The 576,716-nt window shown below is 36.7% G+C and overlaps 3 long non-coding RNA genes and 1 other non-coding gene across 4 annotated transcripts in view; 3 read left to right on the forward strand and 1 right to left on the reverse strand.

The window, feature by feature from the left end:
- Window positions 1-17,686, forward strand: part of LOC139364106 (uncharacterized) — a 19,869-nt gene extending 2,183 nt beyond the window's left edge. Inside the window, exon 3 of the long non-coding RNA XR_011625386.1 lies at window positions 17,276-17,686. This is a non-coding gene — a long non-coding RNA (uncharacterized lncRNA). The remainder of the gene's footprint in view (window positions 1-17,275) is intronic.
- Window positions 17,687-28,181: 10,495 nt separating this feature from the next.
- On the forward strand, window positions 28,182-345,456 carry LOC139364326 (uncharacterized). Its single transcript, XR_011625979.1, has 8 exons — window positions 28,182-28,440; window positions 143,418-143,472; window positions 144,224-144,289; window positions 145,314-145,437; window positions 212,798-212,946; window positions 250,260-250,335; window positions 326,050-326,120; window positions 343,433-345,456. It is a non-coding gene; the product is annotated as an uncharacterized lncRNA (long non-coding RNA).
- On the reverse strand, window positions 284,039-481,470 carry LOC105477890 (uncharacterized). Its single transcript, XR_003017163.2, has 6 exons — window positions 481,357-481,470; window positions 384,009-384,105; window positions 290,380-290,453; window positions 286,371-286,450; window positions 284,942-285,131; window positions 284,039-284,254 (listed from the first exon to the last, which is right to left on the reverse strand). It is a non-coding gene; the product is annotated as an uncharacterized lncRNA (long non-coding RNA).
- LOC112425983 (small nucleolar RNA SNORD37) lies at window positions 357,579-357,644 on the forward strand. The gene has a single exon (XR_003017215.1). It is a non-coding gene; the product is annotated as a small nucleolar RNA SNORD37 (small nucleolar RNA).
- Window positions 481,471-576,716: the final 95,246 nt, after the last annotated feature.

The raw sequence follows: 576,716 nt of genomic DNA on the forward strand, positions 1-576,716 counted from the left end.
GCCAGGAGACCAGTTGACAAAAATTATGCAATTTGTGCCATACTTTTTTTTGGCTACAAAATTTGCATTGAACCTGGCAATGTTATACCCTAAGTATTTCTCTTTCAACCCTCAGAAAGAGGTGATCTTCCCCTCCTTAGTCTAGTGTTCCCTGAATCTCTTGGTTAAGGGAATACAGTTCCACAGCTAGCTGTCTACAACATTTTCTTACAAGTCCCAAGCAATTTAACCATGTGAATCAAACTGACTAGTCAAAAAATCAAACACTAATAAGTTACTATTTGATAATCTGATTATCTGAATGAACTGACTATTACATTGAGGTATTTTTTTCCCTCCTTTAATGATAAGAATACCATTTTCATAAGTGTTTTCAAAGATTGGATGGATTGTCTTATTATAGCTGCTGAATTTTTGTAAGTGGTGAAAATTAATAAGGTCTTAAACTCTCAAATTTTATGAATTGATATTTCAATTCAGTCAAAACAGTAGATCCAGTTTCTATCTATAGCACATTCTGATAAGAGCATAGAAAAGAAAACCCAATTTATTGGTTAACATGCATGAGGTTCAGTATGATTTCCTCCAGCCTCAAGACATATGAGTCAATGATTTATTCTTGTGAATGGTATTTATAACATTGTTTAAAAACCTGTTTCATAAGAGGTTCTTTAAATATATGACAAGAGCTAGCATATTCCTTTCTAAGTTTTCTTGCTCAGGTTAAGACATGATCAGCTGTTATTTGTGATACGGTTTTTGGGTCCTTCACAAGCTGAGATTCTTATTAAATATTATTGAGCATATGTTCAGTTCACTTAAAAGTCTTTGCACAGAAACTGCTTTCAATTAAAGTGTTATATTTTTAAGGTTATTTTAACCTTAACAGAGAATTTGAAAATTACATTTGTTATTTTCATTGTGGAGATTCAAATTCAGAATTCTAGCTAAAAGAGATTTTTAAAATTCTCATTTCTTCATTTAGCCTTAGCTCTCCCTACCAACTTTAGAGTATACGTAAATGTGATCAAGACGATTTTCATGTCTCCATCTAAATTATTCATGAATATTAAATATTGATACAATTATCTAACAGAATATGAAAAAGATAGGCATCTGGGGAATATTACTAAATATGATCCCTCTAGAATGATGTTTGTTAAACTTAATGATTAAACTAACATTTTTAAGATAAAAAATTATTTATCCTTAGCATTTACTTAAGTTTTTATAATTATTGATTAGGTAGGTATAGGCAAACACATTTATATGTACAACACTTAAACATATATAAAGCAAAAAATTTACAAATTGTGCAAAAGAGTAATAAAATCAATAACAGTAATTAAAATTGAAATATTTTTGTCTCATTGAATGTAAAGCAGTAATGTTATACTTAATAGTATAAATTTTATCTTCATTGTATAGTTCTAATTTTATCAGTTTCTTGAATATTAGTAGTGGAAATGAATATAGCTGTTTCGTGTTCAACTTTAATGGGAATGCTTCTAATGCTTCATCAGTTTGTATAAAGTTTGCTTTAAGGTTTTGATAAATATTTTTATCAGGTTACACAAATGACCCACTGTTTTTAAATTATAAAGTATATGTATGTATGTATGCATATAGATTATATGCATATATGTTATTAACTTTCAATCTCTTATTAGAATTACTTTGCTAATAATTTATTTGAGATTTTTGCATCTATACTCATGAATAAGATTGGCTTTTTGTTTCCTATTCCTATACTGTTCTTCCTTCTGTTGTTTCAATATTAAGGATATATTAACCTCATTAATAACTTTTGTAGCTTTCTTTCTTATATTATCTAGAAAATTTTAAGATAGGAAGTATCTCTTTCTTGTAGATTTTGGTGAACTCCATATGTGTAATGATCTGGACTTTATGCATTTTTGTGGGAAGATGCTGTAGTTTGGATATTTGCCCCTCCAAACCTCATGTTGAAATTGGATCCCCAGTGTTGGAGGCAGAGTCTAGTGAAATGTGTTTGGGTCATGAGGAGATCCCTCATGAGAAGATTAATGCCCTTACTGCAGGGAGGGTGGGTAAATTCTCACTCCCAGTTCCCAGGAGAGCTGGTTGTTAAAAAGAGCCTGTCACGTCCCACTTCTGTCTTTCTGGCTACCTCTCTTGCCATGTGATCTCTACTTGTCAGCTCTCCTTCCCCTTCCACTGTGAGTGGAAGCTTTCTCAGGTCCTCAGATGCTGGTACCATGCTTCTTGTACAGCCTGCAGAATTATGAGCCAAATAAACCTATTTTCTTTATAAATTACTCAGTCTCAGATATTCCTTTATAGCAACACACATGGACTGAGACAGAAGGCATAGGGAGAGGGATATTTCAGTACCATTTAAATTCATCTTTGAGAGATTCTTGCATAGTAGTTTTGATGATGTATCACTTGATAATGTTGTAAAGCATTCTCATTCATGTGAAGATATGGCGATCTTTGAGCATTATTGAAAATAACATTTGATAAAGTTCTACTTTATTGCTAGTATCAGAAACAGAAATGAAGCATACATTTACTTAGTAGTTAGCACTATTCTAAGTGCTAATGAATTGTTGGTAATTACAAGAATAAGATTAATTGTCCTATGTGCAGATCCTTTTGATCTTGGCATGTTGACAAAACTATATGCCTGTGATACTTCAATTATTCTACAAATTCTTTTATCCAAATTACTTTAGAAATTTAGTCCAACTTCATTTAGACTTTCCTTGGCACACATATACAATAGTACACATACCTGCAAACATGTCCATTGGAATCACATGGCGGTATTTAATTATAAAGTAAGCAGTTGTATAATTCAGAGTATACTTACTTTAACTTTTATGATTATTATTAAAATCAAGTCACACATTTTTAAATATTATTAAAGATTATATTTTGAGAAATATTACACTTCATTGCAGGATAATTTTCAATTGAGAATAGAAAATTAAGTCAACTAGGAGGATTGGCATTGTGTTGGTGATGAAGTCAAATTATAAGGAGACATAAACTTATCTGATTTTCCTTGGCCTCAACACTTGGATTGTGGTGTCAGATTCTCTCTACTTAGTAACCCTGTTGTTCACACTGATCATCTCTGTCCTAGGGAGACCTGTAAGTAGTAAATCAAGTAAGATTAGGGTTTTCTTTTTAAGTTGGAGTTTCAATGAGGATAACATAATTTATCGTAAATACAATTCCCCTCCCCCATTCTTTAGACACATAATAATACTAGATGAAATAATAAGGATAAAACTGCAAATTCATAGCTTGCCTTAAAATGTCATAAGCAATTCAGTATCAAATACATATAAAGTGGTGAGTAGGGTGAATCGTAGGCCCTCTGGTATAGATGAAGGGAGCAGCAGCTGGAAGTTTAGTAGGTGCAAAATGTGCCAGAGTAAGTAGACTCTGGAGCCTGAAATGCACTCCTGCTTATGAAAGAAGGCTAAGAAATTGCTGACTTACTGCTTGTAGTTAGGGCTTTATGGAAAGCTTTAGGCTTAGGGAGGCAGAAAGAGAAAGAGCCTCAGGATGACAAACTGATTCAAGTCAATCAATGGCTTACTGACTGGTTCTGCTAATATTACCAATACTACCAAAAACAGGAACCCCAAAATGCCATTGTAAAACTTGAGTAGGAAGTGGGAGCCCAATGTATCAGGCAATCACAAAACTACAGATCTGAAGGAAAAGATAAACAAACAGAGGAACCAAATGAACTGGCAGACTACATTATTCTTTAATAATATTTACTATCTTTCTCACAACATTTAAGAAATATATTTCCTCACCTCCCCACCATCTACATATAGGGCATGGCTTTGTGATTTTCTTTAGGCCCGTGAAATATTAACAATATGAACTGTGCTTGTTAGGTTGGACTGTCTTTGAGCTTCCATCATTGCCATGAGAACATGTGTAGTCTTACCTGCTGGTCCAAGGAAAAGGAAAGAAATGTGAGGTAGACATGGAGAAAAATGTCAGCATAAGGCTAAGCCCAAACACGTTTTAGATTCTGGATACTCAACTTCTGACCTGTAGATTCGTGAGAGATGATGAATAATTGTCATTTTAAACCACTGAGGTTTGTGGTATTTTATTACTGAATATGATTATGGTTATAGCTAAATACTCTAATAAAAAATACAAATAATTTTTTAGAATCCTACATAAAATGAATGAAACCCAAACATCTAAAATATATGTGGAATCTACAAATGCATGTAATGTTAACAAGGACATGGGAGAAAGTAAAAGTTTGGAAAATCAATTAACTTCTGATGAAATTACATTTCTGAAAATCTGACAAAGCCTTTAAAATTATTATCTTAGGATGCTTGCCATGGACTAAACCTTTGTGTACCCCCAAATTTAACATATTTAAACCTAAATCCCAACATAATGGCATTTAGGGGTGGGGCACTAGGGAGGTAATTAAGCTATGAGGGTGGAGCCCTCATGAATGAAATAAATGCTTTTGTGAAAGAGACACTAGACAGCCCCTTTGCCCCTTCCTTCATATGAGAACATAGCAAGAAGACATTTACAAAACAGAATAGGGGCCCTCACCACTCGTTAAAGGGCCTTGATCCTAGACTTCCCAGCCTTTAGAACTGTGAGAAATACATTTGTGTTGTTTATAAGCCATGCAGGGTATGGTATTCTGGTACAGTTTATTAAGCAAAAACAAGACATTTTAAAAACAAAGCAGGCAGAAATAAAACAGATTAGGAGAGAAAAATATTATAATTCTTGAAAATAAAAAGCGTAGTATTTTAAAATTTTGGAAACCTATATAAAGTGTAAACTATAAACTGAATAGAGTTGAAGACTGACTACTTAAATGAATTTCACTACTGAGTGACAAAGAGGAAAAAAGGCCATTTATAGAATATGAAGTTTAGACTGAGGAGCTCAAACATATATCTAATTGGAGTTTTCAAAAAAGGAGAATGAAGACATTTTTATATATGTTTTTTGAAAAAAGCTTCAAGAATTTCCGTGAATTAAAGATATGCGTCACTGAGAACATTTTGTGTGATAAACTAAGACAAATAAAGATAAGTTCACACTAGACAGAGTGAAACTAAAGAATAACAACAATAAATCAAAAATATTAAATGCTTCCAGAGAAACATTGTCTAATAGAATTTTCTGCAATAACAAACATGTTTTGTCTTCATTGCCTAGTGTCACTAGCCACATGTGGCTGTTGGGTACTCAACATATGACTAGTGCAACTACTTAGAAATTGAGATTTATTTTTAAAAAATATTAATTTATTGCAGTTTAAAATGAACTAAATCAGAAGGCAATTAAAAAGAATCTTCAACAGGCTGAGAAGAAATAACTTACAAATTTTATGCGTGTGTCTGTCTCTGTGTGTGTGTGTGTGTGTGTTACATATTTTAATACTCAACTACTATCCAATATTGGAGGTAAAACAAGAAACTTTCTAGATATTTTCTGTAGAAAACATATTGCATTCATATTCATACATATACTCTTTAGATTTATTTAAATCAGCCAAAAGATTCTCCTTTGGAGATTTTTACAACTGATAAACCATAGCTCAAATCAGAATTGCCATTGCCATAGAATATAAGTAGTATATCCTTGGGAAAAATAATTTTGTAGCCATTTCTAGACTTTTATGCCATATATTATGATTGTGACATTTAGACCAAGACAGATTGCCTTTTAAAGCATCTTAGATTTTGCAAGATCAAATTCAAATTGAAAATGTACACATTTCATTATATAACTTCTATATATGTAAAACAATACAATGTGGTGAAAAAAGACCCATAACATATACAAAAGTAAGAATTTTATCAACTATAGACTCTCAATATAATTGCTGTTAAATATATGAACTTATAACAAAAATAGGGAACCAAGATATTTGATTAAAAATTAGTAAATTTAATTAACTGTATACTGTAATATAAGAAAACTAATTAAGAAATTTCAAACACCTTTAAATAGAAATTTAATATCTAGTAGTAATATTAAGATCATGAATGAGTTTATACAATAACAGGTTAGGCCCTGTCATAGTTTCTTATTATATTCAGAAAAGAGGTAGACAAATGTAACATTAATTCATAGTTAACTCTGTATACTTTAAAAAAATATTACCATAAGTAAGTGTAGCTAAATTGTATAGCTTCTAAATCAGGAGAGAGGAAAATAATTTAATAGAAATTAATACAGTCAAAATACTAAAGGAGTTTCAAGTAAAGGTAAATATGAAAAGAAACTATGAAAAAGACAAATTAAATGATTAAAAAGCTCTATTATTTCTTTATTAATCAAAATAAAGCATGTTGTAATATTTGTAATTTGAAATAATAAACTAAAGTTAAAAACAATATGAAAAGGAAGTTGTATTATATGTGACATTTAAAGGAACAACCTGAAGAGTAGGTATAACAATCAATAACTTGCATGCACTGACAAACATAGCATCAAAATATGTAACAGAACAGTACATGTCAGAGACAAAGAGCCTCCCTCTGTGACTCACTTTTCCACAGGCGATACAAGCAACCCAGAGGGAGTTGCACTTTGTTTCTTCCAAGCCCTGGAACTAATCTAGGGAGAGGCTTGGAGACACTGAGAGGGAAAGACACTAGGGAAAACTATCCCAGACCTGAGACTGAGATAGGATACCATTTATAACTGGGGCACATATAGAGTCAGTCATTCTCTGGTGACCTAGCAGCATGGGCCATACAAGCATTTTAGTCTTGGGCCAGAGGCTGGACTGTTTGTTCTGGAGCAAAGTAGGGACCTCAACAGCCAGAACTGGGGGAAAGTACCTCAGCAATAGGCACTGGAATTGTGCTCGCCCCAGCCGCAGGCCTAGGATAGGCGGAAAGCTCCTAGAGCTATGGTTTCTCCTGGGCAAAAAGGCTAGCAGCCAGGGCTAGTTTGACAACCTGGAACTAGTCTTGTGTGTATCACTGCTGAGTACCCCAGCCTGCTCCCCTAAGATTGTCATACAGAGAGGCCCTCTCTGCTCCATCCCCAGGCAGAACTCCAGGCTTTTGGACTATCTACTTGCTTGGGCAAGTAGCCTGAGTTTCTCCACCCGTTCTGTGCAGAGATCTTGGTGCAGGGGGACCCACTATGTTCTGTGCCCAGGCAGATCTCCGGGAAGTCCCGGCAAGTCTGCTTGCCCAGATCAGCAGCTTCAGCTACTCTATCCATTTTGTGTAGAGATCATGGTGAAGTTGGACCCTCTACACTCCACACCCAGGCAGATCTCCAGGCAGCCAGAACACCTGTTCACTAGGAACAGCAGCCTGAGCCACCCAACCCTTGCTGTGCAGAGATTGTGGTGTAATGGGGCTCAATATACTCCATGCCCAGGCATATTTTCAGGCATCTCACTCTGCTGGTTTAGGAGTTTAGGCTGCTTCCCTTCCCCTTGCAGAAAACTCGTGGCTGAAGCAGTTTCTCAGCTTCACATCAAGGCACACCTCTGGGTGCTTGCTGGCCACGCACTGGATTGTCCCTTGGCACTGGTGCTTGTGCTAGCCATATGGAGACCTGAGGTGGATCTGCCTGATTTGGCAGCACCCACCTTGTCCCCCAACCGCTAGGGCTGAGCAGGGAGCTCAGACCACTGTATACTTCACAGATCAGCTTATTGCCTGGGGCAACAGAGAGCTTATCCCAGTAAATAAGGATCAAGTGTATACCCAGTTCCGTTGGCCACAGCTGGCTCTTACCTCTAAGCTCCATCTAGTGGCTTGCAGGTCAAACTGCACAGACCAATATAAAGCTGACAGAAGTGTGTAAGGCTATATAAGCAAAGCCAAAAGACCCTGCCAAACATTCTCTACAGTCCCACCCACTAGAGAGGAGGGGAAAGGGGAAGGGAAAGAAAAAAAAAAAAAAAACTTTATTGGAAAAGAAGGAAAAAAAAATCATACTTGCGGGAAAAATCATACTTGCGGGAAAATAATTACAAAAATTAGAAGTGCCAGAATCTCCTGATGAGAAGGAACCAGCACAGGAATTCTGGCTCCATGAAAAATCTTAATGCAGTGACACCAGCAAAGGATCACACTAGCTCTCCAGCAATGGTCCCTAACCAAAATGGAAACTTGGAAATGACAGATAAGGAACTCAAAGCATGGATTGCAAAGAAGCTCAACGAAATCCAATGCAAAGTTGAAAATCAACACAAAGAAACTTCCAAAGCAATCCAGAAGATGAAGGAAGAGATAAACATCTTAAAAAAGAAATCAATCAGAGCTTCTGAAATTGAAAATCTCATTTAAGGAATTTCAAAATACAATTGGCCAGGCACATTGGCTTATAATCTCGACACTTTGGGAGGTTGAAGGTGGGTGTACTGCTTGAGCTCAAGAGTTTGAGACTAGCCTTAGTAACATGACAAAACCTTGTCTCTACAGAAAAAAAAAATAGCTAGGACTGGTGGCATATGCCTGTGGTCCCAGCTACTCGAGTGACTAAGGTGGCAGAATCACCTGATCCTGGGAGGTCAGGGAGGTTAGGTCAAGGCTGCAGTGAGCTGTGATCATGCCACTGCACGTCAGCCTGGGCAACAGAGTGGAGACCCTGTCTCAAAAAACAAACAAACAAACAACTTTATCAATGGACTAGACCAGGTAGAAGAATGAATTTCAGAGCTTGAAGAAAGGTCTTCTGAACTAACCCAGTCAGATAAAAATAAAGAAAAAAAAAGTTTAAAAAAATGAACACAATCTTCAAGAAATGTGGGATTATGGAAAGTGATCAAACCTATGAATTATTGGCACTACTAAGAGAGAAAGAGAAAAGTAAAGAACCTAGAAAACATATTTGAGGGAATAATTCAAAAAAATTCCCTACTTTTGCTAGAGAGGTAAACATCCAGATACAAAAAATCCAGACAACACCTGTGAGACACTATACAAAATGAGTATCACCAAGGCCTATAGTTACCAGACAATCCAATATAGATGCTAAAGAAAAAATCTTAAAGGTAGCTCGATCACATAAAAAGTGAACCCCATAAGGTCAACATCAGCCTTCTTGGCAGAAACCTTACAGGCCAGGACAGATTGGGGGCCTATTTCCAGCATTCTCTAAGAAAAGGAATTCCAATAAGCAATTTCACACACTGCTAAGTTAAGCTGCAAAAGTAAAGGAGAAAAAAATAATTGTTTCCAGACAAGCAAGTGTTAAGGGAATTTGTTACCACTAGGGGAGGCTTATAAGAGATCCTTAAGGGAGTCCTAGACATGGAAACAGGAACAATACCCACTACCACAAAAACACAATTATATAACCCCCAAACCTTATAAAGCGACTGCAGAATAGAAGCTGCAAAGCAACCAGCTAACAACTTCATGGTAGATCAAAACCTCACGTATTAGTATTAATCTTGAATATAAATGGTCTACATGCCCCACATAAAAGAAACACAGTGGCAAGTTTGTTATGATAGACAAGACCCTTTTGTCTGCTCTCTTCAAGAGATTCATCTTACGTGTAATGACACCCATTAATTCAAAGGAAAGAGTTGAAGAAAGATCTATAATACAAATGGAAAAAAGAATAGAATCACTATTTTGACATCAGATAAAAGACGTTAAACCAACAACAGTAAAAAAGGACAAAGAATAGTACTAAATAATAAAGGGTTCAATTCAACAACAAGATTAATTATATTAAATATATATGTACCCTACATTGGAGCACCTAGATTCAAAAAACAAGTACTTCCAGATCAAGGAAAATATTTAGATAGTGACACAATAAAAGTAGGGGACTTCAACACATTGTTGAGAGCATTAAACAGATCATTAAGGTAGAAAATCCACAAAGATATTTGGGATTGAATTAGACACTTGAGCAATCAGACCTAATAGACTTCTACAGAGCTCTCCATTCATCAAGCACAGAATATACATTCTTCCCTTCTGCACACAGAATAGACTGTAAGATTGACTGCGTGCTCAGCCATAAAGCAAATCTCAATAGATTCAAAAAAATCAAAATTATACTCTTACACCACAGTGGAATAAAAATAGAAATCAATACCAAAGAGATCTCTCAAAAAAAAAAAAAAAACCCACACACAAAAAAACTCAACTTGTTCCTGAATGACTTTTGGGTAAAGAACAAAGTTATAGCAGAAATCAAAAAATTATTTGAAATAAATAAAAATGGAGACACAACCTACCAAAATCTCTCTGATGCAGCAAAAGCAAAGTTAAGAAAAAAGTCTGTAGCACTAAACACACACTTCAGAAAGTTAGAAAGATCTCAAATTAACAATCTAAAACATGCCTAGAGGAACTAGAAAAACAAGAGCAAACTAACTCCAAAGCTAATGAAAGAAAAGAAATAACTAAAATCAGAGCAGAACAGAATGAATTTGAGACCCCAAAATCCATAAAAGAATTAATGAAACCAAAACTTGGTTTCTTTAAAGCATAAACAAGATTGATAAACTGCTAGCTAGATAACAAAGAAGAAAAAATCAATCTAAATAAGCACAATTAGGAATGACAAAAGTGACATTACAACTGATTCCACGGAAACAAAAAAGAATCTCAGAAACTATTACGAACACCTCTATGCACACAAACTAAAGATGAATAAATTCCTGGAAACACACGATCTTCCAAGATTGAATGAGAAGAAATGGAAACCCTGAATAGACCAATACTGAGTGCCAAAATTGAATCAGTAATAAAAGACCTACCAACTAATAAAAGCACTAGACCAAATGAAATCATAGCCAAAGTCTGGTAGAGATGTACAAAGAGAAGCTGGTACCAATTCTACTGAAACTATTCCAGAAAATAAAGAAGGGACTTCTTACTAAATCATTCTATGAAGCCTGATACCAGCATCACCCAGCATTAAAAAACAGCAGATGTTGGTGAGGCTGTAGAGAAAAGGGAATGTTTATACACTGTTGGTGGGAATATAAATTAGTTTGGCCCCTGTGAAAAGCAGTTTGGAGATTTCTTAAAGAAGTTACAACAGAACTACCATTCAACCCAGCAATTCCACTACTGGGTATATATCCAATAGTAATAATAAATTATTCTACCAAAACACACAGGCATTCATATGTTTATTGCAGCACTACTCACAGTAGCGAAGACACGGAATAAATCTAGGTGCCCATCGATGGTGGAGTGGATAAAGAAAATGTGGTACATATAAACTATTAAATACCACACAGCCATAAAAAAGAAAGAAATCATGTTCTTTGATGCAACGTGGACACAGCTGGAGTGGAACATGGATGCATCCCAAGTGAATTAATGCAGGAAAAGAAACCAAAATGCTGCATGGCCTGACTTATAAGTGGAAGCTAAACATTGGGAAAACATGGACAGAAAGATGGCAACAATGCACACTGGGACCTCCTAGATTGGGAAGGGAGGGAGAGTGACAAGTGTTGAAAATCTCACTATTGCGTACTACGCTCGCTACATGAGTTACAGGATCTATCATATCCCAAACATCAACATCACACAACGTACCCACGTAGAAAACCTGCACATCTACTCCCTGAATCTAAAATAAAAGTTGAAATTATTTAAAAAATTAATAAACTGAAGAAGAAATAAATACAAAGATATAATGTGTTCATTGATTGAAAGAGTTAATGTTGGTTAAATGTCCATACAATCCAAAATGATCTACAGATCCAGTGTAATCCTTAACAAAATTTGAAGGAAAATAGAAATATAGAAAAAATAATCCTAAAATGTCTATGGCACTACAAAAGACCCTTAGTAGCCAAAGCAGTCTTTTATAAAAAGAGTAAAGGTGGAGGAATCATACTACCTGATCTCAAAATTTACTATAGAGATAAAGTAATCACAAGAACATGGTACTGACCGAAAAAAGAAACACGGAGACCAGTGGAACAAAATAGTTCATCGATAAATAAATCCAGAAGTTTGTGGTCATCTGATTTGCAACAAGGTCACCAAGAACACACAATGAAGAAAGGGCAATAAATTGTGGTGGGAACACTGGATATCCACATACAGAAGAATGAAATTAGGCCATTATATCACTTGATATACAAAAATCAACTCAAAATGGATAAAAGACTTAAATGTAACATATGAACCTGTAAAACTACTAGAAGTAAACATAGAGGAAAATTCCATGGCATTGGTCTGAACAACAATATTTTTTGACATGATTCCAAAAGCATGGTCAAGAGAAGCAGGGAATCACCAAATAAAATTGTGTCAAACTAAAAAGCTTCTATCCACCAAAGGAAACAATCAATGAACTGAAGGGACAACCTACAGAATGGGAGAAAATATTCACAAACCACACATATCTAATAACGAGTTAATATCCAAAATATATGAGAAATCCAACTCATAGCAAAAAACAAATAACTCAATTAAAAAATGGGCAAAAGACCTGAATACACATTTCTCAAAAGAAGGTACACAATGGCCAAAAGGTATATGAAAAAATGCTCAACATTACCAATCATCATGGAAGTACATACTAAAACCATGATGAGATATGAATTCACATCTGTTGGGATGTCTGTGATCATAAAGACATGAGAAAAGAAGTATTGGAGAGGGTGTGGAAAAAAGAGAACACTTGTCCACTCTTGGTGGGAATATAATTAATTAAAGTCATTATGAAGAACATTATGGAGGCATCCCACTGGATTAAAAATAGAACTATCGTATGATTTAGCAACCCCCTGCTGAGTATATATCCATAGGAATTGAAATTAGTATTCCAGAGAAATATCTGTACACCCATGTTCATTGCAGCATTATTCAAAAAAGCCAAGATTTGGAGTCAACCTAAGTGTCCATGGATAAAGAAGATGCAGTACAGACATACAATGAAATACTATTAAGCCTTAAAGAAGAAGGAAATCCTGTCAATTGCAAAAACATAAATGAACCTGGATGACATTACGTTACATGAAATAAGTCAGACACACACAAAAAATACTAATGATTTTACTTAAATGTGAATGTATAAAAGTTAATCTCATAGAGGCGGATGGATGGTAGAATGGTGCTTACCAATGACTGAAATGTTCCTCGAAGGATACAAAATTTCAGTTAGACAAAAGAAATATGTTCAGGATATCTACTAAACAATATAGTGACTACAGTTGATAACAATGTTTTGTATACTTGAAAATTGCTAAAAGAATAGATTTCAAATGTCATTAACATAAAAAGTTAAGTATGTGAGATTATGGATATATTTATTAGTTTAATTTAACCATTCCACGATAGACATATATTAAAATGTCATGATGTGTATTACAAAAATACACAATTTTTTTGTCAATTAATAAAAATAAATTAAAAGATCTACTCTGTGAATTTTTTTAAAAAAATCTATTTAAAATAGGTTCAAAGACTTAAGTGAAACCACATTTAAAAACTAAAGTATGATGGTTATCTTATCTGATAGAAATACCAATCTGGAGATTGTAAAAATAACCAAATGAAAATCCTGGAATTGAAAAATACATGATCAAAATGAAAAATTCACTTGAAGAGCTCAATGGCAGTTTGTGGCGTTAAAAGAGACAATCAGCAAATTTGATATAGATTAATAGAGATTATGCAGTCTTAAGAGCAGAGAGAGGATGGCTACAGTGGCTCATGCCTATAATCCCAGCCCTTTGGGAGGCTGAGGTTGGGTGGATTGATGAAGCTTAGGAGTTTGAGACCAGTCTGGACAACATGGCAAAACATACAAAAAATACAAAATTTACCTGGGCATCATGACTCATACCTGTAGTCCCAGCAACTCATGAGGCTGAGGTGGGAGGACCTCTTGAGCCTGGCGGGAGACAGAGATTGTAGTGAGCCGAGATTGTGTCACTGCACTCCAGCCTGGTTGAACAGAGTGAAACCCTGTCTCAAAAAACAAGACAAATTTCATTAAAAAAAGTAAAGAATAAACAAAAAATAAAGAAAATCTCGCAAAAATATGTGGCATTATCAAATGCACCAATATTTGAGTAACATAAGGAGAAGAGAGATGAGGGGGCAAGAAAAAATATTTGTAAACACTAATGTTTTAAAATTCACTAGGGGGCTCAGCAGTAGATGTGATCAGGCAGAAAAATCAGCAAACTGGTAACCTTGCTACATTTATGCTGGTGAGTTTCATAGTGTCCCATATGTCTCTCAGGCTCTGTTCAATCTTCTACATTGTGAGAACTTTTAAAAATTCTTGTATTGTATATTCTAATCTCCTGATTTAAAACGTCACTTGCCTTTACTGAAAAGATATAAATCAATTGGAGAGGTTAGTTTTCTGCCATTGAAATTTTCCAGGCAATTAGCCATCAGGCAGTTGTTTCCTATTTGGAAACCACACATAAACCCACATATACACACATGCTTGCACGAATCATTCTGGGTCCTTAACTTTTTATTTTTTCCAAGTGTAAGTTCATTCTAACTTTAATATCTACATCATTACTATTACTATTTTAACATATATGACCATAATTATCTATTTACAGTTATATGCTACTAAATTTATTTCTTGTTGGCATACTAGGAAAATGAAATTCTACCAAGACTTTCTTCTTTTACTGTTTTTCTTAGTTGTTCTTTTTTTAAAAATAAATGTGGGATCGTTTTATTTGTTTTAATGCTTTTAACTTTTATTATCTTTTAGATATTATCATGAGACCATATATACCATTACTCTAAGTAGCTTGAAATATTCTTTTTAATCTCTCTTACGTATAATATTATTATATTAATAACTATCTTTATTGAATATCTACTAAGTGCGAGACACTTTACTAAAAGCCTACGTTTAATCTGGATATCAGTTCATGAGATATAATTGTCTTCCACATTTAACTAGTGAAGAAACAGACTTAGCTAATTTTTCAAAGCATATATTTCTTGCTGAAATTGATATTTAAAACTTAGCCTATGTTAATCCCAAACTGTATTCTTTTTACTATACTGTATTGTCTTTTACATGCAAACTCTAAGATGATGTTAATACTTTTCTAAAAAGTTAAGAGTTTTTGGTTTTGATTATGTGTTTAATATTGTTGAGATTTCATGACGTTTTCCTATGGTTCCAACAGCATGCCTTAGAGGAATGGAAGCCTCTGTCAGATTTTCTTGATAAATTCAAGTGCTTATTAGCGTGAAAAATGTCAAAAGTATCTATTCTAGAGTTTCTTAATAATTTTTACAAGTCTTTTTAAAACACGAAGGCAAGGGGAAAAGAGCAAAGAAATTTTAAAAAGTTATATAATACTTGGGCTCTTATATAATATATATTATAAATATATATATGATAATTGGGAACTTACCACATAAAATATAGTTAACTGGAGGTCTTACATACATAATCTAGTTTGACATTTACAAAATTAAACCTGATATATCGTATTGTTATTCTCACTTTAAAGACAGAAAAATAAAAGTTGGAGGATTGAAGATGTTTAATAAACTCATAGTGAATAAACAGGGTGAGGGCTGCTTTCATATCTTGCTATGTCTGTCCTCAAAGTTTATATTCTTAATCTTTATGTAACATTAGACAGAACCTATTATAAAAATTAACAAAACCATAAATGTGATTCAAATATTAAATTAGTTCTTGTATAAATTTTTAATTTTTTTTTTTTTTTGAGACTGAGTCTCGCTCTGTCACCCAAGCTGGAGTTTAATGACTTGATCTCAGCTCACTGCAACCTCTGCCTCCCAGGTTCAAGTGATTCTCCTGCCTCAGCCTCCCAGCTGGGACTACAGGCATGTGCCACCACACCCAGCTAATTTTTGTATTTTTAGTAGAGACAGGATTTCACCATGTGGCTAGGATGGTCTCAATCTCTTGACCTCGTGATCTGCCCGCCTTGGCCTCCCAAAGTGCTGGCGTGAGCCAACGTGTTATGTGTGTTAATAATTAAATACGTGCATTTTAAAATTTTCCCATTATTCTAGTTTTTGGAATAGTATATGTGTATAGTGTAACTTAACAAGAAGCATTTATTGAAAGTGTATTATGTGCAAGGCAAGGCACAACTTGGTAACTACTAGTAACTCAGAGCTCTAATCCCCTGCATCAGCACTCAGTATGCACACTGTACTGCAGAATTTGTAGTAAACCTGGGGAAACTTGAAATTATGAGATTTTTTCAGTTACAAAAAGTAAAAGGAAAGTTCTCTTAATTGAAAACATGGTGAGTTCAAGCATTTTAAGATTAGTTGCTATATGACTGAACTGAACATTTAGAGATTAATATGAAGCTATTTTGAAATGAGTGAAATTAAATTGAAGTTGTCCATTCTGTTTCTAGAAGACTTTGACTATGATAGCATCATTATGCTATTCCTAACATCCGTCTAAATCTCTCCAATAATACATTTTCTTTCCCAGCGTTACCACTAATTTTGAAAATAATGTGTGTGTATGAAGTGTGACTGCAGAGAAATTAGAACTCTCCAATAAAATCTTACAATATTCTGAATAAGGCCTAACATTGTAGCTTATTATGTTTTGATGACTATTTTATGGGATTGGACTTGGGCCAAAGGGACAAGCAAGAGAAAACGTCAGGCTCTAAGAGGATTTGTATTATACTTTCCAAGGCATAAGACTCATTTATGTTGAAAGAATGATGCCCTTGAATGGCATATGAATGAGGACATTTATTTTATTTTGCCAATACCTATGCTTCAATTGACCTATATAGACATATAGTAAAATTCAAATTATAGTAACTAAGCACACTGTAAGACACAGACATATGCATTGAAGCATAATTATGCTTAAAAAAACACTTGATATAATGTGCCCGGTCTACAAAGCTGGTGATGTGCCTATTTCTTTCACTGGAATTATAAATTCTCCCTAGGATATGACACCTTATAACTATACACTTCATGAAGCGGGTGAAGCTATAGAGGCAGAGAGTTCACCAACTGACCTATGGTCATAACATCCTAAAGAGAAAAGCTGTAACAACTGCCCCTGTTGCTTCAGCCTGGCCCTAAATCTTCCTGACTTGTTCTAGGGAGAGAGAATCCTGGCTCCTTAATTATTAGAGAAGTTGTTATTTTACTCTCAAGATGTTCTTGTTTAAGTATTAAACAACTACTTCTTGAGATTAGTCCCATAATAGCAATAGACAGTGGAACTAGAGTTGAAGAACAAAGCCTGTATGTGTTATACATAAAAATTTGTGTTTTAAAAATGACTTATTGGTGTCTAACAGGGCCCTGGAACTTTCCTTTAAACCAGAAAATATAAATAACCTGCTGTATAAGAGATTATTGTAAACCCTGGGACAGTCTTCCGTGGCTGGTGTATGGAGAAGCAACAGTGTGAAATTATTTGAAGACCATGTCAGGTAAAAGAAAAGGAGAAAATGCACTATAAAGGTGACGAGAGGAATGGCACAGATCTACTAGTTACAAATGCATGTTACCTGTTTGCAAAACTTCTTTTTCTAGTATAAGCTTCTATATCTTATGTGGAGGAAGTGAAGGGGAAATGAAAACAATAATAAAAACAAAATTCCTAACGGATTCTACTGGCGTCTTGACTTGTAAATGACAATCCTCCAACTGACTAAAGTCATGATGACATGAGCTTCAGAGAGTTGAACAATAAACAAAGACAAACTCATTTAGGTAAGTGGAAAGCAGTTGAGAGCAATTGTAGGAGAGCAAAGAATATCTAATATGGCAAGATTTGTAATTTTGAGAACATGAAGGCTCAGGTATACTTTCTGAGGTAGCGACAAAATGTCAGTAATAAAGTCTAGGACTTGGAAGAGTTCGGGTTGAGTGGATAAAGAGAGAACAAGGGAGAGACATGCACAGATAGAGTGTGGGTGAAGAGAGAAAGAGAGAGAGAGACAATGATACAGGGACTAGCGACCCAAGCAGAGAATCTGTACAAACCCATGCAGTGCTAAGTTTGCATTTTCACTTAGAGGCGTGTAGGCTGCCAAATGTCAGTAAGGAAAATCTTGGGTAAGAATAGTCACTGGCTGAATTTTAAATGTAGAGCTATGGGAAGAGGTGACACAGGGCGGGGAAAGGGGACTCACAATAAACAGGACTAATATTTGCATGACATTTTAAAGGAAACTATAGGAACATTCATGTATCCCATGACAGGTGCTTATATGCAGTAATATTTTTGCTGTCCACATGTTACTTAGATTGGAACTTTTGTTTTCTTAATATACAAAGGGCCAGAAGCTTATCCTGGCTGCTTACACTGTTATCCAATGCCATTTACCTTGTGTGATACATAATAGCTTATATGAATCCTATTTTCTTTGTGTTTGTGTACCCTTCTTTGAAGAGTATGACCTGTCTCAATAATTCTTTCATTTTTTTCTCTTAGTCCTTTTAACATCAGCAGGGCATTTGTAGTGGTGACAGGAGAAACATAAACATATACCTCTTTTCTATTGCTTTTCTGCTATTTACAATATTTCTGTATGGAACTCTGAAACAAAAGAACAATTACCTGACAATTTCTTTCTGAGTCCTATATTCTGACTTTCATATCCAGTCTCCTTTTATCATGCTATTCCCTCTCTGTTCTTCTGTCTTTGAGGATGGGAAAATTCATCAATACCCTAAATACCAGCCAGAGAGGAAAAAAGAGTCTGGATGGAGGCAGGACTGCTTTCAAAGCTGAATCTCAAGCATTGATCACAGAGCAGCAGCAAAGAGACACTCGAAAAGAGTGGAGAGAGGAAAATCTAGCTGACCTCTAAGGTCTCTTCCACTCAAATTCACTATAATTACACGAATGCAAGGAAGGGACGTTTCTGCAACATGATGCAAAAAATATTGACCTTAAATTTGATACGTATGAACTTTCTAAATGGAGGGACAAGCTACCTCCTTGTTGCACTTGTGTGTGCGCCATGCATTTCATTTTAATGAAAGTTTGTAAACATGAATGAATGCATGGAAAAGACCACCTCTTTATGAGAATGCAGCACAGTTCAGAGAAAGTCTATTTACCGAAAACTGAGTATATTTTTATACTGAAATCTTAATTTTTTTCTATTTTTATTTTTAATTTTGATAAAATATACATAACATAAATTTACCATCTTTATCATTTTTAAGTATGTACTTCAATAGTATTAAGTCCATTCACATTATTGTGCAACCAATTTCCAGAACTCTTTTTATGTTGCAAAAATGAAACTCTATAGCCATTAAATAACAACTCCCCATTATCTCCTGCCCCCAGTCCCTAGCAACCACCATTCTGCTTTCTGTCTCTATAAATTTAGTGACTCTAGCTATCTCACATAAATGGATTTGACATTTTGTGGCTGTCTTATTTCACTTAGAATAATGTCCTTAAGGTTTATCCTGTTATAACATATGTCAGAATTTTCTAAGACTGAATAGCATTCCATTGTAGGTATATACTACATTTTGCTGGATAGAAACGGGTTTCTCCTACTTTTTGGCTATTGTGAATAATGCTGCACTCTAGCCTGGCTAACATGGTGAAACCCCATGTCTACTAAAAATACAAAAAATTAGCCGGGCCTGGTGGCACGCGCCTGTAGTCCCAGTTACTCGGGAGGCTGAGGCGGGAGAATCGCTTGAACCCAGGAGGTGGAGGTTGGAGTGAGCCAAGATCGCACCACTGCACTCCAGCCTGTGTGACAGAGAGAGATTCCGTCTCAAAAAACACACAAACAGAAAGTTCTAAGTCTACCAAACAAGTTGTTTAGCATCACATACATAGACAAAAACTATTGCTTGAATGACTCCCAACTTTTAAAAGCTACTGAATTAGAACATATTATATATTGGAACATGGTGACACTATATAACAGTATTACCTTGTGCTTTATTACAATGACTAATCTTAGCCACGAACATAGTTTCTGGTGGCTTTGTCTCACACATTTGAGAAAAATAGATATTAGTTTCCACTTTTCTGTGAACTCACTCATGACGTCTCACCTTACTTTTTAAAAGTAGAGCCAATATTAGGTTACTTCTAAAAGATGTTTTTGGCAATGACTACAATTTATTTGAAATCTTATTTCTACAAGCATCAGGATCACCTCACATTATCAGGCATTCTTATATATTTCTAATACACTTAAAATTATATTTATCTTTGATTAATATTCAATAGTTTTTATAAGATTATAATCCAGAGTTATGATTTACAAGTCACTTGATTTTTTTGTATTACATTTGGAGAGTGAATATCCAGAATGGATGAGATGTATGTAGGTTTAGCCATAGAAAAATTGTATAGAAGTAAAGATATCTAGAAGATTCTCTAACAGAAGGAATCCAGATTTTCTCTGTAAAACCAGGATAAATAATAATAATAAAGTAACTATTATGAGTAAATATAAATGAAGGAAAGAATTAGGTTCTATTGTATGATCTTTGGTGGTTCCAGTTAGGATATGAAGGCTCTATAGCTGTGATAGACTATTTTCAGAATGCGTTTCTCAGACAAAACTACACGTTTTGGTGTCTGATAGATTAATTTTTGTCAGTCCTTCAGCTTGCGTGACTCTTGATCATTTAATCACTTTTATCATTAAAGATACCAGAATAAAATGATATCCCCACGTTCACACAACAATCAATGGTAGAAAAGAATGTTAAAATGCTTAGTCCATGATTGTCTAGTTCATTTCATAGCTCTAGAAACACTCTATGTCATTTATCTCAAGCTCTTTTAAATTATTCCATGGTGTTTCTCCTTAAGAATATGTTGTTTTTCCAGCACACCTTTTTTTTTTTTTCCAGAGGGAAATACAAATTAATTTCTTGCTAGTGCTGTGATAGTTCTACTTTCATTTATGTCACATGCATTTTAAAAATCCTACAGGTTTGCTTTGGATTGTTTATAGAAATATACTGAGAAGAAAAGGAAATGATTGCTAAGCTGGATTTCAGTCATGGAGTAATCAGAGACTTTCGAGGAGTTCATTTTATTCCTTATTTATGATTTATAGTTGTTGTTTTTTTTTAACTGCCTGCAAGGTACATGAAGGAGAATAAGCCAGAACACTATGAAAATATACATAAATGTTTATTCAAGTGTGTTATTTTTGCCTGATAACAATGTTTTTTTAAAAAGTTTTCTCTATTGGAGCATATTTTTCAGAGCAACAGAGCAACTCACTCGATTTTTTCCCTCTGCTTTGTTTTGCTTGTATTTAGTTTTTTTTTTTTTTTTCAAATTACAAAAGAAGAGGCAAAAGTTTTATTCTCCCAAAAGAAAGTGCACTCACTACAACTTCATCATGCTGTAAGTTGAAAAGCAGGAGAATGTGATAATTATGCTGTTACTGCTGTTTCCCAAAGGGCACAGGCAAAAGGTAAACATAAGTAAACAATCAGGCTTAACACATAATCTAAAGTATAAAAGAGCCTTACACAGTGCTGAAATTTATAGCATCATTCTCAAAATCAAAATCTGCGTGTATAGTGAGGGGTGTGTTTGTGTGTGTGTGTTCACCTTTTATTCTTGAATAAACTCCCATGAGATACTAACACCCAATGAGTTGAAAAGTGAAACTTTCAAACAATAGTAAACACTGAATAACTGTTTTGACTGAGATGCACCAATTTTTGGGGGTTGAACAATTACATCTGGTATAAATATGCACCAGAATGAGGAATATGTGGGTCCAATGATATGCCACAACATCCCTCTCCCAATGATATCAAAAGCATACATGATGAAAGGTATGTCAGTAACACTGTAATCCCAGATGCTAGCTGGTGGCTGTGTTCAAATAGCAGTGAAATTTAAAGCCCTTAGACTCTGGAATCAGAATGCCAGACTTAATTATGGCTCTGTATTGTCTAGCTGCTTGATCTTAGGTGAGCTGCTTAAACTTTGTGGTACTCAATTTTCTTTTCTGTAAAATGTGTATATTGACAGTACTTACCTTATTTTTGTTGTTGGGATTAAATATGCTATTTAGCTATAAAGTGTATTAAAAGGCTTAGTATGATGCCAGGCACTTACTACTTAGTAAAATAAGCTTAGTAAAATAAGTTTTGGATATACTAGAATACAAAATGATTTTCTTGGTGATTAAAGGAAAGATCTCCAGTGACTCACTAAAACAAAATAAAGTAATGCAGCAAGTGAATTAGGAAAAGAAAGAAACTGAGAGACGTTTTAAATGTTTAGCAATCTCTGGTTTTCAGTAGAAGAAAAGTATTACCTTATTATGACAGAATTATAGCTTAGCTCAGGGCAGACTATAGACTGCTTGTGGAATCTTTGTGACAGAAACCACAAGTTAGATATCACTGGGTTTAACAGCAAGAATTCTATAGGGGATTAATTTTTTTTTAATTTTATTTTATATTAAGTTCCTGGGTACATGTGCAGGATGTGCAGACTTGTTACATAGGTAAAAGTGTGCCATGGTGGCTGGCTGCACCTATCAACCCATCCCCTAAGTATTAAACCCAGTATACATTAGCTATTTTTCCTGATGCTCTCCCTCCCTCCCTCCCATCCCTGGGCAGGCCTCCCAGTGTGTTGTTTCCCTCCCTGTGACCATGTGTTCTCATTGTTCAGTTCCCACTTACGAGTAAGAACATATGGTGTTTGGTTTTCTGTTCCTGCATTAGTTTGCTGAGGATAATGGCTTCCAGCTCCATCCATGTTCCTGGAAAGAACACAATCTCATTCCTTTTTATGGCTGCATAGTATTCCCTGGTGTACATGATACCACATTTTCTTTATCTAGTCTATCATTGATGGACATTTGGGTTGATTCCATGAATTTGCTATTGTGAATAGTGCTGCAATGAACATACACATGTGTATATCCTTATAATATAATAATTTATATTCCTTTGGGTATACCAGTAGTGGGATTGCTAGGTCAAATAGTATTTCTGGTTCTAGGTCTTTGAGGAATTGCCACACTGTCTTCTACAATGGTTGAACTAATTTGTATTCCCATTAACAGTGTAAAAGCATTCCTATTTCTCTGCAGCCCTGCCAACATCTGTTTTTTCTTGACTTTTTAGTAATCGTCATTCTGACTGGCATGAGATGGTACCTCGTTGTGGTTTTGATTTGCATTTCTCTAATGATCAGTGATGCTGAGCTTCTTTTCATGTTGGTAGACCGCATAAATGTTTTCTTTTGAGAAATGTCTGTTCATGTCCTTTGCCCAGTTTCTGATGGGATTGTTTGTTTTTTTTACGTGTAAATTTGTTTAAGTTCCTTGTAGACGCTGGACATTAGACCTTTGTCAGATGGATAAGTTGCAAAAATTTTCTCCTGTTCTGTAGTTTGCCTGTTCACTACGATGATAATTTTTTTTTTCTGTGCAGAAACTCTTTAGTTTAATTAAATCCTATTTGTCAATTTTTGTTTTTGTTGCAACTGCTTTTGACATTTTCATCATGAAATCTTTGCCCATGCCTATGTCCTGAATGCTGATGCCTAGATTTTCTTGTAGGATTTTTATAGTTTTGGGCTTTACATTTAAGTCTTTAATAATAATGTTTTTTTTTTCTTTTTGGTTTTTGTTTTTCCAAATGTTAAATTTGTAATGATGTAGTACCTATTGCTTAACATTTGCTGTTTGGTATTGAACCGTGCATTTAATGCATGCCGATTTTCATGGAAGCGTGATATAAGAGTAAATATTTTGACAATAATAGCAGCAACAAAAACAGTTCCATAGACAATCTGTATTCCCTTAATACATATGAATGTTAATATCTATTGTTTTTCTTCAATCTAGCCTGTATCATTCTATATTTTCTGATGGCTTCACCATAACCAGATTTCTCCACAGCAATATTCAATGCTATGCTAGAAAACAGCATAGCAGCACCTCTTTTGTAAGATAAAGGCAACATATGTTTTTGAACATGCAAGACCACAGATAATGTAATTACACTGAAATCTTTCTGAAGACATTACTAGAGGCTGATATTCAGACAATCAAGAAATTAATAGAAAAGCTTCCTGAAAAGCATCAGGAATACAAGATTCTGATGTTAGAACTGCAATGCTATGACTGTAGGGCTACAAGTGGAAGATTAAGAATATTAGAATTTTTATTCCATGACTATAAATAAACTAGCCATGAAATAAAATATACCCTTGAAACTGATAAACTAGTAATATAAGTACAAAGATATTTAACAGTAAAATATTAAATACTAATAAAGGTAATATAATCTGCTAAAATTGATGGTGAAGGAGAGACAAATTGGGAAAAAAGAAAACTTATTCTATATACTTTCATCACTGCTCATGCAGTATGATGAAAGGAATTATATAAGTAATTTTTTTTTTAGACAGTCTCACTCTGTCCCCCAGGCTGGAGTGCAGGGCGTGATCTTGGCTCATTACAACCTCTACCTCCTGGGTTCAAGCAGTTATCCTGTCTCAGCCTCCCAAGTAGCTAGGATTACAGGCGTGAGCCACCATGCCTCAATAATTTTTGTATTTTTAGTAGAGACGGGGTTTTACCATGTTGGCCAGGATGGTCTCAAACTCCTGACCTCAGGTGATCTGCCTGCCTCGGCCTCCCAAAGTGCTGATATTAAAGATGTGAGCCGGCCGGGCGCGGTGGCTCAAGCCTGTAATCCCAGCACTTTGGGAGGCCGAGACGGGCGGATCACAAGGTCAGGAGATCGAGACCAGCCTGGCTAATACGGTGAAACCCCGTCTCTACTAAAAAAATACAAAAAACTAGCCGGGTGAGGTGGCGGGCGCCTGTAGTCCCAGCTACTCGGGAGGCTGAGGCAGGAGAATGGCGTAGACCCGGGAGGCGGAGCTTGCAGTGAGCTGAGATGCGGCCACTGCACTCCAGCCTGGGCGACAGAGCAAGACTCCGTCTCAAAAAAAAAAAAAAAAAAAAAAAAAAGATGTGAGCCACCGCTCGGCCATAAGTAATCAAGTGTACAATTCTGATAAACTTTGTAGTCTTTACGTTAAATCATAATGGTAGAAATAACCACTTGAAGATCACTCTTCCTTTTAACTAGAAAAAAAACTTGCAAATGACCAGGAACACACACATACAGGTGCCCTCCAGCACACCCGGATAATTTTTGTATTTTTAGTAGAGATGGGGTTTCACCATCTTGGTCAGGCTGGTCTTGAACTCCTGACCTTGTGGTCCACCCGCCTCAGCCTCCAAAAGTGCTGGGATTACAGGCGTGAGCCATTTCTCAGACTGGTAAACATCTAAATATCGACAACACGCTACACTGACAAATGTATTCAGAAACAGTATAAATTGGTATGGTTTATATGAGGTGCAATTTAGCAGTATATTGCAAAGATAAAAATAAATACATTCTTTAACCTGGCAATTCAATTTCAAAAAAATTATCCTGTGAATTCCAACATGATTTAAATGACATGTATACAAGTTGTTCATTGTAGCATAGTTGGTAATAGCAAAAGATTGAAAATAGTAAAATGTTTACCAATAGAGGACTGATTAAATAAATAATAAAATCACATAATGGAAGAGGAAAAGTATAGGAAATTTCATTTTATGTATTTATATGAAATAATGTTGAAGATACATATCTTAGTCTGTTCAGTCTTCTATAATAAAATATTGTAAACTGGGTAACTTACGAAGAGCATAAATTTATTTCTCAGAATTCTAGAACCCGAAAAATCCAAAATCAAGGTGCAGGAATGTTTGCTGTCAGGTGAGGCCCACTTCCTGGTTCATAGATGGTGCTTTCTTGCTGTGACCTTGCAGGATGGAAGGGGTAAGGAGTCTTTCTCAGGTCACTTTTTAAGGGCTCTGATTCTATTTACAAAAGCATGACCATCACTTCCCAAATGTTCTACCACTTAATAGGGGTTAGGATTTCACCATATGAATTTTGGAAGGACACAGACATTTAGATCATAGCATATAATAGATTAAAAAAGAAATGGACAGAAGAGTGCAAGCTAGCATTAAAGCAAAATGTAAAAAGAAAATCGCTTGTATGGGTACTAAATATCATCAGATGCATGTCTAAAAACCTGCATAGTAATTTATTCTAGGGAGGAGAACTGAATGGTAAGTGCAGAGGTAGGGAGGAAATTTTATTTTTGACCCTTTTTGTACATTTTTGAGTGTCATAGCAGTAGTACTTACTACGTTTAAAATATATTTAAATTAAAGAACAAAAAGAGGCATTCATTTTTGTCATCTGTGATCTCAATGAAAATGGTTCACTAAAGTAGTTTGAATGGAGTAGGTTGAGGGAAAATAGAGATTGAGAAATAGAAGGAAGGATAGTAAAATGTAAGTATAGAAACACATATTTTAATGTTTGTCTGTGTTTGAGGTTATAAATAAGGGTACTATGGTTAGAAAATTTCTTTAGATATATAACATCAGTAGATAGTGAGATAAATATAGATAATAAAGAAAGATAAATAATACTTCAGTATATGTTCATGTTGTTGGGGAGATTATCCAATATTTAGAATATACATTTTTTAAGTCTAAGAGGTTATTTATTAAAAATAATGACATTGGTTTTTAACACTGGATTTTTTTTCTGATAGGAATTAGATAAAACTACTTGCTATCTATTTAGATCACTTTTATTTGATGCCAGTAAGAATATTTTATATGTATCCATTTCTGTAATGAAGGGGGAAGAGGATAACTGAGTAGATCAAACAAAGCTGCCTGATCATGAGACAAGGCAATCCTGGTGGGCAGACAGCATGGTGTACAGTCTCCTCCTGATGTCCCTGCTACTTTCAGATTCCACCAATAACCATAATGTTTGCGGGTTGAAGGAGTGAGAAATGAGGGAGTGGCACTCTGTAGGTCTAGCACCACCAAACAAATGGAAAACAGTTATTATGTGAAAAAGAGATGGAGAAACGTTATGAAATGCTTCTATTTCAAGACCTATAATTATGTAGAAATGTATTTTGCTTTCCATTCCAACATACATTCTACTCCTGTTCATCTGTAACTCTCGGGAAAATTTATTTTGCTTATTGCATCTGCCTCTCACCATCCAATTCACACCCAACCCCAACCATGATCACCCACACCCAAATGTCCTCTCTACTCCTACCTCTTTTTGATGTGCTCTTCTTTGGCTTTCTATTTCCATCATGTAAAACTTATTCCACTTTCTCACCTTGTCCTCCTCTAACATGTCATATCCTACTGCCCACACCAGCAGTCTCTCTACTGTCTTCTACTCCAAGTTCACTTTTGGACCACTCAACTGACAACATAGGAAATTGAGTAGAGCTACTGCATAGCATTTTAGCAGATAAATACTACACATAGTGCAGCATCTAGCACACTTCCCGTGAATTGAGCAGGGTTAGTCAATGTTATTTTAAATAATTAATAAATTTCAGGGGAGGGAGATTTTTGCTTAATTGAAAACTACTCTGTTAACAAAGCTGCCTACAGAGAATCAGCCTCTTTTTATTTTATTTTATTTTTATTTTTCAAAGTAGGATTTTCATTCTGGACAACTAACTCCTAGTTTACTGCAATAGAAATTTCTTCATTAAGTAGGCAGTTGCTCTGAAAGATGCCTAAAATCCTTTCCAAATTTTAAATTTGTAATCACTAGATTCATTTTCTACCTATCGTTGAACTTGAGTCCTGTATCTGTCTGCCTTGCTTGTGAAGAAGTCAAACTGTTTATAGTAAAGTGATTTATTTTGTATGTGAGATATTAGTTCTTTATCAAAATATTCCTACCTTCAAAAATAGTTAACCAGGCCGGGCGCAGTGGCTCATGCTTGTCATCCCAGCACTTTGGGAGGCCAAGGCAGGCGGATTGCGAGGTCAGGAGATTGAGACCATCTGGCCAACATTCTGAAACCCCTTCTCTACTAAAAACACAACAATTAACCTGGTGTGGTGGTGCGCACCTGTAATCCCAGCTATTCAAGAGGTTAAGGCAGGAGAATTGCTTAAACCTAGGAGGTGGAGGTTGCAGTGAACTGAGATCAAGGCACTGTACTCCAGCCTGGTGACAGAGTGAGACTCCCCCTCAAAAAAAAAAAAAAAAAAAAAAAAAAAAAAAAAAAAAAAAAAAAAGATTAACAAGCTTAAATATTCAACTAGCTTTTTCTGGAGGGGTTTTACTGAAATGAGTTTAGACAGAGACTGCACAGGCCTCCAGCACTGCAAGGGCAACCCAGAAGAGAGACAACTTGCTAAGCCTTTCAAAAGAATGGGGAAGTATTGGTTCCAGACCTGCTGCAGAGAGAGGCTCAAAGGGACTCGGCACTGGCAGAACAAAGAAACCTAGGAGGGAAGCTTTGCTCCAAAAGAGAGGTTTTGCTTCAGGAGAAGACTGTTCCAAGGAAAGGGAGACTGGCTGTTTCAAACTCAAAAAAGCTGATCTTATGGCTCTTAGCAAAATAGTGAGTAGAAAAGAAATATTAACTTGAATCCAGCTGAGAGAAGTGGATCAAAGTAAACCTACTGCATGTCTAGGAAAAGCAATGACTGTTTCTTGTACTTAGCTTTTGCCTGCTTTTCTTTCATTCTATAGTTTGCATTTTTCTATTATTTATGGTTGATAAATGTGCTTTGATTCTATAATCTCTTCTTGTTTTGTTTTCTCTACATCATTCATATTTAATTCCAGGAACATTTGTGGATGTCTGTTATGGAGCAGACACTACACAAAGCACCGCAGTTTACAAAATGAGTAGGACGTGGCCCCTTCTCATATGAACCTCTTAGCCTAGTATGTAGACACACAACTCATGGCAGTAACAGTAAGTGGTTAAAAGGCACAGGCTTTTGGAATAAGAGAGAGAGAGAGAGAGAGAGAGAGAGAGAGAGAGAGAGAGAGAGAGAGAGAGAGAGAGATTCACATTCTGATTTTATAATCTACATTATTTAAAGGATTAATTTTAGTAACTTGGATTCTTGTCTTCAGTTTATTTGTAAAATGTGGATATGTCTCATGGATTATAAATTAAAGATTAAATAAGATAATGTATGTATATATATAAAGCAAAAAAAGTGCCCAACACATAAAACATTTTAAATAAGTGTTAACTACTGTGACTATTTCCACCATTACTGCCACCATAATTACTCTAGAAAGATGCTATGGCACCATTTGTATATATTACAATTAATATTATCTGGAAGGGGACTGGAGAAGATACTGGGAAGGATATTTCTGACTCAGGCCTTGAAGGATTAAACCATTTCTTTGTTGCAAAGAAGACAAAGGCATTTCTAGCAGAAAATATGAGGAAACATATTTGAGAAACTTTATTGAGTGCTAAAAGATCCAGGTCTCAGTTGTAAATGGCATGAAGCCAGACAGATATCTACTTTCCTCTCAGATACATTTTTGACTTCTTTCTACCCTGCTCTCTGCTCCAAGAATTGACCTGTATGGACGGTATCAGTAGGTTCTTATGGTTCCAGCCAATGGGAGTCCCCAAGACAATACTAGAGGGAGGGAGGAAACAAATCAAGACATTATTTCCCAAGTTCTCTCCCTAGGAGGTAGTCTTGGGTCAATTGTGTCCATTGATAAATATGTTCACTATTCCTCATATTGTGACCTGTTCTACCCCTGAGTGTCTTCGTATCTAGGTTCCTTACCTTCTTGCTTTGGGTCTAGTTTGGCAACAAATCTTCGTTGAAAGGTTCAGGTTCTTGGATGATTCCTTTATAGAAAGAGTGTCCAATCTTTTAGCTTCCCTGGACCACACTGGAAAAAGAATTGTCTTAGGCCACACATAAAATACACTAATGGTAGCTAATGAGCTAAAAAAATTCACAAAAATATCTCATAATATTTTAAGAAAGTTTACAAATTTGCGTTGGGCCGAAGGTTGGACAAGCTTGCTTTATAATATCCCATTTTCTGTCTGCTTCATTGTAATTCACATTTTTATAACTAAACTTTTGTAGAGTTTTACTGATATGAGTATACCTTCCATTTCCTGTTACAACTTTTCTTATAGAAGTACCGATGGCTTTATTAAAACTTTGTTCCTTAATTCATTCATTCTATCATAAAACAAACATCTGTCAAGTGTTTATCAGGGTGCTGCTAAACACTGCCTGGTCTCATGGAGTTTACAATCTAGTGTATGACATATACAAGTAAATAGTAATGACAAAATAGTATAACAGATGCTAAAAAATAGGATGTAAAAGTACTTAGGAACATATCGCAATGACATGTGACCTGGATATAACTGGGTGACAAGTATGCAATGTGAGGTTTGTTCAGTGAAAAAGAAAGTGTAGAGCATAACGGAAGTCAGAATACAGACATTTAGTATACAGTAAGATGGTGCTACACTTTGGGAATGGTAATGAATGACAAAGAATGAAATACAGTGAATCTAGCTGTACACATTTTGTCCAAAGAATTAATCACAGAAGCCCTGTGATGAGAATGGTCCATTAAACCTTGACCTGAACTGATTTGGATGTAGTCCTTGTCTTAGGGGGATTTGGGGATGTGCTGACCTCTTTGGATAGAGTCAACTGTCTCTCCTAATTGGTGGACAGAAGACCTGGGCTACAATATGTATCTGCAAAGTGCAATCTTAAGTCCTCTTACTCAAATTTATCTTCTATATCTCAGATACAATATTATCTCCTGCTCCTCTACCATTGTTTATCACTTTTGACTTTAAACTGTATCAAATTAATGGTTGATACCTGTTTTATTGAGGGTTCTCCAGAGCAACAAGACAAATAGGATGTATAAACACTTATTTGAAGGAATTGGCTCATGTGATTGTGGAAGCTGGCAAATCTGAGACCAGCAAGCTGGAGACACAGCAAAAATTTGATTTTATAGTCTTGTGTCTAAAGGAAGATCAGAGACAGAATTTCTTCTTCTTCAGGGGACCTCAGTCTTTTCTCTTAAGGCCTTTGACGGATGAGATGAGACTTACCCACATTATGTAGGGTAAACTGTTTTACTCAGTCTGTTAATGTAAACATTAATTACATCTAAAAACATTTTCACAGCCACACCTAGACTAGTGTTTGACCAAACAACTTGGTATCATTGCCTAGGCATGTTGACACATAAAAGTAACCATCACAATGCCTATGACCTCCATGTCTTTTCTACCTGCTTCCTTGACCAACCTTTAGCATTCCAGTCCCAACAATTTCAATTACTTTTTTAAAGCGCATAAAGGAAGTGTGTTTTTTTATGAGAGTCTCATTACACTGTCTGGAGTGCAATGGTGCGATCTTGGGGCACTGCAACTTCTGCCTCCCAGGTTCAAGCGATCCTCCTGCCTCAGCCTCCCGAGTAGGTGGGATTACTGGTGCCCGTCACCATGCCTGGCTAATTTTTTTGTGTTTTTTAGTAGAGACGGGATTTCACCATGCTGGCCAGGCTGGTCTCGAATTCCTGACCTCGTGATCTGCCCACCTCAGCCTCCGAGAGTGCTGGGATTACAGGCATGAGCCACTGCACCTGGCCCAAAGGAATTTTTTAAATACTAATTCTAGTGACTTTTTGACTACTCTGGGCCTTTTGGTAACTTCTGGTATGCTTGGTCACCTCTGCCCTCATGGAATCACTCCTTTCTTTTTTATTTCTAGTCAATGCCAGGTCCTTCTTACTGCATATCTGATCAACTGTGCGCATCCCCCAAGGCTTAGTTCTTAGTTTGGAGTTCTCTCCTCCTAATTCCCATTTTTGGAGAACACATTTATTATATTGGTTTCAACTGTTAAATTTGTGCCTGTGACTTTCAAATTTTCTTATGTCTTGAACTCTCATCCAGGAGTTGTCTTTGTACTATTAAACTTTTTTATCCAATTACAATTGGTAAATTACATCCAATTTACCAGTAAAATTGACTGTTTTTTCCCCTATAGCTTCTTGCTGTCTCTTCTAATCTATGACTGGCTATAAAATAAGTCCATCTTAAACAACTTTGATTATATAACTCGTCTGATTCAAAATCACAATCACTCTTACTTCAAGTCTAAGCTACCTTACCTACTTGTCAATGTCTTTTTTAATTTTCTACCTGTCTGATCTTTTATGCTTTTACTTTACAACATGCTCTGATTAGGTAAATTCACTCACTGCCATCAAACTCATTTTGTCCATTCTTGATTAGGTAATCATTCCTATGTTGGATGCTGAGAATACAGAAATGAACAAAACATGGTCTTTGCCCTTCAGGTCCTGACTGTAGCAGATCAGTGGCAGATATGCAGGAAGTCTGTGGAGGACTTATCTGCACACAGCTCCTGCTAATACAATTCAGCCTATGACTAAGCATTTTAGTAGTTGTATAAACCAGATTTAGTGTGCAAGTGACTTTTCTAATAGGGGAGTAAGGTGTAAAATGAAGGTCCTTAGAAGTCAGGGATCAATGTGTACCCATACAAATAAACATTGGTTTCACTCTTTCTTACACACATTCTCAGTTTTCACTAGTCCCATGTTATTTTAATAGGTTAAAGAGAGTCAGCTTTGCAACAGCTCTAGAGGGATTAGGCTGAGCTGCAGGGTGGCAGTTTATTAATGGCTATTCAAAATTGTGTAGTTCCATATACACAATGACACTCAAGTCAGAGAAAGCCCTGCTCTTTCTCATCTGTCTCTGTAAGGATTCCCTCTTCAGAATGTTTTATTTCTCTTGCCAAGTACTTAAATTTGACCTGCCCTTTAAAGCCCAGCTCAATAATTACTTCTTTGATAAAACTTGTTTGTTTGTTCCTTGCCTGATTAGTCTGGCTGTCATTGATCTTTTTCTATAAACAAACATTTAATTTAATATTCAATGATTTTCTAATGTTATTATTTGTACTTATTTTACTTGTGTTAGTCTTATTTGTTCTAACTAAGTGATAAGTACTTCAGGACAGGGACAATGCCTTATAGTTATTCTTACCCTCTAACAGTACTAGCATAGTGCTCAGAAGGTAGTAGATGCTCAGTAAATTAGTTGACTAATTTTTTTTTTTTTTTTTGTATAAAAGGAGTGGTGAGGAGTATAGAACCAATACTTATTGAACATCTAATATGTTCCAGGCACAATGGGAGCATATTATATATAATGTCTAACTTAATAAATTAAGTTAGACAGAGTGAGGGAAGTATTCTCATTCCCAATTTTCAGATGAGAAAGCAGAGGCTTCCAGAGGTTAAACAAGTTGGCTAAGGTTATCATAATTTGTCATTGTCTGATCCAATCTTTGAATGTAGGTCTGTCTAAATTCAAAGCTCATGTGTTTCCAAATCTATTATGCTGCCTTCTTCTTATATACTCGTCCCGTAGTAGATACTAAAATGTGCTGTCCAGATTTCCCCTTGAGGACTGAGGGGGGCATTTTTCCCAGGATTTGGGAGAGTTTGTGGTTGAGAGTGTTGTGACCATCTCTGGGACTTGACCTCAGTTGAAGAGAGCATCTTCACCTAAGGGGATGTCCCCTTCCCAGAGCAATTCACATCCACTGATTGATCCATGTCAGGGTATAAAGGCCTACCTCTTGTTCCATTTTGGGATTACTTTGAATAGCATCTCAACTCCAGAGATCTTGACAGTATTGGCTAAGACTGGGCCTATGTTACACTTCAACCCTCCCCTCTACCCAGTCCTTCTCTCTTCACTATACCTATCTATTTATCTGAAGAACTACCCTCAATAAACTTCTATGAAAATCTCTGCTTTAGAGATTGCTTTTCAAGGAACTGACCTGCAGCCTGCATCATGTTGCAAACTAAATGATTATCAGAAGTATGTGATATGTTCTTGTGTGTTCCTCATGAAGCGTGCTATCATACTTTCACAGAAACTTTCAATACCTACTGTGAATGCTAAAGCTAGGTGTAAGGTTGTATTAGTCCATTTTTAACAACACTGCTATAGAGAACTGCCTGAGACTGGGTAATCTATAAGCAAAAGAAGTTAAATTGACTCACAGTCCACATAGCTGGGAGGCCTCAGGAAACTTACAATCATGGTGGAAGGCAAAAGGGAAGAAAGACACAGCTTACTTGGCAGCAGGAGAGAGAGCATGCAGAAGAAACTGCCACTTTTAAACCATCAGACCTCATGAGAACTCCCTCACTATCATAAGAACAGCATGGGGGAAACTATCCCCGTGATCCAATCACCTCCCACCTGTTCCCCCTCTGGACACGTTGGGAATTACAATTAGAGATGAGATTTGGGTGGGGACACAGAGTCAAAACATACCAAAGGTGTTACTACTACTGTGTGTTTCTCCCTCCTTACTTCCAAGTCCAAGCAAAATAGATTCTTACCATGAACAGGGAGGCATCAGACTTTGTTGTCTTCCTCCCACAAAGTGATTCCCTTAAACTGATGCAAATTGTGTAGCTACTATGCATGACAGTATTTGTGAGCCAATTTTCTCAGAAAATGGAGGTAGAATTCTAGTTCAAATTATTTGAGACTATCCAGAACATGTGAGGGGAATGACTGACTCATTGCAGTTACAAGAAATACTTACATTGATCCTTTTCCAATTCTGATGACATTGGATTAAAACCAGAGTCTTCATTTTTAAAGTTATATTTTTTGACATATGATTAAATTCCAACTTTTACCTTTTACATAAAGATGATACAAATAATCTCTAAGTTACTGCTTGAGAATCTAACATGTTTTTGATTTCAACTCTTACATGTTTTTGTTACAACAGAACATCAGTGAATGCTTAGCTCTAATTGCACATTCTCCTTGCACCTAGAATACTACCATGCATATGCATATGCAGTTGTTTTTTAGGCCATGGTTGGAATATTACCAAAAATAGAAAAGTCAATTTTCAGTTGTCAGTCAGTAGGTAGAACACAGCCTACTAATAAAAGTTAGCTGGTGACTATTAAGGCACCAGAATTTAAATTTGAGGGCAAAGCAGACATGTGTACTGAGAAATAGCTTTCTGAATTCCTTAGGGAGCAATGTACCCTTTGCCCAGACAGAAGCTTTATGTAGAGAAAATGTGAGATAAGGGAAAAAACTAGTGTAAACAAAAATAACTCTCCACCCGTAGAAACCCAACTCCTGGACAGACAACTAAAAGTAAAGATGGATATAAGAGAGGGAAAGAGAGCCAAAATAAATGTATGTAATTCTATAAGTCTTCGTTTTTAATTTTATTTTTCATTTGGTTAAATGGATCTGAATAAACCAATGAAAGATTTGCCTCTAATTGCCCATTTTGGTTTCATCTAGGAGGTTCTGATGTTTCCTAGCTGGTAATTTGTTGTTCCTGGGTCTTTAGATTTCACTTTACTAAGTCTTTGGATTTTGTGTTCTGCATTTTTCTTACATGATGTCCCTTCTTCCAGACATGTTACAGTAAGAGCTCACAGCTGTGCTGTCATCCCTTGACATGGCTTTAGCAGCCAATCACAGGCAAGCTGTTATACAGTAATCTCATCCCATGTAGCATAATTGATAATCAGATTCAGTATCACTGAGGAGAAAAGAATAGAGGAGCCGATTGTGCATTATTATATGCCAGACAACATAGTACAAAGGGTATCTATCTAGGTTGGTTATTGCTGGTGTAGCTCAGAGCTTTAAAGCTTTCAGCACCTTGTTCAGAAGCAAGAAAAGAGCCAGCACAAGCCCTGGGAAGCCGACAAGGGTGACAAGCATTAATAGTGCCATTATCTCAAGATAATGCTAAGCTGATAAAATATTTGGCCATGGCCTAGGTTTTTATTTCCCATGGAAATATGGGTTTCAAATACTGCAATCTATCACAGAATCTCAAGGGAACTGCACATTTTGTAATGTATTAAATTCATGTAAACTGCCAGTATGAAGACAGGAAATCTAATTTAGGGGGAAATATTCCAGCATAATAAGGAGGCTAAACTGAGGTGGCCACATTAGGGACACACTGGCTTTCTGGCTTACTATTTTCTTAATCAAAGAACATGTCAGTGGGAAGGCCACCAAAAATGATATGGGATTCATAGCTGTCACTTATTAGATGCACACAACAGGTAAATTAATATTTGGTGATAGGCTTCTGGTGCGTGGGGCTTGACAGCTTTGTCACTACAAATGAGATCAGATTCTTTGTCATAGTCAACCAAATATAACTATTCCCTGGTTGTCACTAGGCTGTTCAGGAGTCCACATTAACTCTTTCAGGCCACCAAGAGCCTCTTCAGATTTTTTTTTTTTTCCCTTGAAATTCACCAGTCACTGAGAAAATTGGTGGGAAGAGTTACTGGCCTGTAGTTTTTGTACTGTGAAACCAGGGCTTTGAACTAGAAGAAACCATATGGACTCTGATAACACAAAACCTCCTCTCCAGATCCCTAGAGATGTTGGGAATTGCCACAGATCACACTTCTTGCTAGTGGCAGAGTAGGGAGTTAAACTCATTTCCACTCAATTAAGTACAATTTATTTAAAAAGAATAATTTGTGGAGTACTTTGATGCACATACTCTACTTTGAGCATAACCAAACTCTGTGAGAAAGACACAGAAAAAAACAAAGACCCAGTGACGAAGTGACTTACTTAATGTCAAGCAAATTTGGAAGTATAATCTGGTTCCTCTGATTCTGAACTTCATGCTCTTCTTACTATACTGTATACTGCCTATGTGAAAACTAAGATTACTTGCTGATAAAAGTTTCCCTTGGGTTAATACATTTCCCTTATTATTTTGCTCTTTTCCTAATTTAAAAAATGTGAATGTCTACTTTTTTCAGAAAAATTTTAGTGTAATTTAACTGAAATTTAAACACAGGTTTAAGCAAGTCCTTCTCCTCTTCCTCCTCCTTCTTTTCTTCCCCCACCTCCCCCTCCACCTCCCGCTCCTTCTTTTTTTCAGACTAGGAGACTAATACATCCTAGTGGATATATTAGTTTACTGATCCACTTTATGCTTACTTCCTGCACTATTCCTTTTAGAATGTATATACAGTCTTCATTGTCTATTTGCATGTCATTTAAAGTTTATCAACTTCCAAAGGTTATTGAGTCTTACAGACTGTTCTTTATATAATCATTGTTCATGTCAAATGCAGATGCAGTTGTTAGTTTTACAATCATCCAAGAAAAGTAAAAATGAAAACTCACCATTTTTATTTTTAATATAAATGAGTGACATCTCTTACTGTAACTGTCGGAAGTCCTGCAGTACACACTATCAGATTATATCACAAAGAGGCCAACACATTCATATTAAGCCCAGGCTTGCTGAATTATATCAGTCATCAGTTATGAAGGGACAATTTTCCCCCGACCCACAAGCGCCTGTTTAGCAAATGAACCCTTTCCTATTCAGAAGCTCTAGCTTAGACTCATTATCATCAAGGCCACTAATGATAACATTCAATGGACACAAAAATTTTTGCTCAGATAAAAGACACTATAATTGTTTTAGACAATTCAAGTGGATTCAAGCCTCGTGGGCCTTTTTATTTTTTAAAGAGGGAACCTCTTAAACAGAGAGAAAGTATTCTATGAAGATAGAGCTATCATGATCTTATTTTGAACAAGAGTAGGAATGTTTGAAAGGGTGCAGTATGCCAGGAGCTTTACTTGTAAGACAGAAAAAATAATGTTCTGATCTATTCCAAACTAAAGTTTCAGGTGTGTTACCACCCATTCCTTCTACCTCAGCTACAAGTTCTAGAAGATTAACCAAAGCTCAGGCACATAGCTATAACACTGATGGAGTTTCCTGGGCTGCTGCTATTCCTAGGATCCCTGAGGAAGCATGTAACTGCAGCAGCAGCAAAGACATTCTTAAGACACATTGGTGTTTGTTTGAGTCTCAGCAGGTGGAACAGTGGGGGCTGTTATAAGAAGTTTAAAGAATATTCTTAAGCTTGATAAGTTTGAATAAACATTAGGCAATGTCTGTGTGATTCAGAAACAAACAGATTGAAAAATAGTCTACAAAAAAATGCCCAATGAAGTCACCAAACTGAATCCATTATGGTGGCATTGCATTTATAATACAGTGTGTTTACCTGCCCAGCTAAAGGCAAAACACATACACATCTACATACACACAGACATAATAATCAATTTTATAACTAACTGTATTTCACCTGGCATTCTACTTGATGAAAGAATGCCCCTATATGAATGTGCTATGAGAACATAACTTCCAAAGCAATTTCTGATGCAACATTCTCACTGTTATGAGTGTACTTCTTATAATTGAAGATGTATGCATGCTCCCATTCAGTATAGTTACTAAAGTGAGTGTAAATTATTTCATTCGATACCCAGCCAAGGAAATAGTGATCTATTGACATGCTCAAAGAAAAACTGAGTTGGACTTACTAAGAGAGATTTTAATACTAACCCTCTGTGGGTGATGAATGAGATTTTCAAAGGTAATTTTGGCTTTGGATCCTAAATTCTATCTAAGATACTACTCTACTCCAATGATGCTCCACTCCACATACTGAACTATGATGCCATTGAGAAATACTTAGTTCATAGGTCATGTTAGACATAGCCCCTCTTTTGATTTATATTCTGCCAATGTGAAGTAACAAATCCAAAATGTGGGTAGTATCTTCTTACTTCAATTTCACCTGGACTGACACCTACAGGGCTTGTCTGACATTAATGTGTTTCTATTTCTCTGTCTCTCTCTCCTTCCCCCTTGCACACACATCCACACTGACACACACAAACACACACATCATAGTTAAACTAAATGGTTTTGTCCCAAATGAGTTTAGAAAATATGTTAAAATTAATTAAATAATGGAAAAGACAAGCATAAATCCACAATAATTATTGCTGAAAAATATGCTGATCTCTTCAAATTAAACTTCGGGGTGTCATGACACCTGCAAGGAGAGTTATGAACCAAGGAGTCAATCACATGTAGACCCCATGAGTTTTTTTTGGCTGGTATCCTAAAAAAGTAGAAACATACAATGCAGGACACTCTGAATGGTGAGCTGTTTCCTTGTTTGCAAAAATTCTAACACCAAGACCTTCACTGTAATAATCAGGGGTCCCTACCAGTCCAGATAGCTGTAGAATTTAATGCAAACAGTGAAATGATTCATTGGAATGACCTAATCTGTACTACAGAGAAAAATGTTGTAAGCATTGTACTGTCAAGCATAATCATATACAACAGATTATAAAAGATACATTTATTTTTATATCAATTTTCACCAAAGAATTGGAGAAAACCTTTAGTTTGTTCCAAGAGAACAATGTCAATGTGAGTTCAGTCTGGCTGCTTCCTGTTTTTGAAATATCCAAGTCTTACTCATCTTCTTTTCCTCATTTCCACAGCATTCCTTTTCCAATACAAATCTGTGTTTGGCCGTCACTTTTCCCTTTTAGAACCATTATTGATATTTGTACATTTTTGACATCCATTTGCAGCTGTTGAAAGTTGACCTTACATATCAAACACTTGCTGATTATTTTGCTAGCAAAAGTTTTGTTTCTTTTAAATAAACTCTAAAATTTAGTCACTTTCTACTATCCTAGAAATGGCATGCCTGCTTGCATTACCTTATGCCCTCTTCTTTCTCTAGTGAAACTTTCATGCTTTCTGTATCTGTTACTATGGTTTGGACTCCACTGTAGGATTGGGAAGAGATTGCATTCCATCTTATTACCAGAAGGAAACCTTCCCGATGGAGTCTGAATTGTATACTTACATTGAATATCCTCCTGACCTCTGCAGCTTGAGGGAATACAGCTTACTCATCTCATAGCCAGTGTTGGGTGATCTACTGTTACATTCACAAGAGACAATTGCCAGAGGAAGCCAGAAAATTAAGCCACTAAACAAGTTAAACTATTTATAAAGAGAAGTTGAATATATTCCTTGACCAAGTAAAATTCTCTGGCCTTTTAACTTACAATATTAATTTAAAAAGCTGAATATTTGACCCCAAAATCACTATTGTCTATAGTAAAGAAAATCATCATTTAAAAGAGAACTCAGAAAATGAAAAATGTCTTTCCATCATCATGTACTGTTACCAAAAAAGCTTTGGCATTCTGGGATCTTTATTATGAACTCTAAATCCCAAGGAATAGATTTCTAACATTACCATTTTCAGAAAAAATACATTTCAGTGGGTTTTTCTTCCTAACAATTTTTATCTTCTATTCCTAGGGGAAAGTGACATTAAAGGTGTGCAAAAGTTAGATTTCTTACTGGGTTTCCAGTTGCTTTTTGACATTGAGTGTGTAGCAACACCTCGAGAATGAAACTCCTTTTCTGCATCTGAATTTCCATTGGCTCGTGTGGTAGGAAGGGAAGATAGAATTCTCCTATATTAAAGGAAGGGGTGCCTGGGGTCAGGATTGGATAGGATTTGGCTCAAATGTTGCAGCTAATCTAAGGTAACTCACAAATTCCTTGAGAAAAAAGGTAGAAAATCCAAACCTGAGACAAAAGCAAGCTCTAATGACCCAACCAAGAATTTGCTTTGTGGTCTGTGATTTACTTTTTCTCTACATTTTGAGTGACGCAAACCAGAAGACAGTTTTGCCACAATCCTGGAATAATAGCAAAGCTATCATTTGCTTTGTGAAATTGGGCAATTTCTCAGATCAGGTTGTTTGTTATCGAACTATATTCTTCCAAGGTCTAGTCATTGTCAGGTGCTCATTTTCTCAACACTGTTAATACTGCTAGGAAAATCTGACATATATAATACAATATGAATATTTATATTCTTCTATTTCCTTTAACATCTCAGTAGAGCAAGACTACTGGAAGATGATGTGCAGTATAAATGATTATTTTTAACCAATGATTATTAAAGATTTCAAAGGTAAAGGTAGGCAGCATTAATCAGAGCACATTCACTTTCAAAATCATCTGAAGAGCAAAATTGTTCCAAATGTAAATTCTGAATATTTTCACAATATTGAACTGTCAACAAGTTCTCTTGCTATTCTAAGAATTAAAACCAAACTTCAATTAAGAAACTGAACCTGTAGGGGTGAGAGATTTGGATGATAAGTGTTTCCTCATTTCTAGCAACTATTGGATTTTCTCTCTGGCTCAGAGAATGAAAGAGCAGGCAAATCTCCAAGGCTGAGCTTTTTGGGGTGAGATTTTTCTAACAACTCTACACCTAATTATCTGTATGTACCATCAGCAGAGATTCTCAAGGTACTGCTTATTGAAACTGACCTGGTAGGCATCCCAGGTCTTAAGGATGAATGAATAAATAACTTTGCTGAATGCTGCTGAATATGTGATAATGTAATTAGTATTCCTGCCAACAGAATTGAAAATGAGATGTTGCATCTCTAGGGACTTTTATACTTCTCTGTAAATAGTTTATCTTAAAATGCACAAGATACATATGAGCTAAGCAAAAAGGTTCACTCTAAATTAAAATGCTATTATGCTGCAGATGATGTGGATGAAGGGTTTACCGAATTGTCACTCCCAGATTGACAGAGGAAAGCCATCATTTACATATTTTCCAAGCACACTGAGCCTCACAGGCATTTGGTTTTTTCAAATAACAACAAAAAAGCCATTCGGGTTAAAAATAATCCACTAGAGGAATACAATGGTGATCCATTGCTAGTATCTCCTGACTATGAAAATAAATGTTAACATTCATTTGATACTAAGGAGAAGGAAAACAAACTGTTTGAGATAAGGTACTTTCTTCCAGATTTCAAAGGGAGAATTTTAAAAAAATGTTATGTTTCAAAATCATCGGAGATTGCTGCCTCAATTTGTTTAAAACATTAAGGCATTTACCATATTGGCACCAAATCAAGTCAATCTAATCAATTTCCCCTTGGATACTTCAGTAACTTAGAATTTAAATGTTAATCAGTTCTATTCAGATTATTTACATACAGGTGCATAAGAAATAATCCAGTGGATTGTTGCCTGATATGTGCTAGCTAAAACTGCAAAGACAAGAATTATTTTTTCTATCTTCCAGAGCATTTGCAAAGGATGAGTGAACTTCCTTCAGACTCAGCAGGACTTCCTCAGTCTGGCTGTGTTTCAACTCAAAATGATTTCCTCCTCAGAAACAAGCACAAGAATGCCAGTTCATCTCTCACTGGAAACAAGAATAGAGATGTATGTCTCATGGCTAGAGACTCAAATCAGGAACATATTTAGAGAGCAGCTGCTAGCGGGTCCGGTTCCTTTAATGGCGTCACTGTAAACTAGAATAAACAGGGAAATGCAGACTAACACTGGGCCAAAAATCAGAAGAGTTGGACTAACATTGCCACTAACAAGCTCTGTGGCTCTTAGCAAACCACATAAGCTCTCTGGGCTTCATTTCTGCCTGTGTGAAAGAAAGCAGTTTGAACTGGTTATTCTTTCATTTATTCAAATGTATTGAATGCTTGCAATTTGCCAGTTACTGTTGAAGGGTAGGAAAATATGCCACTCCAAAATATGTCACTTTGACATAAGGATTATTTTTAAGCTGAAGGCAATTGGAAAGAAGAAGATATAAGAAAAACTTTTTGCACTCACTCCCCTACCTCCGCCTCAATTTGCCTTAAAGCAGGACATTAATTTACAAAGGTGTCCCTTTTCCTGTCTACCAGGAAGGGCAGAGGCTGATCATTGAAGGCTATTTTATTTTTTATCTTAAAATACCTTTTTTTTTTTTTTTTTTTTTTTGGCATGGAGTTTCGCTCTTGTCGCCCAGGCTGGAGTGCAATGGCGCCGTCTTAGCTCACTGCAACCCCCGCCTCTCAGGTTCCAGTGATTATCCTGCCGCAGCCGCCTGAGTGGCTGGGATTACAGGCGTGCACCACCATTCCCAGCTAATTTTTAATAGAGACCGGGTTTCACCACATTGGCCAGGCTGTTCTCAAACTCCTGACCTCAGGTAATCCGCCAGCCTCGGCCTCCCAAAGTGCTGGGATTATAAACGTGAGCCACGGTGCCCGGCTTAAAAAACTTTGAAACAATTTTGGGTTTACAGAAGTGTTGGCACATTAGTTCACAGAGTTAATTTCTATATACCCTTCACCCACGTTTCCCTGACGTTAACATCTTACAGAGTCATGGTACATTTATCAAAAGTAACAACATTAACTAAATTAGACTTTACTAGGATTTCCTCAGTCTTTCCACTGATGCCCCTTTCCTTTTCCCAGATTCCATCCAGGTTCCTACACTGCATTTTGCTGTTATGTCTTGTCAATCTCCTTCAATCTGTGACCGTATCTCTGACTTTCTTTGTCTTTCATGACCCTGAAACTTTAAAAAATACTGCTCAGTTATTGTAAAATAGTCCACAATTTTGGTTTGCTGATGTTTTCTCATGATTACCCTGAGATTATGGATTTCAGGAATGAATACTGCAGCGGAAAACTCCCCTTCTCAACATATTGCATCGGGGGTACAGAGATGACTTTAGACCCTTATCAGCCTGGAGATGGCACCAGAGGAATCTGCATAAATGACTTTACTACCTAGCCTTTTTCTACGATGAGGTTTTCATATATCGACTTCCCACAATTTGCTGCCCCTGGAGCTCTTATGTCTTTTTCCTGGGTCTTTTTGCTACTCTAAAACGTTTAAGTTCTTTGTTGAAGAGGATAGATAAGCTGGAGTTCTAAGTCATCTCTTTGAGAGTTACCCTTTCCCTGAGTAACATGTATTTATCAGATACATATATTAATAAACTTCCTTTTGTTTTTCTCTTGATAGCCTGTCTTTATCACTGGGGTCCCAGCTGAGAACTCAGAAGGGGCTATGGTTTGAATGGGCCACCTCCAAAATTCAGGTGTTGCCAATGTGATGGTATTTACAGGTGGTGTCTTTAAGAGTTGATTGGGCTCCTTCCTCCTAGGGGGGATTAAGTACCCTATAAAAGAGACTTCATGCAGTGTTTGGCTCTCTCGCCTTTCCGCTTTCTGCTTTGTGAAGACATGGCATTCCTCCTCTCTTCCTTCTAGAAGACACAGGGACAATGTGCCATTTCGGAAGGAAGCAGAGAACATCCCTCACCAAATAATCAATCCTGCTGGTGCCTTAATCATGAACTTCTCAGCCTGCACAACTGTGAGAAAATAAGTTTCTGTTCTTTATAAATTACCTAGTCTCAGATATTTTGACGTAACACCACAAACAGACTAAGACAGAGGGGGATAGTAAAAATTATGTTTCTCCCATCCATTGTGATTGCTACTGGGATTTCTACTGGTGAACTGCCTCATGGGGCCTGCACCCTGGTGCACTGACGTTGGTTTTCTAGCTCCTTTTTTGTGTTTAAATAGACACCATTTTACTTTATTACTTTCAAAACTATGAAGAAAAGATAATCACAAGTCAGCCTGAACTACCCTTTCTAATCTTACAAAGCTGAGGCCAACCTTGCTTAATTAAGATCCATAGGCACATGTGAACAATTAATACATTTATAAGGAATGTCCTATTTTTACTATTTATGGCTTTTATTAGCTAAAGATTCTGTATCTTCTTAAAAAAATGCATTTTATAAAAAGCTTCTAATACTGGAGATAGGCTGATCAGTGACCATTTTATAGGTGTCAGCAAAACTTACCCGCATAGATGCATAGAGTACAATTTTAACCTCTTGGTTCCTCAGATCATATATTTCTTTACTGAGATTGCTTTCCCTTGCTAATCTCTATCCACCCTAAGCCAAACTTCTTTTATTAATCCAGAAACTTTGCTACTTCATACACAAATATTTCTTCAATCACATTAGCTTCCATTTAAAGAAAAAGCAAAAACACTATTTATTAATTCTATATGACAGACATGGTACCAGGCTCTTTGTTTTCATACAATCTCTCTGTGCTTAGACTTCTATAAGCCCAATGCCATTTTGCATATCTATTTTATTCATTCATTGACTTATTGCTTCATTTAACACATTTATTGACCATATAGCGTATGCCTGGTGTTATTCTAAATGCTGGAGGCACAGTAGTGACCAAAAAAAGGTCCCTGACTTCATGGAGGCAGCTTCTAAATAAATGACAAGTTGCTGGAAGACAGGGCCTATTTTGTTATTTTTGTTTGTTTTTATTTTGTTTTGCATGTAGTAGAAAATGAGAATTTGTTAAATAACTAGAAGCTTGTGTTGAAGAGACATGCTATGGTTTTAATGTATTCCCCAAAAAACATGTGTTGGAAACTTAATCCTCAACAAAAATGTTGGGAGGTGGGGCCTAATGGGAGGTGTTTAGGTCATGAGAGTGCTACGTTCATTAACGGATTACTAACTATTGAAAAAGTGGTTGAGACAGTGAGTTTAATCTCTTTTTCTCTCTTGCTCACACTCTCTTGCCCTTCTGCTTTCTGCAATGGGATGACACAGCATGAAGGCTATCACCATATGTGGGCTGATTGATCTTGGACTTCCAAGCCTCCAGAACTGTAAGAAATATATTTCTGTTCTTTATAAATTACCCAGTCTAAGGTATTCTGTTACAGCAGCACAAAATAGAATAAGACATAGCAAAAATGTAGAAGGCTAGAGACAATAAAACTAGGCTACTATATCCACATTGAAAGGATATGGTTAAAACTGGTCCTAGGAAATACTGAGAAGTAAACGCTTCCTTAACTGAGTCCAACTCACCTGCCTACCTGCCTCCTTCCGTCCTCTTCCAAATTCATCTAAATACTTATTGTAATAGCATTTATTGCGAATTTTGTCTAATTATCTTAAAAGTGTTGGTTTTTAAAAGATGAGTGGCAGAGAGATGTAATGTTAATATATATTATTAAAGTATAATATTTCAAATACTGTGATTCAGGAATAGAGATGTTCTATTAAGTCAAATCTTCTCAGCAAAATCACTGACACTTAAAATTATGCTACCTACTAGTGATCAGCTGCTTGTAAAGAGAGGTGCCATTGTTCTTGGCAATGAAGACAGGGAAATGATATCATAGTAATAGAGTGGCCAAAATTTTATTTTTTGGCTTAGAATTTCTGAGCAAGCACTTTCTAAAGTTAATATGCATGACTGTTTGGAAAGGCTACTTTCATATCAAAGTAATACGGATATCTGAAAGCTTATTGGCTGGAAAGGTTGGTAAGGACCATCAGAAGAAGGGGAAACAAATCTCTTTTTCTAAGGACATATCTAACTGATCAAGCTTTCACTTCAGACAGCACACAGATTTCCTGACTTTCAATCTGACACCCATAAATATCCCAGCTCAGTGGGTCTTTGGGTTCCCCAGTCTCTATAAATATACCATAGCTTTTGATTGTTTTATGATGGAAGTTTATTTTATTTTATTTTTGCCTGCACAGTTGGCTTTGTTTTTTTCTATGCTTTATAGACCCTTGTCTTTTTATTAGTTCAGTGTTCCCTGTTGATTTTGTATTTTATATTCCTGCTGTCACCACCAGAACCTCACTGTAAACAAGAATGTTGTATCTCAGTGGGTTATTTTCTGTTAATGACCTGTGATACAGTATATAAATAAACCAGAGAGTCATCCACAGGTGCAGTTTATTAGAGTTATTGCATTGTGGCTTGGGTAATGTTCCTCGGTTCTTTAAAACTTTGCTGCTTTGAGAAGCAAAGGGGCCAGCTAGCTGGCAGGTTTGAAGAGAGAAAAAAGAGCCTGTCACTTTGCAATGGATGGGAACCTAGCCTAATAATCATCATTTTAATTTCTCAGTGTCAACATCTAAGTTGCTGTATGGCTTAAAAAATTCCACTAAGCCAAATTACCTAGATAAAGTGGTCTGGTTCTAATAGTTGTCTTGAACAGGAGTAGAGAGAACACACAATAGTCTCTTCCAGTACATCAAAAATAAAACCCCAGGAAAAAACATACACTGTACTGCTCAATTAGAACAAGAGGGATTGTTTGATTTTGCACACAGGTGCATAATGAAGACTGATAATGATAGTTTATTAATGAATTCTCACAACCCCTGGTGTGGTAGGTGTTAAGACTCAGATTCATATGGGGGCAATGGAGGCTAAGTAACTTGCCCAAGGCCATGCATTGAATCAGTCCCAACTCAGGGAAGATAGACGTCAAATGAGCTCCTGCTACACCTTGTGTTATAACCACTAGATCATGGTCTGGTTTTGTCTAGGGATGAAATTAGCAGAAGTGAAATTGAAGCTGAAGAGTCCGGAAATAGAAGGACTATTTGGTAATGATTTCAGAAGGGAACTAAAAGGCAATGAAGTGCTCTGAGAATACTGTAACGTGCTTCAATGAACAGATATATACTTCTGGATTTGAAATAATTTAGGAACAGATTCTGCCACACATCAGTAGCATTCAGGACTTGGAGAAGACAAGAGAACGGACAGAGGTAAAGTGGAAAGTACAGTAGAGGAAACTAATGTTCTGAACATTCTATGCTATTTTAAGGTATTTACAACATAATTTAGTCCAACATAATCTTGTCATGGAGATGTGTAGAGAATAAGACTTCAGGCTTCTATGTGACTAATTGTGAGCAGAGTATTAGTAGATCTTCATTTGCTTTTCTCGTTTTCTTATAATAATAAAAATAATGTTCAAGTATAAAACTTTACAATTATTTATCATTGGTATTAAAATTAGCTACATTTTTGCCACACATATCCAGGATGACTCTACTCTAAACTAACAAAAGCAACCCGTGCATAACAAATCTCTGGTAATTTAAGATGTTTAAGTAGTGCATGCACAGCTATACCTGTCACCAAAATGATGAGTTTCACTTTGATGCATCTCAATCTTCAAATTTGTTCCAGGTCCTTTGTCAAACAGACATACTTATTTCTCTTTTCCGTGTTTGTTCTAGAAATAATTCTACTTAGTAGAACTGCATGATCAGTTAGCTCTACAGTTTTATCAAATATATCAAAAGCATGCGATCTGTGCCGTTGCACAGAATTAGTTTGGTGAGTTAGCATTCCAATATAACTTATTCAAATTTACTTGCTGAGTGAACTATTGATGCATAATTTTAGAAAAAGAAATATTAGCACATAGATTTCACAATAGTCAAGTCATTGCTACCCCAGCTACACGTTCTACTGTCTTATTCACCATCCTATGGTGTTGTCATTATTTAATTCTTGGAGGATCAATACTGTTTATCGAGAAAGCACCTGTTACTTTAAAGGAATGTAGCAGGACAATGGCACTTTCCTGTGTTGTTGGCTTAAATTATTAGAGAAGTAAAGCCATCAGGGTGTAAAGTTGATACCTGAACAAAAGCCAAATTTGACAAATGGGATCTAATTAAACTAAAGAGCTTCTGCACAGCAAAAGAAACTACCATCAGAGTGAACAGGCAACCTACAGAATGGGAGAAATTTTTTGCAATCTACTCATCTGACCAAGGGCTAATATCCAGAACCTACAAAGAACTCAAACAAATTTACAAGAAAAAAACAAACAACCCCATCAAAAAGTGGGCAAAGGATATGAACAGACATTTCTCAAAAGAAGACACACATACAGCCAACAGACACATGAAAAAATGCTCGTCATCACTGGCCATCAGAGAAATGCAAATCAAAACCACAATGAGATACCATCTCACACCAGTTAGAATGGCAATCATTAAAAAGTCAGGAAACAACAGGTGCTGGAGAGGATGTGGAGAAATAGGAACACTTTTACACTGTTGGTGGGATTGTAAACTAGTTCAACCATTATGGAAAACAGTATGGCGATTCCTCAAGGATCTAGAACTAGAAGTATCATATGATCCAGCCATCCCATTACTGGGTATATTCCCAAAGGATTATAAATCATGCTGCTATAAAGACACATGCATACATATGTTCATTGCAGCACTATTCACAATAGCAAAGACTTGGAATCAACCCAAATGTCCATCAGTGACAGACTGGATTAAGAAAATGTGACACAGATACACCATGGAATACTATGCAGCCATAAAAAAGGATGAGTTTGTGTCCTTTGTAGGGACATGGATGCAGTTGGAAACCATCATTCTCAGCAAACTTTCACAAGAACAGAAAACCAAACACCGCATGTTCTCACTCATAGGTGGGAACTGAACAATGAGATCACTTGGACTCGGGAAGGGGAACATCGCACACTGGGGCCTATTATGGGGAGGGGGAAGCGGGGTGGGATTGCATTGGGAGTTATACCTGATGCAAATGACTGGTTGATGAGTGCTGACGAGTTGATGGGTGCAGCACACCAACATGGCACAAGTATACATATGTAACAAACCTGCATGTTATGCACATATACCCTAGAACTTAAAGTATAACAATAAAAAAAAAAGGAAAAAAAAAGTTGATACCTGAGTTCTTTGCTTTTCTCATACATTGTGGCTCTCCAATATTTCTCACCAACACAATGCTTTCAGGAGCTTAATGGTTAAGTAAACAAAGCTCTGCATCCATAAGCACTTATCTCCATATGGATTTCTATAGGGGTTGTATCTTTATAGTCTCTTTATTAATCTTTATACTAAGATATGATTAAGTATATCATATCTTATTTCTATAAAATAAGATATACTAAGATATGATTAAAATGACAAGAGAGAGAAAGGCCACTTATGATTTCAGCCTTTTACACTATGGAAATTCTTAAATAATTATCTAATGTTAAATCTACCAACTAGTTGGCACTACAGTTTTGGTTGTTTGTTTTCTGGAAAGAAGAAGGAAGTATCTACAATACTTATTTACCTAAAGGCAAACTATTTGTATGTAAAAAGATAGTTACATCAAGTATTGGCTATGATGCTTCTTTAACTACTAACATTTAAAAAGTATTGTAAATCACAGTGTCTGTTATGTGTATGAGTGTTTCTCGTGACTTTTATTTTTGACCAGCCTACCCAATACATAATCTGCTTAGATTCTTTTTGTTATTTCATATTTAACTTCCATTTTTATTAATTTCTAACTTACAAAATCAGAACAGAGAAATGAAAAATCCTGTATTTTGCCTGCTTTGAGATGATTTCACAGTGCCATTCAAAAGAAATGTTTGTATATACTTGATTAAATGAATGCACAAATGTATATTAACATATATATATATTTTTTGGTGATTTAAATGACGCATAATATTTTATCAAATAATTAAAAGTGAATATAAAAAAACACTATCAACAGGGCCTCCAGAGGTTAGAATGGCAAGACAATTAAGGGAATTAAATGACTCCTCCCTGGTGCTTCTCTCAGTTGTAGCTTCTCGGAGCATGAAATACCAGGAAGTACAGGACAGCGTGGTCCAAAAGCTAAGAAGTGGTTGGTAGAAAATGATCTGCCAGAGGGAAGCATCAAAGTGGGCTGGGGAAAAAGATGGGCCAATGACACAGATAAACCCAGGGCACCTTCATTTTTTCATGATTTGTAGTAATGTGGCATGATAAATGCATAGCTTTTTTTTCTGCCTCTATATAATCTTACTGTTAGTATACCTGTTTTCTCTAGAACTGATGGAGAATTTTAGTATTAGTAATCATGGTAGCTTCGCTTTTGAAAGAAAATTACAGATTTGCTCAAATAGGTACCTAATGCCAGAATCTGTAGTACATTAATCTTGCTAAATAGAAATCTACCTCTACCAGAATACTTGCAGTGAATTTACCATATCACAAAGTAGTTATTCCTGCCTCTCTGTAGCTTTTACTCATTTTTCTGGTTCTGTCTTATGAAACAACCGCAATTAGCAACACTCTTTCAGGTGTCATGCTTCAGAGTTTTGACAGCAGTCATCCTAGTAAGTTCTTCTTCACCTGGCCTGAGATGCACTATTACTCCAGCAGGTTTTTAGGTTACATGGTTCTGAGATCATTCTTGTCTTCTTAGGGACTGTTTTTTAGTTGCACACTGGGTTTTCAAGATTTCAACAATAAATATTTTTCAAGAATCAAAACAATATTCCAGATATGGTTTAATCAATGCAGCACGTTACAGGGTTATTGATTTCTAAGGTTTAGATATTACACCTCTACTAATGCCATTTGGATTTGCTTAAGTGGCTGATCAGCTGTACTGCAGAATTTTCCCATTGTAATCTTGAAGTCAACAACTTCAGACTTTTCACATTTCTGTTGCCTGACTGTGGCTTTCCTATCTTGTCTTTATGTATCATAAGATTATAATAATACAGAAAATGTTCAGGAAAAGAGAGATAACCATTATATTGTATGCTTATAATTTCTCCCCTACAGTATGTGCTAATTTCTACATCCTGATCTTTGAAACATATTGATACACTGGAGTATTTTAGGGGGTGAAAGATAAGAATAGTCATGGAATTACAGGAACTATCTTATGAGGAACCGTGAAAGGAACCAGAAAGGTACCATAAAGAAGAATGATGTGACAGTTTTCTGTTTTGTGAACTCTCTTCAAATATCTGAATGGCCGCAGTTGGAAGGTAGAATGGAAAGTAATTTATGTTAAAATAAGGCAAAAGAAGACAAAATTGAACCCAATATTACAAAGAATTGTTTTGCTATTTTTTTTTTAAATGCCATGGGCAGTTTTGGGCAACAGTGAGCTACCTGTCCCTGATGGCTTAAAAAATAGAAAAATTTCTGACTGACCTGTTCTTAGCTCATTTGATGGGGCTCTGGACTTTATTATCTTTTCAAATTAAGGAGTTTAGAAATATTTTTGGAATCAAATAACATTTACATTTATTCCCATGAAATGTTATTTTTAACTGTGACCTAGTCTTTATTTTGTCATGTCTTATAGTTTAGTGTCACTTACAACTTTATAAATGTTGTTTTTAGGTTATTGGTTAAGTTATTGATATAAAATGGGTAGCACCATATTTAGGGTTCCAGTTGTTAAGAATCTGTTGGAGCATGTGAAAACTCAAAAAGGAAATAATTATTTAGTACATATTTTAGTATTTTACCATGAAACAGTTTCTTCATTACTTTCTGATCACAATTCGTTGATCAACCAACTTATAATGCCATGGCAATACCAAAGGAAAAAAAAAAAAAAGAAAGGATAGAGAAAGTTAATTTGGTATGACCATGTGAATGCACTTATGCTGACAGCAGGTGCCTTTCTTCTCTCGTGTGACACTCACTGGAAGCTGCAGTCCAGGTTGAGAGGTGGGATCAGAGCACAGTGAACTTCAACTCTTGGATCTGCTTACAGGGGACAAATCATATAGGAAGAGTCCTGAGGCAAAACAGTGGCCATTCAGCCTGAAACAGAGAAATGGTGAAGGAAGGAATAGCCTGGACTCTGAAATGAAAACGTGGTTTGAAGGGGGTTGGAGATGGAGGGGAATAGAGTATCCACATCCAGAAAATGACAATAATAAAAGAGTAGGCGTAGGAGAGATGGAAGTTTTTGGTCAACTGCTGCATAGATAGAAGTGAAGAGAAGATTCATTTTGGGGCATGAGTCCAAAGCAAACCTAATGGGAAAATCAACTTTCGCTCTAGCATCATTTATCTATGGACTTCGTCCTCAGAAGATTGATAGTATGGCCAATTGTAGACACTCAAAATTCATTTATTCGGTAACTTTATCATAACATATTTTGCTTTATTTGAGAAATTGAGACTTTGTGCATTGCTGGTTTTAATGATCATCTTTAAATATCTACAATTTTTCAAGTATTCTAAACAGTGACTCAGGTTGCATCTGAAAATTATTTCAGCCTGTAAGATATACCTTATTTGGTGCTACACATTTGAACAGTTTATTTAAATGATCCCACAGAATCCCAAAACCTAAAGGACTCTGGATCATTCAATTTTTTTCTTAGTGTCTCTCATATATATATACACACACATATATATCACACACGCGTGTGTGTATATATGTATATATATACATATATATTTTAACATGAACTTATGTAAGACAGTTGTATCTCAGTACACTACCACATCTTTCATACCTCTGCTAAACATGGCTATTTTGTGGCTTTGGATGTAATAGTGTTAAGAAATGACAGAGAGGTAAAATCTGTTTATGGTTAACAGTGAGAAGAAGAAAAAAAGGAAGTATCTATTAATACCAAAAGCACAGAAAGTGGAGTTAGTGTAAGATACTTTAATGTTGCATATCTATGAGGCATGTTACTAAAGAGTAGAGTATTGGAATCACCATGACGTAAGACATTAAGAAGAGAGACAGATTGTTGGAGGTTTGTTCAGTGACCATGATGCAAAGACTATGAAAAATGGAAACACATTGCATATGATGAACCCTAAATATCTTAACCACTTACTGATCAAGTGAGTTTGACATTAGGAAGAGAATATAAGTACTGACTGGTTTGTTGGCCATGGAAAAACTAGAATACACCAAGAAGCACAGAAAATTGAAGGTGGTGGAATATTTAGAAAGCTATCTACACAAAATTTAAAGGATGTTATGGTGTAAAATTTCAGAAAATCTATTGAAAAAGGGTTTATGTAGATCATGATGCAGCTGAAAACCACACTGATGCATTTGGCAGGAAAATATCTTTAAAAAAATCCTGAGCTGTGAATAAATGTGTAATGCTGATTCACTGGTACTGTGTTCCTGCAAAAACCTTAAACATGGCCCATGAGAGAACACCAACAGAACAGGGTATAAGGGATCTAATTCTTGCAGTGCAACCCTGTGGGAACACACCAAATGAAGATGTCAGGGATTGAGAAAGCAAGCATCTGAGATATTTCAAAGAGGTGTTTAATTTACCTGTGCATTATTATGCACACAAAACCTATTTTCTAGCAGCATGAGCTCGTTGCAAGAAAACTAGACTGGAAAAATCTGTAAAATGTTATTGCTCTGGACACAAATCCCTCTCTTGATATTCTTGTATAAATAAATGTTTTGGCATTTAGTTTTCCCCAATGAGACATTTTGCTTTGTGATGATAGAGTTTTACTCTGTCCCACTCCAACATGATACTAATGACATTGGTAACATTAATATGGCTTTTTGTAAACTTTTAAATTCAGAGGTACATGTGTAGGTTTGTTACATAGGTAAACTAGTGTCATGGGAGTTTGTTGTACAGATTATTTCATCACCCAGATATTAAGCCTAATATCCATTATTTTTCCTGATCCTCTCCCTCCACCTACCCTCCACTCTCCACTAGGCCCCAGTGTGTGTTGTTCCCCACTATGTGTGTTCTCACAGTTTAGCTCCCACTTATAAGTGAGAACATATGGTATTTGGTTTTCTGTTCCTGTATTAGTTTGCTAAGGATGATGGCCTCCAGCTCTATCCATGTCCTGCAAAGGACAAGATCTCATTGTGTTTTATTTTAATGCATGCTTAGTATTCCATGGTATATATTTACCATGTATACATTCTGTGTATCCAATCTATCATTAATGGGCATTTAGGTTGATTCCATGTCTTTGCTATTGTAAATAGTGCTGCAATGAACGTACACATGCATGTGTCTTTATAATAGAATGATTTATAATCCTTTGGACATATACCCAGTGATGGGATTGCTGAGTCAAATGGTATTTCTGTCTCTATGTCTCTGAGGAATTGATGCCACACTGTCTTCCACAATGGCTGAACTACTTTGCACTCCCACCAACAGTGTAAAAGCATTCCTTTTTCTCCACAACTTCACCAGCATCCATGAATTTTTCACTTTTTAATGATCAGATATGACCTTTTTTTAAGAGCCTCAGGCAAAGAGATGCTGTAAACAGTTATGGAATGTGTAGTACAAGTAAAGTTAGTTTGAATTTGTATATGTTTAGAACTTTAAGAAAATAGAAAGCAGTATGCTTATCTCTACCTGTACCTTATGTATCATGACATATATTTACATATATATAAGCTGTAATATTTTTATTTTTATCTGAGTTTGTATGATTATTCATATATTTTATTGAATGTGTTTCAATAAAATGCATTTTAAAGTGTTTGATTATGGGTGCTGCCTCAGGCACTTTTTTTGTATTTGTATTTTTTTTAATACACAGTATATTCATATATTACCTCTGAAATCTAAAAAAAAAAAATGTGAATTTTGAAATACTTCTCACCTAGCAATTTTCAGATACGAATCTCTATATATTTATCTATGTGATTATTTATTTACTATCTCCTCACTATATTATAAGCTCTGTGAAAACAGCAGCCACCTCTTTGTTCTTCATTTTATTACCAGCACATCTCTGCATGCCTGGTAGAGATAAATCTCTCCTGAAGAGTAAATTAAAATAGAATGTTGCTCTTAAATTTTCTCCTCCGTTATCCTAAGGTATAATTTTTCTTTATCCTATTCTTCCATTTCTAGTGTGATGGCCATTCACGCTCCTGAAGGTAATTATTGGTTTGCATCTTCTCAGACACCTAGTGTCCTGCTACGGTTTCCTCTAAGCGTCAGACACATCTCTCTCTTCTGTATCAGTCATCCTGCTGAGAGTAGATGTAAAAGTCTTGCTTTCATTTCTTTTAATGCTTGCCCCCCAAAAGTGTTAGATCATTTTGAGTGTTCATTAAAAAAATAATTTCCAGGTAAACACCAACCTTTTGTGTAGGCTTTTAGTTTTGTGTCTGTCTTCCAAATTATACACATGCACTTTTAAAATTTAAGTTAATGAGATAGTCCTCTCAGCAACTGAAGAATTTTTTTGGATACATTTTTATTTAGCATGGATCATTCACAGTTATATAGTCCTAATGCCATTTTCTAGAATATCTTCTACAAGCCACATTCTCCCTCAATGTCTCATATCATGGTGCCATACTACTATTTTCTTTAACCTATTTGAAATGTATGCTCCTAACCTCCAGGGAAAGTAGACTTGAGTTGTTGGTATTTACTATATGCTACCTAGCTTTTATCAACAGTATCTGATTTAATCCTTACAGTGACTTCGAAAGATGGCATTCTTATTTTATTGATGAGGAAACTACAACTTAAAGCAATTAAGTAAATACTGCAGGTCTTTCCAACTCCAGTCATATACTTCCACTCTATTACACTGTGTTTAAGTCCAACCACATCAAGTGTTATCTTTGCTCATTATCACAAAGTCCTGATTATCATTCCTACTCAAATTTCTATACCTTTGAATTAAATCCAGTTTTATTTTCTTCATTAAACAAAATATACTGCATAATTTTAATTTTTTGCCTTTTTGTCTTCTATGAGCTTGTAACTTTGTAAAAAGGCAAAGAATTTTACAAATTTTGTATTTGTTTTTCCAGTAGAGTTGAAATTTCTTGCCTCTGTTCAAATGTTGGAACTGGTATTTGGAAAGGAAATGCGGTGGTAGGAGGGATCATTTGTTAAGTGTCGACTACAGCAAATCTGTGCCAAATACTTAATTTGATTATCTCCTTTATTATTTAGACAACATAGATATCACTATATTCAATTTAACTGTTCTTTTTTTCCCATCTATTTTGTTGAATTAGAATGTGTCTTTTCAAGCAGACATAGTCAAATCCCCTTCCCACAATTCTCTCCACTTTCTCCTAAAACACATTTAATAAACAAAGCTATAGGAGAGAAGGTAAGAGGAATCTTTTATGCTATAAACTATATTTAGAATTTCTGAGACTTGGAATAGAAAATAAGAGTCTTGCCATATACTATTGAGAATATTAAAGGTGACTTTTCAGAGAAACACGTTTTCACTACATATAGATGTTTAAAGGGTAGTATTGGAAAGAGGTTATACAGGGAAGAGGCTTAGGAGTTTATTGTCCTATAGGTAGTAATAAAATATTTGGGAGTTACTCTGTCAGCTTTTGTCTAGGAGATCACCTAACCCAGGAGCATGGAAATTATCACTAGGCCGATAAAATTTTCTAAGGTTCTATTGACCATATGGCCTGTTTCTCATATGGTCGTGGCTGCAGATGCTTCAGATTCTGCTACTCTTAATGGTCTTCTTCTACCAACAAAATTATATCTTTAGAAGAAGTGATACATTTCCATTATCTCATTATAAACATTAATGTCATGTCATCAAGTCTCAGAGGATATAAAATTTACTTTCTTGTTCAAAATTTCAAGTTAACTTCGTTACCTAGTCTGTGTTGGTATATATTCAATGACAATAGGAAATCTATTTTTCATATAAGATTCTGTGATATTGTCACCTGAGTATATATAGGACAAAAAAAAAACTGTATTATGCTGGCACACTCGATGTCACATATGTTGTCCTCCATTTAATCTACTATTTTATATTAATCTATGGGTGCAATACCTTTTTCCATATACTTATCAACTCCATTTAAAGAATTTAACTGGGCAACTCACTTGCCAACCACATATTCCCCCAGTGCTCTTCTGTGCCTTCTCTCATATCTGGGAAATGATTTCACTTTCAGAAAGATAAAGCTCTAATGAGCCCTTAGGAATCTTTTTCAAAGACGTCCAGTCCACCAGGGATCAGCTAGGAAGGTGTCTGAAGTGTGAATTATTTACTGATTAGAAGCCAACACTAGATATTTCTCTATTTCTTGAGGTCACCAATCAAATTCAAACCATGTTTTAAATTCTACCCAACAGCAAAGCTCTTTTTTAAACACAAGCATTTTTTTTTTCATTCTTCTTTGCTGAGAAGATTATTTCAAATGCATAGCTTTCAAACTTTGTGGTGAATGAAAAATAATGGTTTAATAGACATTGACCCTTCACTAACAGTATACCATTAGATGGTTTAAATAATGTATTTGCTGACTTCCCAGGTCTAAAATAGGTTTTATAGAAAATGTGATTATTACTAAATGGTAGCTGGATTATAACCAATTAGAAGGTTTTTAAGCATTTTATAAATTCAAAGTTTTAAAGCCTTTTAAATAGTTTTAAGCAATTTAGAAATATTTTAAAAAAAAACCCACAAGATTGGTGAGTTAACCTCTTTAGTTTTTCCATGCATTGCATTTTAGAAAAATTTCAGCCTTTAATTAGCTTGCAAAAATATGGGAAAACCCATCTATATATTGAGGTTCTTCCTCATTAGACAGAAAGCAACACCAGCTGAGATGTTATTTAGACCAGATGGAGCTTAGACTGAATGAGGAGTCTATTTTCTTCAGTGGTACAATGAACAGAGCAATTATTTTTTGTGTGTATGTGAGGATTGAATACTGCTTTGCAAAACCCCATGATAACAATATATCTTCAAATCTGTATGCTGATTTTTTTTCATCTCTTCTGGGAGGAGAATCCTTAGGAAATCTTTAATATTTAATGTTAGGAAGGAAAGAGAGAAAGAGAGAGGGGGGGAGAGAATAATAAAAATACAAAACCCTAATAGTGGTTTACTCCTCTGTGTCTGCTAGGTAGAAAAGGATTATTATCTAGTGTCATTAACATACAGAGGGCTCCATTATTTAGTCAGTTTCATTTTCATGTTAATCATTGTTACTTAAAAGTTTCAGGGAACTCATGGAGTTTGGTGTCATCCGAGGTTAGGTTGAAATGTCTTGAATCTGCTAGCTTGTAAAGCTGCCACAGTTTAATGCCATTGGTTGGTTCATCTTATGCAAAAAAGATACAGATCTCTCTGAAAGCCTCTATTTTTCTTTCCTCTCTACCTTTTGCCCAGGGAACTGAATAGAAACTTTAAAGCTTAAATTAAAAGAATCTTTTCTCATTCAATTGGGAAGTAGGAAATTGGAGATTGCTTAGTCTAGAGAACTTTCAAAGGTTTCATACCTAAAGGTATTCTTCGGGTGAATTTTTCCCAGTGATGTGACATCATTTGAATACACTAAAGTCTCATCATTTACCAGGTTGGTAATAATTTTAATATAAAAATAAGCCTCCATAGGAATGCAGCTTGAACCAATAACAAGCAACAGTGTTTCCTTTGTGATAAATTGACACTAAAGCCCAATACTGAAAATCTCTTATATTATTTAGAGGAGCAGTGATCAAAGACACAAGAGAAGAAAGAACTGGCAGCCTTGTATATTCTGTACTGATGCTGAGATAGTGTCAGTAGTAAGGGATGCAGTTATACCAGGGAGAGCTGGAGAGCAGCTTTAAACTTCACATTCATAAATCTTATGGAAAAGTCAGGGCAGGAGTTAAAAAAAATTCAGCACAGTGTCTTCCTGAAGTTTTTATAAACTAGCTATTCAAATTGTCATTCTCCACTATGATTGGGGCAAATATGAATTTAGGTAGAACAAAACGAAACAAAAAGGGATTGTCAGTAGACTGGTGTGGAAATGACAAGAAAATGCTGAGAGTTGGCTAATGAGGGTAGTTTCACTGTAGGGAGATACTAGTCACGTTCCCTTTTCTAATTTATCTAGCATTTTGTCATCAGGCTAATCTTACTAAAGTCCAGTTTTCTCCACATTACTTTCTGCTTAAAACTCTCTGTGCTTCCCCATTCCTTACAGACTACAGTGTTATAGATGGCTCCACTGAAAGATTGAACACATTAAATATTAATGGCGAAATTTAAATCCTATGACATAGAAGTTATTGAGAATAATCTATACTATAGCTTCTTACAATTTATTTTTTATTATACTTTAGGTTCTAGGGTACATGTGTACAACGTGCAGGTTTGTTACATATGTATATATGTGCCATGTTAGTGTGCTGCACTTATTAATTCGTCATTTACATTAGCTATATCTCCTAAGGCTATCCCTCCCTGCTCCCCGCTCCCCGCTCCCCACAATAGGCCCCAGTGTGTGATGTTCCCCTTCCTGTGTCCAAGTGATCTCATTGTTCGTTCCCACCTATGAGTGAGAACACACGGTGTTTGGTTTTCTGTTCTTGTGAAAGTTTGCTGAGAATGATGGTTTCCAGCTGCATCCGCATCCCTAAAAGGACATGAACTCATCCTTTTTTATGGCTGCATAGTATTCCATGGTGTATGTGTGCCACATTTTCTTAATCCAGTCTGTCACTGATGGGCATTTGGGTTGATTCCAAGTCTTTGCTATTGTGAATAGTGCCGCAATGAACATACGTGTGCATGTGTCTTATAGCAGCATGATTTATAATCTTTTGGGTATATACACAGTAACGGGATGACTGGGTCATATGGTACTTCTAGTTCTAGATCCTTGAGGAATCGCCATGCTGTCTTCCACAATGATTAAACTAGTTTACAGTCCCACCAATAGTGTAACAGTCTTCCTATTTCTTCACATTCTCACCAGCACCTGTTGTTTCCTGACTTTTTAATGATTGCCATTCTAACTGGTGTGAGATGGTATCTCATTGTGGTTTTGATTTGCATTTCTCTGATGGCCAGTGATGACGAGCATTTTTCATGTGTCTGTTGGCTGTGTGCATGTCTTGTTTTGAGAAATGTCTGTTCATATCCTTTGCCCACTTTTTGATGGGGTTGTTTGTTTTTTTCTTGTAAATTTGATTGAGTTCTTTGTAGGTTCTGGATATTAGCCCTTGGTCAGATGAGCAGATTGCAAAAATTTTCTCCCATTCTGTAGGTTGCCTGTTCACTCTGATGGTAGTTTCTTTTGCTGTGCAGAAGCTCTTTAGTTTAATAAGATCCCATGTGTCAATTTTGGCTTTTGTTGCCATTGCTTTTGGTGTTTTAGACATGAAATCCTTGCCCATGCCTATGTCCTGAATGCTATTGCCTAGGTTTTCTTCTAGGGTTTTTATGGTTTTAGGTCTAACATTTAAGTCTTTAATCCATCTTGAATTAATTTTTGTATAAGGTGTAAGGAAGGGATCCAGTTTCAGCTTTCTGCTTATGGCTAGCCAATTTTCCCAGCACCATTTATTAAATAGGGAATCCTTTCCCCATTTCTTGTTTTTGTCAGGTTTGTCAAAGATCAGATGGTTGTAGATGTGTGGTATTATTTCTGAGGGCTCTGTTCTGTTCCATTGGTCTATATCTCCGTTTTGGTACCAGCATCATGCTGTTTTGGTTACTGTAGCCTTGTAGTATAGTTTGAAGTCAGGTAGCATGATGCCTCCAGCTTTGTTCTTTTGACTTAGGATTGTCTTGGCAATGTGGGCTCTTTTTTGGTTCCATATGAACTTTAAAGCAGTTTTTTCCAATTCTGTGAAGAAAGTCATTGGTAGCTTAATGAGGATGGCACTGAATCTATAAATTACCTTGGGCAGTATGGCCATTTTCACAATATTGATTCTTCCTATCCATGAGCATGGAATGTTCTTCCATTTGTTTGTGTCTTCTTTTATTTCATTGAGCAGTAGTTTGTAGTTCTCCTTGAAGAAGTCCTTCACATCCCTTCTAAGTTGGATACCTAGGTATTTTATTCTCTTTGAAGGAATTGTGAATGGGAGTTCACCCATGGCCTGGCTCTCTGTGTGTCTGTTATTGATACATAAGAATGCTTGTGATTTTTGCACATTAATTTTGTATCCTGAGACTTTGCTGAATTTGCGTGTCAGCTTAAGGAGATTTTGGGCTGAAATGATGGGGTTTTCTAAGCATACAGTCATGTCATCTGCAAATGCGGACAATTTGACTTCCTGTTTTCCTAACGGAATACCCTTTATTTCTTTCTCCTGCCTGATTGCCCTGGCCAGAACTTCCAACACTATGTTGAACAGTAGTGGTGAAAGAGGGTATCCCTGTCTTGTGCCAGTTTTCAAAGGGAATGCTTCCAGTTTTTGCCTATTCAGTATGATATTGGCTGTGGGTTTGTTATAAATAGCTCTTACTATTTTGAGACACATTCCATCAATACCTAATATTGAGAGTTTTTAGCATGAAGGGCTGTTGAATTTTGTCAAAGGCCTTTTCTGCATCTGTTGAGATAATCATGTGGTTTTTGTCTTTGGTTCTGTTTATATGCTGGATTATGTTTATTAATTTGCATATGTTGAACCAGCCTTGCATCCCAGGGATGAAACCCACTTGATTAAGTGAGCTTCTTACAATTTAAACAGTTATAGCTAGCATAACATAACATTCTAGCATGTTTTGAACATTATCAATAAAATATCGTCATTTACATATTTTCATTTTTTATTATAAAACAAACATCTTCTTTTCAAGTAAAGTAAATACTTTGGTGATTCAAACTTGATAACATGTGTAAGGCAGTGCTTACCAATGAATCACATATTTCTGGTTTATTCTCTCATACATATTGTAGTTGGAAATTATTTACATGGACTAGATCTGTTCGATAACTTTTATAGTGTTATGCTGTTCCTTTTATTAGCTTTTTCTTTTATCAGTGTTCTTTATTAATTTCACAGCTTAGTATCTATTTGATTTTATCATCTATGTGATCATTTTTCAATATTTTGCTCTATATGTTTTCTCGGAAATCTCACAAAGGTTTTGTCCATTTTTATGCTTCTTAAAAATTTTAATTATTCAAGTAAATAAAATTTCAAAAAGGTAAGCAATTTTTATATATGACAGTAAGTTAAAATTAAATAAAATGTCAATAAAATTAAGTTAGGAGAACCTTATGTCATAAATGAGAGGATAGATTTATTGAGACTATGTCATATACTTTGAGTTTCTACCTTGCCAAATAAATATTAAGCTTTTATTGAAATATAGGGCAAAGGAACAGGTAATGAGTCATACAGGATGGCACCCCAAGTCAGGTGTTGGGGTCACACTCTCATCTTTGGCTTCTTAGGAGGAAGGGTAGAAAAATCCATCTATTATCACTGCTTGCTTTCTGTTATATTCAACTATAGAGCTGGCTCTCTGCTCTGCATCTTTGAATGTGCCATGGTTCCTCTCAACCTCATCTCACCACAAATCCTACGAAGATCTCAGGGCTAGAGAGAGGTAAAAAGAAGAAGATGCTTCTCACACCAAAATTACGTCAGTAACACTTACCTAAGCAAAAGAACTATGAAAAATTACTTCTATCTCATGATTCTTGCCCATTCAGGTAACTTATTCCAACAATGCAAGAAGGCACCTCCACTCTTAATTATTAATAATTGGCATGGTAGGAGAATGGAAACATCCCTTGACTGAAAGCCAGGAGATAGTTTTCAGCTGTGGCCCTGCTCCCCATAGCTGGCTGGCCTCTGGTAGATCGTTTGCTTCTTTGGTCCTTTGATTTCTGCAGATGCATAGTGAGAAACTGGATAGATCAATCTTTCTGTAAAATGCGAAAGCCATGAGAAGGCAGCCTTGGGAAACATTGTACACTCTCTACTCTCTTCTTTTTCTCTTTTCAGACACCCATCTTGCACATGAACTTCCAGTTACAAATAAATCTTTTTTTGTCCGCCTTGAGCTAGGGTCTTGCTCTTTTGCCCAGAATGGTATGCAGTGGCACAATTATAGTTCACTATAACCTTGGACTCCTGGGCTTAAGCGATGCTCCTGCCTCAGCCTCCCATGTAGCTGAGACTATAGGTGTGTACCACCAAGCCTGCCTATTTTTCTTTTCATTTTTGTAGTGATGGGGTTTCACTATACTGCCCAGGCTGGTTTTGAACTCCTGGGTTCAAGTGATCCTCCTGCCTTGCCTCAACCTCCCAAAGCACATAGATTATAGAACAGAGGTCACCATTATGGCCAATAAGTATTTTATACTAGGTTTAATCAAGAGTGTCCTTGTCTAATTTGACCAGAGAATGCCCAAACTGCTCTTCCTGCCTTCCTTCCTGCCTTTCTGCCTTCCTGGCTTCCTGTCTTCCCTTTCTTTTTGTCAAATGAATTGAAAGAGAAAATATAGGAATGACTTGGAATTTAAGTTCTTAAACAATCTAATCCAAATATACCTTCCACCTTAATTCTAGTTAGTTCTATATATGAACCTTCAACTTTGAGTGTACTATGCAACTATGCCAGGACAGTCCTCCTGCTTCTCTGCCTTGCTTGTTTTGTTTCTTCCATGGCATTACTCAACCCTCTGCTCTCTCTTTCCAGAACTGCTTACTCTACTATGGTCCCATCTGCCATGTTCCAGTTTTATGTACTCCTTTAATCTTCTGAAGCAATGTTACCCAACCCATTTACATTTAATCATAGTCATTTGCATTTTCTTTGCTCGTGGTTTGCTTTGTCATGCAACTACGCTTGCCTTTCCGTCTTGCCTTCCCAGTTATAAATCCCAAGAGGACAAAAGCCTGGGCATCATACTTTCATAGCACCTGGTAATAATTTGATAGCTCTTGGGGAATAGCTGTTGTAGGAGTAAATCATTGGTACCACAGTGATATATTTGCCAGGTGGTCTGGGAGATAATCAGAGTTTTAGATCAATTCGTTTGTTTTTGGTGTTATAGTTTATTATTATTATTTTTAATTTATTTATTATTATTATACTTTGAGTTGTAGGGTACATGTGCATAACGTGCAGGTCTGTTACATATGTATACTTGTGCCATGTTGCTGTGCTGCACCCATCAACTCGTCATTTACATCAGGTATAACTCCCAATGCAATCCCTCCCCCCTCCCCCCTCCCCATGATAGGCCCCGGTGTGTGATGTTCCCCTTCCTGAGTCCGAGTGATCTCATTGTTCAGTTCCCACCTATGAGTGAGAACATGCGGTGTTTGGTTTTCTGTTCTTGTGATAGTTTGCTAAGAATGATGGATTCCAGCTGCATCCAAGTCCCTACAAAGGACTCAAACTCATCCTTTTTTATGGCTGCATAGTATTCCATGGTGTATATGTGCCACATTTTCTTAATCCAATCTGTCACTGATGGACATTTGGGTTGTTTCCAAGTCTTTGCTATTGTGAATAGTGCCGCAATAAACATACGTGTGCATGTGTCTTTATGGCAGCATAATTTATAATCCTTTGGGTATATACCCAGTAATGGGATGGCTGGGTCATATGGTACATCTAGTTCTAGATCCTTGAGGAATCGCCATACTGTTTTCCATAATGGTTGAACTAGTTTACAATCCCACCAACAGTGTAAAAGTGTTCCTATTTCTCCACATCCTCTCCAGCACCTGTTGTTTCCTGACTTTTTAATGATTGCCATTCTAACTGGTGTGAGATGGTATCTCATTGTGGTTTTGATTTGCATTTCTCTGATGGCCAGTGATGATGAGCATTTTTTCATGTGTCTGTTGGCAGTATGAATGTCTTCTTTTGAGAAATGTCTGTTCATATCCTTTGCCCACTTTTTGATGGGGTTGTTTGTTTTTTTCTTGTAAATTTGATTGAGTTCTTTGTAGGTTCTGGATATTAGCCCTTTGTCAGATGAGTAGATTGCAAAAATTTTCTCCCATTCTGTAGGTTGCCTGTTCACTCTGATGGTAGTGTCTTTTGCTGTGCAGAAGCTCTTTAGTTTAATGAGATCCCATTTGTCAATTTTGGCTTTTGCTGCCGTTGCTTTTGGTGTTTTAGACATGAAATCTTTGCCCATGCCTATGTCCTGAATAGTACTACCTAGGTTTTCCTCTAGGATTTTTATGGTATTAGGTCTAACATTTAAGTCTCTAATCCATCTTGAATTAATTTTTGTATAAGGAGTAAGGAAAGGATCCAGTTTCAGCTTTCTACTTATGGCTAGCCAATTTTCCCAGCACCATTTATTAAATAGGGAATCCTTTCCCCATTTCTTGTTTCTCTCAGGTTTGTCAAAGATCAAACGGCTGTAGATGTGTGGTATTATTTCTGAGGACTCTGTTCTGTTCCATTGGTCTATATCTCTGTTTTGGTACCAGTACCATGCTGTTTTGGTTACTGTAGCCTTGTAGTATAGTTTGAAGTCAGGTAGCGTGATGCCTCCAGCTTTGTTCTTTTGACTTAGGATTGTCTTGGAGATGCGAGCTCTTTTTTGGTTCCATATGAACTTTAAAGTAGTTTTTTCCAATTCGATGAAGAAAGTCATTGGTAGCTTGATGGGGATGGCATTGAATCTATAAATTACCTTGGGCAGTATGGCCATTTTCACGATATTGATTCTTCCTATCCATGAGCATGGTATGTTCTTCCATTTGTTTGTGTCCTCTTTTATTTCACTGAGCAGTGGCTTGTAGTTCTCCTTGAAGAGGTCCTTTACATCCCTTGTAAGTTGGATTCCTAGGTATTTGATTCTCTTTGAAGCAATTGTGAATGGAAGTTCATTCCTGATTTGGCTCTCTGTTTGTCTGTTACTGGTGTATAAGAATGCTTGTGATTTTTGCACATTAATTTTGTATCCTGAGACTTTGCTGAAGTTGCTTATCAGCTTAAGGAGATTTTGGGCTGAGACAATGGGGTTTTCTAAATATACAATCATGTCATCTGTAAACAGGGACAATTTGACTTCTTCTTTTCCTAACTGAATACCCTTGATTTCTTTCTCTTGCCTGATTGCCCTAGCCAGAACTTCCAACACTATGTTGAATAGGAGTGGTGAGAGAGGGCATCCCTGTCTTGTGCCAGTTTTCAAAGGGAATTTTTCCAGTTTTTGCCCATTCAGTATGATATTGGCTGTGGGTTTGTCATAAATAGCTCTTATTATTTTGAGGTACGTTCCATCAATACCGAATTTATTGAGCGTTTTTAGCATGAAGGGCTGTTGAATTTTGTCAAAAGCCTTTTCTGCATCAATTGAGATAATCATGTGGTTCTTGTCTTTGGTTCTGTTTATATGCTGGATTATGTTTATTGATTTGCGAATGTTGGACCAGCCTTGCATCCCAGGGATGAAGCCCACTTGATCATGGTGGATAAGCTTTTTGATGTGTTGCTGAATCCGGTTTGCCAGTATTTTATTGAGGATTTTTGCATCGATGTTCATCAGGGATATTGGTCTAAAATTCTCTTTTTTTTTGTTGTGTCTCTGCCAGGCTTTGGTATCAGGATGATGTTGGCCTCATAAAATGAGTTAGGGAGGATTCCCTCTTTTTCTATTGATTGGAATAGTTTCAGAAGGAATGGTACCAACTCCTCCTTGTACCTCTGGTAGAATTCAGCTGTGAATCCATCTGGTCCTGGACTTTTTTTGGTTGGTAGGCTATTAATTGTTGCCTCAATTTCAGAGCCTGCTATTCGTCTATTCAGGGATTCAACTTCTTCCTGGTTTAGTCTTGGAAGAGTGTAAGTGTCCAGGAAATTATCCATTTCTTCTAGATTTTCCAGTTTATTTGCGTAGAGGTGTTTATAGTATTCTCTGATGGTAGTTTGTATTTCTGTGGGGTCGGTGGTGGTATCCCCTTTATCATTTTTAATTGCGTCGATTTGATTCTTCTCTCTTTTCTTCTTTATTAGTCTGGCTAGTGGTCTGTCAATTTTGTTGATCTTTTCAAAAAACCAACTCCTGGATTCATTGATTTTTTGGAGGGTTTTTTGTGTCTCTATCTCCTTCAGTTCTGCTCTGATCTTAGTTATTTCTTGCCTTCTGCTAGCTTTCGAATGTGTTTGCTCTTGCTTCTCTAGTTCTTTTAATTGCGATGTTAGAGTGTCAATTTTAGATCTTTCCTGCTTTCTCTTGTGGGCATTTAGTGCTATAAATTTCCCTCTACACACTGCTTTAAATGTGTCCCAGAGATTCTGGTATGTTGTATCTTTGTTCTCATTGGTTTCAAAGAACATCTTTATTTCTGCCTTCATTTCGTTATGTACCCAGTAGTCATTCAGGAGCAGGTTGTTCAGTTTCCATGTAGTTGAGCGGTTTTGATTGAGTTTCTTAGTCCTGAGTTCTAGTTTGATTGCACTGTGGTCTGAGAGACAGTTTGTTATAATTTCTGTTCTTGTACATTTGCTGAGGAGTGCTTTACTTCCAATTACGTGGTCAATTTTGGAGTAAGTACGATGTGGTGCTGAGAAGAATGTATATTCTGTTGATTTGGGGTGGAGAGTTCTATAGATGTCTATTAGGTCTGCTTGCTGCAGAGATGAGTTCAATTCCTGGATATCCTTGTTAACTTTCTGTCTCGTTGATCTGTCTAATGTTGACAGTGGAGTGTTGAAGTCTCCCATTATTATTGTATGGGAGTCTAAGTGTCTTTGTAAGTCTCTAAGGACTTGCTTTATGAATCTGGGTGCTCCTGTATTGGGTGCATATATATTTAGGATAGTTAGCTCTTCCTGTTGAATTGATCCCTTTACCATTATGTAATGGCCTTCTTTGTCTCTTTTGATCTTTGATGGTTTAAAGTCTGTTTTATCAGAGACTAGTATTGCAACCCCTGCTTTTTTTTGTTCTCCATTTGCTTGGTAAATCTTCCTCCATCCCTTTATTTTGAGCCTATGTATGTCTCTGCGTGTGAGATGGGTCTCCTGAATACAGCAGACTGATGGGTCTTGACTCTTTATCCAGTTTGCCAGTCTGTGTCTTTTAATTGGAGCATTTAGTCCATTTACATTTAAGGTTAATATTGTTATGTGTGAACTTGATCCTGCCATTATGATATTAACTGGTTATTTTGCTCGTTAGTTGATGCAGTTTCTTCCTAGCCTCAATGGTCTTTACATTTTGGCATGTTTTTGCAATGGCTGGTACCAGTTGTTCCTTTCCATGTTTAGTGCTTCCTTCAGGGTCTCTTGTAAGGCAGGCCTAGTGGTGACAAAATCTCTAAGCATTTGCTTATCTGTAAAGGATTTTATTTCTCCTTCACTTATGAAACTTAGTTTGGCTGGATATGAAATTCTGGGTTTAAAATTCTTTTCTTTAAGAATGTTGAATATTGGCCCCCACTCTCTTCTGGCTTGTAGAGTTTCTGCTGAGAGATCTGCTGTTAGTCTGATGGGCTTCCCTTTGTGGGTAACCCGACCTTTCTCTCTGGCTGCCCTTAAGATTTTTTCCTTCATTTCAACTTTGGTGAATCTGGCAATTATGTGTCTTGGAGTTGCTCTTCTCGAGGAGTATCTTTGTGGCGTTCTCTGCATTTCCTGGATTTGAATGTTGGCCTGCCCTACTAGGTTGGGGAAGTTCTCCTGGATGATATCCTGAAGAGTGTTTTCCAACTTGGTTCCATTTTCCCCCTCACTTTCAGGCACCCCAATCAGACGTAGATTTGGTCTTTTTACATAATCCCATACTTCTTGCAGGCTTTGTTCATTTCTTTTTCTTCTTTTTTCTTTTGGTTTCTCTTCTCGCTTCATTTCATTCATTTAATCCTCAATCGCTGATACTCTTTCTTCCAGTTGATCGAGTCGGTTACTGAAGCTTGTGCATTTGTCACGTATTTCTCGTGTCATGGTTTTCATCTCTTTCATTTCGTTTAGGACCTTCTCTGCATTAATTACTCTAGCCATCAATTCTTCCACTTTTTTTTCAAGATTTTTAGTTTCTTTGCGCTGGGTACGTAATTCCTCCTTTAGCTCTGAGAAATTTGATGGACTGAAGCCTTCTTCTCTCATCTCGTCAAAGTCATTCTCCGTCCAGCTTTGATCCATTGCTGGCGATGAGCTGCGCTCCTTTGCCGGGGGAGATGCGCTCTTATTTTTTGAATTTCCAGCTTTTCTGCCCTGCTTTTTCCCCATCTTTGTGGTTTTATCTGCCTCTGGTCTTTGATGATGGTGATGTACTGATGGGGTTTTGGTGTAGGTGTCCTTCCTGTTTGATAGTTTTCCTTCTAACAGTCAGGACCCTCAGCTGTAGGTCTGTTGGAGATTGCTTGAGGTCCACTCCAGACCCTGTTTGCCTGGGTATCAGCAGCAGAGGCTGCAGAAGATAGAATATTTCTGAACAGCGAGTGTACCTGTCTGATTCTTGCTTTGGAAGCTTCCTCTCAGGGGTGTACTCCTCCCTGTGAGGTGTGGGATGTCAGACTGCCCCTAGTGGGGGATGTCTCCCAGTTAGGCTACTCAGGGGTCAGGGACCCACTTGAGCAGGGAGTCTGTCCCTTCTCAGATCTCAGCCTCCGTGTTGGGAGATCCACTGCTCTCTTCAAAGCTGTCAGACAGAGTCGTTTGCGTCTGCAGAGGTGTCTGCTGCGTTTGTTTAGTTTACTGTGCCCTGTCCCCAGAGGTGGAGTCTACAGAGACAGGCAGGTTTCCTTGAGCTGCTGTGAGCTCCACCCAGTTCGAGCTTCCCAGCAGCTTTGTTTACCTACTTAAGCCTCAGCAATGGCGGGCGCCCCTCCCCCAGCCTCGCTGCTGCCTTGCTGGTAGATCACAGACTGCTGCGCTAGCAATGAGGGAGGCTCCGTGGGCGTTGGACCCTCCCTGCCAGGTGTGGGATATGATCTCCTGGTGTGCCTGTTTGCTTAAAGCGCAGTATTGGGGTGGGAGTTACCCGATTTTCCAGGTGTTTTGTGTCTCAGTTCCCCTGGCTAGGAAAAGGGACTCCCTTCCCCCTTGCGCTTCCCAGGTGAGGCAATGCCTCGCCCTGCTTCAGCTCTCGCTGGTCGGGCTGCAGCAGCTGACCAGCACCGATCGTCGGGCACTCCCCAGTGAGATGAACCCAGTACCTCAGTTGAAAATGCAGAAATCACCGGTCTTCTGTGTCGCTCGCGCTGGGAGTTGGAGACTGGAGCTGCTCCTATTCGGCCATCTTGCTCCGCCCCGAAAAAAAAAAAACTATAGTTTATTATTAAACAAGTTAAAAGAAAGAAAAAGCAGAGGGCTATTACTTATGACATCATGAGAATGTTCTAAGTCTTTCTTGATGGTACTATCCAGCCTTGTAGCTTGAATCTTGGTCAACAGTAATCCTACCATAGTTCTGTATTTCATTAATAATCCTACCACAGTTCTGTATTTTATTACCTTATACTGAAAGCTGACTGAGAGCACAGTCCTAGAAGAGATAATTGAATGGCTGGGGTAAGAATATACATTTTCAAGGGGGAAGAAGAAAAGAGAGATCAAAATATTAACTTAACAATTTCCTTGAGTTCCTTGTGTGCGGCGTAGAGTATATTTGGATTTCCTACCTAAGCTTAAGAATGTACAAGTTATTTCCTGCTTTCCCCAGTTTGATGTTCAGTGTCAATTTGAGATCCCTTATTATGTTTGAATGCATCCATTACGTGCTGTGAGTATAGATTTGTCTTCTTATCAGTAAGTAAACCGTTAGGGTTATAGTCCTGAGGATAGAGGAAAGACTTTTGCACTCTTGAGAAACTAGGAAAAGAACTTTCTGAAGCTTCCCTCCTGGTAGGAAATCCAACCTAGAAGTTGACTGGGTGGGGACAGCCCTGGTAATAAGTTTTCTCTTCTGTCAAGATTGTGCTAATGGAAGGGAAGTCTTGGTTGTTTTGCTTTGCTTTGTTTTTGATAAAAACAAATATTTTGGTCTTCATGGATATCAGAAAGGTGTTTGAGGGAGCTGAGTCACAGTAGCTGGGTTGGCTGAAAAGGGCAGTAGGAACAGAAACTCTTTGTAGACAGTTTCTATGCCTGACAGGCTCCCCTGGTGTCCCTGTTTTGTTGGCTTTGAGTGAGACGGAACATTGTTTTCCAAAACAACTCCCACTTTCATTATGATCATCATTGTCATTATCATCATTATTGCTATTCTCTGAATCACCCAGCAGAGCAAACCTTCACACATTGACAGTGCCTGAATGTAAGCATTTTAGCTACTTTCTCAAAACAAGGGTCTGCAGGGTCACCCAGTCTTTGTAGCTTCATAGGCAGGGGCTCTCCAATTACAGACAAATGTTCTGAAATTACCTTTGTGTTCCATTCACAAACTGTTCAACTGCATTTTTCTCATTATATGGGAGTACATGATGAGAACAAGGCAAAGTGGCACATGCATATTATCCCATAGAAGGTAAAGTCATACTCAGAATGTCCTAATGCACTAGAAAAGAAATAAGAAAAGTGTCACGAGTTGGGGTATTATGGAAGCAGATATGTTCCACTGAAGGCCAAGATGTTTTTGTACACCCAAAGGTTTAAATCAGGTGTTTATTGCCTAAAACATGTCTGAGAAAGTTAATGAGGTAAGTTATTACCCACGATGTCTGCAGTTTTTCCATTACCAGCTGTAAAAGCAGGTAGCAATCTCACTCTACCTTGAAGGCATCATTCATTATAAATTACTTGCTTTCAATCATGAGTGGAATACAGTGAAAGGAAAAGTACCAAAGAAGGTCTTCACTGTGCTTTGTTAGAAGACATAAATAGGAGCATTGAGCCTGCATGCTATTGTCAAACTTCCCCAAATGAGACATTTGGAATTCAAATGATTAATTGGTAACTGGGTATTCAGTATTATTTGAAGCCAGACTTGTTTCTTTCTTTTTCTTATATATTTTTAAACTAATAACAGCCAGAGGCATACTCTTTTATCCAGAACAGTAACTCACTCACATTACTATATGACTGAAGAAGTAGCTTCGTTTTTATCATAGTTCAATCCAACTTTTGTTCTAACCAAATGTTGCTAAAGATCAAAGGCAGGGGTATACAGAATGTTTGCTTTGTTGTTAACTTGGCTCCTGACCCAACTGTCAGAGACAGCCAAAAGATAGATTTTTCTTTTTCTCCCTAGTACTGTGCTTGGTTACAGTTACATATTTCTTATAGAAGAGGGTAAAGATCACTCTTTGTTGATGGCTGGCTATGATCATCCAGAAATCTTCAAGATGACCAAATTAGAATCATGAGTAAAGCTTTTAGTGGCCAATCTTTTAGATATCCTAATTTAGATCCAAATATATTTGTACAAACAGATGAACTTTACTACATGATTGCCAGATTTCTTTCTTATCCTGTGATATTTAAATCCAGACTTAAACTTCTACATTGTGTATGGTCGGAGTGCGTGATTGTCCTCAGTAGGAGACTTAAGTGAAACAGGCAAGACTCTGAGACCAGTATTCAATCCTATGAAGATAATGAAGGGGGTTACAAAGATCATGGTGCACAGAAGTTCATCAACATGCTGCTTGTGACAGATTGTGAAATACTAATAGTTTAACATATTCAAATTGCGGAAATAACGATACTGAAGAATTTACCAAAATTAAGTGCAGGGCTAATAAGGAGACACTGAATATAACCCCCACAGGCAGTACGGGTGCCTGACAAATATTCTCCTTGGGAAATGTGTGGTCATGTCTGATAAGCACAGGCATCACAACATCATTTATTTTTATCAAAGCTCCCCAGGTAGGAAAAATTAAGAGACAGAGATTACCATTTAGTCTACAAGAACTGGGATCTTTATTAAGCAATACTTATTATTTACATACTTGAATATTTTGCTGTGTTTAAAACCTTCACATTTCAAATAAGTATGAAAATTGCTGCTTATTTTCTTAGAGTACCAAAGTAGTAACAGCTTACTCTTAAATAGATCTCTACTTCGGAACTGAATTCTGTCTTCTTAACTAGAATACATTATATCTCAGTACCGGTAGTGATTTGTAAAGGAATAAAATGTTATAATTAATAGGAATGCATACTAGTGTCTCTTTTTCTGGTTCATTTATTCATTCAACACATTATCTTCTCTGCACTATATATTCTGCAAGGATTTGAGGTTATATAGTGGATAACATAGAAAACATTTATATTAGGCAGTTTAAGAAAGGTTTCACTCCAATAACAATGAAGCACAAAATAATCTTAGACGTTTACAAGGCAAAGGTTTATTTGTTATTTGTTTCATATAACTTTGAAGGTTAGCTTTTCATCTGCATACCAATCTTCATGTTGCAATTTAGGCTGAAGGAATAGGCCCTGTCCACTCATGCTGGTCTAATTGTAATGAAAAAACAGCAGTGGCAGGAATGTACTGGCTTTTAAAATTTCTCTTTGGAAGTGACATGTTATGTTGACTCACACTTCATTAGCCAAATGAAGTCACACCTACAAGCCAATTATCAATGGGTAAGGAAGAATAATTCTCCCATCAAAAGGACCTGAAAGTGAAAGGTGGTGAATATCTTTGATAATAATGCCATTTGTGAAACTCTCTTAGAGAATATGTAGCCTAGGTAGAAAGCTGAAAGTTATGATACAGAAATGTGACAGGGCATGCAACAATCAGAGTTCCATATTAGCAGCTAAAAGGTTCTTTGCTTTGATCCCTATTTAATAACATTTGTTATTTTGGTAGATTTCCCTGTTTTTCTCATTAAAAATGCTGAGGCAAGGCAAACATTTACCGAAATAAAATCAATTTAAGCCAGATTTTATGGTAAGCCAGAAATAGCATTTAGAAATGTAGATCTGATTAATAGTGACTTCTTCATTGCTAAGTCGTATTGATGAAATGTCCAATCCAATTGATGATGCAGATATTGACCATTAGGATCACAGGAGGAAAAAACCTTGATTTGATGGAAATAGAAGTCACATATCAATGCTACCTTTTGACCACTCCAAAACCAAATGAAAAAGGCAAAGAAGTGGAGGCATATGATAATGCCCATGAGGTCTCTTCTGGATCCTCATCAGGCCAACACTGATTGGCTTTTGGTATAGCCCATCTAATTTCAGACAGATGCATATCACACACTGAAGTTGAAACCTCATCCAATAATTTTTATCTGATTTCATTCAATATGAGCTGCCTCTAGCATCTATAATATTTAATAATACTCAGTTGCCAAAAGGGGTTGTTATTAACTTGTCTGAAAACTTGTGATTCAGTTTAGTCATTCTTAGATTTATATTGTCAGATTTATATACATACATCATATAAATAATTCAACTGCTAAGGAAAGATAAAATCCATGAAAATAGTAGAATTTAGAAAACTTTTGGCTGGGCGCAGTGGCTCACGCCTGTAATCCCAGCACTTTGGGAGGCTGAGGCAGGCGGATCTTGAGGTCAGGAGTTCGAGACCAGACTGGCAAACATGGTGAAACTCCTTCTCTACTAAAAATACAAAAATTAGCCGGGCATGGTGGCAGGCGCCTGTAATCCCAGCTACTCGGGAGGCTGAGGCAGGAGAATTGCTTGAACCCAGGAGGCAGAGGTTGCACTGAGCTGAGATCACACCATGGCACTCCAGCCTGGGCAACAGAGTGAGACTCCATCTCAAAACAAAACAAAACAAAACACAAAAACAAAAAAACCTTTCATTATGTTCAACATCTGATGAGCTCGGCCGGGTGCAGTGGCTAACACCTGTAATCACAGCACTTTGGGAGGCCAAGGTGGGTGGATCACGAGATCAGGAAATCGAGACCATCCTGGCTAACGTGAAACCCCATTTCAACTTAAAAACAAAAAAACAAAAACAAACAAACAAAAAAAACCATAAAAAAATTAGCGGGGCGAGGTGGCGGGTGCCTGTAGTCCCAACTACTCGGGAGGCTGAGGCAGGAGAATGGCATGAACCCAGGAGAGAGAGCTTGCAGTGAGCCAAGATCGCACCACTGCACTCCAGTCTGAGCGACAGAGTGAGACTACATCTCAAAAAAAAAGAAAAAAAAAAAAAAAACTGATGAACTCTTAAAACTGGATACAAAGTATAAATATTAATTGCTTAAAGAAGGCTATTTTTAAAATTATAAATATAATAGTGCTTATATTTTACTTGAAACAAAAATGCATATAAAATTGCTTCACTCTGAGAAAGGCAACTGAATGACCATTTTGATAAATTAAACTGATTAAATGGATTTTAGAGTAATAGATATAGAGAGAGACTATGTGCTATAATTGAAGAAGTTGTGGACTGAAACACGGGAGAAGTGAATGACATACAACTCTTGCTTCAGTGAAATGTGTCATCAGGGCAAATAACTTACTGAGCCCAAGATATTTATAATTTTAAAAATGATTTGGAGCAAGTGCTTGTAAATTTGCTAGAAATCATATTCCTTAATTCCCCCCCGCCCCCACTTCCCTCCCTTTCTTTCTCCCTTCATTGAAATATAATTATTGAACTACTAAATGTTTCAGATGTGAAAGTAGGCACTGGATAATGTATTAATGTGTAAAACAATCATGGTCCCTGTTCTCTGCAGTTCGGCATCAACAAATGAAGACAAGCGATTATAGTGGTTACCATGAGATAAATAAACAAAGTCCTGATACCTAGAAATCTAGGTAGTGAGGGAAGTTTTCTCTGAGATAATGACATCTGCTTATGTCCAAAGAATGAAAATTGGGGACAAAACATGTTACAAGTGGAGAAAACAGTTTCGGCCATGTGAAGAATTTGGATTTTATTCAAGTGTAATGGAAGGTCATTAATGACTTTATAGGCAGGGAAGTGATAAGAGGTGATTTATATTTGAAACAATTGATCTGGTGATTATTGAGTTGTAGAAGGGTAAGAAAGTAGACAGGGAGACACAGTGGAGATGATTGCACTGGACCAGGCAAGAGGTGATAGAAATTGGACTGGGGTAATGAAAATCGTGATCAAGGTGGACAAATGGATTTTAAATACACTTTGCAGGAAGAAGTGTCAATGTTTGCCAATAGATCAATGTAGGAAATTATGTGAGAGAGATATCAGGAGTGATTCTTGCCTTTGGGCTTGAACAAATGGGTAGATGGTGCCATTTAGTGGAAAGATGAGATCAGTGTGGAGAGGGAGTAGGTTGTAATCAAGGAATCCATTTTGAAGTGTTTAGTTGGAGATGATTGTGAGTCTTCCAACTGGAGTTGTCAAGCTGTAGTTGAATATTTGAGTTTGGAGCTGAGAAGAAAGCTTTGGGCTGGAGATAAAATGATATTTTAAGCCACAGGAATTGATGAAAAAGCTATTAAGAGAAGTATGGTGAGCAGGGGCATCAGGAAAAAAACAAAATAAAATGAAATGACAAAACCAAAAGAAACTGAGAGAGTGAGGTCAAAAATGTCAGAGAAAAACCATGAGAGGGTAGTATCCTGGAAAAGAAGGGAAGATAATATTTCAAGAAATAAAGTGATTTACCCTGCTGAATATTGCCAAAAGGCAGATAAAATCAGAACAAAAAAAGAAGCCTACTTCTTAACTGCAGAGACGTGATTGGCAACCTTGGAACAAATATCTTCACAGGGGGGTAGGAAGGAAAGATGTAGCCCAAACTGGAGTGGAAAGAGGGGCAGATGTGATGTGTGAAAATGGAGACAGCAGGAAGAAACAATTCTTGAAAAGTTACACAGTAAAGGGGAATAGAAAAAAAAGGTGATATCTGGAGGGGAATATGAGACTCAGAAGATTCTTCTTGAATAGAAAAGACACTTGTGTGTGTTGCTAATGGCAACAGTAAGACAGATGTAGAGTCTGGTGCAATTAAGAAAGAGATGCAAAGCCTGTGAGAAGGCTAGGGTAGGTGGGGAATCTTACCTTTAATAGATGAAAGACATTTCCTTAATAATAGCTAATGAGGTTGGATAGGTATAGATGCAAGGAGGTTTGTATGTTTTGTTGTGGAAAATAAAAATAATTAGATTTTTTATCATTTAGATATGATGCTACATCGTGGCCTAAGAGATTGGGCATGTATGGAGCAGAAAATTGAAGGAGAGGGGAGAAATGTCTAGTAAGTTGGAGGAAGCTTTAGGATGCATTTACACACAAGGCTGTTCTATCATCGGGTAGAGGCACCACACATGTTATTGAACAAACAGGGCATTGCACTACATTTTAGGTATAACAATAGATTCACTCACAATTAATATTCAGATGGCAACCTCAAATTAAGTTTGCATATAGCAGACTTAATTTGAAACACTTTTTTCAAAAATCTCCTAAAGACTCAATTATAAGACTGACACTTGCCAATTTTTTCCAACCATAGCCTAGAGAATATATCATCAAACCCATAGGCTGGAAGAAAACAGTTAGCTTTATATATCTTCTAATAGCTTAAATCTTCTAATACATGTGAGAAAAGCTGGTAAAGGCAAATTTACTCAACAGAAGCTTTGGACATGTGCACATCAGAATTGCCATAATTATATACAGATAACCATTTTGGCTACGCATTTGTGGGCAAATAAGATGTTTATTACACTTATTTTGTATTTTTAAAATGCGCTTTTCTGTTATCTCCTTTAAGAAGCTCCCTTTATGGATTCTATCTGAGGCTGTTTTCCAAAGCCATTTCTTAAGATAGGCATTCCGAGTAAAAATGTTCTGAACCTCCTAGTAAGTCTCAGAGTATTGATTATCTTCTAATCTAGTTTTGACTTTGCCTTGAAACTTCAGCCATAAAAGATTTAAAAGATTCTGCCCTTCACTAAAAGCTATCATCTGTAATCCTTGCACTCACCCATTTCAGAATCGAGATGACTGAATGTCACATTCAGTTACCTTTATAAACCCCCAAATCAAAGTTTCTAATATCAACACTTGCCTCCCTCATCACTCTTGCTTCTCAACTCCCAATTTATCAGTAATTCTTTACCACCCCTTGCCACTTACTGTCTGCAGGGTTTGAGCTGTCAGACCAGCTAAGCAGGCTTCTGGAGTCAAACAGCTTTGAAAGTTCCACAAATTTCATACAGGAAATGGGAAAATATAAAAACAGTGCATGTCAAAATGCCATCCCATGTTGACAGTAAATCACTTAGCTAACATTTAGTTTGCCTTTGGTGTACTATTGGAAACCACTAGCAGCTGGTGTGTATGCCTGTGTGTGTGTGTGCGCCTGTGTGTGCATCTGTGTGTGTGCATGTGTATTTCAAAGTAATTTCTTAAGCCCTCAGAAAAATGCTGCCATTTTTGCCTCCATTCTTCTTTTTTAACCTTTTACAAATAGCCAAAATAATGTATGGATGTGCAATTTAACTGTCCTTTTCTCTTAGATGCAGGCAATAAAAGTTGATTTGCGCTAACAAGCTAAAAGCTCTGAGTGCTACCAGAGTGTGATGCATTCCAGGAGGGAGGGCAGCTATCAGAATCTATGATGGCAGAAAGCATTTTCACAACAGACCCCACAAAGATTTAGAATGTGAGGCTGAAATTCAATCTATTGTTCAGAAGTCAGCTGGTAAAGAAGACTCAACTGAAAATCAGTGAGAGTGAAGACTGTCTTCCTTTTCTGTTGCTTTTGACTTCTATATAATTCACTATGGCCACTGCAATGTAAGCCTTCCCTACTTTCCTCCATATGGTTGGCAAGGAGTCAGATTATAGTAGCCTCATAGCATTAGCTAGTAATAAGGCATAAAACATGTTTGTGATAAAATATATGTTAGAAAAATACATGCTAGAGATAGTATATGTTTATGCCTCTGGCCGGCAGTTGACATTCCCATTAGTTTCAAACAAAAGTACAAAATACAGCCAAACAAAATATTAGAAATGAAAACATTTCACTGATCATGTGCATCAACCCCTCTCATTTGATATTTAATTAGCAAACGTACTAAATATACCAGAAAAGATGTTACTGTGGTCCTGTATCGAATTACAGGAACACAAAGCTACAAATTTGCTAAGGTAAATTTTTAGGCTTCTTTATAAATTTGAGCCTTCTTAAAAGAGAAATGTAAAACTGAACAGTTTCAAATATTAACAGATATACAGAGTAGACGATAACCACATTGTAACCATCATGACTATGCTGTTCAGGCAAACACAAAGGTGGCACTTCCATGAAGAAAGCAATAGCCTAGAAAGGCAAATACAGTCCATATTGATAAAGAGAATGCCTCATTTTGGCATCCTGAGCTTTCTTCTATTAAACAAAACCGGAAGGACACACAAGTGGAATACAATAAGATTAGAAAGAAAAATGTTTGTCAAACCATGAAGTCACTGCATACAATGTAGAGAGGAAGGAGAATGGTAGTGGTGGTCTAAGGGTCTGGATTGTGGAGCCTCTGTTTAAATTCCAGATGCCATTTACATCTTGTGTAGTTTGGGGTAATTTATTTAACCTCATGATGTCTTGGCTTGCTATTAATAGAATCTCTTTATGGAGTTGTAAGAATATGATTTACTGTATGCAAAGTTCTTGCTGGCACCTCTTTAGCACTCAATAAATGTTAGGTGTTACTATTAAGTAATTGTAAGCATGTATATTTTAAAAACACACATGATTTTGAGAACTTTTAACTCCTTAAATAAATGTCATATATTCATAATTGGTAAACATTTTGTAATAGTGGTCATGATTGTGGAGGTGATAATAGTGGTGGGATCTAAGAGTTCGAAACAGACTCTGAGATGGAAATTTGTGTGCAGAGATTTGTTAGAAAGTGCTTTCTGAAACAGGACCTGCAATGGATGGAGTAAAGGAAACAGGATTAAGCAGAGGGAAATATGAAGCTGTGATGCACCTGCAACCAAGAACCATTTCAGGGAGCTCTCTGAAGCTGTGAAGGCCCTTAAACACCTCAGATTATCTCAAATGGATGCAAGGGAGCTGGGGACCTTTGGACTTACCCATCAGCAATTAGACACAGGCTGCTTCTACAGCAGGGCATACCCCTGGGCAAGGCAACCTTCTTCAGCCTTAGGAATTTTTGAGTGGGGTTCTGGGTGACAAACACCATAGCTTTGACTACAATTCACTGTTCCTGTTACTGACTATATTTATATATATTATTTATACACACACTATATATATAATATATATATTATATATATATAAATATATATATATATATATAAAACCAATCTAGGAACAGCTTCTACAGGATTCTGGTTAGTCTGTTTTTATGGGAAAGATTGCAAAAACAAAGAAAGCAAGATACGAATTAGTATAGTCCCATCATATCAGCTGGATTGAGGACTATATGTAACATTCTTCGCCTCCCTCCTCTTCTTACCCATTCTAGTTTCCCTTTGTCTTTGGTTTCCTAGCTGTTCTAATTTCATTGACTTACTGAGTGATATGTCCCGGACTCCCACCCTCAGGGATCTGAGCACTGGTCATTATGCCCTTCTCAGGCTCTGTCCACTATACTTGTCCATTGAAAATTAAAGTTATGCGAAAGAGTACTAGTCACCTTGGTGCAACCATAACCTTTCTATCTCTGCAAGGAAGATGGTTCTTTTCTTGTTTGCTGACTCCTTGGCACAAGAAGCCTAAGAGAATTTGACGATAGAATAGCTTAAAGTTTAATGAGACTTTTGCAATGTTCCCTAGTGGAAGGGACCCCACCGTAGGAACCAAAATCTCTGGTTCCTCTTGGCATAGAATTATGGGAATAAGAAAAATGAAGTCTTTTAAGTGGGTCACTGAGAATGATGGTAAGTGAGATTTTTACTCCCTTATACCTAGTATTTCAGCCTTCCTCCTTTAAGGTCTGTGACAAACCAGCCAAACTGTTTGTTACTACCCATGAGTCCATGCATATTCTTACTTCAGACATTTATTTTTTCCCCCACATAGAGTACAAAATCAGGTGAAGGTTTTTTCTCACCACTGTCTTTCAGGAATATTCCTCAGTCGCGTCCATGTGCAGCTGTAGTGGTACTTTTTCACCTATCCATTTTTTTTTCTTTTCTCAGCTAAGCATCAAGAACCTCTCATATGGCCACATGTGTGATCTGAGAAAGGAACACCAGTGCAAGAGCATGTCATGACATAGGTGGCTGAGAGACTCACTCTTGAATTCTGCTTCTGCTCAAACTCACATGTGCTACTATGGAACTTCTCAGTGGTATAGGTGACCTTCTCACCAGCACATGCATGACCACTTTGGTAAAAGGAGTACTCTCTGGGCGCTTTCCTGGAACATAATTGGCTGATAAGTTTTCAACTTTACATAGTATTAGGGGCTGAGTTGTGTTTCTCTCCAGATGCAAATGTTAATATCTTAACCCCAGGACTTCACAGTGTGATTATATTTGGAGATGAGGCTTTTAAATAACTCTCATTTATGCCTGGTGTTCTATTGCTGGAATGCTAAACATGTGGGAATCCTACTGTATCCTACTGCTCAAGGTCATTGCCAAGGTCTGAGGATAAAAATTCAAAAAGTTGCAACCTCAAGCATAAAGGGGTTAAGCTAAAGTGAGGCCATTAGAATGTGCCCTAATCCAAACTGATAGATGTCCTTAGAAGAAGAAGAAATTTTTATACAAAAAGAGATACCAGGGATGCACACACACAGAGAAAGACCATGTGAGGACAGATCAAGAAAGTGGCCATCTGCCAGCCAAGGACAGAAACCTCAGGAGAAACCAAACGTACCTACACCTTGATCTTAGATTATCAGCTTCTAGAACTGTGAGACGCATCTTTCTGTTGGTTAAACCATCCAGACTGTGGTATTTTGTTATGGCAAACCAATACACATAGTACATCCATTCTGCCACGTCAATTTTCTTGAGACTTCTCATCACTGCTCTGTCTGGCATTTCTATTATCACTTTGTGTTAAGTATTGCTTTCTACAAGATTTTAAAAGCCATCCCAGCAGTGTGTTAGCATCATTTTCCAGGGTCATTGCCAGGATTTTGAATTTTGTAGCATGAGAAAGGGCTCTTGTAACAATAAGCTTTTCTTTAACTTTTGTTTCAACATACATTCTTTCCCACAAGGAGATGTTGGCTAAGTCCTGATGTTCCTTTGGATTATGTTTTCTTTTCTAGCACATCTCTAATTGGGTTTTGTTGTGGCTTGATCTTAGTTATGTAGTTTGTTGTCCAGGAGGGAAGGTGAAGCAGACCCTGAAATCAGGGGGTATATTAAATTGCAAAGCAGAGAACTCCAGATATCTTTAAGCAATGAAAGAGCACCTATGTTTACCAAAAAGATGTTGCACAGTTCTCACGCTCAAAGGGTACAGGGGAGCGAATTGATCATGGGTCTCCATCCCACTCTGAGTCCCATCCCATTTCAATTATATGCTGATGTGGTGTAACAGACTTGCTAATGTTACACATTCAATATTCTCAGAAATTTTACTGTATTAAAAACATTAATAAATATCAATCAATTAATTATAAATACATGTTATAAACATTAATAAGCATGAATTTTAGCTAAGAAAGACCCCTGCTTTTACACTTTATTTTAAATCAGTGATTATTCACCCACAGTTTAAAATTTTTAACACATAATATTTGCGTATATTTATGGGATACCTGTGATATTTTGATACTTGCATACAATGTATAATAATCAAATTAGAGTATTTAGAATATTCATTACTTTGAACATTTATGATTACTTTGTGTTGGAAATATTTTAAATCTTCACTTCTAGCTATTTTGAAACATACAATTTATTGTCGTTAATTATAGTCACCCTACTATGCTAGAACAAACTAGAATTTATACCTTCTAGTCAACTTTATGTTTGTACCCATTAACCAATCTCTCTTCATACCCCTCCCTAACCCCTTCTCAGCCTCTGGTAATTATTATTTTTCTGTCTACCTCCATAAAGTCAACTTTTAAAACCCACATATGAGTGAGAACATGCAAAATTTGTCTTTCTGTGACTGGCTTATTTCATTTTACATGACTCTGGTTTTATCCATGTTGCTGCAAAAGAAAAGATTTTATTTTCTATAATGGTTGAATAGTATTCCGTTGCATATATATATCACATTTTCTTCATCCATTCATTTCTGACAGACACTTAGGTCAATTCCATATCGCGGCTATTGTGAATAGTACTGCAACAAATATGCAAGTGTAGATCTTCCTTTGATATACTGATTTCCTTTCTTTTGGATAAATACCCAAGAGTGGAATTACTGAATTGGATAGTAGCTCTATTTTTAGGTTTTGAAAAACTTTCATATTGTTTTCCATGATGGCTGTACTAATTTACATTTCCTCCAACAGTGTGTGAGTTCCCTTTTCCCCACATCCTCACCAGCATTTTTTGTTTGTTTGTTTTTTGATAATAACCACTCTAACTGTGGTAAGATAATACCTCATTGTGGTTTTGACTTGCATTTCTCTGATAATTATGCCAAACAATTTTAATGTACCTGTTGGCCATTTATATGCCTTTTTTTGTTGTTGTTTTTTAAATGTCTATTCAGATCCTTTGCTCGCTTTTTAATGGGATTTCTTGATATTTTGCAATTGAGTTGTTTGAGTTCCCTGTATATTCTGGTTATTAGCCTCTAGAATGAACAGCTTGCAAATACTTTTCTCATTCTGTAGGTTGCCTCTACAGTCTGTTGATTGTTTCCTTTGGTATGCAGAAGAATTTTAGTTTAATATATCCCATTTGTCTATTTTTGGTTTTGTTGTGTATGCTTTTTAAATCTTAGCCATAAAATTTTTGCATAGACCGATGTCTTGGAGCTTTTTCCGTATGCTTTGTTCTAGTAGTTTTATAGATGCAGGTCTTATGTTTAAATTTTCAATTCATTTTGAGTTGATTTTTGTATATGATGAGAGAGAGAGATATCTAGTTTCATTCTTTTGCATATGGATTTTTCAGTTTTTCCAGCACCACTTACTGATGAGACTTTTTTCTCCAGTGTATGTTATTGGCACCTTTGTTGAAAATCAGTTGGCTGTAAATAAGTGGATTTATTTCTGAATTCACCCAGTTTTTCTTCACCTTTCTCCAAGCATCAATAGACCCCATATGAAAATCCACATAATTATTAGATCTCTAAAAGAACTGAGTCATTACTCCTGCAAGTGTATTTCGTTATTATAGAATCCAGTTCCATCTACCACCAGTAACTCTTTTAATAATTATTTTCACTTCATGCCAAGACTGTCAGTATTACACTTACAACTAGTAATGGTTCTCCAATGCCAGCCTGATTTTATGTGATCCAACTCCCAACTCCTAAATTTTAGATTTTCCTTCATGGGATTGCTCAGAACACCAACAGTTTTAGGCAGGGTTCCCTGGAAAAAGTCTCTGAGATGGAGCTTTGCAGAGATATATTAAGGAGTGCTCATTGGAACAAGACTGTAAAAGACTGAGGGGAGTAGGATTAGGTAGAGGGAAAATTGAAAGTGTGATGATATTATAATAAGGGTCTCCACCAATCCCATGGGGAAATCTAAAGCTGGAATTGGCTTTTCAGAATTGCCCCAAATTTAAGTAAGTCAGTTTCCTGGGTTTTTGTCCTCCTACATTAACTAGTCATTGATTTAGGGTATAAACCAAAAGTATCTGAGACAGGTCTCAATCAATTTAGAAGTTTATTTTGCCAAGGTTAAGGACATGCTAGAACATGGCCTCAGGTGATTCTGAGAACATGTGCCCAAGGAGCTTGGGGTATAGCTTGGTTTTATATACTTTAGGGAGACACAAGACATCAATCAATACATGCAAGATATACATTGGTTCATTCTGGAAAGGTAGGACAACTTGATATTGTGGGGGTGCAGCGGCAGTGGGCAGGGGATGGCTTCCAGGTCGTAGGTGGATTCAAAAATATTCTGATTGGCAAGTGGTTGAAAGCATTTGTCTAAAGAATTGGAATCAATAGAAGGAGTTGTAGAGACCAAGATTTTTATTATGCAGATGAAGCCTCCAAGTAGCAGGCTTCAGAGAGAATAGATTTGTCTTAAGATCTCTGTTTTAATGCTAATGCTTGTCAGTGTGCCTGAATTCCAAAAGGAGAAGGGTATGATGAGGTATGTCCAACTACCCATTCCCACCATGGCCTGAAGGCCTGGTTCAGGTTAACTTTGGAATGTCCTTGGCCAAGAGGAGTGGTCCATTTGGTTGGCTGGCAGGGATTAGAATTTTATTTTTGGTTTACAATGGCTCACTTCAGAAAGGGACAATAAAGCTTCTCAGTTGTGTCATTTCTGGTGAGGGCTCTATTGTGAGCCATCAAGAGGTAACACCCCCAGAAACAGGGAATGGGTGCCACAGTTCTAAAGGGAGAACCTAGAGGTGTACTACAGCAACTGCTATGAGGGGTAATTTCACAGAGCATCTTCATCATCTGAATTTTCAGCACTCCTATTTTAGTCCTTCAAGTTACACAAGTTGTATAAATAAGTAAAAGTTACTTTAAGAGAATTTTTTTTTTACTAGTGATGTAATTTTACTTAAACAGCCCTCCCTACACCAGTATCTACCCATGCCTGCCAAGCCTTTGCTTATTAATCTTCTTATGAACATCAGAAAATGTAATGCAAGCCAGTAGCACCAATGAGTCAGAAATAATTTCATTATGAAAGATTTCTAAAACTCATGAGAAAACTGATGACATCTTGAAATAGTTTCTTAAAAATATTTTTTTGCAGTCATCTTGCAAAAAGAAATATGGAGCAAAAATTGTGGAGTAATACAATTTTAAAATTAAAAAAGACAGGATTTTATTCAGTCTTGGTTCAAAATATTTGTTTAAAATTACAAATTAAACTTCCATATTGTACAAGCAAATAATTCTACCAAATAATTTCTAGCTCAGAATTAGTCACCACCTGCTGTTGTAAGCAATTCACTATTTTTTTTCCTTAATCACTTTCCTCAAATATTGATGACCTCCAATTACAATTTGGTACAGACCAATGAGCACAGTCAGATGCCACATACTTGAAGTGTATATTTTATGTAATTTTAGTAGTTCCCTCATGTCCTTCTGCTATAGAATGGATAAAAAGTTCATTCAGATTTTATTCTTATAAAAACTTTTCAGGAAGTTTAAGTAAGTTACAAGTTCATTAAAAGTAATAGCAGGAGATAGAGATCAGCTCTAAGTAAACCCTGTGCTAAGGTATTTGTCTTTCAAGTATTTGCCCCTTCTGGAAGATAAGAAAGCTTTTCTTAACCAATTAATCGAGACTGTTGAACTAGATGTCATGGCAAACAAATTCAAATTTTACATCACCAAGCTACTTTTCATTACAACCTTGGCAAGCACATCATGAACTTGTGTGACCTGATGATATAGCACTTCCAGGATCTCTGCTGTGCTTCACAATCGACAGATTTGAATCCTGGGCTTATTGGGGGGGGGAAAAAAGGTGTCTTGGCATCACTGGCAAAACAACTCTGATTCAAATTCTGAAACAGCTCTTCTCTTGTCTCATAATGAAGGATGAACCTGATACTTGACTGTGTGACATCATGACCACTTAGGTTAGTAAACTTGACAGTAGGGGGTCAAGTATTTGCCAGTAGGTTTTCCTGGAGACTACTGGGGCCAGCCCGAGGTCAGGATAGCAACATCTTGGAAGGAATCTTGAGATTACCTCGTTTGTTATTCAACCTCCACTCAGCCATTAACTTACTTTACTTCATTTATCAATATCACTAACTGCTTAGTCCTCTGGATATTAAGCTTCTAGAGAGGAGTCATTTCTTATTTTTGTTTCCACACTGAGACTAATAAGATATGTCAGCTACACCCAGCATTTAGTTATTTGATAAAAATTGCATTCTAATTTTATATGATAAATTTTTTCACATTTTAAAAAATCTCACTAAAAAATCTGTATGTTTAAGTTAATCAGCCAAAAAAGTCTTTATTAAACATCAACTATGTAGTTACTGAGTTCAGTATATGTGCAAATATGTATATGTGTGTGTGGTCTGTGCGTACGTGTGTGTATGCAAATTCTTAGTGCTTTTTGATTGAAGAAATGTGCAAAAAAAAAAAAAAAAAATCCAAGGAAACTGAATTTACCAGTAGATGTTTGATTAAAATGGTAAAACATGATCTGATCCTCTGGGAGGAAATGACTATAAAAATAGAGATGGACAATGGCATCCTCAATATTTGGATACGGACAATCACCCAGTGAAAGAACTTTGGCTTGACGTGGAGTTAATGTACAAAGTGTTCCCAGTGTCATCTCAGTAAACAGCTTGGGCCCCCAAGGCATTGAAGGAAAGTTCTGACTAATTGTAGCTCCCAGGAAAATTGGTAAATTGGATTCAGACTGCTGTTTCACTTATAGCTGGAGTCATCCCTAGTCTTTTAAACATCACAAAATGTGTGTGAAGGCAAGGGAAGCTGGGTGACTGAATAGGGATATCTCCTCTTCCTAAAAAGTTTATTCCAATATCAGAGTACAAAGACAACGAACACACAAAATGACACAGCTACTATCACTACTGTGAATAATAAGCCTGATGAGTTTAATAAGCCTGACAGTTTGTGGGTGGTAGACACAAGATTCCAAGCCAGATTTCCAAGGACTACTATCTTAACTTCTGCCTTCTTTCCACCTCTATCCTTTCTCTAGAGACTAGTACACAGTCTTCTGTAAAGCTGCCTAGTAAGTGTATCATCCAAACACATTTCTCCTTTTCACAGTTATCCCTACTCCAAACCCCCAGCATCTAATGTGTTGGATTTCTTTAATGTGGCATAGAAAATAAGGCAGATAGATACAGTTATGCTACATAATGAAACAGATTGAAGCTGCAAGTCTTGCTTCAGTGCAGTAGGGTTATTGCCAGCTGTAGCGGATGCAAATTTTGAAAATTCCTTCAAAACTGTATGGCTAACTTGAGATTCTCTGAGTTCATTTCCAGGAGCATGTATGTACTGATGCCTGCCTTTGAAGGGAATAAACTAGAAGACATTCAAATTATTATAGACTGTGGCTGCTTGAAGAGTACTATGGAAGATGAAATGTGAAGTTCTTATGCCCAACTGAGCAGCCACACTTGCTGCAAGGGTTAAGACAAAACTTAATTGTTATAGGGACATCTTCCTCTACTCTTCACATGAAACCTTGTCACCTATCACAGGAGGAAATGTCCTTGCCAATGTAGTTATGGGGCTGTTGGTGCTGGAAGAAAATGAGATTCTGAGGAAAATACTAGCCACATCAGGTTGTCAGGCCACTCACCTCTCTTTGTCATTCTCAAGACACAGCAAGGGACAAGGAAAGAGATCTAAATTGTTGACTATCATGGCTTGGTGAAAGAGCCTGAGATGAACTAGATGATTCTAATGAGGAGTTTTCTACTAACTCAATAAAAATAAGAAAACTGGATATAGGAAGTCAAAATCCTTCTGAGGCTATAGTTCTTGTGCATCATCAACTTGTAATAGTGATATGGTTTGGCTCTGTGTCCCAACCCAAATCTCACCTTGAATTGCAATAATCCCCTATGTCAAGGGTTGGACCAGGTGGAGATAATTGAATCATGGGTGGTTTCCCCCATGCTGTTCTCATGATAGTGAGTGAGTTCTCACAAAATCTGATGGTTTTATAAGGGGCTCCCCCTTTTGTTGGGCACTCATTCCCTCTCCTGCCGCCCTGTGAAGAGGTGCCTTCTGCCATGATTGTAAGTTTCCTGAGGCATCCCCAGCCATGAGGAACTGTTAGTCAATTAAACCTCTTTTCTTTATATATTACTCAGTCTTGATCATGTCTTCATAGCAGTGTGAGAATGGACTAATAGAAATAGCAATTGCTCCCTACATCCCCCTGCCCCCTATTTAACTAAATCCCCTTTTTCTAAGTTGAACTCAAGTTTCCCTTCCCTCACCAGCTTTGCTCAACTCTCATGACCCTCTGAAACTGTTCCTTTCTCTTCATTCCTGTATAAATTATTGTCTTTTTCACTCCACTGGGAAATCAGTAGATGCCCTAAAATTATTTTCTAAGAAGGCACCAAGTCATAGAGATGGCTACAAATAAATCTCATAAATACATTTTTGTGTATCTCTTTTTACAGCTATTTCTTGTTATGTATGATGTAAAAAATATTGATATTAAATTATGTAGAGTTGCATATAATAGGAATTACTACGAGGAGTAGATAAAAGTGGGCAGCACTTCAGAGGGATGTAGCTCTCCTCCTCCGGTGAGCTGTTACCACCTGAGGCTTCCTACGAGGTGACTGAGTGGGGCTAAGGGACCACAGAGAATTGTCCCAGGCACCAATCAAGAAAACTCAGCTGTCCACTCCTATTACTATATACTCATATAATAAGTAATAGCTGCATCTTTTGTTGCACTAAAGACAAGCTTTAATCATAGTTGGGTATACTTCCAGATGCACAAGAATACTGACTTAATATTCCTTATATGAATAATAGAATGTTAGTTATAACACTTACTTTGATTTTAAAAATTTAGATCTATTCTAACATATCACAATCTATCACTACCCCAGACTTTTTCTAAGGATAATCTTGGATTATCTCACAGCCATTTATAGTCAGTAACTCAAAAAACTGTAAGAAAATTCAAGTCCTCTCATCTTATACCACTTCTAGGTTTTCTGCAACCTATTCTTGAACTAATTGAGAGTATAAGAAAACAAAATCATTGGTACGTTTTTCCTCATAATAACATTACGTTAATTGTGTGTCTTTTATTGTTTAAATGTAGATATAGACAAATAACTATATAGCTTTTGCATTTCCTTTGAAACTGCTATTGAGGATATTGCATATGACACCATTCAATGTCTGCTGTACAGTACCCTAACATCAGACATTTATTTTAAAGTTTAAGATTAGAAAACTCTGTTTTTTTCATAAGGAAATTGTGTGCTTTCAGCGCTTGGGCACATTTCTTTCCTTGACTTGGATATTAGAAAACTTAAATGATTTGGATGCTCAATCCCAGAAACTATATTGAGCTTTCCTATTGGTGCATTTGTTTTCTCCTCTTAGCCATGTTTCTTTCATTTGTGTTTTATTTTTTTCATATTATACTTGTCATTTTGGGAGCTGATTTAAAATATTTTCTGAAAGGATGTAGCATACAAACATACTAAAATTGGAGTCACACTTAGCATTAAATGGGCAAGTGAGCTCTGATGAAGAATGCACTCGTACCTGTGTCAACCCTGGACTGATACTTTCTTTGCTTGAACTCCCCTGGGGGCAGGTCTGTGAAAAGGCTACATGACAATAAGTTATTAAAGACAGCACACCTGAACAAGCTGGAATAAGTAATAGTATATGAGGCAAATAGTATAAATGCTTCAAGAAAATGCTAAACCTCTACTTGCTGCTAGATGAAGGGAAATCATGACTGACAAAAAAATCTTATAGATTGAAATTTATACAAGGAAATGTGGCTTGCTCAAGGCATACGGGGTACTTAATGCAGAACTAAGAGGGGAAAAGGTCCTCTTGAATACCAGTATGGCTTTTAACTCCTGACTGACTTAAATAACCTTTGACTTCAAAGGCAATGCTGCCTGAAGGGCTGGGCCAAGACAGACTAGGCATAAGTTCAAGATTTGTTTGAGCCTAAGATAATCTGTCTGCACCCCTGAATAGGAGAGAAAGCAGCAGGCTTCACTATTTCTAGGTCAGAGACCTGTGCAATAATAATTCTTTCTGTATGTTCAGTGACATCTTTAGGTGCCCAATAACCTAAGTGTCTAAAAGGCAGAACTGCAGATAATATTTATTTGCCATAAGTTTGAGGTACAGCAAGATGGTCATGACTATTCATCATCCAGACAAATCTAGACAAAAAGGCCCAAGGCCAAGACTGATGTTTGGCAAGGTGGCAAAGGGCTGAAAAGTTTTCCAGGCTATAAGGCAAAATATCCATTTCTGGAGGAATCAGTATAGAAAGGTCAGAGTTGTCAAGGACAGAATTTGGATAGTCAAAACTGGCAGCTAATTTTATTAATATAAGTGACCTTTGATCTTAGGGAAGAAATTCTTCTGTATTTTTCTAAATAATAAATGTTATTTTACAGCAATTTTATGTTTATAGAAAAATTGTGCCATAAATACCGAGTTTTCATATCCCTTCCCCCATTATTTCTCCTATTAACATCTTGCTTTAATGTGATATGATATGTACAATTGATGAACAAATATTGATATTAACTAAAGACCATAGTTCACATTACAGTTCACTTTTTGACAAGAATGTGTTTTGACAAATAGTTAATGTCATGTATCCACTATTAGAGTACTATGTAGAACAGTTTCACTGCACTAAAAGTGCACTACATTCAACCTATTAATCCATGGCCCTCTCCCCTAAACTCCTGACAAACACTGATTTTTTACTGTTTCCATAGTTTTGCCTTTTGCAGAAAGTCATATACAGTTGGAATTGTACAATATGTAACTTCTTCAGACTTTCTTTCACTTAGCAACATACGTTTAGGTTTTTTGCACTTTTTTTATAGCTTGATAGCTCATTTCATTTCATTGCTGAACATTACTCCATTGTATGAATAGACCACAGTTTTTTAATCATCTCACCTATTAAAGAACATCTTGGTTGTTTTCAATTTTTAGTAATTATGAATAAGGCTACTATAAACATCAATGTACAGGTTTCTGTGTGGGCATAAGCTTTCAAATCATTTCTGTAAATACCAAGGAGTACAATTACTCAATCTTATGATAAGGCTATGTTTAACTTTGTAAGAAACTGCCAGGTTGTCTTCTAAAGTGACTGTACTTTTTTTGCATTTCCACCAGCAATACATAAGAGTTTCTGTTGCTCCACATCGTTATCAGCATTCAGTGTTGTCAGTACTTTGAATTTTGGCCATTGTAATGGTATGCAGTAATAGCTCATTATTGTCTTAATTTGCAGTTTCCTAATGACATATGATGGCATGCTCAACTGTCACACCTGTGTATTTTTCTTTTCCTTTTTTTTTTTTTTTTTTTTTGAGATGGAGTCTCTCTCTGTCGCCCAGGCTGAAGTGCAGTGGTGTGATCTCGGCTCACTGCAAGCCCCGCCTCCCAGGTTCATGCCATTCTCCTGCCTCAGCCTCCCAAGTAGCTGGGTCTACAGGTGCCCGCCACCACGCCTGGCTAATTTTTTGTATTTTTTCAGTAGAGACGGATTTCAGCATGTTAGCCAGGATGGTCTGGATCTCCTGACCTCGTGATCCACCCACATCGGCCTCCCAAAGTGCTGGGATTACAGGTGTGAGCCACCGCATGTGGCCCACCTGTGTATTTTCTTTGGTGAGGTGTTCATTCAGATCTTTTCCCCATTTTCTATTTCATTTTTATTGAGTTTTTTTTAAAGTTCTTTGTATATTTTGGATACAAGTTTTTTTTTTTTTAATTCAAATATGTATCTTGAAAATATTTTCTCCTAGCCTGTGGTTTGTTTTTTCATTCTCTCAACAGTGTCTTTCAGGGAGCAGAAATTTTTAAGTTTAATAAAATCAAATTTAGAAAATTGTATCCTTTATAAATCAGGCTTTTGGTATTTTATCTTAAAAGTCATCACCAAACTCAAGTTATCTAGATGGTTTTCCTATATTATCTTCTAGAAATTAGATATTTGCATTGTATATTTAAGTTTGTGGTCTGGTTTTTTTTTTTTTTTTTTGGTGAAAGTTATAAGATTTGTATGTATACTAATTTTTGTTTGTTTTGCATGTAGATGTTCAGTCATTCCAGAATCATTTGCTGAAAAGACTATCCTTTCTACGTTCAACTGGCTTTGCTTCTTTATCAAATATCAGTTGACTATATTTGTGTGGGTCTATTTCTGGGCTTTTATTCTTTTCAGTTGATTTATGTGTTGTCTTTCACAAATACCATACTGTCTTGATCATTACTGCTTTTATAGTAAGTGTTGCAGTTGGGTAATATAAGTCTCCTGACTGTTCTTTTTCAATATGTTCTTTTTCATGTGTTGGTTATTCTGGCTCTTTTGCCTTTCATATACATTTTTGAACCTTTATGTTGATACCTACAAAATAACTTGCTGGGATTTTGATAGGGATGGCATTGAATCCATAGATTAATATGGGAGAATTAATATTTTAGTAAGTCCTCTTATCCATGAATATATGATATGTTTTCATTTATTTAGATCTTTGATTTATTTCATTAAAGTTTATTATTTTCCTTATATAGGTTTTGTACTTTTTAAAAGATTTATACCTAATTTATTTTTTAGATGTTAATGTAAATGGAGCTTTGTTTTAAATTTCAAATTCAAATTAGTTATTGATAATATATAGGACAGAAATCTACTTGTCTATATTGATCTTGTATCGTGTAACCTTGCTAGAATTGCCTATTAGTTCAATCATTTCACTTGTCCATTCTTTTGGATTTTCTTTATAGGCAATCATATAGTCCATGAACAAAGACAATTGTATTTTTTCCTTCCTAATCTATATACCTTTTATTACATTTTATTATTGCACTAGGTAGGACTTCCAATATGACAGAAAATAATAGTGGTGAGAGGAAAGATCTTTGTCTTATTCCCAGTTTTAGGGATTAAGTATCTAGTTTCTTACCATTAAGTATAATGTTAACTTTAATTTTTCTGTAAATGTTCTTTATCACGTTGAAGACATTCCTTTTGTTCCCAGTTTTTTTTATCAGAGATTTAATCATGAATGTGTATTGGATTTTGTCAAATTCTTTTTACGCATCTATTGATATGATAATATAACTTTTCTTCAGTCTGTTGATTTGATGAATTACATTAATAGTTTTTCTAACATTGAAGCAGCCTTGTATACCTCAAATAAATTTGACTTGGTCATGTTATATAATTCCTTTTATTCATTGTAGAACTTGATTTAATATTTTGCTGATAACTTTGGCATCCATGGTCATGAGAGAGATTAGACTGCAATTTTCTTTCCTACTAATGTATTTTCTAGGTTTATTATTAAGGTCATGTTGGTCTCAGAGACTGAGTTAGGAAAGATTCCGTCTGCTTTTATTTTCTGGAAGAGATTATGGAGAATTGTTCTTCATCTTTTTTCATTTCCCTTTTGGATATGCTTTGCCCAGAGCCCTCATGTGCTGGTGGGCATAGAGTGAAGAGAAATATGGGACTGGTAGGGACAGCTTATCTTCAATGGGGCCCAGGTGGGAAGATCAGCTTTACTAGAACTTACAGTTTCTATATTGGTGTTGACATAGTCGATTGATAACTAATCATTGCTAATAATGACTCAACATACAAGAGTTTGTTTTAAAGATTTGAACTGGTGCATATATAGAGTAAGAGAAAAGCCTAGAAACAATTATTACAGCTATAGACCAGAGAAACAGTATCCATGTGCATAGTGGGTAATGCAAAATTGATTATACATTGACTTTGTAAGTGCTGGTTGCAAATCCAAATACAACACTACCAACAAATTGTCTTAAAACATAAAGAACATGATGTGTTCAGTGATGTTTGAAAACAAAAAATACACTTTTTAATGTATTCAAATACCATTTAAAAAATCTGCTACATGTTAGAATAAGGGAAACCACTACTTTATTGCACTTTCTTTCCGTATCTGAAAAATGAGTACTGTAATCTTGTAGAATTTTTAAGAGAAATCAAATAATTTTTTTACTTACTTTTAAAAGTATTCCAGTGAATAAAAAAATGAATCAAACACAGCTCTTGCCTCCAAGTAGCTTGTACTTTAGAAATAGCATTACATATACTGATATCATTATAAAACAAATGCTAGTAACATAAGTGACTTAAAGAGGGTACCAACACAGAGACACAGGGCAGGGCTCAGTTAACTCATTCTTAAAAGGCCAGATAATAACTATTTTAGTCTTTACAGGCTATACAATCTCTGTGGTAACTACTCAACTCTGCTTTTATAGCACAGAATGCAGCAATAGACAATAGGTAAAAGAATGAGCATGGCTTTATCCCTACAAATATTTATTGATAAAAACAGGTGGCTGGCTGGATTTAAGTCTGTGGGTCATAGTTTGTCAATTCAGTCACAAAGGAAAAAAGAAAAAGATGTGAAAAATAGTTTTTAAATTATAACGCTCCGTTCAAATGTAAGGTTATTATTCATTGAGCTTATTGAAGACTGATACAGTGCTTAGCTTGATGTTAATACACAACTAATAATCCCTGGGTAATAAGCCAATTTGTTGCCAGGTGAATAAAGGGAGAGTGACAATAATAATTAAGGGTAATAAACTGCACTCATCCTTTTCTTAGAGGAAAAGGAAAAGGAACTAGATCCTTCATATTTCTCTTACATTTTTCAAAGGGTTTTATCTTCCCAAGAGTTTAGCAAATTTTAAATACATCTTTGTCACCTCCCCTTGATGAATTTGGGGATTTAATCTTATTCCCAACTTAATATAAGAACCCAGTATACCCTCTCCCCTCCCCATTCCACCTTATATTAATTGCACTTGAATCCTAAACCTTCCTGGTGCTAAATCAGGAGTCAGGAGTTTGGAAAGGTTGGCAACTCTTCCTCAGCTTGGCGAGCCTCTCTATGTTCGGCTTTTAATTTTCTCTCCTTTTTTCTCACTCAGTGGCTTAAGCTCATTCAAGTCAGCCTCCCTTCAGAACTGAAAATTTCCATTTTTCAGAATTCAGCAAGTAGGTCTTTTGTCTCTCACATTTGGAGCCAAGTAGATTGCTTTTAGCTGCTCAGTGGAATGTTCTATTTTATCATCATGAGACTAACCAGCTGCAGATTTTGGACTTGAGGGGTTTGCCCACCCGAGTGGTCTCTATGGTAATCTGCTCTCTACCACTCTGTTTTCAAATTTCACTCCTTGAACCACAAATCTGTTTGTTTTAACAGCTTAGACATCTTGACAACCATTTTCTGTAACATATGCAGAGTAGACATGCAAAATGTTAGTAACCAATTTATCCCATAGTTGAAATCGTTAACACACAAGTGGTTTCAACTGGAGTTAAGCATTTTTTTTTTTACTAATTTGTAATTGGTTAACACTATTTAATTGTTTCTGTCTCTTTAGATGCTGCTCATTTGAAAGTATGATTACTGCTGTTCCAAAACAACAAAAGCTTTGCAGGGAATTCATATGTGAACAGTAGCAGAAACTTTCATTGCTGTATTAATTATCCCATGCAGAATTTCCAGATTTAACAAATCTTTTCACCCTGTTCTTAAAAGCACCATATTACTAAGAATAGGAGTCTTCCACCTCTTTAAAGATATGCATCTGTGTGTATCTTTTTTATGTTGCTTCTCACTTTATGTCATCTTCAGAGCTTTATTTCAAATATCAAATATCTCTTAACTAATGTAGAATAAAAACCAGTAACCCATTTTACAATTATTTAGTTGGTGGTTTTTCACCAATATCTACCATTATTTTAAGAGTGCCATTTCTGCCAGACTGTTAGGTGAAGTTCTGTAATCTATACTACATACTTTGACATTCCAATTCTGCAGAATAAATAATGCCTACACTCATATCAGTAAATGATTATAATCTCTTAGTAGGTAGAAGTTATAATCTCTTAGTGGGTAGATTATAATCTCTTAGTGGGTATAATCTCTTAGTGGGTAGAAGAGATTATAATCTCTTAGTGGGTAGAAGACCTGTTTAATTTTCTGTGTTCAGCTCTCAGATAGCAACAAGTTCAGGGATTCACCAAATATATGTATATGTATATATCAGAATGATAGTTTTTGCAGCAAAATACCTAATAGAGAAAAAAATATCAATTTTATTCCATCTTAAATTCAGTGAGAAGAAAGTAATAGAAGATGCATGTGTAGTTGTCTTGGTTCTGAGGCAAAGGAGACTCCTTGCTTCCACAGACTACAAATAACCATGTGGGTATCACTCCAGTATATGTACCACGATGATAATAAAATTTGAAATCATGTTCCACAAAGAATATTTACTGCTCTAGAATAAGAGTACTGAACCTCATAACTGGAAACTCATAGCTAACAAATACTTAACAACATGAAAGAATGACTTGTTTACCCCAATGATCAGCAAATGACCGGGATGTCTGCTCTCACTACTTCTATTCAACATTCTATGTTCATTGTGTGTACATACTACATTTTATTCAGCCGTTCATAAATTAATGGAATATAAAATTATAAAATTAATGGAAATTTGGGTTGCTTCTACCTTTTGGCTAAGATCATTTGTCCAACATTTTGGATGGACTTAGGTTTTCATTTCTTGTGGATTATAGCTAGTCACGGAATTGTTGTGTCATATGATAAATCTATGCTTGGCCCTTTGAGGAACTGTCAAATTGAGCTTGGGGACTTAATCCTATTACCAGCTTAATATAAGAACATGATATTTCCCCTCCCCATTTTCACTTTCTATTAATTGCACTTGAATCTTAAATATTCCTGGGGCTAAGTCAGGAGTCAAGAGTGGTTGCATCTTTTCTACATCTCTACCAACAGCAGTGTATAAGGGTTCCAATTTCTCCACATCCCAGTTCGCACTGTTAATCTCCATCTTCTTTTAATATATCCATCCTAGAGAATGTGAAATGAAATCTCATTGTGGTTTTGATTTGTATTTCCCTAATGGCTAGTGATATTGAGCATCTTTTCATGTACTTATGAGCCACATGTGTGTCATCTTTGTAGAAATGTCTTTGCAAATTATTTACCTATTTATAACTGGAATATTTGCTCATTACTGAGTTATAAGAGTTCTTTATATATTGTGACATATTCTCATATATGCTAGATTCAAGTTCCTTATCAGATATATGATTTACAAATATTTTCTCGCAACTTGTGGGTTATCTTTTCACTTTCTTAATGGCATTGTGTGCAACACAAAAGTTTTTAGCTTGTATAAAGTCTAATTTATTTTTTTCTATTGTCACTTTTACTATCATCTCTAAGAAACCACTAAATAATTCAGGGTGGTGAAGACGTATGCATGTTTTCTTCTGGGTGTTGATAAATGAGTAAATAACAATTTGAGACAAGTTATAGTAAGTATAGTGGAAGGGGCAGATGATTTTTTTAACCATAACTAAGTAGAAAGCAGCTGTAAGACTCATCAATAATATGATTCTAAGAATAAAAAGAATAAATCAAAGAAAAGCCTAAGGGAAATTAAACAAATTAAAACCAAAAATATTAATATATATGGGAAGAGGATTATCTCTACAAGTGCTAAATTTAATATTTAAAATTAGAGGTAACAAAATTAAGGCTATTTCATGAAAATAAGATAATTCAACAATTTATTAATAAAAACAGCTGCTTAACTTAGACAAATAAACCAATTTATAAATGTGTTTTTACTTAATCAACTGATCATTTGATACATGGAGTTGTACTTATACTATCCAAAATATTTTAGGGGTGTGGACTATAATAATTAATTGATAAGTACCAAATAAAACTGACTTGGATGATCATTTTTCTCTGAAGATTCTTTTACAGCATCAGTTGATCAAATTGGTGAGTTACTTTGCAGTCTGAAGAATGAACCTAAAACCAACTAAAATGTCTCAAAATGTGGACATCTAATTAACTGATATTAATATTCTTGTTCTATATGTGCCCTGAGAGAAGAAAAAAATTAGGAATAAAAAATTATAATTTGCAAATTTAATTCATTTTTCAATAATATGAGGCATATAGTAAATATATAATTTGTAATACTAGAAAAGAAAAATGAGAATCAATTAGATTTATGGATATTTAGACAAATCTTATGTGTGCTTTGTGAAAATGTTCACACATACACAAGATAATACCACTATCACATAATTAGAAAATCTCTGAAATGGAGACTTGAAAGGAAGAGAAAAAAAATACAGAAAGCTATTTTGAATCCCACAATGGAATAAATTGCCATGGTACAGTGCAAACTAATCAGAGCATATCCAATGCTGTAAGTTTCCTACTATAAATAAACACAAAGATCCACACATACTCAGATTTGATGGCCTTCCTTCAAAATGATGGAGTGTGCTGAACTTTAAATCTACTTGTCTCCTGAATGTAACTACCTTTTAAAAGTTCAGGCAATTTTCTTACTTCAGGATTTCTAAGAAAGTAAGCACTTATTTTCTCTCTTTTTTGGCCTCCACATATGCACTATATATGTGTATATGTATATATATGTATATGTACACACACATACCATATACTTGTATATATGTAATTCACTAATTTCACTTTTAAGTTTTCTTATTGTGAACTCTTTCAATAGTGACACAATGAAACAAAGATGCCATAAAAGAGAATGAAGTCATAACAAAAAGCTAAAGATCATTTCTACCTAGAGGAAAACTCTAGTTTTTTTTTTTTTTTTTTTCCACCTAGAACACAGGTTGTAAATGATGATGTCCATGTCCAACCTATCCTCAAGTGTGTTTTGTTTTTTTATCTTTCTTTCCTTCCCTTCCTCCCTCCCTCTCCTTTCCTCTCTTCCTCCCTTCCTTTCTTCCTTCCTTCCTCTGACATGCAGAGGGTTTTAAAATATTTTTTAATTGATTGCCAAGATTTGAAAAGCAGCAGAAAGTTTCAAATAAGAATCTAAGTTCCTGGCATCCCATTAAAAATGGGAAGACCTGGAAACAGAAGCCTCAGTCCTGAAGGTGCTCTTCAGCTAGCCTGCTCTTCGTACCCCCTTAGACAAGGCCTGAAGATCTCCTGCCCTCTGATGAATCCCTTTGTCCATTTCACTCATTTATATTATCTGCCTGACCCCTGCGAGCATTTGGGTTTGCATCTATTTTTTAGACCCAAATGAACTGTTTTTCTGTTTTTCAGTGAACAATTTTCTCAGCATTCAATTAAAATAAATTACCAGCCTGGAAGCAGTCTGTTTTAGAGAAATGAAAAGAAATTTCTAATATTGCTTCACAGTTAATATATAATTAGTGAGTAAATTGTTGCCATGCTTAGAACTTCCTTAGGACTCTGTTCAGGAAGAAATGTAGAGTTATTCTCATTTTTATATGAATTTGTTGCAACCAAGTCTCCATTTAACGTACTGGACAAAATGAGAAAAGCAATATGAATTTTTTGTTGTTCTGAAGAAGATGCCAACACAAGTGAAAATAGGTGTGTAAACAGCAGTAGGAAGTAATGAAAAACAAGATTGCTAAAATCACAAAGGCCAGTGTTTTGTGTGTGTGTGTGTGTGTGTGTGTGTGTTTTTATGATGGCCTGGAGCAACAACTAAAAAACTTTTGTAGTCATTGTATCTACAGGCTTCAGTATTTGTTTTCCCTTAAGAATTAAATTTTTTTAAAAAAGCTTGAAAGGCTTTTTCCCTTTCCATAGACACTTTGAAAGAGTTCCCACAGTGTATGTAGCCTAATAGAGAACAGTGATCCTGGTAGAAATGTAAAACCAAAATCAAAATCAAAACATACTTTCGAATGTAATATAGTTCTAGTGAAACTGTAAGCCATAAAGTTGAAAACTCCTCTGTTTATGGAACGTATCTTTTGCATTGAAGAGAAATTCTAGATTTCGGGAAGATCTTTGAAAGGTATCAAATTTAAAGACCCTAAACTTACCTCAGAAACTTTACAACATAATCTTTTTCAAGGTTTTGATCTGAAATCAAGTAAACTTTTGTGCTAGAAATTTTGTGGAAACTGAAAAAGGCAAGGAAAATGAAAAGCAGGTAGATGCTAATCAAGCACCATTGTAATTGAAACTCACCTTTACTCCTGAAATTCTCAGGTATGCACACTTGTGGGCATAACTACACATAATACTTTTGTTATGTGAACACATATGGAGTGAGATTGTTTTAAACAAAGATACAAGTAAAACCCAAACAAGGGTCAGGATAATGGATTTTAAAGGATTTCTTTCCCTCTTTGGCATTACAAACATACAGCTTTGCTTGTTGCCTTATTTTGTCATTTAACTTCCAGGCTTCCAAAAATCTCTTCATTAAATCAATATAATGATTTTAAAAAAGCTTTCACATGAACTGAAACTTTAAAAGCATATGAATAATTGGTAGAAAAAAACCAAAAACAACAAAGGGCACAAAAAAGTATTCTGAAACTAGCAGAATAATGTACATTTGGCTAAAACCCTAAATGACCTGTTTAATATTCATATCAACATCAATCCAAAATATTGTTTTTTGCAGTTGTCATCCAACCAGGAAGGCTGACAAGGAAAAAATAGGCTTATTGTTGGGAATGATGATAAAAAACGGGGAGAAACAACTCACTCAAATTCTTTCATCTAAGAATCAGGCCTTCAAATTGTTGGTCAGGTAATGTCAGGATACACATACAAGGTATTCTTGACTAGATAGTCAAATATAGGAAGAAAACACTGAATTCAGGTTAATTTTTATATGAAATTGCATATAATTTCACAGCCTTTGGAATTATGGTAAGAAATGAAAAATGGAAACAGTGTCAGAAGACTAGAAATGGATAAATATCCAAATCTCCTAACAAGCAAAATATAGAAATTCAGGCACGTAAATTCAATATCAGTTGGGTAGTAAACAGGTTTCAAAAAATTATATGGTGATCATCAGTAATAAACACATGTATTCTAAGATATAAAAGAAGAATCTCAAAGTTGGTAGTTCAAGTTAAAACAACTTCAGTTTCTCCTCAAGACATAATTAACAGGTTGATATTTCAGGGAAAATGTGTTGTAGAATAATTGATTTCTTCAAACATTTGACAAACTGTCCCATGAATTCTCAGAAGAAACTGTATCATTTAACACTATCATACCGTATGGATATAAGAATAACAAAGTGCTCACAAGAAAAAAAAAAAATTGACGTGAAGTCTAAACATGCTATGTAGTGACTTTATTTTCTATAAATTGCAGCACAAAGTACGGCCAATAAAAAAGTGAGCTTGAGATTAGAAAGTAATAAAGCAAATATGAAAGTATAGATACAATTGAGTATGGATAAAATTCTGTAAAAGGAATAACTCAAGTGAAAGAGGTACTAAATTCCAAAGATTCTGGCATGTTAGGAGGAGTAGTATGTGTTTAGAAATATCCACAAATATGAAGGTACATCATTCCTGGGAAATTTTGAGTGAGTATAAAAGGAGAGGGAATTGGAACCACCTATAGAGCTGTAACAGCGGGCTCAAGACGAACTCAGCAAAGGAGGAAAAACATGGTGAGTACTGGTGCAGGCACTCAGACCCAAGTAGAGCTGAGGAGTGGCTTCACCTCTCCAGGCAGGTGGAAACATTTTTGTCCAGTTAAAAATAGAGCATTCGCGGTGGCTCAAGCCTGTAATCCCAGCACTTTGGGAGGCCGAGACGGGCGGATCACGAGGTCAGGAGATCGAGACCATCCTGGCTAACACGGTGAAACCCCATCTCTACTAAAAAATGCAAAAAAAAAACTAGCCGGGCGAAGTGGCGGGCGCCTGTGGTCCCAGCTACTCGGGAGGCTGAGGCAGGAGAATGGCGTAAACCCGGGAGGCGGAGCTTGCAGTGAGCTGAGATCCGGCCACTGCATTCCAGCCTGGGCGACAGAGCCAGACTCAGTCTCAAAAAAAAAAAAAAAAAAAAAAAAAATAGAGCATTCAAAAAGTTATTTTTCACCTTTTATAAGAAAAAAAGTGACAAGGGGAACTGTTTTCCTAGATTTCAGTTTTACTAACCTGGAAATATCAGTTGGTTTAATTGAAATAACAGAAAGATCCTGGGGGGGAAATACAGTCACTTCAGAGTGCAGGAGACCTACTCTGTGTCTAACCCTGCTAAGGATTTTTTTCTTTTTTTTTTTTTTTAATTATGGATGGGGTAGAATACCTATTTCTATATGACCTCATTTTCTATAGACATTAAATTATGTTTAGACTGTTTAAAATATGTTTTAGGCACTTATAATAAACAAAAACAAAATTTAACACTTTTAAACCAAAACACCTCCTTTTGCTTTACATACATGTGTATCTGTGTCAGGATTCGTGGAAGGAGAAATAAAGCATTCTTTATAGTTGTAAAGAAAATAGTGATTTTTGTTTGTTTTGAAAGAAGTGGTTTGTTTTGAAAGAAGTAAGATAAGCTCAGTTATACTGGCTACATTAGTAATACCTGCTGTATAACTAATAAATTCCAAAGTATCAGTGGTTTATGAAATAGAAGCAAACTTCCCATTCATATAAAGTTTAACTATTAATTGTTGGGGTGGGACAGGTTGTTGATAGAAAGGGAAGAATATTCTGTTCCATTCAAGGGCCCCAGGATAATGGTGGCTCTATTATCTTCATTGTGTGGTTTCAGCGATTGCTCTAAGAAACAGAGCATGAATGATTATATGGCAATTTAATATAGGCTAGTACTAGAAATGATATATGTCCTAACGTACAAATTTTACTAGCGATCCCCCCCCCCATATTGATGCAAGGGGAAATTGGATTTATAAACACTGTCTGGAAAACTAGTTCTTAGCAACAGCTCTAAAACCATAGATGGGAGCAGAAGTCTTTGGAAAACCAGTGACCTGTGTTACCCTTATATGGAGTTATTTTGATATAGACTATTTAAAATCTGTTATTATAAAGATAATGGTTTATTTGACACATCACTGTTTATTCCCTGAGCAGAGAAGATGGATATTTTAGAGACCAATTTAAAAACACTAAATATTATTGCTTTTGGTGGGAAAAATGTTTTTAATGGTCTCATCACAAACATTAAAAATCATTAAAAGAGTCCTTGTTATCAGACAATATAAAACATTTAAAATATAAGCTCATTGAATTATAGAATTTCAGAACTAGAAGAAACCTTGGAGACTGTCTAATTCAACACCATTTTCTAGCAAATAGAATCACGTTATATATTATGCATTTAGGTTATAAATTTGTCATCGAGTGCAGAAATACATGAAGCTAGTATTTTTCTTGTGCCCAAACGAAACCCACACAATGAGCTAAGCACTTAGGTTAACTGTTTCAAGCTACTAAGCTACTAGACATATCCTCGCTGACATTGTGAAGTGTAGAAAGGGATGATGATAATTCTGCAGCTTGTCCCATGTGCCTGTGTTATTTGATTTATGTGCTGTACCTGACTCCTATGATGCTGACGGAATTCATAAATCTGAGTAAAAGAACAGTGACCCATAACTCAAAGAGGCTGAGATGGGCTAAACCCCAAGGCTGAGAATGTACCGTACAGTTGGAGCTCTGTTCCTTCATGAATACCCATGGGTATCAAAGTTGCTAAAGGTTAGGCATTCATCACAAAGGGTTCCAGTCAGGACACATGGCAGGGTTTCAAGATTAGGTTTTTTTTACCTTCGAACTTTTGGGTAGTCCACATAAAAAAAAGTTTTTACTTTTTTTTAATAAGGTAAAATTGAGGCAATTAATGTTCTAATGCATACCTCCACATCATGTACACCTACATGTCAGTGCCTACTATGTGCAAGATGTTGCCCTACACAGGTTTTATGGGAAGAGGAAAAGTTACAAGCCATGGAGTATAAGGTTTCAAATTTATCATCTAACAAATAATGTGACAGAGATCATGAAACATAATGACAGTGTATGGTCAGTATGAAAACATTCAGTAGTGTATCCCACAGATATAAATATCCCACAGATATAAAGTTTATATCCCACAGATATAAAACATTCAGTAGTACAGAAATTCAGAAGCGGAAGAGTTCACTGAGGATGAGATGTTGAAGGACCATGTAATATGAGATAACTAATGCGTGCATATTATAGTCAAGTTGCTTTATATTCGTAAAAAGTTTCTGGAGTAGCACAGGTCTTATCACTGTTTCAGTCTTTGTGCTGCCTTTGCTTTGTACTAATTATAATTCGATCTGTTTCTCAGTTTTGAGTGCAATTTAAACTAAGATTATGAGATCTATGCTAGACATTTAATTCTATTCTCTTAAAGACAGTAGCCGCATCTCTGGCCACTCACAAACAGAGGCTCTGCCTTTAAGTGTATAAAGGTTAGGAATATGCATAATTGGTTTATTCAATAAGCAAGTTGAACATCAAATATTTATTAAGCTTTTCTTCTGTGTCAGGCACTATTCTGGTAGTAGGAACACAGTATGTATTGAGAAACATGGACGCATCCTCGCCATTTTGAGACTTACCATCTGTGAATGAAATAGACAGATATTTCTACAATCAATGACATTGAATTATGGTAAGTCATATGATAAAGAAAGCACTATACTCTTTTAGAACAAATAGCAAAAGAATCTGACCTAGCCTGCCGGGCATGGTGGCTCATGCCTATAATCCCAACACTTTGGGAGACTGAGGCAGGTGGATCACCTGAGGTCAGGAGTTCAAGACCAGCCTGACCAATATGGTGAAACCCCGTCTCGACTAAACATACAAAAATTAGCCAGGCATGGTGGCATGTGCCTGTAGTCCCAGCTACTTGGGAGGCTGAGACAGGAGAATTGCTTGAATCTGGGAGGTGGAGGTTGCAGTAGCTAAGATCATTCCACTGCACTCCCACCTGGGCGACAGAGAGAGATTCCATCAAAAATAAATAATAAATAAAAATCTGACCTAGTCTCCGGGAGGTCAGGAAAGACTATCTGTTGGAAGCTACGTTAAAATAAAAACATGAAAGATAAAAAGGATGTACCCACTGAAGATGAGGCAGGAGTGTGTTCTGAACAGAGAAAACAAGGAGAAAAGGCAGGTATTGTTTTGCCAGCTCTCGGAAGCTCCATGAAAAAGTGTTCTCTTACTCCTGAATAAAGAGATGACGTCACCCAGAAGCTCTCAAAATATAGTTGGGGAATCTGTGCAGCCAAAACTATTTCACAATAATACCAGGATGTTATTTGCTTTTTTTACTCTCATTTTCTGATGAGAGTTGGCCAGAAGCTGCGTAATGCATTCTATCACAACAGATTGAATTGTGAAGCAAACATGGGAATTCAGCTATCTTCTATTAGGTCAGTCATTAAAGAGATTTGCAAAAATATTAAACAATGTCACCCTTCTCACTGTTGGTTTTGGGAAAGAAAGTTTGTAAAATACATTATTTATGTGAACATATACTGCAATTTTCTTGCTAAAAAATTAATACATATTTTAAAATTTGTTCAGTTTTAATTTATAACATGTAAATACTAAGAGATATAATCCACATAAACAGAAGCCATTTGGGGTCCTAACTAATTTTTAGTAGGGTAATGTAGTCTTGAGACCAAACTGCTTGGAAATTACTCGTATTACCCAAAATGGGGACAATTTGAGAGTGAAAGGAGATAGTATTAATCATTACATCAGACAATGAAGTGAAAATACATCTCTGCCTACTTGGATGTTAATCCCAGTTTGTTACTTGTTTTCCTTGTTTTTCTGGCACATGTTATTAATAACTTTTAGTTTTACTGTCAACATGTCCTGGTGTGGAGGATGAGTTGAATGGTCACCCTACCTACGGGACTAATTAACGATGGCCTTACCCTATGCCCTTCTAGGTGTGCTATTAAACAGAACTCCACAACATGAATTTCTGTGGGGAAATAGATATGAGGGGTCTTCTGATGGAAATATGCCTGACCATCACAAATAGACTGGTTGAAAGAAGGAAGGGCAAAATTTCCTCTACTTTCATTTTATGTTTTTCTGTTTTCTTTTATTTTTGTTTCCAAGTATGGCATGTAGGTTTATACATCTTAGGTCTGACAAGAACACTGTTAATCTGTGTTTTAAAAGGATAGAATTTTAGAATTTCCTGCATCATCTCCAGTAGTTACCAGGACATCTGAAGAATAACAACAACAACAACAAAGTAAGGAACTTAAACCTTTGAAAGAATGTTGAGAGGAATGCATAATACTTCCTGTGCTGCATTTTATAGAAGGTCACTCCAAAGTATGGATGCTCGTTATGAAAAGTGGGCGAATTTGTATATTCAAATTGAAACAAGGTCGTGGTCTAAACAGAATCCTTCAAGCATAAAAACAAAAACAAAAACCTACAGCACCAGAAGGAAAAGGCATTGTGTTGATATGTTTCCCTGTTTCCAAAGATTGAGATACCTAACATTTACAGAGCAAACATGTATAAATTTAAAATGAAACACATAACTTAATTGCAACTAAAGATTTTCAGATCAGATACATCTTTTTGGAATATCTGCCAAAAAATAACATGGATATGTTACTGATTTACTAGAAGTATGCTTTATGGAACAATAGAAACATTACAAGTAGAATGGGGGAAAAGAAAAGACAGAGAAAAAAAAATGACAAAAACCAAACAGCCAGGAAGTGAAAGAAAAAGAGTAAAAGCAAGAAGGCAAAGCGATGTCCTTATGGGAGCATACACTTTTGTTTCTTGGGCATATCAAGGGGCTTATAGCCAAGGGCTGTGATGTTATTGTAGACAATTTTATCAACATAAAATGAAGAGTCTAAATTATGATGAAATCAGAACAGCCAACCACAAGGGAAGCCATTAACAATTTAACATGAGGGAGTGTGGATTCTGCTTGTCAAAGAGAATATTAGAGGACCATTTGATATAAAATGCAACGATCACAGCATTGAGGGTTGGATAACTCAGCTGGGTTTTTCTTGAACTCATTGCCTTACAAAGTTAAACACAGATCTGGGTGTTTCACAAGGACAGCATATTTTATGCCATAGAAAAAATTAGATCAACTGAATAGGATGAGGATTTGATTGGATACCTGTCTATCAAAAAGCTGTTTGGTGAAAGAAAAGTCCACAGGGGTGTAAGAACAGGTGAAAGTGAATCATAGGAAAAGTCACAGTATTTGAAATCACAGACACATTAAGTCAAATTCTAGCTAAGCTGCTTCCTGATTGTTTGGTCTTGATACATTTTTATCTTCTAGAATCCTAATTAGTTTAATATAAAAATGAGAATAATAATATCTACTCATAACAGTTATGTCAGAATTAATGAGCAAAAATTATAAGGTACCCAGAACAGTGCCTGGCAGAGAGTGAGAAGTCACTGAACATTGCCCATGCTTCCTCACTTTTCACCCTAATTACTGTGGTCTCGCTTTCCTTCTCTTATGTCTCCATCTCCATCTTCTTTTCCTTCTTTCCTGATATTTTAACTTTTTATTTTAGTTTAATTTGAGGTTTACAGAAAAGTTGCAGAGATAGTATAGGAGTTTCCATATATTGTTTACCCAATTTCTTACCTTTACCTTTTCTTTTTAAAATGTATTTTTATGCAGTTGTTTTACCAGAATGCATGTCCGCAACTATCCTCAAAAGGAATAGATTATATGATAATATAATGTTCTATTACTTGTTTCAATTGTACCATCATCATCTCTTCAGTACACAATTGGTGAAAGCTAAATGATTACCCTAGAGTAGAAAATTATTAAATTATCTGGGTCTGGTTATTGACTTTCTTTTTGCCTGCAGAGAACTTTGGATCATGTAGCCCCCATCAACTTCAGGGAAGTCAATTAGGGGGAGACAAAAGAAAAAGTTGATAAATCCTCAATGCCAGTATGATGGTACAGTTATTATACATGTTTAATACATGCCCTAAGGCATAACAATAGACTTGTATTTCCAATAAGCTAGAATCATTTCAGAGATGTGATTATTAGGTTAATGGGTTTAAAGGGCACAAAATAGTTTTAGTTCAAATTTACATTCCCAAAGTTTTTCTATAGTGTCCTGAAGTACCATGTGGTTCTTGGTAATCGAATAAGGAACTAAGCTTCTGTAGTTCCATCTCCCATCTTCTTTCTGGGCCTCTTTTCTCTTTGCTTATAAGTATCATCTCCATAATTCCTCTGTAGCTCTCATGAAGGTTTTTTACCCAACCATGCCTTCCCATGAAAATGCCCAATGCTCTAAAAATAGCCACAAGAGCCTTCCTATTTTTTTTCTAGTAATAAAATACTATTCCCTTGTGTTCTGTTTAAGCCGTATGTCAGGAGAGGAAAAGGAGTTCAGATGGAGCCATTCATGTGGACTCAGACATAACTAGCTTAATGCCTTTTTATCTGTCTGGGACATTTACATTTAAAGAAGCCTTGCCATAAAAAAATGGTATCATACTCAGAATGAACCTCTAATGATGGAAGTTAAGGCACTATGACAGACAGAAGAAAAGGGAATCTGAAAACACCACCTTTCTTGGTAACTCAAGCTAGATGTGTGTAGGGAAGGGCTAAGAGTTGGCAAGAAAAACTGAATAACGCCTAAAGGCACCTTGGGGTCATTTGTGGAAGGTGCTGCTTTTAGACCATCATCATCTCAACATGAAGACTAATACTGTGTGAGATGGTATCACGTATGCAGTCCCATTTAAACCTCCTAGACCTGAACCAATGGAAGGCAAAAAACTCACCTAAAGCAGTTTGAAAAAGAATCCTCTTCAGTTTACTGCAGGCTTTTCCTCTGGTTATGAACCTTGGCACAACACTTTGGTAAAATAATAATAATAATAATGAAGTTCAATGCTAAAGGCTGGAAAATGAAGAATGATTTGAAGGTATAAAAGAATAGGAAAAAAAAGATAAAAGGTAGTGACAGAAGTTTGTTTCATTCCCATGGTGAGATTCGGCAATGGTTATATTGCTTGTTGCCTTCAGTTACTAAGGCCACAAACCATTATTTTCAGAGGCTCATTGCTCTATATGAGCATCAAGATTTGATGGGAAGATAGAGGGACTGTTGGGGGGGAATTGCCTGGTGATTCTTCTTCATAAGTTTTCTCTTTCTTTTCTTCTGGAGAGAATAGCTAGAGGAAGGGGATGTTCAGAAAATAATAATAGTAATGATAATAACATTAATCATCATCATCGTCAAATCTTTGTTAGAAGAGTGAACTCATATCAGATTTCTCCATCCTTTACCTGGCCTTTTCCTGTCTCCATTGATATGAGGAATATGTACTAAATAATTCTGAAAGTACTGTTGGCTTGCTAAGCAGTGGACCTTTTTAATACAATTTTAATAGACATACGAAAAGAAGTAATCCTCCTGACAGAAAAATGTTCACCAGATCAGCTATACAGATAATAGACAATACAATGTAAATTATATAATAACATTGTAAATAATGGAATAAAATAAATAAGTATATATATATTTATGGATATATACATTTATATGTATTAATGTAATGTATAAATATTGTGTGTGTGTATTCTGAGATATTAATCACAGGCTTGTGAATCAAGCTTAGGTTTACTTGGAGGCGAGATGAATGAATTTGTACATGATATAATTTTTCATTTCCTCCTCTGATATTACTCTGATTTAGTAAAGGTACCAACAGAATGCAGTATTTACTAGGGAGAGCTTTAGAGTAAGAATTCCTCCTAGCCACTAGAAAGCAATGCTAGCAAGAATATTAAGTATTTCCTAAGATTTCGTGCAAGCCTATTTGGTAACCTAAGAGTTCATTATTTTAATATGGTTGTGAAAACCCAGTTCAGTGTTTGCTCAGTATGACTTGTACTTTTCTAGGAGGTATATATTTGCTCCTAATTAAAGTGCACTTGCTGCACACATTTCAGGTTTTAATTTGGCTCTCAAATTTGGCACTGCAGGCAAAATGCCATTGGGCAGAGGGGGGCAAGAAGAAAAGGCAGACAGAAAAGTCACAAAACCTGATCCATCTTCAGACTTCTGTTCCTGAGGTACAGTTACAGGCAAATTATGCTATCAAGGTTGTTCAATTCCTACATGGTCTGAGTTTTATGCTACATGAGGAAAAAGAAAAGTCTGAATGGCTCGCAGTACAACATCCCCACTGACTGTATAATGACAGTGCTCTTCATTACTCATACCCTCCTCTCAGAACGGGGATATGCAAGAGAGTGCTGCCTGTGTCGGAGGCAAATGCTATTTCAAATGCAGTATTTGGTGTGTACTTCTTTAAATGAGACTAGATTAATATTTAATGTATAATTTCTGATTCTGTTCACTTTCATCTCTTCCTGATGCCTCCAGTGAAAAGATTTCTTACATATTTTGACAGAAAGGTTAAACCAAATTGACTGCCAAAGAAATGGACACTGACTCTTGAAGGGTTAAACAAGCTTCAGGAATGCTGAGATTTTTTTTTCTCTCTCCCTAGGAACTGCATGCCTGAATGATTCCTAAGCTGTTAGGGTTACCATGGCAATTATTATTCTTAAATAGAAAGGTTTATTTGTGAAGCAACAAAAGCCCAACAAACTTGTTGCCTATACCACTACATCAAAACTACTCAGAGCCACCTTTAAAAAGGAACCAGCTTTTAAAATAATTGAATAATACATATCAATCTTTATCAGGGTATATGGTAGGCTTGCAAAAGAGAATGGTAGAACATAAATTTATTAGAAATATTTATTGAAGCTGCACTTATTGGGTGGGCTTTGCAGATTTTACCTTTTGAAGGCATGCTGAAGTCATAAACAACCTCAGAATCAGCTGGATTTTAGAAGAATCAGTTTTTTTGGAGCATCTGATACGTCATTTTCTATATGGCTGATCTCTGTGATGTTGATGTCAATTCCTTTTAACGTGAAGAGGACCCCCAAAGCTTAAAGTAATTAATTTTTTATTATTATATTTTAATCCTACAGTCATGCCCTGTTTCCCCTAATCTTAGGGGAAAGAGCTCTGGCTTGACTGGCACCAGTCAGTGTTCATAACAGACTTTTTTGCACCATAACATGCTTGTACAAAATACAGGAGTGGTGTTATGAGGTGAGAAGGCTGGATACCTTTTTTCACAGGTGGAGGGGCTCTATTTGGGATGTCCTCTGTTCAAGAACTGTGCTATCTTATAGGTCTGGAAGAAATTGCTAAGTCAAAAATCAATTATCTTTTGTTCCCTCTATATTGTAGCCAGTCTGTCTTAAAATTAAATATACAGATTTAAAAGCACCCTGAAAAATACACCCTAGACAGGTGTATTAGTCCATTTTCACACTGCTATAAAGAACTACCCGAGACTGGGTAATTTATGAAGAAAAGAGGTTTAATTGACTCGCAGTTCTGCAGGCTTACCAGGAAGCGTGACTAAGAGGCCTCAGGAAACTTACAATCATGGCAGAAGGCCAAGGGGAAACAAACACATCTTACCATGACCCAGCAGGAGAGACAGAGAAGGGAGAAGTGCCACACACTTTCAAACAACCAGATCTCCTGAGAACTCAGTCACAAGAACAGCAAGGGAGAAGTCTGTCCCATAATTCAATCACCTCCCACCACGTCCTTAGCCCGACACCTGGGCATTACAATTTGAGATGAGATTTGGGTGGGGAAACAGAGCCAAACCGTATCAACAGGTGTATCACCGTACTTTGTGCATGCTTTTGCTCTTGCCCTTATCAAACGGTAAACGTGGATGTCTCAGCTGTCACTCCTGTTTAACAGTGGGCCCCAGAGCCTCATGGACAGAGGAGGCAGGGTATGAAGCTCAAATTCTGCAGTCAGGTTGCCTGCATTGAAACTCCTTCTCATGTGCAGTCTATGTGACTCAGGCAAGTTTCTTAATCTCTCTGGGCCTCAGTTGTATTGTTTATAAAATAAATATGATAATAAGACCACTTGTATAGGGTTGTTGTGAAAATTAAATGAGTTAATACCTATAAAATTGGAACAACCCCTGGTACAGGAAAAATATTTTGGGAGTGTTAGTAGCTTCTCAAGAGATATTGTCTTTTTATATTTGTATTCTCAAATATAAAGATTTGAGATTAGTTGCTTAATAGAGGATTTTTAAAAATAAGTGAATAAGCCTTCTATTTAAGAAGTATTTTTCTACCTTCTGCCATGATTGCTTATCTATTAATAGTTTCTAGGTGAAAACTTCCATTAGTCGTAACTGATAGCATAGCAGCCCATTCTGTAGTTGGAAAGCTCTGCTGAGGAACTCTATTGTCTTCCTGGGAACTCTCTTCTGTGGGCAAAGGAAGCTTTGAGCATTCTACCTTCTGGGGAAAATGTGTCTTCTTTCAGACTCATTTCCTAATTATAAAAGGCCTGTGGTATTGGATCAGGAGAAGGAGGATTTCTTTCTCTACTTTACACATCAATGGACAAGTTGCGTATCCCTGTTCAAATTCAACAATGAAAAGTAAGTTGTAAGATTTGTTTTAAGAAGCAGAGATGCTTATTTCAGTTGGAAATTTGATCTCTTAACAAATCATCTTGCCTACTTTGTGGGGTTATTTTTTACTATCCCATTTTACAAGAGTTATTCAGAGAAAAGAAGCGTTACTTGACATTTCTAAGCCACTGGGATGCTTTTTAATTTGTTTCCAGAGTATTTAATCTATAAGACATACCAGGCTGAATAATTTATGTAACAAAACAATGACAACAAGGTCAAAGCAAAAGTATGACTTTACAGTGGGGAATATTCATGACATGATGCTATTTGAGATATACTTCTTGAATATTAAAGAGTTTTTCCTAATGTTATGCTCCAATTAAATGAATAGAAAGGTTTCAAAAAGAAAATTTGATTCCTTTTGAATTGGAGAAATTAAGGAAATTCTAGGATAGCAATTACTATCTTGCTGTTGAAAAATATCAATCACTGTCTGTCCATGTAAAGTTTAGAGATGGTAGCTGGAAATGTTTTCACTTGTGACCTAGTTGCAATATAAATCTCAGAGTACCAGATATTCTGCATCAATAGATCAGATACTTATAATCTGATTTATTCAGTGATACATAACCTCAATTATTTATTTTCAGTTACACTTCAACTTGAAAGAAGAGAGTCAAAGCAACAACATTTGCTGCTTAAGATGGCTTATAGAGTTTCCGATAAGATATAATTCTGCTTTTCCTTTTTAACACAGTAGGGCTTATGCTCTGAAAGGAACAATGACTTCTTATGCACAGTGGACAAATAAAATAGATAATCTAATACATAATATAGAAGAGCACTAAACTAGGAATGAGAAAATTTAGATGTTTTTGAACCTACATCATTAATTAAAATGGTATTGGGCTAAAGCATTAATAGAGATATTTAACATTTACTAGGGACTCATTTTATTAGAGGAATTAATTCTTGCCCCTCTAATAAGCCAAGAATCTTAGTGGATTAAGGCAATAGAAGTTATTTCTTGCTTACATCAAGTCAGAAGGCACCCAGTCTATTTCCAACTGGTGGCTTTGCCATCTTCCAGTGCCTCAGAGTACTTCAATACATCCCCTGCATCCAGCTGGCAGAATGATAAGGGCAGCACATGAGAAGAAGAATATGATTGAGGTTTGAGTGTACCAGGCCTGGAACTGATGATTATCACTCCTCTTACACTCATATGGAAGGAGCTCAAGTCACATGACCCTACTACATATGTGCAACTATGGCTGGGAAACACAGGAAAACACTGTGCCGAGAGAGAGGACTTGGATAATGTTGAGCAACTACAATTATGCATAGTGGGTTCTGCCAAACTATGCTTAACTCTCTCAATATCTCACTTAATTCTCCCAATGACTTTTTGAAGATCAAGAAACTTGAGCTTAGAATGGCAGAGCTGGACTCATTCTTTGACTTAATCTGTGCTCTTAGAAATAATGCTAAATTGCCCTCTTGGTCTTTGAAAATCACTATTACAGGTTTCTTCACCTTGATAATGAAAATGACAGTTTTGGCTCTTCCTGTTATATTTCATAGGATATTGGAAAATTGTGAACATATCAAAACTTGCCTTCTCTCCATTGTGTAGATGAACTGTCTGGGCATTTTTTATCGCTAAGTCCTTTACTTGTACAATATATGCCATCTCCTCTCACCCTTTCTAGCAATTCTCCTCTCTCTATTCAGCATCACAAAAACTACCCCCTCCACTGAATTATTCTCATCAACATACAATTATGCTATCATTTCTCTGATCTTGAAAATAAAACCATTTATTGACTCTATATATCTAACTAGCTATTGCTTCATTTCTCTGATCCTCTTTAGAACAAAATATCCTGAGTGATGTATACTCACCATTTCCAATCCTTCTCCTCTATTTCCCCTTGTATCTCCTCCAGCCATGTACCAATATTGATACTGGTAAGTTTGCCAGTGGCCTCCATGTAGCTAAATACAGTCAATTCTTAGTCTTTATTTTATTGGACTTATCAGCATCATACCATCTTTCTCTTCTTTGAAAGTTTGTCTTTACTTGGTTTCTGAGACACCAGCTTCCACTTAACTTTCTTTTCACTTTCATGGACACCTTTTATGTGTCTCTTTCTTTGGTTCCTCTTCATCTCCCTGGCTTCTAAAGAAAGAATTACTCCAGGGCTCTGTCCTTAGATGCCTTCTTTTTCTCTCGTCATACTCACTCCCTTAATAATCTCATGTAGTCTTATGGCGTCAAACAAATCCCATATGCAAGTTGAAGATTTCCAGACTTCTTTCCTGAATTTCAGATTTGTGTCATTACCTGAATGCATGATCTGCACCTCAAGTTTAAAATACCCAAAGTTAAATTTCTCATTCCTTCATCATAACCACCCTGGTTCAAGCCACCAATATATCTCATTCGAATTATTGTATTATATTCTTAAACTATCTCTTTCCTTCTTTCCTTATTTAACTCCTACTGTCTAAAGTCAGATCATGTCACCCCTATGAACCAATCATCTAATGTTTTTCCTTCCCACTTAGAATAAAATCCAGTTTCCTCAACTGGCCCACAAAGCTTTTTAGAATCAGGTTCTCCCATTGTTTCCCTAATTTTATCTCCTATTACTCCTTCACTTCAGGCCACTCCAGTCACTTGAGTCTCCTTGCTATTTCTTGATCATTCCAGTCACTTCCCCTATCTCAGGGTCTTTTGCACTTGCTCTTCTCTCTGCTTGAAATATTTGTCCCATACATATTTTCATGTCTCAGTCCCTGATCTTGTATAGTTCCTTACTTAGATGTACCTTGCACTGGGGCTAAGTAGCAATATCTCCTTTTATGCTAGTTTAAACCAGTTCCTGCTCATTTCAGTATTTATCCTGTTTAAAATGTAACTTCCTATCAGGACTACTGTAATGCATCTCTTTTGAATAACTCAGTTTCTTTAGGCAAAATACTCAGGGAGCATCTGAGATATTGTCCCCCTTCTCTTTCTAGCAACAGACTCTTAGTTCATGGGGAAAAGGTCTATATGACTTTGTAGAAGTAAGGACAGTTGATCCACAGTCTGCTGCCAGTCCTTCGACGTGGTATTGGCTCATATCCCCTGAGACATAGTAACCTGATCCTGTACATGGCACACTGTTGTCATCTGCTACTGATACCTGATGACAATAAAATCTTGCTTTCTTTCTTGGCTTGATCAGGGCTTAATGGACCTACCATGCTGATTTAGCCTTTTCTTTTCTCTTGTGGCCACCACAAGCCCCTCAAAGTCTCTTCTATGTCATCTGTATGGCATAAGGGCTACCTGTCTACCTTACGGCCTCTGCAACAGGATGACTTCACCACTTCCCCCACACATCCATCATATTTAGCCCAATGACAGGTCCCCTAGCTCTTAAAGTTCACACCACCTAGAAGTCACATTTGACGCGGTGTGCAGACTGAACTATGTCTTGATATTACCTCTGTACTCTTCCTTCCTAACTATGCTAGTGTATGTGGGGCTGCTCTACACAGCAGTCATATTCCTAAGTTCCAAACAGTGGGCAGGGCAAGAGACTCTATTTCCTCTTTCTAAAGCACACCTGGAAAGAGGAGTTCAGAACATACTTATGACTATTCACCTTTCTCTGTCCATATATATATATCCATTTTTGTCCCATAACCATGGGACTAGAAAAGATAGTCTGCCTCCTTCCTTTTGCTCTAGGGCTAGGGTATTGCTTATTAAGTGGTATCTGCCTCTACCTCATCCTGAGACTGTAATGGTATTCAGGGAGTAAAGAGAGAAACTAGCTTACTAAACAACAGCAACAACAACAAAAACAAATGGTCAAGTATTTCAAATATACCCAAGATAAAGATTGTGTATTTCTGAAAGCAAGTTTCATTAATTTCTACCATCCAACTTCAAAGAAATCTCAGTTTGTCATTTGAAATTTTCAGATGAAGTCCAGATTTGGGAGAGGATGAACCAGACGGGCTGGAAGAGAGTATGTGAGGGGCTGTTCTTAGAGCAACTCTTTGGAGGAGCTTCTAGATAAGGCAGGAAATGGGGCTCTGGCAGGGCTGGCATCACGGGTGTGCTACTTATACAATCACACAGGGATTGCATTCAGAAGTGTGGTTTATTATTCTGTGATAGCCATCGTGAAGTTATTAATAATTTTTGAACAAGACGTTCTGCATTTTTATTTTACATATGCCTTCTGGGCACTGAGCATATACTTTTGGAGTTTGGAATACTTGAATATAGAGACTAGCACCTTCTTATCTGAAGCCTAGAAGCTCATTAGAGTGCCCCAAATGAGCAGTACATAAAGAAGCCTGGGTTACTGTGTCCACAAAAGAATAGAAGGAGATGCTCATTCCAGTTACCTCTTGGCTCTCAGAATTTGCAGAATGGAGGTTAATAAAAAAGAAGACACATCTGATTTAATGAATGTTTTAAACTGTGTCATAAGACTTACACACAAAGATAAGAATGGAGCATGGTTCACCTTTGAGAAGTGATAGATATGAAATGGAACCAGATTAAGACTGAGATATCTTTTCACCACCAACAACGTTTTAGTTGCACAAGCAGGATCTTCCCTCCATGCTACTCTTGCTTCTGGGGGGTAAGGGGAGTGATGCGGGTGAGAAAGACACCTTGAGGGTTTGAGGGTCAGAAGCGATATCCAAAAAGAGATAAGAGTATAGGCTGTGATCATTGACTGATAAGTGTTTATAATTTAATTTGAATAATTACTGAGAAAGACTGAGATATTCAGAACTAAATTATGTTGCAGAAATCATTGAACTAGTTCAGTATTTGATTTGAAATTGATCAAATAAAGAAACGTCTCATCTCAGTAATCTGTGTGTTAAAGGATGAGAATAATATTTTATAACTTTGGGAATAAAGTCAGTTTATGTCTTTGAAAAACATTGGCAGATCCACATTCTCTATAAATGTTTGAAAGATTACATTTATAATAATAAAGTTTATTAAAACTCGTTTTCTCTGTTGACAGATACTACTAGCTAGGGATAGGGGCTCCACAGAGAATAAGCATAATCTCATTGGGACTTTTCAGTACAGTACTGTTTATTTAGTATCATTCCAGTCCTTGACATCCTAAATACGTGAAATCATCTCCAGGTTGATGGATGGCAGCACTATAGGTCTGCTGGAAAAGCAGAAGACAATTCATCCTTCTTGTCACAATAAGGTAAATAGTTCACAGGACAAACCAAAGAACACCGTAGCTTTAAACAAGAAAGGCATTGATTAGAGGGAAAGCAAGTGCTGAAAGAGAATCCGAGAGATACTGAAAAGGAGTCAAAGGAGCTACCAGTCAAACATAGAAAACAAAGAAGACTACAGCTGAGAACCTGTGGGACTCTAGATAATAAGAACAGCAGGAGGAGAGAGAGGGAAAACATATAAAGAAGAAGAAAAAAAAAACAATAAAAGAAGGTACATAAAAGGGAATGAAAAACCAATAGAAGATGCCACAATTTTTGACAGTGAGTGGTAGGATCTGAAAGAACTTGTGAAAGAAGTGGCGGAACTTCCCTATGGGGCACCATCCTTGACAGTGAGATATTAACCTAGAGGGATATCTGTACAGCCCCAAGTCCAACAGAAATAAAATACACAGAATTACTAAAATGCATGCACTAGATTGAATGTGTACACTCAGAGACACTTTACTGTTGCTATTTCAAAGAGAAGGTAGTTGGAAAAGCCGTATGTTTTAGAAAATGTAATCAAAAGAATTTTTTGTGTATGTTTTTGTTATTGTTATTTTTCTTTATTTTTTTTTTCTTTCAGTATGGCAATCAGCTCCCATTAGGGAAGGTTGCATTTAAGAATCACTTTAAAATAGAATTTGACTCAATTTTTCCATTTATTTCCTACTATCTATCCTCCCTTCTTCTCTTGTTATTTTAGAAACTTTTGGAATTGAGAGTATTTCTGCTTTTGATTACTGATTGCCCCATAGCAATCATAAACCAGCCACATATCTTGGTTTGGGGAAAATAGAATACCTTCTCTCAGAAAACAGACATTCAGTTTAATTCAGATGCATTTTTTCCCCTACATTTAGACTCACCTATCCATCCCCATTCAATAAAAATCACCATACCCATAATAAAACCCAGGACTGTTGCCAGGCTAAGACTCAGGAGTTCACCATGTCCTTCACATTTTTAAACTCCAATCAGATACTGGATGACTGGCTTCTGAATGTGTTGCCTTCTCAGGCATAATGCCCTATTACTTTTCAAAATACAAAACACTTCACAACAAAGCAGATCCTCTTGTATTCTTCCTCAGCAGATGCAGATAACACTTTGTATAAGATACGGCTCCATTTATTTTTAGCAGTTTGATTATCTATTTATTTTGGTGGGAGATCCAGATAAGAGACTGATTGAGTTTACACCTCAGTGATGAGCATATTGGGTAACCCATTAGTGCTGGTGACTAAGCTGTAGATTGGGCCCACAGGCAGTTCTGCTTAAATTTATGGTGAGACGTGGTGATGGATAATTGTAAGCTCTTATTTATAAGAAAGCAAATGAGTGCTTCCTATGTAAAAATAAATTGTAGATAAGCTGATTTAAGACTAATCAAAACCAGCCACTCACTCTGGGTGGGAATAATGCCCAAGAATGCCCCGTAATAAGTCTCTGATCCTTTGGCATATCCATACCACAATAGAGGTAGAGATAAGCTTGTTTCTCACTTATAAATAACCCCCTGATGCGATCCCTAATGCATCGTGAATTCATAGTGGATTTTTAGGCAGCTGGAAGACACTAATCAATGTGAAAGAAACTTTGCAGTGGTTTCTACTTGGAAGTAAGTATCAATCAAGTCACAACTGTGCTTTAGTTCAGATGGTCTGAATAAAGCTTGCTAAAACAAAGTTTGCCAGAGGGGGAAAAAAAGTTTTACTTATGGAGGACAGATTTTCTATGGGATTTCAAAGCACGCCAAATTGGATCATCTTGTAATATTTTTTATAGTTAAGACTAGCTTACAAAGTAGCCAGTTCTTACATTTAGGAGAATTCATACATTTGACAGGTTTCTATATCGGTCTAATTATTCTGATATTTTTGATATTCCAAAAGTGATCATTTGAATTGATGATGTGGTATTTGTCTATATAAAGGCAAGAAAATAATTCTAAGTATAAATGGCAGGTGGGTGGACCATTCTATATTCTGAAATCATTTATTTGGGCATTTCTGTCTCCTGGGCTCCTTGGTAATTTGTCAAATGTTTATACACGGAATTGTGCTGTTCAGAGAATCTGTGATTCAGAAGATATTAATTCATTTTTATTCATTGAGTGCCTACTGTCTTAGTTTTTAGGGCCACCATAACAAAATACCAGAGACCTGGTAGCTTAAACAACAGAAATTAATTTCCTCACCATGCTGGAGGCTAGAATTATGAGGTCAAAGTTCTGGCAGTGTTGGTTCCTCTGAAGCCTCTGTCTTTGCTTGCAGATGGCCATATTCTTGCTGCCTCTTCACTTGGTTATTCTTAGTAGCACTGCCCTAGTAGAGGCTCTCTGTGTGGGCTCCACTCCTGTGGCAGGCTTCTGCTAGGGCACCCAGGTTTTCCCATATATCCTCTGAAATCTAGGTGGAAGCCACCAAGACTTATGGCTTGTGCCCTTCTGAGTGATGATCTAAGCTGTACCAGGGGACTTTTGAGTTGAAGCTGGAGCTAAAGAGGTTAGGATGGGAGGAGCAGTGTCCAAGGCTGAGCAGGACAAGAGGGCCCAGCCCTGACCTCTGAAACCGTTCTTTCCTCCTAGGCCTCTGGGCTTGTGATTGGCAGAACTGTCCCAAAGATTTCTGAAAAGTCTTCAAAGCCTTTTTCACATTTTTCTGGATATTGGCACCTAGAAACTCATTTATATTCCTCTCCTGAAAATGCTTTTTCATCTCTACCACAGGGCCAAGCTATACATTTTCCAAACTTGTGCTCTGCTTCCATTTTAAATATAAATTCCAATTGTAAGTCATTTCTTTGCCCCCATATCTGAGTCTAGGTTGTTAGAAGCAGACATGCCACCTGTTGAGGGCTTGGTTGCTTAGAAATTTCTTCTGTCAGATGCCCTAAGTCTTCACTCTTAAGTTCAAACTTCCATACTTCCCTAGATTAGAGACACAACATAGAAAAGTTCTTTGCTAAGATATAACAAGAATGACCTTTGCTCCAGTTCTCGATAAGTTCCTCATTTCCACTGGAGACTTCCTCAGCCTGGCCTTCACTGTCTATATGTCTGTCAGCATTTTGGTCACAATAATTTAACAAGTCTCTAAGAAGTTTAAACTTTCTCTCATCTTCCAGTTTTCTTGTGGGCCTTCCAAAGTCTTCCAATCTCTGCTTGTTACAAAGTTCCAAAGCTGCTTCTATATTTCCAGGTAGCTTAATAGCACCACCCCACACACCTCAATACCAATTGTCTGTATTAGTTCATTTTGCCTTGATACAAAGGAATACCTGAGACTAGGTAATGTATTATTTTTTTAAAGAGGTTCATTTGGCTCATGGTTCTATAGATTTTACAAGCATAGCACCAGCATCTGCTTGGCCTCTGGGAAGGTCTCAGGTAGATTTTACTCATGGTAGAAGGTGAGGGGAAAGCAGGCATGTCCTAGGGTGAGAGATGGGGAAAGAAAGGAGGAGGTGCCAGGCTCTTTTATATAACTAGCTCTCGTGTGAACTAATCGAATTGGAACTCACACATCACCAAGAGATGGCATCAAAGCATTCATAAGGGCTCTTCCTCCATGATCTGACACCTCCCACTAGACCCTACATCCAACATGGGGAAACACATTTCAACATGAGAACTGAAAGGGACAGATATCCAAAATATAACACCCTCTGCATGCATCCTCTTGGTGTCTATCTGTATATCCTAATCTAATAAGGACATCAGTCAGATTGGATTAGGGTCTACCCTAATGGTCCTATCTTAATCATTTCCTTCAAGGTACCATCTCTGAATACAGTCACGTTCTGTTGTACTAAGGGTTAGGGTTCAACAAATGAATCTTGGGGGGACACAATTCAGCCTATAACATCTATCACAAACCAGACACTGTTCTAATGCTTGTGATCAATGAACAAAGACAAAATTCCTAACACTGTGGAGCTTATGCACTAACAGAGCAAGTGTACAGTGAATAATAATCATAATTTAAAATTATGTAGTGTTAGACGATAATAAGTGCTTTGGGGAAATATTAGAACAGAATAAAGTGGACCTGGGATGCACTGAGTGTGGGGAGGTGGACTGTGGGTTAAAGTTTCCTTTAGTGTAGAAGATGACCATTGAGTGATTGCTTGAAGGAGGTAAGAGTTTGCCAAGGTTAGGGAAGAGGGGTGCAGCCTCAGGCTACAGCAAATGCAAATGCCCTAAGGGGAGAGCATATTACTCTATTTTAGGAACAATTAGGAAGTAAGTGTGGCCAAAGCAGGGTGAATAGAAGAGAAGAGAGGAAAATAAAGTCATGTAGAAGGTAACCCAGGGCCAGATCATGTAGGGCCTTGCAACCATTGCAATAACTTTAGCTCCTACCCTGAATGAGGTGGGAAGACATTGGAGGTTTATGAGCAAAGAAATGATGTGACCTAACTTACTTTTTAACAGTATCACTCTGGTCGCTGCGTTGAGACATGACTGTAGAGATGGAAAGGTCAGTTAGGATTCCTGCAATAATCCGGGTAAGAAATATTGATGGCTTAGGCCAGGGTTGTAGCAGTGGAGATGGAGAGAAATAGTCATATTCTGGATATATTTTGAAGATACAACAGGATTTTCTAATGCATTAGAAGTGGGGAGTGAGAGAGGAGTCAGAGGTGATTCCAACAGTTTTGGTCTAAACAGATGGATACATTTGACATCAATTGTGATGTGGGTGGAGGACATTTGGTGAGAAAGTTCAAGAGTTCAGTTTTGAAATGTTAATTCTTTTTTGGGAAATTGACATTTGTAGAATAATGGTTTAGGAATTTTAGGGAAATACAAAGATTGCTAGAGTATAGAATCAGTAACTCAGTTTAAGAAACGATGCATTTTTTTTTTTTTTTGAGACAGAGTTTTGCTCCTGTTGCCCAGGCCGGAGTGCAGTGGCACAATCTCAGCTCACTGCAACCTCTGCCTTCCGGTTTCAAGTGAATATTCTGCCTCAGTCTCAGTCTCCCAAGTCGCTGGGACTACAGGCATGTGCCACCATGCCCAGATAATTTTTTGTATTTTTAGTAGAGATGGGGTTTCACCATGTTGGCCAGGATGGTCTCGATCTCTTGACCTTGATGCATTTTTAAATGTATGAACCCAGGCTCTGAAACAGGTATTATGATCATATATGTACCATATGGGCAGCTAGATTTCTTCCAGAGAGCCACCATTTCAAGCCCAGAGAAATAAAGATTTAACATTTAATGTGTTCGGAGGAGAGTGAGTAGAGTGAAGTGCAGTGGGAGGCATGCTGCAGTGGAGTCACACTGACCTGGATTCAAGTCTGTACATCACATGACCTTGAGAAAGCAATTTATCTACTTTGAATCTCAGTTTCTTCACCTACAAAAGGATATTTTAAATATTAAAGATAATGTTAAGACAAAAAATGTATGGGAGAAAGTTTAAAAGACAAGGAAGACTTTAAGACTTGCAGTAGAAGACTTAGCTCAACTCCGCTGAGCAAGAGGCCAGAGAGTTCTAAATGCTCAGGTGGGTTATTATAGGCCATCAGGGTTTGTTGATTGACTTTACTTGTAGGTAAAAGTAAACTTTCTTGTATCTTCATGACAGGAGGTAATTTTACAAATAGGTGCAAGGTACCAACCAAAGTTAGGCTCCTATCTCCTGTCTCTAACTGGGAGATATTAACAGATTGTTGTCTTATCATCCTTAAGGTTTACATTTCAAAAGCATAGCTCCCAGAAACTTGAGAATGACAATCCCAGGTTGTACACCTGGTAAAAAGTCTTTTAAAATATTTACACCTCAGGGGGACAGAGAAATAATTTACAATTACAAGTTTTATAAAGAAAGTTTTCTATGGAAAGGGAGGTCAGGGGCCTAGAGGCAGGAAATAGACTGCATAAAGTTTGGTCAAGCTGAGAAAAATGTTAAGAAGACTTTAATAAACACTGCTTGAAAAGTAATTGATTCAGGCTGTATAACATAGTAGGTGTTCAAGGAATGGGAAGAATCATAGCTATTATTGCTAATGATTATTGCTATAAAAAACCTAATCTAAATGAGACAAAACCTCCATCGACCTACATTCTGATAAATGCTAAGTTATATGTCATAAGAAAGAAATGAATGTTTTGGCTAACCATGAATTCATCATTTAGCATAGGTTGGAGAGAACTAGTGGACACAAAAGCCTCATCTGGGCTACTGTCATACCACGGATGCCGACACCTAGCAACCTCTCCTAGTCGTACCTCTTGCCTCCCCACATCAAAGGTATCTGGAAAGAGACACAGTCGGAGACCAAAGCAATGGAGATCATTCTTTTTGTTAACAGAAAAAGACATAAGCCAAACCAAATATTTTATAACTATTGTTTCATGCCTAATGTGACATTGAACATTGGCAGAAACTACTTCTTGTTGGTGGGTGGTTTGAGGTGAGAGAAGATAGAGTGCAAAGATTCTGAAAATGACATACTTCAAAGCACACTGGCTGTTAGAACCCCATATTGTATATAGTACAAAAGAATTCAAGGCCTTCAGCAGAGTTAGTTTAATATCACTGGAGGACTAGAGGTCTCTGTAAAACTCATACTAGATAAAGACTGTGTCCACTGAAGTAGCCTACTAAGGGAACATGACCAGTAGTAAAGTTAGGGTTGATATACACAGTTTTGAAATGTCCCAATGGAAAATTATGAATATCCGTGTTTTGTAAGCCATATAAACTTGCGTATGTAGTTCTAATCAACTAAAATCTGGATTGCTGCAGCTTGCCAAAATTTCATGGGAAAAGTGCTTTTCTTTTTGTGCTTTCCTTGCCGGGATATTTTTTGAAAGTAAACACATAAATATATTTTGAATTGGCAAACATTTGAAAGTCCAAGATGGCTTCCCAAGAAGATCTGTAGTTTGAATTATATGGCAATGCAATAAAACAAGGATACTTTGGCTGAAGAAGAGGAACACAGAAGCAAAGAAAGTGCAATTTGGGTGTCACTCCCAGGAATTCTTTTTTTTTTTTTTTTGAGACGGAGTCTCGCTCTGTCGCCCAAGCTGGAGTGCAGTGGCGCTATCCTGGCTCACTGCAAGCTCCGCCTCCCGGGTTCACGCCATTCTCCTGCCTCAGCCTCCCGAGTAGCTGGAACTACAGGCGCCCGCCACCGCGCCCGGCTCATTTTTTTGTATTTTTAGTAGAGACGGGGTTTCACCATGGTCTCGATCTCCTGACCTTGTGATCCGCCCGCCTCGGCCTCCCAAAGTGCTGGGATTACAGGCGTGAGCCACCGCACCCGGCCCACTCCCAGGAATTCTTGCCTTCTGTCTTTAGGGTAACATCAGAATTGGAAGTCTTTTTTTTTTTTTTTTTTTTTTTCTTTTTAATCATTTAGCCCAATCCATTAAGTTTTAGACAGGAAAACAAAAAAGGTATAAAATAGCAGAAGGCACTCGACTAGTTTTGTGGCCAGGCTTGGTCTAGAATGTGAGTTTCTTTGTCCTTAAATGAAGACTTCTCTTCTACACTCATGGACCCTAAATAGAAAACTGTTCTCTCTTAGAATGCATGTGAGAGGGGAGACAGTGTAGATCTTCAGTGCAATATTGCTGAGAGAATGTGGCTTCAGTGTAGTCACAGGATGTGTATAGCTATAGACCATACAATTTCTGGTAGTTTTTCTCTTTTCTATGTACCATTTTATTTGCTACTTAGTGGTAATAGTGCTTACAGGTAGAGATTACTAAAATCATCCATTGAGGACAGTGGTTTAAATAATTACAAATCCAACCCCTCCCTTCTTTTCCCTTTTGTGCTAACAGTGTTTATGCTCTTTATGGCATGTGGTATTTTTCACTATATTACACACACTCTGTGAGGAAGCGTCTTATTTTTATCTTTATCCTCTGAGTTCTAACAAAGAGCCAACCACTCAGATGCTTAATATATATGTACATTTTCTTAATACACATGTATGTATATGTTATATTTACTTAAATACACGTGTATGCATATATATACACGCATGTACCTATACATGTGTGTATTCATACACACCTGAGTGTGTGGCTCCTCATGGCTCTAATGTTTGACTGCTTACTGCTTAACAGAGAAATGATGGCTACTTTCAAAGCAATAGGGCTGTAGAGAGGAGTTTTAACTCCTCCAGTGTTGGCAAAGAGAGGGCAAAGTGTCCATTTAATCAGGGAGCAGAGGTCTGTATGAGTAATCTTGTAGCGGTGACTATCCTAAGAGAAGGAAAATCTATAGACATGTCATATCTAATTCTCACTCACCTTCCCCTTGTCATCATACCCAGTGGCTTCTGGATGTGTGCTGAAATTGTAGAGTAGCACAGATATGTCTGTGAATCTTTCCCTAAACCCTCAGAAAGAATTAATTACTTCTTTCTTTGTACTTATGAAGGAATTGGTATCTGACTCTACTGCAGCCATTATAATGTTTTATAAGTGTCTGTCTCTCATTAAATTTTGAGTTGCTTAAGTGCATGGACCATGTTTTAGCTATTTTCACGTCCTTTAGTGTCTTTCATATAGCAGATGAATGAATGAATAAGGAGAAATACTGAACTTTGACTACACTTCCCGAGTGCCTGTCATTCTGTCTGTCTATCAATCAATCAACTGTTGTCACTGTTCAAAGTGCTATAGAGACATTAACTCATTTAAACCTCCTAACAACTTTATTTTAAAGAAGAGGAAGCTGATTTCAAAGAGACTAAATAACTTGCTGAAGGTCACACATATGATAAGGCAGAACAAAGAATTCACACCCAGGGAGTGAGACTGCAGAGTTTCTACTCCAGCCTTTTCTGGCCTGGATGTTCAGCATTTATGATGTTAAGAGATCAGGATCCAAAAATAGTGGAAACAGAACAAATTATTATGACTAGGAATAGTAGAAAGCAGTTATGTCTACAGCAAGAGGTTTCTGTTGACCACTGGTGGTTCACAGGGATCCTTGTTGAGAAACAATAGGGAAGGATGATATTGGAACCAACATGGTGTTCTAGAAGTAGAGGTACAGAAGTGAAGCAGAAGAACTTTGAGGCTAATTCTCCTTACAGTGGTATCTGGACATATTTGGAATGATTTTCTTTGTCTTCATAGAGTGTTTATACCTTGTCCTGCTCTCTCTTCTGAGGAAATGGCTAACACAGAGGCTCATTACTTCCTAGGGCTTAAAAATGAAAATTATATATTTATTATTGTTGTTTTATCATAAAGTAAGCTTACATTCCACAATGTATTCTGCAGATAGTTTGAAAGGCTGCCAGAGTCTGCTCTGGGGCCTGTGGTTGACTACATAAACTAGAGGGTCAAGAATACCAAAACCTCTGAGGTGTCACAAACCTATTGTTTTAAAAAATAAAACTCCCATTGAATTATAAGCTGATAAAGGCAGCCTGCACAACAACCCCAACATTGTCTGCTTTTCATTGTAAACTTAGAAAGACAAGGAACAAATTTACAGTTTCTATTTTGAATCCATTGTTAAGCCCTCAGGAATGTGTGGCTTAAAAGCCCATTTGGTGCCTTGGAGAAGGATGGTGAACAGTTACACTTCACATTACTCATGTCCTTCAGGGAAATGTTCTTGTTCTTGTTGAAGTAAAGTTTCTGGAGGGAACACTTTGCATTATGTATCTGTCCCTACTCACTCTGATTACTGTTTTTGAAGTTCCCTTGGGTTCTTCCAAACCAGACACAGTCTCTAAATTCTCAGTGATGCTCTTCACTTCTAATACATGTACTGTTCCAGCCTCATTGCCATGATCATTCCCAGATTCAGAGGGACCAGGTGGGGAAGTGATCCAGGATGCTTACTGGTAGGCTGCAAGAAAAACAGCTAAGTGAAAATAAGTAGATTCAGGTCAAAGCAGCTTATTGCTGCAAGAACTCTAACCTCCCATGTAGGTAAGTCCCCACACTCATTTGCTTAGACTCAAGACAGCCTCTTAAAATCTACGCTTGGGAAAGTATGCTTCTCTTAACATATAATTCACATGGCTCCCAGAGAGTGACTTGAGCCTGGAGGAAAATATCTCCATTTCAGACCTGCAGTTTTATTCTTGTTCTTTCTTCTTTGTCTTGCTTTTCTCTTCTTGTTTTTTTTTCTCTTTTCTCCTCTGTATTTCCCTTTCTTTTATTTCTCTCTCTCTGTCTCTCTGATTTCCAATTCTGTCCAGCAGAACTTTATCTGACAACTGGAAATGGTCTACATTTGTACTTCCCAATGCAGTAGCTTCTGACTACATATGACTACTGAGAACTTGAAATGTTTTTAGTGTAACTGAGGAAAGGCATTTTAAATTTAATTCAGTTTGAAGTTGAATAACCACACTTGACTCATTGGTATCAAATTGGCCAGAGCATCTTTAGACCAACCGATTATCTCTAACATCATATGTATTATTCAGATGTTGGTGACTGAGAGTTGATAACCTCTTTTGCTCATTTTTCTTTCATTTTAAAAAATCATTTATCACCAGAGAAACTTGATCCAACCTGCAAAGTTTGGTTCAAGTTTTTCCAAACCCTTTGCCTCTGCTTTAGAGGGCTCTCAGGGCCAGATAATACTTAGTGTTTTTTCTGAAGACAGAATGCTTCCCTCTGGTTGCCTGGAGACTAAATATTCTCTAGTTAGGGATGCAGGGCACCCCAGTGTGACTGGAGGTTCAGATAGGGCTCATTTGCAAGGCATGGGAGCAGATATATTTGAAAATTTCATGAGTGAAGGCGGAGGTAGCAGACTCTTTGGCCAGCTGCAGGAATAAACAATGTTGGTGCAATGGTCTTGAGCTTGGGAAAGGCATAAAGAGAAGGGAAAGGAGGAGTATGAAAATAGATAGTAGGAAAGAAGAAGGAAGAGAAATGAGAAGGGGTAGTCAGAGTACCCACATTAAGGGTGAGAATGTCACTAAGTGATCTTAGTCACAGCTCTGTTTCTAGTTATCTACTCCTGGGAAGACAGACTCTCTTACCAGAAAACCTTTACTTTAGTCAGCCACAGAGGCTCGTATCTCAGGATTTGGTGTGGCTCTGGGGGCAAAGATGGAGGGGATGCCAGCTAATTTTATGTATCCTCCAGAATCTATTAGAACTCAACCAGGTGAGTTTAATGCCACTCTCAGGGAGACCAACTACTAATTTGTGTCTTTCTTTTTCTTATTTTCCTCTTTTCTTCTAACTACATTTTTTTTTAAGCTTAACAAATATGACCTAAGAGGCTAGTGACTGCTTAGTTTTTGGTCAGCATTTTTTTCTGATTAGTAAAAGAGAAACATTAAAGACATTTTATTAGGACACTAATAAAGGCAAATATATTTCTTATAAATCTAAAGTTTTGCTAAATCAAAGTTTTGTTTTTTCCTTCCTGAGAAGTTCACCTACAATCCTGGAGCCATGTTTCTCATATCTGGGAAATCTATTTTACATTGACTTCTTGTATTTGCTACATTTTATATTGACTGGCTTTGCTGTATTTTAAATGTATTTGTGTCTAGACTTGTAGGGCTTTAGCTACAGCCAATTTCTACATTATTAAGAGGGTTATTTTGAATGGCCCCTGTGAATAAACCTAATTTTCCCCTCTGATTAGTGCTTAATTTGAAATTGTTTGTGCAGTGATGAAATCTTTCTTGAGTTTCACTTCCAGATTCCAGTTTCCATTCCCAGAGGTTCCTTTGATTACATAAATGCTTTCAGGGTGATTATGTGGGCAAAATTGTATATTAGGTAGTTTAGTGCTTTCAGTAAGAAATTGTGTTGTATAGAATGAAGGGCTGTGAGTTAGGTTTTAGGTACTTTACAGTTACATGATCGTTTCTTCTATTCAATGTAAAATGTACCCTGTATCTATAGTTCTACAGAATTTTGTCACCCAACATTTGACTGGAGATTCGTGTCTCTTTGAGATTTCATATTCCATGGCAGGATGATTTTTCTACATATACACATCAGGCTTTTCAGAATATAATTTCTCATGTCCCTCGTCCCCTCCTCTCCAATCTTCAATTTTTATAATCAATGTTTAGAGAAATAAAGCTATATGTTCATTATAGTCCCCCAAATCTAACCAAAATCATGGCACATGACTACCTTACGGGCCAATGCTTGCATTATAAATTTCTGTACATATATTCTTTGATCCCTGGCCAGACAGTGTGCTGTCTGTACTCACAGGTCCATAGCTGGGGAGAAATTTTGCCTTAGGATGAATCAAACCTTGAGTCTCACCCATACCTGATTTAGATGGCATTAAGTGAGATTTTGGACTAGAGTTGATGCTGAAATGGGTTAAGGCTTTTGAAGATGTTAGGATGAGAAGGACATAAATGTGGGGGCAGCCAGAGAGCAATGTGTTACAGATGACCTTATTTGGAGATAGAATCTTAAAGAGGCAATCAAGTTAAAATGAGGCCATTTAGGGTTGGCCTTAATCTAATACAACAGTGTCATTATAAAACAGAGGAATTTGGACACAGACATGCGCAGAGGGGTTACAGTTTGAACATATAGAGAAAACACCATGCAAATGTGAAGATAGCCATCTCCCTGCCGATAAAGAGGGCTGAAACACATCCTCCCTTCATGGCCCTCAGAAAGAACTAATCCTAACAATCTCTTGATTTTGAATTTCTGGCCTCCAAAATTGTGAGGCAACAAATCTTTGTTGTTAAGCCACACAGTTTGTGGTACTTTGTTATAGCAACCCTAGCAAACTAACACGATGCCGGGCCCCAAGCTGAACAGACTGGAAGATGGGAGAGACAAAAGCTCATATAGCATGTGCTGATCCAGTGACAACTCCAGACATTGTCTAGATAGATATTCACATCCAGCTTGCCACAATATTATTTTCTATATTTTTCCTTTTTATTACTTTCAATTTTTATAATCTCTCCCATTCTCTATGAATCTTGAAGAATTACCAATAGCCAGTCCAAGGATAACATCTGCAAATTTTCAGTATCATCAGATGTTATCACACCCAAGAGATGCTAAAAATTTTCACTCTTACTAATAATACAAGAATCCCACCTTATCTCTAGGGGGTAAGTTCTGAGTCTCCTAGTAGATGCCTGAAACTATAAATAGTACCAAACCCTATATTACTTACATTTTTTCCTATATGTATATACTGATGATAAGGCTTAATTTACAAATTAAGCACAGTAAGATATTAACAATAAATAATAATAAAATAGAACAATTATAGAACAACATATTCTAATACAAGTCATGTGAAGGTGTTCCCTTGTTCTTTCTCTCAAAATACCTTAATATTTTCAGTCTACTATTGACAACTGGTAACTGAAACCATTGAAAGTGTAACCATAGATAAGCGGGGACTACTGTATTAGCTAATATTTACTGATCACCTGCCATGTTCTAGGTAACATATTAAGATATTAACTTCTTTAGTTATTACAACATTACATAAAAGCAGGAATTATCATTTTCTTCATTCTAGAAAGCAGAGTAGAAGGGCCATGCCTCACACATGTAATCTCAGCACTTTGGGAGGCCAAGGCAAGGGATCGCTTGAGTCCAAGAGTTCAAGACCAGCGTAGGCAACATAGTGAGACCTTGTCTCTATAAATGAAAAATATCAGCTTGGCATGGTGGGTTGCACCAGTGCTCCTAGCAACTTGAGAGGCTGAGGTGGGAAGATCGCTTGAACTTGTGAGGTCAAGGTTGCAGTGAGCCGTGATTATGCCTTTGGACTTCAGCCTGGGCAACAGAGAGAGACCTTGCCTCAAAAGGAAAATAAAAGGAAGGCAGGGAACTGAGACAGAAATGCTCAGCAAAATGACAAACCTCACAAACCCAGTTAGTGGCAGAATAATGGGCACTAGTGTGGTTTTAATCATGTCTCCACTAAGAGAATCAAATTCCAGATTGAGAAAATGGAAGTAAGGTAAGGTTTACATAGGGAGGCCACAGGTAGATAATCACTTCTACATATTGAAAGACATCGTTTAAGAAACAATTCAAAATCAAGCATTTCCAATTTTTCCCACTGAAGATTTTTTCCAATAGTAAAGCTTAACATTGGTAGGCATTACATCAGTTCACATTTTAAGCCACAGACAGACCAAAAACAATTGCTGCGTCAGCTCAAAGGAACATTCTTCTGTAATCAATTAAATTCATTGCCTTGATTATTCAATTCCTGCCAAGAAACAATTTAAAAAGCCTGTTCACAACACTTTGTTTTACAATTTCCAAGACCACTACAATGACCTCCTGAGGACCTGGAATTTTAAGATTTTTTTCCAGTATTGCCTGAGGACAATATAGCAGGAAAACAAAAATGAACAAACCCCACTTACATCTTAGTGCTATACATGTGAAATATATACTCTTCATTCATCAGGCTTTTTAATCTACATATTATAACTGTTATCAAGTGACATGATTTTGCTGTAAGCAATTAAAAGACTTTGGAGACCTCAGAACTGGATGAGCACTGTGGCTTTACCATGTAGTTTCTGTGTGTACCTTAGCAAGTCACCCACCCCCTCTGAATTTCAGTGACCTAATCTTTAAATAAAGATAACAATGCTTATGTCACAGGTGGGTATGATAATTAAATAGAATAGTGAGCATAAAACATCTAGTATATTATTGAGATAATTACCTTTTCTTTCCATCCAACTTTCCCTTCACTCATTCTCCCAGGTGTACAGCTTGGTTGTATAACTTTATGTCAGCTTGCCAAGGGTTGACATGAAGAACCTTGATAACAGCCACAGAAGTAGACTAAAACTTGACTTAGAACCACTCTAAAGTCAGTTCCCAGCTTGCATTTTTGTTGGACAGGGAAAAGTGAAGACTACATAGGCAATAGGCTTTCTGGCCTCCACTTGTACAAGGGTAGGTTTGTGTTTAAGAATTTTCAAGACAGATTTTTTTTCCCCATTTCACTCAGAGCCAAGGTAAAGATAGGTAATTACTCCCATGATTTTCATCTAAATTGTGTGGGGGGAGGGGAGGGGTTTTTTTTGCCTTTTTTTTTTTTTTTTTTTTTTTTTTTTTTGAGATGGAGTCTGGCTCTGTCGCCCAGGCTGGAGTGCAGTGGCACAATCTCGGCTCACTGCAAGCTCTACCTCCCAGGTCCATGCCATTCTCCCGCCTCAGCCTCCCAAATAGCTGGGACTACAGATGCCCGCCACCACGTCTGGCTAATTTTTTGTATTTTTATTAGAGACAGCATTTCCCTGTGTTAACCAGGATGGTCTCAATCTCCTGACCTCGTGATCCTCCCACCTTGGCCTCCCAAAGTGCTGGGATTACAGGCGTGAGCCACCGTGCCCTGTCTTGTGTGTGTTTTAAGTTTACCCCTCTTTACTTGTTTCCTTTCAAGAGTTTTGGCCTTATGTTGAGTCTGTAGTCTCAGGTCTCTGAGTTCTAACCTTCCTCCTTGAGTGGGCCCTAAACTGCCCCTTCACTTTTTCAGTAAAAACTCATCTCTAGATAATAAAGAATTGGCAGATACCCATGGGCAGAATCCTGCTTTGGTGCATTCATACCTCTCTAGCTTCTGCCTTCCAGATTTCTAGTCTCCGAGAATTGCTTTTAATGTCCTGACAGCAAATCAGTGAATTTAAAAACATTTTACAAAATATTTTTTTTCTTTCACATTTTTAGCTACCGTCTACCATTTTCCATATTTTTAGGAATAGAATTCCAGTCTCACAGATTATTTTCAACCCTTTCTAAATAGAACACTAAGGAAATTCCCTTAGTTTGCTTAGGTTGCCATAACAAAGTACAATAGGCTGGATGGCTTACACAACAGAAATGTATTTTCTCACAGCTCTGAAGGCTGGGAGTCTGAGAACAGGGTACCACTATGATCTGTCCACGTGTAGGTTCTCCCCTTGGCTTGCAAACAGCAGCTTTCTTGCTGCGTCCTCACATGACCCTTTTCTGTGATTGAGGGGAGAGAAAGAGAAGAGCAAGATTTCTAGTGTTCCTTCCAATAAGGGGACTGATCCCACCGTGAAGACTCCAACCTCATGACCTCATTTAGCCCAATTACCAGCCATGGGCCCTGTCTTCAAATACAATCACATTGAACATCAGAGCTTCATCATAGGAATTTGGGGAAAACAAACAGTCCATAACAATTCCTTTCTGTTGAAATAATGGCTTTCTGCTGTATGCGGAAAGCAAGTATCATGCCTACTGGTATGATCTTGAATTTCAACACTTGTAATGATAATCTAACTCAAAGAGTTGTTTTACAAACTAAATACAATACCGCATATAATACAGGGATCACAATGCCTAGCACAGTAGGAACTTAGCAAAGAGTCCTTCCCCTTCCCTCTTGCTTCTACCACTTGCTGTGCCCACAGAGTAGTTGCACGTAGCTGACTGGTACAGAAGGACCAACTTCAATTTCAGCTAAGAAATGCAGCAGACAGTGCAACAATAATCCCAATTACATTACCCTCTTGAGAGTTTTCATCGTGTAGGTCACCAGAAGGGAATAAAGTGGAGACAGTGGCATAACATGAAAGCAATTAGAAAGGTTTATTGAAGAAACAAGTAAAAATGAAGTCAGACAAAAAGATGACACTTGGATGCTTTCTTTTTAAAACTCACACCCAAGCCACAAGTTATAAGCCATCCAGATGGTGAGCTCAAGAAGACAGAAATGAATCACTTATTTGTACTACAGTTGGAGGATTTAAAGATCTTTGGGGAAGGTGTTCAAAAGCTTCACTCCAATTAACCTCACCCCATTAAGTTTGCCCATCCACAGATCAGAGCCAAAGAATGAATTGCAAGGATGAAAGAGAAAGATCAGGGAAGATACCTGAAGTCTGCAGTAATTTCTCCAGAATGAAGAAACCCCCCGAGAGAAAAATGAAGCAGCTTTAGCAGACAGGATGGATCAACATGCAACCAGGATAAAACAAGATTCTTCCCAGAAAGTGTCGAAATGGGGACAACCTTCTGATTTAATTTTAAAGGCTATATTTGAACTGTGTGACCCCTTTCTGAATTTCATCTGATAACTGAAACAAATTATCATGTGTCACTGTTTGTAGTTTTGCAGAATCCTAACCTAGATAATTCAGAACCCATTTCTTCTCTCTGACACTTTCCCTCTTGCATAACAATGGAAAGAAAAAGGGAAATGGTATTTCTTCTTGCAGATAGTCATCAAATAAAAAGTGTGGTAATTCTGGTGGAATCTCTGAAAATTAAGATATTTTAACAGCCCTAAAATATTGCCAGAAAGTGCTATTTTAAAATGTCTTTGTGACCTTTCTGGCTAAATTGGAAATGAAAAATAAGAGATAAGCACATTTTTCTTATTTAAGAGAAGTGAAAAGCTGTCACTAATGGACCAGGAAAATGAAGAAGTAGAAAAGAACAGGTGGGAGAAACTGGAAACATAAACCACAAAGTCCATGTCTGTACTATAATTTGTATTTTATACATTCTTTGCAAAACACTTCTACAGATTTCCAATTGTCCTATAGGACCCTTTCCCAAATGTAGATCCTTTTTCTTGATTCTCTAAATTTTAATACTGAGCAGTGCCTCTTTCAAAATGAGCAATTATTAGAAAAGAAAATTAGCTTGGGCACTGTGGCTCACACCTGTAATCCCAGCACTTTGGGAGGCCGAGGCAGGTGGATCGCCTGAGGCTAGGAGTTCGAGACCAGCCTGATCAATGTGGCAAAACCCTGTCTCTACTAAAAATGCAAAAATAGCCAGGTGTGGTGGCAGATACCTGTAATCCAAGCTACTCGGGAGTCTGAGGCAGGAGAATCACTTGAACCCAGGAGGCGGAGGTTGCAATGAGCTGAGATTGAGCCACTGCGCTCCAGACTGTGACAGAGACTCCAACTCAAAAAAAAAAAAAAAAAAAAATTAAAGGATTTGACCCCTCTCAATCCTCACGGTACCTTCTCAACTGAGACTGTAAATATTAAAATCTTAGAATATGTAATTAGGCACAAACAAAAGAACTTCTGGTAGATGACACATGCCTCTTTCCCGGTTTCTGGCTTCAAGGAAGGATGCCATCACTCCTGTCTGCTGTCTTTGAAATTCCCAGGTAATGACCAAATAGTTGTATGTATGTATATCTGTGTATGTCTATCTATATCTTTTCATATATATGTAAAATTACAATCATCTTACTTTAGCCCCTCCAGTAATAATTTTGTGTGTTTCTTGGATGCATAGCAGGTATTCTATTTACATTTACTGCAAACAAATATTTTTTTAAAAAGCAATGGAATTATAGTAGAACGAGGCAGATTTAACAATTATGACAGAGGAATAGCAATATAACAGATCTGCTAAGTAGAGCAAAATAAATTGCAAAATGATGCAGTAGGGGCATACTGAAATTTAACATGGCAGCGGGGATATGGGTATATACCTCATTCCAACTGCAACTGATTCTCCCTATAAGTAGCTACTTTAGCTTACCTGGTGTGTGGATGGAAATTCTGTTAATGCTGAATGTCCCCCTCCCCTGTCCCACTCCAATGAACATTTTATAGAGAAACCAATATTAATGTAGGTCGTTGAAAACAAAATTTACATGCTTCTGTGCAAGTTGATCAATACGATTAGGCATGTCCCTTCTGCAATTACTTTAAAATTTATTCTTCCTTGTCATAATCCTATAGAATGGATTGAAACAGAGAAAATGGAAAGAGAAAGATACCATTAACTGAAAATCCAGCCATGATATCTGATAAATGAAACAATTATTTTTGTGCTATTTTTAGAATTCAACAAAATTTCTTTCATAAGACTATACCATGCCCTCAAGTTTGTTTTTATTTATAAATGCCTCTGCCAAGAGTCATTCAAGTTTGTGCTTCTCATATTTTTCTGTTCTGTTAGCTGGGGAGCATATGAGATGGCCTGTGTACTTGACAATGGGACTTAAAAGCATTCTAAGAGAAGAAAATAATGTTACAATTGGCTTATATGGTATATGATTGAGTACGCTGTAGCTTTTTAAAAATCAAGAACATTTATAGCTATGTTTCAGAGTGCTCTCTTAAAAGCTGAAGTATCAAATCAATGGGAGTCAGTGGGAGTATGGGAGGAGGTGCACAAAAATAACCACCAATTTGCTCAGAAACAAAAATTTTTTTTTCTTGTCTTTAAAAATGCCTGTTGCGTTAAAGAGTGTCTCACACATGAAAATATTCTGCTTTATGTTCAGAAGTTATTCATGAAAGGGGGCTTGAAATTTTGGGTATTCTCTGCAAGAGGGATATATAGACTTTTGATAAAACTGTTCAAATTTCATAAAGAATATTGATATGGACAAAGATACAACCTGTGAGTTTCTTCAACAGTTTCATATGCTTTTCTACTTGAGATTAATTTTTTGCAGAAAGTGAAGCAAAGCCAGAATCCATTTTGGAAGATTTTCCTTAAGTTGCAAGGAGGAGAATACCCAGCTTAGCAGTTTTTCCTTCTCAGCCCTAAATAAAGCAATCCAGCCAAATACTCATTTCATTTCTACCCTGAAGATATCATTATGGTCCTGTGGTCGATGCGTGAATCTCTGAATATCTTGTTATATAGCACAAATTGTAAAATGTCTGGGATGGTGGAAAGTACACTGGAATGGAAGGTAGAAAATATACATCCTAGTTGTGATTCTTCTAATAGTAGCTATGAGAATTTTTAGAAACCACTTAATTTTCTGTATCTTGGTCTACTTTGAAAATGGGGAGGTTATTGTAGATGATCTCCAGAATCATTTCTAGGCTTAACACAGTGAATTCTATGACTCAAAATAAAAAGAAAACAGAAGAATGTTTACATTTGTCTCTCAGCCTATCATGATGTATATGTATATATTTATATATTTATACATATATATGTTTATATACACATATAACCATATATATTTATACATATATGTATATAAAATATATATTTATATGTATAAATATATATATATAATTCTGAATGAAGAATAGAATACTTAGTATTTTTCCATTTAATTTTGTTGCCCTAAATATTTTTTATATTCACATGAGAATCACCTTTTGCAATTTTTTTTTGTCTTTTTTTTTTTTTCCTTTTTGTGGAGAACGGGGTCTCGCTATATTACCCAGGCAGGTCTCGAACTCCTGGGCTCAAGCTATCCTCCCGCCTCTGCCTCCCTGAGAGCTGGGATTACAGGCGTGAGCCACCGCGCCCGGCCTATCCTTTTGCAATTTTTGGGGGGATGGTGGGTGGGGCTCTTACTTTTAAATTTATATAGTCATACAGTGTTAAGACCAAACAGGTTGGTGCTGTCAACTCCAACACAGAGATCAGCTTCCCTCATGGGAAATAAAACTGTATAATTTTTAAAAGTTATTTATTCACTCATTTACTCTCTAAAGAAGCAAGTGAAAAAGTGGTGCAGATATTTGCACGGAGAACATTGCAGGAAGAGAAATATGCACGTGCAAAGACAGAGATGGGAACATGCTTGGCATACCTGAGGAATAGTGAGGAGGTAAGTCTCAGAAGGAATGTTTGTAGGAGATAAGGTTGGGGGAGAGCAAGGGCTGATCATATATGTATTTCTACGTTATGATAAAGGTTTTGCTTTTTACTCTAAGACATGAGAAGATCAGACTAAACCTGATTTACATTTAAGCAAAGAACTCTAGTTGCCATGTGAAGAATAGGTTCTAGACAGCAATGTTGGTAGTCCAGAGACCTACTAAAAGACTATTCTTTTGATACTTAAAGAATGATGGTGTCTGGGCTTAGAATTATAGGGAAAGAAGTGGCAATAAATAGATTCAAAATACAATGTTGAAGGTCAATCTTTCAAAGAAGGGAAAAACACCTTAAGCTGTTCTAAAGTGGAAACTGTCTCAAACTGGTTTGGGTAGAAACATATGGATTGATCTGTGGGATAGAGAGGCACATGACACAGCCATTTTTAGACACCTAGCCAAAAGCTCTTCCCTGATACACATTTGGACCATACAGTTTTAGTCTGTCTCCGTCTACTTTTCTCTCTTATAACACACACAAGTCTTACCATGTCAGTTGGGATCCATAAAATCAAACAGAAAACTGAGAAATGGAAATGTTGTTTTAAATAGTAAAGACGTTCTTAGACCAGTGTATTCCAGAGTAATCAGTCTGATGATAGAAGGAAAGGTTCCCTGGTAAATAGCTGGAGAAGAGAGAGTATTGCTTCTTTTTTGAGATTCAAAGTGAATCTTCCCTATTCTTCTGTATTCCTATTCTATTATTCCTTTAGTAGCTCCAAGAAGTACTATTAGTAAACAAACATAATTTTTAATCCTAGTCTTATCCTAACTTATGGTAAAAAAAAAATCCCTGTTTCACATAATCTCTTCATTATCTTAAAGAGGTAGTTACATCTATACAGACAGATGCTGAGAAGCTTGGGCTTAGAGAATGTTATTTCTACATAATCTATTTAAAAATATTTTTGGTGGTGTTAGGTGCCCTGAACAGCAACAAATGTCTTTTAATGAGCAAATGTGCATATTGGGTGATGGGATAGAAGGACTAAAATTTACAATATTGATATCAACTAGAGTTTTATAACATGAAATTCAAAGTATATTGTAATAACAGAGTCACAAAATTAAATGTCGTTTAGTATTCTTTGCAAAAAATATTGCATTACTTTTGAAGTACATTAAAATAAATTTTTATTATGCAAATATAGATGCTTCCTAAAATTAATGTAGCTCAATTACATCACTACATGTCAGAAAGGCATTTGAAAGGGTAGGTTGAAAATAATTCTTTTGAATGTCACATAATTTTTCTTTGCAGCTAATCTCTGAAAAGAGGGAAAAAATTCTCTCTACTCAGGCATAGAATAGACGCATTAACAATGGAAAGGTCAGTGCATAATGATGCAAGAGAGAAAAGGCCTAAAGTGCCATATTGATGAAATGAGATGGGGAAAAGTTATATAGAAATATTAATCAATCTTTAATTTAAGACCTTTAGGTAACTTGCTAAAATCTTCTTCACTATTTAAGATCAAGAAAATGCTAACCAGTAAATTCCTTCTGTGGGGAGAGAAAAACCACAAGATCTTTGTGTTTAGATTCAACATTTCTCTTTTCCTTTCAATTCTCTATATTGCAGGTAATAATTGACACACTTGAGTTATCCTAGTAGGTATTAGATAGCCATCTCATTCTGAATATAACTTGCCTTCTTGAGCTTAGAAAATCAAAATGTTATAATACAAACTCCACAAAGGAAAATGATGTATTCATCAAAATTCATATTTGGAAAGTTATGAGGAAATGACCATGACAAAATGTTAGGTAAAATTGCAGTATATAGAACTTTATACATAGTACGATTCACACTTTGTAAAGATAAGTATATGCGAATGCATGTAAAGACCAGAAGAAAACACACTAACAGAAAAATTGTGGTTATCTTTGGATGATGAAATGCATTTGGAAAATGCATTTTTGTCTGCTTTACTGATTTTACAAGGATGGTGGTATTTAAGATTTGCAGTGATATGGCTGGCATTAGCAATAAGCAGTTTTCTTTTTTTGACCTCATTCTTACTATCTAATTTACCTGTTGACTGTTTCACTTGCTCTGTTAACTTACGTATGTATTCTAAAGGCCAGTAGGAGCTAGAAGGAAAAGAAAAACTGAACACAGAAAAGGTTAAATTATTTTATAGAATCAAGCCTTTAGAAAGATATATGGAAGGACAATGTGTTTGACTGCTATAAAACTGATTGTGTTTACATAAAAATTTCATGGGACACATAGAGTGTACTTAGATAAGACAGAAATAAAGTCACACTGATTCACTGATTCCCTTACTATTTATCATATCATAATATTCCAGGAAAGACATAATAAAGGTCCTGACTATGACAGTGAGGGTGAAATGGAAACAAGATCCATCAGAGATGCAGGAGGCAGTAATTAAAAACATAAAATGAGGTAGTTTAGTTTCAATACCTCTTTCTACCATATACTAGTTTAAAAAAAATGGGTCACTCAGATCCCCATTTCAGGATTTGTTTCTTCAACTAGCAGAAGTGACAATTGTTAACAAAGCACAATTTAGTAATTTCCTGGGGATTGACCTGGACAAAGAGAGTTGCCTTGCTGGGAGTTATGCTTCTCCTCCTCAAGAGCAGCCCGAGTTCAATGACTCTGCAAGATGGGGTACCAAACCCTGTCCACCTTGGCTCAATTAAGGAAAATTATAAAGGGCAATTTAAATCTCAGACTTCCATTGTGAGCAGTTTAGATTTTCAGTTGCGAATGTATCTCAGTTGTGTTTTCCTCTGCTCAGGCATGCTTCCCTTACTACCTCACAGCTATTGTTCCAAAGATCATTGCCCAAGAAACTTCCTGCATATGCATCTCCATCTCAGAATCTGTTTCCTGGGTAATGTGACCCAAGACAATTTGTAACAGACAGGTGTGGTCCTAAGAATAGACTAAAAAAATGGGAGTTGAAGGCTGGATTGGCCACAGTTTCACTGGCAATGGGGTACCCATTACTAGTAGTGAGTGAAACTCTTATAATCTTTGGTATGCTACAGTGATGGAACTGTTAAAACTTATACCAGTGATCAACTGGATTGGGATACTGATAAAAGGAATATATTGACAGGGGCAATATCTCAAGCATCTGAGAGATTCTAGGGTAGTAGGCATTAAAAGGACAGTGAGAACCCAGGAATGCTACTTAATACTACCCAAGCATGGGAGAAAGACAATGAAAGGGTAAAGATGATTAATCACCAATTCAAGGCAAAGTGTGAAAGTGGAAGGGACTCTTTGGCAGCCTATTAAGAGATTCTTATCTCCTGCAGCCTGAGGGTAGAAAAAAAAGCTGTGAATTAGGATTCAATTATAAAGGTAGAAGTCCAGAGAATGTTGATTTTCAGTATCAGCAAATCTGCTCTGCCCAGGTCAAGGTCCTGGTTGGAAAGGAGTAGGATCTTAAAAATGAGAATATCATGTCTGATGTACTCAAAATCCTTAAAGCCTCAGATATTCCCCAATCTCTGAACTTGCAAAAATGAACAAATTTTCCTTGCTTGGAAGTAATGGAGTAATGTTCAGCTTGCAAGTTAACATGGACTAACCAAGACATAGCCCACCTACGATTCTAGCTTTAGACAAGTAGCTAGGATGAGGTCACAGCATAATCTTACTAGAGAAGTGCTAGACTTGCTAAAAAAGAATAAACTGTAGGACCTAGCCAATATATAACAGCAGGAGCTAGAAGAGTATGCATGAAAGTAATAGCAAAAATGTTAGACATCACCCAAATGCCCATCAGCAGATGAACAGATAAGTAAATATAGTATACTCAGTCAATTGAATACTGCATGGTGTTAAAAAGGAATGACGTACCAATATGTACTACAGAATGCATGACAATTTTGCTGAATGAAATAAATCAGACCAAAAAAATAAAACTGTTTCACTTCAGATATATACATTTCTGGAAAATCTGGTCCATAGTGACAGTTGATTGGTAATTGCCTGGGGATGTGGGAATGAGAAGATGGGAGGGGAGAGAGGAAGGGATACAGAGGGGCACATGAGATTCTTGTGGGTGATAACTATGTCCATTATCTTGATTTTGATGGTTTTACAGGTGTACACATATAAAAAATTCATAAAATTTTACACTTTAAATATAGTCAGTTTATCATGTCAGTTATATTTCAGTAAAGCAATTGAAACAAACACACAAACCAACTCAATCCCTCTAATTTTGTAGGTTTCAAGTCCACACTGTTCCTCTGTGTACCAGCTATTATGTCCTGGCCACAGAAAATGCTGCACAGATTAAAAACAAAAGCAAAGACATCTTTACCTCGAAGTGCCTACCCCTACCCAGAGGACACTCACTGGTTCCCCTCCTCTGATCCTTCTCTGTTCTCTCTCTCATTTCTAGGAATTGGAACTTTGGGCCTCTGTTTCTCTCTTCCAAGTCTGGGAACTCCTGAAAAGTAAGAACCACTTTTTAGACTCATCTGGGTATCTCCTTGACCCCACATAGAATCAGGCCACTGGACTCCTTTTCAACCATTGTTTTCCCATCTCCACTGAGCTGTAGCTCTGAGCTTTCTGATGGCACAAGTGAAAAGCTATTTAGTGTTCTTTCTCTGTGTTCCCTTGTCTAAAAAGGAAGGAGTCCTCTTAATAATATGTGTACACTTGTAGCATGCATTCCCCCGTAACATCCCTGTGACACAGTGGGGCTGGATGACTGGGACTCCGCTTCATGGTGAAAGATCATCATGGAGCCAAATTCTGCTTTATCAAGACAGTAGGAAAGTTAGCTTGATGTGCACAAGCTAAACTATATCCTCGGAGCCTTCTTACTTAGTTTTACCTTATCTACTCCTTCATTTGCATTCTTCTATTTGCTCAACCACCCCAGACACAAAATCTCCTTCTATTTCTCAAGCTAGCCAAATACTACCACCCCTCAAGGCCTTTGAAATTTTTGTTCCCTCTGTTTGAAAGAGTCTGTGTTGGCTAAAGCAAACTATACACACACACACACCCTCGTGAGTAGTAAATTAAATTCTGAATTAACTAATGAAAAGTTAAAAATAATAGTTACAAATAATATAAGTTAATAAAAAGGTTTAATAAAAAATAAAAAATGAAAAAAAGTTAAAATCTTGGCAGTGAATGGAGTTCAGATAGATGCAGATGTTCTATATCTCAGCCTAGATTTTTCTTGCCTTCCAGAGTTCTTGCTGGGGACACCCAGAAGGCAATGAAACTGTCTATGCAGTATACACTTCATCAAACCTGGTATGGGAAGCTGGCTTCTTTCTAACTACCATCTCTTTATACATAGTCCCATATCATCATTTCAGAAGCACTTCAACTAAGAACCCCTCAATCTACATTTAAAAGAATGTTTATAAACAGTGAGCTTTCCTGGTTGTTGAACCAGATTAAACATCATCAAAGGCCAGGTGTTTCTGAACAATACCTGGCCAGAGTGTATGGCATTCTGGAACCCCTCTTCTCAGACTATCAAATACTTCTTCTTTAGCCAAGATGCAATGTTTTGAAAAAGGTAAAGACAAAGGGTGATACGCAGTAGAGGCTCTCCCAATAGATGATACTCAATAATCATTTTCCAAAGCCCCTCATATTCTATTCCTTTCAGGGCTTATAATCTGTCACTTTTTGGGATTCATTTCACCTGATTCTGTGTGTATGTATGTGGGTGTGGATGTGTATGTGCATGTGTGTTGTGTGTGCGCATGTGTGTTGTATGTAGTAGTTTCCACATATATGGAGATGACTATAGACTGTGCATGAAGAGTTGAAGAAATTTGAGACTCTAGATCCCAAATCTATGTTTGCCAAAATATGTTCCAATTTGTCAACACTCAACTCACTTTCCTAACAACGAGTCTTAGGTTTTAAATATTTTATGACTAAACTCTATCACACATTCCTGTTTACTAAAAGCGTGGCTTTGGAATCAGTCTGGGTTTAACTCATGACAATGCCATGATACCTTGGGAGAGTACCTTACAAATCTATGATCTACTCTGTAAAATGGGATCTCTCCTGTATGGATTAAGATACAATGTATAAAACAGACAACAAAGTGCCTGATACATGGAGGTGGTTGTTACTGTATAATTGCTCGTATATTACTATAAAATACAACATCCAAGAATATCAGTCATTGTTCAAATTTATAGTCCTGTCTAATTTCAAACTATACATATTGTACATTCAAAGCACATATACCTGTGTGTGTGTGTGTGTGTGTATGCACAACATATATTGATACCCATTTTTTTTTCTTTTTTAGAGACAGGGTCTCACTCTGTCACTCAAGCTGGAGAGCAGTGGTGCAATCATAGCTCACTGCATCCTCAAACTCCTAGGCTCAACTGACCGTCCCAATTCAGCCTCTGGAGTAGCTAGGACTACAGGTATGTGCCACCACATTTGGCTAATTTTTAAAAAACTTTTGGTAGAGATGGGGTCTTGCTATATATCACTCAGGCTGGTCTCAAACTCCTTGTCTCAAGTGATCTTGTTTGTTGCATACCAGCTATGTGACCACAGATAAGTTACTTAACCTCTCTGTCCCTCAGTTTTTTTAATCTGTAAAAGAAAACTAACAATAGTACCTCTAATACAGCTAACATAAGGATTAAACAATGTCTGGCACTTGGCAAAATTATGTAAGTATTGGTTATTATTATAATTACTACTATTTTATCATGTGGTGATGCAGTGAATAGAGAAAATCAAATGAAAACAATAGTAGAGATTAAAGATGTCAGATGTACCTCCTTTATTTAACCTAATTTCTGCAACAGATGCTCGTCTCTTAATCTCAACAGGGAACAGATTTCACAGCCCAGGAGCATAATTACAGAAAACGCTGGCTCCTGTGGTCACAAACTTATACTCAGGGCACACTGAGTAACTGCCAATTCAGACCTCAATGGGTGACTAGGGCATATGGTGATAAAGGATCAGTCAAGAGTATACTGTAATGTTCAATAAATGCCAACGGCTTTGTGAAATTAAAAATAGAGTTTATCATGCTGCTCCATCAATAAGAGGCTACAACATCTAATGTATAACCTGATAAATGTCTCATTTCTTTTTATTTCCTTCTCTTCTTTGAAATTAGGTTGACTGTATGTTGAGTATTTAACATGTGCCAGACAATGTGCCAGGTAGGGAGGTAAAATTAAAACAGATATATCCCTGCCCTCGGGAACATACAGTCTATTGGTTTTTTTTTTTTTTTTTTTTTTTTTTAATGGAGCTGTCTGCTAAGTGGGTTCTCTTGTAGACTGAACCATGCCAGGACCTCAGATTTCAGTGCACATAAAGCGTGGTCTGTTGTTGATAGCATAGCAACTGTTTTTTCTCTCTGTGCATTCCAATCTCCTGTTCTTGGGCCTGTCCACCTCTGGGAAGTTCCACTCTCTCAAGATTTTCCACCATATGGTGGGATGGAAGAGGAGATTGCATTCCATCAATCACTTTGGTTTTCTTCTGTTAAGGGATTTGGTAGGAACTATTGACTGGAGTGAGATGTAGGAATCATTCATATGCCAATGCTCCATTTTCTTTTTGTCTCCAGGCACATAGGATTGGCTGTCTGTGAAAATAAAGCCATAAAGGTCAATAGGTTAATTCTCAGGTTACAGGAACCAATATTCTTTGTTCAGCTAAGACTCTGATTGAACTTTCTTTTGATTTTCGTCTCTTTTTAGAATAGTCAGTTACAGATCATAACTCTGTCTCCACTGGGAGAGAGTGACAGTAAGAAAAAGTTGAAATGCTGATTGGAGTAAGAAGAAATAACCAACTCTGCATTATATGAACACATTTCTGGCTAGGTTATTTAGAGAGTGGACATCTTTAAGTACATTTTGCACCACTGAAATGCAACTCCAATACAGCCTAGAGTTCCTCTGTGGTGAATAAAATCCTCTGAGACGTTCTTCCTGTGAAGAATGCTGGGCTATTCTTATTGAAGTTACTTTAGGATATCACTGAAATTAGACATAGACAATAGAAGCACAGTATGAGGAGATCCTGGGCACAGAGTATGCAGTTTAGAGAACTCCCTCTGGATGCTTGGACTTTCTACTTTGTTGATGCAACTATGGCCCACTGGGCATTTGAGAACCCAGGTGCAGTCTTTCTGATTCCCTACTTTCTTTGTTATTATATTCCATCCCAGCTTTTGTAGAATGTGGCAATAAATTGTTCTAAATATAGCTTAAATTACATGGGCTTTTCCAGGGTACTTCATGGATTTGTGTGTGTATGTATGATCTAAAATACTTTCTCATAAGTACCAAAAGGTGCCAGAATGAAAATGAAGAAACGGAATGAGGGTCAGATATTTTAATTTCTTTGAACTTCTCTTTCAACAGTGGGATAGATAGATAGATACACACACGTGTGTGTGTGTACTCTTTGTATATAAAGCAGTATTTGAATAGTTTCTTTCACTCTTTCATCACTTCACCACTGAGCCCAATTTGTAGTGAAGGAATATTTCTTAAAAATATATGTGTGTACATATTGTTTACATATAGAGTACACACACACACACACACACAGAAAAAAGAATCTTTGAAAAGTATTCCAGCACTATAAATTGAGCTCAGAGATGAAGTGACAAAAAGGTGAGAAACTATTCAAGTACTTTGGAGATGGACGCAAACATGATTCATGGGTGCCCACGTTTAGCTCTGTGTACCAAATCTATTTCTGTCCTTTAATCTTTTTGTAGGAACCATCAGTAATCTATGTTAGGATACATACAAGAATAAAGAAAACTCCATTAGAATCCCTTTTGAGGTCTCCTCCCCAACCAGGTTAGAGAGTAATGAAGCCAGTAGACTGAGAAACTGTGTCCTTAAACAACATCACAGCTAGGAAGCAATTTATTATGCTCCCCTCTAGGCAATGATGTTCACCTTGAAGAATGTAAGACAGACAATCCTTGAAGAGAGCAGACTCACTCCCCACAGTGTCTCCTGTCCAGACTGTGCCTCATTTTTTAAGTGCCCAGCATTGGTAATGGACAGGCAATAGTCTTCTGATGGTAAGCAATTCTCTTTTCATAAAACTGTAGAAAAAAGCCAAGGGCAGTGAGTCCATCTCTGGATAATGTACATTAGCTCAGTTTTGGTCATCAGTAATCATGTATTGGGTGACTTCTGTGTGGTCTTCCCCAAGTAGATAAAATGAAGAATGCAGAAAATATAGACGTTCTCACTAAAGAATTTACTTACAGAATTTTAGCAAAGTGAGGCACACAGCAAATAAGTTAATAGTCAATGTTCATAAATCTCTTTTTAAGTTTAGAAGTGAGACTTTAAAAACATAGATAACAAGAAACAACATCAAAAACTTAAGGAGTAAACTAGATGGTGTTATAAAGGAAATATGCTAACATTTTGGTGGACTGATCTGGTTATCAACACTGAGCGTACCCATAAATATTTTTCCTTAAACAGTGACCTGGAACTGGCAGGCATTTGGTGTGAAGGTGCCTCCTTAAAGAATGCAGATCAGAACCTCCTTGGGTGTTGTGGCCCAACTGTGAGCCATGAGCCTCCAGTAGCTTGGCATCACCTGATTTACTTCCTGAATCAAAATATGCATTTTAATGAGATTCACCAGGTGAATCATGAGCCCATCAAAGATCGAGAGGGTCTTTGTAAATATATGCTCCCTGTATGGATGTAGTTTATAACCAATAACAATTATGGATAGGAGCATAACCCTCATGAATGTTGAAGTACAAAAAATTTCAAGGAGTATTTAGGATTCTAACAATATGGCAGAACAAGATAACTAGGCAACTAGAATTATCAGATAAATGTAAAAACAAACCAAAGCCAACCAAAAAACCATTTCTCTAATGCATAGTTTAACTATTAATAAAAAAGAAAAACATCTAGATGCTAAGAACAAAAGTAAAACTGAAAACAAGAATTATATACATGTGTTGAATATGTGGTTGTTCTGTAGAAGATCTTGAATGGAGTCATCAGCTAATAGCTAGTAAACTACACTTTCATTTCATCTCACTTGAAGGGCAGAAGTGAAGCATTAGCTCCTTTCAAGCTAGGCATTTGGTAGTGAAATCCCCTCATAAAGTTGGGGCCTTTGAAAGACATTGTCACCAGAGAAAAAGTAGCTTCAGGTTCACCCCACTTGAAGAAAAGAGCTGGGCCCTTTCAAAGTAGGTATTTGATAATGATATCCCTTTATGAAATTGAGGCCCATGAATGGCTTCATTCTCAAATTAGACAAAATTTACCCAGCGGAACAGGGAAGATAGAGACTTTCCTCTCTCACTAAGAGATTAGAAATAAAAAATCAGTTTAATGTTTGAATTTTTGTTACACATACAGCTTATAAATAAAAAAAAAAAACACGCAGATTTTAATAAAAATTGGTCCCTTGCTGGTGATGCTACTGAGGTCCTGCCAGAAACAAACATAAAACCACTCTTTTTTTTTTTTTTTTTTTTTTTTTTTTTTTTGAGACGGAGCCCGGGCTGGAGTGCAGTGGCCAGATCTCAGCTCACTGCAAGCTCCGCCTCCCGGGTTTACGCCATTCTCCTGCCTCAGCCTCCGGAGTAGCTGGGACTACAGGCGCCCGCCACCTCGCCCGGCTAGTTTTTTGTATTTTTAGTAGAGACGGGGTTTCACGGTGTTAGCCAGGATGGTCTCGATCTCCTGACCTCGTGATCCGCCCGCCTCGGCCTCCCAAAGTGCTGGGATTACAGGCTTGAGCCACCGCGCCCGGCCATAAAACCACTCTTGCGGGATACTCCTACAACATAGACTATATGTGTTTCCAATGAAAAAAATGAACCTGTATAAAATAATGTCAATATAAACCATAAAATATCTAAAAAATTGTCAGTTTTATGTTTACGACTAGATTATGGAATGATTATAGTCTTATGCAGAAAATAAAATTAGTATATTTATCATGATTAAGATGTTAAATTAAGAAATAAAATCAAATGAAATGATCTAGGACTGAAGAAATAAGAAACAGATTTAGATAATATTAGTAATTTAAACTATAAATAAAATTAATGTATTAAACAATTATTTAGTCACAACTAAATAATGAGCAAGGAACTTGGTGATTGATTAAATTATCTAGAATGAAACAACAAAAGAATAGGAGAATGAAAAGAAAGGTTAAGGTAATATGTAGGACACAATGAGGATCAACATATATTAGAGGAGTTTCATCACAAGAGAATATAGAGAATTACTGTAAGGCAACTTTCAGAGAGAATATGACTACACAGATCCCAGTATTTATATTTTTTAAATGGGCAGAATTAATAAAAGTAAATACCCAGGCTCATTGAGGTGAAATTGCAAAACACCATAGCCAAAGATTTTAAAATATTACTGCAACTAGAGAGAAAAGACAGATCTTTTCCAAAGAAACCAGAATTAGATTGACAGAGTATACAATGTAGGAAAAAAAATGAAGGAAATTATGTCTTTGTAGTGCTAACAAAAAATAATCAATCTAGAATTATATACAAGAATAGAGTATCATAGTAGAGAAAATGTGAAGTAAAGGTATTGAAGACTATGATATTTCACTGAAAGAACTACTAAAGTCCTCATCTTGAGAAACAAGAAAATTGATCTCAGTGGAAAAAGTGGAGTACAACAAGCGTGAGTGAGCAAAGAATGAGTAAATCGTATAAATCAGTAAACCAGCAAAGCATTTAATGTTCAAAATAGCCACCACCATAATAATAATTTGGGGAGAATTAAAAAAAAAACTAGGTAGAAAGTAAAATAATAGACAAAATAAGGTAAGATAGGAGGGCTATAATTACAGTGTTTTATGGATATTTATTTTACAAATGGCAAACAGAATTGTTAATTAATTTTATACTTAAAATGGAGATTCTGTGATAATGGTTTAAGAATAATAACCACACATGTGGATATAAATGTAATTTTGCAATTAGTAGAAAGAAGTGAATGAAAATTATCAGTCCTACAGAAGGCAAGATAAGAAGAAAGCAAGCAAAAAAAAAAAAAAGAAAGAAAGAAAAAAACCGCAATGATGAAAAAGCACAATAAAATACTGGCAAAATAAATCCAACAATATCATCAGTCACACTAATTATAATTTTTAAAGATGTCAAAGTTTATAAAAACTTTCACATTAAAGTTATTTAGCTGTACATTGCTTTTAGAAAATATACATAAAACATGATAAAAAAAAGTTGAACTTCAATGAAATTAAGATTTGTAAAATGATTTTTAAACAAATGAAAATAAGAAGTTAGTGTTTAACAACATTACACAAAAAGATTCCAATGCAAAAAATTATATAAAAGGGGCCAATACATTATTATAAAAGGAACACATAGTCTTAATGTGAGAAAAAAAATCTCAATGTTCTATATACTGAAATAATGAAAGTTTAGAATTTTTTAGGTTAAATAAAATGTATTATCAAAATTAACACCCCCTGTTCTTCTGTTCTTTTTATTATGTGGCAACTGGAATGAATATATATATATATATATATATTCATTCATGTGTGATTTGCATTATATTTCATTCATTCGTTCATGTGTGATTTGCATTGTATTTCTCCTCGACAACACTGTTCTGTACTGTTTTCTGATAGGTTAGAGAGCTGGTCCATGGTAGAGAAGTTCATTGAGGTGGTGAGAGCTCTGAAGCCAAGAGCAGTCTGGCAGGAAAACCACATCTTTACATTTTTACTTTTTTAAGGCCAGAGAAAGAGGAACAAGTTTTGGTTTCAGGTGTTTTGCAATGGAAAGGGTGCTCAACTGCGTTAGGAGGATTTCCTGCCCTAATTCTACTTGGTGTTGCTCCTTGGACCTCTGTACCTCCTGACACATGGTAGTGACCAGGGAGGCTCTAAGAAGAGTGTTCTTTATCTGGTCTACTGCCCACCTTCCCCTCCAATATTCATGTTTCCAAATGATGATGTCTGAGTTAGGTCCAGATATGGCCTATCATTTTCTAACTAGCTTGTAGTTTTCTCAGAGAAAGGAATTTTGGGGTAATTTTTGGAATCTTCTTTTGTTCCAATCCCATCTGCACAACATGTAAGATGAATAATTCTGTTTCTTGGATGTGGGTGACTCTGTATTTTAATTTCCAGGCTTATTCCATTTGACAGATATTAAAATTCTTCTTGGCATTTAACTAACAGGAAAATGATGTGGACAGCATAATTGATCAGTAACCTTGGTAAAATATGATTCTTTTGTGCAAGTCAGCTTAAAGCAGAGAACAATTTTATCTCCCAGAAGACATTTGGCAATGTCTGGAGACATTTGGCATTATTATAATTTGGGGAGGAGGTGCTAACTGGCATCTAGTAGGTAATGGTCAGGGATGCTACTAAACATCCTACAGTGCACAAAAAAGCCTCTTACAACAAAAAATTACCCAGCCAAAAATGTTAATTAATGCTCAAACTGAGAAAACTTACTGTAAGGTAATCTGATAAAGACTATATGAAATGTTTACACATCTATATAGAATTTTAATATATATTTATATTGAATGCCTAAGCAAAAAAGTACAAAAGTCTTAAGTGTACATCCCAATACATTTTCACAAAATTAACACATCTGTGTAACACATTAGCCAGTTCAGGAAATAGAGCATCACTAATACCCAAGAACCCTGCTTATGACCCAGTCCAGTCAGCCTTTCTGACCATAGATCACCACTATACTGACTACTAATATCACAGATTAGGTTTGCCTGTTTTTGAACTTTATAGGAGTTGAATCATAATATGCACTTTTTGTGTGTTTGCCTTCTTTTATTCAACTTTACATTTTTACAATTCACCCATGTTGCTGCATAGCTATAGTTTAGTCATTCTTATGGTTGTATAGTATTCTCTTCTATAAGTATTGCAGAGACTATTTATTCACCTTTAAAGCTCAATTGAATGGTTTTCAGTTTTGGGCAGTTAAAAAGGTGCTGCTCTAAAAATTATATGTATAATTTTGTGAAATATGCACACAGTTTTGGGGGGCATGTGCCTAGGCGTAAAATTGCTGGGCATCGGGTATACAAACATTCACCTTTATTTAGTGAACATTGTCAAACACTCCCACTAGTATGTATGAGACTTGATTTATTTTTAAATATCCAGTACAGATGTTTTTTGTATGTATGCACATATTTCCCAAGCTTGATATCCACATCTTGAGCACCAAGCTAGTTGGGGAGGAGAAAGAGCAAAACCCAGTTTCATATCTTTCCAGTCATTAGGTGACTAAAATGTGTTCTAATGAGTAACTGTACTGACCCTATGGGTCCCAGGGAAACAGCATCAGCTGTGGAGAAAGCGTGTGTCTATAAACCATTTGAAAGAAGTCGTTCTTTGAGACCGTTGATTTGTTCTTACTGCCTTCTTGTAGCCAATTTAGACAAGCAAAACCAAGCTCTGCAATCCTGTTTTGACAAAAATAACTGTAAGATTTTGATAGGCTTGCTTTCTCTAAATGTCACCCAAATGTCTTGCCTCTGACGCCAATGCTCTTCTCACTATACTGGGCTATTTCACTGTACATAGTACTTTCTCCTGCACATCTCTATTACCTTATGTTCAAGTCCCTCGGACTGTAATATACTTGTATATAAAAAAGTCTCTTGAATTCTTTAGATAAGAAAACCTTGAGAAAATAAAGGTATTATAAACATAGCAGTATTGATACTGTTTTGATTCCTCCAACTATTCTTGATATTATACTTCCTTTGTAAATGTCTTAACTCTGGAACTTTTCCACTTTCATATAAATTAGCATCACAATCTTATAAACATGTTTCTATTTATTGAATCCCAGGTCAAAGTCATTATACAACAAAGAACAACAGTTTTCATACCAGACTGCTTGCATGCATGTAAATTGGGGCTCTCGCCAAGGAGGTAATGAATACAATCTCAGGTTTCATGAGATGAATCAAAAAATAGAAAAACTAATAACATAATTTTCATATCTCAGAAAACCTAAGTCAGGGTATCTTTCTTCTCCATAAGACTCGCCTTTTAAATTTAGACATGATGTATTAAGTGATGTAAAAGTAAATCATACAGGAAAAATCCAAGACTCTCTCATGCGTGAGAGAAAGTGAATTTTCATTTTTTATAATGGCCCCCTTACACCATGATGATTTACATCAAATCTCATATTCCTGGAATAACAATTATACCAGGAGATAGTAGAGCACTGTGGTCAGAAGCATTGAGTCTAATGATCTGGTTCAAATTTTGGTTCTCAAACTCAATAGCCATGGGACTCTCAATAAGTTACTTAACCCTTCAGAGTCTCAGTTTCCTGGGCAGCAAAATAGAGGAAAATAGTGGCATCTATTCTGTGGCTTGGGAAAATTAAAAGGCACTGTTCATCATATGCAGTTAGCTTAATGCTAGGACTCAGTAAGATCCCCACAAACAGCAGCGGCTGCTGTGGGGTGATTGACAACAGTAACAAGGACACAGGCATTACTATTCATGTTTCTCTTGAAGAGGTATGCCATCAACTTATGTTATAGTGACTGTGAAGCCTTATGGAGAAGGTAAATGAGGGGGATCATGGCTGAAACACCTTAAGTCAATATAGCCACTTTTACAATTGGGAATCTGTGAAAAATAGTATGATATCCTATTGCATAAGGCAATGGGGAGGAGTGATTAAGAGATTGATTCTGGAACCAGTCTTAGTAAATTCCTGTTCTGCCACTTTTACTTTCTGTATAATCTGGGCAAGTCATATCATCTCTCTTGCCTATACAATGGGCCCTTGTGTCTCAAAGCATGTGTTTGCATGTGAGTGTGTACATATGTGTGTGTTTAGTACATATGTCATGCTATTGTTTTGAAGACTAAGTCAACAATTCAATATGTGGGGGCACCTGCAACACAGCATGGCACATAGTAATTGTTATTAAGTGTTATTATAATTATTGAACTGACATGAGATAGGGTACCTTCTTGAAAGGTTACTTTCTGACTATATAAGGAAAAGACAGCAATTTCTGAAGAAAGATATAAAGAAAAGTGACTCCACTGCTGTCACCTCAGGGTTGAGTTCCCGTTCGGGGGCTAGCTTTTTGCGTAGACTGCTGAAGGGAGTGTTCAAAAGCACATGAGCTTGAATTTGGCAGAGGCTTGGTCCCAAGCTATTGGAAACATTGACGGGAGTGACAGAACCTGTGAAAAAGGTCATTTCAAAACTGCAAGCAGTTTTTCTGTTTTTCTAGAAGTTGAGAATTGAACACAGTGTTGACGCAGACTATTTCTAAATTCTACGGCAAATCATTGCGTGCGCCTTTCAGTTATGCAAATCTAAATCACAGGTGGTAATTAGAAAAGGAGGTGTTTGAGAAGCTGTAGCTATAAGGAGCTAAACTGTTCTGCATGATCATGGAAAAGGTCATTTGTGTAGTAGGCAGAATAGCATTTCTGTAGGCTGCTGCTTTGGGAAAAACAGTTTATTTTCTAAGTCTGGATTTAGATGCCTACAGAATACAGTTTATATCTTGTGTCTTATATTAAGTAGCTTCTTGGAGGTGGTCAGGCTCTGAGACCCTGAGACTTTGGAAAAGATATACAGGAGTGAATCTCATTTTATCCTGGAGGAAAGGCCATAAAACAGCCCTTTATGTTATAAGCTAAAGACTGAAACCCCAAATCTGTGAAACTTTGAAAATTAAAGGGGCAATCAGTTTTTCTTGGTAACTTGGAAGCAAGGGATACAAAAAAGCAACTTCTCTGGCTTCCCCAGTCTCCCTACTCTCTGCTATCTGTGTGCCTCACTTGCAAAGCAGGACGATGGTGTTCTCCTATGACCGCTCTGTTGAAATTGTGAGGTAAGAATCTGTTCATATGAGAGTAGAGCTCACCAGTGTCTGCCTTCCTGGGATGAAGTAGATTTTGAGACAGGAAATAAATCTTAAATCTTAGTCTGGAGGTGAGGAGGTGATACCTTCATCTCCTTAGGATTCTTTGCTTGGGTCTTGTCTCTGAGGAATCTAGCCAATTTGAAGAAGTTTGGGAACAAAACTAATTTCCCTTACCACTGAGACAAAGAGTCAGCCTTGAAGCAATGACCTGGTGCTGGGACCTCTCAGAACACCCATCTCTAGTCTGCTGTGAATTCAGCTCTGTGGGTACTTCCCTTCCCTGAAATTTGGGGCTTCAGTCAGGCCTTGTAAAAGAGCTGTTTGTCATGCGTAAGAGAGGAAGTAAGGGACAGGAGTACCTAGTGTTAGAATGAGGAGCCTAGGCCTGAGGGAGCTCTTAAAGTTTAAGTCCACAGGAAGCCATCTCTGGCTGGGGAAGGACTGGACTCCTGACAGAGACCAATGAATGGTAAGCAGCTGCCTGACACCCTCAGGGCAGAGAAGAGAGGCCCAGGCTGAGGCACACCAGGAGCTGTGAGATTGGGAAAAGACGATAAAGTGGATCTGGGTTCCAGATCCCCAACAGGTGGTAGGTATTAAGAACACTTCAGTTTTTCTGGTGTAGTGTAATTTCATTTTTACCTACAAACAGGTGAAGCCTCATAATCTCATGGGTGTTGAGATTGTGTCAATTTTCATATTGCATAACAAAGGGTGAAAGCAATCAATCGAAAAACAACCAAACGGCTAAACAACTTGAAATGGTTAGACTTTGTGTCCCCACCTAAATCTCATCTTGAATTATAACCCCCATAATCCCCACGTGTCAAGGAAGAGGCTAGGTGGAGGTAATTGGATCATGAGGGTGGTTTCCCCCATGCTGTCCTCGTGAGAGTGAATGAGTTCTCATTAGATCTGATTGTTTTATACGTGTTTGTTTGTTCCTCCTGAGTTCATTCTTCTTCCTGCCACCCTGTGAAGAAGGTGTCTTGCTTCCCCTTCACCTTCTGCTATATTGGTAAGTTTCCTGAGGCCTCCCCAGTCATGCAGAACTGTGAGTTCATTAAGCCTCTTTCCTTTGTAAATTACCCAGTCTTGGGCAGTTCTTTATAGCAGTATAAGAATAAACTAATACACCTCCAAAAGGTTGATTGCCTGGAACATGAAGAGGACTACCTACCACATTGTCACTGCCTCACCAACAGGGACTAGTCATTCTTACCAATTCCTCTCGCTACAGTGTGTTAAGTAAATAATTTTTCAAACTTGTATTTGACTAAAGAATAAACTTTTTTTAATAACTTAGCACATAATAGCCAGAGTTCTGAAATTCTAAAGTACGTCTTACTGAACATTTTATGCTGAAAGTCTCTGTGAATGAAAGCGATTCAACCATGTATCTGGGATTTTAAAAGGGCCGACATATACATGAACTTTTTTTTTTTTAAACAGGTTTTTTTTTTTAACCGTTTTTAAAAGTCCTGTTTTACTTTCTAATTGTGCAGTCTCATTTAGAATACTTTTATTTTCTCTAATTTAAAGATGTTACCTTCTAAAGACAAATGAACTTGAGGAGTGATATCCTTTCCTGACTCTGTTTATGACTACTGCTATTACTCAAGGGCAGTTTTCCTGGGTGAGATGTTTTCCAACACACTTCCTTCTTTCCCTTTACCATATTCCCCTTCTCTGCGCCTCTCCCATATTCCCTGCATCCCCAACAGCAACACACACATACACACACTGTGTCCTTTGCTGTTTCCCTCGTGTTAATTTTTAATTTTTATGACTACATAGTAGGTGTATGTTTTTATGGGTACGTTAGATGCATCGATATAGGCATACTGTGTGGAATAACTACATCAGGGTAAAATTTTATCTTTGGGGCTTTTGTGTTGAGCTAGATCACAGAAAATACTTTTGTTTTGGAGATAAAGTGTCAAATTACCAGTTAAAATGAAATCTAATGCTTTCATAAAATTTTGTGGTACGTGTGCCTATTTTCCCAGCAATAGCAAGAACATTCCTATATGTTTTTAAATTAAGGAAGGGAGAGGCATAAAGAACAACTTTGAAAAGATTATTATGTATATTAAAAGAGAAATTTCTTCACCCGGTGGCTGTGTGGTGATGAGAAAACAGAAACCAAACAGCTGATAGAATTAGAATGTAAAGCATTTGGTTTTCTAGAGACGTTTGGACTTTATTTGCAGCTAATTAACATGAAGTCTTCAGTAGGCATGACTCTTTTCTCAAATACAGCTAGTTTTATCACTTAATATTCATAATAAATATGCTACAGTATAGAAATAAACTCTCTAGAGAGCAGCAGGAAAATTAAACCACCAATTTAAGGAATCCGGGTTTGTCACACAGTCTCTACCCTTCAGCATCCAGGGTTCAGTAAGCATGAAGGCTGACACACTAAACTGCAAGTAATAACACGGTCACTCCCATGGAGCAAATAGGTCAGGGCTGCAGGCTGGATCTTCCGAGACCAGCAGAGCCCCTAATTCCAGGCACACAATCTCCCACAGTCTCGACTCTTGCCTCCGGTCCTAACACCTGTCCTTAGTCTCCAAGTTTCTTCAGTAACATTAACCTTTCTTCCTTCTCAATTTCTCGCATATGAAGAGCTGCAAAGCTCCATGTTTCCTTCTGTTTTCTAGCCCCTTTCTGAGCAATCTCTGTTTTTTGTAGGGCATTGAAGGGCCACTCTGGCAGTAAAGCAGATTGTTTTAATTAGGTTTGATTACTTTGTAAACAAATCCTAGAGGATTGGGAAAAGCAATCGCTAAAAGACGTATTGAGTTTTTTTTTGTTTGTTTGTTTGTTTTTTTTTGTTTTTGTTTTTTTTTTTTTTTAAGAACTGAAACTATGAAACAGTGTGGCTACTCACATTAAAAAGGGAGGCTTTTCTACTTTCTCCTTTGTAACATAGAGTAAGGGATTGCCTTCCTTGTGAAATTCACTGCCTTCCCACCCCTCATCCCACATTTTTCTGTTTTCTCTTTCAGGCCAAACTAGAATATGGTGGGTGACCACCTCCAGGGACAGCAGGCTCACAATTGTGCAGTCAGTTACAATTAAAATATATGCTTTATGCTTGCTTGGTTTGTTTTCAGCACAACCTGAAAACTCTTAGATTGTGCCATTTGTTCAGTGTATAAGGAGGAGCATATGAGATAATTTATAGCTGAATGAAGAAAAAGCAAAGATATAAAAGTTCTCAGTTGATGGGAATGCTAGTTTACACAATAGGTTTGAGAAGAATTTTATTTTCCTCCACAGATTAGTGTTAAGGACTTGGATCTAAGTTTACCAAATATGAAAAGGTTAAGATAAGTAGAAGCAATATTAACAGCAAATTTCTTCATCTAAGTAGTTTTCATTTTTAATTTTTGGGGGTGCATAGTAGGTGTATATTTTTATAGGGTACATGAGATTTTGATACAAGCAAACCATGTGTAATCACATCAGGGCAAATAGGGTATCCATCACTTCAAGCATTTATCATTTATTTGTGTTACAAATATTCCAATTATAGTATTTTGTTATCTTAAAATGTAAAATAAATTGTAGTCACCCTCTTGTGCTGTCAAATACTAGAGCTTATTTGTTCAAACCATATTTTTTAACCTGTTAGCTATCCCCACTCTTTTCCCCCCTCTTCACTACCCCTCCAAGCCTCTGATAACTGTCATTCTACTGTCTCCATAAGTTTAATCGTTTTAATTTTTAGCTCCCACAAATGAGTGAGAACATGTGAAGTTTGTCTTTCTGACCCTGGCTTATTTCACTTAACAAATGTCCTCCAATTCCATCCATCTTGTTGTAAATGACAGAATCTCATTCTTTTCATGGCTGAATACTATTCCATTGAGTATATGTAGCACATTTTCTTTATCCATTCATCTGTTGATGAATAGTTATGTTGATTCCAAATCTTGGCTATTGTGAATAGTACTGCAAAAAACATGGGAGTACAGGTATGCTACAGTATAGAAATAAACTCTTTGAGTATAAATAGTATAGACATATCTCTTTGATATACTAATTTCCTTTATTTTGGGTATGTACCTAGCAGTAAGATTGCTGGATCATACAGTAGCTCTATGTTTAGTTTTTTGAGAAAACTCCATACTATTCTACATCATGGCTATAATAATTTACATTCCCACTAACAGTGTTCCCCTTTATATTTCACCAGCATCCATTATTGCCTGTCTGTGGATAAAAGCCATTTTAACTGGGGTGAAATGATATCTCATTGTACTTTTGATTTGCATTTCGCTGATCAGTGATGCTGAACTCATTTTCATATCCTGTTTGCCATTTGTATGTGATTTTTAAAAAAATGTCTATTCAGATCTCTTGCCTATTTTTCAATTATTTTATTAGTATTTTTACTATATAATTATTTGAGCAGATCTCCTTATATATTCTGATTAATCTCTTGTTAGATGAAAAGTTTGCAAATATTTTCTCCAATTCTGTGGGCTCTCTCTTCACTTTGTTGGTTGTTTCCTTTACGATGCAGAAGCTTTTTAATTTGTTGTGATCTCATTTGTCCATTTTTGCTTTGGTTGCCTGTGCTTGCAGGGTACGACTCAACAAATCTTTACATCCATTACAAACATCATAGAGAGCTTCCCCAATGTTTTCAGGTAGTGGTTTCATAGTTTGAGGTCTTTAATTCATTTTGATTTTAATTTTGTATATTGTGAGAGATAGGGGTCTAGTTTCATTTTTCTGCATATGGGTATTCAGTTTTCTGAGCACCATTTATTGAAGAGTGTGTCCTTTTCCCAGTGCATGTTCTTGTCGCCTTTGTTGAAAATGAGTTCACTGTAGATATGTGGATTTATTTTAGGTTTGCTTTTCTGTTCCATTGGTCTGTGTGTCTGTTTTTATGCCAATACCTTGCTGTTTTGGTTACTATAGCCCTGTAGTATGATTTGAAGTCAGATAATGTGATTCCTCCAGGTGTGTGTGTGTGTGTGTGTGGTTTTTGTTTTTTTTTTTTTTTTTTTTTTTCCTCTCAGGATGGCTCTGGCTATTCTAGGTCTTCTGTGGTCCCAATTAGGATTATTTTTCCTACTTCTGTGAAGAATGTCATTGGTATTTTGACAGAGATTGCACTGAATCTGTAGATTATTTTGGGTAGTATGAACATTTTAGCACTATTGATCCCTCTAATCCTATGAACATAAAATATCTTTCCCTTTGTTTGTCATCTTCAGTTTCCTGAAGCAATATATTACAGTTTTCATCATAGAGATCTTTCACTACTTTAGTTAAGTTTATTCCTAGGTATATTATTTTATTTATTGCTATTGTAAATAGGATTTGTTTCTTGATTTCTTTCTCAGATTGTTCACTGTTAGTACATAGAAATGCTAATAACTTTTTGTATTTTGATTTAGTATCTTACAACTTTGAATTTCTTTGTCAGTGGTAATAGTTTTTGGTGGAGTCTTTAGGTTTTTCCAAATATAAGATCATATAATCTACAAACAAGGATAACTTGACTCCTTTCTTTCCAACTTGAGTGCCCTTTATTTATTTATCTTTTCTAATTGCTCTAGTTAGGACTTCCAGTACCATGTTGGATAACAGTGGTGAAAGTGGGCATCCATGCCTTGTTCCACATCTTAGAGGAAAGGCTTTCAGTTTTTCCCCATTCCGTATGATACTAGCTCTAGGTGTCATATATGTCTTTCACTGTGTTGAGGTATATTCCTTCCATACTCAATTTTTTGAGAGTTTTTGTCATGAAGGAATGCTGAATTTTATCACATGCTTTGCTTTTCCGGAACCAATTGAAATGATCATGTGGTTTTTGTCCTTCATTCTGTTGATAGGATGTATTACATAGATTGATTTGCATATGGTGAGCCTTTGTTGAATTTTTTGCATCAGTGTTTATCATTTTGTTGAATTTTTTTGCATCAATGTTCATCAGTGAGATTTCTTTTCTTGATGTGTCTTTGGTTTTGGTATTGGCATAATACTAGCCTGCCTTCTAGATGAGTTTGGAAGTATTCACGTCCCCTCTATTTTTCAGAATAGTTTGAGTAGGATTGGTATTTGTTATTCTTTAAACATTTGGTAAAATTCAGCATAGGGTCCTGGACACTTCTTTCTTGGGAGACTTTTTACTATGGCTCCAGTGGCTTCAATTTCATTATTTGTTATTGGTCTATTCAGGTTTTAGATTTCTTCATGGTTCAATCTTGGTAGGTTGTATGTGTCTAGGAGTACATGCTTTCCTTCTATGTTTTCCAATTTATTGGCATATAGTTTCGCATAGTAGTGTCTAATGATACTTTAAATTTAATTTGCAATATCTCCTTTTTATCTCTGGATATTTTTTAAATTTAAGTCTTCTGTCTTCATTTCTTAGTTGTTCTGGATAAACGTTTGTCAGTTTTGTTTATCTTTTCAAAAAACCAAATTTTTGAAAACATAGTACTGGAAAGTCCTAACTAGAGCAATTGAAAATAATTTTTCAACTTCCTTTTGTGTATCCATTACATGGGTTTTGATTTGAGATTACCATGAGGCTTACAAATAATGTCTTACAACCTATTATTTTAAACCGATGACAACTTAACCCTGATCGCAAAAGCAAACAAGGAAAGCAAAAACTAATAAAAATTATTTTAGTTAGACTAATAAAACTAAAACAGTTATCATTGATACATTTTGTTGACTTTTTACATATTGTTTAAATTTCATTTATTTCTGCTCTGATCTTTATTGTTTCTTCTGTTAATTTTAGGTTTGATTCACTCTTGCTTTTGTAGTTCTTTAAGATGTATCTTTAGGTTGTTTACTTGAAGTTTTTCTACTTTTTTGATGTAGACACTTATTGCTGTAAACTTTCCTCTTGGTACTCCTTTTGCTGCTTCCCATATATTTTTGCTGTTTTGTGTTTCCATTATCATTTGTTTCAAGAAATTTTTCAATTTCCTTCTTAATTTCTTCATTGACCCACTGGTCCTTCAGGAGCATGTTGTTTAATTTCCATGTGTTTGTATAGTTTCCAAAATTGTTCTTTGTTATTGATATCTAGTTTTATCCAATTATGGTCAGAGAAGATACTTGATTTCCAATTAAAAAAAAAATAAGACTTTTTCGTGGCCTAACATATGCTCTATCCTTGAGAATGATCCATATGCTGAGAAGAATTTGCATTCTGCAGCCATTGGATGAAATGTTCTATAAATATCTATTAGGTCCATTTGGTCTATAGTGAAGATTAAGTCTGATGTTTCTTTATTTTCTGTTTGAAATATATATCCAGTGCTCAAAGTTGGATGTTGAAATCTCTATCTATTATTATATTGTGGTCTATCTCTTTAGCACTAATAATATTAGCTTTATATGCCTACTCCAATGTATATACCTACTACAATGTTTGGTGCATATATATTTAAAATTTTTATATCATCTTGCTTGATTTACCCATATTTCATTATATGATGACCTTCTTTGTCTCATTTTAGTTTTTTTCCTTGAAATCTATTTTATCTGATATAAGTATAGGTACTCCTGCTCTTTTGTGGTTTTGTATGAACTATCTTTTTCCATCACTTTATTTTCAGTCTCTATGTGTCTTTACAGATGAAATATGTTTCTTATAGGCAACAGATATTTGGGGAGGGGGAGTTGTTGTTGTTGTTGTTGTTCGTTCAGTCACTCTATGATATTTGATTGAAGAGTTTAGTCCACTTAAATCAATGACATACTACTGCCCTTTTGTCATTTGTTTTCTGGTTGTCTTGTGGTTCCTTCCTTCCTTCCATCCATCCATCCATCCATCCATCCATCTTATTTTTCCCTAGTAATATGTTTCAATATCTTGCTTTTGATATTTTGTATATCACATGGTTTTGTATTTGAGATTACCATGAGGCTTATAACATACTATTTTAAACCGATGACGACTTAACTTTGATTGCAAAAGCAAACAAATAAGGAAAGAGAAAGCTAATAAAAATTCTGTACCTGAACTGTATCTCTCTAGCTTCTAACTTTTTTTCTATTTATATCTGATAAATAAAAATATCTTTAAAAGTTTTTGTAGTTATTATTCTTGATAGGTTTATCTTTTAGTGTTCTTATTCAAGGTATGAGTAGTTTACACACCACAATTAGTGTTATAATATTCAGTATTTGTCTGTGTACTTACTATTACTAGTGAGTTTTGTACCTTCAGATAATTTTTTATTGCTTGTTAACATCTTTTTCTTTGAAGAACTCCCTATAGCATTTCTTGTAGAAAATATTTGTTGATGTAGTGCCTTACCTTTTTTCTGAGAAAATTCTTATTTCCCCTTCATGTTTGAAGGGTATTTTCACTGGTTATGACATTCTAGGATAAAACGTGTTTTTGTTTTTTTTTTTCCAGAACTTTAAATATGTCATGTCACTCCTACCCTATTAAGTTTTCACTGGAAAGTCTGCTGCCATAGTATTGGATATGTTATTTTTTTTCTCTTGCTGATTTTAAGATCCCTTCTTTATTTTTTACCTTTGGAAGTTTGAGTATTAAATGTCTGCAGGTAGTCATATTTGGGTTTAATCTGCTTGGTGTTCTATAACCTTCTTGTATTTGAATATTGATATCCTGGGCTTGGAAAGAACGGTTATTAACTCTTTGAATAAACTGACTACTCCAATGTCTTTACTCCTTCTTTAAGGCTAATTACTCTTAGATTTGCCCTTTTGAGGCTATTTTCTAGAATCATATAGGCATGTTTCATGTTTCATTCTTTTTATTTTTTGTTCTGTTGTCTTCTCTGATTGTGTATTTTCAGATAGACTGTCTTCAAGCTTACTAATTCTTCTGTTGGATCTATTCTTTTTTTGAGAGACTTAATGTTTTCTTCAGTTTGTCAATTGAATTTTTCAGCTCCAGAGTATCTGCTTAATTTTTAAAAGTTATTTCAATATCTTCATTACATTTTATTTTGAATTCCCTCTCTGTTATCTTGAATTTTGTTCAGAATTCTCAAAACAGCCAGTTTGATTTATCTGTCTGAAAGGTCACATATCTCTGTTACTCTGGGATTGGTCACTGGTGCCTTAGTTCATTAGGCGAGGTCATGTTTTCCTGGAAGGTCTTGATGATTGTGGATATTGTCAATGCCTGCACATTGAAGAAATAAGTATTTATTCTAATCTTTGCCGTCTGGGCTTATTTGCACACATTCTTCTTGAGAAGACTTTCCAAGTGTTCAAAGAGAATTGAGTGTTGGGATCTAAGTCTTTGGTCACTGCAGCCATGTCTCTTTTAGGAAGCCCCCCAAGCCTAGTAATGCTGTGGTTCTTGTAGACTCATAGAGGTAACATGTTGGTGGGCTTGGGTAAGATCTGGGAGAATTCCCTCGATTACCTATCAGCGTCTCTTGTTCTCTTCTTTTACTTTTCCCTTAAACATACAGAGTTTCTCTTTCCTTGCTGAACTGCCTGGAGTTGGGGGCAGGGGTGATTCAGGCATGTGTATGGCTACTACCACTGGAACTGTGTTGGGTTATATCTGAAGCCAGCATAATACTGGGTGTCATCCAAGGACTGTGGTAGCCATTGCCTAGTTACCACTGATGTTTATTCAAAGCTCAAGGACTCTTAAGTCAGCAGATAGTAAATCCTGCCAGGACTATGCCCTTCCCTTCAGGATAGTGGGTTCTCTTCAGGGCCAGGATGGGTCTAGAAATGTCATTCATGAGCTAGATCCTGGAATGGGGACTTCAGGACTCTACTTGGTATTTTATTTTACTGTGGCTAAACTAGTATCCAATTTGCAATATAAAGTCCTCTTTACTCTTCTCTCTCCTTTCCAAAAGCAAAAGGATTTTCTCCTGGTGTTGTGAGCTGTCCTGCCTGGGGTTGGGGGTGAGGCCACATAAGCACCCCCTTTGCCTTCACAGTGAGTGTCTCACTGGGTTGCATGTACCCCTAGTCCACTAGCTCCAAGCCCAGCACAGCGCCAGAATTTGCCCAGGAACTGCAGTCCTTGTGGTGTAGACTTCCTTTCAAATTTATTTATAACCACAGAGCCCTTTAGCCTGCAGTGGTGGGCTGTCCAGAACTCAGGTTCCTACTGCTGGGATGGATGATTCCCCTCTGGCTAGGTCTGGACTAAATGCTTTCTCCATTGACACTGGCTGAATTCTGCCCTGTGTTGCTTCCCGCTGTTACAGGGCAGCACTGGGTTCCAATGCAAAGTCACACAGTCAATTCCATGTCCCTCCCCCAAGAATGCATTCTTTCTCCATGCCATATGGCTGCTGCCATGGGATGAAGGAGGGGTGCTGTAGGAAATTCAAGACTCTTTTGTACTCTCTTCAGTGACTCTTGGCTTATATGTTGTCAAAACCAGGTACTGTGATTGCTCACTCGATTTTTGGTTCTTATGTAGGTAATTTCTTGTGTGGATAGTTTTTCAATTTGGTGTTCCTGTGATGGATTGTAGGGGGAATGATTGCTGGAGGCTTCTATTTAGCCATCTTGTTACACCTCCAATCTCATTAGTTTACCAATCAAAATTGATCATTGTGTTTATGTGTAAAACAAGTCAACTATTTGTAGCAGATCCTCATTCAGCCTTATGGCTTTATTACTATTTCTTTCATTCCATCAATGCTTATGACCCTGATGAAATAGGCCAAAGGGTCAAGTTACATTCTAGAGGCCAACAATTTAACATAAAAATATATACTTCATCTAATCCTCTTTGTTTTGGTATGAGGAAGAGGTAGAAGATGAAACTACTCAGGAATGTTCACTGAGGAAACCATGGCTTTCTGCATTTAAATATATCCCCTTGTCACTTCGACTTTGCTAATACTAATATTGCAGGTTTAAAAGAATATAGTTCTACAGGGAAATCAAGCTGCTGGATCTCACCAAAATGAAATATTCAATACTCTGCTTTTCCCCCTGTTCCCTTTACATTCTTCAGAGACTCTGTGAGAATAATATTAAAGTTGCTGCAGATGTTAGAGTTATTATTATTATTTAGAGCCATAAAAGCAATAGAATAAGCTAGAAATGATTTGGGGAAGAAATAGCAATCTTGGTAACTGTTGGAGTTGAGGGCCAATAAATGGCACCCTCTCCCTTTATGTTTAAGAACCAGTTGAGAAATATGCACAAGAGTCAGGAAAGTAAATATCAAAATACAGGTTTTACTGATGATAGTTGAATTAGAAAAGATGGATTAAAAATATGACTATAATAGGGCTTCCCTATAGCATATTTCACTCAATTAAATGACTTACAAGTCACAGTCAGAACCACAGGCCATCTTACCCCTATCCCATCTTGTCCCTCATGGTTGAGAACTCTAAGAATAGATTATCCTAAACAAGAGGCCCAAGCTCAAGGCTATGTGTCTGTACTTTCCTGATCTCATTAGCCAGACAAGCAATGTCTTTTCCTTTAGGAGGAGCAAGTGAGCTGGGTAGGCAGAAGCATGAGAGCTACTTTCCTAGTGTTTCCAAGTACAGGAGAGGTCTGTTTCATTGGCCTGAAAAGGATGAAAATGGTTCCCTTAACAACAAGCTTCTATGATGCTATGTGTATTTTCCAGAGGGATTAGAAGTTGTCCAGTGCTTGTAATGCTGTAAAATCCCCAAAAAAGGTAATTTATTTCTCAACTATACAAATAAAGTGAGACTTTATTTAAAGCTGATTTATGAGCCTTCCACTCAGGGCATAGAATCTTCTGCACTGGCCACTACAATAAAGTTACTTAAGAGAAACAACAAAATAGTGAAGTTCTATATGAGTACCACCTTATACTTTTTACTGTCCATTGAGCTTCATAATCTAGAAGGAAATATGAAGTTACTAGTTTTCTGTGTCTCTTGGGCCTAAAGCTAAGGCTTAGAAGTGTTATTTGTAATTTTTTTTTTTTTTTTTTTTTTTTTTTTGCCACTTCTACTCATACTTGTTTCTAGTTTTCTGGTTTACAGAGCCAAAAATACTCTCTAAGCAAAAGACATTCAGCTGTCACTAATCTTCTCAAAGTATATCTACTTCATTCAAAAATCTCAGAGGCCAGCCAGGCATGGTAGTGCACATCTGTAGTCCCAGCTCCTCAGGAGGCTGAGGCAGGAAGATTACTTAAGCCTGGAAGTTCAGCACTGCAGTGAGCTATGATTGAGCCACTATACTCCAGCCTAGGTGACAGAGTGAGACCCCATCTCTAAAAATAAAAAAAATAAATAAAATAAATAGGCTGGGCATGGTGGCTCATGCCTGTAATCCCAGCACTTTGGGAGGCCAAGGTGGGCAGATCACTTGAGGTCAGGAGTTTGAGACTAGCCTGGCCAGCATGGTGAAACCTTGTCTCTACTAAAAATACAAATATTAGCCAGGCATGGTAGTGCATGCCTGTAATCCCAGCTGCTCTGGAGGCTGAGGCAGGAGAATTGCTTGAAACTGGGAGGCACAGATAGCAGTGAGTTGAAATTGTGCCACTGCACTCCAGCCTGGGCAGCCTGAGACTCCCTGTCAAAAATATATTTTAAAAATTAAAAAATAAACCTCAGAAGTCATAGTGCTTTTAGACACTCCAGATTTTTCTAGTTTATAATTCTTAAACTGAAAGCACAAAAGATACATATTAAAGATGGGTAAACCTTCATCCATTCCATCTGGGTCCTTCGATGACTTCATGGGGCAGTGAGTGCCCTATGCTCCTCCCCCTGTCAGTCAGGAACACCCATTTTACGACATTGTAATGGCAATAAATAATCCTCAATTGTGTTATGCCACTGAAAGTTCAAAGTTTATCTGTTCTAGCAGATAACATTATCTTAATTAATACTCATGAATATGAGCACTCATTTCTTAATGAGTCCCAAATCTCTTTCAGCACTAAAAGCAGGCAACGGCCTCCCATCATGGTTGGCACATAGAGTAAAACTACTTGTTATTCCTGCTACACGGATATTGTTATCTTCCTGACCCCAGACAGGGTATTACTCTGACCCTCTCTCCTCACCATTAAAAAAAAAAATGTTAATAGATTATTTATTTTCGAATTGTTCAATTCACTGCAATAAATATTTAAGAACATAATCTTTGAGCAAGTTACTCATTATGCCAATTAAAAAGAGTAGGTTTTGGCCAGGTGCGGTAGCTCACGCCTGTAATCCCAGAACTATGGGAGGCCGAGGCAGGTGGATCGCGAGGTCAGGAGATCAAGACCATCCTGGCTAACACGGTGAAACTTCGACTCTACTAAAAATATCAAAAAATAAATATAAAAAATAATAAAAAATAAAAGCTGGGGGTGGGGGCACGAGCCTGTAGTCCCAGCTACTCAGGAGGCTGAGACAGGAGAATGGTGTGAACCTGGGAGGTGGAGCTTGCAGTGAGCCCCGATCGTGCCACTGCACTCCAGCCTGGATGACAGAGCGAGAAAAAAAACAAAACAAAAAAAAACACAGGTTTTTTCACATTCACCTAGCTTTGACTTTCTACAATGTGAAAATTCGATACTTTCTAGCTTTCCTCTTTAAGATAGGAGAAATGAGTCCAGTCAGGTTGTGAGGCAAGTAATACATATCAAATAACTGTTAAATGCTCTGCCTTTACTTAATATGTCATATTTGGATACATAGATCTTTAAGAAATTTAATTTGTTCATCAAGTTGTATACATCAAGTATATACAGCTGTGTGGATGTCAATTCTGCCTCAGTAAAGTAGTTAAAGGAATTTAGACTTTGCTATGATAAAAAAGTTTTAAATACTACCCTCAAGAACTATTATAGGATCAATAGAGATAACAAATTTTGATCGCTTATCTTCCAGATACTGTGCTAAATCCTCTAAGTATGTTAACTTTTTAATCATCAAAAAAGTCCCCCACCCATATAAAGTATTAACAATTTAGAAAAAGGAACCAAGGTTCAGAGAAGTTCAGCATTTATGCACATTCACATAGCTAAAGAGTGGTGGAGTCGGGACATGAGTATGGTCATATGACTGCAGAGAATTAATTATTAATCATTCTTATATTGTATCACATACAGTGACAATTATAACTATTAAATAACTTATTCTGCCAATATTGTACTAAACTTTTAATAGCTCTCATCTGATTATCACAAGAACCCTTTGGTGTAGGCACCGTAATTGTCATTTTACAAAAGAACTGAGGCACAGAGAGATCTTGCTCAAGGAAATATCAGGGTGGATTTCAGCACCAGCATTTGAAAATAGGCTGTCTGACTTACGTTTCCTTCCCAAATTTTTGAAAAAAAAATTAAAACTCTACAGAAGAGTGCTAAGAATAATACACTAAATACCCATATAACATCATTTAGATTCACCAATTGTAGCATTTTTCTGTATTTGTAGAGCCTATATTGTTAACAACTATAATTATGAGGCTAGATTATTTGATCAGATTAAATACTAGATAAATTTGTGGAAAATTTTATAGATGTGGGAGGCTTTATGGAGGTGTGTCTTAAGCTATTTCTTGAAAATTGGTGGATAAATGGTAACATAAAGGTGTTCTAAAAGTAGTGGACACTTTGAACATAGTTGTGTGGGTACAAGTAGAGGAAAGATTTGGGATGGGGAAAATATATTCGGAACCAGGTTATGAATGTCCAAAAGCCAAGAAAGGAATTCAGACTGATTGTCATAAGAAACAGGGAGCCTCTGAAAGTGTTTTCATTAGGAAAAGTAGCAACTAAATACAGGCATTTATATTTAACTTCTTACTGTCTTTTTAAGAACTTCCATGAATTACCACCACTGTACAGTTTTCTCCTTCAATTCTCGAAGTTCAAGACTTAGTGCTTTAAAAATCAATAATCTGCAGAATTTTTGAAATGTCAGTATACTAAGTAGCCCTTGGAAAAATCAGCAAGATTATAAAAGAAGCAAAATGCATTTTGATGATTTCTCCACTCCCTTTTAGCACCTTCACTTTGCTTTATCAGTCTAGAACATGCAGGCTTGTTATCATGGACACATCCCTTTTGGGACAGCCTTCCAGAACCACACTTTATCCTCCAGTATGTTTTTTTTTTTTTTTTTTGTTTCTTCCAACTGGTAATCTACCTGACCTGTACACTATCTTCTTAGGGCTCTATGAAGTTACATTATCCAAACAAGGTAATCTGAAGAACTTAGGAGCCAGGCTATAAAATGGTAATATGTTGTAGGGGTGAATAGATTTGGGAGATAATAAACTAAGATATAAACTGTTTAAATCTTACCACATCGGTGGCTAAAAATTGAACTTATGCTTCTGTTTATTCCTAAACATGGTCACTGGTTTTAACAAATGGACAAGCAATGAGTACATTGAGCTATAACACAGAATCACCCAAGGTTTCAAAGTGACTGCATTCTAGAGGCATGAATTCATGGTCTTTGAGCAGAGTAGCTAGAAGAGGAAGGCTCTTTTACTATCTACATCTGAGAGTCATATTGCCTGTACTTACCATGCTTGACAGAAAGAACTGAGGAGAATATTTCAACATGAATATGCCAGCCATGTGTGTGATATGCCACTAACATTTCAAACATGATGCAAATACATGACATGCCTGTCATCCTGACCTTGTAAATCCCTGTAGTTCCCAGTGTAGTGAGTTGTAAACAGAAATGTTTCCAAGCTGGTAGTATTTTCTGCTATTTCAAGGTCACTGGGAAAACACAAATACGTATTTTTCAGTATTAGGTTGAGCCACCCACATGCAGAGATCTAGATGGTAATGCTTTCCCCATACTAAGCCAAAATATTTGCATTTCTTATGGTTCCACTATAGTTTCTTATACAGGGTTTTTTTTTTTTTTTTTAAGTTCATTTTGTACACAAATTAACCTAGTGGAAGGTGAATGATTTTGGCTTTCATAACTGTAAATATTTCTTATTACTTGAAAGTTGATAGGATATAAGAAACTCTAATATTGAATCAAGAATAGCAAGAAATGAGTAACCTAGAACTTTTCCACTGCTGAAGGATTTCAATCAAATACTAGGCAATCTTGAAGCCGAAGCAATGGTATGAAAGTATGATAATCACTTCATAACTATAATGTTTTTCTGCCACAATCTCTTTGACTATACTTTCTTTACTGAATTACAAAAAATAGTAGTGCTTAGGCTCTACTACCACATATAATAAGTAGGGTTCTTAGACTACTTAGACTACTGGCCAACATGGTCTAATTTATAATTCTTTGAAATCACTTTGAAGTGTTTCAGTGGTCACTGAGGGGTTTGCTTTAATACTAGATTTGAAAGAAAAATAAAATTCTTGTGAACATCAATTGACATAGAATTACTGTCCTAATTTTATCTGTGAAATATTGTCTATAGTTAAGCAGTAAGGGAGAAAACATTAATTTTATCCTACTCTTATTAATAACATTATTTTTACTGCAACATTAGGTCCATAGCAAAATTGAGTGGAAAATACAGAAAGTTCCCATATGCTACCTGTCCCCATGTATGGACAACCTCTCCCACTATCAACATTCCACACCAGAGTGGTGCATGTATTACAAACGCTGATCACATTGGCACATTTTTATCACTCAAGGTCCATAGTTTACATGGGAGTTCACTCTTGGTAGTATACATTCTCAGCGTTTTGACAAAACTCATGTGTCAAAGTGCAGGCATCTGTTTAGGTCTTTGGTCCATTTGTTTTTTTCTTTTTGTTGAGTTTTAAGAATTATTTGTATATTTTGGACAAATATACAAAGAATATTTATACATTTCTCCTTTAACAGATGTGTCTTTTGTAAATATTTTCTTCTAGTCTGTGGCTTCTCTTATTCTTTTGATGTTGTCTTTCACAGAGCAAAGTCTTTAATAAAGTTCAGCTTATCAACTATTTCTTTCCTAGATTGTGCTTTTTTTGGTGTTTCACGTCATCACCATACCCAGGGTCATTTAGGTTTTATCTCATGTTATCTTTTAGGAATTTTATGGTTTTGTGTTTTGTAGTTAGATTTATGGCTCCTTTGGAGTAAACTTTTGTGAAGGTGTAAAGTCCGTGTACAGATTCAGTTATTTGCATGTGTATGTTATTTTTCCAGAACCATTTATCAAAAAGGTTAGTTTTGCTCCATGGTATTATCTTTGTTCCTTTGTGAAAAATCAGTTGACTCTATTGGTGTGGAACTATTTGTGGACTTTCTATTCTGTTCTATTAACTTATTTGTCTGTTCTTTCCTAGGGTGATGTCAGTCCTCTGATCTCATTCTGGTTATTCCGGCTCTTTCCATAAAAACCTATAGAATAAGTTTATTCACATGCAAAAAATGATTTGCTGGTGTTTTGGGATTGTGTTGAATTTATAAATCAACTTGGGAAGAGCTGCTGTCTTGACAATATTGATTCTTCCTTTTCGTGAATATGAACTTTCTCTCCATTTACGTAGGTGTTTTTTGTTTCTTTCTTTTTTTTTTTTTTTTTTCTTTTTTTTTGAGACGGACTCTTGCTCTGTTGCCCAGGCTAGAGTGCAATGGCACGACCTCGGCTCACTATAACCTTCGCCTCCTGGGTTCAAGCAATTATCCTGCCTCAGCCTCCCAAGTAATTGGGATTACAGGTGCCTGCCACAAGACCCGGCTAATTTTTTGTAGTTTTAGTACAGACAATGGCTTCACTATGTTTGCCAGGCTAGTCTTGAACTCCTGACCTCAAGTGACCCGCCTACCTCAGCCTCCCAAAGTGCTGGGATCACAAGCGTGAGCAACCGTGCCTGGCCTAATTTGGTTTTTATATGAAATATTTTAACAGAGTTTTAAAGTTTTCCTCATACAGATCTGCATATTTTGTTTCATAATGAAGTATTTCATTTTGAGGAAGGGATAATATAGATTGTAAAGTGTTTTTAATTAAAAATTCCACATGTTCATTGCTGGTATATAAGAAAGTGGTTGGCTATTTATGTACTAATCTTGCCTCCTAAAAGTTTGCTGTAATTCCCATTAGTTCCAGTAGTTTCATTCTTGACATTTTCAGATTTTCTACATAGACAATCATGTCTTCTATAAGCAAAAAACAGTTTTATTTCTTTCTTCTCAATCTGTATACCTTTTATTACTCTTTGTCTTACTGCATTGCCTAAGAATTCCAGTACAATGTGAAAAGTGATGGTGAGAAGGGATTTTCCCTTGCTTTTGATCTCAGTGGGAAAACTTTCATTTCTCAATACAAAGTATGATGTTAGCTCTAAGGTATTTTTTTTTCTAGAGATTCTTTATCAAATTGGGAAAGTTCCCCTCTATTCCTAGTTTGCTAAGAGTTTTTTTCATAAAAAAATTTTAGATTTTATTAAATACTTTTCTATGCCTATTGATATTATATAATTTTTTTAGCCTGTTCATGTGATGGATAATATTAACTGATTTTTGAATATTAAATAAACATTTTATGCATGGGATAAATTCCATTTGGTTGTGATGTATAATTTTTTACATATGGTTGTATTTGATTTGCTAATATTTTGAGGATTTTTGCATCTATGTTGATGAGAGATATTGATCTGTTTTTTGGTAATGTCTTTGTATGTTTCAGATATTAGGGTAATGCTGACAACAAAGAATGAATTAGGGAGTATTTCCTCTCTTCTGCTTTTTGGAAGAAGTTGTAGAGAACATGTATAATGTCTTAAATAATTGGGAAATTTTATCAGTGAATTAATCTGGGCCTGGTGCTTTCTGTTTTGGGAAGTTATTTCTTCAATTTCTTTAATAGATATAGGCCTATTCATATTATCTATTTCTTTTTGAGTGACATTTGGCAGATTATTTCTCTCAAAAAATTGGTCCATTTCATTTAGGTAATCAAATTTGTAGGCATAATGTTATTTATTGTTTCTCTTTAGTATTCTTTCATTATCAAGGGGATCTATAATCCAGTCTTTCATTTATGATATTAGCAGTTTGTGTTTTCTGTATTTTTTTCCCTTAGATTGGCTAGAGACTTAATAATTTTCCTGATCTTTTCAAAGAATTAGCTCTTGTTTTTTTTTTTTTTTTTTAATTTTCTTTGTTGATTTTGTTTTCAATTCCAATAATTTCTGCTCTAAAGTTTTATTTCATTTCTTCTGCTTACTTTGAATTTATTTTCTAATTTCCTAAGATGGAAACTGAGAGGATAAATTTTTAGATCTTTCTTTTTTTCTAAAATATGTCTTCAGTGCTATAAATTTTCCTCTAAGCATTGCTTTCCTGAATCCCTCAAATTTTGATAAATTGAATTTCTATTTTCATTTAGTTTATAAAATTTTTACATTTTTCTTGATATTTTATTATTGGCTCATATTATTAAAAGTGTGTTGTTTAATCTCCAAATATTTTGAGCTTTTCCAGCTATCTGTTATTGATTTTTAGTTCCATTGTGGTCTGAAAGTAGACATTGTATAATTTATTTTAAATTTCTTCAGATGTGTTTTATGGTCCACAATGTGATGTATCTTGATGAATGTTTCATGTAAGCTTGAGAAGAATGTATATTTTACTGTTGTTGGATGAAGCAGTCTGTGGATGTCAATTATATTCAGTTGATTGATGGTACTGTTGAATTCAACTATGTCCTTACTAATTTTCTTACTGCTGGATCTGTTCATTTCTGATAGAAAGGTGTTAAAGTCTTCAACTATAATAGTAAGTTTATTTATTTTTCTTTGCAGTTCTATTTTGTATTTTGATACTCTGTTATTAAGCACATACATGTTATAGATGGTTATGTCTTCTTCAGTTATTAACCCCTTTATTATTATATAATGCCTCCCTTTGTTCTTGATAACATTATTTGCTCTGAAGTTTATTCTGTCTGAAATTAATACAGCTACTTTCACTTACTTTTGATTAGTGTTAGCATGGTATAATGGTCTCCATCCCTTTACTTGTAATCAACTTGTCTTTATATTCAAAGTGAGTTTCCCCCCCCCCGCCCCCGATACATGATTTTGCTCTGTTATCCAAACTGGAGTGCAGTGACACAATCATGGTTCACTACCACCTTAATCTCCTGGGTTCAAGTGATCCTCCCACCTCAGCGTTCCAAGAAGCTGAGACTACAGGCATGTGTCACCATGCCTAGCTAATTTTAAATTTATTTTTGTAGCGACAGGGTCTCACCATGTTGCCCAGGCTGGTATTGAACTCCTGGGCGCAAACAATCCACCTGCCTCGGCCTCCAAAAGTGCTGGTATTACAGGCATGAGCCTCCATGCCTGGCCAGTTTGTGTTGTGATTCACTGACAATCTGTTTTTTAATTAGTAGATATAGACCATTAGTGTTTAAAATTATTTTGACACCATTTACTTAATATATATCATACTTGTTACTCTATTGTTTGTTGCCCTTGTTCTTTGTTGTTGTCTTATACCTTTCTGCCTTTTGTAGTTTTAACTGAGCATTTTGTATTATTCTATTTACTCCCTTAGTGTATCAGTTATACTTTTTAATATTTTTAGTGGTTTACCGAGAGTTTGCAAAATAAATTTACAGATAATCCAAGTTCATTTTCAACTAACACTATCCCACTTTACAATCAGTGCAAATATCTTGTAATAAAAAATTAACGTATCCCTCTTGTTCTTTGTATCATTGCTGTTATTCATTTTGCTTGTACATAAGCATACAAACACACACACAAGGGGACTTTAAAAACTTTGTGGAAAATTGAATTAAAAGATTAAAAAATATTATTTCTCAACAAAAACTCCATCAAGCTCAAGACACTTTCCTAACTGATGATATCAAAGAACTGAGCATCCTGGGAATTTAACCAGATCAATGAAATCCCTTGTACCTTATTAACTGAAGAATAAAATGGGTATCCTTTAAAGATTTTTTAAGATTGGAGAACAAAAAGTCAGAAGGAGCCAACTCAGAACTGTCTGGTGAATGCCTAATGAATTCCCACTGAAACTGTCACAAAATGTCCTCATTTGATGAGAAGAATGAGCAATAGTATTGTCATGGTGGAGAAAACATGTCTGGTAAAATTTTTTTGGCATTTGTGTGCCAAAGCTTTTCCTAACTTTCTCAAAATACTCTCAAAATAAGTAGATGTTATTGCTTTTTGGCCCTCCAGAGAGTTGACAAACGAAATGTCTTGAAAATCCTCAAAATTTGTTGCCATGACCTTTGCTCTTGACCAGTTCTCTTTTGCTTTGACTGAACAACTTCTACCTCTTGGTAGCCCTTACTTTGATTGTGTTTGTCATCAGGAGTGTATTGTCTATTGGTAACAAATTGCCTCAATTTTTGTTTGTCTGGAAAAGTCTCAATTTCTCCTTCAATTTTAAAGGATAATTTTACAGAGTACAGAATTCTAGGTTGGTGTTTTTCTCCTCTCAACATTTTAAATATTTCACTTCACTCTTTTTGCTTATATGGCTTCAGAGGAGAAGTTAGTTATAGTCCTTATTTTTCTCCTTTTTACGTAGGGTGTTTTTTCCTCTGGCTGCTTCTCTCTCTTTCTCTCTATATTTTTTTCTGAAATTTGAATATGATATTCCTAGGCATAAGTGTTTTGGGGGGCATTTTTTCTGCTTGGTGTTCTTTGAGCTTTCTTGGATCTGTGCTTTGCTGTCTGGCATTAATTTCAGGAAAATCTTCAGTCATTATTATTTCAAATATTGCTTTTGCCCCTTTCTCTCTTTCTTCTTCTAGTATTTCTATTATGTGTATGTTATATCTTTCGTAGATGTCCCCAGTTCTTGGATATTGTATTCTGGTTGTTTTATTTTTATTTTTCAGTCTTTATTCTCTTTGCTTTTCAGTTTTGGAAGTTTCTTTTATTATATCCTGAAGCTCAGAGGGTCTCTCTTCAGTTGTGTCCATTCTACTAATGAGTCCATCAAATGTCTTCCTCATTTCTGTTACAATGGCTTAATTCTGCTACAATGTCTTTTTGATCATTTAGAAAATATTTCTTAGAATTTCCATTTCTGCTGAAGTTATCCATCTGCTTTGCATATTGTCTACTTTCTCCATTAAAGCCCTTAGCATAGTAATCGTGGTTTGTTTTAATTCCTGGTCTGATAATTCCGACATTTCTGCCATATCTGACTTTGGCTCTGATGCTTGCTCAATCACTTAAAACTGTGTTTTTGCTTTTAGTGGCTTGTAAATTTTTTGTTGAAAGGTGATCTGATGTACAGGGTAAAAGAAACTGTGGTAAAGAGGCCTTTAGCAAGGTACTGGTGTAAGGAGAAGGGAAATATTCTGTAAATCTATGATTAGGTCTCATTCTCTTGGTGAATTTGTGCCCTTGAATGATGAACTTTATCAATGCTTCTCAGTTTTTCCCTGCACCATGTGGGATAGGATGACTACAGAGGGCTACAATTGGGCATTTTTCTTTCCCTAGTCAGGTTAGGCTTGGTAAAATGGTTTCTCCTGAGGGTAAGCCCTGTTGAGAACAGAATACTCTACATATTTTTAAATGGTTAATTTTCCCTTCCTTCTCCTGGAAGCAAGAGAGGATTTTTCTTTGATATTCACTGTGAGAAGCTGGTAGAACTCCTGGTGGTAATACTCATAAAAATGTGGGAGTTCCTGGTGACTGGGCACCCCTGGAGTTTTTAACTTTCAGATGTGTCCTCTCTGAGCCTCCACCAATTTGTCAATTAGAGTTCAGGTTTTCCTACTCTAGCACTGGCTCCTGCTGAGGTTTCTACTCATAGCTGTCTGTTCTGGGAGGTTATGATTCTCTGAATCTGCCTGCTGCTCTCCAATTTTGGGGCCAAGAGTTTGTTCTGTGATTTCATTTCTTTGATAGATCCAAGAAGATTTGTTTATATTTTTCAGTTCGTTTGTTTTATTTTTTCTTCTTGTTAAATTGGAGTGGAAACTTCTAGTCTTCTTATGAGCCAGACTGGAAACCAGAATTAAAAACGTGAATTGTTGGAAGAATATACAGTATCATTCTAATGATACTCAAATAGAGACCTAGACAACTCTGAAACATTTTTGGAATAAATATATTCAGTTAAAAGACCAGGTAAAAAGAAAATGCACTGTTATTGTCTTTTGTACCACCTTTTACCCAAACATTGAAGCCTCGCAGATGAAAACATAGAAGAATGACGGTGACTTTCTGTGGGGTGTCTGCAGCATCACTACAATTGGGGGCAAAAAGTCAACATATCAATTTCTTTTAATTTTCTATGAAAGAAGCTTAAAGGAAAAGATGTGTGCATTTTCATGTGTATACATTTGTGTACGTTTAAATTTTCTATTCTCATTGTCATAGCAGTGAAATTTAAACACCCTTTTAGGTTCTTTTAAAAAGCATGCACTTAGATACAAAATATTATTCTAATTTCTAGTTTGAGCAGCTCCATTTGCAAAGAGCAAAAGTAACTATTACAAGTATGTAATTTCATGGTATATTACATAAGTGGTCATATTTTGTGAGGAGAAAATGCCAATGAGGCATAGCTAAAGGTCACCTATTTTATGAACCGGATTCTGACTCATGGTTTTACCTTTACTTTTCTTTTGCCTTTTTTTGTAGGTTATACTTTGATTAGCATAGAGATTGTCTAATAATTGTTGTAGTATTTCAAGTTCAAATGATTTCTTATCCAGTGTGTTTCTTTGTCCAGGATTAAAATCAGTTTAGTTCTTACAAGTTCTTGGAATGAGGGAGAAAGGGAGAGAAAGAGAAAGACATTGGGAAATGGCTTAGGTAGAAGAAAACTTAGGTCCATTATGTTAGGTTCTCTGGTGCTAGCATCCTGTTGACTTAGGAAGGTTTCTCAGAGTAAAGGAAATGAATCCTGTGTTTCAGAATTAGAGTTGCTACTGTATTTTCTCATGTGACTTTTATCTTATCTGTTAATTTAACTACATTCAATACTTGCCTATTCTTGACTCTTAGTGATAGAATATGAATGTCACATAAGCAAAATAATAGTTTAATTCTTTCTAAATGATGTTAGTAATGGTCCTCTGACCCATCCTTGAATCTCCACTTCCTTTTCCCCCTCTAGCTTTTTAGTACCACAGAACCTCTGCTCTGGTGATTTTCCAAAAGATTGTATTTTGCAGCCTCTCGTCATATGAAAATACCCCAAAATTCACAGTTACGCATAAGGACAACTGCAGCATAGCATAGTGTCTTTATGGGATCCTGCAAGCTAGGTATGAGATGAACTTGTATTAATTAAGAGCCTTCTATATGCTGATTTATGGGCTATTTTATGCAACCATCACGATCTTCCCATGAAGTAAGCATTATTCTTGTTATGTAGATTAAGAAGCAAAAATTAAGAACAAGGACATAGGCTATGATCACATGGCTTGACTCACCAAAGCCAAGCTTTTAGGCAAAACTTAAAACTATTTTTTTTTTCCTACCATATTACCCGGCCTAAATGTGGTGATGCTTATAGGTGCCATGAGATAATGTACACACAAGTATCTATAAATTATTAAATATTAGCAAACTGTATATGAATGCTCAGTGTTATTTTTCCTATATGTTTTGTACAACATGGAGGAAATGGAAGAAAAAAAATTGAATAAATTAATTTAAAATGTACCTGACCTATGCAGAGATATAATAAATAGTGTATACGTGTATGCCCACAACTCAGCTTATGAAATGACACATTTCAGAGACAGTGGAAGCCTCACCTCATCACATGTACTTTTCTGCTAAACGTTATATTGCCTCTCACCTTTCATCTTCCTGAAGAAGTGAAGACTGTCCTGAATTTGGGATTTATTACCCCATTTATTTCTCCAATCTCTAATACATGGTAGTATTTTTTTTTTGTCTCTGTACACATTTTATCATGCTTTTTATTACAATCATTTACAGCTTGCTCTTTTTGTTCAAGTTAGTTTTTTAGATTCATATATGTTGATGAGTACAGTTTCTAGATTTTTAAGTGAAACATCTAAAATGTTCTCTGAAAATGTTGATAATAAAAATAATAGTTTGATCTTATGAGCTAGGAACTAAAACTGAGTGCTTTACATATTAATTTATTTAAACTTTATAATAGGAGATGTGTATTTTTATCCCTATGTTATTGTTGAAGCTCAAAGAGTTTTATTCGCACAGGCAAGAGCTAGTCCACAGCAGAGCTAGAATTCCAGCACAAGTATTTATAACTTCAGTTCTGTGCTTTTTCTATTACACTGCATTGCCTACCTTTACTGAATTCCAACTTTCATTTCATTCCATTTTTTTTCAAGATCGGGGCTCCAAACTTCTGGCCAAGGGCAAGGCAGAGAGCAAGACGCAGTGACCCTTATGTGCATAAAAGCTGCCTTAGTAATGCAGCCCCAGGGTTACCATCTCTCCACTGCCTCTCATTTACACAGGCAATTACCCTCTGCTGTTACTGCTCTGTGTAGTGATATTTGGCATCACCTAGGGCACCTGTTTCTTGAGACATTCTACTCTCAGAAAGAAATAACTACTCCATGCATCCATCCCCCAGCTAAACCTAGGCCAATTCACCACCAATGCACCATGATTAAAAAGATGCCGTAGAAAAATGTAATAAACCTTTAGAAACCAACCAATGGCTTACACGTTAGACAAATTTGGTGTGTCTTACAATTACTATTAATACTATTGCAAACCATCCATTAAAGCAGCCTCTGCCTCCCTCTTGACTCTCTCATGAGCACAATACTCCCACATTAGCACTCAATTATAAACCAGCCCCATCCGAATTTACTTGACTCTCCAAATTACATACACAGACTGATTATTGTTTCTTAAAAGAGCAAAATCTATGTGAGTGCACTAAATACTCCTTTCCTTTCATGGTGTTGTGGTTTAATAGTCAGATGCTTCTGAATACCTGTGGCAACAGCCTTTTAACTCGATCTGCAGAAGCATGCATTATACTTGGAATGTGTTTCTTGTAAAGCAGAGTTCAAACACAAAGACCCTAAAGAGGTGTGTTTTATCTTCTGTCATCAAAACTGTATACATCTTTCTTTTCTGTTTTTTTTTTTCCCTCACTTCTTTTCACCCCTCGTTGTTTTCTCTATTTACCTAAGTGTCTCTGTAATTTTCTAGTTGTTAATAGCCTGGTTCCTCTCTGTTTCTGATTTTTTTTTTTCACTTATCTCATTAGTATATTTTATATATGCATTATTTTGGCATCCCAGCCAGTTGTATTCTCAGTATGCTAGTATCTCTTCTGTCAAATGGTGTTTTACTCCCTGTGACTCCACAGGATCTTCTGTAGAATGATCCAAAAAAAAAGGACTTGCAAATGGTGAATCTGGGATCAAATTCACCCTCAACAGGAGACAAAATTCTTTTTTCACTTTGCTGCTCCAGGCCACATTATATTTTTCCAGAAGATTGGTTCTTCTCAGATTATATGTGGAAATTACCCTTCCTGAGAATTATCTGAAATAGTCAGAAGGCATTGTTCTGTTGTGCTTTTTTACGGAGGAAGAATTCTGGCATTGAAAATGGCAAATAGAGAAAGAACTTATTCGCTTCTTCCTGAAGGGAGGGCTACTGTTGTTTTATTTTTTATTTTTATTTTTTTATTTTTTGAGACAGAGTCTCACTCTGTGGCCCAGGCTGGAGTGCAGTGGCCGGATCTCAGCTCACTGCAAGCTCCGCCTCCCGGGTTCACGCCATTCTCCTGCCTCAGCCTCCCGAGTAGCTGGACTACAGGCGCCCGCCACCATGCCCGGCTAGTTTTTTGTTTTTTAGTAGAGACAGGGTTTCACCGTGTTATCCAGCATGGTCTTGATCTCCTGACCTCGTGATCCGCCCGTCTCGGCCTCCCAAAGTGCTGGGATTACAGGCGTGAGCCACGGCGCCCGGCTACTATTGTTTTTAGTACAATACTCCCTAATCTTTTTTTCTCTTGAAACTCATCTACTTCTTTACCTACTTGTGGCTACTCATTTACCACCCCAGGGAAGTTCCTGCTTCAAGCTGAGGCATTTTTGTAGATTTTGTCCTAAACCCAAGACCCCTTTCAACATCTTGTACCAACGTCTCAGATACCACCATATGTTTGGAACAGTTTCTCCAACAGGCAGTAATTCCTAATTTTGCATCTAAAGTTTTTATTTATTTAGTATATTTTTTAATTTTAATCTAAGACATGTATTTCTTACCCTTGAATTAGAAGGCAGTCATCCTTACTTATTAAACTGAGACAAATTTTCAAAATAACAGCATTGTGATTTACTTTAAAATATTCCAATGGTTTCTACTGCACTCAGCCTATGACATAAACTAGTTATGGTTTGCAAAATTCTGCCTGATACGATCTCTGCTTACCTTTCCTATGTCATCTAGGAGTATTCTCCCCTTTCACTTAGCATGATACAACTATACTGTCCTTTAAAGTCTCAGACTCATCAACTTCATTCCTACATTAAGTTCTTTGCTGTTGCTACTTGTTGTTTCCTCTGCATAGATGGCTCTTTCCCCAGATCTTAGAAAGGCTGACTTCTTCATTTTGATCACATCCTGGCTTAAATCTCAGCCACCCCTTTTCAGCTCCTCCTCGGTGATAGGTTTTGGATATGTCCCCACCCAAATTTCAACTTGAACTGTATCTTCCAGAATTCCCACGTGTTGTGGGAGGGATCCAGGGGAAGGTAATTAAATCACGGGGATCAGTCTTTCCCATGCTATTCTCATGATAGTTAATAAGTCTCACGAGATCTGATGGGTTTATCAGGGGTTTCCGCTTTTGCTTCTTCCTCATTTTCTCTTGCCGCTGCCATGTAAGAAGTGCCTTTTGGGGAACCTGCAGTGAGCCGAGATCGTGCCACTGCATTCCGGCCTGGGCGACAGAGCAAGACTACGTCTCAAAAAAAAAAAAAAAAAAAAAAAAAAAGGAAGTGGCTTTTGCCTTCCACCATGATTCTGAGACCTCCCCAGCCATGTGGAACTGTAAGTCCAATTGAACCTCTTTATTTTCCTAGTCTCAGGTATGTCTCTCCCAGCCGTATGAAAACGGACTAATACATGTATCATATACCACACTCTTAATAAATAATTGTTTAGTGAATTAAAAATTGTTGGCCACATGCGGTGGCTCATGACTGTAATCCCAGTACTTTGAGAGGCCAAGGTGGGTGGATCACTTGAGACCAGCAGGTCAATACCAGCCTGGGCAATGTAGTGAGATACCATCTCTATGGGGGAAAAAAGAAAAGAAAAAGCCAGGTGTGGTGGTGTGCATGTGGTCTTAACTACTCAGGAAGTTGAAGTGGGAGAATCGCCTCAGTCCAGGAGATGAAGGTTGCAGTGAGCTGTTATCGCTGTACCATTGCACTCCAGTCTGGGCAACAGCGAAAGAAAAAAAATTACCAACATGCTTAATTTTTGTATAGCATACATTCTGTTCCTGTTGACACTGTCATCTGATTTATACTTCCTAAAAATAGTCCAAGAATTTTAGGTGGGAGGAAGGAGAAAGACCATTGAGGTGGGCCATGACATTCTATGCATTGCCAGGAGGCTCCATCAGAGCCTGTACTCTGTTGCTCTTTTACTGGGAGGCCCTAATGTATGTTTGTTTGTTTGTTTGTTTGTTTGTTTGTTTGTTTGTTTTTAGATGGAGTCTCACTCTGGCAGCCAGGCTGGGAGGCCCTAGTTTTATGCATAGTATTAACGTTTGATAAAGAGAACCATAATGACAGAATCTTATTTTAAGCACTACTAGTATCTGATATATCATGGGTAAATCAGGAAAAAGCAATGAAGATTTGATAATGCAGGGATATCAAGTAGAGATGCTCCTCAACTTATGATGGGGTTACATTCTGATAAACCCACTGTAAGGGGAAAATATTTTAAGTTAAAAATGCACTTAATACACCTAACCTACTGAACATCTAAATCTCAGGCTACCTTAAACGTGTTTAGAACACTTACATTAGCCTACAGTTGGGCAAAATCATCTGGCACCATGGTATAGCATGAAGTACTGGTTGTTTACCCTCCTGATTGTGTGGCTGACTGGTGAGCAATATCATACTGCATATCACTAAGCCAGGGAAAGGTCAAATTTTAAAATTTGAATTATAATTTCCACTGAATATGTATCACTTTGCACCATTGTAAAGTTAGAAACTCATGTGGAACCACAGTAAGGGACTATCTGTATTTATTTCTAAGTATGTTTCATTGTCATAGAACTTCTACCCTTCAACAAGTAAGAAGAGGTATTCATAGGGCAGAGAAGATAATCTATCATGTCATCCTACCTTGCTTTCTGTTGCCCTTTGTAAGATTGTCAATCAACATTTCAACTTATACCTTTTTAATTCAATTTAAAAAATCAATGTAAGACCTATTTTCAGCTACTAATAGCACAGCACCATGCCCACCAATACTGCTTGGAGGGTGGAACCAACAAGAAACAACCTTTCCTTTTTCAACCATTTAGGCATATCTACCACCTCCTGCACATGCATAAACCTGACAAGTGGTACCTGCATAAGTTCTTCCTCTCCACTTGGTTGTGAATATGAGAATAAAGGTGATCACAATTGCCACAAACTTAGCATAAGATGTTAGGTACGTGATCATGGACATATAAATTCCCTCATTGCCGTGGAATAACTCTTTTGATCCAGCCCAAAATAGAATTGGCCTTTTCTTTGCTGTTTCTTTGTCAACAGCTATTTTTGCAAGATTTTCATTACCACTTAATTGTTGAAACTTCCTATCTTCATTTTTCTTGTTAAGGACCGATTTTACAAATGAGTTCATTATCTCTACCATTTTAGACTCATCATTAATTTCATGTTCTTCATTTATTAGTGGACCTATTTTCTCTCTGATATTTCTTTTCTCACTGTGGTATTGGTAAATGCCCTTGTTTTCTTCAAGTCTCCTTTACTATCTTTATTGCATTCTCCTTGTGTTATTGGTATCTTTCATATGTTTAATTGATGTATCTATCTTTCTATTCCAAGTAGCAAGTTTTCCTCCATTGACTTTAAAGTGTTAAAAGACATTTATGTTTATATTTCATATTTGCACACCTCATTCTTCAAATACATTTTAAATCTGTTCTAGTCTACTTAAAATATCAATAGAATAAGCACTTCCACAAAGATAATTGAGAAAATTCCACATCTTATAAATGCATTATTTTATATAGTAAATTTCTTAAACCTAAATTAGTGGAGAGAGTCATGATAATTTTACCTGTTAGGCTGATAACAGAGCATTATTTAACAACGTACTTGGCCAGGGCACACAGCAAAGCCAAGGAGTAGAATTTCAATTGCTAAACTTATGGGAATTTTAGGAAAAAAAATGTGGAGGGTAGAGGTAGATAGCAAGAAGTGAGACAGAGAAGACCTGATTCTGGAGCACAAACATTTCTGAATAACCAGATCTCTTGCTCTTTCTCTCTGCTAGACTCTCTTTACCTCACCTCCATTTTGATTCTCACCTCTCTATAATTATTAGAAATTTAAGGATAAAAGTTGGGAAAGGGAAGAACATGTATTTGCATGTAGAACACTTTGGCAGAACCTAGGCAGCAAAAAATACTGTAATCCATGATTCCTGCTGTGAAACAACAGAGCATTGGATTAGGAAGCAGGAGGCCTGGGGTTTTATAGCAGATTTCCTATTATTTGACTTCTTGGCAAATGAGCTTTCTCATTTGTAAAATGTGGGAGTTGAATTGGGTTATACTTAGGATTCTTTCTATCTCTAAGTGTTCTATATGATTCTTGAAATTCAGAAACTATTAAGTCATTCACTGGGAGGTTTATTTATATATTCCAATCATTAGGTCCCTATTAAGTACTTCATTCTCCTCCTTGGAACTCTAAATGAGCCTGGTAATTTTGTACACCACATACATGCCAGCCTACAAAAGCAAGTCATGGACAGTGGCCTATGTTTGAAGCCACTGCCCAGGGTTCCTGTTGGCATGATCCCTGACTGACTTTGTTTTTATTCCAATTGCACTTAGCTTTGAACCCTTAATATTGAAGTCTCAACCTTGAACTGAACTTCAACCGATCCAGAGTTGGTGCTCATTACAGTTCTGTGGCAGATCACTTCAGTGTCCTCAGATGAACCAGGTCACATCATTGACTCTAATCATAAACTGCTACATGGGAGGGAACTCTGTCATAAACAACTAAATCTCTAAATCTCTAAATTAAATCTCAGCTAAACAACTCAATCTCTTCCAGTTCAAACTAGTCCCCACCCCTCACTGACTTATGTAAGCTTGGGAGGATGCATCAGACAATTATTTATTAAATATTTTGTCATTGAAAAAAAATTTGCAGAATTAGCCAGAACATCCCATTCTTCAAACATTCCCATTAATCAAGGTTTGACTATGCTTTTAGATAGGAAATCTAATCAAGGCTATCTGAGAAGTCAGTGCATGTCACTTACCAAAAATTTCAAATATGCTTTTCAAAGTTTTTAGACCATGATGTTTAGGGAAGTTTCTCTGGTCAAAAAATTATTTGCCTGTAGAATGTCACATACAATCTTTAAACAATTATCACTAAAATTTCATCTCCTTGTTAGAAATGGCATTATTTCTACCATGGTGAGTGTCTGGATACATATGAAACACAGTAAAATACAGAAATGTGTTGCTGCATATAAACCATAGTTTAAAAAAATGAAGAGACCTTCCTGGAATCAAGATAGCCTTGTTTACTGGATCCAATTAGACACTTGAGCAATTTAGGCAAAGATGCAGTTTTTGGATATTTTTTGTTTTAAATTGTATCATCCATTACCTAAATGCCTTTTTACACAGTAAGAAATGGCAGAGCCCAGGATTTATAACATAAACACTCTCTGAATCAGAAAAAAAAAAAAAAAGATAATTCTAATCATGGTTTCTGAAAAGGTATTAACATGCTTACACATGCTTGTCCTTTCTATATTTCCCCCCAAATTCCCAAATATAATATGAATATTTTACAGTGATGTTTAGTAATGAGCACCCAATCCAACCTCAAAATGACTCCTCTTTTAATTAGCACATTAGTCACTCAGTAAAAATTGAGTTGGATAAATTATTCAAATATAATTCAGCAGAGGTTCAGAAGCAAACCTAAGAGATGGAAGAAAAAAAGAGCAAGGCTGCCTAGTTTTTTCACTCACAGGAGGTGAAAGGGGGACCCTGCGAAGCTAAGGGGTAGGAGTCATAAGAGCCGTTATTAATAGAGGGAGACTTAGAATAAGCCTAACGCTGCCCATATTGAAAGGTGACCTTGAAGCACTGATAAACACCAAGCAAAGCAGGGGAAACCATATTGATGAAGGAATGTTTCTTTATCTTTTGCTTTCATAGCTTAAATTAAGCCCCACAGAATACTGCTGTGTACATTTCGGGACAGACTCTCACTAGGCATTCACCTAGTGCCTAAAATACTTTTGAACTGCAAAGAAACATTCATGTAAAAGTTTTGTTGCCTCAGGATAATTCTGTAATTTAGTGTGGAGAAATGGTCCGATTAGCAGTTGGGACCAGCAGGGGGAAGCTAACTGGAGTGAAGAGGTGAGAGAAAAAGTCAGAACTTGATTCCTGAAACACAAAAAACTGCTCAAGGGAAGAAGAGGAAGTGGGAAAACCAGGAGGAAGTAGAATTCAGTAAGTCAGTAACATTGATAATTGGAAACAAAAATGACTTTTAAAATACTGCAAGGCCAAAGTCAATAAAAACAAGCAAGAAAAAAATCCCTTGAAGGATTTAGACTTTCTCACCAAATCGTTCAGAGGCATGGACAATAAACAAAGCATGAATCCTGCAAGATAGATTCCTACCCCATGGATTTGGGTGGGGACGAGAAATAACAGGGCTGAGAGGAGAGTTGCCATGAAAAGCAGCCTCAGTCTCTGGGTAATTTATCTGCAAAAGGCATTTGCTTGAACTATTTGTTTTTGTTGTTGTTGTTGTTGTTGCTATTCTCTTTCCATTTCATGTTGCTTTAGTCAAGAGAAAAACATTTGAAGGGAGGGAGCCTGCTGGGCTGTAGTTTTTTCAAGCTGAGTGCGTTATTTCCCTGAGCTCACCAGGAACTTGTTTGACTTCAGCCTAATGTGAACCCTTAAGGAGAGATCTTGACTTCAAGATGACAGGAGTCTCTTCAGTGGTCATATTGGGATGGATTATTGTATGGCATCCTTGTTTGGTTACAGAACATTTGGGATACATCAGGGTCCAGGAGCCATTACCTGGTGGCCAAAATCACATCAGAGACCTATAACTGACCCAGATTCACTTCTTCCCTCACAATCAGTTGTTGTCCATTTATCTACATACCCATCTAGGCCATCAAACCCCAATTTAATTTGGCTTAACCCAGAAGTCATAATCCTTTGACTCATATATTCTCCCTATTAATCACTTTTTTTCTGCAATTCTTTGACAGCAGAATAGTGTAGGGCAGAAAGCTGTGATACTGTTCCCCACCCATCATGAGGGTCATGGCCAACACTCCTATAACAGAAGACAGGTTAACTAGAGAAAAGTGTCAGAAGTATTTGAACCAGAGCAACTCCATCTTCAATAGGGCCTGGGTAAAATAAGGCTGATTCCTACTGGGCTGCATTCCCAGAAGGTTAGGCATTCTTAGTCACAGGATAAGATAGGAGGTCAGCACAAGATACAGGTCACAAAGACCTGCTCATACAACAGGATGCAGTAAAGAAGCTGGCCAAAATCTGCCAAAACTAAAATGGTGATGAAAGTGACTTCTGGTCATCCTCACTGCTCATTATAAATTAATTATTTTTGTCTTTACATTTGATTGTGGCATTCATTCAGCTAGAATTCTATTACATTTTTGCGTGTTGGAGTCCTGCTACAGTGTTCATTGCTATTTGTTACTTAGTAAGATTTAGGCAACCCTAAAGAAATAAAACATGTAATTGTATATTTTGCAGGGGATTTGTAGGAGGTAGGGAGATTAACCTGAATGTGATTAAACAACAAAGGGTCTAAAACAAGGGCTGGCACTGTAAAGCAGGGGTCCCCAACACACGGGCTGTGGGCTGGTACTGGTTCTCCACCAGTTAGGAACCAGGTTACACAATAGGAGGTGAGCAGCAGGTAAGCCTTGCTGCCTGAGCTCTGTTTCCTGTCAGATCAGCTATGGTAGATTCTTACAGGAGCTCAAACCTTCTTGTGAACTGCACATGTGAGAGGTCTAGGTTGCTCACTCCTTGTGAGAATCTAATGCCTGATGATCTGAGGTGGAATAGTTTCATCCCAAAACCATCCCCCCATCCCCACACTCCACAGTCTGTGGAAAAACCTGTCTTCCACAAAACCAATCCCTAGTGTCAAAGAGGTTGGGGGCCACTGCTGTAAAGGACCAGAGAGTAAAATATTAGTCTGTGCAAGCTGTATGTTCTTTGTCACAACTCAGCTGTTGTAGTACAAAATCAGCCATAGATGATACAGAAACAAATGAGCAAGGTTAAATAAACTTTATGTACATTGAGATTTGAGTTACATATAGTTTCCATGTGTCACAATATTGATTATTTTTATTATACTCTAAGTTCTGGGGCACATGTGCAGAACATTGCAAGTTTGTTAAATAGGTGTACACATGCCATGGTGGTTTCCTGCACCCATAAACCTGTCACCTACATTAGGTATTTCTCCTAATGCTATCACTCTCCTAGCCCCCAACCCCCTGACAGTACCCAGTGTGTTGTTTTTCCCCTCCCTGTGTCCATGTGTTCTCTGTGTTCAACTACCACTTATGAGTGAGAACATGTGGTGTTTGGTTTTCTGTTCTTGTGATAGTTAGCTGTAAATTATAGTTTCCAGCTTCATCCATGTCCCTGCAAAGGACATGAACTCATCCTTTTTGGTGGCTGCCTGGTATTCCATAATGTTTCTGTGCCATATTTTCTTTATCCAGTCTATCACTGACAGACATTTGGGTTAGTTCCAAGTCTGTGCTATTGTGAATAGTGCCACAATAAACATGTGTGTGCATGTGTCTTTGTAGTAAGACTGACTTATAAGCTTTGGGTGTATACCCAATAATGGGATTAGTGGGTCAAATGGTATTTCTAGTTCTAGATCCTTGAGGAATCACCACACTGTCTTCTACAATGGTTGAACTAATTTACACTCCCACCAACAGTGTAAAAGCTTTCCTATTTCTCCACATCCTCTCTAGCATCTGTTGTTTCCTGACTTTTTAATGATCACCATTCTAACTGGCGTGAGATGGTATCTCATTATGTTTTTGATTTGCATTTCTCTAATGACCAGTGATGATGAGCATTTTTTCATATGTTTGTTGGCTGCATAAATGTCTTCTTTTGAAAAGTGTCTGTTCGTATCATTTGCCCACTTTTTGATAGAGTTGTTTTTTCTTATAAAGTTGGTTAGGTTCTTTGTAGATTCTGGATGTTAGCCCTTTGTCAGATGGATAGATTGCAAAAATGTTCTCCCATTCTGTAGGTTGCCTGTTTACACTGATGATAGTTTCTTTTGCTGTGCAGAAGCTCTTTAGTTTAATTAGATCCCATTTGTCAATTTTGGTTTAAGTTGCCATTGCTTTTGGTGTTTTAGACATGAAGTCTTTGCCCATGTATATGTCCTGAATGGTATTGCCTAGGTTTTCTTATAGTGTTTTTATGGTTTTACATCTTATGTTTAAGTCTTTAATCCATCTTGAGTTGGTTTTTGTATAAGGTGTAAGGAATGGGTCCAGTTTTGGTTTTCTGCATATGGCTAGCCAGTTTTCCCAACACCATTTATTAAATAGGGAATCTTTTCCCCATTGCTTGTTTGTGTCGGGTTTGTCAAGGATCAGATGGTTGTAGATGGGTGGTGGTATTTCTGAGGCCTGTGTTCTGTTCTATTGGTCTATATATCTGTTTTGGTGTCAGGACCTTGCTGTTTTGGTTACTGTAGCCTTGTAGTATAGTTTGAAGTCAGGTACCATGATGCCGCCAGCTTTGTTCTTTTTGCTTAAGATTGACTTGGCTATGCGGGCTCCTTTTTGGTTCCATATGAAGGTTAAAGTAGTTTTTTCTAGTTCTGTGAAGAAAGTCAATGGTAGCTTGATGGTGACAGCATTGATTCTATAAATTACTTTGGGCAGTATGGCCATTTTCACGATATTGATTCTTCCCATCCATGAACATGGAATGTTTTTCCATTTGTTTGTGTCCTCTCATATTTCCTTGAGCAGTGGTTTGCAGTTCTCCTTGAAGAGGTCCTTCACATCCCTTATAAGTTGTATTCCTAGGTATTTTATTATCTTTGTAGCAATTGTGAATGAGAGTTCACTCATGATTTGGCTCTCTGTCTGTTATTGGTGAATAGGAATGCTTGTGGGTTTTGCACATTGATTTTGTATCCTGAGACTGCTGAAGTTGTTTATCAGCTTAAGGAGATTTGGGACTGAGACATGGGGTTTCCTAAACCTACAATCATGTCACCTGCAAACAGAGACAATTTGACTTCGTCTCTTTCTATTTGAATACTCTTTATTTCTTTCTCTTGCCTGATTGCCCTGGCCAGAACTTCCAATACTATGTTGAATAGGAGTGGTGCGAAAGGGCATCCTTGTCTTGTGCCGGTTTTCAAAGGGAATGCTTCCAGCTTTTGCCCATTCACTATGATATTGGCTGTGGGTTTGTCATAAATAGCTCTTATTATTTTGAGATATGTTCCCTCAATATCTAGTTTATTGAGAGGTTTTAGCATGAAGGGATGTTAAATTTTATGGAAAGCCTTTTTTGTATCTATTGAGGTAATCATGTGGTTTCTGTCATTGATTCTTTTTATATGCTGGATTATATTTATTGATTTGCCTATGTTGAACCAGCCTTATAGGCCAGGGATGAAGCCGACTTGATTGTGGTGGATAAGCTTTTTGATGTGCTGCTGGATTCGTCTTGCCAGTCTTTTATTGAGGATTTTCGCATCAATGTTCAACAGGGATATTGGCTTGAAATTTTCTTTTTCTATTGTGTCTCTGCCAGGTTATGGTATCAGGATGATGCTGGCCTCATAAAATGAGTTAGGGAGGAATCCATATTTTTCTGTTGTTTGGAATAGTTTCAGAAGGAAAGGTACCAGCTCCTCTTTGTACCTCTGGTAGAATTTGGCTGTGAATTCATCTGGTCCCCCCCCTTTTTTTTTTTTTTGGTTGGTTGGCTAGTACTGCCTCAATTTCAGAACTTGTGATTGGTCTATTCAGGGATTTGACTTCTTCCTGATTTAGTCTTGGGAGGGTGTATGTGTCCAGGAAGTTATCCATTTTTCCTAGATTTTCTAGTTTATTTTCATAGAGGTGTTTATAGTATTCTCTGATGGTAGTTTGTATTACTTTGGGATCAGTGGTGATATCCCCTTAATCATTTTTATTGTGTCTATTTGATTCTTCTCTCTTTTCTTCTTTATTAGTCTTGCTAGCAGTCTATTTTGTTGATTTTCAAAAAAAAAAAAAAAAAAAACAGCTGCTTGATTCATTGATTTTTTGAAGAGTTTTTCGTCTCTGTCTCCTTCAGTTATTCTCTGATCTTAGTTATTTCTTATCTTCTGCTAGTTTTTGAATTTGTTTGCTCTTGCTTCTCTAATTCTTTTAATTGTGATAGTAGGATGTCAATTTTAGATCTTTCCTGCTTTCTGCTGTGGGCATTTAGTGCCATAAATTTCCCTCTAAACACTGATTGAGCTGTGTCCCAGATATTCCGGTGCGTTGTGTCTTTATTCTCATTGGTTTCAAATAACTTATTTATTTCTGCCTTAATTTTGTTATTTCCTCAGTAGTCATTCAGGAGCAGATTGTTCAGTTTTCATGTAGTTGGGCAGTTCTGAGTGACTTTCTTTATCCTGAGTTCTAATTTGATTGCACTTTGGTCTGAGAGACTGTTATTATTTCTTTTCTTTTGCATTTGCTGAGGAGTGTTTTACTTCCAGTTATTTGGCCAATTTTAGAATATGTCCATTGTTGTGTTGAGAAGAATGTGTATTCTGTTGATTTGGGGTAGAGAGTTCTGTCGATGTCTATTAGTTCCACGTGGTCCAGAACTGAGTTCAAGTCCTGAATATCCTTGTTAATTTTCTGTCTTGATGGTCTGTCTAATATTGACAGTTTGGTGTTAAAATTTCCCACTATTATTGTGTAGGAGTGTAAGTCGCTTTGTAGGTCTCTAAGAAGTTGCTTTGTGAATCTGGGTGCCCCTGTATTGGGTGCCTATATATTTAGGATAACTGCTCTCCTTCTTGCATTGATCCCTTCACCATTATGTAATGTTCTTCTTTGTCTTTTGTGACCTTTGTTGGTTTAAAGTCTATTGTATCAGAGACTAGGATTGCAACCCTTGCTTTTTTTTTAATTATTATTTCTATTTGTTTGATAGGTATTCCCTTTCCCTTTATTTTGAGCCAATGTGTGTCTTTGCATGTGAGATAGGTCTTCTGAATACAGCACACTGATGGGTCTTGACTCTATCTAATTTGCGAATCTGTCTTTTAATTGGAACATTTAGCCCGTTTACATTTAATGTTAATATTGTTATGTGTTAATTTGATCCTGTTAATATGATGCAAGCTGGTTATTTTGCTTGTTAGTTGATGCAGTTTCTTCATAGCATTGGTAGTCTTTACAATTATGTTTTTGCAGTGGCTGGTACCAGTTGTTCTTTTCCATGTTTAGTGATTCCTTCAGGAGCTCTTGTAAGGCAGGACTGGTTGTGACAAAATCTCTCAGCATTTGCTCCTCCGTAAAGGATTTTACTTCTCCTTCACTTATGAAGCTTAGTTTGGCTGGATATGAAATTCTGGGTTGGAAATTCTTTTCTTTAAGAATGTTGAATATTGTACCCCCAATCTCTTCTGGCTTGTAGGGTTTCTGCCAAGAGATCCACTGTTAGTCTGATGGGCTTCCCTTTGTGGGTAACCTGACCTTTCTCTCTGGCTGTCCTTAACAATTTTTCCTTCACTTCAACCTTGGTGAATCTGACGATTATGTATCTTGGGGTTACCCTTCTTGAGGAGTGTCTTTGTGGTGTTCTCTGTATTTTCTGAATTTGAATGTTGGCCTTCTTGCTAGGTTGGGTAACTTCTCCTGGATAATATCCTGAAGAGTGTTTTCCTACTTGGTTCCATTCACCCCGTCACTTTCAGGTACACCAGTCAAACGTAGGTTTGGTCTTTTCACATAGTCCCATATTTCTTGCAGGCTTTGTTCGTTCCTTTTGATTCTTTTTTTCTCTAATCTTGTCTTCATGGTTCATTTCATTAAGTTTATCTCCAATTTCTGATATCCTTTCTTTCACTTGATAGATTCACCAATTGATACTTTGTATGCTTCACAAAGTTCTTATGCTGTGTTTTTCATCTCCATCAGCTCATTTGTGTTCTTCTCTAAGCTGGTTATTCTAGTTAGAAATTAATCCAATCTTTTTTTAAGGTCTTAGCTTCCTTGCATTGGATTAGAACATGCTCGTTTAGCTCAGAGGAGTTTGTTATTACCCACCTTCTGAAGCATACTTCTGTCAGTTTGTCAAACTCATTCTCCATCCAGTTTTGTTCCCTTGCTGGCAAGGAGCTGTGATCCTTTGGAGGAGAAGAGGCATTCTGTTTTTCGGAATTTTCAGCCTTTTTGCGCTGTTTTTTTCCTCATCTTCATGGATTTACCTACCTTTGGTCTTTGATTCTGGTTACCTTTGGATGGGGTTTCTGTGTGGCCATTCTTTTTGGTTGATGTTGATGCTATTCCTTTCTATCTGTTAGTTTTCCTTCTAACAGTCAGGATCCTCTTCTACAGGTCTGCTGGAGTTTGCGGGGGGTCCACTCCAACCCTGTTTGCCTGGGTATCACCAGTGGAGGCTGCAGAACAGCGAAGATTGCTACCTGTTCCTTCCTTTGGAAGCTTTGTCCCAGAGAGGCACCTGTCAGATGCTAGCTGGAGCTCTCCTGTATGAGGTGTCTGTCGACCCCTGCTGGCAAGTGTCTCCCAGTCAGGAGGCAAAGGGGTCAGAGACCCACTTGAGGAGGCAGTCTGTCCCTTAGCAGAGCTTAAGTGCTGTGCTGGAAGATCTGCTCTTTTCAGAGCCAGCAGGAAGGAACATTTAAGTCTGCTGAAGCTGCACCCACAGCCGCCCCTTCTCCCAGGTGCTCTGTCCTAGGGAGATGGGAGTTTATCTATAAGTCCCTGACTAGGGTAGTTGCATTTCCTTCACAGATGCCCTGCCCAAAGAGGAGGAATCTAGTGAGGCAGTCTGGCTACAGTGGCTTCACTGAGCTGTGGTGGACTCCACCCAGTTTGAACTTCTGGGTGGCTTTGTTCACACTGTGAGGGGAAAACCACCTATTCAAGCCTCAGTAATGGCGGATGCCCCTCCCCCCACCAAGCTTGAGTGTCCTAGGTCAACTTCAAACTGCTGTGCTGGCCGTGAGAATTTCAAGTCAGTGGATCTTACGTTGCTGGGTTCCATGGGGGTGAGATCCACTGAGCTAGACCACTTGGCTCCCTGGCTTCAGCACCCTTTCCAGGTGGAGTGAATGGTTCTCTCTCACTGGCATTCCAGGCGCCACTGGGGTATGAAAAAAAAAACTACTGCAGCTAGTTCAGTTTCTTCTCAAATGGCCAGCCAGTTTTGTGATTGAAACCCAGGGCTCTGGTGGTGTAGCCATGAGAGGGAATATCCTGGTCTGTGGGTTGTGGACCTTGGGAAAAGCATAGTATCTGGAGCCAAAATGCACTGTTCTTCATGGCACAGTCCCTCATGGCTTCCCTTGGTGAGGGGAGGGAGTTCTCCAAACCCTTGTGCTTCCAGGTGAGGCGATGCCCCACCCTGCTTCGGCTTGCCCTCCGTGGGCTGTACCCACTGTCTAACAAGTCCCAATGAGATGAGCTGGGTACTTTACTTGGAAATGCAGAAATCACCTGCCTTTGTTGTTGCTCTCGTCTGCAGACTGGAGCTATTCCTATTTGGCCATCTTGCCAGTCATGATCAATATTTTTTTTAATGCTTTGAAGACTTTGTCTTATTATTTTCTAGCATCCATGATTGCTAATGCAGAGTCTGATTGTGACATAATCCTCATTCTGTACTAGGGAAACTACTCTCTCACCTCTTGTTGTTTTTAACATTTCCTCTGTATCTTTGGGTTCTGAAATTTCACCAGGATCTATATAAATGTGGATTTTTAAAAAGTTTTTTTCTGCTTGATACTTAGTGATTTTGCTCAGTCAGAAGGCTATTATTCTTCAGCTCAAGGAAATTATTTGGTATTCATGTAATAAGATTGCCTTTTCTTCTCCTTTGCTTTTTTCTGTTCTATAATTCCTACTAAATGACATTAAATTTTCTAGATCTCATTCATGAATTTCAGTATTTTTTCTTACTCATTCTCTTTTATGCTTCATTCTGTGAAATTTTCTCAATTTTATTTTCTAAGTTGACAACTTCTTTTTGCTCTTCCCGTTTGTTTACTTACTAGATTAATAAATCTGCCATTATATTTTTAATTTGGAGTCATTATTATTGACAGCACATTGTTGTTAGCTGAGTTTTTGTAAGTTTTTCAGAACATCAGGATTACCTATCCATGCATCAACTGTCTTCTCCAAAAGTTTATCTCTGCTTTATCAGTCTGGTTCACATATACTGTCTGTCTTCTAGTAAGTATTCAAAACTGTGCTTCATTTATTGCTCCTTTTTATTCCTTCTTTTTATTCCTTCTCTGACCCTCCAACTTCCCTAGAGCTATATGGTTTATTTTTGTTTGCATATATTGTTTCTGTCTTTTCCTTCTTGAGGAGGAAGGAAACAGGTGTATGTCCGTGGTCTGTTACCTTGAGCAGCAGGTGAATAAAGATGAGGACAGGGTAAAAGTTGGTGTATGGGAGAACGGAAAAAAGTTACTTAGATTCCTATGGTACCTCCTTTGGGATAAAATGGGAGGAACTGAGTACACTGTGAAAAAGAAGAACCAAATCAAACTTTGACTGCTTAACAATTTAGGGAAGAACCCAGAAATGACCATACCTTTTGTAGGAGAAAACCTGTAAAATTTCCACTAATGTTATGTAATAGATCCAAGTGTTAAGATGGAACTTTACAAGTTAAGGCGGTACTATTGATGTGTTACTGAGATGTTAAAAACACATTTGAACCAGCTGGTGAATTTAATTATGTAAAAGATGCCAGTCTAGTTTTATTTGATTTCCTGGAAGCCTAACCGATTGACTGTGAATAGGAACAAAATGGTAAGCATGACAAATTCCATTAAGGTAATCAATTAGTAGACAGGTACACCCATTTTAAAGATTGTTGATGACTTGTGTGTGTGTGTGTGTGTGTGTTTAAAAGCATTTTAATCTTCATCTTCTTGGTGAGTGTCATAGGTATTCTTCAATAAACCACACTTTGGAATTATGTTTGTGAAAGTGGCTCAGTGGTTTAATCTTGCTCCCCAAATTCCTTGATATCATTAATAACCACTCTCAGAGTGCATTTTCCTGGCCATTCTGTGTAATCTTTATGTTCTTCCTTTTGAATAGTCCAGAATTTGCATGAATGAGGCCCAGAAGGGTACTCTGTCTGAGTTTTAATGATGTTCATGAACTGAGTAGAACTTGGGAGGAAAAGATAAAGATTTTAAAAACCCTACCTAATCCAAAACACAGAGCTATTCCCAAACAGAGTATGCAGACTGTGGATGTTCATTTTGTGTGCAAATAAAATCTAATCTTCCCCCCCGCCCTTCCCCATCTTGCTTTTTCATAATGCAGAGCAGCTGTAGCAGTTTGGTCTTTTCCTTTGAACTCTGTGTTGCTGAATAGTAACTTACAAACCAATCTGTAGCCCAGGAAAGCAAAACAGACATTAATTCCTCATCCCCTACTCTTTATACTGTATGTGTGACCCTTAATTACATTCACAGGGTCCTATTCAGAATGTGTAATGCAAGTGTAGGAGACAGGGGAGCTACCAGGAAAAACAGACAAGAAAGAATAGCCTTGCAAAGCTTTTGTTTGTGAAATAATGCTGTGCTGCTTACAAATTTAAGAAGCAAAGATGCCTGAGAATGATAGGACTTTGTAAATCAATTTGGGCTTCAGAGTTTCCATTTGGGGCTCACCAACAAAAATGAAGGCAATGATATTTGAACTTAGTTCAACCTTTTAATCAGTGCTGAATGTAAGTAGTGTCATGAAGTACAGCAGAAAGCTCTATATTATCACCTCACACCCAACTTACCTCTCAGGATTAAAATCTAAACCAGTGTTACTGATTTTTAGGAACAATGTGTCCTAAATTTATATTGGTCCAACATTTTTTAAGCTCGCATGTATATCAAACTATTTTAAATGGAATCTTTTGGGAAATCTACACCATCTCTTATACCAAAACTTACTCTGTGCACATTTCAGATGTATATGTGTTAACAGCTTCCAGACACATAATAGGGAGGAAAAATGGCCAGGACAGTGATTCACTTTGACCATTGTGACCTTTGATATAATCTCATATTTTCCTTGTTAAAAGAACTATATAAACTTGTCTACTACTACTTGTTCATAGTGCCAGTTGGTTGATGTCTGATTTGTATATAACAAACCAATTAAAAGGTTTTTACCAGCTGAGCGCTGTTGCTCACGCCTGTAATCCCAGAACTTTGGGAGGCCGAGGCAAGTGGATCATGAGGTCAGGAGATGGAGACCATCCCGGCCAACATGGTGAAACCCCGTCTCTACTGAAAATACAAAAAATTTGCTGGGTGTGGTGGTGTGTGCCTGTAATCCCAGCTACTCAGTAGGCTGAAGCAGGAGAATCGCTTGAACCAGAGAGTAGGAGGTTGCAGTGAGCTGAGATCACGTAACTGCACTCCAGCCTGGCGAAAGTGAGACTTCGTCTCAAAAAAAAAAAAAAAAAAAAAAAAAGGTTTTACAATGTTACTTTACCTTCTTGTTACCTCAGTTTTCTTATCTTCAGAATGAATGAACTGGGCTAGATTACCTCTAAGTTCTCACTTAGCACTTGGAATTTTCAGTGGTGCAACTTATAGTCTTCACTCTCTACCCACCAGTTGGCATAATTGACAACAAACTTGTCTCATTTGTAATCTTAAGACATGGGAAAATCAGATTGATCTAAAATTGCTAAGGAAGAGAGACCATCTTAAATTCTCACTTCCCTGAAAGACTGGTTTTATTGACAGTCAAAAAAGTAAACACGTAAATGGTATATGTATTTCTCTTACAACGTATTCCTTCCTTCCTTCAGATATCATTATGCTTGCCTCTTATTTGCTTGAGTCTCCAGGTATAATCCCCATCTACTTGTTAAAACCAGGTGCCATATTGAAGAAATTAAAGCTCACTGTTCTGTAATTAGAGGCAAAGTTTTAAAAGCAAGTGTCCCAGACAGGCAATAATTAACTTACATTTATAGTAGAAAGTAAAATTTATAAAATTGTTTCTGAGGACACATTTGTTTCTTACAGTGAGTTATAGTGAACATAAAATGCAATTTGCATATTTAAAGTATACAATTTGATAATTTTGATATATGTATTCACTTCAGAAACCATCACTACAACCAAAATAATGAACATTTCTTACAAATGTTTCCTTGTGGCCCTTTGTATTCCATCTCTGTCTCACCTGCCCAGGAAACTGCTGTTCTGATTTTTCACTATAGATGAGCTTCCATTAAGTAGAATTTATCATAAATGAAATCACACTGTTATTCAAGAGCAAATGACCCTGTACTCATTTTTTTTTTTTTTTCTTTTTTTTAAGACGGAGTCTTGCTCTGTCACCCAGGCTGGACTGCAGTGGCCGGATCTCGGCTCACAGCAAGCTCCGCCTCCCGGGTTCACGCCATTCTCCTGCCTTAGCCTCCCGAGTAGCTGGGACTACAGGCGTACAGGCGCCCGCCACCTCGCCCGACTAGTTTCTTGTATTTTTTAGTAGAGACGGGTTTTCACCGTGTTACACTCACTGTAATTATTTTAAGATGTATCCTATGTTGTGTGTATTGATAGTTTATGATGGAAACTCTATTGCATAGATATACCACAATATATCCATTCACCCGTTGATGGATATTTAAGTTGTTTCCAGTTTGGGGCTACTACAATAAAGTTACTATGAACATTCACGTACAAGTTGTTATGTGTTTATATGCTTCATCTATTGGGTAAATGCACAACTGTTTTTAAAATGGTTGTACTGTTTTAACTTCTCACAACAGTGTTGCTCTACACCAGGGATCTACAAACTATGTTCTATTGGCCAAATCTGCCCTGCAATCTGTTTCCGTATGGCCTCTGAATTAGACATCGTTTTTATATTTTTAAATTGTTGGGGAAAACTGTTTTGTAAAATGTAAAAATTATTCAAAATTCAGATTTGTAAAATGTAAACAATAAAATATACAAAATGTATGAATAAAATGTTATCTCAACACAGCCATATTCATTCATTTTTGTATTATCTGTGATTACCTTTATCCTACAACAACAGAAGACTATATGGCCCAAAAAAGAGATTCTACTGGATGTTTATAGCTATTATATTGTGATTTTAATTTGCATTTTTATAATGACTAATGATGTTAAGCATCCTTTTATATGATTTTTTGCCTTCCATATGTCCTCTGATGAAGTACCTGTTCAAACCTTTCACCCACTTTATATTGAATTTTTTGCCTCTTTTAAGTTGTAAGCATTCTGTATATATTCTAGATGCAAATCTTTGGTCATATATGTTATGCAAACATTTTATCCCACTCTGTAACTTACTTAGTATTTTTCAAAGACCAAAAGGTTTTAATTTGATGAAGTCTAACTTATTGACTTTTTCTTTTATAGGTTGTGCTTTTTCTGTACTATTTAGAAAATGTTTGCCTAACTCAAAGTCCCAAATATGTTTTCCTATATTGTCTGCTTTAAATGTCAGTTTTAGCACTTAGAATTCTATGATAGAGTTTACTTTTTGTATATTTTATGAAATTAGTGTCAAGATTGGTTGGTTGATTTTCCCGTTGAGTCATCAAATTGTTCTAGCACCATCTTTTGAATATAGTGTTCTTTTCCCATTGAATTGCCTTATGCCGCTTCAGAAAACAAATTGATCATTTATGTCTGGGTCTATCTCTGGACCGTCTATTTTTTTCCATTTATCCACATGTCTGCTTACTGCCATGCCACAGTCTGTTGATTATTTTAGCTTTACAAATTGTCATGAAATCAGGTAATGTATGTGCTCCATCATTGTCCTTCTGTTTAATAATTGTTTTAGTTATTCTGTTTTTGCATTTTTATATAAATATTAGAATCACCATGTTAATTTCTAAAAATAAATGGCAGGATTTTGTTTTGGTTGCATTCAATCTATAGATCAATTTGGAGAGAATTGGTATCTACAATATTGAGTCTTCTAATCAATGAGAATGTTACATCACCCTTATTTATTGCCACTTGGTTAATTTATCTGAGCAAAATTTTGTTTTTGTTATACAGATCTTGCTCCTCTTTCGTCAAAAGTATCTGCTAGTGTTTTATATTTTTTGTTATAAATAATACTGGCTTTTCAATCTACATTTACTCTTGTTTGTTGTCAATGTATAGGAATATAATTGACTTTTGTATATTGTCCTTGAGTCCTACCACCTTGCTAACCCAATGGATCAGGTCTGAAAAATTTTTGGAGATCCCTTATGATCATTCACACAAAAGATCATGTAGTCTGTGAATAAAGATGGCTTTATTCCTTCACTTACAATAAGTGTGTCTTTTTTTTTTTTCTTATCTTATTGAACTGGTTAGGACTTCCAGCATAATACCAAGTAGAAGTGGTAAGAATAGACCTTCTTGTCCTAGTCCCAATAACAAGAGCAATCATTCAAACCACATTTATTAACTATGGTGTTAACCTGTTTTTTTTTTTATTTTTTTTTATTTTTTATTTTTTTATTTTTTCTCTGTAGAGGACTTTTAATAGGCTGAAGCAATGCTTTTTCTATTTCTACATCACTAAGAGATTTTTAATCATAAATGGATGTTGAACTTTTGCCAAATACATTTTCCACATCTATTGAGGTGATAATATGGTTTTTCTTTAGTTGCTTATTATAATGAATTCTACTGACTTTTTATTTTTATCTACTATTTTTATCCTAATGCTTGGAGGTTTTTGTTTTTTTTTTAAATAACAAGCAGGTGCTGCTGGTGATAAATTTACTCAGCTTTTATATTTCTTAAAAAGTCTTCATTTCATTTTCATTTTCTGAAGGATATTTTACCTTGGTTGAAAGTTTTCCTCCCTGAATTTTATAGATAATATTCTGTTGTCTTCTAGACTGCATTGTTTCTTAAGGAAAAATTCCTGGTCATTCTTACCTTTATTCCTTTATATATAATGTGTCTTTCTGCTCTGGCTACTTTTAGAATTTTGTCCTTGTATCTATTTTAAGCAGTTTAACCATGATGTATCTGAGTATAGTTTTCTTCTGTTTCTTCTACTTGGGCTTTGTTGAACATCTGGGATCTGTGTATTCATAGTTTTGATGAACTTTGTAAGTGTTTCAGCCATTATTCATTGGAATGTATTTTTCTAACTTCCCCTTCCTCATCCTCTCCTTCTGAAATCTCAATTACATGTATGTTAGGTTGCTTCTAGTTGTCTCCCAAGCCACTGATGCTTTATTTTTCTTTCTCTATTTTATTTTGTATAGTTTATATTGCTGTTTTTTGATAATTACTCTGTTCTTTGCAGTGTCTAATTTTCTATAAATCCCTTTTAGCATATTTTTCATCTCAAGTGTGATTTGGATAGCTATATGTATATATTTATATATGCACGTATATATGTGTGTGTGTGCGCGTGTCATGTATAATGTGTCTCTGTCCTGTCTACTTTCTTGAACACATACAGTATATTTATAAATGCTATTGTATTTATTTGCTCTTCAAATTCAATCATTTGTGTCATTTCCAGGTGTTACTAGTGATTAACTCTTCTCGTTATGGGTCCTATTTCCCTGCTTTTTTGCACGCATAGTAATTGTTTACTTTTATGGATACATAAAAGATATACATGGTTTTGGGAAATTTTTGATTGGATAGCAGGCATTGTGAAATTTGGTTTTTTTTAGGTATATATTTTTTCTATTCTTTTAAATATTTGGGGGCTTTGTTCTGGGATATAGTTATTTGGAAACAGTTTGATCCTTTCAAGGCTTGCCTTCATGCTTTGTTAGCTCCAGAACAGCTCTTGGTTTAGGATTAATTTGGCCTACTTTTGAGGCTTTACCATTTTGGGAATCCTATTCAATGGCTTATATATTAGAGGTCTTTCCATCCTTCTGTTTGGAAATCAAACTTTCTAGCCTGAGGGGCTCCTGATGTTTGACACACCCAGGTAAAAATTCCTACCGTTCACTCTGTATCACTTGACATCTACTTGAGAGCCTAGAAGTAAAGCTGTGGGAAGTTTCATACACTGAATTTTCCTATTCATATCTCTATGAAGATAGGAAAATTCATATCTTCTCGGCTCCTTTTTTGGTGATTGTTGCCCCAGGCTTGCCAATTTCTTCAGACACATTTATCGAGCTGAAGATTCAAGGAGAAGCCTCTCAAGATCTCTAGATCTCTCTTAGTACATAGCTCTCTTCTCTTAGTACTGTGCCTTGTAAATTCTAACTGCCTTGGGCTCCCCAAACTCTGAACTCTATCTCTTCCTCCCAGTGAGATAGTGGGTCTTATTTCCTATTCTGCCCTGTGACCTGAAAATTGCCTTTCTGCAGCAAGTTCATCAGTGATACGGTTCACCTCACCTGTTTCCCTTTTCTAATGGATCACTACCCAGCCTGCCTATTTCTTAATTTCCAAAAACTGTCATTTCATACATTTTGCCTGTTTGTTTTTATAGTTGTTTCAAAGAGTACAACGTTTCTGAGGAGTAGTCACCAAAAATAAACAATACCTACTTGATATTTGTGCCTATAGCTAATCTTATATCTGAATCCAACTTATTTTACTTCTGAGTAATGCCCAAGACTGTGAAGGCAAGTGTATTGTATAAAAAGAGGAAATAAATAGAGATATAAATAGGAAAATTAAGTGTATGAAACTTCCCACAGTTTTACTTCTGGTCCTCAAGTAGATGTCAAGTGATAGAGGGAATGGTAGGGATTTTTACCTGAGTGTGTCAATCACAGCAAAAAGAAGCTGAGAGTCAGTACCACATAACATGTCTCTGGTTTTCATATCTATTCCTCTGCATAATTGCTAGAAAAGGATTTTCAATTTCTGAATTCTTTTACAAGATTTTTACCATATGCTCATCCCAAAGAGAAAGACTACTGTGACCCATAATTGCTCAATTCTACTTATCGATTTCAGGAGGACATACATTTGCACTGTTGTAAGCAGACAGTAAAAACTATCACCTTGTACCACTTCCTAGGCTCCCTCATTTATATAAATAAGTGTCCATAAACTTATATAAGTAAGTGTCCAAAAACTTATATTAACTTTTGCACTTACCTTATCAAGAATAGGTGGAGTTCCTGTATCCTGAACTCATATAAAATGCACTTGTATACTACCTATATGGGGTGGAAAGCTAGACAAGAGACGAAGTACAGAAAAACTGAAAACCATAATTTTATCTTTAAGAGGCAGTGTTTGCCAGTATTTATGAAACAGAAGTTTTTAAACTTTGAAAGTATTTGTGACAACCATGCCTTCTTTAATTTATGTGATATTACTTCTCTTAGGGAGGTAATATATTATTTCCTAACATAAACAAAATTGGAACGTTCTTTCTAGATTTCTCCTTTTGGGGAAAAAGGAATCCTGGGTGAACCAGAAGTTGACTCAATTTAGAATTATCTTGTGATGAAATTAGGACATTTATTAATACCTGAGTTCAAAAATTAGTCTTTGACTCATTGGCTAACCTGTTGATGGTTCTATAAAAACTCAGTAATTTTCGGTGCAATAATAACATTCTCCTGCCCCATTAGGCCCTACAGTTCAACAACTGTACAATATTTTCACTCTCTTTCACCTACCTCATGTTCTCCCTATTCTTACCAAGAGAAAATGTATTCACTTTATAGCATGTATCTCCAATTCACTTGGGGCCCTCTGGCTTTATCATATTCACTGTACAAAATCTGAATCCCACTTACATCTAAATTCCTAAGTATTCTACTCTTGAAATCACACAAGTCAATGTGTATAGAAAAAAGTAGGCTGGGAGTGGTGGCTCACACCTGCAATCCTGACACTTTGGGAGGCCGAGGCAGGCAGATTGCTTGAGGTCAGGAGTTCGAGACCAGTGCGGCCAAAAAGGTGAAACCCCATCTCTACTAACAATACAAAAAAAATAGCTGGGTGTGGTGGCATGCGCCTGTAATCCCAGCTACTCGGGAGGCTGAGGCATGGGAATTGTTGAACCAGGGAGGTGGAGGTTGCGGTGAGCTGAGATTGCACCACTGTACTCCAGCCTGGGTGACGGAGCAAGACTCAGTCTGAAAACAAACAAACAAAAAACCCATGACTTGCTAATTGACCTACCCTTTAACAAATGATGACTAAACCTCAAATGGGCTCTTGATTCTTTATATCTGATTATGTCCAATATGCAGTTATTTTCAAATTTATAAATCACTTCCTAGTTCACTAAGAAAATTCAACCAATCAGGAATTTCTACAATTTCCCACTACCACAAGTCTGGCTTACCTGCATCTGTGTTCATACACCTCTTCTATCTGCCTGATACTATAGATTCAGTGTCCATACGTTGTCTGAGACCAACTTATACACTTGTCTCCTAGATCTCATTCCCTCTTCCTTACTCATAGGTATCACACTAGCCCGTCTCTACTTCCCTGCATATCATGACTTTTTCTTCCTATACCAGATCATTTCTATAAGCATTCAAAAGTACTGAAATTTATAACAACTTTTAAAACTTCTACTCTTAAGTCCCTTTCAAGCAAATACCTCATTTCTTATATGTGCTGTTTTATAGCAAAACTCCTCAAAAGAGCTATTATATTGGCTATCTCTAATGATTCTTCCTTTATTTTCTATTGGATCCACACCAATAAGTCTCTTACTCTACCTAATATGCTCTGGTCAATTTTAGCAATAGTATCCATTTTGCTAAAAGCAACAGTCAAATCTCAGCCGCCATCTGACACAACCTCTCAGTAGCATGAAAAAGTTGATCATTCTCTTCCCTAGGAAACACTGTTGTCACTTGACTTCAGGATGTCACCTTCCTCTTTGTGCCTTCCTACCTCACTACTATTTGTCCTCAATTTCCCACTGCACTTTGCAAGGCCCTGGAGCCCATTTCTCAGAGCTCTTTTACACTCTATTCATGCTCCTCTACAAGAAATCATAACCAAGATTAATATCTCTGGCCTACTCTGGACTTTTTCCTTAATTCCAGATTCATTTACCTAGTTGCTTACTCAACATCTTCCTCTATTTAAATATTTAATAAGCATCTTAGACTTTATAGGCCCCAAAGTAAACTCCTAATCATCCCCAACCTGCTGCCTTCCCCATTTTAGCAAATGGTAAATCCATCCTTTGTCTCAAGCTAAAATTTTGGAGTAATCCTTGGCTTTACCCTTTGATAAATACTTTATATCTATTCCTTAAGCGTACTCTTCAAAATACATCCATATTCAAACATCTTATCCCAACAGCAGTGTTACCTTCAGTGTAAAGCAGCATCACTGCTCACTTGAATAACTATAATAGTCTTACTGCTCACTTCACCATTTGTATTCTCTCCTGCCCACTCTATTCTCTGTACAGCTACTAAAACTTGGTTCTTTTTAAAACTTAAGTTAGATGTTTCCCCTCAGCTCAAAAACCATTAATGCCCTGCCCTTACTCGGAATAAAAGCCAAAGTCCTTACAATTACCTCAAATTGCCCCTTGGCTTTTTTCACTGCAGCCTACAGCTTTTATTCAAATGTTGACTTCACGATGAGGCTTTTGCTGACCACTGATTTAAAATTGTAAAACATCCTCCAGGCCTGGCCACTGTCTACTTCCCTTCCATGCTTTTTTTTTTTTTTTTCTAAAGAATATACCACATTATTGGATAACATATATTTTTACTATTTTTGTCTGTCTTTGCTATTAAAGGTGAGCTTGCTGAGAGAAGATATATGTATCTTTTTCTGTTTTGTTTCATGCTCTTAGCTTTCTTAGAACAGTACCTGGTACTTTAGTATTTGTTGAAGGACTGAGAGAAACTAGGCTTTTACAGAAACCAAAACATTGAGTTTTCAGTAGTACTTTTACTAGGTCATAGTATCTTGTAAGTTGTTTGGGTATAACATTTTTGTTCATATTTATAGGCATCTATTAATTAAAAGCATCAGTGTCTGCTTCAATAGTGATGTTGATAAAGGGATACAAGTTAATGTGTGTGTGTGTATTATATGTTATTTATTCACTATTACTGCCCACAGTGTATCACTACTTTACTTCAACTTTCAATACCTCCAAACTTTTACACACACACACACACACACACATTTAAGGCTTACTAGGCTTAGGCACACCTACCTGTTGCATATAATTCACACTGCTTCTCACCATGGACCTGCCATTGCTGCAAGTCTTTACCCTGCCTCTAGGAACACTGTGTTCTCTTTATGACCATGTCATCACAAATAGTTTTCCTTACCTAGAATGTCTATGCCATTTCCCATGTATCTTAGAAAATTTCCACTGTTCTACTTAAGAAATGCAGCCAATACTGACTTGTGTCTTTTCTCTATATTTACCCACATTGTATCACTCATGTGGCTTTTATCTTAATCTGCCTTATATGGAAAGCATGCTTGTTATATGACTCCATCACCCTTTAAAAAATCCACCTGGAAAAAGCTAATTTAACTAAACTTAACTTCCTGTTTTCTTTGACTTATACCCTAATGCTGATCACTGATGAGGCACCTAGCAGAATGACTCTACTTTAAATTTGTGGTATCTAACCTCAACTGGACTGCTATTGTTTCCTAATTAGTCCTCACCCTCATTCTTTGCAACAGCTATTTCCAACCTTCTCCCTTCTTCCTAAACCTCTGTTCCTGCCAGTTTGCTTCTTACCCCTCAGCATATGTCCTACCCTCCTACTTCAAGGAGAAAATAGACGCCTATTAATATAACTTTCTCAACTTCATGCAACCAAAGCAGCTTATTTGCCCATACTTATCTTCCTTTCTCTCCCTCTCATTTTAGGATATTAACTAATTGCCTAATGCAATCTCTCTACCTGTGCTCCAGATCTCTGTCCTTCTCACCTTTTCGGCATTCTCATTTTATGAATGAAGAGAATTCCTTTTCCTGTATCTTTAACTCTCCCATTACGTGGGGTTTCCTTTCCATCAGTACTAAACATGTCCATGTGTTGCCTAACTTCTAAAAAGAAATCCTCTTCTTGATATGACATTCTCACTGGCCACTCCTCTCTTTATCACCACTGTTTGATAGACACAGACTTTGAAATTGTTGACCACCTTTGTGCCTATTCTTCTAAACATTTCTCAATCGACTGTATTCTAGTTTCTGCTCCTACCGCTACACTGAAACCCTAACTTTAAACCTTAGGATGGAGTCTGAATTGACAACACAGCTTAGTGTAGCCTGGTTTTTGTTTCCCACTTCTAGCCATATCTTCCACAGTATTCCTATGCCTATACCTCTCCCCAACACATACACAATATACCACAGCTTCTTGGAGTTCTTAGAAGATACATGCTCTATTTCTTTCTCTCATCTTCAGGATTTCACATCTTGTGACTCTGGCTGGCTAGTTAGCATTTGTGTATTCTCCAAGACTACCTTGAGACATTATTTTATTCCGAAACTTCTCTGACGTAGGTCCTCTCACAAATCTAAGGTTAAGGTGTTCTATGTCCTCCCACAGCAAGTTTTACTTCCCTTTGCATTGTAATTGCCAATTCAATTATCTGTATCTCTCACTAAATCAAACACTTCATAATGGCATAAAGCCACATCTTTGTCATTATATCCTTCGCTACCCACTAGAGTGCTTGTAGGCAACATGAACACATGCTCATACTCATGCACACACATACCACTATTTAGCCATCAGAAAATTTTTGATATGTATGTGTGTATTAATTCAATAAAACTTTCATGTTTGCCTTTTTGCAAACATGGGCAATCCATATTCACAATTCTAATCCTATATTTGGATTTGTAAGCCTCATATAGGTAAACACAGGATTACATTTCCACTGTAAATCATCACATCAGCTTAACAGTTTTGTGATAACAGAGGATAACTCCCATGGCTATTCTTAACTACAAATATTTTTTCCCAATGATTTAGTTATGCTTTCATATAGTGTAGATATGATATATACTAATATAATACAGATATTTGCTATAATATTCATATTGGAATGGGCCAGAGCTTAGTCATTGATCTTCATCCTTTCCTGGTTCATCTCTTTTAAATCATTGTAATCAATTTCATTGCTTACATACTCTTTCAGTTTTCTATTGCTGTGTAACTAACTATTCCAAAACTTGGCAGTGTAAAACAACAACTTTTATTTTAGTGTTTCTGTGAATTGACTTGGTGGTTCCTCTCCTGGTGTCACCTGGATCACTTGTTTAGCTGCATTTAGTAGGAAGGCAGGCAGAAAGTCCAAACTGGTCTCACACACAGGTTTGGCTGTGGATGCTGCCTGCCAGCTAGGTTACCTTGGTTTTCCTCCTCATTGTCTCTCACCTTCCTAGATGTCAGGTGGATTCCTTACATGGCATTTCAGTGCAGTGTTCTAAGACTGTGAAAGGAAAAGCTGAAAGGCCTACGTAGACTTACCCTCAGAAGTCATAACATCCCTTCTGCCACAATCTGTTGGTCAAAACAGGTCCAAGGCTAATGAAAATTCACCTCTTAATGGGAGGAGGGGCAAAGTCACATCACAAATGTACAGGTGAATTGGGATGGGATGAATCTACATCTGTATTGGGCAATCCACTGGGGGAAAAAAAATATATGTGACAGTGACTCTCAAAATTGCATCTTCTGTCCATATATCCTTATTAGGCCTAGACTTGTATAGCTGAATGCTGACTTATCTCTACATGGACATCCAAATTGCATATCTAAAACAGAACCCCTCTTCTTTCCAATGATGAAACGACTCCATCCACCAGCTTCCCCATCATAACTAATGACAGATCCACCCATTTCATTCTGGCAAAATCCTTAATGTCACCTTTGACTAAAGTGACCACATAATTTGTAATCCAAACTGGGACACATTTGGGAGAGGCAAAGGAGGTGAAAATAATTGAAATAATAATAATTTTTGAAATAGAGATTTTTCCAACAGATTATTTGACTTTATTAGGGATCTAGAAAAGATTTTATTCAAAACTTTTTTCAACAATAGATTTATAAAATTAACACATATTCTTATATTAAAAATATGAAACTATAATTTTGAATTGCTGATATATTCAGTGGATTCTTCTTATGCTATATTTTTAAATGAGAAAAATACTGTAAGTACCACAATACTTAGGAAAATCAGAGAAAATTCTAAGTGAAGGAGATCTCACTTCTATTTTTTATTAAAGTATATATTTTATTAAAGTATATATGGTGTATCTCAAATATGCTACATTCTTTGTTTTTGCCTCTGTCAAAGAGGACCTTTCTTTGATAAATATTTTTACAAAATAATTGCAAAATAATTTTTTCTACACATAAGTTTCAGTGTTTCATAAAATTTAGATGCTGCAAAATCATAGGACTTTGCAATTTCATTCCACTGGCACAAAATATGCACATATTCAATTAAAATAAGAGTTCCATGAAAAAAATTTCCACAATTGGGATATTATGGTTGAAGTTTTCAAATTTCAAAATGAAATCTTCATTTGACCTATAATCACTTATTTTGTTTTGTTATTCATTCTTTCATACAGATGAATGTGACATCTTTTTTGTGGCTTTAGGCTTTATTTTTAAAAAATTAACTACAATTCATTAAAATCAATCTTTAGAAGTTGGATTTTTTTTGTTGTTAGTTTGGTTTGGCTTTTTTCTCCAATCCTTAAATACTTACATTAAAAATTTCCAAGTAATTTCGAACCAAAATCACTCAAAACTTAGAGGACTTGCTTACAAAAGTTTGCTATCGTAAACCACTAAGTAGTTTTTCAAAGGATCAAATGTGGCATGAACTGACTTACTAAAATATTTTTTATTTTTTTAAAATTAAATATCAGCTTTGTAGCTTACTTTTTCTGTGTATGTATAAAAACTGCCAATTTTGACAATGTCCATTTTGATTTTTAGACTATCACCTCAAAATGGAACTCAAGTCTGAATTACATGTGTTCCATAATCAATTCCAAATATATTTCTACTTCACATGGACCTTAATGTGTGAGGACATTGTTCTTGTCATCATGATACTGTGTCCTACAAAATCTGCATTCACATTTTTATTATAAAACAGTCTTTATTGTTGTACTTAACCGAAGGGCATGTGAAATAATAGCATTCAAATAATTTTACCATCAAAATTATGACAATTAAAAAGCTTTACTTTGAACTGGATGAGTAAAATAATCAAACCATTACTCAGTTAACTGATTTTTCTATTTGAAGAATCTGATGACACTCATATAACACCAGCATCACTTAATTATTCAAAAAGTTCCTCAACTAATGGACTAGAAGAAAACTTGAATTAGAAACTGAACAAAAGTAATTTAAAATAATGAACATTGATCTGAAGGAAAAGTCATTCTTCATCTGGTGATATTTAAAACTATATTTTGCAGGTCAACATATTAAATTATTTTTTGGTAACAGTCTTTCTCAAGTAACAACTGACTTGAAGCAGATGCTGATGTTCTTCATTATATTTTTGTGTGCTGGTTTTCATTTGACCTGTGGTACCGTGATGACCTGCACAGAGGATGGTAAATGAGTAAGTTCCATATTTATCAACTTTGAGGAATGAAAATTCGGTTTTTTTTTGGTTAAACATGAATTTGTTTTTGTTTTAGGTTAGTGAGGCCAAAGAAGTTTATCACAAGCTATCGCAAAGCAGTGCAAAATAATGAAAGAGTTTAGATTTATGCCTCACCATACATGACATGTGGTAGTATGATCCATAAGGAAATCACTATAGCAAGAATGCTAAGGTTCTCATCTATACATGTTTAGACAGTTTCTAATACCCACAAACCACTGTGGTCATGGACACTTCTAACTAGTGATCTGGTGGCATTTTGTATCTCACAAGCCTAATGGAAACAACTGGCTGTCACACCAAGCCGTGAGCAGGAATGACAGTGCTGAATGCTGCTCCTCAGGACTAGAGAGAGAATTACTTTCATTCTGTCAGAGAGGCATGGAGCCTTCTTTTACTTCACCCTACACCCAATCCACATACATACTATTTTCTCTGTATTCAACACAGATCCAGAATCTTACTATACCTTACGACCTCCTCGGCTGCCTATTTGGTCAAGTGACCATCATATCTAGCCTGGAGTCTTGCCATGGTTTTTCAACTGGTGTCTTTGCTGCATGTTTACCCTTCAACAGTAGTCTATTAACACAGCAGCCAAAGTGACACATTTTAGTGTCACTGTGGTACTATTCTGTTACTCTGCTGGAAACCCTGCCATGACTCCCCATTTAGCTCAGAGTGATGGCTAAAGTCTTTCTCATGAACCCTAAAGCCCCACTCCATAAACCTATAATTCCACTTCTACTCTCTCCTTTCTTACTTGCTACAGCCACAGAAAACTTCTTGATATCCCCCCAAATATTGTAAGCATCTTCTCATCTGAGGGTCTTTCCTCCAGCTAGCCCTTCTACCTGGAATAGTCCTTCCTCAGATAGTCTCTTGAAAACAGTTTCCTCACATTTTTTCCAGAATGCAAATTCAAATCTCATCTCCTCAGTGAGGTCTACTGTGACTGTCCTATTTAATGCTGCTACCTAAACATAACCCTACATTACTACTCTCCTCCATATTTTGCACAACTGATTTTCTTTTCACAATACTTAGTGTCTATATACTCTCTCTATATAATTTACAGTATTAACCAGCTTACTTTATCATGTTATGGTAACAAATGACCTCAATCACTTACAAAAATATTTTATTTCCATGGACTTGACTTCAGTGTCGTCTTCATTCTGAGTATTCCAGGCTGAATTGCCTTTCTCCTCATAGAAAACAGCAGAAGCTGCTTCTTGGAAGTGGCATCCATAACTTCCACTGACATTTCATTAACTAAAGCAAATAATATGACCAAGCTAGAGGTAAGAAATGTAGAAAGTGTAATCCTCCCACAGAGAGGGACTTAATACTCATTAACGTTTATTATTTATTATTTGTTCCCCCAACTAGTACATTAGGGACAAGACTCTTCATCTAATTTTCTCCTGATAAATATTAAATACTTAGACAAAGTTTTGCATATAGTAACTATTAAGTTTTATTGAATAAACAAATAAATGAAAATATGCCATTTATTATATGGCTTTGCATTCTGATAGCTATCTAAAATCTTTAGAGTTGCTATAGTTAAGGTGAATACAATCTCATTATAAATATAGATTACAGGCTTATATAACAATTTATTATTGACATTTAACTTCTGGTGAAGATATAAGAATATGGTAGAGGATAGTAACATTCCAATGATCAGGGAATGAAGGACCCATTGCTGGTCCTATAGCTTTGTAACTGGCTATCTGGTTGGCCTTGAACATGTTTTCCTTGCTAGCAGAATCTATATGGCAATGTAGCTAATCCAAGGGGTGTATTATGATTAGTCTAGACCAATAATGACACTTCTTGTGTCGTCCTACCCTTTGCAGAGATTATTCTGGTATGATTTCCTAAAGAGGAAGTTGAGGGCATCTAGAAACTAATCCTCTCTAGTGAAAGAGGATTGAATAAGTAGCATGTCTTTTTTGGCTCTCCTCTCCTCTTCCTGTTTGGATACTATTAGGTAAAGATGGTATGCCTGGAGCTGTGGCAGCCATAATGTGACCACGAGGTGACAAACATAAGGATGATGGTGAACACAAGCAGGATAGAGGATCCGAGCAATGGAAAGAGCCAGTGTCCTTTATCTCATCACTGAGCTGCTAAACCAATCCTGCAATAGCTGACCTACAAAATTCTTGGTAAATAAACAATGGATGTTCTTAAGTAGTGGCTCAAGATACAAAATTTGCATCCCAAGTGAGCTGAATTTATCCTGAGACCAGTTGTCCCCTGCCACCCAAGAAAAAATTATGATTAAACATCACAACATCTCATAATACAGAAATATATTTCAAAAATATCTGAAATAGGTAAGAAATACAGATAAAAATAGGAACTTTTGGGTATTAATATATTCAATATGGTCAAAATATTCTAAACTGCTTTGACAATATATATATTTGACTATATGTAGAGAGAATTTAGGAAATATTTAAGTTGATTTTTACTTGTATTAATCGAGAGTAGCTTGAATAATTTTGGTATTTATAAACCAGCTGTTTTAAAATCACATAGATTCAGTCATAAATTAATATATTTATTCCATGGTCTATCACCCTATTTACTGTGAAAATTAATAATATATGGTATGTCTTTTTCTATTAGCTTAAAATATAAGCTTGACTTTGAAAGAATCTAGGGCCCATTTGGGGCTAAGTATAATTTTATAATTTCATAGACTGTGGGACGTACCTTTGGAAACATCTGGCAATCAATATGGACTTTGAGTGTTATGTATCTCCTGTGAAAAGCGGAAGCTATGCTCTAATTTCAGGGAGACCCTGTGGGCTGCAGAAGGAGCCATGGGAACCTAAAGAACTAGATTTACCCCTGTGGGATGATAACTCATTGACCTGAGCAAGGGAATAAGTGGCATTCCTGTTGAGTTTCTATTATAAATTCACTAGGTGGCAAATAACAAATATTACTGTGACTTAAAGTTTTATTTGTCTCACAAAGCAGGAAGTTCGAAGAAACTCAGAACTGTCATGGTGGTTCAGTGATGTCATCAGGAACTAAAGTTGTTTCCTTCTCTCAGTTCTATCTTTATTATCCATTCCTGGGCCCTTATGTTTCCTGTCTCAGGGGAGAGGAACACGTATATCAGCATTTTTGGCAAGAAGAAGGGTGGACTAAGCCTTAATAGTGAATTTTGCTTTTTGATTTGGGAGGTAAAGCAAACCTCAGGGACTACTAATGATATCTTGTTGGCCACAACTGTCACAAGCCTAATCCTGGCAGAAAGGTAGAATGAGAAATTGAGGTTTTGCTCTTTCCAGCATTTATGGTAGAATGATGCAAGGGTGAAAATAATCACAAGTAGTTTCTGGAGAGTCAATCAACAGTGTAATTACATAGGAAACAATTATGTTTTTATGATCTCTTATCTTGAGCTGAGAGCACTTATGAATCTTTGTAAATACAAAGAGAAGAAGTAATTCCTCTTCTTACCATGCCAAGTCCCATGAATTTTCGCTGCCTGCAATCCTCTCTCTTCCTCCATTTTTCTTATATGAACATTACCCATCATCAGAGCCAACTAAATAATTTTCAGTGCTCAGAGCAGAGTGAAAATATAGGACCCTGACCAGGAACAGGGAAGTCAGTCTACACTTCTGACAGGCCAGCAACCCCAACCCAGAGTGATGGGTGACTCCCAAGCAATTGCAACTTCTGCTCTGAGACATACTTCGAGACTGGTTTAGGGGTAGGTAAGAAGCCATTCCTAAGATGTGCACTGAATGTGTCTTTCCTGACTCTTCCAGCACTTTCTAGTCCACAGCTGTGCCCTGTGTGTAAGCATGACTCCTTAGCCAGGTTGTAAGCTTCCTGAGTGGTTGCAGCTGTAAGGACTTTACACTGTGCATATCTTTACCCCAGTGCTGGGACCTTGGTAGATGCCTGATGTATCATTAATTGTTCTTATCTTTTGTTCCTGACTACAGCAAGGGATCTCTTAATGGTAGTGATGAATCCTGCTACCCAGTGGCCAGGAGAGACTCCTGATGTTGTAAAGATAAGTGCTTGGTACATAGAAGTTTTCCAAGGCCCTCGCCATGTTCCAGGTCAGCATTCTCCTTGGGAACTCCTCCATGGTCAAGGTTTCGCAGGTTTTTTAGAGATACATGCAGCATCTTTGATTCAAGAAATACCGTAGAGACTTGCTTTCTTCCTCCTAGTTTAGACTTAGTTTCTTCTTTAATTTCTATAATAAAATGGGAACTGACATTGTCTATTCTCTGTGCAGTGTCACATTCAGAGAAGTAGACTAACAATCAAAAAGTAATTAAAAGCAACCTCATCTTTTACTGACATTTCTTGCAGAAGGTCTAAAGGATTTAATAGATAATTCATATCAGTATCCTCACACTCTGCCACTGCCTCCAAAGCCAATGGGTCCATGCTTTATAATCCATTTTCGACAACAAAAATCTTTAAAAAGCAAATTTCAGGCCGGGCGTGGTGGCTCACTCCTGTAATCCCAGCACTTTGGGAGGCCAAAGCGGGTGGATCATGAGGTCAGGAGTTCGAGACCAGCCTGACCAACATGGTGAAACCCCCTTCTCTCCTAAAAATACAAAAATTAGCTGGGCATGGTGGTGCACACCTGTAATCCCAGCTACTCAGGAGACAGAGGCAGGAGAATCACCTGAATCCGGGAGACGGAGGTTGCAGTGAGCCGAGATCGCACCACTGCACTCCAGCCTGGGCTACGGAGTGAGACTGTCTCAAAAAAAAAAAAAAAAAAGATCACATTTCATACAGCTCTTGAATCTTTGCTGTCTCCCTCAATCTATTAAGTCATCTCTTTTATTTTCCTTTTGGTTTAGATATATGTTCCCCTGATATCACCATCCCAATGATACTCTTCCCACTTCACAGGATGCATAGAAAGGTTCAGGGACTTCTCTGATAGACTCAAAATTGCCCTTAAAAGTTTGGAGAGAGAGAAGTAAAAGGCAGCAAGAGATTTAGCTTTGGAGGAGAGAAGGGAGGGAGAATACTGAAACATTTATAATTGAATATCTTTTAAGATTCTCATTTCTCTGAGAATCATTGCCCATGTCTGACTGGACTTCCTTCCCCCAGAGAAGGAAGAGAATCTGTCTCACTGAGTACATGCAGCAGCACTGCACTGGGGGGCAGAGAGCCAAGATTGGTTTCTGTTTATCATGGAAAAGAGCTCAAGGTACTTAGTTTTAAGCTGCACTGAATCTGGTATCATTCATCTGTTCATGTTCTTTAAAAAAAAAAAAAAAAAAAGAAGCCTTTAAAAATTCAGTGCAGAACAACAACAACAACAAAAAGCAAATTGTCCTTTGATTCCATAATGGCTTTTATTCCCCAGAACTGCAGTGTGCAAATAAAGGAAAGCAAATTATGGTCTGAATTAAACTTCTTTCCTCAGCTAGGCTGAGTCACCTTTGACGTTCCATTTTTTGAACAGAGCCGGCTGCACATATAGAGCTATTTTAAAAGATGTCACGTACAAACCTGCAACTTTAGTACGTTCTACTTCAGGCAAGTCATCTAAAGCAAGGTAACTGAGCTGAATTTACCCATCTAGACCCCAGGCTTCAGTTGCCTCATAAGTCTATTTGGTATATATAGTAGCATCCAGAATATTAAAGCAAAATCATTACAGATGCAGTCCTCTATGGTCCTCTTGGCTGTGCCACAGATGGCAAGATGTGATCAGAGAGGAAAGATAAATGCATTAAACTTCTCCTTGCTTATATCCCCTGGTAGGGAGATAAATAAATGGAGAGCAAGAGTTTAGTAAACGACTTCAGAATGTTTCTTAAGCTTTTAAATAGTCAAGATACAAGCAAAAGCCTCTGGTCCTAATAACTTAAAGAAGTCCATGGCAGATCTAGAAAGAAAGCTCTCTGTGGAGGGTGAGAAGAGAGTGACATAGAATGTACATAATGAACATAAAGCAGAGGATCTAAAAATTAATACTCTCTACATCTCTGCCCTTCCTATTGAGATTGTTTTTCAATGCACGCTAGATGTGAAGGCTTCCTTAGGACCTGTGTAGTCAGTAGCAGCTCCCAAATTTCTCAACAGGAGGAGCTTGGGGCATTCATCTTGTAAGAGGGCAAACGGAGGTAGAGTATGTGTCTGGAGACTCTGATCATTTACAGGTATGGGCAAGGCCACCTCATTTGATTGCCCTTTGCTTTTTTGCACTTTACAGATATTGCATCTTTTACAAATTGAATGTTTGTGGCAACCCTGCATCGAGCAATTTTATTAGCGCTGCCATTTTTCCAACAGCACATGCTCACTCTGTGTCTGTCACATTTGGTAATTATTGCAATAATTTGAACTTTTTCTTTATTATTACATCTGCTATGATTATCTGTAATCAGTGATCTTTGATGTTGTTATTATAGTTGTTTTGGAACACAACAAACCACACCCATAAAGAAGATGAACTTAATGGATAAATGTTGTGTGTGTTCTGACTGTTCCAACAACTGGCCACTTCCCCATCTCTCTCCCTGTCTTTGGGCCTCCCTATTCCCTGACATATGATATTGAAATTAGGCCAATTAATAATCCTACAATGGCTTCTAAGTGTTCAAGTGAAAGGAAGACTCGTATTTCTTGCACTTTAAATCAAAAGCTAGAAATGATTAAGCATAGTAAGGAAGGAAGGCATGTTGAAAGCTGAGATAGACCGAAAGCTAGGCCTCTTGCTCTAAGAAATTACCTAAGTAATGAATGCAAAGGAAAATTCTTTGAAATAAAGTGCTATTCCAGTGAACACATAAATGATAAGAAAGTGAAACAGCCTTATTGCTGAAATAAGTTTCAGCGGAGAAATAACTTTCAGTGGAGAAAGTTTTAGTGGTCCAGATAGAAAAACCAGCCACAAAATTTCCAACTGCCGATGTCTGACCAGGTCAAGGCCCTAACTCTTCAATTCTGTGAAGGCTGAGAGAGGTCAAGAAGCTGCAAAATAAATTTTGAAGTGAGCAGAGGTTGGTTCATGAGGTTTCAGGAAAGAAACTGTCTCCGTAATATAAAAATGTAAGCTGTAACAAAAGATTTTCATTGTAGTCACAATAGCCTTTTATTGATGCCATCTAAGACATCCATAGCTAGAGAAGAGAAGTTGGTGCTTGGCTTCAAAGCTTCAAAGGCAAGCTGACTCACTTGTCAGAGGCTAATGTAGCTGGTGACTTTAAGTTGAAGCCATCATTCATTAACCATTCTGAAAATCCTAAGGCCCTTAAGAATGATTCTGAATCTACTCTGTCTGTCCTCTACAAATGGAACAACAAAACCTGGATGACAGCAAATCTGTTTATAACATGGTTTACTGAATATTTTAAGCCCACAATTGACACCTATTACTCAAAAGAAAAGATTTCTTTCAAAATATTACTGCTCATTGACAGTACAATGGGTCACCCAAGAGCATTGATGGAGATGTACAAAGAGATTAATGTTTTTACTATCTAAGGAAGCTATAGCTTTAAACAACATATTTCTTAAATAATAAGACTTGAAAGAAAAATAACTGATCCATGGGGTGCAGAATGGATGTTTCTTATTATTTAAGACACATATTTTGTAAGGCTATAATTGCCTTAGATAGTGATACCTCTGATGGATCTGGGCAAAGTAAATTAAAAAAAAAAACCTTCTGGAAAGAGCTGTAGATGTCATTAAGAACATTTGTGATTCATGGGAGAAAGTGAAAATATCAACATTAACAGGGGTTGGGAAGAAGTTAATTCTAACCCTCATGGATGACTTTGAGGGATTTAAGACTTCAGTAGAGGAAGGAGCTGCAGATGTTGTAGAAATGGTGAGAAGTGGAATTAGAAATGAAACCTGAGAATGTGACTGAATTGCTGCAATCTCATGATCAAACTTGAATGCATGAGGAGTTGCCTCCTATGGATGAGCAAAGCGATTTCTTGAGATGAAGTTTTCCTGCTGAAGGTGCTGTAAAATTATTGAAATGAAACAAAGGATTTAGAATATTACATATATTTAGCTGATTAACAGCAGGGTTTGAGATGATTGACTCTACGTTTGAAAGAAGTTCTACTGTGGGTAAATGCTATCAAATAGCATTGCATGCTACAGAGAAATCTTTTCTGAAAGGAATAGTCAGTTAATGCTGCAAACTCTGTTACCTTATTTTAAGAAACTGCTGCAGCCACCCCAACTTTCAGCAGTCACCACCCGGATCAGTCAGCTGTCATCAACACTGAAGCAAGACACTCCACCAGCAAAAAGACTGTGACTTACTGAAGGCTCCGATGATCATTTGCATTTTTAGCAATAAAGTATTTTAAAATTAAGATGTATGCATTTTTAGACACGATATTTTTGCACACTTAATAGACTCCACAATAGTGTAAACATAACTTTTATATATGCTGTAATACCAAAAAGCTTCTATGACTCAGTTAATTGCAATATTCTTTTTATTGCAGTGGTCTAAGCTGAACCTACAGTATCTCCTATGTAAGCCTGCACAATAGTTTTATTCAAATAATGTAAATATTCAAAGTGTCTAGGAAGGTTCTGAGGGAGATTATGTGAGATGGTGGCTGGGTAGTGCCCCTTCTAAGCCATGCCTCCTTCAGTGCCATATCTGTGTAGAGTCCAGTCTTCCAAAGAGTGATCATTCTAAATTATGTCTGAGAAACACTCACTTTCAGCTGTCAGAAACAAACCTCATGAGGAAGCCACAGAATCAACTGGATACTTCCCATTCTTAGGAGGTTTAAAGAGGCAGTTTTGTGTGTCATTTGGGGAGTGAATTGTAGGGTAAGACAGACTTGTTTTCAAATCACAGTTTTATAATTTATTAGTTGTATGACCTTGGGCAAGCCATCTGGTCTGTCAGATTTGTTGTATGTAAATAACCTACTGCCTAGGGCTGTGTGGGTCAAGCTGGGGTGTGTGTGTGTGTGTAGTATTGCTTGGTTCTTGTACCTTGTAAGTGGTTCAAAATGGTAGCTGTTACTATAAATATCGTAATTTATATTATTTTACTGAGCTCACATGTATTGTCTTTCCATGTGTTATCCTCATTCCTTGACTCAAGAAAAATTAATTATCTTGACCTAAAACTTGTCATAGGTTGTGCAGACATCAGTTTTGTAAGTTGAAGGTTTGGTCAGGTGGAAAGACTTGCACAGGAATAACAATAATCTAGTGATGACGTACAAAGGGCGACAGGTATGCTGAAGAAGCCCTGAATTCTGACTGCTGTGGGTGAGTAGGGTTCATAGAAGAGATGATATATTTTAGCTGATTCTAAAGGATGAACAGAATCTCATCAGTTGGACGTGGGATGTGGGGTGGTGAATTGCTGACAGAGAGAAATAATAGCTTAAAGGAATACAGGTTTGAAAGTATAAAGTCTTTCAGAGTAATTTGTTCTAAGAAACCTAAGGATAGACTTGAGGAAAGGTTGATGGTTAGGGGACTGGGACAGGAGAGATGTATCAGGATATAAATGTGAATTTTAGTCTTAAACCTAGTAAGGCTGAGAGAGTTCACGCTTACTCTGTGTGCATTAAGGAGCCATTGGGAGGTTTTTAAGCCCAGAAATGTCACACTAAGGTTTGTTTGGGAAAGATAATTCTGGTGTGTTCTGAAGGGTTTATGTGGGAGAAATATGAGATGCGGAGACACTAATTAGAAAATTATTTCAATAAGGAGGCATTTTAGGTCAGAGGCAGTGGTAATGGGGAGATGAATGTGTATTTCAGAAAAGAAAAGCAGGAATCTGAAGTGAAAATATTTATCCCTCACCACAGAAGCTCTTTCAAATATTTGAAGACAGTTTTGAGCTTTCTAGATCACTTCGTTTTTCAGACCAAACCTCTCCCACCCCTTTAATTGCTTCAATTTAGAAATATCCTTGTCTTCCTTAACATACTTTTGGTGAGTAATCTAAATCTGTCATTTTTCTGATTTAAAAATAGGCTCTTAAATTGAAACCCACACTTCAAATATAGACTCATCACCCCTAACCAGACATTGTACAGCTATCGTTTATTATAAAATGGCATTATCTTTTAAACATTTTGTCATAATCTTGGCATCATTGAACGTGTGGCTAACGAATAAGCCCAGATCCTTTTTGCATTAACTGTTGTCGTGCCACCTTTTAACATATGATTTGCAAAGTTTTATCCACATACATTGATATATTGACAGGCTGAATTAGGTGGGCAGGTGTGTGATAAAAGCCTTGGAAGATTATATTTTAATACAGCTTACTTAGGTTGCTAGTAATTGAGAGTGACTTATGAATAACTACATCTAAGTAAGCTGTTGATGTAGACTTCTAGAGCAAATCATGGTTCATAAACATTTACCTTAAATCTGTAACCTAAAACACTTAACCTGGAATCCCTCTAGCCTCATCCCAGCCAAGCTATTTTACAGCAGAGAAATTTATTGACAAGTAGAGAATCTGTCTAAAACAGATATATTTAGACTTAATTTCAATCATAGATAATTAACCAGTTCACTCATAATTTTTCATCAACCTAAACTATCTGTACAAGTATAACATGACATAATGATAATTTCTGTGAAAAATCACCTAAGAATTCTTGTTGATAAGCTCATAATGTGACCTTGGGCAGATCATCTTCTCATATGCCTTAGTTTCCTCATCTATAAAATAGGGAGATAATACTAATATTAACAATATCTCATGGGGTCATTATGAGGATTAAATAATCATATTTTTAAAATAATTAGAATACTGCCAGGTATTCTGGCATAAACAGTATTTATACAAAATACTGTTGAGAAAGAACAGGATAAGTAGTTGTTAACTAAGTATCATTTTCTCCTACCACTACAACAAACTAATGTAACTGGCTGGTAATGGAGATGAGTTAGGATCTCACTCATACTCTCTGTTGTCTAGCTTGCCTTCAGCTGAATATTTGATCATTCATCAAGAAGCATTTATTAATCACACACTATATTCCATGCACTGTGTTTAAATTGTGCTTAGAAAATGTTAAAAAGACTCTAAATGTTAAGAAATTTAGAGTCCAGTGGTATAACAAATGCTTAAACTACGAATAACAGCACAGACTCCAGGGTTGTGACATCTTACTGGCTTGTGGACAAGTCAGTGACTTCCGACCTGTAAAGCTGTTATGCACTTACCTATTTTCCCAAAAAGTCGACATCAGAAGTAACCTGACTGTTGGATATGAAATGAGTTTGGGGACTGTAATATGTTTTCTCCTAAAAATAAGTTTTTAAACATGTAGGCATTATTGGTTCTTAAAAGCAGATGAGAATTACTGGATGAAATGGTAACTAGAATACCAGTGGGGATAAGGCTAGTTAAAAGTACAAAGTAATTTGGGGCATATTTATACATTGTGGAAGTTATTTTTGCTAGACTCAGATATTGAAATGTCTTTCTTTGAATTAGATAATAAGTAAAAAAATATAACTTTATCCAGAATTAACTATGCATATTGTACACACTGATCAATAAAACACTTTTTCCTGTCTGTGCCCTTTAGCCTCACATGTAAACCAGAAGTCAAGTGGCATTGAGAAACCTTGATCTTTCATTATCCTATCATGGTCATTCCAAACATTTCCAATCATTCTTCATAGATAATACCATTTTTAAGAGTCAGTTAACTTTGCAGTACTTTATATTTGTTAGAGAGACAACTGAAGTGGTGAGACTAGCTGTGTAGCATCCTTTCCTGCCTAGAGTCAAAACCTGATTGCACTTATTTCAAACACAGCAGAAGATGAACCTGGTATAATACAGCTGTATCCAACCACTGTCCCAGTACAGGGAAATTTAAGTTGGCTCTATTCAGTACCACCCCTTCTTCCATTATCTCTCCTCGTGGGATTACAGGCATTCTTTAATGTTGCAGAGTAGAGATAAATTGGACAGGGTTAAGCTAGGTCAGCAGGCACAGAAGGGCACCACATCCACTGGAACTTAGTGGGGTTTGGGGCCTGCCAGAGAAGGTCAGTGCTTCCCTGCAGCTGATGTGAAGGTAGAGCCGTTGAAGCCTTGGCTTCTGGTTTTGAATGGACCTCATTGGAGTGAAGACTAGACAGTCTGCAAATTATGATATGGCATCCACAGGGCTTTTGAACACAACAAAAATCCTTCTGCCAGGAGTGCTCTCCTGAGACACTGCTCATTTCTGTACAAAACATGCAGATCCACAAACATCTTTTATTCTTCTCCTCTCAAATGTACTGCCTCCATTTTTATATTTTTGACATAGAAACATCTAAAGTAATTCATCTAATGGAATTTAGAAACTTAAAAACACTAGAGACAGCAATTGTGAAGTTATTTCTGCTTTCTACCCCGGTAAACATGAGGAAATGGACCCAGACTCTACTAACCACATGTATGGAGAAATTTAGGGAAAAGGAATAGGTGGGGAGGTGGTAAGAAATATACAGGAAGCAAAAGTAAAATAGGTATTTCAAACAACTCTACAGTAGCTGAATTTTTGAAAATGCCTATATGTTTTATGGACTTTAGAATAAGATTGTAGAATTTAACTCCTGTTCTGGTGCTTGTTCTCTGAGTGACTTTCAACAAGTCACCTTTCTAGACCTCAAGGATATCCTCCTCTGTGAATGGCGATAATGATGGCACTCTCTCATGGGCTGTTATGAGAATTAAATAAGTGTGTAACATACTTATAAATGTGTACATAAGTATTCAAGAGTTGAAATATTTTATTGAGTTTTATTTTTTACTTAACAAACTCACAAAAATACATTATAGCAATCTTGAAATTGCCCACTATTAGGAAGGGTAAAACTAGTAATCTTGTCATGGTGGTCTCAGAAAAGGTTAGTATTAAGACACTGTAATACACAGATGAAAGGAGCTTTGGGATGGAGTCCTAGTTGCTGTGAATGTAAAGACAAGGAAAAACTCAAGTTTAGGCAAGAAGGTGGTAGAAAAGAGATTTCAAGTCTGAGCCAACAAATGGTGAAGAATCACTTAATTTGCCTTATACATAACCAGCACTAAATGACTTTTTTGCTGGCAGGATTTTCGGTTTTTTGTTTACTTTTTCTATTGTTTTTATCTGAAGATATTTTTCCAGAAAGATATTTCTGGCTGTAAATAGGAAATCAATGGTAGGCAGGCTTTACTTTGCTGAACTTATCGATTCTATAAAACGAAAGCTGCTCATCTATACATCTAACCAGTCAAGGAGTCAGGCTTGTTTCTTTCTAAACTGCCTTTCTTGGCCCTTTCAAATCCAACAGGGCTGAAAAGGAAAAGGGGTGTTCTTTAGCTTCACACAAACTCACAGCCATTTTGATGACAAGAAAGCAGGGTTGCTTCCCAATGTGTCTTTGTTCGAGTGATAGCAGCCCCATTGAAACCTCCTGATGGAGCTCATTGAAAATAATAGGCCCTATTATCTTCACTGGCAATGCTGCCATGAAGCTTCAAAAACTGAAATAATGACAGCACATATTGGATGTACAGTAGAAAGGCATAGCGTGATTATGGGCAATTTCTGCCTCTTTTCTACGCACCTCAATGGATGAGGAGGGGGCACCTGGGGCAGACTGTAGTGCCCAGGGAAGGGCCATTTTGTAGCTATGTCCTTTTTGTCATGTTTGTATGCTTAGAATTTAAATGCTTTTTCTCAAATAATTTGTAAAAGTGAAATATCAATGTCAGAATCTTCAGAAACTAGAGTTTGGGAGGAATCGATTATTTAATTTAGTAATGAAATACTGTCATATTTGGTAACTTGGCAGGAGCTGCTGCTGTGAAGTTGGTAGGAAATTTCCGGGAGACAGTAAGTGCGGTAAGGCAGAGTGACCCTGTACTTACTCTACAGAGGAGGGTTTCTGTGAGATCACAATGCCCTTCCTTTTCCCACATCAGCGCTCTCTGGAATCCCAGATGTTCCCAGCAAATCTGATTTTTCTGGCCACTGGAGTTGGGAGGAACAAATGAGAAGGAGGATAAATCTAGAAGAGAGGAATACATCAGCCCTCAGAAAAACCCAGTGGGCCAGGAACAGACCTATTAGGCTCTGAGGAATTACCAGGAGGAAAACTCCCCTGAAGGCTCAAAGACAGCTGAGCAGGAAAGGGCTCCCTCAGGAGGAGAATGGGCTCTATTAAAGGAAGAAAAAAAAAAAAGAATATTTGCTTTAGGGAATCTTTCTTTGGTTGCTTGTTATTATCTCTGTTTTCAGAAATGGAATGTCTTAAAACCACTAACCAACACACACATTTTTGTTTCATTTGAAACAACTCTAAAGAATACAGTGTGTTGTGTACATCACCCTTGGGGCTTATACTTACTATAAGAACAAGGTGGTCTCCTTGCTTTCCTGGTGCCTAAGCCGGGGAGAGGCCCATGGCAGAAACAGCATCGTCTGTCTATTGTGGCAAAATGATAAGTGACAAGAAGGAAAAGGCTATCTAATAGACATTTTTCACAAGTCTGTCCAACGGTTGAGGCAGGTTGTTACATTCCACCAGGCCCAGGTAGGTAATAATGAGAAGCTGCTACAGGACCTAAGTGGGACTTATATCTGCATAAGAAAAAATTTCTCTCCCAGCTCATCCTTCTTCTGGCATATCCTCTTCTATATTCAATCTGACTAGGAAATACTTCCTTCAGGGCCTCAGTTCAGATGGCAACGTTATTTTATTTGAGAGGTGTTACCCCCTTGGGATACATGTGTCTAGTACATCTTACCAGCATGCATGATCATGTGTGTACACACAAACATATGGCCTCCCCACATCATGCTAAACCACAGGGAGGCCTGAACTATCAAAAGGCAACTCCAGCAATGCATGGTGGTAAAAATCTGGGGTGCTTGATGTCTGCAAAGCACCGTCCTGGGTGGGCCTCTACTCCCTTAGCTGTCCCTGTCTGCAACTAGTCTAAAAGCTCCATCAGGTCAATGACAGAGTTATCTATTCCTGAAACCTTATAGATAGATAGTTGACCAAATATAAAAATCCTTACTAGTAAAAGTAAAATTTGAGAAGATTTTTAAGGAAAAAAAAATGAGATTTCTTGTTTATAACTACTTTAAAACCTCTTAGAAGTGGAATTTAAGGCCAGAATCTATAAATTCCAAATAAAATGATCTGTCCTTCCTTTGAATCTGCCAAGGTACTTTCAGACCATGTCACTATTCCAGGTGCTTTTCTCCAAATTATATCTCTCAACAGAAACTTTTCTTGTCTACCATGCTTGTTCCGGCTTCTTATTTTCTGGGGGGGGGTGGCGGGGCGGGGGTAGATGTAATTTATGCATTTATATGTAATTTATGCATTTGTATGTTTGTTTTTCCTTCGTGCAAAAATGCTGACTTGCTGAATTAAAAGTCTTAATAGACAACAGAAAAAAATCCTAAAAATCATTCTACTTTTCAGAGAACTTCAGTTTCTAAATATTTATTAAAGCTTGGCCCAAGAATCACCTAGATGACATCATTGCTATGCTCATTTAAAACACAGATTTCAGACTTTACCCCAGATCTAAACTGGAATCCTTGGGGCTGCACCTTAGGAATCTGTATTTTTAAACAAATATTCCAGGCGTTCTTGTCCACAACAACGTGTGACAACAGTGAGATTCTGAGCTTAGATAGCATAGTTACACCTATATTTCTGGGTGAAGCCTCACAATTATAGCTTCCAAACAAAATAAGTTCTATATCATATCTCAAAAGCAATCTTTCAATACTGCACTGTTTTCTGATCACAGCGTAAATGGGGTGTTGAAGGGTTTTCCAATGTCGTAGATTTTGTCTTAAGTGGACGGAGGGAAGATATGCCTCAGAGCAATGCAATGTATCAGAGAATGCATTTCCCCTCTTAGGGCATGCCCTGGTGTAGAGCTCTGGTGAATTAAAATGTGCAGATTGTCCAGTGGCACAGCCAGTAGTACACTCAAAGCACTAACCTTCTTTCAAAGAACAGTGCCTAGGGGTTGTTGAATTTTCCTTCTCTGGTGTACTTGGAGTGTTTAATCCTCAGAGTGGATTGATTTTTAACATCCTTCCCTTCTGTATAATGGTATCTTTAGCAGTGATCTTCTAATAATCAGTGATAATCATTAATTTGATTTATCCTTTATTTTTAAAATGAACAATTAAAAATAAAATTTCAACTTGAAAAAAGTTATGAAAATTCAATAAAGTATTTCATGTATGACCCAAAATAGACACTTCTTAATGATGTGTAGTTTCCATTGTTTCATTCTTGGAAATTTTAAACATGAACTTCAAGTAGTCACCTAGAATGACAAAATTGAATAGCCCATGTAATTTTTCTTTATTTTTACAATCATGTGCAATCATTGTATATCTAGTGTTTAAATTCAGGAATATGTAGAATAGCATTTGGAGAGGCAAACTCAAAGGATGTTGAGTCATTACAAACATCTTATGAACTGGTAATTCAAATTTCATGTAGAATATGACATTTATTAAAGAACCTATAGATTTTATTAAAGAACAATGCTAATTTGAAGGTCACATACTGGAATATTATTAAAAGTCGACAGTAATCTCAGTAATTTAGAAATGAGACCAACAAGATACTTTTTTGCAAAGGAGTATTTCATCACTGACATTGCTTAGAGTTGCTGGAGCATATCGAGAATGGAAAAAAGCATACAGTCTTTTAGTCCATTCTAGAAGGTGTGAACAATGAACCTTCTTATTGCCTGCACTTGGGGCAGTAGATCCATTGCAAAGCTGTCACTGGGTAGCAGGAAAAGTTCAGTATCTGTGCTTATCTCTCTTTTGACCTGTGTAATTTGCATAATTTAAGACTGTGCTTATCTCTCTTTTGACCTGTGTAATTTGCATAATTTAAGACATTGAACTATGTATCTCACTTTCATTGCTAGGGGATTCTTTTTCCATTCATAATAGTTGAGTTTCATTGGATTGTGGTTCAGGCTGGGCAACTCAGGCTCTCATATTGATATCACTTTATGGCAGGGACACAACATAGCATTTCTTTACCTAGAAATAGTTACCTGGTTTTGTACCATCCTTTTATTTCATTTAACCTCCAGCTAATGCCTTTGCTCCAGCCAGGCTGCAATCCTTACAGCCAAAAGAACATGAATTTGCAGAGCAATCTCATGTTTATGATTTTATTTCATCCTCAAGACCTATAGGAGATGCCGAAGAGACAGTGTTTTCTTCCTGTTTTGTGGATGAGAAAAGGAGGTTCAATGAGCTATTAAGGGACAGAGTTAAAATTAGAGCTCAGGACTACTGTCCGTATCCTTCATCTTTGCTCAGATTTTCTCAGGAAGCATTACTCTCACTTTCTGGGGTATGTAAATCTTTTCTCTCTCTCTCCCTTTTTTTTTCCTTTAGATTTTTCTTTTTTCTATAAAACATTCTTCCTCTAGCCTCCAGTGAAAATAACATATAATGTATATCTAATATTTAGCAATTCAAAAAGTCTTATGTATTTTCTTATTTTGCATTCTTAAATTATATCTTCCTCAAAAAGCAGGGGTTAAAGTGATCTTTTTGACTATAAAGTTTGTAAGTTTGTAGAGCTGCAACTTCAGTCAAGTCATCAGATTCCAATCCCAGACTCTTTGCATCATACATCATGCTTTTTCAGTTCTGAAATATCTTTTTGCATCTTATCTCCTGGCATTGCATTCCATGCCACTGGAACGTTGTCTAAGTTTTTCCATATGCATTGCTGCCCCACTTGCATCTCCAACTGAACTCTAACTTAATTGACCAAAAAGGCAATGTTTTATAATTCTTTTATGTCCTGTTCTTCTCTATAGCTCTTAGCATATTTCTAAGCACATAATTCTCAAAAATCTATTTTTAGTTAATTGCTTTGACAATAGATTAAATTATTGATTGATTGAAATATTTATCATAATTAGTCCTTTGACTCTTGGCATAATTCATTTTATGTGCTCTTTCTACATATTACAGGCACTTTCATTAGCATATCCTTATTTTCCAGACCTCTGTGAATTTGGTACAATGTTTTGACCCTTTATTTAAATCAGCATTTGAGCCGAGCATCTTTCTGGATTTTGTGGCATATTTTTGCCCTATATTCCTCTACCTCTGTGTTCAGTCCTTCTCTTGGATTATAACCTATGATATGTCATTATGCAATGTGATTTTTGAGCTTTAGACCTGTGACTGCCTCACACTAGCTCAGTGCAATAGCCATCCAGGTGAAGTGTTAAAGTGAAAAATTAGCAGGTTAGCCTTTATTAAAAGGAAGGTGATCTGTTTAGAAAATTCTGGCTTTGAAACTATGTTAGAAATTTATTTCCGTGTCCTAGCAGTGAATAAAAGATACATCTCTTGTTTAGATAAATGTCCTTGAGATCACCTGCACTTTGATTTAAAAAGATAGCTCACACAACTATGGCAATGAACAAAAAGTCAGACTGATAAAATTAAGAGACAACTGAACTAAGAGTTAAAAGACTATGAACTCAGTAGACTGTGAAGTCCTTAGGAGCACAGACTAATTACTAATATTCATATTTCTGGTACACAGATGTTTCTGCCTTTAGAAGTCCTTAAAAGTCTTTCAAATAAGTGAACGAATGACTAAAAAAAAGAATGACATAAGCTACATCTGCAAGTCTGTGTCTGCCATGTTCCAACTGAGTAACCCAAAGTAACTCAATATTCTTACTTGGTCTATGTCTGCTTTCCCATATGTAAACCTGGGATTTGAAGTGAGCTATCTTTACCTTGGGGTTTTGAAAATAAAATACTGTATGCCTGTTAATGCTAGCTAGATAGTAGGCAGTTATCAAATAGTGCCATATATTTTGTATCAGTCAAAAATGGATTTGATTGCAAGTAACAAACATTTGCTAACTGTAGTTTAAACAATTTATTTTTCCCACATATTACAAACAGCAGAGATTAGCTAAGGCTGGTATTGCTCAGCAGCTCAGTGATGTCAGGGTCTGTATCTCTTCAACTCATTGTACCTTTCTCTCGTTTTCAGACGCAACTGCAGAGGCTCCAGCTAGAAGAAGTCTAGAAAGCAATATGTAGGGAAGAGGAGGGGGGGTAACACCTGTTGTGGTGTCTACTTTCTTTAAACTGGAAAGGTGTTTTCCCAGGAGCCTACAGAGAAGACTCCCTTTCGGGTCTCATTGAACTTTGTACATAATTATTCCTAGCAGTTTTGAAAGGGACAGAACTGTTATGATTGGCTTCAGTCAAATCATGTTTCATTGGCTAGGAATGTGCATACTCTGCCCCAAACCAAATCCAGACACCATTAACAAGGAAAAATAACATCTAATCATGTCTTCCACATAAAAATATCTGGAAATGTTTTGAGGAACAAGATTTTAGAAAAACCAATATGTCAGTGCTTCCACTGGACATAAAAGTGTGTGTGCGTGCACATACGTAGTAATAGTGTTAATGGGGGTAGGAGTTTAACCATGTTCTTCTTTGATTATTAACTGCCTGATATGGGAAAGGACTGGCATAAAGTCATCTGGTATGTGATGTCTTTAAAGTAATGGATACTTTTAGAATCCACATTTTTCATGCTACCTTGTAAAAATCCCTGCTTTGTTCAGCTTTGCAAAATAGAGTGATGTCACAGTCTTTGTCTTACAGGGAGTATTAGCTGACTCTCCAATCTGCCATATACTTTACTCTTTAACTTTTGATACTGAAAGGAGAGGCATTTCATATCATCAGTGCAAAGTGCCTATTGAAGTAAGACTCGTAAGAGTAATAATTATAGTGTATGGTAGCACAACACATTTGGTCTGAGATGCTCCTGACTTACGTCTTCTCCTTTAATTATGGGATCAAACCAGTATGCCATTCCTGTAGTATCTGGTGACCCACAAGCTTCTTTTACACGAGTATGTCTGGCATACTTAAATAGGGCATTCATTCCATTATTTGCTTGACTATGATCCTGGTTCCCCCTCCTTCCACTTCTCACACCCACTATTAAATTGCTCTGCTTACTTTCCACTATGGAAGTGACTAGAACCTAATACTCTGCTTATATATGAAGTCAATGTTTACTCTGTTGAACCCATCAGTGTTTAAAAAGGAAAGGAGGGAGACATCTGTGACCCAGCCACTGACTGGAGGTCACAATTTCCAACTGCCAAATTACCAAGTAATTTTATTAATACCAGCCTCTGAAAGAGAAGGATAAGGTGCTTTTAAAGCCTTTGGTTACACGGCTAGAATACAATTCTATATTAAATTTCAGCTAATTTTTTTTTTTTTTTTTGCCCCCCACACAGTAGAGCCTGGATTATTTACAGTTCATCAGGATGCTCCAGGGTTATACGGCTGCCATACAACAGATTTCTTTGTTTTAAGAGAGCAACAGATACTACATAGTTTATTGCAGTAAATGTCTCATTTCTAACTATAGACACATTAAAGCTTCAAATTAGCTAGAGGACTCTTGGTAATAATTTATAGCTACAACAATAATTATAGCTCCATTTTTATTAAACATACTCCCCCCAAGATATTTTATTTGCAATACAGAAGTTTTTACTTTATTAGGCTTCAATAGATTGGTGTCTTAGTCTGTTTTCTGTTGCCATAACAGAATACCACAGACTGGGTAATTTATAAATAATATAAATTTTTCTCATGATTCTGGAGGCTGGAAAATTCAAGACTGAGGGGTTGCATCTGTTGAGGGCCTTCTCGCATGGCAGATGGCATCACGTGGTGAAAGAACACGTGCGAGAGAAAGGAAAGGGGAGATGAATGTTTTCCTTTTATCACTTATGTGATAACTAAACCAGGCCTTTGATAAAGGTATTAATCCATTATGCGATGACAGTCCCACCTCTCAACACTGTGTTGGGATTAAGTTTCCAGTGAACTTTAGAGGACACATTTAAACCAAAGCAGTTGGTTTCTGGATTCATATAGAGGCCGTTTGTTGTTGTTTCTTTTTCTTTTTCTTGTTGCCTTGACAAAATAAAATCATTCCGCTCTTGGCTGTTCTTCTGAATTTAATTCTTTACCTTGGGATTTACAGGAATTAAACTGTTTGTTCCAAATGAATTAGTAGACTTTTTTTTTTTTTTTTTTTTTTTTTTTTTTAATGTATGTCACTTGCTCAGATACTGTGGTTTACCTAAATCCAGGGAGAGTCAAATGCAGCATTCATCCTAGTGGGCCCCTATTGTTGATTTAAATGTAAAAGCCGCAATAATTGTTTTTTTATTTCTTTACAAGTCATCTATATTAATTGAACAAGTAAAGGATTGGAGTTGGAGTCTCAACATTTCAGAAAGATAGATGGCTGATAGTCTTCTTTGAATCTCTTCAAACTGCCATAGCAAAATAACTTCAGCCAGCTGGCTTAAACAACAAATTTATTTTTTCACAGTTCTGAAAGCTAGGAGTCTGAGATGAGGGTCCCAGCACTGTTGGGTATTGTAAGGGCTCACATTCTGGGTCGCAGGAGCTGCCTTCTCCCTGTGTCCTCATGTGGCTGAGAGACAGAGTTTTCTGGTATCTCTGCTTATAAAGACATGAATCCTGTCTGAGGATTACACATGTATTACCTCATCTAAACCTAATTATGTCTCAAAGGCCCTATCTCCAAATATCATCACACTGGGGGCTCAGGCTTCAACATATGAATTTGGGAGTGGGGGACACAATTCATTCCATAGCACTAACAAAAATAAATATTCTCCAACAATAAACATTTAAAACTGCTCATTTTGATTGACAAAAAGTATTAAAATGTCAGTAGAATTCACAAGAAAGTAAATCTTCAGATACTAAAAAACAAAGAAATTTAAACTATAAGGTGTACTGACAGTGAGGTTGACTAGAGTGGGCTATTGTCCAACTAATATAATAGATTGGATTTTAGTTCCCCACCCCCCAGATAACGGACATGAGATTTTGACTTGTACAAGGCAGGATGTTGGCACTAATATGTATGTATAAGTCTAAGAATTTAAAAGGATCGGCTAGAAAAAAATCCACCCAATATCTTAGACAATAAGAGTCTACTGACTTTGACTTCCCAAATAGATGAGTGACAAACAGGTCCCAAAGCACCTGCTTAGTGGGTTTTAATCATGGACCCACGAATCATGCAAGTTTGGCATTTAAATTTACTCAGTTTGCATGGTCTGAGAAAAATGTATCCTTGGTGGTAGAATCCCTGAGACAAACAGAAATAAATGCAAAACTGTTCTATAGACATTCTCCTACAACCCAGGTTTCAAGAGAAAAATGAATTTGTAAAAACAAATAATCCAGCATGAGTGTAGTCAACAGATACAAAACCAAGAATATTAGCAGCCAGGAACTTGAAATAGTAAATTAAAGATTACACAAAGTAAAAAGGAGGCCTAAAATGTTTAAAGAAATTTTAAAAAGAAATCCAAGAATATAAGATACCATGAAATACACAAATTTCAAATTGATACAAATAGAACATGTAGATATGAAGAATTTTATCACATTAAAAAAAAAGTAGGTTTAAGTAGTAAACCGAGGAAAGGTGAGAACAAAGCAGCTTGAGCAAATTTGTGATTTGAAATACAAATCTGAGTAAACTACTAGAAAGTAATAAATACAAAAATCATGCAAGGAAGCTTAAAGAGTCAAGGTTTTCAACATTCAGCTAATAGGATATCAGAAAGGAAAAATGAAGAGGCATATAAGAAGTATTTGGAAACCAAATGTCTGAAACTTTACAGAATTGATAAATGACCAGAATCTTCCGATTTAAAACACACATAGATCTATCCATCCACGTATTCATTTCATTCCTAGGCAGACTATAGACCAACGATAGAATACCAAAGAGAGCAAACCCGAGAAGCTAATAGGCAATTCACTGTCCACTCACAGCAAACTTTTTCAATTGCAATAAAATGTCAGAAGACAATGAAATACCTTTAAAGTGCTGAGTATAATTGTTAGTTTTGAAATTTACATTCAGCTAACCTAGCATCCAACTGTGAACCCAAAAGAGTTATTGAATATTTCTGGAAAAAAGTTAACTTTAAAGTGGGGAATACAATAAATTATAGACTGTACTTCATTTTAAAAATACCTTTCAAAATGTTTAAAATACTTCATGATTTTAAAAATCTTGTTTTAATTCAAGACATTTTTATCTAATGATGAAAATGTACCTTTCTGTATTTCTTTCTCCATATATCTTCCTATAGTATCAAAATTGATGCAAGAGAATTTAACTACTATGCCCTGTATGAATAATATCTAGGATCTGTTAACTTTTCAAGAAAGTTCAATAATATTTGTAACCTGTAAAGAAATTTTGACTCCAAAGTATGTAATAAAAATTGCAAATTTTTAAAATGTGTAGTAAAATGTCTACAATACCTACTATTGACAATCATTAAATTTCAAGACCATAAAACTTCCACTTCATTAAAAAATTTTATTTTTTACTTTGTGGGAATTTCCATGCATATAATTCCTAAAATTTGCAGACAGTAAATAACAAATTAGCTTAGAAACAAATAATTCTAAAAGCAAAAAACCTTTGAAACTGTTCCTATTCCAAATGTATTTTTAATGTGAAATTTGAGTATGCCGGCTATGATTTTACTATGCATTATGTTGCTATGATATAGAAGTGTTGTTCCCAAAAATAGAGGCCTAGGGTCTATCTATGATAGTTCTTCAATGATCCTGTTATTAACTCAATAGCCCCTTTGCCAAGAATATTCATTGCTCAACATGTAGAAAGTATGGATGTGTTTGCTTCTACTATTGTACCTTTTACTCTAATGTTTTTTCTTTCTCCTATGGCTATTACAAGTATAATGTTTATTGAGTTATCACATGTCAGATGCTGTGCCCAGAGTTCCAAATGCCTTAACTCCTTTAATCCTCGTGATAGCCCTAGGAAAATAGGCTCAATTATCTTTAGTTTATATAGATGGAAATTGTGGCTTAGAGTTAGATAACTTGCCAAAAAATCACACTGATAGAAAGTGTAAGGAAATGAGCCTTTCTGACTTCAATGCCTCCTTCTTGCCCATTATACAATGCTGCCCTCACATTTTCTACAGCAAGTAAGAATGTTGTTGTTAGGCCTAATGTTTGCCAAATGAATTCATGCCACTTTTACTATAACTTCTAAAGGATTAGACAGGACAAACTCATAATGATGGTTTGAAACTTCCAGCAATGGAGAAGGCAGGGTCTTTAGAGGTCCTAAGCACTAAAATATTGTAGTGATTATGGAGAATGTTTTTTGTCTCTCTTCACCCTCTATGCCATTCAAAATATAAACAATGCTAAACTCAAAAATAGGAATAAGTTCGCCAGAGTCCTAGTTTTGTCTATGATGTTCGCTTTTCCTGAAATATATTATTTCAAAAACTATTTTTATGTACCTCATTTTACTGGTATCTAAAGTATAAATTTGGTCTGTGTGATGGTTAATTTTACATGTCAGTTTGGTTGGTATTTTCTAATAAGATTAACATTTAAACCGATTAGCTTTGAGTAAGCCAGATTGTCCTCCCCAATATAAATGGACCTCATCCATTCAGTTGAAGGCCCAGATAGAACAACAACAACAACAAAAACTAGCCACCTCAAACAAGAGAGTTCTCCAGCAGAATGCCTTTAGACTTCATCTTTACCATCAGCTGTCCTGGATCTTCAGCCTGCAGGTCCACACTGCATGTTCTAGAATTGCCAGCCTCCAGAATCACATAAGTCAGTTCCTTATAATATCTTTCTATGTATATTCACATCCTATTTTATGTTTTTTTGTTTGTTTGTTTGTTTGTTTCTTCTGGAGAACCTAACATTCTCCATTGGGTAATCCACATTTCAGAAAGGCCTGTTCTCAGTCAATTGTCCTAAATCCATGCGTTTTCTTTCATAATGTTAGTGTCTGAATTCTCAATTCACTCTGGTCTCACTTACTTTGCAGAAGATGCAAGTGAATGCTATTTATTTAGCAACTTAGAGTTTCTCCCTCTTATTTCTGTGGTACTAAGAACATACTCTACACCTATTCTTTATCCTCAGGTCTCCTATTGAAATCTAACCTTGGTTTATGAAACAAGACAATGTAATTATGAGCATGAGCTTTGGAATCAGACCTTCATTCAGTCTCATTGCCCTGAGGCCTTGGGCAAGTCACTTTTGAATCCCACTACCCTCGTTGGTAAAATATGAAGATGAAAATGCTATTGCATTTAAGGATGTTTCATAGTGCTATGCAAATGTGTCTTCAATCAATGTTGGTTATTTTTATTGTAGGTATTATTATGTAAGTGTGCTTGTAATTCCCCACTTTGGTCATTGGTGAAAGTGGGTTTATAAATGACCAATTAAATGGTCCTTTAGAAATTGCCCTATGGGTCTATAATGGAAAAGATGGAAAGCCTGAATATTAACCAAGGTACCCTGAATATGAACTGGGCATATATAGTGCTTTTCAACTATCTGCTGTCCAGTTATGGTGCCAAGTTTAACCAACTTAAAATCCTACAAGTTTTAGAACTAGTCATGAGATTTTCCTCGATCCTCCAGGACGTAGAAATCAAATGAGCTCACATTTAAGCGCTGAAAGGCTCTTGAGCTGTTTGAATGGACGTCTGAGAGTCATGACATATCCTGTGTTTGCTGCAGTGTTTGGTTCTTAGAGACCAGGGTCACAATGAATTTCTTCAGAGCTGGCTTTCCTGAGGGCTATTTTTTATGTGGAAGCCTTCATCTCATAAACAATTGAATTAGTTCACATTAACCACCATCAATGGCAAAAGTACACAAAGCATAAAGAAATCACCTAAAATAATGTTTTTGAACCAGCTGCTAAATTAAGTAATGTATTTGTTTTATTGCACATTTGCATAATACGGCAAACTAGAAACTCTGTGTAACAGATGTGCTGGTGGCAGGGAGATTTGATTACTGGCTTCTGTTATTAATCACTGCACAAATCTTAAATGATTTGTTTCTACAGTTTGATCAATTTACATCTCAGAACTTACATTTATGCACACAATGTGGAGATAAAGCATCTGTTCACACCTTTCGTGGAGACATCAATATATTTATGGGGACTAAAGTTTTGTTAACCAAGGCACAGGAGACTTTGGCCAAATATTTGACAACTCAGTGAAAGATCCCTTCATTTCTCATCAGCTAGTTATTATAAATAAAAATCACTTTGCAATTTCCTGAACAATTGGCAATTTCCTGAACAATTGTGTTCTGATGTCTGTTGTCTTTATTAAAAAAAATTTGAACTATAAATATTCCTATTTCCTACAAATCACTTCAGGATTTTGAGGAATTACAGCATAGAGTACGAACTATTGTATGTAGTTTTAAAAATTATTTCCCTTTTTAATTTTACATTTGACATTTCATAATTCCATATCTAGGATTTCCATCAGCATTCTCAATAAATGTAATCCATTTTTAAAAGGGCATGCCTAAACTTTTAAGAAAGTAAAAGCACAAACAATATAAATATTGTTTCATTAATTTCCAATTAAGCATGATAAATGCATTGGTTCTACACATACAAGTTTCCCCAATAAGTTGAAACACTAGATCATGTGATTTATTTTCAATTGTGAGTATTGCAGTTATTTGGTAAGCAAACAGTCAAAATACCCATAAAATAAAGTTAACATTTCAGCTTGTCAATTCTAGGGGCTTATTATACTAAAAGGGTTGTTTATTATCACTTGCTATAATGATTTATCATTTGGGTCCTAATTTTTCTCTTAATGTTTTTTACCTTTGAATATGTATACATATATCTCCTATTTGATTTATTTCAATTTCTTTCAAAATCACAATAACTGGCAAAATAAAGCATTAGGGAATTTTTTTTTTTTCTTATATAATTATCTTTCCCCAGTTTGGCCTCCTGTTTCTTTGTGGTAGAGGCAAAAAAAAAAAAGAAAAAAGAACTCAGATGAAAATTAAATGCATCATTTCTGAAAAGTGGATGAAATTTCAGATAAAGCCTTTGTTTTTAGTGCCTAGGAAAAAATTAAAATGTATATATTTTTCTCAGTCAGAAGCAAGACTGTTATGGTAGCAACCCCTGCCTTTTTATAGTTCATCCTCGGAGCTAATGAAGCATTGGATATTGGTTTCAAATTCAAAGCATATGTACTGACTGAGGCATTTTTTCTTTATATCACATGATTTCAAAAGGAGCCCCAAATGTGGTCATCTTAGAAAATGCAATTTGGTCGAGTACTAAAGAGCTTTCTCCCAGACGACTAAAACCTTCCCCTTTTGAGTTGCCTATGAGAACACAAACTGGCTGTGAAGTACATTCACAACTCTCTGTGAAAAATGTACAGGAGCTGATGAAAATATATTAAAGGACTGCCACGGCAAGGTCATGAAGGGCATTGGGCAAATTTGGATAAATGTGTCCCGGTTTCACAGAATCAGAACCTGAAGTGAGTTAGAGGACAATGTAAAAAGATGTTGAAGAGGATAATGTAATCCACACAACAAACTTAACAGCATTACACATCCAGAGCCATCTCCGAAGTCATTACCGCTGTTGCCGGGGGTGTCTGCCAAAGAGCCAGATGTCATTCTGCCACAACTTGGCATCTGATGGTTGTCATTTATAAGATGGAATCGAGTGAGGACTGTAATTAGGTGTGTGCTGAATGGAACCCTTCCTTCTGACTCCATCGGGGGCTTTTTCTTGTTTTAAACACATAAAGAACAAAGCAGGGGAACTGATCTGCCCTTTGGACTCCTAGAAGCTCATATATTTTCTCCCCTGAGGGAAATGCACAGCTTATAGTTTTTTTTCATTAAGCAGTTATTGTACTCTTTGGAGATGGCAGACATGGTCCTTGGACCCCCAAAAGCATATGCTCCAGTGGAAGAATCAGACATGTAAACAGATCAGTTTACAAATACACCCTGTTAAGTGCTATGTTAGGGATATTGGCTTAAAAATGGTGTTGTGGGAGTACAGAGTGGAACAACTCCTCTTTGGAGATTTGGGAAATTGCTCCACCGAGGAGGAGATTTTGAAGGATGAGCAAGCATTTGGCAGGTGGGTGAAGAAACGAGGGGGTGCATACTCTATCAGAAGAAACCATGTGTAGACAAGTGTTTATGAAATCATTTATGGAAAGGTCTGTTGTACTCTAGGAATTATGTGAATTTACATATGTGAGAGTCAGAGGCAATGTAGATGGGCTAGATGAGGGCAGATGGTGTTGGGGCAAAGATGAAGAAAATACCCACTGAATCCTTAATTCCTCCTTTTATGAAGAAAGTTAGACTAGTATGGTGAGTATAAATTCATGTTAATACCCATAAAACCTTAATAATAGAAAAAGCGGACATTCGATATCTTACTGAGTGCAGAGTTATCACATCTAATTCTTACCACAACCTGATGAAATAGATGCTATCGTTATTTTCACTTCACCAATGAGGAAAAGGAGAATTAGGGATGGCAAATAGCAGGTCCAGGTTCACCCAACAGGCAACCAGCAAAGCTGGGGAACTCAGAAAACCTGCAGACGTGCTCTCCAGCACCACACTAAGTTTTTCTTCCACAGAGTTGTGTGGGTAACACACGGACTGTCATTTCAGTGGCTGGAAAAGTTCCAGCTTCCTCAGTAGATTATATGGCCTAGCACATCAGCCTTCAGAATCATCGATCCATTTTTCCAGATAAAATCTAGAAATGGTACTAAGAAATAGATCTAAAGAAAATATTTAAGATAGAAAATTACCTGCCCCATCCCTTAGTGTCCTTATTAGGCACTAGAATTCCCTGGAGGCAGTTCTCAGACTGAAGGGCTTTTTTAAAGCTTTCGATGCATGTTTAATATTATGTAGAGATGCTCAAGATATAGTTATGAATTCAAATAATGGATGATCACATTTTTAAAGGGTAAATACGAATCAAACACATACACAGCATATCATGATAATGTTAAACATTGTCTGAATGTGAGGATTACAAGTGTTTTCTTCAAATATTTTATATTTTTCTCCTGTTAAAGGAGCCTGTACAATCAGAAAACACAAAACACCAATAAATGGAGGATGCCTGTAAGAGAATGCATGCCAAGGTCTGAAGGTACTTAGAGAACCATCAGGGGCAGCAGGTCTTGAATTCACCTGAGAAGATATAAGATCTTTTGAAAATCAGCCGAAAGATGAGGAACCGCCTGCCACCAAGACGCACTGATGTCACAGGGAGCATCCCTAAGTTGGTTTGGTCCCTCCAGTGTGTAACACTCTGAGACTACCCTGTTAGTCCTCAGAGACCCCAAGCCCTTCCAGAACACCCTGGGAATCCTCTCTCAAAACACCTCACCAGGTAGAAAACTTAAAGCTGATGTTAAAGCAGAAAACAAATTAAACTGGATTCAATCATAAGGGGATTATCTCATGTTAAAGGAGTCCAAAAGCGGAGCAGCCACTGGAAAGGCTCACAGATGCCAAGGACCTGGTCGCCCCCCTTTCTTCTCTGCCCCAGCTCGTTGCCATCTCCATGCTGACACTGCTGTAGCCATTCTAAGCATAGTGCTCAGGCAGGATCTCCAGGGGCAGAAGTGGGCCCACTCCTTTCTTATGACTTGAAGAATGAGAAAATCTTTCCTGGAAGATCCTAGCAGCCGCCTCCTTATAACTCATTGTGTTCACTAAGGGCTAGTTTTTGAATGACCCGAATTGGATTCTCTGGAAGTCAGCTTTCTACTACCTTCTTTTTGGATGTGAGCTATGTTATATAACTCCTGGAGGCCCAATTTTCAAGCACCCAAATAAAGAGAAATTTTCCCAGCACATTAGATATAAACAACCTATTGTAGTGATAATAATTATGATAAAAGGCTTAGTAGGCAGTTTCTTTCTGTGTACTATATGGGGTACCAGGAGGTGATAAGGAAAGGGCAAATAAACCTCTGCTATGGTATTTTATAGGGGAAATAGATTTCTTAATCTGCACACATTTTGGAGGGGGTGGTTTAACAAAAAATATCTGGCCTAGTAGCATTCATCCTGGGAGTCGTGGGGCAATTTTTCTGCTTCCTAGCATTAGAAGACTTTGGTAAGCTAAAATCCAAGTATAAATGGCATAGACCGTGTGCCACTTACTTTGCAAGCAGTGTATGTGGCAGTATATAAGGTGAAAAGTGGGCCCAGCCTTGACATATATTGTTCCAAGGCAGCCAAAGAATACTTGGACCTAAGGTTGGGCTTGAAAACATGGAAAAGTGGCTAGATTAGAGTAAACTCCCTTTACCAGTGAGCCAGAGTATTTTCTGGTTGTAGGAGTAGCCCAGTCTCAAAGTATGTGGCTTTCTTGCCCTTCTAAAATGGCTTCTGTTCAATGCCAGCATTGTGTTGGAAAGGGGACAATGTTTCCTAGGCTATGAAATTCATTATTTAATCCATGAGAGTATGCTTATGTATCCAGTCTGCCCTCCAGCTAGTCATGATGAGGTTACTATCTTGGCTAGATTATGTGCCTTTGATAACAAAGGGACCTGGCTGGTTCTTCTTAATGAAGCAAGTATTATGGCAAACTATATTCCACAGCAGCTACCACTTCTTGGCATTGCAGAAAAGCAGGCCCTATTGCTGACAGAGTGACAGATAGCTGTGTTGGAAGGGTCATTTGAAGTGTCATAAAAGCACGGCTGGTAGAGGCCCGGGACATCCATAAACTTGGTTCAATAGCAACCTTCTTCCAAAAAATTATACATGAGATAGCATCCAAGTAAAGAACAATGTGTTTCCTAGGCAAACAAAGCACTTCTTTAAGCTTGTACTTCAGGATAGAATTGCATAATTCAGATATTCCTAAAGTTCAAATGGCTCCTTAAAGAGGCTACCTCAGGTCACAAAATAAAAAGTTGTCAGCTTCTCTCCAAATCTGCTACTTTAACCTTGCTCAGTCAAGTGTCATTTCTTCCCTAGGTTACCACTTTCCAACTCTACTCATCAATCCATTTTTCATAGAGCAATATGTGTTCTCAAAATATAAACAAGATCATGTCCTATCATACTATTCCTTTAATGTCTTGACTTATTCTTGAACTATGAACTCTTCTCCATAGTTCTCAAAGCTTTGCACAAGTTGGGCTATCTACCTCTTGAAGCTCATCTCGTCTAGATCTTCCCCTTGCCCCATATGCTCCAGTAACATGATCATCATCCACTCATGCCCAAAAACTAAGGTCATTTTCACAGGACATTTTGTAGAAACTTTTCCTCTGCCTAAAATGTATCCCCTGCTTCCCTGCTCCCATCAGTCTTTGCATGTTTGTTTTGTTAGGTTTCAGTCTGTCAATTCTTCAGAAAGGCTGTACATGACCATTCTACATAAAACTAGTCCCTGGTTTATTTCTTGAAAAATTTTTAATTCGTTTATTTTTCTGTGTATTTGCCTGTTTTCTTATTTCTACAATAAAAATGCAAGTTCCTGAGTGGAGCGGCCATGTCTCCCTCATTTTGGTATGTGTGTGTGTCCCCAGTCTCTGGCAAGATGAGACTTATGAGTCATCAAAAAAATATTTAATGAATAAATGTATCAATGAGTCAGGAGAAAAGTAGGAGATAAAAAAATCTCACCTCTTTAAAAAAAAAAATCTTCTGTGTTGCCTGAAGCTATGGTAGTCTTTTCTCCCTGTTATCTCTTTTGCATGATTGCCGTTGTTAATATTAGCTCCTGTTTATGGAGTTTATGCTGTCAATGTTATTGTAGGGATCAGACATACTTAGAGATGTGAGATGTAGTTCCTCTCCTGATGACCTAACTGAAGTGTAAATAATCAATGGGGAAAAATAATGACCACAGAGGACTAGAGCTTTGAGATTTTCATAAAAGAAGCTCTTGGGATTCAAGATCAACGCTGAAGGGGGAGTTAGGAGTTAGAAACCAGAAAGGGCACTCAAGACAAAGAAAATGGGAAAATTGGAGAGTAACCGGAGTGTATGAAATAAGTGAGATTATATTTATAAATATATTTGATTTGACAGCAAATGTTTGGACAATTCTTGTTGAATATATGATTTGTACAATTATATATCCATTAATTACTCCCTACTTTGTAAATATCTTCATTTGATATCAAACCATAATTTGACTTATTTATCGGTATCACAAATCTATTTTTCTTTCCAATGAGATTATAAATATAAGCAGGGTTTTTGTTCTATTCATCTTTGCATTCATAGAATTTGATTGTCCAAATCAGAAACCACTCTGTCTTCTACCTGAAAATGATTCCTCTCTATGGCATACTAATAAAGGATCATCCAGCCTCTCAATAAACTTTCCACAGGATTCTCATGAGGCAGCTTGTTTCAATCTCGGCTCACTGCAAGCCCCACCTCCTGGGTTCATGCCATTCTCCTGCCTCAGCCTCTCGAGTAGCTGGGACTACAGGAGACCATCACCACACCCGGCTAATTTTTTGTATTTTTAGAAAACACGGGGTTTCACCATGTTTAGCCAGGATAGTCTCGATCTCCTGACCTTGTGATCCGCCTGCCTCTGCCTCCCAAAGTGCTGGGATTACAGGCGTGAGCCACCGCGCCTGGCCTATGGCAGTAAATTCTTAAATTTCTTTCCTTCTCGACTTTTCACCACTAACCCTAGTTAAGTACTCCAAAATTATACAAAACAAAAATTAATTCATTTTTTGCAAAATAATCCCTGGCATATTTGAAGGCAGAATTTTTGTGTGTGTTTTAGGCTAAATAACCCTACTTTCACTAGCTATTCCTTACACATATTAAAAGTCATATTTAAATACGTCTATTTTCCCAGACAACTGAGTTATTTAAGCTCCATGACAGCAAGAACGCTGCTTGTTTCATTTACACTCTTTTCATCTCACCTATAATCATGTCTGACAAATAACAGGCAATCAACAACATTTGTTAAATGACGAAGTGAAGGATTTTTGCCAGTGCAATAAAGCAAGAAAAAGATGTAGCAGGTATCTAGTTACAAAGGAAGAAGTACAACTCTTTCTATTCACAGACATTACCATCTGTGTAGAAAATGTACGAAATATCTAAAAAGGTACTAGAACAAGTAAGTCAGCTTAACAAGGTTGTAGGATCCAAGATCAACTATACAAAAACCCAACTGCATTTCTATATGCTAGCAGTGACCAACAGAAACACACAAAAAAATTTAATAACATCCAAAATATGAGACACGTAAGAGAAATTTGACAAAACATGTTAAAATCTGTAACCTGAAAAATATAGAACATTACGTAGAGATAATCATTATACAACATTGTCTAGAGAAAAGTGAAAAAATCACCATGTTAATGGGTTAGAAGGCTCAATATTACTGACATCAATTTTCCTTAACTTGATATGTAGATTCAATCCTATCACAAAATCCTAGGAAACTTTTCTGAAGAAACTGATGGATTCTAAAAGACATGAAAATATGAAAGAGCTAGAATAGCACAACTTTGAATAAAAATGCTGGGAAGCTAAAAATAGTTATTTTCATAACATATAAAAAGACTAGTATAAAGCTAGTCATGGGGAAAGTATGGAATTGGCTTAACTATAGGCGAGTACAAAGGAACAGAATGGAAAGCTTAGTATAGACTCATACCTATATAGGCAACAACAAAGGCAAATCAATGGAGTAGGGATAGTCTTCCTATCAAATTATGTGATTCTTACTTGAACCAAAACCAATAATTATTCCAAGTGAATTATATATTAGGTATACATGATATACCTAATGTAAAAATGAAATGTATGTAATGTAAAAATGTAAATGTAAAAATGAAAACTAAAAACTAGACAATCACATGAGAAAAAATCTTTGTTACCTCAAGTTAGGCTGACTTCATTGATTAGACACTAAAAGCATAATACATGAAGCAATATTAATTAGACTTCATTAAAATTAATTTGTACTCCTTGACACTGCTTAGAAAATGAAAAGGTGAGACACAGATTGGTAGAAAGTAGTTTAAAATCAAAGATCTGATAAAAGTATTGTATTAATACGCAAAGCTTCAAAAATTCAACGATAAGAAAGCAACCCAATAAAATATGGACAAAAGATTTGAATTGACACTTTACCAAAGAAGATACACTAATAGCAAGTGAGCTCACAAAAATAGATGTTCACTGTCATTAGTCATTAGGGAAACAAAAATATCATAATGAGATACCCCAACACACCTGTTCAAATAGCTAAAATTAAAAAGACATCATAGCAAGTATTGGTTGAGATGTGGAGGAATTAGAATTCTCAACGCTGCTGGTGTGAATTTAAAATGGTAGAACCACATTGAAAAACAGTTTTACAGTTTCTTAAGAAATTAAACATACACCCACTGTGTTATCCAAGAGAAATAAAAGCATATCTTCAAATGAAGATTGCATTTTGCACTTTAATGATTATAGGAGCTTTATTTGCAATGGTTCCAAACTGGAAACAACCCAAATATTCATTAATTGGTGAATGAATAGTCATATCAGTATAACAGAACACTGTTATGCAATAAATGGAATGAGCTGTTTGTACACAACAATATAAATTAATCTCAATCATGCTGAATGAGAGAAATTGAGAGAAAAAGTGTATACTATGAATGTTCATTGTTATAAAATTCTAGGAAATGCAAACTAATCAATACACAGAAAATAGATGAATAGTTGCCTGAGATGCAGAGGGGGGTAGTCAAGGAGGGGCAGAAAGAAAGACATGAGGGAATTTTTGTTTTATAGATACATATATACACACACACACACACACTATATATATATATATATATATATATATATATTCAGATATAAAGCTCATCTTGTTCCTTCATGTGCTATGTGCTTTTGGACAAGTTATTTAACCTTGCATTTTTATTTTTAATTGATTCTTTTAGAATCCCTTCACACTTCACAGAAGTGATGTGAATGTAAGTAACAAGGTGTCTTAGATGGGTAAAAGAGAGAGCTCTAATGCTGATGAAGTTATACAAACTCCATCCTCCCCATTTGTAATTTGCAAAGGGGCTGAGAAGTTTTTTGCGGGGGACACATAGTCCCTGTTCTCCATTCATCTTCTGCCATATTCACATATGTCTGATGGACTGGCAGGGCAATAAAGGAAACCAGATTGCTGGAAGTATAATTAGAATCTCCCTAGAGGTCGAACTTCCCAATAGGGAAGAAGGAGACTAGCTGGTACTGTACAGAGGTCTAACATTTGCCAACTATGGCAATGGAGGACAAGCCACAGGTCAAGCTAGCCTAGCTATACTGAAGATAGTTGTGCTTTCTGAGGATGGGACTGAATGTATGTGAAACGATAGAGGTGCCTCACTACCTTCTATATACTTTTGTATAGAAGCAGATTTATTGTAGCATATCCCCAGCTGAATACAGCAGAGGGATCCATCTGCCTGTCTATTCACAAAAGCATCACAGCAGCAATTAGGTCTCTAGCATTGAGTGCCACAGTTACGTTTCACTGGCATCAGGTATGGTGGGCGTCCATTTCTACAGGTAGCAAGGAATGACCTGTACTGACATACTGATAATGTCGGCGTACTTGGAGATTTCTTCAAAGTAATTAAGATGTGAATTTTCCTCAGGCAAATGAGTGATATTCTACAAGAAAAAGAGATGTATATTACTTTTGACAAACTTCATCTGTACTTATTGCAGGTAACAACTGAGAAACTGAAGTTACAAATAAGACAAAAATTACATTGAAGACATTTAATAATAGTAAATCATTAGAGAAATACCATGTTTCCAAACTTAATGGAAACCTTTCTTTCCTGACCTTACTAAATTCCCTCGCAGAACTCAACAATGCAGTTTACTACCATAATCTTGAAACATTTCTTTTCCAAATCCTAAGAGACCTCATGATCCATTTTTTTCTACCTCTCCATTTACTTTTTTTCTCCTGCCTCTCCATCCTTTTTAAAGTATATTTCTCCAACCAATACTTTTAATATTCACATTTTTGTATTCAACTCTCTACCTCACATGACTGCAGGGATATCTCATGATACCACATGAGTTTAATGTATTCTTCTTCCTAAACTTGTCTTCCTTTAGTCTTCATCATTTCACCATTATCCCATCATACCAACCAAGTAGGAATGATCCAGAGACCTGGGAATAATAGTTCATTTATCTAGTTTATCAGTCTAGAAACCTATGAAATAAGATAATAAGTTTACTTAACTTGAATTATTCTCAGTGAATCTATTCTGGTTCTTATAGCTTCTTTTCCTGAAATTAAAAAGTATTGATGTAAGAATCTTCTAGAAAATTTGTAGGGAACCATTGTAAAATGTACAGATATAGAGTAAATAGCCTCTCATTCTGTTTTCTTGTTTTTCTATTTACTCCCACTAAAACATTTAGTTTAATTTTTCATAAATACTGAATGTGTAATGCCACCTATATTGGATTTTGAACCATTTGTGACCTCCTGAGACATTTCCTCTTATCTCCTATCCTGCACTGGTAGACTTGACAAACCTAACTATCCAAGACTGTAACTTCATTCCCAGAGGTAGCATTACTTTTTAGTCAGTGTGGCCACTGGGGAGTGAACCAGGATAAATGGGATTAAACTGAAACAATAGGAGGTTCAGGTTAAACACTAAAAGAAACATGTCGAGAAAAGGTCACTTAGACATAGGAACGATTTCCCTTGAGAATGTAGAAATATCTTCATTGTAAGTTGTTTTTCTTTTCTAGTGTAGTTACACTAAAGTTCAACAAGAGTCACTATCTCATATTTCACAGTAGGCAATCCAGTTTTTCCCCCCTACATTAAGAAACAGTAGAGAGAGGGAATCCATACTACCTGGGCCTGATATTTAATACAGTATAGAAAGGAAGCATTTCATGGCCCTTAATATAAAATCCCCCCTTCTATTCTCCTTAAGGATTAACTTGTGACTCTGGAGAATAAGGCTTAAGTACCAGAGTTATCACTAGTGATGAAACTCATATCTCCTTTGAATTCTGAATTAAACATTTGTTTTGAAGGAATTAGTTTGAAGCTATTAGTCTATGACTGTTTATATATATTTTTTAAAAAAACCCTAGTGGAGTCATCTGCACACATTTAGCATTTAGTTTCTGTTGATAATGCTGTTAAATTGAGTTAGTTTTCTAATAAGTGTAACAATGAAATCAAATCTCTTTTCCCCACAGGCACTCCTCCAGCAGAATCCTAGTTTCCATCTGTCAAGGGGTGTATAATCGGACAGACAATCCTGCATGCGACAAGGTAGAGCTCTTTATTTTATTTGTGGTAGACTAAGAAGTAGGAAACGGAACTTACTTTATCTTGCATACCCATTGTTTTCCACCTTCATTGGTCAGAGGCCTTATGAAAATCGGACAAATCAACTGCATTCTTGTTTTTTAATTCATCAATTTTTAATTTTGGTATCACTCTTATTGACAGATAATTGTTATTGAGGGCTAATCACAATAGTTTTAGAATAATGAATATATCACTATGACATAAACAAATGAACATGCTTAATAAACCTCTAAGAATAGTGTGATTTCCCAGACTTCACTGGCTCCATTTCTGGATTTGCAATGATGTTCATTGGAGGAGATGATGGGGAGGAAACAGAGTCCTTCTTTATAATTTTTAAAAATATTGAATGGCTCCAAAGTAAAACTGACACACCAGTTGCCTGTGAGCAGGATTGAGTCTGCAGATACATTTTACTTGGCTCTCCTAACTCTGTCGAGAAATTTGATGGAAAGCTTTAGTTCTATTGGTAGTAGTTTAAGACACTGAATTCTTCATTGAAACATTCTGATAATCTTTCTCTAACAATAGTGGCTGGACTGTCAAAATGGATTATTACAAAAGGCAGAATTATAAAATATTATTCATATTTTGAGCTAGTTATGACATAACCCTAAGTCCTCTACCACCATCTATTGTTTCTCCCTTTTTTACTTCATAATAGGCTTTTATCACTGTTCTAGCTGGTTAGTCTCTTGCTCTTTAAATCTCAGTTATTCTCTGTCATGCCAGCTACTCTCCTTCCTTTACTAAGAAGAATGATGTTTTTTTGGTGAGCTTACTCAACTTTTCTCCATTGCATCATTTCTCTGTTTCTTTAAGATTTGTTTTACCCTATTTTATCTGACTTCTTTCATTTGACATTCAGACTTATAATTTTTCTATCAGCTTGGTTTTAAGTTTATTACATCTTATTAATTAATTTAAAAGGAAAATGGACACCTATCTGTATGTATAAGTTTCATCAATTGCTAAGTTCTATGTGGTTGTGACTGTATTAGTCCGTTTTCATGCTGCTGATAAAGACATGCCTGGACTGGGTAGAAAAATAAGTTTAATTGGACTTACCGTTCCACATGGCTGGGGAGGCCTCAGAATCATGGTGGGAAGCAAAAGGCACTTTTTACATGGTGGCAGCAAGAGAAAATGAAGAAGATTCAAGAGCAGAAACCCCTGATAAAACCATCAGATCTCGTGATACTTATTCACTACCATGAGAACAATATGGGCAAAACCACTGCCTTGATTCAAATGATCTCCCTCCGGGTCTGTCCCACAATACAGAGTTATGGGAGTACAATTCAAGATGAGATTTGGGTGGGGACACAGGCCAAACCATATTATTCTGCCCCTGGCACCTCCAAATCTCATGTTCTCATATTTCAAAGCCAATCATGTCTTTCCAGCAGTCCCCCAAAGTCTTATTTCAGCATTAACCCTAAAGTCCACAGGCCAAAGTCTCATCTGAGACAAGTCAAGTACCTTCTGCCTATGAGCCTGTAAAATCAAAATCAAGCTAGTTACTTCCTAGAGACAATGGGGGTACAGGTATTGGGTAAATACAGCCCTTCCAAATGGGAGAATTTGGCCAAAGCAATGGAGTTATAGGGCACATGCAGGCCTAAAATCCAGTGGAGCAAAATTTAAAGCTCCAAAATGATCTCTTTAACTCCAAGTCTCACATCCAGGTCATACTGATGCAAAAGGTGGGTTCCCATGGTCTTGGGAAGCCCCTGTGGCTTTGCAGTGTATAGCTTCCCTCCCAGCTGCTTTCACAGGCTGACATTGAGTGTCTATGTCTTTTCCAGGTGCACAATACAAGCTGCCAGCAGACCTACCTTTCTGGGGTCTGGAGGATGGTAGCTGTTTTCTCACAGCTCCACTAGGGGGTGTCCCAGTAGGGACTCTGTGTGGGGATTCTGACTCCCCATTTCCCTTCTCTACTGCCCTAGCAGAGCTTCTCCATCAGGGCCCCGCTCCTGAAGCAAACTTCTGCCTGGGCATCCAGGCATTTTCAAATATCTTTTGAAATCTAGGCAGAGGTTTCCAGACCCCAACTCTTGACTTCTGTGCCCTTGTAGGCTCAACACCATGTGGAAGCTGCCAAAGCTTGGCACTTACACCCTCTGAAGCCATGGCCTGAACTCTGTGTTGTCCCCTTTTAGCTGCAGCTGGAACAGCTGTGAGGCAGGGCATCAAGTCCCTAGGCTGTACACAACACGGCACGGGGACCCTGGGCCTGGCTCATGAAATCATTTTCTCATAGGCCCTCATGGGCCTTGATGGGAGGGGCTGCTGTGAAGACCTCTGACATGCCCTAGAGACATTTTCCCCATCGTCTTGGGGATTATCATTGGCTCCTTGTTACTTGTGCATATTTCTGCAGCTGGCTTGAATATCTACTTAGAAGATGGGTTTTTCTTTTCTGTCACATTGTCAGGCTGGAAATTTTCTGAACTTCTATGCTCTGCTTTTCTTATAAAACTGAATGCCTTTAACCACACCCAAGTCACCTCTTGAATGCTTTGCTGCTTAGAAATTTCTTCCACCAGATACCCTAAATCATCTCTCTCAAGATCAAAGTTCCATAAATCTCTAGAGCAGGGGAAAAATCCCACTAGCCTTTTTGTTACAACATAACAAGAGTCACCTTTGGTCCAGTTCCCAACGAGTTCCTCATCTTCATCTGATGAGACTACCTTAGCCTAGACCTTATAGTCCATATAACTATCAGGCTTTTGATCAAAGCCATTTAAGTCTCTAGGAGGTTCCCAACTTTCCCAGATTTTCCTGTCTTCTTCTGAGTCATCCAAATGGTTCCAATCTCTGCCTGTTACCCAGTTCCAAAGTCACTTCCACATTTTCAGGTTTATTTCAAGCAGCACCCCACTCTACTTGTACCAATTTACTGTATTAGTCTGTTTTCACACTGCTGATAAGGGACATACCTGAGACTGAGTATAGAAAGAAGTTTAATTGGACTTACGTTTTCGCATGACTGGAGAGGACTCAGAATCATGGTGGGAGGTGAAAGGCACATTGTGGCACCAAGAGAAAATGAGAAAGATGCAAAAACAGAAACCCCTGATAAAACCATAAGATCTCATGAGACTTATTCACTACCACGAGAACAGTATGGGGGAACCACCCCCATGATTCAAATTATCTCACACTGGGTCCTTCCCACAACACATGGGAACTATGGGAGTACAATTTAAGATGAGATTTGGGTGGGGACACAGATCCAAATCATTTCAGTGACTAAGACAAAATCAAGGTCTTACAATAGAAAAAATATTTTGTAACTATTAGTTATAATGCAAAAAATACTTATAAAGAAGAACTTCAAAATAAGAGAAGAAAAATTTCAATGAATGATGAGAATATAGAGGAGAGTAAAGGGATTAATTTTGCCTGTAATATGAAATGTAAGGTGCTTGATGTGGAGGATAAGAGACTGAATGGGAACATCTAAGAGAGCATATAAGAGATAAACCCCAAAGTGGGTTTCGCAATGAAACTTAACTTTAGGACTCTGCACTTCCTTGGGTCTCTTCCAATGTGTTCCTATGGTCATACGTTTTTGTACTATTTACAGAAGTGGGTATGTTAACCATTGCTATTTAAGATCACTTTCTCTTTCTACTCCAACATCTCCTCCCACATACCCTGCCGGGCTCAGGTGGCTTGGAGAGGTCACAGGCTTTTGTGGTACATGATTAGGAGAATGTTGACTGGGAGACAATTTGGGTTAGTGGTATAAATTTCTGTGGTTTGCCATCATATCCTTATGTAGTTAACTTATTGCAAGCCATCCCAAGGTGGGTATAAGTTTCAGGAATATTCTTCCCATATATTGTGTAAACTTGCCTATGGTTAGTACACAAAGGTATGAGCCTAGTGGTCACAGCTAGCTATGATGTGGACCTGACACAATAAGAATGTGGTAGGTGTGTTGGGTAGTAAGGGAGAAACAAGATCTAAAATGTGCAGAACCAGAAATTAATAGGTGGAGATTTCCAGTCACTTGACGTGTAAAATTATAAACAAAAGAAGATGATTTGATCTCATTGATAAACAGTCAAAATGGAAGTTCTCTCTTGCAAGAAATATACTTAATAACTTCTTAAGATGTTAGAATTTATAAATACAAATGATATTATAGATTTTCACAAATCTTACCACATTCTTGAAAACTGGCATGATTTTATCAGTAATGAAACAAGAAGCTTAAATAAAATTTTCTAAAATATCAGTTAAAATTTTTTCATCCATGCTAAAAGTCAACAAATTTTTGTGTTTTCTTAAGATTACAAAATTATAAAAAAAATGAGTATGTGAGCAAGAAATGTTGGAAAAATACAGAACTGTGTCAGAGGTTAACTTAAAAAAACATGTCTTTTTTCAGATTTGGAAAACGTAATATTCATTAGCTTTTAAAATATATAATTGATTTTCTCATTCTAAATACATGTTATTTTTTATACTCAATTTACATTTATAAATGTATATCATCTTTCTCAAAGAGGGATCCCCAAATTATATAAACTTCAGGCAGTACAAATCAGGGTAAATAAATTTAAATTTTCCAGGCAAATGTGAAATTTTCCAAGTAGAGAAAACAGTCTGTGTAAAGATTGATACCACATATTATTCTGGATCCCACTCACATCAGGCAGACTCAAGTAGGGATAAATCAAGGAGAATTCAATAAAGTGTGGGCAGAGTATAGTGGGTATCAGGGATAGTGCATTACCTATCTGTTACCAGCCCTGGGCCTAAAGGAGTGAGGGGAGACAGCAGTTAACTAGAACCCAGAAGAAATGAACCTATAGCAAAGACTTTCCCTGGAGAGGAGCTATGTACTTTGAGAAATGCAAAAGAGACCGGAATAAACAGATTTATATATAAATCTGTTTTATATACTATACAGATCTTCACTTCATTTTCTCCTGCCACTCTCATGCCTTAGTCTCATACAGCCCTAACCCAAGTATCACATAAGCAAGCCTGTGAAAGTGGCCCAATTATGTTAGAAGATAGGAGGCAGAGTGCAAGGGAGAGATGTATATTAGTTAGTCTGAATGGGCAGACAAAAAATATCTGGCTATATGTATAATAACTGTGTGCATATATGTGTGTATATGTATGTAAATATATGTGCACGTGTGTGTATTATACAAATATGTGTACATGTATACAATTGTTTGTGGTATGTATAGTTACATTTAAAAATGAAATCCCACCTTATTGGTTTATAACCTGTTTAATTCACTTAATAACATAAACTCTTTTCTGTGCCAGGAATCTTTTAATACAAGATATTTTCATAGAATTATATGGTTCTATGTTCTATGGCACATGTATCAATATTCACTGAGGTTACTTCAAAATTTTCAATATTATATAAAAACCTATAACATCCTTGTAGATCATTTTTTAATGAGCAACAATATTTCCTTAAAAAGAAGTATTGCAGGATCAATGGGGTACCCATTTCAAGTTCTCATCACCAGAATGCTCTCCAGGAAGACTCTGCCTGTGTACGTTGCCATAATCTGCATATTTGTGCTTACTTACATAACATCCTCATGAAGTTACACTATAAACTCTCTTGAAAGAGCTATACGTCTACTTTCCTACCATTTCTCCTCCTGAATTTTTGTAATTGGAAATTCTTCTCTTGGCAGTGAACGATGACTTCCCAATTTTGAATTCTAATGGCTATTTATCATTCTTATCATTGACCTTACAGTGTTTGATATTATTGACCTTGAGCTCCTATTTGAAAAAATCTCTCTTTGCTTTGGTCCTTTGATACATTTCAGTGCTGATTTGAATTCTCTTTTCTGTTCTTTCTCTGTCTTCTTTTTGGTGCATCCTCTACCTGCTTTCTGTTAGATATGGGCATCCCCTCCGACTCAGAGTTCTGCCACTATTCTTGCACTATGGCAGGGTCCAGCAAGCCTTCCATGCCTCTCATCTTTGTCTCTTCTTTTCCTCTTCCAATGTTCCCACTGTCATTTCAGTCCTTGTTATTCTCACATGGACCATCAATAGCCTCCTAACTGGTCGCCTGCCTCTAGGTATAGCTCTATCTTTCTAAAATATGTTTTTGCCTGTGGTGCTCTCTTGAACTGCAGCATCCACTGTCTTCCGTTCCCATCATCTATCAAATGAAATAGGAGCTGGTGTCCGGCAGCCTTCTTCCTCTACTCCTATATATACAGCCTACGTTCTAGTCTAGCTACACAGCTTTGCCTTGCTTTTCCTTCCATCTATGTATTTTTTCCTTATCTCTGCTTTTCAAATTCCACCGTTTCATTAAGACCTGACTCAAAGGCATCTCCTGTAGGAATCTCTCTCTAGTCACACCCACTAAAAATGACCTATCTATTCGATATTATAAGCTCTGTGAGAGGCTTTAACCATTACTAGATTATAAAATGATTGAAAACAGATTCTGGTGGTGTTCCTTTTTTGCCAAGCACACAGCATAGAGTTTTGTTGCTGGCAGGTGATTAGTAAATATTAATTAAGTGAACAAGACAGCCCTAGAGCAATTCTACTGAAACTTTGGGTTTAAGAACAGTTAGGGAAAGCTCAGAAAGAGTCCACTGGTCATAGCTCATCTCTAGTTTCGGGTCTTACAAAATATTCTACTTAAAGATGCAATGACAATTTAAATTTAATGTAATAAGCTAAGCAATAATTTTGTCCAATATGGCCTTATTGACTGCCCAAGAATTCTAAAAACTGCAAACGAATTTGTGTCTCATTTAACAAGGTCTAACAATTTACTCACATTTCTACCACTGAACAATTCAAAGGTCATCTTTGATGGCAGATGGCAACATTTGCCACCCACAAACCTAGGATAGCCAGTTAATGTCTCAGTCTTCATTGCCACATTTGTTCTTGCCCAGAGGGGACAAATTTTATTCTTTCTCTTCACACAATCATGTTTCATAGGGGCAAGTTAAAAAAAATGGGAAGCATTTAGAAGTCATAAGACCAGCAACAGCAAAGAGAGGAAAACCTGCTGCCTGTCATGAAAAACATAAAGCCATTTTGCCAAGTTAACAAAGAACGAAGAGGTGCAATGGTGCAATGGGGAAGGCAAATATATGATTTCTTTTCTGCTTAACTCTGTGCAAGCTTTTCCCTTAGCTCTGTGCATGTCTTTCCTTTGTTGTATGACTTCAGGCTAGTCATTTCACTTATTCATACACGGCTTGCAGAGAGTACCACCTCCCAGCCTCCTACTCCTACCTCCCAGGCTACAGGCATGCCAGTTGCTAATGCACTGAGATCTCCCCAGCCTGGCCCGGACTCCCAAACAATGAGATATCCTCTGTGCAATTTGTACAGCACCTTTCTCAAGCATGGAGACATTGCACAACCCAGCAGTGAACAATGAGCCAGCAGGAGGCAGCACCAACAGGCGACATCTAACACGTTCAGGAAAAACAAAATTAAGCAGCAAAGCTCTTTAGAGCAACAGAGGCTTTTAAAGAGAGTTCTCTCAGGTAATGTAAGCAGCTGCTTTCTCACCACTCTCACAAGGGCATGCCATGGGGCCAAACGAGCAATCCCTCCAGCCCCAGGAGAAAGCGCTGAGCTGCAACGAGGACCTAATCCATTTATTTTCATGTCTCAATGAAAATACTGGATAGTTTGTAAATCACACATGCTCTGATCGCATTCCTTTTAAGAATACACAGCATATTTATATACATAGGGGAAGCATTTGATCAGCCTGCCTGCAAAGAGATTCTTAGATGAATGTGGCTGTTTAGTTTCTTACTAAATTGGGAGCTGCAGAGAAAGTGTGACCAGAGATGGGGTGCTGAGAAGGTACAGGTATTATCATGTGGAAATTCTGGCCTGTGTACCATAAGGACTATGCAGATGAGAAACAACATTCATGTTTGGTCAGTTTTAATTTCTGAACACAGCTTACAATCTCCAGTTCAACCACATGTTGACCTCCAATTAAACCATACCATGTAAGGCCCTGATGGCACGAATACAGAGAAATCACATTCTCCACACTGCTGTCAGGAGCAGAACGGAATGGTAATTTTGCATTTGGTTTTGTTTGTCAGCCTGCATTTTAATGTATTTTCTAATATGACCACCTGATCCAGAACGAAACCCACATTGTTCTCCCTGATAAGACTGGGGAATAAATTCCTCCAAGGCATCTTTGCAAAGGGACTTATCTCTTTAAGTTTGCTGAGTGTCTGAGTGGGTGGAATAGGTTATGCTTTGCATTTCAAGAAACAGAATGAAATGCCACCAACAACACAGAATTTCAATACTGGCATTGCCAGAGCTCAGAGCGTGCTCTTTAAAGAAAATGTAAGATTTAACCCATACCTGAGATATGTGTCTTTATGACTGTTAGTTGGACCTTCAAGTCATTATTTTAAAATGGCCATCAACGCAATGCATATTTACTTAGTAGCTTTGTTGTATTTTAGTTGGTAAATGACTGGGGTTAGGTGGTGTTAGCTTCATACATGAGAACAAAAAGGACTCTTAAAAATTGTTCAGTTTCTTATCTACTGTGACAGCATAATAACTATGTAGTCTAAGGATTAAGAGTATGGGCTCTGTAGAAAGGCTTGGTTCAAATCCAGGCTCCATCTCTCAGGCAGACTACTTCATCCCTCCGTGTCTCAATTTTCACATGTTTGAAATGGTGTGACAACAACCTCCTAGGATGGGTGTGAGAATTAAATAAGTCATCTTAAGTGCTTAGCACTGTGCTTTAGAGAAAAAGTGCACATAAATGTCCATTTTTATTATGATTAAGGTTCAGATGAACATGATTGAGTGCCTGAGAACTACCAGCAACATGCCAGCTCCTGTTTTTGAAAAGCTTACCTCTAGGAAAGTAGCACATTATCTTTTCATCTTATCACTAAAGAAAATTTTATGTTGGAGCTCTTCAGCCCACTTTTTAGTTTATTTAAGGACTTATCTTCCTTTATTATCTCCCCTTCTGTGCTCAGCTCCTTTTAACCAGAGGTTACTGCCTCCTCTGTAGGATCTGTGACCTTGTTACTCTTTTAGCCCCTAACACTTGTAATTGTGTTACTATTTTTTTTTTTTTTTTTTTTTTTTTACATTAATGTCCTTCTTTTCCTTCCCTAGAGTGAAGCCTCTTCGAGAACAGGCAGCAGATCTGCATAAACCACTCCTCACCTAATGAATTTTTCCTTAGGATATAAAGGAATAGGAACCAGCTCTTAGAAAAATAAGTCTGTTGCTTCAAGTACTTTCCTGAGCTTAAAGAGAAATTGAAAACCTTGCATATCTTCAACACACTCAGGCCTGTTTCAGTATTTGTCAAGGCCTCAGCCATCCTGAAGAGATTGTCAAGACAAAAGACTACAGAGGTGAGAGGAGTAGCAGATTAGAAAGACCTATTTCAGAACTTCACAATTGCATTTCAAGCTTCTTCACAAAAGTCTCTCCCTGCACATAGCAGGATAGGCTAAAAATATTAGGAATTCCAGGCAAAGATGCTATGAGCTGATACATAAAATTCTATCTGTCTGTCTATCCGTCCATCCATTCATCCATTCATCCTACCTACCTACTTACCTATGTCTGTCCAATAGTCAATGCCTCCTTGTGGTGTTCGTGCAAGAATATAGCAAATTTGAAGTCATGTTTTTTACACTATTCTGATCATAATGAGAAAGCCAGTTGGCCATAAACATAACTAGGGCTCTGATGAATACAGCCTAAGTTGTTGCTCTCAGCATTTGACACATAGCCTTCTGCACCTACACAAGAACAACTCTGCCGAATCTCACTTTCATTATTGTGCTGTTTGCACAACCATCGGGAAACAACCGCAGCTTTGTGGGTATGGACCGAATGTCAGGGGTGAGGAGTGCATTTCCAGTGTGTTTGCCACTGTTTTCTTTAATGATTTTTCAAATGAATATGGTCTCTGTCCTTCTGTTCTTTAGAATGTATATGTTGGGCTTCAGTGATTTCAAAGCTAATGGTAAAATATGCACTATTCAGCACCGCTCTGTTGAGATTTGAATCATTATTTGTCCTCTTTCTCTGGACAGACTGTAGGGTTAAATGGCTGGGGTTTTTGAAACAAAAGATTTATACTCCATTTTCTTTGTACTATCCATCCACGCCTTCTGTAATAGGAGACGGTTGAAAGCTCTGTGTCTGGGTTGTCATTTCTCTTGCACAGTATGTATTAGAGTCCAAATGACCTCTACACCATCAAGGTTCTACAAACCTTAAATTTAAGCTACCTTCTCCACCAAAGTACCTAAAACAATAACTTTTTTATGTTGCAACAAACATTACATTTAATGAGTACAGTGCACATGTAATGATACAGTGAATCAGTGTGAAGCCTCAAATAATGATTTCTGTTGGCACTATAAAAGGAATGTAATTTTTCTTGTTGAAATACCATTTTTCAGTTACTGCATGAGTGATGTGGTAATTATCCCCTACACCTGGGATTTAAATCCAATCCTACAAGCCCATTTTCTGTTTGCAAGCTGTCAGGCTGATGCATAGGCTTTGTTCTTATCTGGCAGTAGGCAAGGAATCGGTAATTCAGAAACAACAAAGCCACTGATGGGTCATCATGTAATCTGCACTGAAAATTGCAATCTGTAATGAGATTGGAAACGCAGATGAGGTGACTAAAATTGATTACCTACTATATCTGAAAATTTCAATTTTATTGCACAAATATGATCAAACTAGTCCATAAGTTTGAGGATTAGTTGAGAAAGAATAAAGATTACTTTTAAATTAGGTGAATGCAGATAAGTTATTTAAATGTAAATTATTTGCTTTATAGCAATATGGTTGGTCTGCAGGGTGATTCATATGGCTACATATTTTAAGCTCCCCGATGGCATCATTTCTGCCTGGGAGTTCCAATTAGAGATGACATATACACTTTCAGCTCTTAAAAGTAGTACAGCAAAGCAGACCATGAATGAAACTCATACCAATCCCCAAGCCATAAAAATTCACCTTTCATATGCTTATTATGGGAAAAATAACATCTAGAAGTCCTGGGAGCTTTAAAAACCAAGTCTTGGAGTATTTGAAAACCTCTTCCACTCCCCCTCGCCCCCAGTGCACACAAACTGTTTTCCAAAAGGTCAGACTTTGTGGATTTAGCTCAGGAGTCAAGATGACAGCTTCAATCCCTTGCTTCCAATAGGAGCTGTGGACTTTATATAATCTTAGAACCACAAGAGATATTGGTGATATTCTGGGCCAACTTTCCAGCTACTATAAAGATCTCTTCATTTCTTGTCAGTAACATAATAATTTCTATCTCTGGAAATCTGGCAGATCTCAATGTTCTTGAAACAAATGGTATATCTAATAAGGAATCTTTATTATGACACATTTTCCAAAATGCATTACAATATGCTCACATAATGCCACCAAAATATTTCACCTCTTTGTCTAACTCCTAGAAAGAATCCATTAGGGGGAAAGGAAGAGACTTAAGATATTGATTTCTAGTTGAGAAAACATCCTCTAGGAAAAATACATGCCATCAAAGCTCAACTTTGTCTTTTTGGGGTGTCAAGGAAAACAAAACATTTCCATCCTGTGGGCTCTAGTTGCTCTTGCAGCTGCAAAAGTTTCTTCCACTCTTGAAAGTCATTACAAATAGATTATGAAACAAGGGTTCCCCTCTGATTATTGCATTCATGATCTTATATAAGACAGCTGAGGAGCTGGAAGGTCACATTAGTGAAGTGCTTGGTCACATGAGCTAAGTTACTCTTCAGCATGAATTTTATATTCTGAATCTTTTCAGAGCTTCACTAGTCTCCTGCCCAGTGTACACTGTTCCTAGGCCTATTTTCATAACCTGGTCCTCTTCAGGAGGAAAATTCAGAGGAAAAATATATTTTTATTATTTGTTTTGTTTTGCTTTGTTTTTGCCTTGGTCTTACATCCCGACTTTTCTGTGCAGTTCCTCTGAAACCCGGAGAGAGCCCAGTGGCAGCTAACACAAGAAATATACGTTGACATTGATCTACAAATCCCAAAATGATGACCGAAGCTCTAGTGACTCAAATTAACATTTGCTGGGCTTTGTGTTTGGTTGTTATTTTTTTTAACCTCCACGTACACTCTTCTCTCCTAAAAGAGAAAGGAAAGAATTGAAGGAGTTGCTTATTTTATCAACTATGGAAAGGTTTATGTTTCATGCACCATCTTCACAGAACGCTTTTGCTATTCTTGCTCCTCTTTCAAAATGTAAACTCCTTCTGTAATGAACTTACTTTTTTATAGTCGTTCTTCTCTTCTGAAAATCTCCATATTGTTTTACGTGTAGAAAAGTAATATGCTCCTCATTTCAAGTATCCATATCTCACATTTGAAGCACGTAAACAAAAAAAGATGTCAGCTGTCCCTGCACTCATGCAAATTTGGCTCTCAGCCCCTCTTTTACATTGAAACTGTTTTCTTAGTGAACCTTAGTAGAAGACACTGTAGTCAGTCTCTAACCTGGAGGGTTGCAATAGCTCTCTGTTTCCCATCATGCATCTCTAAAATGTATTCTCCATAAAACTGTCAGTTATCCTTTTAAAACGCAAACTTGATGCCATTCTTTTTGTTTAAATCCCTCCAATGGCTTCGTATCACACTGAAAATAAATTCCAAACATCTTACACTGGCCTACAATATTATGGACTCTGCCAACCTCTTCTCATACAATTCTCAGTCTTGCTCACTGTGCTATTGCCAGGCTTGGCATCTTTGAACTTTACCAGCTTTTTCTTGCAATAGGACCTTTGCTGTAGCTTATCTGCTTTTTGTTCCTGGTTCCTTCTGGTCAGTCAGATCACAGCCAAGTTATCCCTTCCTCGGAGAGGCCTTCCTTTTCCCCACCTCCCCTCCAATCCAATCCAAAATATCCACTAGTCACTTTATATTCAAACATTCTCTTCAAATTCCTGAATAGTACCTAACATTTCTGGTACTTAATTTTTCTCTTCCAACTCAATTTTAAGTTGTAGAGAGCTGGGACTTAGTTTGTCTTACCTCTAAGACCCAAGCTTTGAAATTGCCTAACACATGGTACACACTTAATAAAGATGTTAGAATAAATATCAGTCCTTATCTCCTACTCATTTTACCCAATTACTTTTTCTCACAGTTTTTAAATAATTGTTTTCCCATATGCAGAACTAATGCTATTGACATCTCCCTTCTTAAAATTCTCTTGGCCTTTGAATTCTATGTTACACATATTGGGTTTTCTTTCTACATTATCATTTCCTTCTCTAGACCTGTAATTAAAAGGCTGAGTTTCTTCAAGATACTTAACTGGCCTTTTTTTCTTTCTTTCTTGGATATTTCCAATACTTTAATGGCTCCAGTGATTATGTGAAAGAAAAATTGCACTGGACAAGTTAAACAGGCTTTATTTCAGACTATTATAATAGGAGAGAGAGATTGAACTCAAGTCCACTAAAACAAAAGGCAGGAGAGTTTTAAGCCCTGGGATGAGCTAGTGGAAAATTACTGGAAGATGTGAAGAGGGAGAATGGTCAATGTGATTAGACCATCATTGTTTGTTAATTGGCATTTATTAAAGTTAGGCTCCTATTCTCCCACAGAGATTGAGAGATAAGGTCTCTTTCTTTCTGAATGGTTACATTTCAAAGGGATGGCTCCCAAATCATTGAAAAAGCCATTTCTCAGTTGTAAAACTGGCAAGAGGTTGGGAGAAGAGTTGCAACTAAAAGGGGCAGAAGGGGAATTTACAATTGCATTTTCTAAAGTAAACGCTCTAAAAAAAATTAAAGGGTGGAGGCGGGGTTGGGGGGAAGGTAGAGGTCAGCGTATTTAGACCAGAATAAACCTGCCTAAGGTTTAGTCAAGCTGAAGGGAACATTAAATCATTCTGAATGCAATTACCAGGTTATCTTCCAAATTAGTATCTTCAAACCTAATGTCTTTGACAAGCTGAGATCCTGAATTTTCAGTTGTCTGTTGAATACCTTCAGCTGGATATTCCATTTTTACATACAACTTGTCCTGTTTTAAAACAAATATTACCCTTTCTTTTCTAAAATGATTCTTATATATTCACCATGTCCTTTGCATTTTTATTGTTACTGATTTATTACCCGCATGCTATTTTAACCACTTTCTCCACCTTCGTTTTTCCTGTTCAAAACAGATCTTTGGTAATTTTTCCAAAATACTACTTCGAGCATATCCCTGCCCTACAAGACCTTCAACAATTCTTCATTGTCTGTATGATCATAATAGTTTCTCACCATTCTAGAACTGAAAATAATTTCTTAATGTGCAAGTTAACAAGACTTCATAATTTTGTAGAAGACCCTACTGGTTTTGACCACTTAAGGAGACTGCAGAACTGTTAACATTGGCATAACTAAGAAAAATAGTAATAGGAGAAGAATGTGGCCCAGACCTGTTTGAATAGTGACTTTACAATGGCTTACTAAGTGATATTAACAAAATGAAAGAGAATTTAAGAGAGAAATGGAGTATCTCCATTCATGGCTTTTTAAAAGTCTCTATTAGATCAGGACTTAGTACTTAATCCTTGTTTTCTCAGTTCATTTTGGGCTTACTTATCTTCTTATGTTTCCTCAATCCTTACATCAAAAACAACTCCTACCGGTTTCTTTCACTTTTATATTTTTGGCAACACTGGGAGGCTGTCTGGCAAAATGACTCCTAGAAACTTAAGGAAGAGAATAGTAAAGCTAGTTACTTCTTATGCTCCAGTCGAGGGAAAATTCTAGGATTCCTAATGTTCCTTGTTGCATCAATTGGCATCACAGGTAGTCAAGGGAGAAAACAGTTAATTCAGAGGGAAATATATTCTCGTTCCTTTGCCGAGCTACCTTCTCTGAGATTTTTACACTATAACCAGGGCATTCTCTTTGTTTCAAATACTATTTTAGGGTAAAAAACAAGTTGAACATGCCATTCCAGGCACTCAGGATACAGAAGCCAGCTTCTGTATGTGTTTACATATCTGGGTTAAACATTTAAACTGGGCCTTACAGATTATCCTGGTACTGGGCATAGGGAAAGGGATTCACAGAAGTTAAATTGGTCAGTGTGGAACTAGTTAGCTCCATTTAACGAAGCAAAGTTCATTAGACTCTGAAAGACTCCCAGCTCTTTTTCTATAGAGAAGTTATCTATTCTTAAGTAGTGACATTTTATTTAGCTTTTTTATATATGTAGTCAACTGTTATCTCTAAACCATTCCACATACCTTAAGCTATGACATATTATGTTTAAATATAATATTAAGCTTGTTTATAATGTCAAGCATACTTAAATGTAAAGTTTCTACAAATTTGCTCAGTTTCATTTTATGTAAAATTTCCTCCTTACATTTTTCTACCTATTCTAAATCTATTCTTTATTAAACTACCTCAATTATTGGCAAGAGGTAAATTATACTGGAGAACAAGTCTAGTGATTGTAACATGTATTTCCAGGATTTTAGCATTTCAAATAGGATGTGCATTTTTAAATACTAAAATATATAGTAATACATCACCAAAAATATCAGAATTTTTTTTTGTTTAGAATTTTATTAGTTTGGGTAATGCTAGTTACTCCAACAATTAAAGTCTGTGTCTTAGTGACCTAACCCGATAGAATTTTATTTTTTAGTCAAGTAAAACTCATTTGACAATAGGGGTGTTCTTGTCAGGTCTCCTTTTCAGGGGATGTTCAGCCTGCTGATTAGAAGAGAATGGAGAAATTACACTCACTTCTTAAAATTTCTCACAAAGCAGTGAGAACAAAGCAGTGAGAACAAGTCACACGGTCCCATCTAGTTTAAGGGAATCTAGGGGCTACTTCCAAGCAACAATTCTAAACCATGAAATGGGATCACAAATCTTTGGTACTCAGCTTTCTATTTCTGCCACAAAAGCTCTTATTTAGGTGTTTAAATAAAATGTGAAAACTCGGTTATATCTTAAAGTCAAAATCAATTACTCATTAGAAATATAGTAAAACACAGTCCTTTACATAGATGAAAAGCTTAGATAGATATGTTCCTGTATATTTGTATTACAAGGAACTTCTATTGGAAGAATAATTCCTTCTCGAATTTGAAGACTTTCAAAACAAGTATGGAAAACGATTCAGGCAATTCTGCAATAGAATTTCCAACTACTTAAGCTAAATCTAAAGAAAATGAAGAAAACTGGATTTCTTTCTTTTTTTTTTTTAACAAAATGTATATTTCACTGAGTTTAAAAGGTCTTTCAAAAATATCTCATGCAAGCTATAAAATGAGAGACAAGATTATTTAAAAGTGGATTCAAGAGAAACTCCTTGGAGCTAGAGCAGGGGTTAGAGAACTATGACCAGCAGGACAAATCTGACCCACTGGCTGTTGGCCATATTGTAAGTAAGGTTGTATTAGAACAAATCCATGCCCAATTACTTACACATTGCCTATGACTGCCTTTACATGTTGCCTTTTGCATTGCAATTACTATTGCAATTATACCAGAACTAAGTAGTGCACCCTGCAAAGCTGAAAACATACTACCTGGCCTTTTACAGAAAAATTTCACTAAACCCTGAACTACAGTAATAATGTCTTCTCATTGTTCTATCAACTCTTGTAAAAGTTAAAGGATCCCAGTGTAAAGTAAGAGGTTTATCCACAGCTAGAACAATCTGCACAAAAATATTCTCATAACTGAATGACATTTTAAACCCATTTTCATTTTAATCTCACACTTTAAAAAAGATTAATATTGTTTATTTTCTACCTGAATGACTCGTTAGATTTCCTTTATCTTATATAGTGTTTAGCATGCTATCTTAGGAATGTGTTAATTATTTTATCTGTAAATAACTTACACTAGAAAGGCAACCTATTTTAATATATAGTACAAACATTTTCACTTTAAAATTTGTAATGCATTTATTCATTTTGTAATTATATTAAGTATTTGGTTCAATAAAATATTTATAAATTCTAGTCAGACTATTATTCCCACTAAGCTTTGGCACTTCAACTACTTGAAAATGTCCACTATTTCATCAGAATGGATGTTTGAGTTAAAGGAGGAATTAATCCAGTTACTCTGAAGTTTCCTATCTATACATATACCGAGTTTCTGACAAACATGCACACCTCCTTTCAGAACCTTCTGAAAATGATTAATACATGAAAAAGTGGGCACTGAATGAAGAGTCACTGAAGTCTGAGGCTAGACAGCAGAATAGAGATGTCACTGTCTGCCTTTGTAAGAGGTACACATGAGGAGCGCTGATGAGTGGTGGATGTTACTCAAAGTGACTGCTGGGAGAAGTGGAAGTTTCTATTTGGATTTTAACTAAACAAATTGGAGAAGTACTTCAACCCTCTCTCTGAGCTTTGGGTTTTTTCAACTACAGAAGAAGGAGCAGACTAGTAGTTTATTACATATAATAAATCTAATAAATTTTTATATATATTTTTCAAGGCATGCTTTCTTTAGATGTATGGATACAGGTAGATAGCTAGAGTGGCATAGAAAGAGTGATAGATTAGAGGTGGATACAAAGAGAGAGAGATTAGAGATAGAAATAAGGATAGGTAGATGGATAGATAAGTAGACATAGGGGGAGATTTTGTGTGTGTGTGTGTGTATATACACACACATGTATATATACACACATACATATATATACACATATACACATATATATACACACACACATGTATATACATATGTGCATAGAGAGAGAGAGAGAGAGAGAGAGAGAGAGAGAATAGGGGAGCGGGAGAGAGAGTTAGATGACAGAGAGATGATAAACCGGCCAGAGACAGGGAGATGTGTGTATGTGTGCGAGTGTGTGTGTGGAGGGAGATAGGGAGAGAATGAGAGAGATTAGAGATAGAAATAAGGATAGATAGGTAGATGGATAAGTGAGTAGACATAGGGAGGGGTGTGTGTGTGTGTGTGTGTGTGTATAGACATAGAGACAGAGTTGGGGAGGAGAGAGAGAAGAAAGGGATTGAGAGAGACAGAGGCCTTTGTAACACATCTGAGAAAGGTCACTCAGTACTCAATTACTCAAAATTGACTGCAGGGAGGAGTGGAAAGAGAACTGTCAAACAAAAAGCAGGGCTTTTACCAATAAAGTTCTGATTCCGATTTTATATAGACATATAGATATAGACTTAAATATAAATAAAGATAGAGATGGACAGGTGAGAGAGCAAGAGCAAGAGTGAGAGAGTCATGGAACTCCCCCAAGATTTGTTTCTACACAATCTTATGAAGTTTAAAATGCAAACATAAATCCAACAATTGAAGTGGAGGATGGAGGGCCAGATACCCATTCTCAGGTCTGCCCAATTTTTCTACTGTCTTTGTGGCTGGCTCATGTTAGGACTTCCTAATGGAAAGCAGCATTTGAAAAATGCTTTTAAAAATAGCATTTAAACTTCCTTTTATCTTTTATATTATTTAAAATCCCTCTTTTGCTAGTGAAGCATTTCCTTTTTTTTTTTTTTAACTCATTTTCATACCCCTACTACTAGTTCCTGAGCACCCCTAGTACTCATTTAATTTCCTACACCTACCTCTAGTTCCTGAAGTACTTCTTTTAATGTATCTATGTGCTATATTTTGAAACATCATCTATGGTTATACTGACCCCTTGAGATTTTATTTAATTTTAAATTTATTTGGTCTGTTCTTATCAGTCAAGTTTAAGGTTCTCTTTCTTATTCCCTGCCTGCAACCCAACACTTTGCAAGGTGCCTTACAGAGATTGGAAGGATATTATGGCGTGACCCACCACTGTGTACTAGATCTCCAACCTGGTGTTAGGCCTGTTTATGAGTACAGAAAGTAGTTTATTTCCAAACGCTTAAGTAGTGCTGTAAAATATAAACTCCTAGTAGCCCTGCAGGATTTCACTTTCCATACTACATTTTACTTTAGTCATAGCAATGGAGTTGGATAATCCAATTGTTTAATGCCATGACACCCTGTACCACTTACCTCTTGCTCTGTTCTTTCTTGGCGGGAGAGGGGTAGTTGTCAGACTTATGAGAACCCTCAACAGTATCTACTGTAGTCAGGTAACTCGAACTCTTGTGCGTGGAGACTGTGAAGAGCTCTGATAATTATCACTTACCTCTGAAAAGTAAATGACCCAAAATAGAGAATTCTAATTTTTGAAATACAAATTTTGCATTTCAGTGGAAACGTACTCCTAGTTGATAGTTCAACTAGGATTCCCTGTAGCTCAAAATGTTTCCTATTTGAGTATTTGAAATAGATTAAAGAGGATCACTAAATATAATAGCTATGCAAAATTTGGAAACAGAAACTGAAAAAGTGTGTGTGTATGTATGTGAGTGTTTCAAATGATAAATCATGTTCATGCCAGGGAGGATAAGTTAACGTCAGTCTCAAGGTGAATCAGCTAAGTTACACAGATATTAGAACACTGTGAAAGGTTTACTAACCAGTCCTGAGTCTTACTTGACATTACTGTCAAGCAAAAAAAGAAGCGTGTATTTTAGTATTTGAAATCCCTACGGTGACTAAATTGTTGATCTGTAGTCATTTTTCAAAAGTCATAAAATCACTGGAAGTGTTAAAAAAAACGTTCTGTTTTCATAGTCTGGAAATATTTGTAGGACTCTAGACGCTAAAATAAACTGTTATCTTCATTTGAAGTTGTTCCCAATGCCTATTCAGTAGTGCAAGTGCTCTGCATTTTTATTTCAGTGGTGAAGATAGATGATCCATCCACACCTAGTTGTCCCCTAGTATAATGGCCTTTATTTATGAGTGTTTGTGGAGAGAGCTATACTCGTTGGCCAGAGAATAGGGTAAAACTACCAGGACCTTATGATGATAAAATGAACCTTGGCTACATAAAAAGATTAAAATCTTACAGTAAGGAACTTATATTTCTGGCTGTGATGGATTAGTTTGCAAAGACCAGTCTTTCCTCATCTAAGAATTATACAGGCTGGATAGAACAAAGAGGAATCTATTTGAATACACTGGAAACAAAATGGAAAGTCAGCAAGGACTAGAGAGTCCACAATCTCAGAGAAATCCTTAAAAGAAGAGAGTAACAGAGAGGGGAGCCTAATATTCAGTTCTGTTTTTTTCCCTTCCAGCAGTTTACTCATTTGTAAATGGTGGCTGAACAGCTGTAAAGCTTCTAGACCCTTGTTCAGTCTCCTAGAGCTTGCGAGATAAAACTTGGAGCTGGGCACTGTCAAAGCGGGATGCTTGGGCTTTTAGCTGGGATTCCTAGAGGGTACCTGTTGTGAGAGTGAGAGTAAGAGAACCACGGAGCATCTTGTGAGTCAGAGCAAATCAGAAAATGTATCAGCTTTTATAGCATTGACATCTAGCTCTCATCAGCTCAATCAGCGATTGGGTTAATCTGTTTTATCCCTGGTTAAAGACTTGTCAAAACCAAAAACAAAGCAAAAAGATAAATCTTTGATAGAGAACAAAATTCTTCAGACTCTTGAAATATCTCTATAAATTTTCACACACAGTAATCATCATTTAGTCAAAAGTTACATACATACCAAGAGACACTGCCAAATGACAAAAAAAAAAAAAAAAAAAAAAAAAGAATACAAGCAACAGTAAAAAGAGATCTACAGGACATCCATATTTTGCAGTTACTAAATACAGACTTTTAAATAAACATGATAAACATGTCTAAGAATATAGATGAAAAGATGGGGAATCTATTAAAAAGAGTCAAATGAAAATTATGTAATTGAAAATTACAATAACTGTAATTAAAAATGCAACATATGGATGTAATGCAAGATTCAACAAATCTATCTTTGCCTTTTTCTGTCTTTTACCACTGAAATACATGTTACAGAACAGGAGCTCTGTCTATTTTTCCTTGCTATTTCTGCAACATTGAAAATAATACGTGATAAAAATAGATACTTAACAAATATTTATTAAATAAATGAATTAATGATAGCTTGCCAAGAGACAAATAAAGTGGTGTATCCTTTTAAGGCTAGAGTTACAAGCAAGGAGATGAAAAAGACAAGACAGGGCAGAAACATTTGTTAGCACAAGGACAGCAGAAAATGAAGATAGGAAAGAGCTGCAGAATCATAGACAAGTCTCCACTCAATGTGTTCTCTTATTTGCCATCTTCTACTTCTCTCAGCTGCTTCCACTATAATGAGAGAAGTAGAAGTTGAATACAAGAAGAAATGTTGAAAGCCACCTGTGGTTACGCACCTGCTGCACAATTATGGGCTGCCCAGCAGAAAGATTGAGTTACTGAGTTGGTTCACACCTCAATAGGAGACTGATAGAACCAGTAAGTGCTATGATAGAACTTTCCTCATTCTTCTCTGAACCTTTCCTCTTGGGGAAGGGTTGCAGGAGAATCCTAAGTCTTAGACTCCTCCACAGCTTTGCCATGGCGCACGGGAGGAGGTTTCACATTAACCATTTTTCCTTCCCAAGGATAGGAAACGAAATGCTTCCCTTAAATACTGTGTGTGAAAATTTGTAGATATTTTGAGAGTCTGAGGATTTTGTTTTCTGTCTCTACTTAGGCAGCAGGCCATGTAGTTTTGAAATATTTGTGCTTTTAGAATTAAATGATATTTAAAAGGAGCCATAATAACTGGAGGAAAAAAAGCAGAAAAAAAAAAAATAATAAAGCTGAGAACCTCAGAGGGGAATTAAGTAGCCCAGGCAGTTTATAGGCAACAGTTATAACTTCAGAATTTTCGATTGCCATCCTTTAAATATCTTCAAATTAACAGAAAGAGGGAAAGAAAAAATTTTGCTTGAGGTAAAATGTGGTTAGACCATAAGGAAACACTGAAAGCTAAAAAATAAAAGGCTAAAGTTAAATATCTACAAAAAACTTAGTCTATGCCACACAGATTTTTTTTCTTTGAGAAATTTTTTCACTGAAGTGCAGAGATTATTCTTAGACTTACCAATTTAGTCTGCTGTTTGATTTCCTTGCTTTGATCATCAAATCAGTGTTAGTGTTGTCTCTGTGAGGCCAGTGCAAGCCATCTATTCTAGACATTAGGTAAAACAAGAGAATACAAAAGGCCATAGATGAATAAGAAATCCAGGTCCCATGAAAGGAGAGAAGTTTGAAGCCCTGGCCTGGAAGCCATTCCTAGAGGATTCAAGAATTCTAGGAATACTACAGATACCAGAATTCCAGGAATGAAATACATGAGGCAGATTCCCTAGGGCATCTTTGGGTGAAGGCTAAATAGGGCAAAAACTAGCCAAGGGCAGGAGCTCAGGTTACTCAGGGGAGTCTAGAACATTCTCCTTGATTTACCAACACTGATACTCTTTGTGAAGGCCTAAGAATGACCTCTGCAAACTCCACTCAAAGAGGCAACCAACTCTTCCACCCTTTATTTTATGTTCCGAAAGTTCTATTGAGAAGTTGGATCCTTTCTCACTTCATTCAATTCCTGAAAGCTATATACAGCAATTAAGAGAATACTTGTAGGTCTCTGAAAATATTAACGCTTTCCAGAGTTTGAGTAATTATTTTTGCTTAACTTATCTGTGTAAAATTACGTAGTTACAGAATGAGTAGTGTTATCTTAATTACAGAAAACAGGACTCTCTTCATTGAGATCTGACAGGTAAACAGGTGGAGGTTAGGGTTAGTGGCTTGACAGATTATAGACAACTGTCAAAACTAGGCAAAGAACATATACATACAACACACACATACAAATACATACACATACCGTGAAATAGATCTGATTCTACCAGATTCCATTAGACATTTATTTCATTTTTTATAAACAGTGCCTGGCAATCCAATAACACAACAGGAAACTAGGTAAAGGGGCTGTTTTTTGTCACTCAGTGTGTCACGGTATAATTTTACCTATCATTATTTCAGCTGAAGGTGGCATTTAGCAGTTCATTAGTGATTAATAGGGCCCTCCATTGCTCAAAATAATCTTAGATATTTAAGGAAAGCATTTAGTTTAGATTGACATTTTTTCTATCCTAACCATGTCTCTAAAACAAACAAACTAAAAAGTTATGGTGAATTCTATTAAGAAATATATATTTCACGTCAATTTGCTACCAAACTGTAAGCAGGAGTGACAATAAGACACAGGTCTCTCTCCCTCAGCAGGCTTCATTTCCCTATCAAAAGAGAGCAATGCGTGCAAGGTCTGAGTAGAAGACTTACCATTTTTCAGCACTGCACCGTCACTCTCTTTTTATGTTTTGTTCATAATGGTAACTGTCTGGTTTGATGCATTGGTTCTGATGCTTTCACCTGCTTGTTGTCATTCAGGTGCTAAACGAGGAGTATGAATATGTATAATTCTTTCAAAAGTGCATTAGAATGACCCATCTTGGCATATTTTATGACATATCCCACCAGACCCTGATTATTTTGTGAAGTTGGCATTCAAGTTATACTGGTTGGCTTTTGATAGCTTTTGCCAACGTCTTCGGAGCATATATGATTAATCAGTACAATAAAATGGGACACTCTAAAATGCAGGATTGATGCATGGGTAAGGATTTTAAAACTTTCATTCCTTTATCAGTCATTCAAGACAGTTTTAGTAGCCTGTTACCGGAAAGTATTTTAGGACATCTTCCACCATTTGATCACTGTGCTGGTATTGTGTAGCCCCTCACACAATGGGGAGAAATGAATCTTTTGATTTTGATAAAGGTTCTGCCTTCTAGATGAGGAAGTAGTGTTTTCTTCTTTGGAATATTGTCAAGTGACTTTTGGTAGGTAATAGAAACCAATAGTAGCTGGGAAATCTTAGGCCTCGTTGAAAAGGCCTTTTGAGAATCAAGTCTGGATTGGAATTGGAGAAGGTTCTTTTGTATACCCCTTCATTGGGCCACTGGGAAACACATGGAAAATTTGCAAGTCTGACTGTTTTTATTCATTCACTCATTTAACAAATTCTTATTGAGCCCTATGTGCCAGGGACGGTGATAAAAATGACACAAAGTTAGTAGGAAAAGCCTCTCCTTAAGATATTCATAGTGTGACTGCCTGATGGGTTCTTCTAGCCCACTGCGCAGACAAAACCAGTTCACTGAAACCATGGCATTGCAGTAAAGAGACTTTAACTGACACAAGGCTGGCTGTGCCATGTGGGAGACAGTTATTACTCAATCTCCATGAAAATTTGGAGGCTAGGGTGTTTCAAGGAAAGTTTGGCAGGCCAGGGAGTCTGCTTCTGGATGGGGTCGCAGAACCCCTTGGTGGGTCTGGGTGGAGCCATTGGTTGTCCACCCATCCATGGGTCAGAAATGTGGAAACCTGAAAACACATCTCAAAGGCCAATCTTACATTCTACAATAGTGATGTTATCTGCGGGAGTAATTGGAGAAGTTGCATATCTTGGGACCTCCAAAATAGTACATGGGAGTCTTTTATATCTGCACATTAGCAGAATTCAAGTTCCTCTCATCCTCCTAACCTGATGGTCTTTTATTAAGTAGACAAATATGGTTTAGTTATGGGAAGAGCAACTATCATTTAAACTATAAACTAAATGTCTCCTAAAGTTAGCTTGACCCTGGCCCAGGAATTATTAAGGGCAGTTTGGAGATTAAAGGCAAGATGGGGGTTGGCTAGATCAGATCCCTTTGACTGCCATAATTTTCTCACTGTTATAATTCTTGCAAAGGCAGTTTCAATAGCTTTGTTGTGGAGACAATAGATGAATGTATGGAAAATGCATGCAGTCTTAAAGCATTCAAGTTAAACACAATCTCTCTTAATTTAAGGGTGGAAGAAAAGTATTCCTGGAAATCTAATTATTCAAACCTTAAAACTCTACTTTTGGTAAATGCCTTAGAAAAGATCATGGCTTGGTATTGATGATCCCAAGCCACAAAATGGCAAATGCAGACCAGTTTATGTAGAAAGAAACAAAATGCATATATTACAGAGATGAGGATTCAGATTGGACAATTATTTTCTCAGTCTCATTAATTAAAGGTTATAGTCTTTTTTATTTTTTACTGTGAGGAATTTGGAGTTTTAAGGATACACTATCTTTCAAATTTGATTTTCTATACATACATCTGTTGAAGTCTATACATTTTTCTTTAAGATGGATAGTTCAGCCATTTTTAGAACATTATTTTTGTCATAGTTACAAAATGTCAGGTTAGAGTATCATTTAACAATATTATTGTGCGTACATACTTGGACTGACTGAAGAACTCTGACCAATAGGATCAAGATTCTGGTTTTCAGAGGGCACGTTTTACAGAATTTCATCTCACCTGGGAAGACTGAGTATTGCCATGGCAGGGACATAACCACTCTGAGATTTCTTTTCTAATAAGGCCTTCCAGAGAGGGAAGAAGAAAAAGAGGATCCACAGGAGCACAAACAAAGACATATGTGGATTCATAAGTTGCTGCGGGTTTCAGGACAGTTTAATTTTATTTTACCATTTCTCAGCAGAAGTAGCAATACTGGTTCACCAAAACACTTATATGTCTCTATCAAGGTATCTTTGTGTTCATCTTCATTCTCACTATTGGCAATATGAAGGGGTGATTGAGTTGGAGGAATTTCTAGCTCCAGATAATTTCCATCTATATTCCCCAAATCATATATGTATATTATATACATTTCCCAACCAGAGCCTAGAATGAGGAATGGGTAGAATAAATAAAACATGGGAGATGTAAAACATGTCCACTCTGTGTTTGCCTCCTCAAGCCCGAATGCATTTCATAGGATGAAATGGACATAGAGGGCAGCCCATAAAGGGAAAACAAGTCATCAATAGACAACCTTTGTGAACAATCTAGAACCTAAAGGAAAACTTCCCCTTCATCCTCTGAAGGTTTACTGAAAATCACAACTGACAAAAGAATAATAGGAGAAAAGTCATACGTATTTGTTAATGTGCACAGGAGGGTGCTAGGGAGAAATTGCAGAGTAATCACCCCTCAGCTAATGGGATACAGATGCTCATATATGAAACCACCTTTGCAAAATTATGACAGAGATCTCTGACATGGGTGACTCCATCTTGCTTCTAGCCTCAAAGGGTGGCTGTCTTTTATTCCTGGGTGTAAGCCAACTTTGGGAGAAATTTAGTTTACAGTTTAAATAATAGCCTTTCCCCAAAACTAAACTGTTCTTATAAAACTAATGAAAAGACCACCAAGATAGGAGGATGAGAGGGTCTTGAATTCTAAATAATTACCAGCCATTATTCTGTAGTTCGTAAGATTTGCAACTTCTCTAGTTGAGCAGATAACATCACTATTGTAGAACCCAAGATTGACCTTTAGAGATGTGTTTTCAGGTTTTTTTCATTTCTGACAAGGGATAACCCCATCCGGGCCCTCTAACCAGTCCTGTGGCCCCTACCCAGAAACTGACTCAGCACAAGAGGACAGTTTCATTTCCCTATTATTTCTCCAACTCAACCAGTCAGCATACCTCCTACCATAGCTCCTTGCCCACCAAACTATATTTGAAAAATCCCTAACCTCCAAGCCTTTTGGAGGATCATTTTGAGTAATGACTCTGTTTCCCATGTAGTGTGAGTGGCCTCATGTCAATTAAACTCTTTACTGCATGCAATGACATGCTCTTGGTGAGTTCATTTTGTTTGTGCAGCAAGCAGGAAAAACCTATTGGGTGGTTACATATACCCTTCTTCTTAGAGGAAAGGGAGATGTGGAAATGTAGATTATTTGAGAAGTATAGCAAATGATTTTTCAGGAAATTGAATGGGCTTAAAGTACATACAGTGGCCTAGGACAAAGTCTGCTGGGCTCACAGAGCAGGCAATAGTTTGTGACAAGTCTGTCCAAGTGTGTTGACAGATTAGTCTTTTTTCCTATTATGAATTTAATTAATGAACACTCAGGGAAAGAACCAGAGGTAACGATTTTCTTTGATGGGTCAAGATTTTAGGCAGATGAGGGCAATTCCGAGAATGACTTCATCCTGTTCCCAAGAGGCAGAAAATTAAGAGACAGGGTGGCAGGGTGGTGTGGAGGGGGAGTCAGGGAGACCTTGAGATTTCCTCAGTTCAGCATGTCAAAGTGCCATATTTTAAGTTATTTGTGAACCCCAACAACAATGATAGCAGCCAATTATATTTAACACTTACATGCCAGTTACTTTTCTGTATGTTTTTGTACAATAGCACTAATCCTTAGTTTATTTAATCCACATTTGTATCCTTAGTAAGTGGAGGAGCCAAGATTTGAGCCAAGGTGGTCTGCCTCCTAAGCCATGTTCACATCCCTGGAGAAAAGATCTTTTTTAAATCTCATCTACTCTTTCTAGCAACACAAAGAATGGCTCAGTGATTGCTCTGGTCTTCAGTGGCATATGATTTGTTAGTGTCAGCTTTAGCTTTACAGACGGGGGTGCATTTGAGGTCCTTTCTCAAGGTTCTGAATTTGATTTATCATTTGATATTTAAGAGAGAGAGTGAATTTTCACCAATTTTGGTTGCATTACTGCCCACGCTAGAGACTAAAGGAAGAAAAAGTTCTATTTTGATTCTTTGTAGAATGAATTACAAAGTTAAAACTACTTAATTGCAAATTTCGTAGACCAAGAATTCAGAGAGGAGGCCAGTTTTGAAAGTCAAATACTCATGATGATTATGGAGTAGTTGAAAACCATAGAATAAGGCTATATGGTAGCTCCACTTTGCCCTCCAGGTACCAGCAGATTTAGATGAGGAGCCTCTTGTTGACAAAGACTCACTCCCTGTCTGCCAACACCCAGATTTATCAACAGGAAATTAATAGCTTCTGCACCCCGTCATTTCATGGGCCGTCTGAGAATAAGCAGAGAATATATGCATAGAGATAATTAGACTTTCAGAGGTAAGGTGCTGCTGAATGTTTGATTTCTTGTTTTTCCTTTTTTTTTTTTTTTTTTTCCGAAAAAAAATAAATGGAAGTGGCTAGAATTAACACACAGTGTTCAAAACAGAAGCTTGGAGAAACCACTGATAAGCAAAGTCTGGCTTTCTAAAAGCAAATGCATAGGGTTCCAAACAGAGTAGAGAAACAAAAGCCTGGGCTGCTCTGGTTAAATAGTTTCTACATTTTGAAAAAAATCAACCACAACTGGCAAAACATTTTTTCTTTCCTCTTTTTTCCCCCTTAAATCTACAGGGAAGAGACATCTGATACCAACTACCCTCAGCTCTCTGGTCTTTTGAGTTCATTTTCCAAATCTATACAGAAAAGCAGCAGAGAATATATAGTAGAATAAATGTGTCCAGGGAAGAAATAAGTGCATTGGGGAATTGAATAGAAACGATAAAAATCACTCACACTTCTTTATTGAAATAATTAAATATGAAGTGGAGTGGAGAGTAGCAGATGAATTCTAATAGTAATTGAATTGGCACTTAGGAGTTACCTTATCTGCCTTGCCACAATTCAAAACTCCCCACAGTGTTTTCTCTCAGTCCACATCATATTAATTATGCCTCTCATCCACCATCTTGTTTGTGAGCAAAGTAGTTAGTATGCATGGAGAGGCATTCAGCTATCCTAACGGGGTTCAGTGAGTAGTTATTTCATCCCTCAAGAAAATGGCATCTGTTTCTCTAGCACACAAGAAGCAGCTAATACACACACCAACTGCCATGGGGATTTCTTCTTCCTGCTTTATGAAAAGAACAAAGGTTTCTGTTTTTCATAACTCAGATGCATGGTCCTGCTTTCTCTATCTGGGTGAAAATCTTGGAGCTTGATTCTTGTCAACTCCATCTCCAAAAATATTTGGTTTCCCACAAGTAAGTTTTCTGTTTCATATGCATCTTTGCAGATCCCACCTATCGCATGTCATGCAGAATACTTGCTGAAATCCTATGTAAAAGTGGAATTTTGTTATAAAATTTTTCCTCCTATCATATTTTCAACACACTTCGTTTTATTTTATAGAACAGAGAAGATTATTGATGCAGGTTTTCCAGCCAATCAAATTATTCTGCCTCTGATTGCCATGTTCTCTGGATGGGGGAATATAATGATAGATGATTTCTGCAGTATACAAGTTCTTTTCAACCTTGATTATATGGACTAGTTTTCTTGTGTTAAGATTAGTCAGTGGGAAGAATGGAGTTGAGGAGTAAAGATTTTGCTAGCTGGAATTCTATTTATCTTGTTCTGCTTAAACAGTTCCAGCAAAAATAAAAAATAAAGGTGGAGGGATGTTAACTAAGTTTAACCTAAGGCCAATTGTGTTAAACTAATTAATCACTTAAGAATAAGCGGGCAAATTGAGACAATAATAGAAAACACCATGTATGGAGTCGACCTGTTGCCTGGCTCACCCCTTTGTCTATGTGTGCATAATTTAATTGCCATCTGAAATATTATTCTTGTTCATTGTCAAAGTAATTCATTGGCTTGCAAAAAAAGATGAAGACTTGGGCCTCTGGATCAAGGCACTGAGAGGCTTCAGTCATACTATAAGTTCCCTTTGAGGGTGAGGGATGTTATATAATTTTTAATAATTAAAAGTATTGTAATGAATATTAATTTGTTTCTCCAGCCATCTGGCGGGTAGCCCAGTAATACCAGAACACAGCATGGAAAATTTTGGTGTAGGGATATGTTTTGGGAGGCATTGCCTCAGAGGCCAGTATAAGAGATCACAGTAACTGTTGGGGAGAAGACAGATATGAACATGCTGATTGATTTCTTTTTCAAGATCAAATTTGCATCAATGTCTCTCCAATTCCTTTATTGTCTAGGTATCATTTCCTGCTACTGTTTGTTATTTGACTCGTAAGCTTTTATACCTTCTCTATTATCCTTAAGTTTTTCTTAGGCTAAGCTAGGCTTCAACCAAGAGTATATTTTCAGGTCCAATTGAGACTCCAAACTTTGATTTCCACATTCTGATATACCAAAACATAAGCCAGGAGTGAGGCTATGTCTACACTCTAATTCAATAAATTAGAGATTGGAAAGGTATAAGATTGACCAAACCTGACTTTTCAGAATAAAAAGCACTAACTTCAAGATTTTATTTTGAACACTTTTGAAATATTTTCTAGTACTTTAGGGTGGTTCTAAATATGAAATAATGTGTTACTTTTTGCATTCCTCTGATGAAAGTCGTAATCTTCCTTAAAGTAAAAATATAACCCTAAATTACCTGATTTGATCACCGGTATTTATCAAATTAGTTATTTGCTAAATCTATATTCTTACTTAACCTTCATGGGCATGACAGCAATTGTATAGGCTTCAGAGATAACAAAACTGTAAATGTTGTGCAGAATAAAAGATTTAACACCAAATGGTGTGATTAACTAATGGGACTGCATTGCAAGTGGCAGCGCAACAGGAAAATCCTTGCATTACTGTGAAAAAAAAAATTAAGATGGATAAAACGTATTAAGTCCTACAAATGAGAATGAAAAAGTTGTAGGAAAAAAAAACAAATTCTAGTGCAGGAAAATCAGCTTAGTGAAAATTGAAAATGCATGTAATAAAACTAATTCAGGCAGGATATTAATCTTGTGTAAAAAAGATAAAAGCATGTTAAAGTCTGATTGTAAAATATTAATGTGCTAAACCATCATAAAACTTCACATATGCCCTTTAGCGATAGTATTGTTAATGATGATAAAAACTTATTTGCAAATTCTTCTTTTATGAAGTCTGGGAACAGAAAATCTGAAAATGAAGACTAATGTAGACGTCTACTGTGTGTAAAAGATAGGAAATGGTGGAGGTTAACGAGGTTTAGGGCAACTGGTCTCTTGACATTTAACTGTGTGACCATAATCAAAGACCCTGTGCAGTCTCTGAGTGAAGTGATTCGAAATGATTCAGGTTTGCACCCTAATAACATTGGGGGTATTCTTAACTCTTCCTAATGTGTTTTCTGATGGGGCACATGCTCTTGGAATTGCACTTATCTTGGCCCACAATAAAGGAAACTGCATTTCTAGATTTTTTTCTTCCACTGAAGCCCCATTTTAACAAAAATAAAGGTGGAATTCATCTCAAGCCTTATTCTGCTGTTACATCATTATGTTACTGACTCTGAATTTTAGGGGCTAGAGTGACTGAAATTCTGTGATAGCTCAGAAGACTGTTTTTGTATAATAGGGGGAGGCAGCAGGAAGAACTGAAGTAGGCTGTCCTGGGTCAATCAGCTTGACCTGCATGCAAATCCTTATTATGTCAATTACTACAGGATGTTGGTTAATTTATTTAACCCCTCTGAGTCATGCATACTTCCTAGAAAAAACACATAGGGACAAAAGAAAAAAAAAAGGTTAATAATCCCTGTTTGCATAGTTTTTATGGGAGTCTATAATGAAGTATATAAAGCTTCTGTTGTCAGTGCTCGAGTGTAATAATAATTATTAACATTTTATTACTGAATTTTTTTTATCTACTCAGAAAGTTCTACTAGCTGACCTCCCACACAGTATGGGTATTCCACACATCATGATTCAGTCACCTATTTCCATGTAACTGGAAAGTTTTCTGTGTTCATCAATGTTTAAGAAAATCCTATTCATGTTTTAACACCCAAGTCACATCCCACTTTTTCCAAAAGGCATTTCCACCTCCTCCATCACAAGATATACCTTCTGTGTTTCTCTGGTCTCCTGTTAAAGTTATCTTCCTTTCAACTCTGGTCAAATCATGTTTTATTTCTCCCTTAATAGCAGGAGCAATGACTTGTACTTCTCTCACATCTCACCTTTCTCACAAACTCCTAAAACATTTAGCATGTTACCCAATACCTGTTTGAAATTCCTTTATTTGGTTGCATTCTTAGAACACAGGACCAAGAGAAATGCAAATTCTTTGATTGATTATGAAGACAAGAGCATAGCCTTTGAAGAATTTTTAAAAGCATGCAGCTCAGGTTTTGAATATGACTTCAGGACCTTCCTAGTTTGTAAAATGACACTATATTTAAGGCATATGTCTAATTAGAAGTGAGCCAAGGAGTAGACCATCTGTCATTGACTTTACAAACTCATCATCGACCTGATTGTGAATATATATTAAATGGACTTTTCTCAGCTACACTGCTGAATGTATTTGTGCTTCCATTCTCTTTGGCTCAATTTACCTTTAGCACTATTATCTTCTCATTGTTGATTTATGTCCAGGTACTGTTTTTTGATGTCTTGTGAAGTCATCAGCCCAAGTGACATGGTGAACAAAGGGAAAGAAACTCTGCTCTCACCAATCTCATGCCATTTTGCTTTTCTGCCTCAATAGCTTTTCCTCTTTAAGATACAGAGAGACCTTCCACAGATCAGAAGGCAGCTCAGGGAACATGGAGGCCAGACATCTAGATGATAACAGGGATGCCTATTTATAAAAGTTTGTAAAAATGAAAGAGGAGTCTGATAGCAAAACTGGATTGGTTTTACAGAGCAGAGGTAACATATCCCAGGTAGCCTAGGCCTAGCTGTGTTATCCCTGAGAGAAACTGAAGTCCACATAGCAGCATTTCATTAATTTAAGTAAACCTTTGGAACAAAAAGGCAGAGGGAGCTCAAAACAAACATCTTGTGTTGCTGATTTTTAATATCTTGTGTTTTGTTTTCTTATTTGTAGTACCACTACTTGGGACTGACTTGTCTGCTAATCCATATTTTAAAATCCAGTGCATGGATAAACCTACTACCATAGTCTATAATCTTCTATTTAATTAAGAGATAAGCCTTAATAAAATATGGTTAGCATGAATAAGCTTTGGATATGATCCTATGGTCATGTCATCCTAAATACTGTTTGGATTAAACCATCAATAAATGTAAGCTTTTTAAAAAAATATAAGATGTCTCTAGAATGGATGAAGAAGTATCTTGGACATGAGAGATTAGTAAATTAAAAAAAAAATATGAGGCCTTTTATAAAAACACATTTTTAAGACTTTTTAAACACTCTGGCTTTAGGAACGAACACACATATTGGCTCTGATTCAATTCTCCATTTGACATCATAGGCCCAAGTTTTGCTTTTGCTTTGTTCCTGCATAGGATAGATGTTTTCAGACATAACAAGGTTCAAATAATCTGATGATGATACCAGAAACTTTTGTTTTGTCTTTTTCTTTAAAAAAAAGAAATATCTGTTAGTGGAAGGCATTAGAAACCAGTATAAGGAAGTGACCTTACAGGTTAGGGTCAGTTAACCTGTTAAGTTAGATTTGTATGAAGTGAAGCTTATTTAGCACTTGATTCTATATAGTCCTATTGTGTTCTTTAAGGTTTCACATGACTGGTCTTCCCAAATAGAAACAATTCAAGAGAAAAGTTTATTTTGCTTTACTGTTCGTAAACACTTCCAAGTCTGTCAATTCACTAAACGCAGTGCAGTTGGATTAACCGCACCATAATACTGAACTTCAGTTTCCTTTTTGTCAAATGGCAATACTTATACTTGCCTTGACTAATTCATAGGATCATTCTGAGGCTTACTTGAGATATCAGATGTCTAACTATTTCATAAGTTGTAAAGCCCTATATAGATATTAAATATTATTGTGATAAATGACACCCATAAGTAGTTGTTCAATTATATAACATTAATATAATGAGGTCACAAGCCAAACAGTTGGTTCTCACAGTATTTTATTTGTGGTATGAAAAAGTAAGCAGTTTCTAAAGTACTTCATGTAATTCTAGTTGTAGCTTACAGACCAAGATAATTGAAAATTTAATTTGTATGTATTTCTTCATATTGATGAAATGAAATCTATTTCCTCCTCTGAAGAAAAAAACAACTGTTTTCCATGAAGCAGCATATGTCTTATAATTCTACACCCGGGATCATGGAAGTTACTATAAAGGTGAGACATGGTACACTGTTTAATAGAATGTACTAAAATTTCTTCCAACACCTATTTTTTAAAACTGAAAAATTATAATTCAAACCATTACAATTTTTATTGCTAACATGTTTATTCTCTCAAGATCATAAAATATCTATTACCTTTAATATGGAAATCTATTAAAGAATATATTCATTGCCTGAAGGTATGTGGGGGCAAATTCCAATGACTAGACTTGCTGAATATAGTATGGCAAAAAAAAAAGAAATAGATTTTGATTATTCTATTCTATGAAGTTAACACAAATTTAATATAAAAAATTTGCTGTTCTTAGTCATTGGGTACCTAGTGTGAAATGTCGAAACTAGAACAATGCCAACTATATATATATAGAGTTCTTATTTGCCAGTACAAATTAAGCTGTTCCTGTATCAGTGAACCCATAAATAAAAGAACATACAATATATTAGAAACAGAGGGATACAGACATTGAAAAACTTTCTTCTCATTCAAATCCTTTATGCTCCCCTCCAGAGCCAAGCTTCTTAATTATGTAAAATTATATAAGATGTTTATTTTTATACAGAAAGTCAGACTTCAGGCCCCTCACACCACTGATGCTTCTTCTTGTAAAGTCATCTACAGACTTTTTCTTAAAAAAGTAAAGCAAATGGAAACCTTATTGAACTTAACTTACTTGAAAGTTCAGCAACATTTAACACTGTGGTGACCTCCTCTTTTTGAACATACTTCATTCTCTTGATCTCAGTCACTCCTTATTCCCCATTTCCCTGGTCATTTCCTCTTAAGGCATTGCTTTCTCTGCCTGAAGATCAAATGCTTATTTTACTGAGGATTCTGTCCTCTTGTTGAATTAAACAATTTTCCTGTAGAAAATATAATTCAACATTAATTGATGACTCCTTAATCCAGCAACAACTTCTTCCTAAGCTTCAGACTCAAAAAGCCTAATGGACTTAAGGATATGTATATTTTCCTGCCCTATTTAAACTTAACATGTCCAAAAGTAAATATAAAATATCAGCACCAAAATCTGCTCTTCCTCCACTGCTCTCCATTTCCACAAATGGTGCCATAGTCCATCCAGTTACCAAAGCCAGAAACTTGTTAGACTCTTGTATTTCACTTTTTCCCCCTCTGTCCCATGTCTAAGCACATATCAACTTCCATTCATTTTATTTTTTACCTGAATGAATCCTAAGTCTTTGCTTCTCTCTCTCTAATTTCAGGCCTATATGACTATCAGTAAAGGCCAGGAAACATGGTAGAGGGCTTGAGTTCCCTCTCCTTTTGATATATCCTATCACTTTTAGCTCTCTCTTGGATTAGAGGAAGGGTATGAACATAATTCCATATTAGTTTATACATATGAGGTACAGATCTCTGATACAAATTACAAAGGCAGCAGCCAAAATTTGAGAATCCTTTATGATTGAGGCACAATCTCATGGCCCAGCTACTCCATATTTTGCCCCACCCAGTGCCCTTACCACAAATCTGACTGTTGTTACCTCTTACCTGGGTTACCTTAATAGCCTCGTGGCAAGTATTTCTGCTCCTGGATTTATAACTTTAGTCTATGATTCACACAATAACTAGAATTAGCCATAAGTATTTGAGAATGACAAAGTGAATAAATGATCATAAATATTTTAGAGGCTTTTAAATGTCACTCTCATCCCCAAATAGGAAGGTTTAATTCCCAATTCACTTAAAAAATTATTGGTGTATAAGTGCCCGTTAAATATCATAAGTGCCCACAAAGTCCCTTCACCAACACATCATATGTTTAAAAAAATTTTCCCTCACTTAAAAACAGAGATAGATACTGCCTTTTTTCTCAGATACTTTAGTCCAAAAAAAATGTTTTTCTGTTAGGTATATCAATTTTAAAGCCAAGAAGAAATTGGTAATATTATTCTTTTAATGGTCATATGTGTATATATACATATATAAATATAATTACATATCTATAATTATTATGTATGTCCCACAGATCCTCTGCAGAGAGGTCTATGATGGCATCATCTAATCCCCTCCATAAGTCTTCATGACATCCCATTTCTTTTCAATCCAACAAAAAGCACATTTGTGATGGAACTTACTCAATTTACTTTGGGTGCAGTCAACTTTACAACCTTTTTGGTTTACCACTTCATGTTCTCCCTGGTTGGCACAACCTGGACTGACATAAAAGCAGACCTAGTAAAACCCTGGAGAAATAGAGCAAACAATTTTCTAGCCCCACTCTATTTTTATAGCTGTCAATGCTATCTAAATGGCTGACTTCCTGAGCTATGTTAATTGCATTTTAGGCTTTCCTAGATTTCCTATCTGACCAAATTTTAACTAAGAAACTATAATTAGAAGATTTATAAGTTGACCCAACTGATTTTGTTATTCTGGAACTGAAAGGACAGTGTATTTTATGGTATTGCTACTAAGGATTACTAGGGATTTGCAGCTCACTGATATGGATATTGTCCATAATTCGGCTATGATAAAATAGGTGTACAGTGGGACTAATAATCACTGACAATAAACTTGGTTTTAGTCTCAAGAGCTATACGGAAACAAAGATGAAAAATGAAAATAGCAACCGTAGTTGCAGCCCTCACAGAAAGCAGACAATATACTGATGTTTGTATAATATACACAGATATAATACAAAACAGAATCTAAAAATAAGAGCTGACATTCATTGAGTCTTAATATATGCTAGGAATTGACCAAAAGCATGTATGTGGATAACCATTAATCCTTACAAAAAAACATGCAAAGCTTTTCTAGATAAGAAAATGAATACTTAGAGAAGTTAAATAATTTGCCCAAGTTTGAGCAGGTCAGGATTAAACTTAATTCCATCTGCCTGTTTGTTTTCTCTGTAAACCTGTGCTATTTTCATAAATGCCAGGGAAGAAATAAAGTTGTGTGTGTGTTCAAAGTAAGTTATATTTATCCCTATTTGGAGCCTCAGGGGAGGCTTATAATAAAGATTTTATTGTTATTTATGCTAAAAATAGCATGGAAAAGGGTCTGGATGAAGGTAAATATTCTAGGCAGAAGAAATAGCAAGAAAAGCATCAAAGTGGGAAAGGGAGGAGTGTGAACAGAAAGCAGTGAGTTGTATATCTGCATTGCAGGCTAAGTGAAGGATGAAAAGGTAAGTTGTGGTCAGTTTATGAAGGGGCTAAGGAGTTTCAACTTAATTCAGTAGGCTATGGGGAACCATCCAAGTGTTCTGAGAAGCTTAATTACTGAAATATAATTATACTCTAGAAAGGCTTACCTGGCAACAGAATGTAAATGGATAGTTGTGTGGGAGGGGAGATTGAAAGATAGATAATTGTAAAAGGCTATTGCAGTAAGAGGATAATGAAATGAGGTAGGACCAAAAAAGTAGGAAGGTGAATGAGGGAACGTATAACCGCAGTTATCTTCTAAACTGTCCAGTTTTGAGAATTATCATTGCTGATCCTCATATAATAGATTGTGGTTTGGTGCTTAGCAGGGCTAGAAACTACAAACCTTGGGAACTGAATGGTTCCATTTAGGTCTAAAATACCCATAATATATGACCTGTTGTAGATTCTATAATTGAGAAATATTTATAATAAATATTTTTGTGCGGCTTGAGAAGCAACTCACCACTCAAGATGCTTGGTTCTCTATGTTGTAGAAAGGAAAAGCTATTCAATGGTATAATCAAAGTCCTAGGTGTTACGTAGAGGTCTTGGCATAACTGGTACTGTGACTTCAATTTCTAGGCTCAGGTTTCTCATTTGGAAAATGTCAGTAGTAATAATTATTCTCTTTGCTTCTCTCAGTTGTTATAGGAAATCAAATGAGGTAATTACTTTAGAAAACAAAAAATTATCTCTTCTTTTAAGGGTAGGGATTATTTCATTGTACCTCTTTATAGACTCCAAAGCACTGAATTAAGCCCACAGTAGGAGGTAGAAATGTTTGTTGAATGAGTGGTGTGTACAGGAGTTTGGGCAGAAGAATGGCTTTTGTACCAATTCATTGATACTATGTTCTATGCAGCAAATGTGGGCACATGATTTTATCCCAAGTTGTAAGCCCTTATTGAAAGAAAAGGACAGGAAACAGACATGGTTGTGACTAGGGACATTATAGAAATATGAAATAAAGTATAGCTACTATTGGTTCATTTTCTGTTGGAGGTTCTTTATGACCTACTATAAAGATGTAAAAGCTACAGAGAAAAAAAAACTCATTAGTGAAGTAAGAATGAAGCCTATGGACAATATCTCAGTCAGGAAAGAACTGGGTCTTATAGAATGGGTGCTTCATTTACTATCCCTTGGGGAAGATGGGCCAAAAAGAAGAGTATGTAATTAGTATATGGACTGTGAAGAAGGGAACACTCTTTCCTATGACATGACTTTAGTGCACTGGGCATTATAAAAGGAAAAACAAAAAGCAATGTTCAAAAGGAAGAGGGAAAGCCACATATCTTCGTTTGTTCATTCAGCAAATATTAATATTTAGGGTACATATAAGAAGGCAGCAAGAGGAATGCACAGTGCATGTGAAGTAAAGATGGTGTTCCCCCAGAAACACTACTTGGGACTCGTGGACTTTGATGGGATATGACAACAGATATAATCTATTATGTGCCTGTGTGTAAATTAGTTTCTTACAAATATTGAGCACAAATCGAATAAACTTTTACACTATAACAGGAATGGTTAATTTCTGAAGATGTTTTCACTAAATTGAAACACATTTACTCTATAACAGATGGAGCAAAAGGAAATAAAAATTAAACAAAAATGGGATGAAAATCAGAAAGCTTGCTTTTCATTTAAATAATTTCTACTCTGAGAAGATTCTCCATTGATTTTTTTCAGGACTTTGGTCATTTGAATTTTTTATTATTTATTTAATTTTTTTTGAGACCATCTTGCTGTGTCGCCCAGGCTATAGTGCAGTGACACGATCTCAGCTCACTGCATCCTCTGCCTCTCCTGCCTCATCCTCTCGAGTAGCTGAGATTACAGGCATGCACCACCATGCCTGGCTAGTTTTTATTTTTAGTAGAGACGGGACTTGTTGGCCAGGCTGGTCTTGAACTCCTGACTTCAAGTGATCCGCCTGTCTTGGCCTCCCAGAGTGCTGGGATTACAGGTATTAGCCACCATGCACAGCTGGTCATTTGAATTTTAATTCTGAAAGGAAGGTAAGGAAGGTAGCTGCTGTCTGAAAGTTTCAATAGCCAGTGTTTTGGTGGTTTTTTTTTCCTTCTGCTCACAAGGTCATGGTGAACACTGTATTTAAAAGGAATTGAACTTTACCCAAAGGGTATGGATATGTGAAACAATCTGCTGAGATACAAGCAGAATAGTAACAATCAAAAAAGAATTCAGTTGTATTCACATTTGGACACAAAACAAATAAAAAGGGATTGGCAATGTAGTTCCAAGTAGAAAACAGTCACAGAGAAGGAAGCTAGAAAGTATACATTTCTGGAGATTCCGGCAAAAGCCAAGATATTCTGCTTCCCATGATCTAACAGATAAGATATAATTTTGCTTCTCCTTTCCATTTTCAAAATACTTTCTCATTTATCATTTATTGCCAATAAATGGGATCTATCTATCTATCTATATTTATTTATTTATAAACATGTAGCCAATCATATAGGGTGAGGTTGAACAAGGAAGGCTGCCATAGAAATACAGACTAAAAGAGAGAAATAGGAGACAAAATGCATTAGAGGAGAGGATTACCCTTGGGTTTGTTTTCATTATTTTTTTCTTTCTGTTGACTAAAGTAACATTTTTCTGTCTTGAACATAAGTCCTTGTCTGGGGTCACAGCTATATTTCTTTCTAGTTTAAGTGACATATTCACTTTTATTTCTCATTTTAAGTTGACCTGGAATCTTATAACACTCCTAATTACAGGAAATTGTAAAATCAAACACAGAAAACTCTTTTGTTTGCTATTAATAAAAACTTATTTTAAACATCCAGTTATTATTTTTAACTATATTTTTAATATAACTCCATATTTTTAATAATATTCTACCCTGGAAATAGATGCTGCTTTTTGTTTTTTCAAGTTTGAAAACATACAAGATATTTACCTGAAACTCTTCTGAAGGATCTTGGTTTTCAATTTGATAATGTACTCAGAATCGTACTGTGCATCTGCACATCACTGACAAAACAAAACATTAGAGCATTCTCATTTCAGGATAGTTCTGACTATTGCCCTTCAGAGACATTTGGGAGACAGAATAATGGTGTCTAATAATTTCAGCCAAACTAGGTATTTATCACAGCTTCAAACAGGCAGTAATTCACTTATATTTATTTTCTCAGAATGTAACACTGGTCTGAATTAAACATTATGATACATACCTGTACTAGTATAAACTATTTTTTCAAATTTTCCTAGTCAAGATTTCTTTCTCAAAGAAGAAAATTAGACAGGTGCAGCACACCAAATGAGATGAACTTTGTCCTCAAAGAAAATTGGTTTTTCCTTTTCAATTTCATTTCAAAGAGATCTGACAAGTGTGGCTTTGAACAAACTTTAACAGCACAATATCCTTTGTGTAAGTTTTCCCTTGTCAGCTTTTCCATTCCAGCAGGAACTTAGAACAAAGTGGATGTTGCCCTTTGAGTTGAGAACTTCATCAGTTGAATGCACACTAGTATAGTGCAGTGAAATTGAGGGCATACTCTCTCTACGAATCTCAACAGTGCAGTGTCTCAACAAATATAATTTCTCTATCTGGAGGAAGGAGCGACACTAGCTATACATTTAGATTCATGCACTCTCCTTCTTTTTTCTTTATAGCAAAAGCCAAGCTATTTGGCAACATAACCACTTGAAACTTTTACAGATTATGCTAAGAAGCCTTTTCTTGTGTGTGGGGCACAAAACATTATTTTGTGATGTTGTTTCATCCTACACCATTTTATATCAAAACCATAGGGAGCCAGATTATTAGAGGGGCAAAATCAGACTTTTAGATGTGTGCTGTTTTTCCTTATACATGAAAGTTAAAAAAAAAAAAAAGTTTTTCTATTTGTTTTGCTTTGTTTCAATTTTAACATTTTGTAGCTTTGTGATCATTGAAAAGTAAAATACAAAAGTAGAGAAAGGAAAACATGAGAAACTGCTTTACAGAGATTCTAATCTTTATTGCACAAAAGCTTGTTATAGCTACTCATTCCTTAGAGCTTTAGATTGTGTATAAATTGTGCTACTTTATGCTGATAAGTAACTGCTTTGACAAGTTTATTTTTCTTTGCATACTCTCCTAACTTTCTTAAGGGTTTTTTTGTTTTGTTTTGTTTTGTTTTGTTTTTACAATTGCCCCTTGCTACCTTTTACTTTCTCTTGGCTCCAACTGTTCCTTTCATCTTCTTTTTTTTTCCCTATGCATTAATATTTAAAGACTGTACTAGTGTCAAACATTCATGTAGAGACAACTTAAATGCAAAGTGGATAAGGTTACAGAATAAGTCCATGCCCAATTTAATTACAGCATTTTGATTAACACAGATTGTAAGTAGTTTGAACTAAGAATTTTAAGTTGTTCATCTTGAATATTACAAAGGCTAACCAGAGACGAAGTATAACTTTGACTCAGAAACTGCCAGAAAACACTCTGATTAACCAATTTAGATGTACTATCTAATTAAGGATCTAAATATCTTTGGATCATAGAAATTCATGTTTATTGATAAGATAAAATATTTATTACCCAGAGAGCTGAATTAGCAAAAAGAACAGCTCTAATCAGGTACTAACTTCCAGAAAAAAAGAATGTTGGTTGAAATTAAAAGTGTGTTACTCATGAGCAAACCTGGCTTGTTTATTCAAAAGTTATGCTTTTTGCCAGCAAAGTCAGTATCTTTGAAAGGCTAGAGTTGATAAAGTCTGTGGCCAAGTTTCTAAATGGGTTCAATAGCTAGTGACTGTCCATAGCAATAGCTAATTGAGAATAATGACTGGGCAAGAAAGAAAGGGCACAGAGCAGAGATAGAAGAAAACTTCCCTGAAGTAAAGGCCTGAAAATAACTGCAAGGGCAACGGGGAAAAAACCCAAGCCTTTTATATTTACTGAACAGTCATTAGTTGCCCAAAATTTTTATTTTATTTTTTCTTTTTGGATGAATGTAATGTTGCTTCTCTTAAAGATATAAGGAAAGCAAGGAAACATTAGAGGCTCTTGTAGTGTATTTTCTAGTACCTGGAAAAATGCCTATAGAGAGTAAACAATCAATAGATTTAGAACTTCTCCAACTTAAAAAGCATGAACATGGAAGCTACTTCAATTTTTCTTTGTAAGATTTAATTTTCTATTGATTTGTTTTTGTGGTTATTTGAGGCATCTCATATAGAGATCAAATCAGGTCTAAGCTATGCAAAGATTGTTATTCTTTAACATTTTATGTGTAAAAATTTAAAATCATCATAAATACAAAGTTTTGTACTCATGGTTTTTAATAGGTAGAATTTTTGATATAGTAAAATTGCATGAAAGAGCATGCTATATTTTACCCATTTAATCATATCAAAGACAACTAAGTTTCAATACCTTTTCAAAGCCAATACCTTTTCAAAATGGGATTATTAGTCAGATAGAACCACTTGCCTGTTGGAAATTTTATTTAAATTATAACAACACACACACAAACCCAAGCTCCATTTATTCTAGCTTTGCAGACTCATAACATAAAAGGAATAAAGTCCAAGACTTTTACATCAGAGTAAGACAGATATTTTGTTCATATGAATTTTTTCTGGCAAGACTTTGCAAAAAGAATTTAGAGGGAAGCTGCTAGAATACTTTGTGCATTTCCTGAAGTTCTCAGCACATATTATACATTTATTGCCTCTGAAAAAGAAGTTTGCTAATCCCAGAGAAGGTATATTCTACTTGGCAGGTCCTGTAGTTAGCCTTACTGTTGTCCTTTTTGGTTATGGTTTGCTCAAAATATCAATTCAAAAACTAGTGTGGACAATATTATAAAAATCAGGAATTTTTATTTCTGATTAGAAAGCTATTACATATAAAAATTATGTAATAGTACAATCAACTTTTATAATTTTTTACATAATTGACAATTATAGAAATTTTCAGTGAGACATCTTTTTAGTTTCCTCTTCCCTTGTTTGCACACAATGCAATGCCTGAATAATGTATTTATGCTCTAGAAATTAGAGTTCAATATATTATCCTATTAAAATAATATATTACAGCATTACCAGCATCATTATTACAAAAATGGATTCAGAATAATAAGCCAAATTTGACCAGGGGACTGTGCAGTCATAAATCTGCCGGAATCGCACAAGGCGCAGTTTTGCTGACAAGAAATTCCTATGTACTGGCCTCTTGAGACATGTTAGTTAGATTCATATGCACAGGATGTAAGCATATCAAGCACTTCTGTTTGAATGCCAAAGAGAACACATTTAAGCAGATAATGTCCTTGAGAAACAAAAAATAAAGCATTTCTTCACAAAATGAGAGACTTCACTATTCCTAAATTTGGAGGAACATCAAATGTACATTACAGAATCTCAAAATGACTATATATAAAGGTGACAAGCTTCATAATTAAAAATATAGTGCCCAGGGTGATGGCACATTATAACCTATTGCTCAAAATTGAGGCCTGGTTTTAGGCAAAATTATAGCTCCAACAAAATGTATCTTTGTTTCCTCTACTCCTTAAATCGTTTTCCCTTTGTCCACTGGCTACTTCATTCCTTCCATCCCAGGCCCTGTCATCTAGGGTGCTCATTTTCTTTAGAAGGGAAAATAACAGAATATTGAGCCTGGGAATGCCCTATAACTTAGTTATCAAACTGTTTACTTGTAAGCAAAGAGATCCTGACATGTTAGCAGAGATGACCAACATCCCCAAAAACAGTCATCCCCTCTTATCTGTGTTGAGGGTATATCCAAAGACCCCCAGTGGATGCCTGAAACTGTGGATCACACTAAATCTTATATATATATTAAATATTATATAATATATATATTTGTTATATATAACGTTTGTTCCTTTACATACATACCTAACACAAAGTTTATAAATTAAGTATAATAAGACATTAATGGCAACTAATAATAAAATGGAACCACGATAACAATATACTATCATTACAGTTATGTGAATGTGATCTCCCCCTCTAAAATGATCTTACCACAAGTAACTGAAACTGCAAAAAAGGAAAACTCCAGATGAAAGGAAACTACTGTGTTTCATAGCACATTCTCAAATAAAACACCTCATTTCTTGATTGATAAGATGCATTATGTCTTCCTTCTAGGATTGTTTTTATTAATGGCTGGTAAATCCTGAGGCTGGGAGTCTGTGTTACTGACTGGAAATGCAAACAGCCATAGATGCCATTGTTCTGGGTTTGGGTTTGGGGCTTGGGGCCCTTAAAGTGGAAGCCTAGCAAAGTTACCTCTGCATTTTGAAAAACCACCGCCAATGATTCCTATGCATAGAAAGAAAAATATTTCTTCTGGACCCATGAAAATTTCTAAGTGTAGGCAGAGCTCCTGGTTAATGTCCACATTTGTCTGTAGAAAAAACTAATTGATGGATATTATATAACGCTTTTTAATCTATAATTTCCTTCTTTAAAAAAATTTAATTCCTGTAAATTTCCACTAGTAGTTTATTTATTATTTGAAGAATCTTCAGACTCATAATTTATTTCTTCCTTTTTGGTATTACACACAAATTTTGTAGGAAAGTTATACACACTTGATTTTACATATACTGTTAGTCTAAGGTAGTACTTTACAGACATTAGTGTGCATAAAAAACACCTGGGCCAAAAACCCTGGCCTGAAGCTCTAAAAAGGTCTAAAAGTTCCTCGGTAGGCCGAGTGCAGTGGCTCATGCCTGTAATCTTAGCACTTTGGGAGGCTGAGGCAGGTGGATCACTTGAGACCAGGAGTTTGAGACCAGCCTGGCCAACATGGCAAAACCCAGTCTCTACTAAAAAATACAAAAATTAGCTGGGCACGGTGACAAGCGCCTGTAGTCCCAGCAACCTGGGAGGCCGAGGCAGGAGAATTGCTTGAACGCAGGAGGTGAGGTTGCAGTGAGTCGAGATCATGCCACTGCACTCCAGCCTGAGCAACAGAGCAACACTGTATCTAAAAAAAGTAAATAAAGCTTCTCAGTGAAACCAGTGCTTCTTTTCTGGGGACCAGTTATTGAATGGTTCTACTATAAACTGAACAAAGATTGCCAGACTATGGGTCATAAGGTTTGAATTTAGCTGTGTGCTATTAGATATGAAAAAATGCCCTCACGTGGCTCTGCCTTGACGTGAACAACCCTTCAAAAGTGTCCTCACCTACACAGGAGAATTATCTTAATTTTGTTGCCCCTAGAATTCTTGAAAGATCAAATGATATACATAATGCATTAAAATGGCACATAAATTATGAAGTGCTATGTGATTAATCTTAGTTATTAATGTATTATTTCAAGGCCCTCCTCTGAGTCAATGTAAACTAATTTATGAGAATCAAATTCACTGCCAGAAATAAAACATCGGGCTGTATGTACCAATTATTAAAATCACATAATCATTCTAGAAAAATTATGGGCCGTAAGTGTTTGAAAAAGACTCAATCCCTTATTAAAAATGCAAAATTAAATAACATCCTGTCATATTGGTAAACTTAATATTATTATTTACTCACTACAATCCTTAGCAATGGGGAAGGTACACCCATGATATAAAATGGCACTTGGTTTCTAGATAAATGTGTTAAGAACCTTAAAAAGTGTTTGCTGTTAAACTCTGTAACTTCACTTCTGGGAATATATTTTTAAAATAATGTGCTAAAAATAGTTGATGCATCAAAATTACTCTTACAGAAGTAGTATCATAATAAACTTTGCAACACCCCAAATGACCAAACTAGTAGTATTATGTTATGGTCTGAATGTTTGGCACCTCCAAAATTCATGTTGAAATTTAATCCCCAATGTGATAGTATTAAGAGGTGGGGCCTTTAAAAGGTGATTGGGTCACACGCTCATGAATTAATTAATCTATTCATGAATGGATGAATTAATGGGTTATTATGGAAATGGGACTGGTGAATTATATAAAGAGGAAGAGAGACCTGAGCTAGCACACTCAGTCAGCCCTCTCACTCAGTGACGCCCTATAATGCCTTGGAACTCTGCAGAGTCCCACCAGCAAGAAGGCTCTCACCAGATGCAACTCCTTGACTTTGGACTTTTCAGCCTCCATAAGTGAAAGAAAGAAATTTTGTTTCCTATAAACTAGTTTCAGGTATTCTGTTATGAGCAACAGAGAATGGACTAAGACATACTACTAAATAAAATACGCTACATTAATATAATGGAATGCGAGGGCAAAACTTTATTCAGAAAAACTTGTAGTTTGAAACTTACATTTCAAAGGACAAAAACAAAGCAGCTATCCTCCAGAGCAAATCTGGTGAAATAGAAGAGCCTTCATATGCAGTGGATTCCCAAATATGTATATATATACTTTGACCTTATAGGATCACTACAAGAATCTGTCTTGATCAGGGATTTGGAAAAATATTTGTATATAAATATGTTTAACATCTTGTTACTAAAAATATAAAAACCAACCAAATAGCCATTGGTGGTGGAAGGTTATAAAAGGTAACACAGACATACATGCTCCAGTATAGAATATGATACCAGCATATGTGATATTTTATACATTTAACCATATGACTGAATGACTATAAAAATTAGAGAAAAAGACAGAAACTAAATATATGAATTTATCTTATTAGGATAAACTGTCCCAAGTACTAAAAATAATCTTTAAGTTATAAGATAATTTTACATACTTTTATATATCTAATTTTTTATATTTAGTATTCACTATTTTTATCACATAAACTTTTTCAATCAATTCACATTGCATGTGTGCTTTTAGGGAACAGGTATAGAAGAAATGACAGATAATTCATCAAGCTAGCAGTTGATATTATATAAACACAGTAATAGCTTGACTGGATATATTTCATTTTTACCCTTTTACAATTGTTCTGATGTCAAAGAAACAGTTTCAAAATGCCTATAGAGATAATACCTACCAAAATAATCCTCAGGGGAAATGGAAACAAATGTTTTGGCAATTTTTTAGGACTTAAAATTTTATGTCCACTAGATTATGGATATGTGAACCTGTTCCCATTCTCACAACTGAAGTAGGTGATTTAAAAAACTTATGCCTAGGTTGGGGTTCTATTAAGTCTACACACAGCAACCTGTGAGGAAATGTAGTTGACAACTATCTTTGAAATGTGCAGATGGCATTTTGAGGGCCTTTACCCTGCACCTAATCCATTTTTTTGATATTTCAATGTAATAGAGTCCTTTACTTAGAGGATCTTTTTTGACACCTACTATATATCCAGTACAACACTGGGTATAATAGGAATTCAAAGATACATGTTAATGTAAACTTAACTTGCATCTCCCAGAAAGGAGATCATAAATCTTATACACAGACAAAGCAACATGACTACAAATGATGTAACTATAAGAGAAGCACAAAGAATCTGATGGAAGACTAGAGAGGATTACCCTGGTAGGGTAGTTAGGAATGGCTTAATGGAAAGGCAGCCTGGAGAATAAGAACAGGTATAGTTGGCAAGAATGGAGAGGGGAGACTTTCTGATACAGAACATAAGAGTAATGGCAACAATCAAGCAAACAATTACGTCATATCTGGGAATACTAGATTATTCTCTTTAGAACAAAATATTAGACAAGTTGAAAAAAGAAATACCAGACTGGGTGCAGTGGCTCACGGCTGTAATCTCAGCACTTTGGGAGGCCAAGGCTGGCAGATCACCTGAGGTCAGGAGTTCAAGACCAGCCTGGCCAACATGTCAAAACCCCATCTCCACTAAAAAATAAAAATAAAAAGTTAGCTGGACATGGTGGCTGGTGCCTGTAATCCCAGCTACTTGGAAGGCTGAGGCAGGAGAATCACTTGAACCCAGGAGGCAATAGTTGCAGTGAGCCTATATTGTACCACTACAGTCCAGCTTGGGTAACACAGCAAGACTGTCTCAAAAAAAAAAAAAAAAAAAAAAAAAAAAAAAAAAAAAATCAAAAGGCTTTGCCAAAATCAAACCATCATGTGTTCTAAGTTTCAGGCCAAGGTATCTAAACTTCATCTTATGGGGAAGAGGAAGTCAGTGAAGGTCTTTGAGTGGCAAAATTACACAATTTAAGTAATAGGTTAAGACGATTATTCTGATGTTAATGTGCTAAAGGTGTTTTATGGGAAACCAGATCTAAGGGGATTATACAGGAGAGAGACCAGAATTCCAAATGTATCTCAATAACTTGACTATTAATATTGCCCTGAGAAAGTTTCTCCTGTCCTTTCCATGTAATCTACCATCAATATAAACATATCTTTTTTTTTTTTTTTTCATACTTTAAATTCTAGGGTACATGAGCACAACGTGCAGGATTGTTACATATGTATACTTGTGCCATGTTGGTGTGCTGCACCCATCAACTCATCAGCACCCATCAACTCATCATTTACTTCAGGTATAACTCCCAAAGCCATCCCTCCCCCCTCCCACCTCCCCATCATAGGCCCCGGTGTGTGATGTTCCCCTTCCCAAGTCCAACTGATCTCATTGTTCAGTTCCCACCTATGAGTGAGAACATGCAGTGTTTGGTTTTCTGTTCTTGCGATAGTTTGCTAAGAATAATGGTTTCCAGCTGCATCCATGTCCCTACAAAGGACACAAACTCATCCATTTTTATGGTTGCATAGTTTGCTAAGAATAATGGTTTCCAGCTGCATCCATGTCCCTACAAAGGACACAAACTCATCCATTTTTATGGTTGCATAGTATTCCATGGTGTATCTGTGCCACATTTTCTTAATCCAATCTGTCACTGATGGACCTTTGGGTTGATTTCAAGTCTTTGCTATTGTTGTTAATAGTGCCGCAATAAACATACGTGTGCATGTGTCTTTATGGCAGCATGACTTACAATCCTCTGGGTATATACCCAGTAATGGGATGGCTGGGTCATATGGTATTTCTAGTTCTAGATCCTTGAGGAATCGCCATACTGTTTTCCATAATGGCTGAACCAGTTTACAATCCCACCTATAGTGTAAAAGTGTTCCTATTTCTCCACATCCTCTCCAGCACCTGTTGTTTCCTGACTTTTTAATGATTGCCATTCTAACTGGTATGAGATGGTATCTCATTGTAGTTTTGATTTGCATTTCTCTGATGGCCAGTGATGACGTGCATTTTTTCATGTGCCTGTTGGCTGTATGAATGTCTTCTTTTGAGAAGTGTCTATTCATATCCTTTGCCCATTTTTGATGGGGTTGTTTTTTTCTTGTAAATTTGTTTGAGTTCTTTGTAGGTTCTGGATATTAGCCCTTTGTCAGATGAGTAGATTGCAAAAATTTTCTCCCATTCTGTAGGTTGCCTGTTCACTCTGATGGTAGTTTCTTTTGCTGTGCAGAAGCTCTTTAGTTTAATTAGATCCCATTTGTCAATTATGGCTTTTGTTGCCATTGTTTTTGGTGTTTTAGACATGAAGTCCTTGCCCATGCCTATGTCCTGAATGGTAATATAAACACATCTTTATGTGAATTAGAGAAAGGAACCCCATAGGGCTGGGGAAGCCCAGGAGCACACTACATTGTTTGGGAAGTAGACAGCATCTTTGTGCAAAAAAAAAAAAAAAAAAAAAAAAAAAAAAAAAAAAAAGAAAGACAGAAAAACTTTCCTCTAGGTCTCTGAGTAGATTTTGCAACATTATTTGCATGTGAGGAAAGATGAGTATAATCCTGGCTTCATTTTAGCCTTCATTCTCCACTTAAAGATGTATGCATTACATACACTGGATAACTACAAATAGAATCATGTTTCACTTATCCTACCTTCCAAGGTTGTGGTTAGCACATACACCCAATGTATTTAGAAAAGGATTGCAATAGATATCCAATGAATCATAAGGGTGGTGGTGGTGATGATGGTGATCATGAATAGGAATAGCAGTAATATTAGTAATAATATCTACTGTTACTATCTTAACTCAGCATATAAAGGACTTGGACTAATATTCAGAAAATAGAAGTGATCAGGTGAATTAAATTCAAAAGAGAGAATGAAAGGTTTTTGGCTGATTATATTTGCTGAATGAGGGAAAATAAGTTGAAGATGATTTTCAGCTTGATTGATAGTAAAGGAATAATTTTGCTCCAGTTAGAAACGGTGAAGTCAGGGAAAGTTATTATGGGAAAGATGACAAGATTTGTCTTTCACCTGTTGTCTGTAAAAGTAAAAGTGAGGTATCCATGTACAAATATTCATCAGGTGATTGAAAATGTGGGATCAGAGCTCACTGTGAGGATGCAGCTAGACCCAATAAATCTGAGATTCAGGTGCATAACAAAAGTGCATTATAAAACTGTATATGATGACTGAGGGGAAGGTATGTGAAGAGAGAAGAAAATGTGGATAGAAGAAAGAAGATTCCTTTGTGTAGTTGTTAGAGCTTATCTACTACTTAATACCAGAAAGATGCCATTCACGGCATAATTGATGTGATAAAAAATCTCCATGAAGGAGGACAAAGTGCCTTCGTACAATTATACATGATAACCCTGTTTGGAGATTCCCTGTGTTTAGGAAATGGTGGAGTTCTGCTTCAGCAGAAGATGTCTTGTCTCTCCTACTGAATGCGACTATAACATCTGAACAGAAGGCATGCAGCAGCTCTTTGAGAATCCTGAAAAGAAAATAGTAGTAAGCAGACTGGGGAAGAAGACAAGAATTAAAAGTACCACCAAAATGGTGGTGAATTTTTCATTTTTCTTCTCCAGTACCTCCTAGCCTGAATGCAATGCAGTCTGAAACCTTAAAGTAGGCATTAGAAAGAACAGAGAGCTCCAGGAGAAGCTTGCTAGTTTTGGCTCAGGGAATCAGAAAGGGAGCTTCTCATTCTCAGAGAGTGTAGACTTCCCTGTTGTATTTTTCTTACCTCTGTTTCCTTGTTCCTTATCCTATAAGCAGTCATATCATGGCAGTGGAACAGGCCACAATGCAAGAGGAGGCCACAGAAAGCAAAAGAAGGAGGGTAATTGTCCACTCTAATTGCTGGAGTTGTGATCCTGAAACAGTTGCATCAAGCTTTGTTGCCTTTTTTTCTCTTTGCCCTACTTCCTTTTGGCTCCCAGTTTAGTCACAGAAATTCAAAATGAAGCAACTAAAACTCAGCTTTGTGGCTGGACACCCAGAAAGGGAAGTCCCAGGGAACTGGAAAGTCACAGAGACATATTACAGAAAGAACCTCAGGAAAACTAGCCAATAAAATTTCTTAGAAATACCTGAGTTCACTCAAGCTGGCATGTATGGGTCGAACCAGCATACCAAAGGCTTTTAAAATGGAAATAGATCACTACCCACAGTGTTGCATATGTGAGATGGGTATTAATAGCACTACAAAGGCTTTGAAAACGTAACTGCCATAAGAACCACAGCTCACAGAAGTTGGTTGGGACTTGCAGAATGAACCTAACCATGTAAATTGCTTACTGAAATAAAAATACAAATATTAAAACAAGGTTGATAGTCTCATATTTAAAATGTTCAGTGTACTATTCAATATTGCTGAAGATATGAGAAAACAAGGAAAACCTTGACTCTCATGAGGAAAACCTTGACTCTCATGAGAAAAGGCAAACAACAATCAACAATGCCAAGAAGACACAGGTGTTGGAATTATCTGACAAATACCTTGAAGTAGTCAGTACGTAAATACTCTAATACGTAATAAAAAACACGCTAATAGTGAATGGAAATAAAAGAGAACCTAGCAAATAAGGAGGAAATAATTTCTATTTCCATTCCATCAAATAGAAATTATGGAATGGAAAATATAAGAAATAAAATAAAAATCTCACGGGCTGGGCTCAACAGTGGATTGGAGATAGATTTGAATCTCAACTTGAATGAAGCTGAATGATTAATATAAATTATCCAGTATGAATAACACAGAGTCAACGAGATTTTTTTTTTAGAGAGTTGATCCTTAAGACCTGTGCGACAATACAAGAGGTCTCATATTTGTGTCATCAGAGTCTTGAAGGAGGGAAAGAATAGTGCAGCACTAAAAATATATATATACATATATATATATGTACACATATACATATACATGCTGAAAACTATGTTTAAAGATGTAAGTATATGGTTTGGAAAAGTTTATCAAACGCCAATCAGGGTAAACTCAAATAAATTCACGGAAATATAATAATGAAAGTCTTGAAAACTAAAGACAAAAACAAACAAAACCCAATTTTGAATGTAGGCAGAGAAAAACGATCAATTACTTGTAGGAGAACAATGTTCAACTGACAATGAATTTCTCACCAGAAATCATGGAGATGAGAAGGAAGCGGCAAATATTCTTAAAACATTGACAGAAAACAAGTGTAAACCCAGAATTATATTTCAGAAAGGAAGGCAAAGAAAAGAATGTATTACGGAGGAGGTATTTGGAATGATGGAATTGCTCTGCATCCTGATTCTGGTGTGATCGCATGACTGTATACGGGTGTAAAGTTCATAACACTATACATCAAAAAGTCAATTTCACTGTATTATAATTAAGCAATACAAATAACAAGGAAAAGAAATAAGAATCTGAAGGCAGAAAATTAATGTATCCATAGATATCTTGATTTTATTGTGCATTTTTTTCTTTCACTACCTGCGCTTTATTTTTCTCTCTGTCCCCTGGGTTTAGAAAGAGTGCCATCGTGGATAATATCTAGTGAGGAGGTGAAATTATGGCTATAGTATGGCTTTTTCCTCAAATAATAAATACCTGGTAGCAATTTGAAAACTATATTTAGCATTAAAGTCTTTAATATATCCTTTGTTGAATGGTCTACAAATGTGCTAACTGAAAATGTGGCAACCAGTGGCTGCTGTTTCATGATGGCTGTGAGAGGGGCTTCTTTGTGGACCCACATAAAAACCTGGAAGTGGGTCAGTAGAAGCTGTCTCATGTCACTCATCAAGGAATGGTGGGAGGGCCAAGATCAGAACTGCTAAGAGCAGTATGGCAGCAAGTGTGAGTTAGGAAGTAACTGATAATAGAATTTGATTTATGTAATCCTAACTTTGATTAATACTGGACTAACGCTGATCACTTATGGTTTATAGCAATGCTTTTCCAACATTGTTCTAGAAGACCTAGGCCTCAAAGTGGGTGTTTAAGGAGCACTGCTGGTGAGGCTATGAGGAGACTAACTAGATAGTATTCCTAGTGCCTTCCCCAGTCTCCCAGTGTAGGCTACAACATTTGGGTTTCTATGAAGATTTTTATTGGAAAGGGGGTTTTATTTCTAGGAGGTTGAGGGAATGTTGTATGGGTCATATTAAAGATAGACCTACATAAAGACACTCAGCCAGAAGCAGATACAGAGGCAAATCGACCACATTAGTAAATGTTAGTATAACTTTCAAGAAGGAAGTGTGAGGGACTTTTAGGAACAGCTAACTTTTCCAGGAGGTTCAAAATATGCTTTCATAGAAGCTCCTGAAATAGGAATAGGGAAAGGGGGAAAAAAAAAAGCTATGAAAGCCTATAGGAATGCTATATCCAGTGGTAAGAATCAGAGAAAAACAGTAACACAATTTTCAGATTTTCCAGCTGAACTGCCTGCAAATGAGTCCACAGTGCAGTAATACCTTCTGGATTTTCAGCACAAGTAATTTTCAGCCACTTCACTGAGCCTGTGAGAGAGGTTAAAAAGAATGTGGGAAAACAGAAGAATGAGAGGAGCACGTGATAAGGAGAGAATGACATGGGCCCTTGGAAGTGAACAATTTAAAAATTGCTAAAGAATGCATAGAAAAGCCAGAAATGATTTTAGAAAGTATGATTTAGGGAGCTGAAAAAGAGGTTTTTTAAATATTTAAGACTAAAGAGAAGAGAGACGATATGCATACAGTCAGAAACAAGAGGACTATCACCAGGGTCAGCCATGACAGGGTGGGTTCTGGGTCACATGAAAGAAGAATTCTGTTAGGTTGGTGCAGAAGTAATGGCAAAAAATGTGGTTACTTTTGTACCAACCTAATAGATTTATTCATTCCTCACAGGTGCAGATCCCTGACAGCCTGTCATAGGGTAAACAGATACTGCCATAGGACCACTATTGATTTGTGAGACACCAACAATACCAGGACAACTGACCCCTGAGTTCCACCTCTTCTGACTGTCTCAAAGAATGTGGGTCAGGTGTGTCCTTAGTCTGTGGGGTCAGCTCGACTCACATGGAGGAGTCCTTTGGTCTTGCTTTTAGTAGTGGAGATAAAACAAGATTTCAAGAATTAAAAAGGAAGAGGCTAAGAAAATGATTTCTCTCTCAGTTCTTGTTAACTTATGTCAAGAGAAACAGACAGAAGTACCAGAGGAGGACATTCACTCTTTGAAGACAAACCACTATAGGTTACTGTCATCTCTAGCAAAAACCAATGTTATCCAAAAAGTAGTATGTCTCCAGTACTAAAAAGTTGAAAATTTCTAAACCTTCTTGTCTAAGGGCTGATGGTCAAGTAGAATTTGTATTTTGTTTTTTTTCTTTCTTTTAAATAAAAGTTTGTTTGTTTTTAACCTAGCAATTTTCCTTATGGACCAGTTGGTCAGTATGTTTTGGCAACTTTGGAAAACGTGTTATTATTTCCCCAATCAAACCAAAAAACCCCTTAGGAGCCATTGAGTCTATTGGTTAAGTATGGTTTCATTCCTATGCTTCTTTAAAAGCTTTATTATTTACAAATAGACAGTAATGGCTTCATCTGAGCTAATCCAGTTTATCATGCCATTATATATTTAGGGCATGTCCTACATTTAGAAAAATCCCTTTAAGAATTCTGTACAAACTGCCAAGAGCCACAGAAAGAGCCATAGAACTTCCCGAATGCAGTATGATCTGCATCTTTTCCCTAGGGAAGATCAGCAATTAACTTCTTGCTCCAAGAGTACTCAAGCAAAACCAATCCAAATACCTGGTCATGATGACTCTGCTTCAGGAAATGTCCCCAGCTGGACAGGCAACAATAGTTTACTCTTGGCTGTTAAGGGGTTGGCGAGGGAGAATATGATGCACATTTGTCTCTACCGAAATAACCTCAACTAATTAGTAAAGGACGTATGAAGTACACCACTATACCACTTTCAGTGGTCTCAGACCGGTGAGGAGATGTGAGGAATTGGCAATGCTCACTTCCTTTTAATGTCGACTGGGCTACCTATAAGAGAGTCATTTAGTTTTACTTTCTCCGCTAAAAAAAAAAAAAAAAAAAAAAAAAAAAAAAAAAAAAAAAAAGGTTTGCTTTAAAGAAAGCTGATATTCCACACTGAATAGTAGTTTACTTTCTTGTGTCTACAGAAAGGATAGCTTGGTAAAATATTTACTGCATTGGGTAAATTTTTCCACATATATATCTATCCCTCTGGGAAGAGAAATTTAAGTCAAACTCAGAGAAATTGTTTTGAATCAATATGAAGGACACAGAACCTCCAGACAGATACACGTAGATTATGTGGGAATAAATGAGATATATCCATTCAAGGTTGATACAGCCCTTTAAACTCTCGCCCAACCAGGGAAGCCCTGCTTCGGATTTTGGCTGCTTGGCTGATCATTATATCTCACTTTGTGACCCTCTTGCTTAAAGAATATGTCACATCCTCCCTTTATTTATTGAATTTAGGGCATTATCATTGACTCTTTAATCAAATGGGTGGAGAAAAAAGAAAATGCAAAGATCTTAATAATCACCCTGCAGTGTGGTAAAGGGACAATAGATCATGACGAATACCTGAAAAAAGGAAGTCATAATGCAACTGCTGAAGACAAAGGCAACAGTGAGTTATTTGTGCTGGCTCTTCTGGCTTGTCAAAGGTGGACAGGGATGCCCTAACCTTTCAGATCCTGACCAAACTGTTCAAAACTACCCCAACATGCCTTCCAATACATGTTTTGAATAATAACATCAAGGAGCGGTGAAGAAATATGAGGCTCTTGAGACTACAGATGCTTCATTTTCCATTTTCTGTGTACTTCTTTTGTTCCAGACAATTCCAGACTCCATTCCCAATTTTTTCTCTATGTGCAAAAACTAAGGCTTTGTGCACTCTGTTGCTATGGAAACAGGAGAGGGAGAAACAGTTTATGTATTTCAAAAGCTGTCAGCCTATATGCTGTAGATTTTGATAACTAAACCTACACACAAACCATCTTCCCTCTACTTCCAATGTTCAACACCCTAACTTGATACATAGATAGATAGTGTGTGTGTGTGTGTGTGTTGCTTGGGAAAATTAAAGATCTATTTATTTAGCTTTGCTGCAATCCTTCTTATACTTAATTTAGTGTCCAGGGGACAGAAAGAAGCTTTGGTGACGCAGTTAGAGAAATACAAAACTGTTCTTAATGAATGCTTACTAAATCAGAATGAAGACAGAGTTAGCAGGCGTCACAACTCAATTTATTGCCAAAATAAAAAAGATTGAAGCTCTATTAATTTTAAAACAGATCTGAATGTTGCCAGGCTTATATTTTATAGAAATGCAATGTCTGCTATACCCTCTTCAGCTCTCTAATGAAAGAGCTATTTTGAAATTACAAAATACACTGTTTTCCCCCAGAGAACCCAATTCAATAGCTTATTGATTTTTCCTGGCATCCTTAGTCTGGTGTGAAGGGGCTTCTGGGCTCCCAGACCTGGAAAGAGCGAGTGTGTTTGTAATTGATTCATATTCTGTACAGCAAAGCCACCTCCCCACACCCTTCAACTCAAAGTCTTTATGATAGTCCAACCCATTAAGTGCTTGCCTTCCTACTATTCTCAGTTGCTTGCCAGTATTTCCTAATATTTTCAGGAAAATAACTGCCATCATAAGGTCATTTTTAATCAAGTTTAGATAATACAGTTAAGTGGACCAAGAAAAATACATGAGAACTTTGACCTTCAAATCTGGAGCACACTCCAATAAATATAGGGTCTGTCCCAGTCATTAAAGGGTCTGTCAGGTTCTCTGCCATATGGCCCCTTTTCCTGGTGCTTATAACTAGATGACTCACTTGAGCCTGAAAATCAGGCCCTCATCTAAAAATGTCTGGGATTGTTTTTCCCCTCCATGAAGAAATACTAGCAATAACTGATCTATGCATGCATAAATGATAAGTGAGGGACTAATGAGAACATGATGAACAGCTAGTGATGCTCTTCATTTTCTTTCTTTCTTTCTTTCTTTCTTTCTTTTTTTTTCTTTACTAGAAAAGGAATGCCCTTGATCTTAAAGGAAAAAAAAAAACACTCAAGTTCAAAATCTACTGGTCACAACATGAGTTTCAGAATTGTATTAGCTTAGTCTCCTGGTTTCTATGTAGTAATTTACCCAGTAAATGAGAATAGTTACAGAAGGATTACTCTTCAGAGTAAATTATTGTGTTATTCTTTAAAATCATAGGTATATAACCCTGTTCCTCCAAGGAACTCACAACGTCTAATTGACCTTATCTTACAAATAGTTACCCTGTTCCTGAGAAGTGATACATTTTAAATTTCTATTAAATTGCTAGGGGTAAATAAAACCCAGAGATAGCAAATGGCCTCATCAAGTCTTTTGAAAGAGGATATATGATAGCTTACAGGTAAAATTTTTAAAAACTAAGTCTGACCGATTGAATCATAAGTATGTAAATTTTCCAAATCTCTACTAATTTGGAAAGTTTCTAAAAGGTGTCAAAGGATTCCGCTTTCAGTGGCCCTGCCCTCCTCATAAATTTTGCCAGTTACTTAAATGAGAAAATCAAATGAATGATTACCACATTTTCAGATGGTATATGTTGTAAGGAATAAAATATATATTGTACAATAGGATGAGGTTCCAAAAAGATATTAAGATCTTGGGAAGATGACTAAAGCCAACAAAATTAAATTTAGTAAGAATGCAAGTTCCTGATCTTAGGTTAGAAAAAATTAGACATAGTTATGAAAGAACAGCTTGGGAAAGGTGTGAACATTATTTTTATAGATTTTTATAACAACATCACTATGAATCTGCCGTGTATCATATCTGATAAAAGAGCAAACACAGCCTTAGGCTGCATTCACATAATTATGGGATTCTGAATAAAGAAGGTGCTAGTTTGGATGTAATCTATCTGGTCAGACGTTCTCTAACAGTCTCACCTGTCTGACCTTAAAAATCACCTACACTTCCTGATATAGAATCTCCTGGAAAGAGTAGGAAATGAGTTTATTCCAGGGAGGTGAGCAGAATGCTAAATCTATCCTTCAGTTTGATGAACATCTAACGGAACTACTGATGTTTAGCCTAGAGAAAAAAGATCAAGGGAAAACACAATAGTTGTCTTCACTGTTTCCTTAGAGATAAAAGACTGATGTTTTGAAGATATATGGGCCAGATTTTTATGTAATACACAATTTTCACAATCTAGGCAGTCCAAAGATTAAATGTACTGCTTCTGTGGGTAGTGAGTTTCTCCATTGCTAGATCTAAGTGTCAGATGGGTAATTAAATTAGTCTTTGAGGTCCCTACTAAACAAAGTTTATAATTGTGATTCTAGAACTTTCCAGAGTAACGCATAATATATAATGGACTGATACATTAAAATATATAATTCATAATGCATCCAAACAATGGAAAATATGGAGCTTTAAGTTTATCTACCCCAGGTATGTAACAAGGAGATTTTATTAAAATTTTCACTTCTAAAGGTGATATAACAATGCACCTGTCAATGAAGGATGGTCTTTATGCTTATACACTTTGATGCAGGTATGCTGAAGCACAATTATCCCAGCTACCACCTGTAACAACCCTCCTGCAGATTGAATGGTTGACCAAAAAAGAAATTTAGAGGTGGTTCTAGGACCTGGGGTAGAAGCGGAATTAGTGTTTAATGGGTACAGAGTTTCAACTGGGGAGGATGAAAAAGTTCTGGATATGGATGGTGGTTATAAGTGCATAACAATGTGAATGTACTTAGCGTCAAGGACTGTGTACTTGTAAATGTACAAGTGGTAAATTTCATTCTGTGTATTTTACCACAAGAAAAAAATTAGAGAAACCCAGACATTCTCACTCTGCGAGATGAAATTTATCCCCTGGGCACTTTCAATAATTTGGTCAGCATATCCATAATGAAATCTTCATCATAAAAAAACTGCTTACCAGATCCTTCTTGGTCTTCCCTTTTCCTCTCACAGAAGATGTCTCCTTCTGAGAGTATCCATAGAAACAGGGACACATATGTGGGATATGCCAAAGGTATACATGTGTACTTGAGTGAAGGAGAAAAGATTTGATCCTAGCTTTTAAATGGAGGGATTGAGATGCCAGATATAATAGGATAAAAATTACCACTTACCTATGGGAAGGAAATGGAGTTATAGACTACAACTGTTAATGAGATGTGATTACAACACAATGAGATGTGATTCTCGTTAAATTCTATATCTTAGAAAGTACAGAAGGTCTCTTATTTGTAGTATAAGCTGTCATTTTATTATACATAAGATTCAACCAGTAGAGTTTGTTTGCAATTCAGGTTTACTGGCCCCCACCTCTTGGTTCTGATTCAGTAGATCTTGGGTTAGGAAATTTCAATTTATAAAAAGAAATCCAGATGTTTATGATGAGACTTGTTGAAAAATACATTTTGAGAAACACTAAAATAGATTATAGCCCAATAATTCTCAAACTTCTTGCCTCAGAATCCCTTTTTATTCTTAAAAATCAGTGAGGACACCAATGAACTTCTGTTCATGTGGGTTATATCTATCACTATTATATCGGAAATGGCCATTTTTACAATATTGATTCTTCCTATCCATGAGCATGGTATGTTCTTCTATTTGTTTGTGTCCTCTTTTATTTCACTGAGCAGTGGTTTGTAGTTCTCCCTGAAGAGGTCCTTTACATCCCTTGTAAGTTGGATTCCTAGGGATTTTATTCTCTTTGAAGCTATTGTGAAGGAAGTTCATTCATGAGTTGGCTCTCTGTTTGTCTGTTACTGGTGTATACGAATGCTTGTGATTTTTGCACATTGATTTTGTATCCTGAGACTTTGCTGAAGTTGCTTATCAGCTTAAGGAGATTTTGGGCTGAGACAATGGGGTTTTCTAAATATACAATCATGTCATCTGCAAACAGGGACAATTTGACTTCTTCTTTTCCTAACTGAATACCCTTTATTTCTTTCTCTTGCCTGATTGCCCTAGCCAGAACTTCCAACACTATGTTGAATAGGAGTGGTGAGAGGGCATCCCGGTTTTGTGTCAGTTTTCAAAGGGAATGCTTCCAGTTTTTGCCCATGCAGTATGATATTGGCTGTGGGTTTGTCATAAATAGCTCTTACTATTTTGAGATACGTTCCGTCAATACCAAATTTACTGAGAGTTTTTAGCATGAAGGGCTGTTGAATTTTGTCAAAGGCCTTTTCTATATCTTTTGAGATAACCATGTGGTTTTTGTCTTTGGTTCTGTTTATATGCTGGATTACGTTTATTGATTTGTGTATGTTGAACCAGTCTTGCATCCCAGGGATGAAGCCCACTTGATCATGGTGGATAAGCTTTTTGATGTGCTGCTGGATTCGGTTTGCCAGTATTTTATTGAAGATTTTTCCATCAATATACATCAGGGATATTGGTCTAAAATTCTTTTTTTGTTGTTGTATCTCTGTCAGGCTTTGGTATCATGATGATGTTGGCCTCATAAAATGAGTTAGGGAGGATTCCCTTTTTTTCTAGTGATTGGAATAGTTTCAGAAGGAATGGTACCAGCTGCTCCTTGTACCTCTGGTAGAATTCGGCTGTGAATCCATCTGGTCCTGGACTTTTTTTGGTTGCTAGGCTATTAATTATTGGCTCAATTTCAGAGCCTGCTATTGGTCTATTCAGGGATGCAACTTCTTCCTGGTTTAGTCTTGGGAGAGTGTAAGTGTCCAGGAAATTATCCATTTCTTCTAGGTTTTCTAGTTTAGTTGTGTAGAGGTATTTATAGTATTCTCTGATGGTAGTTTGTATTTCTGTGGGGTCGGTGGTGATATCCCCTTTGTCATTTTTTATTGCGTCTATTTGATTCTTCTCTCTTTTCTTCTTTATTAGTCTTGCTAGTGGTCTATCAATTTTGTTGATCTTTTCAAAAAACCAGCTCCTGGATTCATTGTTTTTTTGGAGGGTTTTTTGTGTCTCTATCTCCTTCAGTTCTGTTCTGATCTTAGTTATTTCTTGCCTTCTGCTAGCTTTTGAATGTGTTTGCTCTTGCTTCTCTAGTTCTTTTAATTGTGATGTTAGGGTGTCAATTTTAGATCTTTCCTGCTTTCTCTTGTGGGCATTTAGTGCTATAAATTTCCCTCTACACACTGCTTTAAATGTGTCCCAGAGATTCTGGTATGTTGTATCTTTGTTCTCATTGGTTTCAAAGAACATCTTTTTTCTGCCTTCATTTCGTTAAGTATCCAGTAGTCATTCAGGAGCAGGTTGTTCAGTTTCCATGTAGTTGAGAAGTTTTGAGTTTCTTAGTCCTGAGTTCTAGTTTGATTGTACTGTGGTCTGAGACACAGTTTGTTATGATTTCCGTTCTTTTACATTTGCTGAGGAGTGTTTTACTTCCAACTATGTGGTCAATTTTGGAATAAGTGTGATGTGGTGCTGAGAAGAATGTATATTCTGTTGATTTGGGGTGGAGAGTTCTATAGATGTCTATTAGGTCCACTTGGTGCAGAGTTGAGTTCAATTCCTGGATATCCTTGTTAACTTTTTGTCTCGTCGATCTGTCTAACGTTGACAGCGGGGTGTTAAAGTCTCCCATTATTATTGTATGGGAGTCTAAGTCTTTTTGTATATTGGAAGTGAATACTGATAATACAAAAAAATACTTAATTTATTTACAATTATAATAAACTGTTAAGTAAATTAATGAATTAAATTAATGAATTATAAAAACAAAATTTTACAACAGAAAAACTGGTGATAAGAAGACTTTGTTTTACAATTTTGCACATCTTAATGTCTGGCTTAATAGGAGACCTATGAATTCTCACATTTATGTCTACATTCAATTTGATGAAATATGTTGTTTTTTGTTGAAGCACATGAAGAAAACTTAGCCTTAAACATGTAAAAGGACAATAAAATATCATTTCAATAACCTTTCCATATAGTTGTAGACATTGTTCTTTGATGCTATACCAAAGCTCAACAAGTGGCAGTTTCTTAAAGGTTAGCTACCACTTGAAACCTGAAACCATATAAATAAACATTTTCTTCTCTGTTACCTTAAAATCTATTTGCCTATCTTGCACTAATTCATTATTTTGTAATGATAAGCATTTATTACTTGTAAAATCTTCTTTTTGAAGTTTTACAGAGCCTTCTAAATGTTGAAATATTTTGTTAGACATCAATCATATCACATACATTAACTTCACTGCTGATCTAATTAGAGAAGTCTTAACATACCGGGACACTACCAAGGTCATGATAGTGAATAAAATTTTTCCACAATTGTAATTATTGTTTGAAAGCTTAAACTTCATAGCTTACAACAAATACTGTAATTGTTTTCCTTGAAGTGTCAAATTCAGCTCATTTTAGAAAATGACGGCCAAATATATAAGTCCAGTAACCATAATTTGTGAGTTGTTCTTTGTAGTTAAAAAAAAAAAAAATCCTCTGTGAAAATGACAGCTAGTTCAGCTTGCAACTCAACTACACACATGCATTAGTATGTAGCAAATGTACATTGTGCATATTTCTATTTTATAGCAGATACTCAACAAATGTGTACTCGGGTGTTGAGATTTAATAAAATTAATCGTTTTAGCTACTTCATTCAATGGGATTCTTAAGAAATACTGATTTTTTTTTTTCCAATTGTGAGTGTGTGATGGTGAAGATTATAACTGCTAGTATATATTTGGTGGCACTGTGTTGGTCTACAATTAAGGTTACAGCCACTCTTCCCATCACAGCTTTTGCATCATGTGTGCAAAATGAACAGTGTTAAACAAGCAAGTAATATATTAGTATTATTTTGGGAATAGTCTTGACCTCACAGACCCAAAATGGCCTTGGAGATACCCAGGGATCTGCAGACCATACTCTGAGGACCTCTGATCTACACTATCAGGCCAGTGTTTATCTATGGAGGTGCTGAGGTTAACAGCAATGTTAATGATTAAGATGGCAGCAAGTTAGACAAAAGACAGAAAATCTAGTGATCAATAGATCAGGTGGGTGATTATAGTTAACAATAACCAACTGTACATTTCAAAATAGCTAGAAGAGAATAAGTCAAATATTCCTAGCATAAAGAAGAGATAAATATTTAAAGTGACAAAAATCCCAGTTACCATAATTTGAGCTTTATAATATGAATGCAAATTATCACCAAAATATGTTCGTTATATATAAATTTTTTTAAATGATTAAAATAAAAATAAATACCAAATGGAAAAGACAAATATTTAAGGTAATGCATATTGCCTCCCTGCTATCAGAAAAAAGATAGCAGCTGACATTATTTGTGCCACATCTTTTCTTTTTGGTTTACCATTTTCCTGAATCCTCACTAGAACTCTATGAGTTACATACTATTATTGTCACCATTTTACAAGTGAGGAATATAAGGTACAGAGAGGTTAAGAAAGTTGCACAAGATCACAAAATTGTTAGGTGACAAAACCAGAACTGTCCTTTGGACCCCTTCCTGGAAGTAAGGTAGGCATGCATGGGGAAGAGGCACTGCCTAGGGACTGAAACCCAGGACATCTGAGGTAAACCACCAGAAGAAATAGTTTATGGAAAGTTATTAAGGTTATGTTTGCATGAATAAATACTAAGAACCTGTCCCATTTATACGTAGGTGTTAATTACCTTAATGTAGTTCATGTCGGTTTTATAAACATCCATTTCTGTACTTTGTATTTTATCTTTGTATTTTATCTTTTATCTTAGTTTGGTCAAGTAAACGTAACTAAATCTCTTGCTTTAGCCTTAGCTGCCTGCTTCACAGATGATCTTTTACAATGAAATTTACCAAAAGTGACTCCCAACTTAGCCATGTAAAAGATAGACACATTTAGGTGTCTGTTCAATATAAACTGGAGAAGAGGTTTTGCCACGGCACACTTGAAGAAAAGACACACTATCTCAGAAGCTCTATGAGACTCTAGGCAATCTAGAGACTAATCTGTTTACAGACATCTGTTACCATCATCAGAGGGGCCTAGCCCACACGTAAATGATTATATTCTTTTCAGATATTTAACACTTATTATACAGCTAAAATACTTTGATTTTCCTTATATTTTTGGTGTTTTAGTGTTTCACTTTCATAAGGAGACTATTAGGATTTAGATTTAACTAACATTTTTTGTCTGTGCCCCTGCTCACACTGTCCTGTTTTTCCCCTTTCCTATTTTACAAGTCCAGTAACTTCTAGTAACTTCTACTGTGACTATATTAACATATCTTGTTTTGTATTTTTTCCATCCACCTTCAAAGGAAGAAATCAAAGCTCAAAAAAGTTGAGGAACTCACCCAAGGTCATACGGATCTTAAATTGTGTTTCAGCCAGAGTGTTAGCCTAAACCCTCTGATACCAAATCCAGAGAAATATTGAAACACAACAAAAGAAAACACATAGAATTCTTAATACTAGACATGTCCTAATCTATATGAACTGTATGGTATATTTAAGAGAGGCTGGTAGCATTTATTCAGGCAAGATGCCTTATTTTATTCAGTAAACACTGTATTCTGAAATAAGAAAGCACCTATGAGTAAATCAGAGTTAACTCTCTATCAGCAGTTGAAGATATTTTTCCTTCCAAATGGTAATTCATTGCCAGTGGAAGGACAAATACTACTACTATTTGAATAGTAAGTAGAATATGTATAAATGGTATAAAGAAAGCATGAAGTAGAAATGCCGCCACTACCTTCTTTGCAATTTAGCATGGTTTTCTCTTCCATGGAGCCCAAAGAATATTGCTTCAATATTCTTTTCAACACAGGACTCCAAATAGCCACTACCAATTGATCATGGTTAACAATTTAAGATGAAGCCATTTTCTTCTCTGGTTTAAAGTAAATTTCATCTATGTAAACAACCAAGTACTATTTTTGCTCTTCGAAAGATTTATACGTGGAAATAGCATGCTTTTGATCCATAGATGTTTAAGATCACATATATGTTTATTTTCATATGGAAAATAGTCTGATTCTATGTAAAAGGTAACTCAATACCTCCTTACACAGACTGGGTAAATTTTCCATTACCAAACAGCATCTTTATCCTCTTATCAGAACCTAAATGTAGCCACTTGCCACTTGTTTTTCTTCTATGCCCTTCAGTAAGTCAAAGGAAGATGAGAGTCAGAGTTCTATGCCACTGGGATCCAAAGAAAATGAGTCATACACACCTGAGCACTATGAGCTCCAGTTCAGACATCCTCTGTTGCTCACTCCTCAGCCCTTGCATGCATACTCAAAAAAGAAAAGCATAGAATTGAAGTCTTGTATGAGCTCCCCAGAAGAAATCCCTTAGTAATACTAACTGGACTCTTAATCAACTGCCCAATTCCCTCGGGCTTTTCAGAAAAGTTAGGTCTGAAGATAAACCTCTAATAAAAATTAAGGTGATTATTCATTGCAGTACAATAGGAGAATCAACATTTCCTGGTAGACAGCAGGGAATTGTACAACCCACCAGCTGTGCGCTAACACCGAAGCGCTCCCACGGGTGCTTTCAAGCCTCAATCAGGACAGTGATAAGGGAACTATATTGGAAATGAGGGGCTGCTGATGGCTCAGGTGAGTCGGGCAAAAATAAAGAATCAGACTTCAAAGGGTTGTGTGCATTAAGAGAAGCACAACAAAGGAGAAGGGAGAGAGCTGCTCCACATCACCAACTCTATCATGGAAGCTCTCCTTATCATTCCGCTCCAGTCCTGTGATTATGAGGAGGGAGTGAAAACATCCACTAATCAGGGCAGTGTGGTGTGCTATTCACAAGCTCATAACTGGCAGTAAAACAGAAAGGCCCATGTCTGCTCTGCTGAGTAATTTCCACACTGAGGCCCTGAGCAGAGATGTTGTGTCATTTGTAACATCTGCCTTGGCATCCAGGAGCCAAAGTAAGCTAGTTAGGGAGTTGCACAGCTTCTTTCTCCCTCTTCCTGTGACAAGTCTAAAGGACTCAAAGTTGTCTGTAAAGAAAACTAGTCTGAGCTCTTCAGAGAGTTGTCAGTTCGATGAAGGTAAGGCAGAAGAGTGTATTGGAGGCTAAGGAGATACTCTGGCTTCTTATTTACCTAGAAGAAAGGGCAGAAGTAGCGTCAGATATGGAAGAGAAACCAAGTATCAAAGCAGAAATGGTCTGGAAGGGAAATCTTTATAGTTGCACAGACTCAGTCTTTATGCTTCATTATTTTTTTTTTTTTCATATAAGACTATGCCCCAATGATAGTGATAGAACTCAATACCACTGCTAACTCCAAGGACACTTGGGTTTTTAACCTTTCCTAATTATTCTAAAGCCCATATCCTAGCCCAGTGCCTTTTACTCCTAATGTGTACACAAATAACCTGGGGATCTTATTGGAATAATCTCATTCTGAAATTCTAGATTGGACTGAGTATCTACAGTTGCCAACTGATATCAGTGCTGTAGGTATAAGCACTCCCTCTGCAGTAGCATGGTACTGCATCACAATTTTGGGGGGTCCTGGCAGGGCCAGGAAACAGTAAAGGCCAGTAAACAGCCTTTACTTTTATCTTTCCCTCATAACTAAGACTTAAAAACTACTGTCCAAAGTGCAGTCATAGTATATAAACTACATCTTGCCAATAGCAAGTCTTATTCCTCATATGGATGAGAGACATAAAGATGTAAAAGAGGACTCACCCGGGCCTAAACAGGTATGGGTGGCCGCTTTCTAATGAGTTCAAGGGTAAAGTAAAGCTATATTGGGTGTGTGCCCAAGGCATACACCTGTGCAACTGCATATTCAGAGAGCCCAGAGAAATTGGAAACTAGAAATATGGAACCTCTTAACAATTTGGCACTTAGGAAATGTATCAAAATGACACAAGGCAAATCAAAGCCATTAGCCATTCCGTCTAAAAATGAAAGTCCCAGGACCATTCAGTATAGCTTCTCTTTGCCTTGAACCATATCATGAAGAATGACTCTCGGCTGATGGTTTCTTTGGTGCAAGGCCCTGAAGTAGGTACTACGGGGCATGTGAAACATGAAGAACACATAGAGTATGACCTCCAGAAGTCTGCTGAGGGGCTGGGGAATGGAGTATCTAATGCACATTCTTGTTTGATGTATTTCTATTATTTTCCTATACAATTTCCACAGGACAGTTATTGCTGCAGTAGTTCCTAAAAGACTGGCTACATCTAGCAGCCAATGCCAAATTGAAGGTTTGTTGCACCAGGATTTCCAAATAGTAATTTTAAACACATTTATACCAAATAATCCCATCCTGAAGTGATTTTAAACTTTTCCACTGCCCTTTCTGTATCCAAAAGACTCTGTGTTAATCATGAATGGGTTCTGCCTCACAGCTTCTTTGAGAGGTTCATCAGTATTCCTCTTTCCATTTTACAGATGGGAGGACTGGGCAGAGAGACATTAAGTGACTGCCCAAAGCAAAAGCTGGAATCAGAGACTGTACTTGGGCCCTTCACTCTCGCCCTTAACCAACTGAGACATCCTGGCTCTGTTACCCCGGCTTCTTGCACACACCAGGCCTGCCAACCACTTTAACAGCCAGCAACAGACGAGTCATTATGAGCTGCTATGTAGGGAAAAGAAAATATAAGCCAGATTCTCATCCTATATAACTCTAGGGGAACTTTAAATCGCCAGATGTCAATCTGGAACCTCTCCTGAGTGCTCCAGCTCTCAGGCACAGATGGGAAAAATCGGGCTTTAAGGATACTTTCTGGGCAGACTTGGAGTCCAGAACTCAGGAATGGGACCTGGTGCTCCAAGGCTTGCAACCGTCTCTTTGAAATATGTCATTTAACCTTCCCAGACTCCAAATCTCATCCGTAGAGGAGGCTTATTTTTCTCATTTGTCTATGAATCAGAGTGTTGTGTTAGAGAATAGGCTTTGTTATTGGCAGACTTGGACTTGTATCTTGTCCTCACCTCTCATTAACTGTATGACATTGGGCAAGTTATTCAACCTTCCTGCGCTTCAGTGTTCTTGTGTTTGAAAATTTAAACATTCCAGAAGCCATTTTCACAATGACACAGTGAGGGTTAGATACGACTAAATAACTAAAACGTTGCTGATACATAATAGACACTCAACAAATGTCCTATTTTTCTCATTTCTTGTTAATATTCATGAATAAAATATCTTGGAAATATTCGGTAAAGAGAAATAATGCTGATATATTAATCCCATTTTAATAAGCATTCACTCTGGGTCAAAAATATATCAACAAGTTATCTCATATAGAAACAAGGTAATTGAGATAAATTAACTGGAAAAAAATAGAATACTAAAAAGGGGTTAGTTAATTGTCCTCAAATAAATGAACTGTTTTCATTCAATAAATTATGGCTTCCTATTAGTTTTCACCTCTGCTGAAAGACACAGTAAAATGTGTTCAGAATGAAGTAATGTACAAAGAAAAACCTGATAACAGTTAAAATCTAGAATATTTTTCTAGGAGAGAATGCACAGAAGTTTATGGAAAAGCAGATATAACCCCAATTCAAGCCAATAAAATCAATGAAAACCTACAATTATACTAGCATTCTAAGACAATAGATGACAAATATGGGAAATTGATAGATTAATTTTAAAAACTATTAATAAGAAGAAAAGGTTTACAGAGATAGCCTAATGTGGATGAAAAAGAACAGCTATTTTTATCCTGAATTTGTAACTGCCCTTTTCACCTTAGGTAAGTTAAATATTTGGTCCAAGTCTCCTCATATATAATGGGAACTATTGAATTAACTTAGTTCTAGTACAATTTTAGGTAGTTGGTTTCTTTCTGATATAAAATATGTCTAGATTTATAAAATAAAGGGCATTTAATACTCTAGAATCAGACATACTGTGTAAGATGAGGTATATCTACTATAAATTTCCATCCATCTATTAATAAAATGATCAAAACCACTCTCCAGTCTAGAGGCAGGATGATGAACTCAAGGTCACAGTGCACAGCACAGTGCCTCTCTGTCTGCCCACAGAGGATCAATACAATTTTTTTTTTTTTTTTGGAATAAAAGAATGCACAACCTAATCCCAGACATGAGCTCCATAATTCGTAAGGATTAATTTGACAAACCTACTATGTGCCAGACAGTATATTTATTTGCAGTGGTATTTGGATATGACGTGAGTACCACATTTTAAAAGTAATTTACCACCATTTGATTCAGAATTTTCCCCAACAGTCTCGAAGGCAAATGAAATTAGTTGACTTCTATTATATGGTAAAAGCTGCAAAGGACAGTGTGCTGACCTTGGTCTGCTAGTTTGTCTCTCGGTGGCAGATGCTCTCAGGGAGGAAAGTTGAGATAAACTGGAGGATTAGTAAAATTCTGAGGGTAAAAGAATTTCTCTCAGCCTTTAGGGAATGGAGTAATGAAGCATGGCAAAGCAAGTCACATTACCTATATTAACTTAGAAAGGAAAATGAGTTTTCTGTTACATGTAGACCTTATTAATGAATAATCACTACATTGTTCATAACTCTGCCTATGCTGGAGAAGGTGAAGTGGACCAGGATGAGCAGAAAAGATGTCAGCAAGTAAATTTTCATGGGGCTTTGACATGCAGACTGATTTTCAAATGCTTTGACTCAGAGGACTCAGAAAGTAAAGGCAAGGAACAAGTAGGTGTATAGAGTGTCATTTTGGTGGGTGAATGAGTCATACCATAGGTTTCTTTCCTGCAAATGGTATTGTCACAGCGTCTGCTTAAGTTATTTGATCCAAGCTTTAAAAAGAAACATTGCAAGTCTTCCTTTCAGAAAGGAGACCCTAAGGAGTTTAAAAGAAATTATGGTTTCTTTTCATCAACACTGCTACAAGCCTTACTGCCACCAGCACTAATTACTGTAGCTCACAAACCCTGTACTCTTTCTTCAATTTAAGGCTTCAAGAATACTCAAAGCTAAACAGTGGAAATCCAACACGGATGTGGGCTTTTTGCTCTCATTTTAAAATGCATTATATAAGAGGGAGAATCCTTATCTGAAACTACAGGTTTGAACACACCGTAGGTCTTAAATTAGACCTCTCTTTGAAGCTTAGTAACAGAACAGTAGATGGGAACACAGATACAGCTGAAACTTATATTCTGGTGGTGCAACTGCAGTGCCTTGTCTATAAAGAGGCTAGAAAAAGATGGGCATAAACTGAAAGACTAATACTAAACAGCTGTGCTTATTTGGGGACAAAATGTGCATTGTTGGGAATGTTTTCTTGAGATTTATTCCTAGGAATTATGTACATATGGAAGTCAGGTTGACTCTCCTTTGGAAGAAAATATTTCCCCCCATGAGGGAAACAAGCTTTTTTAATCACAGTGGTGTTGAAGGTAGAATTGTAGGAAATCCTAAACAAAGGAACAGTCCATCTGAAATTTGCAGTATCATTTAGACTTTTCTTTCTTCTCGTAGAGCATATCCCTCTGTTCACATGATTCTGTTGTACTTACCACACTATGTATTCGTCATCTCTTTGTTGTTATTCTCTCCTTCTTACTCATTATTGCTTATATCTTATAGAACAAATATATATTATCTATTATAAAGCCTGATTTAGAAAAAAGTCTCGTATACACACATATAATTTGTTTCTTTACCTTTTTAAAATTCATTTAAAGATATCAAAATATTATACAGAGTTTAGAATTTAAAGGGACTAAATCACTCATAACCTCAGTGCCCTAGCCAGCAAATGTTAATTTAGGAAATGAATATTTTTTTGGAAAAACCACAAATCTAAAATTAAAAATAATTTTACATCTCTAGGTAGAAAACATAAAATCATACTCAGAGTGTTCTTAAAAATATATTTCCTATATTTAAATTTCCTTAAAAGCCATAACACTTCATCAAGATGTCTTAAGTGGGTGAAGATGATCTCATTTAGCAGATGAGGAGAAAGAAAAAGAGCTTTACACAACTATTTCAATGACAAAGAATGGATTAGATTTAAAGCGATACTTCCAGTTCAGGCTCAAATGGTGGTGACATACTTTCAGGGCATGGGCAGGGAATGGGTTTGGAATTGTTTTTTGTATCAAAAGGTTGGACTGAAAATTGCCTTGAAAATATCTTCTAAATTGTAGGCCTGACAAAAAAATTATTTGAGGAATGTGTCTGTTTTTATATTGGACTCAAATTTTCCAAGAACAAGATCTAAGCAACCCCTTGACTGTTAGGAGTTGTGATTTATACCTGTATTATTTTCCTGTGTTGACAGATAAGATCACAAGGCTCTGCTTTCTGGAGGCAATAGAGAACATTTCATGGGAAATATAAGTAAATATAATTTGATTTTTAATTTTTCATACTTAGTACTGATATAAAAATTGATTATTATAAAGCCAGTAGTAACCTAGGTATCTTAAAACAATGGTTTATTTTTGCTCTTATATTCTTAAATGAAAACAAGATATGATCTCTAAAATAAATTTTTAATGTTCCGTTTTCCCATAGCATTGTGGTTACTGTAAACAAAACAGTTTAACAGATATGATTTCTCTCCTCCTGGAGTTTGGTAAAGACAGTTGGTTTAAGACTAAAATGACCCTTCTACTTCACATATCATATGGTTAAGCCTCATGTTGCCTGTCAGTGTTAGGAATAGATTTGGTGATCTCAAACCAACACAGCATAGTTAACGCAGAAGGGGGTCAGAAGAGGAAAACTTTTTTTTTCCTTCACTAAAGTATTTGATAAAAATTGTTTCTTCACATTTTCTGTGACAAATGTATGCAAGTGAAAAAAAAAAAAAACTAGCTCTTTTTGGATAGGTTTGAAGGAATGGGAAAGTAGGTCAATAACTGATCAGAGTAATTTTTTAGCCAAATCTTTATTATATCAATACCCATACCATGAGGAAAGTACTCCATAGTCAAATGAGAAATGCTGCCTATTGAAACCAATTATTCAAACCAAATATTTTCAAAGTGTTTTTGAGGATTAAACTGACTAACTCCTCTTTAGGCTTCCCAGCCCCTAGGTGCCACTTCACGTGTCTTTACATGATTCTAGTTAATCCCAGGCAATGTGCCTTGCATTAAATAGTGCACAGAATACAGCTGGTGAGTGGATCTGCTGCCCCAGCACAATGCTTGGCCTTTCAGAAGGACCTAGAACCATCAGTTTCAAGGTAGAGCATTAGAAGTTCTATAGGTATTAGCCATGTTTGACAAAATGCATGTGTTAAATATTTAGTTAATGCTGGCTTCTGGTATTGGATTTCTAGGAAATCCAAAGTAAGAGGTAGGATGGTAAGAGAAATGGATCTCTTTGACAGTCTTTAGCCTTTAAGAAATTTCATAAGCATCCAAACTATTGCCAGAGGTAACACATTTTCCATTCTTACCGTAGTGACAGCAAATCCAGGCCTTTGGATTGGAGCACTATTTTAGGAATTTCTTGTAGCTCAATGCATATTTCTTGTAACAAGTTAATTCCAAACCACCCATTATGATATAAGTGATTACTCAACCATAGCATGTGCCAGGCATTCTGCTAGTCATTGAGAAAAAACAAGATGAATAATGACAGTGGTTAGAATTGCAATGGAAGGTAATAGGTGCTATAAACAAGGAATACCCAAGGAAGAGTAGGGTGGGAAAGTTGCTGAAGGAATTGTAAACAGAAAATGTGATACTTAAGTGGAGACAAAGCTAGACAAAGTTTAGGAGGGCATTCCAAGCAATGGGAAGACTGCATAAAAAGAAGTGTGGGTGTGGTGGCTCACACCTGCAATTAGAGCACTTTGGGAAGGGGAGGTAAGTGGCATTGCTTGAGCTCAGGAATTCGAGACCAGCCTGAGCAACATATTGAGACCTTGTCTCTACTTAAAATTAAAAAAATCAGTCAGGTATGACGGTGTGCACCAGTAGTCTCAGCTACTTGGGAGGCTGAGGTAGAAGGATTGCTTGAGCCTAGGAGATAGAGGCTGCAGTGTGCCATGATCATGCCACTGCACTCCAGCCTGACAGAGTGATACCCTGTGTTAAAAATAAATAATAATAATAATTTTAAAAAGACAGAAGCGAAACATCATAGTGGGTCCTCAGAAATGAAACATGATGCAGTTTGTTCCAGGGAGGATGGTTTCAGTGGTGTCTGAGGGTTAGTCCTGTGAGGCCCTGAGTAGACTGGTGAGATGAAAGATCTTGCCTGGGTGATAAAGCATGGAAGGGCCTAACTGGCCTGCCAAGGGGCTTGATTCCAACCCATCTGTGATGGAATACTATGGAGGCCACGGAGTATCTGGATCAGACTCACACTTCAAAACAGTAACATTCATTGCAGCATGAATGGTAGATTGAAGGGAGGAAAGGGTAGACATAGGGATATCAGCTAGAAGAACATTGTACTAAAACAAGTTGCAGGTGATCAAGGCAAGGTAGGACGATGATGGAAATGTCAAAGAAATATTTTAGAGGTGGAATTGATAAGACTTAGTTACAAACTGAAAGTAGTTGATGAGGTAAAGGAGGAATCTAGGACGAAGTCCATGTTACTGGCTTGAGAACAGGTGACAGAAAGTAGGTTTGATTATGAATTCCATTTAAATTGATTGAACTTGAGGTATCTGTGAAACATACAGTTAGAGATGACTATTAGGGTGTGTTATATTATATATGGGTCCGGAGCTCAAGAAGGAGGTCCATTTGTGAAATGGATAATTGTGAGTCATCAGCATATAATCTAAATTAGAGAGTCTTTAGGAGATTTAATATGATGGGGACAGAGGAGACATTTTAATTGAGAGAAGAGGAAGAAGGTGCAGAAGATGAGACACTGCCCCATTAGGAGGATGATGCAGGACATTTCAGAGGTTGTTGCAGGGGTGGTTCTTACTCATTCTTACAACTGAAGCACAGACAGACACACACCACTGTTCTGAGTTTGGGCAAAAGCCTGAGGCAAAAGGAAAGAATAAAAGCTGATAAAAGGTTATTCTCCTCTCCTAACAGTTGCTCTGGAGTTCTTTAACTTGGTCATGATTATCAATAAATAGAGGTACTTGTTATCATGACATGTCCTGGAAATGTTCCCCTAAGATGGATGTTTCTAGTCTGCAAAGTGAACAATGAAGATTCTGGGTAAGACGAGAGGGGAGTGAAGGACTCTGTCCTTCTACATGATGGTCATCTTGTTCTGACTGTTTACAAGACTAATGTTGTAATTAGGCACTCTCTGGGCTAAACCTTAACCTCAAGGCCTGCCTTTATTATTCTAACACTATATCTTTAAATCCAACTGGGTTTTCAGTCTATTCAAGGGTATCTATTTATATGTACATGAGATATCATACTTTAAGAACTTTAATTACTTGGGTGTTATAGTGTCATAAGTACTGGATTTAAACTCAGAACATCTGACTTTGATTTTCTGCTCTGTCACAGATTAGATTTGAGATTAAGTCATTCTCCTTCTCTCAGCCTCTAGCCCAAGTTTATAACATATGACAGGGTTAGACAAGATAACCTGTAAGATTTCTTCTCTAAACTTTCTAGAAGGGGTTGATAGTCAGATACAAGTAAATATGTATTCATTTTCTATCTCAGTTATTTACTTGATGAACATGTATTAAACACAATTTAGGTGCCCTGGGCACAGATAAATAAGGAGCTCAGAAACTAGTGAAAATTAGATATATATTTTTTTCCTTAGGTGAAAACGTATTTTCTCAAAAACTAATTCTTCAAGCTGTGGGTCTTTTTTTTTAAATGAGTCAAGCTTGGCATATGGGTTTGGAGGTCACTGTAAAGGAAAAAAAGCATTTATTGTCCAAAGTGATATCCTGAGAAAGTAATCTTGAAACTGCAGATGCTGAGGGACACAAATAACAACACTTTGGGAAACTTTTAGCAAAGAGTAGTGGCAATAGTTAATGGTTAGAGACATTCTTGTAAGACAGTGATCTAAAACAGCAGAACTAAAACTTTTGAAGGCAGATGTAGGAGATAGGTAATCAAAGGTATGAGAGAAGGATAAGCATGTGGTTCTGAGGTCATCCTGTGGATATGGAGCTCTGCCTAGGTATCTATGTCTCATGTGCATGAATCTGAGTAGAGACTAACTCAGATGTTCGTATTTCTGGAGCATCCCTCCTTTTTCTTTTCCACCTGCTCCATCCAATAGAATATAAGTTACCCTTCTGTGAGTTATGAAAGCAACTTTTCTACTTATTTAGGAAAGGTAAGACACTGGGGAGATGAGCAAGTGCTGATAAGAAAGATAAAGATCAGCTCTGCAACCCAGAATGATCTGACTAGGAAGTTAAGCTTGCTGTCTAATGGCATTATCTCTCTTTTCTCATGTTTGTTTCTTCCTGTTCAAGATCTATTTTTTCTTCTGTTGGTAACAGTAGTCTATTTTTCTTTTAGAAAACTACTCCACCATCATCTGATGTGGTTCTGATGGCTGTGCATTTCTCAGCTTTATCCTTAGCCTGTGGGTAAGTCCAAGACTCATGGAAAACCAATTAGACTATCTTTTCTTGGCATTTAGAAATATTGAAGAAGAATGATATATGCCTGGGAAATGGTTGGTGCAAAGTCACTTGCTGGTGTAATGCCCCTTCATTTTGGTATTTGGGGCAACCTTGACTCTCACCTTCCCAGAGCCTACTTAGCTCTTTCTTCAATTTGCTTTTCTTCTCAATATTCCTTCAATAAATTCCTTATCTCTCTATGCTGTACATTCTAAGTTCATTATGTTCATATTAAGTAGCTTAAACCTCTTCCAGATGTCACTCGATCCAAGGAGCTCTTCTTGTTCAGAGAAAGGTTAGGAAATGCATTTTGAAGTACACTTGGGAGACAAAGGGCAGTGCCCTGGGTCCCCTGTTTGGCTAGGTATGAGGAAAAAAAAAAAGGAAATTCAGACTATTGGAAGATCTCTTTTAATTGAAAGTTTTTCTGTGGCATTTCTGTTCTAAAGAGATGGGTTATGAAAGCGGAAATCTTCCTTGACAACATAGGGGCTTCTTTAGAGGTTGTGACATATCCCTGGTCATGAAGCCCACTGCTACTGCAGGAAGATGGATTTCATTTGCCCCAGCCTCTCTCTCTTTTCTGGTAGATAATGTAGAACTTTCAGGAGTTTCCTTCAGTTTCTGGGGCCTTGGTTCTTGAACAAAGAGATTCCATTATCTTCTACTCTTTCTCCAGTCTTGTCTACAAGTCATTTGTTACATTACAGCATTTCCTGAAATTTAGCAAATTCTTGAAAAGAAAGATTTAATCTTCTCAGGAGAAGCTGGGGAAGATTTATAGACGCCTATTCTTAACATGTCAAAATGTGGCTTGGCTGCTAAATTTACTGGGACCGCCTACACAGCTGAGGATTTCTGTGACTCTGCTGGAAATAATGGCTTTAGGAGGTAACCAAACAGCATTAGAGAAAAACATTTGAGAGAAAACAGATTTTTAGGATGCAGAAGTATTTCTTGTTTTATAAAAGAGCATTACATTTTTAAGAGCTCATTAAGTTGTTTTCCTTTATATTTGACCCCAAATTAGAGTTTGGATTTCTTAATTTTCTCTTCTAAAATCATCTGCAAGGTGTTGGTAACTTGAGTTTCCAAGTCTTCAAATGCCATACAAAATGAAAGCATTAATTCTTAGGTATTATTATGGAATGAATTGAATTCTGTTAGGTAGCCTTGTATAATACTTATTTTTTCTGTGCTTAATCATTACAGGTAATTTAAAATAAATACTTTTGCAAGTGAACCAATAGAAATATTTTACTGTCATCGAACAGAAAGCTAAAAACCTAATTACAAATAATGTTCAATACATACCGTGTTGGTTTCTTCACTCTTTCCATATCTTTGTTCACTTTACTTAACATTCACCATTTCTCCCCTCATAGATTCATACACTGGCATTTTTTTCTTCATTTCATTGAAGAAAATGGTACTCTGTTACACAAATCTGCTCCCTATTTCTTTGGAATCTGTATTCAGTCAGTCCCCACAGAAAGAATAGGTAATGAAATTCTATCTCTCAAGTGTATGTAGACATATCAATCACTTTAAGTGGAAACAATCATTCCTCTGCCATTTGGAGCCAACATCTTTGAACACAGAAGCAGCACCATTGCTTTCTGTTGCTAAAAATAGTTTTTCCATAAAATGCTAAGGTTTACCTTCCAACCACATGCCACAGAGGTCAAGAAAAGCAGATTTCCTGATAACATTTGATTTGAGCAAAGGGAGTGATAAAAGGTACGTTTTGTAATCTGGGTTCAAAGCCGACTGAAGACGTGGAGTCCAGTGAAGATAATCGAGCAGACCTGCGCTGTCACCCTGCTACTATTCAGTGATCTCTGCCCTGGATTGGTCAGGAAGTACAAAGACTTATAATTCTTCTCCATGTTGTTGATAGTCAATACTCCCAACTCTAACATCTCCTAGACAATTCAGCATCTTTTCTCCCTCCTAAATAAGCAAAAAACATTTTGGATTTCTGATGCCACCTTTTCCTCAAGAATCATTATACACGTTTAGCTTTTGTTTTGATTTCAGTGCGTTAGGAAGTTGGCACCAGGAGATACAGAAAATAAGGCACTTGACCTCTTTCATTGCAACTGCCCCCATCCTACATGCCTCCCCTACCTGCCATAAACTTAAAAATCCATGCATATTTAAAATACTGCTGGCTAAAGGCATGTTGCTGATGGATTAGAGAAATATCACGTTAGCACAACGCATTCTAGTTACAGTGAGGTGCTGCTGTCTCTACCCAGGGCATTACTGCTGTGAAGCAAAACAGCTCTCACTTCCAATCCCCAGATACAGAGCAGTATCAATGCAGAAATATTAAAGAGAAAATTAATAATTTATTTCAAAAATTCATTTGCAGCTGCACTGCAGTGAATTAATTACTTTTTATATTTCTCCTCTTATTCATCCCTCTCTCTTGCTAATGATCATGGAAAAGGATGTAAGTATGGTTGGAAGAGGTGGGAGTCTGGTGCTGCCAGAGCAGAAAGCACAAAGAAGTATGTGCTTTTATGTGGGTGCCCTAAGAGACATGATAAGTGAAAAAGGATAAGTTAAACTTAATCCTATCTTCTTTACACCAAAACCAATAGAAAACCACATTACTATGTTTAGGTTCTACTTAGTATTTTAGAGGAGAGACAAATTAAAATCCAGCAAGCAAAATCTCAAGTTATTAAAAAGATTAATCTGTTGTTTATCACTATATCATCTATGCAATTCACTTCCCTGTATGCTCATTAAAATAGACCACACAGACAAAGCAATTGTATAGTTTTGCTTAAGTGTTACATGGAGCTCGTGTACTGACTTCCGGAAGGGTTGGGGTGGACACAGTAATTTTTGCATAACACTTGCTTATCACAACTTGCCAGATGACTCTATGGTGACATTATGGCAAGGTTCAAATCCATAGCCATTTAAATCATTTTCTGAGCTAGAATAGAAAAATCAGTCCGAGAAATTTCATCTACCAAACCTCAGACTGAGGCAAAGCAGATGCTTTCTTCCATACTTAAAACGCTCACAAAACAGGAAGATAGTTTCCATCATGCCAGTTCAAGCTACCATTTTAAAGCAAGCAAAAAGATGTGCTTTTTAATATACCTTATTCTAAGTAGCTAGTTTAATGGGAGAAATAACCTTTGTACTAAAGAGATTTTGAAAAAACAAATGAATGCAAAAGCAAATACTGAATTTTCTCTAATACCCTCATTGCTCTGGCACAGGATCCATAGCCATTTGGGTACCAAATGATCCCCTCAGGGATAAACAATTTCCATGGGTGCAATTGGATGTTCTGGCATGTGTATCAGCAGAAAGGGAGAATAAAGTTAAGGGAGAAGATAGAGAGAAATCAGTGTTTAATTTTATCCAAAAGATAAGAGACAGAGGAAGAAAAAGAAGTACAGCGAGGAGGGTATCAAGAACCAACGTTGATGGTGTCAGGGGCAGATACTCCTCTGTTCTGTTTGTTTAGTGAAACTATCACCGTGAGAGCCCATTGACTCCTCTGTGAGAATCTGTATAGTTTGCATCATGACACTGTGCCCCAGACTGTCTTAACGACTCACTGTCCCTGTTTTGACACAACCTAATGTGATCAGGAGCTCATCAGCTAATTCAAAATTTGTTTTCTGAAGGTTGAAATGAGACACCATCTAAAGGTGTACTTGCTATAGTCTCACCTCTGAGTAAGGAAACAAATGCTTTGTGACCTTTTGTCTTTCAGTACTATATGATTTGGGATACTGTAGCTCAATGTATCATTATAGCGCTTTCCTTGGATTTCTAAAATATGCCTAATGAGTAACCAAATTAATCAATCCCAAGTGTCTTGGTGGAAAAGATTTCCCCTCCCAATATCAAAAACCCTTCAGATAAGATGAATACATAATAAGGCCAATGTTTATTTATGTAGCTGCTGTAACTTAAAAGAGATCTATCTGAAGGAAGCATTTATTCAATATCATCAAGCCACTGATAACTTCCATGCACTCAATATACTGGTCCATTGGCTATGAATGCATTCTTACTTTTACAGCTTCCCCAGAAATTCTTTATCTGAAAAGTTACCAAAAAGCAACTCATCATATCATACAGTAAGAAACTAAAAATCTATACCTAAGACATATTGTTGCTGTTCCAAACAAACCTGGAATATAATTTGATAATTCAATGAAAAATTGTTTGTTTCATATTGTGTATGTTAAAAGAAGTAGCATTAACTGGAATCATCAATCAAAAAATTTCCCCAACATCTCCCGGCAAGTGATTGCAACAGCAGCTGGAAATTTGGTAGACATCTTTCCTTCCTAATTCCTTCAGCAAGAACATTTAGAACGCTGTAATGATTGGCTCTAAGGAATCTTGTGTTTATGAAAAACTATCCTGCTTCTGCCTTATGCATTCAAATTTGTCTCCAAACAGACTCTTTGCATGCCCTGAAAGCTCCCAGAGGCTTTTGACTACGTAGTACTGCCCCCATGTGGGCCAAGGGTGTCAATCGTACAAGGAGCACCTGCATTGCATTTTTGACATTAGCAGAAGGAGGTAAAAACTATTATTTTTGGTAGTTTTTATCCTATACATTGATTTGAATTTTCAAGGGAAATAAACTTTTCCAGTCTCAGAATTAGTCATAAAAAGTAGCTGGGTTAAGATGCCTGGAAATAAAGAACAGAGGAGAAGGGATCCGAAAATCTAGGCCAATGTTCTCTCTCACCTGGGATTCTTGTTTTTCTCCCCCCAGAAGGTCAAATCTCAGTTGAATTAGTATGCAGATCACATACCCAGCAACTACAGTTCCAGACTAGGGAATGTGCTAATTGGCTCACCCACCTGAAGTACCGGGGTACCAGTCGTCTGACACATAGCCTCTGAGGGAAGCAGGACTTAATGCAGGACACAATGTTCTCATCACTCTGCACTGTCTCCTATCCCTGCTTCTAGCAAGCAGCCTGGCCATACGCAGTGATGGCTGGAGCACTTTCATAATTATTCCCGCTTCCTAGACTAATGTGTACACTTGGGATTTTAAAATGCTATCTAATTCAGAAGAAATTAAAATTAAAGCCAGTGTCCCTCCAGGCTCCTTTCCCCATACATTTCTCCTGTAGTGTTCCAAATAGTGCTCTAAATAGCATCATGCATAAAAAGGTAGGTTAGAAACTCAGCACTGGTGGTGTTAACACCCTTTAAGTCTGTCGTAGCGTTGAGAATATGGTTAAAACTAGTCCCTTACCAGACAGTACAATATAAAAAACAACCCTTTTGCTAGTCCTCAAAAAAGTTAAATAATTAAACCCCTTTTCTAATTCCTTTATGATTAGAGAAAACACCTTATAAACAAATGAGTAAATAAATAGCATCTCTAATATGAAGATTACTTGGTTACTTGTTTGTGATTCCTTTCACTACTGGCCTCATAATTCCAGCTGTTTTGCTCTCTTCTGGGATTGTTTCCGAAAGTTTCCGAAAGAGGTGGGACGCTTCAGAGAAGAAACATAGAATTTCCTAAATGTTAGCACCCATCTTGTTCCAGGAAGCAATGATATGCTTAGAGCTCTCTTTGAATAGACAGCTCTCTGAATCATATAGTATCCATGTTGCTGATGCAATAGGATCAGGAAAAACGACAGCCGTCAGTTGTTGATTAAGTCTGATAACTTACCCAGGCTAATGAGGGGGAGGCTTTTCATGCTTCCCCTGCCTAATGTCACTCATCAAATGTACACTTATTAAATATTCAGATAATTGTGGTAGTCATAATAGTGGTAATAATAGCCACATGATGACAATGGTAAAAAAAAAAAAAAAAAAAAAAAGCATCCTTGAATGGAAGGGGTTTCATTCTTCTGAAGCAAATCAAAAGAGGTAGTACTGCTGTGAGCTATGTGCAGAGTACATGAGCCTATGTATCTAGATGTTCCTTTGTTTTATCATGTTTTTAATAAACTAAAGGTAATTAGCTAGATTTCCCGGGATTACTTGGACACACAAAAGTACAACAAATTTTTAGGCAACACAAATACTTCTGATTTGAGTTTGCACTTTGACCTGAAACTAGCAAAGCAAAGCTAATTTTCAACATTGTAATTTACATTCGACTTCAGTTTCTTATTTGTGTTAGTTCAATTTTAGGTCAAATACCCTTGTGGAGCCATCTTATAAAAAAAAGACAATTCAGCCTCAACTGAATGAGACTATTTTTTGTTTGCTTGGTTAGTTGGTTGGTGGGTTTTGCTTTGTTTTTTACCGATTTGCAGCTGAAAATTTTTTCTTGCTTGTATTTTTCAACTTTTATGTTTGTCAGAGCCTCTAAGTCTGGGGCAGGATGAGATGTGAATATGTCAGAAAATTCAAGGAACCTTCTATTTTGTAGACTCAAAAGGATTTGATAAGAATACGAATTGTCAGTTTTGCTCATCACTCAGTTCTAAAAATCCATACTCAAAACCTTTCATGATTATCTCTCAGTAGCATCAAACATAAAAAATCAAAATAAGCTTCTGATGAAATCAGGTTTCAAAATTTTACCAGAAGTTTCTTTTCTGCTTGATTCTTTTTGATCAGCACCAGATATACCAGAAACAAGCAAGTTTCTCCAAAATCTCATTTTGTTTTAGCAATACTCCTAGCAAGAAAAAAAAAAAAAGACAAATATGGAAATGATGCTGTTCAGAGTTTTCTTCTGTCACCTCTTTTAACAAGTTCATAAAAACAATACTAGTATTGGTCTTATTAATTTTCCTAATTGAAAATAACATAGTTAATACAATAGACTCAGCTTTTGAATTTGTGGTGATCTTTCTCTTGTAATTAAGAAATTTTGCATCCCTGACAGTTCAGTAGCACTATTTTTTTCTTTTCTCTTAAGTCTAATGTAAGTCTAATGGGCTCATTTAGGCTTGTAATGAACAGTTTAGGATTTTTACTCTCAGGTTCCCAATCTTGGTAGGTGACAGTAGTTTGTTTGTATTTGCCTTACGTATTTGATGCTACACAGTAGTGAAATGCAATCCTTTGCTGTCTATACAATTATTGTGATGCCTTTGCAACATGATGTGCTCACTGACACAAGTTTACCTTCTGTTGCCCCAGGCTTGCAACCTTGTGGCATTTGAATGTACCTGTTCCAAAGAAAGTATTGGTCTTATGACAGTTTTGTGATGTGAAATAAGCTGAAAGCAGGCTCAATTGACCCGATTATAACAACATACCTCAGTCTAGAGACTCCTCTAGCTACTGATGATTGCTTTTCTCATATTTGGAAAGACTATGACATGGCCAAGAGAGAGAGAAATGTCTTTGACCAAGTCTCTAAACTATAGAACTTGTCAGAGACTTTTTTTTTTCTTTTGTCCTGAAAAGGAAAGCAGAATACCAGAAATATATTTTTGATACTTAATAAAGTCCTAGCTAACACTGTCGATGAAACAGCAACAGTTCCTTTTCCAAACTTGCTATTTTGGAAAAGATTATGGGTAGCAATTTGATTGGGAGATACCTAAGGAATTGCAATCATATGATTTTTACTTAGAGTGTATGATTGTATACCTATTCAGGAATAATAATGGATAGCCTGAAGGGGATTTTGGACAATGGCAAAAATCTTCCATCCCTGCTTCTTGGCACTCCTCTGCATATTCACTGCTAGTGTGACCAATTTGGAAGTTTACTGTTTGTTAATTGTTTCTATACTTTATGACATATAATATGTAGATAACATAAAACCAGATAGGAATGAGGAATATGCATTTAAATTAACCTAACTAATGAAAACAAACCAAACAAAATATTTATTGTATACCAGTGGCTTTCGTTCCTGTTTCTTCATGAGATCTAAATTAGTGTTCTTAAGGCTAATTCCCAAAGAAGCTTTCATTGTCTGGGCCCATATGCCAGAATGAACCGCCATTTACATTGGACCAAGAAAGCAGTAAGCATGTTGGGCAAATTTGACTCAAATATTCCAGCTACTGGTGATAGATGAGCAGAAATAGTGCATACGTTTTCTTTGAAAGAAAGAATAAACTAAAAACCAGTCACTGAGTACATGAATTTCTCATCACTGCTGAGGTGCCACAAGGCCCCAAGATTCTTCCTTACAAAGCCACCTACCAGAGAGAAAAAAGAAAAGAAGAAAAATAATGATTCTAATGTTGGGAAAAATAAGTCAAGAGCTGACTCTAATACTTTCCTTACGTTCTTTCTGGAGCTCTGTGGAGAATATTCTGTGCTGGTAATTGCTCCTAATCAACTGGATGGAAGAGAAAGCAAAAATAAGAACAACCCATTCCTATACACTTAGTATATGCTCAATTCTCCTCTAACATAGAAGACATCTAGGAGAATCCCAGAAAAGGTTTTACTAGACATTTCTTTTCACCTACCACACAGTTCTAATCGTTCTTTTCTTGGAGTGCTTTTAATACTTTCCCTGAAAATATGTAGCAGCATAATATTCTGTTATTATGGTACAATTGGTCTAGCAATATTTAATATTCTCTATAGCTCAATCGTCACCAAGCTCTAGCCATGCTAGAAAATAGACTTTGAATAAATAGAACTGTCTTAGCTAACTCATCCTTCCTGGAAATAGGAAATCACCATAGGATTGCGATAATCTTTGAAACCTAGTACTTTGGGCAGGGTAAATATTGGGCTCATACATGATGCATACTCATACAAGGACTCATATCGTGTCTCCCTCAATTATAACTGAGTTACAAAGTTGTCTTGACTTTGTATATTGGAATAAAATGGACTAATATTCATTACAAATAAACTGTACTCCAAACAGTTCTTAGAATAGATACTTCCAAAGAGCTGACAGAACAGAGCACTATTATTTTTATATTATGTGCCCTCCTTATCCAAGGATAAGGCAATACCCTAGACCTAACATTTATGACAGCCCCTAAAATAACCACCAAGCAATTGTGTATTTAACTCTTAGTCTTTCAATATTTTTAAAATGTTTTTCAGGCATAAGCTAGAGTTACTCATACTTGCCTCTTTCCATATTGCTTGGATCAGTGAAGACAATTATCTTAGCAGCAAATTAATGTTAACTTCACTACACAAAATTTTGAATAAAATTGAACAAGAAGAGTGATACACATAAACAAAAGCCACATCTTAGGCTCATGAGCTATGCACCTATGTTTTTAGTTGACATTAATTTTGGAAAATTTTCCTTGTATAGCTGTAACCATGAAATTATAACACCCCTGAAGGACTCAACTATGTTTTTTGCATCCCTATAATTTCAGATTACAGAATATCTGACTAGTAGTAGGTACTCAATAAATACCCAATTAAAAAATTGAACCAATGAGACAATGTAACCTATGTTTTGTCTCCTAATGTAACACCATATCTTGCAGAATTTTAATAATTAGTCACATCTACAAAGTATATAATCAGCTAACTAGTTCTTCAACACTGACCTATAACTTAATGAAAAAGTTAACTTATTCCATTCCTTTCTACCCCAGACATGTTTCACAATGTGATCTATATGTAACCCTTTTAAAGGAAACCAGTCTTCTCAAGTCTCTTGGGAAACTAAAAGGATATTTATAAAAGAAATGATGTTATACCTCAAACCATGAGTATGAAACGAAATAGCAATTTGACCACAGAAGTTTTTTCACAACTCATATACTACCCAGTGATCTAGGATCCATGTGGCCTCACAAAATATATATTAGCCACTTGTAGTGTCAATCTTTAGAACCTGAATGAAAAGAAAAAGAAATTATGGTGAGAAGAGGAAATGACAGAGGAGCACACAATGGTGATGGTGGTGAGGACAGAGATGGGATAGTTGAAATCTATTGATGGTAAATCACTAAGAGAAGACCCTAAAACTCCTAAAATCCTTAAATGACCTTGAGTTTAGCTCCATTTCCTTGAGGGCCTGTCCTATTACTGATCATCTACTTAGATGTCTACGAAAGCCCACTACCGAAACCACTCCATATGTATTTTTTTTTTTTTTTTTTTTTTTTTTTTTTTTTTTTTTTTTTTTGAGACAGAGTCTTGCTCTGTCACCCAGGCTGGGGTGCAGTGGCCGGATCTCAGCTCACTGCAAGCTCCGCCTCCCGGGTTTAGACCATTCTCCTGCCTCAGCCTCCCGAGTAGCTGGGACTACAGGCGCCCGCCACCTCGCCCGGCTAGTTTTTTGTATTTTTAGTAGAGACGGGGTTTCACCGTCTTAGCCAGGATGGTCTCGATCTCCTGATCTCGTGATCCGCCCGTCTCGGCCTCCCAAAGTGCTGGGATTACAGGCTTGAGCCACCGCGCCCGGCCTCCATATGTATTCTTAAACTGGCTTTTCTTTAGCTAGCTTAAGTAATACTTTATTCCTCATAATCAAATAATCCTAATGAGAAGCACTTGGAGTATTTGCACATTTGTGAGTAAGTTAAAGATGTTTTGTTTTTTGCATTACTTAGCCCTCTTCTCTCAAAGGATGATTAAGGGAGATGAACGGAAAACAAGGAAGGAAGGATACTAGAAAGTTAGGTAAGGTCTTACTAGTCTTCCAGGATCCAGGACATACCCCTCACTGATAACCGTGGGCTTCCTTCTGCTTATTGGATGGATGTAATAATTAGCATCAATTTTCTGTGTATCTGAGATGAGCTGTAGAGACTAGGAAGTCTTATAAAGGCTAGGACACAAGATAATTCTAAGAAAAACTGAAGTTAATAGATACTTCTTAATCTGTAATGTTAATAAGAATAATCTGAAAGTCACATTAGAAATGAAAATTCTTATTCAATAGATGTAAAGTAGGGCCTAAGATTCTGCATTTTCACAAGCTTCCATGTAATTTCAATGCTGCTGATCTGTCCAGTACATTCTGAGTAGCAAGAATGAAAGGACCCTTTATATAATTACACCACCGTTCTCATTTATTCTCTGCAGTATAGTAAAATAGAAGATGAACATGGAAAACAGACGAATTCACCATTTCCAAGCTGTGTGACTTTGAGCAACTCATTTAGCCTGTCAACATTTTTGTTTCCTCATTTGTAAAATGGTGAGGATAATATTTATCTTGCAGAATTCTAAAAATTAAATGTTATGAAATATGTAAATTTCACAATAGCGCCTAAGCCAGCAGTATTTATTTTTCGATTTATTCACTATGTTAATTACAAAGCATTTATTGAATAGTATGCAATTTTCTACAATAAATGCTGGAGATGAAGAAATATATGATCTCTGCTCTAAAGAGTTTATGAACCAATGAAAATAAAAGATTGTCTACAGGGTTATATCTCGTGTCATATAATAATAAATGCTATAGAAAAAAAACAAAATGCTTTGGAGTTTTAAAAAAGGCAAGTTGACAGAGAGGAAGGAGAAAAAGGAAAAATCAGAGAGTGTTTCAAAAAGGAGACTGCATTTCAACTAAATCAAAATGAGATTGTATCCAATGTCAACTAAATCTGTATTGTTGGATAAGAGTTCATCAAACAGAAAAGATGGGGGCTATCATTTCAAGTAAAGGAAGAGGCTTGTAGAAATCACGGTAATGTGAAAACTGTAGCTTTTTATGGTACCTCCAGAATTCAGAATTCCAATGTGGCTAGAACTAGGTTGAATTGGGAGGAGGCAAAGAAGACAAAGCTAGCTGCATCTAAAAGCAAAGGCCTTGTACGATATCCTGGGATCCTGGGACAGTCTGCACCTCCTAATATAGCTTTCATCAAACCTTATTACTATTTAAAACTAGCTCAAGTACAACTCTGCAACTCTAATATAAATGTCTGGTCCATAACAGGTACTCAATGAGTTCTTGTTGACAGAATAATTGCATAAATATTAAGGGGAAAGAGCTCTTGGGGAAGGGAGAAAAATACCTAAAATCATATTCCACAGACGGATCCCATAGACAGCTGCCTGCTTTGCTTATCCTGCAGTGACCTTAGCCCATGTGGGGGCTCTGGCATAAATATGCTTCTTAGAGCAACACCAAGCGTTTTTTATTTGGCATGACTGTTACATTATATAACAGAAACAACCATCCCATTGTACAATCTATTGCATGCATTCTATTTGGCCTCCCTGTGATGATTCAATCTCTTAGTGGCGCTTAAGATGGTAAAGGTTGAGGGAAACTATTATACTCTAAGCAGATTGAGATCATCAGATGAAAACTATGGTGTGTCACAAGGCACCCACCATTGCTTGTAACATAAAGTTCAGTAATATAGCTTGCAGCTACTGGTTGATTAGAACAGCTTTCTAGACCAGGACTTCGGCTTTCCTAACACACAGAAGCACAAGGCTGCTTGTTTTCCCGAAGAAGCAGAATGGCACAGTCTCCAGTGAACAATATGATTTCAATATAGAAAGCCTGCTTACATCTCACTTCATTTTCATTCCATCTATTGATTTCTTCAGGATTGTGCACATGTATTTGAATATCTTTATTGAATCCCCCAGGCATTCCAAGTAAACATAAACAGAATAATTAGGAACAATAGTAAAAGAATAACTGTAAAGCAGAGCATTTCTTCATATTCTATTAGAAATAGAAACCTTGGATTTATCAGATGAAACTATTTTAGGGCTGGCTTTAGGCAGAATTAAGCAGGAAAAGCTCATCTTCTACAGGAGGACAGCACAGTGGTGAAGGGCATGGGCTGGAGGCAGGTAATCTGGATTTGAAACTCTACTTGAAGACTTTCTGGCTTTGTGATTTGGGATGTATTGCTCAATCTTTCATGCTCCAAGCTCATTGTCTATAAAGTGGGAATTATACAATTCCTTAACCCATAAGGATATGGAGAGTTAATCCATGAAATATGGCTTAGGGTTAGGGTTAGGGTTAGGGTTAGCTATTCTTATAATCTTCAGGGTCTCCACCCTACTAATTCAGTAAATATCCCTACTTCCAGAGTACCTCATTCTATATTTTAAATGACTCCAATATTATTTTTTTCCTTTTTCATATTTGTATTTCTAGCAAGAGTTCGAGTCATTTATATGTTTGTGTAATTGTGTCCTCACAAAATGTTGCCCTTGTCCGAAACCTTTTTATCTTTCGTCTTTCACTGTGAAAAGAAAAACACTTTTATTTAAAAGTTATTAAGAAATCCACAGCATTAGTGATCAAGTGGTGAGAAAACTCCTACCCCAGCCCACAGCCAAAGCCCCTGAAGTTACAGCAATATATAGTCATTCATGCAACAAATATTTACTGAAGTGTCATATACTCCTGGATGCTGGGGGCACCAAGATAAATAAGGCAATGTAGATGCTCATTATTCACTGGGGAGCATGGGAGCGTCAGAAAATGGAGCTTAAATCAGTCTCATGTAGGGGAGGAAATGGTGTGAAAGATTTTCTCCCTATATCCTTGTAGACTTTTCTAGAGTTGTTTAATGACACGCATTAGTTTTCTTTTGTTGTTTGACATTCAACTGGGTAGAACACAAAGTCTTCTTTCTCATTCCTCAATAAATCCTAAAAAGATATCCTTCTACACATCTATAATGCTCGGAGAACTGGAAAAAATATGATTGTCCAACTCAGAAGTTAGAGACTTGGGTCACATGCAGAAAACTTTCCTTTGGGTATTACTTATTAACACCATGAAAGCAGCACAAATGCATCCATTGATTCACTCATTCAATTATTCCTCCTCACTGTGCCTTCCTGCAGACTGCTAATTGTGCCCTCACAACATGATATGATTTGGCTGTGTCCCCACCCAAATCTCATCTTTAATTGTAAACCCCCTAATTTCCATGTGTCATGGGAGGGATCCAGTGGGAGGTAATTGAATCATGGGGGTGGGTCCTGTGCTGTTCTCATGAAAGTAAGTCTCTATGAGATCTGATGGTTTTATAAAGCAGAGTTCTCTAAACAAACTCTCTTGCCAGCTGCCATGTAAGATATGACTTTGCTCCTCATTTGCCTTCAGCCATGATTGTGAGGCCTCCCTAGCCATGTGGAACTGTGAGTCAACTAAATCTTTTTCCTTTATAAATCAGTCTTGAGTATGTCATTATTAGCAACATAAGAACAGACTAATGCACAACCCATGTCAATAAGGTTAGACAAAACATAATCTATTAAAGAAAGTGTCCTTGTCCATGTGGGAGCTAAAAATAGTTGATGATGTATAATAGAAATAAACAAAAATAAAATGAAATATATGATTAAATACCATTGAATTGTTTAATAAATGACTTGATGTTCTGGGGAAAAAAAAACATCAGCTAAGATAACAAATACCAAAAGTTTTACCTCAAGTGCCACTCGTATCAACTGGAAATAGATGCCTGGAAAACTGTGTTGCCAGTGATTATGTGACTGCCAGACTCAGAATGAAACAGCTTAGGGGCCAATGTTGGTCATGTCACAGGAATCAGAAGTATCAGCACTTTGCTAACATCTTTTTCATGGTGTGCTGGCTACGTAGCATGACAGTTAAGAAAAGTGGTTGTAATGTACTAGACTTGGATTCTGCTACTTGTTAGCTCTGGGACCTTAGGAAATTTATTCAACTTCTCTGGGCCTCAGTTTTCTCAATTAAAAAGTGAAGATACTATATCTCAAAAAAATGTTAGCTATTAAATTAGTCTGTAGCTTCATGAAAGACAGAGCCAAGTATGTCTTGGTCATTTTTACATCCCTGATACATGGGCCAAAAGTATCTTCTCTTGACACACACACACACAATGGGAAGGGTATTTAAAAGAACTGGGATTGGAGAAGAACTATAAAAGATGGTTAGACTATTAAGTCAAGGAACATGAGAGAAGAAGTTACTATTCAGGCAAAAACAAGTTGGCAAGACATGGAAACCAAATGAGTATGACAGTCACGGAATAAAGGAGAGAGAGACAAGCCAGAAGGAAAGATAGATAGTATCCAAACAACTTCAACTTTGGAAAACACTAAGAGATCATCTCATTTATATTTCTTTTTGTGAAGAAAGACAACTGAAGCTCAGAAGAATTTAAATAGCTTATAGTGGGAGATACTGGCATAGCTAAGATTACAACCCAGATTGCCTGACACATACTTCAGTGCTCACTTGGGAAGGAACTGGAAGAAAATGCTGGGAAGCTGGTCTAAAATCATACGATAGAGTTCTCCATATGGAAAGTTCACTCCTTAAGTGATGAGGATCTCTCTGCTGTTACCAACAGGATAAATTGGAGCAAAATTCCCTGGGGGGTTCCTTTGTGGGGCATGGCCACGGATAGTGAGGCCACAAAGCAAGCCTTATTAATCAGCAAGCAAGAGTCAAGAATATGAACTAAAATGATTTCAACCTTATTTATACAAAAAACAGCACCCAACAGTGTTGGTAAGTGGGGTAGCAATGGACTGATGTTGATTTAAGTGGAGAGTAGATAAGGAAGCTAGGAGAAGAATTTCCTTTACCCGAAAACACATTGTATTTGTAATGTGCCACATAATGTCTGAAAGTGAAAACTACACGTAATGCTTTGCTTGATACTTTGTGGGCTTTTTTTGAGGTTTTTTTTTTTTTTTTTGCATGAAGAGCTCAAGATATTCTCTTAGATATTGCTATTACTAATAACATCTATGCCCTTTTGTTTAGGACCAGACACATTTTTAGTCTCATTTTATAATGGAGCAACAATTAATAGTCAAATGTGAAAAACATTCTTGTTTATTGACTCCTATCACCTTATTTCTTACACTTGATGCTTGTCCTACCCAAAGACAAGAAACCATCACCAAATGTCTTCCCTAGGTAGGTAAATGTTGCTCATTTTTATTTGTCATCTAATAAATAAATGCCAGATTTGGAGGTGGAACCTTCAAAGTGAAATTGCCTCATCCTGAGAAAATGTTGGTGTCTGTTTACATCCATATATTAATGGAATAATCTTCCAGATCAGTCAGAGTACTTGAGATACAATCAATGATACATATGCCACCATTGTTCTTAATTAGCTTCTGATTAAAATGTCTTCCCATGCTCTTCAAGCTTAATTGTTGTCATTGACACCCATGAAACTACTCTTGCAAAGATTTCTGTATTGAGAATTAGAGGCAGGGAATCTATAGTGAAGTACTGTGTCCCCAGGAAGTTCTTCTCTCTCCCCTGATTATAATCAGTCTCTGACTGCCATCACACAAGAATTATAATACCTAGGTAATAAACACCCTGAAGACATACTGTGACTGTAATATTGGGTTCTTCAGTCTAAGGGGTCCTGCAGTGGCAGGCTTTTGTGTTCAGTAGTGCTCAGCAGTTCCATCCAGAATTTTCTTTCATCAGTAGATAGTGTTTACTTCTCTTCTCCATTGGGATGTAAGCATTGCAGAGAAGAATTTGGGACTAAATTCTACCATAGTGTTCTGTGCAGTGAACCTCCTCAGGATTGCCTTTTTTTTTTTTTTTTTTTAAATATGGATGGTACCCTTAGCCAACTGTGTAGCAGATTTGTTTTTTAAGTCTGGATGTGCATTGCAATCTTTGGGAAGTATTTTTTAGTCACAGATCCCTAAGCCATTTCCTAGTCCATTTAATCAGAATCTGTACAGAGGTTAAGAGCAAGGGCTCTGGAGTCAGCAGTCTGAATGTGTATCCTGACTCTAAAATGCAAACCTGGGACAGGTATTTAAACCCAGTGTCTCAGTTTCCTTATGTATGAAAATGCAGTTAATTATATCTACCTCATGAGGGTGTGCTTAGAATAGCACCTGTCCCATATAAACACAATTTAAGTCTTGGTTATGATGGTGGTAGAGGAAATGGAGCTAGGACTTGACTAAATCCTTCCTGAAGCCCATCCTACCTCTGGTCATTTTAGATTGGGAAGTCAATAAGCCCCTTTTATTTTTTAACTCTTTTTGAGTTTGGTTGTCCTGTTGTTTTCAACTTACTGCATCCAATGCTTAGGCTAGACTGAGCAGCCTCATCTGGGCATTCTACCAATACAATAGAAAGAGAACCAGTCAGAAGACTTGAGTCCTAGTCCAAATGCAACTCTGTCTAGGAGCATATGATTTCAGAAGCCTTGGCATTATTAACTTGATTACATATGAGTCTGGGCATTGACATCCAATAATCTATGTAATAAAATGTCTCACCCCTCAATTCTGTTTATCTAATATATAAGGAGACTGAACTAGAAAAGCCTGAAGGGTGGTCAAGCTTAAGGAGTCAACATTTTTAATCTTCTCCTGGAGGCCAAGGGGTGGACTGAATTTTGTAGTGCATTATACAAGCTCTTCTTCTCTTGCAGAGGAGTGTGATTCCCCTCCTCTTTGAAGATGAAAAGGAGGGACGTGTTGAATGCTGCTAATTCTCAGAATGGAAACCAAGGCAACAGGAGAAAACAATACCAGAGAGGTGCTGATTCTAGAAGGCTTATGAATACAGAAATTACCTGTCTTTGTTACATGTTTGGAGCTGAGCCTTCCTATAATTTATCTATGCATCTCAAGAGGCTTTATACCAAACACTGAGACATTTTCTTAAGTAGAAGAGACTAATAAACAACATTTTAAAAAAGCAACCATCCTTTATGTCTGATTGTTCTTCCATGCTGCTTGTCCAAGACTGGTTTAAGGTAACCTGACTGTGCACATGAGTGCTTTAGGCTGTGCCTGTGCAGTATCCAAACACCCATTTGAGAAGTGAATTCTAAAACAGGGAACACAGACTGTCCACTTAAAGGCTTAATGTTTAAAATCCATACTTTTCATACAAAAATCCAGTTTTCTGGCCACTCTAGAACAAAAATGGGAAGATCTGGCAACACCAGATTGGCATTCCCTGTCACAACAATAGGCTAATACTGAGCGGCAGCTGCCCCAGGACTGCGTCCAGCTTGCTGCAGTTCCCAACCTCCCTGACATCAGTGGGACTCAGATGCTGGCAGTATTCAACATTCAGCTTCTGCTCTTGCATTCTCACACTTGGCCAGACTCACTCATTTCTACTAGTTGTTAGACATTCATAGGTATTTGAGTTTGTAACTCTAGATTGCCTTTAAACTTTGTCCACATCCAAGCTGATGGGCCTAAATTTAACTTTCTGAAAATCAAATGGAGTACTTCAAATGGTACCGCAAACGGTGGGGAAGAACACTGGCTCTATGATGTCATATAACCGGTTTAACTATTTACTTTCCAATAATTCCAGATGACATTCTATAGGCACAGTAATGTTACTTCATGTATTATGAACTTCTAATGTGGACTTAGACCTTTGTGTATCACAAAGAAGTGATGGCTCTTTAGATCACTTACTGAGATGAATTGAGGAAGACTTCTGGACTAGGCCTCAAATAGCTTTACAGACTAGCCTGAAACCTTTTCTGCATTTTCCTCATTTCCTTCATGGAGCGTAGGTCAGAAAATGCTTTTCCAGCACCATCTATTAGAAGCACATGAAATGTCAGGCCAGATTTATGGATTCAGGACTTGACATTGAATCATAATTCAGTTTAGAGTAGAAGGAATAAGAATGCCAAAAATGACTTGGAGCCAATTTCTTGGCAGTCACAACAACAACACTAAAAAGATAGCATTGGTTTCTCAAGCAAAGTCACTCCTCTTTCCACCCCTGTGCCCCAACTCTTGTTTTGGTACATATACTGGTTACAAAATACTAAGTATGCAATTACAAGAAAGACCTAAAAATCTGCTTACCACTTCTGCTACTCTTTTCCAGACATCTGACTGTAATCTTCTTCTCTATTACCACCATATCCTCTCTTCTTTTTTGTCTTCCCAGTTCCTCACTGCTACTGAATCTCTCTGCTTTTTTGGGTGGCTGCGCCCTTCACCAAATTGTGACTGCACGCAAAGAGCACATCTTATGCATTATTGCTCCCCTAATTCCTAAGCATGCGACTCTACACTGTAGAAGCTATTTATAGCTACTTAAATGATTGATAGCCTCCAGTATGTCAAGCCCTTCCTCTCATTCCAGAATATCAGTTTATTTCTGAGTTTATTTACTTCACTACCAAATTCAAACCCCATCATCAGCCATCTTAGTGAATTCTTGCATTTCATTTTCTTTCGTCTCTCTTTGCCAAGTTACCAGACTATCAAGGGTGACCAGAAGTAGCTCTGTAACTAGAAGTTTTTAAGATATGTTTATGTGTTCTAAAGCAAATACACTCTATAAAATGGTAACTGATATTTCACAGACATATAGTATAATACTTCTAGTCACTCAATTCTATCATAGTACATATCCCCCAAATGCTCTAGAATCTTCAGTTTCCCAACATCCCACACTCTTCAGTCTTATTAGATGACCTAATCCACCTATGAAATTTAAATAACCTCATTTTAGCTCCCTTAATTTCCTACTTCCCTTTTTAAAATATCATTGCATTGTTATTTCTGTTTTTATTTGTGCATCTTTGTTATCTAATTGATCAATTTGTTCATTTGTTCCTTCCCATCCCATAATCCCTGGGACTTTTTTCTGAATCCCTCTTCTTCTCTCTTACACTCATCCTCCCTCTCTCTCCTTTCCTCTCCAGTTCTATTGTTTGTTATTGTCTTACTTTTATTCACTTCTTTTATCTACAGCAGCTCTTTCAAAGGCTAACTGTGAGCTCAAAATTGGCAAGTCCAAGCTGTTTCTAAATTCTCTTCCTCCTAAACCCTTGCATTTTCAGTGCTATTTATCACTCTTATTTTACATTCTTTGTAACAGTAACTTTTTTGACACTGTCACATTTTTGTTCTATTACCTTTTCAAATACTACTTACCTACCTCCCATTTGTGGCTCCTCCTTATCCCACTCTCAATCACACAGATTTCTAATCAATTTTGTGTCGTCTTTCTTCTTTGTACCCCTTGTGCAATCAGTCCCTAAGTCCTGAAGTATACTTCAGGGGACAAGAGACACATTTAACTTGCCATGTTGTCATCTAGTATTCAATTTGAACATCTCAGTCGCTTTTCAGGTGCCTAAGATGTTCTAGAAGTATACTCTGGAAAACTTCAAATCAGATATTAAAATCAGGAATGGGGTTAAAGCTATAAAAATCAGAAAAGTAATTCACTAGTTGACAGATAATAGGTGAGATGATGCTTGGGCATATTTATCTTCTGCTTCTACAGCTAGGTGGGGATTTAGTTCAGAGAAAATATATTTATCATGCCAAAGCTCCAATTCACTCCCTTCCTACTAAGAGGAAAAAAAGGAAAAATAAAGTTTTTGTAACAGGGGATCATTCATGTAGCAAGCAAGAGAAATCCAGCTCAAACAAGCTTAGGTCAAAGTAGGGGATGTATTCGCACGCATGATTAGACTTGGGAAAGGGAAGCAGTGGCTCTTGGAAAACTAGAACAACTGATTATTTCTTATCCCCTGACCATACTTTTCTTTCACTTCAACTATGTTCTCTTTGGTTAACTTTTTTGACGATACTTGAATCATGGCAACTTGAAGTCTAGGTTCATATAATCTGCTTTCCTTCAACACAGAAAAAAAATCTGTTTCCTGTAGCTCCAATTTGAAAAAAAAGAAAGTAGAAAAGACTTTGTAGGGCCAGTTCAGGAGATATACAGGGTGGGCCTCCCTAATCAGAAAATGTAAAACCCAAAAGTTTTGAGCACCAGCATGATGCCACAAGAGGAAAATTACACATCTGACATCATGTAATAAGTCGCAGTCAAAATGCAGACAAAACATTGTCTCCTAAGGCTATGTGTATATATGTATGTGAAACATAAATAAAATTCTTGTTTAGACTTGGGTTCTATCTCCAAGATATGTCATTATGTAAGTGCAAACATTCCAAAATCAAAATATATATGTATGTGAAATCTGAAATACTTCTGGTCCTAAGAATTTCAGATAAAGGATATTCAACTAACTGGTACCCCAATACCCCAACCCATCAGGTTGCTTCTGCATACAGGGTCATACAGGAAGCTGACAGCTCTCATTTGCATAGAACAAGATCCATAAAATGAGGACCTATACAGCACCAACCTCAAGCCAGAATCAGTCCAGACCCAATACTTGATCCTTATTTTAGTACAATGACCAATCTTTATAAAGATTTGCTCTCAAATTTTAAGCATCCTTTCTTTCAGCCAGGAAAGTTGATTTTAATCTTTTAGTCCTGAAAATTTAACTGTTCCTAGTTAAAAAAAAAAAATCAGAATTGTATGTATCTATGGATACTGAGTTCGGAGAGAAGGATTAAGTGCAGCCCTTGCTAGTCTTAGAATATCAGAAATCAAAATTACTTTGATAGAATTCACCAAATGGATTACATAGCAATGGTACTTGCATGCATTTTACATGTGACATAGCAATTTTATAAAACTCTTAAAACTGTCCATCAGGCTGGACTTAATTCCAGGTTGAATTAATGTGGTAGTTGGGATGGCACAGGCCTGCAATGGAAGACAAGTGCAAAGCCATGCTGTTTCTCTGCTCCCTCTTCCCTCTGTTGTAGCATTGTCATTGCCACCTTCTTCCATCACTAGAGACCCCTAGGGAGCCAAATTCCTCCATTACACTAAGACTTTGCCTTTATTTGAGGACAGAAATATGAAATAGGTGAAGAAATCTCTTTTTCTCACAGTTCAAATTCCACATAAACTATTAATTCCCATATTATAACTCACTTGATATAATACCTAAATGATTAAAAATGATTCCAAAGACCTGGATAATACACTTATAAAGCTAAGGTCCTGTTCTGACAGTCTTTTGTCAGCAAAATACTAAAGGGAAGAAAAATCCAGCATATTAGATTGTGGGTTACTATATGTGTCTGAAAATAGATGTAATGGAAATTTCAGAAAGCCAAACAATCAAATAGAGAGATAGCTGCCCCCATGCTTCTTTCAAATGGAATCTTCTTTTTTGGGGTAATGCAATTGAAAACAATTTTCTATGTAAGACACAAAAACCACAGTTGAGAAATAATAATAAAAGTTTATAGAATCAGAAAATTCTTTCCAATCCATCTACCACAAAGGCTGATAAAAATCAAAGCTTGGAACAAGTCGATACAGACCCCAATTCACAAATTCAGCTTGCCTTAGCTATTGCTGCCACTTTTTTTTTTTTTTTAAATTGGATACTCAAGGTCAGTAGTTGTAGAATCAGTAATTGATAATGTATTGTGTTCAACTCACATGCGTAACAGTGAATTCTGTAACCATGACTGCTTTAGTAAGAAACTGTTGTTAGTGCCTTCAATGCTCCAAACAAAAAATAATACTAATGAATCTGCTGAATACTGATGGAAAGGATGTAATACGCATTTCCACAGAAATGTCTTGTAATTTAGGATTAATTAATGTCCAATTATTGTAAGCCGTTACTAATAAATTTTAAAAGTCAGCTCTGCACTTCCATTTTGTAATGTTTTTATAAAATGGAACATTAGAGGTTTTTAATCTTGTCTGTTCTTGCAAAATACCCCAGATAACATGCTGTTTTGCATTTCAAATAATATATACTCATTTAAATGCAAAACCAGGGTCCAATCAGAATAAGATGGCAATCAAATTACAATATTCAATGAAGAGTTTTCCAAGCTGACTTCATTAGTAAACTATCATGAATTTCAAGATCTTACAAGGTTTCTATTTGTTTGTACAACTGCAAAGGGCTCAATTATGGAGCTTTGAGAGAGTCTAAAAATAACATCAGACTAATTAAAAGTTTCAACCGGATTTGGGCTAGCACTGTTTTGAAACTCTTTTTAATCCATTTGACTTTCAAAATGGACTTAGGAAGCTAAGGCTCTGCTTTTAAACTATTGAATTGGAAACAAACAGGCAAAAAAGAAAACAAACAAACAAAAAACAGTGAAACCCAGAGCTTCCCTCTTTCTGGTGGCTAAGAAAACACAGAGGACTGTGCAGATCCGTCTGAAAAGACCAGCCGTTAGAGTGCTGCTCCATGTCCTCTTGGGCTCTTAGAAGAACTCGGTGTCATTTTCTGGCATTATTGTGCATGTTGAAAACAAGCTGGAAGAGTCTGTAGCTTCAAGTGGCTGAATCTTTGAAAAATGCAGGCAAGAACTTCAGTCTTTGAAGTCATTTTCCCTTTGGGAGGTAAGATCCAGGTAATCAGGAAAAGCTCAGGAGGTCGGGCTATTATGATAATGCTCTGCCAGTGCAGTTGCTGCTCGTGATATTACATCTTTTGGATCATCAAACATCGTGGAAACTCCCAGCAAGGCTTCTGTCTCAACAGGTGCTTTCTTTGTTTGACAAACAGGGCAGTGATAGGGTGTGGGATAGAAAGTACTTAGATTGCCAATTTTTTTTTTTCACATTTATCAGACAGTGCAGTAGTGTGGTTCACTGAACATGGCAATATGGGAAAGGCTGCTGGATATTTTTTTTTAAATTTTATTGTAAGTTCCGGGATACATGTGCAGAATATGCAGGTTTGTTACATGGACATACATGTGCCGTGGTGGTTTGCTGCACCCATCAACCCATCATCTAGGTTTTAAGCCCCATACATGCATTAGCTGTTTGTCCTAATGCTCTCCCTCTCCTTGTCCCCAGCCCCCAACAGGCCCCAGTGTATGTTGTTCCCCTCCCCGTGTCCACGTGTTCTCATTTTTCAGCTCCCACTTAAGAGTGAGAATACCGGTGTTTGGTTTTCTGTTCCTGTGTTAGTTTGCTGAGAATGACGGCTTCCAGCTTTATCCATGTCATTGCAAAGGAAATCATCTCATTCTTTTTTATGACTGCATAGTATTCCATGGTGTATGTGTGCCACATTTTCTTTATCCAGTCTGTCATGGATGGGCATTTGGGTTGGTTCCAAGTCTTTGCTATTGTGAACAGTGCTGCAATAAACATATGTGTGCATGTGTCTTTATAGTAGAATAATTTATAATCTTTTGGGTATATACCCAGTAATGAGATTGCTACGTCAAATGGTATTTTTGGTTCTAGATCCTTGAGGAATCGCCACACTGTCTTCCACAATGGTTGAACTAATTTACACTCCCACCAACAGCGTAAAAGCGTTCCTATTTCTCCACATCCTTGCTAGCAGCTGTTTCCTGACTTCATAATAATGGCCATTCTAACTGGCGTGAGATGGTATTCATTGTGGTTTTCATTTGCATTTCTCTAATGATCAGTGATGAGCTTTTTTTCGTATGTTTTTTTGGCCGTATAAATGTTTCTTTTTTACCTCTTTACATTTCTGCTTGAACTGCCCTTGTGTTTTCTTTCTTCCACAGAGTTTTAAGCACTACTTAGATTTCCCGTAAGATATGAGTTAAAATGTTAAGAAATGACTGTCATTAGAGAAATGCTAACTTCTTACTCTAAAGCATCACAAAAATAAATCTTACTAATTTAAAGGTTTCCAAAGTTAAATACTACAAATACTACTTTCATTACACTCTTATTCTGGAGGTTATATAGGTATCAGAGCATCTGTCGCTGCCACAGAAAAACCTTAGAGGTAGCTAACAGCTTGAGGAAGAGTACAGCCTTGTAATTTGGTTTTATGTTGTGCCTATTAATGTACAAACGACGATGCAAGTAGCTTTTATTCCTATGCCATTTAAATGAACAAAAGTGAGATTGTGGCTAAGGCAACGATATCATTATAAACTGAAGGAGGCAAGCGTGCCTTTCAGATCATCGGTGTAATGGTTGTGAGCCTCATTTCAGAGGCTGGGTTTTCTTTAGAGGACTTCTTTTATGGTTACATATTTTTAAGGGCAATAACTCATGAATAAAATATCTATGAGCGAGGGAGCTCTAAACTCTTGTAAAGCTAACTCAGTTATCTATGCAAATGGGAGCACCAGTTGCATAAATCGACAACTTCCCAAGCTAATACCCTGGTTTCAATTTAGCCAGTAGTTTCCACGTTTCAACTTTTCTCTTCAACAAACCCTCTACTTTCTCTCTAACCAGAACTGCAGCTAAACAACAAAATGGATCAGCTTGCATTTCATCTCACCTTCTCTTTTTATCCCTAAAGGCATGTTTGATGGATGGAAATGGTCTAAAGAGGTGGCAGGGGGAAAGGAGGGAAGCAAAAGAGCTGGATAACCCACCAAGCTGGATAGCAAACCCCTGAAAAGTCCAGTATTGGGGAGAACTTACATAATTTCTAATTTTCATCAGAATCATGTCAAAAGTTAGCAAATTCCAGTGTTAAGGCTGATAGAAATTATTTGGCAGTCAGATTTCACTTGTAGGGGGTTTTCTATATGACTGGATTTGTGCTGAGTAAAATTTGGGTGGATCTTTGCAAATGAAAATGTCCCTAGGGTAAGAAAAAGGACTAGATGATCAAAGAAAATAATAGAGTACCATAAGAAACACAGAAGCTCCTTAAAAAGTAGCTAAATCTAGTGGAAATTGTTAGAGGACTGGGAGAAAAACATATCATTAAAGTTCAATAGATGAACGGAGCTGATGTAGGAAAAAGATGCCAGGCTATTTCTATCAAAAAGAGATCAGAAAGCAGGTGAAAAATACCATCATTTTGTGAAAGTATTAGACGTGGGGTAATATATGAGCTCATCTGAAATACCGCACAGCAATCCCACTTGACGTTACCCACATACCATATTCCTTTATTGTATTTTTAACTTCAGAATACCTTATCTATCAGTTTAGATAGCAATACTCTTAGGGATTATAAGTGTTAATTTATCAAATAATTCCTATTTTAATAGAAGTTTGCCCAGTTTAACTTTTGAATATTTTAACTTCCTTTTCACCATAATGGTGAACTGATTTTAAACATAATTACCTAGTGGTTTTTTAAGAGGGGTACCTGTACTTTTCTAAGAAAAACAAAGATCAAGATGAAATTGAGATGATAAATGAAGGTAACTCATACTTTTAAAAAAAGAGATGGTAAGAAGAGAGATCAAGTCAATTTATCAAAAGAAGAAATGAAATAGGTAGCTATTTGCAGACGCTGCTTTGCAGGAGGAAGGTGCTCATATGAACATACATGAATGTGTGTCTCTTTAATGTCTACCCAATGCCCCCATGTCTTTATAACAGAAATCCAGTATCCTTCACTGGATGTCCACTGCAGGAATCTGAATATACAGCAACATCATAAAAAGGAAGAAAATATTTCTCTTTCACTTTTATCTGAGAGTCAGCCCTCATTGCTACCAGGCCACTACCATGGTTTTTTCTTTCTTGTCTCCAGCACTGCCTTGATTCCCATCCATTCAAGCCCAGGTCTCTAGGCTTCTATACATTCTTTGAGCTCACTATATCCTTCCAATAAATTTGCTTTTGTTTAAGTCAGTCAAAGACCATTTCTGTTGCTTGCAACAAAATAATTATGAAATATGGAATCTTTAAGGCAGCTTAGAAACTGAGAGGACATCAAATATGGTAAGAAAAAGAGAGGATCAATGCCAGCAACACAGAATTTTAAAACATGTCATTAAAAAAGAAAGTTGTTGGCCCTGACTCACTATGGGAGTCTCAAGAGGTAAAAGTGATGCTAAGATGACAGACTCTCCCCAAAGAGACGCTTCCTTGAACACATATGCTTGACAAGCACTTGTGTCCTCTGAGAAGGCTCTCTGTGAAGGTGTTAGACCAATGGTCTTCAGTCTTTTTCCACCCCTGCATGCTGGAAGGATGAGAAGAAAGCTCATCAACACTATGTCCCCTGGAATTAGTGATTTTGAGTTCTGAAGGGAGATCAGAACACAGTGAGCGGGGCTGGAAATGCCTTTTGGGAGATTCAGATACTTTTCTCCCCAGCACCTGTCAGTTACAAAAGACAACTACTTTGATGTTAGTAGACACATTAAAATAAATTGTGAAAGTAAGGTTAAGTACTGACTAAGCAAAGAAGTCACAAAAAATATACCACAGCAGTAAAATATAAGGTTATAAAATTCAAAAACAATTTAGTTACTCAGCCTTCTTATTTTAAGTTTGGAGACACTGAGGCAAAAATCACACATTCTCTGAGTTAACACATTTTGTCTGTTAAGGCAGGTGTTAGGGCTCTTGGTTCTCGAACCATGGCCATTTCATTAAGACACATTGCTTTCTTATTTTTTTAAATAGCTTCCTCCAAATAATGTTGATTCTTAGTGCTGGTGTATAAGAATAGTTACCTTGATCCATCATGATATATTAATAAAGATCAAAGATCCATCATGATAAATTAATAAAGTTGCCTGTTATGGGAAAAGTATTACTTGATGAATTATTACCACTTTCAGTACCAAATAATGATCTATAAGAGATACCACATGCAGATTGCTAATTAAATTATAGATATAATACCTGAAATATTAGGACCAGTGTCTGAAAACATAATTGGCAAATTTGACCCATATTTATTGATGATAAATATTATAAATCTGAACTAGGTAATGGTAATAAATATTATATTTTAGAAAATATATATGTAACAGAAGCTCAAACACATTCTGTTTCTCTTTACAAAAACATCACAAGAAAGCTAAATGTTAAATTTTAGAAAATACATCAATCAGAAGCTCAAATTCAATTGACATTTTTTACCAAAAAAATTCACTATCTAACTTTTTTTTTTTTTTTTTTTTTTTTTTTTTTTTGAGACGGAGTCTCGCTCTGTCGCCCAGGCTGGAGTGCAGTGGCGCGATCTCGGCTCACTGCAAGCTCCGCCTCCTGGGTTTACGCCATTCTCCTGCCTCAGCCTCCTGAGTAGCTGGGACTACAGGCGCCGCCACCGCGCCCGGCTAATTTTTTGTATTTTTAGTAGAGACGGGGTTTCACCGTGGTCTCGATCTCCTGACCTTGTGATCCGCCCGCCTCGGCCTCCCAAAGTGCTGGGATTACAGGCGTGAGCCACCGCGCCCGGCCTCTAACTTTTTAAAGATAATTGTGACAAAATATTCAGAAGCACATACGTATAGACATTGAGATACATCCTTCACATAAAGAATGAATGTCAATCCACATTAAATATCACTTCAGATACATTTTAGATGCCCTTTGAGATAAGAAAATACTAAAAACATCTGCATTTGAAATTGACTTCAGTAGTCGTTAGATCAACCACAATTTTCCACAAATAAAATAGTTTCATTTTTTCAAAAGAAAAGTACTTCTATCATTTTGGGCTGTCTTTGAATTTTTTTTTTTGTTTGTTTGTTTGTTTCTAGGTAGTCTTTTGTTCTTCTATATTTTTCAGGGTAGAAACTTAGCTGATAAAGTCATCAAGCAGTTATTTTATGCATTCCTATTTGATTTTTGTCTTTCTATTTCTCATCATTCATTGACAATACAAACAGACTTGTCTTTTGACTGAAATTCCTTTTTTTATGGCTCTTAATTTATGAAGAACATGGCCTTCTGTGATAAAGACCCATCAAAAGCATCATTATTCTGCATTTATCAGCATTGAACTGCCTGTTTTATCTGTTAGTATTAAAAGGTTCCCCCTTTTTTTTTTCTGTATCTGGCTATAGTCCTCTAATTCATCTCATCTCTATTATCTTCCGGGATAAGGCTTTGCCTTAGACTGTGGGTCAAAAAATCACATTATTAAAATTATCTTCAACATTCAAAATAAAAAATATTTCCATGCAATCTTATTATTTTGGTGAAGATGGCAAATGAATATCATTTAGCCCTTCTGAAGCTGATCTGATCTTTTGTACCTATTGCCTCTGGTAATGTGTTGCTATACAAGAGATACTGAAATAAATGATTTGTCCTTCGGTTCTTTCAGTCCTGTGTTCTTTATCTGTTAATGGGGTTCCACATGCTCTGCTTTTCAAAACTCCTCAAGTTGCTGCATTGAATGATAAATGTTTTGCTGATCCCCTTTCCAAACACCAGCCATTGTAATCTGCATAGTAACAACAAATGAGTAAAAATGGTTGGAAAGGGGGTTAAGAATTTAAACGAAGTAATGTTCAAGGTGAGGAAAAACTCGGAATGGAGGCGGACTAAGGCAAACAACAAAGACACTTCCAAGTTCTCAGGGTTCTCCACAAACTTCCACTCATTTGTGTTTAAAATCTAGAATTTGTCAGAGTGGCTTAAAAATCCTGTGTTGAAGCATGGCATGAAGATTAATATTGTGTGCTGTTATTCCTTCTCATCTCATTAGTAGTGACATGTATATTGAGCTCTTCTGCATGGTAACTTGATTTCTACCTTCCCTGACCTCCCAAATTTGACTCGTCACTGCTGATTTAAACTTAGACTTGCATAATATTTACAAAATGCCCAGGAACAGGCAGAATTCAGTTAAAAAAGTAAATATAACTAAGTTACAAGAACCAAGATTCCTTTGGCTATAGAACCAAAAGGAATCTTTAAAAACATGTAGTTAATTTCTTTCCTTTTGGCAGGGCAATGCCTAAACCTGGCCTAAAAGGCAGGTGTTGATCCTCCTTTTAAAGCCATCAAGCAAAGGTAAATTATACAACATACCCTGGTGACCTGTTCAGGGTATCTCAATCCTATTAGAAACAAATTATGTCAGATCTAACAACTTCATACCAACTGTCCGAATGTTTAATACAAAACAGAGACCTTATTTATCATGGTGTAGTGGAAACAGTCCTGGAATCAGAATCTGCACAACTGAGTCATTGCCTCTTTCTGGCTATGGGCATATTTCAAGTTACTGAACTTCTGTGAGTCTACATCTCTTCATCTGACACAATTATATCAGCATAGTTTTTTTTTTTGTTTTTGTTTTTGTTTTTTAAAGAACTGTGTACATTAGCTTAACTTTACTGTCACTACTGCTATTCTTAAATACAAGAACACACTCAGCACCTCCCAAGAAAGGGGCCCTTTGCTGGTGATGTGAAAAACAAAGGCATATTGTGTGGTCTCTGCCATTAAGGAGCTGAGCATTTCATAGAGAGAAAGAGACATATCCAAAACTATGACCTAATTAGATAAAATAACATATTGCCACATATTAAATCATGAGTACAAGAAGTACGTTCTATTCGAAGTCAGAGGAGGGCAATCTAATATTTGCTAAAGCAGCCAGGAAGTCAGTGTATTCCTGAAGACTGACACATGCAGCCTGTGAAAAGAAGACAAGGCCAAATTGAGGCTCATTTCTTAAACACAGTGTTTTGGACTGAACATAAATTAATTGGGAGTAAAATGAACCCTTGTAATGCCTTGTATTGATAGCTAGGACATTGCTCATTCATTCAATAATGACAGTTTCTCTACTATGTGCCAGATTAAAGAAACAGAAATTAAAGGATTGTTGCATTCTAAAAGAATTTTAAAGTTCAGTGGAAGAAAATTGAAACTAACATAAATCAAATGATTTTCCTGCTGGCCCAAATGAAAAATAGTATAGCCAGGATTCCAAATTAGTTGTGATGAGTTCCATATATCATTCTCTTTACACACTATCCCTCACATATTTTCCCACATTCCTCTCTCTCTCTCTCTCTCTCACACACACACACACACACACACACGTACTACATATACAGGTGGGTGAGGATGTAGCATGAAAATATACCACAATAAACTAGGTAGGTTTTAAAAAATTATTTCTTCTGTCTTTTCCTTCACTATTCAAGCAGAAAGAAGAGCTTACCATGTACAGTGAACACAAGAAGAGATGACACAAAAGAATAAAGGTCCAATTTACTGAATTGTAAAATTTTAGATAGATTTTGAAAATATCTAGTAGAGGTAATGATCTTGAAAGTCGGAACTTTTATTTTCAATAAATAAGCATTTAAGAAAAAGAAGTTTGTATTTTCTTATTCCAAACATTCAGTTTTAAATGTTAAAAATACTGAAAGTTCAAGGCATGAGTTTATAACTAACACCACTATTTTTTTAAATTATACTCCAAGTTCTAGGGTACATGTGCACAACGTGTAAGTTTGTTACATATGTATATATGTGCCATGTTGGTATACTGCACCCATCAACTTGCCATTTACATCAGGTATATCTCCCAATACCATCCCTCCCCCATCTCCCCACCCCACGACAGGCCCCGGTGTGTGATGTTCCCCACCCCGCGTCCAAGTGTTCTCATTATACAATTCCCACTTATGAGTGAGAACATGCGGTGTTTGGTTTTCTGTCCTTGTCATAGTTTGCTCAGAATGATGGTTTCCCTACAAAGGACATGAACTCATCCTTTTTTATGGCCACACCTGTAATCCCAGCACTTTAGGAAGCCAAGGGAAGTGGATCACTTGAGCACAGGAGATCGAGATCAGCCTAGGTAACATGGTGAGACCCCATCTCTATCAAAAATTACAAAAATTAGCCAGGTGCAGTGGTGCATGCTTGTAGTCCCAGCTACTTAGGAAGCTGAGGTGGGAGGATCGCTTAACGCTGGGAGGTCGAGGCTACAGTGAGCTGAGATTGCACTACAGCACTCCAGCCTGGGCAACAGAGTGAGACCCTGTCTATTTAAAAAAAAAAAAAAAGAGTAAGTAATATTTCTTCAATTTGACCTGATATGTATTGAAGAAAACCAGCATCTGAGGCCCATGGAGAAAGAAAAAGAATAAACTTGGACAAAGAAACAGACATGCATAAAGGGAAGAAAATGGAAAGAGACACAGGAGTAAATGGCCATCTACAAGAAGAGAGGCTTGGACAGATTCTTTCTGCTCAGCCCTCAGAGGGAAGCAAACCTACTGACACTTTGATTTCAGACTTCAAGCCCCTGGTGTCATGCAGAAATGGGATTTAGTTACAAAGTTTACAGTTTTTTCAGAGGAAAGACAGCCTGGAAAGTCAGACCCCAGTTCTTTTTGTTCTGGAATCCTCTCAAATTTACTCAGGATTTTCACTGCTCTGTCTGTCACCTAAGGACATCAGTGGTGAATGTAGCAGGCTACAGACTGACTTCCAAGACTAGGTAACAAGCGCTATACCGCTATACCTCAGCTAAAGGCAGACTGGAGCACAAATGGCGTACAAATGCAATATCCCCCAGATGCCTGGAGCACACACATTCTACTTCTGTTTCCTGTGGGGCAGAAAGGTGAATCAACTGAGCACTAGTTTCCAAAATACTGTTTCTCATAATGAAAGTGACTGAGTGATCTTGGATTGACAAGCACTCACCATCAGCAAAAATCTGAGTTTGAGAATGTATGCAGGTATAAAGAAACAAAGGAAGCCATATTTTTTACATAGCTAAGTTTATAACAGTATAAATACTGCATGATTTTCATTTCAGCAAATGTGCTTGGCACTTTAATCAAGAGCTGGGAATACAGGGATGCATGTCTCTCACGTATTGACTCAAGACTGGTGCCAAAGCAGTGTAAGGCACATTCCATGCATCATCAACATCCCACACATCAGATCAACTTGTAAGTTTCATTATCAATCCTCAGCAAATTAACAAACTGAGGATTACCAAGATTTTGTTAATCTTGGTAATTTGTCACATCATTGCTGATTCATTGGCAGGGATCAAACCCAGGTCCACTCAACTCTGCTGCCTGCCTTTTATTCACAAGGCCATAGGAAGCTTTGAGTAGAATAATATAAGAGAAGTAGCGAATTGTAATAAATAATTCAGTAAATGCCATAAGAAATGTATGAATAAAATGAAGTAGCAGTAGGGAGCATGCATCACTACTACCAAAGGTCTCAAGGAATGTTATATAGTAGTATTTTGCTTTGCTGTTTTGAGCTAGGATAAGAGTTTTGGAAGCAATAAATGGAAATAAAAGGTGTTACAGAGGAAGGAAACCATATGCCAAGCCTAGGGTTATGAGAGTTATGGCTGGTGCAGAGAAGGTTGAGATGTGGTCTAAGTCTGCCAGTTAGTAGGGGAACTCTATGGTGGGGAGGTGGGTTGAGCCAGAACATGAAGGCATTGCAGAGTCATGCAGCTTTTTAAGTATAGAAATGATGGGCTCAAATTTGCCTTTAGGAATAACTAACTTAGAAGAGTATAGAGACTGTATTTGGGAAGTCAAAGCACGTGATCATGTGATAGGAAGACTGAAGGTGACGGGGGCTTTGCAGTGATCTCAGGAGGAAGACAGGAAAAGCATGAGAAACCAAGGCACCCATTTTGGAGTCTTTCCTGAAGTGGAATTAGCAGACTTAGGTGGCTAATGGTATGTTTGGAGGGCAAATTAGTGCATACTTGAGAACCTTTAGGTCATGATTTTGTGAGGCAGAATGGAATAGGATAATTGGATGATCCCAATGAGTGCCTACTTGAGAACTTTTAGGTCATTATTTTGTGAGGCAGAGTGGATTAGGATAATTTCCTGTATTGTGTATCAATACAGGATATCTGAGCAAAACCAGCAGTGTGGTAATCAGTATTTGCATGATATATCAGAGGGAGAATTGTATACAGAGAGATGAAACGCTAGCCAAGGAGCAGAGGCCAGAAGAGCAACATTTAAAATCTTAAGTATAATAGAACTCTTGGCATGTCTTTGCCCAGACTTTATGCCATTCTTTCTTAAAATAAATGTTCTAAATATTCAAGACATGTAAGGTTTTAGTGGAAAGAGTTCTGACGTAGTAAGGTTTTAGTGCCAAATTTGTCATTAATCATGCAACCTTTGACATGTCACTTAATCTAATTCAGATGTGGCATCTTGATCTGTGGAACTAGGAGATCTCCAGGGTCTCTCTTTCTTGCTTTCAAATGCAATGATTCTCACTCATTTCTTTAGAATATTTTAATCGAAGTATATATTACATGATATTATAGGCTATAGTGTCATGTGCTCGAGTATTAGTGATAAGAAAAATATTAATGATAATTCTAACTTTATGACTATAGAACTTTCAAGTTTTTATAACTCGAAGTCATGGATATTTCTTTCTCTTTCTACAACTGAGTACAGATTCTATACACTAAGAAGATGTCACAATAGACTGGTAATAAAACAAAAGTCATCGGGACTAGGTGAAAGTTTTCTAAAATCATCATTGTAGTTTATTAACACAACAGTCATCATTAATAATGTCTATAAACAGAGACTTTATATATTATAAAAAATTCTTCAATCAAAAGGATTATGTTCTAATAAGAAATAACTTATTGATTCAGCTAGATACTGAATTCTAACAATGAAGTCTCTTCAATGAGGGAGAGAAATGATTAATCCCATAGTCTTGCCCCTAAGCTGTGGATCTTCTCATTCCAAGTATTGCACAAAATAAAAATGCTCCATTATCTTAGAGCTAATGCTCTTCAAAGAGAGAAACTGTTGTTGAGTCTGTCTGACAACTTATCATTTAATAAAGTGACCTATTTCTTAAAAGATGCTCCACTCTCTTAGAGCTCAGAAGAATTCAAGCGAAGACTTTACAAGTTGAATTAATGGCCCAAAGCATAGCCTTATGCCAAGCTAGTAAGTCAGAGAAAATCATTTTAATCTTCATCCAGAAATTAAATGGTTATTGATTCATATGGAAGATAGTGTAACCTTTCAGATTAAATTAAGAAATGCTGCTGAACACAATTAAAATGTTTCTAATGTAACGCTGTTTGCAGAGTGCATTTTTGACTAAATTCCATCTCTGAGGTTAATTACCATGTCTAGGGTCCAGGAATAATAGATTAAGTGGAAAGTTGGCTCCAAAAGTTAAAGAATGGGGAGAAAGCAAGAAGTATTCAGAAATGATTTATGCCTTACTGATGAGTTTGAGGGAGGAAAGCCAAATAGCCACACCACTCTTCTATGCTAAAAGTTTTAAGCTAAAGTGGTGATATAAAATTAATAGGATGTCCATTCTTTTCAGTGGGGCTGAGGCAGCTCCAAATTTTTCTCACAATTAGGAATCACCTCATTCTTGCTAGTAAGACTAAAGGTATTAGGTTGGACAAAAGTAATTGTGATTTTGCCATTACCTTCATTGAAAGATCTGGAGGTACTCAGCGCAGGTAAAGAAGGTGGGTAAAATTGAATTGTAACCTCTAAACACAAACCCTGTCTCAAAGTGACAATGGTACTGTGATATTCTAGAAGGGTTAAAATTGCTGAGGGTTTTTTGTGTGTGTGTGTGTTAAATATGCTCTTAACTAGCTGATCTTATAAAACACCCAACTTAATTTTGCTGCATCTGCAAATTGAGAGGGTTGGGGCTCATGCCTTCTAAAGTTGTTCCAGTTCTATAATTTATGAATAATAAATACACACACACACACACACACACACACACACACACACACACAAAAACACACGTTTCCTTAAGCTCTGTTGTAAGGGCTCCCCCTATGACCCTGCTTCACCAAAATCATGCTGGGTAGAGAGTATACACTTTTAGAAAACCCAACTAAACTTGTTTTCACATAAATCAGGTTTCCAGAATGAAAAACCCAAGTACTTCACAGTGAAAACAGCAAAGAATGTATACAAGAAAAAAAAGAAAAAAGACTAAAGGCCTTCATGATGCATTCAGTGAAGAGATGCCCTGGTAACTTTTACCAGTTAATTGATGCATAAAAGGTTGTGAAGATTAATGCACATCAAAATCCAAACTAAATTGAATTTTTGACATTTTTGCAAACAAAAACCCCAAAGAATACATAGGTGCCTTTTGATTTGTCACAGTTGGAGGACTCTGAATCATGAAGTGCTCTAGGAGAGACCATCAAATAGTGTTAGATGGTTTGTCAGTGTGGAGGAAAAGTAATTGAAGAATGAAACTGTGTGTATGGGCATTGCATTTTAAAGTATTTATCAAACAGAGATAAAGTAAGTTTATTCTTCTACAACTAAAACACAAAGTGTAGATTAGGAGGTCACAGGAAAATGTAATAATTTAAGTCCTTAATTTTTCTTATGGGGTTAGACTAAATGATCCTTGCTTAAAAATACTTCTGGTCTACATTTAAAAAATATTGGCCATGTAAGTTATTTGTATCTTCTGCTTATGAGCATAAAAAAAAGATTTAAAAGTCAACAAATGTTTTATGGGAGTGATATTTGAAAATAGCGATATAGTATGAAATGAGCATAGCAGTTAAAATAAGAACCAAATTCTTAATATCAATTCAGTAAGACTGTAAGTATGAAAATAACTTCAGATCACCTCATTCCGATACTCTGCTTCTGTCACAAGGGTAATCACTGACTATATATATATTTTTATATATATATATATATAATTATTGTATATAGATACTAATGAACTAAGCAAGTGGTAGCATTAAGCCAATGAGACTGTTTTATTCTTTAAAAAAATAATATTAATCCTAATAATATGAATAATCAGGTAAGTGTAATGTCTTTGCAGTCAACACAGCACAAAGAACATTCAGAAGAACACAAGGTCTATATTGCCATCCGAACACATCTTCGTTGGGGCCACATAAAGAAGACCTTGTCATTAGGTCCATGTGTTCCCATGTAGTCTGGAGTACCCCAGAAAGAGATGAGTTGCAGCACATGAAAAACAATTCTGCCATCCAAATAACTGGTTTCATCTGATTTTATTCATGGGCGTTTATAGGTATGTTTTTCTTCTTAGGTGGAATAATATAACTTTTTTTTTAACTGCTATTTGACTAGTAGACAAGGCTGACAAAGACAATACAGAAAGGGACACACATTAGGTAATTCCAAAAAGCTTTTGTGGCTGTCTTCATTGTCCTTACTTCAAATGATTAGCGGTTGTCAAAGTAAAGCTGTTCACACCATAGAGATATCAAGATGAAAACAAACATGGTCTCAAAAAAACTGACTTCCATATGGAAGAGAAGGAAGGAACAGTTTCTATACTTGGAAGGACAACAGCACTTTGTTTTAATCAGTTGCAAAGAATCTAAAACTCTAAAATTCTAAATGAGGCTAATAAATCAAGAAGAGTTTAAATGAAAACAAGTTTCATAATCAGCGTGCAAATAAACACTGCTGCATATTCTATTAAGATTGGTCCCAAGGCTAAGGCAAGTCAGAATAGATTTTTTCTATATATCCACAGTTCAAAGCTTTTAGGCGGCAACAGACCATGAGAAAATGTTTTAATAAAAAATACTACTATTTAGTAAAAATGATAGCATGCAGTTAGAGGCCAACAGAAAGCTCCTTTTCCCTGGAAGATTTTTTTCCTCAACTTCCAAAACAACTGTATTTTGACAATCATCTGCAAAGTAAGTCTAAAGCATCGCATCATATCCCATTGACATCATTCTTATCTCTCACTAAGCATAAAGTATTCGGTTACGTCTTAGCTCCTGCAATTAAAAGTTTGACTAAGTTAAGGTTTCCCTAAGGACGTCTGGCTTTGTCCCCTAAAGTTGATAATATTTGGGAAAATGGACAGTCTGAAACAACTTTCCCAGAGACCTCAAGAAAGATTCCAAATTTCTACTTTTAACAAGGAGATGACTAAGGTGAAAGAGAAAAAATAACTTTAGGAGACAATGATTATTTAAATTTTACACAAATTAGTTGTAGAAAACTCAGGTAAAACTTTGGTTTTTGTAAATGCCGTTAAGAGGTCAATGCGGCCGGGCGCGGTGGCTCAAGCCTGTAATCCCAGCACTTTGGAAGCCGAGACGGGCGGATCACGAGGTCAGGAGATCGAGACCACCCTGGCGAACACGGTGAAACCCTGTCTCTACTAAAAAATACAAAAAACTAGCCGAGCGAGGTGGTGGGCACCTGTAGTCCCAGCTACTCGAGAGGCTGAGGCAGAAGAATGGCGTAAACCCGGGAGGCGGAGCTTGCAGTGAGCTGAGATCTGGCCACTGCACTCCAGTCTGGGCGACAGAGCGAGACTCGGTCTCAAAAAAAAAAAAAAAAGAAAAAAAAAGAAGAGGTCAATGCAAGAAAGTAGCAGTTGCAGACAGCCAGAAAGAGATTATAAGTGAAAAGAAACGTTGAACACTGAAGCTTGTAATCATAATACTTAAAATATGAGAAAAAGAAAAACCTATGAAAAAGATCATGAACAAACAGAAGAGATACAAGTCTGAAAAAATCAAAAAGATGAGGAATTAATCAATTTTATCAAACACTACAGATGTCTATATAAGACTAGGGATAAACAGCATCCATTGGATTTTGCATGTTGGGGGTATATTGGTGACCCTAGCAAACGCTATTTCAATGGGAAGTCATTGTTGTGAATTGAGAGGAAAGTGGGAAATGAAGAGTTGAAAACAGTACCCATGTTCTTAAGGCAACCGTGATATACTAATTATGCATACTCCAGAGGCAGAGACCTGCGTTTTAATCCATGCTCGGACATTTAAGATAAGACCTTGAGAAAGTTACATAACATCAAGGAACCACAGCTTTTTGTCTTTACAATTTGGGATAGTAATAATACCTCCCCAGGATTTGTGAAAATAAAACAAGATATTGTATGTAATTGGCTAAAATAGCACCTGGACTATAGTAAACACTCAACAAATGTCACTATTATTTTGAGAAGAGAGACATAAAGTCAAGTGAATAGTTTTGTGCCCTTTGTGACTTTGTTTTGTTTTAGAATTCATGTTGGTAGGTATGTATGTGTGCATGGATATTTTAGATAGGAATAACTTGAGCATAGTTGTAGGCTAAGGAAAATCAGCCAGTACTAAACAAAAAGAGATACTTGAATTCTGCTTTGGGAGAGACATTTCTCTATTTGGAAAATACAATTTCAAAAGCCTGTTGGGGACAAGTGAGATCCTCTGGGCAGAGATGTGGCTGGTACCAAGACATCAGAAAAGGGAGGAAGATGCTTTAAATGAAATGAGAGGAAGAAAGTATGTTTTTAATACCAAATGTAGAACCTCAGTCAGAAACTTAGATTATTATTATTGGTTTATTAAAAGGTGGTTCCAGGGAGCAGGAGTAAGGGACCACAGAGATTCAAACTAGGAAGGAAGAAAAACCAATATATTGCTGCATCTCAAATTTCCACCTGAAGATGGCAAAAAAATAAAATAAGCATTTATTGATCCTCCTCCATCCCCCATTGGTAGAGCCTTGCCCAGAGGGCATGAATACCCTCGCATTTCAGGTGTGCTTGCATATGACCTGAATAGGCTCCATCAGTATCCCATGGTGCAGAGTCAATGAAGGCTTGGAAGATATTTTGGTGCATGCTTGAGAAAAGATACTGTCAGTTCAAGCTATATCGAAGCTTACACAGAATTAATTTGATGGAGTTATAACTGGAATCAGAGACGAGGTCAAGAAAATGTGAGTTAGTGAAAAAGAGTCATATGATTCAGTTTACTCCTTGCCGTGTTCCCGCCTTTCATTAAGTCCAATCTTTAATTGAGTCTTCTAGGTTCTGACCTTCAAATCCCTTAGTAAAGGGAAGTTTGTGAAACAAGACACAATTCTCCACCTTTTCCAATGCAATTGATCATCAAGTCTTAATTGATCTTTATCATCTCTTGTCTTTATCACCTATTTTAAATTTCTCTCATGCTAAGCCTTCAGCTAATCTGGCTGTTTGCCTATGGGGGTGACACACACTTTCACTACTGAAGGGTCTGAGCCCTCATTAGTTTTGCCCTTATTAAGAATTATTTAAATTGTTCATTCACTATTATCACTGGGCATAGAAATTCCAAGAAATGCTTCAGTTAATACCTTGAGTTCCAGATATCCTCCTTTCTATTGCTTTAATATAACAACACCCTATCCCCTCAAATTAATTAGGAGTTTCTTTGTCTTCTGGTCCACTGACATGAGGATTCTAAAGTGATCTGCCAATAGTCATAGCTTCAAGCTCAATAGAAATTTTGTGTCCAGTAGAAAACAAACTATGGCATGAGATTCTAGGGGAAGCCTGCTAGGCCTGCACACATGCAAAGCCTATAAATGCATGAAAGTTAACACCTTTTACTATAATCCTAAACAAAAAGGGAGTTGATGGATAAATGTTACTCCTTGTTAGTCTGTCCCATGGTGGAAGGAGTCATATTGGGGAATGTGGACATTTAAGGTTCAAAGTACATAGCTTAAATTTGAAAGCCCAAAATCCACACATGGGTCATTGGAAATGGTGGTGAGAGGGGCCAATCCTTTTTTCCAGTGCTTGTTTCTCAACTTAGGTGTTCCACCTTTTGAGGTAACAGCACATTGATTTAGTACTCTAACACTGCAAGGTTTTTTCCCAAGCTGCAGCTAGCAAATATTTGAATAGACTATTCTTATTCTATTAAGCTGACTGCTTCTGGTGATTGCATGCATATATTTATATGACGGCCATAGAATTCCATGGTCACATATCCATAGCTATAAAATGAATCCTTCATATGGAGACAATATTGTGAAAAAAAAATGCATGCCAATGAATAAGGCATTGTTTGTGCTCTTAGATCATGTTGCGGGTAAAGCAACTTTGAGCAAGGAAATAAAAGCAGATCTGGAGTCCCTATCAATTCCTGGATAAACCCTTGCTGCCTCCTCCAGTGGGGAAAGACATCCAAGTGGCTGACTAGTCTCTTCAGGATCATCTTACACAGAAGAATCATCATCAATCTCTGAGGTTGACAGGTTGGGTATTCAGAAGTGTAGTAGCTAGGTCAGCCTTGGGAAGAAGGCATACATATTTTTTTATTATTATTATACTTTAAGTTCTAGGGTACATGTGTACAAAGTACAGGTTTGTTACATATGTATACATGTGCCATGTTGGTGTGCTGCACCCATTAACTCATCATTTACATTAGGTATATCTCCTAATGCTATCCCTACCCCCTACCCCCTCCGCATGATAGGCCCCGGTGTGTGATGTTCCCCTTCCTGTGTCCAAGTAATCTCATTGTTCAATTTCCACCTATGAGTGAGAACATACAGTGTTTGGTTTTCTGTTCTTGTCCCTACAAAGGACACGAACTCATCCTTTTTTATAGCTGCATAGTATTCCATGGTGAACATGTGCCACATTTTCCTAATCCAGTCTATCATTGATGAACATTTGGGTTGATTCCAAGTCTTTGCTATTGTGAATAGTGCCGCAATAAACATACGTGTGCATGTGTCTTTATAGCAGCATGACTTATAATCCTTTGGATATATACCCAGTAATGGGATGGCTGGGTTAAATGGTATTTCTAGTTCTAGATCCTTGAGGAATCGCCACCCTGTCTTCCACAATGGTTGAACTAGTTTACAGTCCCACCAACAGTGTAAAAGTGTCCCTATTTCTCCACACCCTCTCCAGCACCTGTTGTTTCCTGAGTTTTTAATGATTGCCATTCTAACTGGTGTGAGATGGTATCTCATTGTGGTTTTGATTTGCATTTCTCTGATGGTGAGTGACGATGAGCATTTTTTCATGTGTCTGTTGACTGCGGCATACATATTTCTAGAGCCACGCATAGCTTCCACCTGGGTCTCTACTTTCACAGCCCACTGAGTAAGCACTGCAGTGATTAGAAAGAGACTGGTTGAGGCCCAGTAGACAAAGCATAGGAAACTTTTCAAGGCTGGACTTTCCTTTGAAGCTCCTTGGTCTGGTTATAAGTAAAATCTGCTCTGTGGCTGGAGGATATAAAAGTTATTCTAGATGCTACCTTGAAGGCCTTAATTTGAGAGTTGGTAATTTAACTATCTGTATAGGCTCAATCTTCTAAAATTGTAAACAGCGGCCAGTAAATTCCTTAATCCTTCAAATTCTTACTGTCCTCAAAGCATTGTTAGAGCCCCTGAATACTTCAGCACCTCACCCTTCACCCAGCCTCATCCTACTCCACCAAAAGTGAGAAACTAACGAATTGTGATGCCACAACATGCCTAGGCTTCATCTTCATCCCACTGTCTGCTCCCAGTAAGGCTTTATTTCCATCAGTTCTGGAACTCTATCCTGCACATCTACTTTTAAGTACCAATTGGTCCTAACCATGGCCCTCAGAAAGCAATGCCTCAAAGATTTTAATAAGATAATTTATGTGAAAGATAATCGCAGTGAGCAGGAATAAGAAATCAATCACAGAAACAGGAAGAAGAAAAGGAGGGGTGTTATTCAGTCCATCACTGCTGTAACAACAGCATGTCAATCACTCCAGGAAGTTCTGAGAAACATATAAAATGCCTCTCAGGATTGTCCGCTTGAAGACTGACAAGGAGTAAAATCCATCAGCGCTCTGTTGGTTGAGGATTGTGTCAGATGTTAACTCCTGCACTCTCGGGTCCTGCATGTATGCAGGCTTCTCCTGGCATCCCAGGCCACAGCATCAGAAGAGCTTTATACAATACTTGGTGTGTGGCTGGGGTGAGATGCTGCCAGAATGCAGTGAGTCAAAGCCTACAAAGAACATTTCCCTGCAGTGATGGCTGGAGTCAGGTAAATGAGAGAGGATAGAAGAAGTGCACAAAGAGCACCTGATACAGAGGGAAGATAATATAGAGAAGAAAAGTCAAAATGAGAAAAATGGGGAGAATCTAGAACTAGATGCAGGAAAACTCCACAAAGGTGGACAAAGAACGTGTCTATGAACAATGATACCTATTACATTTAAAGTTCCATGCATGATCCCAGTGTAAACCACTTTTCTATATGCTTCAAAAGCCTCCAATCAAGTCTGTGAAGCCAATGAAACATGCATGTTAATATACATTCGGTGGACCCTAAGGACATGACTACCTGTTATATTTGAGTTAGCCCAGGAAGACCCAAGGCTAGCCCTGAGGAAATGCAGGAGTCCTGGAGAAAGAGAAAAACAAGAGGATGCTATTGTGCCTCTCTCTAGACATTTGGCAGAATATCAGAAGAATGCTTTTGGAATTCTAACCACTCATGAGATTTTTCTTTAATTGAAGTATAACATGCACACTGAGAAGTGTAAAACTCTTAAGTGTTTTTTCTCAAAGTGAACAACTCATATAGGCAGCACCCATATCAAGAAACTGAATAACTATTCCCAGTTCGGCATCATAGAAGCCTCCCTTGTGCTCTCTTCCAATCACCACCCCTTGCAAGGGGGAGACGCTTTCCTTATTACTAACACCACAGATTGGTGCTGTCTCATTTTGAACGTTATTGAAATGAAAACACAAAGAATGTACTTTTTCAGGTCTAGTTTCTCTCACTCAAGTTTTGCTTGTGATAGTCTGCAAGGCTTAGAAGTTTGGTAATGAAATTCAAGCGAAGTCTTTTACATGTTTTTTTTTTTTTTCTTCCTGATAACTAAGCTGGAGATGTTTGACAACTAAGGCTTTGTCTCCCACCAGGCTATGAAGACCTACACACTGTATCTTATTCATTTTTGTCTCCCCAGCACCTAGTGTAATGCCTAAGACAATGATAAAGTGAATGCTATCTGTTTTTATCCACTACAGGATTGACTAGCACAGAGCCTAACCTTTATTGGTACAAAATGAAATGTGAGTAGATTCTTTGATGGTAAAATTATTGTAACCGTCCCTTCTTATATCTCTAATATTGTGATTGACATCTCAATCTGTAAATACTAAAGTGTACAATTTATATATGTCTATGTTTTTATTTTGTTACCTATTCAGTTTTTATTGAGAAAAAATAATCTCTTAATTTTGTAGCCAAGATGCTCCAAATTGCAAAAGTAATGAAAAAGATCCAGTGATAATATTGCGATTGGAAAGGAAGACATTGATTTCTCATATGACTCTGGCAAACCGTTAAGAGTGAAAATTCCAGAAAACTTAAATTGTCTATAGTCTTGGCATCTCTCCCTCAATGTACTTGCTACTTTTTTTTTGTTGTTAGAGTCTGCTTAGTTACACTGCAGACCACAATAAAATTATAGCTTTGGAGATGTCGGAATCATGTTTCCGCAAAGATAAAAGCCAATTTAAAAAATTTTAACAAAGAACAGAAGAAGCAATCAAGAGTTTGTAACAAATTATTAGGATTAATAAAAAATATGCTATGCAGCCCTGTTTTGCCTTAGTAGACTCCATATATGTGCTTAAAGATCAAGGAGAGATTGTTCATAAGTTTTTTAAAACAATCTTTCTATAACAGAGAATATAGTCTAGCATGATTTTCCATGAATAGTCTCCCCTTCATTGTTGTGAACAAGCTTAATAATAATAGTATCAGTTAAAACGTATGTATCTATAATGTAGCTATAGCGATACTAATAGTGTACTAACATGCTGATAATTGCATAGTAATAGCATAAGTAGCATTTACTATGGGCCAAGTATTATTCTAAGTACTTGTGTGTTATATGTTAAAATTAAGTATTTATATATTAACACAAACACTAATATATTGAATCCTCATGCAGACACGTCATGTAGGGGACTTTTATTTTCTTCATTTTCCAATTTAGAAAACTGAACTCTTAGAAATTATGAACAAAGATTGCAATAACAGAGGAAAAGACAAGATACAAACCCAAACTTTAAAGTCTGTGCTTTTAACCACTAGGTTATATTGCTGCTGAATAAACTAAAAGGAGAGCTTTGGCATTTGTACTTAGTTTTGAAAGGAGTTCACTTATGTGTTTTCTGAGCCCTGTGTCTCTTTTATGTGAACTTTGTTGAAGTCTGGAAAGGAGAAGTATAGGAGGTCTGAAAGAGAGGTTGAGAGCAGAGAAGAGACAGAGGAACAGGCCAGAGGTTGTGGGACCGGACTCAGAAAGCAGGGTGAAACCACTAGGGATGGGAGGTAGACCAGGTAGGAGTCTTAAGTAGTGTGACTTTGGGCACTTGCCAAATAGCAATAACATTTTTAACATATGGCCTAGAATGAGTGTTGGGAAGAAAATTACATGGTTCTAAATAATCTATTGCAAAATATTGTTTTCAAAACAACAGAAGTTAAACCTTCACTTAGGTATCAGATGGTTCAAATATGAAAATATTAAAAATTAAACCAGCCACATTATTTTAAACAGGAGATTAAGACACTCTAATGTTCTTAAGCAATTTGAATGAGAACTGAAAAGGATTAATAAAATGAAGTGACCAATTCTGGGATGATCAAATGGTAAACAAAATACCTACAAGAAAAGAACAGAAATCTAATTACAGAAAAGAGACATATGCTCCATAGCGCTGGTCAATATAGCCCAACTGTAATTTTGTCCTGTCATCTCTCCCACTTTTTTTATTCCTTTATGCTTTAGAAACAAAGCTGGTAAAGAATCAATTCAGTAGGCAGTACAATAACTTGGAGATAATGTATCTGAATGCCTTTTCCCAGAGCCTATCGGACTCATATATATAATGATATTATAAAATAATATGTTATTATTAAATAGAAATTTGTTATTAAAGTAACTTAGATGTTGTAAGAAAAATCACCAGCCTCCCAAATCCGATGTGGAATCAATATATTTAACCAGTTAGGAAATAAACACAAATTGGACAAGTGACTCCATATCCCAGTACACATGTGGAGTCACTTTTAGAACATTAATGAGCATGTAATGTATTCAACACAAGAATTCTTAGATATTATTCTATATCCGTATGTAGTTTGCAAATATATGATTGACCCAGAGAAAATGCACATGACATTTTTTCTGAGGACTTTAGTCTTTATAAATTTCTTACATTTTATTCAAATCTAAACACCTTAAAATATCCAATTATTTTTAAAGTTTCAGAGCAAATGTATGAGAAGTTACGTTTTCAAGGCAAGCATATAAGGAATTTTATATCAAAAGCAAATACAAGGTCACATAAATTTAGCAAAATTTGATCTTATATTTGAGAAAGTATTTTGAGTATATTTGAATGAATTAAAGGAATATTAATTATTGTCAAAAGAAAAAATTTCAAATTCTATTTAATTTCACAATATCTTTTGAACATTCTCTATATGACATTCAGAGATCACCAAAAAATTGCATGACATAATTATCATTGAGAAGCTTATAAGCTGATTGGAAAGACAATATGTATATATGCACTTATAAATACATATATATGTGTATATATACATATATTTATATATAAATACATATATGGGTATATAACAAATCAGACAATACGAATATATACACATATACATATATATGTGTATATTATATACATATAATAAATAACACAACACTTTAATATGATGCTTCATCTAATGTTAGAATACATCTTGGTAAAAGTAGGAGAGAACTGCATTTGGCCAGAATTTTTATGGAAGACTGAAGAAGTATCCAAAAGATATTAAGTCTCCTGAGCAGCAGAGAATAATAATAACATGAAAGACGAATTGGGTTGTGATGAACTTAGGTTATAAATTCTCTAGGACGGGTGAAAGATTCCAGTGAACCTAAATGGAAAAATCCTGGGTCCCACAGCACAGGCACATATAAAAGGAGGTTGCTCCTGAGCTGAGATGTTCATTCATGCAACAGTTACATATCCTAAATTTACCATGTATATGATAATTTCTTTCCCAGGCAAAGATCCCTGACTTCCTGGAACTTGCTTCCTCATAAGAAGAAACACAGTTATAGTCAGTAAATATAACAAATACATAAGTAGATAATAGTATTTTAGAAGGTAATAAAAGCTATGAAAAAAATTAGAGCAGAATAACAGGGGTTGAGGATAACAGCACAGAATGGGCTGTAAATTTTAAAAGGTTAAGAATGATAGGCCTTATTAATAAAGTAATATGTGAGTAAAGACTTGAGGTCTATGGGGAATAAGTGTTCTAGGATAATCAGCCTAACAGCCCTAGGGCAGGAGAAGCACACTAGCTTGTAGAAGAAATGGCAAGAAAGCTATTGACTCTGGGATGGAATGAACCAAGGGAACCCAGTAGGAAATCAAATCACAGGGGTTAAAAAAGCCAGGGAATGTGAGGCTTTCAGAAAACAGTAAGAACTTTGGTTTGTACTTTTAATAAATTTTCCTAAAACGCTTTGAAACAGAGTAGTACATGATATTAACTTAGGTTTCAAAAGGGTTACTCTGGCTGCTGTGTTGAGAATAGACTCATGGATAGAGTTAAGAGGTCACAAACTGAAACAGGAGGTGAGGTTAGTGCTATAACCGACATAAAGTAGGAGGCTTGGAGTAGAGTGATACCAGTGGAAATAGAGGTAGTGAAAACTGTTTACAAAGCTGTGGGTTCAGGAAACCACTGGCGATAGTAAAGTGTCCCAATGCTAGTTGTCTCTAGACTTCATGAGTCAAGGAGGGAGTTTATTATAAATTGAGGGAGACAGTGGGGTAGAGTTGATTATAAATTGAAGGAGGGAGTTGGATAGATTTCACTACTGTGAGAGAAGGCATACAATCAGCTCAAGGCAACCTTCAAGGGAGGGAGTCAAGAAAATACACACCTGACCTCATCCTTCTCCCTCTCATCTCTTACTAGGGCTTCCCATTGACTGGATGTCACTGAAAGCCAGAAGGCACAAGAGCCTATTGATGTAATCCTTGCAGGTTAGCCTCACAGGGCCAAACACAAGAAAGGAGATGAATAAAGTGTGCCTTGGGAAGAGCAAATAGAAGATCAGCAGCACCTGTATCTTGGCAGCTAACTGACCACGTATCAAGGAGGATGGAATGAGATACTGTGTCAAATTCTTAGGTGGCACAAATAAGGTGAAGACAGAAATTTGGCCATAAGATTTAACAATGTGGAGTTAATTGAAAATTTAAAAAGGGGGTATATTTGGAACAGAATATTGGAGACAAAAGCTAGATTAGCATGAGGCTAGGAGTGAATGGAAAAAGAATAGGGGGCATTGAATATAGACAATGTCTACAAACACAGCAAGAATTTCCAAGCCCTTTATTTGAATATCAGGCAAACTGAGGAGCAGAATTATAGTATTCTATGATAAAAAAATACCTCACTTTTGAGTGCCGATATACCTGAGTTATGAAAGACAGCGATATCATTATTCTTGAACTCTCTGTCCTAATGGATGTTTCAAACCACGTAGGATGCCAAGACTACAGTTTGAACATGCTTCTACAAGATACCAAGAAAATCCAAAAACTGTGACCAAGCATTGCATTTTTGTCTTTTTCATGTATATTGCCTCCTGCTTTATAGCTGCTTCAAGAGTAAATCAAAATAAAAGAACTTGAGTTGCTCATTCTTGCCTATCCCTGAAAACCCCACTGCATGTTCTGACCAATGTCAGGTGAGCATTACAAAGCGATTGTGATAACATAGGTATAAGGTGGTGAGAGTCTTGTTAGGTTAGTGGAAACAGAAATTCACAAAGTAATATTTTATAGATAAAATAACTAGCAAAAGATAGCAAAGTGAATGAATATAAGGAATGAAAGATAAGGAGAAGCCAGGATTTCTACTCATTTTCTTAACAACAGAGAAAAGAAAAATTGTGATTCTATAGACAGATGCTTAGAATTTTTAGAAAGCATGAGGAAATAGATGAGGAATCCAGAAACATTTGGTTTGCAATAATAAAACTTCCATTCACTCAGTGACTAATATATGCAACAAGCAAGGAGATAGACACACTCATGAACATTACCTGACATGAAAGCTTAAACATCATATGGATAGTCAGGAAATAAACCTGAACCTTTCCCTGGTTGGATGGTTAGGAAAATACATAGGGGAAAGAAGTAATGCAGAGAGGCTGCAAACCAGTCAATGATACCTGTGCAATTGATCCTCAGAACCTAAACACTTGTTTTTATGTTAATCCTTATTGCTTCTTAACCAGTTGACAAAATTCTGATTTTTGTCATCTATATAATTAGTTTCCATTTTACACCTTGGGCTCTTGGCAAATGTGACAAGTTTGCTTTCTACAACTTCATATAGGCCAGAGTTAACATTGAAAGACCGGGGCTAAGAATGGACCTCTGTGACATTTGCTGTTGAGTGGTCAGAGGGTAGACTGAAGGAGTCAAAAGTGCCGATTCAACCTTGGATGAGATGCATGCTATACATGAAAGATGCAGATTCAAAAGAAACAGATTTTCAGAGTGAAACTTCAAGCAATAGCAGAGTAGAGAAATCAGTCAGTCCTCTTCCAGAAAAACTTTCATAAAAATGGATGAAATTGCCATAACCATTTTAGTTCTCTGGAAATTAACCATTGGCAAACAATAAATTTAGAAGCATTTATTCAAAAAAAAACTGCTTAACTTTGTATAAGAACAGAAAGATTCTGTAACTCTGGCACAGTTAATGTAACCAGGATGAGGCTAGCCATGAAAACTAGCAGCATTGCTGCTAGAGGGGGATGACTTGATATGAAGTGTAGTTAGGAAAACCAAGTCGTGTTATCATAACATTGAATTTGCTCCCTGACTGACTCACACATCAATTGGCGGAGGTTGGAAGCCTTACACAGTCTCAAGATGTTTAAGCACCACCTGTGATTAATCATTGGCCGACCTCTAAACTATGAAAAAACAGGAGCAACCCCTAGAAAACCAAGCTTAAAAATAAGAATAGCATTTTAAAAATTGAGCAGAGCTATCGATGCCACAGTGTGGAGGAAACAGATTCCACAGTCTAAATCCAGTCAAGTTAATAAAACAAACAAAATAAGATTCCAGAATTACTACATATACCATATAATCTAGTTTTCAAAAAAAATTATGAGCTATGCAAATTATATTAGGATTCTCCTGAGAATCAAAAGCAACAGGATGTGTAAATATATAGAGAGACTTATTTTAAGAAATTGGCTTGTGCAGTTATGGAGCCTTAGTGAATCCAAAATCTGATGGTATAGGCTGGCAGGATGGAGACTCCAGAAAGAATTGCAGTTCAAGTGCAAAGGCAGTCTGCTGGCAGAATTCCTTCTTTCTCAGGGAGATCAGTCTGTCCTATTAATGCCTTCAACTGACTGGATGAGGTCCATCCACCTTGTAGATGGTAATTTGTTTTACCCAAAGTCCTCTGACTTAAATCTCAATTCATTCAAAAACATCTTTACAGAAACATCCAGAATAATGCTCGACTAAACATCCAGACATCATAACCCAGCAAATTAACACATAAAATTAACTATCAGGTAAAGTAACAGAAAAGTATGACCTATACTCAAAACATGAAAAGAAGTCTATATATGTTGTCTCAGAGTGGGTAATGATGAATTTAGCACTGAAAACTTCTGGCCAGGCATGGTGGCTCATGCCTCAACCCAGCATTTTGGGAGGCTGAGGCAGGTGGATCGCTTGAGTCCAGGAATTTGAGACCAGCCTGGGCACATGGTGAAACCCTGACTGTACATAAAATACAAAAAATTAGCCAGGTGTGGTGGTACATACCTGTAGTCCTAGCTACTTGGGAGGCAGAGGTGGGAGGATCACCAGAACCTGGAAGGTCATGACTGGTGAGCTTTGATCATACTACTGCACTCCAGCCTGGACAACAGAGTGAGACCCTGTCTCAAAAAATAAAAAATAAAATAAAAAATAAAAAGAAAAAAAAATTCACAGCAGCTATTATAGATATAACCAAAGAATTTTAAAAATAAAGAAATATCCTCTCCAGCACCTGTTGTTTCCTGACTTTTTAATGATCGCCATTCTAACTGGTGTGAGATGGTATCTCATTGTGGTTTTGATTTGCATTTCTCTGATGGCCAGTGATGATGAGCATTTCTTCATGTGTCTGTTGGCTGTATGAATGTCTTCTTTTGAGAAATGTCTGTTCATATCCTTTGCCCACTTTTTGATGGGGTTGTTTGTTTTTTTCTTGTAAATTTGTTTGAGTTCTTTGTAGGTTCTGGATATTAGCCCTTTGTCAGATGAGTAGATTGTAAAAATTTTCTCCCATTCTTAGGTGCCTGTTCACTCTGATGGTAGTTTCTTTTGCTGTGCAGAAACCCTTAGTTTAATTAGATCCCATTTATCAATTTTGGCTTTTGCTGCCATTGCTTTTGGTGTTTTAGACATAAAGTCTTTGCCCATGCCTATGTCCTGAATGGTACTACCTAGGTTTTCTTCTAGGATTTTTATGGTAGAGGATGTAGAGAAATAGGAACACTTTTACACTGTTGGTGGGATTGTAAACTAGTTCAACCATTATGGAAAACAGTATGGCGATTCCTCAAAGATCTAGAACTAGATGTACCATATGACCCAGCCATCCCATTACTAGGTATATACCCAAAGGATTATAAATCATGCTGCCACAAAGACACATGCACACGTATGTTTATTGCGGCACTATTCACAATAGCAAAGACTTGGAATCAACCCAAATGTCCATCAGTGACAGATTGGATTAAGAAAATGTGGCACATATACACCATGGAATACTATGCAGCCATAAAAAAGGATGAGTTTGTGTCCTTTGTAGGGACAGGAACAGAAAACCAAACACTGCATGTTCTCACTCATAGGTGGGAACTGAACAATGAGATCACTTGGACTCGGGAAGGGGAACATCACACACCAGGGCCTATCATGGGGAGGGGGGAGGGGGGAGGGATTGCATTGGGAGTTATACCTGATGTAAATGACGAGTTGATGGGTGCTGACGAGTTGATGGGTGCAGCACAGCAACATGGCACAAGTATACATATGTAACAAACCTGCACGTTATGCACATGTACCCTAGAACTTAAGGTATAATAATAATAAATAAATAAATAAAATAAATAAATAAATAAATGATGACTCATCAAATAGAGAATATCAATAAGTAATAACTATAGAGAAGAACTGAATAAAATTATAGAATTGAAAGCACAATGAAATGACATTTTACTAAATCAGATTAATTACATGTTGTATATGGCAGCAAGAGAAATAATCAATGAACTGGAAGACAGATTGGTAGGAATTACATCATCTTAAATACAGAGAGATGAAGATGAAGAAAGTCACACAAATCTGTAGACAGTATTACACATATGAACATATTTGTAATGGAGTCCTAGGAGGGCCACAAATGAAAGGGGAGCAAAATAAAAGAAAGAAAACAATTCTAACTTCATTGATTTGAAGTTTTAAAAATTAACCAACAGATCCCACGTAAAATAAATTAACAAATCCCATGTAGAATAACACAAAGAGCTTTGCACACCTAGACACATCACAGTTGAACTAGTGAAAGCCAGAAACAAACAAAAACTCTAGAAAGCAACAGGAGAAAAGTGACTCATCATGTACAGAGAGCAACATCCTAAACTGCTGACTTCCCATTTGAAACAATAGGAAATATTAGGCAGTGAAATGACATATCTTAAGTGCTGGAAGAAAAAAAAAACCTGTCAGTCAAGAATTTTATATTAAGTGAAGCTATCTTTCAAAAATGAATATGAAAATAATACATTCCTAGATAAACAAAAGCTGAGAGACTTTATTGTTAGCAGCACTGAAAAGGTGAAAGAAAAGGACATGGTAACCCAACTCCATAAGAAGAAAGGAAGAGCACAGTAAATGGGAAATATGTGAATAAATACAAAACATTAGGTAATCTGTGTTTTCTTTTCTAAATCTATATTCCTAGCAAAAATATATGTACAAACTAGCAAAAAGTAATGTGGAAGAAATGAAGGTATAATGGAGCAAAATTGCTATATTTAACTGTATTTAAGGAGTTTCAGAATAAGATAGATATTGATAAAATGATATATATTGTAATCCCTCGAGCAGCTTCTAAGAAATAACTTTTAAACATGTCATTTAAAATATTGACAGAGAAACTAAAAGGATACAGAGAATAGTATTTAATACAAAATAAATGAAAGAAGAGTGAAGAAAGAAAATATTATAAAACTTTTAAAGAAAATGAATAACAAAATGGCAGATGTAAATTCATATATCAATGACATTAAGTGTGAATGGGATAAACACCAATCAATAGACAGATTGTAAAACTAAACAAAAGAGCAGGTCCAATGATATACTGTTTACAAGAGACTACTTTAAATTCAAAGACACAGATTGAAAGTAAAAGGATGTGTGTGTGTGTGTGTGTATGTGTGTGTGTATATACATATGTAGTTTTTGCAAATTGTAATTATAAGAAAAATATAATGGCCATATTAATTTTAAAAAGTCCTAGAATACATGAAGCAAATTCTAACAGGATTGTAAGAAGAGATAGATAAATCAAAAAATTATAGTTAGAGATTTTAGTACCTCACTGTCAATAATTGCTAGAACAGCTAGACAGAAAATCAGGAAAGATATAAAAGGCTTGGACAACACTAACTGGACCTAATTCATACTTATAAAACACTTCACCTAACAATAGCAGAATACACATTATTTTCAAGGTCACAAAGGCAAATTTATAGCTTCAAAGGGCTATGTTTGAAAAGAATACTAATCTCAAATCAATAATCTATTTCACTTTGAAAAACTAGAGAAACCCAAAGTAATCAGAAGGAAGGATATAATAAAAGTCAGAGTAAAATCAATGAAATAGAAATCAGAACAACAACAGAGAATCATGACACTTAGATGTGATTCCTTAAAAAATCAATTAAATAGGTAAAACTTTAGCTTTATAGAACGAGGAAAACAGAAATGACCAAATGACAAATGACAAAAATCAGGAATTACATGGGGAACATCACTGTTAACCTAGAGCAATTAAAATAGTCACAAAGGAATATCGTAACATGTTAATGTAGACAAATTAGACCACATAGATATTTAATAAAATGGACAAGTGCCTGGAGAGACACAAATTACCAAAACAAACTCAAGAAGAAATAGAAAATCCACAGAGATGTGATGGATTTAAAAAGAAACAGAGTTACAGAAACAAAGTCAAATGCTGTATGTTCTCTTATAAGTGGGAGCTAAACAATGACTAAACATGGACATACAAAGTGGAATAATAGACACTGGAGACTATGAAAGATGGGAGGGTGGGTGGAGATGTGAGGACTGAAAAAATTGCCTATTGGGTAGAGTATTCACTCTCTGAGTGATGGGTACACTAAAAGCCCAGACCTTACCACTCTGCAATACATAAATGTAAGAAATCTGCACTTGTACCTCCTAAATATATTTTTTAATTAAGAAAAGAAGAAACTGAGTTAGTAATTAGTAATTAAAGATCTTTCAACAGAGAAAAGTCCAAGCCTAAATGGTTTCACAGGTGAATTATTTAATATTTACAGAAGAAATAATCCTACTCAAATTCAGAAAATAAAAAAGGAAATACTTTCCAAATCATCTGTGAGTCTAATATCTCTCTCAAAATGATGCCATACACACCTATCACAATAAAACTATAGGTCAATATTCTTTATAAATATAGATGCAACAGCCCTTAATAAATTTTAACAAACACATTTCAGAAACATATAAAATGGATTATACGTGATGATCAAGTGGGATTTATCCCAGGAATGCAAGGCTCATTTATCATTCAAAACCAATTAATAGAATTATTGATATTAATAAAGAACACAGAAAATGCAAAATTCAGCACCTATTTATGATAAAAACTCAAAAATCTTATATGGAAAGATCCTCAACCTGCTGAACAGTATTCATGAAAAATTGCAACTAATATCGTACTTAACTGTACAAGACAATGTTTTGTTTTAGATCATAAACAAGGCCAGAATGTCTGTTATTAACAAAGAGAAGGTTCTAGCCTATGTATTCAGTAAGGAAAAGCAATTAAAGTCATAGACATTTGAAAAGAAGAAGCAAAACAGTTTTTATTCAAAGGCAATATAATGTTACATATAGAAAATTCTAAGAAATGTACCAAAAACATAATTGAACTAATAAATGTCTTTAAAAATCAAAGTATAAAAGATAAATGTAAAAATCACTTCTATTTGTAGATACTAGCAATGAAAAATTTGCATGTAAAGCTAAGAAAGTTGTTTATTCATAATATAAAAATAACAAAACATTTAAGAATAAATATAACAAAAGAAATATGAGACCTGTATATGGTAAACTACAGAACTTTGGGAGATAAATTAAGAAAGATCTGTGGAGAAAAATTCCATACTTACAGATTGGAAGACTCCATATTAGGAGAGCAGGTCTCCTCAAATTTATCTATAGATTGAACATGAAAGACTTAGTATAGTTAAAGCAATTTTTAGAATGAACAGCATAGGATAACGTATACCATTCAATTTCAAAACAAACTCTAAAGCTATAGTAATCAAAACAATGTGGTACTGGCTTAAGAATAGGCAAGAAAAAAACCTCAAGTTTATGATCAGTTGATTTTTGACAGAAATGCAAAGACAATTCAATGATGAAAGGATAGTTTATTCAACAAATGATGCTATAACAATTGAATATTCATCTGCAAAACTGAACTTACACCTTTACCTCACATCCTGAATATAAATCAGCTAAAAATGTGAAAATGTGTTATAGACCTAAGTGTTAAGAGCTAAAATTATAAAACTTTCAGAGAAACTATACGAAAAAAAGATCCGTGATCTTGGGTTTGGAGAATGTTTCTTAGATAAGACACACAAAGCACATTTCATGGAATAAAAAGGTAACAAATTAGACTTCATAAAAATGAAACTTTTGTTGATATTATTAAAGATAAAATAATAAGTCATGGACAGGGAGAAAATACTTGCAAGTCATATCTCTCATTAAGGATTTAATCATAAATATTTAGAAAACTCTTATAACTTATTAATAAGACAATCCAATTGAAAAGTGCCAAAAGGTTTTATCAAAGAAATATTAAAAAGCCAATAAGTTCATTAAAAGATGCTCAATGTTGGTCATTAGAAAAACGTAAATTAAAATTTCAATGAGCTACATAGTCACTAGAATGGCTATAATCAAAAAGCCTGATAATACCAATCGTTGGTAGGAATATGAAGAAACATTAAAGTAGAATGAAATATGTAGAAGATAGCTTGTAAGTTTCATAATAATTAAACACAAAACCTATCATATGATCCATGGTATTAGGCCGTTCTTGTATTGCTACGAGAAAATACCTGAGACTGAATAATTTATAGAGAAAAGAGGTTTAATTGGCTCACGGTTCTGTAGGCTTTGTAGGAAACATGATGCTGACCATCTGTTTGACTTCTAGGGAGGCCTCAGGAAGCTTACAATAATGGTGGAAGGCAATGGCAGAGCAGATATGTTATATGATCATAACAGGAACAAGAGAGAACAAGGAGGGAGGTACCAGATACTTTTAAACAACCAGATCTCACAAGAACTCACTCACTATCATAAGAACAGCACCAGGGGGGTGGTGCTAGACCATTCATGAAAAATCTACCCCCATCATTCAATTACCTCACACCGGGCCCCATCTCCAACATTAAGGACTACAATTGAACATGAAATGTGGTGGAGACACAGATCCAAGCCATATCACGCATCAATTCCATGAATCAATATCTACCCGAAGAAAATGACAACTTTTGTCCAAGACTTGAATATGAACAATAACTGCATTCTTCATAATAAACTAGAAACCTCTAAATGCCTGTCAAAGTAGATAAATGCAATGTGGTATATTCTTACAATGGAATACTATTCTGTAATACAAAAGAATGGACTACTGAAACTTGAATGAACCTCAAAACATTAAGCTAAGTGAGAAAAGCCAGACACAGAAGACTATATATTATATAATCCCATTTACATGCAATTTCCAGAAAAGGCAAACTATAGAGAAGGAAAGCAGACTAGTGCTTGCCTAAGCCTGGGGTGATCATGTGAATTGACACCAGAGAGATGTAAAGGAACACTATGGTGTCATGAAAATGTTCTAATATAAAATTGTGGTGATGGTTGTACAATTGTTTAAATATACTAAAAATCATTAAATTTGTACACTTACAAGAGGTGTATTTTATGTACACATACCTCAAAAAAGCTGTGTAAAAAATGAAATAGGTTTTCAAAAGATGACAACACTTCAGCATTCTCATTCATGATCAGAGCATTTGAAATACAACTTTTTAAATTCACCCCAAAGGTATAATATCTAAGTAGGTCCTACTTTGAGATATCTTGTTTAAAATATATTTTCTCACTTCCTGCTCTATGAGAGTTCAGTACCTACAACAATAATGAAAACATATTTCTTATATTTTAATTGGATGATTTTTTTAAATTAGTTAAAGCTGATCAGATATTTATTTTACTTGATATTACACATCTGTGAAGTTAAAAGTTAATTACTTTTTTAAAGAGTAATTGAGTCTAATACACAGGGCCTCAATATTTTCTTAGAAAATTATTTCTTCATCATCTCTTAGAAATATTTTATGGTAATGACACAAATAAAACATTGAACAAAAATTTATTTCATAATTTCATCCGAATAACTTTTTCCAATTTCAATTGTGGTAGAACATCACGTAAAATTGACCGTCTTACCTATTTTTAAGTATACAGGTCAGTGGCATTAAGTATATTCACACTGCTGTGCTATATAAATCACCATCAATCCACAGACCTCTTTTCATCTTGCAAAACTGAAACTCTATACCTATTAAATTCCATATCCCTTTTCTCCTAGCCCCTGGCAACCACCTACTTACTATCTCTATAAGTTTGACTGCTCTAAGTATCTCATTCAAATGAAATTTTACAGGATTTTTTCCTTTTGTGATTGGTTTATTTTACTTACCATAATGTCAAGGTTCATCCATGGTGTAACACATGTCAGAATTGCCTTCTTTTTTAGGGTTGAATAATATTCAACTGCATATATATGTGCATAATTTTGTTTATTATTCAATGGTTTGCATTTGACACTTTGGTTGTCTCCATCTTTTGACTATTATAAATAACATGCTATGCACATAAGTGTAAACATTTTTTTCCAGTCCCAACTTTCATTTTTGCTGACTATATACCCAAAAGTGGCATATCTGGATCATATGATAATTATATTTTTAACTTCTTGAGGAACTGCCATACTGTTTTCCACAGCAACTGCACCTTTATATTCTCACCAACAGTACTTGAGGGTTCCAATTCCTCCACATCCTCACCACTGATTTGGGGATTAGGGCTTTGCTTAGTTTGCATACTATTGACCAAACTGTATGTTTATGATCTAATAGAATAGAATTAACAGAACCCATTACTCACAGTTAGAATGGTGTATTAGGCTCACACTTCCTCCAAGTATCTCTTTGTGGTCTGCCATCCACCTGCTTAGAAACAGTATACTGAAGCAATATTTCACCTAGAAAAATTTAAACTCAAAGTTAGATCAAACTAGAAAGACTTTTGAACCAAACTAAACACAAATCCAATACTTAATGCTTTAATCATGAACTACATCTTATCCCATATACAAATCAGAACTAAATTCATGCATTAAAAAAAAATGGTTAAAGAAAACTCTGAAGCATTGAACTATGTTTCCAAAACAAATATAAACTTTAATGTATCACTTGGTTCAAGTCTCATTAAGTCTCATTAAGAGACTTGAACCAAGTGATAGAAGTCTGTTGAATGAAGTTCAACAAACGAGTGTAGACGTTTGTTGAATGAAGATAATATTGGCATTTGGAGTTCCTGCTGCAAAACTGCATATTCTGTGCCATTCAAGCCTAGAGCTACAAGAATTAGTGTGATTTCAGGTTTTTACTGATTATAGAGCATTTCCATCTAATACCTGGGATTCTCAGTAAACATCCATTTTCTCTGGAAGCTAGTTTCCCTGTATCATTTCAATTGATCTTTAGCTTTCTTACAAATAACGTCTTCAATTAATTCTTGAGAGTTCATGGTTTTTTGTTTTGTTTTTTTTTCCTGTCCTCTGTATGTTTAACATTTTCACATTTTTAAACACAGGTATTTAGTTTTGGGTGTCAGGCAACAGATTAATTTTAATTCATGTCACCACCAATTGTTCTGTCAATCCATGGTCAAACAAAAATTAACAATAAGATTGATTCTGATACTTGATTAACAGGTCTCTCCTTCGTGAGTAAGGCAACCATCAACAGCAGAGCCACTTTAGAGTCTCCTGGGAAAGTGTGAACATGACAGTAAACAGCCTACATCAAAGACATTTCAATTCAGCAACAAGCCTTTCTGTTTCGGATAAGTGATACACACTCAAACAAAACATTAATCAGAAGACCTATTTCATCTCCCTGGGGAATATGACTAAGTCTACTCTCTAAGTGTGATTTTGAACAAGAAAAGAGTTCCTTTGAGGAGATATAGAGGCTGAGATAAGCATCTTAAATATAATACGGATTTCATGGTAATAAAAAGAGTCTTGCTGCAAGTTAATATTCTAACATTGTAAAATTTTAACTCATTCTTCTGATTAGGCTCATCAACTTGGGGCCTCTATTTGTGCTCCTCTCTAGCTAGGTGGTTTCAGTTAACATAAAATTGAGAATGGTAGAGAATATGGCATTTACATTGTCTACATAAGGACTGTTTGACCTGTTTGAGTGTAGAAGTTTGTTTACTCATTTGTTTTCTATTATATCTTAAAATATGAAATAAAAAAGAGAGACTAGCAACAAAGTCTGGAAGTGGAACATGCAAAGAGGACGATATTTATCTTCCAGAAGGAGAGGGCCTCTGTTGTGGAAATTTTTACCCACACCATACTTTTGTTTGAAAATGTCACTTGTTTGTTAGAGTATCCACGGAAGCCACATCTAATTGACAGATAATGGTCCTTTGGTCTGTATTTTCATCCTTATTTTTATTCTTGTAGAAAACAATGAATTCAATTCACTCTGACTCTCATCCTACATTTATTCCTTTGCTGTTATCGCTGAATCTCAAAATCTTCATGTACAACATAGGGTCTAAGAAGGATCTGTAGTGTTATGATTTGACCATATCCTTTCTTGACTCTCATACAAAAGCTGAGGAAAAAAGAATGTCATTTAGAGGGGCTGTGTTTTTCCTGGACCATCTTGTACAAAGAATCCAGTTTCTGCTGAAATTCTGACAACCCTTGAAAAAGCTAAAGCCTGTAACCCAAGTTAATTTTCTTGCTTTGCTAAGAATGATAATCTTGTCATAAATGCTATTTAAACTTTTAATATTTGAGCTAAAGTAGCACATAGGAGGTAGATTTTTTAAAAAGAATGAAATGTTATCTTTTTTTGTAACTTGAAAGTGAATGAGCATATTCTGTTCTAAATCTTAAAACAGATTTAAATCTGATGTTGATCAAATATGGAAACACTAGTAAGTTGCCTTTGGAAATCGTGTGTTCACAGAAACACAATAATGAAAGGCGTCTTACAAGAACATAACACCATCTTTTACAAAGCCAATACATCCGTTATTTTTATTTCTTACAAAAATCTTTTTGGGAAGGTGAAACTTCATTTTCTCTCAGTGATTATATTGTCTTCCCTTATAACTATTTTCATAATGAAGGTGCTGGTTTCATCCTATGGCAGAGTCTTTTATTGAGGATATACTTCGCCTAATGCTCTCTCTTTTTGCAACCAAAGACATGATCAAAAAACAAGATAAATTTATTTTTGTTTGTTCTGTTGCAATGAAAAGGGCTTTAGGAAAGAAAAAATAATAATCTCTTCAATTTTTGCTTCCAAGGAAGGTAGACAGGCTCGATGCTCATGAATGACCTTTACTCCATTAGTGTGTTGTATATATCAGATATATTTTACTTACTTTCAATACAGGTGTGAATTAACATTTTTATTGCATTCTTAGTGATGAATCAAGATAACATTTTTTTTCCTTAATCTTGTTTACCTTTGGCATACTAGGAAACTGACTACTGAAGTCTAGTATATGACATTTTTCTTTTATGAACAATCTAAGCTTCTAAACATACAACTTTTGATGATGATTATTATTCTTGTTACTTGCTGATCTCAAATAGATCAAGAAAGTGATGATTCCTTATATTCAGAGCTAGCCAGACCACTCCTTAGAATGTAGTGGTCAAATTTAATTTTCACAACTGAACATTTCTGAAGAGTTTTTATATACTTTTTTTAATATATGAGTTTCATATACTTTTTAAAAATAAGTTTTAAATAATTTACAAAAAATCAGGGGAAGATATAAAAGTTTTGTTAATTCAAGTTGAAGAAAACATTGAGTAATCTGCATGTTTTAATTTGGCAAGTAGACACCTAAGGTAGAATTAATTGTCTTTTTACCATCGCAAAACAACTGATCAAATGTCTCTATCATGAGATATAATTTAGCTAAATCAATCACGTCACTGAATTTGGTTTGTCAAAATGGTTAATCGGGTAACTCTACACAGATATTCCTAAAATGGTTTTAAAAAATGAAAAGAAGTAAGATTACTATTTATACTGAAAAGAAGTGTGGGAGATTAAGTTTACTGCAATAGTATGGGGGAATTAAATAGTTTATTCAAGATTACACTAAGTATTGGGTCACACTTTCTTTTTATGCTCAACTCTTAACACTATAAATCTTCACCTCATTAGACTTTAGACACATTTTTTTCTGCTATGATTTTCTTTCTAATTATTTCTGGAACCTCCTGGGGCATATTTATAAATTCATACCCATTGCACTATGGATCCTAATCCTGCTTTCTGGCTCTGGACTCCAGGATCCTGTGAAATGTCTTGGCCACCATGAATTGATACACTGCAGGCTGCTTCTCTCCTGTATTGTTTTGTTCTAAACATGGGTCAGGCCTTAATGCTAATCGCCTGCAGACCACATTAAGGGGGTGGTAACATTTCATAAGACTTTTTTGTTTTTGTAGAATTTAACACATGAAAAGATAGGAACTACCAGAGGAGAATAACAACAAGACTTCACATTGCCCTTTATTGTGTAAATATCTGACGTTCCTCTCTGATATGTGACCTCTAACTAAGAAGAGCTTCTCCCCAAGTCCCAGCAACAGTGGAGCATGTCCACTTCTAGCCCTGAGCCTACCCAAACCCTATGACTCGGAAGATTTTTTTTTTTTTTGTCTCATCTCTGGCTAAGGTCACCACTACACATTATTGGGTTGATTGGTTCTCTAGATGTTTTAAAGTAGATATTTATCTCCATTTCTTTCTGGTGAAATCAAACCTTACCCACAGATTCTGTGACCTCAAAATAAATGAAACAATTGTCAGACATCAGCATATACTGCAAAGTTTAGGTTGTTCAGACTTACATAATGCCAGACCCAAATCCAAAATTGGATAGTGCTAAGGTCGGCCCGTTTCAAGGTACTTCTTACCCAAGTTCACTTTGCTTGTGAACAAGAGTATTTATAATGAAAAAGAAGAATGTCTCATCTGTTTGTTCAACCCCTTGATCAAAATCACATAAAATGGGTATTTATATAATCAACTCTTCCCATTACCAAAGACCAAAATATTCATTATAGTATATTGATATGTACACAGGTCTAGGAAAGACTTAGTTTTGATAGACAGTCTTACACAGTCTCAGCCTATACAAAAATAAAAAAAATAGAACAGAATGAACAATACTTAATTCAATAGCATTTGAAGCAAGTTATAAAAATATATTGCTATTGGAACAGTCTGTAGTATTGATGAAAGTGTATATTAGTATGACATTTCTCTGGGGAATTTTGACAATATAAAAATTAGCTTTAAAAAGTGTACATCTTTAAAACAGAAATTCTACTTGAAAATAATTTTAAACAGGTAAACATATGAAAACTATATGTAAGTATGTACTGCAATTGATAGCACTTTTTGACAGCCATATAGAAATTGAAGTAATCTAAATATTCAACAATAGAGCAATGGCTTTATAGATTATGGTGCCTCCACCTTTTAATGTTATATGTATTTTAAAATTATCTTTTCAAAAAAGATTAAATGCTACCCTGTCTTCCACAATGGCTAAACTAATATACACTCAAAAACCTAAACAGAAATACTATTCAACTCATCAATCCATTGCTGGGTGTATATCCAAAGGAATATAAAACTCACACCTGCAATCCTAGCACTTGAGACCGAGGTGGATGGACCACGAGGTCAAGAGATCGAGACCATCCTGGCACACATGGTGAAACCCTGTCTCTACTGAAATACAAAAATTAGCAGAGCGTGGTGGTACTTGCGTGTAGTCCCAGCAACTCAGGAGGCTGAGGCAGGGTTCAATCACTTGAACCCAGGAGGTAGAAGTTGCAGTGAGCTGAGATTGTGCCACTGCACTCCAGCCTGGTGACAGAGCAACACTATCCCCCCCAAAATAATAATTATTCTATTATAAAGACACATGCACATGTGTGTTCATTACAGCACTAGTCACAATAGTAAAGACATGAAATAAATGTAAATGTAAATGTCTATCAATGATAGACTGGATAAAGAAAATGTGGTACCTATACACCATGGAATACTATGCAGCCATAAATAAGAACAAGATCATGCCCTTTGCAGGGACATGAATGGAGCTGGAGGCAATTATCTAAGGATTATTATTTATTTTGCTATTATTATATAAATGTTTTATATATGTTATATGTATTTTATACAATGTTGTATATTATATATTTTCGTTAACTTTAAAACATGTAATTTTACTGTATTTACTTTGTTAATTCATTTCTAGTTCTTTCAATTTCCAAACATAAAAATGCAAATTACTAGTTTGCATTTTTGTGTTTGGAAATTGAAAGAGCTAGAAATGAATTAACAAAGTAAATACAGTAAAATATGCAGCCATAAAAAAGGATGAGTTTGTGTCCTTTGTAGGGACACGGATGCAGCTGGAAACCATCATTCTTAGCAAACTATCACAAGAACAGAAAACCAAACACCGCATGGTCTCACTCATAGGTGGGAACTGAACAATGAGATCACTTGGACTCGGGAAGGGGAACATCACACACCAGGGCCTATCATGGGGAGGGGGGAGGGGGGAGGGATTGCATTGGGAGTTATACCTGATGTAAATGACGAGTTGATGGGTGCTGACGAGTTGATAGGTGCAGCACAGCAACGTGGCACAAGTATACATATGTAACAAACCTGCACGTTATGCACATGTACCCTAGAACTTAAAGTATAATAATAAAAAAAAAAAATGCAAACTAATGCAGGAACAGAAAACCAAATACATTTTCTTACTTGTAAGTGGGAGCCAAATGATGAGAACACAAAAACACTTAGAGGGGAACAGCACACACTGGGGCCTTTCAGAGGGTGAAAGGTGGGAGGAGGGAGAGGATCAGGAAAAAAACAACTAATAGGTACCAGGCTTAATACCTGGGTGATGAAATAATCTGTACAACAAGCCCCCATGACACAAGTTTACCTATGTAACAAACTTGTAAATGTACCCCTGAACTTAGAATAAAAGTTTAAAAAAAGATACTTGATATCTTGAGTAATGTTTACATAACACTATACATTGAAACACCAAATATAAAATTATGTAAGTGGACGGGTATGCTCAGAAAATTATAAAAACATAGTTAGAAGTAGCTATATCTGTATGGTAGAATTTGAGATTTTTGTTTCTTCTTTGTAAGTTTTTATATTTTGATAACAAACATGTATTACTAAGTTTTACGATCAGAAAAAATATTTTTAAAATCTTCTCTACTAAATATAACAGTAAACAAGTAATTTTACCTGTGATAACATAAATATCATACATAAGGAATCCTGAGAAACTGTTTTTAAGACCTATATCTGAATTGTAGGTAAGACAAGTCAGGGTAGAGATTACTACAAAGTTGAAAAATTTTGTGTAAAAATATGGACAAAGGGCAGGCAGGAAATCTAAAACTAAATACAAAACAATAACAATACACACAAAATGATGACAACTTCTATTAAATATAAACCTTCAAAAAGATGAACCTTTAATTCAGAGGAAAAAAAATTACAACTTCAAAGAAAATACTGAAAACTTTTCCTAGCAGAATAAAAGGTATTAATAGGAGAATATATATATACATATATATATATATATATATGAAAAAATAGATTCACAGGTACATATGCTGATTTGTTATACGGGTAAATTCATGTCATAGGTGTGCTGTACAAATTTATTTTGCTATTATTATATATTTTGCAATTATTTATTTTGCTATTATTATGTAAATGTTTTATATATGTTATATTATATACAATATTGTGTATTATATATTTTTGTTAACTTTAAAACATGTAATTTTACTGTATTTACTTTGTTAATTCATTTCTAGTTCTTTCAATTTCCAAACATAAAAATGTTTAATTTGCAATATTGTTTTTAATTCTTAATTTAATAACATTGTGACGTTCTGTATGTTACTGTGTCCTTAACATATATATATACACATATATAGAGAGAGACCTGAATTAAAGCAGAAGCAGTAGAGTTGGAGGAAAGAGGACATATTTAAAACTCAGAGAGGAAGAGTCAATAATTTAGAAGTTGATTGAATATGAAAGGTAAATGTAACAAAATAAACTGAAATGAATGCTTGGTCTCTATCCAAGGTGACTGAAGATGGTATATTAGTCAGCTTGGGCTGCCATACAAAAATACCAGATTGAATGCCTTAAACAACAGAAATGTTTTATCAAGTTTTGAGGCCAGGAGTTTAAGACCAAGGTTTTTTTCTGAGACCAATTCTTTTGGTTTGTAGATGGCTGCCACTTGTACAATCACATGACCTCCTCTTTGTGGCCATGCAGGGAGAGACAGCACGGTCTCTCATATCTCTTTTCATAAGTGATGTATCTCATATCACTATCATGAAAACCTCATCCTTTTGACATCATGGAACCCAATAGCATCTCAAAGGCTCCATCTCTAAATGCCATCTCTAAATACCATCACCTTGAGCATTTAGGGCCTCAACATACAAATTAAGGGGAGACATGACTCTGCCCATAGCAGATGACAATGTGAAAACTGTGCAGAGAAATGAAGGAGAAAGGCAAGTTTGCCCAGGAAGGATGAGGGAAAGATTGAAGAGTATAATTTTAATTTTAGATATGATGATTAATTTCAAGTGCCTTTAGGATGCAGGTGAAGATTTCCAGCAGATCCTTGGTTATGTAAGTATAATGCTTTCAGAAGGGTGGGAATTGATTAGACAGTCATTTATTTGTTGCTGATAAACCTATAGAGGAGTAGAGCATGTGAAAGAATGACAGTCACTGAGGGATCTCTTGGAAACACTGAAACATGGCCATATAGGAGTACAGAGTGAAGGAGACTGAGTATGGGCAGAAGGATGGGAAGAGAAGCTGAAAACTCTGTTGTCATAGAAACAAGGGATGTGATTGTCGTCATCCACAGAAGGGTCAAATAAAAATTCTACCCATTAAATACAGGCATTAGGATTTCACTGGAGAACTTGTTTTTGTGACAATGCCTCCATCTTGCACCAAGTTTCAGTAGCTCTGCCTATTTCCCGTTCGCTATGCCTAAGAACAAACTTGAATAATTAGCCTGTTATACTAGTTCTGGTGCTTCAGAGAAGGACCCTGTTTTGCTCTCATTAGTTAGCCCAGATAGTAGAGTCCCATGCAAAATCTGTGCCTTCTCAGATGCCATCTGTGACCCATGCTTGGTTCTTGCTGACACCTTCTTGAGCAAGGCCTCTTAGAGCATACGCTTCAGATGCCTGCCCCCATTTCTCTGTATATATCCAATTGCGCAGGTCCTGCTCTGCTATGGCTGATGTGTCCAACTGTTCATGGAGATCCAAAGCCTCCTACTTGGATGCTTTGTATATTTGATGTATTTTGTTTTATGATATGCTCCTTAATTCCTCTGCTCCCTATAGCTTTTGGAGAACATTCTTTGAACAGGGACTCCTGATTTTTCAGAATTGCTTTTCTAAGGAAATTGTTGCTAGTGTTTGCAAGTCCAACTTTACTTTTTTAAGAAACCAAAAAGAGAAAAACAGATAAAAGAACCCACTTAAGCCCAGAGGAAGCATTCTGGGAAGAGACGTCGGCTGCCCTGTGACTGTGCATTTTAAACGGGCGCCTCTCCTCATGATGAGAATTACCTTGGCCCGGGCTGAGCATTCCCAGTGGGCTCTTTCCACTTAAGCTTTTTATTAAAAAAGTAAATTGGGATTATTGTATTCCCTTACTTTACTTTGGAAGCAGAAATTCTAAATTAATTGTGGTCTAAACTGATAGCAAACAGAGAGGTTCTGATAGCAGTCTGGTGGCCTCTTGTTTAGCCAGCAGAGAGTTCGGTTATTGCTGCTGGGAATGGCTTGGCTGAGATGTTTTTAATTTACATTTTTTTTCCTTCCCTCTAATGAAGGATTGAATTATGACTTACCAGAAAATCCCCGGTGTCATGGAGAGAGAGATATTGACTAACTTCCTCTAACTTGATTTCAGCTATTTGTTTGGAGCTGGGTTGTAAGTTGCAGGGGGTGGCATTCTGAAGTATTTTTGTATTCAGGGGAGCACTGTCCAGAAAATGTTTTTAGTTTCCTTCAGGAGTCATCACTTCAGCACAGTGGTAGTGTTGTAAAAGATAAGAAAGGCATTTCTATACTGATTGATTGTGTGGCATTATTGCAATGACCACACTGGTAGGAGCAGTCACGGCTGTTAGGTCAAGAACTTCCCTAGCCCTTCTGAACCTGCCTCTACCTTGGCAAGGGAAATCCCAAATGTCAGCCTAAGTAGCCACCACCTGCCAAGGACTCAATCCCCAATGGAAGGGACAGAATTGTGAACAGTCATCTCTGTGGCATAACAGTAGCTTTTTGCCTGATATGGAGTGGGGATGGTAAAAATGTGGATGTTGCAGAACATAATTACTGGCCTGGAAATTTTCCTTCTGTGGGCAGATGGTATGATCAAGAGCAAAGACAGACATGTCCTTCCACAAACCAAGGGCGATGGTTACACAATAGTCTTAGGTAACAGCCACTATAATAGACAGCTTTAAGTAAAAGTCAGTGATCTATGTTAAAAGAGCTTCCTTGAATCCAGACAGCTCAAGTGAAACACCTTTTGAGGACATTGGGCTCAAATCTCACTACAAACATACTGCGTGAAACAGAGTAGATGTATCAGGTTTGCCTATGTCCTAAAACAACTGAATTCTAGACATCCCCATATTTCAGAGGGAGAGTTTAAAAAGAAAGAAAACAGCACCCAAATTGAGAGCAGAACTTGGGCATAATGACCTTGGAATAACATTTATTCTGTGCCTCCAGTTTTCTGAAAACAGCTTTCAACTGCAAAAATATTTTTTGAAGTTGCCTATTAGAGAAATCTGTCCCGAAGCTTATATTACAGTTTCATTATTGCTGTAATGCCAACCGGTATATGGTATCTCAAGGTACATGTTTGTTTATATTGATCTCATGTACAACTGCTATACTCCCCAGCCCTTATTCAAAAATAGAGCATTTTCCTGAGGATTAGATGAGACATGCTGTGGAGCTCAATTAATAATCTTTTTTCTAAATACAAAATGTTTTTTTTTTCAAGCACTAAGCCAAGTAACACATGGAAAATAACCTTTTATGTTTTGTAGAAAACAGTTCCCATTTGGTAATGCACACTGCAAGTTGAAAGATGGCATTCTGGCTTTTCCAATTGCTTCAAAAAGACACCCTATTTCCTATTTATTGTTTCTGTTTGGCAAAGCTCAGATTCCTAAAAGAAAGAGGAAGATAATTTCCTAAAGAAATTGAATTTTCTTTCTGACTAATTAAGGCCTTCAGAGTCCAATATTTAGAAAAAAATTAACCACAAGCTTATAGAACGGGAAGATTAAGAAGAATTCTTTTAATCTCACACAATTTAAGCCTAAAAGACAACTAAAAATTGTTTCTTTCCCCCAAATTGTTTAGATTACATGGTACAGAAAACAGGTTTTCTCTTAGAATTTCCTCCTAGTTTTGGTTGGACATATTGGTAGACAAAGATTACCCTTGAGAAATAATGAGAGCCCTTTTATATTGGAAACCCAATAATTGATTTGCAAACAAATGGCAAAGCATTGAAAATCACTGCTCTGTATGTCCCAAGAATAAGAGTAAAACCAATGAAGGGGCAGTTGTTCTTGCTCTAGTCCTAAGTGAAAGAGGCATAAGCAAAAGTAGAGATGAGGGACACAAGTCAGCCATGCAACAAATGCCACACAAGTGATGCAACCTTGGGGCCAGGAAGTGTTGATAAGTACATACCTGTGTCATACTGATATCACTGAATAATTGTTGTCAACTATGTACATTTAAAAAGATACCTATAATCATAGCCATGTTTCATGTGAATCTTTTTTAATGAATTGAGTGTCCTATATTCTTTGTTTTCTTATAAAGTATTTAAATGAGGCTATCTCAACACAAAATAGCTATTCCCAAGGCTAAAGAGGGAAGCAGATTTTAGAAAAGAAAGTACAATTCTTAGAAGCAGTCTGATTTCCTCAAATTTAGTGCCTTTCTGACATCCATATGGGAAAAACTAGTGGTCATGTTGTATTTTGTTTTAATAGTGTTTTACCTGATGATACAGATTCTTTGGGCCTTTCATATATAAATGACAAGAGAGGAAACGGCTGTCATTCATCCTGAAATATGAAGAGAAGGTGAATGGTCAAGGTCACATATCACTTGGAGATGAAGATGTGCACCGGGGTCTATGCAGCCCCTTTGCCTGTGCTGTCATTCTTTGGAACTGGAAAGGATGCCTTCCTCTTCATTCTTCTCAATCTACAACATGGACTGAGTCCCTGGTTCTCACTCTCAATCCTCCTGTCCCTTCCAATCTTTATTTTGGGTGCTGAGCCATGACCTTATATTATTGATGACATTTTAAAGATTAAATTTCTGGATAATGTGCCAGTTCCAACTGATCATGACATCCTCAGGAGCAGGATCATTGGGCCTGGAGAGCAGGAAGGGGTAGAGCGAGTTTCTGCCTGTGAATGTGACCTTCTAATGAAAAGTGAGCCTGATAAAGGAGGAAGGTCTTTTCAAAATGTAGTCAAAATATTATCAAACCACCACACTTAAATTCACACTACAATATATCTGTGACTGAGTGACTATCTAACTGCCTGCAAATGGTGTCTCTTCCAAGAAGCAGGTAATGAGAATTTTATTTTAGAAATTCTCTATTTCAAACAGAATTCTGTAGGAGGTGCAGGCCTCTTTATACATTATTAAATCTCTCACTGAGGATTTTTTCCCCTGAAATCCGACCTAAGGTTTTCATTGGAAACTCTTGAATTCTCAGTTGATACGGAATGCTTAGTAACTTAGGTGAGCTGCATCACTCTAAATTAGATTTCATGTTCCTAGTACTGAAGTGTATTTCCAACATCTGCAAATGAATCTGGGACCTCCTGTTCTTTGTCCTCAACTCCACGTGACTTTGCTGTGCCCAAGCTTCATTTTGCGACATCTAACAGGTTTCCTTTGTTTCCAGTAGAGAAAGAAGAAAGTTAGAAACCCCCTTTTTTGCCACTTCATGATTCCAGCTGGGCTATACAAGGAACTTAAAGAAGCTTGTGAACTGTTCTTGCTCCATCATGTCCTTCGATGTCCCAGCTTACACTTACTCTTTAGGGAATGTACTACCAGTTGCCTAAATGCAGTAGGAGAACTAAATAGGGATTTTAATAAATAAGGAAAACAGATGGAGGGTAGAAGCTCTTGCAAAGTTAAAAGAATTGTGTGCTTAATAGACTAATGTTTAATCGCAGTAATAGCTGCCAAGCCACCACATAACTCACCAGTATGCATGAACTGTAGCAGTAAGAGAGTGACTGCTTTCAGTCTCAAGGACTTTCCTAAAAATTCAAGGTTGTAAGAACCTAACCTAGAGAATAATTACTTGTCCAGACGTGATAACAGACTCTGGCAGAACAAAAATGACAGCTTGATTCACAGACAAATATAAGTCGGTCTTGGATGTCTGGCTTCCATTTTTCTGTGGAGAGATAGATGTCTTTAAAAAGCCTCAGCAGTGAACATCCTGTCAGTTAAAAAGGTCAGACACTGAAGTGTATCAGAAGAGATGATGCTGCACAGACCATTGAGAAAAAGGAAATGATTTCATTATCCTCGTTCGTCTGCTATAGATTAATTCAGTTCCCATCATCGTAGCAATTAAGGTATTTTTGTAGTCCTGTCCTGACCTAGTTGAGGTGGAACAAGGTAATAAAAAGAGGCATCAAGGAGAAGGCTACTACAGCTGTTAATACACCTTCGGAACAAGTGCTGTTAGAGAGTTTGGGGTTGATCCATTCAAATGCAATCCATTAAGACACACACACACACACGCACGCACGCAAATCCCCTAGAAACATTTTCCTATATATTAGAGAGTAAAATTTGCATCTTGTATACCCAGTGAACTATACCAGTGCTTGAAAACAATCACGTAAAAGACATTTTTCTATTCACAGTATATAAGTGGATGGAACACTTATATAAGTGAATGGGGAAATAGAAGAATGCTGGGAGGATTGCTGTCCTCCAGGTCGAATAGGGGGCTTATTTTTATTTATTTATTTATTTGTTTGTTTATTTATTTGTTTATTTTTTTGCCAACCTGAGCTCTCAGTAGTTTGAGTGCAGCATCCAAAAAGAGGACATAACAGATCCTCCTAAACTAGCTCCTTCTAATTTTCTATTTGCTCAGTCACTCTAGTTTAAAACCTTTGTCATCATGTTTAGCCACTCTTCTAGCACTCCTTATACTATTTGCCAATTTATATTCCTTCCACTTCCTTCTATTCATTGTGCCTTCACAAGGTCATCTCTCTCCCCTTCTTTCCACTCCCACTTACACAGTCCTCACAGAAGCACTCATTACTCCTCACTTGGACAACAATAATAGCTTTCTAACTGACTCCCCACCTATCCTTTTCAAACTCTAATGTATTCTACTCTCAACCAACATATTAATCTTTCTAAACCTTATCTTTAATTGTGTCACCCCTTTGCTTGAAAATATCAAATGACTTTCCAGTGACTACTAAATGAAATGATAAGTTATCACCCTAGCCCCCAAGGCTCCCCAAAGCAAGCAGCAGCCAACCATTGGTACCTTATTTCCTATTAGTATTTTATGCCCCCATACTCTGATCTATCCAGCCCGTGAGCTGCTTCTTAGCCACATCTCTGCAACAGTTCCATTTATACTTCTGCTCATTCTTTTCCTCATTCTTGGAATGCCCTTTCCCTCACTTTAGCTTGGAATTCATTCCATCCTCCAAGGTCAGTCATTCCTTCAGGTAGCATTTCTTGACTTCACCCTACTGAACATAATTCTCCATTAAGGTACTAATTATAACCTTATAGAACAGTTAAAAGATTGAAGGGATTTGAAGTTAGAGCTATTTAAACCTGTCTCTTTTGAATGGGGCAAGATATTTAAACTTTCAAAAACAAAAGTTTACATAATAAAAGTCAGCAAAATTTAGTAACAGCCAACTCCATGCTTGAAATGCATCAATGAACAAAGAAAAGCCTTACAATTAGAGGGAGGAAACAGACACCTAGACATTTCAAAATATACAAAGTAAATAATAAGTAAATTACATAACATACTATAAGTTGGTAAGTGTGATTTTAAAAAATAGAGTAAAGGGGATGAGGGAGTCAGGACAGGTTGTAGTTCTAACTTTGGTGGATAGGCCTCATTACAAAGGCAGTATTTAAGAAAAGACCTAAAGGAGGTAAAAGAGTTTGCCATATATCTACCTGGGGAACATGCAACCTCAGCAAAGGAAATTTCATCCTATACAAAGGCCCTGAGGCCTGTGCTGTTCAATAAAGAGCAAAGAGTCAGGTATGTCTGGAATAGAATGAGCAAGGAAGAAAGAGAAGATGAGGTCAGAGAAACAATGAGGACAGAGGGAAGAGCTTGGAAGGCTTTCAGTTCATTGTAGGACTCCACAAGGTCCTACATTGTAGGACTCCATTCAGTAAAACAGGAGAAACTGCAGGCTTTTCACACATCCTAAGTAAAGGAGTGACATAATCTGACTTACATTTTGAAAGGATCATTCTGATTGCTCTGTCGAGATTACACTGTGAGCAGGCAAAGATAGAATCAAGAGTAACTATTAGGAAAGTACATTATGTGAATCTTGTAAGAGATGACAATGGCTTAGGTTAAAGTGATAGTAATAAAAGTAATGGGAAGTGTTCAAAATATGGCTATGTTTTCAAGGTAGAGCCAATGAGATTTTCTTGTAGTTTAAATGTGGAATGAAAATAAAGGAAAGAGTCAAGAATAACTAAGATTTTTGGCTAAACAACCTACAGTGGAGTCAGATCAATTGAGATGGGGAAGACTGTGTGTTAAACCATTTGGGGAGAAGGGCAAATATCCAAGGTTCACTTTTGAACATACTTTGAGTTTGAGATTTCTACTAGGTATCCAAGTTGAAAAATTGAGCAGGCAGTTGGATGAATCCAACTATAAAATGGGGATAATAAATCTTAGAATAATGAACAGAGTTGACTTGAAGATAAAATATGATAAAATTGATAAAAGATAAAATGTGATATATGTGCAAATTTCATTTTTGTTTATGCTATACTGCATGTTATTTTATTATTACTGAGTTTGTGTATGTGGTATGTATGTATTTGTGTTTATTATGTATTCTACATCATCTGGATGCCAAAGCTATAATGTTTACTTTTTCATTTTAAAAAAAATATTAGCTATCTCTTGTTACAAATGAATGCATCTTCATTGTAGAAGATACACTTCACTCAAAGTAAAAACTGTTAACATTTCAAAGTATATTATTCTTGAACTTTACTTAATTTTTGGAGGATTTTTACTTTTGGGGCATCACCCCCATAATTTTATTCTTTGAATTGATGTGTTTAAAAATATTCATTTCAATTAAAATATGTGTCTCAGGTTTTCAAAATATAAGCTACTTAAAAGAGACATGGAAAACTCTATGCTTTCTTGACTGCTTTACAACTTCCTCCATTTCCTTGGGTGGTGTTAAGTTTAGCCAAAAGCTGCCTTCTTACATATTTTAAGCTTAGCCTAAAGGTTTTTCCATATCTAGTGCTCTGTAACCTAACTGGATATGTAAACATGCTGTAATCCACTCTTTTACCAATCACTGAGTTTCGGCCAATCAAAGGCAGACAAACGTTGAAACCATGTTCAAATAAGACAAACACTGAGCTGTGACCAATCCAGCTGTTCTCTGTAGCTCACTTCTGTTTTCTGTACATCACTCTTCTTTTTCAGTTCATAAATTTTCTTTGACCACACAGCACAGCCAAAGTCTCTCTAAACCTATTCTGGTTTGGGCGCTGCCTGATTTGTGAATCGTTCTTTGCTCAGTTAAACTTCGTTACCTTTATCTAAGGTTTTTCTTTTAACAAGGGTTAAACTGAAACTTGAATTCAAGATTTTCAAGTTATAAAAAAGCATTCTTTCTTTATATTATACCTTCAATATGTAAAAAATAACTACATAAATAAAAAAAATACATCTTTCATTTCAGAATCTCCTACTAAGGATCCTCAATAATTGCCATAAACCCACTAACATGAACTGTGTGGTTGATTTTGTCACGAATTTTTAACCCAATGACTGGCTCTATTTTTCGTTTTTCTTCACTGTCTTACTCCTAATGTATACCATCTAATTGCATCTTACGTCTAAGTTTTTTTTTTTGTTTTTTTTTTTTAAGCCTTTCAGGAACAAGGCACAAATCAACCAACCAATAAACAAACAGATTCATGCCACATACATAGGTCCTAGATATGAATTACTGCCAATTGTCTGACTCCCAGGTGAGACAGAAGAAAAGATATTTACACACAGTATGGCAACTTTAAATACTCGTGGTTGCATACTTTGGAAAAAAGTGGCTTTTATTTCTTAGATTGGCTCATTATGAAAAAAGAAAAAATTGTCTTGCACATATCCTCTATGCCTTTCTTTTCCAGTTAGAAGAAAAACAAAAATGATTAATCAAATATTGCTACAAAAGCCAACCCCCCTGTTGCTCAAGCTGCAGTGTATATGTTTATTGCTGTTATTAACAATATTATTACATTTGTGTTTTCTGTGGTCATTTTCCTCAGTATTTATTTTTTGAGATCAAATTGTCTCCAATGGCATTCTTGCAGACATTCTATTTATCGTACTAAAATTAAGACAAGCAGGAATTTTAGTTCTGACTAATAGTGTGATTATCCAAATATTTTATACCAATAAGTGCAGGAGATCCATTAGTGAAAAAAAATAATTATTATTTCCAATCCCTAAGGGTTCTTTCTGTACAGATATAAAATTAATATTTATGGAGAAAATAATGAATAGGTGTGAGCATCCTCACAAAATATCATATAGGCTTAGGTAAAATAAAATGTAATTTTAAGCACAGGGTAGCAATAAACAGGAGTGGGCAAAGGAAATATGCGTATATAAGGCAAACATTATCATAGAGCGTTAAGGAAGCTTCAATCTAAATATCGTCTATAGTTAGAAAAATTTACTCTGAGGTTCTTAAACTACATATAGTTTTGCTGCAGAGAAAATGCCTCACTCTCAATCTGACAAAGGGAACTGAAGAAATGGTTTAGACAAGGCAGCAAAATATAATAAAAAAGCATCCTGTGATGAAGATTGCCATATTAGATATATTATTTTAACATGAGGAATAAAAATAGATTAGAGAGTGACATTTGAGGAAATGAACCCATAAGAACTTTATATTTTAAAAAGCAATGCAAAGAGATGAAGTGTAAAATGACAGTGTTATTATTTTTGTTGAGATTATTGCAGCAGTTGCTTTATCTTTTGGACTCATTATTTTTATTCATACTGAAGCCTTACTCTTTTGAGCACTAGAAATAGAAAGATCAGGGGACAAATGATCTTTCTGCCTAAATGTCACTAGCACTGAACTGATGGAGACCACTAATGGAGCAAACAATTCATTCATATTTCTAGTTGGTGAAATTACCTGTGGTCCACACAACAACAACAACAACAAAAAGCGATATAAAAAAATTCCTCACTACTTGAAATCCAGCAAACAAAGAGTTTTGAGTGTAAAAGTATCTGCATTCTGGCAAAAAGCAGCAACAACATCCTCCCAGTCTAACAAAGAGCCAGCTATTAATTCAGGTGATAGCTCCCTTTGGCCAACATGTACTGTCAACATTGGGTAGGACAGCTGGTGGATAATTTTCTCAGCATCTTTGAGGTAAGTGAAAAAAGAATCTCTGCAACTTGCCACCATTACTTCCTATCATCCAAGATCTTCCTCCATCAAGTTTGATTATAATTCCCAACAAAATATCTAGGAACAATTCAAATGAAGTGGTGTAACTATGCTTAACAGTATCTTCAGTTTGGATTCAAAAGTAAAGTTATTTAAAGGATAATGTTTATGAATTCAGGGGAGTACATAGAAATAGAAATAAATGGCTTTTCCAGTATATTAAATGCCAAAACTAAATTAAAACATTTGACATGCTGGGGGAAATATAATTGATTAAAAGTGAGCCAAAGATTGTGGTAACATTTCCAGTAAGAATACATCAAAGCCAATGGTGGTTGTAGTGACACATATTCTTTCTTTTTTGTTGATGGTTCAGATATTTTATTTACTGGATTTGATCTCTACTTTTTCTTATATAGGGAAGAGATGAATCATTGTTCTAAAAGTGCTGCCTGAACTAATAGAGACTAATAAAGTAAAATGGCCAAAATTTTTTTTAAATGATTTAATGATGTATATGCTGCCAAATGCAATCGTGTTTTAAGCCAAGCACTAGGCATTTCTTCTTTCACTCAAAGGATGACAGAATTTCTGTTGTGTAGACAGTACTGTAACAAGTGGACAGTACATCCAGCAGAGGCAGATGTACTCTCCTGGAGTTTGCATTCCAGGAGCATATGCACTAGTTTTGTGCGAGTTTGTAAATGTGTCTATTTCTCTATCATAAATAATGTTAGAAATGAGTTTCCTGGAAAGGTTTTCCTTATTCCATACTCCAGAGTCCAAAAGGTTTTTCAAAAGAATGAATGAGTATTTGAATCACTATTTCAGGAATTATAGGAATTTAGATTATCATATGTGTTTGGAAATGCATAGCCAAGAACATTCATCTCCCGATTCTTCACTACTCCTATCTAAATGACAATACAATTATACAAAGATAAAGAAATTCATAACAGCTCTAACAATGATAAACACTGCTTGAAATGTCCAGGACAGTGTGGGTAATGGATAGAAACTAGAAAGCAGATGAGTTGTTACTGACTGCAACCCAAAACCCTATAGGAAAAAGTTATCACAGGGAATAATGATGCTTCCTAGAAAAAGTCTTAGCACTAAAAGTAGAAAAGAAAGAAAAGAAAGACCTATAGCAAACATGTGGTAAGCAATGGCCTAGACTGTTACAACCTAGTGATTTGGAAGAATGCAACAGTGATTGTATTAGTCTATCTTTATACTACTGTGTATGAATAAATACCTGAGGATGGGTAATTTATAAAGTAAAAGAGACTTAATGGACTAACAGTTCAACATGGCTAGGAAAGCCTCACTATCATGGCAGAAAGTGAAGGAGGAGCAAAGGCAAGTCCTACGTGGTAGCAGGTAAGAGAGCGTGTGCAGGGGAACTGCCCTTTATGAAGCCGTGAGATCTCAGGATACTTACTCACTATCACCAGAACAACATGGGGGAAAAAATTGCCACCATGATTCAATTACCTCCCACAAGATCCCTCCCACGACATTTGTGGGGATTATGGGAGCTACAATTCAAGATGAGATTTGGGTGGGGACGCAGCCAAACCACACCAGTGCTATAACAATGAATTCCCAATATGTTAATAGGGAAGCATCTGAGTACTGTGATTACTCCTTAGCTTAATAAAAGGCAGAAGCTACAATAGTAGACTTCTCTGACCTGGCAGTCTTCCCATTCTGTGTTGTAGTCATGGACTATTGACTTCAGCAAGACTCTGAGGAAGTAGTGAGGCAACTAGGAGCAGTGTCCTGCTTAAACTCTTAAACGATGATCTCTACGTCTCCTACACAACCCCTTTGCTGGCAAACAGTGAACCAGAATAGAATAATTCTTAAAAATACAAATCTGTAGTCATAATCTCTACATTTATCCAGAGTTGGTCACTTAGTAGCTATGTCACATTGGACAGTCACTTAAGCTCGCTGCACTTCACTTTCTTTATCTCTAAAATGGAGTTATATTAGTTTCTACCACTTGAAGCTGTTTAGAGTATTCTATAATACGTTAATCTAGCACATAGGTAATTACTACGTGTGATTTGCTAGTATAACTATACACTGTGTGTATTTACTATTACAACATTATTATTTATTAGAAAGATAAAGTTGAGGAACATAGTGCGAGAAAATATGGAATAAGATAAAAATAAAGAATAAAAGATAAAAAGAAAAAGGGAAAACGTTAAGAGATATGGAAGGTAGGATCATCCAATCAGATTTCCAATAGCAAATTGAAATTAGAATATAATCAGAGGAATAGTATGAAATTTCTCTAAGCTGAATATACTTGTTCTTAGTTTAAAAGAGATTCCTGGTACAAAGGAACAAAATAAAGAGGACAAATAAAATATCTTGTGAGATTTCAAAACTATAAGAATCTAAAGAAAAAAAATCCCAAGATTGTCAAGCTTACTCACACATGAATGAAAATCAAGGTTGCATGAGTTGTGTTACCAGCAACATTGGAAGTTGGAGGTCAATGGAGCATTGCCTTGAAAGTTTTGCAGGACAAAGACTTAGAAACAAAAGAGTATGTCCATTTAAAATATCAATCAGACATGAAGGTAGGTATAATATATATAACATATGTAAATTTGTAATATATATTCAAACATACAATGAACCAGGAAGTCTAGGTCACACGAACTCAGAGAAAATACATATTTTTAAAAATTTAGGCAAAACAAAAAAGAAATTAAAAAGCAAGACATAAAAGACAGAGAGTTGGAGAATAAGCCTAGAATTCTGATAGAAAGAAATTCTGAATTGTCTGCAAATTAGGTGGAATGTTCTCAGTTCAAGAACCAGAAAGCCCTAATTCAACTGGTTTAAACAATTTTTAAAAATTATCTCAAAAATCAGAACATCCTGAGTTAGGGAAACATCAGAGTTGGATAATTCGTTGGTTCCATTTTGTCACCAAGCAGATAAGTTCCTTTCTTTTTTTTTTTTTTTTTTTTGCCACTTTCTGAAAAGCTCACCTTGGGATCACAAAATGGCCAGTGCAGTTCAGATATCACATTTAAATATGAGCAAGTTCAGCAGAATAAAAGAAAATTTCTGGTTTTTTCTTTTTCATCCACTCCCTCTCTCTGCTTTTAATCAGCAAATACAACTATCTCAGAAGTCTTTGCAGATTTAGCTTTATTTCTCATTGGCCAGAATTTTCTGACATGCATATCCCTAAACCAATCATGGGCAAGAAGAATAAGGTTATTCTGATTGTTTTAGACAAAACAGAAACTTACTCTTTTCTTTGAGTTACATGGAGAAGAGACAGAGGTTAGACTACAATTCATGATTTATAAATTAAATTGGCACAGGTGTAAATTCATAAATTAAATTGATACAAATTTGAACCAAAAGTCAATAGGCTCTATGAAGAATATGTTTAAGAATGAATGATACAATTACATAAATTTTATGATTAAAATTATTTTGATTAATATCAAAAGAGGAAGGCATATGCCTTTTCTGTAAGATACACAATTAAAATTCTAAGGAAAAATAAACATGTGTAAGAAAGTCATAGTCCTAATATGAAGCAAACTAAAATATAGCCTGAATCTGTGTACTTGATGGAAACGTATATCTGAGTCTCCTGAAAAGGAAACCCAAACTCCACTGGTCTGGTAATTTAGAAAGGCTGATGATACTTGAATTACTGAGTATGTCATTTTAGATTTATAATTGATACAATTTTTAATCAGTTCTCCATGATATATTTGTTACTCTGAATATCGTTTAACTCTTTTATGAATATTTTATTTACAGATCAGTTCTCAATTTATTTTTAGAAAATCTTCCTAAAAATAAAGTTTTAAAAGCTGTTCTTCACAAATTAAAAAATGTTTCAAGTTTTTTGATCCTTAGGTAAACATAATCTTTTCTCCTTCCCATGGGACACCTAACTCAATTTTACTCCTTGGAAACTTAACCTATTTAAGAAATATATAATTTAAACAAGAATAAACTCAAGCTATGAATAATATGTTTGGAAAAATTTTATGAAAAATATCATGTAATTTGTTGAAGAAACATTAAAGTTTAGGCATTTTTTTCAGATTTACTGTAGGTTCTTTGCCTTCATTAAATTTAAGTCATGTTAAATGTATTATATTTTCATGAAATTAAAAAAAAATCAGTTCGTTGTCCATTAAGTGTCTGCATAACTATAGTGTAACTTATCAAAATTGGGATTCCTGGCTAAACTGAGTGCCCCAAGAAAAGCTGCTCTTCTTTTTCAGCGGTGAATTTTCCACCTGTGAATGTGGATTTGGCTTATTGGGGGGACATTGGGTATTGCAAGGAATGATTCACGGAAGTCCAAGGCTTCCTAGTTGATCTCATGGAACCAAGTAAAGGTGGCATTACCGATTTCTGATCTCTTGATGACTTACATCGATCCCCTCACACATAAACAAATTTACACATCCAGCAGATGAAGGCCCCGCCTTGCACTAACAAGGCTTTGAAGGATGAATTAGAAATCCTCCAGATAGGTGGATTACCAAAGAAAGTGTTAAGCAGCATATCTTGTCCAGATAAGTACAAGTTCAAAAGCTTTAATGATGCATAAGTAGAATAAATTAAGAGGCAATGTATGGTAGGAGCGGGAGTATCAAATGCGATAGTGTATGTGCTACACAAGCAAAAAGTATTCTTATATTTACTATTTGACACAAAATATACAAAGCAATCTATGTAAAATTGCTTTGAAAGTTATGAAAGAATGCTGCTAATGTTAATTATAAGATATTTCTAATATAACTGGAGTACAAATTATTTAATGTACAAGTGAAATAGTTCTTAATTTATCTTGAAACCACATACTTAAAACTACACTCCATGAAGCCCAATTTAATTTCCCTTTTCTCTCACCTCTTTTTAGATGACTGAATTATAATCGATTTTAGTTCCTATTAAACATATAACAATTAGATATTCTTGCTGCAGGTCTGAAGGCTTGAAGTCCTTTCTATTTTTTTCTTTTAATTATTTGCAGAGAAATATCTAAAATATTTCTCAGCCATGTTCCTTCCTACCTACTTCCTCATTCTCCTTTTTAAAATTTATTGACACATTTCACCCAAATTAACAACACTTCACTATCCCCTTGATCTCTTACCTGTCAGTTCTTTGAATACTCTTTGTTACAGCTAATCAAACACAATACGGTTTTTATCATGCAACTATTTTATGAGTATTTATAACAGAGCAAATGTGATAAGGAAACTGTAACAACAAGTAAGATAATTGGAAAGAAGGCAAAAATTATTATTATTCATGCATTAATTGACAGTAAATATCTATATAACCCTCCAAAATATTGAAAATTTTAAAAATGTTAATATAACAATAGTAATAACGAGTAGCTAACATGTGTTAAGTGCTTAGTATGGGCCAGGCAGGAAGTGCCTTATATGTAGAAATTATTAAATCACTGAAACAAACTCACAAGGTATGTATGATACTATTACTGCTCCCATTTTACCAGAGGAAGGTATTGAGGCATGGAGAGAGACTTGATCAAAATCACACAGCAGCTAAGTAAGCAAGCAGTGGAGCCAAGACGTCCTGGGCACTCTGGCTCCCAGGGTCAGTAGTTTCAATCACTGAGCTATAAAAGGTAAGAAAGGGGGACAGGAAGAAGAAAAATCCAGTAATTTTCCTATTTAGAGTTTCAACTAATGAGAGGCTACTGTGGGGAAACAACAAAAAGCCAAAACCCTTGTCTATAGCTGCCAGTCATTGGTGAGCTGTATTCCATTCAGAGGAAAGGGGAAATGCTCTCTTCCCAGTTCAGGATCTTGCTCCACAACCAGGCTCACAACATAGTTCAGCTTTGCCAAATGTCACAATATCTCTGAAAAGCTCCCTCACCATCTAGCTCTTATCCCTCTCGCCATTACCGCTCAACCATAGTCTGACCCAGACCATTCCTATTTTAGGACTTTCCTTCTCTGTTGTTATAACAAATTATTTCCAAAAGCGACAGTCTATGGATTATTAATCCTGCCTTTGACCCAGAAACAATTTACTATTTCATTCTCAAAGCAGTTTCAATCCTTGGAACCATCACTACTTCATTCACATTTCTGAAAACAATTATTTTAGTTATTTTTCTGCTAGAAACAACAAAAAACTACTACAAAGCAATTATCATTGCAAAGAAAATAGAAATTTCAGTTCTCGTGAGAGATCTACTTTAACTTTTCATTTTCTTTCACCTTTGCTATGTTCTAAGTTTTTATGCTTCTAACTATCATGTATCAAACACCTGAGAGTCTGAACCTCAGCCCACATGATGAGATCCCTCATGGTCCATGGACCACAGAGTGGCACACAGTTATAGTTTCTCCCTGTGCAGAGCAATGGCACCGTGGAGAAAAGGTTTACCAGTCCATCTCTCCATTTTGTGGGCCTGGCTGTAATGCAGGTTGTACTGTAGAATAAGAAACAGACTGAGTTAGAAAGTTATTGAGAAGCGTGCAAAAGAACATGAGCCAGGTATGGTGGCTCACACCTATTATCCCAGCACTTTGGGAGGCTGAGGTAGGAAGATTGCTTGAGCCCAAGAGTCTAAGGGCAACCTGGGCAACATAGTGAGACCCCTTCTCTATATTAAAAGAATTAAGCTGAGTAGGTGGCACACGCCTGTGGTCCCAGCTTCTCTGGAGACTGCGGTGGGAGTATGGCTTGTGCCCAGGAGGTGAAGACTGGAGTGAGCAATAGTCAGACCACTGCACTTCAGCCTGGGTGATAGAGCGAGCCTTTGAGCGGGGGGGGGTGGGGGGGGAGAGAGAGAGAGAGAGAGAAGAAGAGAAAGAGAAAGGAAGAGGGAGGGAAGGGAGGGAGGGAGGGAGGGAGAGAAGGAGGGAGAGAGGGAGGGAGGGAGGGAGGGAGGAAAGAAAGAAAAGAAAGAAAGAAAGAAAGAAAGAAAGAAAGAAAGAAAGAAAGAAAGAAAGAAAGAAAGAAAGAAAGAAAGAAAGAAAGAAAGAAAGAAAGAAAGAAAGAAAGAAAGAAAGAAAGAAAGAAAGAAAGAGAGAGAGAGAGAGAGAAAGAAAGAGACAATATGGAAGTAAAGAATGCAGGAGAGCTGAGGGAGAAGGTGAAGAATGGTGTAGTTATTACCAAGGCCTCAGTCAATCCCATAGGAGCCAGGACACAAATGGCCTCTCAATGAATGTTGAATGTTCCCAATCAAGGCAAGAGAGGGAGTCTTTGTACCCTGTATCAACCATTCACTAGATGTGGGGTGTGTCCAGGGAGAGATGAGGTAAGTTTGGGTGTCACAGCTTCCTCTGTCTGAGGGTAATCCCAGGGGTTTAGCTGTATGCTGATAGAAGCTAAGAGTATTGAATGCCTCCACCCTGGAAATTTGGAGGTGAAGCACAGCATTAATTACATTTATTTCCAACATGATGGTGAAAAATAATGTTTAATTACTAACATAGATACCTGTACGCTTAGAGGGACATTTCCCTTCAATCTATTGAGATTTCTTATAAAAAGTATGACGAAAGTTTAAAATCCCGAATCCTCTAAAATAAGACTAATGCACCTAGAATTAGAGAGTAAATCCAAATTAAAATCTGGAAAATGTTTATGGACTATGTCCAGACAGTGCTTCACTGTTACAGGGTAATTCCTTTCATCTTTCCTTTTCCTCTAGAGATATTCTTGACCTCTTACTTTCCACAAAAATGGGTGAAAAGATAATTGTAACAATAATTATTATTAAGCTTTTAAAAAGTTAGTTGTAGATAAAATTAGAAAAAGTCAAAGTAGCAGTATTATAAGCTTTCTGTTAAAAAAGAGAGAGAGAGAACAAAATAGAACATTGTCCTTAGATTTTCTTTTAAATTTTTTTCCTATATGGTTGGCATATGGGTTGTTTAATTGATATACATTTTTATATATTTATGGGGCACATATGCTATTTTATTAAATGCATAGGATGTGTAGTGATCAAGTTAAAGTATTTAGAATATCCATCACCTGGAACATTTATCACTTCTATGCGTTGAAAATATTTCAAATACTCTTTTTCAACTCGTTTTAAATATACAATACATTGTTGTTAACTATAGTTACCATATTCTGCTATTACACATAGGAAATTATTTCTAACTATACATTTAAGCCCACTAACTAAACTCTCTTCGTGCCTCACCCAACACACTCACCCTTTCCAGCCTCTGGTAACTATCATTTTACTGTGTATCTCCATAAGAGAACATTTTTGACTCCCACATATGAACATGACACACATGTTCATCAACAGGTCGTCAACACTTTTCAAAAGAAGACATACATGTGGCCAAGCATATGAAAAAAAGCTCAACATCACTGATTATTAAAGAAATGCAAATCAAATTAAAATCCGGAAAATGTTTATGGACTATGTCCAGAAAGTACTTAACTGTTACAGGGTAATTCCTTTCATCCCATTTAATAATGGGATACCATCTCACACCAGTCAGAGTGGCTATTATTAAAAAACCAAAAAAAAAAAACCAGACACTGGAGAGGTTGCATGTGAGTGACAACAGGCAATATTTGTCTTTCTGTGCTTAGCTTATTTCTATAACATAATGACCCCAATTTCCATCCATGTTGCCACAAATAACAGGATTTCATTCTTTTTTATGGCCAAGGAGTATTTCATTGTGTGTGTGTGTATATATACATATACATTTTTATTTTAAGTTCAGAGGGAGTTTGTTGTACAGATTATTTCATCACCCAGCTATTAAGCCTAGTACCCATTAGTTATTTTTCCTGATCCTCTCCCCTCCTCCAAAAGGCCACAGTGTGTGTTGTTCCTCTCTATGTGTCCATGTGTCCTCATCATTTAGCTCCCACTTATAAATGAGAACATGCAGTATTTGATTTTCTGTCCCTGCATTAGTTTGCTAGGGATAATGGCCTTCAGTTTTATCCATGTTTCTGTGAAGGACATGATCTCATTCTTTTTTATGGCTGAATAGTTTTCCATACTGTATATGTACCACATTTTCTTTATCCAGTCTAGCATTGATGGGCATTTAGGTTGATTCCATATCTTTGCTATTGTGAATAGTGCTTCAATTAACATAGATGTGCATGTGTCTTTATGATAGAACAATTTATATTTCTTTGAGTATATGCCTAGTAATGAGATTGCTGGGGTAAATGGTTGTTCTGTTTTTACCTCTTTGAGGAATCACCACACTGCTTTTCACAATGGTTGAACTAATAATGTACACTCCCACCAAGTGTATAAGCATTCTTTTTTCTCTGCAACCTCTCCAGCATCTGTTATTTTTTGACTTTTAAATAATAGCCATTCTGACTGGTATGAGATGGTATCTCATTGTATATTTGATTTGCATTTCTCTAATAATCATTGATGTTGAGCTTTTCTTCATATGCTTCTTGGCCACATGTATGCCTTCTTTTGAAAAGTGTTTGTTTGTATCCTTTGCCCAAGTTTTAATGAGGTTGTTTTTCTCTTGTAAATTTGTTTAAATTCCTTATAGATACTAGACATTAGACATTTGTCAGATCTATAGTGAGATGTTTTGGCTATGTCCCCACCCAAATCTCATCTTGAATTGTAATTCCCACAATTCCCATGTATAGTGTGAGAAACCTGGTGAGTGGGAGGTAATTGAATCATGGGGGTGGATCTTTCCCACGCTTTTTCTTGATAGCAAATAAGTCTCAGGAAAACTGATGGTTTTTAAAACAAGAATTTTCCTACATAAGCTCTCTCTCGTGGTCGCCACGTAAGAAGTGCCTTTCACCTTCTGCCATGATTGTGAGGCTTCCCTAACCATGTGGAACTGTAAGTTCATCAACCGTATTTCCTTTTTGCAAACTGCCCAATCTTGGGTACTTATTTATCAACAGCATGAAAACAGACTAATACAGTAAATTGGTACCAGTAGAGTGGGATGCTGCTGAAAAGATACCTGAAAACGTGGAACTACTTTGGAACTGGGTAACAGGCAAAGGTTGGAACAGTTTGGAGGGCTCAGAAGAAGACAGAAAAATATGAGAACGTTTGGAACTTCCTAGAGACTTGTTGAATAGCTTTATCCAAAATGTTGATAGCAATATAGACAATAAAGTCCAGGCTGAGGTGGTCTCAGATTGAAATGAGGAACTTGGGAACTAGAGCAAAGGTGACTCTTGTTATATTTTAGCAAAGAGACTGGCAGCATTTTGCCCCTCCTCTAGAGATTTGTGGAACTTTGCACTTGAGAGAAATGATTTATGGTATCTGTCAGAAGAAATTTCTAACAAGCAAAGCATTCAAGAAGTGACCTGGGTGCTGTTAAAGGCACTCAGTTTTATCAGGGAAGCATAGCAGAAAAGTTCAGAAAATTTGCAGCCTGACAATAGGATAGAAAATAAAATCCCATTTTCTGAGGAAAACTGTAAGCCAGCTACAGAAATATGCATAAGTAACAAGGAGCTAAATGTTAATCCCCAAAACAATGGGGAAAATGTCTCCAGGGCATGTCAGAGATCTTCACAGCAGCCCCTCCCATCATGGGCCAGGAGGTCTAGAAGGAAAAAAATGGTTTTGTGGGCCAGGCCAGTGTCCCTGTGCTGTGTACAGCCAAGGGACTTGGTACCCTGCATCCCAACTGCTCCAACCATGGCTAAAAAGGGCCAATGAAGAGCTTGGGCCATGGCTTCAGAGGGTACAAAGCACAAGTCTTATCTGCTTCCACATGGTGTTGAGTCTGCAAGTGCACAGAAGTCAATAATTGGGGTTTGGAAACATCCACCTAGATTTCAGATGATGTTTGGAAACACCTGGATTCCCATGCAGAAGTTTGCCGCAAGGGCAGGGCCCTCATGGAGAACCTCAAGTAGGGCAGTGCAGAAGGGAAATGTGAAGTCAAAACCACCACACAGAGTCCCTACTGGGGCACCACCTAGTGGAGCTGTGAGAAGAGGGCCACCATCCTTCAGACCCCAGAATTGCAGATCCACCAACAGCTTGCACTGTATGCCTGGAAAAGGCAGACGCTCAACACCAGCCCATGAAAGCAGCTGGGAGGGAGACTGTACTCAGCAAAGACACAGGGGTGGAGCTGCCAAAGACCATGGGAATCCACCTTTTGCATCACTGAGACCTGGATGTGAGACATAGAGTCAAAGGAGACGATTTTGGAGCTTTAAGATTTGACCACCCCTCTGGATTTTGAACTTGCATGGGGCCTGTAGTCCCTTTACTTTGGCCAATTTCTCCCATTTGGAATGGCTGTATTTACCCAATGCCTGTACCCCCATTGTATCCAAGAAGAAACTAACTTGCTTTTGATTTTACAGGCAAATAGCTGGAAGGGACTTGCTTCATCTCAGATAAGACTTTAGATTGTGAACTTTGCAGTTTATGCCAAAATGAGTTAAGACTTTGGGGGACTGTTGGGAAGGTGTGATTGGTTTTGAAAGGTGAGGACATGAGATTTGGGAGGGGCCGGGTGCTGAATGATATGTTTTGATGGTATCCGCACCCAAATCTCATCTTGAATTATAACTCCCACAGTTCCCGTGTGTCGTGCGAGGAACCCGGTGGGAAGTAACTGAATTATGGGGGCAGTTCTTTACTGTGCTGTTCTTGGGATAGTAAATAAGTCTCACAAGATCTAATGGTTTCAAAAACAGGAGTTTCCCTACACAAGCTCTCTCTCTTGCCATTGCAATGTAAGTGCGTTTCGCCTTCTGCCATGATTGTGAGGCCTTCCTAGCCATGTGGAACTGTAAGTCCATTAAACCTCTTTCTTTTTGTAAATTGTCCAGTCTTGGGTATATCTTTATCAGCAGCATAAAAATGGACTAATACACAGTTTCCAAAAAGTTTCTCATTCTGTAGGTTGTGTGTTTACTCTGTTGACAGTTTCTTTTGCAGTGCAGAATCTCTTTAGTTTAATTAGATGCCGTTTGTCAATTTTTGCTTTTGTTGCAATTGCTTTTGGCATCTTCGTCATGAAATCATTGCCTGTGTCATGTCTATGTCTAGGATGGTATTGCCTAGGTTGCTTTCCAGGGTTTTTATAGTTTTGGGGTTTACACATAAGTACAAGTATCCCTTTAATATACTGTTTTCTCTTTGTATACATATCCAATAGTGGGATTGCTGGATAGTATGATAGTAATATACTGTTTTCTCTTTGTATACATATCCAATAGTGGGATTGCTGGATAGTATGATAGTTCTATTTTTAGTTTTAAGAGAAATCTCCATACTCTTTTCCAAAATTGCTGTACTAATTTCCACTCCCAGGTATGTGGTTCTTTTCATTAACACAGTTCATACAGGAAATGGCCTGCTTTCTTTTATATATTTATTGTATATGTTTAAGATATAAAACATGACATTTTGATGTACATATATATATAATCAAATGAATACTACAGTCAAGCTAATTAACAGATCTGTTTTTCACATATAAACAACATATTTAATGAACTATATAAACACTCTCCCTCTCTCTATATATATATGCATATATAAATCCTATATATAGTCATTCTGAGTAGAACTTGTCTTATTTCCCCAACTTAATGTGTATCAATAAGGAATCTTAATTGTAGTTAATTGAAAAGAACCTTGATCCTGTATTCTATATCTAGAGCAAATGAAAATTCTGGCAGAATCTAGATAAGCAGCCAATACCTTAGATGGAATGGAGGCTGAAAAAGCAAGCTCATGGCATTTTCATTTAGTTTACTAAGAAAGAGACTCTGCCTTCCAATGGACTCATACAGCAGAGAATTTCCCACAAATAGGAAGGAGAATCCACAGGCATGGCAGCAAACAGAATTTCATTATCTCTACAATCTGCTCATTTGTGTGACCAATACCAACATAATTTTTCAAATTCATAAATATTAAATTTAAAAATCCTGCCTAACCTACAATGCAATTGTTCTTGTAATTCAAAAATAGTCTTTTCTAATAGCAGATAATGGCCAATATTTTCCTCAGTCACTTCATTCAGCACCAAAGCCAGGACTCTGGCTAATTATTTCTATAGTTCTGTTGCAATCCTCTCTCAATAATGTATAATCTGTAGATTAAATTGTAATATTATCCATCATTAACATACTACATCTAAAATATCTGAATCGATGGAAAGAAAAGAGCAAGAAAGCACAAGAACAAGAACTCACACTCATTTTTCTAAAATTGATGACGGTGTTTCCAATTCAGTTGAGATATTGTTGTGACCCCCAGCAGAAGCATTTCTTCCTTAGCACTAAGATTTCCAAGTCATCCAAACTCAGAGTCATAGACCTGGGAGCAAATATTTTTGAGTCTCATGGGTTGTTAAATGAATCTGAGACAGTAACTCTGTCAAGCATTCCTAGTGTGCCCTTCAAATTCTCTCAGGCCTCACTCTCACTCAAGCCCCTGCAATGGTGACCAGTTCCACACAGGCTTCAGTGGACTTTGTGTAGATGCAACATGGAACCCTTCATCTTGAGCCTGTGTCATGTCCTTCTTGTTTCTTGTACCAGAGCATCTCTGATGCTATGTTACAGACAATGCAGGAGTCTATTCAGCACTCATTCATGTGGAGTCCGGAAGGGTGAGTCAAAACTCTTAAATCACCTTTTTCCAGTAGAAGTGGAAGCCCATGAATAAAAGTTTCCATAATTTTTGTCCCCAGGAGCCTCTTTTGAGATGCATTTCATAAGCCTTCTTAGAATGTACTGCAAGTTTAAGTATTTATTGCCCACAATGGTGACTGACTTAAAAATGCATACCTGTTTGGGTTTGCCACATTCATTCTAATTCACTCCTTCTGCTACTCTTTCCTGCTCCCAAGTTCACTCAGCAAATAAAAGACTTACACAAGCTTTTATACAGGTCCTTCTCTCTCTCTCTCTCTCTCTCTCTCTCTCTCTCTCTCTCTCTTTTTAAAGATGGAGTTTCACTCTTATTGCCCAGGCTGGAAAGCAATGGTGCAATCTCAGCTCACCGCAACATCCGCCTCCTGGGTTCAAGCAATTCTCCTGCCTCAGCCTCGTGAGTAACTGTGATTACAGGCATGTACCACCATGCCCGGCTAAATTTGTATTTTTAGTAGAGATGGGGTTTCTCCATGTTGGTCAGGCTAGTCTTCAACTCCCGACCTCAGGTGATTTGCCTGTCTTGGTCTCCTAAATTGCTGGGATTACACATGTGAGCCACCACATGCGGCTTCAGGTCCTTCTTTCAAAGACACTCAGGTTAAAAAGAAATAGCTTATATTCCCACAAGCTTATTTGGGGTCTTCTAAATATCGACTTAGAAGTAAAGAAGTAAGTGTATTTGGTTTTGGTTCAGAATATATATCACTTTGTAAGATGATACATCAGTCTTGTAAGTTGTCTGTAGCTAATATTGTAAAACATACTTTAATAAGACATCATACTGCTTTATGCAACCAGTTGTTTCTGGATGAAGCAGTATGTGGTAAGACTAGTAAAGTCAATGACAATTATTTTATTGCCTTAATTATGTCTTAGGCATAACTCTAAGTAATAATTAATTCTATAAATGATGTCATTGTGTGGGATAGGGCATTCAGTAATTTCATGGATTGTTGTTGGAAAAAGCAGGATAGGCAGGGCAAGAAAGTCCAAACCAATATAGCTATTTGTTCCAATATGGAAAAATTGAAGCTCCTTTCATTGTTAAATGTGTTACATGCAATCAGTTTGACACCCTCCACTTGGCTGGCCCCCCAAAGAGTTAAGGTTTGATTAGCTGGTGCTATTGAAAAATGAAAATTCATCAATGGCAGTAGGTTGATGAAACTTAATGAGAAGAAATTTAGGTTTTGAGCCCACTCATAGTCTTTATTCTTTCCATTCTCATCACTTCAAATCTTTTTCCTTCTGCTGTGGAATAGCCTACATCTGGTATCGAATTTTATATGTGTGTTCTTAATCCAAGCAACAAAAGCTGCATTTCTTGAATTTTTAAAAAAGCTTATTAATCAGATCACTCAATCTATGCCAATTATCCACTCCCAAGCTTCAGTATCTGCCATTGTGAGCCTCAATTGTGGGAAGCAATCTCATTAGTTGGGGAAGTCCCCAAATATAGAAAGGGTTTCTAAGATGTTTACTAGGATATTTCGTTTTGTGTTATTGATGTGGCTGTTGCTCTTAGTTAAGAAGCACATTTTTTCTTTCAAGAAGGCTAATTCTGACTCAGGTTATTTGAAATTAAGAAACCTCAACCTGCGTCACAACATGGATATAGTGTATAATAAAGAATTGAATTATATTTCCTGATTGCATCATCATCATTCAACAAGTTTTTATTGACTGTCTTTCTTTGCCAGGCACTGCTTTAGAGTCTGTGGATACAAAGATATTGAGATGAACATAGCCGCAGTGCACGAGGTGCTTACAGTCTTCTAGGAGGGGATCAAATAACCAATTAATTATATCTGCAATAACTACTCTGAAAAAAATACATGATACTATGAGAACAAATAATGAGAAAATGGGGTTTGTCCTTCTGGTTTACGGCAGGAAGACTGAGGAAATTACATTTACAATAAATCCTGCAAAAATAAAAATAAAGGGGCATCAACAAAAGAAGGAAGGTATGTTTGTACCAAAGTCACACAATCCTTAACTATTATTCTTTACTAGTCAAATAACTTCCTATTTCTTTATGTTTAGCTAATATAGATACATCGTTATTTATAGATTATCTGTGTTCATGCTGAGCTTAATTTAACTACAGTTCTATAAAAATATAAAATATAATAAAACACATTTTATGCAGAAAGGAATCACCCATATGGAATAATGATATTGTTCACTTGCCCCAGAAATTCTATGGAAATGGGTATCTCCAATTTATTGGACAGGAGGTTTTGTCATCTGCTGTAGTGTCAATGTTTTCCTCAATGAGAGCCTAATGTACTATTCGAATCATTGCTTTTCTGTAAAAAGAAAGTTAAAATTCTGCTGATATTTTACTCCCTCTGCACTTTCCATTTTGGCAGTTTGGCTTTCTGGCTGGTTACTTTAATCATTTTAAGTGCTTGAACTAAGAACCCATTTAACACTTCCCATTAATAAAGAAAAATATGGTCCAGGAATACCTAACTTAAAATCTTAGAGGTCATATAGTTTAACCTCCATCCAATTCAGGGAACTCTGCATCACTTGTCTGACAGGTGGTATTCTAGATCTTCTTAAAATCTTCTAATGATGGAGAGTTCTCTGACATTAAAAGGCAAAAAAAAAAAAAAAAAAAAAAAAAAACCCTTATGTGCTTGAACCAGCACAATCAACTCTAAGATCTGGACATTATACATCTGTATCAGTTAGAATAGGTGCAAAGATAAGTACCAGAACACCCAAATGCACGGTGGATCAAACACCCAATATTGTTTTTCTTTATGTACAAAAAAAAAAAAATAGTCTTGAAGGTAGCAGGAAGGGCTGGTACAGTGGATCCACAGTCATCAGGCACCTAAGGACTTTGGTCCCTTCCAGGTCCAGACTACCAAACCTATGCTTTCAAAGCATAGATCAAGATGGCTGCTATAGCAGTGTAAAAATGTTCCTATTTCTCCTCATCCTCTTCAGCACTATCTGCCATTTTACAGAAAAAGCTTAAACTCTAGCCTCTTCCATGTCTCATTCTCTGCATCTTTCTTAGTAATAGGAGCTCCAAATATTTTGTGGGCATATGGATACCTAAGTTAAAGATTACATTTCTTGGCACCCTTTCTATCAGGCATTTCATGTGACTATATTCGGGCCAGTGAAGAAATATAGACCTGATGGATGAAGCACTGTTCACAATAGCAAAGACTTGGAACCAACCCAAATGCCCATCCATGACAGACTGGATAAAGAAAATGTGGCACATATACACCATGGAATACTATGCAGCCACAGAAAAGGATGAGTTCACGTCCTCTGCAGGGACATGGATGAAACTGGGAACCATCATTCTCAGCAAATTAACACGAGAACATAAAACCAAACACTGCATGTTCTCACTCATAAGTGGGAGTTGAACAAAAGGAACACATGGACACAGGGAGAGGAACATCACACACCAGTGCCTGTCAGGGGGTAGAGGGCTAGGGGAGGGATAGCATTAGGAGAAATACCTAATGTAGATGATGGGTTGATGGGTGCGGCAAACCAGCATGGCACATGTATACATATGTAACAAACTGGCATGTTCTGCACATGTATCCCAGAACTTAAAGTATATATTTTTTTTAAAAAAGGGGCATATAGTAAATTCTTTCAGCTATATGATCTCAATCACAAATATGCAACTTTACCATTGTAGTGAGAAAGCAGCCATAGCCAATATATAGGTGAATAAATACACTGTGTTCCAATACAAGTTCATTTACATAAACAAGAAGTGGGCCAGATTTTGCCTTATTATTAACTGACCCCCAAACAGACAAATAGCAAGCTATGCCCCATTTATTAATGCATCTGAAGATACCATTTAATGTGAGGTTAATGGCTTTCACTTAATCTTTCTTAAGTAATCACAAATAACAAATGTAAACAGTTACTAAAGCTTCCTTTATACCCCAACAGAGTGCTCAATACTTTACACGTATTGCCTTATATAAACCTCAAACAATCCCATGATACAGCACTATTATTAACCATATTTTACAGATTAATAAACTGAGGCCTAGAGAGCTAAATAATTGCCCAGGGTCACAACACCTATGAGTAGAAAAGCAACAATATAAACACAAATTCATAGAACCTAGCACCTGCTTTAAATCATTCTTCCCTACTATGTCTCTACAACTTTTCAACATTTTTCTGAATTTTATTGGATTTAAATGAGATTATTAAACCAAGTGATCTGGACTACATCATTTCTTACTTAAAAAAGGCATCTCGAACCAGAAACAAAATAATACATACTGTATTATTTTATTTATAGAAAGTAAAAACAAGCAAAATAAATTCAGGCTAACATCAGGCTAGTGGCTACCATTAGAGGGGGTAGCGAGTAAAAAGGGGGATTTTAATTAAGGGGGCATGAGGGGGCTTCTAGGATGCCCAATATGTTATATTTATGATCTCACTACTGTTACACGGCTATGTTTATTTGGAAAATTATTGAGATGTGTAATTACCTCTATGTTTATCATATTAAATAGAAAGTGAAAATATACCTTGTGCATGCCTGTCTACCAAAAATGATGTGTTGGGGTATATTTAAAATGATACATAAACTAAATGCTTTGGAAAACATTATTCCTATGGTTCTAAACTCTGGATGCTCATGAAAATCACATGAAAACATTACTGGACATACACATCCTCCTAAGTCTAACTGGAAGAAGTTTAACAGGAAGAAGTTAAATCCCTGAATAGACCAATAACAAGTTCTGAAATTGAGGCAGTAAGTAATAGCCTACCAACAAAAAAAGTCCAGGACTAGACAGATTCACAGCCAAATTCTACCAGGGGTACAAAGAGGAGATGGTACCAATCCTTCTGAAATGATTCCAAGCAATAGAAAAAGAGGGAATCCTCCCTAACTCATTTTATGAGGCCAGCATCATCCTGACACCAAAACCTGGCAGAGACACAACAAAAAAAGAAAATATCAGGCCAATATGCCTGATGAATAACAACGCAAAAATCCTCAATAAAATTCTGGCAAACTGAATCCAGCAGCACATCAAAAAGCTTATCCACCAAGACGAAGTCGGTTTCATCTCTGGGATGCAAGGCTGGTTCAACATATGCAAATCAATAAACATAATCCATCACATAAACAGAACCAATGATAAAAACCACGTGATTATCTCAAGAGATGCAGAAAAGACCTTTGATGAAATTCAACACCCCTTAATGCTAAAAACTCTCAATGAATTAAGTATTGATGAAACATATCGCAAAATAATAAGAGCTATTCATGACAAACGCACAGCCAGTATCATACTGAATGGGCAAAAGCTGGAAGCATTCCCTTTGTAAATCAGTCCAGATAAGGATGCCCTCTCTCATCCCTCCTATTCAACATAGTATTGGAAATTCTGGCCAGGGCAATCAGGCAAGAGAAAGAAATAAAGGTATTCAAATAAGAAGAGAGGAAGTCAAATTGTCTCTGTTTGCAAATGACATGATTGTACATTTAGAAAACCCCATCATCTCAGCCCAAAATCTCCTTAATCTGATAAACAACTTCAGCAGAGTCTCAGAATACAAAATCAATGTGCAAAAATCATAAACATTCCTATACACCAATAACGGAGAGCCAGATCACGAGTGAACTCCCGTTCACAATTGCTGCAAAGAGAATTTTTAACCATAGGAATCCAACTTACAAGGGATATAAAGGACCTCTTCAAGGAGAACTACAAACCACTACTCAAGGAAATAAGAGGAAGCACAAACAAATGGGAAAACATTCCATGCTCATGGATAGGAAGAATCAGTATTGTGACAATGGCTATACTGCCCAAAGTAATTTATAGATTCAGTGCTATCCCCATCAAGCTACCATTGACTTTCTTCACAGAATTAGAAAAAAACTAAATTTCATATGGAACCAAAAAAGAGCCCGTATAGCCAAGACAATCCTAAGCAAAAAGAACAAAACCAGAGGCACCACGCAACCTGACTTCAAACTATACTACAAGGTTACAGTAATCAAAACAGCATGATACTGGTACCAAAACAGATGTACAGACCAATGGAACAGAAACGGAGTCCTCAGAAATAACATCACACATCTACAGCCATCTGATCTTTAACAAACTTGACAAAAACAAGTTATGGGGAAAGGATTCCCTATTTAATAAATGCTGTTGGGAAAACTGGCTAGCCATATGCAGAAAACTGAAACTGGGCCCCTTCCTTATACCTTACACAAAAATTAACTCAAGATGGATTAAAGATTTAAATATAAGACCTAAAACCATAAAAACTCTAGAAGAAAACCTAGGCAATACCATTCAGGACATAGGCACAGGCAAAGACTTCATGACTAAAACACCAAAAGCAATGCCAACAAAGGCCAAAATTGATAAATAAGATCTAATTAAACTAAAGAGCTTCTGCGCAGCAAAAGAAACTATGATCAGAATGAACAGGCAACCTACAGAATGGGAGAAAGTTTTTGCCATCTATCCATCTGACAAAGGGCTAATATCTAGAATCTACAAAGAACTTAAGCAAATTTACAATAAAAAAAAATCAAAAAGTGGGCAAAGTATATGAACAAGACACTTCTCAAAAGAAGATATTTATGCAGCCCAAGAACGTTAAAAAAAAAAAAAACTTAGAAATGCAAATCAAAACCACAATGAGATACCGTCTCACACCAGTTAGAATGGCGATCATTAAAAAGTCAGGAAACAACAGATGCTGGAGAGGATTTGGAGAAATAGGAACACTTTTACACTGTTGGTGGGAGTATAATTTAGTTCAACCATTGTAGAAGACAGTGTGGTGATTCCTCAAGGATCTAGAACCAGAAATACCATTTGGCCCAGCAATCCCATTACTGGGTATATTTCCAAAGGATTATAAATAATGCTGCTATAAAGACACATGCACACGCATGTTTATTGCAGCACTGTTCACAATAGCAAAGACTAGGAACCAACCCAAATGTCCATCCATGATAGACTGCATTAAGAAAATGTGGCACATATACACCATGGAATACTATCAGCCATAGAAAGGATGAGTTCATGTGCTTTGCAAGGACATAGATAAAGCTGGAAAACATCATTCTCAGCAAACTAACACAAGAACAGAAAGCAAACACTGCATGTTCTCACTCATAAGTAGGAGTTGAACAATGAGAACGCATGAACATAGTGAGGGGAACATTACACACCAGGGCTTGTCAAGGGTGTGGGGACCTGGGGGAGGGATAGCATTAGGAGAAATACCTAATGTAGATGACTGGTTAAGGGGTTCAGCAAATCAGCATGGCATGTGTATACCTATGTAGCAAACCTGCACGTTCTGCACATGTACCCCAGAACTTAAAATGTAACAAATAAAATCACATGAAAACATTTTTAGAACTTTATTTCAGAGATTTTGATATTAAGTGGAGCAAGGGTATTTTATTTTAAAAGGCTACCAGGTGATTCTCATATGTAGCCAGGTTTGAGAAGCACTGTTCTATTCTACAGAGTTCTCTTCTAATTTTCTACACATTTGTGTAGACCAGGAGACAAGAAGGAGCTGAGTAGCTCAGGCTCTGGTCTTGCAGATTCTTGCAGAAACAAAGTGGAGGAGGAAGATACATAGACATTGTGGGAACAAGGGAGGGGTAATTAGTTGAGTCAATATTCAGGGGTATTTAGAAAATAACATAGGAACCTAAGGCTTTTTTCCTGCTTACATAAATGAAAATAAAATGACCTTTAATCATTTTATTTCATCTAGGATTACCAAATTAAAGGCCTAAGATCACTGTCTATTTGCCCAAGGCTCACTTCAATGTGCCATTATCTTTAAATATTGTATAGAGAGTCATTTCTGCAGCCCTTCCTTCAATTAATAATTCAGATATTTTATTGAGTGTTATTACGTGTCAGTCTCTGCTCTTTGCCCTTAAATACTACAATGAGCCAGACAAGCAAAGTCCTTGTTGTCACAGAGGTTATATTCCAATTAGGAAGAATATAATTAAAGAAATAAGCAAGATAAATCTTTATTCATCCAGTCCTTGACATGTAGATACTGTACCTGAAAGATGTATAATTCTTAAAACTCTGAAATAAAGGGATGATGATCTGTTTTACCACGATGACCAGTTTGACCTATGAGCAACCTGAGGTACAAACCCTAATCTGGCTGAGTCCAGCTCCTACATTTTTCAAATGTACTTCATTGACATCCAGAGTTGTGGCTAGTGCAGCTTTGTAGATGGAATGAGAAGCAAGTAGTTAACAAAGGACAACAAAATGAGCATTTTCTAGATGCGAGTCACTCTACTATGTATTGAGAGGCATACGACTGAGTACATAGCCGTTCATTTCTGCCTTCTTAGAATTTATAGTGTAGTTTAGGAGATAAGATTCCATTTATTTCACACATGAAAACTAGCTCATATCAGAACGTGAATGCTAAGTGCTAAATAAGATCAGATAATAAAGAGCATAAAATGTCAGAGGGGGGAGCAGTCTGTCCTTGCTGCACGGTGCAGTTTTTCCTAAAGGCAAATCTCATAATGTCCCTTATGTGTTTAAAATCCTTCAGCTACCTTCAATCTACTCCAGCGTGGCTCATGAATTCCTTTGTGTAAAATAGGAGGCCTTTCGTGATCTTCCCTGTCTCTGCTACTCCAATCCCACAACCCTCCAGCCCCATCCACTCCATGAGTTACCTTTCCCAGGCAGCTATTTCTGATGACATAAACTCCAAGTCTTCCTAGTTTGGGCACCTTCATAGAGTATTAGATATAGTTCTCTCAAAGCTCTCCAAACACTGAATTTTGCTAATGACTTATGCACTCCCCATCCCTGGAGAATTTTATAAACTCAACTTCCTTCCACAGGACACTTTTAGTAGACACAGTGGGCTGCCCACTCAATGCCCATTAACCCAATCTTTCTTGTCAACACAAACTAGCTTTATCTAAGGATCCAGCTTTCAGGGAAAGTGACTACATTCTCAATTAAGGAGTCAATCCTAGATTAGCATATTGGTTTACTGCCAGTAACTAGTTTAGGAGTGGAAAAGTGACACAATTCTGGCCAATGAGACATGAAAGGATGTCAACCGGATGGGGAGAAACTTCTGAAAAGATTTCTTCAGTTTTAAAAGGTGACACAGAGGAATAGACTTCTTTGGACAATATTATGTCTGGAAATGCTTCAGGAAAATGTGGCAAAAGAAATATATAAAGAACCTGGGATTTTAAGGTTTTCATTAAGTGAAATAAACTCTAGAACCATCTTACTTTGGGGTTTTTGTCTTGTTATCTGTAGTTAAAACTATCTTAAATGTTAGAAAATTGATTTTCTTTTATTTAAGATGCTGAGGGTTCAAAATGGCTGACTTTTTATCAACTAACCAGGATGGTGTTTTTCAAACAGTTTATGAACATCCAAATGACATCTGTTATAATGTGTATTTTTGAATCAAACAAAAAATATATATATATTATATTTTATTTTAAAAAGGAATAATGGGAGAACCTCTGCATACTTAGGAAATGAGAATTTATAGCAGTTAATAAGCTCAAATAAAATGAGGTTGCTGATGACAGTCGAACTTTAATGTTGGGACCATCATAATTCTTAGTTATGTTGATTTTATTCTTAGTTACATATTCTTTAATTTATACCCAGGATGAACAGTTAAATAGATAAGAAACACATACAGAATGATGGGCTGAGTGTGGTGGCTCGCACCTGTAATTCCAGAACTTTGGGATGTCAAGGTGGAAGGATTGCTTGAGGCCAGGAGTTCAAGACCAGGCTGGGCAGTACAGCAAAACCCTGTCTCTACCAAAAATGCAAAAATTAGCCAGGCATGTTGGTATGCACCTGTAATCCCAGCTACTGGGGAGGCTGAGGCAGGAGCCTCAGAGGCTCAAGCTTCAGAGGCTGGGAAGGTTGCAGTGAGCCTAAATGCTGCCACTGCACTCCAGCCTGCGTGACAAAGTGAGACTCTGTCTCAAAAAAAACAAACAAAGAGACATAAGACATGCCAATGCCGAAGTCCAAGTTAGGGAGAAGTATAAAAATGATAACTGCAAATTTGCCTCAATGTGATATTCACAAGAACCAGTTCCATAAGTTACATTTATCTGTTCAAAATTCTGCTCAGCATAGAAAGATGCCTCTAGTAGTTTAAAAATTAAAGAGAGAAAACAATCTGGTGATGATTATATCTAATTTGGCTTTTCATTTTGTTGAATAAAAACTACACCCCCACAATCTGTTACTTGAATAGAAGAGTTTATAAATCTTAGTTTAAAACCTTTCCTTTTATCTCATCATTAAAAAAATAGAAATTATAGAAATAAGCTGATGGATTTTTGAAGTACAAAATTCAGAATGTTAAACAAGGTCATGAAAAGTTTTGTATACTTTTATGTTGTTGTATATATTTAAATGGCATCTCTAGGATTAAAGTATATAAATTACTTGTCATTTTTGTTTTATTTAGATATCATTTTAAAATTAGAAAAATTGTGAAGTACTCAAGTACAGAGAGTATCCGGAATTCCCTTCACCTATTTTATTTATTCTTACTTAACCACAGAACAATTATCAAAGCTAAGAAATTAACATTGGTGCAACACTATTGATTAAACTTAAGACTTTATTTGTATTTTACCAGTTTTTTCATCAATGTCCCTTTTCTGTTTTGAGATCCAGTCCACGGTCCTGCACTGAATTTAGTTGTCACTTCTCCTTGATCTCTAATCTGTGACAGTTCATTATTTTCTTATCAATTCATGACCTTGATACTTTTGTAGAATGACCTTCAATTTGGGTTTGTTTGATGTTTTCTCATGATTAAATTGAGGTTATGCAGTACAGTACTGTGAAGGATCGCATAGAAATGATGTGCCCCTCTCAGAGGATACATAATGTCAATATATATTACTGCTAATATTAACTTTGATCACTCAGATAAAGTGGTATCTGCCAGGTTTATTCACTGTAAAGCTACTATTTTTTTCCATTTGCAATTAATAAATATGGGGGTATGCCTCATAATTAACAAATATCTGGAGGGAGATGATTTTCCTGTTTCTTTCTAAATTTTCACTCACTAATTTTAGCAGCAATTAGTGAATCTTGCTTGCAGCAATTATTTTTATTACTATAAGTTCTAGGGTACATGTGCACAATGTGCAGGTTTGTTACATATGTGCCATGTTGGTGTGCTATGCCCATTAACTCGTCACTTATATTAGGTATATCTCCTAATGCTATCCCTCCGCCCTCCCCACAACAGGCCCCAGTGTGTAATGTTCACCTTCCTGTGTCCATGTGTTCTCAATGTTCGATTCCCACCTATGAGTGAGAACATGCAGTGTTTGGTTTTTTGTCCTTGTGATAGTTTGCTGAGAATGATGGTTTCCAGCTTCATCCACGTCCCTACAAAGGACATAAACGCATCCTTTTTTATGGCTGCATAGTATTCCATGGTGAACATGTGCCCGTATTGTCTTAATCCAGTCTATCATTGATGGACATTTGGGTTGGTTCCAAGTCTTTGCTATTGTGAATAGTGCTGCAATAAACATACGTGTGCGTGTGTCTCTATAGCAGCATGATTTAGAATCCTTTGGGTATATACGCAGTAATGGGATGGCTGGGTCAAATGGTATTTCTAGTTCTAGATCCTTGAGGAATTGCCACACTGTCTTCCACAATGGTTGAACTAGTTTACAGTCCCAACAGTGTAAAAGTGTTCCTATTTCTCCACATCCTCTCCAGCATCTGTTGTTTCCTGACTTTTTAATGATCGCCATTCTAACTAGTGTGAGATGGTATCTCATTGTGGTTTCGATTTGCATTTCTCTGATGGCCAGTTATGATGAGCATTTTTTCATGTGTCTGTTGGCGCTTGCAACAATTATTGTAGTATCACTTCTCTTCCATTTATTTATTCAGCTTTCTACTGATATTCATGTGAACTCATGGGTACCTATATTATTGTTGGGGTTATAACCCAATATTATGTATTATGTTGCTCAGATTGTACCAATCTAAACTATCATGAGTTCATACAGATACCTTCAACTCCAATCCAGAACCACAGGGCTCCTTCTTGCATTTCTTCCTTATTTGTAACTTATTTCTTCTAGAGAAATACAGCTCTGGTTATCACAGCTATTTACTGATTTGTTTCAGCCTACTATATATATAGTCTCAGAATTGATAAACCACACTCCTGGGAGAAACAAATTTACCAACTAGAGTTCAATGGTAGTATAAAACTATTTCTGGACCGGGCATGGTGACTCACGCCTATAATCCCAGCATTTTGGGAGACCTAAGGTGGGATGACTGCTTGAACCTAGGGGTTTGAGACCAGCCTAGACAACAAGGCGAAACTCTGTCTTTACAAAAAATACAAAAATTAGTTGAGTGTGCTGGCACATGCCTGCAGTCCCAGTTACTCTGGAGGCCGGGGAGGGAAGATCACTTGAGCTGAGGAGGTAGACTCCATGATCGTATCACTGCACTCTAGTCTGGATGACATAACAAGATCTTGTCTCAAAACAAACAATTTCTTTTTGTAGTATCTAGTCAAATCACTTCTTTTCTAAAATTACTTACCTGAGTTCATTTATTCCTTGCCCTCTTTATTCATTTGTAATGTAGTTCATTTCATTTGTCACAGTCTGCATTTCATCTTTCCCTTCTCATCCTGGTTGATTTTTTAAAAGTTACATACAATAAAATTTACTCTTTGTGCAGTATATGTCTATGGGTTTTGACAAATGCATGAAGTCATATATACTCCACCATAGTTCTATATGGAATAGTTCCATCACCTTAAATATTCCCGTGTGTTACCCTTCGTTTCATAACTCCTTTGTCCATCTTTCAATCCCTAGCACATTGATCTGTCTTTGGTTCCAAAGTGCCATATAAATGGATTAATGCATTATATAGCTTCTGAAGTCTGGGTTCTTTCACCTAATAAAGTGAGTTTAGGTTCAGTTTATATTGTTGTATGATAAAATTGTTTATTCCTTTTAATTGCAGAGTAGTATACAGTTGTATAAAAGTACCACAGCTAGTTCATGCATTGACTGGTTGAATGACACATAAATGAGTTGTTTCCACTTATTGGTGCTGTTGAATAAAGCTGACATTAAACATCCATGTAAAGATTTGTATGTAAAAATAAGATGTCATTGCTGTTGAATAAATACTTAGGAATGTGATGGTAGGTCATATAACAAATGTATTTTTAAGTTTACAACTAAATGTCAAACTGTTTTCTAAAGTGGCAACATTTTGCATTTCCCCCTGCAGCGTATGGGAGCACCAATTGCTCTACATCCTCACCAGCACTTATTATTGCCTTTTAAGTACTTATTATTATTATGTTAGGCATTCTAATAGGTGTGTAGTTGTATCCCATTGAGTTTTAATTTGCATTTAATTAACATTTCCTTAATGATACATCGTTTATGTCCTTAGCTAACATCTGTATGTCTCCTTTGGTAAAGTGTTTGTTCAAATCTTTTGGGCAATTAAATGAGTTTTTTGTTTTCTTATTCTTGAGTTTTGAGAGTTCTTTATATATTCTGGAAATAAGATCTTTATATAATTTGCAAATAATTTCTCTCACTAGCACTCTGTGTTTTTATTCTCTTCACTATGTCTTTCATACAACAATATATTTTCATTTTGACAAAGTAGAATTTACCATCTCTTTGTTTTGGGGATCATTCATTTATAGTCATATCTAAAAGCCCTCCCACCCAAGATTTTCTTCATAAAGTTTGATAATTTTACATGATAAATTTAGGCCTGTAACTCATTTAATTTTCATATAGATTGAGGTTTATATTTTTGCATATGAATGTCCAATTTTTGTAAGGAAAATTTTTAAACAGACTATCCCTTCTCTATTGAATTTCACTGAACTTTTGTTGAAAATCAATTGACTATATTTGTGTGCATCTATTCACGGAGTCTTCTGTTTCATTGATCTATGAGTCTATTGTCTAAGCAATACCTTATGGTAGCTCTAAAACATGCCTTGAAATCAGGCAATGTGAGGAGGTTCCAAGATGGCCAAATAGTAACAGCTCCAGTCTACAGCTCCCAGCATGAGCGACGCAGAAAACAGGTGATATCTGCATTTCCAGCTGAGCTTTGAAGAGAACAGTGGTTTTTCCACATGGAGTTTGAGATCTGAGAATGGACAGACTGCCTCCTCAAGTGGGTCCCTGACCCCCGAGTAGCCTAACTGGAAGACACCTCCCAGTAGGGGCCAACTGACACCTCATACAGCCGGGTGACCCTCTGAGACAAAGCTTCCAGAGGAAGGATCATGCAGCAACATTTGCTGTTCTGCAATACTTGCTGTTCTGCAGCCTCTGCTGGTGATACCCAGACAAACAGGGTCTGGAGTGGAACTCCAGCAAACTCCAACAGACCTGCACCCGAGGGTCCTGACTGTTAGAAGGAAAACTAACAAACAGAAAGGACATCCACACCAAAACCCCATCTGTAGGTCACTATCATCAAAGACCAAAGGTAGATAAAAACACAAAGATGGGGAGAAACCAGAGCATAAAAGTTGAAAATTCTAAAAACTAGAGCATCTCTTCTCCTCCAAAGGATCACAGCTGCTTGCCAGCAACAGAACAATGCTGGACAGAGAATAACTTGGACGAGCTGACAGAAGTTGGCTTCCAAAGACTGGTAATAAAAAACTTCTCCAAGTTAAAGGAGGATGTTCGAACCCATCACAAGGAAGCTAAAAACCTTGAAAAAAAGATTAGATGAATGGCTAACTAGAATAAACAGCATAGAAAAGACCTTAAATGACCTGATGGAGCTGAAAACCATGGCTCAAGAACTACATGATGCATGCACAAGCTTCAGTAGCCAATTTGATCAACTGGAAGAAAGGGTATAAATGATTGAAGATCAAATGAATGAAATGAAGTGAGAAGAGAAGTTTACAGAAAAAAGAGTAAAAAGAAACATATAAAACCTCCAAGAAACATGGGACTATGTGAAAAGACCAAATCTACATTTGATTGGTGTACCTGAAAGTGATGGGGAAAATGGAACCAAGTTGGAAACACTCTTCAGGATATTATCCAGGAGAAATTCCCCAACCTAGGAAGGCAGGCCAACATTCAAATTCAGGAAATACAGAGAATGCCACAAAGGTATTCCTCGAGAAAAGCAACCCCAAGACACACAATAGTCAGATTCACCAAGGTTTAAATGAATGAAAAAATGTTAAGGGCAGCCAGAGAGGAAGGTCAGGTTGCCCACAAAAGGAAGCCCATCAGACTAACAGCAGATCTTTTGGCAGAAACTCTGCAAGCCAGAAGAGAGTGGGGGCCAATATTCAACATTCTTAAAAAAAAAAATTTTCAACCCACAATTTCATATCCAGCCAAACTAAGATTCATAAGTGAAGGACAAATAAAATCCTTTACAGACAAGCAAATGCTGAAAGATTTTGTCAACACCAGGCCTGCCTTATAAGAGCTCCTGAAGGAAGCACTAAACATGGAAAGGAACAACTGGTAGCAGCCACTGAGAAAGCATGCTAAATTGTAAAGACCATCAATGCTAGGAAGAAACTACATCAACTAATGAGCAAAATAACCAGCTAACATCATAATGACAGGATCAAGTTCACACATAACAATATTAACCTTAAATGTAAATGGGCTAAATGCCCCAATTAAAAGACACAGACTGGCAAATTGGATAGTCAAGACCCATGAGTGTGCTGTATTCAGGGGACCCATCTCATGTGTAGGGACACATATAGTCTCAAAATAAAGGGATAAAGGAAGATCTACCAAGCAAATGGAAAACAAAACAAAACAAAACAAACAGGGGTTGCAATCCTAGTCTCTAATAAAACAGACTTTAAACCAACAAAGATCAAAAGAGACAAAGAAGGCCATTACATAATGGTAAAGGGATCAATTAAACAAGAAGAGCTAACTATACTAAATATATATGCACCCAATACAGGAGCGCCCAGATTCATAAAGCAAGTCCTTAGAGACCTACAAAGAGACTCAGACTTCCACACAATAATAATGGGAGACTTTAACACCCCACTGTCAACATTAGACAGATCAATGAGACAGAACTCAGCTCTGCTCTAAGCAGACCTAATAGACATCTACAGAACTCTCCACCTCAAATCAACAGAATATACATTCTTCTCAGCACCACATTGCATATTCCAAAATTGACCACGTAGTTGGAAGTAAAGCATTCCTCAGCAAATGTAAAAGAACAGAAATCATAACAAACTGCCTCTCAGACCACAAGCAATCAAATTAGAACTCAGGATTAAGAAACTCACTCGAAACTGCACAACTATATGAAAACTGAACAACGTGCTCCTGAATGACTACTGGGTACATAAGGAAATGAACAGAGAAATAAAGAAGTTCTTTGAAACCAATGAGAACAAAGACACAACATACCAGAATCTCTGAGACACATTTAAAGCAATGTGCAGAGGGAAATTTATAGAACTAAATGTCCACAAGAGAAAGCAGGAAAGATCTAAAATCGACACCCTAACATCACAATTAAAAGAACTAGAGAAGCAAGAGGAAACACATTCAAAAGCTAGCAGAAGGCAAGAAATAACTAAGATCAGAGCAGAACTGAAGGAGATAGAGACACAAAAAACCCTTCAAAAAATCAATGAATCCAGGAGCCAGTTTTTTTGAAAAGATCAACAAAATTGATAGACCACTAGCAAGTCTAATAAAGAAGAAAAGAGAGAAGAATGAGATAGATGCAATAAAAAAATGATAAAGGGGATATCACCACCTATCCCATTGAATTACAAACTACCATTGGAGAATACTATAAACACCTCTATGCAAATAAACTACAAAATCTAGAAGAAATGGATAAATTCCTGGAAACATACACTGTCCCAAGGCTAAACCAGGAAGATGTTGAATCCCTAAATAGACCAATAATAGTCTCGGAAATTGAGGCGATAATAGCCTACTAACCAAAAAAAGTCAGGACTAGAGGGCTTCTCAGCTGAATTCTACCAGAGGTACAAAGAGGAGCTGATACCACTCCTTCTGAAACTATTCCAATCAATAGAAAAACAGGGAATCCTCCCTAACTTATTTTATGAGGCCAGCATCATCCTGATACGAAAGCCTGGCAAAGACACAACAAAAAAGAGAATTTTAGACCAATATCCCTGATGAACACCAATGCAAAAATCCTCAGTAAAATACAGGCAAACTGAATCCAGCAGCACATCAAAAATCTCATCTGCCATGATCAAGTCAGTTTTATTCCTGGGATGCAAGACTGGTTCAACATACTCAAATCAATAAATGTAATCCAGCATATAAACAGAACCAAATACAAAAACCACATGATTATCTCAACAGATGCAGAAAAGCCTTTGACAAAATTCTACAGCCCTTCATGCTAAAAACTCTCAATATATTAGGTATCAATGGGACGCATCTCAAAATAATAGGAGCTATTTATGATAAACCCACGGTCAATATCATACTGAATGGGCAAAAACTGGAAGCATTCCCTTTGAAAACTGGCACAAGACAGGGATGCCCTCTCTCACCCCTCCTATTCAACATAGTGTTGGAAGTTCTGTCCAGAGCAATCAGGCAGGAGAAAGAAATAAAGGACATTCAATTAGGAAAAGAGGAAGTGCAATTGTCCCTGTTTGCAGATGACGTGATTGTATATTTAGAAAACCCCATCGTCTCAGCCCAATCTCCTTAAGTTAATAAGCAACTTCAGCAAAGTCTCAGGATACAAAATCAATGTGCAAAAATCACAAGCATTCTTATATACCAATAACAGACAGAGAACCAAATCATGAGTGAACTCCCATTCACAATTGCTTCAAAAAGAATAAAGTACCTAGGAATCCAACTTACAAAGGATGTGAAGGACCTCTTCAAGGAGAACTACAAACTACTGCTCAACAAAATAAAAGAGGACACAAACAAATGGAAGAACATTCCATGCTCATGGATAGGAAAAATCAATATTGTGAAAATGGCCATAATGCCCAAGGTAATTTATAGATTTAATGCCATCCCCATCAAGCTACCAATGACATTCTTCACAGAAGTAAAAAAAACTGCTTTAAAATTCATATGGAACCAAAAAAGAGCCTGCACTGCCAAGACAATCCTAAGCCAAAAGAATAAAGCTGGAGGCATCATGCTACCTGACTTCAAACTATACTACAAGACTACAGTAACCAAAACAGCATGGTACTGGTACCAAAACAGCATGGTACTGGTACCAAAACAGAGATACAGACCAATGGAACAGAACAAAGCCCTCAGAAATAATACCACACATCTACAGCCATCTGATCTTTGACAAACCTGACAAAAACAAGCAATGGGGAAAGGATTCCCTATTTAATAAATGGTGCTGGGAAAGCAGGCTAGCCATATGTAGAAAGCTGAAACTGGATCCCTTCTTTACACCTTGTAAAAAATTAATTCAAGATGGATTAAAGACTTAAATGTTAGAGTTAAAACCATGAAAACCCTAGAAGAAAACCTAGGCAATACCATTCAGGACATAGGCAGGGGCAAGGAATTCATGACTAAAACACCAAAAGCAATAGCAACAAAAGCCAAAATAGACAAATGGGATCTAATTAAACTAAAGAGCTTCTGCACAGCAAAAGAAACTGCCATCAGTGTGAACAGGCAATCTACAGAATGGGAGAAAATTTTTGCAATCTACCCATCTGACAAAGGGCTAATATCCAGAATTTACAAAGAACTTAAACAAATTTACAAGAAAAAATATCAAAAAGTGGGCAAAGGATATGAACAGACACTTCTCAAAAGAAGACATTTATGCAGCCAACAGACACATAAAAAAAAAATGCTCATCACTGGCCATCAGAGAAATGCAAATCAAAAGCACAATGAGATACCATCTCCAGTTAGAATGGTGATCATTAAAAAGTCAGGAAACAACAGGTGCTGGAAAGGATGTGGAGAAATAGGAACACTTTCACACTGTTGGTGGGACTGTAAACTACTTCAACCATTGTAGAAGACAGTGGGGCGATTCCTGGAGGATCTAGAACTAGAAATACCATTTGATCCAGCCATCCCATTACTGTGTATATACCCAAAGGATTATAAATAATGCTGCTATAAAGACACATGCACACGTATGTTTATTGCAGCACTATTCACAATAGCAAAGACTTGGAACCAACCCAAATGTCCATCAATGATTGACTAGATAAAGAAAATGTGGCACATATACAGCATGGAATACTATGCAGCCATAAAAAAAGATGAGTTTATGTCCTTTGCAGGGACATGGAGGAAGCTGGAAACCATCACTCTGAGCAAACTATCGCAAGGACAGAAAACCAAACACTGCATATTCTCACTCATACGTGGGAATTGAACAATGAGAACACTTGGACACAGGGTGGGGAACATCACACATCAGGGTCTATCATGGGGTAGGGGGAGGGGGGAGGGATAGCATTAGGAGAAATACCTAATGTAAATGACGAGTTAATGGGTGCAGCACACCAACATGGCACATGTATACATACGTAACAAACCTGCACGTTGTGCACGTGTACCCTAGAACTTCAAGTATAATAAATAAATAAGAAATCAGGCAATATGAGTTCTCAAAATTCCTCTTTATTAAAAAAAATATTTTGGCTATTCTACATTTTCTTTCCATATAAATTATAAAATCAGCTTGTCAATATATATTTTTAAAAGACTGCTTTGATTTTAACTAAGATTACATTCAAACAGTAGATCAAATTTGAAAATATAGATTTAAAATATTGAGTCTTACAGCCCATGAACAAAACATATCTGATTTTGGGGTATTTAAAAAATCCTATCAGTGTATTTTATTTTTCAATATAGAAATTATACATATATGTTGTTAGATTTATAGCAAAGTACTCCATTGGGGGGGTTGTTTAAATGTGTATTTTTAAAATTTTTGAATTTCAATCATTCATTGCTAATATATAGAAATAAAATTGATATGAGGTTTTGGGCGTGTGTGTGTATGTGTGTGATGCAGTCTTGCTCTGTCATCCAGGCTGGAGCTGTCCCCCAGGCTGGAGTGCACTGCAGTCTCGGCTCACTGCAACCTCTGCCTTCCAGTTCAAGTGATTCTCCTGCCTCAGCCTCCCCAGTAGCTGGGACTACAGGCATGTGCCACCATGCCCAGCTAATTTTTTTATTTTTAGTAGAGAGGGGGTTTCACCATGTTGACTCGGCTGGTCTTGAACTCCTGACTTCAAATGATCCACCCACCTTGGCCTTCCAAAGTGCTGGGATTATAGGCGTGAGCCACTGCGCCTGGGCTATTGAGTTTTTTATCTTGCAATCTTGTTAACTCACTTTCTAGTTGGAGAAGACCTGTAAATTCATTGCGATTGTCCTGTTATCTATAAATAGAGACAGTTTTCTTTTTCCAATTTTCCTGCCTCCTCCCCTCAACCCTCCACCAACTCACCCACTTTTCTTGCATGATTTCACTGGCTAGAGCTTCCAGCACAATGTTGAATGGCAGTGTTGAGATAGTAATATTTCATTTCTTATTGAAATGCTGTCGGGGTAAAGAATTTGGTCTTTCACCATTCAATATAATGCTAACTGTAGATTTTTTGGTAGGTCCCACTTTTAATGTTAAGCAAATTTTCTTGTATTCCCAATTTGCTGAGAGTTTTCATCATAAATTGATGGTGGATTTTAATAAATACTATTTCTGTATCTATTGAAGTGATATTTTTTCCTTTATGAACTTTTGTTCTCATATTTATTTTCTTCTCTTTCTGCTTTCTTTGATTTTAGTTTGTCTTTTTCTAGTTTTTAAGAAACTTATTTTTCATAATAGTTGATTTGAGACCTTTCTTCTTTTCTAATATAAGTATTTATGCTATATATTTCCTTCTAAATACTGTTTCAGTTGCATCCCTCACATTTTGACGAATTTTATTTTTACTGTTAATCAACTCGAATATTTTTAAATTTCCATGGAGACTTTATCATTAACCCTTGGAGCATTTATAGGCATATTGTTTATCTTCTAAATATTTAATGCTTTTCTAGATTTTTTTCTGTTATTTATACTTCTAGTTTAATTGTATTATGGATTATATTTAATAAAATACACCATGTATTTTACTATAATCCAAGCATATACTTTGCATGATTTATATTATTTAAACTTGTTAAAGTTCCTGCTATGACGTAGAATATGATATATCTTGGAGACTATTTCATGTTTCCTTGTAAACAAAATATATTCTGCTGTTGTGTGGAGTGTTATATAAATGTGAATTAGGTCTAGTTGTTTGACAGTATTCTTTAGATCTTCTATATCTCTACTGATTTCCTATATACTTTTTGTATCACATTTTGTGAAAGCCAGACATCTTATATAGGACACTGGAGAATGAGGAAAACTTTTTATGCCTGAAAGTAAGCATATCTTTCTGATAGGGATTTTATGTGGGTATTTGAGTGTTTCTATTTAGGAAGTCGACTTGGTTTAAGGTTTTCTTTTTATGATTTTTATTTATTTTTATTGCTATGGTTACCTTCAGAGCACCACAGACATCCAGCTCCTATAGTGACTGTGTTTGAGGCTGAGGAGAAGTATCTGCTTCACCCTCAGCTTCAGGTGTTCTCTTTGATCTTTGTAATATTCCTCAAAGAGGATCTTTTGTAGGTTTCTCAACAGAATTTGGCTGTTACTGGTTACTGGAAGCTTGTTGGTCAGTGAAGGGAATAGCACGTCAAGTACAGTGGAGAGTATTCTCTGTTGCAGAGTAATTGTCATTCTTGGACAGGCACCTGTCCCTGGGTCTTGAGGATGTAACCATATCAGTTCTTTCTCCTACTGTGCTACTTTGTCCTGAGCCTATCATGGATCCTTGCCCCTCCCAAGGGTAAGATGTTTTCTCCCTGTTGTCATCCCCAGATTCAATAAAATTTTACCTGGGCATTTAAGGTAAATACGTTTGCTGAATGTCATTCTATAAATTAAAGCTGCCATTCACATAGTAATAAATCATAGAATACTGGTCTAGGTATAGTTCTGTGCCCTTCCCACATAAGCTATTATTCCCCTCACTAACATCCTCATCACCACAGTCTTTCTTTGAGCTCTTCATTTTCTATAAAACCATATGATACAATTTGGCTGTGTCCCCACCCAAACCTCACCTTGTATTGTAACTCCAATTCCCACATGTTGTGGGAGAGACCTGGTGGGAGGTGATTAAATTATTGGGGTGGGTCTTTCCTGTGCTGTTCTCATGATAGCGAATGAGTCTCACGAGATCTGATGGTTTTAAAAATGGGAATTTCCCTGCACAAACTCTCTTTGCATGCCACCAAACATGTAAGATGTGACTTGCTCCTCCTTGCCTTCTTCCATGATTGTAAGACCTCCCCAGCCAGGTAAAACTAAGTCCATTAATCCTCTTTCTTTTGTAAATTGCTCAGTCTCAGGTATGTCTTTATCAGCAGCATGAAAATGGTATAATACACCATAGCGAGATTTAAGGAGAAAGTGCCTGCAAGGGTGTGCTGAGGGCGCTTTGATTTCTGTGGCTTCCAGCGTCTTTAGACTCTTCTGCTAGCCTGCATTTGCCCTTCACCAAATTGTTGTCCCTGCTAACTGAGCTCCATGCTGATGCCCAGTAGCATCTCTTCCAGGTAAATAAATGTTCACCTCTCATTGCTCCCTAAGGGTCGGTGTCTCCCTGGATTTGGAGCCAGTTGATTGCCCTGCTCCCTCTTTCTCCCATAGATTTGAGAAAAGTCATGAATTTGCAGCTTATTTTCACTTTTTTTTTTTTTTAACTGTGAGGGTAGGAGCAACAGTCTTTCCAGCTTTCTTTGTCCTTAAACAGAAACCAGAAGCTGTCTAGGAAGGCATTAAGGGATAATCTGGTTGAAAGATAGGTTTCTGGATCTTGCCTTGAAATTGCAACTTCCTAGATACTTGGAGGGCTCAGAAGACAAGAACTCTTAAATTTTATTTAGGAGTAACAAATCCTTTGCCCAAATTAAAAATGAGGCATGTGGAGACACAGTTGATGGCAACTATGAAAGGAGAATTAAAGCCCCCTGCCACCCTATTCCCCACTTGGTTACTATTACTGTGTTACTTGGTTACTGTGCCCAAACCACTAAAAAGTCAAAGCTCCTTCTTTCATTCATTCATATATATATATATATATACACACACACACACACACACATATATACACACACATACATATATATACTCATTCTTCCCATCTCCCTGATTCCCCCTTACCAGTTTCTGCCTCCATCTTTGTATCATTTTATCTGTCTTCAACCCCACCTCACACCATCAGTCCTTGGTAAAATGGTTAGAGTCTCTTTCCTCCATTTTATACATATATAAAGTTCACCATGTAGTGAACTTGCTAAACTGCAGGAGCGAAAAGGGAATTATGTCCCTTCCATGCCTTGGGGGAAGGTTTTTTTTTAATCTGCAGCCATTAGGCACCCTGTCTCCATTAAGTAATCTACACAAGAGTGGTATCCTCATTCCCCTCCAGTTCTTTCTACATTGGAATCCTGTCAGATGGTACCATTGATGATATGGTTTGGCTGTGTCCCCACCCAAATCTCATCTTGAATTGCAGCTCCCTTAATTTCCATGTATCTTGGGAGGGACCTGGTGAGAGGTAATTGAATCGGGGGGGGGGGTGTCTTTCCGATGCTGTTCTCATTATAGTTAATAAGTCTCATGAGGTCTGATGGTTTAATAAAGGGAATTCCCCTGCACATACTCTCTTGCCTGCTGCCATGTAAGCTGTGTCTTGCTTCCCCTTAGCCTTCAGCCATAATTATGAGGCCTCCCCAGTCATGTGGACCTATGAGTCAATTAAACCTATTTCCTTTATAAATTACCCAGTCTCAGGTATGCCTTTATTAGTAACCTGAGAAAGGATTAATACAGTAAATTGGTACCAGTAGAGTGAGATGCTACTGTGAAGAGACCTGAAAATGTGGAAGCGACTTTTGAACTGGGTAACAGGCAGAGGTTGGAACAGTTTGGAAGGCTAAGAAGATAGGAAAAGGTGGGAAAGTTTGGAACTTCCTAGAGACTTGGAGGGCTCAGAAGACAAGAACATGTGGGAAAGTTTGGAACTTTCTAGGAGTTGAGTATTGATGGAAGTAGTTTCAAAAAATTTTTAAAAGGTTTATGACTGTATATATAACTGGAAATGTTTATGAGTCACAAAACACTAGGCTTGAATAGTGATATGGTTTGGCTCTGTGTTCCCACCCAAATCTCACATTAAATTGTAATGCTGAATGTTGTGGGAGGGACCTGGTGGGAGGTGATTTGATCATGGTGCTGGTTTCTACTGGTTTAGAACCATGTCCCTAGTGCTGTCTCATAATAGAGTTCTCACGAGATCTGGTTAAGAATTGTGTAGCACTTCTCCCTTTGCTCTCTCTCTCCTGCCACCATGTGAAGAGATGGTTGCTTCCCCTATGCCTTCGCCATGATTGTAAGTTACCTGAGGCCTCCCCAGCCATACCTCTTATAAAGCCCGTGGAACTGTGAGTCAATTAAACCTCTTTTCTTCATAAATTACCCAATCTCAGTTACTTCTTTATAGCAGCCTGAGAACAGACTAATATAGAAAATTGTTACCAGAAAGGAGGGGCATGGCTATAAAGATACTTGAAAATGTGGAAGTGACTTTGGAACTGGGTAATGGGCAGAGGTTGGAACAGTTTGAAGGGATCAGAAAAAGAAGATAAAAGTTTGGAACTTCCTAGACACTTGTTGAATGGTTGTGACCAAAGTGCTGATAGTGGTATGGACAGTGAAGTTCAGGCTGAGATGGTCTCAAATTGCGATTAAGAACTTATAAAGAACAAGAGTAAATGTCACTCTTGCTCTTCTTTAGCAAACAGACTGGCAGCATTGTTTCCCTGCTCTAGAGATCTGTGGAACTTTAAACTTGAGAGATAATTTAGGATATCTGGCAGAAGAAATGTCTAAGCAGCACAGCATTCAAGATATGGCCTGCCTCCTTCTAAAAGACTACACTCATTTACATAAACAAATAAATGATCTGAAACTCGAACTTATATTTAAAAGGAAAGCAGAGTATAAAAGTTTGGAAAATTTGCTGCCCAATCATGCAACAGAAAGAAAAATCCATTATCTGGAGAGGAATTCAAAGCTACAGAAATGTGCATAAGTAGAGCCAAGTGTTAATAGCCAAGACAATGGGGAAAATAACTCCAGGGCATTTCAGAGACCTTCATGACAGCCCATCCAATCACAGGTCTAGAGGCCTAGGAGAGAAAAATAGTTTGGTGGGCCAAACCAGAGCCTTGCTACTTTGTGAAGCCTTCAGACATGATTCCCTACACCCCAGCTGTTCCAGCTCCAGTTGTAGCTAAAAGGGGCCAAGGTACAGCTTGGGCATTGCTTCAGAGGGTGCAAACCCCAAGTCTTGGTGGCTTCCATGTGGTGTTGGGCCTGCAGGTATGCAGAATGCAAGAGTTGAGGTTTGGGAGCCTCTGCTTAAATTTCAGAGAATGTGCAGAAACACCCGGATGTCCAGGCAGAAGTCTGTGGCAAGGGCAGAGCTCTCACTGAGAACCTCTAGAAGGGCAATGCAGAGGGAAAATGTGGGGTTGGAGCCCCCATACAGAGTCCATACTGAGGCACTGCCTAATGAAACTGTGAAAAGAGGGCCACTGTCCTCCAGCCTCCAGAATGGTAGTTCTATTGACAACTTATACTGTGTGCCTGGAAAAACTGCAGGCACTCAATGCCAGCCTGTGAATGTAGTTGCAGAGGCTGTACCCTGCAGAACCACAGGGGTGAAACATCCCAAGATCTTGGGACCCCACTCCTGTGTCAGTGTGGCCTGGATGTGAAACACGAAGTCAAAGGAGATTATTTTGAAGCTTAAAGATTTAATGACTGTCCTGATGGGTTGTGGACTTGCATGTAGCCTATAGCCCCTTTTTTTGGCCAATTTCTTCCATTTGGTATAGGAGCACTTACCCAACACCTGTACCCCCACCATTGTATCTTGGAAGTAACTAACTTGCTTTTTATTTTACAGGCTCATAGGCAGAAGGAACTTGCCTTGTCTCAGATGAGACTTTGGACTTGGACATTTAAGTTAACGCTGGAATGAGCTAAGATTTTGGGGGACTGTTGGAAAGACATGATTGTGGTTTGAAATGTGAGAAGGACATGAGATTTGGGAGGGGCCAGGGTGGAATGATATGGTATAACTCTGTGTCCCCACCTAAATTTGATACTGAACTGTAATTCCCAGTGTTGGAGGAGGGACCTCTTGGGAGGTGATTGGATCATGTGGGTGAATTTGCTGTTTGCTGTTCTCATGATAGTGAGTTCTCTTGAGATTTGGTTGTGTAAATATGTGTAGCACTTCCCCCTTAGTGCTCTCTGTCTCTCTCTCTCTCTCTCCTGCCACTATTTGAACATATGTGTGCTTTTCCTTCACCTTCCACCATGATTGTAAATTTCCTGAGGCCTCCCCAGCCATGCCTCCTCTACAGCCTGTGGAACTGAGTCAATTAAACCACTTTTCTTCTTTATAGCAGTGTGAGAATAGACTACTACACATAGGTTGTAGGGAAATGTGCCTGGTGACATAGTAATTGCTGATCTTGACTCATACTCACTTGCTCTGAACTTTTGCAATGGCCTGTTACCCTTATACCTGAATTTTATTTGCACTGCAGGCACTTCCCTACTGGGGCTTTCATGGCTGTCTGCAAGGCATACTGTTTTCCTTTTTCTTCCATAATGACTTCTCATTTCTGTGATGGGCATTTATAGGTCAGTCTTGTTCCTCCTCCACAGCATTGCAGGCCTCCAGGTAACAAGGTGAGGTTTAGAGGTATAGCTTCCTCTGGTCTATGGGAAGGGTTTGGATGTCACTGTGTCCCACATTCAGTAAGAGCAAATAAAAAAACAAGCTAACAAACTGGCTGGAGTCATAGCCATAAAATACTTCTCAAAGAAAAATAACTTGAACAAACTTTTGAAGGTTAATTATATATAAGATTGGTAGAAAGGTAAAGTAAATTCCTAAAAAAATACATAAATCCCTGTATAACAGCATTTCCTCTCTGCCAGACTTTCTAATATGTAGCAAATGGTGGTGGTGCTAATGACCAATTTCACTATAATTTTTCTTCCTCATGTAACCTCCTCCTTCATTCTCAGATATTTTAATGTTGCTTATGTTGATTCTCTAATACTGCAACCCCCTCTGTGTTTCTGCACTGTGCGGTCATGTGGCTCAGTTTTGCTTCTGCATCAGTAGTCACCCAAATTGGTATATGCCTGAGACCTTTCATATCATACTTGTTACGATTCTTTGTCTTGCATGCGTGATACTTGCTCTTGAATTTGATGAGAACTTTATTTTTTCAACATTTCCTCTCTTCACTCAAACCATTTATTTCTTTTATGATTTTATTTTGGGGTGTTTTAATGCTGACTAACCAGAGCATTAATCTCATGGACTCTTCAGTAAACTAAAGTAATGTATCCAGGAATACTGCATTTCTGGACCACTTTTGCCATCTCTGAATCAGCACCCTAACCAAGGAGCTGCAGCTGGAGAGAATATCAATACCAAGCTCTCTTGGCATATTACAGCAAAAAAATATGTTTATTAATCTTCTACTTTACAGAAGATACTCTACTAATTATCTCACATCTTATTACAATTGATTTTTTTTTTTTTTTTTTTTTTTTTTTTTTGAGATGGAGTCTCACTCTGTCACCCAGGCTGGAGTGCAGTGGGGCCATCTTGGCTCACTGCAAGCTCCGCCTCCCGGGTTTCCGCCATTCTCCTGCCTCAGCCTCCGGAGTAGCTGGGACTACAGGCGCCCGCCACCTCGCCCAGCTAGTTTTTTGTATTTTAGTAGAGACGAGGTTTCAACGTGTTAGCCAGGATGGTCTCGATCTGCTGACCTTGTGATCCACCCGCCTTGGCCTCCCAAAGTGCTGGGATTACAGGCTTGAGCCACCGCTCCCGGCCTTACAGTTGACTTCTTGATGGTCTAGTGCTATGGTTTGAACTTTTCCCCCAAAGTTTATGTGTTGGAAACGTAATCCTCAACGCTACAGTGTTGATAGGCAGGATCTTTAAGAGGTGATTTGGTCATGACAGCAGACCAGAGAACAGATTCATTCATGTTATAGCATGTGTTCTCTTGCCATTCCACCTTCGGCCATGAGATTATGCAGCAAGAAGGCCCTCACCATGATCTTGGACTTCTAAGCCTCCAAAATGAGAAGTAATATATCTCTGTTCTTTATAAATTACCCAATCTCAGGTATTCTGTTACAGTAGTACAAAATGGACTAAGAAAACCAGCAATCTTTTACAAAATCTTTTATATGTAGCAATGGTTCCAACTGGGCGAGTTAGACTGCATTTACCTTAGATTCAAACACATCTGACAGTCTATTTTCAAAAACTGCTGAGGAGACTCTTGAGGGTAAAATAATCAAAAGAGTAGAGAGCACCAAGACACATTAGATTTTTCTAAGATCAAAGCTCTGGAGGTTGAGGGGGCAATTCTAATCATAACACTCTATCTGTCATTCAGATTGCTTTCTATCCTAGCCCCAGGGACTTAAACCTCAATCCTGGAGGGAGAGATCTACAATAAGAGAGCCAGTAATTCTCCAAATCACCATGGGACACTAACTGCAAAGTGGCAGCACAGGAGTCTTTGGAGAACCTTCATAAACTATGTAGTCATGACCACTAAGGTCCCTGACCTCATTTTACACACACAAATGTAACTTCATTGTTGCATGGAACATTTCATACAGATTTTTTTCCCCTCGAATTTTCAAAAATTATATTTGATTTATATTTTTAAAAGCTCTAAAGTATCTCTAACAAGATAAAAAGGTAGAATTTTCATGTTCAAATTTATTCCCAATGTTTAGACGTTAAATTTGAACATGAAAGGTCTATTTTTAAAAATTAAACTTGTAAGTTCATAGAAACAAGAAACAGTGATGTTTTGACCATTACCATTTCTTTTTGTTTTGATTGCTTAATTACAGAAATACAGGTGGATTGTTCATTTATTATATGTATTACTCCAATGTTTACATTTTTGAATAGAGTAAAATTCACACAGATGTAGATTTTATATACATGTTATACACACACACACACACACACACACACACACACACACCCCGCTTACCTGTAACCCCAACTTGAACCAACAATAAAATATTTCCATTACTTACCTCAGCAATTTCCCTCATTCCCCTTTCTAGTCAATTTTGCCCCCTAAAAACACTAATAATTTCCTTTCTCTAACGATAGATCATTTTGCTGTTCTCAAATGCCACAAAAAGGAATTATATAGTATTTACTCTTTTGTGTCCTGCTTCTTTTACTCAATGTAATGTTTTGGGGAATGTTTAATTTGTTAAAATGTCTAACTTTTTTTCTTATTTTGAAGAGTTTTCCATTTTAATATTTTATTCCAATTTGGTCATCCATTGCCCTAATGGTAAACATTCAAGTTGTTGTTTTAGGATATTATGAATAAAGACATTTCAACCAAACTTGTGCAAGTGTGTCATGAGCACATATTTTTAATTCTTTTAGATAAATGCCTGCGGTAGACAAAATAATGACCTCTCAAAGATGTCCACATTAAGTTTCTAGAACCTGCACATATATTAGCTGTAACTAAGGGGAATTCAGGTAGCAGATAGAATTGCTAATCAGTTAACCTCAAAATAAGGAGTTAATCCTGTATTATCCAGGGGTTCCTGGATACAAGCATCTATGAATGTGAATGAGGGAGGTAGAAGACTCTGTGTCAGAATGATGTGATATGAAAAAGACTTGACTGACCAGTGTTAACCTTGAAGATGGAAGGTAACCACAAGCAAAGAAATGTGAGCTGCCTCTAAAGGGTGGAAAAAGCACTCCCCTAGAGTATCAAGAGAAGAATGCAGCCCTGTTAACACCTTGATTTTAGCCAAAGAGGACCCCAAAAAGAAAAAAAAAAAACGTCTTTTTTCAGAATTGCAAGAGAACCACTTTGTTTTAAGCCACTAAGTTTGTGATTGTTTTAGCAGCAATATGAAAGTAATACAATATCAAAAAGTGGAAAAGCTAAGTCATATGGTAGGTATATTTTTAACTTTATAAGAATTCACCAATTTTTACAAAATCATACCAATTCACACTCAATCCCATTGGCAATGCATAACAATTCTATTTCTCCACAATCTTGCCGACATATAATGTATTGTCGTTATTTTTGTTTTGAGACATTTTGTTTGGAGTAAAATAGTATAACATAGTTTAAATGTGTCCAGTAACTAAAGATATTGGGCACATTTTCATGCAGTACTTTTATCCATTTATATGTCTTATTTTGAGAAATATCTGTTCAAAACCTTTGCCCATTTTTAATTCTGTTGTTTGCTTTTTATTAGTTTTAAGAGTAGTTAATATATTCTGGAGACAACTTTTTATGAAATACAGCAATTGTGAATATATTCCTCCATCTACCTCTTATTTTCCATTTTCTTTATGATATCTGTTGAGTAGAGATTTTTAATCTAATTTTTTTTTTTTCGCTGCCTAGAGTGCAGTACGACAATCAGAGCTTACTGAAGCCTTGAACTTCTAGGCTCAAGCAATCCTTCTGCCTTAACCTCTCAAGCAGCTAGGACTATAGGTACGCAATATTATGCCCAATTAATGTTTAAAATTTTATGGAGAAGTGGTTTTGCTATGTGGCCTAAGCTGGTCTCAAACTCCCGGCTTCCCACCTTGGCCTCCCAAAGACCTGGGATTACAACAGTGAGCCACTGCTCCTGGCCGCAATTTATCATTTTTGGTTTAATATTTAGAGCTCATTGTAACCTGGTTAAAAAATATTCACCTAGCCCAAAGTTACCATATTAGCTTTTCTACCTCTTGTGCTAGAAACTTTATAGTTTTAGCTTTTAATTTTTGTATATGTTGTGAGGTAGGGAATAAAGTTCACTGTTTTCCTTACTTTATCTAGTTATTGCAATACTATTTGTTGAAAAGATTTTCTTTTCCCCCAATAAACTGCATTAGCATCATCTGACCACATAAGGGAGGTGCTATTTCTGCATGAACTATTTAGTTCTATTGATCTATTTGCTAATTCATATTCAAGTGCCACGATATCTCCATTATTGTCAGTTGACAGTAATTCTTGAGATTAAATAATGCAATGTCTCCAAGATTCTTTCCTTTTGGGGTGATTGCTTTGTCTATTCTAGGTATTTTATTCTACATAAGTTTTAGAATCAGCTTCTCAATGTCTGTGTTAAGATTTTTATTGCAATTGCCTTGAATGTATTAATTTGGAAAGAAAGAAAATATTGAGTTTTTCAATTCATGGACATACCATTTTTTCTTTATTATTTAAGTCTTTTTAAAGTTTTCTCTCAATAACGTTTTACTTAAATGTCTTTTGTTAAGTCTATTCGTAAGTATTTAAAGTATGCTTTTTGGTGCTACTAAATGGCTAATGTTATTTTTCAATTATTTATTGCCAATATATAAAAATCAATTGATTTCTCTGTATTGGCCTTGTTTCTTAAAATATTTCTAAATTCATTCATTAGTCATAGTATATTTTTCTGGTTTCATAGGATTTTCTACACACACAATCATGTAATCATGTCATCTATGAACAGACATTTCTTTTGTTCAAATCTTTATATCATTTCTTTTTCTTTGCCTTATTGTTTATTGTAGAAGCTTTAGTAGAGCATTTATTAGAAGTGATAAGAGTGAAACCCTTGCCTTGTTGATATTAAGGAAAAAGTATATCAATACTAAATATAATGTTAGCTGGATGTTTTTCACAGATATCATTTATATATTTATGAAGTGTTTTCTCATGCCTAGTTTGGTGAAAGTTTGTCATAAATGATTGTTATATGTCCATTTTTTACCTCAGTTAAGATAACTATATAAATTTATCTTATCAATATGATATATTTTCTTAATTTGTCACAACCTTACAATTTGGAGATAAATTCCATTTGATTATATGTTCTTTATATATAATGTTGGATTTGCTAACATTTGTTTAACATTTTTATAAGTATTTTGTAATACATGTTGTTCTGTAATTTTATTTTTTTTATTCATGCCCTTATTATAGTTACATGGTTATGCTGGCCATATGAAAAAATATAGGAAATGTTGCCACCCTCTCCTATTTCTAAAATCGTTTGTGTAAAATTGGTATTAATCATTATTAAATATATGATAGAATTCATCAGTGAAGCTATCTGGACCGTAAGGTTTTTTTATAGGAAAGTATTTATTTATGAATTATATTTATTTAATAGGCATAGGACTATTCAGCTTTTCTATTTATTCTTATGTCAGTTTGGGGGAGTTTCTGTTGTTCTAAGATTTTGTCTATTTCATCTAACTTGTCAAAGTGTCTTCTATTGGCATAAAGTTGTTAATATCCCTTTCTAACTGACTATGATGTACTTAGATGTTATTTCTTTGACTTATGGTTCTTGGAGTTCATTGAACTTCTTGAATCTGTGTGGTATTGTTTTTCACCAAATTTGGAGAATTTTCATTCACTTACCCAATTTTTTATTCTGATGCATTCTTAATCATTTTGGGGGACTCTAATTATACTTATATTGACTTAATATTTTCTCACAGGCCATTAAAGTGCTGTTAATATTTCAAGTATTTATTTTTCTCTCCCTTATTCAATTTGGATATTATTGACCCTTTCTTCTGCAGTATCTAATCTTTTTCTAAACCACTCAGTAATTTTTTTATCTCAAATATTTTTGAGTTTTAAATTTTTAATCTTTTTATATTTTCTATTTCTTTGCTGAAATTTTCCATATTTTTCTATAAATTTTTACATGAGTTTATAACTCTTTTAAAAATCCATATATGTTATCTCTAATATCTGTGATTTTTGACATGTTTTTATTGGGTGCTTTTTTTCTAGATTATAGTCTGGAATTTTTTTATTGTATATGTTACTTTGCATGGAGTCTAATTTATGTTGTTTTTATTTTAATCCTGTTTTATCAGACAGTTAATTTATGCATAGATTGTCTTACACCTATTAGTGTTGGTTCTGTGCTTTGTGGGGTAGATTGATTTCAGTTTTCTCATTAGATCTAGGGTATTTTCATTCCCCCAGGACATCATGTTTCTAGAATCATAATCAAAAGCCTGAGTTCTTCAGTGAGGTCTCTCCAGCCCAACTGGGTCAGAATTCTGACATCTTTTAGCCCTGTGCATCCTCTAGCACCTCTGTACTGCTCTTAGCTCCCTCTAGAAGTCACTCTGCTAGGCCTTTTGGACTCAATATCCATGCGTAAGCAACGTAGCTCTCAACCTAGGACACAGATAAACCCTCATGCAAATTTCTGGGCTGTCTTCCCCCCACAGAAGCCTCATCTTTATATCTGCCCTTCCAGTTCCAGCTGCCCCTCACATTCTTGTCTCTATCACGTCAGCTCCAGAAGACTCTGCTTTCTACTTAGGATCCATCTCCCTACTGCAAAGTTCCAGAAATTGTCTCAGGCATAAATTTGGGGGGTTAACAAAGCTCATTTCACAGATTTCTGTATCTCAAGGATGATACGGCTGCTCTGTTTCCAATGGCTGAAATCAGTTGTCCCTTATATTTTGTCCAGTTTTTATAATTATTTACAAAGGGATGTAACATTAATATCAGCTAACTCCAGTTACTGGAAGCAGAAGTCCTCTAGCACATTATTTTGAGTAACTATTATGTAGAAAACATGATGTTAATCATTATGGAGTATAAAGAAATAAAAAACAAGTTCTCATCCATCTAGAAGAGATAAGAATGGTGCATATATAACGAAAAGACACATCAACTTTCTTTCAGTTCCAGGAATACACCAAGACATTTCCTATCTCAGATTTTGTAAATGCAATTATCTCTGCCTTGAAAATTTTTCCTTCTACTCATAGCCTGAATTACTTTTACTCATTCATCAGATCTTAAAATGTCACTTACTCAGGGGTGTCTTCTCATGTTCTTATTTAACATTTTTTTCATAGCACACTCCAGTTTTCCAATATAATTCTTATCACATTTTCTTTATATATTTCTGTGTTTATTTAACTATTTAATATATATTATTTATTCTATGCTTATATATTCTTTCTGTGCTTTTTCATATGTATGAACTAATATATCTATTTCTATATATTTTGTAAATGCAAGACTAACTTCATTTTCTTCACTGCTGTCTCTAGATCTATGCCAGTATTGAAAAATACTGTGCATATAAAATATTTCTTGAATAAATGAATGAAGGATTTTATCAGTGTCACAATCAGCATAGAAAACGCGTGAGACCCTCACTTTCTATTGGACTGATAAGAGAAGGTCTTCAGAGATGGAATTTTAAGAGGCAGAGATGGGAAGAAGTGGCTTTCTAGGCAGGAAATTGGTATGAGTTTAAAAAGTACAAGTCATAGTTCAGGAGACAGCAACTGGATCTGTTTTGCCGGAGAAGAGAATTCATTAGGATGGCAAACAGAAATAAGCCTTGTAAGGCAAATCGAGTCTAAATTCTTGATCTTACCAGCCTAATAATAATAACCAGTTTGTAAAACATGGATCCTTAAATAATATTAACAATTGGTACCTGCAATTGTTTTTCTAAAGCTATCTTGTAAAAGGTATTAAATAAGAGTCTCACCAAAAACTTTATAAGATCCTGACTGAAAAACATGATACCAATTTTAGTCCCTATATTTGAATTTCAATTTTGTTGAGGAGGATGCCCAGAAACGTGCCTGATCAACTGCTCTATGTGAGATGCAATAAAGTGTAAAGTTTTCTGCCAATGGTTCTTAAATATATTAGTATTAAATCACTTGCTTGACATCTGAAAAGCCATAGAATGGGATATTTAGGAGAGGTGGTTGTAATATAGTTCTTAGAAACCCTCTGTGGTTATCTTCTTATGCCTGTGGGAGAATGGCCTAAAACTACAATGAATGCTTATAAGGGTTCCATGAAAATGGATAGAAGCAGAAGTGAGGTGGGTGCTGGATAGAGGAAACTAGACTGCACACTCACCTCAGGCTCTTGATATATGCATGCTCCAGTTACTTTCCCCAACTGTAACTAAGCAAAGAATTATAAATGAGTGTCTACCCACTACCCCATGCTGTTACTTCTCAGAATAGTGCAGCTGAAGTTTCACCAGGGCAGTCAAAGCAACCTCCAGGAACCGATTAGTCTATTTCTATTGCTGGTGAAGCCCAGTCAGTCACAAGGGATCGTAATCAAGCTCGTAATCAACAGCACCCTCCGCAGTCCACTTAACAGAATGCATAAAATTTTCCTCGATTTTGCCTTCTCAAAATAAGTGACATTATTCTTAATTTATGAAAAGCTAAGTGACATTATTCTTAATTTATGCAGTCAATGTGAGGAATTCTTCACACAAGTTGATCAGTAACCAACCATACTGCAAAACAATTTCATCTTTTTGGGGCACCACATTGTAGAAAAGAGATGGTGTGGCCCTTAAGAGACTCACTGACTGGGTGGCATTAGCTAACTTTGCCATGAAATAATCCTCAGCTTGTAAAGTTCCCCTCATCTCAGGTCTCCAAAGCTGAGCTGACCTAGAAAGATTGGTTCTTCTCCCCAGCAACTCAATGATACTCATCTTTCTCATCAAACCAGATCCAGATCCCCTGCGAGATAAGCCTTTTCTTCACACTGCTAAATTCATAGCTGTAGGAAGGTAGGAGAGAGTCACAGTAAAGACTGTGGACTCTTTGCGAACCTGGCTGCCTGCCTTTGAACCCCAACTCTACCGTTTATTAGCATATGACTTGGGCAAGCTTTCAACCTTTCTATGTCTCAGTTGCTTCCTATTTAAAATAGAAATAACACAGCCAGCATGGTGGCTCATACCTGTAATCCCAGCACTTAGGGAAGCAGAGACAGGTGGATCATGAGTCCAAGAGTTTGAGACAGCCTGGGCAACATGGGGAAACCCCATCTCTACAAAAAAAAAAGTCTGGCATGATAGAGCACCACTGTAGTCCCAGCTATTTTGGAGGCTGAGGTGGGAGGATTGCTTGAGTCCAGGAGGTTGAAGTTGCAGTGAGCCATGATTATGCCACTGCAGTTTGGCCTGGGTGACAGAGCAAGACTGTCTCAAAAACAAAAACAAAAAATAGAGATAACAATATCTACCTGTCGCATAGAATTGTTTTGAGGATAAGGTAATTTTAGAGAAATTTATATGTAACGCATTTAAAATAATGCTAGCAAATAGTGAGCAATATGTTAATTATTATCATCATGATTTTTAAATATACATTTATTTTACTTGGCTCATTCATTAAGCATTCAAACTATTTATTGAATGACTACTATGTGCCAAGCATGCTGCTGGATATATCAATGAATGAAACCTCTCCCATTAAAGAGCTAATATTATAGTGAGGGAGAAGAAAATAAATAATCCAAGTGTTCAGAAAATTATATAGTATGTTAGTGCTTTTAAAATAGAGCAGAATAAGAAGTGTGAATAGATTATAATTTTAAATTAGTATGATCAGGGAAGGCCTCATTAAGAAGGTAACATTTAAGAAAAACTTGGAGCAATTTCTGGGTGAAGATCATTCCAGTCATGAAGAACAGCCCTTGCAAAAGTCCTGAGGTTTGAGTGTATATGGTCTGTGGAAGGGCAGGGAAGCCACGGTGGCTGCAGTACAGTAAGCAAAGAGAAGGGATTAAAAATGAAGCTGGGGATGGGGCAGGGCAAAGACACAAGCTTTTGCTCTCAGTAAAATGGGAGTCATTGCAGAATTTTCAGTAGAAAACTAATGTGGTCTGACCTGCATTCTGAAGGCATCACTCCTGCTGCTCAGTTGAAAATAGGCCATGCAGGAAGGAGGGAAGACTAAAAACAAAGACCTGCTAGGAAACTATTGCCAAAATTCACGTGTGATATGAGTGGCTCAGACCGAGGTACATGCAGAAAAGATATTGAGATGTAATCAGTTTATTGACACATGTTGAAAATAAATATAACAGGGATTTCCTGATGGAATATTGGCGGGAGCAGCATGGAGGAACAGGATCATAACTATCTTTCTTACCCACTAGAAAGCCGGCAGTGACCACATTTGTTGTTGCTTACTGCTAAATCTTTGACAAGTAGCGAAATTCCTGGCACATAGTTGTCACTAAAAATATTTGTTCGATGAAAGAAGGAGAACAATATTCTAGGAGATAGAAGTTTAAAATAGAATATTTATTTTTTAGTCAGAAATCTTTATTATTATTATTTGCTCTTAGCCACAGCAGTATTTAAGAAGCTGGGAAGTCTATTAGTAATCAGTAGGTTGACTGGTACAGATGAAATCAGAAAATAGGAAAGAGAATCTTAATAGATATTTTTACTGGGTGAATAAAACCAGGTGACCCGTCCTGTAGTGTACTCTTATGTAGTGCCCTGAGTCACTATTGTTCTTTCCTAGATAGTATTTTAAACAAATGGGCACTTCTAGCAGTTTACATTCTGTATAAACCAGCCTACTTTGGGATTGTTCATATTCTTTAAATGTGTAATTATTATCAACTTGATTATCTGCAGGTCTTGCATGTAGAGCTACTTACTTTTTTAAGTTTTTGCATAGCCTAATTTTGTTAATTTTCTATTGGTTTTCCTTAGTAAACTATTGAAGAAAGGCACATTGGACTGAGAATTTACATCTAAGCGGTGGTATTTAATTGTTTTTCTCCTTTTTAATAATTGTTCTCCTGCAAATGTATCAGCAAGGTTTAAGTTCTTTGAGCTACCAATAATCTCCTGCCTCTTTCATACTTTATGCCTTTTTGATATCTGTCATTTGCAAGTGTAAAGTGGTGTCAGTTCTTTCATTTTCTTCATAAGAAAGTATGATGCCTTTTAAACAATAAATAGAAAATGTGCCTTGGTCAATTATTTTTTCAGTAATCAAATGAACTTTCCTTCCTTATTCACAGTGTGGCATGGTCCTCCTTGTGACCTGAGCACACAGTTGTGCCATTCAAATCTGGGAACAGAACAAGGAAACTAAAGTTGAATCAATAAACTCGTTTGTATTAGCATTGAGAGCTCAATAAGTCCTCATAGATGACCAGGGTATTTTTAAGTTAGCTAAATATATATCATGGATTTCGCACATACTAATATTTAATGAACATCCTTCATGCTCTCTAGAATGTTATTATGGAGTAATTTATTATGAAATAACTTTAAGGCATCAAAACTCCAAATGCATTGCAAATTTCTCTTGTACATTTAAGCTCTACAGCTGACCACAGGTTTTCTTTAAACTACCGTCCAACTATGCTAACTGGTACAATAAAACCAACTTAAATATCCATTTGACTACTTTGAAACCAAATGGCAGCTATCTCACATTGAGGATCTGGGATATTTTAAGTGATTAGTTCCTTGGGAAAATAAATATGGTCATGAAATACATAGAATTGTTATAGCTTTCAAAAGCACTGGGTAGCCTGGGTCTGCAAGGACTTGCCTCCTATGCATACCTTTTTTGACTAAAAAAAATCCAATTACTAAAGACTGAACTAGAGGGACATAACTTTTGTGTGTGTGTGTGTGTGTGTATTATACATACATAATGCCCAATGCCTCCTCAATAAAACAGTGTCAGTCATAAAATTATACCAATTAGAAGTGAAAACACCTATTAGTCATGAGGTCATTTTGGGGGCTTGAACCTATGAACTTCGATTGCAAACTTCTTAAATACCAAAAAGAAATGCAACAGAAAGACAAATTATAAATTGATGAGGTAAGAGGGATATTGTGCAATAATGAAAAAATCCTTGATTAAATGCAGCATTGCCATGCATCAACAGCATCATTAGCTGTTAGGCTTCAGGATTTTTAATAAGGAATCAAAGATCAAATGAGAATGATTTAGAATCTATTATTCAGGAGGCAAGAAACTGGAATGATAATCGTATCAAATGAGCCAAAAATAAGGGATTAAGAAAAGGTATTTAAAAGTGAGTAAGAATAAAATATACAAATTTAAGCAACAGCAAGCTAATACCTTATTACAATGAATTGGCATTTAAGATAGGCACACAATTTTAAATCTAGCCCCATGAAAATCACACTTTTATTATGTATAAAGTCTACTAGATATTTTCTTGCTTATAAAGACACTAGAAATGACTATTTAGCTATTGTAATATCTACAATTTTTCCATAAACAATACCTTTTCAAAGTAGCACAGTATAGGGTAAGTCAATATTTGATATTATTCTACTAAAAATCACAGTTGGTGACATATCTACCTACCCTATATACTTACCTGCACCTATTTATCTATTTCGGTAACTTATATTTCTGTGCTGTCATTTATGCCCCCACATGCAAAAGAAATGCTCCATAATCCTAAAATTTCCTAATATCTTTGAGGTTAGATGCATTTACAGATATTCTCTGTGGATCTGTGATGTGTGGGGTTTTAATGCTTTCTTTCCTTGCAGTACACAGGAAGTAAATCAAACATTTCAAGTACTGGACATTAATAACACCCCCATCCTCAAAGGAGGATTCTACTCCTAATGGAAAGATTATTCTCCAAACCTCATCAGCAGTGCCAGCCTCAAGGTGACTCACTCTCCCACCTGAACCTGCAGCAATTTCTTCCTCCACTGCTCTTGCCAGACATTAGCTGTTGCCATCCTCCACAAAGGGACATTAATAGTCTTGAAGGCAATATGCTGTTTTTGTTCTTGCTTTCTTGTCCCCTCCCTTGGAGCTCATTAACTTATATCTGCCCTCTAAGAGTATAACTAGTAATCATCTAAGGGGAGGCAGAAAGATCTTGCAACTTTACAGATAAAGAATAGAGGGAAAATATTTAAGTAAATTATTAAAACCAAGACAACTTATTATTCATAAACTAGAGATTAGCTATTCCAAATGTCCTTAATATTGGTGACTGTCAATGTCATTTATTAATATATTTGAATTCATTCTGGATTCAAAGTGCAGTTACAAACACCATTTTCTCACCTCTTAAAATGTATATTCTATTGACAGAAAACATACACAAAGGTTACCAGCAATGACAAAACATGTTGAGATAACGTATAAACAACTTGTCCTCTGGATAGTTCAACATGGTGCCCTTTAGCACTTGAAGGAGAGAACGCCATTCTTTGTTTCCTGTAGAGAATATTGACTAAATTCAAGTGTATAACACATTCAGGCAAATAAACACTTATCTAGAATTGGAGATCTTATTCTTCAAGGAAACTAGACTCTTTAGTGGCTTTCAGGGTTACCTAAGGAGTTAAGACTAGGTTCTTAGAATACACAAAATAGGAAAATGAAAAACTATTGTGAAAGCATGCAGGGGTATATAATAGCTACAGCCTCCAATCCATTCCTGTGGAAATGCCTACACCTTGAGGCTATGAGTCATGCTTGCAAAACGCTGTAAAATTTTTCACTTTCTCTGTCAACCAGTAAAGAGCATTTAGTCACATTGAGCAGAAAAATACTTTTCTATCTCTTCAGGTATTGGGCACAATGTTCCCTTTTGAAAAAGCCTAATTTGACACCCCCTTATTTCTGTCTCCTGTGTTAGCTATTGGGCTCAGTGTTCCCTTTTGAAAAAGCTTTATCTGACACTCTTCCCCGAGTCATGACACACCATGCCCCAATTTAAAGTCCCTGTATGCACTGAAAAGAAGATACTGTGAGATGTTCAGATGCCTATCATATGGGCTGCAATGATGGTGATTCAGCCAAAGTTTGCAAAGAATATTGACATTCTTGGAGGAAGGATGCCGAAGTATACTATAAAGGCCTCTTAGGAAGTTCAGATCCTTTCCTTATGCAAAGATACTCTCAGATAATTCAGAACTGTGGTAATGTTATGCTATGGAAGGCAAGAAAAGACCTTTTTGTTCCTGTCCACATAAGACAGATTACAGTTTTTTGATTACTATAAAAATCAAGTCCACAGAAATTCTATTTGCCCTGAAAATTTTCTATTGCTAAAACTAAACATGTGGACCTGTTCCTTACAACACCAGTTACACCTATTTTCAGGTTTCCCACGTGGTCACTTTTCCGTAATGAGTACAGATTTGCTTTTAAATGCAACAAAAATAAGCTGCAAGTCAGATTAATGATTGGGCATGTAGGCTGAGGTTTATTTTATGGCTACTTATACTGTTGAATGTATCGTTTATATGAGAATAACATATAGCAAAAGTAGCCTAATTCCTCGTTGCTCAAAGTTTGATCTGCAGGTCAACATCACAACATTACCTGGGCCCCACCCCAAAGCTACTGAATGATACACCTACATATTAATAATATCCTCAGGCAATGTGTATGCCAAGTGACTGTTGAAAGCATTAATACATCTCCAGGCCAACAGGGTTTGGTGAATATGGGCAAGAGCCTGGAACTATAAACTCCAGTGAGATGTAGAAACAGAAAGCTGGTGAAAACTCTTTACCTCCATGAAACACAAATATCTTCTTATAATTAAAACCCTCATATAACCACAAGATTGGCAAATAAGAACTGCAGTCTGAATTAGGGACATGAACAAGACCAGTGTCAGAAAGTCAAGGTGAGGTAGGGAGCCTAGGTCTGCTAGAAGATGGCTGGATTATGGATCTCTAGCCAGAAGGGGCTGAGGGTCAATGAACTAGCTAGGGGAACAGTGACAAACAGCATCAAGGTCTTCTCAACAGTTCCCTCAGGTGCAGTTCAGGTGCATTAATCTTTTGGACCACAACCTTGGTGTCAGATAAGAAGCCACATGAAGTTTATAAGAGACCTTGCCAGATCAAAGGGTTTGCATATTTTTAAGGCTATTGATACATATAACCAAACTTCCTTCCAAAATGTTTATGCCATTTTATAGTTTAACAAGCTGAATATGAGAATAACTGCTACCCCATACCCTGCCCAAAAATTAGAACTTGGAGTTTAGACTTCAGGATGCTCTCAGAAAGGCCAAGGACTAGTCAAAGTACTTTAACTAGCTCCTGGCCCTGAGGAAGAGAGCATCAAAAAACATGTTATATAGTACCAATTTTAATCTCACAAAGTTTACCTCACGAAGTTCACTATTTCCTTTCATAGTGGGAAATAAAAGAATCCATGCTAGAGCCCTAATAAAATGATGGAAAATATTTGGAGAAAAGACTTTCAACACTGGGTTTCACATCTCCTTGCTTCATGTAGCCCAGAGAAGATTCACTTTCCATCCTTCTCCTCAAAACCCTCATTGGCAGCCCAAGATAGGGTACCAGAATATACACCGGCATGCTCCAGGTGTACTGTGTTCAGCTTCAATACCTAACCCTCATAGGAGAGTTCAGATTGGAAGAGCAATTGTGAAAACCTGATGGCTGCCTTTGGAATGTGCCCAAGTACATTAAGAACCTTCAATGCACTTCTAGTTCTAGATCCTTGAGGAATCGCCACACTGTTTTCCACAATGGTTGAATTAGTTTACAGTCCCACCAATGGTGTAAAAGTGTTCCTATTTCTCACATCCTCTCCAGCACCTGTTGTTTCCTGATTTTTTAATGAATGCCATTCTAACTGGTGTGAGATAGTATCTCATTGTGGTTTTGATTTGCATTTCTCTGATGGCGAGTGATGATGAGCATTTTTTCATGTGTCTGTTGGCTGTATGAATGTCTTCTTTTGAGAAGTGTCTGTTCATATCCTTTGCTCACATTTTGATGGGGCTGTTTGTTTTTTTCTTGTAAATTTGATTGAGTTCTTTATAGGTTCTGGATATTAGCCCTTTGTCAGATGAGTAGATTGCAAAAATTTTCTCCCATTCTTAGGTTGCCTGTTCACTCTGATGGTAGTTTCTTTTGCTGTGCAGCTCTTTAGTTTAAATTAGATCCCATTTGTCAATTTTGGCTTTTGTTGACATTGCTTTTGGTGTTTTCGACATGAAGTCCTTGCCCATGCCTATGTCCTGAAAGGTATTACCTAGATTTTCTTCTAGGGTTTTTATGGTTTTAGGTCTAACATTTAAGCCCTTAATCCATCTTGAATTAATTTTTCTATAAGGAGTAAGGAAAGGATCCAGTTTCAGCTTTCTACTTATGGCTAGCCAATTTTCCCAGCACCATTTATTAAATAGGGAATCCATTGCTTTTGTCAGGTTTGTCAAAATCAGATGGCTGTAGATGTGTGGTATTATTTCTGAGGACTCTGTTCTGTTCCATTGGTCTATATCTCTGTTTTGGTACCAGTATCATGCTGCTTTAGTTACTGTAGCCTTGTATTATAGTTTAAAGTCAGGTAACATGATGCCTCCAACTTTGTTCTTTTGGCTTAGGATTCTCTTGGCAGTGTGGGGTCTTTTTTGGTTCCATATGAACTTTAAAGCAGTTTTTTTCCAATTCTGTGAAGAAAGTCATTGGTAGCTTAATGGGGATAGCATTGAATCTATAAATTACCTTGGGCAGTATGGCCATTTTCAAAATATTGATTCTTCCTATCCATGAGCATGGTATGTTCTTCCATTTGTTTGTGTCCTCTTTTGTTTCACTGAGTAGTGGTTTGTAGTTCTCCTTGAAGAGGTCCCTTACATCCCTTGTAAGTTGGATTCTTAGGTATTTTATTCTCTTTGAAGCTATTGTGAATGGGAGTTCATTCATGATTTGGCTGTTTGTTACTAGTGTATAAGAATGCTTGTGATTTTTGCACATTGATTGTGTATCCTGAGACTTTGCTGAAGTTGCTTATCAGCTTAAGGAGATTTTGGGCTGAGACAATGGGGTTTTCTAAATATACAATCATGTCATCTGCAATTTGACTTCTTCTTTTCCTAACTGAATACCCTTTATTTCTTTCTCTTGCCTGATCTAGAACTAGAAATACTATTTGACCCAACCATCCCATTACTGGGGATATACCCAGAGGATTATAAGTCATGCTGCTATAAAGACACATGCACACGTATGTTTATTGCGGCGCTATTCACAATAGCAAAGACTTGGAATCAACCCAAATGTCCATCAGTGACAGACTGGATTAAGAAAATGTAGCACATACACACCACGGAATACTATGCAACCATAAAAAAGGAAGAGTTCATGTCCTTTGTAGGGACATGGGTGTAGCTGGAAACCATCATTCTCAGCAAACTATCACAAGAACAGAAAACCAAATACCACATGTTCTCACTCATAGGTGGGAATTGAACAATGAGATCACTTGGACACAGGAAGGGGAACATCGCACACCGGGTCCTATTGTGGGGAGGGAGGAGGGGGGAGGGATAGTATTAGGAGATATACCTAATGTAGATGACGAGTTGATGAGTGCAGCACACCAACATGGCACATGTATACATATGTAACAAATCTGCACGTTGTACACATGTACCCTAGAGCTTAAAGCATAATAAAAAAAAGAATCTTCTATGCACTAAACCTGAGTCTATGCTCATTCTGATTCACACAGGAAAGAGTGAAGGCTAGCTGGCAGTGGAGTGTGTGTCTAAAGCTAGATTTGGAAGGGGTGTCTTTGAGTATAATTAGTTCTATCACCAAACTGTGTCTTTTATCTGTCCACTAATCTCTATCTTCATTACACAGCTGAAATCCAGATTCTCATTCATCAACAACTGATGCATGAAATGTTGCAACAATGCCCTTAGAAGTTCATTTCCTGTTCTAGGATCTAACTAGACTAAACTGATTATCCCCTACCCCACCCAAATGACTCAAGTATAAACTATATTCCACTGTCTTTTTATTCAGTTTTAGTCTGACCTGCTTAAAATAGATTGCCTTTTTAAATGAAAAAACGCTCTTAATGGCAAAAATCATCTTATTGTTTTCTAATATGGTCAAATATGACTCCACAAAAGTTTACCCTCCAAATTTGCCATCGAAATTCTTTTCTGCCCTGTGAAGATGATTTAGAAGCTATAATAAGCAAATAAATTACAAGTCTTACAATTCACTATAACTCTTACATATAAATAGAAAAATACATGATTATTAACTGTCACATTAAAACCAATGGCAGCTTAAATGGGAGAGATGTATACAATAATGGACTTCTGTGTACTTTTTATTATTCTCTGATGGTCCCTGTGTGTCTGAAAAGGTGTTTCTAATATTAACCTTCGCGAATTAAGAGGGATATCTGCAAGTGTTTCATATGAGGAGATGACTGCAGCCAACATCTGATTCCTTCATGCCTGTAACCAACACCTCTCTGGAGAGCACCTAAGATGTTCTGGACTGAAATATTTACCTAGTGGACCACTTGAGGAGTTCTTTAACCTCACTCTCTTTTCTTTAGTAGCTCATCCATTATGACTCACATTTCTCTAGCCTTCATCTTCTTAACTCAAGTATACTTCTTATATGTTCAGTCTATCCTGTTTGCTTTTCATGGTTTAATTATTGTAGCAGTATTACATAAATATGATTTGGTACTAGTTTTCCTTAAAAATGCACACTATTTAGGACATATTGGGGATGAATCTGGCTCTTTTTAGTTTGCCTGGAAAACTATTCCTGAGGGAAAATAAAATCGAAGATTCAATACCTAATTATAAATATGATGTTGAAATGCAAACCACATGCAAGTTCAGGCATGCTAAGTAATAATTGCTTTCAGGCCTTATTGCTCCTACAAAGGAAATCTCTCCTGATTTGTTCCATCACCAATTAAGTACATGATCAGAGTTAGCTTAGCCTCAACACTTCATTCAGGTGATATTGCTTCAAGAATTCTAATTGCATCCATAAATTACTCATTTAATACATTTATATTTAGTATCATTTTTGTGTTTAGCAGTTTTAAAAAATATGAGCTCAGCCCTATGTACCCCTTTAAACCAGACTGTCTCCATTCCCCATTAAAAAGTTGAATACATAACAATCTCTGAAGTGGACAATGCTGGAATATGTAATTTAGAAATTCTTTCTAGGCGATTCCGGTACACTTCTCCATGGCCAATTGAGAACCTTTCTATATCCTTGTTGAAAATCTCATTAAGTCCCAGGGCTTTAAATAATATTTATTGGCAAATAACCATCAAATATATATTTTCAACAGTTTTTGCCCTGAACGCCAAAACCACTGGCTTCTGAATCGTTGTTAAAGTGGTTCCTCACATAAAATATCTTCAAAACGAAACATGGGGTCATCTGTTTCTCATATGAACTTTCCTTGGGATATATCATTAGATATTTCCGTGCCTATAGCCACTAACATTCTTTTAAAAAGGCAAGGAAATAAAAGAATGTCTACTGCACAGACAGAGCAGCCTGAAACTAGTTCTGTCTTCTCCCTCTCCTGTAGCTTAGAACTTAACACCTTGCCTCTCAGAGTCTAGTTAATTCTTCACCCACAGTGCGTTTCTAATCTGCCCCTTGCTCTCCATCTTCACAATTACTCCCTACACGCTAGACCGTTAGCAACTGGTGTTTATATGATTGCCAAGTACCCAATTGCAATCCCATCCTTGGTATGGTTCTTCAGTTATCACTCCTCAGAAGAAATCTGATCATTTCACTCCCTTACTTAAAATCTTTGAAGGTATCTTCATCACCTACCAGATTGAAGTATTTTGAGGGATGTAACATTCTTCAAAATACAGCCTTGCTTTCTCTATTCCTTGCACTTGAAACAGATAAAGTTTCTCTGATTTTCAGACATATACATTTTCAACCAAGTGTCCTTGCATATTTGGGGCTGCTCTGTTTACTCGGACAGTTTGGGTTTGAAATGCAGCTTAACTCTCTAATCTCAAATTTATAACGCGTAAATTGAGTATAGCAATAGTTATCTGCTAGATTTGTTAGAGGATTAAATGACGTGTTTATGAAGCCCTAAATATACATCCTAGTGCAAAATTAATGTTCAATAAGTGGTTGCTATTTAATGCTGTTTGTATCTGACAGTTTTAGTTTAGCATTATATTGTGAATATTTCCCTCATGCCATCAAATCGTCTTTGGAAATATGATTATAAACTGCTACAGAGTAATAAATCACATATATATATTTATTTATTCTGGCAAGTATCTATTGGTGGACTTTTATATTGTTTTCAACTCTTTATTCTTATAATACTGTAATAAATATAATACATAAATCTTTGAGAATACCTCCAAATATCTCGCCAGGATAAATTATAAGGAATGGAACATTTTAAGGCTCTAAAAACGTATTGCTGAATTACCCACCAGAGAGGCACTAATTGATGTTCCCACCAGCAGCACATGCAGCTCCTATTCCTTGCACCCTTCCAACCATGCATGGTTTACTTTTCCTCTCTTCAGTAGCATGGTGGTTTTTACTTGTTTTTGTTAAAAGAACCAAACACTCCATCTTTAACCCATTTGATTCTTTTAGTAAGAGATGACAGAAACCCATCTGCCTTGAAGAATTTGGAGGGTTTTTATTTATTCTTTTGTCTTTCATTCTCATAGGAGTAGATTGTATATTTCAGACATTGTCCAAGGGGTTTACATTATGTTTTAAACCACTTCTTAAACACCCCTACAACCCCACCAATCCCCAATAACAAATATAAAAGCCTAACCCTCCATATTGGAACATTTTATGATTCTGACATTCATCCCCCAAACCCTGTCCTCAAAATGTAAAAATTCATATCCAATGATAAATGGTAGGGTAATTATCAGGAGTAATAGAAGGGACAAGACTACTTAACCTCAAGATAATTTTCCAGCTCAATCAAAGCTCTATTTGAATCCCTGGTATAAATGGTCCTTATCTAACATCAAGAGATCAGTTAAACACCAAAAATTGCATAAATCCTACTTATCAACTGGCAGAAGAGGAGATAAAGACTAAATCATTTTCTACACTGTTTACTAGCTAAGGAAATGCAGGATGTTGTAAGGCTGTAGTTCAATAGGATTTTGTTTGTCTTACAGCCATTGTCTCCCCAGGGTCAAACATATCGTAATCACTCAAAAAACTATTGAATAAAAGAAAAATAAAGACATTAACCAGATTTAACTCTCAACTACTTTCACTTAAGCAGGGAGCCTTAGAATAGCTCTCAAAATTTTGATTAAACCTCCTCAACAGGTTTAATTTGCATTTATTGGATTGATAGTAGATAAACATAGTATTTAATTTCATTATTAGCTATTTGTGTGTTTTTGTGAAATATCAGAGCATCATATGCTTTCATATGCTATGATATAGCATATGTTGCATGCATTTTTGAGCCAGGAAGTCTTCCTATGTCCATGTAACCTAATGAAGTAAATATAGAATTACATAAATAGAATATTCATTTTACAATATTTATGGTTTTCAGTGCGTCTTTAGAAGCAGGAAAAAAATGAAAGAAACCATCTATCTAAACATATGGAGTTAATTAAATGCACTATGACACATCTACACATAAGACTACTATTCTTTTATTAAAACTGACAACATAGAAACACAAAGAAACTGCTTATAAAGTATTCTTAAGTGAAGACATTAGGTCACACAATTACATATGGAATAATGTCCCATCTTCCTTTTCTTGATGAAATAGTTGATGACAGATTCAATCAAATCATGCAAAGATTACTAATGACCTGGTATTGTAAAATGTAGTGTTCAGTTCAATCCTCTTTCTTGACCTAACACCATCTTTTGACACAGGTGATTGCACCTTCCTCCTTGATACAGCTGTGGCACTTGGCTTCAGAATAACCAGACACTCTGGGTTGTCTTTCTTCACTGACAGTTCTTAGTCGTTGTTTCTCTTCATATTCCCAATCTTAAAATATATGAGTTCTCAGTTCTCAGTCCTTGGTTCTCTCTCCTCGTTTCCACTCACCCCTAAGTGATTCCACCTAGGCTTATGGCTTAACTACTTCCTACTTAGAGTGAGGGCTCACCAGATTTCAGTCCTTAGCCTGGACATCTACCCTGAACTCTGGACTCTGCAATCAGCTGCCTAATTCATCACCACCAGTTGGACATTTTTAAAAAGGAGTTCTAATTAAACACATCAAAGCCAAACCCCTGATATTTTACCCTCAAGGTTATTGTTCCCACAATCTTCATCATATCAAACAAAGGCAGTTCTGGATATTTGGGTTGAGTAATTATAATGGGATATGGTGGGTCAGGGTCCTAGGAGATGAAGAGGGAAGTTGAAGAGGGAAAAGGAAAAAACAATTCTGTTCTCCTGGTTTACTTCTAAATCTGTTTGACTATTAGGTAGTCAAAAGCTTAATTTTAGGCCTGTGTAGCATCAACTTCTGTAACATTAATTGTCAATGTTCTCAACAGAAGTGATTCCTGAACTGACATTAAAATGATCTGGGTAGTACCCAAATTCTAGCTTCAAAGTATTATTCTTATTGACAGCACACATTCTACCTGATGGTGAACAATTTGAGAAATAGTCCCTTTAACTTCAGGAAAAGATGAGGATGTCCGTGACTGCCTTATCTATGCAACATAGTGGAGCTCCTAGATATCATCATAAGGTAAGAAAAGCAATAAAGACATATGGATTGGGATAAAAGAAACAAAACTTTACTTATTGGAATGAAATAAAACAAAAGTACCATTAACAGATGTTTTACCTACATCAAAAACGTCAAATAGTTTATGAACAAAATAACTGCATTAAAAAGATTAGCAAATTTGCTAAATAAAAGACCAAAAAAGGGAGGAAAAAGTCAACTGCATTTTTATCCACCAGGATTAAAAAGTACAAAAATTTGTAAAGGATAAATTTACAACAGCAAAAATATGTATGTATAAGACACTTAGAAGTAAATCTAACAAAATAATATTGTTTACAAGTAAAATATAGGTCCGATACAATGGCTTATGCCTGTAATCCCACCACTTTGGGAGGTCAAAGCAGGAGGATTGTTTGATCCCAGGAGTTTGAGACCAGCCTGGGCAATATGGCAAAAACCCATCTCTACCAAAAAAAAAAAAAAAAAACAACTACACACATACAAAAATTAGCCAGGTGTGGTGGTGCATACCTGTGGTTCTAGCTATTCAGGAGGATGGGGATGGGAGGATCCCTTGAGCTCAGGACGTTGAGGCTGCAGTGAGCCATGATTGTACCACTGCACTCCAACCTGGACAACAGAGCAAGACCCTGTCTCAAAAGACAAATAACAAAAAACCATATGTACACAAAAGAGAAAGATATAATGCTTTATTGAAAGAAATTAAAGAATGAATATATGTAGAAGAAACATGCTATGTGAATGCATAAGCAGACAAAATATCCTAAGGATATCCTAAGTTCTTGTCAATATGATCTAAAGATTGCATGCACTTTCAACCAATCTCAGTAAGAATGTACAGAAATCTCCAGTGACAAACAACTTACCTATATAAGAAATCTGCACATGTACTGCTGAACTTAAAAACCTTTTTTTTTTTTTTTTGAGACGGAGTCACTCTGTCACCCAGGTTGGAGTGTAGTAACAAAAACATTTCTTGAATGAGAGGTACATAATGGATTAAGTACTTAAATGTAAAAGGTAAAATTTTTGAAAAAGAATATTACCTTTATCTTTGAGAAAGAGAAGGATTCCTTCAACAAAAATGTAAACCACAAAAATATCAAAAATTTAGGTATAATAAGACTAAGACTTTCTGATTCTCAAAGGAGACAAAGTTGTAAATATGCAACGTAAGAGAATATATTTACAACATAACCCCTACCAAAAGTTTCATGTCTAGAACATATAAAGAAATTCTACAAATATTAAAAATAAAAACAATCTCCAAATAAAGGGCAAAACATATAGCTCAAATATTTCCTACGGAAGGAAAAAAATACAGTCAATAAGCATTAAAAGCTGCTCAAAGTCATTACCAATTATGGACCTGAAAACTAAAACCATGATGGGATGCTCTCTCACATAAGCTCACAATTTTTTTTAATTAAGTAACAGAGTTGGTAAGAATGAGAATCAACAGAAACTCTTAAACAGTGCTCTTGGGAGAGTAAATTCATACAAAATCATGGAATTATCTAGTAAAGCTGAAAATATACATATGCCCTGACCTAGTCTCACGGGTCTTAGATATGTCTTTGGTACTACGTGCCAACAAACAAATAAGAATATGCATAGTGGCCTTATTTTCAGCAGCAAACTATAAACATATGTCCAGCACAGGAGAATAATTGTAAGATATTCATGTGATAAAGAACTCTGACTGTGAAAATAAGTGAACAGTGTGCAATAACATGGATGAATCTTAGAAATACAATGTTAAGTGATAAAAAGCAAATCATATTAGGGAATATCTAGTATGATACCATTTATATACATTTCAGAAGTTGGCTATTAAATGTACATCATATAGGGGTAAAAGAATCTATATAAGCCGGGAGTGGTGGCTCGTGTCTGTAATCCCACCGCTTTGGCAAGCTATGGTAGGAGGATTACTTGAAGCTAGGAGTTCAAAAACTGAGACCCCATCTCTACAAAAAAAATTTTAAAAATTAGCTGGGAATGGTGGCATGTGCCTGTAGTCCTAGCTACTCAGGAGGTTGAGGTGGGTGAATCACTTGAGCCCGGAAGTTCAAGGATGCAGTGAGCTATAAACACAAAACAGAGCAATGTTTATCCCTGCAGTAGATTGAAGGATGTTGCCAGAAATATCCCACTGGGGGACTTCACTGTAAGAATAATTATCTATGTAAGATTTGTTATGGATGCTTGGGTATACATTTGTCGTTCTTTATAATTTACCTAGTCGTTGCATATATGCTGTTGTATATACCATGTATTTCATAATCTTTTAAAAACTGTGATAGAACTTTTGGGTTCAAGTTTGTTATAACAAAACAAGGTATACTTTGGTCAATCAACCACTATTTATAAGTCCTATTGACTATATTCTCAGGCAAGAAGAGGCTAGAATATACTCTGGGTGGCTCATGTGCCTATGGTTTCATCCCAAACTTTTCATCTTTTCAAAGTTCTATGCAAAAATGTCATGTTGGAAATCTTCCATCTGCCCCCTCACATACACCTCTGTACCCCTCTACACTCTTCTCTGCCATGGGAGGGTGACCTATATGGGCCACATAAATAGGTTTCCATTCTCTGACTTTTAGTTGATTAAGTCAATGGAGAGTCCCCAACAGTGATTGGATGGAGGGAGGACAGTGAGATCAAGGTATCTCATTCCTTCCCAATAGTATTGTCTCTAGCTGACTATATGTACCTGGATCAAATGTCACTGTTCCTCTTCAAGGCTTCCAACTCTCCATAACTTCTTCCAGGTTCTGGTAAGTTCCACACGCCTTTGGACCTAGAGGGCCTAACATTTGATGTCAACTCATATTAAACCGTAGGTTGCTGTGTCAAATATGTGGTTCCCCTAAACTGATACCTCTATAAATAATCCCTTTGTAAATAAATCCTTTTTCAAATAGTCTATTTTTAATGTGCCATCTATTTCTTGTTGAGACTTTGATATAGTGTTGGAAAGAAAATCAGGTGAGAAGACATATCAAAAGTTACAAATTTATATAGAACTATTCTGAGGGACAATCAACTAAGTTTATTTAGAACCCAATGACCATCATAAAAATGAAAAAAAGAGGGAAAATGGTAAGAATGCAAGCAAGAGTCTTAATTCAGAGATATTTAACCACCTATACAGTAAGTCCTCATTTATCATCATAGATAAGTTCTTGGAAACCGCAGCTTTAAAGAAAACGACACATAATAAAACCAATTTTACCATAGGCTAATTGATGTAAAAAAGTTAAGTTCCTATGGCATATTTCTGGTAACAAAAACATTACCAAACTTCTGAATAAAAACCTACCACAATTCTATTAAACGCTGAAATAAATGAACTACACCTACATTTAAGAAAGATTAATAATTATCTGCCCAATTTTTATCAGAGAGTTACAACAGTCATGGTGGTGGGTTAATTCAGGAAATAAGCGTTTGAAAAGAGAAAGTGGTAAAGTGCATCTCCTACCACCCACATCAAAACATGTTCAAAGCAATCATAAATATTGTTCAAAATATATCAAAACATATTCAAAATAATCATGTATAGGGGCTTGTTGAGCACTTTCCTACTGAATCGCTTATTGTGATGCATTTGTTTGATTATACACTTTACAAATTTTCATTTTACAACACTTTATATTCATTCATTCATTCAAAATGCTTATTCCAGGTTCAGGATGGTGGGTGGTCAGGGCCCTTCTCAGCAGCTCAGGGCACAAGGTGGGAATCAACCCTGGAGAGAATGTCATCCCATTGCAGGACACTCACTCAGACAGGGACCATTTAGACACCCCAATTAACCTAACATGTACACCTTTGGATGTGGAAGGAAATTGAAATGCCCACAGAAAACTCTTAGACATGGGGAACATGTGACTCTAGCAGGGAATCAATTTTTTCCCCTTAATGTTATAGCCAAATGACATTGAATTAAATGACATTATTGGAGGACCTGCTGTATGTTAGCTCATTCAACAGGGAAATGGTGTATTGAATACTGTTAGAGGAATATGATTCTAGTGGTAACTTTATGTAGAATAAACTGTGCCCAAGACCCTGGAAATAAGAGGTCCATGACTTAACAAGCCAGTGTCAACTACCTTACTGACATCAGTCTTAGAATGCATATTTGAGAGGATATCCAAGTGTGGTTCTTTTATACTCTCAGTCTCACATCAGTTTGCAGATTCTGGTCTCGTCTGGCATGCCTCATCTGTGAAGTGAATTCCACCTGGATGTCAAGCAAAGTGATGACATGACATGACAAACAAAATGGGAATTCAGTAGAACAGCTCTTTTTTGCTGCCAATAATATTTTAATTTGTATCCTTATCACCACTAATTGTTTTTCATCACACTGTTCAAGGCCTTTAGCAGCATTTTCATATTCTATTCTAGGTGTATTTCAAGTCTATTGCACCAAAACAAATACTCATTAGTGTCTTGCTCTGCCTCCTTCTAAACCCAGTCTTTTCATATTGTTCCTTTGCCCACAATAGACCCTGAAATGTCTCCCTGTTTATCACCATCTGCAGATTTAATTAATGTGCTGTTTTGCTCATCTTCTGGATGATTAATAAAGATGTTGAATAAAATCAAGCTTAATATCACAACTTGTGGCACCCAGTAGTCACCTTTCTCCAAGTGAACACAAGTAGTTTGCTTTTGCATCTGTTCATAGTCTCTTATGCTATTCTCAATCCATATGAAGTGTGTTCTTCGAGTCACTCCTGAGTTTGCAATCTGAACCAGGAGTCTCCCTCAGAATAACTCCTTCATGGATTGTACCCCCTGTGTCATTACTGACATAATCCAGTGTTATGTACAAGGAAAGATGAAACAGATTTCTTAAATGATATATTCTACAATTTAGTAACACTGAAGATTCTCAAAATGTCATTACACTTACTATATAATTTGGCCTTTTCACAAGTAACTTTATAAAGCAGGTTATATATTTCTCATGAGGAGCCTGAGACTCTAATTTACAGAATGTTAATGATAGTTTCAGTCTAGGATTCTGAAATTCATACTTGCTGATGCCTAATTTGGCGTTCTAATTAGTTAAAATATGCAACCTCAAGTTTAGGTATTAGAAGTTTTGGGGAAAAAACTTTTACCATACCTTCAGTTCGATGTTTGAGAGTGAAAGGTAGGGTTTACTTGTTTATTTAGCGACCGAATCTCACTCTGTCACCAGGCTGGAGTGCAGTGGCATGATCTCAGCTCACTGCAACCTCTGCCTCCTGGGTTCAAGTGATTCTCCTGCCTCAGCCTCTCAAGTAGCTGGGACTACAGGCATGTGCCACCATGCCTGGCTAATATTTTGTATTTTTAGTAGAGATAGGGCTTCACTGTGTTGGCCAGGATGGTCTCGATCTCTTGACCTCATCATCTGCCTGCCTCGGACTCCCAAAGTGCTTGGATTACAGGGAGGAGCGACTGCGCCTGGCCTTGTAAGTTAGGCTTTATAAATGTCTAGCAGTATGAATTTTAATTTTTCTCAATGCTTTTGTTTGTAGAGGTTCTTACTGAAACCAAGCTAGGTATTAAAAGCAAATCAATGAGAAAATAAAAGGTAAGTTTTGTAAATATCCTCATATAGGCAGTATATACTTGTATATATGCCCATAGATAAGGCTCATCTTTCTGTTGGCTTAACAGTATGCTCACAATAATTCTGAGTCAGCTAGGCTTTTATTAATCCCAGTTTATTATAAGCAGGTTATTCCAGCTGATTTTTTGCTTCATAGGAGAGGTTTTACTACTTCTTCCCCTTAGGCCTGGTCTTCTCCCTTCTAGTGCTCAATGATAGAACCCTCAATTCATCCAAAGGCCATAGAGACCTCTGGCCTCTATTAACCAGCACTGAGTTTCTTCTAAAGGGAAAAATGCCAGGAGCTGACAGCATATTCTTCACTTGCTCTTGCCTCTGGGATGATCTGCAGTGGAGGATTTCTCAGCTTAGCAGTACTGCTGATTTCCAACTCACTGCAGAGCTACTTTATGCATGAGGGCCGTCAGGAGCTCCTGGTTGTGTATGTGTGCAGGAGCTCTCTCTGTCCAGTCCAACCATGATAAAGAGCCGGATGCAGGACAAGGACTAAAAATGGCAAAGGTGAGTGTTCATTCATTACGTTTCTGTCACTGGCCAATTCTTAGACATTACAATTAGTTGTGTGACCCCCTTAAGGAAGTTACATATATTCAGTTTTTCTCATTTCTAAGAATAAAAGTACAAACTTCCACTGGCACAATATGTAATGTGCCAGAAAAGTAAAAGTCGTATCTTGCATGCTATACCTCTTCTCTTCTATCTCATAATTGAAATTCTCTACAAAAATTTATTAAATTATTAAATTGTAAAGGCATATGCCTTCTTTAAAAGGTATATACGCATCTTATAAGGAAACTATTTTGGGTGAAGTTTTATGTGTCTCTGAATAATAAGCAGAAAGTAAAGCATGCTTTGTTAACCTCATGTTAAGAAACTTTTAAATAAAATTATTAACCAAAGATAAATAAAAGTAAAATGTTTCAAACCCATTTTTTAAGGTATAGAGTAGGATTTGGTATGTAAATCCCATCATTTATTTTTCCCCAACAACTCTCTGAGTCCTGATTACAGGATCTAAACAAAAGGGCTGAAGCAAATGGGATATCAGACTTCAGTATTATTGATGGTAAAGCTTGATCAGAGAATGTGTCAGGAACCTGAAGACAAAATGAGATATTTTTTCTCCCTTTCAGAGATGGCCAGTTCCACATAACTCTATATTCATGCCAACCTGGTTCTGTGGTTCTATTTATCTCTTCACATGATGTGGTTAATTTTATGCATCGACTTGACTGGGCTACAGGATGCCCAGGTATCTGTAAAACACTATTTCTGGGTATGTCTGCAAGAGCATTTCCAGAAGAGGTTAGCATTTGAATTGGTAAACCAAGTAAATAAGATGGCCCTCCCCAATGAGGTGAGCAACATCCAACATGTTGAGAGTCTGAATAGACTGAAAAAATTGAATGAAAGTTGAATTCTTTCTGCCTTATTGCTTGAACTGAGATATTGGTCTCTGCCCTCAGACTGGATATTACATCACCTACTTTCCAAGTTCTCAGGCCTTCAGACTCAAACTGGTATTGACATCACTGGCTTTCCAGGGTCTTCTTGTAAATTACAGAACATAGGACTTCTCAGCCTCCATAATCATAAAATAATTATAACATTTTACGGAATTCTGTAATAATCTCATTTTACACACACATGCGTGCATGCATACATACACACACACACACCTTCTATTGGTTCAATTTCTCTGGAAGACCCTGACTAATATACATGGATATAAGGATAAATAAGCAAGCCAAGTACCTGAGAGAGATTATTTCCTTCATAGGGTGGGATGAATAAGAGCAAGAAAGGGAAGTCAGATGCAAGGGGCGTCAGCGGAGGGAAGAGAAAAGGTTGAAGTTTTGTCCACCAGAACTTGTAAGTTTTAGTGGTCATTCCCCTTCTACAGCTGAAGATACTTCCCCTTCTATAGCTAGACATACAGAAGTAAATAATAAATGGTTGCTTCTTATATCATCACAGTCATAAACCTTATGTATTTGCTTGATAAAGTAGGTGTTGGAAGTTTTCCCAGGATGAACACCTAATGAACAACCAGTTCTTTACTTAAAATTCTCTAAGATACTTGGTCTCAGTAGGTGATGTTGAGTAAACAGTGTTTTTTTTTTTTGTTTTTTGTTTTTTTTTAGCTTTGTACTAGGCACTTTACATATATAATCTAATTCTCCTCCTATCTAAACCATATGTTAGATACTATCACAAATATTTTAGTATTAAAAAGCCTGAGGCAACAAAGGCAGATAAAGTTAAGACAATTTGTCCAAGGTCACATAGATGGAAAGAAGGTATAGGCGGGGTAGTGATCCAACTAGGACTTAGCTCAGAGCCTGAGTAGCAGGCTACATGTATCCAGCAGTGAAAGCAAGAAGCGGACAAAAGCAGACACATTCATACACTGATAATATATAATCAGCCACACTGTGGAACTGGGAAACATTCTCTGGCAAAAAGAACCCCATCCATGTTTCAACACATATTTCTCTTGTCTATCTGCCATATCATGGCATCTCTCACTGAAGACTACACAAACCCTTCTAAACTCTTACCATGAAGCAGATAAACCCTTGGAAATTATGTTCCTTAGATTCCCTTACCAAAAGGCATTTGGCTATATTCCATCATAAGAAGCTCCTAGGTGGGATTTGGGAGGCAAATGGAAAGAATAGACCACTATTTTTAGCTTTAGCCGAGGGTAGGTGCATAAGTAAAGGCAGGGATTCTGGGATTCCTCTCTTCTGTTGCCTAGGCTGGAGTACAGTGGTGTGATCTTGGCTCACTGCAACCTCCACCTCCCAGGTTCAAGCGATTCTCCTGCCTCAGCCTCCCAGGTAGCTGAAATTACAGGCATCTGCCACCAGGCCTAGCTAATTTGTATTTTTAGTAGAGATGGGGTTTCACCATGTGGGCCAGGTTGGTCTCGAACTCCTGACCAAGTGACCCACCCGCCTCGACCTCCCAAAGTACTGGGATTACAGAGGTGAGCCACCACTCCTGGTGCTTCTACTTCTCTGTATTAAAATCTTCTACTCAAAGTATCCACAGTGGCAAAAAAAAAAAAAAAAAAAAAAAAATCTACCCCAAGGGTTGGAAAACTGTGGCCCAAGGGATAAATTTGGCTTATAATCTGTTCTTGTAAATATGTATTTATTGGGTTACGGCTACTCCCATTGATTTACATATTGTGTGTGGCTGTTTTTCCTCTATAAAGAGTAGTTGCAACAAGAGAACAAAGGGCTCATGTGGTAGCCTCCAAAATTTCCATGTCCTAATTCCCAGAACTTGTGAATATATTAAATGGTAAAGAGACTTTGCACAGGTGACTAAGGATTGAGATGGGAAGATTATGCTAGATTATCTGAGTGGGCCTAATGTGAAGGTCAGAGAAGGAGAGTGATTTGGAGATACTCTGTAGCTGTTTTTGAAGACCAGAAGAAAGGATCACATTCCAAGGAATGCAGGTGGGGCGTTGTAAAAGGGAAGACGACAAACTTTCTCTTAAAACCTCCAGAAAAAGCACTGCCCTGCCAACATCTTCATTTTAGGACTTCTGACCTCCAGAACTATAAGATAATACAATTGTATTGTTTTAAGCCATTAAGTTTATGGTAATGTTATTATGACAGCAAAAGAAAACTAATCCAATCTGGAAAGCCTAAAATATTCACTGTCTGACCCTTGCAGAGTAAGTTTGCTATCCTCCTGGTCTATCAAACATACTTTCTTAAGGGTGATTCTGGTTAGGGATAGTGTATTTTCTCTGAGATAATGAATAAAGAGGTTCTAGTTGGCTCAAGTTTTGCTGTGTAATTTTTTTTGTAAGGAAGGGTAAAAGAAGAAAAGCTTAATATACATCTTTTATGCTAAACTCCAGTTTAAAAATCATCTTTCAGCAAATCTAACCTGAGACAGATATACTCATCAAAAATTCTGGGGCCACGACTCACATCTTCACAACCAGAGATTAAAAAAATCTTACTTTACCGCTGCACTAATTTCTAGGGAAGAGTTTGTTTGCTTTCTATTTTTTCTTCTAGAAATTAGTCCCAGTCCTAGACCACTTGATATAGTGATAGGATAAGGTAGATTGTGGAATGTGCCCATTGCTTCTGGCACTATATTAGTAGGTTTCCCGAAACCAGATTGTTGACCAGGATACAAATTGCCCAAGTATTCACTAGAGAAAGAGAAATTAATGCTGATAAGACAAAATAAATGTCCTTTGACATATCTTTTCCCCACAACAAATTCCTATATCAGATTATAAACCTTAAATTCATAGACATGATCTAAGGGTAATGTTTCCCTGTGATGACATCTATTTAATACTAGAAGAATTTCAATCTAATTTTGCATGATTTCACTCATACGCATTTTAGTTAAAATGATATAACCAGAGTCATGGTTATGGCTCAGTTGTGTTCCCCTAAAATTTATATGTTGACATCCTTGCTGTGTCTTTAATATAAAGACCTGAATATTGCAAGTAGTATAATAGTAGTTATCCAAAACCCACTGGGAAAGCATTTGGGAAAAAAGAAGTATCTTTTTTTTCCATTGACTGCTCAACATGTATATTCCTAATCTCTTACATCGATGCATTACCACCGATCTTAAAAACTCCCATTTTTATCACAGGCTGCCTCCACATCACCATTTTTCTTCCATTCTAATGAGTTCAGATCATCTTTCTTGCTCATGACTTTGGTCATTTCCCTTCTATGTCTTCCTCCTCTTTTCTCTTTATATAAAACTCAGACACTTCATTGGCCACGCAGTATTAAATTATTTCCTTGTCTCTCATCTCCTTCCTGCATCCTTTGTTATCCATCACGTTGCTTCCTGTGTCACTTTTCTACTCACTCTCATTCTTCCAAAAGCTTCATAATCTCCAGAAAGCCTGTAGTGTACAATTTACATTAGCATACACTTGCCCCTTTGTGATGATTCCTTTCCTGCTAACACTCTCTATCAGCCACAGAAAAGGAAGTATTCGGGTGACATATTTTTGAATTATACAGGACAGCTTGGCAGGTACCAAAAATTTTCTACTCACAGATTGATTGTCTCAGACAATTCTAAAAACACATCTGTCCCCAGTGATTTAATTTGCTTGATAGTAAATCTATTGTAATCTACTCAGATAACAACTTGCTATTTATATCAAACTAGTATCCAATACTGAGATGTTAAATATAGGATTCTCTACATTTCCTGACAGTCATTTCTAATAAACCATGGCGTACGCAAGAATGAACATTTAACTTTATAGAGAATCAGCTGCAAGGCAAAAAGGTTTAAAGCACCAGGTCAGATATAAGCCACAAGAAAGACCTTTATTTCTAAACTAAATAGAGCATTAAAAAAAATTTTAGAGCTAGAAAAGACCTTACAGATCATCCGTTGCAATCCTTTTAGAAGTAAGGAAACCAACACAATTTGAGAGCTCAGACAACTCATTCGAGGTCATACACTCAGCTGAGGGGGACAATCAAGCTTGAACACAGGGTCCTGGCTTCAGCACACAGTCTTGATGCTTTTCCTGTCATACCCTGAAGGAGTACCAAAGAGTCTGCTCTGCACACCAAGAGTTCCTTCCATTTTCACAGAAACAGATTCTATTTGGAAGCTCAGAAAAACACATTGTATTATTATCAACAATATGGGCAGTCCTGAGTGCTAAACAGCACTTTCCTGTAGAAAGCAGGTCTGCAAAATGGGGAGCAGGATGGCTGCTGTCTTTAATCTGAGACCTGGACTTTAAAACATGCAGAGGAAAAAAATGTCTTTGTCTCAAGAGGAAAACCGTTGCAGTCAATTTCTAAATCTAACGTTATAGATAATTAGCCCAGGTTGGGGACGTTACAAAGGATAAATTTGCCCAGGGTGGTGGTGGTGTTCTGTTTATCTTAAGAGTCCATGCAATGAAAACATGTTTCATTCTGAACAAGCGTCAGAGACATTAATTAAGAAAAACTAGGGAAGCTGAAAGAAAACTACAGTGATGTGTTCAGTGGAAAGTGGTTCCCAAATACTTTGAGAACCTCACCTGGCAAGGTCCCTTTTACTTCTGGAAAACAGAGGAAAGTTTTCAATCCAAGAAAAGGCAGGAAATACCAATATAAGGAAAAACAATGGTACTTTAGAGTCAATCTGTAAAAACCCACATTAGGTTATTACATTTTACATTTGATTAAATTTGTGATCATATATATCAAAGTACCATTCAGATGCCTCCATAATCTACTATTCCATTTAATTCATTTAACCATTAAACATAGACACACACATGTAACAACCAGGATTGAAATTAGTGTCATAATAATTTCACATAAAATGCCATCTCTATGAGAAATTTTATAATTATATTAGTTACCTTTAAGTCTAGGAATTATGGCTCATTACTGTTATCAACTGTAAATTGAAAGAGTAATCACATTTAAGGAAAAAAAACACTGAGTATAAAAACAATGTTGTATAAGACACATTTCATTAAAATAGAATGCAAAAAATCATACATTTTAACCCTCTAGTTATTGTACTGTGCCAGCCTAGTAAGATTGGTGTTGAAACCTTATGCAGCATCTTTAAATTCCAGGATCTGATGCTATTCACCTTGTTTGAACATTTGTTTAAAAATATTAAGTGAAGGCTTGTTCTGTGCCTACCAATGTGCCTGGCTCTGAAGGACAAACAATGCAATTTGATGTGGTCTCTGCACTCAGGGACAGATAATGATGTTATTTCCATATATTATGGTCATTTTATTTAAGACTGATTCTTCCTGGCCAAAGCCTCCATTGAATAAGGTACAATGGTAGGTAGCCTCCATTGAATAAGTCATGATGGTCAAGATGTATGGAGAGTCAATCTACTACTCGTAGTAAATATACTTTACTTTACAGAACAAGTTCATTCCATACAAATTAGCCCAACGTTCTAAAGTATATCTTGTTTTCATATTTTTACATTATATATTTAGAAATGGTAGAAATGGATTCCTTCTTTTAAAATAAATCTCCCAACAGACTGAAATTTTAGTGCCAAACAGATTAAGATGCACCATACAGTGCAGTAGAAAAACCACTAGCCAGGGAAAGGAGGCACTTGGGTGTTAGGCAGGCCAACCATATGATTTATCGTCCATACTAGGACACCACTGAGAGCGAAAGGAGGTACTTTTACTAATTACACCAGGACAGTATGTGTAAATGGGGACTGCGCCTGGAAAACCTGGGCATACACACATCCTAGCTCCAGTACCAGGTCTGCCCTCAGCAAGCTGTGTTCACAGATGACAAGTAGGGACAAGACACACCACTTCTTAAAATGTTCCACTGGCTCTCTTCATCCTTAGAATAAAATCTAAAGTTCTTACCAAGGAATATATGGCCCTGAAGGATCTGACCATGGCCACCTCTCCAAACTTGATCTACCACTCTCTCCCTCTCACTCCCTGTTCCCCCTGCTCTTCAACCTGCCAAGTACAATCAGGCTCAGAATAGCTGAAAATGCCAGGGCCTTGAACAATCTCCCGAGATAGTTTTATGGCTCCATCCTTCTCTTCATTCAGATTTTCCTTCAAATAGGATCTCTCAAGGCACCTTCCCTGACATTCTGTCTAATACAATCACCTTTCTCCCACATTACTTTATTGCTTCTATTATCCAGTTTTCTCTTCCTAACAATTTCACTCCTTGCCTTATGCTTTGTATCTGTTTGCTTCTTTGTTTACTGTTTGCCTTTACCCTAGAAGTTTAGATATGTAAGATCACAGACTGTTGTTCATTATATCATATCTCCAGGACCTAGATTAACATTGGCACATTTGCAGCACTTGAAAAGTATTTGTTGAATAAATGTCAAATGTATGAAAGTATTTTTAACTGCTTTGACCCCAAGTCCTTATGTTCTGTAAAAATGTTTGACAATGCTACCTGGCTTCTGATTCTTCTCTCAGTTTCTCCACAGTCAGTCATCTCCCTTCTCTGTATACTCATAGGCTAATATGTACCTCAGTTACTGCCCTTATCACACTGGCCATCACCAGCCAGGGAAGTAAGTATTAAGACATGAATGGGCAGGGTGTACCTTGGGAGCTAATTGGGAAGCCTGATATGGCCAAAAAGGGGTAACATGACATTGAAAATACAGCCAGCAGTCAGACCTTGGAGGCCAATTTTTGTAAGACAAATTAAAGAATTTGTACTTCATTCTAAGGCCATGGGTGGTTATTAAAGGATTTTAAACTGAGGGGTACAATCAGAGTTGCATTACTGAGGATAAATCCGACTGGTTTAGGAAGAATAAAGTGTAGTGTTAACAGAACTAACTGCGAGGAAGTCCTAAGGTGTTCTTGTCAGTAGTTCCATCCAGAAATGACTGGTCTGATTAGGGAGAACCCTGGCTAGACCCACCACTCTGTATCCCTTAGATTTATCATTTAATAATAATATTGTCTCTCTAGGTTAGGATTCATCTATACTGCTATGAGAGGAAACACAAAATATCTTGCAGCTCTCTGGAGTGGCTATGCTATAGGAATGGGAGTGCACCTGTAGTTCCAGTTTGTTGGAAGACTGAGGCAGGAGGATTACTTCAGGCCAGGACTTAAGACCAGTCTGGGCAACATAGTAAAACCTCAGTTATACAAAAAATTTAAGTTAGCCAGGCATGGTGACATACTCCTGTAGTCCCTACCTACTCCAGAGACTGCTTGAGCCTAGGAGTTCAAGGCTGCAGTGAGCTATGATGGCACTGCTGCACTCCAAACTGGGTGATAGAGACCCTGTCTCTTAAAAAAAGGAAAAAAAAGAACAACTTACTGCATGGATTAATCTAGATTCCTTTTCCAGATTGTCACAGATTGCCTTTTATTAAACAAAATTCTTAGAGAATAAGTTATACATGTAAGGTGGAAGATAAAACTGTGTTGTTATAGCCCAAAGTTGTTACTTAACCTATAATTTTAGTGGTTTGTGGACATCCTGACCCCTCATGGACCTATTAAGGAGATCCCAAAAAAGTCCTGTTTAAGAATCTGTTCTAAGATAAAAGAGTAATAAAAACCAAATGATGGATTCCTGGGTTAGGTGTGTTTAATTTAAAAGATTATCATGATAAGAATCATAGGACATATGCTTCAATGTTTATCCAAGCAGTACAGTTTTCTGACACTCTGGTGCCTAGTTAAAAGCTAGAGAGTCTCGGGGTCTCTCTCTCTCATTTCATTGTTTGTAGGGGGTGTGTGTGTGTGTGTGTGTGTGTGTGTGTGTAGACACATATTTGAGAAAGATCTATCCAGAATAGAACAAACTTTAGTAGATGGTGCATAAAGTGTGGAGTAATTCAGGGACATAAGAGTTATTCTATTTCTTGACAGCTCCTGTTATGTCTAGCATTTTTACAATTTCTTATTTTGTCAGGACAATAAGATTTCAGTTATAATAAAAAGTTGCCAGGAGGGTTAATCCACTAGCCCTGCAGCTCAAGTATATTAGTTCTATTGTCTGAGGATTGGAGAGCTCTAAGAGAAAGTGATATACAGGAGGCAATTTGCTTAAACAATGTAATAATGCATATTTATTAGAGAATGTTCAGAAAACTCAAGTAAAATGAGAAAAGTTAAAATCATTCATAATTGTAGCACCCCTGTATAAACTGTTAGATTTTAATATACCCTATTTTACATTTTATATGTGATCTTTGAAAATTCTTGTAAATAGTTTTATCCCCCACCCAGAGCATGCCCAGGGCTGAGGGGCAAGCCAGGGTCCCTGCCTGGGGGAGGAAAGCAATGTAAGAAAAATATGCTGGGCTTTTGACAGACTGACCCAGCCTATCATGTTATTTCAAAATAGCTTCCCCATTAGTAACATGAAGACAGATTATATTATATACAGGCTTACTCTGCTTGGCCACTGCTAGTAAAATTTTATTTTCCCCCCAAGAAAACGGTTATTGATCATCCAAGTCACAGTTTGCCTTAGGGGTTATAATGCTGTGGATGAAGTTTCTTATTTTTCCACACTGACTTCAAGCTTTTCATTTTTAAAAATACATCTTAGTTATTTGATAAATTAAAAATGATTCCTCATGGTGGCTTTAAATTCAGCAGTCAAATTTAGGTTCATCCAACAAAATACTCTGTAAAAAACAACTTTGTGATGTCCTCAAAGCCAGCTCACATTTAAAAAGCACAAGTAATGTAATTAGGTGGGGAGCTCTTACACATCTTCTCCTCTTACCTATGCTGTGACAAACCAATGGGTACCGAAATACGCTTCACGGGTCATGAGGAGGGTGCTGCACATCTTCTTTCCCACGCCTCTTGTGACTGGAGGGTACTCACTCACTCCCAGAACTGACCTGCGCTTGCCTAGCAACAGGATGTAGTTGCTAATGGTAACCGTTCCATGGGGAAATATTTGCTCTGGGTGTTTGGGGTCTTTGTCTTTACAGAAGTAAGACAGTTTGATAGACTTTATGAGTGTAAGTGACATCTCAAAACCTACACCTGTTCCATTCTTTTGCCTCTTATACATGTACCAGTTAAAAAATTTCCTTGATAGAAGCACAGACTGGCCTCACCCCAATTCCAGAATCTACCTATTTTCTTTCACTTCGACCGAAAAGTAGATGTAAATCCTACCATGTCTTACTGGGACCAGCTGTAGATTTCCGCTCTTCCACACAGGCCCCACCTGTGGGTTCCCAGCTTTGGCCAACGAAAGTTATGCAAACCTGAACTATAAGCAATTAAAAATTTAGAAACCAGTAAAATTCACTTGAAAATGCACTAAAAAGTTGTACCTCAGAGGTATTTGATTTATCAATGTTTTATTGAGGTTGAAAAATCTTCAGTTTGAACCAATTTGCTTTAGAGCAAGATTTTTGAACCTCAGCATTATTGACATTGTGGACTGGATAATTCTCTGTTGCAGGAGACTGTTCTGTGCATTAGAATATGTTCCATAACATCTCTGGTCTCTACATCCAAATGCTGTAACATCCAAAAACGTCTTCACACATTGCTAAATCTCTAGGCAACCCAGGGGCTGGGTCAAAATTACCCTGGGTTGAGATCTACTAATGTAAAGGAATCTATTTAAAGAAAAGATAAAATTTTAAAACTCAGAATAGTTAGCCAAACAAAAGACATAATTGAAATATAACAATCTTAAATTTGAAGTCTGAGAGAAAAATGGACAAAAATACTAAAACTCAAAGCTTCTATAGTGTCTACAAAGTACTAAAAAAATGTTTAAAATATGTAAAGTGAGGGCCTAGAATCAAGTTGATAGTTTTTTGTATTTAGATCAATTTACTGTTTACTAGTTATTGTGGAATTAGTTTTCATCCTTTTCCTAAGCTTTAATATGACTCCAGTTATAATGAATTCTTATGATCCTTATTATTGATTGGTCAGAAGCTTTCTACATTCTGTTATAATTTATGTTTTCCAAACAGAAGTTATATTTAATTGATCATATGAGGAAATGGTGGTACATACAGAGGCCACAATATGATACTATCACAATTTATTGATATTGATGGCCATATTGTGGTTATGTAGAATGCCTTGGATTGTATGAAATATAAAGTATGAGGATAATGAAGTATCATGTGAGAAATTTACTCTCATGTCATTCAGAAAAAAAAAATACTACAATTGCAACTTCTCTGTAAGTTTGAAACCAATCCAATTATCAAATAAAAATTCCATTTACATAGTAAAAAAAAAGGAAGAAAATGGTAGGGAGGGAAGATAAATAGTGATGTGATTCTACTAAGTAGACTTAGTCTCAATGGGGCATGAGTGAGAGACATGAATGTGTTATTCTCTCAGTAGGTTTCAATTCCTCTAAGCTTCTTACAGTGTGAACATCTTGACACATTTGTGTTTCATTGACAATTTTAGTATTTATCAAGATTAATTTTTTTATAATATGCAAATTTTTCTTTACACATTATATTTAGAAGTTATCCTGATAGAGATGCAACCAAGGAAGAATGAAGCAAAACCAAACCAAACTAAAATATATCAATGAAAGTTAAGGCGGGAGAAAATTGAGGTGGATGAAGGTATATAAATGCTATTGGCCGGGCATGGTGGCTCACTCCTGTAATCCCAACATTTTGAGAGGCTGAAGCAGGTATATTGCTTGAGCTCAGGAATTTGAGACCAGCATGGGAAATTTGGCAAAACCTGGTCTCCAAAAATTATAAAAATAAGCTGGGCATGGTGGTGTACACCTGTAGTCCTAGCTACTCAGGAGGCTGATGGGGTAGGATCACTTGAGCCCAAGGGGCAGAAGTTGCAGTGAGCCAAGTTTGCACCACTGCACTCCACCCTGGGTGACAAGAGTGAGTCCCTGTCTCAACAGTTAATAAAAAATAAAATACCATGATGGTTAAAATGAAGTTTGTGACCTATGCAGACCCAGCAGAGCAGTAGAGAGGAGCTGATCTGAAGCATGGGCAGGTGAACAGAATGTGCTGTCCAGGGAGGGTCACCTGTCGAGGAGAGAGTCAGGAGAGCCTTCCAGAGGCCCTAGTATTTGTAGTTGGTTCTCCTTTTAATAGGGCTACTTATTACTTCCACAGATGCTGATGATGCCAATATGCAAACTACATCAAATAGAACAGCAGAGCTATCAGCACAAGGTAGAAAACCTTCAGATTAATGCCTCTTAGTCACTAAAAAATGTCAATGACTGTGGCCAGAGAACAATTCCAGTGGAGCACGGAAATGGTTGAAAGAGGGAAGAAGGTAGAAATATTACATGTAGGCGACTCTTTCAAGATACTGGTGTAGGAAGGGTGGTAAATGTAACACCCGGGGACGTGCATAATATTGACAGGATTTTTTTTTTCTATGAGATAAGCAAGCTTAGGCATGTTTAAGGTGCTGAGGGAAAATCCACAGGGAATGAGTAACTTTGCAGACAGGTAGGAGAAAGGAAGCCCAAGCAAGAGTCAAGGAAAAGAGGTCTTGAGGCTGAGACACTTCCAAAAGGAATAAAGGGGTGAACAAGTTGAAAGAGAGAAATGTGAACATACAGTTTTAAGGATGAAGCAGTTATTGGTAAAGAAATGGCACTGTGGAATTCTATTTCAAGTCAGGAAAAAAAAATGCTACAGAATGGTCAAGGAAGTGAGTGACTTAAGAGGGGCATGGAACTGAAAACACAAGGGGTGGAAAAATTCACCTACATGGCCCTTGATCATAACTCCTACACGTGGCATATGCCTGAAGTGCAGTAAAGAAAAACCTGTGATCATAATTTAACATGCCTGTAAGAACCCCACACACAAGAACAGGGAGTCCCTACCATCTTCTGCTCCCTTTTTTCAGGGTTGGCTACTTTTTGGTTTCTTTGTTTCAGATGTAATGCTCTCTGTGTTAATTTTTCATGCCTCAAAAGAGGTCTAATTTGATGTATTAGACATTTATTAAGCTAATTCAGCATAACTTGCTAGTTCCCATACCTACCACCATAACCACTACCAGGGATTTACAGACAAGCTTGGAAAACCCATTAGTTGTAAAGATAACAGTTTTGAAAGCTGTGTTTCAAGATACAACCTAGTTCCCTCATTCCTGGAAAGTATTACATATTCGTATCCAAACAACCACCCCTAGTTTATGTCTCACCTTTTCATTTGCTTATGGAATTCCCTTTTAATTTGGTAGAGCTTCAGTCAAGTGACCTGTAAAGCCTAGCATATAACTTTCCAAACTGGTGATCTTTGAGAGGGGGCTATTTTGAGGGAATTGGTTTTGAAATAGGATTTTTGTAATGCTGCTGACTCCAGTGTTTTAAGATTTGTACTTGTGCCCTTTGGCAGAGTGTATATCGGGTGTCCTTTTATTGATCTAAATAATAAATATGACGTCAGTTTGCTTTGCATTAAATAAATGTGCCATTTCTGCTTGAACAAACATCTCAAATTCAAACAAACAAATCAAACACGAACGGATATTTAACTAAAAACAACACAAATTTTCAAAATGACTAAAATATAGTGCCTTTAAATCTTTCCAGTATTATTAAACACCTATACTATCATAATTAGGCTCCATCTGCACACTCTTTGGTGATGTTAGGTGCTGTGCCACTGTCTGGGAAAGTCAAATTTGGACTTGCCTGAAGTTAAATTTGTTCTTTGAGATTTGACATTTATCAATACAGAATGTGTTCCCTAGAGAGTTGATGTCAGCACTTCAAGACCCAGCCATCTTGAAGAGTGCCACTGTCTTCTCAAGCACTTGTTCACTATGCAATGTACAAGGAGCGAGGTTGGAGTGCATGCACACATCATGGAGGTGACTGATGGAGGGTGGAAAAAAGACAGTCGGAAAAGTGTAAGGACTCAGTGAAAAAGAGGAATCAGTTAATACTACCTTCTATCCACGTGAGCTATTCCCCTTGCGATTTACTTACTGTTTTGTTTGCCTTATTTAAGTTGCCAACCCACTAGGAAGAGACTGTCACTTCTTAATATTCCATTTAGAGCCTACTTTACAGTTGGCATTCAATTAGTGTTATACAACTATAAAAACATTATGTAGAGCCTCTTGTTTCAAAACATGAGGTGAAATGCAGCATTTCAATCTCCATATGGAATGGCACTGGCTTTTGATGCCTTTTTCTCTTATCATCTGACTCCTGCTGGCTGCTACACATTCTATATTCTATAAAGCAGCCACTACTACCTAACCATCCCAATCAGCTGCTGCATGTGTCAGAGGGCAATGGGCTCTTGGAGATTGAGAACCGCATGTGTGCACACACACATACAAACACAAGGAGAAACAAAAAGCCACTGCCCTCAAAAGAGAATCTCTGATGCACGACACAGCCCTGGAATATCACCTCTGGCAAGTGTACTACCCATTTCAGCACAAATGTGCACTGGAGGCTATTAGTAAGGAAAGATCATGGATTCTTTTAGAGCCTTTTCTGGTCACAAACCATGACCAGCAAACTAGCCACAAATTCAGCCTAGTGGTCAGCATTTACTTGAAATGGTTGGGTTGAAATGGATTTTTAATGTCTTTTCATTTTTTAAAGTTGGTTCTTTTATAAGAAAGTTATCTTTCATATGAGGATTTCTTCACATTAAAAGTATCACTTGGCAACAGAGAGTTTAGCTTCGAGTTAAAATAGTTGCTATCAATTACAAACTGATTATAGGACCAGTGGGCATCTTTTTAAATTTGAAGATATTAATAGATTTTCTTGAACTAGGTCTAAGAAAGGAAATGCACATGAGAAAGGGGTAGAAGGAAGGAGTCTTGGCAGTGGGGCAGAGAAACAGGAGAAAGGGGTAGGAGGTGACTTGGGTTGAGGAAGAAGTATTAAGAAGGCAGGTAAAGGAAAGAAAAACAAGACTTTTTTGGCTACTTCTTTGTCGATTTCACCAGCTGTGCTTAAATTGAGTTGGTGTTTGGAAAAATGTAATTCATCCCGGAAGGTTTACTAAAGGGCAAAACAGCATCTTTGTTTATGTTAAATGTGGTAGAGATAGATAAATGTTCTAATTTATATTTATAATTGACTCTTTACAATCATAATTTTTAAACCCAGAAGCATGGGGCGACCATTTTGGTGGTATAGGTCCTCCAGCAGACTTTGCCTTAACTTCAAGGAGGGGGTAAGGAGGTGGGTACAGCACAGTCTCACAAAAGGAAACTACCAGTGTAATATGAGCACTAAATGTTTACTGCAAGCCAAGTGCTGTTCTACCTAAACACTTTACATACAATGATTTCCTTAAATTCTCACAATAAATCAACAAGAAAAGAGACTATCATTGTTCCTGTCCTACAGAGGAGGAAATTGAGACAGAAATTAGGTGACTTGTCCAAGGTCACACCAAGAAAGTCATGGTGCCAGAATTCTAACTCAAATATTTTGGTTCCAGGGGTGGTGGTTGCAACTGAGAACTCAACATAAAAATAAAAGAAAATCAGACATTTTAAATTCTTAGATATAATTATATTTGCTATATTGAGTCCAAATGACAAAGTAAAACTAGAACTTGAAACTCCTATGGCTCTTCATTAACCTGCAGGATAAAATCCTAAATCTTTAGCCGGCACACTACACTCTACATATTGAGGTTCCTTTATGATCTAGCCACAAGCTCCATTTCAGCCTCAGCTGCAGACATGCTTCATAACTGAGCCTCTAACCAAGCCGTGGTAGTTTACAGTTTCCATTTTCCCCTGTGCCTACTTAATCTCTGAAAATACTCATCCCTTCCCAAAATTGATATTCTCTTTATCTTCTCTAGCTGATAAATTTATCTTTCAAACTATAACTCAGAATTTATCTCCTCTGAGAAGCCATCTCTGACTTCTCTAAGCAGATTTAAAATTCCTTTCTCTATAATCTCACACCTTTATACTTACACTTTGGCACACTTACCACATTGCCTTATCATTACTTTTACGTATGTTTTACTTTGTCATTTTAATATAAACATGCCAGGAGAAATACAAAATTGTATTTACATGTGTATACTTAATAGGTTTTAAAGTGCCTTGTGAGTGAGAGGGATTCAGTAATTACTGAATGAATGTTTAATGAGTTTTATCCTCAGGCTTCATTTTCCTCCTCAGATCTCAGCTGAAATGTCAAATTCTCAAAGAATTCTCTTCTGACCACTTCCTTCAGTTACTGTCTGTGATAAACTAAAGATTAACTTAAATTATTTGCCATTCTTCCCATCAAGAGGTGGGTCTAACCCCTTCCCTTGAATCTTGGTAGACTCCCAACCACTTAGCCAGTTGAAACTGCTTATTCAATGCCTTTCTAGGTTACTGCCTCTGGCTATCAGAGACTGGTGGATTCCCCATCTTACCTCTTGGAACACGTGCTCCTAGACCCAGCTGCCATGCAATGAGGAAGCCAAAGCAATGCTGTGAAGAGGCTCACATGGAGAGGAACTGCCAACAGTCAGTAACAAACTGCAATCCATGCAAGTAAAGGTACCTCAACTGACATCATTTAGAGTGGGACTGTGATGTCCCAGTCAAGTCCTGACCACATTGCAATTAGTGAATAAAATAAATGATTGTGGTTGTTTTAACTCACTAAGTGTGGGTTGGTTGGCTGGGCAGCAATTGAAGACGAACTTCTTTTTTACTCTAACACACTATCTTGTTTTAGTTTATATAATGTCTCAACCTACAAGGGTCGTGTTTATCATCTTTTTCCACCTAGTCACCATCTTCAATTAAATGTGAACTCCATGTCTGTCTTATCCACTTCTATGAATGGTCCTCAGTTTAGAATAAATGCTTAAATACCTATTGAGTAATTAATGCTCTTCTTAGAAATATATTAAAGAATTGTCTCAGATGGAACCAAGGACCTTTGGACACTTTGCTGGAATAATCTGTTTTATGTGGAAAGTTACAGTATATTTTCTAAGATAACTGTATTTCAGGTTTTATGTCATAGCCAGTGACAATTAATGTGTTAGATTTGCACAGTAAAAGTACACATTTCTTTCATTAACAGATATTTCTAAGTCTATTCTAAAATGGGTATTTCTAAATCTATACTGGATATGTTCTAATAAGGAGAAGATGAGGTGGTCATATTATGGCAAAAGAATGACTAGGTTTATAAGCAAAATAATTTATAAGAAAATCCAGAGAATTTAGACCTTTTCTCTTATGCAACCTGTTCTAGAGAATTCAGTATGAATGTCTAAGTTATCTGAAATGCTATTTTTAATACATGACCTTAATAAGCTATGTTCTTTTAAAAATTCTGTCATGTTTTAATTTACTCTTAAATAATTACACATGGTCTTTCAAAGTACAGAGCATAAAACTTAAGAAAAACTCAATTTCATAGAGGTCATTTTATAAAAAGAACACACAGAAGTAAAGGTTTTAATGGTATTTTTCCAAGTAACTGAGTCCTTTCTTACTATAAGAGGGATTTTGGTCTCAGTATAGTCATTCCCAGCCCCACAAGCAAGTGGGACACTTTAAGTCTATGTGGGAAATGGAGTATCAAATGATCAGCAAGAAGCTGAACTTTAAATTTACAAGTGCACTTTCAATTTCTATGGAAATTGCACATTTTGTGAAAATGTGCTTAGATTGTCATTGTCTAGTCAAATACAGTGAAAATGCAAGTTGAAGGAGCATAATTAAGGTTAAAGGAAAGATTCAAGGAGAACTGCTGTCTTTCGTGAAGCCTAATCAGCACCTTGGATATATCTACAAGCACAGAATGGTCACATTCTCCTGAACCACTGGTCCTCAATTATCATCATCTGTGGTTTGTTATGTAAGTGTATGCACTATTTCAGTATCCTTACTTAGGTAATCTGGGTGCTTGTTTGAATAGAAATTTTCCTTGAGTGGGCTACTTCAAATACCATTGCATAGTTTTATTTCTTTGATTTCATGCAGGCTGTCAAGTTATCAATAAAGTAGAAATACTATATTTTTTAAAGGAAGAACTTTTTTGGCAACACAGTGAATTCTAATTTTGACTTTAAGGGGAAATTGTAAAGATACCAAATATGTTATATTTTCTGTGCATCCACACAGATAAGAACAGCAATGCATTAATAGAAGGGTCAGCTTTGCAGCTGATCCAGATGTCAAATATCTCCTACAGAACAATGTGAAGCTTGAATCTAAAAGATTCAAGTTTAATTATATCTTATAGATATAAAATATAAGAATTTGTTATTTATTGAACATCTACTATGCTCAAGGCAATGTAATATTGTCTGTGAAGGATATAGTGAAAGGAACCTACAGTCTCCCATCAAGTAGCTTTCAGTGTATGTTAATATCCCACCACTTAAAATAACTAGAATTTTATAAAAATGCTTCAAAGATTGTAAATATGTGCCCAGAATTGAATAAAGAGTACATTTTGATGTTCAAATTCTCCTGTCCTATGGCCCAACTATATTTGGATAAGCAGAAGTGGTCAGGTAGCAATCCATTGAGGAATATTTATGTATAGATCCATGAAAATAAATTCAAAGACTCATAAGTAACTTTCTCTAAGATTCTGTACTGAAATATTGCTAATATTATCTAACAAGATTTTTAATGTAAATTTTAGTAATGAAAAATGATTACAGACTTCCAATATCCTGCAGCCTATCCGGCCTGTACATGTGACAGGCTTACTTTTTTACATTATTTTATGAATTTAAGAGGCAAAGCACATTCCACAAGAGGAAATAATATTCAAAAGGAGATATTTTGAATTTCAAAATTCATCTAGACCCTAAAGAGGACTGGAAAGATGCTTCAAACATATCTTCCTACTCCTCCCCACTGTCTTTTTTTTTTTTTTTTTTACTGCAGAAGTGAAGTCTATTTTCTTGTATAAAGATGACTTGAAAGGTTTTTGCTTTCTTGTCTATAAAATCAAGTTCACAAAATTAAATTCCAAGAGATTGGTAGGTTTGCAGTCATTGTGCTATGTTTCATCTCTTGCTCCTAGAATACAATTCTGATTATTTCAGAAACTCATTGACTGTAGGATACAAATGATCTGTGTACTTTTCACGTTTATTTCAAGGGCGAATTTTCTTGTAGACAAATGAAGACAATTAATTATATTTAAAAACTCCTGGCAGAACTCAGACACACCTCAGTACAAACGTGTTTCAAGTCATCACATTCAAATCCAATGTTTAGAGTGTTATCGGAGCTGAGTGGAAAATCGTTAGGGAAAGGCAGTCAGGGGTGAGATGATAAAGAGTCCTGCATGCAATGCCAGGACGTTTGGTTGTTTTGTTTAGGTAATGGGAACCTGTCAAAGAATTTTAAGCAAGGAGAATGGCATAATATCACTAGAAGAATGGAAAATGAATTGGAGGAAAGAAGATTGGGACAAAAAAAAATTTGAAATAATCTCAGTCAGAAATAAAGAGTCTGCAATGATGTGGAGACAGTGTTGGGGAAGACAGCTTAGGTTTAAGATGTACAAAGTAGAATCAGCAGGAATTGGTGAGTGACTATGTGTGAGAGGAAGCTAGAAAGCATAGTCATGATTTGCATGGCTTTGGATTTTGGGGGTTGGATAGGAATTGGTGTCAAGTAACAGAATAAAAGGGCAAAACAATGAAGTGGCAATTTAGCGGTGACAGAGAAGAGTTGGAAAATCTTGAAAGCACCCTACCAACCAGATGTTTGACATAGTTATTTGGAATATTTTGGTCTGGAAACCATTAGAGAAAAGCCTGTTCTGCAGGCTTTTTTGTTTAATTATAAATCCTTTTTCTAGGATTTTCAAGTCCACCCAAGTTGAAAGTCTAGCATGACATTATACCCTTTCCTCTCCCTAATTCCTCAAGCCCATTGCCTGAACTCTATTGTTTATAATTCCCAAATTATATCTCAAATATACCCTCCTTTTCGTTTACACTATTACTGATTTAATTAGATGTTGAGGTTCACAACTTACCTCCATATTCAGGATCAAAGAACTCGTTCCTCTTAGCTGCTAAGACTGCCTCCTGATGGCTCACAGTTGAAATCCCCCACAACCAAAAGCCTTCCTCAAAGAGAACTGCCTAACCTAAGGTTATATCCCTTATATCCCCTCCCTCACTGACTACTGATTGGTGCAAGGGTACAAAGGTTTGACTCTCTTTCCACAATCTGAGAAAACTAAGAACAGCTGTTCCAGTGCCAGACTGTATGCATGGGATCAGCTAAGGATTTATTATTATTCTATTGCTCTTCAATTTCTCTCAATCCTGAGTCTTTCACTCCCTCACAGGTATTGTTGCCAAAAGCATGTCCAATCTATTTACTGCATACAATTCTCCATCTCACAATTTTTTAGCTGGGAAACCAGACTGGAGACATGAGAACAGTTGATGCCAAGAGTAGACCAAGGAAACATTTTGAAGCTGGATCACCTACCTGGTGAGTCTGACAAGAATGACTTTTATCATTGATAGTAGGTCAAGTCTGATGTTCTCTGACATTCTGTAATGACTCAGTTAAAATTTTCACCAGTGCTAAACTCAGATTGTATACCTGTGTAAGGAAATGAATTAGCAGGTGCAATGATGCAAGTGCTTGAGAGGTTCAGCGGAGGTAATCATAAGGACACTAGAATTTAAACAGCTGTTGCTAATGCCATATCATTAAAAACAAAGAAAACCTGAGGGTGATTAAGCACCAATTTAAGACAAAGTGTTAAAATCAGAGGGTCTTCTGGGAATTCTACAAATTAGCTTTTATCACTTGCAGCCAAAGGATAGATAACCCTTGGATAAGTTTAGCATCAACTATTAAGATAACAGTGCTTAAGGAAGGCTGAATTTTCAGCCCTAGCAAGTTTGCTATGGCAAAATTAAGGCACTGATTGGAAACAATGTGGTGCTGAGGCTTGATATAGGACTATCTAATCAATGCACTCAAATACCTTGAACCCCCAGAATCCCTTGAATCCTCTGAGACTGCAGAAGTGGCCCAACCTTCTCCCTTAAAGTCTACCATTCTTCCCCCCCTTCCTTAAAAAAGATGCTGAGATCTCTGTCTTTAATGAAAATGTGACACACCTCTCCCAACCTCAGGATCTATCTCCACATTATCTCCTTGCCACCAAACCAATAACTAAGGTTAAGTCACAATGATAGCCAGGATATCACTGGGTTGGCTAAGGTAGGAATGGGACTATAATCTGAAAATGTTGCAGGATTGAAGCAGCATGTATCAACAATAGCTAAGAAAGCATAAAATGGGATTGAATCTTGAGATTGCTAGATCAACAAGGGCAGAACATAAAGTTAGATAAGGGAGAGTTTATCAAAAGTGAAGCACTCTTCCCTTATATAAGATTTAACACCACCATGGAAGACGCAATAAACAGCCAGGTAGACAGAAGACTGACTTGCTCAATGATATTAGCCAACTTCTGCCATCAGCCACTCCTGTGTTGACATGTTGGTTGTGTAAATGAAGTTCTTATGGGCCAAACAGCATGGCCTCCCAGTCATCAAGGATGAGTTAGCAGCTGCCAAATGTCCAGCCTGGCCACAACAAAATCTGATACTGATCTCAGGATATGACACTATCCCTCAAGGAGGCCAACCAGCTACTTTTTAGAAAGTGGATTACATTATATCCCTTTTACTCTGGAAGAAACAGTGTTATCTTTTGAATGGAACTGACACATATTCCAGATGAATCACTTTTTTTAGTAAATAAAACTCTGGTTTTTACAGAGCTCACAGTGTAGTAAGATAGGAAAGAATTATTAGCTGATCTTTAATCCACCCTGACCCTGGGACCACATGGGGAGGAAAAAAATTAAGAAGGAATGGCAAAGGAGGAGGGTCAGAGAAGGGAGAGAAAGAAGTGATATGTCAAATATTTTTCCAGCTACTCGGGAGGCTGAGGCAAGAGAATGGTGTGAACCTCGGAGGTGGAGGTTGCAGTGAGCCCAGATCGTGCCACTGCACTCCAGCATGGGTGACAGAGTAAGAGTCCATCTCAAAAAAAGAAAAAAAAATACTACCAGGAAATCTGCAAAAATATATATATATAAATATAAAAAATATAAATATATATAAAAATATATATATATATATATATATATATATATATATATATATATTTGTAGATTTCCTGGTAGTATTTACTAATGGTGAATCCTTACTTATGGTGTGTTTTAGGCAGCATGTACCTGGCATATCTAAGCTTGCTTATGGTAAGCAAGTCAGAAATTTATAGATGTATGAGGCATGTTCCTCTGTAAAATATTGGTGCCAGCTGTGTATTCACTGGAGCATAAAATGGAAAAGTTTAATGAACAAAACAGCTTTGTTGTGTGCATTAGAGGTCAACAAACTACAGGCCACGAGCCAAATTCTGCCATGCTCAATCTCTTATGTATTGTCAATGGCTACGTTCACTCTTCTACTGTAAAGTTGCTATAGAGATGCAGCCTGCAACGCTGAAATACTTACTCTCTGGTTTTTTAAAGGAAAAGTTGCCTGATCCCTGATATAGGCGATGTCTCACAAGCATCACTTAGTACGCTCATATCTTATATGTGCCATGGCTTATTCTTATTGTAGAGAAAGGGTAAAAGACAAGTTGCTGTAGTTCCTATAAGTTACAAGAAGAAAATATTTCTAGGTAAAGTTTTGTTCTCTAAGATTTCTTTGTAATGACAGAGCTAAAAACCAAATTCTTTTATTATTTAATCTAGGTAGAAGTCCCCCTTGATTCCTCAATCAGAAAGTAGTGGGGACTTGGCAAACCAAGAGACCTTCTTTCTTGCTGCTTTATTGTTCCCTTACTTCAGTTGACAAGTGGTTCTCCCCTTACTGAAGCAGAATCATTTCCTTTGAGATGTTGAACTATATGTGCCATGTGCTGCAAAGTCCCTCAAGGTTTTCTACAGCTCCTTGCATAGTGATTTGTTTTCTAATTTTCTTGGTAGTTAAACTTGTCACTCTTCAATGAAGGTCTTCTAGATTCTTTTTAAAGGATACCTCAATGTTTACATCTTAAAGTTCAACTTTGAACAACTCTGACTGAAACAGAGGGCCAGGAATCTAGAACCCCATTAGCTACTCCTGGGTGCCCTCCTCCAGAGGTCCCAGGAGGAGTGTCCTGGGATCCCTAAATCTTAGTGGGTCCAGCTGAAAAAAAAAAGTCACTGAATCATATTATTAAGGTCTCTTTCAGGACTAATTTATTTTAAGGCTCATATCTTGGACTCAAAGGATTATTTTCTGTTTTATCAATGCCTCTACATTCTTTCATAGAAATATCTATTACATGTCCAAGTGTGCTGAATGTTTCATTATGTTTCAAAATGAATACCCTGACTTTCCCTTATAGCTAGATGCCTTTTCTTTTACCTACCTTTTCATCTCAGCCCCTAGAAGAGGAAGCTTTCTGCTAATATCCAATGTTAAATAAACACTCAGATTCAAAATAATAAAGATCTCATAATCTTAGGAGTAAGATTCTCAGTCCAACAAAATGTATCAGCAGCCTAGCATTTAGAGAGTTATTAGGCATTCACCTGGCTATTAAATAAAAACTTTGACACCCTAATGGCTAAGACTGAAAGGAAAGAGGGATGAAAAGCATTCCCAATTCATGTATCCTTACTAACATTTATGAACTAAGTGACTCAGAGGAAACAATGGTTCTGAGACCATTGTGCTAGTCGGTGTCTGCAGGTACTGAGATGAATTTAGTAGGCATGGATTGTGATGCAATCTGTGGTTGAGTCTATAGGAACTGTCTAAAAATGAGCATAGCAGAAAAGAAAAAAAATCATTTTAAGAGGAGGAGTCAAAGTGTTAGCAGTGGCAAATCTGATTTGTACAGGTCTACAGCAACCTCAATTCTTGCCCCCTACCCTCCACAGAAGAAAGAATTTGAGGGACAGAAGGCAGAAGGAGAGACTGAGGCAAGTTGTAGAGCAGGAGAGATAGTTTACAAAAAAGCTTTAGAGCAAGAATGAAAGGAAGGAACATGCACTTGGAAGAAGGCCAAGCAAGCAACTTGAAAGACAAGTGCCTAGTTTGATCTTTAGACTTGGGGTTTTCATACATTGGCATACTTCTGGAATCTTGCATTACTTCTCCAAACTCCTGAGATCTTATTGAGAAGCTGCTTATCACCAGTTTCAGGTGTTTTCTATCTATTAGGAGACTGCAGTTCGCTGGTACCAGCTGTGACCAAATAGTACTTTAAAGAGAGTGTTAACAGCCTGATCATCACCTCCTGCTGTGTGTAGAGGGGAGCCCTCTCCTGCCCTGCTCACACCCAACTAGCTACCTACTGTAACAAAACCTTGCTTTTCAAGATGACAAACAAAGATCAAGAGTTGGGTCTCAGACAAAGATAGAGATTTTTTTCCCTGTGAACAGGAGAGAGCCTCTTGGGTCAATCAAAATGAAGATGAAGGTTCTGTCTCTGGAAGCTCCTCAAACAGGTAATTTTCATAAGCATGGCTATAACATACAAGACCCAGAGCACATTTCTTAATTCTGGTGCACAATAGAATTACACAGGGACTTTTAAAAATACATATTTAATTCCCAGGCCCTACAATAGACTACTTAATAACAAAATCACTAGTAGAAGGGATCCAAGCATCCATAGTTTTAGAAGTTCCCCAGGTGACTCTAATGTATAGCCAGGTTTGAGCATCACTATGCAGTATAAGTACTTGCAGAAATGCAGAGAAAGAGTTTTTTGTTGTGCTGGATGTTTTAAGGCAGAAATCTAACAGGTTTTGCTCTTTTATTCTCCTGTGTTATAGATGGCCATCCAGGTCTGAGGGACTGATAGGAAGAAAGGTCTGGTTTGGTTGCAACAGGAAAACTGATAGAGGAGATGGAGAAATGGAGTTTTATGCCCACAGTGGAGAGGTGAATGTTTCAGTTAAAAAGCTGAGGAGACCAACATTTTGAAAAGAGCGGCTCAGAGTGGAGAACTCATTTGGGTTTTAAAGAATTGGAAGTTGTTTTGAAAGTTAAAACGACACAAGAAAGACTAACAAGAATTTTGATAAACTTCATATTTACTTAGATTACCTTCTCAACTAACATTTATTGTAGATTGGCTAATGAGATCAAGAATATTCTCAAACCCATTTCTCCCCTTTGTTCACCTCACATACTGTTAAGAATACCATCAGGAAAACTCAATTTTTAAATTTCAGGTCCAGCCAAATCATTAAAACAGCTACAATGGCTTAGTGGCTTCATAAAAATTAAATCAGGCACATATTTCAAGCAAGCACATTACAAAAATAAGAATCCATAGGGTCATTTTAAGGCTGATGCCTAATCCAAAATCTTTCTATTATCTTCTATATGTATATATATGTGCTGAAATGTCCAGGATGTAGTTATGGAAAAATGCCTGATGGCAGCCCCTATTTTCCTCAATGGAAATTTTGATTTATAGGGCTTCCAGCTTTATTCTACTTCCACTGATTAGTTTGCATTTACATTTTCATAGCATCCAGCTGCTCGGCATTCATGATTTACATTCATCCAATGTAATTAAAGTATTTGTTGTGGGTTTATAAGCTTTTTAATGGTCTATATTTCTGCATTTTGTGTCTCTCCTTTTCCAAATTTATTTTATTCATCAAGCTGTGTCCTAAAAAGCAGTAGAAACAATTACCTCTAAAGTATGTTAGTATACAGCATGAATAACGCTCACACTGGATTTAAAACTACCCTCACTCGAATTACCAATTCAGTGCTGAAAATAAATGTCTCTCTCTCCAGAAATTAGAATCTAATTATGTACAATAAACCATGTTAAATAATATCAAGGGTCTAGCCTAAACCAACAAAGATTCAAACATCCCCATAGAAAGCTGAAATGTTCCTTTTCAAACTTGCTCTTCAGGGACAGGGTTATTTTCCGAGGTCTCTGGCACTGTTGAGAGCCTGCTGTGGTCTGAATGCATCCCCTAAAGTTGGTATGCTGGAAACTTAATACCCAATGCAACAGTGTTGGGAGGTGAGGCCTAATAAAAGGTGATTGGGTCATCAAGGCAGAGCCCTCATGAATGGATTTGTGTCATTATCGAGGCAGTGGGTTAGTTTCTGCAAGAGTGGGCTTGTTATAAAAGCATGTCAGTGCCGTCTTGCTCTCTCCTGCTTTCTTGTCCTTCTGCCATGAGATGACACAGCAAGAAGGCTCTTACCAGAGGTGGGGACCTCAACCTTCAACCCCCAGCCTCCAGACCTGGAAAAAATAAAGAAATGTATCTTCTCTATATATTACCCAGTCTGTGATACACTTTTACAACAGTACAAATGACCTCACAGAGCCTGTCCAGGTTTTAACATGATAGAGTTTAAGTATTAATTAAAGAAATTGTAACCTGTTTCTCTTACCCACCATTCAGCACAAACTCAATTTGGTAAATACTTTCATTTCAGGCCCCTGTAATTAATAGGTAATTAGCTGTGGCACTGGCAAGTAACAGCAAAATGACAAGCCATTTAGTCCTTTACTATAAATTAAAGAGCATAATGCAGTCAATACTTCAACATGATTTCAGAAGCTAAAATATTCTTTAGGATTTCAATTTCTATTGAACTCTAACTCAATCCTAACTTCAAGCTTTTAAGTCTTTTTTATTTTGGCATCAATTACACCTCATATTTATTTTTTATCTTTTGATAATGTGCCTATAAAACCCTAAAAGATCTTGTCTTCTCCTACACTCAATTCTTTCAGCTACCTCTCAAACTTTTTCCTGACCTATATAAATTTTACCAATTTACTAGCTTCTCAAATGCTAAGCCATACTCTTCATCTACTTCAAGTCGTAGGTCGAAACTGATATTTTAAAGAAGGCTTGCTTAGTTAATACCAACAATTTACCCTCAACTTCTGAGTCATTACACTTTTTAACACAGTGAAACAATTATATTTTATCCTTGAATCTGTGTCCATTGATCCCTTTAGTATTTACCTGTGCAGTTTTGATTACCTTATCTCCCCTATTTGGTTGAATATAAAAGGTTAAATATTACTCGTTGTTTTAATTGGGTCTGAAGAATAAAGGTTTAAATGATTGTCCAAAATATAATGGAGTTTTGGTTGGGAGGAAGGATTGGATAATAACAAAAGAGAACTTTATTCCAATTAATTTCTCTTTTAAAAAAAGATATAAAATAGTAATAAATACCTCTGTTATGCTAATTAGAATGCTAATATTCATTGTCCATAATCTTTGGCATGCTGACTTTTATTAAAATAAGTTAAAAATAGTTACTAAACATTCTCAGTGGTACACGTTAATGTAGACTATTATTGAATAGAGTCTCGTTATATCTACTTAGAATCTGGTGTAATTACCTTTAGTTTTTATGGCTATTTCAAATTTTAACTAAAATTCCATCTCTGAACATTTAGAGCAAAACCCCTGAAAGAAGACTTTCTTTTTTAAAAAGTATCCCCCAGAAACATTTTTAAAACTTGCTTTGAAATAATTTCAGACTTACAGAAAACTTGCAAGAATAGTGTGTTACTTTTTTATTGCTGTTGTATCAACCACAAATGTGTGGCTTGAAACATCGCAAATTTAGTTTTAATGGTAAAAATCAAGGTGTCGGCAGGCCTGCCTTCCTTCTGGAGGCTCTTGAGAAAAATCTCTTCACTTGCCTTTAGCAGCTTCTAGAAACATCTGCACTTTCCAGTTCGTGGCACCTTTATGGCATCCTCACATCTCTCTGGGACTCTGACTGGCCTGTGTCATCTTTCACTTGTAAGAATGTTTGTGATTACACCGGCCCTATCTGGATAACTCAGGATAATCTCCTCACCTCAAGATCCTTAACTTATTTATATCTGCAAAGTCTGTTTTGCCAGGCAGATTAAGATACTTACAGGTTCTGAGGATTAACACATTTTTTGGGAGGAGGCATTATTCTGTTACCACAAATTGTATTTTAAAAAACTTATGTAGCCTTCACCCATAGCCCCCAAATGTTACATTTTCTTTATAATTTACTCTTCCTCTCTTTCTACATATGCATATTATTCCTTTCTGAACCTTTTGAGAATGTGTTGTAGACGGGAAGCCTCTTTACTCCTAAATACTCAGTGTATACTTCCTAAAAGTAAGTTCATTCTCTCAATTGCCATATAATTTATCCAAATCAGAAAATTTAGCCTGGGTAAAGTACTACTCTTTTAGCCAATCTGCTGATCTTTTTCAGATTTTGCCAATTGTCACAGTAATATCCTTTATAGTAAAAGAAAATATCAGATCATATGTTGTATCCTAGATCGTATCATGTCTCTTTAGGCTACTTTAATTTGTAACAGTTTCTCCTTTATCTAATGACATGGATAACTTTTGAAAGCAAAAGTCAGTTATTGTGTAAAATGCCCCGCAATTTGGGTTTATGGGATATTGTCCCATAATCAGATTCAGGTTATGCATTTAGTGTGGAAATGTTGCAAAGGAAAAATTGTGTTCTTTTCAGTGCATCATATCAGAAGACCCCAGAAACTTTATCTGAATTTTCAGGGTCTCTTTCATAATAGTAAACCCTAACATTTATTGAATTCTTAGGCTGTGTCTGGAACTGTGCCAAACATTCTACATATATTATTTAATTTAGCACATTTGTGTTCAATGACAACTATATGGGAATTCACACAACTGGTGAGATAAGATCCAGAATTTGAATTCCTCATCATTTTGACTCAAAATGCCATGGTTTTCTTTTTTATTTATAATAAAGGGAATTATTACGTCTCTTTATTTAAGTTTCACTAAAATGGCCTTCACATTCACCTCAGCTTGACTACACTACAGATTGGTTTCTTCCTGACTACAGGCCCCTGACCTCCTCTTTCTTAAAGCATTTACTTCAGAAAACTTGTAATTATAAAGTCTTTCTTTGAACCTTTTAAATGTAAATCTTGTCCCAGTCTCTTGCCAGTTTTACCATCCAGAAATGTCGTGGACCTGGGAGTCATCCCTTTAAAATGCAGTCATCAAGAAAGAGTCCCATGGCCGGGCGCGGTGGCTCAAGCCTGTAATCCCAGCACTTTGGGAGGCCGAGACGGGCGGATCACGAGGTCAGGAGATCGAGACCATGCTGGTTAACACGGTGAAACCCCGTCTCTACTAAAAAATACAAAAAATTAGCCGGGTGAGGTGGCGGGCGCCTGTACTCCCAGCTACTTGGGAGGCTGAGGCAGGAGAATGGCGTGAACCCGGGAGGCGGAGCTTGCAGTGAGCTGAGATCCGGCCACTGCACTCCAGCCTGGGTGACAGCGCGTGACTCCGTCTCAAAAAAAAAAAAAAAAAAAAAAAAAAAAAAAAAAGAAAGAGTCCCTGTCTCTCAGTTTCTGTGGGAGGATATAACTTCAATAAGTTCCAATTAGCAAACTCAGATGGTTTTATCACATTTTCTTGCCTCCCCACTAACACCCTCCAGCACTTAAAAATGCTCCTGCCTTTTGTTTCAGTGGAGTTGAGTTCCACCTCTCTTCCCAATTACCATAGTCTCTTTTTCCCTATTGGAATAGTCTTCAATAATGTCTTCTCTACCTGTTTAACTTTTCTGGTGCAATATTTCCTTTACAAGTTATATGAAAAAAATAATTGATTAAAGTCAATGTTCCTCAACAAGAATAAAGTAAGCAATGACAAATACATCAGTTTTAGCTATTGTTATTTTAATGACACCTGAATTATTCACATGTTACTTGAAAGCTCTCACTTCGGCATAGCTATGATCTTGTTTTAAACAGAAAATTGTGCCTCCCTGTTTTACCATTTCAATGAACATCTAACATTTCCTGCCACTCATTTTCTAGGAATTTCTATGCACGTGGGTTATTGGGAGCCCCCATGTTAGTCCCTCACTTAATCCCTAAAGCATTCCCCTCTTTGCTTAATGACTTAGGTTTCTGTCATTTACAAAAAGAAATTCTACTAAAGTTATCATTTTAAAATATCTTTCTACTACTGCCTTAGGACATAAGTAATTTGTTTGGAGGTACATGTAAGAGTGCCTTTGACTCTCCGGAAACTTTAGGGCAGATGTCTGTCTTTAAATTTCTACATTCTCACTTTTTGGCCATATGCATGGAGGGTGAAGGGAAAGAAAGGGTGTGTGTTTTCCAGCAGAAAACAATGATTTCTGGTATCCCAGGAGAAGAGATGCCAGCTGAATATATTTACTACTAATCCTCAGATTCCAACTCCATGATTGCCTTGTTTTCTGTTTGATTTATTGTTTTGTCTTCTAGGTACCCAAATTTCACAATTACTCTTTTATAAATGAATTTTTTATTATTCTGAGAATATTTATACTTTTTTTCAACTTTTTATGTCTATTTTATCCAAGTTTTCTTTATGCTTGTCTGTGTTCTTTTCTCTCGTATATTATAGAGGCTTTCTTCTACAGTGAAAGCTTGGCTCCCCATTCATATTTAAAAGTAAGGCACTAAAGGCAAATGGAAATTTCTGTGCGTTCTTTTAGAGGTTTCCATCAACTGAATGTGGTCATTTCATTAGTGGACTTCTAAACAGTATTATCTTCAATTGCACTTTATCAATGAGAAATCCTACAGCTTCCTACCTATGGGTGTAAGCCAAGGAGCAGGACTCTGGGTGCTGAGGGTATGACTGAGTGTAGGGGGCTAGGAAGTTAGGAAGCTAATGATTTGATACAGAGACTGATTTGACCCGTTTTCAGTTTCTATTTCTGTGTGCTTGATACTGGTAAGTCCAGGGTTTCTCTGGTTCAATTTTCCAGCCAAAATTCTTGCTCTGTGTGTGTGTGTGTGTGTGTGTGTGTGTGTGTGCATCTTATGTATCTGTCCATAGGGGAGATGGAGGGAAGGGCTAGTCACCTGTTGGCAAGAGCTGGGGAGGAAAAAGGGGAGCTTCAAGGCTCTTTATACATACTGTCAGAGGTGTTTGAACAAGAGCAGCTCCATCTTGAATAGGGGCTGGGTAAAATAAGGCTGAGACCTGCTGGGATGCATTCCCAGGAGGTTAAGGCATTCTAAGTCACAGGATGAGATAGGAGCTTGGCACAAAATATAGGTCATAAAGATCTTGCTGCAGTAAAGAAGCTAGCTAAAACCCACCAAAATCAAGATGGCAATGAGAGTGACCTCTGTGCATCCTCACTGTTACACTCCCTCCAATGCCATGACAGTTTACAAATGTCAGGAAGGTACGCTATATGGTCTAAAAAGAGGAGGGATGAATAATCAACCCCCATTTAGAATATAATCAAGAAATAACCATAAAATACTGGGCACATGGCTCATGCCTATAATCCCACTGGTTTGTGAGGCAGAGGCAGGAGGATCACTTTAGGCCAAAAGCTGAAGACCAGCCTGGTAAACATAGCAAGATCTTATCTCTAAAGAGAAATAACCATAAAAATGGGCAATCAGCAACCCTAAGGGCTGCTATAACTTTGCTTTCTTAATCAACTTCCTTTCACTTTACTGTATAGATTTGCCTCAAATTATTTATTGTGCAAGATCTGAGAACCCTCTCTTGGGGTCTGTATTAGGACCCCTTTCTGGTAACATCTTTCTGGTGAACCCTGAAGGGATGATACTGAAGAGATCCCTGACCCAAAGGAAAATTGTCTGCCTGCACCAATTGGCTGACTTGGGGTAAGTGGGGTGCCTATATCTGGGTAAAGGATGGGATTGGGTTAGAGGCCCAACTTAGGGGAGTTAGAGTCTTTCCTAAGACAGGGAGGGTTAAAGGGTCCTCTCAATATAAGGCAAGGATACTTGATCAAACTTGGGTTTGAGGTCCATCATAGGAAGGTTAGAAGTCTCTGTCAGTAAAGTCCCTCTCAGCTAAGAACAGGTTTGGCACTATGGGATGTTAACTGCTATGCTCTTTGGAATAACCTCCCTTGCACTATTTTTTGACAGCTATGAGTGACAGAATTAGGCATATACAGGACCGTGGGACATGGGGAGCTTTTTCCTCCTCAAAGGGCAAAACTTGAGAGCTGATGGGCCTGCTGGAAAAGATCCCTTTGCTACTGAAAAGTGGCTGCCTGAACTTTTCAGTGCCGTTCCAATGGGTGGGTCTTTCTCTGGCCTCCCTGAGCTCTTCACCTTCCCCACCCAGCAACAGGCAATGCTTTTCTCTTGATCATTTCCCTTTCTTATCTTTTCTATTACTCAGGGCGACCATCTTGCCTAGAGACCACAAGTTGAAACTCCTGGTCAGAGGTCGGATTACCAATGATTGAGCCCAACTAGGGGCAAGTTTGAGCCTTGCCAATTTGATATTAAGGGCTAAGCAGAGTGGCTAATGTCTGTTTTGTCACACATATTTTGCTCTGGCCAAAAAGAAAAATATAATTTTCCTTTGTGTTGTGGCTTGGCACCCAGGGCTGTAATGCAGCTTGCTGGGTACTAGGTTTGCTCAGGGAAGGGGAACCCAGAATCCTGGCATGGTAAAAATTTCTTACCAAACTTCTTGTGTCTGTCTGTCTGTCTGTTTCTCTCTCTCTCTCTCTCTGTGTGCAAACTGGTTGAATGAATGGTAAAAATCACTGTTTATCACCTCTGTAAAGTTTTGATTAATGGGAAAAAGGATTCATGAAGTTAATCTTGAGCTGTAGTGAATCTAGCATACTTTGTGTGTCTTTCTGTGTTGTTCTGTCATAAAGAGGGATACCTTAGGATAGAATGTGAGCCTAGGACCCCATAAACTTGTTGTTCAGAATGGCCCAGCCAACTTGGCAGTTCCAGCTGTGCCTGCCTATTAGCCTCTAGAAACTGCATGCCTTAACGAGAAACATAAAAATTGGCAAGTGATAAGCCTTACAACTACAGGGTCTTCTTTCTTTCGGTATATTTATATGTGTTGTGTGTGATATGAAAGAGTTTTGATTAATTGGCTTAATAAGAGCTTAAACAAAATATTTTGTCAGAAAAGTAGAAAGTGTAATGCCTTTTAGTTCATGTGACTTTTAGTAATCTTTGGGAAATAAAAACAGTTTTAAAAATTATTAGTAAAATAAAAATTTCTTCAAAAATATAAACATTTGGTCTAAATTGTGCGGGTCAGATATAAGGTAGGCTAAATGCTTTATCATGATAAACTGGTTCTTTGACTTTTGAAAATTGTTCAGTTTACTTACCTTGAAGCCATTAGATTCTAGATAAGGCCTAGGGACATGTGGAATTAGCCATATCTCCTAGCTATGCAAAGAAGGTTATAAAGAAAAAGCAGTCTTATATAAGAAAGGAACATGTATGGTACATTCTATTTCTAAAGTAAAATGACTGGTTGCTTAAAAAGATATTTAGGTCAAGTCAGAAAGTCCAAGCATGTTGTATACTGTCTGTGTAAGTCACGAAAGAATTTGTGAAAGGGAATTTATGCAAGAAATGCTGTACAATTTGAGGGTAGTCAGGCTTCCTAAATGCTTCATAATATTCCACTATGACTCTTAACTGTACAACTTGCCTGCTTTACAGCTAGGTAAGGCCCGGGACATGTGGAGTTAGCCATGCCTCCTAGCTATGCTGGAAAGAGTCAGACATTATCTGCCCTTCCATCTGGGTCCTAGGCTCCACACCTGGTTCATAATTAAAATCGCTGACTTACCAAGGTTTTCATGAAAAGTAAAAGTCACTAAGAGTTAACATTATAATATGTAATTGAGACTACTTAAAAAACAGTTTTACACACAAAGTGTGTAAGAAAAGTGAAATGTGTTTTTGGTAAAAGATTATTAGAAGGCATGGAAATGTGGATTTCTTGCCTAAATTTCAAGGGTTAAAAGATTGTTTTAAGTTAAATAAGATGAGCTGAACCTTTGAGCAAATTGTGTAAAGTTTGTGAAAAAATGAGCTTGTAAAAAATTCGGTATGTGAACATATTGGCTAAAGTAAAAGAGGTGTTATTCAGTTTTTCCACAAATTGAACATTGGAATAAAAGCACAACAGGTTTTTCTTAGGGCATTTATCTGCTCTTTAACAAAAACTGTAAAGTGTTATAAAAGGTTTATAAGAATCTTACCTTATGTTCAAACTGATCAAGGTTAAATAGATTTGTCTATAAGGTTTTATTAAGAATTAGGTTTACCATTAATAGTGCTAAAGTAAAGGTAAAATTTGGCTTATTTGGTATAAAAATCATACAGGAAGCATTGTCAAATAGGAAATGGTGTTTGACTGTCTTTGGGCTATATTTATATAAATATATTATTGCTATATGTTCCAAAATTATGGGAAACTGCTATAATTCTGATATGACTTAGTGTACATTATCAGTAATAATTATAATTATAATAAATTATGTGTTCCAAAGAAGTAACCAAAATTTCCTTATCAACTGTGACTTTAAGAGTGGCTATCCTAAGACTTCTTACCATCTAGAAACAACTGTTGTCTTATTTTAATCCTCTTTAAAAGATGGTTTCAAAATCAACTATAGAACTCTAACAGGTATTCTTAAATGCAAATTTCTGATAACTTTGGAGGAGATTGTAACATCAATATAGGGGAAAAAACTTTCTGAACTCTCATGGAAAGCTGAAATGTTCATGAATGTCAAGTAGAACAGAAGTTAACTATATTGACTAAACTGACAGAAGACTGAAGTAATCTTTTTTTACTTTGGTTAAAATGTTTCTGATCCATTGTTTTGTTTTTCAGAGTCAAGGAAACTTTTCTTTTGAGCTGTTTACAGTTTTTAACAATTGAGTAAAGTATATTCCTATAAACAAAATTTGGAGAATATTTGTTTCTCTCTATCTAATTTCTCCAGAATTTGGCAACTTTTTGTGAGTATTCTTAATTTATGATAATATTTGCATAAATGCAATAAGAGTCTGTTTTCTTTTGCAACAGGGCACAGTTGAAATGGTTATTTTACTAAGGCTTTGGCTGGAATGATATGCTTTCCTTTAAGGAATAAAACTTGACTTGTAGAGCCAATTTAAACCCCTTGGGAAAACTGGCCTCATACTTTGTCTACACAGCACAGTCTCTGTGCAGGGTTCCTAATCTGTGGTAAGTAAAGAATGTCACTTTCTCACAGACCCAGAAGCCCCAAGTTATCTTGGGACCTTAAGAAGAGAGACATTTACTCAATTCATAGGTATCTGGTGGTACAAACTTATGGCTGGTTTCAGCTTTAAAAAAAGTTTTACCTGAAACTCCTGTGGAACAAAGTTCCATCAAAGCCAATTAAAAAATGCCTGTGTGAAAAATAATTATTCTTACTGCACTTTATACAAATAATCAGACCAAGGTTAATAAAGTAAATCAGTATTAGTGTGATTTGTCTTAAGTAAAAATTGGAGACCAGAGAGAGAAAAATTTTTTCAAGAACTATGGTATACCTATCATTAGATTCTAGTGTCATCAGTTTTTTAAAGTTTGTTTCTGCAATTTAGACTGACTGCTTATTCCTGTGAAACAACCAGTGATATCTGATCTCTGGCTGCAGCTCAGAAGAAACATGAGGAATGGGTAATGTAAAAATCTGGATCAGCATTCTAATTCTATTGGAATCTGCTAGCAACCCCATATCAACTTGGTTCCAACAGTGGCCCAGTTCATGAGAAGCCTTCTAATTTAGTTTACTTGGTATAATATTACTTATTTTGCTTTACTGTTGTGGAATGTATTGCTGTTGTACTCTTTGTGTAGGAATGCAAAATGAGCTTACTGAATGTTCTCTTAAATACTTATTAATCTTCCAGATATCACCTTTTGCTGGAATTCAGAGTTACAAATGGCCCCTCAGCATATCGATGCTTTCTGACTGAGGTATTCTTTACCCTGAATAAAAGAGATGCTAATAGTTAGGCAGGAATATCGTCACTCCTATTCAGCATGAAGAAGTTACAGAAGATGGATCTTTGTTCTTCTGCAACTGTGATAAAAGGAAGGGGGGAAATGTCAGAGGCTCTTGAACCAGAGCAACTCCATCTTGAATAGGGGCTGGGTAAAATAAGGTTGAGACCTGCTGAGCTGCATTCCCAGGAGGTTAAGCCATTCTAAGTCACAGGATGAGACAGGAGGTCAGCACAAGATACAGGTCATAAAGACCTTGCTCCATTGAAGAGGCCAGCTAAAACTCACCAAAGCCAAAATGGCGATGAGAGTGACCTCTGGTCGTCCTCACTGCTACACTCCCACCAGCACCATGACAGTTTACAAATACCATGGCAATGTCAGGAAGTTACCCTGTATGGTCTAAAAAGAAGATACATGAAAATCCACCCCTTTTTAGCATATATTCAAGAAATAACCATTAAAATGACCAACCAACAGCTTGGGGCTGCTCTGCCTATGGAGTAGCCATGCTTTATTCTCTTACTTTCTCAATAAACTTGTTTTTACTTTACCAACTTGTCCTGAATTCTTTCTTGTACAAGGTCCAAGAATCCCTCTTGGGATCTGGATTGGGACACCTTTCAGGTAACAATATTTTTGGCCAGTTTTACTCTTTTCCTATGTCCATAGTGCTCCTAGTTCTGGAATTTTCCTGGGGTTCTACAGCACAAGCAAGAATGCTCTTACTGGTTCACTTATACAGACACCTTCCGTTTCTCTGTTTTTGTTGGTTAATAATTTTTTAAAGCTACTTTATACTCATTTTAATGGGGTTTTGGAAAGATACAAAGATAAATGCAAGAGTTCAGTCCACTACGTTTAACTGAACTATTTCATTTTTAAATTTAGATTTCTCCACTTTAATGCCTATAACATTATAGCATCTCTTTTCTAATTAGATTTAACCAACTAGAAAACAGGTATACTATCATAAGTGTTCTTGTATATAGTGTGTGTGTGTGTGTGTGTGTATGTTATCTATGTGTATATATTTAATTTTTGTTATGACTTTTATAATAATCATATTGGCAGATACTCATGGAGCATTTACATTTCCCATGCACTGCAATAAACACTTCATGTGGATTAACTTATTTATGCATCATAACACTCTTGATTCATCATCTATAGATCAGACATAATACAGATGATGAAACTGAGATGCTCAAAGGTTAAATAACTTGCCTAAGGGTCACATGGTTAGAAAGTCTTTGAGCTGATATCCACACATAGACAGTATGGTTCAAGTCTGTGTGCTTAACCACTATACCACACTGCCTCTCAGTTATGTAGCATTTATGTATATATGTATAGGTGCTTCTATGCATTTATTTGCTATCTCGTGGGTGTGTGTATTTGTATGGTGATTGCAATTGGGAATAGTATTTGCCTTAGAACAGATATTTGCATTATTAGAAGGCTGATGTCATTGATTCTACATTGAATCTTCTTATCTTACAGTAGCAAAATGCGTTGTCCATAGAAAAATTTTAATAAACACTTTTCATTTCAATATCAATACACAGTAATTGTATTGGTCATTTGAATTTTATAAAAGTTATTCAATCTGCAAATATCCTCGGTTCTAAACCTTAAGCTGTTTTATTCAAGGGTGGGGAGACTGGTTCTCATGGAGCAGTTATTTACACAAGAGTTGTTTACTTCTGGATTGAAATAAAGACTATATTATAAAACCCAATTGTTCTATTCCTGTAACCACTTTGCATTTAGATGTACTCTATTTAGAGTCCATTGTACATGATTTAAGCCATTTAGATTTAGATGGAGCCTGGGCTATGTCTGATAGAGAAAAACAGACAAACCACTTTTTACAAAGAGGATAAGTTAAACTTCTGGATGTGTTATTTGAATAAATGTTGTGGCTTTCTCTCCCCAAAAGATAGAGCACTGAGTGCTTGGTTCAGAAAGGTATACATATCCACCACCATTGCCCCAGCCCAACACATATATACCTTGTTTTCAGGTCAGAGTCAAAGCCATTTCTTCAGCTTGAAGAACCGTAACAATGGAAAATAAATTTCATTATTGGGTCATGTCATGTTTCCCTGATAGTTTCCCTTCTTTACTTGGCTAGGAAGAGCCACTGTTTTTAAATGAGAAAGCAGTGAGATCCTTAGCTGAGCATTTTGACAAGAGCCTCAATTAGTAGTAGATTTTTCAATGACTGGTGATTTACATTTACTTGAAAATAGCCTCCAGCCACGAACCTCTGTCATAAAGTGCACCCGAGGGCTTGCAGCAGGCAGCGACTTTGCCATCATTACTGATCTTTCTATAATTCTAAATAAAAAGTATACTCTATATCCTATTTCCCAGCTCCACTGCTCAAAAAAAATGTTTTCACATAAATGAGTTGGAAATTACACACACACACACTTAGAAGAGAAAAATTAGAACCAGCGACTTTCCAGGGTAAAATATACAAATGCAGATGTATTTACTTTTTAATCTGGATTTTGAGGATATGTTTGTGTAAATGTGTTCCATGTGTGTTTTTCTTGACAGGTAATTTCTTAGATGGCATAAGACAAATATATGTTTCAATGATTTTCAGTGATTTTCAATGTTTTAGTAAAATGAAGTGAAAATGTATAGAACACATTTTCTGAAATTAATTTGGTCTTTCCAGTGATTCCCAGTAACATTCAAAACAACTGGTCATGGGTATATTTCAAGTTAGCTTCTGTTTTATCCTCTTTCTTTCTGTGTCTCAGAAATGTTCTTTTGCTTATTTTCTCAATACATTGGTATTATCTCTTTTATGTCCCTCTTGGTTCTTTTTTCTTCTGGTATATAATTAAATTTCATGAAATAAATATGGATTCATTCCTCTGAATGTTAATATGTTGAACTCTGCTATTAGCTCTGGCCATTTGGGGAATGTTATAAAAGTCTTTTGGAATTTTCCCAGAACTAATAGGATTCTAAAAAGAAAAATCCATCAATTTACTTCCCTAGTTTGTTCATTGTTCATTTCTTGATAAAAGAATGTGACCTTTTCTTGATGAACTCGGCATTGATCAAACTCAGAGTTGAGGGGATCTGCTCAGAAACTCAGGGGCCACATGACAAGTGGATAGGAAGCAAGGGTCTAGGTGTCATTCTCAGAATTCTTTGCACTATTCTTATTCTACAAGGTTCAACTTCACCTTCTTGTCCTCTCCTGTCATTTGGAGGGGAATTACCTCAACACCTGGGAGATTTGTGGCACTAGAAATTACTGTACTTTGAAGACAGCAATGTCATTTTCATAATTTCCTTTCCTACTTAGGAAGTTTTCTCTTTCCTCTCAGTAAAATTTGCATCTTAATCTTTCTTCATTAGAAGAGGCTCCAAAAACCCTTAAATCACAGTATTTCTGAAAACATGAAAGTTATGATTTGACTTTTCCATTGCCTGTTTATCCATTGGATTAGTGATTTTCATTAACCTCGGGAATTTAAAGAGGCAAAGCTCCTGACTGAGAATAGATCTTTATCATGAAATCAAATTATCAGATGAAACCTTAATTAGGATTTGCACTGCTGATCAAAGGAACAGCCAAGGGATTATATGGCAAAAAAGGAAACACAGAATCTATCCAGTGTGCCAATGGATGGATTTTCTCCATGATGCTTTTATCCTTACTAAAACAGGGTTTGGGATGTGTGGCCCACAAATAAACTAGAAATATGAATCTGTTATTTTTCTGTGAATCTATTAATTAACTATTTGGTATCAATATAAACAGATATGAAACAAATAAAATAAAATAAATACTGCAAGAGCTGTAAACTTATTTTATCTGTTTGCATTGTCTTTTTATTTCAGCCCATTAAATTATTTATTATAAATGAAGCTTACAAGAACAAAATAGCCAAGTGAAGTCCAAGTTTGTAAAGTTCACATAGACCAGGACCCAAAGAAGAAGGAAAGTCTCTGTTTTAGTTTTTCTGGGAATAAGAACAAAGGAATAAAAGTCCTAAGTTTACTGTAAGATCTGTAAACTTATTTCATTTTATCTGATAGTATCTTTTCCTTTATTTCAGCCTATGAAATTACTCATTACAAATGAGGCTTATGAAGATGAAACAGCCAAGGGAAGTCCAAGCTTGTAAGATTCACGTATACCAGGACCCAAAGAAGAAGTCAAGTCTCTGTTTTAGTTTTTCTAGGGATAAGATCAAAGAAATAAAAGTCTAAAGTTAGGAGAGAGATACCAGCTTTTTGTCTAAAATGAGCTGTGTCTGAATATTTTAGAGTCCTAAAATGGCTTTCTGCTATAGCTTTGGCCAACTACTGGTACTGAACATCTCCAAGTTACAAATTCAATCTCTCTAAGGCCCTGAGCCAGTGAGAACCATGTCTATCACCAGACTCATTATCCCCCTACAGACAGTGAATTTGGAATTGGCCCGTGACCCTCAAGCTAGTGTGATTCCCCCAGGACTCATTTCATTTATTCAAGTAATATTGGTTGATCACATTAATGTGCCAACTGCCTTGAGAGGTGCTAGGGAAACAACAGTAAAAAGCACATCGTTCCTTCTCTTAATGAGTTTACAGTTCATTGAGTAGACGAAACTTTAAACAATTTCAATAAGTGCTACGTTCAGGTAAATATGACAAGGGGTGCAAAGGATACATATCAAATCCTATGGGAGATGGGTCAGAGAAGACTTTTAGGGACTTTAAAATATTTTACTGGAGCATAAAGGGCATGGATTAATGCTGTGGTCTGGAAGTAAGTTGTGAGGATAGAAAGGCTGACGGAGGCCAATTTAGAAAGATCCTTGTATTTCACAGTAAAGAGGTCAGCCTTTATTCTTAGGGCAAAAAGAAACCAATGGAAGATTGTAAGCACAAAAATGGCATGACCAGATGGACATATTACAAATACCTCTCTAAGTTCATTGTGGATCACGGTATAGAGATAAGCATGCCTGAAGGCAATCATCTAGAAGTATTAAAGGAGATGGAGTGGGAATGAGACAGTTTCAGGAGCTGTTAAGGAGGCAGAATCGTAAGATTTTGAAATTGATTGCATAAGGACAGAGAGATGTTAATGAAATGTGAAAGTAAAGGATAACACTCAAGTTTCTTGCCTAGGCAAATGAGTAAGTGCAATGCATTTTACTAAACTAGATATTACATGAAAATTAGGCTTTCTGGAAGGTGGCATATAAGTTTAACTTTGTGAGTATTTAGTGTGAAGCTATCTTCAGAACATCCAAGTGGAGCTGTCTAGCATGCAGTTGTGATAAGAGTCTGGGATTCAAGAGATAACTTAGAACTAGAGACATGTAGGTGTCATCAACACAGAGACAGTGAATGAAATCCTAGAATTGATCATTTCACCATGAAGAATGATGATAACAGAAAGCTTAAGAGATGTTCAAAGAAAGAGGTTCCCATCACAGAAAATTGACCTGCATCTTCTTCCATTCTCTCTGCGTATGATTTGTCTTCCATTCCAGCACCTGTTTCCAATATCAGTTTCCTGCTAGGACAGCAGCCTTGTTTCAAACCCTAAGACCATTTCATTAGTACACAGAAAATCTATAAGACCTTGCTTAAGAAGTCCCTTTTTAGAGAAGACTAGACACTGTTCCTTTTCCACTGGCTGGTAACAGGAGTTCTGCTTCAATCCACCCATCTTCTCCTGGGATGAAGCTTATTTCAACCTCTTCCCAGAAACTCCTAGTGTTCAATCCCTTCCATATACCAGATCAGACTCATTGGATATAATGCCATCCTCAATTAGACTAAAGACTGTCATGCTTCCTTAGCTTTCTTGGCACTTTCTTTCCATATTAAGCATATTTGGACTGGAATCAGACAAATCTCAGCGCAAAATCTGACTCTAACACTCAATAATTCTGCAACCCTTAACAAGTTACTCTTTCTGAACCTCATTTTATTGTATCTGTAAAATGGATTAATAATTCCAACCTTCCATGGCTATTTTGAAGACAGAATGAGAGCATGTACATTAGTTCCTGGTAGTTCTCAATAAATTAATGCATTTTACTTCTTTCTGTATTTTCCCCAGCTTGACTGTAAGTAATGTGAGAGGAATCTGATACAGTGGAAATAACAACTGCATGTAGTAAATGCTTAAATGTTTATATTTTTAGAGTCCTAAAATGGTTTTCAAATTACCTTACTTCTGTGTGAGTGATTTTATGTATGCCAGTTCTCTTTTTGAGCTTCAGTTTTCTCATTTGTAAAATGAGGATAATAATACCTGTGTTACTTACTTCACAGTTATGAACCTCAATAACGCATGTGACAGCACTTTGAAAACTAGAAAGTTTTTTAAAAAATACAAAATATTCTCTCAAGCATTATACTTTGCTCATAGGAGAGAGTCACAAACTTTCCTTTTTGATATTGGTATGTTGACATATTAGACATTCTAAACTTGAAACCAGAAAAATATTCCAATTTAATTATTTGACTTGCCTAGAAAACATTTGTTCCACTTACAGAGAGACTCAAGAAGATTAAATTTGTTATTACTATGGGTTTTAATTAGTATACAGATATTTATTGAGCCCTTTTTCAGTGAAAGACATACTTGGCTCGAGGATATAGAGAAAAAAATATCTAATACCTGACTTTCAGAAGTTTGCAGCCTCGAATGAAGATAGTCAAATAAATAACCATGGTATAGAGTGATAAAGATTTGTGAGTTCGTAGGAGATGTGTAGCCAGTTAAGGCTGAGAACATCATGGAAACCTTAGAAAATGTGATGGTATGTTGGGTTTTGAAGGATGATTGGAAGGGGTTATCTAGGTGATCATATATGAGTGGAGGGGGAGGTTCTGAGGATAATTCCAGGCAGAAGGAGCAGCAATGACAAAGGCAAAGGTGCTGACACATTTGAGAAATTATCAGGACTTCAATACAATTGATTTGCATTTGTTTGAGGATGGGAAATGGTGGGAGACAGGGAAGAAGAAGCAAGGGTAGGTCCAGAGATGGAAAAGTAGGTAGGAAGAGCCATGTATGGAAATCTAGCTATTGAAATATTTTGAGTACTGGGTTTCACATGATGAGAATAAAATTTACCTTGGATGTCTTTTGGAACAGAGCAACATTGGGGGCAAAAAGAATGCCGGGGGAGAAATGATTATTATAATGACCCAGGTGAGAAGTAATGAGACCCTAATATAAAGTAATGACAGTGGGAAAGGAGAAGTTGCAGAAAGTCAAGCTTTATTAGAGGAGAAGACTTGATCACTGATTGGATGTGGCAGGTGAGGAGGAGAAAAAAAAATTAGGATTATATTCTAATTTTCTGACTTAAACAAGGAAAGGAGGATGTTAGACTATTTAAAAAGCTAGAAAATTACATGCACGCACACACACACACACACACACACACACACAAAAGCAAAACTACTAGGCAAGAGAAGAGGTGAAGAGAAAAACATGGAATATGTTTTGTTTCAATTGGTCTAGAGTGTATAGGTAGCCAAGTCTAGAGAACAATATTTAGGCAACTCCAAAGATGGAATGTATAGATTTCCCTTAGATACATTTTCATTCCTCAACTCTCAACTAATAACCACCTCTTTGGTTAGCTATAGAAAATCTGAAATTTCTCTCAAATATACTAGATAAAAATCTAATATATACAGGGTTTCAAGTCAATTGTTTGATATTGTAAATGATGAAAAAGGGAGGAGATACTCAAGACTTTTAAAATAAATGATAATTCTTTACTATGAAAGAATGTATGTTATTCTTACCCTATCAGAATTAAGTCTTCCTCAGACGAGCATAGTAGCTCACACCTAAAATCCCAACACTTTGGGAAGCCCAGGCAGGCAAATCATTTGAGGCCAGGAGTTTGAGCCCAGCCTGGTAAACACGGTGAAACCCCATCTCTATTAGAAATACCAAAATTAGCCACGCACACAAGCCTGTAGTCCCAGCTACTAGGGAGGCTGAGACATAAGAATCGCTTGAGCCTGAGAGACGAAGGTTGCAGTGATCCAAGATTGCACTACTGCCTTTCAGCCTGGGTGACAGAGCAAGACTCTGTCTCCAAAAACAAACAAAAAAGAATTAAGTCTTACCCATTCTTTTATAATCTTTCAGACACTAGCCATGGAAACATTCTTTCATTCTTTCATCCATGTCATTGTTTTAGATGTCTTAGTATAGTCAACCAAGCCTTCTTAAACCATTAATCAGAAATAATTGAGTAGTAGTAATAATAAACACTTCATACTATTTAATATATACCCATTCAAGTGCTTTAAATAAACTCAACAATCACATTTTAAGACAAAGGTTATTGGTACTATTTCTGTTTTGTAAATAAAGAAGCTAAGGCATGGAAAAGTTAAATGAGTTTCCCAATGTCATAGTAAGTTGAAGAGCTGGGATACAAATCCAGGCAATCTGGGACCAGAGAGTGTACATTTAACTGACACACCATGAACGGTTTGGATTAGAGGACAAGGAACTTTGTGACATTGGGTAAGGCTGGAAGTTCTGAGGCATGACTCTTACCCGTCATAGGGTCATGATCCAAGTCTCCTGAAATTTCTTTTGTGTGTGTATATATATGTGTGTGTGTGTGTGTGTGTGTGTGTGTGTGTGTGTGTGTGTGTAATAATAATATGTGTGTATATGTATATAATATATATGCTATATTAAAAATATAAATGAAAAATTCTTCTCAGCTGGAAATATAAAGAATAAAATCATATATCACACAAGCCTGGGTTCATATCTTAACTTGGCTTAGCATCAAATTGGCTAGGACTCCAACCGCCCACATTTAAATACTTTTGAGTTAAATGACTATGGATGAGTTAATCTCTCTCAGACTCATTTACTAACCTATAAAATATATATATATACACACACATATGACATTTTATACAGGGATATCGTGCAGATTCAATGAGATAATGGACCTGAAATATTCATCTATATTTATGTCCTATTTACTATGTGTCATTACTGTTCTCAGCATTTTAAGTACATGAAATACTCATTTCATCCTCCATATATGTATATGGGAAAGGCACTATTTTTAATCATCATCTCCATTTTACAGGTGAGGAAACTGAGGCTCATGGAGGCTAAATAATTTGTCTAAAGTCATGCATGTAGTCAGGGCAGCTCAGCCTGCTCTAGATCTCCAGTCCCTGCTCTCCACTGCCATGCTGCACTGCCATGCTGAGCACAGCACACAAGCACATTAAGACTGTTACCTTCTCACCTAGGAGAGTACTGCACTTTTTCATGTACAGAGCAATTTCATTTACCTCCTCTGATATGATAGGACAAGCCCCTGAAACTCTATAGATAACTCTTAGCTTATAAGAAAAAAAATCAGTGAAATAGAGAATAAAAAATCGTACAGGCCAGCTATGAAAGAAAGAGCCAAAGACCTTCTTTTCCCAAACCATTGACGGGAGTTCACGCAGTGTTAATCTGTTTTGCATTGCTATAAAGCAATGTCTGAGACTGGGTAATTTGTAAAGAAAAAAGGTTTATTTGGCTCATGGTTCTGCAGGCTATACAAGCATGGCACCAGCATCTGCTCAGCTTCTGGTGAGGCCTCAGGAAAGTTTTACTCATGGCAGAAGGTGAAGAGGTAGCAGACATGTCACATGATGACCCAGGGAGCAAGAGAGGGAGGAGGTGCTAAGCTCTTTTAAACAACCTACTCTGTATGGACCAATAGAGTGAGAACTTATTCATCACCAAGGGGATGGCACCAAGCCATTCGTGAAGGATCTGCCCCCATGACCTAAACACCTCCCATCAGACTCCACCTCCAATATTAGGGATCACATTTCAACATGAGATTTGGAGGGGACAAATATCCAAACTGTGTCACACCCCTCACCAAACAAGTGCACTGTGTGTGTCTTTCTGATTGAGCTAGATGTGGTGACTCAGTCTACTAATGACCTACTGACCACAGACAGCAAAGAGTCATTATGCACAAAGAAGCCTGTTACTTCATGTCTATACATTAGTATTTAGCTCATGTAACAAAACCCTCTAAAAAAAGAGTCAGTCCTGGTTTTCTTTCAGTGCCAAGCTGGATAGCATATTGATATGAAACAGCTTGGGTTTGAGGTCTGACCACCACTTTCTGACCATGTGATCTTGGATGAATCAGTCACTTTGCCCCCCCCCCCCCCGCCTCTCTCTCTTCCCCTTCAGTTTATCCATTTTCTGGGGCCACTGTAGGAAGTGCAGATAGTATTCTTAAACCCCTAAATTCAAGTCTGACCCAGAATTAGCACTCAATATGTAGTGGCTATTGTCGTTATTTCAAAAAAGCCACTAAACTTTCTTAGAAAAATTCAATTTTTAAGACTTTGTTCCCATCCATTTTTATCATTGATCTTTCCATTTGAAAGCCAATGACCATATTTCATTTCTAAGTCAAAAAAATTTTAATCTCTCAGAAAGTTCAAACAATATTCTTTCAATATGAGTTGGAGCAATCCTTCTTTCTACTTTGCTGGCATTTTTGTTTGAATTTATTTCATTCAGGTACATATCTTTCCTCTCACAGCAGTTACCTATGCAATTGAGAATTATGGACCACACAAATCAGGTCAATGGTAAGTTCTAATTGTGCTCTGCTGTCTTCCTTATACACCTTCCTTTAAAATTCAGTAACTCCAGATGTAATCTGAAATCACTATCTCAGAATTGCTGGGTGGCTCCAGCCCATCAGCATCCCTAGCCTCTTTTTTCTATTTAAATGGTTTAAAAGGTGAACCCTTCTAGAACATTCTTTGTCTTTAAAACTAAGTTGTTTAAAAGCTTTCCTAAATAAAAGCCCACAGTGCATTATTTAGAATGTATTTCAGGCAAATAGAATGTTTAAATCTACAGACTGAAAATGATCTTCACACATAAAATGAAATCTGATCGGTTTTTAGCCTAACACGAGCAGAACTCCCAAATTAGGCACTTCCAAATTCAGCATGGCAAACACTGCCAGCCACCAAAGGAACTGGAGAAATCAAAGCCCCTCGAAAACTTCCTTCTGTGACATATAAAAGATTCAGCAGAGTAGAGGTCAAAGAATATGAGGGGGGTAAAAGTATAAAAGAAAAAGTAAGATAGCTGATTTTTTTTAGTATGAAGGGATAGAACCTAATTATTCTTTTATGCAGAAAATCCCTTTGGCTGTACACATGAATAAGAGCACTCAAGGCAGCAACATTTTTCTTATAATTAGAAGAAATTATGATGTCTCTCTTGAAAGGCAGAATTTTCCTTATCATGAAAAACAGTGTTCTTTATCATCCTTACTTTTTATTACAGCTTTCAAAATGAGGTTTTCCTGAGCCTCTTGAAATAAATCCATTCCACTTTGAACTGCCGGAACTAACTATTAAAATATGGCCTGATTCATCCTGACAAATGTCCACATGCTCACTTGCCTGGGATAATAATGACTATTGGTGAATTATAAAGAACACTGAATTCCTTTATCCTATAACCTAAACTGTCCTGAGGTGAAAAATGTATTGACCAACCTTTTGAATAGGCTGACACGTCTCATTTTCACATTCATTCATTTATTTTTTCAACAAGTATCTGTTAAGTGACACTATTTGTGAATATTGGGCAAAGGACTGAATTTGCTGTGGCTGCTATAGAAATTAAGCTAAACAAACCCCTACATGTAATTAGGATGAAAATTGAAGAAATAAAGGGATTTTTTTTCCAGATAGAATTTGAAAGCATTTGGAAGGTTAACAATGCCTCTCAATTCCATGTCAACACTTCACAGGGCACAGATTGTACAACTCTGAGTTGTTACTGGCAACTAATGAAAATATTGACACCAGGGATGCAAAATCACAGTGCAGTAGCTGCCGTGCTTGAAATTCCTTGCTGAGTTCTGGGGGAAGAGTTTCCTTCTAGGATGCTTCTGTAGAGGTTTGCCTTCAGTACCCCAGGCTTGCTCCTCCTCCATGTATGCACTTAATGTGCACAAGCCTCTCCGGGTTACACTTCTCTCACTTATCCTCTTTTTATTATTTCTCCTATTAGTTTTATTGTATTTTTTTCCTAATTATCTAGTATTTCTGTTTTGTTTTGTTTTTTTTTGTTTTTTTTTGTTTTTTTTTTTTTTTTTTTACAAGCCTGAAGCACCTTTAGAAGGTTTGGAGGAGAGGAATAAATTACAAACCTTTCCCATAGTTGTTCTTCTGTGAGCTCCCACAAGACCATGATTGTCCCTACCACTGTAATACTTACATTGAATTGTAGCTGCCTATAATTATCAGTCTGCTTTCTTCTATTAGATAGTAAGTTCCTGGAGAGAAAAGGCTATATTCCATGTATTTCTGTATCTTTAACCACTACAGTGGGTGCTTGGTAAATAATTTGTAAATAAAGCACTAATGTCTTCTCTGTTCCACCTTATGCTTTCTACACAAATTATATTCAATTTATTTAAACTTAAATCTTTATAGAACCTCAGATCTATATAAGACTCTGTGCTACCTGCTCCAGAAAAAAAAAAATAAATAAATAAATAAATAAATAAATAAATAAATAAATAAAGATGAACAAAACAGATTTTCCATCTTGAGAAAGGTCAAAAGAGAAAAATAAAACTACTGTAAGGTAATCTTAATAAAAGCAAAAGTTTAGGTTTTGTGGGTATCAGCAAACACAGAAAATGTGGATCAACAGGCGTAAGAATTACATCATAAGCCACCTTTCACTTCCCTGTCTTTGTAGATGTAGACAAATATGTAAAAGACAACATTGTTGTTGAAAGACAAAATTAATGTTGAAAAGATCAAATGCCTACCATGACTCTACCACAGGCCCATGCATGTGAGCTGTAAGAGTGTAATGAAACATTTTTGGAGCTTGAAGGAAGGGATGGATAACATTTAGCTGAGGGGACAGGAACAGCTTTCTTGGGGGTGATATTATTTAAGATGGGCCTCTAAGGATGGGTAGAATGTTATCAAGAAAAGATAGGAGCATAACATGGCATGGTAGAGCAGGGGAACAACTACGACCACCAAAGTACAGAGAGGAAAGATGGGGAAAGTCTTAGCATTTTGAATTGTTAGTTTCATCAAGAATTGGAGTAGAAGATTAACTGATGGGACACAATTAAAGCCAGGGTCTCAAAGGCTAAGCTAAGCAAGAAATGTTCTACCTACATTTGCGTTGGAAGCATCTATAGACCAATCAAAATGATTAAAGACCCAGATGTGTCTCTACCAAAACAAGAGTTTAAGTCAATTGTGTCATGGCTTTGACATTCTTTATAAATTGGGAAATTTAGGTTATACTCTAAGTGTTCAATAATTATTCACTGACAGACCATTGAGACTTATAAAATGTCCTATTCTTTAGCTACAGACTAAAAAATAATGAGTACATACCCATCTCCAATATTTGTATATTAGCTCACAGAAGCAGAGCTTTTTAATTTCCAACAACCCTATAAGGCAAGAACCTGATCAAAGTATATGCAAATCATTTTGGGAAAGTTTAATATTTTTTTTAAATGGCTTTTGGTATAAAGATATCTAAAAATGTATTATTGTATAATTAAGAAAATCAGCATATTTTAAGAATACTTGGTATATTTCCCTAGCTATTAATTACCTATTCTATATTATTTATATGTATGTTTATTCAAAACTTGCATATTGCAAATGTGAGTCAAATTTTAAGAAAGTTTGAGGTGATTGTGCAGATGACTGAAACAGTATTCCTGCTCGTAAAGATTCACAACCTAGGATGCAAGAAAGAAAATGAACAGTAGAAGGGGTTATGCTGCTAAAGACCCATTAATTCCTTCCCCAAATACTGCCACTAATAGCATTGAAACTAGGTAATCACTTATTTTTGACAATCATCAGGTCTGACAGAGCAAATTTTTCAGACAAATTCTATATTTAGCCATTTAATATTTTGAAAATGTATTGATTTAAAAATTTAAATATTTAAAATTATATTTAAAAATTATAATCTTTGGGACTTAAAATAATTTGGTTTAAAATATCTAAAGAAATATTTCAATAAAACAAGGAAAATATGTGAAGAGACAAATGATTTAAAAAAATTCCCGTCTCTCAATAAATGTCATAGTTGACATTTACAATTAACAATAACACAAACATATTGTTGAATCATAAGAATAATAAAAAGGGATAATTTCTGTTTTGTTTATGTTATAACAATTTGAAATAAATCCAGCCTATTATTAATCTGATCTAGGCCAGAGGATTTAAAGAAAGTCATTCTGATTGACTGTGTTCTCGTAACTGCCAAGAATGGAGAGAGCTTTAGAATCACCAAATGATCATTTCACATTTTCTCTTCCCGCTTTTTAATGGCCTGAATTCTTTATGCAGCCATACATATAAACTACATATGTGCCTGATTTCCTTTTTTTAATGCCTGTCAGGTCTGATGTAGAACGCATGCTATTTAACCCACTGGGTAAGTTTTTTCTGTCATAATTTCAGTGCAGGTAAGAAAGTTGCTTGAGAATGCTGTGGTTTCTTGCTATCAATTCACATCCAGGACTTGGAAGTTTCAACAAAGGGTCTTAGAGTTCACTTTTTTGGACGAATAGCTGGATCATAAGGAGTTAACATAGTTTAAGACTTGAAAGAGAAAAATGTTCCTAGCAAAAAAAAGGCTTACAGCTAAATAATGAGTGCCAAGGTTGAGGCTGCTCTTTCTTGCTTTAGTGCTGGAGCTGCATTATTCACAACTGCCAATCAGCTAATCTGAAAAGAATTTGTTCTTTACTGCATTTCTTCTTTATTGCTCCCACCCCACTGGTCTGGTGTACATTGCCTCCAGCTAAGAGGGTTTAGAAATAGTTCCTAAACAGACAACAAATGCTGGACTGTGAATCGAAGGGCAGTGGACACTGTGGAGAGAAAGGGCTTTTGCTCACCCCCATTTCCTTTTCACATGTAGCCTTTGCTACTGCAATACTGAAAAACCCAGGCTATCGCAAAAGGAGAAATTGCCTGTCAATTTCTGAAAATTCAACACTGAGCTGTTACTGCAGATTCAGGATGCAGGACTGGTAGAAGCTCCCTGAGATACTCGTGATGAAACAACTTTCTAGCTACAGGAAATGAATTCTAATAAATGAGACTGTGGCCACTGCTGCCGAGCCTGAGCACCATTGCATGTGAGATGAGGGAATTAGACATCATGATTTACAGTTGCAAACAAAGAGCCATACAGATGAAGCCAAGATCCGTGCTCTGCAATTATCCTTACATCAGCATTCCGAGTATCCTTACAAACGCTTGTTATATTATTACACCAAATAGGTGTATGTGAATGCACACACACACACAAGCAATGTTAGTAGACATAAAAATAGATATATGTATAAATAATTGGACATGTATCTTTTAACTGAGCAAGGAGTAGTATCTTGGAAAGTTTGATTAATGCCCCAGGGTACTTTTCTCCCTTGGTATATTCATGAAGCACTGGTTAAGAATGTTGGAATTTATGTAGGTCTACTGTGAAATATCAGAAATTGTTGCCAGCTTTTCTCACTTCCAAAGCCAAACTAAACATTCTCCAACATTGAGTCAAATGATCTTTGTTGATTTCTTGCACTAATTTACCAAGTAGCAATACAGGAGTGACCCTGTCTTCTGTTGCAGGTACTTCTGTTCTGTAGAAAACATGGATGCAAGGCATTTATTCTAAATATAAGTTGCTGCATGCTCCAGGCAGGGTACCCACCTAGGGGATGTCAAGCTGGCAGGGTCACAGGTAGGTAAAGGTGGTATGGATTGGGCCTGAGCTGCTTTGCATTTTCTGTTGTTAGCTCTTGAGCTGATGTGCATGGATCTGTTTAGATTGTTGGGGCAGGCTGGGGTGGATGATCAATATGGTTAACTCAGATACATGTGCTGATTCTACCCCTAATCCTACGCCAGTACAATTAGACACCAGGGCTTCACTGCAAGCTCCAGCATTGCTGTCCCCAGTGACAGGCTCAGCACCTCATCTCAACAGTCTCTGCTAAGCTGCCAACCCCACTGCTCTCATCACTGCTTCCCTGACACATTTACCCAGTCTTCACTCCTCCCCTCACCTCAAACCCATCCATCTGCTTCCTGCCACTCCAGTAAATCCCTTTCCATACTATATTGCTTCATTCTCCAAGGGAGTAGAGTGGGAGTGCAAGACCATCAGGTGTTCCATGGTGCTGCAGATCATGGGCCAGAGTCAGATTCAACTCAGCCTGAAGTCAACCAAGCCACAGTGTAGCCCTGAGGAACAGGGAAGAGCCAATATGGATGCAGCATGCAATTGTCCTAACAAGGAAAAATAATTGAATCATTTGACAGACTCAACGGTGCCTAAAACAGTTGTATCATTTTAGTTTTTGGTCAGAGACAGTTCGTTTGTTAAGACAAACCACTGAGAATCTAACGAATGCATCATTTTATCCTCCTGAAAGAATGTGACTCCCCTGCCACCATGAGGGAGCATGTATAATGCCATTTTAGTGTGGTTTTGTTAAAATGAACTGTATCCATGTGACGTAGGTACGCATGCATACATATGTGCCTAAAGAGATGGTGAGAAGAGAAGGGAGGGAAGGAGAGAGAAAGTGTGCGCGAGAAGGAGAGTAAGAGCGCAGCCAGAGAGGAAAAAAAAAAAAAAATTCAAAGGATTCACTGCAATGCAGTTTTACATACAGGCCTGTAGGAGCAACCTGAATGTTATTAGACCATAAAAGCACATCAGGCTGATTTATGGTTTCTGATCAAGGTTTCTGTGAAAATTACTCTGCATCACCAGCTCAAGGTGACTGCTACCATTAATGTGTGGAAAATAAATGAGATGGGGAGGCTGATAGCAGAGGAAGGAAAGGAAGCGCTGAGGCAGTTTATACAGCACAGAATCCCCATTTTGTTTTACAGTGCAGAGAAGCCTGTCATCAAAATGATTGCTGTGGGGCAGGAAAGGCAATTCTTGGTAATTAGATCTTATGGCATGTAGCTGGTGCTTTCTTATATCGAATGCACCAGGATATTAGGACAAACGCCTGCCTTCTGCATACCATCTTTTCTGTTTTCTGCTCATACTCAGATACAGTAGTCTAAATTCAGGAAGAAGAATGCAGTAATACTGTTTTCCTGATTCTATTTCTTTTTAATGGTATTGCTTCCCCCTCCACTGTTTTCCTGTTTTCTTATAACACATAGTATTCACTTCCTCCAAATAACCTTCCATATTTGAGATTTTCTAATAGAGCCAGTATCTGCAAATATTTTACATATTATCTCATGGTCACAATAGAACTCCACAGGCCTTTCTATTCCTTCCTTGCTTATAATTCACTAAAACATTTCATAGATGGAATGCCACACTGCTTGTTTAGATGTAAACAAATACCATATATCACAATACTTTTGTATGAGATAGTTGCTGTGAAAAGTATGAAAGATGATTGCTTGAAAGAATCCCTTCTCCTCCTCCTTTTGCTTATATAGTAATCCTTCCTGATCCTCAGAGCATATGTTCCAAGACCCCTGGTGAGTGCCTAAAACCACATACAGTACTGAACCCTATATGCAGTATGCGTTTTCCTTTACATGCATACAAATGATAAAATTTAATTTATAAATTAGGCACAGCTGGGAGGTGGAGGTTGTAGTGAGCTGAGATCACACCACTGCACTCTAACCTGGGTGACAGAGTGAGACCCTGTCTCAAAAAAAATTAATTAATTATTAAATTAGGCACAGTAAGCGATTAACAACAAAAATAACAAAACAGAACAATTATAACATTGTGCTGTAATAAAAGTTATGTGAATGTGGTCAATTTCTCTCTCTTAAAATATCTTATTTTATTGCACTCCCCTATCTTTCGACCACAGTTGACAGCAGTAGTTGAAAGAAACTGCAAAAAGTACAAGCAGGGATGTGGGGGAGCTATCGTATTGCGTATCGCCATATTGATTTAGAATTTGAGGGTTATAGTCTGTTGCTGGATTTTGACTCTATATGCAAGTAGAGAACCCTGCATTTTGGAATGCTCAAGGTGAAGCTGAATGAATTAAAATGTTTTCAAATCATTTTACTGCATCCCTTTCCCTGGTGCTTAACACTTGCCCTCTGGTGCTTCTGCATAGCATTCCACATCTGGAACATGTCGGTGTCTGCTGTCACAGCTGGCTGCTGCTTCAGGGATAGCCATTAAAAAACATGGCCTTAAGAAAACTCACAGGCAGGAGAATATTCACCTCATCTAGCCAAGAAAAATGGAGATCTGTGTTTTCCTCACTCTATATTTTTAGATAAAATTTTATTTTTAGTGGCACACCCCATTCTAACTGCCCATCTTCACACTGTAGCAAGGCTGGATTGAGACTTTTACTCCTACACAAACGCTCTGGAATATGAATTAGAACCAATATTCAACTTTGGTGCTTCTTACACCGTATTGTCAGAGTCTGTTTCAAAAGCTTAAGCACAGACACCACCCTTACTTCCAAAATACAGAAAACAAGAAGGTTTCATTGAAGCAAGAGATTCTAATATCTGCACAGCATTATAAATTCTTCAAAAAAGCATCACTCACATTATCTCATTCCGTCTTCACAGAATATGAAGATAGAATGCCAAGAAATCATTAAGATAGTTGCTATGATTTCCATCTTATGGATGCAAATGTAAGCTCAGAGAAGCTGAGTGTTTTGCCTGAGATCATTTAATCCACAGTAGTGGAGCCAGCTCTCATTTTTCTTACCATTATTCAGGTAGCATACTAGAGTTAAAAAAAAATCATTGAGATTTCTGGGAGAAAACAGACTGTTGTTTTATAGTGGCTCGGCAATGAACAATAGGCAAGATACTAGGCAAAAATCCTAACCTCTGGTTTCCTTGGTTTGTTCAGCTTTATACAGACTAGGAATTTTCTATAGCATCTTCAAACACTAATTTTTTCTTATTTTAAAAATCTTCCTCATGAACAACAGTATTCAGGGATAAATAACCAGTGACTACCAACATCCTGGAAACAAAGAAAGAGACTACTTTCCCCAGTTATTGCCTCTCCCTTCTCCAACACACACATACACACACACACAAATACCACATTCTGTATAAAAGAGAACATTTCAAGACAGGAGAGAAGCCATAAATATTAGGATTATATGGGCAACCTGAAATATCCACTTCATTTTAAGATTAAAGTTTAGCTCTGAGATTAATAACGTCCATATAGAGAAGAAGGAACCTCTAGAGGTTCCAGAAGGATGTATGCCAAAGTAGGGCACCATCAGAGACATTGCCAGGTTGCTATTGCTTGATGGCTTTGACACAAGCTGAATGAATCTAATATATCTCCCCTAAGTAGGGTCATACTTCCAGTTACACAGATTCATTTAACTTGGCAGAAGCTACTTTTTACAACCAAAAGTTACATTTTGCTAGCCTCCCCTCCTTTTTTTTTTTTTTTTTTTTTTTTTTTTTTTTTTTGCTTCCAAAGGATTATTTAGTTGATCTTCAGGAAGGTCCATTTGTAAACTCAGAAGATAATTGTTAAATACTTGGAATTCAGCTTCCCATGAGAATATGTGAATGTTAGAAGAAAAAATAAGCCACTTTCTTGTTTAAAAAAGAAAAAAAATAGTGCTGGGTACAGGAGTTCATGCTTGTAATCCCAGGTAGATCGCTTGAGCTCAGGAGTTTGAGGCCAGCCTGGGCAACATGGTGAAACCCTATCTCTACAAAAAACAAAAAATTAGCCAGACACGGTGGCATGAACCTGCTTTCCCAGCTACTCCAGAGGCTGAGTTGGGAGAATTACCTGAGCCTGTGTGTTCACCACTGCATTCCAGCCTAAGTGGCAGAGTGAGATCCTGACTCAAAAAAAAAAAAAAAAAAAAAAGTTTTCTTATGAGAAATGGGTTATTGATTGATCACAGATCTCCCCTACCTCCAAAAAAAATCTGTTTTGGAAATTTGTCCCCTTGTTGGCTGATATGGTTAGACTTTGTGTCCCCACCCAAATCTCATCTTGAATTGTAATTCCCGTAATCCCCACATGTCAAGGAAGAGACCAGTTGGAGGTAACCGAATCATGGGGGCAGTCTCTCCTATGCTGTTCTGGTGATAGTGAGTTCTCATGAGATCTGGTGGTTTTAAAAGGGGCTCTTCCCCCTTCACTCGGCACTTCTCCTTCCTGCTGCCTTGTGAAGAAGGTGCCTTGCTTCCCCTTTGCCTTCTGCCGTGGCTTTAAGTTTCCAGAGGCCTCCTCAGCCATGCTGAAATATGAGTCAATTAAACCTCTTTCCTTTATATATTACCCCATCTTAGGCAGTTCTTTATAGTAGTGTGAAAACAGACTAATACAATGGCCTTAATATAAATGGTTTATTAGATTCCTATGGCCTGTTTCAGCTATGAAACTTAATTGGTGTTTTAGTAATGACACTAAACTTGGTGAAAAATTTTAAGTTTCAGGTGTGGACATGTCTTCTTCAATTGTCTTCCCTCAGTGTCTCCAACTCCATCTTTTCCTCCCTTCCTCCTGAGGGAAGAAATATTTGAGGACTAAGAAGAAACTAGAAAAGTTATTTTTAAAAGGAGGCATAGCTTTCAGTCACACGGAAAATATCTGGGCAAAACCTCAGAGTGTGAACACCATGACTAACAAGGTGCAGATGGAAAGACAGCAAACACCATGCAAGCATCTGAGTGGTTTCAGATGGTCACCTTCACCCAGTGACCAGTTGATCTGAAGTCAGCCAGTTACCAACAGGATCACTCTGGGTGGACTGGAATCCATTTCTTGTGCGAATAGTAATGAACACTACATATCTGATTTCCCAAAAAAGGTTCTGGGTCAATTCAGGTTACTATAGCAAATTACCATAGATTGGATGGCTTAGAAGCAACATAAATTTATATCTAAGAGTTCTGGGGGCCGAATATCTGAGTTTAGAGTGCCAGCATGGTAGGGTTCTTGGTGAAGGTTGTCTTCTGTGTTGCAGACTAACCAGCTTCTAATCATATCCTCATATAATAGGAAAAGTGCAAGTTAGCTCTCCGGCCTCTTGTAAGAGCATTAATCCCATTTGTGAGGTCTCCACCCTGATAGCTTAATTACCTCTCAAAGGTTTCACCTCACAATACTATCAAATTGGGGATGTTGAAATCTACATCCCCATATGAAATGTCAACATATGAAATTTAGGGAAGACACAAATATTTCCTCCATAACAGGCACTGAATCCTCCCACCTGGCCAAGAAAAACATACAAGTGGCCTGGTAGCATGTATGTGTGCATTTTAGAGGAATGAGTGAGTCAGAGAAGGAATAGAAAAATATGAGGGCCACCTTCCTTTCCAACAAAACTTTAGCTGTCTACTTTCCTTTGCCCCGAGACAACAAGCAGTATAGCTAAACTGCTTAAATCTCCATTCTTCATAATGTATAAGGCAGACATTATTTTCCTCTGTAGAAATCCTGCCTTTTCTTTCAGATAATTGGCCAGAAATAAAATGCCACTTTTTCTCTCCTCCCTCTAAGGAAACACATCGTGGTAGGTATATTTAAATTTAGGGCAATAGATGGAAAAAAAAATTGTCCCTCAGCCCTTGTAGGCCAAATCCCCAGGCCCATACATTTCTTTAGAGAATCAGTACTTACAAAATGGCTTGTATTTTGTCAGTTTTGCAGTAAAGAAAATACTCAGCAATTTTTTTAAGTACTGTAATTTTGAAAATTTCCATTTACTTCAGAAGATATCAACTAATGGTCAATCAGACAAAAGCAGAAAAAAAAAATGACAAATCCCTTCAATAAGCAGATTAGAATCTTTCCAAACTTTACATGATAAACACAGCTTACCACAAGCAACGAACCTTTTGTTCCTTGCTTAGTAAGCCTTTATAAAAATCTTTTCTAGGTATGCAGCTGTCATGTGTGCAAGACAACTCATCTCAAACCACTCTTTTTCACAGTTATGAAGACATGATACCACCATTTAGAGACAACCTGTTATGACAGGTTATAAATGTTCAGAATTGGAAATTTAACTTTTCCTTCCTCCCTTTGCTGCAGAAGTTTAACTTTAAAGTTAAGTGATCCTTGCCTTCAAGGAGAAAGAAACTTATTTTTTGGTTGATTAACTTTGGTTATAAAGGTTCAACAAGATCTGTTGCAAAAGAACCTGAGAAATGGTGAAGTGTTATGGAGAAGACAAACAAGAAGGTATCTAGGTACTTACTAAATATCTTGGATTAAATATCTTACAAAAATAGAAAGAAGATAAGCTATCCTGTCAATCTAGAAAGAGGTGCTACCTGGCTCAGAAAAGGAAAAGAGAGAGAGGGGAATTGCTGTTATGGTATATCTTGGAAGATGGGCAGGCTTGGTTGGCACCTGTTCCACAGAAGGGTCTATAGGAGGCATTGCAGTTCCCTGAATGTCATTGTCTAAGCATTCAGAAGTTGTCTGGGAACTAAGTCAACACAGCAGATCACCCAGCCCCCACATGCACTTAGGTGTTAAGCTGGTAGTTCTTTCTATTATCTGGAGAGGATTTCCCTTTCCTTCCAAACAACAATTTTCCCAGAGATGGTCCAGCTGGAGTGATGCTTGTTCAGGTCCAGTCTACATTACACTCAACCTGTATGAATCCCTCATTTGCCACACATACCACTAGAACTCTGACCACCTGAGAATTCAAGACAAGAAGCATGATGTCTTGACATATAGGACAGCATAGAATGGACAGCAATAAATGGAGCCAGTTAAAGACACACTTCAGCTAGGGCAGTGCTTTGTTCTCTCACGTAAAACAAGTTCTTAGAATCTACAAGTAGTTCAGCTCAGTTTGTCAGCACAGACAACCCACGTGAGGTTTGATAACTAAGAATGTTTACTTCCCTGGAGGATCTCCTGTGCGTGTCTTCATTGGAAAACCATTGTAGTATTAGGTTGAACCATATAAAATTTCAAATGTTCAACAATTTTTGGCCTACTAAAATTGCAATTTTGTGTCATCTAACATATAATTGACTATGTGAGGATTGTGGAAACCAGACAGTGATGGCTACAGAATTTCTATATAAGAAGGGATTAGAAGATTCTGGCCAAGGCAGGGGAAAAGACATACCAAGAAACAGTAACGAATTGAAACTACTCTGCTTAGCAAACACACTGTCTTTACTTAGATTAAGTGTTTATTGGGAATGCTTCCCTCTTCCTGTTCTCACTCAACCTGTGAGTCCTTGCCACTCATCCTGACCACTTTTCTAGCTCTTTCTGTAATATACATGACTAAAAGCAGGCATGCCCCAGGTTTTTGTCCCCAGAACTTTTATTATCTTTTTTTAAATTTTTATTTTTATTTTAGATCCAGGCAGTACATGTGCAGTCTGTTATAGGGTATATTGTGTGATGCTGAGTTGGGCTTTATAATGATCCCATCATCCAGATAGTGAACATGGTACTGAATAGGATCACAATGACTTTAGCTATAACATAAAAATCTGAGATTCCCAAATTAATATATATGCTACCCGTCATCTTCACTCATGGAGTCCCATATTCCTTCAGGCTTTTCTTTTTCTTAAACAATTTTATCACTAAGCCCAATATGTTCCATTGTAAACCCTTTAGTTTCTCACTCATTTGAGCAGGGAGTGGTTCAAGCCAAGTCCCATTACATGACTCTCAAAATTCATTTCTTTTCTGAGCTACATATCTCTGAATGAGTGGAACTGTGGTCTGATTGATCACATCACTCCTCTTCTAGTTGCCCAAGTATGAAACCTCAAGTCATTTGTAATTTCTTCCTCACCATCCCCTATACCTTGTTACCAAATCCTGAATCACCCTCCCTCCACATATCTCTCGTTTCTTTTTTTTAACTCAACAACAGTGCTTTCTATGTGCCATTCTCATTACTTGCTGTTTCTTCCTATCTTTTTCTTCTTCTGTATGGTGGCATAGTTCAGACTCTTGTTACCTTTATTTATTTATTTATTTATTCATTTTATATATATTTTATATTTTTATATCCAGTCACCCAGGCTGGAGTGCAATGGTGCGATCTCAGCTCACTGAAACCTCCGCCTCCCGGGCTCAAGCTATTCTCCTGCCTCAGCTCCCAAGCAGCTGGCATTGCAGGCATGTGCCACCAGCCCTGGCTAATTTTTGTATTTTTAGTAGAAATAGGGTTTCACCACACTGGCCAGGCTGGTCACACTGTCTTGGACTCCCAAAGTGCTGGGATTACAGGCATGAGCCACTGTGCCTGGCCCAGACTCTTATTACCTTCTGCTTGTATTTCCATATTACTTTCCCAGCTATCTCTCTTCATATCAAACCATCCCCTACACTGATGACAAATTAATATTATTTATTATTTTTACATTTTATGAATCTGACCCAAAGATGGATGATTCTTTACCAAACAAAATAGGAAAAAGAGGAAGAAAAATATAAATTGGCATGACACTTGTCACCAAAACAAAGACAGGACACCACAGTTATTGAGAAAAATCACAATGTCCATAATATTTCAAGGGCATGGTGAGCTCAGTCGGGATTCAGGCCATATACAATACCAGAGATTCCAAGAGGAATAATCAGTTTCCCAATATGATGCATTAGAAATAAAAATGGGAATGACAGGTAACTCCAGAGGTCATAGAGGGTGATCAATGCCTCATTCCAGTGGATTTAAAGATAAAAATGCTGAGTCTGTTTAAATACTGCCTGCTTTTTACTTAGGCTGGTGAGAACTTGGGCAGGGTTATGTTGTCAAGGAGGAAGTTCAGTAGGTACAATCTTGTGGAACTAGGGAAATAATGCAGAGGCTGACAATCCTATTATTTCTCTGCTCAGAAATATTCAATGGCTTTTATTGCCTTTAATTGTCAATGAAATCCTTACCATGTCCCTCAACCTACCTTTTTAGCCTTGCCTTCGACAACTCCCCTATGTATAACCTAGTAATCTAGTCAACCTGCAAAATACCTACACTTTTCCACTTCATTTCCTCTCCCTGAAATGCTCTCATTTCCTCATCTGTGCTATTCAAAATACTATCTACCATTCAAGTCCTGGCTCAGATCCTACCTCCTCCCAGAAGCATTTCTGAATCAAGAAATAGATTAAATAGCTTCCTCCTCAAGACTTTGAACTTCCCTCATCACCTACCTTGTTGAAACCAAATCCTAAGGATGTAATTAAATGCCTGCACATAGTTAGTCCTTGGAAAACAAATACATTGATTTCATTTTGTATTCTACCTTATACTATGGATATTTTACACTCATCTACTCCCTTCTACAAAATTACGAACATTTTTTTTAGATGGTACCATGAATTAACTTATTAATTCTTTATGAGGTCTATCACAATGACTTGTACAAAACAGGCCTCAATCAAGATTTATCTAGGCCGGGCGCGGTGGCTCAAGCCTGTAATCCCAGCACTTTGGGAGGCCGAGATGGGCGGATCACGAGGTCGGGAGATCAACACCATCCTGGCTAACACGGTGAAACCCCGTCTCTACTAAGAAATACAAAAAATAGCCGGGCGAGGTGGCAGCGCCTGTAGTCCCAGCTACTCGAGAGGCTGAGGCCAGAGAATGGCATGAACCCGGGAGGCAGAGCTTGCAGTGAGCTGAGATCCGGCCACTGCACTCCAGCCTGGGCTACAGAGCGAGACTCCGTCTCAAAAAAAAAAAAAAAAAAAAAAAAAAAAAGATTTATCTAACTTACCAAAGCATCTCATTATACAATTAAATTGTATAGCTCAATACTTGAGCATTGCCATTAGGTTTGCCGGGGGACTTTTACAGTGAATATAGATGTATTGCCATTAATGTTTGAATTAAAATTTCAATGCCCCTAGCTGCTGAAGGAGGTTTGGATCTTTTACAAAGTTTCCTTATCCCAATACTTCTGAGAATCTCCAACAGTTCTGACATGTGTCCATAAATCTGTGTTGATAAAATAAATGATACTTATATCACTGAATTTAACTGCTTCCTAGTAGTGATCCTGCAGTCCAGGCATCACAGTCCTATTATGGAGACATTTGAGGCTGAAATTTTACCCCTAAATCTATTCCTGCAGAAATCCTCATCATTGCCTTTAGAATTGAGAAGAAGAAACCTTGTTCTGCATTACATTTAACTGATTGAGTATAGGTGGGGGTGGGAGTGAGCTCTTTAATTAGGCCACAGAACTACAAAGCCTTGTAGCAGCTATCAATAACTTTTATTCACTATTACAGCTAGTGAAACTTTGCATCCTAGGCTCTGTTAGTCCCACAACCACTCACATCTAGCTGTCAGATCTTGCTGCTGCTTTTGGCTGATAGACTTAAACTTTAGCACCATTACTGCTGTCACCACTGCTCCCCACTACTGCACCAAGATGGTGGCCAATGGCACCACTAGCCTTGTCACTAGTCTTACTGGGTCACTTTGCAGTTCTTAGGCCCATTTGACATGAAAAAGTGCTATTTAATCAAGCTGCTTACTGAACTATTGTAATACAGCTGTCCATCATTCACCTGGGCAAAGATGATATAGTGAGGAACCATCTGGAAGCTCTCTTTTATATTTCTTTACAATGTGTTTCCAACAAAGATATCTGAGTTTTCTGAGTTCAATTAACTTTTTTCAACTTGTATATAAGTATAACTATCTCCTCCCAAGTATGCCCCACCACCGCCTCATTTCTCATCCCATGTATGGCTGAATTTACATGAGTTCTGGTACCTGCCATCTAGCTATATCAGAATCAATACTGACTTTCTCCCTTCAACCCACTTTTTCTGGCTCACTATTTGACTCTTCTTTTATAATGAAATCTCTCTCAAGGGTCCTATTTTCTCTCCTGAAAATGCCTCTATTAGAGTTACAGCAGTCTATTTGATAAGTGAGTATACACTTGAAATTCATTAGTGATCAGGTTTAAGACATTTATTTTACTCAAAGAGATTGCTCCACCCAATATAAACAAGTGAATGTAAGTGACACAAGGTGTAGGAAGTGACATCAGAGCCTTTTTGCTGATCATCTAAAGTATTGGTAATCATTCCATATCAGAAAAAAAGTTTTAAAGTCCTCTAAATCCCCTGGAGAGGACCAAGGAATTTGAAAATTTGACCATTACCATGCTTAGCTATTCAGTAGAGTTCTAGTTAGTACATATGTATGAGTAAACCACCTGAGGCTAGGGAAAAGAAAAAAAATTAGAGGCAACAATGCAAGGCACCCAGAGAGGGCTAAAAATAGTGCCTATTCGTGTCAGGCAGACTGAAAGCTCTCATTATTCAACATCTAATAATATATAATTCACAATGACCAATTTCCAGTCAAAATGAGGCATGCAAAGAAAAAGAAAAACATAACCTATAATGAAGAGAATGCTCAAAAGAAACCAACAGAGATGTGACACAAGTTATCAGATGATATTAAAATGGTTATTTTAACATATATGTCCAAAAAGTCAAGTGGTAGTATGAAAGCCATAAAACAGATCAGAATTAAACTTTTGTAGATAAAAATGATAATATACGAGATAAAAGTTACACTACATAAGATTAATGGAAGATTAGTCATTGCAAAAAAAAAGGCTGATGAACTTGAACACATAGCAATAGAACATATTCAAAATAAAACACAGATTAAATAAAGTATAAATGAACAATGAACTGTAAGAGAACATCAAGTGCTACAATATATGTGTTATTGAAATTTCTAAAAGGGAAGAAGAGAAAAAATATTGGAAGAAAGAATAGCTGAAATATTTCCAAATTTGAGAAAAACTATCAACCCATAGATAGATCCAAACAGCTCAATGAATCTCAAGTACAAGAAATATGATTAAAAACTATATTAAGACACATCAGAACCAAATTGCTCAAGACTCAGATGTAATAGAAAATTTTTAAAGTGCCAGTGTAGGGGAAGAAGGTAGGCATATTACACAAAGAAAGACATAGTTATGAATGACCATGACAGCAGATTTCCTGTTAGAAACAATACAAGTAAAGAGACAGTGGAGGAAATTTAAATTTCCTTAAATCTTTAAGGCACTGAAATTAAAGAAAAAAATTCTACTAATCTATAATTTTATATCCAGCAAAAATATCCTAGAATAAAAATAAAGTAAAAAGTTTTCCAGAAAAATAAAAGCTGAAAGAATTTATCACCATCAGACTTGCACTATAAGAAATTTTAAAGGAAGTCTTCATGCAAAAGGTATATAATAACCTATTGAAATACAAACCTACACAAATAAATGAAGGGACTGGAAATGACAGTTCCATGGGATTTTCTTCTATAAATCTACAAGATTTTTCTCTTTAAATATCTTTAAAAGCATCAGCTTGAGTGCACACATATAGATGCCACTGCCTTGCTCCTGCAGGCCTACGTGCAACATCTAACCACCTATCCAAATACACGCACAAACACACACATGCACAAACACACACACACACACACACTGCCACATCACTGCCACTGGCATGCATGTACATCTTTGGTCCTTGCTGCCCTAATGCACACGCATGTGTGTGGACCCAGCTGCCACTGCCCCAAATAAGTGCTTTTTCCAGCATCCCCCATCAGATTGTGATTGCCAGCAGGTTGGGAAGACCTCAGCAGATTGAAAAGAACTCCAGCATAGCAGGTACTTAACCACAAGCGGCCAGAGAACAAAACTGTGGGACTGGTATCAGCCATCCAGGGTTAGAGCATCCAGCTTGGAAGTGTTGAACATTGTCCCCCTGAAATTAACCAGAAACAAAGCCAGTTGACTGAACCCAACTATATTACCATCAAACTGTTACTGGTGGAGGGTCTTGACTACAAGTCATCCAGGTTCTTCATGTTTTGAACAAAGAATTGGACAAAATACACAAAGTGAGGAGTAAATGAAGTAAAGAAAGCAGAGATTTATTTAAATGCAAGTACACTCCACAGAGTGTGAGTGAGCTCGAGCAAGTGGCTCAAGAGTCCTGGTTACAGAATTTTATGGGGTTTAAATACCCTCTAAAGATTTCCCATTGGGAACTTGGTTTATACCCTATGTCAATGAAGGAGTGGCCCACAACCAGTCAGATTGGTTATGGAAAATGATCAATCAGAAGCTAAAGTGACATTATAAAGTTACACCCTATGCAAACATCTGATTTGCAAGAGGGGACCAAACAGAAGTTGAAATGAAGTTACAAATTTACATTCCTATGCAAATAAAGACTAGGCCTATGACCAATCTGATTGGTTGTGGGAGGGAATCAATCAGAGGTACTTTCAATTTTTCATCTGCCATGCAGAAAAATCAGGGAGGGGATTCAAAAGGAGAAGGCTCTGGTCCTTTTGTTACTTGAGCATGGAAAGTTGGGGTTTACCTTTTGATTTAGTTCTAGAAAGGCAGTGTGAATCACCCTGCCTCTAGACTCTATTCTCCTACCTCAAGGCATCAAAGAATATAAAAGCAAAAAGCCCCATCCAAAGGACAGACCTTCAAAGATTAAAGGAACATCAGCCCATACATATGAAAAAATAAATAAATAAATACATACATACATACGTAATAAAACAGTGCGATAATTTGGCAACTCAAAAAGCCAGAGTCTTCATACCTCCAAACAACTATTTTACTCCCAACAATGGTTCTTAATCACAATGAAATCACTAAAACGACAGACATAGAATTCAGAATCTGGATAACAACAGAGATCATTGAGATTCAGAGGGTCAAAACTCAATCCAAGGAATGTAAGGAATCCAGCCAAATAATACAAGATCTGAAAGATAAAATAACCATTTTAAGAAAGAAGGCTGGGTGCAGTGGCTCATGCCTGTAATCCCAGCACTTTGGGAGTCCGAGGCAGGCAGATCACTTGAGGTCAGGAGTTTGAAACCAACCTGGCCAACATGGTGAAAACCTGTCTCTACTAAAAATACAAGCTAAAAATACAAGAAGTAACTGAGCATGCTGGCACATGTCTGTAATCTCAGCTAATCAGGGGGCTGAGGCAGGAAAATTTCTTGAGCCCAGGAGGCAGATGTTGCAGTGAGGTGAGATTATGTCACTGCACTTCAGCCTGGGTGACAGAGTGAGACTCTGTCTCAAAAAAATAAAAAATAAAAAAAGGAAGGAAGGAAGGAGAAAAAAGAGAAGAAAAGAAAGAAAGAAAGAAAAAGAAAAGAAAGGAAGAAAAAGAGAAAGAAAAAGAAAAGAAAGAAGAAAAAGAAAAGAAAGAAAGAGAGAGAGACAGAGAGAAAGAAAGAAAAGAAAGAAAGAAAGAAAGAAAGAAAGAAAGAAAGAAAGAAAGAAAAGAAAGAAAGAAAGAAAGAAAGAAAGAAAGAAAGAAAGAAAGAAAGAAAGAAAGAAAGAAAGAAAGAAAGAAAGAGAGAGGAGCAAGATGGCCGAATAGGAACAGCTCCAGTCTCCAACTCCCAGCGCGAGCGACACAGAAGACCGGAGATTTCTGCATTTTCAACTGAGGTACTGGGTTCATCTCACTAAGGAGTGCCAGACAATCGGTGCTGGTCAGCTGCTGCAGCCCGACCAGCGAGAGCTGAAGCAGGGCGAGGCATCGCCTCACCTGGGAAGCGCAAGGGGAAAGGGAATCCCTTTTCCTAGCCAGGGGAACTGAGATACACAACACCTGGAAAATCGGGTAACTCCCACCCCAATACTGCGCTTTAAGCAAACAGGCACACCAGGAGATTATATCCCACACCTGGCCAGGAGGGTCCCACGCCCACGGAGCCTCCCTCATTGCTAGCACACCAGTCTGAGATATCGCGACAAGGCAGCAGCGAGGCTGGGGGAGGGGCGCCCGCCATTGCTGAGGCTTAAGTAGGTAAACAAAGCCACTGGGAAGCTCGAACTGGGTGGAGCTCACAGCAGCTCAAGGAAACCTGCCTGTCTCTGTAGACTCCACCTCTGGGGACAGGGCACAGTAAACAACAAAAGCAGCAGAAACCTCTGCAGACGCAAACGACTCTGTCTGACAGCTTTGAAGAGTGCAGTGGATCTCCCAACACAGAGGTTGAGATCTGAGAAAGGACAGACTGCCTGCTCAAGTGGGTCCCTGATCCCTGAGTAGCCTAACTGGGAGACATCCCCCACTAGGGGCAGTCTGACACCCCACACCTCACAGGGTGGAGTACACCCCTGAGAGGAAGCCTCCAAAGCAAGAACCAAACAGGTACACTCACTGTTCAGCAATATTCTATCTTCTGCAGCCTCTGCTGCTGACACCCAGGCAAACAGGGTCTGGAGTGGACCTCAAGCAATCTCCAACAGACCTACAGCTGAGGGTCCTGACCGTTAGAAGGAAAACTATCAAACAGGAAGGACACCTACACCAAAACCCCATCAGTACGTTACCATAATCATCAAAGACCAGCGGCAGATAAAACCACAAAGATGGGGAAAAAGCAGGGCAGAAAAGCTGGAAATTCAAAAAATAAGAGCGCGTCTCCCCCGGCAAAGGAGCGCAGCTCATCGCCAGCAACGGATCAAAGCTTGACAGAGAATGACTTTGACAAGATGAGAGAAGAAGGCTTCAGTCCATCAAACTTCTCAGAGCTAAAGGAGGAATTACGTACCCAGCGCAAAGAAACTAAAAATCTTGAAAAAAAAAGTGGAAGAATTGATGGCTAGAGTAATTAATGCAGAGAAGGTCATAAATGAAATGAAACAGATGAAAACCATGACACGAGAAATACGTGACAAATGCACAAGCTTCAGTAACTGACTCGATCAACTGGAAGAAAGAGTATCAGCGATTGAGGATCAAATGAACGAAATGAAGCGAGAAGAGAAACCAAAAGAAAAAAGAAGAAAAAGAAATGAACAAAGCCTGCAAGAAGTATGGGATTATGTAAAAAGACCAAATCTACGTCTGATTGGGGTGCCTGAAATTGAGGGGGAAAATGGAACCAAGTTGGAAAACACTCTTCAGGATATCATCCAGGAGAACTTCCCCAACCTAGTAGGGCAGGCCAACATTCAAATCCAGGAAATACAGAGAACGCCACAAAGATACTCCTCGAGAAGAGCAACTCCAAGACACATAATTGCCAGATTCACCAAAGTTGAAATGAAGGAAAAAATCTTAAGGGCAGCCAGAGAGAAAGGTCAGGTTACCCACAAAGGGAAGCCCATCAGACTAACAGCAGATCTCTCGGCAGAAACTCTACAAGCCAGAAGAGAGTGGGGGCCAATATTCAACATTCTTAAAGAAAAGAATTTTCAACCCAGAATTTCATATCCAGCCAAACTAAGTTTCATAAGTGAAGGAGAAATAAAATCCTTTACAGATAAGCAAATGCTTAGAGATTTTGTCACCACTAGGCCTGCCTTACAAGAGACCCTGAAGGAAGCACTCAACATGGAAAGGAACAACCGGTACCAGCCATTGCAAAAACATGCCAAAATGTAAAGTCCATTTAGGCTAGGAAGAAACTGCATCAACTAACGAGCAAAATAACCAGTTAATATAATAATGGCAGGATCAAGTTCACACATAACAATATTAACCTTAAATGTAAATGGACTAAATGCTCCAATTAAAAGACACAGATTGGCAAACTGGATAAAGAGTCAAGACCCATCAGTCTGCTGTATTCAGAGACCCATCTCACACACAGAGACATACATAGGCTCAAAATAAAGGGATGGAGGAAGATTTACCAAGCAAATGGAGAACAAAAAAAAGCAGGGGTTGCAATACTAGTCTCTGATAAAACAGACTTTAAACCATCAAAGATCAAAAGAGACAAAGAAGGCCATTACATAATGGTAAAAGGATCAATTCAACAGGAAGAGCTAACTATCCTAAATATATATGCACCCAATACAGGAGCACCCAGATTCATAAAGCAAGTCCTTAGGGACTTGCAAAGAGACTTAGACTCCCATACAAAAATAATGGGAGACTTCAACACTCCACTGTCAACATTAGACAGATCAACGAGACAGAAAGTTAACAAGGATATCCAGGAATTGAACTCATCTCTGCAGCAAGCAGACCTAATACACATCTATAGAACTCTCCATCCCAAATCAACAGAATATACATTCTTCTCAGCACCACATAGCACTTATTCCAAAATTGACCACATAATTGGAAGTAAAGCACTCCTCAGCAAATGTACAAGAACAGAAATTATAACAAACTGTCTCTCAGACCACAGTGCAATCAAACTAGAACTCAGGACTAAGAAACTGAATCAAAACCGCTCAACTACATGGAAGCTGAACAACCTGCTCCTGAATGACTACTGGGTACATAACGAAATGAAGGCAGAAATAAAGATGTTCTTTGAAACCAATGAGAACAAAGATACAACATACCAGAATCTCTGGGACACATTTAAAGCAGTGTGTAGAGGGAAATTTATAGCACTAAATGCCCACAAGAGAAAGCAGGAAAGATCTAAAATTGACACTCTAACATCACAATTAAAAGAACTAGAGAAGCAAGAGCAAACACATTCAAAAGCTAGCAGAGGGCAAGAAATAACTAAGATCAGAGCAGAACTGAAGGAGATAGAGACACAAAAAACCCTCCAAAAAATCAATGAATCTAGGAGTTGGTTTTTTGAAAGGATCAACAAAATTGACAGACTGCTAGCAAGACTAATAAAGAAGAAAAGAGAGAAGAATCAAATAGACGCAATAAAAAATGACCCCACAGAAATACAAACTACCATCAGAGAATACTATAAACACCTCTACGCAAATAAACTGGAAAATCTAGAAGAAATGGATAATTTCCTGGACACTTACACTCTTCCAAGACTAAACCAGGAAGAAGTTCAATCCCTGAATAGACCAATAGCAGGCTCTGAAATTGAGGCAACAATTAATAGCCTACCAACCAAAAAAAGTCCAGGACCAGATGGATTCACAGCTGAATTCTACCAGAGGTACAAGGAGGAGTTGGTACCATTCCTTCTGAAACTATTCCAATCAATAGAAAAAGAGGGAATCCTCCCTAACTCATTTTATGAGGCCAACATCATCCTGATACCAAAGCCTGGCAGAGACACAACAAAAAAAAGAGAATTTTAGACCAATATCCCTGATGAACATCGATGCAAAAATCCTCAATAAAATACTGGCAAACCAGATTCAGCAGCACATCAAAAAGCTTATCCACCATGATCAAGTGGGCTTCATCCCTGGGATGCAAGGCTGGTTCAACATTCGCAAATCAATAAACATAATCCAGCATATAAACAGAACCAAAGACAAGAACCACATGATTATCTCAATAGATGCAGAAAAGGCTTTTGACAAAATTCAACAGCCCTTCATGCTAAAAACGCTCAATAAATTCGGTATTGATGGAACGTACCTCAAAATAATAAGAGCTATCTATGACAAACCCACAGCCAATATCATACTGAATGGGCAAAAACTGGAAAAAATCCCTTTGAAAACTGGCACAAGACAGGGATGCCCTCTCTCACCACTCCTATTCAACATAGTGTTGGAAGTTCTGGCTAGGGCAATCAGGCAAGAGAAAGAAATCAAGGTTATTCAGTTAGGAAAAGAAGAAGTCAAACTGTCCCTCTTTGCAGATGACATGATTGTATATTTAGAAAATCCCTTCGTCTCAGCCCAAAATCTCCTTAAGCTGATAAGCAACTTCAGCAAAGTCTCAGGATACAAAATTAATGTGCAAAAATCACAAGCATTCTTATACACCAGTAACAGACAAACAGAGAGCCAAATCATGAATGAACTTCCCTTCACAATTGCTTCAAAGAGAATCAAATACCTAGGAATCCAACTTACAAGGGATGTAAAGGACCTCTTCAAGGAGAACTACAAACCACTGCTCAGTGAAATAAAAGAGGACACAAACAAATGGAAGAACATACCATGCTCATGGACAGGAAGAATCAATATCGTGAAAATGGCCATACTGCCCAAGGTAATTTATAGATTCAATGCCATCCCCATCAAGCTACCAATGAGTTTCTTCACAGAATTGGAAAAAACTGCTTTAAAGTTCATATGGAACCAAAAAAGAGCCCGCATCTCCAAGACAATCCTAAGTCAAAAGAACAAAGCTGGAGGCATCACGCTACCTGACTTCAAACTATACTACAAGGCTACAGTAACCAAAACAGCATGGTACTGGTACCAAAACAGAGATATAGACCAATGGAACAGAACAGAGTCCTCAGAAATAATACCACACATCTACAGCCATCTGATCTTTGACAAACCTGAGAGAAACAAGAAATGGGGAAAGGATTCCCTATTTAATAAATGGTGCTGGGAAAATTGGCTAGCCATAAGTAGAAAGCTGAAACTGGATCCTTTCCTTACTCCTTATACGAAAATTAATTCAAGATGGATTAGAGACTTAAATGTTAGACCTAATACCATAAAAACCCTAGAGGAAAACCTAGGTAGTACCATTCAGGACATAGGCATGGGCAAAGACCTCACGTCTAAAACACCAAAAGCAATGGCAGCAAAAGCCAAAATTGACAAATGGGATCTCATTAAACTAAAGAGCTTCTGCACAGCAAAAGAAACTACCATCAGAGTGAACAGGCAACCTACAGAATGGGAGAAAATTTTTGCAATCTACTCATCTGACAAAGGGCTAATATCCAGAACCTACAAAGAACTCAAACAAATTTAGAAGAAAAAAACAAACAACCCCATCAAAAAGTGGGCAAAGGATATGAACAGACATTTCTCAAAAGAAGACATTCATACAGCCAACAGACACATGAAAAAATGCTCATCATCACTGGCCATCAGAGAAATGCAAATCAAAACCACAATGAGATACCATCTCACACCAGTTAGAATGGCGATCATTAAAAAGTCAGGAAACAACAGGTGCTGGAGAGGATGTGGAGAAATAGGAACACTTTTACACTGTTGGTGGGATTGTAAACTAGTTCAACCATTATGGAAAACAGTATGGCAATTCCTCAAGGATCTAGAACTAGATGTACCATATGACCCAGCCATCCCATTACTGGGTATATACCCAAAGGATTATAAATCATGCTCCTATAAAGACACATGCACACGTATGTTTATTGCGGCACTATTCACAATAGCAAAGACTTGGAATCAACCCAAATGTCCATCAGTGACCGACTGGATTAAGAAAATGTGGCACATATACACCATGGAATACTATGCAGCCATAAAAAAGGATGAGTTTGTGTCCTTTGTAGGGACATGGATGCAGCTGGAAACCATCATTCTTAGCAAACTATCACAAGAACAGAAAACCAAACACCGCATGTTCTCACTCATAGGTGGGAACTGAACAATGAGATCACTTGGACTCAGGAAAGGGAACATCACACACCGGGGCCTATCATGGGGAGGGGGGAGGGGGGAGGGATTACATTGGGAGTTATACCTGATGTAAATGACGAGTTGATGGGTGCTGACGAGTTGATGGGTGCAGCACAGCAACATGGCACAAGTATACATATGTAACAAACCTGCACGTTATGCACATGTACCCTAGAACTTAAAGTATAATAATAAAAAAAAATTAAAAATAAAATAAAATAAAATAATTTCATTGGAAAAAAGAAAGAAAGAAAGAAAGAAAGAAAGAAAGAAAGAAAGAAAGAAAGAAAGAAAGAAAGAAAGAAAGAAAGAAAGAAAGAAAGAAAGAAAGAAAGAAAGAAAAGAAGGAAGGAAGGAGGAAAGGAAGGAAGGAAAGAAGGAAGGAGGGAGGGAGGGAAGGAGGGAGGCAGGAAGAAAGGAGGAAGGAAGGAAGGAAGGAAGGAAGGAAGGAAGGAAGGAAGGAAGGAAGGAAGGAAGGAAGGAAGAAACTAATTTGATAGAGTTGAAAAACTCACTGGAAGAAATTTATAATAAAATCAGAAGTATTAAAAGCAGAATAAATCAAGCTGAGGAAAGAATCTCAGAGCTTTAAGACCAGTTCTTCAAAACAATTGAGTCATATAAAAATAAAGAAAAAAGAATGAACAAGATCTCCAAGAAATATGGGATTATGTAAAGAGACCAAACCCATGACTCATTGGCATCCTGAAAGAAGCAGAGAGCAGGCAAGCAACCTGGAAAACATATTTAACAATGTTGATTATTATAATGTCTCCAACCTTCCTAGAAAGGTCAACATTCAAATTCAGGAAACTGACAGAACCCCTGGGAGGCATTATACAAGACAATTATCCTCAAAATACATTGTAATCAGATTCACCAAGGTAAACATATAAGAAAAAATAGTAAAGGCAGCTAGAGAGAAGGTTAGGTCACTTACAAAAGAAATTATATTAGGTTAATGGTGGACATTTCAGCAGAAATCCTAAAGGCCAGAAGATCTGGGGGGCCTATATTTAGCCTTCCTAAAAGGAAAAAATTTCAATTATGAATGTTATATCCAGCCAAACTAAGCTTCATAAGTGAAGGAGAAAGAAAATCCTCTTCAGACAAGCAAATGCTAAGAGAATTTGTTACCACTAGACCTGCTTTGTAAGACATCCTTCAGAGAGTGCTAAACAAAAATTCTTAAGTACCTAGACCATTGACACTATGAAGCAGCTACACAATCCTGCCTGCATAGCAACCTGGTAAAACATGGTAACAGGATCAAATCCACAAATATCAGTATTAACCTTGGACATACACCCCAGTTAAAATACAGAGTGGCAAGCTGAATAAAGAAGCAATACCCAACTGTATGCTACACAAACATGCCTCCTATGGGTGGCATGCATGTGAGATCGGTCACAGGCTCAAAGTAAAGGGTTAGAGAAAAATCTACCAACCAAATGGAAAACACAAAAGAGCAGGGATTGCTATTCTTATTTCAGACAAAACAGACTTTAAACCAATAATGATCAAAAAAGACAAAGAAGAGCATTACATAATGATAAAGGGTTCAACTAGTAAACATCATTCTGAACATGGGACCTGGCAAAGATTTTATAAGGAAAACTCCAAAAGCAATTGCAACAAAAACAAAAGTTGACAAATGGGACCTAATTAAACTAAAGAGCTTCCGCAGAGCAAAACTAACTATCAACAGAGTAAACAGACAACCTACAGAATGGGAGAAAATATTCCCAAATTACATAACCAACAAAGATCAAGTATCCAAAATCTACAAGGAACCTAAACAATTCATCAATCAAGAAACAAATAACCACATTCAAAAGTGGGCAAAGGACATGAACAGGGACTTGGCAAAATAAGACGTAAAAGCGGCCAACAAACATATGAAAAAATGCTTAACATCACTAATCATCAGGAAAATGAAGATGAAAATCACAATAAGATACCATCTTTCACCAGTCAGAATGGCTATTGTTTTTTAAACTTCTAGTTTAGGTTTGGGGGTACATGTGAAGGTTTGTTACATAGGTAAACTTGTGTAATGGGGGTTTGTTGGACAGATTATTTCATCACCCACATATTAAGCCCAGTACCCAATAGTTATCTTTTCTGCTCCTCTCCCTCCTCCATCCCTTCACCCTCAAGTAGACCCCAGTGGCTGTTGTTTCCTTCTTTGTGTTAATAAGTTCTTATTTAGCTCCCATTTAAGTGAGAACATGTGGAAGTTAGTGTTCTGTTCCTGCATTAGTTTGCTAAAGATAATAACCTCCATTTCTATCCATGTTCCTGCAAAAGACAAGATCTCCTTCTTTTTTATGGCTTCATAGTATTCCATAATGTATATGTACCTTATTTTCTTTATCCAATCTGTCATTGATGGACATTTAGGTTGATTTCATGTTTTTGCTATTCTGAATAGTGCTGCGATGAACATGTTGTGTGTATGTATCTTTATAGTAGAACAATTCATATTCCTCTGGAATATAGATAATAGGATTGCTTATTTGAATGGTAGTTCTGCTTTTAGCTCTTTGAGGAATTGCCACACTGCTTTCCACAACGGTTGAACTAATTTACATTCCCACCAATTGTGTATGTGTTTCTTTTTCTCTGCAACCTCATCAGCATCTGTTGTTTTTTGTCTTTTACTAGTAGCCATTCTGACTGGTGTGATATGGTATCTCACTGTGGTTTTGATTTGCATTTATCTAACAATCAGTGATATTTAGCATTTTTTCATATGCTTGTTGTCCATATGTATCTTTTTGAGAAATGTCTGTTCATGTCCTTTGCCCACTTTTTAATAGAGTTGTTTGTTTTTCTCTTGTAAATTTGTTTAAGTTCCTTGTAGTTGTGCTGGATATTAGACCTTTGTCAGATGCATAGTTTGCAAATATTTTCACCCACAGAATGACTATTATTAAAATGTCAACAAACACACAGATACTGGTAAGATTGTGGAGGAAACAGAATGCTTATGCACTGCTTGTGAGAATGTGAATTAGTTCAGCTACTGTGAAAAGCAGTTTGAAGATTTCTCAAATAACTTAAGACAGAAATCCCATTAAACCTAGCAATCTCATTACTGGGTATATATCCAAAGGAATATAAATCGCTCTACCATAAAGACACATGCACAGATATGTTCATTGCAGCACTGTCTATGACAGCACAGACATGGGATCAACCCAGATGCCCAACAATTTTCTATTGGATAATGGAAATGTGGTACATATGCACTGTGTGATACTACACAGCCATAAAAAAAGAATGAAATTATATCCTTTGCAGCAATGTGGATGGAGCTGGAGGCCATTTTCCTAAGCAAATTAACACAGGAACAGAAAACTAAATGCTGCATGTTCTCACTTATAAGGGGGTGGGGGGGCTAAACATTAAATACACACAGACACAAAGATGGAGACAATAGCCACTGGGGCCTACTTGAGGGTGGAGGCTGGGAGAGGGGTGAGGATTAAAAAACTACCTATTGGCTACTATGCTTGTTACCTGAGTGATAAAATAATCTGTAAACCAAACCCCCACAACATGTAATTTACCCAGGTAAGAAACTTGCAAATATACTCCCTGAACCTGAAATAAAAGTTGGGAAGAATAAATAAATAAAGATAGATAACCTTTAAAAGATAATTCTCTGTTTAGATAAAAGTCACAATGTAGTATTGTATGTATAACCTGCATAAAAGTAAAATAAATGCGAACAGTAGCACAGTGGCTAGAAGAAAAATCAAAGTGTACTATTGTAAAGATCTTATACTATACATGAAGTTGTATAACACCACTTGAAGGTAAGCTGTGTTAAGTTAAAGACGTATGCCAGGAACCCTAAAACAATCACTACAATAACAAAATAAAAAAATATTGTCATAGCTAATAACTCAACAAAGCAGATAAAATTATATTTTAAAATACTGAATTATTCCAAAAGAAGACAGAAATGAAGAATAAAGAGCAGATGGAACAAATTTAAAACAAATAACAAAATGGTAGATGTAAACCTAGCCATATCAATAATAATATTATTGACTATTATTGTCTAAATATCCCAATTCCAAGGCAGAGAGTATCCGATTTGATTTAAAAAAATGAAAGATGCAACTCTATACTGCTGTGATGGTTAATACTGAGTTTCAACTTCATTGGATTGAGGGATACAAAGTATTAATCCTGGGTGTGTCTGTGTGGATGTTGCAAAAAGAGATTGACATTTGAGTCAAAGGTCTGGGGAAGGCAAATCCACCCTTAATCTGGTGGGCAAAATCTAATCAGCTACCAGCGAATATAAAGTAGGCAGAAAAACATGAAAGGGAGAGAGACTGGCCTAGCCTCCCAGCTTACATCTTTCTCTCATCCTGGTTGTTTCCTGCCCTTGAGCATTGGATTCCAAGTTCTTCAGTTTTCGGACTTAGATTGGCTCTCCTTGCTCCTCAGCTTGAAGACAGCCTATCGTGAGACCTTGTGATCATGTAAGTTAATACTTAATAAACTCCCATATATATGGGAGTTTATACTAATATATATACTAATAGTGCATATATATACACACATACTAATAGTATATATATACTATATACACACACATACTATATATACATACACACACACACACACACACACAATTAGTTCAGTCCCTCTAAGAGAACCCTAATATAACTGTCTAAAAGAATTACATGGAACTATAAAGAAACAAAATATGTTAAATATAAAGGAATATAAAAAGATATACCATACAAACACTAATCATAAGGTAGACGTAGCTATGTTATTAGCAGACTAATTAGAATTCAGGAAAAGAAATATTATAAAAGAAGACTATTTCTTAACAGAAATATTGATTCATCAAACATAACAATTATAAATGTGTATATAACTAATAACAGAGTTGAAAAGATAAGCAAATTTACAATTATATTTATATTATATACAAAGACATTTATTTTTTAAGGAATTGGGTCATGTGGTTGTGGGTTAAGTCTAAAACTTGTAGAACAAGCTCCCAGGAAATTCAACCAGGAGCCCTTATTGCAATGAAGCACAAGTGAACTTTTTAGGATGACAGAATAGTTTATGTTTTGATTAGAGTGAGATTACATGGGTGAAAAAATTGTCAAAGAGCATCAAATTATTCACTTGAAATGATACATTTTATGTAAGTCATACTCTGATAAAGTTAGAGCATATCTTTTTAGTATGTACTTATTATAACAAGTCAGAGTATAGAAATACATTAAAAATTTAATAATCTTACCCACCCAAAATTCACTTCCCTGGCATAAGCAAAGGTTAAAAGATTCATCTCTTGATTTCCTTGCTACCACTTATTATGATTAGGCTTTGTGTCACCATCTAAATCTCCTCTTGAATTTTGACCCCCAGGTGTTGAGGGAGAGACCTAGTGGGAGGTGATTGGATTATGGCGGCAGTTTCCCCCACGCTGTTCTCATGATACTGAGTTCTCATGAGATCTGGTGGTTTTATAAGCACCTGGCATTTCACCTGCTTGCACACTCCCTCCTGCCACCTTATGAAGAAGGTGCCTGCTTCCCCTTCACCTTCCGTCATGATTGTAAGTTTCCTGAAACCCTCTCAGCCATGCAGAACTGTGAGTCAATTAAACCTCTCTCCTTTATAATTACCCAGTATCAGGTAGTATTCTTTACACAGTGTGAGAACGGACTAATATACCACTCTTTTCTTTCTTTACCAGCCTTCTCCATGTTCTTCAATGGCAGTTCTGATTCTTCTGGTCCCTAAATAGCCAGGATTCAGTAGTCTATCTTAAATTAGTTTCTTATGTAGCCATATACATTTTTCTTGCTTGATCTTGGATTCATTTATTACCTCTTAGATTGTGATTTCCAAATCTAATATCATTGACACAGTCTCTTTCTGTGTGCCTAACAGTATCTCTCCCTAAATGTGCCACAGAAACGTTTCCAGTGAACATACCATCTTCCCCCATAACTGCCCCTTGTCTGCATTCACTTCCTTTCTTATTGAATGGCACCATCATTCACTCAACCCCCTTGCCAAAAGCTGGGAAGTCAATTCAGAATGTGATGAACAAAGAGCCATAATAAACTTTTGGATTCACAGTTCTAGTTTAAAGAGAAACAGTACAATCAGCTGAACAAGAGCAAACTGTGCCTTCACTGCATGCTTTACAGCCTCCTCCTAGTAACGGTTTCTTTGACCCAAAAGAAAATGATCTAGTTAATTTCACCTGTAGCCATCTATCATCTCACCCACGTAGTCTGTGGAGGAGAGGGTTTCAAAGAAAATTTCCATGCCCTTGGATGTTCATCATGTTCATCCATTAGCTGACAGTTCAGCACAGGTTCTCTCCAGCCCCATCATTTCTTACTGGGCTATTGAAATAACTTCTTAATTGGATTCCTGGCTCTAATCTCCAAATATTAAATTCAGACCTCCTCCCCTACATTGCTGCAAAGTATTCTTTCTTGAAAAGGTATCAATGACTTAAAATTGTATATGATGCCCTCCCATGACAGGATTTCCAATAGCCGATCATGCCACGTGTTCTCCCTACATTGTTCTCAAAACTTGACATGCTCGCCTGCCTTCAAGCTTTAGCTTCATTCACTTCTTTAGCCGACAATGCACTCTTTATTCCATTCCTACTCACCAAGGAAAATTTCCGGTCATTTTTCTAGTCTCAGACAAAGCATTCTCTTTAGTGAACATTTTCTGACATCTTTTCAAACTCCAGTCTTAGGATAACGTATTCTATGTCCTCTGTATCTTTGTCAGTATTGTCTTATGCTATATCACCTATAAAATCTGTTTATTTTTTGCTTTATTTGGTTAAATGTCTATGCTTCATATAATTTTTATATTCAGTGCTCAGCACAGAATTTCTTAACCTTGGCACTACTGACATTTTGGACCAGATAATTCTTATGTGAGGCTCTCCTGTGTGTTGTTGCATGTAGCATCCTCAGCTTCTATTTCTAAGTATTACCTCCTTTACCTCAGTGTGACAATCAAAAATTGCCAACGACTCCTTGTGAGCAAAAATCACCCTGGTTGAAAACCACTGGCCTAGTACACACATATCTGTGCACAAAAAAGTACTTGAAATTAATAAGAATATATATTGGTTTTTAGGGGTGACAAGCAATGGCAAGAAAGAGTAGAACTTACCATATCATCCCATCATTACCCTCTAGCAGAGAGGGATTCAATGTCTAGACAGTGGTCCCAGGTAGAAAGACTGCAATGCTGGGGCACACAGTAAAAGAAGAAAGGACTCCATGTGAAATTAAAGCAATGCAGAAATATGAATGTTTTCTCTCTACAACAGAAGTCCAAGTTAGTAAGTAGTGGAGCTGAATTTTGAACCCTCATCTTTATGCTTAATAAAGATACTGGTCTTTTGCTTTAAGCAGAGGAGTATACGTATTCCCCAACATACACATGATCACAGCTGGACAATCTGAAGACATACACAAAATGGAGCAGGAATGTGCTCCAGCGATTTCACCTGACATGCAAATAGATTTCAGTGGTTCATAAAAGTGAAAAATGCTTTAGTATTTCCCCAAAATTGATTGCTGCCCTTTTGGAGACCTGAGAAGGCATGCTGAACACTCCGCTTTAATAGACTAAAATGAGGTGGAAACTCCTCCCTTCCGGGGTCTGGATTTGGTCACCAAGATTTGGAATACACATGCAAAAACAGCCACAGGAAGATTTGGATTTAAAAGAGCAGGGTTTTAAGAACAGGTCAAATATATATATATATATTTGCACTGAAATACAGAACATGTAAGCATCATAATGGAAATGCAGAAATCATAAATAGCAAAGCTAATGCCAACACAGCAGCAGTACAAAAGATCAACAAAGAGGCATAACTGAGTGTTAAAAATAAAATAGGTTTTGAAGAGACACACCGAATATAGGAATTTTTTGTTTTGTTTTTTTAAAGCCAGTGTGACAAATGATGGTAATAGTAACTCTGGCAGGCTGCGCAAAAGCTGGGTATCTCAAAAAATGATTCTCTCTTCCCTAGCAAAAATAATATTAAAATGAAACTGGGATATTTATTTGCCTTTTTAACACAGCAGGGATCACTTACAGCAAATAAGCCTAACAATGCTCCAATGCAAGAACCACTGATGCTGTTAACAACTGACCATTGTCATTATCCACACGATGCATTAAATGCCCAAGTCATGCCTAACAACAGTCTCCACCTCTGCCTTCTGCCTTCAAAGTACTGTTTATTTTTTCCTATAAAATCTTAAAAGATGTTAAACAGAAAGGGAGCTCCTCAACAATTCTTTCTCTCTGTTTCACCTCACCCTACGCTGACCCCCAATGGCAGAAAGAGAGTAAGTAGACTCAGAATGCAGCATCAAGATTAGGCTCCAGGCGTGGATTAACTTACCAAATTAGACCATTTATTTTTTTTTTTTAGTACTTCCATTGTGTCAAGAATTTGTATCAGGTTCTGTGGAAGAAAAAACATTAACAAAATAAATAGAGATTCCAAATTAAGCATTTTTCCTTGAGAATTGTGAAAGAGGACAACAGGCCCATGTTTACAAAGGAGACTGCTTAGATCAGAGAGCAGAGGCAAAGCAAGTCCCTGAATCTTCAAGTGGCTCAATCAATGAAGGCTTTCAAGAAGAATGTTTTATTGTGAAAGGACGTGTGACAGACACTTAAAAGCAGAACAAACCCTTATCAATCTGAGAGAAAATTAGATTTAACAGCACTTGAAATCGGAGGGGTGAATTACAGGGCATTAATATCACTGTACCTGCAGCCTTGAGCAAGTGGCTCAATCTCTCTGAACCTCATTTTTCTTACTTATGAAATACTGCAACATTAATTCCTTCTTCATAGATTGGTTGTGAAGTTTAAGTAAGATAATGCACCTTGTATGTGCAAAAGCAATATTATTATTTTTGCGATGGCTTCCAGAACAATGAAGTTAAAATTATTGGGTTAAAGAAGATGCACCAAATTGATTGAAAGTGATTTTCTCTTAATAATAAGATTAGAACTAAACTGCTTTACTACTTTTCTACATTTTCTATAATGAATATTATTTATAACCACTAAAACATCAGCATTTTTAAAAGATTTCAAATTTAAATTTATTGAATGAAAATAAATGTAGATACATCTCATACAATCAAGTGACTTTCAAATGTACAAATCCTTGATCGATATTGAATACTTAAATTGTGCTAGACATTGTCTTAGGCTGCATCCTGACATGAATAAGCATGTTCCTGGTCCTCAGGGGATTAGTCTTGTGAATAAATGTGCCCTCTCCTCTGTCTCTTGACAAAATAAATGCGAATAAACTGCTGCTACATAGATAGACCTTTATGAAAAAAGTACCAATGTCCAACAGTTAAAAGTTCAGGATTGGGAATTAAATTATGTGAGTTCAATTCTTACTTAATATTAGCAAATATTAATTGACTGCCTACTCTATGCTGGGCATTTTCTAGGCACAGGGAAAGCAGCAGTGTACAAACAAGTGTGTAGCCCTGGATATGGTTTTAATCTTTCTGTTCTTTTTTTCTTACCTTTCCAAGTAGCAGTTAAGATATAAAGTATCCAGTACAGACCACCCTTAACTAATGGTGGTTTGACTCAGGTTTTTCAGCTTTACAATGGTGCAAAAGTGATACACATTTAGTAGTAATTGTACTTCAAATTTTGAATTCAGATCTTTTCCTGGCCTAATGACATGTGGTACAATACTCTCTCATGATGCTGACCAGCAGAATGAGCCACAGTTCCATCATCGACAACAGTAAACAACTGATGTTCTATAGTATACTGTGACAGCAGTTTTTGAATATTGTCTTTTGTGTTTTCCCATCCCATGATGTCTACAAAATACCCATCTGTGTACAGTATTCAATGCTTTATTAAAATAGACTTTGTGTTAGGTAATTTGCCTAACCATAGGCTAATGTAAGTGTACTGAGCACATTTAAATTAGGCCAGGCTAAGCTATCATGTTTGGCAGGTTAGGTGTATTACATACATTTGTGACTTAAGGTATTTTTAACTTACATTGTGTTTATCAAGATATAACCCCATCATAAGTCAAGGAGCATCTATAGGAAGCAAGTACACAGCACCTTTCTGTACTGAGTCTTTCCCACCAGTATTCAAATATATTATTAAATTTCCCATTTTCACAATGATAAAAATAAAATTTCCTTGATTCCACATTCTCTTCATTTACCAACTCATTTTTCTCCTACTGTTTATTGGCTACTATTCTTTATTGATTAGAGTTGTCCATAATCAGTATCTTCAATTCCTCCCGCACCCTTCTCTTTTGAACTTACTCCAAACAAGATTTGGTCTGGAAATTTGGATCAAAGATTGTCCATAGGGCCTCAGACAGCAAATACTATGCCTATGTATAAATTAGAAAATTGTCCTCCTCTGGATGGATGAATTACAAATAGCTGTGCTCTCTGAATAGCTGTAGCAGAATGCAGGGAGCACATAACTACAACTTACCCATTTAGTTGGTTATCTTCATACAAGGTATAACCTGCAAATCCACTGTGGTACTGCTTCTCAACATCATGAATGGCCTCCAGGTAGTTAAAGCTAATGGTCAACTTTCAGTCCCTATTTAATCTGCATATCAGCAACATGTGCTAAACTTTATCACCGTATCGTCTTTGAAGCACCTTCTTTATAACACAGTCCCTTTCTTTTCCTTTTTCTCCTGGCTGGTTCCTCTTTATCTCCTAGACCTCTTAATACTACTAAAATGGCTTCAAAACCTAGGTCTTGGGAACAATATAGTATATTTTCTATCTAAAATAATCCTCTTATAGAATGATCTAATATCATGACTTTTAAATCAATCATATGCTGACAGTGTCCAAATACGTATCTCCAGTTAGGACCTCTCCCACGAATTCCAACTCCTGTATTCAACTGCTTCTCAATGGGTGTGTAATAGGCATCTCAAAGTTAACAAGCTCAAGACTGAATTTCTAATCCCTTCCCTACCCTCAACATGGTCTTTCCATTGTTCTGATTATTCAGGCCAATTCCTCCAAATTCCTTCTGTTTCTCATGCTCCACATCCATAGATCAGTATATTGATCTACACCAGCCCTACTTTCAAATATTGAAGAATTCAATAGTTACTCACCAGCTCCAGTATTTATATTTGATCTAAACTACCACCATATCCAACTATTATTTCAATTGCTTTCTAACTGTTGAATCAGCTTCTGTCCTGGATTCTGTTCTATTTTCCACACAAGTTAGAATGATCCTGCTAAAATTTAAGTCACATTATGTCACTTCAAAACCTTCCAGAGTTTCTATTTAACCCTTAGAAAGCCAGTGATCATGATTTCGCACAAGCCTCTTACAGTATTTGGCCTGTGTTTCTGAAGCTGCTCCTATGAACTTATAAAATTAATCAGGGGGAAGAGGAAGAAAAAAATGAAAATAAACCAAGTTTGCAGCACATTGAGCAGTAATCACAAGGTCAGCCTGGTCTCTGGCCTGCTTCCTCATAGTTGTCTGGTGCTGTTGTCCTAGAGTCAGGTAGACCTCAGATTACAGTTCCCCTTAACTACTCTATAGATAACAACTTAAACATTATGAAACATTAAGCTTCCCCTTTTAGATATTCCTTCAGCTCCTGAATATTGATGAAACTACTGACTCAGCTGGTCTGAAGGACCCCACCGATGCCAGCTGGTCTCAGAAACCCCATGAGAAACTGACTCACCAAAGAATGCAGTTTCCATATCCTGATGATTTCACTCCCCTTCCCCCAACCAATCAACAACCATAATTTTCCAAACCCTCCCCTCCATGACCCTCTTAAAAATCCCAACCCAGAATTCCCCAAGGAGATGGATTTGAGAGTCTCCTTCCATCCACTTGCTCGGTAGCCTATCATCTTTAAACGTTCTCTGTTGCAAACACTGCTGTCTCAGTGTAATGTGCTGTTGCTGTGCAGCAGGTATACGAATCTGTTGGTCCTGTAACTTTGCCTTTGACCTCACTCTCCACACCCTACACCCAACACACACATAGTGTTCATTCCGTTCCTGCCACATTTGCTGATTTATTGTTCCTTGAGAACATCAAGAACACACAACACCTCAGGGACTTTCTACTTGCTGTTCCTGCCTCCTGAAATGTTTCTTCCCCACAAGAAAGCCCTCTTGTTTACTCCTTTACTTTTTCAGATGTCGCTTCTCAGTGATGGCTTCCATGACTACCATATTTAAAACTATAACCTTCCATTTTCCTTCCCAGTCTTCTCAATAATATAAAATATATGGCACTTATAACTACAACATGACACTTAGTAGGTGCCCAGTACATATTTGTTGGAGATATATGTGTCTTCATATATATACATAATAAACATTTATATATTGATTATATTGATTGTATATATAAAAATTTACATGCATACATAGAAATACTTCAATGAACACATAGGAATGATCAATAGTGGCATAGTCTTTTGCTTCAGCACTATCTGAAAACAGAAGACTCAGAAAGGGAGAAGTTGAGTCCAATAATACTGGAGGAGACTGTCCATTTTCTATAGTAGGTCAAATGCCTTCAGTGGAGGAACACAAGAGCTGGGAAAATAAATGTGGTAGTAAGTCCCGTTTGTGAAACTTACCAAATTCATATTTTCATATTTTTTTCAAACAAACAAGCCAATCTGAGATTATTGTAAAAAGTTCTAAAGAATGAATGAAGTGAATTATATAAGTCAGAGAGATTTAACAAGATTAAGTTTAAAAGCACAATAATGAGATATGCATATGTAGACATGCTGAGAAACATTGTTGTCACCAGTATGTGTTCTCCTTTCCTTTCACCTCAACACCTTGCAGTTATATATGGTCATTTGATTAGTTCTGGCCAATGAAATGTAAGCTGAGGCAGTGAAAATCCCTGAGTGATTCACCCTGCTAAAGTAGTCATGCAGGAAGCCTCATTTTGAGAAAACAAAGCCACACAATTACAGCAGCCAAGATTGCTGAGTCACTATATAGAGGGCGCAAGCCCTAGGAGTAACTTAGACCTGATACAGATTTTCTATAACTGAGAAACAGACTTGATTTTCAAAGTAACTGACATGTGGAAGCTATTTGCAATGGAACTTAGACTAGTCTTTCCTAGCTAATACAGTCATACAGATAAATATTTATGTAAACCAGTAGGTAAAATGAATAATACAGATTGAGATAGAAAGGAAAGACTGTGTATCATAAATATTGAAGGAGCATTATGAGCTATTTGAAGAAAAATATTAAAGATGTAAAATGATCCATCATGATAAAATGTACTTGAGAGGAAATAGATTGATGTATACAAAGAGAATGGTGTCATGGGTTGCAACAAAAAGAGGGCTTCATTGGTGTAATATACCAAAGGGACGTTTTGATGTGCACACTAATCTTGAGTGTTTTTTTGTATGTGTGTGGTGTGGTGTGGTGTGTTCATCAATGACTTATTGTTCCTTCCTCAGATGTGTGTTATTGTGGAGATTTCTGTGGCAACCCTACCTTAACCCTAGGTTTCTCTGGCCCACTGCATAAATGTCTATGCCCTTCATTCTGAAGAAACACCAGAACTTCTGGATGTCCACCCTCCTAAACATAAGCTGTAGGAAAGAATGAGTGCTATCCCAGGCAATCTCTCTCCCTGATGGCAACACTCCTGCATTTCTACCGCACTTCGGCTGCCACAGTATGTTTTCATGTTCTATACCTAACAGGAAGCCTCCTCCAGAATTTCAAATGGTAGGCAAGTCCTAAGTGCCCTCTGCTTTTCTAGATCATCAACCACCTACTATGTTTCTAAACATTTTTTAGTGTTTTTTTCTGTAGTGGGTACCTAGTTTAGTTTCTTTTCATCACAATAAAGATGTTATTCTGTTATTTTTTGGCTTTCATACTGTATGGGGGAAACATGTAAGTTTTATTACTGCTTTGTGAAGATAATGTGACCTTTTCTCTGTTTATAAGAATTTCCATTTATTTTTAGTTTGCAGCAGTTTGATTATGAAGTTTTCAGCAGTTTTCTTTCCATGTATCCTGCTGGCGTGTTTACTGTGATTCTTGAATCTGTGGGTTGATGTCTTGTATCTATTTTGGAAAGTTCTTAACTATTATCTTTTCACATATTGCCTCTCTGCCATTCTCTTTCTTATCTCTTACCATACTCTAGCACATATATGTGAAAACATTGTCTATCTGTCTGTATCCTTTATGACTCTTATGCTTTGTATTATGTTAATTTTAGTTGTTTCATCCATGTGCTTCAGTTTGGACACTGTATTGACCAGTTTTTAAGTTCCATATTCATGTCTTTTGCCTTACCCAAGCTGATGCTAAAATTTAAAGTATTAAATATTTTAGTTATAGAAGATTGTTTTTATAGCTTTGAATTATTTAATAAAACCCTCTATCTATCCTTTTGTCAGTTTTGTCTCCTACTTCTTTAACCTATTTATAGTAGTCATTTTATAGTCTTTGTCAGCTGAATATTTATATGTGTGTATATCTACCTCTATTTAGGATGTTTTTCCTTAATATTGGGCACATTTTGTGCTTCTTTGTATATCTTTTAGTTTTTTATTATATACTAGATATCATATATAAATAAATAAATCAAACAAGGACATAATTTTCTCCAAAAAGGAGTTTACTTTTGCTTGCATTGGGCAGTTGAGTTGAGGGGCTGATCACAATCATTCTATCAGGTATTAGTCAAAGCTGTTTTTTTTTTTTTTTAATTTTATTTTCTTTTTAGTTAAAATCTTTCCATGTCTAGTTTCAAGTGTCACAGAAGGAGATTTGTCATCTGTTTGTGGCATGCTTCTCCCTCTACTGGGAATTTTCCTCCTAAGCATCATGAAGCTGTGGGAAATTTTATTCTAATCTCTCTCTCTAGTCTTGTCCCACAAGACCCTCATAATACCCTATCACTCAGCAAATATCCTGTAGAGAAAATATGTCATGAGTTTGGCGTCCCCCTACTTTTCAGTCTCTCATACTGTGTCCAAAAATTTATTCCTTCCTGTGGGTTCTTGGTCTCCCTGACTTCAAGAATGAAGCCACGGAAACTTGCAGTGAGTGTTACAGTTCTTAAAGATGGTGTGTCCAGAGTTTGTTCCTTCAGACGTTCAGATGTGTCTGGAGTTTCTTCCTTCCAGTGGGTTTGTGGTCTTGCTGACTTCAGGAGTGAAGCTGCAGACCTTCTCAGTGAGTGTTACAGCTCTTAAGGGTGGTGCCTCCAGAGTTGTTTGTTCCTCCCAGTGGGTTCGTGGTCTCACCGACTTAAAGAGTGAAGCCGCAGACCTCTGCAGTGAGTGTTACAGCTCATAAAGGTAGTGCAGACCCAAAGAGTGAGCAGCAGCAAGATTTATTGTGAAGAGCAAAAGAACAAAGCTTCCACGGTGTGGAAGGGGATGGGAGTGGGTTGCCTCTGCTCGGCTCACATGGCCAGCTTTTATTTCCTTATTTGGCCCCGCCCACATCCTGCTGACTAGTCCATTTTACAGAGCACTGATTGGTCCATTTTACAGAATGCTGATTGGTGCATTTATAATTCTTTAGCTAGACACAGAGTGCTGATTGGTATGTTTTTACAGAGTGCTGATTAGTGCGTTTAAGATCCTTTAGCTAGACACAGAGCGCTGATGGGTACATTTACAATCCTCTAGCTAGATAGAAAAGTTCTCCAAGCCCCTACCCGACCCAGAAGCCCAGCCAGCTTCTCCTGTCAATACCAGCTAATGTGGCCACCAGAAACTGCTGTTTTCTATCTCCTCTAGTTGAATACTATCCCTATGATAAGCACATCCACAGTCCATATCCAAGCATGACAAATAATATATCTTGACCCAAGCTCACAAAAGAAAGCTTTTCCATTTCTATATTTTTAGCCCTTTTGTTTATCTTTTCTTTTTAAACTCTCCTATGTCTACAACAATACAAATTTTATGAATACTCTGCTTTTTCTCTTTTCAGTTATAACAGGAGCTGTAGCCTGCCGTTATCTATTATATTGTAACTAGCCGCCAATAGGTTCTGTATTTAGGCTTTTAATTGGTTAAACCTAAATGTAGGACTTTATATTCATCATTTTTAAGCTTTAAGTCCACTTACCAGATTTTAATATTAATTATGTTGTGAAAAACATAAATTATTGCCAGTTCTGTCCCACTTAATACTTTAATTAGCACATTATCTATGTCTTCAATCAATAAATTTACTGACACTTATTCTGACTAGTACTAACTAAAAATATTTCTAGTAAAATATTAGAAACCATGCTTGAATTAACTCCATCAATGAGCATTTGTAAACAAATATTCAACCAGATGTTAGATCATTCTCCATTATTTTGTTTGTCATTACTTTACCTACAAAAGAGATTGGCAATGTGAGTTAAGGGAAGTAAGATCCTCTAAGATGGAATTGACGTAGATTTACTAAATTTCCCTAAAACATCTAAAGCAGTAACAGTTGTTTTGAAGTTGATAATTTATAAGTTAAAATTACAACTCTTAATAGTTGTAATAGTGGCTTAGAAGTGATCACATATTATTCAGAAAATGTAAAATCATTGATAACTGAGTAAAGTATCCATCTTAAATTTGAAAGTATAAGTCACCAAAGAAAATACAGGTTTCAGATCTGAGCCATAAAAGAAATTCTAAAAAAGGAATCAACACACAAAAGAAAAATTCTCTGGAAGTGGCATTTGTCAATAAATAGTAAGAAAAGAGGCAGTTTCTGCTACAAAAATATGTCTCGTTTACTTCTAGTAATTCATATACCAATGTTTTTTAACTTAAAGATCTTTTCCCACTAGTGAATACTGAAATCATTTATCAAATCACAGCCAGATTTTATAAAAAGAAAAAAAACTAATTAAGTAAATATATCAATAATTTCTTATATAAATGATATTATTTTGATAAACTTGTTTTTGTTATATAGATATACATAGATATACACATCACACATACACACACATACACAATGCACAGAGAGGTATGGTGGAGGAACAGAAAATATATTCTTGCTATGGGTTACAGTCAAAAAATCGAAATCATATCTCAGAATTTATGAGTAAAACATAGCAATTTACTCACAGCCAGGCATAATACAGTTTCTGACATTGGATCCACTCTCAAATGCAGATCAAGTGCTGGTAGGTGTTAGTAGCACCTACACTGGCAAGCTTGGCATTTCCTAATACACTTTTTTTGGCTACTGTGCATATACATTCATCCATGACCACTGAACATATGGAAGCACTGCCATACCTGTCCACTCTCTGGGCTCTATAAGAATCTTAACCATTTCCAGTTGGGTGCAGTAGCTCACACTTGTAATCCCAGCACTTTGAGAGGCCACAGCAGGTAGATCATTTGAGACCAGGAGTTCGAGAACAGCATAGGCAACATGGCAAAGCCCCATTCTACTAAAAATACAAAAATTAGCTGGGCATGGTGGCACTCATTGTAATCCCAGCTACTCTGGAGGTTGGGGCATGAGTATCACTTAAACCCAGGAAGCAGAGTTTGCAGTAAACGAAGATTGTGCCACTGCACTCCAGCCTGGGCAACAGGGTGAGACTCTGTCTCAAAAAATAAAATAAATAAAATGAATCTTAACCATTTTCCACTTTATCTCATTTAGTCATGACCCCCATTAGTGTACTATCTTAGCTTTTAGATGCTGATTTTATACCTAAATTCCATTTTTTATCTGATTCTCTTGAATCTGACAACCTGGATTTTTATGGCTTGTTCATACTTGGATTTATTTTTTTGGACCCACCTTGGATTTATTGATTGAGTCTTCATAAATTCCCCATCTTAGATACAAGTCTCTTAAGAACCTATTATTCATCAATCTCTTTTCATTGACCTATTTAGGCTATGTTGGAAAAATCTTACTCTTACCTACTATTGACAGTTGCTGCTTTGCAGAGATGCCCCCTCATATTGAGGTATTAGGTATGATTTTCCAAGACTATGACCAACAATTTTCCAGGATTGTGACAACTTCCAGAGCATTTTTCTTTTGTGTGCTGATTCCTTTTATTAGAATTTCTTCATTCATCATTTGGGTAAATGGAATGGAAGTCTAAAATAAAATGGCAGCAGCACAAGTTTCCTGACAAGCAGATATAGCTTAGAAACCTATTTCCCAGCAGCTGGGGAAGAGACTGGCAAACACAAAGCAAGGCAGGTCAGCTGTGTGTGTATGAATATGTGTATGAATAGTGAGAGAAGGGAAAATAGAATGGCTCCCGGAACCTAATCAGAATGGGAACCAAAGCAGACTCCTAGTGTTGTGAGTTGGCTTACGCAGTCATATGACAGTGGAGGTGGTGGAACTTGGGTTTAGAAACCCTGATATGAGGTCTTCTTACATGCATGGGTTCCTAAAGGAAAACTGTATGACTCAAAACAAAAGTCTGAAAATTGTAGAAAGTCCATTGAACAAGAGTCTAAAGGGATCAGTTAGGCTGGAATTACAGAACAGACAAACTGGAAACATGATTTCATACCAAAGTTTAACAAACATTAGGTTAGAATTCCCTTACTATTTCCTGCCTTTGCCTAAAGGCCAGATTATACAGAGAACAGACACCTATATAATTAGGATTGAGCTGGTAGAGATGCGTGGTAAATAAATAGGATGGACCAGGGAAATAAATCAGGGCCTAAAGGCACAGAGAGATAACACTTTTCTGAAATAAATTGCCAAGAAGTTGGGTGAGTGGAAGAGAGTAGTTTGAGTGTTGCCTCAAAGTTGGGAGGTGAGGGAAGAAAAAAAAAAAAAAAACTGTAAGAGCAACAGTGCTCAATGGTTTCTCCAGGACCAATAAGTGCTCATGGACACAGATAGCTGGATCCAATATAACCTGTTTTATTGTCTTGAGCAGACTACTTAGCTGCTGTGATCATACAATGAATGTAAAGGGAGAATGACAACTGAACAAATTAATGAGTCAAATACCAATAAAGATTAAAGTGAGAGTCAGTCTTTGCAAACTGAAGGTTGAAAACTTAGGAGAACAGATGTTAACATCTTACAGAACAGTAATTTCCAGCCTTGAAATTGTGGATTATCAGGGAGACCCCAAACTATCATTAGGAATTTTCAGATCCATATGCATTCTAGGCACTTTCAAATGATAAGATAATATGCTTTCATTTATCACTATAGTTTCCAAATACCTGTAGGTTCCACAAGAATATTAAAATATGAATTAATTTAAAATTAATTTATGATTTATTGAATTGTGAAAGTTTATTTTAATTATGTATTGTATCAGTATTTATGAATACAAAAATATAACTACTATCTGACATTGTTCTGAAAAGTTGTTTGATGTTAGAAAATATTCCTTATAGTCACATAGGCTGAGAACTACTTCTTTAGAAGGAAAGACAGAGACAATATCACCCAAAAGAGGAAACAAGTAGAATTAGGGGAAGGCAGTGTGGTGAAGTAAAGAGAACTGAGAGTCTGTCATCAGTTCAGATCTCCAGCTATGAGATCTTGGGCAAATTATTTACCTTTCTATGGATGTTTTATCAAACTTAAAATGGTCTTTACATTCTTGGATCAGCAGCTATCAGGTCACATCCTTCTCATGGTGGTTCACCGAAGGACAAAGATTTTGGCTTGAAACTAGTACACTGTCACTTCTGCCAACTTCTATTGGCCAAAAAAGTCACATGCTCAGGCCCAACATCTTTGTATACATTGTCATTTATCTGCAACAACTCTCTAAATTTGAATAATGCTATCCATCTATCAATGCAATAAGAAGAGCTAATTATCTTTAAAATATATACATCTAATACAGGAGCACCCAAATTCATAAAGCAAGTTCTTAGATACCTACAAAGAGGCTTAGACTCCCACACAATAATAATAGGAGACGTTTACACCCCACTGTCAATATTAGACAGATCAATGAGACAGAAAATTAACGAGGATATTCAGAACTTGAGTGCAGCTCTGGACCAAGTAGACCTAATAGACATCTACAGAACTCTCCATCCCAAATCAACAGAATATACATTCTTCTCAGCACCACGTTGCACTTACTCTAAAATTGACCACATAATTGGAAGGAAAACACTCCTCAGCAAATGCAAAAAAAAAAAAAAAATGGAAATCACAATAAACACTCTCTCAGACCACAGTGCAATCAAATTAGAAATCAGGATTAAGAAACTCATTCAAAACCGCACAACCAATGGAACTGAACAGGCTGTTCCTGAATAACTGCCAGGTAAATAACAAAATTAAGGCAGAAATAAATAAGTTCTTTGAAACCAATGAGAACAAAGACAAAATGTACCAGAATCTCTGGCATACAGCTAAAGCAGTGTTTAGAGGGAAATTTATAGCACTAAATGCCCACAGGATAAAGCAGGAAAGTTCTAAAATTGACAACCTAATATCACCACTAAAAGAACTAGAGAAGCAAGAGTAAACAAATTCAAAAGGTAGCAGAAGACAAGAAATAATTAAGATCAGAGCAGATCTGAAGGAGATAGAGATATGAAAAATCCTTCGAAAAATCAATGAACCCATGAGCTTTTTTTTTGGAAAGACTAACAAAATAGATAGACCTCTAGCCATACTAATAAAGGAAAAAAAAAGGGAAGAATTAAATAGACATGATAAAAAATGATAGAGGGGATATCACTGCTGATCCCACAGAAATACAAATTACCATCAGAGGATACTATAAATACCTCTACACAAATAAACTAGAAAATCTAGAAGAAAAAAATTCCTGGACACATACACTCTCCCATGACTAAACCAGGAAGAAGTTGAATATCTGAACAGACCAATAACAGGTTCTGAAATTGAGGCAGTAATTAATAGCCTACCAATTTAAAAAAGGTCAGGACCAGATGTATTCACAGCCCAATTCTACCAGAGGTACAAAGAGGATCTGGTACCATACCTTCTAAAATTATTCCAAACAATAGAAAAAGAGGGACTCCTGCCTAACTCTATTTTATGAGGCCAGCATCATCATAATAGCAAAACTGGCAGAGACACAACAAAAAAGAAAATTTCAGGCTGATATCTCTGATGAATATCGATGCAAAAATCCTCAATAAAATACTGGCAAATGGAATCCAGCAGCACATCATAAAGCTTATCCACCACGATCAAGTTGGCTTCATCCCTGGGATGCAACACTGGTTCAACATACACAAATCTATAAACATAATCCATCACATAAACACAACCAATGACAAAAACCACATGATTTTCTCAATAGATGCAGAGAAGACCTTTGAAAAAATTCAACACCGCTTCATGCTAAAAACTCTCAATAAACTAGGTATTGATGGAATGTATCTCAAAATAATAAGTGCTATTTATGACAAACCCACAGCCAATATCATACTGAATGTGCAAAACCTGGAAGCTTTCCCTTTAAAAATCGGCACAAGACAAAGATGCCCTCTCTCACCACTCCTACACAACATAGTATTAGAAGCTCTGGCCAGTGCATTCAGGCAAGAGAAAGAAACAAAGGGTATTTAAGTAGAAAGCGAGGAAGTCAAATTATCTGTGTTTGCAGATGACATGATTGTATATTTAAAAAACTCCATTGCCTCAGCCCAAAAACTACTTAAACTGATAAGCAACTTCAGCAAAGTTTCAGGATATAAAATCAATGTGCAAAAATCACAAGCATTCCTATACACCAATAATAGAGAGCCAAATCATAAGTGAACTCCCATTCACAATTGCTATGAAGAGAATAAAATACCTAGGAACACAACTTACAAGGATATATATGAAAGACCTCTTCAAAGAGAACTACAAACCACTGCTCCGTAAGAGGAGACACAAACAAATGGAAAAACATTCCATACTCACGGATAGGAAGAATCAATATCATGAAAATGGCCATGCTGCCCAAAGTAATTTATAGATTTAATGCTATTCCCATCAAGCTACCATTGACTTTCTTCACAGAATTGGTAAAAACAACTTATATCTCATATAGAACCAAAAAAGAGCTCATATAGCCAAGACAATACTAACAAAAAGAACAAAGCTGGAGGCATCACACTACCTGACTTCAAACTATACTATAAGGCTACAGTAACCAAAACAGCATGGTACTGGTATTAAAATAGATATAAAGACCAATCGAACAGAACAGAGGCCTCAAAAATAACACCAAACATCTACAACCATCTGATCTTTGACAAACCTGACAAAAACAAGCTATGGGGAAAGGATTCCCTATTTAATAAATGGTATTGGGAAAACTGGCTAGGCCAATGCAGAAAACTGAAACTGGACCCCTTCCTTGCACCATATACAAAAATTAACTCAAGATGCATTAAAAATTTAAATGTAAGACTTAAAGCATAAAAACTCTAGAACAAAACCTAGGCAATACCATTCAGGACATAGTCATGGGCAAAGGCTTCATAAATAAAAGACCAAAAGCAAAGGCAACAAAAGCCAAAATTGACAAATGGGATCAAACTAAACTAAAGAGCTTCCACATAGCAAAAGATACTATCATCAAGGTGTACACAGTGTACAGCCATCCTACAGAATAAGAGAAAAATTTTGCAATCTATCCATCCAACAAAGGGCTAATATCCTGAGTCTTCAAGGAACTTAAACAAATTTACAAGAAAAAAACAAACAACCCTTTCAAAAAGTAGGCGAAGGATATGAACAGACAGTTCTTAAAAGAAGACATTTATGCAGCCAAAAAAAAAAATATGAAAAAAAGTTCATCATCACTGGTCATTAGAGAAATGCAAATCAAAACCACAATGAGATACCATCTCATGCCAGTTAAAATGGCAATTATTAAAAAGTCAGGAAAGAACAGATGCTGGAGAGGATGTGGAGAAATAGGAATTCTTTTACACTGTTGGCGGGAGTGTAAATTAGTTCAACCTTTGTGGAAAACAGTGTGGCAATTCCTCAAGGATCTACAATTAGAAATAACATTTGACCCAGCAATCCCATTGCTGGGTGTGTACCCAAAGGATTATAAATCATTCAACTATAAAGACACATGCACACGTATGTTTATTACAGCACTATTCACAATAGCAAAGACTTGGAACCAACCCGAATGCCATCCATGATAGACTGGATAAAGAAAATGTGGCATATATACACCATGGAATACTATGCAGCTATAAAAAGGAATGAGTTCATGTCTTTGCAGGGACATAGATGAAGATGGAAACCATCATTCTCAGCAAACTAACACAGGAACAGAAAACCAAACACCACATGTTCTCATTCATGAATGGTAGTTGAACAATGAGAACACATGGACACAGGGAGGGGAACATCACACACCAGGGCCTGTCCGGGGGTGGGGGGCAAGGGGAGAAATAGCATTAGGAGAAATACCTAATGTAGATTATGGGTTGATGAGTACAGCAAACCACTATGTCACGTGTATACCTATGTAACAAACCTGCACATTCTACATATGTATCCCAAAACTTAAGGTATATAAAAAATAAAAAAGATCCATCTATAGTGATACTTAAAAGGAAAAATGTAAAGGTAAATATAATAAAAATAGATTGATTTGTATTGTTGTAATGAGAGAGTACTGACTGATGCAACAAAGAGAAATGTTGATTTCTGTTTATCCTACTTAGTGTATATTCGCAGAGAATACATACACATTTTCTCTGACAGGCTAAGTAGAGTGGATAGAGAAAACTGGAAGTAGACTGAATAATAACAGAGAATTTGGCAAGAAAGGGGGCATGGAAAAACTCTACATAGCTTATGAAGAATATTTAAAAATAAACAAATAAAAAAGATGACATATTGTTTTATATGAAGACTCAATATCATAATAGTATCATTTTACTCAGTTTAGTCAGTATACTTATTGTGATCCTAATAAAAATAAAGATTGTTTTGTTTTGTTGGGTCAGGCAATCTAATTCTAAAGTCCATAAGGAAATTTATCTAAAAAATTTAAAAAGGATGTTGGAAGTATATTCCTGACACATATTAAAACAAGCTGTTAACAACAACAAAAAAGTTTAGAGAGTGCCAGGAAAGTATGCAACTCATAGAAACTTCATAAATTGTATAAAAGAAACTATTCATGAATGGTATTGGACAATAGGGTAATGGTTTGGAAAATTGGAAATACTATAAAGTTTGATCCTAAATGAATCAATTATATTTAAATAAATAAAACTGATTTGATACCTTTGATACAGTTTATTAAGTTAAGGAAATCCTTCTCTGCCTGGTGTTCTGGAGTTTTTTTTTATTTTGTTTTAAATGGATGTTGAGTCATTTTCTGTATTTTTTGTTTTGTATTGGTTTTGTTTTTTGGCTTGAGATCAAGCAAGGTGACTTTCCGCCTTAATTAATTTAGTATGTAGTTAATATACTAATTTGGTGAATATTTCTAAATTTTCTTTCTAAACAATTTTTTAAATTTCTGAGATTAAAAAATGGTCATGATTTACTGGCACTTTAATACACTTGGTTGGTTGGTTTGCAAATATTTTCTTTGGAACTATTATATATATGATTATGAGTGACATTTGTCTATGATTTTTTCATATGACATTTGGTTAATAATCAAATAATACCTGCCTAATAAAATAAGCAGCAACATATCTCCTCTTTTTCTATTCTTCAGAGGAGTTTGTATAAAATTGAAGCGGTCTGTCCACTATTTGATAAAAGGCATCTGTATAACTACCTAAATTTCCATTTGTTCTTTATGAAAGATTTTAAATTCTGCTGTAATTTCTTTAATAGCATTAGAGACTATTCTGGCTTTCTACTTTATCTTGAGTATATTTTGGAAAATTATATTTTTCTATCAATTTCATCAAGTTCTTTACTCTTCCATAACTGCTATGTAACAAACCGCCCCAAAACCTAGTGGATTAAAATCACATAATAATTTATTGTGCTCACTAATCTGCAATTTGGGTAGGGTTTAGTTGAAAGGCTTTCTTCTGCTCTACATGGCATTAGCAGGGGAGGCTACTGAGGCCGAGTGGCTCACTTCCAAGATGGCTCACTCACATGGCTGGTAAACTCTCTGCTGGGACCTGAGCTTTACTGCTGGACTGAGGCTTCAGTTATTTTCCATGTGGGCATCTCCATGGAACTGCTTGGATTCAATAAAGCAAGATGGATAGGTTCCAAGCGTGAGTGTTCCAGTGGACAGGAAATGGAAGCTGCCAGTCTCCTAAAGTCTGAGTCCAGCAAGAAGCATCCCATTATCTCTCCATAGTCTGTTGATAAAATCATCAGAGATCCCTACTAGGATTAAAGGTAATAGAGATAGATATTTTGATACAAACGTCAAGGAAGCTTTAGTCTATCACATCAACTTATTTGTATAAAATTATTTATATAGTGATATTACCGTTTAAATATGTATACAATAACACTTCAGATTCATCTTACATATTTTGATATATATTCTATTCACAATGATTACTGCTTTCTAATATCCATTATGTTTTTCTTGGAGCCATTATTTATTTAGAAAGATAGGGGTTGTTTTGTTTGTTTGGTTGGTTTTTTTTGAGACAGACTCTCACTCCATTGCCCAGGCTGTAGTACAGCGGTGCAGTCTCGGCTCACGGTAGCCTCCACCTCCTGGGTTGAACTGATTCTTCTGCCTCAGCCACCCGGGTAGTTGGGATTACAGGCACATGCCACCACACCCAGCTAATTTTTGTAATTTTAGTAGAGATGGTGTTTCATCATGTTGGTCAGGCTGGTCTGGAATTCCTGACCTCAAGTGACCCACCCACCTCGGCCTCCCAAAGTGCTAAGATTACAGGCATGCACCATTGCGCCTGGACTTGGAAAGATGTTTTAAATATGTAGTTATATTATTTGTCAAATATTTTATTATGAATTTCTAACATAGTTGTATTGTGGTCAGAGAACTCATGTATGATATGATATTTTTTATACTTTTGAAACTTGATTCCTGAACTAATATATGTTCAGTTTTCATAAATGATTCAGGTGTGCACAGAAAAAAATGTACATTACCAAATCATTAGTTGCAGTTATATGTATATACATGCAAATTATAAAATGTGGACTTTAGAGAAGACAAATTACTAAGGCAGAGACTCTTGTTGATTCCATTAGAAAAAAATTATTATTCCTTTTAGTAGTTTTTAGGTATTTAGAGCAAGAGGAAATGTAATATAGGGAATTAGACACCTCCAAAACAATTACAAAGCCTGATAGATTAAAGGTCAAATAAAATTATTGCTAATGTTTAGGAAATTAAAATATTGTAGAAATGACTGAAAATATCCTGATTATTTTAGCTTCCTGCAACCCTGAGGTGGGTGACGCACAGAAGGCCCAGATGCCTCTCTTGTCTGCCAAAGCCCACTCACCATTACTATCTCCAGAGCAGTAAACTCCTGTGCTACTCCTCTTTTCAAAATGTCAGAGGGCTACTTCTCATGGCAGAATTGAATCTGGAAATCTTAGAGCAAGGGATTTTAGGAAATATGCTTGCCACACTAACTTTCTCTGAAAACCAAAAGAAGCACAAAGAGAAGTGGGGATAAATGCCAATTACAAAAACAAGAAAGGAAAACAACAAAACCCCAGCATATACAGCACAGTAGATCAATTACAAGAGAGGCAGTCCTTCCAACAATAGTATGTATGGCTTAGAGAGCTGCATTGTCACTCCCACTTGAGCCTTGTCATTAAGGTTGCATGAGACACAATTCCCCTGTTCAACCCTCTTGATTTTATAGTTAAAATAATCTACACTCTTACTGATTTGGGGCTGCTCCATTCATAAATAAATGAGAGAATTATAATCTTTCAATGTAATATGGATTTATTTTTTTTATAATTTAATCAAATTTATATATTTTAAAGACACCAGTTACCTACAATTTTAGACTTGCTAAGCGTCCTGGTGAATGAATAGCCTATCAATATGTAATGATTCTATTTATTTCCAATAATACATTTTTTGGTCCTAAAGTCTATTTTATCTGAGATTAAAATGGACATAACAGCTTTTTGTGAATAGTATTTGTCTGGCATCTCTTTCTGTCTTGTAAATTTGCAATCTTTATTCGTTCTTAAAGGGCATAAACCTAGATTTTGTAAGACTTTTACTCAGTCTGAAAATTTTGTCTTTTACCTAAAAAATTTATACATTTACCATGATGACCTATTTGCTTGGATTAACTCCTATCAGATTATTTGTTTCATTTTTTTTTTGTACTTCCTTTTTTTTCTTATTTCCTACATTCTTTTAGAAAGATTGAGTTTCCTTTTTGTTCTTGTCTTCTTAAAATATCTATATTAGTTTGGAAGTTAAACATTCTGCCTCTATTCTTTATGTATTTACCTTGACATGTTAACATACCAATTTAATTATCTCTAGTTTTAAGCAGTAAATTATCCCCTCCCAAATAATACACTTAGATTTTATAGTTACAACACTTTAAGTTCGATGACTTAAAGTCCTTGATAAATTACATGCTTTTTTACTATTTTAATTCTATCTTTTCTAATCCTCAAAATTAGATATTACTATTGCTGTAATTTACATTTCACGTTGGTTTGGATTTGCCTATATGCTTTCTGTCTCTAATAAAGGATCCAATAAATATGACATCTCCTACAACATCTCAGGTTGTGAACTAATTAAAAGATGGTCAGACAGCTTCCAAGATGGCCGAATAGGAACAGCTCCAGTCTGCAGCTCCCACTGAGACTGGTGCAGAAGACAGGTGATTTCTGCATTTCCAACTGAGGTACCTGGTTCATCTCACTCAGACTGGCTGGACAGTGGGTGCAGCCCACAGAGGGTGAACCAAAGCAGGGCGTGGCATCATCTCACCTGGGAAGTGCAAGGGGTCAGGGGATTTCCCTTTCCCAGCCGAGGGAAGCCTTGAGAGACTGTACTGGGAGGAAAGGTACACTCCTGCCCAAATACTGCACTTTTCCCATGGTCATCACAACCAGCAGACCAGGAGATTTCCTCCAGTGCCTGGCTCAGTGGGTCCCACGCCCACGGAGCCCAGCAAGCTAAGATCCATTGTCTTGGAATTCTCACTGCAAGTGCAGCAGTCTGAGATCATTGTGGGATGCTGGAAGTTGGCAGAGGGGAGGGGTGTCTGCCATTGCTGAGACTTGAGTAGGCAGTTTTATGCTCACAGTGTAAACAAAACTGCTGGGAAGCTTGAACTGGGCAGAGCCCACTGCAGCTCAGCAAGGCTGACTGCCTCTCTAGATTCCACCTCTGTGGGCATATCTGAACAAAACTCAGCAGCCCCAGTCAGGGACTCATAGATAAACCCCTCATCTCCCTTGGATGGAGCACCTGGAGGAAGAGACAGCTGTGGATGCAGCTTCTGCAGAATTAAACGTCCCTGCCTGACAGCTCTGAAGAGAGCAGTGGTTCTCCCAGCATGGCGTTTGACCTCTGATAATGGACACACTTCCTCCTCAAGTGGGTCCCTGACCCCCATGTAGCCTGACTGGGAGACATTTCCAGTAGGGACTGAAAGACACCTCACACAGGAGAGCTCTGGCTGGCATCTGGCAGGTGCCCATCTGGAATGAAGCTTATAGAGGAAGGATCAGGCAGCAATATTTTCTGTTCTGCAGCCTCCACTGGTGATACACAGGCAAACAGGGTCTGGAGTGGATCTCTAGCAAACTCCAACAGATCTGCAGCTGAGGGGACTCACTGTTGGAAGGAAAACTAACAAACAGAAAGGATTTGCACCAACATCAACCAAAAGGACATCCACACCAAAACCCCATCCATAGGTCACCAACATCAAAGACCAAAGGTAGATAAAACCATAAAGATGGGGAAAAAACAGAACAGAAAATCTGAAAATTCCAAAAAACAGAATGCCTCTTCTCTTCCAAAGGATCACAGTTCCTCGCCAGCAAGGGAACAAAACTGGATGGAGAATGAGTTTGACGAGTTGACAGAAGTAGGCTTCAGAAGGTCAGTAATAACCAATATCTCTGAGCTAAAGGAGCACTTTTTAACCCATTGCAAGGAAGCTAAAAACCTTGAAAAAAGGTAAGAAGAATAGCTAACTTGAATAAACAGTGTAGAGAAGAACATAAATGACCTGATAGAGCTGCAAAAAACAGCACGAGAACTTCAAGATACATGCACAAGCTTCAATAGCCAATTTGATCAAATGGAAGAAAGGATATCAGTGACTGAAGATCAAATTAATGAAATAAAGCAAAAAGACAAGATTAGAGAAAAAAGAGTGAAAAGAAATCAACAAAGCCTCCAAGAAAAATGGGACTATGTGAAAAGACCAAATCTATGTTTGACTGGTGTACCTGAAAGTTATGGGGAGAATGGAACCAAGGAGGAAAACACTCTTCAGGATATTATCCAGGAGAACTTACCCAACCTAGCAAGAAAGGCCAACATTCAAATTCGGAAAATACAGAGAACACCACAAAGACACTCCTCAAGAAGAGTAACCCCAAGATACATAATCGTCAGATTCACCAAGGTTGAAATGAAGGAAAAAACTGTTAAGGGTAGCCACCAAGAAAGGTTGGGTTATCCACAAAGGAAAGCCCATCAGACTAACAGTGGATCTCTTGGCAGAAACTCTACAAGCCAGAAGAGAGTGGGGGCCAATATTCAACTCTCTTAAAGAAAAGAACAGAAAACCAAACACCGCATGTTCTCACTCATAGGTGGGAACTGAACAATGAGATCACTTGGACTTGGGAAGGGGAACATCACACACCGGGGCCTATCATGGGGAGCGGAGAGGGCAGAGGGATTACATTGGGAGTTATACCTGATGTAAATGACGAGTTGATGGGTGCTGACGAGTTGATGGGTGCAGCACAGCAACATGGCACAAGTATACATATGTAACAAACCTGCACGTTATGCACATGTACCCTAGAACTTAAAGTATAATGATAATAAAAAATAAATAAATTTTTAAAAAAGCTAAAAAAAAAAAGAAAGAAAAGAATTTTCAACCCAGAATTTCATATCCAGCCAAACCAAGCTTCATAAGTGGAGGAGAAATAAAATTCTATACAGATAAGCAAATTCTGAGAGATTTTATCACCACCAGGCCTACCTTACAAGAGCTCCTGAAGGAAGCACTAAACATAGAAAGGAAAACTGATACCAGCCACTGCAAAAACAAGCCAAATTATAAAGACCATTGATGCTATGAAGAAACTGCATCAACTAACAGACAAAATAACCAGCTAGCATTATAATGACAGGATCAAATTCACATATAACAATATTAACCTAAAATATAAATGGGATAAATGCCCCAGTTAAAAGACACAGACTGGCAAATTGGATAAAGAGTCAAGACCCATCAGTGTGCTGTATATAGGAGACCCACCTCATGTGCAGAGACACACATGGGCTCAAAACAGAGGGATGGAGGAAGATTTATCAAGCAATTTGAAAGAAAAAAAAAAAGCAGAGGTTACAATCCTAGTCTCTGATAAAACAGATTTTAAACCAACAAAGATCAAAAGAGACAAAGAAGGCCATTACATAATGGTAAAGGGATCAATTCAGCAAGAGGAGCTAACTACCTTAAATACGTATGCACCCAATACAGGAGCACCTGGATTCATAAAGCAAGTTCTTAGAGGCCTACAAAGAGACTTAGACTCCCACACAATAATAATGTGAGACTTTAACACCCCACTGCAAATATTAGATCAATGAGACAGAAAATTAACAAGGATATTCAGGACTTGAATTCAGCTCTGGACCAAGTGGACTTAATAGACATCTACAAAACTGTCCACCCCAAATCAACAGAATATACATTCTTCACAGCACCACATTGCACTTACTCTAAAATTGATCACGTAATTGGAAGTAAAACATTCCTCAGCAAATGTAAAAGAACAGCAATCACAACATACTGTCTCTCAGACCACAGTGCAATCAAATTAGAACTCAGGATTAAGAAACTCATTCAGAACCGTACAACTACATGGAAACTGTACAACCTGCTCCTGAATGGCGACTGGGTAAATAACAAAATTAATGTAGAAATAAATAAGTTCTTTGAAACCAGTGAGAAAAAAGACACAATGTACTAGAATCTCTGGGACACAATAAAGCAATGTTTAGAGGGAAATTTACAGCACTAAAGACCCACAGGAGAATGCAGGAAAGATCCAAAATCAACAACCTAATATCACAATTAAAAGAACTAGAGAAGCAAGAGCAAAAACATTCAAAAGCTAGCAGAAGACAAGAAATAACTAAGATCAGAAGAGAACTGAAGAGATAGATACACAAGAAACCCTTCAAAAAAATCAATGAATCCAGGAGATAGTTTTTTGAAAAGATCAACAAAATAGACCACTAGCAAGACTAATAAAGAAGAAAAGAGAGAAGAATAAAACAGATACTATAAAAAATGACAAAGGGGATATAACCACCTATCTCACAGAAATACAAACTACCATCAGAGGATACTATAAACACCTCTATGCAAATAAACTAGAAAATCTAGAAGAAATGGATAAATTCCTGGACACATACAGCCTCCCATGACTAGACCAGGAAGAAGTCGAATCTCTCAATAGACCAATAATACGTTCTAAAATTTAGGCAATAATTAATAGCCTACCAACCAAAAACAGTCCAGGAAAACATGGATTCACAGCCAAATTCTACCAGAGGTACAAAGATGAGCTGGTATCAGACCTTCTGAAACTATTCCAATCAATAGAAAAAGAGAGAATCCTCCCTAACTCATTTTATGAAGTCAGCATCATCCTGATACCAAAGCCTGGCAGAGACACAACAACAAAAAAAGAGAATTTTAGGCCAATATCGCTGATGAACATTAATGTGAAAATCCTCAATAAAATACTCACAAACTGAATCCAGCAGCACATCAAAAAGCTTATCCACCATGACCAAGTTGGCTTCATCCCTGGGATGCAAGGCTGGTTCAACATACACAAATCAATAAATGTAATCCATCACATAAACAGAACCAATGACAAAAACGACATGATTATCTCAATATGCAGAAAAGGCCTTTGACAAAATTCAACAGTCCTTCCAGCTAAAAACTCTCAATAAACTAGGTATTGATGGAACATATCTCAAAGTAATTAGAGCTGTTTATGACAAACCCACAGCCAATATCATACTGAATGTGAAAGAACTGGAAGAATTTCCTTTGAAAACTGACACAAGAAAAGGATGCCCTCTCTCACCACTCCTATTCAACATAGTATTGGAAGTTGTAGTCAGGGCAATCAGGCAAGAGAAAGAAATAAAGAGTATTCAGTTAGGATAAAGAGGAAGTCAAATTGTCTCTGTTTGCAGATGACATGATTGTATATTTAGAAAATCCCATTGTCTCAGTCCCAAATCTCCTTAAACTGATAAGCAACTTCAGCAAAGTGTCAGAATACAAAAATCAATGTGCAAAAATCACAAGCATTCCTATACAACAATAACAGACAAACAGAGAGCCAAATCATGAGTGAACTCCCATTCACAATTGCTACATAGAGAATAAAATACCCAAGAATACAACTTACAAGAGATGTGAATGACCTCTTCAAGGAGAACTACAAACCACTGCTCAAGGAAATAAGAGAGGGCACAAACAAATGGAAAAACATTCCATGCTCGTGAATAGGAAGAATCAATATAATGAAAATGGCCATGCTGCCCAAAGTAATTTATAGATT

The sequence above is a fragment of the Macaca nemestrina genome, chromosome 7, assembly GCF_043159975.1.
Source record: "Macaca nemestrina isolate mMacNem1 chromosome 7, mMacNem.hap1, whole genome shotgun sequence".
NCBI classification, from domain to species: Eukaryota; Metazoa; Chordata; class Mammalia; order Primates; family Cercopithecidae; genus Macaca; species Macaca nemestrina.